Source organism: Podarcis vaucheri (assembly GCF_965113315.1).
Source record: "Podarcis vaucheri genome assembly, chromosome: 13".
NCBI lineage: Eukaryota > Metazoa > Chordata > Lepidosauria > Squamata > Lacertidae > Podarcis > Podarcis vaucheri.
Window position 1 is genome coordinate 9,174,937 of NC_138751.1, and position 576,716 is coordinate 9,751,652.

The window sequence follows — 576,716 nt, forward strand, 5'->3', positions numbered from 1 at the left end:
GAAGTTGTTCATTGTTGACTTAGTCTGAAGATCAACAAACTGAAAAGGGGTCTTGGCTGATCTCTCCCATCTTAATATCTGTTTATGGATAGGTATGTCCCTTGTCGTTGTGTAATGAACCCTGCCAGCCTGGCAATCAAAAGAAAAGGAAGGAAGAAGAGAAATTTTGTTGCTATGATTGTGCTTCGTGCTCAGAAGGGAAGTTTGCCAACCAGACAGGTAGGTAATGTACTACTCCAACCCTTTCATCAAAGAGGCTACATCAAATTACTGTAAGAAGAGCAAAAGTTGGATAACACTAGAGGCTTCTTTGGTCCAGCATTCTCTTCACACAGGGGCAAAAAAGATATCCATGGAAAGTTCAAAAGGCATTGGAGTGTCTTCATATGCATGGAAACTCCCTATCTCACTGAGGATTTGAGACCAATTGGTTACCCTCACCTGGTTTAGAGGGACAGTAGAAGCAGTTTTCTGCAGTGTGACTGCTTCTGAGAGCCACAGGTAACAGCTGTGCATGGGATGGGAAACAAAGGTGGACCAACTGCCCCAGTAGGAGCACCAAGTGTCCCACATCAGAGGTACTAACCCTCCCCTAACACCCGTTACACTTCAGGATGCGTATGAAGATATCTATAATTTCTATACAGCAGACAGTGAGAAATGTTTATACAGCAATGTGAATACGCATGGAAATCAGACTTATTTTTGTTTTTCAGATATGGTTGCTTGTTTCAAATGCCCAGAAGATCAGTATCCAGGAGAGGACAAAACTCGATGCATTCCCAAAACTATCATATTCCTGTCTTTCCAAGAACCTTTAGGGATTAGTTTGACTTTAGTTGCTGTTTCTTTTTCCCTGATCACAGCTTTGGTGCTAGGAACTTTTATTAAGTACAGAGATACCCCCATTGTCAAAGCCAACAACCGCGACCTCACCTACGCTCTCCTCATCTCTCTTTTTCTCTGCTTCCTCTCATCTTTGCTGTTCTTGGGCAAACCTGAGAAAGTGACCTGTCTTCTTCGCCAAACATCTTTTGGCATCGTCTTCTCAGTGGCTGTTTCTTGCGTGCTGGCAAAGACCGTCATTGTTTCTCTTGCATTCATGGCCACAAAACCTGGATCTAGAATGAAGAAATGGGTGGGGAGGAACCTATCCAACTCTATTGTCCTTTCCTCTTCCCTAATTCAAGTCATTATTTGCACTACATGGTTGGCAACCTCTCCGCCATATCCTGATTTAGACATGCAGTCGGTAACAGAAGAAATCATTCTACAGTGTAATGAAGGGTCCACTGCCATGTTTTACTGTGTCCTTGTCTACATGGGACTCTTGGCAATCATCAGCTTTTTTGTTGCATTTCTTGCCCGGAAATTACCAGATAGTTTTAATGAAGCCAAGTTCATCACATTTAGCATGTTGCTCTTTTGCAGTGTGTGGGTCACCTTTGTGCCAACCTACCTGAGCACTAAAGGAAAATACATGGTGACTGTGGAGATCTTTTCCATCCAGGCTTCCAGTGCTGGGTTATTGGGTTGCATCTTCTCTCCTAAATGCTACATCATTATTTTGAAGCCTGAGTTGAACAGCAGGGAGCAAATGCTAAGGAAGAATATTTAAATATTATTATTATTTGCATTCAGAGATTTTAAAATGACCCCCTCTGGATAGCCGAAATGTTGGGAAGCACCAGAAAACTGAATGCTAAGTGTGATTCCTTCAGAGCCATGCTGCCTGGTCATGATTGTTTCCAGATTACCTTTCTTTTGCCCATGCTTTTCTTTGTTCTTTCTGGTTGAAATGCAGATGAAGAGTATGGAGTGGCTTTGGCCAGAAAAAGAAGCTCCCCTTTGCTTGCTCCCCATTGTGTGCCTCTTATTCTTCCTGCTTGCTAAATGAATCCTTATGTGTATTGGTCTTCACTTGTATTTTGATCACTGAATTGCAATGGTTTTTGACAATTAAATATATTAAAATATCGCTGTTTATTTAATATGAAAGTCATTGTTTTTAACTAGTAATTGTGGAATATAGAAGATAGTTTTCAATTATAGGGACACTGTTATGAAGGATACAGTCATAGCAGTAAGGCAATGGAATTCCAGCATAAAGGGGAACCAGGTATGCTTTGGGACTGACATCTTATGCAGGTCTTCAGTGATGTGTCATAAAAATCTAAAATTTATGGGGGCTTTTTGTTGTTTACTCTCTTTTAACTGCTGGATTGTGTATTGTCTTTGAAAGCATATATATTTAATACATCATATAAATACATCAATACTTGTCTTTTCTTTTACAAACACATCTATACACCCAGCACTTGATCACAACTTCTATTATGCAAACATTTATTTCACCATTGGTAATCGTCATTAATATATTGAGGCTCTCAGTCTGCGGAAAGGGGAAAACTTTCCCATTTATTCCCATCCCAGTTGTCATTCTCATAAAATGATAGTAAGCTGGACAGTAGCAATTATAAATAATTTACACTGGTCATCAGTATCTGGATGAATACTCCAATGTCATTTCCAGGAGTGAGATGAAAACAAAGCTCACTTTCTGCCTTTTCTAGCACAAAATGGTGGTAACTCTACACTGGCCATGAGCATGCAGTAATGTTTTGTCCCTTTAATAGCACTAGAAATATATGTCCTGAATTAGTATTTCGCTCTCTATCTTTTTGTGCACAGTTCCAGTCCTTGTCTCCGTTGTTTCTCATCCCTTGTGTCAGATGTGCCAACTTGAATAAAATATATGGGGGAGGGGAGCTAAGCCCTGCCCCACATAAATGATCAGAAGACATGAAGCATGTTCACCATGTAAATGACAATGCCCATCAACTGGGGGGGGGGCTGGCCACTTCAAATGTTTTTTTGGGGGGGACTGAAGGGAACTTGGCCCCTATGAGTTGGCACCTATGTGCTGTGTTTCACCAAGCACAGTAGAAATCAGCAGAGTGCAAGTGTCAAGGAGAGGAACTGAAGGGAGAATTCACTCTTGGAGGGATATGAGAAACCGGTCAGATGATTCCAAAGGGAATTCATTTGTTCCAATCCTATGGGCTGGATCCCATTCTAGGATTTCCCCAGCTGGCTGTTGGATTTATTGCCAAGTAATTTTCTAAGTAGAGATGGAGTACCCTGGCACTTTAGAAGCCAGGTGCAGATTATCTCCAGGTGTCTGCAGCTAACTGGCTTCCTCCTGGCCTCCTTCTTGCATCTGTCTGCCACCTGGAGAATATCATGGAATTATAGAATTGCAGAGTTGGAAAGGACCATGAGGGTCATCTATTCCAACCCCCTGCAATTTTATTTTATTTTTTCCCTGCATATCTGTCCCAAAATGTCAGCAAAAGACATGTGTAAGTGAGACTGGTGTCTTCATCTTAGGCCCCAACTTTCCTCTTGTGTACAGCATGTGTAATATTCACCTGCTACATCACATTCCATTACAGAGGAGAGACTATTGGTCAAATCTAGGAGGAAAATTATCAGCATGTTTCTTACAAAAAGTGCCACCTGGGGCCCAGGCTTTGAAGGAGTAATTTTCTCATTTTGTAATTATTCAAATCATTTTAATTTGTCGAGCTGCCCAAAGCTCCAAAGGTTTTTCAGAAGAATGAGGAAGTCAAAAAGTATAACTAGTAGTAATCCCAGTAGTAGTAAGAGCTGGGAGTAGGGGCAAGGGGCAGGCTGGGCTCTGTTCATTTCACCTCTGATAGTTTTCTCTTTATTCATCGTAGCCATACTTGAAACAGTAACATTGCCAATCTCATCTATTGAAGGTATGGCTTTGTATCCCTGTAACATAACAGAAGGTTGAGGTGCTTTCCCGTGGAGTCATTTAGCAGGGTTTCAAACCATCCCTTCCTACCTAAGTGATGAGGATGAGGAAATAATTGAGAGATGCATGTACATGAAGAATTGGATGAATAAATGAGAGATGCATCTAGAATTAACATTTGCTGTAAGGATGCTGGGATTTGTAGTTATATATCTCTTGCCTTCAATGGCATCTGAAATAGATTCTAGCCTGTGCTGGATTACTGATTCCCTCCCTGTTCCCAATGAGTGGTACCAACAAGTTGATCTCTGCATTGGTGGGATGACATCTCAGATAGCTTATGTTTCTGGAGAAATTTACTTTGAGGAACACCCTTCTCAGAAGCTGTTTGAGGTCCCATGGTAAATATATCTCTTCTTTCCCCCATGCTTCATTGTTTGAGTGCATTTAAATGAATCATGGATTTATGAATCCATTAGAGCCACGAGGGAAGGAGTGCCGGGTGGGTTGGGGTGGAATAAGGTAAAGGAAAAGGAAACTTTGAAATGCAAAACTATCAGACTTTAAAACAGATAAAATATCAAACTACTATGCAGAGCACTAATATTAGAATTCAGATACAACTGCTGTTATTGCAACCTAAATGGTTTACCTACAGAACTATAAGATTTTTCCAATTGTTTGATTCGCTTTTGATACAGTAGAATATATTCTTTTGCAGTATTGTGACAAAATTCTACCAGCATGCTCTTGCCTTGGCATTTGCTATAAATGAAGTCAACCAAAATGCCATGATCTTGCCTAATGCTACACTTGGATTCCACATCTACGACAGCTACTATGATGCCATGATGACCTATCGAACCACTCTAGATCTGCTCTTCAAATCGCATAAATTTGTCCTCAACTACAGATGTGACAGTAAGAAAAAACTCATAGCTGTCATTGGGGGACTTGGCTCTGAGACCTCTTCCCTTATGGCAGACATCTTAGGTCTCTTCAAGACTCCACAGGTAAGATTTGTTAATAGGGTGTTGGGATTTTCAGAAACAACTCCCTTACCATTTTTCATTCTCATTGTGATTTTATGCTTCATTACATGACCAAGTAGAAAACTTTCCCCTAATTATTATTATGAGGTCTCAGGGCAGTTCACAGAATAAAATCAAAATATAAAACCACAAAATACATAATCAAAATAAAAACCACAACCCAATAACCAGCCACCCCCCCCAAAAAAAAATACACCACATTTTAAAAGGGCATAGAATCCTCACAACGTTTAAAGGAAGACAATTAAGAAACCTAGACAGAAACCACTGCAACAATATTTATTGGCAACGAAATTGGCTGCATGCCTTTCTGATGCAAAGACAAAAAGCTTTGAAATAAGAGCAGGAGGGGGGAAATTAGCTTTGGTTGTTGAGCAGATGTAACATTTGTACGTCTTCTTCCACAACGGAGAGGCCTGCATCTAATATTGTAACAAGTCCTCTTTGCTAAGTTTCATCTTCTTTCTTATTGGCACTGTTTCTACCACTAATGCGCTTCCACTAAACATTGCTTGCACAACCCAGAACCACCATGGTTTTCTGGATCAGCCTCAGAGTCTATATATCTGTCCAGGTCTGGAAGAATGCTTGGATCAAATTCATCATCACTTTCACTGTGATCTAGAAAGGAGACACATTCCTCTTCCCCTTTTCTTTCTGACTTCTCTTCTTCCTGCCTTTCTTTCAGTTGTTTTTCTCTGTGTTTTTCTTTAATCTCCTTCAAATCTTCTTCTTTGTCAAATTTGTCCTCTTCCTGCAGCCTCTCTTTTGCTATGCTGAGACTGATTCCACCACTGTTGTCATCATCGTCTGCTTTGTCATGAACAGATTTTTGTGCGGGTGCCCACTGCTAAATTGTCTCCCTATCTTCAGTAAACACATTTTGTGTGTGTTTACTTTACATTTTCCCTTCAATACTTTTTTTTACCTTTTTGTTTTAGTTATTCTCTTTTTCAGCTTTAAATTTGGTGTACTTGGTGCTACTTTGTCTCCTGTTTCTAAGCCAAATACATTCCACCATTTCACTGTCAACACGTTAAGATCCTGAGTGTCGTCATCATAACTATCACCCTCTTCAAAGAACTGCAGGCGTTTAGCTTCAGAACCCTTGACCGCTATGGGCTCCTCTTCAGTCTCAGTCTGAGCCTGTGATGCATCAACCTCAGTTTCACTGTCTATGCTGGAGAGTTCTATTTTCTCATCTCCGTGCAACACTGCTGTTTTGCTGAAGTGTGCTCTGCATTTCTCTGCACCATGGTTGCTTACAGGAAAGGGGGGCATCTTTGGGCTCATCAGTTTGCTGCAATCGTCTTTCTTTTTCATGCTCATTCTCATGCGTTTTCTTCTGGAACTTCTGAAGAAATCATTCATGAGGGGCCACTGCAAGCCCGGGGGAGAGGGCATATTCAGCAATAGGCAATTTGAATACATCAAACACTTCCTTGTTCTTCATTAGGTAGACCGATCACAGATAGGAAACACTCTCTCTTTCAACTCTTGATCTTGAGCCAAGAAAGACTGCATCTTTTTCTGGATGTCAACAAGCTTTTCAGGATTGATTTTGATGTTGTTGGTGGGAAATTTCTTCTATGACAGCTGCTGCATCATTCTCTTTTCCTCTGAAGAAAGTAGCACAAGAAGAGTTTCCCCACCTTCTTTGTACTTGGCTGTTCTGCCTACTCTGTGAATGTAAGTATTTGTGTCCCCTGGACAGTTAAGCTGATTGATCCAATTCACAGCAGAGAAATCAAGCCCCTGAGCCACAAGAAGCATATCATAGAGAACTGCTGATTTCTTGCGCACAAAATAAGGATAGACTTCCATTCTCTTCATCCGCTGCTGCTTGCCATGAGGAGCCAGTACAGGGAACCCGGGTCAAAGATGGCAGAAGACTCTAAACAAATACTGAACCTCTTTATAGCTTGCAAAAAATACAATACTTTTCTTATTCAGTTACTGAAATAGTGAACTTTGCCTTCTCGTGTACCCAGTTACATTCTGGATCTTTCAAGCTCAGCTGGGCCTTCACCGATTTGGTTTGCAAGGCTGAGAAAAGCAGAGTTTGGCTCATCTTTTCTATGATTGCATTCATCGTATCAACAAAACCCATGTCCACAATTCTGCCACCTTCATTATATTACCAAACCCTGCTGAAAGTCTGTTGAAGGAATTGTGATAGATTAAGCCCTATCTGTGAATTATGGTGAGAGTCCTATGGACTGCAAGAAGATCAAACCTATCTTCTTAAGAAAATCAGCCCTGAGTGCTCATTGGAAGGACAGATCCTGAAGCTGAGGCTGCAGTACTTTAGCCACCTTATGAGAACAGAAGACTCCCTGGAAAAGACCCTGATGTTGGGAAAGATGGAGAGCACAAGGAGAAGGGGACGACAGAGGACAAGTTGGTTGGACATTATATATTTTATCTATTACAAAAAGTTTCTCTATTACAATTATTTTATCATTTTTCTTCTGCTGCTTTTATCTGGAACCCTACCCATAATTTCATTAGACTGTGGTATTTTTTTAAAATAGTCTGTGAAGGGCCTCCATTCTTCTATCAAAAATCAGTATTTTGATCTCTTGATTTTGCTGACAGCTTTGCCACTTCTGCATAGTTCATTACTTTCAAAAGCCGCTCTTCTGTTGTTGGAACCTGCTCTCCTTTCCATTTCTGTGCATATAATCTTCCAGCTGCTGCATTCACATGCATAAATAGTTTAGTCATCTTCATTGGGACCTCAGTCCCTATTAAGCCTATAAAGAAAACTTCTGGCCTTTGGGGAATGGCCGATTTAAACATTTTCTTCATTTCATTATATATCATTTCTCCAAAAGACTTTAGCTTTTTTACATGTCCACCACATATGGAAGAATGACCCATCTATCTGCTTACATTTCCAGCATTTACTTGACACATTTTTGTGCATCTTAGCCTGTTTGTTTAATGTTAAATACCAAATAAAGTGTATAACAAGCAATGAATTCACATCATTTTTCCATAAGTTCTCCCAAGAAACAATATTAACATTATGAACTAAGTCTTTAGCCCATTGTATAATTGTTGACTTAACCATTTCATCTTTAGTATCCCATTCTAGTAACATTTTGCACATTTAAGAAATCAATTTTTCATTACTCTCAAGTATCCCCATTTCAAAATAAGATCCTTATTCCATAAAACCATTTAACACATCCTTCTTAAATAACTCATTTACCTAATGATACTGAAACCAATATGATACAAGGTCTTGAATTTCTTCTATTTTAAAAAAGAGTTTACGCCTGCTTTCAGTGTAACTTAACATAGCTCTATAAATTCCCCAGTTCTCATTCATATTCCTTTCTTTTGGAGCACAGGCCTTTATGGAAGTTAACCACAGTGGTGTTTTCCATTCAAGTAGATTTTTATAACTTGTCCGTACTCCAAATAAACTTCTTACAGCATGATTTAGAAAGTCTTTATGGAGGTTTGCTTTTTCACACCACAAATATGCATGCCACCCATATCTTCCACCACATCCCTCTAGATCCAGCAATTTAGTCATTTTAAAAATATCATCAATTCCTTTATTCATGTCAAACATGCTGCAGAACTGTTTGAAACAAAAATGATATCTTAGACAACACATTCATTTTCACAGCAGATTGTCTCAAATAATGATAGATTCGATTCATCCTCTCCCAACTCAATAAATCTTATTTCACATCATTTCACACTTTAACATAATTATTTTGGTACAACATTGCATTCTTACTTGGTACCCAGATACCCAAATATTTCACCTTTTCCAACCTTAATTACAGTCTTCTTTTGTAAAGCCTCTTTTGATTGCTGATCCATATTTTTACTGATATTTTAATCTTAGTTTTATTTATATAAAAACCTGCTAAAAAACAAATTGCTTTATGTTTTCAAATACGTTTACCATATTTTAAAAGGGGTCTCCTACAAATAAATCCACATCTGCAAATACTTTTTAATTTGTAAGTTTGTTGTCCCACTTTGATACTTTGTATCTCATCACTTTCTCTTATATCTCTACATACAGCATCTAACACCAAAATAAACAATAATCGTGACAGTGGGAAACCTTGTTTTGTTTCTTTTGATACAAAGCATTTTTCTGAGAAATTCCCATTTACTATAATATTAGCATATTGCTCTGTATATATTGCTCCCATCCGTCTTGTAAATATATTCGCAAATTCCATTGTATCCATAAGTTGCCCAATAAAACCACAATAAACATTATGTAGGGATCATGACCTAACTAAACTATTTTGGATGAATGTGGAGCAGGGTTGAGCCACACAGTGAAGAATGCTGCATACCACAGAGCTATTATTTTGCAGAAATAAATCTGTTCAGTATTCATACAAAGTGTTCCACAAGTAGTCCATATGGATAACTTGCATGAAATTATTGTTAGTCACAAATATTTAGGTACAATCCACATATTTAGTCATTTATTCGCTCACTCACAAAAAAACACAATGATATAGCACATAATGAAATTAGTATCTTTGACCATAAATACATTTTCTTTTAGCTCACCTATGGCGCCTTTCCCCCAGAAAAGACTGACATAGATCAGGACCACATTTTATATCACATGGTGCCAAATGAAGTCCATCTGTACAAGGGGATTATCAGCTTGCTTAATCACTTTGGATGGACATGGGTCGGGCTTTTTGTTTTGGATGACGGGAGTGGAGAAAATTTCTTGCAGACCATGGAGCCGTTGTTTTCCCAAAATGGAATTTGTGCAGCCTTCACACAAAGAATCCAACAATCACCCCGTTTTGATGACTTGGATAAACTCTTTGACATGGTATCAAGTAATTATTTAGACTTCACAGATAGCAAAGTCAATACGTTGATCATCTATGGAGAAACGTTGACTATTGTGTGGCTAAGATTTATTACTGAAAGTAAGGGGAATGAATCATTTAGAAAGGTATGGATCATGACAACTCAGATTGATTTTGCATTATCTAGCATTCAAAGGAACTGGGGTCTTCAGATGCTCCAAGGTGCAATTGCCTTTACCCTTCATTCACAAGATGTTCCGGAATTCAGGGAATTTCTTCAGAAAGTAAAACCTTACTGGACTGAAGGAGATGGATTTGTTAATGATTTCTGGGAGCAAGCATTTGATTGTTCATTTACAAATCTTGAAGAGCCAGAATATGACTTTAAAATATGTACTGGGGAGGAGAAGTTGGAGAGTCTTCCTGGGCATCAGTTTGAGCTACTCATGACTGGTCACAGCTACAATATTTACAATGCAGTCTATGCCGTGGCTAATGCTTTGCATGCCATTTACTCAACTAGACCCAAGCACAGAGCCATTCTGGGAAGGGAAAGATTTGAACTTCAAGATTTGCAGCCTTGGCAAGTAATGTCACTACAGCAAATAGTTTAATTTAAGCATTATATTACTTTGGGGGGGAGCCTACATCCAACTTTTCCATTTCTGGAGTTGCACACTGGGGATGGACATTGTTCCTCTTAGGACTGGAGCATTAAAATACTTATCTACAATGCAGTATAAAATCCCCGTTCTGCATACTTTACATGTAGCTTAAATGCCAATATTTTATCATTCTTGGTGAAACTCTGTAAGCAGTATTAATAAGGATAACTGTTGGTAAAATTGTCATGAGTGTTGGGATATGACTACTACGCAGCTGCAAACAAGTAGCTCGGTACTTATATCACATGATGTGGCTAGTCCTGGGAAAGGATATTCCAGGCAGTTCACAGGATTTACAGAGCTTTGTTCTGTGTGTAATATGAGATCTTCCTGTTGTGCATGTGAAGGAAGTCTTACTCACTTGCTTGGAGAAGACTGAACTGAACGGTCATGTTTTTGTACAGCTGTAAAGTCAGAAATAAACTGTAGAGATGTAAACTTTCTGACTATCTTCTTTTCTCCTGCTGGTATGCAAGGGGAGAAGGGGGTGTGCATTTTCCATGCTGGGAGATGTCGCCTATAAAGTTCTCCCTGGACTTGCGGGGATGCCAGCCAGGGCAGAACACCGGTAAACAAGCCCCGGGAGAGTTGCCAACCTCTCCCGAGGGGGCGAGTTTTCCAACAATGAGATGATGATATTTCCCTCCTTTTCTTCTTTTCTTTTCATTATTTTTGTGAATAAATATAAAAAAGTAATTATAAAGCAAAATTAAACAATATGCCCATCCTGTTCTTTCCCTCCCATTAATCTCCTTTTGTTTCTTTCTCTCTTTCCATTAGCTCCACTCATCTCTCCATGGCATTTCATTTAACAACTCAGTTGGAGAAATGTTCACTTTCAATGAAAAAATGGAAATAGGAGGTGGATTTGACATCACTAATATGGTCACATTTCCAAATAATTCCTTCCAGAGAGTGAAAGTTGGAACGGTGGGTCCTGGTGGTCTTGGAGGAAAAGAGTTTGTCATTGATGATGACATGATTGTGTGGCGTGGAGCTTTTAATCAGGTGTGACTTCTGGGTTAGTCTTAGATAGGTCTTTTGGATGTCATAAAGTTTTATTTTCTTGCTGCTCAATGTGGTGTTTTCACAGACTGCAAAAGTATATTCCCCAACCTGGTGGCCAAAAGATGTTATTGGACTTCAAATCCAATCATCCCTGATCCTTCAAAAGGCAGGTTTCTCTGAATTTTGTAAGGAAGTTATTCAGAAAAGTATTGTGTACTAAAATACATTTAGTAGTGGCAATTGCTTAGCAAAACCGTACATATCAACTGAGATGCATATTACAATAAATTTGCACTCAACTCCTGATCAATTTCTATTTCGAGGTTTTTTTCCCCTTGAAAAACTGATTGGAAATTTGGAGGTTGAAGTTAATCTAGAAAAATGGGGAAATGAGAGAAAGTGCCTTGACTAATTTCTCTGATTCTGGTATCTGTTTATGGATAGGGATTTCCCCTGTCTTTGTGTAATGAGCCCTGCCAGGCTGGCAATCAAAAGAAAAGGAAGGAAGAGGAGAAATTTTGTTGCTATGATTGTGCTTCATGCTCAGAAGGGAAGTTTGCCAACCAGACAGGTAGGTAATGTGCTACTCTTTCATCAAAGAAGCTAAATAAAATTATTGGGTTAGCCAAGGGAATTTAAAATGACTGGTTTTCATTGTGAGTTTGTGAGCACTTGGCTAGTCATTGGTCTCTATCACACAGCCCTCCTTGATACAGCATGCAGACATTTCTCTGCTGCCTTCCAGGTTGTTCTCAGTCCTGCACGAAGTAAGTCATGCAGGGTTAAGCCAAGTTTACATCCTAATCTCTGTGGATATAATGAATAAGAACACAAGAAGAACATTTGGCTAACACCAGAGCCGTTTCCAGGGCAGGATACTCTTCACAAGATCCCTACAGAAAGCTCAAAAGGCAAAAATGAGTGCAATGGATATTCCTTATTGTTGTTTTCTAGCAACTAGTATTCACAGGCATATTGCCTCTCATACTAGGAGTAATATAGCCATCATGATTAGGAGCCTCTGAGTATGCTATTCATTATACTTTTATCCAGGAGTAAATTAAAATGTCAACTTTTTGAGAAAATATGATAAGGACAGCTGTTTCAGAGTAAAATCAAAGAGCACTTCTATGATCATCTACTTGGTAATGAACTTCATTGAGCAAAAGAGATTTAGCTGCATAAATGCTTTATTCCAAAAAACAAGGCTTAAATTGGTTTAACCACACCTAATGTAAAAATAGAAGCAAATGGGCGATGCTCACCCCTCACACAGAAGGCAGTCATTTTGCGTTATGAAAGGGAGAACTGGGACCAGAAGGCAGAAGGTAGTGTTACAGGAAGAAAGCTGAAATTGAAGTCCACAATCTCATAAAGAAATCTGAAATCATACACAAATGTCTTTGTTGCATTTATTAAAGGATAAATAAGGGAAGGAACAGCACATCATATGCTTACATGGATTAAACATTTCCAATAGTGTGAAGCAACACTCCGTCCTTTTCACCATTCCATGTCAAACATCACCTGAACATTCCTGGACCCCAGAGTCACACTATACTGTCCCTGTCACTCTTCTCTGATGTCTCTATGTGCCTAGAACCTCCTAGAACCTGATCAAAGTCTTCCTTCAACAGATTGAACTCAAAATCTAGCAACACTTTATTCTTTTTCACTATCCCATCAGTCATACTCTTTCCTCTTCCCATGGCCTAACTGTCCCAATTGCCACGTCCCATGTTTCTAATTCCCAGTTGTTAAGGCTTCATCATTTTATTTACCTCTAGTTTTCCCAGCCAACTAGGCTTTTTGAAACATATAGAATCCAAATCAGGAACACAAAATAACCATCCCAACACAAATATAAATACGTCATTATAATATCTGCAACTGCCATATAGGAATTAGCATGAGGAATGGTTATACACCAAGGAGAACTGACACTGAAATCAAATTTAATTTTGTTTTCCAGATATGGTTGCTTGTTTCAAATGCCCAGAAGATCAGTATCCAAGAGAGGACAAAACTCAATGCATCCCCAAAGCAATAAGGTTCCTGGCTTACAAAGAAACATTAGGATTCAGTTTGACTTTAGTTGCTGTGGTTTTTTCCCTGATCACAGCTTTGGTGCTAGGAACTTTTATTAAGTACAGAGATACCCCCATTGTGAAGGCCAACAACCGCGACCTCACCTACGCTCTCCTCGTCTCTCTTTTTCTCTGCTTCCTCTCATCTTTGCTGTTCCTGGGCAAACCTGAGAAAGTGACCTGCCTTCTTCGCCAACCATCCTTTGGGATTGTCTTCTCAGTGGCTGTTTCTTGTGTGCTGGCAAAGACCACCATTGTTTCTCTAGCATTCATGGCCACAAAACCTGGATCCAGAATGAAGAAATGGGTGGGGAAAAGCCTATCCAACTCTATTGTCCTTTCCTGTTCCCTTATTCAAGTCATTATTTGCGCTACGTGGTTGGCAACCTTTCCCCCATATCCTGATTTAGACATGCAGTCGGTAACAGAAGAAATCATTCTACAGTGTAACGAAGGGTCCACTGCCATGTTTTACTGTGTCCTTGTCTACATGGGACTCTTGGCAATCATCAGCTTTTTTGTTGCATTTCTTGCCCGGAAATTACCAGAGAGTTTTAATGAAGCCAAGTTCATCACATTTAGCATGTTGCTCTTTTGCAGTGTGTGGGTCACCTTTGTGCCAACCTACCTGAGCACCAAAGGAAAAGACATGGTGACTGTGGAGATCTTTTCCATTCTGGCTTCCAGTGCTGGGTTATTGGGTTGCATCTTCTCTCCTAAATGCTATATCATTGTTTTGAAGCCTGAGTTGAACAGCAGGGAGCAAATGCTAAGGAAGAATATTTAAATATTACTACTACTACTACTACTTACATTTAGAGATTTAAAAGTGACCTACTAAGGTCAGCAGAAAGGTTGGAAAACACCAGAAAGCCAGAAAACTGGATGCTAAGCAGAAATCTGTGCACAAATAGAACAATTGCCATTTGCTGATCGCTTTTTGCCCACAGCCTCTTATTTTCTGGACTGTATAACTTGGTATTTGGAAATAAGAGGCATGGGAAGAAAGCCATTCCAACCCTGTGTATCTCTCTCAGTGCTTTCCAAGTTAGGTGGACTGTCTTTTCCCCAAATTAAATGTGCGTGGACCACTGGATAGCTCAGTTGGTTAGAGCGTGCTGCTGATAACACCAAGATCATTAGAGTGGGCCAATGTTAGGCCCAGTGCTTTTTTTCTTTTTTTAAAAAAAATGTTTAGGGGTACTCTTTGAATTATGGTGCTGGAGGAGACTCTTGAGAGTCCCATGGACTGCAAGAAGATCAAACCTATCCATTCTTAAGGAAATCAGCCCTGAGTGCTCACTGGAAGGACAGATCGTGAAGCTGAGGCTCCAATACTTTGGCCACCTCATGAGAAGAGAAGACTCCCTGGAAAAGACCCTGATGTTGGGAAAGATGGAGGGCACAAGGAGAAGGGGACGACAGAGGACGAGATGGTTGGACAGTGTTCTTGAAGCTACAAACATGAGTCTGACCAAACTGCGGGAGGCAGTGGAAGACAGGAGTGCCTGGCGTGCTCTGGTCCATGGGGTCACGAAGAGTTGGACACGACTAAACAACTAAACAACAACAAACATATTGAAATACTGCCCCTAAATGAGGCCAAACTTACATTCACAAAATGTATAGGGGTATGTGTATCTCTGCGTCGTCGTCCCCCCACAGAAAAAAGTACTTTTTATGCCCAGTGGGAATATGGGAAACCTGCAAGCAGAACATGGGTACAACAGCACTCATAAGAAAGAGAAGCCTGCTGGATCAGGCATCCTCTTCACACAGTGACCAATCAATTGCCTGCATGCAGTGGCGAAGCTGCATGCTCCATGCAATGGGGGCAGAGAACAGGTGTGTGTGTGGCTGGCATGGTGGGGGGGGGGGTTTCACGGCATGTGTTGGGGGGGCAGACACGATCGTACCCCCCTTCCCGATGGTGCTGGGGGTGGTGCGCTCCCCTGCCCCCCTTCCTCTGCCAGTGCCTGCAGGGAACTTTCAAGCAGGATTCGAGCACAAGATGTTTCTTCCCTTAGAAACATAACATGATCTATGAAGTGTAGGTAGCTGCTTCCACCTGGTGTTGAGAATGAATAATGATTAGTAGGTGTGTTCCTTAGTCTTTTGTAGGATAATCCGAGGGGCCTTTCCACCATGGTTTTTTTTGCATGGATTTGTTGAGTGTAAAGATATGGAGGCAGTTTGAAAACAGAATAACTGTGTTTGGTGTATATACAGGCATTCAAAATCAAGTGATGATGACTATGTGTGGATGGAGAGCAGGGCTCCTGCTCACTATAACCCTGCTGTTGCATTGTTTCTGAACACCAAAACAGGGCTTGTGGTTGTGCTTAACCTATCAAGGTTTGGAAGATAGCAAACAGTGTCATCTCTGCTGCATATCACAGAGATGTCTTTGGCATTTCTGCCTAAGTGTAGTTCATGGCTAGAATGTAGCCTCCAACAGGAATGCAAAAATTCTATCCATTGCTCCATTCACTTTGCCCTCTGCTCCCCACCCACTGGTATATGGCCCTCAAAAGATTGCTAATGAATCAATGTGGCCCTGCATATTAACACCCACAAACAACCAGCTGCTGTGATATGAACAGAAATTTACCTTTGAAGACTATGGAAGAGAGAACCAGTTCAAGCAAAAGTACCATTTCCCCCAATTAAATAATGAGAGAGTTGAAAGAGAAAACTAGTCCCAGGTCCATATGATGGAATAATTGAAGAAATGAGTATGTATCACTGATTTAAAGAGGAATCTCTCTCTGAAAATTTGCACAGTCAGCAGGATAAAAGCACCAGCACAGACGTTCGGCAATCTGTGACAGGAGGCTAGAAGTATTATACTGCAATAATCCTATTAATATTGTCCAATCTGAGTTCTTACATGATGTGTTGCATCAGAGCATAGCCATCATGCCTAATGCCATCCATGTTCAAGTCTAATGAAAGTTTGTCTTCTGCACTGTGTGAAGACGCAAGGTGTGTTCCATTTTGTTGCTTCATATGTGTTGTGCTTTGTCTTGTAAATTTTAAGATTGCTTTATTGTATTGTTATGAGTTTGTCGGTGACAGACTCCTCTAAGTTCCTTGATATTGTAGGTGTTAGAATTTAATCAATGATTGTGGTGTTAAACTGAATGCCAGGCCCATCACTCAGCAAGTCTTGAAATATAAGTCAGCATAGCTTTCTGTGTTCATGGAATCACCTGGGTGTTGGGCTATTAAGGGAGAGCAAAGGAAAGGTGATGAGCCATTGAGAAAGCAAAGGAAATGGGAATCTGTGCCAGACGTCAAATGGGTAGAGCCCCTCCTCTAGTTCTTAAATAGTCAGGACAATGCCAGAGTTGAGGGCAATATTGGCTGTGATGTGATCTAGAAGAAAAGCAGACTGGAAAGCCAGAGCAGCAGAGCACAATATTTGATTTCTGCGTGAATCTAAGGATTTGGCTATGAGATAAACAAGGGCCTCTTGTGAAACCATCCACTGTAGGCTCAGGTTGTGTATATGTGTAAATAAACCATATATCATAAAGATACCAGAGTCTCCACTGTGCCTAATTTCCAAAAAGAAACACAGATCCAGGGTAAGTGCCAGGAACCCCTGGAATCTCAGACTGCTTAGAGATTAATGTGGTGTGGAACAGCATTTTTTTATTTTTACATTTTTTAAAATTGCTCCTTTGATGATAATACACCAAGGTATTACATTATTCAAAGGGGGACATTGATTGGTTATCCACTGGAAGTTATGGTCAGGGTAATGATAGATAGATGATAGTTTAGATAGATGATAGATAGATAGATGATAGATAGATAGATAGATGATACATAGATAGATAGATGATAGACAGACATGGTGATGATGACAATAACAAACTGCCTGGTAACCCTTAGCTCCTCAAGCTCATGAAGATCCCCCATTCCCTGCTCAAACTTTGTTTTGAGAATTTCGCTTTCATCCTGTCCTTAACATTTCAAGCTGAAAATTCTTGCCACTAAGCTCTAGTTAATTCTACACAGCAAATGCATTGTTGAAAAAAATGTTTATTCTAATGTCCTTGAGCAAGGTGGAGTTGGACAAGCCTTCAATGTACAATTTAGCTCTCTTTGTGTCCCTAATCAAGGTTGGGACTTAATTTTCCCCCTTTGGTGTTTGCTCATCGAAAAGCTTGGAACTGACTTCCCACTCCTCTTTGAGGTCAACATGGTGTGTGTATTTGGGGGAATGGGACCTAAAAATGCTATTCAGGAAGAAACAATTATCTCCCCCTGCAATTATCTACTCCACCATGACTTGATCACCAGAGCGTCCATAGGAAACACTAAAAAACATGCAATGAGCAAGTCTGAAAGTACTGATGCACCAGCTACTGTGCCATTGAGAGATGGGAGTAGGAGCAAGATGCAGGCAGGACTCTGTCAATGCAATTTCTCCCTTTTCCCCTCTTCTTTCATGTTAGGTTTTGAATTTTAAGTCAGAGTGTTGGCAACCTCCATTTGTTTCCAAGGCATGTGTTTATAACCATGTTGATGGTGTCAGGCCTTTAACTCAAGAAGCTGCTTTTGATGAACATCTTTGATGAACATCTGATGGATTTTTAGGAAAACTTTGGCACCAGAATGCTTTGGCTTCTAGAACTGATGCTTCTGCTGCCTAACATAATTTGCAATGTACTCTGCCCTGTCAGTGATCCCTTTCCTGTTGTAAATGAGTGGCATCAGCCAGGTGGATTCATCATTGGTGGGATTACTTCTCAGATTGTTAGTATGTTGAACAAAATCTCATTCAAGCACCCACCTTCTCAGGACCTGTTTGAAATACCGGCGTAAGAAATTATTATTTTTTTCTCTTTGTGTTGCCTGTCCCCAGTGCAGTCACAAAGATTTGTTTATGCCTGTGAGAAGTTACTCAATTAAAGTGCATGTACGCTTAATTCAGTGCAAAAATATTCTTTCTTGATCTCTTGTCCTTTGTACCACACACACAGGGTTGGTTCTCCTGTAAAAAATGACCCTTTTAATTGTAGTGGTATGCAATTTCTCAGCAGTATGCTATGCATGTCTAATGAGCCAAAAACCTCGTTGAGTCCAATGGAGCTTACTCCCACGTAAGTGTGTAGAGGATTTTAGGTTGCATCAGATTTGCATGAAACAGAATTCCTGACACAGATCTTGGCCCTGAATAATTTGGGGAACTAGCACAGTGTTTAATTAAGTTTTAAATGCCTAATTGGGGTGGGGGAGTAAGCACATGGACATCTTATCTAATTCAGCATTCCTACAATAGGAAACCAGGTTCCTACAGAAAGCCCCAAACACTATATGAGCACAATATCATTAATTGATTTTTATTCAGTTTTTCATTTGCTTATATTGGTTACAACTTAATTACATATTTACATTTTTTGAGCTTCCACCAGCACCTCCCACAATCATCCATTGTTCTTATTTCCTCGCATTTCCCTATATAGTATTGCTAGTTTACCATTAGTTTACACCTCTCTATTCCTATCTTGCAATATTCCTTACCGTATTACAAAGTCTCTTTAAACCCCACTAGCGTTGTTTGTTGATCACATATAGTTCCCAGATATGCCGCAAACTTCCCCCAGTCCTCGGTGAATTTTTGATCTTTTTGATATCTTATTCTTCCAGTCAATTTATCTAATTCCGCGTAATCTATAAGTTTCATCCTCCAGTCGCTCAGGGTCGGCATTTCCTCCTGTCTCCACCTCTGGGCCATCAGTATTCTTGCCGCTGTCACAGCATATTGGAACAATTTATAGTCCCGTCTTTTTATCTCTCTTCCTGTTATACCTAGTAGGAAGGACTCTGGCTTCTTAACAAACGAATAACTAAAGATCTTTTTCAATTCACAATAAATCGAATCCCAGAAGCCCCTCACCTTCCTACACTCCCACCACATATGAAAGAGAGATCCCTCTTTTTCTTTGCATTTCCAGCACTTATTACATGTCTTATACATTTTAGACAACTTTGCCGGTGTGATGTACCACCTGTACACCATCTTCATTATATTTTCTTTCAGTGCTGTACATGCAGTGAATTTCATATTTTCGTTCCATACCTTTTCCCAATCCTCTAATTGTATGCTGTGACCAAGATCTCTGGCCCACTTAATCATAACCGACTTGATTTCCTCGTCCTTTGTTTGCCATTCTAAAAGTATTTTGTACATTTTCGAAATTATCTTCACATCATTGTCAATTATTTCTAATTGAAATTTAGACACTTTTTCTATATATCCCCTTTCTTTTAGATCCTTGTTAAACATTGCATTTGCCTGGAAATAATGTAACCAATCATAGACCTGCTCCTTCACTTGTTCATATGGCTTAAATTTCCATTTTTCCCCCTCTTTCACTACCAAATCACCATAAGTTATCCAATTTGATCTCATATTCGTTTTTTTTACCGACATTACCTCTAGTGGAGACAGCCAATGCGGAGTTTTGAATTCCAGAATATTTTTGTATCTGTCCCAAACCTCTATTATGGAGCCCCTAATAACATGATTAGTGAAACTTTGGTGGATTTTCTTCTTCTCCCGCCATAAATAGGCATGCCATCCCAATCTATTATCATGGCCCTCTAGATCTAACAGTTTATTATTATTTAGTTTTATCCACTCCTTTAGCCAGCAAAGACAAGACGCCTCGTAATAGAGTTTTAGATCTGGCAGGGCAAAACCGCCTCTTTCTTTTGCGTCTGTCAACAGCTTAAATTGTATCCTTGGCTTCTTGCCCTGCCAGATATATCTCGAAAGCGTTCTTTGCCAGTCTTTAAATACACTTATTCCCCTGATTATAGGGATCATCTGGAACAGAAATATCATCTTTGGTAGCACACACATTTTGACCGCTGATATTCTGCCCCAAAAGGACAGTTTCATTCTACCCCAGGTTTCTAAATCTTTCTTTATTCCGTTCCACACCTGAGTATAATTATTCTGATATAGATCAATATTTTTGGGGGTCAACCATATTCCCAAATACTTTACTTTTTTGGCCACATCAATTCCTGATTCTCGTTGCAACTCATCCACCAGAGTCAGATCAATATTCTTAGCCATTAATTTTGTTTTTTTCTTATTTAAAGTAAATCCAGCCATTTTGCCAAACTCTTCTATTTCCTTCAATGCCTCATTCAAGCTGTTTTTTGGTTCTTCAATCGTTATTACTATGTCATCCGCAAAAGCTTTGATCTTGTATTCATTTTTACCGACTGTAACCCCCTTTATATTGTCATTGTTCCTTATTGAACCCAGAAGGACTTCCAGGACTGTTATAAATAGTAACGGCGAGAGAGGGCACCCCTGTCTGGTACCTTTCGATATTTTAAACTCTTCTGTATATACATTATTCACAATCAATTTAGCTCTTTGTTCCGAATAAATTGCCCTTATTCCGTTGTAAAATTCATTCCCCACTTCCATCATTTCTAAATTTTTTAACATAAATTCCCACGATACATTATCGAAAGCCTTCTCTGCGTCCACAAACATTAATAAGGCTTGCTTCTCAGTCCTTACAGACAGATATTCCAAAATATTAATTATGTTCCTAACATTGTCTCTCATCTGCCTGCCCGGAAGGAAGCCTGCCTGATCTACATGGATTATTTCTTGCAATATCTTCTTTAATCTCTTTGCTAATATTCCAGCAAAGATCTTGTAATCTGTGTTTAACAGAGATATTGGCCTATAATTCTTTACTTGTGTCAAATCAGTGTCTTGCTTTGGAATAAGTGTAATAAAGGCCTCTCTCCACGTTCCGGGGATATCCTGTTGTTGTAGTATGTTATTCATGACTTCCTTTATTGGTACTATTAGGGCGTGCCTCAGTTCTTTGTAGTAACTAGATGTTAAACCATCTGGTCCTGGTGCCTTCCCTTTCTTCAGTTCTTTTATTATTTCTATTATTTCCTCATTTACTATTGGGGCGTTCAGTCGGTCTTTCTTATCTGTTGGGATCTTTTTCACATCTTTTTCCTTTAAAAATCTTTCTATTTTCCTCATGTTATTCTTTTCTCTATTGTTATATAAATGTTTATAGAAATCCAAAAATCCTTTCCTAATGGCTTTGGGATTCTCAACTTCTTCTCCCTCTAAGATGATTTTATTAACTGTGTTTTGTTCTTTCCTTTTCTTAATTTGCCACGCAAGCCATTTGCCGGATTTGTTAGCGAATTCAAAGTTTTTCTGTCGAAGCCTTTTGATATTCCATTCCACCTCTTTGTTAATAATCATTGCAAATTGTGCCTGCAGGACTTTAATATTCTCTTTTATTTTTGAGCTGTTTGGGTTCTTAGTTAATTTTACTTCATTATCCATTATTTGTTTTAAGATCTCCTTCTTCCCTTTCTCCCTATTCTTATTCTTAATCGCATTCTGTTGAATAAAGAATCCTCTTATTACTGCCTTGCTTGCATCCCAAACTATGCTCATTTTTGTGCCTTTGTTCATATTATCTGTAAAGTAGTCTATCAATTTTTTCTTAGCCTCCTGAACAAGCTTCTGGTCAGCTAAGAGATAATCATTAAGTCGCCATCTGAATAATCTTTCTTCATATCCTTTAACCTCCATTTTTATTGGGCTGTGGTCTGATATTGTTTTTGGTTGTATCTCAATCTGTCGAATTCTTGGAGTTAGCTCACTGGAAACCCAGATTTGATCAATTCTTGATAAAGACTTGTTTGGTTCCGAATAAAACGTAAATTGCTTCTCCAACGGATGTCGAAGTCTCCATATATCAATTAAATTAAAGTTTTTTATCATAGTAAAGAAAGTCTTGGGCAATTTTCCTTCTCTACTTACGTCTTTTTCTCTAAATCTATCGATTTCCAACGAGACCACCCCATTCATATCCCCCATAAGTATCATTTTTTGGTCCATGTATTCAAACAATTTCTCTTCCAAGTTTTTATAAAAATCAGTTTTATTTCCATTAGGTGCATATATCCCAACAATTATTATTTTTTCTCCTTGCCATTTGATCTGTATTGCAATTATTCTACCTTCTTCATCTTTGAAGATTTGTTGCGCCTCAATGTTCTTTTTTACATATAATACAACCCCTCTCTTTTTCCCTTTATCAGAGGACACAAATTCGTTTCCTAATCTATTGTTAATCAATATTTTCCTGTGCTTCTTTGCCACGTGTGTTTCTTGGAGGCAGATAATATCAAGATTTTTCTTTTTTAGGCATTGTTCGATTTTGTTTCGTTTTTTTTGTCATTCATACCGTTAATATTCCAATTCCATAATTTTAGCGCCATCTTTTTCCAAATTAAGTTATTTATCTAATTGATTTATCTAATTGATTTATCTAATTGATTATAGTCCGACTTCTTCCTGTTCCTCTCCCTCCTCCTCCTCCTCCTCCTCCTCCTCCTCCTCCGGTTCTCTGTCTTCCCTTTCCTTTTCCACCCAATACCTCCTCTCCAGTGGATCGACTCCTCCAACTGCTCCTCTTTCTTCTTCCTCCTCCACCATCAACTCCTTATATCGCCTCTGAAATTTACTTGTTTCCTCCGGGTTGATAATCCTATGTTTCTTGCTTTTGTAGGTAAATGAGATCCCTTGAGGGAACTCCCATTTGAATTCAATCTTGTTTTTCTTGAGAATTTGGACCAATTGCTTGTATGGGTCTCTTCGTTTCAAAAGTCTTACTGGAATATCTTTGAAAATGATTATGTAATTCCCATCAATATTTAGCCTTTTTTCTCTATTTTTTTGTAGGATTAGGCTTCTCATGTCTTTATCTTTAAAAGTAATCAAACAGTCTCCCGGCGTTTTCTTTATTCTAGATGTTCTTGTTCTTATTCTGAATGCATTTTGAACCGATCTTTCTACTTCTTCTTTTTGTATTGCCAACCATCGTGCTATTTCTATTATCAGTTTCTCTCTGATGTTTTCGCCTTGTATTTCAGGGACTGCTCTCAACCTAAGATTTACCTCCCGTTGCCTCAATTCATTCATCGCGATTGCGTCCCATAATTCTTCTTGTGTTTTATTAACTTCCGATAATCCTACTTTTAGTTTTTCTTCCTCCCGTTTCACTTCCTTCATTTCTACTCTTGTTTTTTTCATTCCTTCTTCCAGAGATTGTGTTCTTTTGGAAATATCTTTAATTTGACCTCTTAGCTCTTTTACAGTTTCCTCTATCTTTTGGTCCATTTTCCCAATTCTCGTATCCACCTGTTCTATTCTTGTATTCACATGCTCCAATTTGTCCTCCATATTCTTTTCACTCTGTCTAATTTCAGCAAACATTTTCAAAATTTCTGTCTTAAAATCTGCATCTGGTTTAGATCCCCTCCTATCTCCTGGTGTCCCGCCCTCTGCACCCTTCTTAGGCACGTGAGACATCCTTCCAGTATAGCCTTTAACGGCAATTAGCACCCCCTAGTATTGTTCAATTTTATGTCAGTTCCCTCCTTACTCGCTCACAACCTTCGTAATATAGTTCCCAGTCCCAGATTCCTCTGGATTTAAGTTAGAAGAATCGATATTAACCTTTTTACCAAAGGTTGCCAAGTTCCTCCCCCAAATCGTGGAAGAGTGATTTGTTTCGTCTGGGAAGCTTCAAGGAAGAGAGGGGGGGAGGAAGGGGGGGAAAGGGAAAGAGTTTATACTCCGGTTATACCACGGGGGACTAGAGTCCCATATAGAGGGGAGTACAGAAGATCAAAGTTCAAAGTTCCAATCGCAGAAAGAGGCAGGAGAGAATCAATCCTCTGCCCCCAATTGGGGAATCCGTATAAGTTCTTTTAGAGTAGTTGTAAAACCTGGTTTAGTTCGGATTCCCAGCCGGGGAGTCAAGTGGTGCACAGATGGGAAGTGAGGTATTAGTTGCGTCCAAAAAGTTCCATAGAGAGAAGGCAAGGGGAAGAAAAAAGCAGAGAAAGAGAACGGAACAGAAACCAAAAAATCTTCTTGCCACCAATTAGGCTAGTCCCTTTAGATATCGTAGTTTTCCCAATTATAGTCCGGTTTTGCCATAAAAAATTCCAGATGAGTGCATATAAATAATAAGAAGGAAAAAAAAAAGTGAAGAAAAAAAGAGTTCCAAATTTAAAATTCAAGTCCTCTTCCCCCAGTCCAAAATTGAAATAGCAAAAACCAAAAGGGAGAATAAGAAAAAAAAAAAAGAAAAAAGAAAAAAAAAAAGGAGAAAAAAAAATATATAAAGATATGTATATATATAATAACCTTCTACCCCAGTTGGGCTATTCCTTGTAAGGTTTATAAAGTAATTGTAAAATTATTCAGTCCAGTTCAGTCTTTAAACAAAGAAGTCAGATAAAACACATATGATAATTTAGACTGATTGAAAAGAAAGATATAACTTAGCTGTAGTTACTCTTCTAGCCACTGGGTGTCCTAGATTCCTAAAGTTAGCTGGGTAAGCTACCAAAAAGAAAGGGGGGGGGGGAAGGAAAAAAAAAAGAAAAAAAACCCCTAGTATCGTGAAAAAGAGGGTTTCAACTACCTGTCCAGTTCCTCAATTCTCTGATGCCATTTAGAAACCAATACTTTGAATTAAGTCCAAGTGGGTTGCATAAGAGGCACCCACACAAAGAATTTTGCAGAGCAAGACAGGGACAGGAACGGAAATAGCCCGAAAAACTGACCGTATAATGGAGTCAAAAGCACTTCCTCTATTACGCAGCCTTTTTTTTAAAAATAAAAAAAAGAAAAAAAGGAGTTAAGGTTGTTCTTTTCAGCTTCTTCTTTCAAAGTTCCAAAAAGGACCTTAGAGTTCCCACTCTTAACCATCCGTTCCCCCCTTTTAGCTTAAGTTCTTCTTCCTCAATCGAAGAATTAGTTTGTATTAGACGGTTTGTAGCAGCTTTGAGGGGGGAAAGAAACTGTAGCCGCTAGCGGCAACACATTTTCACTTTCGGCAACTTTGCTTCTCCAACGCGTACAAATTGATTGGAGATAGCGCTGGTCTCGTAGGTAAATATGATCCACCGGTGCTTTCCTTAATACCCCTGGTTTGTCTTGGAATTGTTTTGAGCCCGGGTTCCTTAATTTCGAGAATTGTGAGCTCCCCCGGCAAGCTCGGGGCTTCGTTTTCCGGAGTTAGCTATGGCTTCCCCTTAGCCCGCTTCTCCTCCCCGCCGCTCTCTTCGCTCCGTGGAGTTACACTATATGAGCACAATAATTGCTCTCCCATATTGTTCTCAAACAAGTAGAATTCAGAACTATGTTGTCACTGATCCTGTAGATTCCATGTGGCCATCATGATTAGGAAAGATGAATAAACTTTATGGATTTCTGTAATCACTTCTCTCTTAAAAGCTTTAAAGATAAATAAATAAATAAATAAATAAATAATACCTCTGTTATGACAGCATCTCTTTCTATACAATTCTGAAAGAAATTACTCTACCATAAGCTTTCTATTGCATCTCCCCATCTAAATAACCTTCTCCTTGGGAGGACTGCTTGGCCCCTACTTTATCTTCATTTCTGCTTCGAGCAATGACATTTTCATTTTCCCAGACATTCTGGCAGCACTAATGATTGAATGCTTTTACTCTGACTATGTTTTTCATATGCTTATGTATTTTTATTACTGTATTTATTCTTCTTGTAAATCATTTCATGGCCTTCTAGAACACAAAGATAAATTAAGTAAACCTAATCTTGCCTAAACTGAAGAATAAAGTAAACTATCAGCTGCAAAACATATGTAACAACTCAAAGAATGTCCTTAAACTCCACATAAATTGGAGATTAAGTAAAAGGTTAATTGAGCTCTATTTGCAGGGTTCTGCCAAAATTCTATCAGCATGCCCTGGCCTTGGCATTTGCTGTAAATGAGATCAATGAGGACCTCAAGATCTTGCCCAATGTCACTCTTGGGTTCCACATATATGACAACTACTTTGATGCAATGATGACCTACCGTACCACTCTGGATGTGTTCTGCAAACCACACAGCTTTTCCCCTAATTACAAATGTGATGCCCATAAAAACCCCATTGTTGCTATTGGGGGACTTGGCTCTGATACTACCTTCCGCATGGACAACATCTTAAGTCTCTACAAGATACCACAGGCAAGATATTTGAATGGGTCAGTAACTGATGTTCTGTGAGTGTTCTGGTGATCCTGAATGTCTGGTGAATGGTGGAGGGACTAAAATTAAGAGAAAATCCTTGTGGAAGAGTGTTTTACCCTTACCCTATTTAAGTATTTGTATGCCAATGTGATGTTAATAAGGTGGTGGAGGAAGCAGGGATGTGTGTGTTAAACATGTCCTCTTAGTCACACTTCTCATTATGTGTTGCATAGCAACTGCCTGTTTCAGAGAGCCTACCATGTATTCTAGAACTGAGGAGACAATTCTTGCAAAATTGAGAAGGAATCCTCCCCATGTAGAGGTTGTTCCATGTGACACATGTTCTCCTTCCAAGTCATGGAGTGGGGAAGCAGACTAGATCGCTATCTCCCCTGCTCTACATGGGCCCTGTTTGTCAGGTGACATCAGGTGGCTTTTTTGCCCTATGTATGCCTTGCACAACACTTGGTGGAGGCCATTGTGAAAAGCAGGTCAGCTTGGCTTGGACAAAAGGGTCACATCGTCCAAATGTGGAGGTCCAGGAGTATAAAGTTTGCCACCTATCGTAGAGAATGACCAAGAGCACAATGCAAGTACTAATGTAAGTGAACTCCTTCCTTGATCAGATTTAATATTATTTAGTGGAGGATATGTCTGCTAACTCCCTGGAAAAGACCCTGATGTTGGGAAAAATTGAGGGCAGAAGGAGAAGGGGACAGCAGAGGACGAGATGGTTGGACAGTGTTCTCGAAGCTACCAGCATGAGTTTGACCAAACTGTGGGAGGCAGTGGAAGATAGGAGTGCATGGCGTGCTCTGGTCCATGGGATCACGAAGAGTCGGAGAAGACTAAACGACTAAACAAAACAACAACATGTCTGCTAAGCCTGCAAATTCGTTCAACAATTATTTGTTCCATAAAAACTGCTAGCATTTAAATACTGGTCCTAAACTCTCTCTGTTTGTAAATTCTCTTTCAGTTCATGTATGGCACATTTCACCCAGAAGAGAGTAATCCAGGTCAGGTCCCCTTCTTTTACCGCATGGTCCCCACTGAAGCCCCACAATATATGGGGATTGTCTGGCTACTTCAGCATTTTGGATGGACATGGGTTGGACTCTTTGTTGTAGATGGTGCCACTGGAGAAAATTTTCTGCAGACCCTGGAACACTACTTTTCCCTGCATAATGTATGTTCAGCTTTCACACAGAGACTCCCAGAACAAGCAAGTCTGAAGGACTTAGATGCCTTCCCTTTCATTATCTCAAATATATATGTACATTACATTAAAACTACAGTTAGTGTTTTCATTTTGTATGGAGAAAATTTAACATTTACATGGCTGATGACTGTTTTCTTTTTTTGGGGAGACCCTCACAAGGGAAAAACCACGTTGTTGGGAAAGGTGTGGATTATGACAACCCAGATTGATTTTATGTTATCAGGCCTTCAAAGAACCATGGATATACAGCTGTTCAGTGGTGCCATTTCTTTCACCATTCATTCAAAAGACCCCCCAGGCTTCAAAGAATTTCTCCATAACATTAAACCGTACAAGAACAAAGGAGATGGTTTTCTCAAAGATTTTTGGGAGCAAGCATTTGACTGTTCCCTTTCCAATCCTGGCATACCAACAGAAAAAAGTTGTACGGGAGAGGAAAGTCTTGAGAGTCTTCCTGATGCTCTCTTTGAAATGCACATGATGGGCCACAGCTACAGCATCTACAATGCTGTGTATAGTGTAGCACATGCACTGCATGTTATTGACACATCCAGAACCAATCACAAAGGAATATTGGCTAGCAAAAAATCTGAACTTCAGCATCTCAAGCCTTGGCAGGTAGTGTCTCAAAGTTCGTTTGTTTTCATTATTATCATTTCACTGAATGTACTATTGCAAAATGTCAATACATATTAAATAAGGAACTTATTGCAAAGGCATACACAAACAACTTGAATGGGCAAAGGGTGTTCCTCAAGGACCTGGGTCCAAAGATCTTTATAGCTTTCCATCTTATTTATGAAAAACTCAGGTTCAAGATGGAAACAAATTGGCAGCTTGTGCAGGGCTCTAAGAGTGAATGTATGAGGGTCCCATCCTACTTAGAAAGGTGGAAATACCTTATCAGGATTCAGATTCCATTTATTCACCCTTGTCAAGTAGATCGCAGAGGCCTGTTGCATGTTCCAAATTCTCCTGCGTCTCAACTGAGAAATTGAGCTAGGTGTCATCTACAGCTCATGTGCAAAATACCTGGCATAAAATATTTGTTTGAAGTCTCCAAAATATTGTTCTCTCTTTGGAATTTATTGTTTTTCTTCTTTCTGTCAGCTCTACCCATTTCTTCAAGGCATTTCATTTAACAACTCAGTTGGAGAAGCAATGTTCTTCAATGACGAAAGGGAAGTAGAAGGAGGATTTGACATTGTGAACATAGTCACATATAAAAACAGGTCATTCCAGAGAGTGAAAGCTGGAAGTGTGCATCCCAAAGACCTCGGAGGAAAAGAATTCATCATTAATGAAGATATAATAATGTGGCACAGAACATTTAACCAGGTGGGAAGTTAGGGTACACTTTGAAGAAATATATAGTAGGGTTCAGTGGGATCTGGATGCAAATCTTTTATGCCCTGCCAGTCACTTTTCTCAATTGGGAGACAACCTCAGACTACATACATTTTGATGTTTGTTTGTTTGTTTGTGTTTTTTAAAAAAGTTCAATTCTAAACACATTTCTGTTTATGGATAGATGCTTCCTGTTTCTGTGTGTAATGACTACTGCCCCCCTGGTTATCAGAAGAAAAGGAAGGAAGGGGATAAATTTTGCTGCTATGACTGTGAGCAATGCCCTGATGGGAAGATTTCAAACCACATTGGTAGGTGACTTTTTCCATTGTACAGGGTTGAATAATTCAGAATAATTCTGGAACACTATTTTCAATAGTTAAATTATCTTTGTTACAATATAGTGCCCTGGCTAGCCAGTCAGTCCTGGAATCAGACTGGTTCCAGAAATCTTTCAGAAATTAAGAGTGCAAGAAGCATTCAAACCTAGGCAAAGTTTCTTGACACAAGGAAAACCCACTTAACTTAGTGGGATGTCTGAGTAAAGATACAATTTTGATTGCTGTGAATATCCATGACTTATTAATGAATTCGAATCAAAAGAAGATCTGTTTCTATATTTCAGACATGAGCTACTGTTTGAACTGCCCAAAACATCAATATTCCAACATGAAGAGAGACGGATGCAACCCCAAAATAAAAAGCTTTCTGTCTTATGAAGAACCCTTAGGGATCAGTTTAGCCTCCGTTGCTATTTCTTTTTCCTTGATTACAGTGTGGGTGTTCGGAATCTTTATTAAGCACAGAGATACCCCCATTGTCAAAGCCAACAACAGGGACCTCACCTACACTCTCCTGGTCTCCCTTTTGCTCTGTTTCCTCTCATCTTTGATGTTCCCGGGCAAACCTGGTAAAGTGACCTGTCTTCTTCGTCAACCATCTTTTGGCATCGTCTTCTCAGCGGCTGTTTCTTGCTTACTGGCAAAGACTACCGTTGTTTCTTTAGCATTCATGGCCACAAAGCCCGGATCCAGAATGAAGAAATGGGTGGGGGGGAACCTGTCCAACTCTATTGTCCTTTCCTGCTCTCTTATTCAAGCCTGTATTTGTACTATGTGGTTAGCAACGTCTCCCCCTTTCCCTGATTTAGACATGCTCTCGGTAACAGAAGAAATCATTCTGCAATGCAATGAAGGGTCAGTCACCATGTTTTACTGTGTCCTCGGCTACATGGGCCTCCTAGCCATTGCTAGTTTCGTTGTGGCATTCCTAGCCCGCAAGTTACCTGATAGTTTTAATGAAGCCAAGTTCATTACCTTCAGCATGTTGGCATTTTGCAGTGTGTGGGTTTCATTCCTTCCAACTTACCTGAGTACCAGAGGGAAATACATGGTGGCTGTGGAGATTTTCTCCATTTTGGCCTCCAGTGCTGGTTTACTGGGTTGCATATTTTCGCCGAAATGCTACATAATTTTGTTCAGGCCAGAGCTTAACAGCAGGGAGCAACTAAGGAAAAGATAATAATATAGTTCTCTTTCCCCACCTGGATATTTATTGTAGGAACAAATACATTACTTTTCCATTCAGGGCCTTCTTGGTGGCTGCTCACAGTCTTTGGAAATTCTGGCATTGAGAAGTTAGATTGGTTCCCTTCTTGTTTTCCTTCTGCTAGGAGGGGATTGGTTGTTGCCTCCCTCATTGTTTTTGCTGTCTTTGCAGCACAAAAGTGACCTCTCTGGGGCAGAAACCTGGGCAGTGTATATAGAGCTTCTGGGCTACCCAGATGAGAAGACCCTCCTCTACAAGATCCTTACCTCTACACCATAGTTACTAACATCCCCCCCCCCAATGCCTCCCTTCTTACTGCTGCATTTAATGGCTACTCAGTGCCCTTTTTTCTTTTTTTCTGGCATAGTCACAATAGCTTGTGCTGGTTTTTCTAATATTGCAATTTTCAGGAGTGGGAAAATATTTGCATTGCAAGGACCACATCCCCAAACATCTCATAGCCACTTGCATTAATTATTTCTGCTGAATTCCTTGATTTGGACCCTCTGCAGACTAGACATGAGTAGGCCCCACCACAAGAATGAGTTCAAATAAGTTTTACTGCAAAACTGTCTTAAATTAGAAATACATTCCAGTTTTTGCAAAATGCTACAAACATTACATTTTATGCACATTAAACACCTATTTTATCATTTTGATATTTGTATAGCAGGCTATTTTCTACACACACTTTTAGGCTGCTGTCTATCCTCCATCCATATAAGCAAGAGGACTTATTAGACTTCAAGGGTAAAATGCAGAAAGGCAAAAGTGTTTGGGGTTCTGAGTTGGGTCAGTGAGGAGTGTGACCTAGGAACATAGAGAGGCCTGGAAAGCCTAATTCCATCCCAAACTCCTTCCTCTGCTGTGATGAGCTCTTTGTTTGTAACATTGTTTATGACTTATATGTTTGTGAGTGTTTTGTCTAAATTGTGAGAGGTATTATTTGAAAAAAGCTATCTATATTTGTAATAAGTAAATAAAATATTGGAAGACATTTTCAAGTGCTTATGAATTATTATTATTATTATTATTATTATTATTATTATTATTATTATTAAAATTCCTAGTTTTTCCTTACTACGCTATTGATGTAGCAGGTCATGCACTTCCCTCTCTCTCTCATTCTAGGCTAAAGCCTTCAAAAGGTATGAATAACACCATCATGGCACTAAGCAAAGTCCGGCAATGTCAAGCAATGTCTGGCAGTCTTTCCCCCTCCCATGTGAATTAGCAGCAAGAGATAATGGTAAATAGGATTGATGATAAGCCGTTCAATACATCCTGGACAACACACCTCCAACACACACATGCAAGACAACACACCTCCAAAAATCATGTTATTATGGCACAAATTTCTATTTTTATTTTTTACTTTGGTCTGAAAATAGTAGGGTTGGCTTTCTCAGTGGGAAGTCACCAAGTTACACTACATATCTCTTCCTCATTGGGACAGTAGCAGAACTCCTTCCGTCCACAGAGGGAAATGCTCCCCGGTGGGGCACATGCTTGACATACAAAAAATGGAGACGTGTTCAATTCTTGGTGCCTCCAATTAGAGTTCATCAAAATAATTATCTATAGGGTGTTGTGTTTGCTTCATAGCTTCAAAAATGAAGACAGAGCATTCCTGGATGTTCCTTTCTGGAGTGATCTTCAATGGGTCCACCTCATGTATCTGGTTTTATTCCACTTCCTTAGAAACCTCCCTTTAGTTTGTCCTATTGAAAAGTTCAGCCCATAAATTTGTCACCTTACTTAATAAACAAAAGGCTGAATAAGGAAGTCTCTTCAACCAGGACCATGAATCACAGCCAGAAATGTGTTCATGTGTGTGGGATATGATTTTGTTTGCATTTTAATGAGAAGTAATCTATTTTTTCACTTTCCAAACCAAAATATGAAGCAAAATATAATCCAGGAGAAACCTGAATTGCTGTTTGCTCCAATTGAATGCTAAAGAGCAGTTTTTCCCTAGGGGAGAGCAGCGGGAGAAGACAAAGCATGGATGAACCCTCAGTTCTGACTAAAGAATCATCTCCCCTTTCAATTATCTAATCCGCTATACGGTGGTTCTTTAGGTTAAGTATTAAATTCGTTCCAGAGGTCCATTCTTAACCTGAAACTGTTCTTAACCTGAAGTACCACTTTAGCTACTGGGGCCTCCTGCTGCGGGAGCATGATTTCTGTTCTCATTCTGAAGCAAAATTCTTAACCTGAAGCAGTATTTCTGGGTTAGCAGAGTATGTAACCTGAAGCGGAGTCTGTAACCTGAAGCGTATGTAACCTGGAGCATATGTAACCCGAGGTATCTCTATAATTTCATAACCAGGCTACAGCCCCAGAGCCTTCCCAGAAATGTATTTTAATATTTTGTTGGAAGCTGCCCAGCAGTAAAATGTTTTACTTCCTGATAGTCCAGTTGCTCCATCAAACTCAGTGAGAATAGTAAATAGTCAGTCATGGATGATGAGATGTAGTCCAGCAACATTTGGAGGGTTACAGGTTAACCACCCCTGTATGAAGGCCTCCTTTTCCTGTTGATTTTTTCACAGCCTGGTAGCCACTCCTTGTCTCACTAAGGGACAGAGCAGGCTTGTGCTGCAATCAGCAGGTGGGGAGGATCCAGCATGTTTTCTGTTCAGAGTGCTACTCAGAGATTCAGTCCTGCAGGTATCATTATCACCCCCTGCAATTATCCATCTGGCCAAACCTCCAGGGCTTTCCAGAAAGCACCGAAATAAGCATTATTGGAAGCTGGGAGTAGGAACAAGAGGCTGACAGGGCTCTGCAATTTTCTTACTGGCAGTCCATGTGACTAGTTAAGGCTTCAAATCAGAGTGCTGGCCATCCCTGTATGCATCTGAAACTCTTTGGATGCTGAAAGTAAGACCGCAGAGTTTCCTTTTTGGAAGTAAATATGCAAAGTCTGTTTATCTTGTTCCAGCCAGGATGCTGCTTTAGATAAGACACAGGAGAGCCAGCAGTGAAAGAGGAGCTTTGCTGCCAGGATGCTGTGGTTCATTGTGTTCCTGCTTCTGTTGCCTAAAAGAGAATGCAAAACATGTCCTGCAAATGATCCTTTCCCTATTCCACATGAGTGGTATCAGCCAGGTGGCATCCTCATAGGTGGAATTGCTTCCCATATCATTTACATGTCTGAGGAACTTTTCTTCCAGGAGCACCCTTCTCAGAAGCTAATTGATGTTTCAGAGTATGAATTTTGTTCTTTTCATTCCATGTCTGCTTGAAGAGATAACTAATATGTCGTTCTCCCTGATGACTGGTGCTTCTAATTTAGAAGTTGGATTATTATTATTATTATTATTATTATTATTATTATTAACGAGAGATTTAGGATGATATCCCGTGTTGGACATACTCTTAGAATACCCACTGAAAGAAATATATTTCAGTAAGTAAAGTCAATAAATTTCAATGGCTACAACTTTGGGATGTGTCAGAGTAGATTAATGAACCTACGTTAACCATGTCAATTAAAAATATAAGAAGAAACTGCTGGATCAGAACAATGACATCTTCTCGCTGTGACCAACCCAACATCTAAGGGAAGCCCAGAAGTAAGAGCTCCCCACTCCTGTGGTTTCCAGCCACTGCTATTCAAGAAGAAGAAGAAGAAGAAGAAGAAGAAGAAGAAGAAGAAGAAGAAGAAGAAGAAGAAGAAGAAGAAGTAGTTGCCCATCTGGCAGGGTTGCCCCAGCCACTCTGGAGAACTCATAACAGATTATTAAAAACACAATAGGACGTGATGTAAAACATGGGTAGGCAAACTAAGGCTCGGGGGCTGGATCCGGCCCAATCACCTTCTAAATCCAGCCCACGGACGGTCTGGGAATAAGCATGTTATCACATGAGTAGAATGTGTCCTTTTATTTAAAATGCATCTCTGTGTTATTTGTGGGGCCTGGCTGGTGTTTTTACATGAGTAGAATGTGTGCTTTTATTTAAGATGCATCTCTGGGTTATTTGTGGGGCACAGGAATTCGTTCATTCCCCCCTCCCCCAAATATAGTCCAGCCCCCCACAAGGTCTGAGGGACAGTGGACCAGCCCCCTGCTGAAAAGGTTTGCTGACCCCTGATGTAAAAATTGGGCTTTGGCTTTTGCTGCCCAACTCTCCATGGGACTCTGAGTCCCCTAAGTCCATGATCAGTCAGAGAAGAAAGGTTGGAGGCTGGATCCAGCGGAAAGCAAGGCAGATATTTATTCTTTTCTGTTGCATTAGAGTTCCCTCCCCTCCTTCCAAGCAGGGAGAGACCCTTAACAAAAGTGTGCAAGAGCCTTTAAAGACTTTTGACATTGCCCAAGGCTCTTAGTCAAATACCATCTCAAAAACATCATACATACATCATAGGAGGCAGTCTACAATGAAAATCCTGTCTGACAGGATAACTGATAATGGTTACTGATTGCATTACCTGGGCAGTCAGGCAATTTTTTGTGATGGTTAATACTTTAGCTCCTGAATCCAGGTCACAGACTCACCCTATCCATACACAAGGTAAAGGTACCCCTGCCCGTATGGGACAGTCGTGTCCGACTCTAGGGTTGTGCGCCCATCTCACTTAAGAGGCCGGGGGCCAGCGCTGTCTGAAGATTTGACGAAGCTGCTCTGGTGAGCCGGCACCAGCGCAGCACACAGAAACGCCATTTACCTTCCCGCTAGAAAGCGGTCCCTATTTATCTACTTGCACTTAAGAGTGCTTTCGAACTGCCAGGTGGGCAGGAGCTGGGACCAAACGATGGGAGCTCACCCCGCCGCAGGGGATTCGAACAGCCGACCATGCGATCAGCAAGCCCTAGGCACTGAGGTTTTACCCATCAAAGGGAAGCATCTTTGCCAAACTACAATTTTTCTGCAAAGAGGATACAAAGTGCATTGTTCTGAGGAGGACATCTGAAGGCAACCCGGCATAGAGACATTTTTAATGCTTAATGTATGTCTTACTGTGTTTTTATATTTTGTTGGAAGCAGCACAGAGTGGCTGGGGCAACCCAGTCAGATGGGCAGGATACAAATAAAAAATTATGGTGGTGGTGGTGGTAGTGGTGGTGAGACAACCTAGACCCACCTCAGCTGAAAGCTTTCTCAGCTGGAGTAGTGTCTACAAATATGGACAAGGCACAGAGACAGGTAGTCACCAAAGATGGTAGACTACCAAAAACCTTTTTTTGACATGATTGAAAATATGGATTTAGTTGACATTTGGAGACTGAAGAACCCTCTGGGAAGAGAGGGAACTTTCTTCTCTGAGGCTAAAATGACATGGACTGAAGAACTGTCCTCTGAAATAGTCTTTTAACTTTATTGGCAGCTTGGTGATCAAGTTTTACCAGCATGTCCTGGCCTTGGCGTACACCATCAGTGAGATCAACAAGAACCCCAACATCTTGACCAATGTCACACTTGGATTCCACATCCTCGACAGCTACTCCAATCCAAGGATGACCTATCGTGCCACTCTGGACCTGCTCTTCAAATCGCACACATTTGTCGCCAACTACAAATGGGACACCCAGAAAAACCTCATAGCTGTCATCGGAGGATATGATGCAGAAACCTCTTCTCTGATAGCAGAAATTCTAGGTCTCTATAAGATTCCACAGGTAGGATGTATAGATGACAGTGTGGAGACATTTCCAAGCTACATGTTCTCTTGAAATTCTGAGCGTAAACAGTTATTGCTCTTGTGTTGTGGTTTAGCTGTTTTATTACTTTAATTTTGACATAAGTAATACAGGTAAAGGTAAAGGTACCGCTGCCCGTACGGGCCAGTCTTGCCAGACTCTAGGGTTGTGCGCTCATCTCACTCTATAGGCCGGGAGCCAGCGCTGTCCGCAGACATTTCCGGGTCACGTGGCCAGTGTGACAAGCTGCATCTGGCGAGCCAGCGCAGCACACTGAACGCCGTTTACCTTCCCGCTGGTAAGCGGTCCATATTTATCTACTTGCACCCGGGGGTGATTTCGAACTGCTAGGTTCGAAAGTATTACACAGAAAAACAAAAACAAAATAAATAGTAGTAGAAAACAAAATAAATAGTAGTAGAGCCAACAATATTAATAGAAAATAAAACTTAATTACATCTGTCTGGAACTCCTGCAGATGCAGCTGACCTGCAAAAGCCTAGTTTCATCTATTACTTCTTGAGTAGGTTTAATTTCTGCATTTTGGGTTATGTCAAATACTGGCTTTCTCAATGTAGAGTCATGGAAACAAATGGTCATTATGACACGGATATGTCTGTTGATTTTAATGGCTCCATATTAAGTAAACTTATTTGAATGCAACCCTTAATTTTAATTATGATTCTGGAATATTGTTAAGTTTCTGAAGGGAATATGAGAAAGCAGCAAAATACTAAAGTTCCACTGCAGGTGAATAACTTTGGAAAAATTCATCCAAAAGAGTTGTTAACTTTAAATCATTCTAAAGTTATAAAGTCTTTTATCAGATTTGATTTAATGGACTCTAATTTAATTTAATGGTGGACTCTATACTTACCTCTATGAAATATGTGTATTACCTTGTAGCTCACTTACGGTTCATTTGCCCTAGAGGACAGACAGACGACACAGTTTCAATCATTTTACCACATGGTCCCAAATGAATCCCACCAGTACAATGGGATTGTCCACTTGCTTCGACATTTCGGATGGACATGGGTAGGCCTATTTGCTGCAGATGATGATAGTGGAGAACAATTCTTACAGACCCTGGAAGCATTGTTTTCCCAGCATGAAATCTGTTCAGCATTCACACTAAGACTCCCAGCACATAACAACTGGAATGACTTGGATGAAGTTGTTGCTATATTCTCAAGCATCCATGCATCTTTCTTAGGTTATGGATCCAATACATGCATCATCAATGGACAGTATTTGACAATGGCATGGCTGAGAGCTTTTATTGCCGTTCAAGATACTGGAAATACAGAGATGTCAACATTTAGAAAAGTGTGGATAATGACAACCCAGACTGATTTCATAACAACGAGCTTTCAGCGAGCCTTGGGTTTTCAGCTCTTCCAAGGTGCCATTTCCTTCACCATTCACACGAAAGAGCTTTCAGAGTTTGGGGAATTTCTTCAGAACATAAAACCTGGCTGGAACAAAAGAGATGGTTTTCTCAATGACTTCTGGGAGCAAGCATTTGACTGTTCATTTCCAGATCTGAATGTGGCAGTGAAGGCTGATGGGGCATGTAGCAGAGAGGAAATGCTAAATAGTCTTCCTAGGCATCTGTTTGAAATGGAAATGACTGGCAACAGCTATAATATCTATAATGCTGTCTATGCTGTTGCTCATGCTTTGCATGCCATTTACTCAACAAGACCTGAGCACAGAGCAATGGTGGGTAGCAGAAGATCTGACCTTCAAGATATCCAGCCTTGGCAGGTAATATCCCCACATCTAAACTTGTGTATAGGATTGCACAGATACAATGTTGTAAAAGTTGAGACTACAATCCTTTATGAATGGTGATGAAATTGTGGAATCTTATTTCATCCAGTATTTTTTTTTTTTTGGGGGGGGAGGAAATCATTCTTCTCTCACTGCATTGATTCTTTTTTTTATATGGTCACATAAACACCTTACATTTAACGAAATATGGCTTCTTTCGCAACACTCCCCCCTCCACAACACGCTAATGCCTATCAGTGGGAGGCAGGGCACTAGTGGGAGAGGATTTTTCAACAGCCTTCACTGACCCCACAAATGCAAAGTCTCTGAATGATTAATTACTCTAGAGCGAGAGGCATATGCGTATGAAGAAACAATTTTATTGAAAGCCAAAGTAATTATTCAGTGCACAAAATTATATGGCTTCCATTTTGTACTTTTTGATGCTACTTTTGTTCATAGAAACATCCCTACCTACTCTACTCTTCTGAATATATCTAAACAAAAGCTTCCCTCAACATTTATCCTAAACCATTTACCATTAATAATGCTTCATGTCTCACCAACTCTGCCACAACCTTTCCAACACACTTCTACTCCAAATGCAACTTCACCAGCATTCAAAATCCCCATTTAAAACTCCAATCCAATCAGTATTCACTTCCAAAATTCAAAGCACACTCTCTATCCCTTATTTATTTATAAACCATGTTTATGTGACAATTTGATGGCCTGCAGAAATAAGTAACTTAGCTAAGTATTTTATCCTCTCTAATGTTTGAAAGCTGAGTGTGCTGACCTGGAGGAAACTGAATTTCTAGATCCATTTCAATCAAGATTTGAATCCAATTTTGTCACACAAATTGCTCTGTTCACCCTGTATGATTCCCTCTTTCGGGAAAGAGGCAGGGGAAATGTGTGCCTGCTAATTATCCTTGATCTCTCAGTGGTTTGGTACCATTGACTATGGTATCCTGTGGTGGTTGTTTGAGTTAGAGGTGGGGGATTGCTTCTGGTCCTACTTGGATGGTTGCTTCCAGAGGGTGATACTTGGGGAGTTCTGTTTGGCCCCATGGAGCCTTCAATGTCGGGTTCTTCAGGGATCAGTTTTATCCACCATGCTGTTTAACATATACATGAAACTACTGGGTGGGAACATCCAGAGTTTTGGAGTACATTGTCAGCAATATGCTACTGACCCAAATCTCTACTCCTGTATTTTCCTCTTTCAATTAGCTCCATCTATTTCTTCAAAGTACACCATTCAACAATTCAGCTGGAGAAACTGTTTCCTTTAATGGGAACAAAGGAGTGAGAGGTGGATTCGACATAATGAATATGATCACATTCCCAAACACATCCTTCCAGAGAGTTAAAGTTGGAAGAGTGGAGGATTCCAATGCTCTTGGAGAAAATGGTTTCTTTCTTAATGAAGATATAATTGTGTGGCACACAGGCTTTAACCAGGTGGGGGTATGTGCATGTTCTTGGGAGCTGCTCTCTTATCTAGATCTTTGGACTTTTACTGGTGGGTCAGGTCCACCATTGAGTCACTGTTTATTCTAAAGTGGGTCACAACAGCAGCACTACCACCATACAAAAATTTGGTAATATTAAGAATATTAAGAAATGGGTACCAAGATCCATAATTGGTTAAAGGTGCATCTCTGATCTGAAAAAAAAAAAAACTTATCTACATGGATCATTCAGGTGAATGCCTTATCTGAGGTTGTAGTGGCTTATCCAGATCTATAATATTAGTTCAAATGCTAAATATTTCCACTCCTACTTTGAAAGCAAAGTTTTTTGTACCCTTTTAAGAATACTTAAATATAGTAATGCTCAGGAAGAATCCATGTAAGATTTCCCCAAGGAACATATTTTGGTACTTTCTGCTTCTATAGAATATGGTAATTACTTGAGATATCAGTTTCTTGAGCCATGCGTTAGCAGCTGTACGGTTTCTGTAGGGATCTACATATTTATCTCTATCTATTACAGTGACTGACAGAAACATAGATTAATTTTTAAAAGCAAAAAATAGGAAAACATTTCAGTATCCATCTTTCTCAGCTACTCTGGTGTGAATCAAAGGATAGATAAATGACAGAGTGAGTGAGAGCTTGTACTTCTGCCCCAAATTCCCTTCCTGTTTATGGATAGGTGCGGCCTGTTTCTTTGTGTAATGAGCACTGCCATCCCGGCCATCAGAGGAAAAGGAAGGAAGGTGGAAAATTTTGTTGCTATGAATGTGTTCCATGCCCCAAAGGGAAGATTTCGGAACAGAATGGTAGGTGATGTAGAAACCATTTCCCCAACCCACAACCTTACTGCAGATTTCATATCCAATGACCATTGGGACTTGGCCCAGTATACCTGAAGGAGCATCTCCACCCTATCACTCAGCCCTATCACTACAGCTCGGTAGTGGTGCCCTCCCTGTGGAACACACTCCTTTCAGATGTCAAGGAGATAAAGAACTATACAACTTTTAGAAGACATCTAAAGGCTTAGTCATGCTGACCACATGACCCGGAAGCTCCCTCGGCCAGTAAAGCGAGATGAGCGCCACAACCCCAGAGTCATCCGCAACTGGACCTAACGGTCAGGGGTCCCTTTACCTTACAAGCAACCCTGTATTAGGAAGTTTTATTATGTTTTAATATATGCTATAAGCCAACCAGAATGGCTGGGAAAACCCAGCCAGATGGGCAGGGTATAAATAAGATTATCCTTATCCTTATCCTTATTATAAGTGATAATTTGTCCCAGTGTGCATGTAAGCACTTGTCCAAACAGTAATACTGTCATGAAATTGTACTCATGGCAGGACACCCAACCTATAGAATACCATGGAGTGGTGACTGGAGAATGGGCATTTTCTGCCATTGCCCCAAAGCTATGAAATGCCCTTTTCTCTCCTGCGTATGAAGCACCAGTTGCTTGAGACATCTTGTAAATCCATACCAACAGACTATATCATTACATTCTCCTTTAATTCACCTTTAAATTTCTCCTCTTCTCATAGACTAAGCCTTCAGATGTTGTCATTAGGAAGTCATGAAAGGTTATTATAGTGCACAGTCTAATTTAAAAACAACAACAATCTACACAGAACCCAATGATTATGACAATAAGTTTGATTGAGAGACTATTGAAATTCATTTTCATATGAATAGTTGCAGAAACTTAAGTTTTCAAGAAAAGGTAACACTTTCCCTTAAATGACACATGAATTGAAACTGAAATTGAACCTTTTTCTAATTTTCAGATATGGATGACTGCTTCAAATGCCCAGAAGATCAGTATCCAAATAATGACAGAGATGGCTGCATCGCCAAATCTAGAAACTTCCTATCTTATGAAGAACCCTTGGGGATCAGTTTTGTCTCAGTTGCCATAGCTTTTTCCCTAACCACCACTTGGGTGCTAGGAACTTTTATTAAGCACAAAGATACCCCCATAGTCAAAGCCAACAACCGAGACCTCACCTACACTCTCCTCATCTCCCTCCTGCTCTGCTTCCTCTCTTCTTTGCTGTTCCTTGGACAACCTGGGAAGGTAACCTGCCTTCTCCGTCAACCTACATTTGGCATTAATTTCTCCATGGCAATTTCTTGTGTTTTGGCCAAAACCATCACCGTAGTTCTTGCTTTTGTAGCCACAAAGCCTGGATCTAGATTGATGAAGTGCTTGGGCAAACCACTGGCCCAATGGGTTGTCCTTTCATGCTTGCTTATTCAAGCAAGTATTTGTCTTGTGTGGTTGGAAACCTCTCCCCCATTCCCTGATTTAGACATGCAGTCGGTACCTGGTGAAATCATTGTGCAATGTAATGAAGGGTCAGTTGCCATGTTTTATTGTGTCCTGGGCTATATGGGCTTCTTGGCCATTGTCAGCTTCATTATGGCATTCACAGCCCGCAAGTTACCAGATAGTTTTAATGAAGCCAAATTCATCACCTTCAGCATGTTGGCATTTTGCAGTGTGTGGGTGTCCTTCATGCCAACCTACCTGAGCACAAAAGGAAAAAATATGGTTGCTGTGGAGATCTTCTCCATCTTGGCCTCCAGTGCTGGGTTACTTGGTTGCATCTTTTCTCCTAAATGCTACATCATTGTACTCAGGCCTGAACTGAACAACAGAGAACAACTAATACGGAGAAATAATTAAAGAATCCATTTGTTTTCAATTTATTTAATCTATAGGTAAATGCTTTAGCAGCAAAGACAACCACAAAGTTTAGAGATATTTCTACCTGTCTCTCCTCAGGTTTCTTCTGTTGCTTTTCAATTCCCAGCAGCCCACATTACCAACAGGCATTCTTACCTAACTGGCAACATATAGGAGTCCTGTGATGTGCTATTTGAATTTAAATGATATGACTACTACTACTACTACTACTACTACTATTATTACTACTACTACTATTTATTTATATGCCGCCCATCTGACTGTTTTGCCCCAGTCACTCTGGGCAGCTTCCAGCAAATTATAAAAGCACACTAAAACATCAAACATTAAAATCCTTACTATAAAGGGCTGTCTTCAGATGTCTTCTAAAATTCAGATAGTTGTTTGTTTCCTTGGCATGTGAGAGGAGAGCATTCCACAAGCATTCCTGGAGTACTGTGTCCAGTTCTGGGCACCACAGTTCAAGAAGGACACTGACAAACTGGAACAGGTCCAGAGGAGGGCAACCAAAATGGTCAAAGGCCTGGAAACGATGCCTTATGAGGAACGGCTAAGGGAGCTGGGCATGTTTAGCCTGGAGAAGAGGAGGTTAAGGGGCGATATGATAGCCATGTTCAAATATATAAAAGGATGTCACATAGAGGAGGGAGAAAGGTTGTTTTCTGCTGCTCCAGAGAAGCGGACACGGAGCAATGGATCCAAACTACAAGAAAGAAGATTCCACCTAAACATTAGGAAGAACTTCCTGACAGTGAGAGCTGTTCGACAGTGGAATTTGCTGCCAAGGAGTGTGGTGGAGTCTCCTACTTTGGAGGTCTTTAAGCAGAGGCTTGACAACCATATGTCAGGAGTGCTCTGATGGTGTTTCCTGCTTGGCAGGGGGTTGGACTCGATGGCCCTTGTGGTCTCTTCCAACTCTATGATTCTATGATTCTATGATTCTATGAAGGTGGGTGCAACTACCAGGAAGGCCCTCTGCCTGATTCCCTGTAACCTTACAATGAGCGAATTGCCAGAAGGCCCTCAGAGCTGGATTTTAGTGTTAAGAAAGGTTACTAAGGGCACTGGATTTCCTAGACTTTTTGCTTCCTCCACCTTTTTCCCTGCTCCACTCTTCAATGAAAAGCAAGGAGCCCAACCTGAAACTGGGACTTCTGTATGCTGTTCTTAGGAAGTGGAGTGGTTATTAATATTATTAATGTTATGAGTTTCTAGGTGTTAGAATTTTCATTAAGACTTAGAGTGTTAAAACTGGAAATTGCCGGACACATGTGTATTAAGCCAGACCATGTGGCTTGACAGTGCTCGATCTCTAGAATCAGAAAGTGTCAAAAGTTAATTAAACTAGCCTAGTGATATCTAGATCCTGTATATTAGGCTGTATGCTAGACACTTCTAAATCCTCTGCAAGCAAACCATTCTGCCCCTCCCTTTCAGGGGCATAGGAAGGGGGGGGCGGTCTGCCATCATGGAGGGGGGTGACAAATTATTACTGCCCTACTAGGGCGGTTCATAAAAAACCATTTTTTTTTGAAAATGCCTGCTCCAAAGGTCTTATTTTACTACACTCGGGATTATATAGCTGTATATGAAATTTCATGCATATCAGTTTATATCTTGAGCTGCCTCCACGAAAATAGCTGTTTGATTGGCCGTTTTCCTATGCCATGAAGGCTGAAATTTCAGTTCAGTGGAGCAGGCATTTTCAAAAAAAGGTTCACTTTGCAGGTTTTTAAAAATAAATTTTATTAAATAAATAAACAAAAAATATAAATAAAATAACACAAGCCAAAACACAGTCCATCCTGTAGATTTAAGTATCTGTCCACAGTCGCCTCCTTGTTATCAGAGGCCCAGAATCCACATTCCTTTGTAAGAAAATATGAAATAACATAAAACCATTTTTGCAGGGGGGGAGGGAATCAATGGGGGGGTAAGAAGACATTTTCCACACCTGGTACCACCTGAGCTTCCTAGGCCTCTGCTCCCTTTAAATCTGACTGCTATAGAAGGTTGCTGCTGGGTGATTCTCTTTGGGCAGCAGCCATAGCAGAACAGGGCCTATTTTCCCTTTGTCCCTCTCTTCCAGCTAGCAGTGGCAGCAACAAGGGGACAGTTCTCTGCCTTGCTAATCACCTGCCTGCCTGCCTTCACTTCTGGTTTGCTTTTTCTCACTTACCCAGCCCATGGCCAAAATGTGACCCAGGCAAATCACAGAAGAATGGGCAGGGCAGGTCACACAGCTCTCCAGTAATCATCCTGAATAACTGCAAGATGGCTGACTGCCACTTCTGGCCACATTCCTAATCACTGAGCTGCTTCTGCTGCGTCATAATTGGCAGCAGTAGGTCTCCAGGCCCTCTGGTGAAGAGGAGAGCTCTGTCAGAAAGGTGTTCCTCTCTGGCCTAGCCTGAGTCTCTGTTTCCACCATAAAGAGCCAACCACATCCCACCCTGCCTGGACCTTATGGAGAAGGCCACGGGTGGGGAAGTTACAATGCTTCATCTCTCCTGCACGTTCCTGCAGGAACCATCACCACCACCAGTACCACCCCTTGCTGCTTAGTTTGCCACCATGAAAAGTTCTACTCTTCTGTTCTTCTCTGGGATCATATTGTCACACAATCCGCTTGAGCAGTTCACTATGCAGGCACTGTGGTGAGGAAAAATATGGCGTCACTTGCTAGCTTCACTTTCTTGTCAAAATTAACACTCTTTTGCACAGCATATGAAGCTGATGGCTTCATCTTGTAACAGGTGAGATGAGCCTGCAGCCCTCTAAATGCCACCCATCAGCCTCAGCCAGCATGGCCCAATGGTCAGTAAAGGATGATAGGCGTTGTAGTCTAGTGATACCTAGATGGCTTAAGGTTAGCCACCCTTCCCTTGGGGCTTCACTTTGTTGTTGATATTTGCTCAGCCTGAAAGCTTCTAATGAGAAGAACGGGCTTGTGAGACAGTGTGGGTGGGAGCAACATATTATGGTGCAAAGAGTTATACAGAGAGCTTCAGTCCTACAGACAATCATTATCCCCCCCAGCAATTATCCCATTATTCATCTGGACAAACCTCCAGGGCTTTCTGGAAGGCACAGAAATGAGCAACAAGTTAAATAAAACTCTGCACCATTGGAAGCTGGGAGTAAGATCAAGAGGCTAGCAGGGCTCTGTCAGTTTCATCACTGACATTTCATCACTGACAAGGCATTAATTTGCAACTTTCTGGATTCTGAAAGTAAGGCTGCAGAGTATTCTTTTAGGAGCTGAGTATGCAGAGTCTGCTTAGCCTTTATACGTCAAGATTTTGCTTTTGAGAAGGCACAGCCTGCAGTTGAAGAGAAGCCTTGCTGCTAGGATGTTGTGGCTAATGGTGGTTCTCCTTCTTTTGCCAAGAAGGGCACAGAAAATAACAGCTCTGAAGTGCCCTGAAAACGATCCCTTCCCTATTCCACATGAGTGGTACCAGCCAGGTGGCCTCATCATCGGTGGAATGACTTCCCAGATCATTTACACTTCTGACGTACTATTATTCCGGGAACACCCATCTCAGAAGCTGTTTGATTTTTGGTGTGGATTTTCTTTGACCAGATATCTAATATCCATTTCCCCCATAATGACAGCTGCTTCTACTTTGCAAAGCTTGGATTGGGTTGGGGGGTTGGGGAGGGCAATAAGAGATTTAGGACAATGTCCAATGTTGGTCATACTAGGAATTGAAAGGAATTGACTAAAGTAAGTTAAAGCAATTTATTTCAATGGGTAAAATAGTGGGTTACTAATGAACTTAAGGTATTCAGCCCCATTGAGAGCATAAGAGTCTACTTGATCAGGCCAATGGCCCATATTGTCCAGTGTTCAGTTCTCACAGTGACCAACCAAATGCCTATTGCAATCTTGCAAGCAGGACCTGAGTGCAACATCATTCCCCCATCCTGCAGTTTCCAGGTATTCAGAAACAATACTAACAATGGAACTAGAACACGCCCATCATGTCTAGAACCCACTGATATCCTTATCCTCTAGGAATTTGCCTAATCCTCATTTAAAGCAAACTGCATTGCTTGTGATACCTCTCTTTTGGGTATTGAATGCCATAGTGCTATGTCCAGAAGTACTTTATTCCAAGATTTATGGATGCCCCTGAGTTTTAGTGTTTAGTGAGTTTTCTTCCACTTTCTGAGCACCATGAATAATTTTATGTACTTTTTACTCTCCTTTTCTGCAAATTAAAAACGTCAAATGGTGCAACCTTTCCTCATAGGGGAATTGCTTCATCCCCTTTGATCATTCTGGCTGCCTGATTCTGATTTTCTCACAACTCTAACGTGTTCTTTTTCTGGTGAGGTAACCAGAACTGCACTTAGTGCTTTAATTATGGTGGCACTGTAAATTTGTATAATGGCATTGTGACAGCAGTAGCTGTATTTTCAATCCCTCAAGATCTCGTTCTTGCTCAGACACCATGAGTGTATATGTGACATTAAAATTCCACAATCCCTTTTTGTTTTGGCCACCCTGAGCAATTTTTTTTTTTGGGGGGGGATAATTTTTATTTGATTTTACAAGTATAGAATTATAACAATACCAAATACATATCCATATATAGAGATTTCTCTGAATCTCCAGACATCCCACCCACCCACTCCATGGCTCCTTCTTTCAACCTTTTCAACTGCATACTATTCCATAATCCAAGTTTTATATCTCTCCATATTGTCCATGATAATTGCCACATTACAAGTGTTATTAAAATCCTGCTAATGTTTCCATCTGCTTACAGTGGTCTCTTAAATAAATTACATTTCCCCCCCATTCTTTATTGAAGCTTTTGTCTTCTTGGTTCCTGAGCTTTCCAGTCCGTTTTGCCATTACTGCGTACTCCAACAGCTTGATTTGCCATTACTCTCTGGTAGGGACTTTATCTACTTTCCATCCACCCTGAGCAATCTAATACCCTTTGCAAACTTAACTGCTTCACTGCTCACCCCTAACTCCAGGTCATTTGTGAACTGGTTAGAAAGCACAGGTTCCAATACTGATCCTTAGAGGACTCCACTTTCTACATCCTCCCCACACCCATCAGAATTGTTGGCTCAATCTTACGCTCTACTTCCTGTATCTTAATCAATTCCTGGTCCACAAAAGAACCTATTTTGTTACCCCATGACTGCTAAGCTTTCTCAGGCATCTTTGGTGTAGTTGTTTCAATGGGTCTAGTCTGAGTAGGACAAACACTGGATAAATCACTCTGAGTACAACTTGGTTGGAACTCACCCTTCCATCATCATCATCATCATTACGGTTGTTGTATTTTAAAAGGAAATCCTCCTTTAAAACCAGCAGTACTTTTTTGTACTGATAATTTAGAAACCTTTACCTTTTATAACTAAGCAATGTTTTTAACTGCTTCTGCTTCTTTTATGACTGCTGTATAAAAATTGCATGAATCTGAACTTTGAAGAGTTTTGTAAGAAAAACTGTTTTATAACTGACCAAACAAGTGGTCTATCTCCACGCCCTTTAACTTGGAAAAGGTGTCTAAAAGGGGACCTTTCAGGAAGGGCACATTTTAAAGGTTTTGAAGCCCATATTCCAATGCTTTCTTTACTTTTCTTTTTCGTTGCATGTTTTGTGATCTAAAATATCTGCATGAGTTCTCTCACCAAAGAGTATTTGCTCCAAACTTCAGTCTTGGTTTCCAGGTTCCAATATTATTTGAGAGAGGAGAGCAAAGTCACTCTTGGTGGTGGCTTGGACACATGGCTCATAGCTACCTGGAGCCCTGTTGTGGGCCCAATTCTGGGGAACCCCTCCAGCTAATATTAGATTGGCAACTTCCCTTTTGAACTTCTAGTGTTCTTGTTCTTTCAACAACAGGTGTTTTGGGTTACTTTCTTTCCTTTTTTTTTGTAGTGTTAACTGATTTGATCCCTTTCATATAACTTTTATAATTTCATTGTTCACGGCTTAGAAAATACACATTTATGTTGTATATAAACTGTTGGAATTAATCAATGAATAAGAAATCCACTGATTTATCTTTATTGGCAGTTTGTTGACCAAGTTCTACCAGCACATCCTAGCCTTGGCATACAGCGTCTATGAGATCAACAGGAATCCCAGCATCTTGACAAATGTCACTCTAGGATTCCACATCCATGACAGCTATTCCAATCGAAGGATGACCTACCGTACCACTCTGGACCTGCTCTTCAAATCACACAAATTTGTCCCCAACTATAAATGTGACACCCAGAAAAACCTCATAGCTGTCATTGGGGGATATGATTCGGATACCTCTTCTCTTATGACAGGAATTATAGGTCTCTACAAGATTCCTCAGGTAGGATAATCACATGAGGGTGTGATGACATTCACCAAATGCACCCTTCTCTTAGAAGAAGTGGTTATTGCTGTTTTTAATTTGTATGTTACTTTATGATATAAGTAATGCAAAGAAAAGCAAAAGCAAAAGAGAGCCTACAATATTCATAAATATTCATAGATTAGGCATTCATGAACTGCCTTAAATATATGCAAATAATTCATAATACCCCTAATAATATATACAAATGGGTATTTCTTGTACAAATTATTGCTATTATTATTACTATCACTATTATATCAAGCTATCAGTCACTCAATGCATCTGGCATCTCAAAGTTTTCCAGCTGCTGAAAGAAGTGTAATGAAATTCTTTGGAGGATCTCATAAATGCAAAACAAATACAATGCATTATTCAATAAATAAATAAATAAGTTATCTACCTTCCTTTATCCTTGCTGTGTTGTTCATTTTAACTGTATTCGTTAGCTTCCAGACCCTAAAAACTAAATGTTGTAGCCTGCGAGTATTTCATTCTTCCCCCTTCCCAAATTATGTTATGCAAGCAGCATTTAATAAATAATCAGTTTATATCTTTCATTAAAATGAAGTGTTTTGCATAAAAGAATGTTATAATTTAGTCTAGTCAAAAGTCATAACTTACCATGATGTTAATTTAATCCATTGTTCCAGGAGTAGGTATAAGTTTCTAAATTTTGTGATGCTTCTAATAATAGTCCTACTCAGAGTAGACCCACTAAAGTTAATATTCATGACTGAATCAGTTCCATTAATTTTAATGGGTCTACTCTGAATAAACTTAGTTTTATACAACCCTTAACATTATTCATTATTCTGGGAGTAAGTTAAACGGGATATTACTGAAAAGGAAACAACCAAAATTTGCACTGTATGCCAGTGACTTGAGAAAATTCACCCCAAAGAGTTCTTGACAAAGCTACAAAGTCTTTCATTTTATATTTGTTTCACCACACATGGGTGGCTCCTAGCTTTTATCTAAGAAATGTGTACATTTCCTTATAGATCACTTATGGCTCGTTAGCCCTAGAGGGCAGACAGATGACACAGTTGCAATCATTGTATCACATGGTTCCAAATGAAGCTCACCAGTATATGGGAATTATCAACTTACTTAAGCACTTTGGATGGTCATGGGTTGGACTCTTTGCTGCAGATGATGACAGTGGAGAACATTTCTTGCAGACGTTAGAACTATTGTTTTCCCAGCATGGAATCTGTTCAGCCTTCACTCAAAGACTCCCAGCCCAAAACAAGTGGAATGAAGTGGATGAAATTGTTGATCTATACTCAAGTATGCGTGCATTTTTCACAGATGATGGAACCAATACATGCATCATCAATGGACAGTCTTTGACAATGATATGGCTTAGAGCTTTTATAGCACTACAGTACCCTGGAAATATAGAGAAGTCATCAGTTAGAAAGGTGTGGATTTTGACATCTCAGATTGATTTCATAACAACAACCTTTCAGCGACCCTTGGATTTTCAGCTGTTCCAAGGTGCCATTTCCTTCACCATTCACTCAAAAGAGCTTCCACAATTTGAGAAATTTATTCAGAACATAAAACCTGGCTGGAACAAAGGAGATGGTTTTTTCAAGGATTTCTGGGAGCAAGCATTTGACTGTTCATTTCCAAATCCGAAGGTGACAGTGCAGGCTGATGGGACATGTAGTGGAGATGAGAGGCTAGATAGTCTTCCTAGGCCTCTGTTTGAAATGGACGTGACTGGCCACAGCTATAATATCTACAATGCTGTCTATGCCATTGCTCATGCTTTGCATGCCATTTACTCAAGTACATCTAAGCACAGAGGAATGGTAGGTAGCAGAAAATTTGATCTTCAGGATCTTCATCCCTGGCAGGTAATGTCTCTACAAATTAACAGCTTATTTAGTGTTAAGATGGTGACGATGATATTAACAATAAAGGCAACAACAATAATACTGGATTACAACACAATTATTTGGATAAATCTTTGATGTTTTTGTTCTCTTTTGAAGACAATTCTGCAAGTACAGTGGTACCTCTGGTTACATACGCTTCAGGTTACATATGCTTCAGGTTACAGACTCTGTTAACCCAGAAATATTGCTTCAGGTTAAGCACTTTGCTTCAGGATGAGAACAGAAATCATGCTCTGGCGGCGCGGCAGCAGGGGAGGCCCCATTAGCTAAAGGGGTGCTTCAGGTTAAGAACAGTTTCAGGTTAAGTACAGATCTCTGGAACGAATTAAGTACTTAACCCGAGGTACCACTGTAAATCTTTATAGGTCTGGACAATATTTCATTCCAAAAGGAGTCAGTTTTCATGCTTCCTATTGCTTCATACTGCACAATATTTATTACTGCAATACGACTACATTTCTAAGAGCCTTCCTTCTTTCCATTAGCTCCACCTGTTACTTCAGAGCACTTCATTCAACAACTCAGCTGGAGAAACTATTTCCTTTAATGGAAACAATGAAGTGAGAGGTGGGTTTGACATAATGAATATGATCACATTCCCAAACACATCTTTTCAGAGGGTCAAAGTTGGAAGAGTGGAGGATCTCAATGCTCTTGGAGAAAATGGATTCTTTCTTAACGAAGATATAATTGCGTGGCACAGAGGTTTTAACCAGGTGGGGGTTTGGGTGTGTTCTTGGGCAGTGTTCTCTTATCTATTGGTTTTCTACCAGTGGGTCAGTTCCACTATTGAGTCATTGTCTAATCTTATGTAGGTCACAATGGCAGCACTACTACCATACAAAAATTTGATCAATATTAGGAAATGAATCTTCAGGAGCATGTTGGGGTTAAAGGTGGGCATTGGATCTGAAAAAGTTGAAGACTACTCTAATAATAATAATAATAATAATAATAATAATAATAATAATAATTTATTATTTATACCCCACCCATCTGGCTGAGTTTCCCCAGCCACTCTGGGCAGCTCCCAATCAAGTGTTAAAAACAGTACAAGATTAAATATTAAAAACTTCCCTGAAAACTTCTAAGTTGCTAATCTGTGGCTCTGAAGGCTGTGCAGGTGCTCTAAAATTGGCTCCAAGTGCTGAATACTTTTCACCCCATTCTGAAAGCTATATATGCAAGTCTAAGCATGTCTTGCATAAGTAACATAGAAATCTGCTAGAAACCATGTACTATATTCTGAATGTGTACAAGTAGGCACTTTCTGTTTCTTTGGAATATGGTAATTATTGAAACACCATCTTCTTGATCTGCAGATCAAGTAGTTGCAGATCAGTAGTTGAAAAAGAAAAGTATATACCGTGCAGACGCAATTTGGCATGGCGACGCGAGAGATCGTCAGTGTTTGTCCTTTGGGTTAGTGGTTTTTGTCATTTCCCCCTGAAAATAGCACAACAACTCTGGGCCATCTCCCCCCCATTTTCTTAAATTTTTGTCCCCTCCAAATAGGGGGTGTTTTATACACGAGGGCGTGTTATACATGGGAAAATATGGTACATGTATCTACATCTGTATATGTATATATTTATTACAGCGAATAACAATACAAATATTTATTCTTAAATATTAAATGTTTCAGTTTCTGCCTTCCTCAGCTACTATGGTGTGAATCATAGCACAGATGGATAGATAAATAGAAAATGTGAAAGAACATTTCTATCACCGCAAATCTCCTTCCTGTCTGTCAATAGGTGCAGCCTCTTTCTTTGTGTAGTGAACATTGCCATCCTGGCCACCAGAAAAAAGAAAAGGAAGGGAATCTTTTTTGCTGTTATGACTGTGTTCCATGTCCCGAAGGGAGGATTTCGGAAGAGAATGGTAGGTGAAGTAGAAAACTCTCCCCACCCCAACCCCGCCAATCCCCCAAACCTAATTTGGATTTTGTGCCTTTATGCACATCATAATGTGCATGTAAACACTTGGTCAACAAGTCATGCTGACATGAAATTTTACTCATGTGGTCAACTGGGTCTAAAGAATATCACAGGGTGGTGCCTGGAAAATGGGTGTTTTCTGACATCAGCCCAGAACTGTGGAATGTAAAGATATGCTCCCCGAGATTAATCAGAGAGAGAATTCAAAAGTGATTGTGACATTCACCTTTAAATATGAACTGAAATGAATTTTTTCCCCATCCCTATACTAAGCCTCCAAATTCTGCCAAATAAAGGGGAGGGTGGGTTATAATTTTTCCTGATTTTCACATAGAGGAAAATATAAAATTTTCATGGGAGTTATTTAAACACAACCAGAATATACACAGTAGCTAAATGATGATAGCCATAAGATTAAAAAAGAGGCTATTAAAACTCATTTTCATATGGCCACCCACTGAAACATATGTGTTTCAGGCAAAGGAATCCTTCTCCAAACTAAACATGGATTGACACTGAAATTGAACCTTTTTCTATTTTTTCAGATATGGTTGACTGCTTCAAATGCCCAGAAGATCAATATCCAAACAATTACAGAGATGGCTGTATCCCCAAATCTAGAAACTTCCTTTCTTATGAGGAACCTTTAGGGATCAGTTTAGCCTCAGTTGCCCTAGCCTTTTCCCTAATCACAGCTTTGGTACTAGGAACTTTTATTAAGCACAAAGATACTCCCATTGTCAAAGCCAACAACCAAGACCTCACCTACACTCTCCTCATCTCCCTCCTGCTCTGCTTCCTCTCTTCTTTGCTATTCCTTGGACAACCTGGAAAAGTCACCTGCCTTCTCCGTCAACCCACTTTTGGCATCATCTTCTCAGTGGCTGTTTCTTGTGTGTTGGCCAAAACCATCACCGTGGTTCTTGTTTTCTTAGCCACAAAGCCAGGCTCCAGGTTGATGAAGTGGGTGGGCAAAGGATTGGGTCAATCCATTGTCCTTTCATGCTCCCTTATTCAAGCAAGTATTTGTATTGGGTGGCTTGGAATGTCTCCCCCGTTCCCTGATTTAGACATGCACTCGGTAGCTGGAGAAATCATTGTACAATGTAATGAAGGGTCAGTTGCCATGTTTTATAGTGTCCTGAGCTATTTGGGGCTCTTGGCCATTGTCAGCTTCATTGTGGCATTTTTAGTCCGGAAATTACCTGATAGTTTTAATGAGGCCAAATTCATTACCTTCAGCATGCTGGCATTTTGTTGCGTGTGGGTGTCCTTCGTTCCAACCTACCTAAGCACAAGAGGAAAATACATGGTGGCTGTGGAGATCTTCTCCATCTTGGCCTCCAGTGCTGGGTTACTGGGTTGCATCTTTTCCCCTAAATGCTACATCATTCTGCTCAGGCCTGAGCTGAACAAAAGAGAGCAACTAATAAGGGCAAAGAATTAAATAATCTGTTTTTGTCAATTTATGTAGTATGTATAGGGTAGGAAGTTAAGTAATGATTATAGATATGTGTTTAAAATTATCTCCAGGCCTCCGCATCAAGGTTCATTTGCTGTTCCATTTCCCCATCAGCCCACATTACCAATTGCCATGTTTACTCAACTTCCTGTGATGGAGCATTGTAGTTTACATAAGCCAATCAGTACAGTGCTTTGTGCTACAGAGCTGCATTATTTCTCCCTTTATTACTGTATAGTACAATGTTTGTAAATTTTGGGCTATGTGTGTTATTGGAAACTGCATCTACTACCCCCCACACTTTTAAATAACTGTTTGTGTGTTATGCATGCCTCAAAGGGCAAGGGGCTGTACACTTCCTGCTGATCTTTGCTCCAGCTACATTATGGTTACCAGAAGTCCCCGTTTCCCGGGGACAGTACCCGGATTTACAAATCTGTCCCCAGACAAAATCTGTCCCTGGATTTCATTTAATGTCCCCAGATTTATATTTTAAGTGTTGCAGAATTATTAGTAGGGAATGAATGTTACGTGATTGGTTCTACGGCACAAGACACATCATATGGGGACTTCCGGTGAGGCAAAATGGCGGGCACCATGGCAGCAAGCAGTTCCTGAAGCCAGCCAAAGCCAACTGTGCTACCAGGCTAGCTCCAGGCTGCTGAGACTGCTGCTGCGACTGCCGAGGGGAAACCGGGGATGCCCGGCGTGTCAACTGAGGGAACCGCTGATTCCCTGCGTGACCCAAAATGAGCCAGGAGTGAGAGTGCCCGGCTACCTGGCCGACTGCCCCAGAGCCGACACAGGACGAAGGAGGAGAAGAGGAGAAGGAAGAGAGAGAGAGAGGAAGGAGAAAAAAGAGTGGAGCCCCAACCTTGCCACACCACTGCTGCCACTGCCACTAAGGAGGAGAGGTAGGAGAGTGCTGGGAGGGCAAGGACACGTGGCCGAGCCCAGGTTCGACCCAATACTACTCTCCGGCAACTAGCACTCCAAGAGAGCAGGCCAGGGCCCAGAGGAAGGCTGTACGACAGAGGAGACCACAGAAGAGAAGATATTACTTCTTAATTATTATTATTTTAAATAACTTTTTCTTTAATAACATTTTTTTTCCTCTTTTCAAAAAAAAAAAGTGTCCCTGGATTCTTTGGGGGGGGGAAATCTGGTAATCTTAAACTACATGGACTTTGCTTCTGCTCACTTGATAGTGGGGAATAAAGGGTATACTTTACTACATTATGTGCCACCTGCTTGTGACAATAAGAACTCTGGGGGAGCAGAAAATCTAAGCTTGCCCATCTAGACCAGTTCTTTTCCTCCCTGGCCACCTCCCTGCTAGCTGTGGTTTCATTTTGCTCACGCAACCACCTCCTTGGCCAAACCATAGATCTTGCAAACTACAGGAAAATGGGCAGGATAAGTCAGGGCAGCTCTCTAGCAGTTGTCCTGTGGATCAGCAGGCTTGCTTAACACCACTTCTGGCCATCTTCTTCATCTCTGCACTGCTACTCCTGCATCCTCATTGGCTGCCTGGACAGTGGTGACTGCAGTGTGTCTCCAGGCTTGTTGGGGAAGAGGAGGGTGGCCAGTAGTGGCAGCAGCTGATCTCAGGATCTAGCCTCCCCACTCCAACCAGGTCTTCCCTTAAACCTGTGGCTCATTTTGTTTGACCATAATGACAGAGGCTCAGGGATGATAGCTCAGGATGCATCAGAGGAGATGTGCATTTGGGAGAGACTCAGTCCCACCTCTCACCCTATGAAGCCTCATGCATGCAGCAGTAGCATGCATCCTCCTCTTCCATGGGTCATCAAAGGAGCTGAAGGTAGATCTGCAAAGAGCTATGTCAAAGAGGAGCCACCTTTCTTTCTCTCTCCAGTCAATATTTGGAGAAGGTGGCTCAGAAAGCAAAGGCAACTCCTATCTGACACTACTTGACTCTTAGTTTCTATCATAAAGTGTTGAACCAATGAGGAAGTGCACATATCTACATATCTATAGATATGTAGATAATGAAAACAAGAGCACCATTTGCTGTTTGTTTTGCCGCCATGGAAAATATCTATTACTCTTCTCTGAGGTCCCGTTATCCAACAATTCATGTGTGGAAACAGGTATGCAGGTACTCTGTTTGGGGAAAATATGACTTCCATTGCTAGCTCAACATTTATGTAGGCCTCACCTTCTTGTCAAAATTAACTCATGTTTCCACAACAAGATCATGGCTTCTGCAGGGGTTGTGGACTTGCTGAAGTTATTGGACTCCCATCTCCCATCAGCCTTAGCCAACATAGCTAATGGTCAGTGAAGGAGGATGGGAGTTGTAGTCCAGCAACAACTGGTGGGGCACAGGTCCCCACGCCGCATTTCAGACATCACTTTCCTTTGGATTCTTCTTAACCTGGAAACCAATCATTGACCCACTAAGAGACAGAGCAGGCATGTGATAGAATTCGGGGGGAGGAAAGCAACATGCTTGTTGCAAAGAGTGCTACAGAGACCTTCAGTCTTGCAGACATTATTATCACACCCTGCAATTATCCAATTATTCATCTGGCCAAATCTCCAGGGCTTTCCAGAAGGCACGAAAATCAGCAACAAGTTGTTCATAAATAATTCCTTCCACTACTGGAAGCTGGGAGTAGGGAAAAGAGGTTGGCATTGTTGTGTCATTTTTAACAACGGCAGCCTGTGTCGTTAAGACTTCAGATCAGAGTGTTGGCCATCCCAGCTAGTATTCAAGGCATGCCTTTGTAACTCTCTGGATGTTGAAAGTAAGACTGCAGAGTTTCCTTTTAGGAAGTGAATATGCAGACTCTGAATACCTTGCTAAAAGCCAGGAAGTTGCTTTAGACATGACACAGGAGAGCCTGCAGTTAAAGAGAAGCTTTGCTGCTAGGATGTTGTGGCTAATGGTGTTCCTGCTCCTATTACCCCAAAGCGCGTGCAAAACAGAAACAGTGAAGTGCCCTGCAATTGATCCCTTCCCTATTCCACATGAGTGGTACCAGCCAGGTGGCCTCCTCATCGGTGGAATGACTTCCCAGATCATTTACACTTCTGATGAACTATTATTCCTGGAACACCCATCTCAGAAGCTGTTTGAGATTTCAGAGTATGGATTTTGTTCCTTCTGCTTCATCTGAGCTTAGACGGATAACTAATATGGGGTTCAGGTGAAACTCCCCCCCTCCCTCACAATGAAATAATAAATCAGGGATTTTCTGGGGCTCCCCCCTCCCGTTATCATGACATAATTGAAATGCACAATGAAATATGTTGGAAGGTGGTGTACACACCTATTGATGCATCCTTTCAATATTTAGGGCTGGTCTTCTGAACCAATTAAGGTGTTTGAATGAGTGAGAAGACATAGTGTTGGTGCGCTTTCAATTGCTTTCTCTGTCTTGTGCATGTTACTAAGATTACAATCATTTCAGATTTTGTACTTCCACAACAGTAACTGTTACCTCTTTGCATAGTTGTATTTCTTTTTAAATAGGAGGGACATGAGATTTGGGGTGACATTCAGTGTTGATTGTGCTTGAAGCTGGCTCATTGACAGAAATGGGCTTATGGGCATTGAATCAATTTACTTCAGTGGGTATAACATGGAGTTGGTCAGAGTACACCCACTGAGATTAATGAGTCTGAGTTAATGTGTTCATTATGAATTTAAGAATAGGCCTGCTGGATCAGCTTCCTGTTCTCACCGTAGCCAACAAAATGCCTATGGGAAGCCTGGAAGCAGGACGTGAGTGCAAAAACACTCTCCCCTCCTGTAGTTTCCAGCAGCTGGTATTCAGAAGCATATTGCCTCCAAGAGTGGCGGCAGAATTCAGCCATCATGTCTAGTATAGCTTTATGCTTCATGAGTTTTAACCCTTTTTAAAGCCATCTAAGATGGTAGCTACTGCTGCTTCTGGTGGGAGTTAATTCCATTGTTTAACTATGCACTATAGTATATAAAGAAGAACTTCCTTTTGTCTGTCCTGAATGTTCCAGTATTCAGCTTTGGTGCATTTCCATTAGCTTTAGTGTTATGAGAGATGGAGAAAAACTTTTTCTGTATCCATTTTCTCTGTGTTGTGCATTATGAATACAATTCTGTTATGCTCTGTTAACTCTCTGGATGGAATTTGTGATTGAAGAAAAAAAGGAGAAAGTATGGAAAGGCTATTGTATCATGAATTTTCTTTTTCTAAACACATTTCTGAAAAAAAATGGGACCACTAGTGTCATGGGAACCCTTTCACCTGCCATTAGCTGCTATATATTCCTTTAGCCTACTACCCTTTTTGTATGGACTTCAAGCTATAAGCACAAGATGCTTTGTAGAACATTCTCCTTTAAGAGCAGCAGAAATGATTCTATATGTTGTGGCTAGATGCGCCAAGCTGTATATTGCTGTCTGTCTGTGGTGCAGCAGTACACATTGTGATTCAATGCCCAAAACTGATAATTTGGGAGAAACGGTTAAAAAACCCAAAAGCCAGAAAGTGCACTCCCCATGTTTCCTGTATCTGATGATTTCCCAACTAAGCAAAAATAATAAAGTGTACTATAAGCTTCCATGAACTTCCAAAGTGCACTTCTGTTTTCTGTAGTGGCTAAAAGATGCTGCAAAGCCTATGAAAAAATATGTTCCAGTAGGTAGGTAGGTATTCAACAGAGGTATTTTAACATGACCCTTCAATCGTGTTCCCAGGGTGGCTTAGAAGAAGAAATAAAACAACTAATATGTAACTAAAAATAACAGTAATAATAAATAATAATAACAATAAACAGTAATAATAAAGTAAAAGACTTTAAGATCAAAAAAGAATTAAAAAATGAATAAATTCCCTCTAAAGGGCTTGGGTAAATAAAAAAAAGGACTTTGTCTTGCACTGAAAATATAACACCATATGAATCTTTCTGAGGAGTACTGCATAATTGGATTGTTCCATATGAAGAGTGTTCCAAATCTCTTTAAGATGAGGCAGCTTTTGTCTACTTTCCCCTCTCCTTTGCAAAGGCTCATGGGACAACTTTTTCCCATGAATCCATCGCACAGGCAAGATATTGGGCAAAACCTTGCCGAGTATTTTGCTGTAATCTATGGGCAACAACGATGCCAGGCAAAGGTGTCCCGTGCTTACTGGGCACAGAACAAGGCTTTTACAGAGCTTAGAAACTATGGCAATAAATGTTGTATAAATTGTTGTGATAAACAAATGATAAGAAATTAATTCCTTTGAAGAGCTGTCCTCTGAAATATTCATTTCACTTTATTGGCAGTTGGGTGATCAAGTTCTACCAGCATGCCCTGGCCTTGGCATACACCATCAATGAGATCAACAAGAACCCCAACATCCTGACGAATGTCACACTTGGATTCCACATCCTTGACAGCTACTCCAATCTAAGGATGACCTATCGTGGCACTCTGGACCTGCTCTTCAAGTCACACAGATTTGTCGCCAACTACAAATGTGACACCCAGAACAACCTCATGGCTGTCATTGGGGGACTTGGTTTCGATACCTCTTTTCTCATGACAGAAAGTCTAGGTCTCTACAAGATTCCTCAGGTAGGATATGCAGCTAAGAGTGTGGAGACATCCACCAGCTACACTATTCTCTTGTAATTATGAAATTATGAAAGTAAGTTCTTGCTCTTTAGTGTGTGTGCCTGTGTGTACGTAATTAGGAGGCATATGAGATTACCCGTGTTTTAAATATCCAAACAGGAGAGCTACATCAATTGCACTGGGAAGTTTCCAAATTTAGGGGGGAGAATGTGTGGGCCAGCAGTAGTTGGAAGAAAATACTGCATGGGTGACAGGAAATTAAATAAGGCACATAGAGTTCACAATCCACACTGAGGTGAGGCATGGACAAGTCCTAATACAGTCCCTAATAATGTGTAAAGCTGAGTCTTTATTGTGCATTAGTAATAGTCTCAGTAACATTTCAACTTGCTAGTTGCTTGCTAGATAAGGAGTCTAACTTTACCTGGTGTTGAAATGAAGTTAATAATGACTACACCAATTCATATAAAATTAAGTCAATTTTTCAATAAATAAATTACTGGTTTTTGGTCTGTTGTTGCTTAGTTAAACTGTATTTGTCTAGAGACATTAATAATTCAGTCTTGCAGCGTGTGACTTTGTCACACTCTGCATTGTAGCATATAATTATGCAAACATTTGTTAACACATGGATTACCATTTTCAAATCTTTCATTAAAAGAATAGCGTAAGCAAAGAGCGTAAACAATAAGTCTGTTCATAATTCATAACTTTTTGGCTGGAGGTATAATTAATAAAATTCTTCTTCTTCTTCTTCTTCTTCTTCTTCTTCTTCTTCTTCTTCTTCTTCCTCCTCCTCTTCCTCTTCCTCTTCCTCTTCCTCTTCCTCTTCCTCTTCCTCTTCTTCTTCTTCCTCTGTTGTTTATTTTTCCAGGAATAGGTTTATGTTTCTAAATACTGTTTTGTAACAAATAACAGTCCTGCTCAGAGTAGAACCAATGAAATTAATGTTCATGGATGCTTTAGTTGAGATTCCTGCATTACAGGAGGTTGAACTAGACGATCCTTGGGGAACCTTCCAAATTTATATGATTCTATGAATAACCTTAGTTGAATGCAAAGTTCCTGAAGGGATACGGCCAAGAAGGAAAATCCCTCCAAAATTGTACTGCATGCCAATAAATTGAGAAAAACCATCCAGAAGAGTTCTTGACTTTCAGCCTTTCCAAAGCTACAAAGTCTTTCATCATATATTTGTTTTATAGTCATGCTCATGGATGGCACCTAAGTTTTCTCTATTAAATGTGGATATTACTTTATAGCTCACTTATGGCTCATTTGCCCTAGAGGACAGACAGACGACACAGTTTCAATCATTTTACCGCATGGTCCCAAATGAAGCCCATCAGTACAGTGGGATTGTCCACTTGCTTCGACATTTCGGATGGACATGGGTAGGCCTATTTGCTGCAGATGATGACAGTGGAGAAAAATTCTTACAGACCCTGGAAGCACTGTTTTCCCAGTATGGAATCTGTTCAGCTTTCACACTAAGGCTTCCAGTGCAAGCCCACTGGGATGACCTTGATGGAATTATGGATATATTCTCAATTATTCATATATTTTTCAAAGATTATGGAACCAATGTCTGCATCATCAATGGAGAGTCCTTGACATTAGCATGGCTGAGGGCATGTATAACTTTGCAAAACCCAGGAAATGTAGAGATGCCATCATTTGTAAAAGTTTGGATTATGACTACTCAGATTGATTTCTTAGCAACAGGAATTCAAAGAAACTGGGGGTTTCAGCTCTTCCAAGGTGCCATTTCCTTCACCATTCACACAAAAGAGCTTCCAGAATTTGAGAAATTTATTCAGAGCATAAAACCTGGCTGGAACAAAGGAGATGGTTTCCTCAAGGATTTCTGGGCACAAGCATTTGACTGTTCATTTCCAGATGACAACATGGCAGTGCACGACAGTGGGATGTGTAGTGGAGATGAGAGGATAGATAGTCTTCCTAGGCAATTGTTTGAAATGGGCATGACTGGCCACAGCTACAGTATCTATAATGCTGTCTATGCTGTTGCTCATGCTTTGCATGCCATTTACTCAACTAGATCTAAGCACAGAGCAATGGTGGGTAGCAGAAGATTAGACCTTGAAGATATCCAGCCTTGGCAGGTAATGGTTCTACAACTAAGCATGCTTATTACATAGCAAAAATGCTAAAAATGAATCAATAATCAATGACAGCAGTACCTCAAGGACTGCCTGTTCCTATATAAACTAACCTCAGAGTCCAAGTTGGTTTATATGGGAACAGGCAGTCCTTGAGGTACTCCTGTCATTGATCTTCTGAGGCCCTTCTTCATGTGCCTCCTCTATGTGAAGTTTGGAGGGTGGCAACACAAGAACAGGACTTTTCTGCAGGCTCTGCATTTGTGGAATGCTCTCTCCAGGGAAATTCGTTTAGTACCTTTTTTATATATCATAAGGTGCTGGGTGAAAACATCCCACTTGTTGTTATTGTTGTTGTAATATTCTACAGTAATATTCTACTGTCTTCTAAATGTGCTATTGTGTTTGAGGGTACTGTTTCGTTATTTTTGTTTTAACTATTCATTTGCATTTTTATCTTGTATTTTTATCATGTGATCTGCCCTGAAATCTTTTGATGAAGGGTGGTATAAAAATCTAACAAACAACAAGAAATTATTTATAACTGTTGGGATGAAATTGTGAGGTTATCCGTTGTCAAAGTTTTATATTTCTGATAATTAGATTCTACCAGTGCATATCCTGTGAACTGCCCTAAGACCCCCGGGTATAAGACGGTATATAAATTCAATAAATTATTATTATTATTATTATTATTATTATTATTATTATTATTATTATGCCACACCCACATATTTAAGGAGTATTTAAAGAGCAGCTCCTTCACCTGAAGCTGAGATATCAGCCGGATAGGGGGCTCACCATAAATTTCCAAATCTTTCCTGTGTGCTCATAGCATTCAAGGCTGGCACTCAGATGGACAGTTAGGCTGGAATGGAATTTCTATAGACCACATTGATCTCTGTTCACTGAACTTTATAGAGGGCTGGTGTAGGAGAGATGAGTGCTCTCCACTCAGCTTTCTGTAATACAGGACAGTTGAACTTCTTCCGTCACAATGAAACATAGCTGTCAACGTTTTCCCCTTTTTAAGGGAAATTCCCTTATTCCCAATAGGATTCATCACAAGAAAAGGGAAAAGTTGACAGTTATGCAATGAAATCATTTTATTTGGACTGATCAAGTTGACCCAATCACAAATTGTGGGAAAGACAACCAGAAACTATATTCTTGAGGAGCAGATAAGAACAGAAAATGCATATAACTGCTCTTTGCCTGACTTGGCTTCTAAAATTTCCAATGCCATATATTCCACTACCCATAAGCACACTTTTAAGTTCAAAACAATGTATCTGCCCCTTTCTCATTTGTTTCAAAACCCTTTATTTATTTTGCTCTTTCAATTAGCTCCATTTGATTCTGAAAAGCATTTTGTTCAACAACTCGGCTGCAGAAACTATGTCCTTTAACGGGAAGAAGGAAATGGGTGGTGGATTTGAAATAATGAACATGATCATATTCCCAAACACATCCTTCCAGAGAGTGAAAGTTGGAAGAATGGAGGATCTCAATGCTCTTCAAGGAAATGGATTCACCCTTAATGAAGATATAATTGTGTGGCACAGAGGTTTCAAGCAGGTGGAGATTTTAGAGTATTATTGGGAGCTGCTCTGTGATCTAGATCATTAGTCTTCTACTGATGGGTCAGCTCATTAGTCATTGTCTAAACAAAGGTGGGTCACAACAGCAGCACTATCATGCTATAAAAGTATGGTAGGTATTAAGAAATGGGTGCCAGATTACATGTGTGGGATAAAGGTGAGTTATGAATCTGAAAAAGCTGAAAACTACTGCTCTAGATGAATCATTCAGGTGATGTCCAAGTGATGAATATTTTTCTTCCTATTTTAAAAGCCATCATTTTGGCATATATTATAAATATTAAACATGTATTTATTAAATATGGTAGAGCTCTGGATAAAATCCACATAATCTTTCCTCAGTGAGCACAATTTGACATTCTCTGTTTCTAGGCATATGGTAATTGCTTCAGCTTCTTGATCTGTAGATCCATAGTCGAACAATGTATGTCTATGTATTACTTAACAGGAAAACATAGCAGATGTGCTACGCTTCTGTGAACCAACGATGGATGTATGGATGGCTTTACAGACAAAGTGTGCACGTATTTCTGATATCCAACCCCCTTTTCCTGGATAGGTGCGGCCTGTCTCTGTGTGTAATGAACATTGCCACCCTGGTCAACAGAAGAAAAAGAAGGAAGGGGGAAAATTTTGCTGTTATGATTGTGTTCAATGCCCAGAAGGGAAGATTTCAAAACAGAATGGTAGGTGATGTAGAAATCTATTTTTCCCATCCCCCAAGGTTAATTCAGATTTTGTGTCCTATGACCAGTGATAAATTGCCCACATCATGTATGTAACCACTTGGCCACTTGGCCAAGCGGTCATACTGTTATGAAATGTAACTCACGACAGCACACAAGCCTATAGAATATTACATGGCTGGGACAGGAAAATGAGTATTTTCTATCATCGACCAAGCACTGTGGGATGCCCTTATGTCATATACCGGTATATCCCAAACCCACCACTTAGGAATAAGAGGGTACTTTTTAAAAATCTCTTTTGCTTGGTAAATGTTCTCTCTGTCTGCTTTGGTCCCCATTTGCCTTATAGGATTCCCTGGTCTGGGAAGCCAATGTCTCAGGCTTCTAACTTGTTATTTGCCTTCCACCATATAGATACTAATATTTCTTGTTTTCCTTTTTTATTGATTTTACAAACTAAATTTCACATTTTCCGCATTTAAGTTTTAACATCAAACAATATTTCCCCCCGAATCTTAGGACTCCCCTTCTCCCCTCCCTGAGTCCTTTATATATCTAAATCAATGGCATATTTTAGTTCTTCCACATTATGGTCCTCCAAGATATCCAAAGTCTTTGTAACATTTCAAGAGTTACTGACAGCCTGACAAAGAACTCAAATGATGACAGTGTTCTTTTAAATACAATCTATATTTGTCTCATTCCCTATTGAAGCTTTGATCTTCCTGATTTCTGATTTTCCAGCTCTGGGCCAGCAGCAATCTTGCAGCTGTAGTTGCATACATGAAAAGTCTTCTCAAATCTTTCGGTATATCTGCACCTATAATTCCTAGGAGAAAGGCTTCTGGTCTTTTAACAAATGTTATTTTAAACATTTTTAAAAGATCATTATATATCATTTCCCAGAATTTCTTTTTCTTTTACCATTCCACCACATATGATCAAAGGTGCCCTCTTTTTCCATACATTTACAACATACATTTGAGTTAGTCCTATACATTTTTGCTTACTTACTAGGTGTTAAGTACCAATGGTACATCATCTTCAGGTAATTTTATTTCAGCGTATAACATGCTGTAAAATTTAAGTCATCTTTCCATAGTTTCCCCCATGCTGCCAACTAGACAAAATATTTCTAGTTGACTTTCTCACAGCCTGGATAACTTGGCCAACTATGAGATGTGGTTTGATTAAACAAATATCTGTTAATAACTATACGTTTGAAATATTTCTTTCAGTAATTATGCTTGCATAGTTTACACGTCTTACCATGTGTTCATACCTTTGGTCCTATTCCTAATCACATCCTGCCTAACAACTCCTCAGCTCTCACACAAGTTAAGCTTTAACTCTCCATTGAGAACTCATTTCTCTAAAACTGTCACACACATCTGACACACTTCACACTCAACTAATCAGTTGGAAAAAGAGACTATTAAATTCATTTTTATATGACCACCTACAGAAACAAATGTGTTTCAGGCAACGTAATACTTTCCCAAATTAAACATGGATTGGCACTGAAATTGACTTTTTCTATTTTTTTCAGATATGGTTGACTGCTTCAAATGCCCAGAAGATCAATATCCAAACAATTACAGAGATGGCTGTATCCCCAAATCTAGAAACTTCCTTTCTTATGAGGAACCTTTAGGGATCAGTTTAGCCTCAGTTGCCCTAGCCTTTTCCCTAATCACAACTTTGGTACTAGGAACTTTTATTAAGCACAAAGATACTCCCATTGTCAAAGCCAACAACCGAGGCCTCACCTACACTCTCCTCGTCTCCCTCCTGCTCTGCTTCCTCTCTTCTTTGCTATTCCTTGGACAACCTGGAAAAGTGACCTGCCTTCTCCGTCAACCCACTTTTGGCATCATCTTCTCAGTGGCTGTTTCTTGTGTGTTGGCCAAAACCATCACCGTGGTTCTTGTTTTCTTAGCCACAAAGCCAGGCTCCAGGTTGATGAAGTGGGTGGGCAAAGGATTGGGTCAAGCCATTGTCCTTTCATGTTCCCTTATTCAAGCAAGTATTTGTATTGGGTGGCTTGGAACCTCTCCCCCATTCCCTGATTTAGACATGCACTCGGTAGCTAGAGAAATAATTGTACAATGTAATGAAGGGTCAGTTGCCATGTTTTATAGTGTCCTGGGCTATATGGGCTTCTTAGCCATCATCAGCTTCATTGTGGCCTTTCTAGCCCGCAAGTTACCAGATAGTTTTAATGAGGCCAAATTCATTACCTTCAGCATACTTGCATTTTGCAGTGTTTGGTTGTCCTTTGTTCCAACATACCTGAGCTCAAGAGGTAAACAGATGGTGGCTGTGGAGGTCTTCTCCATCTTGGCCTCCAGTGCTGGGTTACTAGGTTGCATATTTTCCCCTAAATACTACATCATTGTGTTCAGGCCAGAGTTGAACAGCAGAGACCAACTAATTAGGACAAAGAGTTAAATAATCTGTCTCCAATTAATTTAGCTAGTAGGTGTAAGGTTGTTATACATCAAAGCTAATTATAGATCATTGTTTATATACATGTCGCCCCATCAAGTTTCTTTTGCTGCTCCATTTACCTATCAACCCATATTACCTACTGCCCTCTTTAGCTAATTGTTAACACAGCAGGGTCCTATGATTGAAATTTAAATGTATAAATTAATGATGCACTGTAGTGTTTTGTGTTACAGGAACCCTCTTTACAATATATTATATATTATAAGATGATTAATATAATATGCTATCAAATCAAGGGGTGGGATGCTCTTTACGCGTGAAGGAGTATCTCTACCTCTGTCATATAGTGCTGATGGTGAGGTCCAGCTCTGAAAGCCTTTTGGCACTTCCTTCATTGCAAAAAGTGAAGTTACAGGAAATGAAGCAGAGCACCTTTTGAGTAGTGGTGCACACCCTATGGAACACCCTCCCACCAGATGTCAAAGAGATAAGCAATTATGTGATTGGCTACAGACATCTGAAGGCAGCCCTGTATTGGGAAGCTTTTAATGTATGATGAATCATGTGGGGTTTTTTCTATATTCTGTTGGAAGCTGCCCAGAGTGGCTGGGGCAACCCAGTGAGATGGATGGAGTACAAGTAATTAGATGATGATGATGATGATGATGATGATGGTGGAATGGTGCTGTAGAGAATGGATGAATGATGGTAGGGAATGTCTGTGCAGCTGGGTCATGGAGACCAGGTCCTCTATCATAATTTTGAAAGCAGCATTTCCTTCTAATGACTCACTCAAGTGAGCAAAGCCAAACAGTAAAGGGGAACTTTATCCCCTGCTCTTTCTGTCCCATCCGCAAATATGGTAGTCATGACCCAACCGGGCACTGTGCTGATACGGAGCTGCCACACATTCTTATCCTCCTAATTTTTCTCAATAAATTCTGCTGGCATTATTTGCTTCAGTGAGTTCCTCCTCCACTTTACCGTTTGCCAGTGGCAGTCTTGTCTGAACTCTGTCACATTATGCTTCCTCTATCACTAGCTAATACCAGAGAGGTTTGGAGCACTATGATGTGGAGCACTATGACCACATCACGTCATTAAATTATTGGTTGGGCTCAGACTCAGAACACCCTTAAAGAAAGGATAAGAACATAAGAATATTTTTTTGGATCAGCCAGCAGCCCATCTGTTCCTCCATGCTTTTCTTACGGTGGCTAATTAGGTGCCTATGGTGCAGCGTGCAAACATCACTCCTGCCGTTCCCAACAACTAGTACAGTCATATCTTAGATCGCAAACACTAATTTGAGATGGAACGGCAAACTTCTTAAATTTCCCAGGGGTAAGATTATTATTTTTTAAGTCATCAGCAAGGGTTTTTCAAATTTAATCATGTTACCCTCCCCAACAAAAAAAGACTACCACCCTTACTTCACCACCTGTGACCCTTGGGGTGTTGCACACTCATTTCCAATGTAGCCCAGCCAGCATAACCAATGGCCCATCAATGAGAAGGGAGTATATAGTTCAATAACACCTGAGAGTCCACCCCTGCCTCAGGCCCCCACTTTCCTGTTGGTATTTGCTCAGCTTAGAAGTCATTCCTTGACCCACCATGGAGTAGAACTGGTAGGACTGGGGGTTGGAGAAGGACCAACATGTTTGCTATTAAAAGCTCAGTGCTACAGATATAATTATCTTACCCTGCAATTATCCATTTATTCATCTGGCAAAACCTCCAGGGTTTTCTTTCAAGCATGAACATGTCGCCAATAAGCAAAAAGTTGTCATAAATTATAAATATTTGTGCCATTGGACACCTGAACCTGGCAGGGCTCTGTCAGTTTCATTGCTGACTGTCTGTGTGATTAGTTAAGGCTTCAAAGCAGAGCGTTGGCCTTCTCTGTGAGTATTTGTAACTCTCTGGACGCTGAAACTGGACTCCCCCATAGGCCTGGGGAGTTTCCTTTCATGAAGTGAATATGCAGTTTGTTCAGCATCTTTAAGCCACAATGTTGTTGTGGACAAGGTACAGGAGAGTGTGAAATAAAAGCAAAACTTTGTTGCCATGATGTTGTGGCTAATGGTGCTCCTGTTTCTGTTGCCTGAAAACGCATGCAAAATAGATATTGTGAAGTGCCCTGCAATTGATCCCTTCCCTATTCCACATGAGTGGTACCAGCCAGGTGGCCTCCTCATCGGTGGAATGACTTCCCAGATCATTTACACTTCTGATGAACTATTATTCCTGCAGCACCCATCCCAGAAGCTCTTTGAGATTTCAGAGTATGCATTCTGTTCATTTTGTTTCATCTGAGTTTGGTCAAACAACTAACAAGGGGTTTAGGTCCACAAGTTGAAAGAATGTATCAGAGGCTAGCTTTCTCCTCATCATAAATGTACCATTGTCATGCATAACAAAGCAAGTTGAAAGACGATGCACACATCTAAAGATACACCCTCTCAATGTTTAGGGTTGGTATTCTGACCCACCCTCTGAATTGCGGGGTTCAAATGGTGCATTCAAAATCACTCTTCTATTTCAATTGCATTTGCAAACACACACACACACACACACACACACACACACACACACACACACACACTGTTCTCCCATGATCAGTTATTTCTGCTTGGAAGGGTTAGAGGGTTTTTTGTTTTTTGTTTACTGAAGGAGCGTGTGTGGAATGAGCTATTTATGGTGATATGATTTGTTAGTCATATTCAGAATAGACCTGTTGAAATTGGCAGAGATGTTAAGTAAATTGATTTGAATGAGTCTAATTCTAAGTAAGACTTAGCTGGATATCACTTAGATTAATTTTGCATCCAATTTTCATGTAATTAAATATATATTTATGCAATTCAGCCATTGGTCTAATAATATTGAAGTGTTGGGGGTAGTGTCACAATTGAATTCAAAACTATGCAAATTCTCAATAGCTGAAAATGACCACAGTGCAAAAAATATATGTGAAGACTCTTGAGCTGGCTGTTAGGTTTTCAAAAATAGGACAACCATGAAAGCTTGCATTAGGGTTGAACAAGTGTGTTTAAAAAATGTAAACGTGTGAAAAAATTGGAAAAGTTTGTACTTGTACTTATACTTGTAATCCATTCCGGAGATCCGTTTGTAAACCAAAACAGGTTGTAACCCAAGGCGTGCTTTTGCCAATGAGGCCTCCAATTTTTTTTTGTTCATAATCCCCCCAAAAAAGGGGGGGGGGTTGTAATCCAAAAAAAGGTTGCAAACCAGGACACACACTTCCGGGTTTGATGTGTTTGTAATCCAAAACGTATGCAAACCAAGGTACCACTATACTGTTGATGGTCTGGTTCATATATGTTGTGCTGAGGATTCAACATCACAACTTCAAATGATGAGAAAAGTTTGAACTTTTAAAAGCATTGTGTTATTTTCTGGCAACTTCAGTCTTCCCAGCTAGTGCATGTCTAAGAATTCATGTTGATGGATATCCTGATGTAACATCCTCCCATTGGCTCTTCAGAAAATGCTGCAGCAAGTTGAGATACTGTGTTATTCTTCACACTAGTGTGAGCAGCCTGATACCTGTCCCATTTTCTTGTTAAATTAAAATGGTAAAAGAAGAAAAACCCTCGGCTACCTCATAGTGGTATTATGTAAGAAGAAGAAGAAGAGTTTGGATTTGATATCCCGCCTTTCACTCCCCTTCAGGAGTCTCAAAGCGGCTAACATTCTCCTTTCCCTTCCTCCCCCACAACAAACACTCTGTGAGGTGAGTGGGGCTGAGAGACTTCAGAGAAGTGTGACTGGCCCAAGGTCACCCAGCAGCTGCATGTGGAGGAGCGGAGACGCGAACCTGGTTCCCTAGATTACGAGACTACCGCTCTTAACCACTACACCACACTGGTGCCAACCCATCAACCTCACTCCTGAAAATTATCCGAAATTATCCTCCACTGTCCCAGAATGGGCATAATATGGGTACATATAATCATGGTGGGGAGAGGGTGAATAGACCCCCAAGTTTGTGGAACCATTTGGGGCACTCCTCTAATTATATGTGGCATACATTGGTGTGGGTTGGCAATATCGGACATAATCTTACTTTTCCGCGCTCGGATCAAACATTCAGCATTGCACTTTCTATGCTTTTCCTATGAAACTTATGCCCAGCTTTCCCCAGCTTTTTTCCATCTGTCTACATATACTACCAACACCCCACCACTTCCTTTGAAACCCATATCCCACCCCAGCACCTGTTATTGACATTTGATTGTTTGTTTCCAATTTTAAACTCTAAATGGGAATGGTGAATGAGAAAACAACAACTCACAGAAAGTATAGCCACACTACAGCTGCAGCTGCTGCTGCTTCTTCCTCTTCTTCTGAACACAATTCTGAAATAAATTTGGGACCACTAGTATTGTGAATTGTTTTACTAAAGGCAAAGTGGGAACTATTGTAAACCTACCCACAACATGGAATTTTTATTGTGTGTATGTGCATGTGTGTCTAATTTCAACTGATTTTATTCCTATCATGTCCCCTTTGTAACCCTTTTGTACATAGCTTAGAAAATGTGGTGTTAATCGATATATGAATGGTTGAAATAAATAAAGGAAGAAGAAATTCATTCATTTGAAGAATTATCCTCTGAAATAGTCATTTATCTTTACTGGCAGTGTGGTGACCAAGTTCTACCAACATGGCCTGGCCTTGGTGTACACCATCTATGAGATCAACAAGAACCCCAATGTCTTGACCAATGTCACATTGGGATTCCACATCCATGACAGCTACTCCAATCCAAGGATGACCTATCGTGGCACTCTGGACGTGCTCTTCAAATCACATAGATTTGCCCCCAACTACAAATGTGACACCCAGAGAAACCTCATAGCTGTCATTGGTGGACTTGGCTTTGATACCTCTTCTCTTATGGCAGAAATTCTAGATCTCTACAAGATTCCACAGGTAAGATATGTGCATGAGGATGGGGAGACATTCACAGGCTGCACTCTACTTTTGTAATTCTGAGAGTAGGTTTTCAGTTACTACTACGACTAACAAGTGAAATGTGTGCATTACTTTATAGCTCACTTATGGCTCATTTGCTGTAGAGGACAGGGGAAAAACACAATATCGATCGTTTTACCACATGGTTCCAAATTTAGCTCATCAGTACAATGGGATTGTTCACTTGCTTCTACATTTCAGATGGACATGGGTAGGGCTCATTGTTTTGGATGATGGCAGTGGAGAACATTTCTTGCAGACTCTGGAAGCATTGTTTCCCCAGTACGGAATCTGTTCAGCTTTCACACTAAGGCTTCCACCACAAGGCCACTGGGATGAACTTGATGAAATTTTTCATGTGTTCTCAAATATCAATGCATCTTTCACAGATGATGGAACCAATGTATATATAATCAATGGGCAGTCCATGGCAATAGCATGGCTGACAGCATGTATAACTCTACATTCAGGTACAACTCCTGGAAATGTAGAGATGTCTTCATTTACAAAAGTATGGATTATGACTACTCAGACTGATTTCTTAGCAACGGGCATGCAAAGAAACTGGGGGTTTCAGCTCTTCCAAGGCGCCATTTCCTTCACCATTCACACAAAAGAGCTTCCAGAATTTGGGGGATTTATTCAGAAAATAAAACCTGGCTGGAACAAAGGAGATGGTTTCCTCAAGGATTTCTGGGAGCAAGCATTTGACTGTTCATTTCCAGATATAAACATGACGTTGCAGGTCAATGGGACATGTGGTGGAGATGAGAGGCTGGATAGTCTTCCTAGGCAGCTTTTTGAAATGGACATGACTGGCCACAGCTACAGTATCTATAATGCTGTCCATGCTGTTGCTCATTCTTTGCATGCAATTTACTCAACTAGATCCAAGCACAGAGCAATGGCGGGTAGTAGAAGATTTGACCTTCAAGATATCCAGCCTTGGCAGGTAATGGCTCTGCAATAAGCATGCTCATTACATAGTGCATGTTGCTGCAAGAAACCACAACCAATTTTGAGTAAGTACTTGGTTCTATAAAATGGGCATGGGGGATGTAGAAGTTAGGAAAAGGGATCTCATCAACATGTAGCTGTGTTAGCTATTCTGTAGCCCACTCTTGAAGGCAGAGCAATTCTCAGTATTGCCAAGTTCCCAACATTCTCCGTCTCATGTCATCTGAAGACAACAAATGCTATGCAAAGGTGGAAAAGAGTTCTTAGCTCTGTCCTAGATCAAATTACACAATGAACTTCAGGAAGGGAGAAACTTTACAATTCTTACTGCAAAACCCCCAAGGTCTAGTATCATCCGTCCATCCAGCCATCCATTTACTTACTTACAGTATCATATGTATCCTCTTGTTTCAAAACCCTTTCTTCTTTTCTTCTTTCTGTTAGCTCCATCTGTTTCTTCAAAACATTTCTTTCAACAACTCAGCTGGTGAAATGGTGTCCTTCAATGGTGACAGGGAAGTGGGAGGTGGATTTGACATAATGAACATAATCATATTCCCTAACAAGTCATTTCATAGAGTGAAAATTGGAAGAGTGGAGGATCTCAAAGCACTTGAAGGAAACAGACTCACCCTTAATGAAGACATAATTGTGTGGCAAAAAGGTTTTAACCAGGTGGGGAATTGCACATATTTTGGGGAGGTGAACTGCTCTTTGAATCATTGGTCTTTTGTTGTTGGTAGCCCAATTTCACCACTGAGTCATAGTCTAATTTATGGTGGGTCACAATACTACCCCCCCAAATGTTAAAATTGTGCCGCCAGATGTGTGCTTCAGTTAAAAAAAGTGGATCCTGGGTCTGAGAAAGTTGTAGACTATTGCACTGGATGGATCATTCAGGTGCAAGGACTTCCTTTGTCTACCTAATCTGAGGATATGATGGGTGACCAGGTTCTATAAAAGGTGGAATACCTAGCATATTCAGAAAGTAGATATGAGTGCTGAAAGATTCCTTTTCCTATTTTGAAAATGGTGCTACATTTTTACCATGGGTAGAGATCAGGAGTAAATCCATGTAAGATTCCTTGAAGGAACACTATTTCGCACAGACTGTTTCTATGGAATATGGTACATGGTTGAAACATCAGCTTCTTGATCTCTAGATGGGCAGTAGGACATTTATGTAGCTATATCTGCATCTATTTGTTACAGTGACTAACAAAATAGAAGTTAATTTTTAAAGCAAAATGTTTCGGGTGCCACCTTCCTCAGTCGCTCTGCTGTGGATCAAAGGCTGAGTGGATGGGCAAGTTTGTGTTTGTGTCCTTATGTATTCCATCCCAAACTTGCTTCTTGTCTATGAATAGGAGCACCCTATTTCAGTCTGCAATGAACACTGTCATCCTGGGTACCAGAAGAAAATGAAGGAAGGGGGAAAATTTTGCTGTTATGACTGTGTTCCATGCTCAGAAGGGAAGATTTCAGAACATGATGGTAGGTTAATTAATTAATTAAGATTTTTTTCCCCTAATGGCCATTTTCAGGTAATAGGTTGCCCTAGTGTGCATGCAACCAGTCATAGTATCAATGCCCGACCTGAAGAATTTGGAGCAAATGATTCAGCAAAGGAAACACAGCCCAGAATAACTAAGGAGATAGTACAAGAATATTTGGCTAGTTTAGATGTATTCAAGTCTCCAGGGCCAGATGAACTGCATCCAAGAGTATTAAAAGAACTGGCAGATGTGATCTCAGAACCACTGGCAGTCATCTTTGAGAATTCCTGGAGAACAGGCGAAGTCCCGGCAGACTGGAGGAGGGCAAATGTTGTCCCTATTTTCAAAAAGGGGGAAAGAGAGGACCCAAATAATTACCGCCCAGTCAGTCTGACATCAATACCAGGGAAGATTCTGGAACAGATCATTAAGCAAACAGTCTGTGAGCACCTAGAAAGGAATGCTGTGATCACCAATAGTCAGCATGGATTTCTGAAAAATAAGTCATGTCAGACTAACCTGATCTCGTTTTTTGACAGAATTACAAGCCTGGTAGATGAAGGGAACGCAGTGGATGTAGCCTACCTTGATTTCAGCAAGGCATTTGACAAGGTGCCCCATGATATTCTTGTAAAGAAGCTGGTAAAATGCGGTCTTGACTATGCTACCACTCAGTGGATTTGTAACTGGCTGACTGACCGAACCCAAAGGGTGCTCATCAATGGTTCCTCTTCATCCTGGAGAAGAGTGACTAGTGGGGTGCCACAGGGTTCTGTCTTGGGCCCGGTCTTATTCAACATCTTTATCAACGACTTGGATGATGGACTCAAGGGCATCCTGATCAAATTTGCAGATGACACCAAACTGGGAGGGGTGGCTAACACCCCAGAGGACAGGATCACACTTCAAAACGACCTTGACAGATTAGAGAACTGGGCAAAAATAAACAAGATGAATTTTAACAGGGAGAAATGTAAAGTATTGCACTTGGGCAAAACAAATGAGAGGCACAAATACAAGATGGGTGACACCTGGCTTGAGAGCAGTACATGTGAAAAGGATCTAGGAGTCTTGGTTGACCACAAACTTGACATGAGCCAACAGTGTGACGCGGCAGCTAAAAAAGCCAATGCAATTCTGGGCTGCATCAATAGGAGTATAGCATCTAGATCAAGGGAAGTAATAGTGCCACTGTATTCTGCTCTGGTCAGACCACACCTGGAGTACTGTGTCCAGTTCTGGGCACCACAATTCAAGAAGGACACTGACAAACTGGAACGTGTCCAGAGGAGGGCAACCAAAATGGTCAAAGGCCTGGAAACGATGCCTTATGAGGAACGGCTAAGGGAGCTGGGCATGTTTAGCCTGGAGAAGAGGAGGTTAAGGGGTGATATGATAGCCATGTTCAAATATATAAAAGGATGTCACATAGAGGAGGGAGAAAGGTTGTTTTCTGCTGCTCCGGAGAAGCGGACACGGAGCAATGGATCCAAACTACAAGAAAGAAGATTCCACCTAAACATTAGGAAGAACTTCCTGACAGTAAGAGCTGTTCGACAGTGGAATTTGCTGCCAAGGAGTGTGGTGGAGTCTCCTACTTTGGAGGTCTTTAAGCAGAGGCTTGACAACCATATGTCAGGAGTGCTCTGATGGTGTTTCCTGCTTGGCAGGGGGTTGGACTCGATGGCCCTTGTGGTCTCTTCCAACTCTATGATTCTATGATTCTATGATTCTATGACATTTTACTCATGGCAGCACACCTCACATATATAACATCACATGGGGGTGGTCAGAAAATGGACATTTTTTGCTATTTCCCCAGTGCTCTGCAATGCCCTTACCTTTGCCTTATGTTTGATTAGTTGCTTCAAACATCTTCTTTAAACATACGTCTTTGTCCCTTCTTCTCCCAACCTAACCCATATGAGACTCTGTTATTACAAATTTTCTGTTTTTATTTGTTTTATAATACTGCTCTACTGACTTTTATATTTGTCTCTGTTACACCATCTTATTGCTTTTATTCTACTTTTTTAAAACTGCTTAGAGATTTTTGAAATATTAAGCTGAATAGATATGCTTAAAAAACCAAAGCAAAAATGAGTACTTGAAGTGGTATGCAGAAACATAGATAGATAGATGATAGACATATAGATGACAGAGAGGATAGATAGATAGATGATAGATAGATAGATGATAGATGATAGATAGATAGATAGATAGATAGATAGATAGATAGATAGATAGATGATAGAAGGTAGGTGGATTGATCTCCTGCATTTTCCACATTTTCAGAAATAAGTGTATAAATAAGGCCACAAAATTATACATTTATATATCAGAGTCAGATCCAACAAAACCAGTTTTGCTTTTTCTCTTCTTTTGCTCCTCAGTTGACATGTATAAGATTGTGGTACACATAAACTTGAACATATCTGAAAAATGAGTTGCTTGATCCCAGTTTGGAGGTATTCAGTAGGGCTCTGCATTGTTTTCCTAGTCTATATTGGGGCTCAATCCAGCACTTAAGGGTTGGCCCAAATCCAGGCTTCAAATCAGTTTGTGGTGAGCCCTATTATTTAATTAGGTCTTTAAATCCCAATTATGCATACATGCAGGAGGGACGGGCCAGGGGAAGAAAGAACAAAAGCTGCTGGTGGGGAAGTGTGATGCTGGTGGTAACTGAGAGGGGAAGGATGGCTGTAGAGAGCTCCATGTTTGCAAATATTTCATTAAAATGCCAATTATTGACCCCATCAAGGAGAGAACAGGAATGTGGCAATGCTCAAATTTTCTACTCATTTACTGAAACTTTATATATCTTGCCTTTCCGGGTGCAGTCTTCCCAAGGCAGCACACATACAAAATATTAAAATATATTAAAAATAATTAAACATTATTAAATCACAACTTTAGGATCCTTCATATAGCACAGTTGATGATAGAAGATAAGCATAAGTGTGATCAAGAGATTATTAAAAATAATTTTCATATGACCATGTGCAGAAATGTAGGTGTTCCAGGTCAGGGAAATCTTCCCCAAAATTAAATAAGAATTGGCACTGAAACTGGACCTCTTTCGATTTTTAGATATGGATGACTGCTTCAAATGTCAAGAAAATCAATATCCAAACAATTACAGAGATGGCTGTATCCTCAAATCTAGAAACTTCCTTTCTTATGAGGAACCTTTAGGAATCATGCTATCTTCAGTTTCTATTTCTTTTTCCCTAATCACAGTTTTGGTGCTAGGAACTTTTATTAAGCACAAAGATACTCCCATTGTCAAAGCCAACAACCGAGACCTCACCTACACTCTCCTCGTCTCCCTCCTGCTCTGCTTCCTCTCTTCTTTGCTGTTCATCGGACAACCTGGAAAAGTGACCAGTCTTCTCCGTCAACCTACTTTTGGCATCATCTTCTCAGTAGTTGTTTCTTGCCTGTTGGCCAAAACGATCACCGTGGTTCTTGTTTTCTTAGCCACAAAGCCAGGATCCAGGCTGATGAAATGGGTGGGCAAAAGACTGGGTCAAGCCATTGTCCTTTCATGCTCCCTTATTCAAGCAAGTATCTGTATAGGGTGGCTGAGAACCTCTCCCCCGTTCCCTGATTTAGACATGTACTCGGTAGCTGGAGAAATCATTGTGCAATGTAACGAAGGGTCAGTTGCCATGTTTTACTGTGTCCTGAGCTATTTGGGGCTCTTGGCCATCGTCAGTTTCATTGTGGCTTTTTTTGCACGGAAGTTACCAGATAGTTTTAATGAGGCCAAATTCATTACCTTCAGTATGTTGGTGTTTTGCAGTGTTTGGTTGTCCTTTGTTCTGGCCTACCTGAGCTCAACAGGAAAAGACATGGTGGTTGTGGAGGTCTTCTCCATTTTGGCCTCCAGTGCTGGGTTACTGGGTTGCATATTTTTCCCTAAATGCTACGTCATTATCCTGAGGCCCAAGCTGAATAACAGGGAGCAACTATTAAGGACAAAGAAAATAAAGAATCTGCTTGTCATCAGCTAAATTGGTATATAAGTAGTAGAATAAATGTTTTAGCAGCAAAGACAACTTTAATTCGATATATCACATTTTTGCTGCTGCAGCAATTCAACACCATTCCACATTGCCAAATGCCATTTTTCTCTCACTGGCAACAGGACTAGTCCTGTTGTTTGCTATTATAGTTTGAATGAGCTGATCTGGGAAGCTTTGCAGTGTTCTATGCTATACTATACTATACTATACTATACTATACTATACTATACTATACTATACTATACTATACTATACTATACTTACTATACTATACTAATATACTATATGATAGAACGAGATGAGTCATAAAGAAATTAAATAAAATGATGTCAAGGAATGGGGATGAAATAGAGCTGAACAGAATGAAAAATTGTTTGGAGGGAAGCTCTATACAGTAAGATAATGGACTGCAGTTCTTTAGAAGAAATTCACGAACAGGAGTTGCTTCTGGTGGCTCATGCAATTGAGCCAAGCCACACAGTACAGTGGAGGTTTATCCTAGTCCCACATGATGCCACCCCCAAATTTGGCAGAGAGAGAGAGAGAGATAGACAGAAGTCGGGTTGTGTTCTGACCTAGTGAGTTGGAACAGGATGATCCAGGAGCAACTCAAAAGAAGACTGGACCTGAACCAAAGAATAAAATGGTGTTCAGTATTATTAATAATTCTTGTATAATAACTTCCCTTGCAATTGTTTGCTTTGATGTGTAAGTGTCTAGTTTGTGGTTCTCTGCTGTCCCCTTAGGGAACTCTTCCCTAAACTGAATGCAGTGAAGGGTTTTTGTGTGAGGTCTAGAGGGATCTCTCTCACTGTGTATCTTGCACAGTAATAAACAGCTGTGTCATCTCCTTTCAGACTATTCATTTGCAGGTCAAAGGTGGAGCCACTCTTCGATGCTGTGAATCTCCCTTGAATTTCAGATGAGTAATAGTTGTTTCCAGAGCTATAGTACCAAACTAGCCATTCCAATCCTTTGCCAGGTTTCTGCCTAATCCAGCCCATCCAGTAGCTGTTAATATCAAATCCAGCAGTGGCACAGCTCAGTTTATGGGATTCTTCAGGTTTTTTCAAGACTGGATCCGATGACTGGGTCAGAACCACCTGTGAGAGCACACCTGGTCGTGGAGGAAGAAAATGATAACTCATAAGCCTGTGACTACCTTATGAAACTCAAATTCATTGTCATATAATATAATGTAAAACCCAACACACTTGAAGAGGAGGCAGCCAGTGCAAGCAACATCAGCAATAAGGAAGGCATAGTGGTGAGGTGAGGTGAGATGGCTCTGAGAGGGACTCTGAATGCCATTACAGGAAGGCTGAATTGAGGTGAGGGAGTTTGAGGGTTTAAGTAGGAAGTGAAAATGCCTCCTGGCTTTGCATAAATCTGCCAGGGTAAAATTGGAGGGTATTAATATGAGATATAAATCACTGAGACATATAGAATCCATAACAGCATTGCAGGAAAGGGGAGGAACTGCAAATTGCCTTTGAGGTGTGGCTTGAATCATGGCTTTGAGTCATCCAAGCACGTTTCTGAGCACAGTTCAAAGTGTTGGTGCTGACATTTAAAGCCCTAAATGGCCTGGCCCAGTATACCTGAAGGAGCGTCTCCACCCTCATCGTTCTGCCTGGACACTCAGGTCCAGCACTGAGGGCCTTATGGCGGTTCCGTCGCTGTGAGAAGCCAATCTACAGGGAACCAGGCAGAGGGCCTTCTTGGTAGTGGTGCCCGCCCTGTGGAATGCCCTCCCATCAGCTGTCAAGGAGATAAACAACTACCTGACATTTAGAAGACATCTTAAGGCAGCCCTGTTTGGGGAAGTTTTTAATGTGTGACCTTTTAATGTATTTTTAATCTTTGTTGGAAGCCTCCCAGAGTGGCTGGGGAGACCCAGCCACATGGGCGGGGTACAAATAAAGTATTATCATTATCATTATTATTATTATTAATTATTATTATTATTATATATTATCAAAGGCAATTTCTTCTATAGCCTATTTTCTTTGCCTGCTTGTGTGATTGGCAGGCAGGGAGGGAGGGAGGAGGTGGGTGGGTGGGTGGGTGGACCCCTCTCCTTTAAGTTCATATGCCATAAAGTGAAGTAACAGACCTTTTCACACATTGCAGAGTCAGCTTGGGCCAAGGATGTTGGCGCAGCTCCATGCACTCATTTAAGAAGGTGTTTCAATGAGCCATCTCAATGTGACCACTTCTGCCTCTCCCATTTTCGCTGTCACAAGCGTCCAGTTTAATAAAATGTGCTCCTATAGGCAGGAAGGTAGAGAAATGGGAATGATGGCCCCTGGAGTAGAACATGCTGCACCAGCTTAATTCTGATAATTTTGGCCCTCCAACAGGCAAGCTTGGAGGTAGGCCCTCCCTGGCGGTGGGTCTGACAGAGCAGGTAGGCTTCCCTCAGGTACACTCCCAGGATATTTAAGGAGGCCTACCCTAGTCCTGGTTTCCTTCATGCCTACAATGCAAAAAAAAAAAAAAGTATGTGAACTGGGCCATATAACATGATGGTCATTTTTGGTCCAGTCCTGATCACAGAAAGGCCAGTTATATAATCTAACACTCTGAGAAATTATCTGCCAGAAAAAAGAGGTGTTTGAGAGTAAACGTGCCTATGAAGTGTTTCCTTCAATTCACATCATCTCACACTGTGCCCTGCATAGTAATTCAAAGCACTGTTCACTTGCAAATGAATAAAGTATTTGAATTATCCCTGGAGATGGTGAAGTGTCCCGTTATATGAGTACTAAATGAAAGATGAACTAATCTATCATCTATCTATCATCTATCTATCATCTATCTATCATCTATCTATCTATCATCTATCTACACACACACACACACACACACACACACACACACACACACACACACACTTTTCACCCGTTCTTTTTTATGGAGTGTATCTCACCCTTGAAGCTTATTTTGTACCTGAACTCAGAGTGTGTTACTTGTAATGTGAATGAAGAGTCTCCACGTGCCTGAATGGGTGGCTCTCTCTTTGTCAGCAGAAGCCCTGGTAAAGAAGAAGAAGAAGAAGAAGAGTTTGGATTTGATATCCCGCCTTTCACTCTCTTTAAGGAGTCTCAAAGCGGCTAACATTCTCCTTTCCCTTCCTCCCCCACAACAAACACTCTGTGAGGTGAGTGGGGCTGAGAGACTTCAAAGAAGTGTGACTGGCCCAAGGTCACCCAGCAGCTGCATGTGGAGGAGCGGAGACGCGAACCCGGTTCCCCAGATTATGAGACTACCGCTCTTAACCACAACACCACACTGGCTCTAAAGGAGGGATTAGATTATTGTCTCACATATCTGTATACTTTTACTGTGCACTGTACAGTGAAATCAACCCAGAGAGCAGCTGTGAGCAACAGGAGGTTTTTGTCTGGCTTCAGATTCACTTCCTCTCACTGTGACTCTTGCACAGTAATACACAGCCGTGTCTTCAGCTTCCAGGTTGTTCATTTGCAGATAGAGGAGGCTGTTTGAATTGTCCCTGGAGATAGTGAATCGTCCCTTCACTTTGTTCAAGTAGTTAATGGTAGATGAAGCTGGATTTATTTCTCCCAGCCATTCCAGGCCTTTCCCGGGAGCCTGTCTCACCCAGTTCATCCAGTAGCTGCTAAAGGTGAATCCGGAGGCTTGACAGGAGAGGCGAAGGGACTCTCCAGGCCTTTTGGCATCTCCTCCAGACTCCACCAGCTGGACCACTGATTGGACACCTAGAAAAAAGAGGCATTTTAAGAGACCTGTGGCATGTTATTAACACCCAGAATATACCAGCTGCCTTTAATTAAAAGGATGGATTTACCTCCCAAAACAGCTGAAAACAAAAGAAATTGAAGCATTTCCCCTGTCTAATGCTTTGAGAGGGATGAGCAAAAAGTGGTCCCAAGTATGCAGGGGACAGGAGGATGTTTGACTGCTTTAAGTAGGAAGTCCTCTCTGAAGATTTACATACCCATCTGGATAAAAGAACCAACTGAGATTTCAAGCAATCTCTAACTAGAGGCAAGACTGGCATTTGTAATATTTTGCTTCTTTGCTATGATATAAAATCAGCATGTCTTAACAGGTGTGCAGTTTTATATGCCTCTCAGGATAAAAGAGCAGCACAGACCATTGCAATTTATCTCACTTTTAGCATTCCCAGTACAGATGGTGTTGAATGTCATGAACAATTTCTGAACAGGGTTGTGGGGTCCACACAAAAGTATGAATTTCACATGAAAAGAAATATGTGTGCTCTCTTTCTCTCTCATCAAAATAAACATGGACTTTCTCACCAAAATAAACATGTCCCAATGGAAGGGAACAGACCTATGACTGAAAGAAAGAGGGACAAGCAATGTAGTATATAGCATCTTCACACATCAACTTCTACATGAATGATCACAGAATCATAGAAATGTGGAGTCGGAATATGTAGGGATCGAGCCTGCAACCTTGGCATTATCAGCACCACACTCTAATCAACTGAGCTATCCACTGCTAGATGTAAGAGAATGTCATCTGATCATACCCCTGGTCCAATTCCCATATTCCAGATTTATGCTGCTTTTAATTTCCATTTTCATTCTATAGTCCATATAGATTCTGACAGGAATCAACTCATTTTTGTACAGTTAATTGAGCCATGGAAACAAAGAGAATTGTAATGAAATCCCCCAGGAAGCCAAAGTCTCCATACGTTCTAGGTTCAGGTGGAAACATCTGAGAAAATAACTAGCCTCACAGATGAAACCACCAACAGTACTTTGAGCAACATTTTATTTCAAAATAAAAAAAATCCTTCCAGTAGCACCTTAAAGACCAACTAAGTTAGTTCTTGGTATGAGCTTTCGTGTGCATGCACACTTCTTCAGATACACACGATGCATGCACACGAAAGCTCATACCAAGAACTAACTTAGTTGGTCTTTAAGGTGCTACTGGAAGGAATTTTTTTATTTTGACTATGGCAGACCAACACGGCTACCTATCTACTACTGGAACCATTTTATTTCAGTTATGGATGATTTTGTGTTTTTCAGACCACACCTGCCCCCTAGTGAGAAAGAGGAGGAGAGAGTTCTGAGGCATGACTTTATGGCAAGATATTTAATGTGCAAAATGACATTAATTAAAGATTTACATTCAAGTTGGTCAGGGGAAAACGTCAACAAAGCGTGTTCTCCTTCATGGAGAGCACGTGTTGCGGTGGGGGCCGACAAGACACTCCAAAATTGTGGGGCGGGCTAATTGATTGTTGGCCACTGTTGTGATTGGGCTTCCCTTGTTGTTGGGGAGAAGTTAATGTTGCCATTTTGTGATAGACAGCCAGAAACGTTAAAACTCCCTGCACATTAAAACTCCCTCTTTTCGCTGCATGCATCAGATTCCCCCCCCCCCCCGCATATCTAGGGTTGTTCACATTGACCTGTCATGGGGTCATCTGCTCTTGGGGCAGAGGCCCGGTAGGAATTTTGTCCATTTGGCTGATTGGCTGGTGCCATTTGGTTTTTGCCTACTGCGTAGCAAATCGTCACAACTTGTAAGGTTGCGGTTAGGCATTGGTTTTTTGGTTTGTTTGGTAGAGGGGCATGGATTGGCTGTGCCTGCCCCTCTAATGCTGCTGCTGCAAGGGTATTCCGTTAAAGGAATACAGGGGCTCATCATTTCTCTTGTCCGAACCCTGTCAAGGCGCTAGGGCCACGCAAGAACCCCTGGTTGCATTTGGGGAGGGTTGAGGGCAGGTTCCCTGCTCCGTCACTATCCCCAAAATGTATTCCCCTTTTCTGACTTTTGTGGGTGTGTGAAATGTCAGTCTGTCCCCACAACCAATGTGGTCACAACCAATGCCTAAGCAACCACTCACATTCATGTATTTTAATAAAGTTGTGGCCAAAATTATGCCAAAAACCTTAAACAAAATTTCTGTGTGAAGTGTGTGTTATTTGGGGTGGCTTGGGGACCTCGACACACAAGAACAAAATAAAGGGTCTGCCTATCTTCTTAGAGCTTCCAATATTCCTAGCAGAAATTTGTTATGTGGAAGGTATCAATGGTAAGTCACAAAGATGTATTTTCAAATTAACAGAGCAGAAGACTGCCCATTTATGTTCACAATATCAGGGGAAAATTCAGAGGCAGAACCTTTTCTTCAGGGGAGGGCAATATAATAGTTCCATGCACTTTCCCTTGCTATATCAGGAGAGAGAGAGAGTTAAGGGATGCTTAATAGGGCTAAGTCAGTGTAGACATTATTGAGCAAAGTGGACCCATATTTTAACTCCGTTTAAGGCAGCTTCCTTTTCATTCTTTAATCTGTTAGGTGCTTTCTTCCCATATCAATTTCACTGGAGGCCATTTGAGAGCTGCCAGGATAAAAAGATGCCCTTTCTCTTTAGATTCCCTTACTTTCAGCTTATGACTTGCACAGTAATGCAGAGAGCAGCATTCTCCAGTTTCAGACTGTTCACTTTCAAATACAGCAAGCTGACTCAATTATCCCCAGAGACAATGAAGCGTCTTTTCACTTTACCTGAGCAGTAAATGTAAGATGAGCAGTAAATATATCCTACTCATCCTAGGCCTTTTCCTGGAGCTTCTCTCACTCTGATAGCAGGTTTGTATCCAGCCTAGCTGTGGGTTCGTTTCTGCAGATTGCTGTGAACCATTCACAGTGGAATCAAGTGTTAAACAGGGTGAATTATTTATTTAATGTCTTCATCGACATCCAGTGTAGTGCATAAGTGCTTAGAATAGTAGCCTGTTGGTTTTTGGTGAGCTTTATTCAAAGGGTTGAAAGTCGCTCATTAATGTGAATTACAGCGGTACCTCAGGTTACATACGCTTCAGGTTACAGACTCCGCTAACCCAGAAATAGTACCTCAGGTTAAGGACTTTGCTTCAGGATGAGAACAGAAATCGTGCTCCCAGCGGTTCGGCAGCAGCAGGAGGCTCCATTAGCTAAAGGGGTGCTTCAGGTTAAGAAAAGTTTCAGGTTAAGAACGCACCTCCAGAATGAATTAAGTACTTAACCCGAGGTACCATTGTATTGTTTTTGATAGCAAAGCAATGTATTTGATGTTTTCGTTCAGGTAGACCTCCTTTTTCTTCCTTCAGTTGTCCCTCTCCTGCTCTTTGAATTTCTTGAGCTCTGCTCAGAGTTTCTTGTTTGTGGTGCTTTGATGTCTCATCTTCAGACTTCACTAGAGGAATGCAATGAAGGGTTTTTGTCTAAGGTCTAATGGGAAGTCTCTCACTGTGTCTCTTGCACAGTAATACACGGCTGTGTCCTCAGGTTTAAGGTTGTTCATTTGCAAATACAGCTGGCTGTTTGAATCATCCCTGGAAATGGTGAATCTTCCTTTGATGGAATCCAAGTAGTAAATGGGAGATGAATATGTACCTATATAGGCCACCCATTCCAGGCCCTTTCCTGGAGCTTGTCTGACCCACGCCATGTAGTAGCTGCTAAAGGTGAACCCGGAAGCTCGACAGGTAAGGCGGAGGGACTCTCCAGGCTTTTTTACATCCCCTCCAGACTCTACCAGCTGGATCTCCGATTGGATGCCTAGAAAGAAAAAGATATAAATGAGCTCTTGCATATTATTAGGCATCAGGCTGCCCAATTCTCCCCCCTTTTTTAAAAAAAAGATGGATTTACCTCTAAAAACAGCTGAAAAGAAAACAAGATGAAGCAAAATGATCATTTTTGCTATCTAATGCTTGGAGAAGGTTGAGCAAATTGTGGCCTCACGTGTTCAGGGTTCTTTGGCTGAGGAAGGGAGGGTGTCTGATGGATTTAAAGAGGAAGCAATCTCCGATAATTTGCATACATAGGAAGGTAAAAGTACCACTACAGCTGCTGGGCAAACTATGGCTCTGAAGGGAAGCATAACGTATATAATGAGCTATTATTTTCCAATGTATAGTTTAGCAGTTGTTCCCAGAGTAGGTTTGTATATTCCTGTCAGGATCAAAGAGCAACATGGGCCTGGGCAAATTAGTTAGCCATCTTCCTTTCTTCTTTTTTTTCTTTCTAAAAGATGGGAAGAAAAATTCGTCTGTAATGTGTGCAATGGCAAATATCAATGCCATTTTTACACAAACCAGGTTCTCTGTTAACTTACGCGTATGCAGAAGAACCCTATTCTTTGCAGAGATGCAGGAGAAATTTATTTTGTCCACTTTTTAGAATAATTCAACCAAGCAGAATCTCTGGGACTTGCTTGTGGATCAGAATGCAACTCCCTATTGCTTGTCCACACTTCCACTTGTCCTATGCCTTGAATTCATGGGTAAGAATGGCTTGCCTGGCTTTCTAGGCAGGAGTCTCAGCGGTTTTGCCATTGTCCCACTACTTTCCCATGGGAAACCTGCTCTTTAGAACTAAATTAGAACAAGCAGCAATCTGCTGGGGGGGGGGAAATGTCGTTTTTTTCACTTCAGCACTAATCCATGGATTTTCTTGGGGGAAAACAATGGGGGATATAGATGTTTGGATGAGCTCCCAGTCAGATAACAAACTTCTCCAGATCTTGATCTGCAGTCTACCATTCAAATCAGTATAAAAAATACACTAAAAGAAATGCATATGAAACAGGTATGTTGTGAAGAAATCTATTGAAAAACATTGAAATGCACTGGAGAAGATGGTGATACGTTGAATACAACATCCATACTCTGTTCATCCCTGGGCAGAGATAACAACAAGAAATACTGCATGTGGCTTCTTCACACATGGAAGATAAATAAATAAATAAATAATCATGTGCTCCAGATCCAATTTTTATATCCTGAATTTATGCCATTTTTATTTATTGCCATCAAACTATTAGCCACATCAGGTTTGTACTAGTTACATTTCCCCCAGCAATGAATTGTGATTTTTGGGTTGACGATATAAAGAGAACTGTGAGAAAGTGCCTTCGGGAGTCAAAGGGCTTTAAAGTTACATGTCTTCCTCCTCCTCCTCCTCCTCCTCCTCCTCCTCCTCCTCCTCCTCCTCTTCTTCTCCTTCTTCTTTGTCCTGGCGTTTCCGCCCAAAGCACAATAAGCAGCAGTTCAGACATGGACCTTTAAAGCACAGACCTGTGTCTGGAAAGTACAGAGAAAGCTTAAGTGTGGAGAAGTGCAAAGTCTCAAGGGGCCCATGTGATGATGGTCTGCAAGGAAACATATGAGGAAATTGTCAGTTTTACAGATGAAGCCACTAACGGTACTTGCAACACCAATTCAGACATGGGCTGATGACATTGGGTGTTTTTTACACCCCGCTTGCCCTCTTGTGGGAAACAGGAGGGAGAAGAAGAGAGTTCTGCAGCCTGGTTTTATGAGAATATGCTTATCACATGAAATTAAATTTAGTAGAGGTTTATGAATTTCCCTTCCATTGAGTTTGGGGAGAGTGGGCAGCACCAGGCATGAAGCTATGCACCTGAAACAATTGTTGAGCACTAATCCTTGATTTGTTTATGACTTGATTCAACTTTGACTCTGTCCCCTCTTTCAAATGCTTGTTGTCGAAGCACAGTGATACAGTTGAATGAAGCTGCTGACCTGTGGTGGAGAAGAGACAATGTCTTTTCAGGACATTGCTTTGCTTGGGGGTAAGAACAAAGAACCAGGGGCCCTGCAGATGTTGTTGGACCCCTGTCCAACCTGGGCCATGGTCTTGTTTTTTCTGCTCTGAGAGTTTCTTGTTTGTGGTGCTTTAGTGCCCCCTCTGGAAACTCTACAGAAGGAATGCAATGAAGGGTTTTTGTCTAAGGTCTAATGGGAAGCCTCTCACTGTGTTTCTTGCACAGTAATACACAGCTGTATCCTCAGGTTTAAGGTTGTTCATTTGCAGATAGAAGTTTGATCCACTCTTTGAGGCTGTAAATCGCCCTTGGATTGCAGAGGAATAATGACTGTTCCCACTATTGTAATAGTGAACAAGCCATTCCAGCCCTTTGCCAGGTTTCTGTCTGATCCAGTCCATCCAGTAGCTGTTAATATCAAATCCAGCAGTGGCGCAGCTCAATTTATGGGATTCCCCAGGTTTTTTCAAGACTGGATCTGATGTCTGGGTCAGAACCACCTGTGAGACCACACCTGGTAGGGAAGGAAAAAAGGAGAAACCATCAGCCAAATATTATCTTGGAAATCCAAAATTAAGTGATGAACTACAATGCAAGACTTAACACACTTGAAGAGGAGGCAGCCAGTGCCAGGAACATCATTAAGAAAGAAGGCATAGTGGTGGGATGGGTCTGAATGGAACTCTGAGTAGCGTGCCAGGAAGTCTGTGTGAAGTGAGAGACTTGCGGCTTTAAGTAGGAAGAGAAAACAAACTCGGCTTTGCATAAATATGCCAGTGTAAGAGGGGACAGTATTAATACGGGATGAAAAACCTTCAGACAAGTGGAATATTGGGTATAAGGTTGGTTGGAAAGGGAATGAACTGCCAATTGCTCACTGATCCAAGTTTTCTGGGCCAATTTCTTCTGTAGGTTTTCTTTTTCTCTCAGGGAAAGTGAGAGATGTGGGTAACATGTCTCATTTGAGTTTGTGTGTTATGAGGTGAACTAAAGGACTTTTCTACACAATACCATGTCAAAGTGTCCCAAGGGAGCTTAAACTGAGTTGCCCATTCCTGCATCACACTGTGCCAAGTCTGCGTTAGTCACTGAAACAGTTTTGGCATGTGAGGTTGTGTCATGACTTAGGCAGGGCTGCTGTTCATGGGGATAGAACAGCTGGGCAGCAGCAAGGGCATGAAAAGCCCTGGTTGCAAAGAGGCTTCTAGGCTGACCCACCCATGAGGCAAGGTGAAGAAACTGCCTCAGGTGGCAGGATCCACAGAGCCAGAATTGTTCACAGTGACATAGCCACAGGAGTGGTTGACTGTGATCTCCTGGGTGACACAGACACCGTTAGGCAATTAATGTATAAATGTACTCCATTTCCCTCCCTCTAACCCACTCCTCCATGTAGCCCCTGGAGCATAGCTGTCAACATTTCCCTTTTTAAAAGGGAAATTCCCTTATTCCGAATAGGATTCCTTGCAAGAAAAGGAAAAAGTTGACAGCTATGCCCTGGAGCTGGGAACCCATGCTACACCACTGATTTTTTGCAAACCATCCTTATCCTGCAGAATTTAAGCCAAGTGACAGAAGCTTCCAGTGCGTGTGTGGGCCCCACTACCTTCCCCATGCGTTACCCCTGCATTGTGAGGATTGTGAAGATTGCTAAACAGGTCTTGGTTGGTTACTGAGTAAAGCTTAGTTTAAAATTACCCCACGGGACTGCGTCATACTCAGAGTAGACCCATTGAAAGTGTATACTCCATTCTGACCAAACTAATCCCCCTATGTACATTTTTCTGTAGAAGGCTTAGTTTGGTCACTATACACTTCCAGAGATAATGCTAAATACGTTATTTCTGGTAAATGAGCCACCATAGGCGCTGCAGGGCCACAAAAATTTATGTCCCGAGCTTTTTAGACTTGTCTGCCCATGTACTATATGAAACCAAAGGGACACCTTGGTTTCCAGCTGTGAAATATATTGGCATTATTTTCAGCTCTCGTACTCCACCAGAATACAAACAGAAGAGAAAATGACACCCTACTCCTAGAGAATGCCTCATAACTTTTAAAGTATTTAATTGAATTGTCCTTTCTCTTTGTGTTTGTAAGCTTAGTGATTGATTTATTGTAATTGAATGCAGCTAGATTTCTGCAGGGAGAATTGTTTCCCGCCCTTTTTTTAACAGCTTGTCTCATTGTGAAATACTCAGAGGCATCTGCTGCTGTCAGGGAGTTCAGCTGGAGGGAGAACTCATTCCCAGAGGCATCTGAAGAAATGATTGCACATCTCTTGAAAGAAGATGCATACCAAGTCCCCCCGTTATAAGGGTGCATCTTTGCGATCCATTCCAGGCCTTTCCGAGGTACCAGGTGGATCCAGTGCCAGGCTTAAGTATTAGTATATATGGAGAAACCTGTCACTTTACAGAGCAGGCTGAGGTTCTCCCCTTGTTTTGCCATCTCTGGCCCAGATGATACAAGCTGAATGTCTGAGAAGACCCCTTGGAAACACAGAAGATTTATGTGAATGTTTGAAAATCATCAAATGACCACATGAAACAACTCATCACAAAAATTTACTTACATTTTGTAACGGCCACCAAAGAAAGAAAGAGCAGCAAGAATTTCATAATGTTAGTGAATAAATGTCCTAGACTCTAGAGAGATAGAGAAGAGGAGCCTTTCTAATAGAAAACATGTTAAAATTTTATATTGAGGAGATTTACATTCCAAACCACCCACAGCCTCCTGAAGGTATTTGCATGAGACCCTCTCCAGTGATGTATAGCAGGTGAAGAGGCTGTTGCAAGCAGTTTTAGCGCTTAGGTTTGTTGCTGGCACTGTCAGTCTCCAACCACCAACATCCTCACTCACATAGAGAAAAGTTGTAATGGGTAGAATGTAACACTGACTCCAATTTGGCCATGTACTTCAGCCAGATTGGGTACACACCATCCATTCAAAGTGCATTGAAAGCAGATGGCATCCCTGATGGCATGCTGATTTATAAGAATGCTGGGAACTATAATTCTATGAGGGGTACATCACTGTTCGTGGATTCTTTGTGAAAAGCCATGTGCTTTAAAGGGCAGCTCTGGTGACCTTGGGCTAGTCACTATCTCTCAGGTACCCTACCTCGCAGGTTTGTTGTGAGGATGAAAGCATCCCACTTTCCTCCCAATCTGAGCATTCTTTCCAGTCCAGTAATGCTGCAAGATCATGTTGGAAAGAGCTGCTGTTGAAGAAATTCTGCCTTCTTATAAACTCTGGAAAAAACAAAAGATATTGAAGGAATCTTGACAGAAACAGATAGGAGCTCCAGGAATGGTCATATGAACTGGGCCAAATAATTGCACATGTTATTAATATCTCTTGTATATTTATTTTCCTTGTTGTATCTGCTTGACTCATTGGTGATTCTCTTTTGACCCCTTTGATTATTCAAGCCCCACCCATTATCACCAGCTTTTATTGCATGTGAGGCAGGCAGGGAGGCTGTTAATTTGAGTGCTGGGTGGAGAGGCATGTGCAGCACCACACTTCAAAAGAAAGAACTTTGCACAGGGAAAGGATCTGGGATGAGAGGAGGTCTGCTGTTCTAATTTATGTGAGTCAAGCTGGAAGTAACAATGTAGCAGTACATGGCAGTACATATGATGGGGAAAGATCTATAAATTACTGTTGTTTTATTTATCCAGCCCAGAACATCAGTTTCTCTGAGTCTCAAGAAATGAGCGTAGTATTTCCAGATTACTTTATTCTCAGTCAAGGAGGACCACAACATGGTGGTGGCAGAAACTGCTCCTGAATATCTTCCAGTGTAATCAGAATTTTTGAAAGAACAGAAATCTTGAGGGAAGTTGCTTTATGTGAGAAAGAAAGGACTGGGCAAGATGAATTTGTTTTGAACGGGCCCACTGTGTTGGAACAAGATGATCATGGGACAACTCCCAATAGGTTAGAGATAGGACAAAGAAGAACTGATGTTCCCTATAATAACAGCTATTGTTGTTCCCTTGTTTTGTTTTGTCTTTTTTGCTCTGTGAGTTTCTGGTTTGTGGTGCTTTAGTGCCCCCTCTGGAAACATCACTAAAGGAATGCAGTGAAGGGTTTTTGTCTAAGGTCTAATGGGAAGTCTCTCATTGTGTCTCTTGCACAGTAATACAAAGCTGTGTCCTCAGGTTTAAGGATGTTCATTTGCAAGTACAGCTGGCTGTTTGAATCATCCCTGGAAATGGTGAATCTTCCTTTTTTTTAAATGCATTTTTATTAAAGTTACACACAAAAAACAGACATATATGAAAATACAGAGAAAAAATTACAAAGAAAAAAGAAAAGAAAAGAAAAACCACACATCCGAAAAAAGAAAAAACACACAATCTGAACTTCCCTCCGTCCTTTTGATAAGTATCAAATATCTCCTTCCATTACGTATTTGATTTTCAATCTGTAGTCTTAAATTCACTCGCTGGTCGTATTGTTCTAACCCCGTCAATTCACTTTAAGCATTTATTCCAATATATTTCCAAAATTTACTCCAATTTTTCAGAAATTTCTGTTCATCCTGGTCTCTTATTTTACCTGTTAGTTTGTCAAGCTCAGCATAGTTTACCATTCTAATCTGCCAGTCCTTTATGTTGGGGATGGTTTCCACTTTCCAATATTGTGCCAACATAATTCTCGCTGCTGTGGTGGCGTAGAGGAATAGCGTCCTATCTTCCTTTTTAATTTCTTTATCCATCATTCCCAACAGGAAGGCTTCAGGCCTCTTGGGAAAGGTATACTTAAATATTTTTTTTAAGTTCATTATAAATCAATTCCCAAAAGCCTTTCACCTTTTTACATGTCCACCATAAATGATATAGGTCGGAAATGGTGAGTCTTCCTTTGATGTAGTTAATGGGAGATGAAGCTGTACCTATTCTGGCCACCCATTCGAGGCCCTTTCCAGGAGCTTGTCTCACCCATGACATGTAATAGCTGCTGAAGGTGAACCCGGAGGCTCTGCAGGAGAGGCGGAGAGACTCTCCCGGCCTTTTAATGTCTCCTCCTGATTCTGTGAGCTGGATTTCTGACTGGACACCTGAAAAGATAGATTTATGGTTATACTTCAGGCTCATTTACAACTACAATACAACAGAGGTCTTTATCTGAAAGAAGGATTACCTTCAAATATTACAAAAAGGAAAACACACTGAAGCAAAGTTGTCATTTCCCCTTATTTTTATTTGGAAAGTGAGTAAGTAAAAAATAGCAACCAAGCAGTGTCACACTGAGGTTGTGTACATGGGTTTGAGTTAGGGCAGGGATAATATATGGATGCTGTTTAAGTATTTGCATATCTGTGGGGATAAAAGAGCACTATGGCCCTTTGACTACCCAATCTCATTAGGCATACATGTTACTATGGACAGTCAAAATTGGTGTAAGGGATGCGGGTGGCACTGTGGGTTAAACCACAGAGACTAGGACTTGCAGATCAGAAGGTTGGCGGTTTGAATCCTTGCGACGGGGTGAGCTCCCGTTGTTCGGTCCCAGCTCCTGCCAACCTAGCAGTTCGAAAGTACGTCAAAGTGCAAGTAGATAAATAGGTATTGCTCCAGTGGGAAGGTAAACGGCATTTCTGTGTGCTGCTCTTGTTCGCCAGAAGCGGCTTAGTCATGCTGACCCGGAAGCTGTATGCTGGCTCCCTCGGCCAATAAAGCAAGATGAGCGCCGCAACCCCAGAGTCGGCCACGACTGGACCTAATGGTCAGGGGTCCCTTTACCTTTTTTATGGTGAGGAACAGGCCAGTAGCCTCAAGATATTGAAGTTAAAACTGGACTGAAGCAAGCTAGGGATTAAATTGGTAGCAGAATATCCTCATGGTGCTTTTAACCAAAGAATGGATGGAGATTGGATGCCTGTTATGGATAATTTAAATATCAATCCTTGGGTATAATGTTGCAAAATGTAGACCTAGATCAAAATTCAACATTCATCAACCTTGTCCCCACTGGTCTTTGGGAACGATAATGCTCACCATCCCCAGCCATCTAAGCTTCTGTTTCATCCTCCCTCAAAACTGAAGGAAGTTTTTCTCTTGTAAAATGTAAGTCAGCAAGTAGGAAAATCTTGTCTAGTTGAGCAATGGACATATCAATATGAAGAAGTCATTGGCTCTGGCCAGGCCAGTATAAATGACCCCCAAGCTAAGAAGTTCCTGTTTCCACATGGGTTTCTCTTTTCATAACAAATAGACAACTTACATGCACAGACATTCCATTTAACTCCCTTTTGCAGAATTCTAGGCTTTCTCCATGTTCATTTCAATTTTTAAAGAGCTACAGCAACACCATATGCTCCCAATTTATTACCTTCCACTGAAAGATGCACTGTGCTTTAGGTTGGTTGTGTTAGTTCCTTTCTATGACAAGCAATCCATAGATCAGAGAAAGAAAGAAAGAGAAATCAATTGAGGCAGCTCAATAAAACAAATCAAAGCACCTCTAACAATTTTCCACACTACATGTAATAAATGGAGAGAGAGAGAGAATTGGGGTAGGGGAGTCAAAAGCATCCTCAACTTTTAATAAAGAACTGTTGGAGTCTCCAGAGGAGTGAAATTCTCAAAAGACATGTTAGCTGTACCAAATTATTCCAACCATACTTAGCTGCCCATTTGTGTGTCGTTTCCCCCCCCCCCGCGCGCGCGCCCTTATACCTTTCAATGGTTCCAGCTTCTTGGAACCTGAAAGAGGAAAGTTTTATGAAGAGGCAAGTTGGTGGTAGCATTTTGGAGGTGTTGATGGTTCTTCACTTGTTGACTGGCCTTGCTATGCAAGCCCACAGTCTTCATCCCATGGCCCCTGCCCTTGGGACTATGCCTTTGTAGAAGCCCCACTCACTAAAACCAGCTTTTATTGCAGTAGAGACAGGCTGCTGATTTCAGTGCTCAGTTCTGTGGCACCACACTTGATAAGGAAGAACCTTGGCTGCATGGGGAAAGTAGCTGGGATGTGAGGAGGATTACCTGCCTAACCTATGTGGGTCAAGCTGGAAGGAACAATGTAGCAGTCCAGGGCATTGTGCTGTGATGGGGAAAGAATTGTAAATTACTTTTGTTTTGCCTATCTAGGTCAGAACATCAGTTTCTCTGAGTCTCAAGAAATGAGCATAGTACTTCCTGATTACTTTATTCCTGGTCCAGGAGGATCACAGCATGCTGGTGGCAGAAGTTGCTCCTGAATATCTTCCACTGTAATCAGAATTCGTGGAAAAAACCAGAAATCTTGAGGGAATAATGAAGCCCTGTGAGAGAAAGAAAGGAATTTGCTTTGAATGGGGCTACTGAGTTGGAACAAGATGATCATGGGACAACTCCCAACAGGCTAGAGATGGGCCAAAGAAGAACAGATGTTCCCTGTAGTAGCAGCTATTGTTGTTCCCTTGTTTTGTCTGCTCTGTTCTGCTCTGAGAGTTTCTACTTTCTGGTGCTTTAGTGCCCCCTCTGGAAACGTCACAAAAGGAATGCAATGACGGGTTTTTGTTTAAGGTCTAATGGGAAGTCTCTCACTGTGTATCTTGCACAGTAATACAAAGCTGTGTCCTCAGGTTTAAGGCTGTTCATTTGCAGATAGAGCAGGCTGTTTGAATTGTCCCTGGAGATGGTGAATCTTCCTTTCACAGAATCCAAGTAGTAAAAGTAATCTGAACCATCAGATATATGTGCCACCCATTCCAGGCCATTTCCTGGGGCTTGTCTCACCCATGCCATGTAATAGTTGCTAAAGGTGAACCCGGAGGCTCAACAGGTAAGGCGGAGGGACTCTCCAGGCTTTTTTGTGTCCCCTCCAGACTCTACCAGCTGGACCTCTGATTGGATGACTAGAAAGAAAGAGATATTAATGAGCTCTTCTGCATATTATTAGCAGTCAGGCTGCCCAATTCTTGTTTGTTTGAAAGGATGGATTTACCTCTAAAAACAGCTGAATAGAAAACAAGATGAAGCAAAGCTATCATTTTTGCCATCTAATGCCTGGAGAGGGTTGAACAAATTGTGGTATTCAGGGTCCTGTGGCTGAGGAAGGGAGGGTGTCTGACGGATTTAAAGAGGAAGCAATCTCTAATAATTTGCATATGTAGTAAGGTAAAAGCACCACTACAGCTGTTGATGAACTATGGCTCTGAAGGCAAGCCTCATCTATACTACGAAATATTATTTTCCAATGTACAGTTTAGTAGTTGTTACCACAGTATGTTTGTATATCGCTCTCAGGAAAAAAAGAGCAAAATGGGGCTTGGCAAAGTAGGTAGCCATCTTCCTTTCTTTTTTCTGTCTTTCTAAAAGATGGGAAGATAAATTTGACTGTAATGTGTGAAATGGCAAATATCAATGCCATTTTTACACAAACCAGTCTCTCTGTTAATTTATGTGTATGCAGAAGAATCCTATTCTGTGCTGTCCACTTTTCAGAATAATTCAACAAACTTAGACATAGAATTTTAGAGTTGGAAGGGATTCCAATTGTCATCTCATCCAACCCCTTGCAAATTTAACCTGCTTTGCAGTTGATCTGGCTTGTGCTCCTCTCCTGCTGGCTGTTTTGTAACTGTTCACTTTTACTGTATTGTGTAAAAATGAAAACAGATGACTTCCCTCACATTATAAAAGGTTTTTGTTTAACATAAATCATTTATCACCTACTATACGAATGGTAGTCTGAGATAAGAAATTATGTTATTTGGATATTATGTTCATGTATTGCCTAAACAGCAACCTCTGGGTTAGGGTAGGATATTTCATGTATATGATGTTGCTATATCTTACATGCACAGAACAGAAAACAGAGATTCTGTTTCTGAAAGACTTTCCCCTTTTGTATATAGCCCCAAGATACCTTGTCTCACCTTGTGTTAATTTTCATTTCACATGGTTTTGACATACTTATTTATTGATCGTCATTTATTAGAACCACATTTCTGCATTCAAAATCAGTTTCCTCTTTTTGTACACAGCACCAATTGCTGTGTCTCACTGTGTATTGCCTGGCACAAAAATACACTGCAGAGTCGGCAGCTGCCAGAGTGTTCAGCTGGAGAGAAAACTCGTTCTTGGAAGAATCTGAAGAAATGGTTATTCGGCTCTTCAGAGAAGGGGCATACCACTTAGTCCCATCATAGGGGTGTACTGCTGTAATCCATTCTAGACCTTTTCCAGCAGCTTGACGGAACCAGTGCCAGACAGAAGACTGAGTGGAGATGGAGAAACCTGTGACTTTACAGTGCAGGCTGAGGTCCTCTCCTGGTCTCACCATTCCTGGCCCAGATGATACAAGTTGAACATCTGAGAAGACCCCTTGGAAACAGAGAAGATTTCAATGAGTGTTTGAATGTCACATAATCACCACTTGAAATACACTAATATTTTGAACTTCCCACAGAATTTGCACTTACCTTTTGTAATGGCCACCAAAGACAACAAGAACCACAAGAACTTCATGGTATTAAGAAAGTAATGTGCTAGAGAGGTAGGAAAGAGGAGGCTTTGGGTCAGGGAGAAAAGGAACAATTTATATTGAAGGAGATAACATCTGTCCCAAGAATCCCACAGTCTCCCTGAGGAATTTGCATGAGCCCTTCCTTCAACAAGGAGCCATATATAAAAGAGCTGGTAAAATCTGGGTTAGTGTCAGGGTAAGTTCCTGCCTGCCTTCCATTGGAATCATCTCCTAGTAGCCAAGCTCCCTTCAGGCCCCCATACAATATCTGAGGGGGCTGCGCCCCAAGTGGATGAATACCCTGCAAGTCAAGTGCCTCTCTGTCAAGTGCACTGCCTTGCTACCAGGATTGAGGGTGCCAGCATGCGAGATGTGTGCAAGTGATGTCATCATACTGCACAGTGTGCTGATGTCATGCACACACATTGTATGCTATGCCCATGCTGTGCTCAAACATGGTTCCAGTTACAGATAGGTAGCCGTGTTGGTCTGCCATAGTCAAAAATAAAAAAATTCCTTCCAGTAGCACCTTAAAGACCAACTAAGTTAGTTCTTGGTATGAGCTTTCGTGTGCATGCACACTTCTCAGTCGCACATGCCGAATGCTGTGCACCATGCCAATGTGTTGTGCACACTGTGCATGCTGTACAGCATGCATGCATGGCTGATGCATATTGGGGGGGGACTGGTCCCCTACTTGAAAACTCGGGAGCCCTCAGCCCCTTGCTCTCCCCCTCTTAGATGGCATGTATGCTTTTCATGCTCTCTGCTTGGAGCAGCCAAGAGTTTCCTGCTGTTTGGCTCCAAAAGGGTTATTAGCAGCAGCAGACTGGAAGGGGAGACGGAAGAGAGATGAACTTCTGTTTTCTCTGCTTCCTAGCTCTGCCTCTCTTGCTGGCAAACCTGTGCCACCCAAGAGCCACATTCCATTATTCTGCCACTTTTGGTGTGTCATATGCCCCTGGTATATTGAGACACAGGCAGAAGTAGTAGAGCATCAAATGTAAAATTTCCCTTTATTTGGTAGACCAATTTCTACCCACACCTCTCTCTCTGTGGTCTTTCCCCAATTGCATTTCACAATACAATTTTCATAATTTGGGTTATAGAAGGAACCACTCTGTTATGTTCATAGAATCCATATAAGATGAAGGGCTGTGAGGGAAGGACATTTTGCTTCACTTCCACTCACAGTGTATCTTCTTGCACAGTAATACACAGCTGTGTCATCTGTGGTCAGGCTGTTCATTTGCAGATAGAGAAGGCTGTTGAAATTGTCCCTGGAGGTGGTGAAGCGCCCCTTCACTTTATCCAAGTAGTAAATGTAAACTGAATCAGCAGATATATGTGCCACCCTTTCCAAGCCTTTTCCTGGAGCTTGTCTCACCCATAGCATAGCATAGCTGATGAAGCTGAACCCAGAGGCTCGACAGGAGAGGCCGAGGGACTCTCCTGGACTTTTTATGTCCCCTCCAGATTCTTCTAGTCGGACCTCTGATTGGACACCTAGAAAGGAAGAGATCCTAATGAGACATTTTGCACACCGTCAATTGCCAGAATATCTAATTCTTCTTCATTTGAAATAATGGATTTACCTCCAACAATTGCTGAAAAGAAAACAAGAAGAAGTAAAAGTATCATTTTCCCTGTCTAGTGCTTGAAGAGGGTTGAGCAAAACCTGGCCCCAGCAATTCAGGGACTTGTAGTTGAGGAATATCGGATGTCTGCCTGATTTAAAGAGGAAATGGTCAGTGGAAATTTGCATACCTATCAATATATAAAAGCATTACTACAACCCTTTGGCTCTGAAGGTAAGCTTGGGATTTGAAACGAGCATGTTATTTCCTCATGTACAAGTTTAGCAGGTGGGAGCACAACAGATTTACATATCCTCCTCAGAATAAAAGAGCAAAAAGGATCTCTGGAGCATGAATTTGTTTGGTCTACTACTCAGAGTCAACCATCCCAACAGCCCCGCTTGGACTTGCTTGCAGATGGAAAGGCAACTCCCAGTCAGATCGCACACTATTCCAGATTTTGTTCTGCAAAATCTACAGGTCCTGGATGACTGGTAGCTCTATGAATGCTTCCACCTGCTTCTGGAGGCATCATGAGGCAAATGAAATGGACAGTAGTGGACCCAAATATACCATGAAATATATTATGAAATGAAAACATTTTCATGATACAATAAGATAAAAGGAACAAACGGGGAGAAAAAAAATACAAAGAAAGAAGGAGAAAGAATGTTCCTATTTCAACCTGCCAGTGCTGCTGCTGCCAAGTTCAGGGAGGACCGTGAGCCAGCGCTTCTCTTGAGTGACGGTGGCTGTGGCTGTGGCAGCTGCGATGGAGCATCCTGTTGCCTTTCCATGGCATCTCCATGGCTGCTGCCTCTAGCCTCCTCTCTTGGGGATCTCATAGCAGCTGCTGGAGAGAAGGAGGAGATATAGTGACCACTGAGGCTCAGCTCTGTGTGACACAGTGACTCTGAGGGACAGGCAGAGAGCAGGGCTGCCCTGGAAAGGAAGAAAAAGGGAGTGAAGAGGGAGTCTTTATTTTCTTTTTAAAAACATGCCTTTTGTTTTTGCCTCTAATCTTGACCCTTTCTTAAATTTATTTATTGGTGTGTGCTTTTCTTTTTGTAAATCTACCAAGGAATTAAATCAGGATTAAGGGGGTTTCCCGGAGTGGTGGAGGGTGTGTGTGCTGTTTACTGTTGGGGTATAGAAAATGCTCAGGGTGGGGGGACCCAAAAAATAGTGAGTCAAGTTGATGGGGAATGAGAAATGTCCCTATTTTCATTTGAGGAATGTTGGAGGGTATGGCTCTAGCAATCGGGTTGCTCCTTTGGGACATGACATATTCCTGGGGATGCACTGATACAAGGTCCTTGTTGCTGGCCTCTCTTCCAGCTCCACATGTGCAAGGAATTCAGCCCCACTCAAGCATTCAAAGCAATTGGGGGTGGGGGTTAAAGTATGTAGAGGGAGTACGGATGTCTGTGCAGCCCACCCCCACACCCTTGGTCTCCACCACCCTTGTGCTTCGGAAAGAGGAATTTAAGCAGGTTTGGCTGAACATGTTTATAGCCCTTCCCGTGTTCAGGAATGCTACAATATCAGCCAAATGCAGTTACACGCCTACTTCAGACCTTCCTACTCAATTTGGAAAGATAGCAGAACAGGGGGAAGGGATGGAGCATCTTCCATCCTCATTCCATGGATAGTGTTTCAGAACACTTGAAGAGGGTCACTGTGTCTCTCACAACTGGTCCACGATACTCCAAGAGCGCAGTTCAAATCCAAAGATAAGGTTTTTGCTTGAACTAACCACTTCATTTGCTGCAACCAGGAATATTTTTTTTCTAATAAGTTTGCAAAGGAAAGTTTTTGTCTGAGGTTAGATTTACTTCCTCTCATTGTGCGCCTTGCACAGTAATAAACAGCAGTGTCCTCTGCTTTCAAGTTGTTCATTTGCAAAGACAGCTGGCTGCTTGAATCATCCCGGGAAATGATGAATCTTCCTTTGACAGAATCCGAGTAGTAAATGGGAGTTGAAGATGTATGTATAAAGGCCACCCATTCCAGGCCCTTTCCAGGAGCTTGTCTCACCCAGCTCATTGCATAGCCTCCGAAGTTGAACCCAGAGGCTTGGCAGGAGAGGCGGAGGGAATCTCCAGGCCTTTTGACACCCCCTCCTGATTCTTTGAGCTGGATTTGTGACTGGACACCTGAAAGAAAGACCTACAATTAAACTCTGGGTTCATTATCCGCTATAATATAACAGTTTGCCTATATGAAAGAAGAACAAATACCTTTGAGTATTACTAAAAGGAAAACACCTGGAAGCCAAGGTGTCATTTTTCCTTCTTTTACTAGGAGAGGTGTTAAGAAGAAAGTGGCAACCCAGGCAGGGACACACAGTGGTTGTTTTAGAGGGTATCACAGGGGCAGGGAATGTATATGGCAGGTTCAAACAGGAAGCTGCCTATGAATTTGCATACCTGTCAGGATAAAAGAGCAGCACAGGCCTTCAGCAACCCAATCTCAATAGTCATATGTGTGACTCCGGGCTATCAAAGAATTGCTTCTGATTTGCTTGGTGAGGAACAGAGTGGGGAAGTTGGCTCAAGGTATTTAAGTAAAACTGAATGGAATCTACGAATGAAATTGCTTGCGGAATCTCTACTCCTGGTGCTTTCAACCAGCACACTCAATAAAGATAGTTTAATATCCAGCCTTGGGACATAATATTCCAAGAGACTAATATCAACATCCGCCAACCTGGTCCCCACTGATCATTGTGGACTATAATTCCCATCAGCTCCGGCCAACTCAACCTCCTTCCCCAGCCCCCTCAAAACAGAGAGAAGTTTGGCTCATGTTACATTGAATACGCTTCTGCTGGAGAACAGAACGTCTGGGAGATGACAAGGAAGTGCCTTGGCTGAATTTTTATCTGTTGTTTTTCATTTTGGTGATTGAATTATCATTTCAAATTGTTTTTACAAACTAAGTCATTTATTGCCTTTAAAACCACCTTAGATTAGAACTATTGTTCAGTATTGTGAGTGCTTTTCTTCTTCTTCTAAAAAGAATGTTTAGAGGTACTCGCATTTTCCTACTGATATTGAAATACTGCACCTCAATGAGGCCAAACTTAGATTCACAAAATGTTTAGGGGTATGCGTCCCACCCAGAAAAAAACACTGTGTATTGTTAATATAATAATAATAACTTTATTGTCAATGTACAACCCGGGTACAATGAAATTAACCAAGCCTAACTGAGCCTCCCTCTCCCCCCCACCCAAACACTCAATCTTATTGCACTCTGTGTGCTTATCGCACAACACACCACCTCACAAGTCAGTTGTGCTATGTTATTTTCTGTTCAACACCCTGACAGCCCACGGATAGAAACTATTTTTTAGCCTGTTGCTATGACTGATTATACTTCTATATCTCCTGCCCGAGGGTAGAAGATTAAAGAGGTGCTGGCAGGGGTGTGAGTCATCCCTGAGAATTTTTTTTATTCTCCTAAGGCAACGATCCCTTGCAAAGTCATCTAGGGGACTCAAGGGACAGCCCATGATATCATGGTCTGTATTCACCACCCTCTGTAGAGACTTTCTGTCCATGGCTGTCAAGCCAGCATACCACACTTTCATACAATATGAAAGTTAATATAATAGTTATATAATAGGTATTGCATAATGTCTTCCTTGGTTATTTCTGCTTTGTGGGTTCCTTATTCATGGTTCTCTGCTGCCCCCTCTGGGATCTTTTTACTAATGTGAATGTGGGGAACAGGTTTTTTCCCCCTTGGGTCTGCTGGGATCTCTCATACTGTTGTCTCTTCCACACTTCCACTTGTTTTGCCACTTTCCCCCAGGAAAACCTGCTGTTTACTGTTGAATAGGAGCAAATGTCAATTGTGTTTTCTTCTGTGGAATGACATTTGCGTGGACAGGCGGAGTCCCCAGATCCCGCGCGGTCCCCCCGTCATGTGGAATAACGACTCATGACAACGTGCTATGGGATTAAATTGGCCACAACTTAATTAAATTTCAAATGTGGGTAGACCTTGGCTCAGGCATTGGGCGTTCTCCCTCCCCAGTCCCCAGCCAGGGACCTAGGGAGCATCAGGGTTATCCAGTGTGTGTGTGGGGGGATGGGCTGGCTCTGGAAAACATATGTTCAAGCAGAGATAGCCGCCCCCGTAACGCTGCCGCCGCAGGGGAGAGCAATGACGACCTTTCGGCATATGGTCAAAGCCTCCCTTCAGAAACCCCTTTAATGGGGAACCCTGGTATCGCAGCCGCAAAGAGGAAGATGGACTAAAGGATTCCGCCCAAGGCCTGATACCGCCAAAGTTGTGACATTTTGCTACGGGAAAGGCGAAACCTGCCAATGCAGGGAAATTCCTTTCCGGCCCTTTAACAGCGACCTTAACGTAGCAGCGCCCGCATACCTGTGAAGAAAGGTTAACCTGCAAAACCTGTGAAGAAAAGTTAACCTGCAAATAAGACATTAACTGAGGGTGGGTAGGGTGGGAGAAGCTCTGGAGCGAAGTGAGGATTCCCAGGTAAGATCCTCCCTCTATTGTGTGGGCAGGTAATCCCTCCCCTACCTGGCCTGGTCTCCTTGGCAACGCTTCCCCCAGGTGGGATAGGACAACTGACAGAGGTAGGCGGAGACCTCCAGGTATCCCACCTGAGGGAAGGCAAACCAAGCCTATGCTGTTGGAGCCGCTCCAGATCTATGGCTGCGCGCGTCCACGCAAAGGGCGCCCCCCGTTTTAAGCGTGGAGCGGTCATTGTGGTAAAGAATGGACTTTATTTGGGAAAGTGGTGCGGCAAACCAGACACCCCTTAATTCTATGCCTAGAAAGCATGGGGCATGCAGAAAACCTCTTAGACCCATCCTTTCTAAGTGCTGGACAAACAGAAGTGTGGGCAAGCCCCACGTCTCTCACACGGTAGTACAAGGCCATGTCTTCTGCTCTCAGACTGTTCATCTGCAGATGGAAGTTGGAGTCACCTTTAGAGGCCCATAATTGCCCTTGCATTGCAGAAGATTAAAAACTGTACCCAGGAGTGGGATCATAATACCAAATGAGCCATTCCAATCCTTTGCCAGGTTATTTCCAGCATCTGCTTGGATGGAGCTTCTGGGGTTTTTGTACAAGGAGGAAAGCAAAGGTTGTCACTGTGTCTCTTGCACAGTAATACAAGGCAGAGTCCTCAGGCTTCAAGCTGCTCATTTGCAAATAGGCTGAGGTTTGAGAATTGTCTCTGGAGATGGTGAAGCGTCCCTGAACTTTGGAATTATACCATTGGCTACCTCCAGAAGGGCTGCTAACTTGAGCCACCCACTTTAATAAATATTATCAAAAAAGAAGAAGAAGAAGCCACCCACTCAAGTCCTTTCCCGGGAGCCTGACGAATCCAGTGGATTGCATAACTAGTAAAGGTGAATCCTGAAGCCTTGCAGGAGAGGCGAAGGGAGCCTCCAGGAGCTACAGCACCTCCTCCAGTCTCCACCAACTGAACCTCTGAATGACAGCCTAAAAAAATAGAAGAAAGAGCATCAGGGTATACCTGTGAAGAAAAGTGTGCAAGTTCCCAGAGTTTCCAGTGAGAGAAATATTACCTGGGAGAACTGTGAAGAAAAGAATGTTTAACCAAAGAATCATATTAGTTTGGATCACCTGCATGACTGGCTCAGTCTTAGCTGGCTGGAGGCTGCAGGACTGAATTGGAAAGGGCAGCTTTTAAGGCAGTGAAGTGGTTCAACTGATTTGCATGTGCTTCATATAATTAACTCCTTTTCTCTGAACTCTTAATTCATGTTTCTTCCCCAGCTAAATGGCCACAGAGAAGAAGAGGAGCAATTTGCCTTTGTTGGCAATGATTTCGGGGGTGAGCCTGCCTTATTGGGTGAATCTCACCTGGCAGCAAGTGGAGGTGTGTAGTTTTCAGATGAGGAAGAGTAACCTTTCATCGATGTTCATAATGGACAGTTTGTTCCAGAGCAGCTCCCTCAGGATTGAGTCAAAGGCTCCTTTTAGGTCCAGGAACGCTGTACAAAGTTTTTGATTAAGAACACTAGAGTTTATTTAAACATATATACAACCTGAGCCCGTGATGGAGGGGCTCACAACATTGACACCTGAAGAGGATATTACTTCTCCCATAACTGTACAGAATCTAATTCATCATCCCAGTTGATGTTTAGCTTCATACATACATAGGTAACATGAGAACCTTTCCCCAGGGAATGCTTTTGCTCAATTTTTGAAGTACCTCTTTATTATTCTCATTGAATTCTTAATTACCATTGGGTTTGCAAGTTTATTTATTTATTTATTTATTTATTTATTTATTTATTTATTGTGATTCAATAGAACGAACTATCTTTTCATAGAAATGATAGGTTCCAGCATGGAAGCATCTCATACATTTTCATCTTTGCTAAGGAAGCAAAACCATGATATTTGGCTGGATGTACAGAAACATATAGCTGGAATAGGCTGACATGTGAATCGAGTCCACCATCATGATTAGCTGCATACATACAGAAAAGAACATGAGAACCTTTACCTAATACATGAGAACCTTTACCTAAAAAAGCCTCAGTATTTCTTTAATTTTCTCATTGAATTCTTTTGCATTGCGTTTGCAAAGTAATTTATGCATTGTGATTGAATAGAACCAACTTTCTGCATTCAGAATCAGCTTCTTCTTTTTGTTCAGAGTCCCAATTGCCGTGTGTCACTGTGCTATCTCGAGCACAGAAATACACGGCTGAGTCGGCAGCTGTCAGGGAGTTCAGTTGGAGGGAGAACTCGTTCTTGGAGTTGTCTGAAGAAATGGTTACACGGCTCTGAAGAGAAGAAGCAAACCATTTCCCCCCATTATAGGGGTATATTCTTGCAATCCACTCTAGACCTTTGCCAGCAGGCTGACGGACCCAGTTCCAAACATAGCTTGAATCAGTGATGGAGACACCAGTAACTTTACAGAGCAGACTGAGGTTCTCTCCAGGTCTCACTGTTCTTGGCCCAGAAGATACAAGCTGAACATCGGAAAGGACCCCTTGAAAAGAGAGAACAATAATGAATTGAATTGAGCATCATCTAATGAGCATCTTCTAATCACTGCATGAAATAAACCTATATTTTTGATCTTCCCATAGAATACACTTACATTTTTGAAAGGCCACCAAAGAAAACAAGAACAGCAGGAACCTCATGGTTTTAACAAAGAAGTGTCCTAGTGAGGCAGGGAAAAGGAGGATTTGGACATGGGAGAAAGTTAGTAATTTATACTGAGGGGACCTCTTTTGCTGACAGTTCCGCAAGACCACCTCCAGCCTTCTTAAGTGATTTGCATGTGTACTTCCTTAGCAAGATATGCTATATAAAGGGACTGTGAGAAACTGGGCTGAGGTCAGGGCTGGCCTGCTTGCCCCTCAGGTGTGTTTCCAATATGTTAACAAACATGTTTACTGTAAAATCAGTATTATAGATTTTGAAGTACATATTTTTCAAGAAATCATGCTTTGGATATCTGCCTTGCTTTTCTTAGCTACAGTTCTTTTAATGTCAACTGTCCAGCTAATTCAGTATCAAGGTTTGACCAAAGAAGGGGCTTTATGAGATCACTTAGAAGGATTTCAGTCAAAGGTCCACTCTGAATGAATTGAAGGATAAGGCTCTTCTATCCAGCCTGTGTTTCAGCTGGTAAAGTTGAACACACTCATAACTTTCACAGGAACATGAGATCCCTCTCAGACTGCCTAAACCCTTCTCTGCATACGTTTTTTTGGTCCACAGAGCCAGCCCACCAATGACTTGGGGTGAGTCATCTGCCTTATGTGGCACCTAATGGAAGTGGTAGGAAAGCTGCCTCACTGCTGCTTAAACCCCAATGACCTTCATGGCTGATTGGAACTCTGGTTTCCAGGACCCTAATCCATCATTCTAACCACTACACCACACTTTCCCTGTAGTGTCATGTTATCCCTGATCATTGGCCATTCAGAGAAAAGAAACCAATTATTCACCAGGAATTTAGGAGAGGGATGGGGACAAAAGAGCCTTCTTCTCCATCTCCTCTTGGAATCCGCATGCCGGCTTGGGGGTGGGGGTGGAGGCTTCATCGATTCTTGCTTAGCTCAGCTCAGCCCTTCTTTCAATGCAAGACATGAAGTTGGAGCCACCCCAAGAAGTTCAGACAGGGATCTCAATCCTGTTGCTTGTGCTTGAGCCATCACGGTCTGATCTGTATGTATGACCTTCAAATGTCTCAGCAGGGCTTCTGCCCATATGCCAAGGGCAGTAGATGTAATTAGGCTTTCAACTGATGCCGCAAAGCATCTGACACTTCTCTGCTCAATTTGCATGTTCAAAAGTGGTTTCCAGAATTGTGGGGATATCTCTTGAGGAGTCAGACTCTCATCATTCTAACCACTACACCACATCTGCCTCATGTTGCACCTAATGGAAGTGGCAGGAACCCCAATGACCTTCATGGCTGATTGGAACTCTGGTCTCCTGGACCCTAGTCCATCATTCTAACCCCTACACCACACATTTTCTGCAGTGTCATGTCATCCCTGATCATTGGCCATGCAGAGAAAAGAAACCAATTATCCACCATGGGAAGCAGGAGAGGGATGGGGGCAGAGGAGCCTTCTTCTCCATCTCCATCTCCTCTTGGAATCTGCATGCCAAGGGGTGGGGGCTTCATCCATGCTTGCATAGCTCAGCTCAGCCCTTCCTTCAATGCAAGACATGGAGTTGGAGCCACCATAGGAAGTTCAGACAGGGATCTCAATCCTGTTGCTTGTGCTTGAGCCATCATGGTCTGATCTGCATGTATGACCTTCAAACGTCTCAGCAGTGCTTCTGCCCATATGCCAAGGACAGTGGATTTATCAAGTTGGATTTATTGCCTGTCTACAAAGATGGTTTGAAGAGCATGTCAACCATGAGGCATTGGCCATATGAACCTTTCTCACCATACATGTTTTTCATTGTTGTTCATTTCTCTACCATTATTATTATATACATAGCTCCAGGGCATAGCTGTCAACTTTTCCATTTCCTTGCAAGGAAACCTATTCACAATAAGGGAATTTCCCTTTAAAAAGGGGGAAAGTTTACAGCTATGATTATATATGGAACATACTTAACATACATACATACATTGTTATGTATGGGAGCCTCACAGAACCAAGAAAAATGCTTCCCCGTCCCCTAAGTAGTTTCTCTTAGGGATAGACAGACCCCAAATGGAAAGGGAATTTCCCTGTGAGGTGCACAAGAAGGGAATGGTCAGTGATGAAGGCTTGTATTTAGTTCTGTGGAACAAATAACAAATATTCAAGATTGCACAAAATACATATTTGCAACCAAGCACACTGCTTTGCCCCCACGACTGAGAGGGCCGAGGCCACCCAGTTTAAGTACACCATGCACACATGCTCTGCGGCATGCTGCCATCACTCATTGACACAGGGGCAAAGTGGAGGAAAATAGACAGCAGCTTTGCAACCCCTCTCCTTGGCTGTGCTGCAACGCAAGAGGGAGCTGCCGAGGCAGTTTCCTCACGCCTGGCTGCAGCCTCCACTCCAGGATCAGTCCTCACCTGGGGGCAGAGACAAGGAGTGTCAGCTGCAGTGATAGGCAATTGTTTCCCCTTATATAAAGATGTAAGTATGCAATAGATTTATGGTCATTGTGTATGATGTTAGATATACTCAGAGTAGACCCACTGGATTGTGACAGGCAATGGTTCTCCTGAGTCTCAGCTGGAGCTTTTTTACATCTCTTCTTAAATGAATCTTTCACTGGACATGGATAATGAGGATGGAAAGCTCCGCTAGATCAGTAGTGAGGCATCACCTTGGTACCATATATCAAATTGAAACAAACATTAAAATGGGGCATTCACTAGATAGAGGGACAAACAAAAAGAAAATGGGGGTGTCAGGATAGTAGTCTGTCAAGCACGTTCATGGAAAGAAAGCTACAGTAACAGGAGATTGGTTCCCCCTTTCATTGGAGATCCTGCTGAATGTGGAGGGTACATTCTGCATGCAAAACATGTGTTCTATGGTTAATCCTCATCATCAACGTCGTAAGACCAATAGAATGTTCAAACATATATAATGTTTGAGAATTCCTGTGATATGTCTATCTTCATATATATCACCCAGGTTGCCATGAAGACTGATTAATCAGGAGGTTAGGCTGAATGGAACTCAACGTTCAAGAGATCAGCTTCCTCTCTTTGCAATATAACATACTTATGTTTACGGAGTAGAGACAGAAACGTGTGTTCAAAATCAGTTTCCTCTTTTTGTACACATCCCCCATTGGCCTTGTCTCACTGTGTTTCTCGGGCACAGAAATACACAGCGGAGTCGGCAGCTGTCAGGGAGTTCAGCTGGAGAGAGAACTCGTTCTTGGAGGCATCTGAAGAAATGGTTGCTCGGCTTTGCAGAGAAGGGGCATACCATTTTCTCCCCCAGTTGTGGTTTATTGCTGCAATCCATTCTAGACCTTTCCCATGAGGCTGACGGATCCAGTGCCAAGCGTAAGAAGAGGAAGTGGAAATAGAGAAACCTGTCACTTTACAGACTAAGCTCAGATTCTCTCCAGGTCTCACTGTTCCTGGTCCAGAAGGTGCAAGCTGAATGTCTGAAAAGGCCCCTTGGGAAAGAGAGAAGATTGCAATGAGCATCAGACACCATCTACTACATACATTAAGTAAATAGAGATATCTTAATCCTCCCCAGAAGGCATGCTTACATCTTGGAACAGCCACAAAAGAAAACAAGAACAGAATGAACTTCATAATTTGTATAGGTAGCCTATTGAGGAAAGATGATCTTTTGAAGGGGAGAAAAGGTCAGGGTCTTTAATGTGGTGAGTTGCCTTTTGAAGAGGAATTCTGCCCGCCCCCATATTTGCATGAGCCCCTCCTCCAATGACAGATGGAATATAAAGTGGCTCTTACAAGCAGAATGGTGCGGGCTTTTCCAGGTCTTCCTTATTAGTCATTGAGAATGCCTGAACAGAGAGATGGTTTCCCCTCCCCAGCACTTGCTCTTTGGTACATCACTGCTCTGGGCATTTGTTCAGGCATGTCTGCAAAGGTTCTGTACTACAAACTTGACTCAGCAGAAATAGGGGTGGTCCAAATCCTTCCTCTTTATCCTCCCAGCTGGGACTGCATAAATAGAGAGAGAGGGTGAAGCTCCTGAAAGCCCAGAGTATGTGATTGCATAACCTCCAAGATTACTCAGATGAAAATAAGGACATTCATCACTCCCCACCCCCCACAACTGACCCTCCTTGACCGACTTTTTCTTCTCCCCTATGCAGTGCATTTCCTGACAGAAAAACAGCCAGGGCCACCACACAGAAGACCTACCCTCCACTGTCCTGAGAATGCCCCTTAATCATTTTTATTGATTTTATTGATATTTGTGCCACCCACTCCAAGCCTTTTCCTGGTGCTTGTCTCACCCAGTTCATGTAATAGCTGCTGAAGGTGAACCCAGAGGCTCTGCAGGAGAGGCGGAGAGACTCTCCAGGCTTTTTAATGTCTCCTCCTGATTCCGTGAGCTGGATTTCTGACTGGACACCTGAAAAGATAGACTTAGGGTTAGACTGCAGGCTAAATTACTATTACAATGTAACAGCCGCCTTTATCTGAAAGAAGGATTACCTTCAAATACCACTAAAAGTAAAACAAAGTGAAGGCAAGATGTCATTTCCACTTATTTTTAATGGGACAGTGATCAAGTAAAAAATAGCAACCCAGGCAGAGACACACAAAGGTTGTGTACTTGGGTTTTTGTTTGCTCAGGAATAATATATGCCAGATTTTAACAGGAAGCTGTTTAAGTATTTGCATATCTGTGAGGATAACAGAGCAGCCCGACAACCCCATCTCATAGGCATACATGTGATTATGGACAGTCAAAACTTTCTGGCAACACCCATGGTGAGGAACAGGGCAGTTGTCTCAAGATACTGAAGTTAAAATTGAACTGAATCAAGCTCGGAAGGAAATTGGTGGCAGAAAATCCACTCTTGGTGCTTTGAACCAAAGAATGGATTGAAAGTCAATGCCCATGATTGATAATTAAAATACCAGCCTTGGGCATAAGGTAGCAAAACGTAGACTTAGATCAACATCCATCAACCTGGTCCCCATTATCATTGGGAATGATAATGCCCATCAACCCCAGCCTTTCAATAGGGCCAGCTAAGAAGCAGAAAGAAGAAAGTTTTATGAAGAGACAAGTTGGTGCTAGCATTTTGGAGGTGTTGATGGTGCTTCACTTGTTGACTGGCTTTGCCAGTCAAGCCCACAGTCTTCATCCCTAGGCCCCTGCCCCTGGGACTCTGCCTTTGTAGAAGCTCCACTCACTAAAACCAGCTTTTATTGCAGGTGAGGCAGGCAGGGAGGCTGCTGATTTGGGTACTCAGTTGTGCGGCACCACACTTGAAAAGGAAGAACCTTAGCTGCACAGGGAATGTAGCTGGAATGTGAGAAGGTTTACCTGCCTAACCTAGTGGAACAAGCTGGAAGGAACAATGTAGCAGTCCTGGGCATTGTGTTGTGATTGGGAAAGAACTATAAATTGCTGTTGTTTTACTTAGTATTTACCAATACTTTTTTTACATAGTATTCACCAATTACTTTATTCCCAGTCCAGGAGGATCACAGCATGCTGGTGGCAGAAGCTGCTCCTGAATATCTTCCACTGTAATCAGAATTTGTGAAAGAACAGAAATCTTGAGGGAATAATGAAGCCCTGTGAGAGAAAGAAAGGAATGGGCAGGGTAAATTTGCTTTGAATGGGTTTAATGGGTTGGAACAAGATGATCATGGGACAACTCCCAACAGGCTAGAGATGGACCAAAGAAGAACAGAGGTTCCCTGTAGTAAAAGCTATTGTTATTCCCTTGTTTTTTCTGCTCTGCTCTGAGAGTTTCTGGTTTGTGGTGCTTTGCTGCCCCCTCTGGAAACTTCACTAATGGAATGCAATGAAGGGTTTTTGTCTAAGGTCTAATGGGAAGCCTCTCACTGTGTCTCTTGCACAGTAATACACGCCTGAGTCCTCAGGTTTAAGGTTGTTTCTTTTGCAAATACGGCTGGCTGTTTGAATCATCTCTGGAAATGCTGAATCGTCCTTTGATGGAATCCAAGTAGTAAATGGGAGTTGAAGCTGTACCTATTATGGCCACCCATTCCAGGCCCTTTCCTGGAGATTGTCTCACCCAGTTCATCCAATAGCTGCTGAAGGTGAACCCGGAGGCTCGACAGGTAAGGCGGAGGGACTCTCCAGGCTTTTTTGCATCCCCTCCAGACTCTACCAGATGGATCTCCGATTGGATGCCTAGAAAAAAAGAGAGATATCAATCAGCTCTTCTGCATATTATTAGCAGTCTGGCTGTCCAACTCTCGTTTATTTGAAAGGCTGGATTTACCTCTAAAAAATGCTGAAAAGAAAAGAAGCTGAAGCAAAACTATCATTTTTTCCATCTAATGACTGGAGAGGGTTGAGCAAATTGCAGCCCCACGTATTCAGGGTCCTGTGGCTGAGGAAGGGAGGGTGTCTGGTGGATTTAAAGAGGAAGCAATCTCCAATAATTTGCATATGTAGTAAGGTAAAAGCACCACTATAGTTGTTGGGCAAACTATGGTTCTGAAGGCAAGCCTAGTCTATATAACAAGCTATTATTTTCCAGTGTCCAGTTTAGCAGTTCTTACCACAGTAGGTTTGTATATTCCCTTCAGGATAAAAGAGCAAAATGGGGCTTGGGTAATTAGGTTGCCATCTTCCTTTTTTTTAGTCTTTTTTTCTTTTCTTTTCTTTTCATCTTACTTAAAGATGGGGAAATAATGTTATTGGCATCTGGAAATAATAGAATGAATAGAAACTGACACCACTTGAAATAAAAATCATCTTGACCAAAAATATGGTTTCAAAGCTTTACTTACAGAACTTTCATAGAATCATAGAATTATAGCTTGTTCCAAAATAGAAAGAAAACAATTTTACATCAAATAGTTGCATAAAACCATGTGTTTGTCCAACCATAAGTTCAGCGTCTTAGTACTATAAAATCACTCCAAACAGACTCCATTAGCCTTAATTCCAGCCTGAGGCTTTTCTCTCCTGGCAATACATCATTAGGAAACCTTACTTCTATGGTTGCTTTAGCAAGGACAGAGGAAGGGTGGTGTGGTGGGGGCAGGCTGCCCTGGGTGTCACCACTGAGGAGGGTGACAAAATGCTGGACAGCACTCACCGTGGGGCCTGCAGTGCACAAGCCACACATCTGTCCTGGGAGTGACGCAGTGGCTTGGGTGCCCGCAGGCTCCGTATTGCCACAATTACATTATCATGGAAATGAGCGCTAAGGTTCGACAGGATTACACTAGATTTACAAAAGTAGCTTTTGTGTCATGTGAAATAGAGATCTCATCAGAGACAGAAACCATGTGGTAAGGAAACATTGGGAGAATGGAATGAAAGACTGTTTGAATGCAGCCTTGGAGTGGCACTGTGATGTATTGTGCACTTCACATGGGAGTTGCCCCACTGGGTCCCTGTATGCTTTCCTTCCCCCCTTGTTGACAATGCATCCTCGTCTAGCACCTGCATTCCAGCTGCAAATGCTGCAAAGCAGGGCTTTTTGTACAAGCAGGAAGGCAGAAGTTGTCACTGTGTCTCTTGCACAATAATACAAGGCAGAGTCCTCAAGCTTCAAGCTGCTCATTTGCAAATAGGCTGAGGCTTGAGAATTGTCTCTGGAGATGGTGAAGCGTCCCTGAACCTTGGAATTATACCATTGGCTACTTCCTGAAGGAGAACTTATGCTAGCCACCCACTCCAGTCCTTTCCCAGGAGCCTGATGAATCCAGTGGATATCATAACTAGTAAAGGTGAATCCTGAAGCCTTGCAGGAGAGGCGGAGGGAGCCTCCAGGAGCTACAGCACCTCCTCCAGTCTCCACCAACTGAACCTCTGAGTGACAGCCTAAAAAATAGAAGAAAGATAATCAGGGGATACCTGTGTAGAAAAGTGTGCAAGTCTCCAGGATTTCCAGTGAGAGAAATATTACCTGGGAGAGCTGTCAAGAAGAGAAGGAGGTTTAACCAAAGAATCATGTCTCTTCTGTGTTGCGGATTGTTTGGATCACCTTCTTGACTGGCTCAGTCTTAGCTGGCTGGAGGTGGCAAGACTGAATTGGAAAGGGTAGCTTTTAAGGCAGTGATGTGGTTCAACTGATTTGCATGTGCTTTATATAATAACCTCTTCCCTCTTAATTCACAATTCTTTCCCAGCTAAAGCCACAGAGGAGAAGAGGAGCAATTTGCATGTAGAGGTGCTGTGTTCCCATAGCCCTGCACGTCACAGCTGACCAAAAGAACACTCAATACTACAGTGTATGGTTCAAATTAGGTGACAACTTTATTGAATGCAACTGTAAGGGGCCTGACTGCTGGTTGATCGACACAGGGGTCAAACCAATGTTGAGGAGGCCATATTACATACATCAGGTGCCTCTTCACAAGAACCACCAACTCAAGAAGTGCTATGGTCCTACCCCCCCTAGCTTGGCGAGAGAAGCTCCTCATATGTATACCTGGATCTGCGGGTGATTTGCGCTCTTTCCCTCCTTCCTCCACCAACTCTTTGGGAACACTGAAAACGAAGACCATTATTATCCAATGCTGAAAAACATTATCTTACAGCAGGCTCAACCCAGAAGGATTTGAGCAATAGAGGGCCTTGCCGCTCTTTAGATTCACTTCCTCTCACTGTGGCTCTCTTGGACAGTAACACACAGCTGTGTCCTCAGGTTTCAAGTTGTTCATTTGTGAAGAGAGCTGACTGTTTGAACCATCCCTGGAGATGGTGAATCTTCCTTTAATAGAAGTAAACAGGAGGTGAAGATGTGCTTATTTTGGCCACCCATTTGTGGCCTTGTCCAGGAGACTTTCACACCCAGTCCAGTGGAGGAGAGACTCCATGGGGCTTTTAATGTCCCCTCCAGATTCCTTGTGCTGGATTTCTGAACTGGCATCGGGGAGGGAACCTGGGTGGTGTCAGAAGGGGGCATACTAGATGTGGGTTGGGAAATGTTGGATGGTATGGTATTGATGAAGGTGGGGTGAACTTTGCTGTGTTCTGGCTTAGTGGGTAGGAACAGGATGATCCAATGGCAACTCACAACAAGGCTGGATCTGGACCAAAGAATAAAAGTTTTTTTCAGTATTATTAATTGCTATTGTGAAACTATTAACAGTAATAATATGAATAGTATTAATAATATTGCATGACCAGGCGGCAACTTTCCCAGCCCCCAGGGAGCACCAAAAAGGAAGAATGACTTGTGGCAACGTGTTATGGAATTAAAATTTCGACACAACTTAGGCTTCCGGATGTGTGCTTTGAGATCTCTGCATTCCTTATCAAACCAGCAACAAAGGGCTCCCTGAATTGTTTTCGCACTTTGAATTGTTATTTTGCAAAGTCATTCAGAGATGTTATTAGGCTTTCAACTGATGCCGCAAAGCATCTGACACTTCTCTGCTCAATTTGCATGTTCAAAAGTGGTTTCCAGAATTGTGGGGAAATCTCTTGAGGAGTCAAACTCTCAGAGGACCAGTACAAATGAAGCAGAGGAGAAAATAATTGTCTTTGTGGAAGAAAACACAAACAACATACAGTTACACAGCACCCCAATCTCTGAGCGGTGCAAGATTCCGAGGGTTCCAGGCAGTCACGAAGGGTCTGTATTTCTTTTTTGAAAATGAGGCACTATAGAGACTATGTTGTCTTTATGATATATGGTTTATTTAAACATATATACAACTTGAGCCTGTGATGGAGGGGCTCACAACATTGACACCTGAAGAGGATATTACTTCTCTCATAACTGTACAGAATCTAATCCATCATCCCAGTTGATGTTTAGCTTCATACATGCATAGGGGAACATGAGAACCTTTCCCCAGGGAATGCTTTTGCTCAGTTTTTGCAGTACCTCTTTATTATTCTCATTGAATTCTTAATTTCCATTGGGTTTGCAAACTTTTTATTTATTGTGATTGAATAGAACCAACTATCTTTTCACAGAAATGATAGGTTCCAGAATACATTTTCATTTTCCCTTAACCATGATATTTGGCTGGATGCACAGAAACATACAGCTGGAATAGACTGACACGGGAATTGAGTCCACCATCATGATTACCTGCCTACATACAGAAAAGAACATGATAACCTTTACCTAAAAAACGCCTCAGTACTTCTTTAATTTTCTACTTGAATTCTTTTCAATTGTGTTTGCAATGTAATTTATGCATTATGATTGAATAGAACCAAATCAGTTTCTTCTTTTTGTTCAGAGTCCCAATTGCTGTGTGTCACTGTGCTATCTCGAGCACAGAAATACACGGCTGAGTCTGCAGCTGTCAGGGAGTTCAGTTGGAGGGAGAACTCGTTCTTGGAGTTGTCTGAAGAAATTGTTACACGGCTCTGAAGAGAAGCAGCAAACCATTTTCTCCCATCATAGGGGTATATTCTTGCAACCCACTCTAGACCTTTGCCAGCAGGCTGACGGACCCAGTTCCAAATATAGCTTGAATCAGTGATGGAGACACCAGTAACTTTACAGAGCAGACTGAGGTTCTCTCCAGGTCTCACTGTTCTTGGCCCAGAAGATACAAGCTGAACATCAGAAAGGACCCCTTGAAAAGAGAAAACTCTAATGAATTGAATTGAGCATCATCTAATGAACATCATCTAATCACTGCATGAAATAAACCTATATTTTTGATCTTCCCATAGAATACACTTACATTTTTGAAAGGCCACCAAAGAAAACAAGAACAGCAGGAACTTCATGGTTTTAACAAAGAAGTGTCCTAGTGAGGCGGGGAAAAGGAGGATTTGGACATGGGAGAAAGTCAGTAATTTATACTGAGGGGACCTCTTTTGCTGACAGTTCCGCAAGACCACCTCCAGCCTTCTTAAGTGATTTGCGTGTGTACTTCCTTAGCAAGATATGCTATATAAAGGGACTGTGAGAAACTGGGCTGAGGTCAGGGCTGGCCTGCTTTCCCCTCAGGTGCCGCTCTGCCGGTGAGTCTTGGGGAGGACCGCTCCCCCTGCAAGCCCATTCTCCACCTTGGGCCTGGGGGCGGGCCCCAGACTCCACCTCAGCATATAAGGCCCCAAGGAGGCCTCGGGACATCGCTGTTGCCGCTCTGCCGGTGAGTCTTGGGGAGGACCGCTCCCCCTGCAAGCCCATTCTCCACCTTGGGCCTGGGAGTGGGCCCCAGACTCCACCTCAGCATATAAGGCCCCAAGGAGGCCTCGGGACATCGCTGTTGCCGCTCTGCCGGTGAGTCTTGGGGAGGACCGCTCCCCCTGCAAGCCCATTCTCCACCTTGGGCCTGGGAGTGGGCCCCAGACTCCACCTCAGCATATAAGGCCCCAAGGAGGCCTCGGGACATCGCTGCTGCCGCTCTGCCGGTGAGTCTTGGGGAGGACCGCTCCCCCTGCAAGCCCATTCTCCACCTTGGGCCTGGGGGCGGGCCCCAGACTCACCACCATCACAACTCGAAGGACACTGCTGCTGTGGCAGCAAATGTTTAATCGTGTTATATATTTTAAAGTGTTTTAAAAGTGTTTTTATTTTTTACTTTGTTGTACCACCAGAAACGGCGGTTTTTTATCCATATATTCTTATTTGTTTTGTTTTATTTTGGGTTGGGGTGGGACGGTTTGTTGAGTGGGGTGGGGATTGGTTTTGCTTTGGTGTAATTGTGTTTTTTTTTCTTCTGTTTGTTTGTTTGTTTGTTTGCTTTTATACTTTGTAAATGGAGGCGAGTATGAGGCCTGGGATTCCTACTGTGGAGGGGCGAGGGAGGTATGGCGGTGGGGGCAGATGGCATAGGCGAAGGGGATCGAGATACGGATATGCTCGTACCCCTTCCAATCTGCGCCCCATCCCGAGAGACGAGGGTAGGGTGAGAAAGGATTACTCACCTCCGTCACTGGTGTTGTGCAATGCCAGGTCTATAGGCAACAAAACCGCCACCCTGCGAGATTTCATCATCTCGCAGGGGGTCGACCTGGCTTGTGTGACGGAGACCTGGGTGCGCGAAGGGGTAACTGTTACCTTACGAGAGATGGCGCCCCCGGGTTTCTCCGTCCTCCACCAGTCACGGACTGTGGGCCGGGGGGGAGGGGTGGCATTATTAATCCGGGAAGACTGTTCTTTCAGGGCTCTACCACCGCCATCGATCCCCGGCATTGAATGTGTTGGCCTAGTGTGGGGCTCCGAGGTGAGCTTGGCTGTCTGGCTGGTGTACCGGCCACCTAGCGCACCAGCAGCCACCCTGTCAGGCCTGCTGGAGGCGGTGGCCGGCTGGGCCTTGGAGTTCCCTAACCTATTGGTATTGGGGGACTTCAACATCCATGCCGATGCCACTCCCTCCTCACAGGCTCTGGACCTGGTGTCTTCCATGGCGACACTAGGGCTCTCCCAGTTTGTTTCGGGCCCCACACATCAAGCAGGCCACACGCTGGATCTGATCTTTGGCGTCGGTATAGATGTGATCCTGTCTCCTTCGATGAAGGTGCCATGGTCGGATCACTATGCTCTGAAAGCCAGGATTGATGTTCCACCCCCACTCTGCTTGGGTGGTGAGCCGATTTGGGCTCGCCCGCGGAGGCTGATGGACCCTGATAGATTCCGTCAAGCCTTGCGGGACCTTTCTCCCCCTGGCGACTCATTGACTGAGCTTGTTGAGGGCTGGAATACCCAGCTCCTGGCAGCCATCAATGAGATCGCACCTAAGCGCCCTCTGCGACCCCACAGAAACCGGGCTCCCTGGTTTACTGAGGAGCTCCGGAAAATGAAGCGGGACCTCAGACGGCTAGAGCGAGTATGGCGGGGTGCCCGTGACGGAGCCTCAAGAACATCTTATAGGGTTTTTATGAAAACCTACGAGATGGCAGTGAAGGCCGCCAAGAAGTCCTACTTCTCGGCCTCCATTGCATCCGCTAGCTCTCGCCCGGCACAATTATTTAGTATAATTCGGTCTTTAACGTCCCTCGAAGGACAGCCAAATTTAAATAACAATTCGACACATAGCTGTGAGGCATTTGCGAGCTTTTCTGCGGAGAAGGTCCTGTCGCTCCGCCATGACCTCCCTGCCAATTTGGATACAATAAAAGAACTGGAGGCCCCTCGACTGTCCTCGGGTCCAGTATTGGACCACTTTGACCGGATATCCCCAGCCGATGTGGACAGACTCCTCCGAGCTGGAAAGCCCACCACTTGTCCTCTCGACCCGTGCCCGTCTTGGCTGATTAGAGCATGTCCAGACGAGGTGCGGGCCCCCCTGGGGGATATCATCAATTTGTCCCTTGGCACCGGGACATTCCCAGGGGAACTGAAGGAGGCAGTGGTGCGTCCGCTCTTAAAGAAAACATCATTAGATCCCTTAGATCTATCCAATTACCGCCCAGTTTCGAATCTTCCATTCCTGGGCAAGGTGATTGAGAGAGCGGTTGCTGAACAGCTTGGTAGGTTTCTGGATGAAACATCGGCTCTGGATCCATTCCAGTCCGGCTTCCGCGCTGGTCATGGGACCGAGACGGCTCTGGTCGCCCTAACAGATGATCTCCGTAGACAGCTGGATCGAGGTGGGTCGGGGCTGCTGATTCTTCTAGATCTGTCAGCAGCTTTCAACATGGTCGATCACGAACTTTTGGACCACCGCCTCGCCGACGTGGGGATCCAGGGCGCAGTCCTTCAATGGCTGCGCTCGTTTCTCTCTGGTCGGGGACAGAGGGTGGCGCTTGGGGGGGAACTGTCATCCCGCCACTCCTTGGTGTGTGGAGTGCCTCAGGGTGCGATTCTCTCCCCGATGCTTTTTAACATCTTATTCGCCCCCTCGCCCAGCTTGTCCGGAGTTTTGGGCTGGGCTGCCATCAGTATGCCGATGACACCCAACTCTATCTGTTGATGGATGGCCATCCTGACTCGGCCCCAGACACACTGATCAGATGCTTGGAAGCTGTGGCTGGATGGTTACGTGGGAGCCGGTTGAAGTTAAATCCTTCGAAGACAGAGGTCCTCTGGCTGGGACGGGACGATATGGGATTGAGGGGGCAACTCCCATCTCTTGCGGGGGTGCAATTAGTGCCAGCACCGTCCGTTAAGAGTTTGGGTGTAATCTTCGATACCTCCCTCTCTATGGAGGCGCAGATTGCAGCTATAACAAAGGCGGCATTTTTTCATCTCCGCCAAGCTAAGCAGTTGGCCCCTTACCTCTCTCGCCCTGACCTAGCCACTGTGATCCACGCGACGGTCACCTCCAGACTGGATTATTGTAACTCGCTCTACGTGGGGCTGCCCTTGAGACTGACCCAGAAACTCCAGCGGGTGCAGAATGCCGCAGCGAGACTCCTTACGGGGTCTTCGCTACGGGATCACATTCATCCGGTGCTATACCAGCTGCACTGGCTCCCAGTGGAGTACAGTATCAGGTTTAAGGTGCTGGTTTTAACCTTTAAAGCCCTATACGGCCTAGGACCCTCGTATCTACGGGACCGCCTCTCCTGGTATGCCCCACAGAGGAACTTACGGTCCTCTAATAAAAACATCTTGAAGGTCCCAGGCCACAGAGAGGTTAGGCTGGCCTCAACTAGAGCCAGGGCTTTTTCGGCTGCGGCTCCAACCTGGTGGAACGCTCTGTCACAAGAGACAAGGGCCCTGCAGGACTTGACATCTTTCCGCAGGGCCTGCAAGACAGAGCTGTTCCACCAGGCCTTTGGTTAGGGCACAGCCTGACTCCCTCCTTCAGCAATCTTTACAATACTTTAGTTTATGGTTGCCATTAATTTTGATTTTAATTAATTCTTATGATGTTTTTATATTGTTGCACTTTTTTAGTGTTGTTAGCCGCCCTGAGCCCAGCTTCGGCTGGGGAGGGCGGGATATAAATAAAAATTTATTATTATTATTATTATTATTATTATTATTATTATTATTATTATTATGTTAACAAACATGTTTACTGTAAAATCAGTATTATAGATTTTGAAGTACATATTTTTCAAGAAATCATGCTTTGGATATCTGCCTTGTTTTTCTTAGCTACAGTTCTTTTAATGTCAACTGTCCAGCTAATTCAGTATCAAGGTTTGACCAAAGAAGGGGCGTTATGAGATCACTTAGAAGGATTTCAGTCAAAGGTCCACTCTGAATGAATTGAAGGATAAGGCTCTTCTATCCAGCCTGTGTTTCAGCTAGTAAAGTTGAACACACTCATAACTTTCACAGGAACATGAGATCCCTCTCAGACCGCCTAAACCCTTCTCTGCATACGTTTTTTTGGTCCACAGAGCCAGCCCACCAATGACTTGGGGTGAGTCATCTGCCTTATGTGGCACCTAATGGAAGTGGTAGGAAAGCTGCCTCACTGCTGCTTAAACCCCAATGACCTTCATGGCTGATTGGAACTCTGGTCTCCAGGACCCTAATCCATCATTCTAACCCCTACACCACACATTCTCTGTAGTGTCATGTTATCCCTGATCAATGGCCATTCAGAGAAAAGAAACCAATTATTCACCAGGAATTTAGGAGAGGGATGGGGACAAAAGAGCCTTCTTCTCCATCCCCTCTTGGAATCTGCATGCCGGCTTGGGGGTGGTGGTGGAGGCTTCATTGATTCTTGCATAGCTCAGCTCAGCCCTTCTTTCAATGCAAGTCATGAAGTTGGAGCCACCCCAAGAAGTTCAGACAGGGATCTCAATCCTGTTGCTTGTGCTTGAGCCATCATGGTCTGATCTGTATGTATGACCTTCAAACATCTCAGCAGGGCTTCTGCCCATATGTCAAGGGCAGTGGATTTATCAAGTTGGATTTATTCCCTGTCTACAAAGATAGTTTGAAGAGCATGTCAACCATGAGGCATTGGCCATATGAACCTTTCTCACCATACATATTTTTCGTTGTTGTTCATTTCTCTACCATTATTATTATATACATAGCTGTCAACTTTTCCCTTTCCTTGCAAGGAATCCTATTCGCAATAAGGGAATTTCCCTTTAAAAAGGGGGAAAGTGATGTTATTTAGTTCTGTGGAACAAATATCAAATGTTCAATATTTCACAAAATACATATTTGCGACCAAGCACACTGCTTTGCCCCCACAACTGAGAGGGTCAGGACCACCCAGTTTAAGCACAGTATGCACGCATGCTCTGGGGCATGCTGCCATCACTCACTGACCCAGGGGCAAAGTGGAGGGAAATAGGCAGCAGCTTCCCCACCGCTCTCCTTTCCTGTGCTGCAACACGAGAGGGAGCTGCCGAGCCAGTTTCTTCATGCCTGGCTGCAGCCTCCACTCCAGGATCAGTCGTCACCTGGGGGCAGAGACAAGGAGTGTCGGCTGCAGTGATAGGCAATTGTTTCCCCTTATATAAAGATGTAAGTATGCAATAAACATATGCCATTACATAAAATGTTAGAAAGTAAACCCACTGGATTGTGACAGACAGTGGTTCTCCTGAGTCTCAGCAGGAGTTTCCTTTACATCTCCTCTTTAACGAAACTTTCACTGGACATGGAGAATGAGGATGGAAAGCTCTGCTGGATCAGTTGTGAGGCATCACCTTGGTACCATATATCAAATCGAAACAAACATTAAAATGGGGGCATTCACTAGGTAAAGGGACAAGCAAAAAAAAAGGGGGGGAACAAAATTTAATCAGGACAGTAGACTGTCAAACATGTTTTTGGAAAAAAAAGCTGCAGTTACAGGAAAATTCTTCCCCCTTTCATTGGAGATCCTGAGAGTTTGGATTTGATATCCTGCCTTTCACTCCCCTTCAGGAGTCTCAACGCGGCCAACATTCTCCTTTCCCTTCCTTCCCCACAACAAACACTCTGTGAGGTGAGTGGGGCTGAGAGACTTCACAGAAGTGTGACTGGCCCAAGGTCACCCAGCAGCTGCATGTGGAGGAGCGGAGACACGAACCCGGTTCCCCAGATTACGAGACTACCGCTCTTAACCACTACACCACACTGGCTCTTGCAGGGTACATTCTGCAAGCAAAACATATGTTCTATGATTAATCCTCATCATCAACATCATAAGCCCAAATGAATGTCCAAACACATATAATGGTTGAGAATTCCGGTGATATGTCTATCTTCATATGTATCACCCAGGTTGTCATTAATACTGATTAATCAGGAGGTTAGACTGAATGGAACTCAATGTTCAAGAGATCAGCTCCCTCCCTTTGCAATATAACATCTTTATGTTTATGGAGTAGAGACAGAAATGTATGTTCAAAATCAGTTTCATCTTTTTGTACACATCCACCATTGGCCTTGTCTCACTGTGTTTCTCGGGCACAGAAATACACAGCGCAGTCGGCAGCTGTCAGGGAGTTCAGCTGGAGAGAGAACTCGTTCTTGGAGGCATCTGAAGAAATGGTTGTTCGGCTTTGCAGAGAAGGGGCATAGAATTTGCCCCCTGAGTTGTGATTTATTGCTGCAATCCATTCTAGACCTTTCCCACAAGGCTGACGGATCCAGTGCCAAACGTAAGAAGAAGAAGTGGAAATAGAGAAACCTGTCACTTTACAGACTAAACTCAGATTCTCTCCAGGTCTCACTGTTCCTGGTCCAGAAGGTGCAAGCTGAATGTCTGAGAAGGCCCCTTGGGAAAGAGAGAAGATTGCAATGAGCATCAGACACCATCTACTACATACATTAAGTAAACAGAGATATCTTAATCCTCCCCAGAAGGCATGCTTACATCTTGGAACAGCCACAAAAGAAAACAAGAACAGAATGAACTTCATAATTTATATAGGTAGCCTATTGAGGAAAGATGTTCTTTTGAACGGGAGAAAAGGTTAGGGTCTTTAACGTGGTGAGTTTCCTTTTGAAGAGGAACTCTGCCCGCCCCCATATTTACATGAGCCCCTCCTCCAATGACAGGTGTAATATAAAGTGGCTCTTAACAATACCGACAATTGTAAGAACCACTTTATATTACACCTGGTATTGTCGGCCAGAAAGTGTTAAAGAAGGATAGAACTTTTTTTATGTATGCAACAACAGCAGCAAGAATACTCATCGGAAGATATTGGAAAACACAAGATTTGCCCACACTGGAAGAATGGCAGACGCAACTGATAGACTATATGGAGTTGGCCGAAATGACTGGCAGAATCTGAGACTTGGGAGAAGAGACAGTGGAAGAGGACTGGAAAAAATTTAAGGACTATTTACAAAAACAGTACAAACTGTATGAATGTTAAGAAATTGCACGATTGAAAAGAGCATGGTACCAGCAACTTAGTTGAAAGATATATGAGACTAAGTGATGTTTAAGAAAATGAAATCTGAAGTAATATTATATTTGAACTAAACTAATAAGTATTGGACAAAAATTATTTGAACTTTGAGACATAATATTTGAGAAGTACAAATTAAGAACTGAAACAAGGTAATAAATTGCTGTTTATAATTTTATTATTGAGAATGCAGGGAAGGGAGATGTGAGGAAGTCCAGTTAGATATGGAAAAATATGTTATGAACAGTTATGATGTTTTTTATTTTAGATTTATGTTTTTGTTTATGTATATTTTTCTTTGTTTGTTATTTCTTGGTGAAGGGATTGTAAATGTTTGGTGATCTTTCTTTGTTTGAAATTTACAATAAAAAATATTTATAAAAAAGTGGCTCTTACAAGCAGAATGATGTAGGCTTTTCCAGGTCTTCCTTATTTGTCAAGGAGAATGCCTTGACAGAGAGATGATTTCCCCTCCCCAGCACTTGCTCTTTGGTACATCACTGCTATGGGCATTTGTTCAGGCATGCCCAGAGCAGTGGGCAAAGGTTCTTTCCCACAAACTTGACTCAGCAGAAATAGGGGTGGCTCCAAATCCTTCCTCTTTATCCTGCCTGCTGGGACTGCATAAATAGAGAGAGAGGGTGAAGCTCCTGAAAGCCCAGAGTATGTGATTGCATAACCTCCAAGGTTACTCAGATGAAAATAAGGACATTCATCACTCCCCAACCCTACAATTGACCCTCCTTGATCCCCTTTTTATTCTTCCCTATGTAGCTCATTTCCTGACAGAAGAACAGCCAGGGCCACAACACAGAAGACCTACTGTCCACTGCCATGATAATTCCCCTTAATGCCATTTTATTTTATTCTTTGATAGACTTACAAAAAGAAAAACACAGGCAATAAATAATTTTTTTAAAGTGGCAAGATTAGATGTGGGCACACAATTTTTTTAATTAAAAAAAATCAAGACTTTTTATGTTTTTTATTTAAAAAATTCAACTCTTCCCCTCCCCAGTGCAGTTCAAATTGAAAGCTAGGAAATGGTGTCAATTGTGTGGGATGTAAACACAGGAGCAGTCAATGACAACATTCCTAGAGTGTACATGAGGAGGGATGTCTGTCCAGCAAGCAGGTAAACTTCCTGGGGATGGACTTCCTCCGCATGTGACCAGAGGTGGGTGTGGCCTCACCTGTGCAGGCAATGACAAAAGCACAGGGCAGGCAGCCATCTCTCTCTCTCTCTGCCATCACCTTTCGAAGAAGCAGGATGCCCTCTTGGCTCTCAGCCAAGAGAGGAGAGGGCTATCTTCCTATAAGATAGATTCTAAATGTATTTTACCTTTTTAAGCCTGTCTGCCGTGTGGGATCATATTGTGAACAGATCGTGAGTAAACTCTTTTATACTTTTATAAAGACTGTGTTGTGTCTTGTATTTTAAGAGGGAACAAAGGGGAAATTACCAGAGTAATTATTATAGAGGTTCTAGCGAACCTGTGCACACGTTACCGTTGCGAACTTAAAGGGGAATGTCTATAAACTCTGCTGATATTTTGGGAACTTGTTAGCACAAGTTGGATAAGGATATAATTAGTCAATATATCCTCTCCTGCACCCCAGAACATTCCCACAAATTGACTATTCAGATTTTTGATTGAACTATCCAGTTCATTCCCCACAAACAGGAAGAAATGCTAATGAAAGTTTTTTCTGAGCCTACATTCAATTCCTTTCACTATGTCTCTCTTGCACAGTACAGTGGTACCTCTGGATGCAAACGGGATCTGTTCTGGTGCCCCGTTCACATCCAGAAGTGAATGCAACCTGCGTCCATGCGTCTGCGCGTGTGCGGGTTGCGATTCGCTGCTTCTGCGCATGCGCGTGACATCATTTGGACAGTCTGCGCATGCATGAGCGGCGAAACCCGGAAGTAACACGCTCCATTACTTCCGGGTCGTCGCACCACACAACCCAAAAATACTTATCCCAAAGCTACTTCAACCTGAAGTATAACTGTAATACACAGCTGTGTCCTCAGGTTTAAGGCTGAGCGTAGCATTTCCAGATTACTTTATTCCCAGTCCAGGAGGACCACAACATGCTGGTGGCAGAAGCTGCTCCTGAATATCTTCCACTGTAAATAGAATTTTTGAAAGAACAGAAATCTTGAAGGAAGTATGAAGCCCTGTGAGAAAAAGAAAGGAATAGGCAGGATGAATTTGCTTTGAATGGGTTTACTGGGTTGGAACAAGATGATCATGGGACAACTCCCAACAGGCTAGAGATGGGCCAAAGAAGAACAGAGGTTCCCTGTAGTAACAGCTAATGTTGTTCCCTTGTTTTGTCTGCTCTGTCCTGATAGATTCTGGTTTGTGGTGCTTTGGTGCCCCCTCTGGAAACTTCACTAATGGAATGCAATGAAGAGCTTTTGTCTAAGGTCTAATGGGAAATCTCTCACTGTGTCTCTTGCACAGTAATACATGGCTGTGTCTTCTGCCGCCAGGCTGTTCATTTGCAGATATAGCAGGCTGTTTGAATTGTCCCTGGAGATGGTGAAGCGCCCCTTCACTTTATCCAAGTAGTAAACAGATGAAGCACGAGATATATATGCCACCCATTCCAAGCCTTTTCCTGGGGCTTGTCTCACCCATGACATGTAAGAGCTGCTGAAGGTGAACCCGGAGGCTCGACAGGTAAGGCGGAGGGACTCTCCAGGCTTTTTTGTATCCCCTCCAGACTCTACCAGATGGATCTCCGATTGGATGCCTAGAAAAAAAAGAGATATCAATTAGCTCTTCTGCATATTATTAGCAGTCTGGCTGTCCAACTCTTGTTTATTTGAAAGGATGGATTTACCTCTAAAAAATGCTGAAAAGAAGCTGAAGCAAAACTATCATTTTTTCCATCTAATGACTGGAGAGGGTTGAGCAAATTGTAGCCCCACGTATTCAGGGTCCTGTGGCTGAGGAAGGGAGGGTGTCTGGTGGATTTAAAGAGGAAGCAATCTCCAATAATTTGCATATGTAGTAAGGTAAAAGCACCACTATAGTTGTTGGGCAAACTATGGTTCTGAAGGCAAGCCTAGTCTATATAACAAGCTATTATTTTCCAGTGTCCAGTTTAGCAGTTCTTACCACAGTAGGTTTGAATATTCCTCTTAGGATCAAAGAGCAAAATGGGGCTTGGGTAATTAGGTTGCCATCTTTTCTTTTCTTTTCTTTTCGTCTTTCTTAAAGATGGGGAAATAATGTTATTGGCATCTGGAAATAATAGAATGAATAAAAGCTGACACGACTTGAAATAAAAATCATCTCGATCAAAAATATGGTTTCAAAGCTTTACTTACAGAACTTTCATAGAATCATAGAATTGTAGCTTGCTCCAAAATAGACAGAAAACAATGTTACATCAAATAGTTGCATAAAACCATGTATTTCTTCAACCACAAGTTCAGCGTCTTAGTAATATAAAATCACTCCAAACAGAGCTGGGGGAAAAAGCTCTTTCCACACCCTGACTCCATTAGCCTGGATTCCAGCCTGAGACTTTTCTCTCCTGGAGATACATCATTAGGAAACCTTACTTCTATGGTGGCTTGAGCAAGGGCAGAGGAAAGGCGGTGTGGTGGGGGCAGGCAGCCCCGGGTGTCACCACTGAGGGGGGTGACAAAATGCGGGGCGGCACTCACCATGTGGCCTGCAGTGCACAAGCACCTGCTGCCTCCCCCTCAGCTGCAGGGCAGCTGAGTGGGAGGAGGCCGGCAGTGTCCTCAGAGGCCCTTTGGAATATCCTGCCCTGGCTCGCACCACCGCTGGGCACAGGACACGTGCACCACTGCAGGCGCCCAATGGTCTTGCTCTGCCGCTGAGCTTCAGAACAAAGGACAACTCCCTAAAAATGGAGGTTTGCAACTGAAATCAAGATACAGGACCTTATCCCATAAGAACTATATGCCTGAATAGCACCTCAAATGCAGTGGCAGAGCTTCATACTCCAGCACAGGGGGGCGGATACCAGGTGGGGGCAGGGCTGGTGCGCATACAAAGGGCATGGCGTGCCACCCGCAGGGGTGAGACGTGCGTCCTGGGGCCGTGGTGCAACACCTGTGGGAACTTGGCAGCCATGATGGCACCCCACCAGAATTGCGCTGCCAGGGGTGGTGTGTCCCCCCCCCCCGCACTCCTCTTCCTCCACCAGTGCTCAAATGTTGTCACACCGTGTGATTCCTGAAAGCAGTGGCAAAATTACAGCAAGCACAAAAATCTGGGATGATGGAATTCCAAACAGATGTTTTTCTGGAATACATTATCATGGGAATGAGCGCTAAGGTTCCACAGGATTACACTAGATTTACAGAAGTAGCTTTTGTGTCATGTGAAAGAGAGATCTCATCAGAGACAGAAACCATGTGGTAAGGAAACATTGGGAGAATGGAATGAAAGACTGTTTGAATGCAGCCTTGGAGTGGCACTGTGATGTATTGTGCACTTCACATGGGAGTTGCCCCACTGGGTCCCTGTATGCTTTCCTTCCCCCCTTGTTGACAATGCATCCTCCTCTAGCACCTGCATTCCAGCTGCAAATGCTGCAAAGCAGGGCTTTTTGTACAAGCAGGAAGGCAGAAGTTGTCGCTGTGTCTCTTGCACAGTAATACAAGGCAGAGTCCTCAAGCTTCAAGCTGCTCATTTGCAAATAGGCTGAGGCTTGAGAATTGTCTCTGGAGATGGTGAAGCGTCCCTGAACCTTGGAATTATACCATTGGCTACTTCCTGAAGGAGAACTTATGCTAGCCACCCACTCCAGTCCTTTCCCAGGAGCCTGACGAATCCAGTTGATAGCATAATCAGTAAAGGTGAATCTTGAAGCCTTGCAGGAGAGGCGGAGGGAGCCTCCAGGAGCTACAGTACCTCCTCCAGTCTCCACCAACTGAACCTCTGAGTGACAGCCTAAAAAATAGAAGAAAGAGCATCAGGGGATACCTGTGTAGAAAAGTGTGCAAGTTCCCAGAGTTTCCAGTAAGAGAAATATTACCTGGGAGAGCTGTCAAGAAGAGAAGGAGGTTTAACCAAAGAATCATGTTTGTTTGGATCACCTTCTCAACTGGCTCAGTCTTATCTGGCTGGAGGTGGCAAGACTGAATTGGAAAGGGCAGCTTTTAAGGCAGTGAAGCCTTTCAGCTGATTTGCATGTGCTTTATATAATAACTTCCTTTCCTCTGAACTCTTAATTCATGATTCTTTCCCAGCTAAATGGCCATAGAGAAGAAGAGGAGCAATTTACTTTTGTTGGCAATGATTTTGGGGGTGAGCCTGCCTTATGGGGTGCATCTCACCTGGCTGCAAGTGGAGGTGTGTAGTTTTCAGATGAGAAATAGTAACCTTTCATCAATGCTCAATATAGACAGTTTGTTCCAGAGCAGCTCCCTCAGGATTGAGTCAAAGGTTTCTTTTAGGTCCAAAAACGCTGTACAAAGTTTTTGCTTAAGAACACTAGAGTATGACACGATGATTAGAGGTGGTTTTGCCCTGGCATTAGCCCACCTGCTCAGGGCCTGGTAACGCAAATTGGGACATCCACTGGGTAAGCTTTCCCAGAGGTTGTTTTTGTTTAGCATATAGCTCCCCCACTATGGAGAGGAGGCTTATTGGTCTGTAGTTGGATGGTAATGTGCACTCTCCCTTTTTGTATATGGGAATGGTGATTGTGCTTGTCCATGCCTCTGGCATAATTCCAGACATATCTACCTTTGTGAATAGATTGGCCAGCAAGAGAGCTCACCAATCAGGGTCTAGTTTAAGAACATTGGGATCTATGCCATCTGGGCCAGCAGCTTTCACTTACTTTAACTGGCCTATTAATCTTTTTATTTCATCTGATGAAACTGGAGGCCACTCGGGGGCATCGATTTACATAGAATGATGACAAGCTGTCCCACTGGAGAGATCTTCCTGTAAGGCACTTGAAAAACAAAGGCACCAACCACTAGGTGAAATAGGTGGAGAGCAGAGGTCATTGGTGTTAAATGCCCCAGAAACCAAGGACCAGAATTCTTTTCTTCGAGGTTATGGCATAGTGGATTCGTTCCCATTGTTTGTTGGTAGGTTCGGATCTCTCTCTTTGTTATAAGATGCTGCATTAAGTTTTTAGACCTCTAATATTCTAGGGGTAGAGCGGTAGCCTCTTCCTTACAGTGTTGTCAGGCGATATTCTGGATGTGTGCTTTGTGATATCTGCATTCCTTATCAAACCAGCAGCAAAGGGCTCCCTGGATTGTTTTCACACTTTGAATTGTTGTTTTGTAAAGTCATTCAGAGATGACCAAAATACTGTTACACAGCACCCCAATCTCTGAGTGGTGCAAGATTTCAAGGGTTCCAGGCACTCACGCAGGGTCCATATTTCCTTTGGGAATTGAGGCACTACAGAGGCTATGTTGTCTTTATGATATATAGTTTATTTAAACATATATACAACCTGAGCCTGTGATGGAGGGGCTCACAACATTGACACCTGAAGAGAATATTACTTTGCCCATAACTGTATGGAAACTAATCCATCATACCAGTTGATGTTTAGCTTCATACATGCATAGGGGAACACGAGAACCTTTCCCCAGTGAATGTTTTTGCTCATTTTTTGCATTGAATTCTTAATTTCCATTGGGCTTACAAACTTATTTATTTATTGTGATGGAATAGAATGAACTATCTTTCACAGAAATGATAGGTTCCAGCATGGAAGATTCTCATACATTTTCATATTTGCTAAGGAAGCAAAACCAAGATATTTGGCTGGATGCACAGAAACATACAGCTGGAATAGACTGACACGGGAATCGAGTCCACCATCATGATTACCTGCCTACATACAGAAAAGAACATGAGAACCTTTACCTAAAAAATGCCTCAGTACTTCTTTAATTTTCTCATTGAATTCTTTTGCATTGCGTTTGCAAAGTAATTTATGCATTGTGATGGAATAGAACCAACTTTCTGCATTCAGAATCAGTTTCTTCTTTTTGTTCAGAGTCCCAATTGCCATTTGTCACTGTGCTATCTCGAGCACAAAAATACACGGCTGAGTCGGCAGCTGTCAGGGAGTTCAGTTGGAGGGAGAACTCGTTCTTGGAGTTGTCTGAAGAAATTGTTACACGGCTCTGAAGAGAAGCAGCAAACCATTTTGTCCCATCATAGGGGAATATTCTTGCAACCCACTCTAGACCTTTGCCAGCAGGCTGACGGATCCAGTTCCAAGCATAACGTCTATCAATGATGGAGACAGCAGTAACTTTACAGAGCAGACTGAGGTTCTCTCCAGGTCTCACTGTTCCTGGCCCAGAAGAAACAAGCTGAACATCGGAAAGGACCCCTTGAAAAAAGAGAAATATAATGAATGTAATTGAGCATCATCTAATGAACATAATCTAATCACTGCATGAAATCAACCTATATTTTTGAACTTACCATAGAATATACACTTACATTTTTGAAAGGCCACCAAAGAAAACAAGAACAGGAAGAACTTCATGGCATTAACAAACAAGTGTCCCAGTGAGGCAGGGAAAAGGAGGATTTGGACCTGGGAAAAATTCAGGAGTTTATATTGAGGGGGCAGAAGGTTCCTCAAGACCACCTCCAGCCTTCCTGAGTGATTTGCATGTGTCCTTCCAATGGTGAGCTATGATATATAAAGAGACTGTGAGATACATATTTTTCAAGAAATCATGCTTTAGATATCTGCTTTGCTTTCTGAACCATTTTCTAAGCTATATATTTTCTAATGTTAACTGTGCCTTTACTTCAAAAGAGTAGTCCAGCCAATTTGATATCAAGGTTTCACCAAAAAGGGGGCTTTATGAGATCATTTAGAAGGATCTCAGTCCAAGGTCCACTCTGAATGAACTGAAAGATAAGGCTCTTCTATCCAGCCTATGTTTCAGCTGGTAAAGTTGAACACAGTCATAACTTTCACAGGAACATGAGATCCCTCTCAGGCAGTCTAAACCCTTCTCAGCATAAGTTTTCTGGTCCACAGAGCCAGCCCACCAATGACTTGGGGTGAGTCATCTGCCTCATGTGGCACCTAATGGAAGTGTCAGGAAAGCTGCCTCACTGCTGCTTAAACCCCAATGACCTTCATGGCTGATTGGAACTCTGGTCCCCTGGACCCTAGTCCATCATTCTAACCCCTACACCACACATTTTCTGCAGTGTCATGTCATCCCTGATCATTGGCCATGCAGAGAAAAGAAACCAATTATCCACCATGGGAAGCAGGAGAGGGATGGTGACAGAGGAATTTCTTCTCCATCTCCTCTTGGAATCTGCATGCCAGGGGGTGGGGGCGTCATCCATGCTTGCATAGCTCAGCTCAGCCCTTCCTTCAATGCAAGACATGGAGTTGGAGCCACCCCCAGGAAGTTCAGACAGGGATCTCAATCCTGTTGCTTGTGCTTGAGCCATCATGGTCTGATCTGCATGTATGACCTTCAAACCTCTCAGCAGTGCTTCTGCCAGTATGCCAAGGACAGTAGAATCATATAATCATAGAGTTGGAAGAGACCACAAGGGCCATCGAGTCCAACCCCCTGCCAAGCAGGAAACACCATCAGAGCACTCCTGACATATGGTTGTCAAGCCTCTGCTTAAAGACCTCCAAAGTAGGAGACTCCACCACACTCCTTGGCAGCAAATTCCACTGTCGAACAGCTCTTACTGTCAGGAAGTTCTTCCTAATGTTTAGGTGGAATCTTCTTTCTTGTAGTTTGGATCCATTGCTCCGTGTCCGCTTCTCTGGAGCAGCAGAAAACAACCTTTCTCCCTCCTCTATGTGACATCCTTTTATATATTTGAACATGGCTATCATATCACACCTTAACCTCCTCTTCTCCAGGCTAAACATTTATCAAGAAGATTTGTTGCCTGTCTACAAAGATGGTTTGAAGAGCATGTCAAACATGGAAGCATTGATCGTATGAACCTTTCTAACCAGAAATGCTTTTTGTTGTTGTTCATTTATTCACCATCATTGTTATGTATGGAAGCCTCACAGAGTGAATAAAAAATGCTTCTCCCTCCCCTAAGTAGTTTCTGTTAGGAATAAAGAGATTCCAAGTGGAAAGGGAATTTCCCTGTGAGCTGCTCAAGGAGGGAATGGTCAGTGATGAAGGCTTGTATTTAGTTCTGTGGAACAAATAACAAATATTCAATATTGCACAAAATATGTATTTGTGTCCAAGCACACTGCTTTGCCTCCACAATTGAGAGGGCCACCCAGTTTAAGCATGCTATGCACGCATGATGTGGGGCATGCAGACATCACTAACACACCTGGGGCAAAGAAGTGGAGGAAAATAGGCAGCAGCTTCCCCACCCCTCTTCTTGGCTGTGCTGCAACATGAGAGGGAGCTGCTGAGGCAGTTCCCTCGCGCCTGGCTGCAGCCTCCATTCCTAATCAGTCCTGGCCTGGGAGCAGAGGCAAGGAGTGTCGGCTGCAGTGATACATCATTGTTTCCCCTTATATAAAGATGTAAGTATGCAATAAACATGGCATTGCATATAATGTTAGAAATACTAAGAGTAGACCCACTGGATTGTGACAGACAATGGTTCTCCTGAGTCTCAGCTGGAGCTTTTTTACATCTCCTATTAAATGAATCTTTCACTGGACATGGAGAATGAGGACGGAAAGCTCTGCTTGATCAGTAGTGAGGCATCATCTTGGTACCATATATCAAATTGAAACAAACATTAAAATGGGAGCATTCACTAGATAGAGGAGCAAATAAATAGAAAACGGGGGGGGGGGTTCAGGACAGTAGACTGTCAAGCATGTTCATGGAAAGAAATCTACAGTAACAAGAAATTGCTTCCCCTTTCATTGGATATTCTGCAGAATGAGGAGGGTACATTCTGCATGCAAAACATGTGTTCTCACATCATTAACATCATAAGCCCAAATGAATGTCCAAACATATACAGTGTCCAAACATATACAGTGGTACCTCAGGTTACATACATTTCAGGTTACATACGCTTCAGGTTACAGACTCTGCTACCCCAGAAATAGTGCTTCAGGTTAAGAAATTTGCTTCAGGATGAGAACAGAAATCGTGCTCCGGCGGAATGGCGGCAGCAGAAGGCCCCATTAGCTAAAGTGGTGCTTCAGGTTAAGAACAGTTTCAGGTTAAGAACGGACCTCCGGAACGAATTAAGTACTTAACCCGAGGTACCACTGTATAATATTTGAGAATTCCTGTGATATGTTTATCTTCATATATATCACCCAGGTTGCCATTAAGACTGATTAATCAGGAGGTTAGGCTGAATGGAACTCAACGTTCAAGAGATCAGCTTCCTCTCTTTGCAATATAACATCTTTATGTTTATGGAGTAGAATCATAAATGTGTGCTCAAAATCAGTTTCCTCTTTTTGTACACATCCCTCATTGCCCTTCTCTCACTGTGTGTTGATCGGGCACAGAAATACACAGCGGAATCGCCAACTGTCAGGGAGGTCAGCTGGAGAGAGAACTCGTTCTTGGAGGCATCTGAAGAAATGGTTGCTCGGCTTTGCAGTGAAGGGGCATACCATTTGCCCCCTGAGTTGTGATTTATTGCTGCAATCCATTCTAAAACTTTCCCAGGAGGCTGACGGATCCAGTCCCAAGCGTAACCAGAAATAGAAATAGAGAAACTTGTCACTTTACAGACTAAGCTCAGATTCTCTTCCGGTCTCACTGTTCCTGGTCCAGAAGGTGCAAGCTGAATGTCCGAAAAGGCCCCTTGGGCAAGAGAGAAGATTGCAATGAGCATCAGACACCATCTAATTCATACATTAAGTAAACAGAGCTGTCTTAATTTTCCCCAAAAGGTATGCTTACATCCTGGAACAGCAGCAAAAGAAAACAAGAACAGAATAAACTTCATAATTTGTATAGGTAGCCTATTGAGGAAAGATGATCTTTTGAAGGGGAGAAAAGGTCAGGGTCTTTAATGTGGTGAGTTTCCTTTTGAAGAGGAATTCTGCCCACCCCCATATTTGCATGAGCCCCTCCTCCAATGACAGATGGCATATAAAGTGGCTCTTACAAGCAGAATGGTGCGGGCTTTTCCAGGTCTTCCTTATTTGTCATTGAGAATGCCTGGACAGACAGATGGTTTCCCCTCCCCAGCACTTGCTCTTTGGTACATCACTGCTCTGGGCATTTGTTCAGGCATGTCTGCAAAGGTTCTGTACTACAAACTTGACTCAGCAGAAATAGGGGTGGCTCCAAATCCCTCCTCTTTATCCTGCCTGTTGCGACTGCATAAATAGAGAGAGAGGGTGAAGCTCCTGAAAGCCCAGAGTATATGATTGCATAACCTCCAAGATTCCTCAGATGAAAATAAGGACATTCATCACTCCCCACCCCCCACAACTGACCCTCCTTGACCCCCTTTTTATTCTCTCCTATGCCATGCATTTCCTATCAGAAGAACAGCCAGGGACACCACACAGAATACCCTCACTCTACTGTCATGAGAAGGCCCCTTAATCCCATTTTTATTTTATTCTTTGATAGATTTACAAAAACAAACAAACACATCCAATAAATAAATAAATTTTAGAAAGTGGCAAGATTAATGTTATCATTTTGTTCAGCTTCCTGTGCACACATTCTATCTTACCAACATCCCTCTTAAACTGTTTTGCCTAGAACTGGTGGAGGAGATAAAGATCTGCACTGGGAACAAGTGAGGAATAAAGATATGCATCAGGAATAAGTGGGGAGGGAGTCTAGTTAACCTTATCTTATGGTTGACAAATATATTGTGTTTGTGTGTGCTGAGTTTCTTCTTTTTGTTCACAGTCCCAATTGCCGTCTCTCACCGTGCTATCCCGAGCACAGAAATACACAGCACTGTCAGCAGCTTTCAGGGAGTTCAGCTGGAGGGAGAACTCATTCTTGGAGTTGGTTACACGGATCTGAAGAAATGGTCACATGGATCTGAAGAGAAGTAGCAAACCATTTTCTCCCATCATGGGGGTATATTCCTTGTTCAATTCTTAATTTCTGAGTTCTTTCTGCTAATTTGCAGGCTCTCTCAATGCACATTCCTTCCATTATGGTAACTTGACTGTATAGAATGACAAGACTTTTACTTGGGTTCCATGTGCAGAATCTGCTTGGATCCCACCAGGTTTTCTCCACTGAACACAGTTTGGCTGTGTAATTAATAAAGAAGCATGTACACCTAAGTCAAGGCAAGCTGAGCATTTTTTTGTTCACTCCTTAGGCCAGAAAGTGAGGAGTCTGGCTGTGTCAGGTTTCAAGAATAAAGCATAGGGAAATCTCTTGGGGAGTCAAACTCCTGAGAGATTACACAACACTGGTTTGGGGGTAAACGGTTGTATAATTAGTCAGCTTTACATTTGAAACCACAAACTAATACTTTCAGATGTCGGTTTCATTTCCCTCCTGGCTAATGGTCAAATGTGTTCTCTTTATACTCTGCTGCCGTCCTTTGAGGAGAAGCAGTAACAGCAGGAGTTTCTGAGGCCTGGCTTTACCAAGAGATGTTTCTGCGGTAACAAGGGATGAACTGAGTTCTGGAAAAGAGTGATGAGATTGATGTTACTTGGAATCCATAGATCTTGCTAAGTGCTAAAGTCATCTACCCCTCTTCAAATCTAAGAAGAGGCATGGTATTGAGAGTGGTAGTTTTCCCATCAGAACTTCTTGCACACTTAAGAAACTGCAGATACATCTACACAACCATCACAACTGAGAGGGGCTGGATATGTGTGTCCTGGTCCTTGCCTGGTCTGCAAATGCCACTGTAAAGAATTTTCACAGAAAATATTGGTTCCAGTATGGAAGCATCTCATGCAGTTTCCTCTTTGCTGAGGAAGCAAAACCAAGATATTTGCTTGGTTTCACAAAAACATACAGCTGGATTAGACTGACATGGGAATCGGGTCTACCATCATGATTAGCTGCACACATACAGAAAAGAACATGAGAATCTTTACCTAAAAATGACTTAGTACTTCTTTATTTTTCTCATTGAATTCTTTTGCATTGTGTTTGCAAAGTAATTTATGCCTTGTGATTGAATAGAACCAACTTTCTGCATTCAGAGTCAGTTTCTTCTTTTTGTTCAGAGTCCCAATTACCATGTGTCACTGTGTCTTCTCGGGCACAGAAATACACGGCTGAGTCAGCAGCTGTCAGGGAGTTCAGCTGGAGAGAGAACTCATTCTTGGAGTTGTCTGAAGAAATGGTCACACGGCTCTGAAGAGAAGCAGCAAACCATTTTCTCCCATCATGGGGGTATATTCTTGCAACCCACTCTAGACCTTTGCCGGCAGGCTGACGGACCCAGTTCCAAAGATAGCTTGAATCAGTGATGGAGACACCAGTAACTTTACAGAGCAGACTGAGGTTCTCTCCAGGTCTCACTGTTCTTGGTCCAGAAGATACAAGCTGAACATCAGAAAGGACCCCTTGAAAAAAGAGAAATATAATGAATTGAATTGAGCATCAGCTAATGGACATAATCTAATCACTGCATGGAATCAACCTATATATTTGAACTTCCCACAGAATATACACTTACATTTTTGAAAGCCCACCAAAGAAAACAAGAACAGCAGGAACTTCATGGTTTTAACAAAGAAGTGTCTTAGTGAGGCAGAAAAAAGGAGGATTTGGACCTGGAAGAAAGTTAGGAATTTATATTGAGGGGGCAGAGGGTTCCTTAAGACTACCTCCAGCCTTCCTGAGTGATTTGCATGTCTCCTTGCAATGTTGAGCTATGATATATAAAGAGACTGTGGGAAACTGGGCTGAAGTCAGGGTTGACCTGCTTTGCCTTCAAAGTATGTTTTCAATATATAAGCTAAGATGTTTACTGTTAAGTCAGTATTATAGATTATGAGAAGCATAACCAGTGATTTTTTCTAAAAAAAAAGTTTAGGGAAACTCTCATTTTGACTCAAGAAAATCACCATTTTATAGTTCAAATCTGGAAAAATAAATACAATAAATGGACAAAAGTATAAAGATTCAAAAAAATGTTTAAAGGTATGTGTCTTCCTTGCCCCCAGAAAAAAAACACTGAGCATAACTTTCAAGAAATCATGATTTGGATAGCTGCCTTACATTCTGAACCATTTTCTAATCTACATTTTAATGTGAACTCTGTGTTTACTCCAAAAAGAAAAGTGCAACCAAATAAGTTTCAGTGTTTCACATAAAACAGGCTTTATAATATCACTTTCCAGGATTTCAGTCTACTCTGAATGAATTGAAGGATAAGGCTCTTCTCTCCTGCCTGTGTTTCAGTCAGTACAGTTGAGCACAGCCAGAACTTTCACAGAAACATGAAATCCCTTCTGAAATTTCCCGATGCTTTTTTCAAATTCCATCACCTAAGCCTGCGACCATGTTCCTGGAATTCAGGATAGACAAATCACAATATTTCCAGTATGTCTCACTGTCAGTAGAACATTCAGTGCTCTTTCTAATGATAATAATAATAACCAACTGCACAAGATTTCACATTTGAACAATTGGCATTTCTAAATTCATTTCCCCTAAAATGAGAATTCATAGTGATCAGAATGACCCTGGAGCCACACGTCATGTTGGAATGGGCCAAATAATAGAAACTGTTTTTAATAGCTCCTCTATAATATCCTTCCTTGTTATATCTGCTTGTCTCATTTGTGGTTATCTTCTGCCCCCTCTGGTAGGTCTTTGCTAAAGTTCATTTAGTGATGAGCTTTCCCCCACTGAGGTCTAATCGGATCTTTCTCACTGTATCTCTTGCACAGTAATACATGGTTGTATTTCCTTCTTCCAGGTTGTTCATCTGCAGATAGAAGTTTGGGCTGTTTTTGAGGCCGTGAATCGCCCTCAGACTACAGAGGTGTCATATTTGCTCTGAACATTATTATGCTGAATAATGAATTCCAGACCTTCACCGGGTTCCTGTCTGACCTGCCACATAGTGTTGCTGTAAATATCAAACCCAGAAGTGCTACAAGTGCATTTATGGGATTCTCCATGTATTTTCAATTCTGGTTCCAAAGACTGGGTCAGAACTATCTGGGAAAGTGCATCTGGAACTGGAAGGAGGGGGAGAAGAAATAATTTAAATAGAAACAGAAGCCAATGGTTATCATCTGGGATACTATGCTAGTGGTGCAATAGAATATAAATCCCAACATACCAGAGGAGGAAGCAGCCAGTGCAATGAGTACTGGCATACCTGGAAGGCTGTGTGAGGTGAAGGTTTTGAGAGTTTTGAGAGTTGAGATAGGAAGGGAAAAAAGTATTAGCTTTGGATAAATCTGCTGATGTAGAGGAGGACAGTATTAATATACCAAACTGATTGCAGCCAGGATAAGGTTTCATTCATTCATCCTGAATAGGCCTGAATGTTAAAGACACCTGCTTTCTCTCTTTGCAAGATGGGTATAAATTTCTCTGTGTTGGAGGTGGCACGGAGTAGAGACAGAAACTTGTGTTCAGACTGAATTTCCTCTTTTTTGTACAAATGCCCAATCAGCCTTGTCTCACTGTGTGGTTCTCGGGCACAGAAATACACAGCAGTGTCAGCAGCTGTCAGGGAGTTCAGTTGGAGGGAAAACTCATTCTTGGAGTTGTCTGAAGAAATGGTCACACGACTCTGAAGAGAAGCAGCAAACCATTTCCCCCCATCATGGGAGTATATTCTTGCAATCCACTCCAGAACTTTGCCAGAAGGCTGACGGATCCAGTTCCAAACAGAATTTGAATCAGTGATGGAGACACCAGTAACTTTACAGAGCAGATGAAGGTTCTCTCCAGGCCTCACTGTTCCTGGACCAGAAGATATGAGCTGAACATCGGAAAGGACCCCTTGAAAAGAGAGAACTATAATGAATTAAACTGAGCATCATCTACTGAACATCATCTAACCACTGCATGAAATAAACCTATATTTTTGAACTTCCCATAGAATATACACTTACATTTTTGAAAGGCCACCAAAGAAAACAACAGCAGAAACCTCATGGTGTTAACAAAGAACTGTCCCAGTGAGGCAGGAAAAAGGAGGGTTTGGGCCTGGAAAAAAGTCAGGAGTTTATATTGAGGGGACAGAGGGTTCCTCAAGACCGCCTCCAGCCTTCTTGAGTGATTTGCATGTGTTCTTCCAATAGTAAGTTATGTTATATAAAGAGACTGTGGTAAACTGGGCACAGGTCAGGGTTGGCCTGCTTTACCTTCCAAGCGTGTTTTCAATATGTAAACACACATTTTTACTGTAAAGTCAGTATTATAGATTATGAAGAATATAACTTACAAGAAATCATGATCTGGATATCTGCCTTACATTCTGAACCATTTTCTAAGCTACATTTTAATGTGAACTCTGTTTTTACTTCAAAAAGAAAAGTCCATTCAATTACCTTTCAGGGTTTCACATAAAACTGGCTTTATAATATCACTTTCTAGGATTGCAGTTCAAGTTCTATTCTAGGCTAAGGCTCTTCTATCCAGCTTGTGTTTCAGCCAGTAAAGTTGAACACAGCCAGAACTTTCACAGGAACATGAAATTCCTTCTGAAATTTCCTGATACTTTCTTCAAATTCCATCACCTAAGTGCCTCCGAGTTTCTGGAATTCAGGATAGACAAATCATAATATTTCCAGTATGTCTCACTGTCAGAAGAACATTCTATGCTCTTTCCAATGATAATAATAATAATCAACTGCACAAGATTTCACATTTGAACAATTGGCATTTTGTATTCATTTCCCCTAAAATGAGTTTGTCAGAGAATTTAAAGTGATCAGAATGAACCTGGAGCTACACATCATGTTGGAATGGGCCAAAGAATAACAGCTGTTCTTAATAGCTCTTCTATAATATCCTTCCTTGTTATATCTGCTTGTCTCATTTGTGGTTCTCTTCTGCCCCCTCTGGTAGGTCTTTGCTAAATCTAATTTAGTGATAAGGTTTTTTTCCTGAGGTCTATTCGGATCTCTCTCACTGTGTCTCTTGCATAGTAATACATGGCTGTATTTCCTTCTTCCATTTTGTTCATCTGCAGATAGAAGTTGGGGCTGCTTTTTGAGGCTGTGAATCGCCCTCAGACTACAGAGGTGTCATATTTGCTCTGAACATTATTATGTTGAATAATGAATTCCAGACCTTCACCAGGTTCCTGTCTGACCTGCCACATAGTGTTGCTGTAAATGTCAAACCCAGAGGTGCTACAGGTTCATTTATGGAATTCTCCAGGTTTTTTCATTACTGGTTCCGATGACTGAGTCAGAACTATCTGGGAAAGTACATCTGGAACTGGAAGGGGGGGGAAGAAGAAATAATATAAATAGAAACAGAAGCCGCTGGTTATCATCTGGGATACAGTTCTAGTGGTGCAAAAATCTATAAATCCCAACACATCAAAGGAGGAAGCAGCCAGTGCAATGAATACTGGCATAGTGGGAAGGCTATGTGAGGTGAAAGGTTTTGAGAGTTTTGAGAGAACGTGAAAAAAGTATTGGCTTTGCATTAATCTGCTGATGTATACAGTGGTGAAGCTGCATGCTCTGACACTGGGGGCAGAAGGCAGGTGGGAGAGTGGCTGACGTGCGTCCTGGGGGTGTGGTGTATTGCTGCGGGGGCATGGCAGGCGTCCCGGGGAGTGGTACGCTGCCCACGGGGGCATGGCGCCTGGAGCGGTGGGGGTGTGACTGGCGCGTGTCTGGGGGGCGGCTGTGATGATACCCCCCTCCCCGATGGTGCCAGGGTTGGTGAGCTCTCCCGCCCCCACTTTCCTCCACCAGTGGATGTAGAGAAGGACAGTACAGTGGTGCCCCGCAAGACGAATGCCTCGCAAGACGGAAAACTCACTAGACGAAAGAGTTTTCCGTTTTGGAGGTGCTTCACAAAATGAATCTCCTATGGGCTTGCTTCGCAAGACGACAATGTCTTGCGAGTTCCTGCTGGTTTTTTTTCCTCCCCCCCCCCTTTTTCTAAGCCGCTAAGCCGCTTATCAGCTGATCCGATCAGCAGATAAGCCGCTAAAAGCCGCTAATAGCACTAATCCGTCAATGGGCTTGCTTCGCAAGACGAAAAAACCGCTAGACGAAGAGAATCACAGAACGGATTCTTTTCGTCTTGCGAGGCACCACTGTATTAAAGTACCAAACTGATTGCAGGCCATATAAGGTTTCATTCATTCATGCTGAATAGGCCTGAACGTTAAAGATATCTGCTTTCTCTCTTTGCATGATGGGTATAAATTCCTCTGTGTTGGAGGTGGCACAGAGTAGAGCCAGAGATTTGTGTTCGGATTGAATTTCCTCTTTTTGTACATATCCCCAATTGACGTTGTCTCACAGTGTGGTTCTCAGGCACAGATATACACAGCAGTGTCGGCAGCTGTCAGGGAGTTCAGCTGGAGGGAGAATTTGTTCTTGGAAGTGTCTGAAGAAATGATTGCTTGGCTTTTCAGAGGAGGTGCATACCACAGCACACCAATTAGTGGCACAGAATTGGAAAGCGTAGGAAAATATCTGTATCTCTGATTGGAAACAGCATGTATGGTCTATCAGAAAAAAATAACGGGGAGATTACATGCATTCCATAATACAAATATTATAGACAATTTTGTTGAAATATGGCATCGTTTTATAAAATACTTTACTGATAATTCTAAAGAATGTCAACCTCTGAAATCACAGAATGGACTTTGGCAAACTCAACTTCTCGTTTACATCTGCAGGTGTAGCAGTGGATGCGCTGGACCTCTGTCTTGCCTTGGTAATGGACTGGATGAGAACCAACAACCTGAAGCTCAATCCTTATAAGAAGGAGGTAGTGCTAGTGGACACTTCCCAAGACTGGATGGATGGGAGGTTGCCTGCTCTTGACAGAGTTACATTCCCTCTGAAGGAGCAGGAACACAGCTTGAGGATAGTTCTGGATCCTTTCCTGTTGCTTTAGTTCTAGGTGGCATGGAGTGCCTTCCATCAACTGGTGGCTGAGCTGTACCCATATCTGGACAGGGGTAGCCTAACCTGTTGTCTGTGCTCTGGTATCTACTAGGTTAGATTAGTGCAAGATGTTATATGTAGGGCTGCAACTGGTACAGAATTTGGCTCAGGACTCCAATACTTCAAGGATCACCTCTCCACATATGAACCTTCCTGGACCTTGTATTCATCATCTGAGGCCCTTCTTCATATGCCTCCTCCACATGAAGACCAGAGAGTGGCAACACAAGAATGGCGCTTTTCTGCAGTGGCTCTTCACTTGCTGAATACTCTCCCCAGGAACATTTTGCTGGCACTTTCATTATGCACCTTACGTGACGGGCACAAATGTTTCTCTTCAACTAGGCCTTTGGCTGATTAACATCCAATACGCTTTTAATGTCTTTTAATGTGTTTTGGGGTGGGATGGTGGGTTATTGGTTTGTTATTGTTATATATTTTGTCTGTGTGTTTATTATCTTGCATTGTTATGTTGTGAATCACTCTGCGATCTATGGATGAAGGGCAGTATACAAATTTCACAAATAATAATAAAAAAATTCAGGTAGTTTTATTTTATTTTATTGTACTTTATGCTTCATTTTAATTCTTCTTAGCCAAGCTGAGAGCTTCATAGGCACTGGAAGGATGTGATATAGATAAATATTTAAACTGTGAAACAGATACAATGCTGAAGATCTAATTAACAAGGGGGTACCAACTTGAATAAAATATTCGGGGAGAGATTAGCACCGTCCCACATAATTGATCACAAGAACTGACATGCACACAACATTAGAATGGCAATGCCTATTTCCTTTGGGGGCTCCTGCCCCCCTCAAATATTTAATGGGGGTACTGAAGGGACCTCAGTCCCTAGGACTTGTCTCCTATGTAATTTATGTTGCAGTAGCCCATTTGCTGATGAAACCTTTTTACTACAGAGGCAGCAATGTATCAGTAGAAATTCCAGACAGATTCTTCACATCTTTCTCCTTACTATTTGCTCCCTGTTGTTCAATTCAGGCTTCAGCACAATAATGTAACATTTAGGGGAGAAGATGCAATCCAATAACCCAGCGCTAGAGGCCAAGATAGAGAAGATCTCCACAGCCACCATGTTTTTTCCTTTTGTGCTCATATAAGTTGGAACAAAGGACACCCACACACTGCAGAAGGCCAACATGCTGAATGTAATGAACTTTGCTTCATTAAAACTATCCGGTAACTTGCGGGCTAGGAATGCCACAGTGAAGCTTGCAATGGCCAAGAGGCCCATGTAACCAAGGACACAGTAAAACATGACAACTGACCCTTCATTACATTGCAGAATGATTTCTTCAGTTGCTGAGTGAAGGTCGAAATCAGGGAATGGGGGAGAGGTTGCTAACCACACAATACAAATACATGCTTGAATAAGAGCAAAACAAAGGACAATAGAATTAGATAGTCCTTTCCCCACCCATTTCCTCATGCTGGACCCAGGTTTGGTGGCCATGAAAGCTAGAACTACCGTGATGGTTTTTGCCAGCACACATGAAACAGCCACTGAGAAGATGGTGCCAAAAGTGGGTTGTCGGAGGAGGCAGGAGACCTTCCCTGGTTGTCCGAGGAACAGTAAAGAAGAGTGGAAGCAGAGCAGGAGGGAGACCAGGAGTGCGTAAGTGAGGTCCCTGTTATTGGCCTTGACAATGGGTGTGTCTTTGTGCCTAATAAAAATTCCTAGCACTGTGGCTGTGATCAGGCAAAAAAAGAGAGCAACTGAGGTCAAAGTGATCCCTAAGGGTTCATCAAAAGACAGAAAACTTATAACTTTAGTGATGCATTCAGTTCTGTCCTTGTTTGGAAATTCATCTTCTGGGCACTGGAAGCAGTCAGCCACATCTGAAGAATAGAAAGAAACCACCTTTTAGTGCCAAGTCACATGTTAAACTACACACTGTTCTCTTCTCCACCTCCCATATTGAGATTATCTTGTTTCATTGGATCACAAAATTGGAAGGGACCCTGAGTGAAATCTTGCCCAACCCCCCTGCAATGCAGGAATAATGTAATATGCATATGTAATATTTACACTCTTCATTTCCCCAGTATGTTATAGAGGCTTGACTGGCCTCAACCAGATGTTGGGCATTCAGTGAGGTCCCATTAAGCAGGACAGGTTGAGAATTCCCTTTATTCCAATGGGCCTATGCAGTTGTTTAGAATGTCCATGAATAGGCAATCACCTGCAAGTAGATAAATAGGTACCGCTCCAGCGGGAAGGTAAATGGCATTTTCGTGTGCTGCTGTGGTTCGCCAGAAGCGCCTTAGTCATGCTGTCCACATGACCTGGAAACTGTCTGTGGATAAATGCTGGCCCTCCCACCTACAGAGAGAGATGAACGCCGCAACCCCAGAGTCGTCCACGACTGGACCTAATGGTCAGGGTTACCTTTACCTTTACCTTTACCTTTAATAATTGTTTTGTATTGTTTTTAAATGTTTTAATGTTGCTGTATACCATGCTGCGGGAATGCAAGAGGGTTTTACATACATATTTTTGCAATTAATTATGAAATAATTGTTATTTCTTTAAAAAAACACCATTCAGTTAAGATTACTATCATCACGATCTATATTTTTATCACCTGTTTCAGTTCTGCTGTATTTTTTTCAGTAGATTTCACCTTCTCATGCTCTATAGTCATGAAGGAATATTTTTATGCCACTGCAAGCAGGGATGCAAGATAGCATGATTATGTATTAAATGATTTGCTTATAACATTCATGCTTTCACATGGAATGTACAGGTTATCTGTAACCATAAAGGGAATTGACCATCAGAAGTTTATCCCTCATATGGCTAACTTTCCCATTCGTTTCAAATAGAGATCCAGATGCAAATATCCTGTTTTTAACTTTTGTCTTATTAAATTAGCTACTACAGTAACACTTGAAGTCTTCCTGCAATCCTGACACTGGGCATTAGACTGGACACATATTAGGCATATTGGATGTCTACTTTGGAGGCAATATTATAATGTGTGCTTTATATAAGTGTTTCTGTTACTTTAAGTGGGATAGCAAGGCAATGGTCTGCTGCATGTGTTTGCATTTATTGGAAAGTAGAAATGACAAAGTGGATTTGTATACAATATTTGATATCCATTCACTCTCCTATTCATTGATTCTTATAGCAATGCATGAATGAGTCTCATTCATTCATTTTACCTATTGCCTCAAAAGTAATTATCCATGTCTACCCTTAATAACTTACTACCCAGATGATAATATTCAAATCAAAGGAATATATATTTGCACAGTTGGAAAAAGAGAGAAAGTGTATTACCCTTCTTGTTCGAAATCTTCCCTTCTTCACAAGGAATGCAATCGTAGCAGCAAAACTTTTCTGCTTCCTTCCTTTTCTTCTGACTACCAGGCTGGCAGTGGTCATTGCACACAGAAAGGGGGAGAGTCTATCCATAGACATGAAAGGAATTACAATTGGAAAAGTACAGTAGATACATGGATAGATTCATTTCAGTTTTCTGTGGAGAAGCGATATGGACTACCAATGTTTTAAGACCTTTTGCACTGTCTCCTGGGTGGCACAACGGCTAGAGAAATCTTAGCATCAGGGGCAACAATGGTGCAGATGGGCACCAGCTACAATACCTAGAATACACGAAAATCCCTGCTAAACAAGGAATGTGGCAACCCTCGCTTTAGAATGCTGCTGTGGCAATTGAGATAGTTTGTCCTTAATCTGGCCATAGCAGAATCCATACCTTGTTTAAATCTTCGTACCACACAATTATATATTCATTAATGATTAATTCTCTTCCTTCAGGTGCACTGGAATCCATCCTACCAACTTTCACTTTCTGGTAGGACTTATTTGGAAATGTTATAATATTCATGATGTCAAATCCACCCTCTGTTTCCCGCTTATCATTAAAGGACACAGTTTCTCCAGCTGAATTGTTAAAGGAATTGCCTTGAAGAAAAGGATGGAGCTAATTGAAAGAGAGAAAGAAATGAAGGCACTTGAAAGGAGGGAAACAAATGGGGAGGGTTTGAAACAAATGAAAGAATTCATTTTTTACCGACTATTATGGTTTAAGGCAGGCATAGCAAATTTGTTGTCCTCCAGATTGTTGCCTACCTTTGTCACCAGCCCCACTCTGAATGACCAAGAGTTAGGTAATAGGGGGATATATAATGCATTGTATTATCAGGCTACAGTTATTGTGGGGAAATGTAAGCCAGTAAATCAGTTCCATGCATAATATATACAATCCCATCTCATCAATTTTTAATGGAGTAGAAATGGAGTGGATTTTTCTTAATTCATACTGATCTGCTCACTGATAAAAAAAAAATCTAATGTGGAGACATTACCTGCCAAGGCTGCAGATCTTGAAGAACCAGTTGGTTAACCCTTGAAATGAACCCTCTTTGGCAGGATTGAGAAGAGACTATTGCATGCAATGCATGAGCCACAGCATAAACCCCATTGTAGATACTATAGCTTTGGCCAGTCATGGGCACTTCATAAGAGGGTGCAGGAAGATTCTCCATCTTTTCCTCCCCAGTACATGCCCCATCAACCTCCATTGCCTCACTGGGATCTTGAAGTTTACAGTTAAATGCTTGCTCCCAAAAGTCATTGAGAAAAGCATCTTTCTGCATCCCATAGGGTCTTATGTGCTGAAGAAATTCTTGGAATCCCAAAAGCTCTTTTGAGTGAATTGCAAAGGAAATGGCACCATGAAACTGCTGGAGTCCCCACCCTCTTTGAAAGCCTGTTAATATGAAATCAATCTGGGTTGTCGTAATCCACACCTTGCTAAATGATGCATTTTCTGTTTTTCGAAAAACATGAAAAAGAACAATAGTTCTGAGCCATGAAATAGTTAATGATTCTCCATAAACAAGAAGTGCAGTCACGTTATTATCTGTGAAATGTAGATGAAGATTTGCGACTATATCAGTTAGTTTATCCAAGTTATCAAAATGAGAAATTTGTGGGATTCTTTGTGTGAAGGCTGAACAGATTTCGTGCTGGGAAAGCAAAGGCTCCAGGGTCTGTAAGAAAAGTTCCCCACTGTTGTTATCCACAGGAATAAGTCCTACCCATGTCCATCCAAAATACTGAAGTAACTGGACAATCCCCATATATTGAAGTCTTTCACTTGGAACCATGCAATAAAGGGAGGGAAACTCACTGATAAGCATATCCTTGTGGGGAAATGAGCCATACGTAAGCTAAAAGAAAATTATTATCAAATATCATCATCATCATCATCAATGACATTTTTTCATCAGTTTTTACAGTGAAGTGTTTCGAAGTGATTTACAGGCTAAAAAAGAGCAACAGCAGCAGCAGCAGCAAAAAAAAAAAGTTAAAACCAAATATAAAAGCAGCAATAAAACTAGAACTAATTTACATGTGCACACCTGTAGTTGTTTCTGGAGAAAAATTAGAAAGAATGAATGGTTTTTTGTACATTTTTTTGCTCATTCACCAAAGATTTATTGAAGCAATTTGTGGTTCTGCTGGAAGTTAAAGGGAACGGTGCTTCTGCTGGAATTTTTCTTTTCCTAGTTATCAGGATATGATCCAATTTCTGGGATTTATTAATTGTCATTCCTATTATTCCCTCTTTCTGAACCATGCAATTTCTCACAGCATGACAAAATAATAATAATAATAATAATAATAATAATAATAATAATAATAATAAAATTTATTTATATCCCGCCCTCCCCAGCCGAAGCCGGGCTCAGAAGAGTGTAATTTACTACAACTGTGTGTGTGTGTGCTCCAAAATCTCCTAATATCTGTAACTGTGCTTAAAACAAACAAATAAATAAATATTAACAATGTTTCTGAGTTTTCCGTTGCTCTCTCCATTTTGATCTGTTCCAAGCCACTGTGTTTGATGTGAAGGTCTGTGTTCGCCCTTCCACTATAATGTAGAATTGAAAAAAAGGTTATAATTCTCTCCCCCTATTTTTAGCCAAATGGCATGGAAATTCCATATACAGGAGACCCTGCACATTGGATTAGCATGCCACATTAAACAAAAATAGATCCAGGTGCTATTGGAAGAAATGAGATTCACTTTATAAACTCTTATGGAACAGTGGAAGCAGGGTGCTGTCTCCTCCTTACCTTAAACAAGTTAAGAGGTAAGCTGGTTGATATGTTTTCTGGCTTGTATATTTTGTGACACTGGTTGGATATTTGTGGTCTAGCTTTTACAGGCCTACAGAGTTCTGAAGTGCTCTTGAAGTTTTTATTGAAGCAGAGCAGATTTTTAAAAAAATACTGCATCTTGAACGGTTACAGATTATTTCCTTTAAGTGGTGGGCAACATATCATGGAAGCTTGGGGATGTTCAGAGTCAAAATTCAACTCTGTTTTAGAGAAGATGCCTCACGAGTCCTTTAGAAAGCCCAAGACACTTCTGATTACTTGCCTCAAATAGTATTACCAAATTTTTCGCTCTGTAAGACGCACCAGACCACAAGACACACCTAGTTTTTGGAGGAAGAAAAACAAAAAAAATAATTCTAAATCTCAGAAGCCAGAACAGCAAGAGGGATCGATCCGCTGCACAGTGAAAGCAGCAATCCCTCTTGCTGTTCTGGCTTCTGGAATAGCTGTGCAGCCTGCATTCGCTCCATAAGATGCACACACATTTCCCCTTCCTTTTTAGGAGGGAAAATGTGAGTCTTATAGAGCAAAAAATACGGTATTTTGCTTTCAAGTCTAATTGCAACTTTGACATTCTCTACATTCCCTCTCTCTGTTCTTGAACTTGCATCACTTATACTTATATTTCTTCCATCCCACTTTAATGAGTGCATATCTGCTTCTTCTTCTTGTTTTTTCTTCTTCTTGTTGTGTGTCCTCATCCTAAATGTGTTGCTCAGTATGCTGTAGAAACTCGCAACAAAAATATTACTGCTGCTGCTAGCACTGTTCACTTGGCAGCTAATTTACAGGAAAACATGGGGCCTATGTTTCCAGCTCTTTTTTTTTTTTTTTTTTTTTGCAACTTAAACAGGAAATCTCTGTTCTTGGCTATCTTTAGGGCTTAAATCTAGAGAAACCTAGAATTAAATAAGGAATATAGTGCAGAGAAATAGAATATAGTGCAGAATGACAGCCCTGAAAAATCTTGGTTTGTTGTGCTTTGAGTAAAGGGGTGATGGCCCATAAATCACTTCAATTCATCTTGTTATACAGTCCCCAAACAGAGCTTTAGAACACACATGCATAGATACAGAGAGAGAGAGAGAGAATTCCTACCTGTGGAATCTTATAGAAACCTAAAATGACTGCCATTAAGGAAGAAGTATCAGAGCCAAGACCACCAATGACAGCTATAACCTTTTTCCGTGTGTCACATATGTAATTGGGAACAAATTTATGTGACTTGAAAAGGAGGTCTAAGGTGGTACGATAAGTTGCCATTGCATCATAGTAGCTGTCATAGATGTGGAAGCCAAGTGTAACATTGGGCAAGAGTGTGGGGTTCTTGTTGATCTCATCCACAGCAAATGCCAAGGAAAGGATGTGCTGGTAAAATTTCGTTATCATTCTGCAAAGAGAAGGCATTTATTACAATGCCTGAAGTTGTTATATCACCATACCAGAAATTTCTGTGTGTTTCTTACTTCAATTATAATAAGCATATCCTTTTATTTCTGCTCTGCAAAGAATCATAGAATCATAGAATTGGAAGAGACCACAAGGGCCATCGAGTCCAACCCCCTGCCAAGCAGGAAACACCATCAGAGCACTCCTGACATATGGTTGTCAAGCCTCTGCTTAAAGACCTCCAAAGAAGGAGACTCCACCACACTCCTTGGCAGCTAATTCCACTGTCGAACAGCTCTTACTGTCAGGAAGTAAGGACTTTGTTCTGCCAACTGTCAGAATAAATAAAGAAAAACGTGGAAACCTAGATGTAGATTTGAGTTTCACAGGATTTACAATCTAATTGCCCAATTTCTTTTGGGAATTATAGGGTCAGAACTGCCTAAATTGTATAGAAAATTATTTATGTAAGCTACTGCAGCAGCAAGAATGTTACTTGCACAAAAGTGGAAAGAAGCAGAAGTCCCAGCAAAGCAAGAATGGATACAAAGACTTATGGAATATGCAGAAATGGCGAAACTTACCTGAAGAATAAGAAATCAAGATACCAATTTTTTAAAAAAATAAGAGAATGGAAATGGTTTATTGAATATTTACAGATAAATTGTAAACAGATATAAACATTAGCAGGATTATTGTAATAACCTGCAGTTTTATAAGAGTATATATTTACAGTAGATAATTAAATGAGCAAGTTAAATGAACCTGGATATGCAAAAGATATTTAACAAATAAATTTAAGGAACCGCAGAAAGAGGGGGGTGGAAGTCAAATCTTGAAATGTTAAATTGATTGTAAAACTAATGACATTGTATACATTTGAAAAGTAGAAAGAAAAAACGAAAGAAAAAATAATTAAAAAAAGGAATTACAACCTAAATGAAGTGTCTTACGAGAAGAGGAATCACCTCCAGCCTCAAGAACATTGTGTGCTGATTGATAAAATGGGACTGGGCTTGATTTTCTTGCTATTATCAGGTATTTAAAATGAATTTGACATCCTCAAAATATACCTGACCACACTCATCACTGGTTTTTTTAAAAAATTTATTTATAAAAAATAAGAAACAAACAAAAACAAAACTATTCAGAGATATATTTTTGTAGTTGCTTATACAGATTCCTTCAAGTCTTCAATTAAATTATTTTGCTTTCCCCAAAAACTTATCAGCATGAGAAAATTTGTTGTAATTGTGTGTCGTGTGTGGGTGTGTCCTACTTAAACATTTCTTTGTGATCTTGCCAATGACAAAACGTGTAGAGGGGTGGGAGAAAATTGCAATTCCCTACTCTGGATCTTGAAACAGTTTCTGAGAAGGCGGTTCTTTGAAGTCAATTTCCAGAGAATGGTAAATGATCTGAGAAGCAATTCCACCAATGATGAGGCCTCCTGGCTGGTGCCACTCATGGGGAACAGGGACGGGTTCATTTGTGGGGCACCCCATGCTAGCCACTTTGTACATTGTGTGAGGCAGCAGAAGCAGGAACATAAACAGAAGCATCCAGTCAGCAAAGCCTTGCCCTTGACACAGACTCCCCTCTGCTCATTTTCAGTAACTGCTTGACTTAAGCAAACCACATTGGTTGGTACCTCACTCAGCCTTCAGTATCCCTGGGAAACAAATGCTTTGAGCTATAGCAGACATTGTCAACATCATAATTTCAAGTTGAGGCAGACCCTATCTGCCTCTTGCCCTTTCTTCCAGTGGTCTATGGCACAGGGAGTTATTTATTACCACTTCTAAACTTGCTTGGTTAGAAATTTTTTATTGTCTTTTGGAAAAACTGTTCGAGCTTTGGGCAGATGAACAAATTATAGTGATTTCAATATTTCCCGAGAGATAATTATTCTTCATCACATGCCGTTGAAGTGACTCCCCACAATAGCAAATCTTAGTTCTTTGCACACCTTATTTTTTATTATAATATTTTATTAACATTTTCCACAAGATAATGATATTTAAAACTACAGCAAAATACACAGTAGGAAGTTTTCTCCTAAAGGCAATTATCAGCCCCCACATCCCACAGAAGGCAGCAGCCCCTCCTAGCTTTCACCTGGAATTCTGCCTTTCTCCTCCAAACCTCTCAACCTGGGAGACTGACATTTCCCTGTCTCCCACCCAGGGCGCTCCTTCAGCCATCTACCACCCCCATGAGTACACAATCCCTGGACCTACCAATTTACTTCACTTGACTCTAACCATAATAATAATAATAATAATAATAATAATAATAATAATAATAATTTATTATTTGTACCCCGCCCATCTGGCTGGGTTTCCCCAGCCACTCTGGGCGGCTTCCACAGAAACCAAAAAACACTAAAATATCATACATTAAAAGCTTCCCTGAATAGGGCCGCCTTAAGATGTCTTCTGAATGTCAGGTAGTTGTCCATCACCTTGACATCCGATGGGAGGGCATTCCACAGGGCGGGCGCCACCACCGAAAAGGCCCTCTGCCTGGTTCCCTGTAGCTTCGCTTCTCGCAATGAGGGAACCGCCAGAAGGCCATCGGCGCTGGATCTCAGTGTCTGCGCTGAACGATGGGGGTGGAGACGCTCCTTCAGGTATACAGGACCGAGGCCATTTAGGGCTTTAAAGGTCAGCACCAACACTTTGAATCGTGCTCGGAAACGTACTGGGAGCCAATGCAGATCTCTCAGAACCGGTGTTATGTGGTCCTGGCGGCCACTCCCAGTCACCCATCTAGCTGCCGCATTCTGGATTAATTGCAGTTTCCGGGTCACCTTCAAAGGTAGCCCCACGTAGAGTGCATTGCAGTAGTCCAAGCGTGAGATAACTAGAGCATGCACCACTCTGGTGAGACAGTTCGCGGGCAGGTATGGTCTCAGCCTACATACCAGGTGGAGCTGGTAGACAGCTGCCCTGGACACAGAGTTAACCTGCGCCTCCATGGACAGCTGTGAGTCCAAATTGACTCCCAGGCTGCGCACCTGGTCCTTCAGGGGCACAGTTACCCCATTCAAGACCAGGGAATCCCCCACACCAACCCGCTCCCTGTCCCCCAAAAACAGTACTTCTGTCTTGTCAGGATTCAACCTCAATCTGTGCACAACCTTCTTGTGCATAGGACTGCCCTCCCTGTGTATTAACCTCACCTCACAAATACTAAGTGGAAGGGAGCAATTCTGTACACAAGAAACTGGCATAAATCAGACCAGTGCAAATTAAGATGGCATAAATTACACCAGATCCAATAATTAAAAACCTCCAAGGAAGGAGAGTCCACCACCTTTCGAGGCAGTCCATTCTACTATTGAATAACTCCTACTGATGTTTAGCCAGTATCTCATTTCTTCTAACTTGGTTTCTTCTATTGGTTGATGTCTTAACCTCTGGAGCAGGAGAAAACAGGCTTGCTCCATCCATGTGTCACTGACAACCCTTTAGATATTTGAAGATAAAATCTGGATGCTGGAAGAGATCAGATGGGTGGGAAGCATTCTGGTGGAGGCTCCTTTGGAGAACTTGGGTGTTTATCACAACACGGACTTCTCACCCTCCCTCAAGTTCTTGAGCCCTCCCAGTGGTGATGGGCACTCCTCCATAACCTGCTGGTTTTTCCCAGGGTGAAGGTGACATGAAGGTTGCAAGGATTCCTCCACAGATGTTCAGGGTGATTCAACACTCCAGCCAGTTGTCTGGTCACATGGTCTTGAATTGACCAGCTCCCAGCTGGTCATGAGGTGCAGCAGTTTGCTCTGATGGGGCATCTTTCTGCTTCTGTGCAGTGACCCAATTTCAGCTTCCTGGCTCCCATCAAGGCTCCCATCAAGCCCAGCACCGCTAAAAAGCCACACACACACAGCCATAAAAGAGAGCAGGCTCTTCAGCCTAGGGTGGGGGAAAGGCTTCCTGTTGGTTGCCTTTCCATTTCCTGCTTCCTAGATAGTCTCTCCTGGGTCCTCTAACTGGAGTCTGAATATTCAATGCAGGGCGAATTCCCATAATCTCTATTAGCCATGTTGAATGCTTGGTAACTGTCGTCCAACAACTGTGGAAATCACTACCGGACATAAATGGTAGTAAGGATCATTATTGGAGAGTGAGAGTCTCCCCCCTGCACAGGGGCGTCTTACCCACAGAGGCTAGTGGCATACGGTGCCAGGGCACCAAGTTCTGGAGGGCGACAGGGAAGAGGTAGAGGACTCTTTGCCGCCCTCGCCCGCTTCCGCCATGCCGTGCCGAAGCAGCGCTGTGCCGGAGCCTTCACCTGCTGTGGCCACCATGGTACGAAGTGGTCAGCTGAGCCGGGAGCCACTGTGGCCAGCCTCCACCTCTTCCCCACCGGAGGAACTGCCCTCCAGCCGCTGCCCATCTCCTCCAGCCCCGCAAAGTGGCAGCACCATTGTCCCTAAAAAAGGTTGGCAACTCTGGGAAATGGGGGGGGGGGAGGCGCCAGAGGGATCTTTGCACCATGGTGTCGGATATGCTTAAGATGGCCCTGTCCCTACACACTAATTTCTGGATACATAACATTTTCTCAGTGGTCGAGAGAGATCTCTACATTCTTTTGGATAGGTGTGGGGGTTGAAAAAGTGGCCACAGGTCTCCAGGAAGGACTTGGGTAGAGAAAATGTCACAGCTCAAATGAGGATCCTGTTACTTCAAGCTTTCATATGCAGCATTGCTTACAAAAAAAGAGAGTCCACATAATCACTTAGGACTTTGAAGAGTCCATGATCTGTTACACGATGTTATAGCGTAACAGAATTGATGAATGTGAAAACCTCACCTGAATAATACCATTGGCCTTTTGCTTCAGTAAATATTTAAAATTAACACATACCAAGTGGTACCTTGGTTGTCGAACGGCTTGGCTCCCAAAGAAATCAGCTCCCGAAAGCCACAAACCCAGAAGTGAGTGTTCCAGTTTGCAAACGTTTTGTGGAAGCCAAAAATCTGATGCAGCTTCCACAGTTACCAATTGAGTGCAGGAAGCTACTACAGCCAATGGGAAGCCACACCTTGGTTTTCGAGCGGTTCTGGGAATCGAACGGACTCCTGGAATGGATTAAGTTTGACAACCAAGGTACCACTGTATTCCAGATTAACATAATTGAAAAATATTTTTCAAAATAGTACCACCACACTTGGAACCATCAAGCAAAAGTTATATCAGTTATATGAGTTAAAACTGATGTATGATAGGTAGAGTGGAGAATAGTCCATGTGTAATAAATAATTACAGTGGTACCTCGGGTTACATACGCTTCAGATTACACACACTTCAGGTTACAGACTCCACTAACCCAGAAATAGTACCTCGGGTTAAGAATTTTGCTTCAGGATGAGAATAGAAATTGTGCTCCGGTGGTGCGGCGGCAGCAGGAGGCCCCATTAGCTAAAGTGGTGCTTCAGGTTAAGAACAGTTTCAGGTTAAGAGCGGAACTCCAGAATGAATTAAGTACTTAACCTGAGGTACCACTGTAATACTGAATGATAAATTCAGATATGACTGAATGTTTCACATGCCCAGAAGAGCAAATTCCAAGTAAGGACAAAGATGAATGTGTGCCTAAAGTTATAACCTCTTCACTCCTAAATACTACATCATTGTGTTCAAGCCCCAGATGAACAACAGAGAACAACTAATTAAGAGAAAGTTTTAAAGAATCTACCTTGTTGTTTTCTGCTACTCTATGACTGTGTTAGCAAGGTACAGAGATTCCTAAAGTATTGATTTTGTTTTGATGAGTAGATGAGGGCCCTGCCTCAAAAAAAGAAAGAAAGAAAGAAAGAAAGAAAGAAAGATCCCAGAAAAGGTACATTATGTATTGTCAGCAGCTGACTTTTGCACAATGAATGGGATCTTTGGATAATGGGTGGTACATGAATGGAATAACTAAAATAGTAGTAGTGGTAGTAGTAATTGCAGTTGCTTAACAATGGTAAAAATGTGACATATGAGTCTATGGGTGGATCTAAATACGGGGGGGGGGGGGAGAGCCACTGTAAATAAGTCACAATTTATAACCAAAGAAAAAATTCTCTATGGAAAATAGTGTTTTATAATTTCCTGCTCTCTGGTGCTATCTGGTGTTGCATGTTTGTAGTGCATTCAAATTGCTGTTTCTTTACTAATGTAGCTGAGTCCTATGTATAACAGTTGCACTAAGTGTTTAGTAAAGATTGTGGAGGCTTTAAAGCTACTTGGATTTAAATAATAAAGTCAGCTATGAATCAATAAAAGTGTACAGATCGCTGTCTATTATTACAACATGCATTCTGGGAATAAGTGAGGATTCTTTTATATCTCTGAGAATCACAATAATAATCAATGTTGAATGTGTAGTGTTGCTCTGCTGTGAGATTACCTTATGGGGATTTAGAATGAATTAAAATACAGTGGTACCTCAGATTAAGAACTTAATTCGTTCTGGAGGTCTGTAACCTGAAGCGTCTGTAACCCGAGGTACCACTGTAGTGGCTCCCATTTGGTCTTCCTTTCTTTGCCAGGTGTCAAAGGGGAATAACATAGGGACTTGCTGAGCCCAATACACAAGCAGGCAGGCAGCAGGAGTCTGACACCATTACATTTCTAGGCATCTGATTTCAAGAGAAATGCCTGGGTTCCTGGTTAACAAGGGTTCTCTGAGAGACATAAAGTTTAGCTTCTTGTTCTTAGGAATTTGAATGGGCACATTTCCTGGAGACTAAACTTTCTTAGCAGCATAGCTCAAACTTTTTACAATCTGCTCCTGAAGGTTCTCTGGAAATGAGCCAGAGGCGTCACATGGGGAGAGGTGATGGAAATGTGATCTGGTGCACTGCAGCTGGGGGAAAAAAACCCTGTACATGATACCCCAAAACTGAAACACAAAATTGCACACACTGCCAGAGACAATTAGACAAAAATATAGAAGGGACCAGGGCTTTTTTTCAGCTGGATTGTGCAGAGGGCAGCTGCACTTTTCAGGTGGACAGCACAGGAAGTCCCTGGGCTGAGCTTCCTGCCTCAACTGCTGTAGAGCAGAGAAGCACGGCAACAGAGAAAGGCTCTGCGCCCCATTCTGAGCAAGCATCGGGATGCGTAAGCATTTTAAAGGCTTTTATTCCTTTCTGCCTTAACTGTTGAGTATCTATGAGAGAGGCATAAGGAGCTTCCCAGAAGTATAGCTTCTCTGGGAGCCTAACTCAGCACCAAAAAGGGCTTTCTCAGGCCTCGCTGGAGCCAGCTCCACAGTCCTACACTTGAAGAATAGCAGCTTAAACATTTTTGAGTATCACTGTCGAACACTGTTCCTTCCTGGTGTTCAATTCCTATGGGGATATCCATGCCACCTGCTGCTCTTTGTGCCACAAGGAACAGTGGAGACTTATTAGCAGATCTGGAAAAAGAACTAACATATTGACTATGAGGTGGGCGGGGGGGGGATGTCACTCAGGAGCCAAATGCCAAAGTACCAATTATGGACCACTGGGATCATGGGAACCCTTATTATTTGTTCACCTGCCCCAACTCCCAAAGGCTTTTGAAAATATCTACTAGTATATTCAAGGCATGTATTTGTATCTCAAAGGCATGACCAATCTATTTCTCTTAAGAGAGGTATTGCGAGAATTAGCTACCAACCAATGTAGTCTGTTAAATCTGGCAGTGTCTGCTGATGAACAGAGCAGAGTCTCAATCTAGAGAGAAGCTTTGCTGACAGGATGCTTTGCATTCTGATACTCCTACCTTTGCTGACTGCTATAGTGTCCAAAGTAGACACTCTGGAGTGTCCTGTATATGACCCCCACACTGTTCCACATGAGTGGTTGCAGCCAGGAGCTCCTATCATTGGGGCAATTGTTTCTCAGATAGTTTACCATCCTCATGAATTTGTCTTCAAGGACCATCCTTCTCAGAACCTGTTTGATGTTCCAGAGTAAGGAATTGCTTCTTTTGTTCTGCATGTTCTTCTTTTTTTATTTTTATTTTTTAATTCATCATTAATACACATATACAAGCATACAAACATACATTTCATACAATCTTTAAACATGTTCAAACATACTTACACTCAATCCCACAAATAGTTCCTTTCCCCATCACCATCCACCAACCCTTCACCCCACCTTTGTGTTTGACTTCCAATCTACTCAATTACAATTGCTTTCCACTTGTTCTGCATGTTCTGAAGCTGGTCACACACATACAAATCTCTCTAAGTGACAGAATGCCCCCCCCCACAAAAAAGGGTAGGTGTTGCCAACCCCAATCACATCCAAATTCTTTTCCATTGTGTTATTCTTTTATTCTTTTTTTTTTGCAGTGATACCTCTTTCCATTGTGTAATGTGGCATGAGGTTTGGGTTAAGAGATTGCATTATTCTTTAATTTGACCAAATTCCCATGTAGGCAGATGCACACCTTGTCTGCAGAAAAAACAACTTACTCCTTAACTTAAAGTTGCACTTGTATTGCTGCATTCATAAGAGAGCTCCAATAGTGCGTTTAGTTTGCCTTACCTAAAAAATTCTCATTCATGGTCAGATTCTGCATTTCCCTCTATTTTACTGTAGTTCTTCCACTGCATCATTTTACAAGGAGAGGTATGCTAGATTATTTGTGCTATCTCATATGCATGATGTTCTTGTCATTTTTCAACTTTTCAGTACCTTGGCATTTTACTTGATTTTGTTCATGAAATTGTCAACTTCAGATCTTGCTCCTTCATAACTCATAATGTATTCTGGATATTGAAATAGAGACCAAAAATAGTATCATTGTGGTGCATCATAAATCACCATAAATCACTTTCTCCTCCTCCTCCTCCTCCTCCTCCTCCTCCTCCTCCTTCTTCTTCATTGAATTGGTATATGTCACTTTATTTTATACAGGGCAACCCAACAAAATTTACAAGCACACAGACAGCGCCCACCCCCATATAGATACATTGAAACTAAGAGGAGAAAGATATACAGTAAATTTCAAACTCCCAACCCATTTCTAAAAGTTTTTGCTTTGCACTGAAAGAAACCCAAGCTCATTTGCATGAGCTGAATAATATTTTTATTACGATATAAGTTGCTCTAATACAAAATATAACCAAATGTATTTATTCAAAGAGAAAATTACTGAAAGTTGGACAAAGGATTCCTCCCCCACCCCCCAGTTTTTGAAGCTGCCTTCCTGGTGGAACCAAAATGTTTTTGTTAGAATCCATGTCACTCTAACACAAAATTCAGTATGACATGACAGCAGTAATCATCCTTAATATAGAAAGGGATGACTGAATTCTACCTCTATATGCAGAATGGTGACAAAATTCTACCAGCACATCCTTGCCTTGGCATTTGCTGTGAACGAAATCAACGAGAATCCTAAGATCCTACCTAATGTCACACTTGGATTCCACATCTATGACAGCTACTATGATGCAAGGATGACTTATCGTACCACTTTGGAGGTGCTCTTCAAATCACATAGATTTGTCCCCAACTACCAGTGTGACAGACAGAAAAACCTCATGGCTATCATTGGCGGACTTGGATCTGATACCTCTAACCTCATGGCAGATATTATAGGGTCCTATAAGGTTCCGCAGGTAGGAATTCTCTCTGTATATTTAAATTTGTGTGAGAGTGATTTAGGCTCTTCTTTCTTATGCTAAGCTTTATTTTCTAGTTCAAAAGGAGGGAGTTGACAAAAGCAGGGATTGACCAAAAGAAAAAGAAAAATCCTTCTAAATTTACCCATTGTATTGTATTTATTCTTCAATTGTTATTTAACATTTATTTATGCAAAGCCTTTGGCTCTTAATTATCTGTGGCTTCCATTAGTGGGTGGGATGTTTTAATCCTGCTATCTTCTTTTTAAAACCCCACCACCAATGTTGCCTTTTATCCTTGTTTTTCTTTTATGGTGGTTTTAATGACCACCATAATGTTTGTTTATTTAATGGAACGCATTTTGAGTTACCTTCATAACAAAGCAACCAATAAATCAAATAATTAATTTATTATAATAACAATACATTCTATATCCTTGTGAAATTCAGCTTCAAGTGTTATCTGTAACTCTAGGTTTCCAGACTGTTTCAAGATATATTAGTTGTATAATCAGAACATAGTCAATCCTAACTTTTCCTTGCAATATCTGTCCATTTTCTTTCAGCTCACATATGGCTCATTTGCCTCACAAGAGAATCATATCACTCAAGGGCCATCCTTTTTTCGCCTCGTCCCAAATGAAACTCAGCAGTATATGGGTATAATCCGGTTACTCCAATATTTCAAATGGACATGGGTTGGGCTTCTTCCAGTTGATAATAGCAGTGGCGAACATTTCTTACAGACGCTGGAGCCATTATTTTCCCAGTATGCAATCTGTTCAGCATTCACAGAAAGAATACCACAAATAGCCCACTGGGATAGCTTGGAGGAACTTGGTAATATAGCCACAAAGGTTTATGTACAATACACAAATAATAAAGTGACTACCTTTATTATATATGGAGAATCGTTGACTATATCATGGCTGAGAACTATTATATTTATACGAGACACTGGAAACAAGGAGAACACATCACTCAGAAAGGTGTGGATTACGACAACCCAGATAGATTTCATATTGACTGGCATTCAAAAGGGCTGGGGTCTTCAGATGTTCCAAGGTGCAATTTCCTTTACAATCCACTCCAAAGAGATTGCAGGGTTTACTGAATTTATTCAGACCATAAAACCTTATGGGCCCCAGATAGATGGTTTTCTGAAGGACTTTTGGGAGCAAGCCTTTGATTGTGTGGCTCCTAACCCCAATGCCACAATGGATGTTGGTGAAATATGTACTGGGGAGGAGAGGCTGGAGAGTCTTTCTGGACCACACTTTGAACTGCTCATGACAGGACACAGCTATAGTATCTATAATGGTGTTTATGCTGTAGCATATGCTTTGTATGTTATGGGCTCTTCCCGATCCAAACAGAGAGCCAATGGGAAAGGTTTCAGTATTGAACTTGAAGATGTTCAGCCTTGGCAGGTAATGTCCTTACAAATAAGTATTTTTATTTCAGTAGCCAAATAAGTACAATGTGAGGCTATATTTAGCTTTCTCCTGCATTAATCACTGAGGATATGGAGTTGGATATTGTATTGGCTGAATGTATTTTATAGGTTGTTGTTGTTGAAGTCACTGGAGTCTGAATATGCAATGCAGGATAAATTCCCATAATCCTTGACATTCAGTCAAGCTGAATGCTTGATGAGAATTGTAGTCCAACAACTTTAGAAGTCACTACCTGACATAAGATGAACTCTACAATTTGTTTACATGCCACATTCTTTTTTGGATTCCTTCTATCTTAGCTCTATCACGTTCTTCACAAGATTTCATTTAACAACTCAGCTGGGGAAACCATTTCCTTTAATGACAAATGGGAAATGGGAGGCGGCTTTGACATCATAAATATGGTCATATTTCCAAACAACTCTTTCCAGAGAGTGAAAATTGGTTGGATTGACCCAGAGGCTCCTGAAGGAGAAGAACTCATCATTCATGAAGATCTAATTGTTTGGCACAGTGGTTTCAACCAGGTATGAATTGTGGTACGGATGAGCTGGAAGGTGCTGCATTCAATGGCCTTATAGCCTAGGATTGCCTTGCTGCTTTTCCAGGCGGTATTCTGGCCAATCATGTCATGAGAAAAATAAAGCAGATAGAACACTTTATATTTTTCAACAAAGATTGATGTGACAACTATGTCTGAAATTTTTGAAATAGCTCTGGTCACAGAGATAACTTTACACCAGCACAAACATTACTTGGAGAAGGGATTTCTTGGTTCATTTTCATTTTTTCTTTTTATATAAAGTGGTACCTTGGTTTAAGAACAGTCTGGTTTAAGAACAATTTGGTTTACAAACTCCGAAAAACTGGAAATAGTGTCTTGGTTTGAGAAATTTACCTTGGTCTAAGAATGGACTCCGAACAGTGGAAGGGCACCAGCAGCGGAAGGCCTCATTAGGGAAAGCACACCTTGGTTTAAGAACAGTTTTGGTTTAAGAACATACTTCTGGAATGGATTAAGTTCATAAACCAAGGTACCACTCTCTCTCTCTCTCTCTCTCTCTCTCTGTGTGTGTGTGTGTGTGTGTGAGAGAGAGAGAGAGAGAGAGAGAACTAGATATATATGAATGACATACACACATATATAATAGTAAGGGTTTCATATTAGCTCATCGTCTTTGCCATCTCTTCTGTATGCACATGAGGAAATTGAAACCATAGTGACTAACTCACTATATTCAAATGCCTTTGTGGTTCATCTTTGTGAATTCTCTGCTGGTTCAACTACTGGTATTCCCAGAGGTGTTTCCTTGTCTGCCCAGTTAAGTACAGCTAGGTGCTTAAAAGATCTAAGGTATCAGCCAAGATAAACAACAGATGTATATTTCTGTCTATCTAACCGAATTTCCCTCTGTAACGCCTTTCATGGTTATGGATAGGTGATGCCCATTTCTTTGTGTAACGACTACTGCTATCCTGGTAACCAGAAGAAAAGGAAGGAAGGGGATAAATTTTGCTGCTATGATTGTACTCCATGTCCAGAAGGGAAGATTTCCAATAAGATGGGTAGGTTATGTAGTACCCCAATGTTTCCCCCACACAAGGCAAATTGAAAAAGTTATATAAGATTTCTAGTCACAAGTGGAAATTTATTATCAATCGATTAGCTAAATCAACAACAGTATATGCAGAAGGCAGAAGGGAATGTATCTCCCAATTTTTTCCATGGGCAACAAAACCTTGGTTCCATGTTGCATAATAGAACATGAATCCATCCATGTTCAACTTAAGAGGCTCATCCATGTGAAGAGATTCAGAACTTACAGGGTTAACAGTTCTGAGTGACGTCTCACATCATGAGGCATGGTTATGTTTCACATACGGGAATCTTACTGTGTGTGTTAGTTCTCTTTCGCTCTGTCCGAGAGGAGAGATGTGCGCGTTGTCGCCGGGTGTTTGAAGCTGAATTTACGATGTTGTGCTACATGATTAAAGGCTGTTGGAGATAAGAAAGAAGCCTGCGTGCAAGTCTGATTTATTACCCACAAAGCGCAGCAGATTCTACCGCTGTGTACACTCTGCTAAAGGGCCAGAGAGGCTGGAGGATTTTTCCACCGGCACGGACAGCACAGTGGCACAGCTGAGAAGAGTGCCGGACGCCATTTTGGCCCGCATAATCCAGAGGTGTGCTTATTTGTTTACTGCACCCCTCCTCTGCTGTCCAGCTGTATTGTTGGATGACCCTAAAATGATAATATTGCTTGACTTTAACATCCATGTGGAGGCTGCTGTCAAGCCACCTTGAGACTTCATGACCTCTATGACAACCATGGGTCTGTCAAAGATGGTCTATGGTCTAACAGACCAGGAGGGAAACACACAATGGCCAAACAGTGAAGTTATATTGGATGATCTAGAGGTTACTGACTTCCAGTAAATGGGAGGTACCTCTGGGGCATTTGAAGACCCATTGTGACCAACTAGCTATGCATTTTGAGGATAAAGTCACTTGACTTCAAAGCGATGTTGATTCTGCACTTGTTGCAGCCCTGGTTGAGGCACCCAGTGACACTACTGGGGATGTTTTGTGGAACCAGTTCAATGTTATGCAATCAGCTGATGTGGACAAGGTGTTGGTGGCAATGCATCCATCTTTATGAGTCCTCTTGACCCAGGTCCCTCCTGCCTTATTAAATCAAACTGATGGGATGCATCCAGAGTGTGATTAATGCTTCACAGCATGAGGGGGTCTCCCTGCGGCAATCAAATCACTCCTAAAGAAGCCAGCTTTGGACATTTTGGATCAGAACAACTATGGACCATTTTCAAATACCCCCCTTTTAGGGAATGTAGTAGCTTATCTATAGACATTCTATTCTGGGTTCAGGCTTGGCAATGGAACTGAGTCAGCCTTGTTTGCCCTGATGGATCACTTCTGCTGAGAGTAGGAAAGGGGAATGTGACCTTGTTCCTGTTTCTTTATCTTTCATCTGCATTTGATACCATTAAACTCCTGGATCAGCCCTCCGGGGAGTGGGAATTACGGCCACTTTATTACAGTTGTGCCATTTCTATCTTCAGGATTGAGTCCAGAGAGTAGCATTGGAATTATTATTATTACTACTACTACTACTACTACTACTACTACTACTATTATTTTGCTCCACATAGGTAATAGATACTGAAATTAGAAATTTTCAATTTTTAGATATGGCTGGAAACTTCAAACAAAAGTTATATGAGTTATAACTGATGTATGAAAGGTAGAGTGGAGAACAGTCCATATGTAACAGATAATTAATACTGAATGATAAATTTACTTTTTTTTTTAGATATGACTGACTGTTTCACATGCCCAGAAGAGCAATTACCAAGTAGGGACAAAGATGAATGTATGCCAAAAGTTTTAACCTTTCTTTCTTATGAAGAACCTTTAGGAATCACTTTAGCCTTCGCTGCTGTTTTTCTTTCCATTATTGCAGTCTTGGTGCTAGCAATTTTCATTAAGCACAGGGATACCCCCATTGTCAAAGCCAACAACCGAGGCCTCACCTATACCCTCCTCATATCACTCCTGTTCTGCTTCATCTCATCATTGTTTTTCCTCGGCAAACCTGGAAAAGTGATCTGCCTTTTCCGACAAACAGTGTTTGGCATCATCTTCTCAGTGGCTGTTTCTTGTGTATTGGCCAAAACCATCACTGTAGTGATAGCTTTCATGGCCACAAAGCCAGGATCCAGCATGAGGAAGTGGATGGGGAAAAAACAGGGACAGTCTGTAGTTCTTTCCTGTTCCCTCATTCAAGCAAGTATTTGCACCTTGTGGTTGGCAACCTCTCCTCCTTTCCCTGATTTAGACATGCACTCAGTAACTGGAGAAATCCTTGTGCAATGTAATGAAGGGTCAGTCACCATGTTTTACTGTGTCTTGGGTTTCATGGGCTTCTTGGCCATTTCCAGCTTCACTGTGGCATTCCTAGCCCGCAAGTTACCCGATAGTTTTAATGAAGCCAAGTACATTACCTTCAGCATGTTGGTCTTTTGCAGTGTATGGTTGTCTTTTGTTCCAACCTACCTGAGCACAAAAGGGAAACACATGGTGGCTGTGGAGGTCTTCTCCATCTTGTCCTCCAGTGCTGGGTTACTGGGCTGCATCTTCACCCCTAAATGCTACATCATTGTGCTCAAGCCCCAGCTGAACAACAGAGAACAACTAATTCGGAGAAAGTTTTGAAGATTCTGCCTTGTTGTTTTCTTCTACTCTATGACTGTGTTGGTAAGGTACAAGGATTCCTAAAGTATTAATTTTGGTTTGCTGAGTAGGTGAGGGGCAGGCACCAGTTATACCTATGTCTCATCCAGAAGGTATAGCAAAATACATTTTGACAAATATAAAAAATCCACCCCGAAAGAAATTTTACCTCAGAAAAAGAGGACCTGTTCTGGAAAAAGATTACAAATGTCAAGATGAGAAAATGGCTCCTTGCTTGTTGAACTCAGTGACAGATTTGAATATGAACTGAGCCAGCTACAGCTCAGGGGCAAATAATCTCGTGGATCTTCTTGTCAAAACAAAACAAAACACCCAGGCATCTGAAGGCAGCCTTGTTTAGGGAATTTTTAATACTTGATATTTTGTTGCTTTTGTATTATTAATAATAATATTCCAGGTGGTCGGGGAATACATAAATGAATAATAATAATAATAATAATAATAATAATATACTATCTAAGTTAAGTTGCTTAATGATGTTAAAAATGTGACATGTGAGTCTATGGGTGGATCTAAACACAAGAAAAGAAACACCATAAATAAATTGGATCATTAAACTAAAACTAAAGAAAAAAATCTCTATGGAAATTGCGTTTAAAAATTTCCTGCTCTCTGGAGCCATCTGGTATTGCATGTTTATAGTGCATTCAAATTGCTGTTTCTTCACTAATGTAGCTGAGTCCTATGATTGTAAAGCGGTTGTGCATGTGTCTACTTATTGTTTAGTAAAGGTCTTGGAGGCTATAAAGCTACGTGGATTCAAATAATAAAGTCAGCTATGAATCAATAAAAGTGTACAGATCACTGTCTATTATTACAACATGCATTCTGGGAATAATTGAGGATACTTTTATATTACTGAGAATCACAATAATAATCAATGTCGAGTGTGTAATGTTGCTCTGCTTCATTACCTTATGTGGTCACCTTATGTGGATTTAGAATGAATTAAAATAGAAGGCTGATCGCCTAAGAACTGATGCTTTTGAATTGTGGTGCTGGAGGAGACTCTTGAGAGTCCCATGGACTGCAAGAAGACTGCAAACCTATCCATTCTCAAGGAAATCAGCCCTGAGTGCTCACTGGAAGGACCGATCGTGAAGCTGAGGCTCCAATACTTTGGCCACCTCATGAGAAGAGAAGACTCCCTTGAAAAGGCCCTGATGTTGGGAAAGATTGAGGGCACAAGAAGAAGGGGATGACAGAGGACGAGATGGCTGGGCAGCGTTGTCGATGCTACAAACATGAGTCTGACCAAACTGCGGGAGGCAGTGGAAGACAGGAGTACCTGGTGTGCTCTGGTCCATGGGGTCATGAAGAGTCGGACACAACTAAACGACTAAACGACTAAACAACAACAACAACAAAATAGTGGCTTCCATTTGGTCTTCCTTTCGGTGCCAGGTGTCAAAGGGGAATAATATAGGGACTTGCTGAGCTCAGTACACAGGCAGGCAGGCAGTAGGAGTCTGACACCATTACATTTCTAGGTATCTGATTTCTAGCGGCATAGCTCAAACTTTTTACTATCTGCTCCTGAAAGTTCTCCCAACTGATGGTCCTGCTCTTGGTCTGCTCTTCAGGGCTGTGCCTCACAGACTGATAATATGCCATTCCAGGAATTGGAGAATGCAGGTCTGAATTGCCCTTAACATAAAGCCTCATGCTTGGGAGTTTTTGCCTGTGCTGGCCTCCATGGTTTGTTTGTCAGGCTGTCTTTGCATGTGTTAAGAACCTACTGGCATACCATGGGCTAGAAAATGATTCCTACATTACATTGGCAAATGCTTTGGCCTTCACAGCTGATTCTGGGTTGGATTTCATACAATTCTCTTACAAAGAATGTAGAAACAGCACCAATGTCAAGCTTGTGTTCCAAGCAGTATCTCTCTGCTTTTCTGAGGAGGCCTTTTAGCGGTTTTTTTGTCTTGCGAAGCAACCCTATTAGCGGCTTAGTGGCTTAGCGCTATTAGCGGTTTAGTGGCTATTAAAGGCTTAGCGGACTAGCGGCTAAAAGGCTATTAGCGGCTTAGCGGCTTAGAAAAAGGGGGGAAGCGGGGAAAAAACCTCAAGACTCGCAAGACATTTTCGTCTTGCGAAGCAAGCCCATAGGGAAATTCGTCCTGCGAAGCGCATTGAAAAATGGAAAACCCTTTCGTCTAGCGGGTTTTCCGTCTTGCGAGGCATTCGTCTTGCGGGGCACCACTGTATATTGAGGGAATATGGGCAGCTGTGCTAGAGAGATAGGATTGGAGAAAGGGGGTATCATGGCCTGGCCTTGTGAGTTTCAACAGGATGATCTTCAAGTAACTAACTGGGGTTGGGTCAACAAACAATAGATGGATTATTGCTAGCTTTGTGCAGACTGTCTGCCCTTGGTATCTAGTACCTCTGCTCCACTCAGTGAGTTTCTGGTTTGTGGTTCCCTTCTGCCTCCTCAAGGAAATCTGTGCTAAAGTTAATGCAGTGAAGGGTTTTTGTCTGAGGTCTACTGGGATGTCTCTCACTGTGTCTCTTGCACAGTAATAAATGGCTGTGTCTTCTGCTTTCAGGCTGTTCATTTGCAGATAGAAATTGGAGCCACCCTTAGAGGCTGTAAATCGCCCTTGGATTACAGGGGAATAAGCACTGTAACCAGAACGACTATCATAATAGCTAACAAGCCATTCCAATCCTTTGCCAGGTTTCTGTCTGATCCAGGCCATATAGTAGCTGTTAATATCAAAACCAGTGGTGGCACAGCTCAGCCTATGGGATTCTCCAGGTTTTTTCAAAACAGGATCCAACAACTGGGTCAGAACCACCTGTGAGAGCACACCTGGTTGAGGGGAGAAAAAGCAGAAATTGGTAAGGCCAATTATAAAATTGAACCTGAAGGTAAACGTTCAGGAATCAGAATATAAAACTCCACACACATGGGGAGGAGAGAACCAACACTATGATCGTTTGCCAGAAGGATGACATAGTGGCAATATGGGATGGATCTCTGAAGGACTTTTTGTGTCATGCCACAAAGTCTGTGTGAGGTGAAATGTTTTAAGAATATAAGTAGGAAGTGGGAGTGCTCAGGAATTTGCATGAATAAATCAGCTTATGAGGGGGAAGGTATTAATAACACATGGCAACTCTGAAAGGGTATGACATATGAGAGGAAGTTTATACATCAAGTTATACCTCTCACTATTAACTGATTATTATCCCACACTTTTGAGTGCATTTCCACAGCAACATCTGAACCACAAAAATGTGTTCAGAATCAGTTTCCTCTTTTTCTACAACACCCTGTTAGTTCTTGTCTCGTCTCACTATGACTGTCTGACAGGACAGCAGAACAGGCTGGAGAGAGAGAATATATATATCACTAAATATGCAGGCAACTACAATTCCATATAAGCTTGTCTCATATATACTGTAGGTATATGTGTTACTATTATCCAAATACATATATGGTGATTTATAACCTCCTATATTTTTTAGAAACAGATTCCAAATATCATTGTTGTTGTTTAGTCATTTAGTCGTGTCTGACTCTTCTTGTCCCCATGGGCCAGAGCACGCCAGGCACTCCTGTTTTCCACTGTCTCCTGCAGCTTGGTCAAACTCATGTTTGTAGCTTTGAGAACACTGTCCAACCATCTCATCCTCTGTTGTCCCCTTTTCCTTGTGCCCTCAATCTTTCCCAACATCAGGGTCTTTTGGGGGGAGTCTTCTCTTCTCATGAGGTGGCCAAAGTATTGCAGCCTCAGCTTCAGGATCTGTCCTTCCAGTGAGCACTCAGGGCTGATTTCCTTCAGAATGGATAGGTTTGATCTTCTTGCAGTCCATGGGACTCTCAAGAGTCTCCTCCAGCACCATAATTCTTAAGCATCAATTATTTGGCGATCAGCCTTCTTTATGGTCCAGCTCTCACTTCCATACATCACTACTGGGGAAAATATCATTAAAATATCATTATTATTATCATTAGCCATCCGGAATGGCCAGGGAAACCAAGCCAGATGGGCAAGGTATAAATAAATCATCATCATCATACTTCTCCATAGAAAGCCCACATCTGTAAGCAATCCGTTCATAAGTTGACACTTTTCTCTTATCTTCAATCCATTGACAAAAGGGTGTGTGTGTGACAGATTTATTTTCCCAGTGCATCAATATAAGTATTTTGGCCATAAGGGCACAAAGAATCCACTTATGCTGCCCAGTTATCCAATTTAAAATTGTAGGTACATATTTTTTAAAAAATAAAATAAATTTCCTCCTTTGACCGATTGTTCTAATATATTTTTATTTCAGAAGCTGTATAAGCCGCTGGTCCTGTTTTTAGCAGGTGGAGAAAAGAGTACAGGAGCCTGCTGCAGCTCAACAAGGCAGGGAGTTCCTCATGTATTGCATAATCACTATCTATGACGGTTTTATTTTAATGACTCCACTCTATAGAACACCTAGATTAGGAGAGAAGTCAATTGTGTCATGGATTCCTCCTCCATGAATTATTACTCATGGGCTGAAGAACTAGGGAGATGTCTCTCAAGGCATCAGGGTCTCAAGGGGCTCATACAAAGTTGGTTCAGATGGAAATGTCTGAGGAAAATATGGGGAAATGATTACAGATGAAATCACCAATGGGACTTCAAGCACCATTTTATGTTAGTCATGGTTGATGGCATTTTCAGTTCTTTGCACCATGACTCTCCCTTTGTGTGTTCCTTGTGATGTGCACAGAAATGTATCAGTCTGAATTATCTGAATACTTTTATTCAAATTCTTGATTCTGAATCAATTCAGAGGGCAGCTGCTGGCAAGGGAAGGTTTTTGCCTGGGTTCAGATTCACTTCCTCTCACTGTGTATCTCTGCTCCACAGTAATACACAGCCGTGTCCTCAGGTTTAAGGCTGCTCATTTGTAGATAGAGGAGGCTGTTGGAATTATCCCTGGAGATGGTGAATCGTCCCTTCACTTTATCCAAGTAGCGAATGTCAGATGAACCTGCATTTATACTTGCAACCCATTCCAGGCCCTTTCCCTGAGCCTGTCTTCCCCAGTGCATCCATTTGCTGCTGAAGGTGAACCCAGAGGCTCGACAGGAGAGGTGGAGGGACTCCCCAGGCCTTTTCACATCCCCTCCAGACTCAACCAGCTGGACCTCTGACTGGACACCTAGAAAGAAAGGCATTTTAAGAGACCTGGTGTATGTCTTTAACACCCTTATTTTACTAGCTTTCTTCAACAGATAGGATGGATTTACCTCCAAAAGCTGCTGAAAAGAAAACAAGTTGAAGCAAAGCTATCATTTTCCCTGTGTGAAATGTTGTCCCAAGCATGCAGGCAAAGGGAGGGTGTCTGACTGCCTTTGAGAGGAAGCTTCCTCTGAAGATTTACATACCCATTAAGATAAAAGGACTAGCAGAAACATTTGGCAATGTAGAACTGGAGGTGTGTCTGCTCTTTGCAAAAATATCCTTCTTTGCTACAATACAATGCACACAGCTCTTTACAGTGGTGGATTTATCTATCCGTATGAGGTTAGAAGAGCAACACAGGCTTCTGCTTTGAACATGTCCAGTGCCCTTATTAAGGATGGCTGTGAATGGCTCATTAACATTAATGGAAATATCAAATGAGTTTTCAGAAAGTTTAAATTCGAAATTAAATAAAGATGTAGAAAAAAGCTCAGCATGTAGAGAAATATGTCCAGTGCCATCTCGTAAAGGTTTTAAATGAAAAGGTAGAAAATACAGTTTATCCTGCCTTAAGACCAAGTAACAGAGCACTCTAAGCAATGAGAGTCCTTTATAATGTGTTCTTTGCAATGTGTGAATGAGGAAATATGAAATAGGTGTTACATCCAGGGTTGCTAACATGCTGCCCATAGGTGCCCATGCATCTGCAAAAAGCTTCCCTAATTCTCCTTCCCCAAGAAATTAGCCTTTATATAAGCTCAGTCTATATAACAGGTTGTGGTGTGTGATGAGTTGGCTGTGGTGTTTGTCCATAGTGCCCACAGATTTTCCTGATACCCAAAAGGGCCCATGAGTTGTTGGTGGCCCCTGGCCTACATGAGGCAGACACTTGAGTCACAAAGAAAACCCCAAAATGGGAGTATCTTTCTCAGTGCAAAAAGTCTCTATTGGTGTATCCAAAAGTAGAACTAGCAACAAATTGTTTGGATTAAATCCTGTTTACACATGTACGCGATTTACGTAAGAAAATATCACATGCTCATGCCCTCGGAATTGTTCCCCATGAGCTGATGACACACAGAGAATTGTGAGAAGAAGAGCAGCCTCACAGGAACAGAATTTGCACCTGACTGAGGTGTGTATTCCTGTTAACTTGCATAGATAGAGTCCTCAGCTCCTTTGATGAATGACACTCCCTGTGTGCATGGAAATGTTTGTAACACATGCATTTCTGAATCCTGATAAATGTCCATCCCACAAGAGAACCCCCACATACTCTTTTATGAGAAGCAGAACTCTGTGTTTGGAGACAAATGTGTGTTGCTCTAAAGGTTTCCATATTCCAACCTGTGTACGTAATGAAGTACTTCTGTTCCTACAGTTAATGAAAGAGTAGCTTATGGGGGGGGGAATAGATGCACTACATACAAATCATGCGATCTCAACAGAGGCATGTGCACACATGTGGACAGTGATTCACACCCAATATGTGCAATTAAACATAAAAAGGCCCTAGTATTTTAGAGAAATGTAGAGCGTGAGCATGATTGTAACATAACCCATGGAAAACAGTGATAGAAACCAGAATTAAACCCTATCTAGGAAGGTGTTGAAGTCAGGCTCAAGATTTCTATATTCCCAAGAGCTATGCTCCCCCCTCTAAAACAGTGTCAAGCAATAGATATCACACCCTTTCCCTGGTCCGATGTCTACCCGAGTCCTGCAACGGAAAGCAATATGAAGTGTCGTGAAAATAGCCCGAGCCTCTGAGTGCTACTAAAATCTCTGCAAACCCATGACCTGGAATGTGTTTTGGGGTCTCATTGTAAAATGGGGTGGTAAATGCTGATGTGCAAAATGGCACATGAAAATATTCCTTTAGACTATAAGCTGCAGTGTTTGTTCCTCAAGATTGTAACTGAAGGCAGTCATGAGAAAAGAAGGGTTTTTGCCTGGCTTCAGATTCACTTCCTCTCACTGTGTCTCTTGCACAGTAATACACAGCCGTGTCTTCCGATTTAAGGCTGTTCATTTGTAGATAGAGGAGGCTGTTGGAATTGTCCCTGGAGATGGTGAATCTTCCCTTCACTTTATCCAAGTAGTAAATTGTACCCGAAGTGGAGCTTATGTAGGCCACCCATTCCAGGCCCTTCCCTGGAACTTGTCTCACCCAGTGCATGCCATAGCCCCCAAAGTTGAATCCAGAGGCTCGACAGGAGAGGCGGAGGGACTCCCCAGGCTTTTTCACATCTCCCCCAGACTCCACCAGCTGGACCTCCGATTGGACACCTACAAAGAAAGGCATTTTAAGAATTCTGATGCATGTTATTAACTCCCAGAGTTCCCCAACCATCTTTAACGGAAAGGATGGATTTACCTCCCAAAGCTACTGAAAGGAAAACTAGTTGAAGCAAAACTATCATTTTACTTGTCTAATCCTGCGACAGCGTTGAGCAAAATTTGGTCCCAGATATGCAGAGGAAGGGAGGCTGTCTGACTGCTTTAAAGGGGAAGCTCTCTCTGAAAATTTGCATACCCATCAAGATAAAAACACCAACAGGGACTTTCTGCAATGTACGACTGCAGGCATACCTGAACTTTGCAAAAATCTGTCCCTTTGGCACTGTTTGACGTTTGCAGAGCTCTTTACATCTGTAGACTTGGGTGTCCCTCTCAGAATGCACAAGCAACATGGCCTTTTGAAAACTCTGGGCTTATCCACATTTTCATTTGTCCTGTGTTCTCTTAGCATGGGTCGAAGATGTTCTTCTTTTGTCCACAGTTTATGGCTGAACCACAACAAATGTCAACCCAATAGAAAACCTGATTGACTTTTTTCCTGTTCAGTCCTAAACCATGGCTTTTCCTGGGGAAAGTGAAGGGAGAAAAGAAAACACGAGAATAAGAGTAATGCGTGCAAGCCCTTTTTCACTCTGAGCATGCCAAGCACTTTGTGGAAGATAGCGAGCAATTCCTGAACATGCTTATGGGAAGAATCAGGCTGCAATAATGTGAACTAATGAAGTTGGAGAGATGATGATGATGATGATGATGATTTTATAGTTATATATCACTCTTCATAATAAAATCTCAGGACGGTTCACAAGATTAAAAAAACAATGTAAAATCCCGAATAAATACAGTACATATCCTCAGTCTACAGACCATCCATATTTGTAGCAAAGAAGATTGTGCCATGGATTTCTTCCCCACAAACTGTTGCCCATGGGCTGAAGCACAGATATCATTGCAGGAAAGTTTCGCAGGGACTCAAGGTCTCAGGGGGCTCATAGAGAGTTGGTTGTCCAGGAAACATCTGAGAAAGTATTTGCCTTCACAGATGAAATCACCAACCGTACTTCGAGCAACATTTTAATTCAGTTATGTCAGATGGGGCATTTCCTCATCTTTGCACCATGACTGCCCCCTTGTGAGGAACAGGAGGAACAGGAGGAGGAGAGGCCAGGTTTTGTGACAAGATAATGTTCATCTCTACATTTTGTAGAGATTAATGGGTTTTCCTTCCAGTGAAATGGCGCAGAGAGCAGTAGTGTCAAGCCTGTAGCTGTTCCGAAAACAAGATTGGACCTTCAATTGTGATTCATTCAATTAATTTTGTGCCACCCATTAGCTTTTTCTTTGGACCCATGCAGAGTGATGCAGCAGTTTAACCCTTATGACTCCCTAGTGATGAAGTAGACTCCACACAAAAAACTTTTAAAATGGCTCTTTAATTGCAGGATCATAACTAAAAAAAATTCTTCCAGTAGCACCTTAAAGACCAACTAAGTTAGTTCTTGGTATGAGCTTTCGTGTGCATGCACACTTCTTCAGATACACTGAAACAGAAGTTGCCAGATCCTTCTATATAGTGAGAAGGTGGGGAGGGGTATTACTCAGAAGGGTGGTGGGAATGGGAGATTGGCAGATAGCTATATAGAAGGATCTGGCAACTTCTGTTTCAGTGTATCTGAAGAAGTGTGCATGCACACAAAAGCTCATACCAAGAACTAACTTAGTTGGTCTTTAAGGTGCTACTTGAAGAATTTTTTTATTTTGACTATGGCAGACCAACACGGCTACCTATCTGTAACCAGGATCACAACTATTATACATATATCAAGCCCAATGAAGTGTGCTTCTCTCCCTTGTGGCTTCTTGCTCCCAAACCTCTGTTGAAGCAGTCCATAAATTGTAACTTCTCTGTCCTTACAAACTTGTGTGTGTGTGTGTGTTTCTTTGTGGCTGATTAGCTGATTAGTTTAATCCATCTTTTCGATTTAGGGGAGCTAGTCTCAAACGTTTGTTGGGGGAGACCTAGTTTTTTTGTGGGGGAAATTATTTGTCCTGTCTTCATGCTTTTTATGATGGAGGACTGCTGTAGCCACCCCCAACGACACGTTCTCAAGATGGAGGGGGAGGGAACAGCTGCAGTCACCTGCGGTTCCTGCACAATGTTTGCCATCTAGCCAAAGGTTGCAGGCAGCTTTACCTGCAGCAATTGCATGTTGATTGCCCTCTTAAAAGACAAAGTCCAGCAACTGGAGGAATGTGTAGCTACGCTCCAAAGAATTAGAGAGCTGGAGCTCTTCTTGGAAGCAACAGAGCACACCGTCTCCACCAAGGAGGTGACAGGGGACTCCCCTGAGAAGGAGGCTAGTTCACCAACACAGGAGCCAGATATATGGAGAAACGTGACTCAAAGAAGTAGGAGGCCCAGGGTTTGCTCTGATTGTTTAGAAATACACAATCACTTTGAGGTCCTCTCCCCTAGCATGGAAGACGAAGAGCAGACTCCATTTGAGGATCTCTCCCTCATTACAGTCAATTAGGTATATGAAGACGAGCAGCAAAGTCAGTCCTCGGGGAATGTGCAGGCGACCTTGGAACGGACAGCTCATGGAAGAACCCCGACCAAACCTAAGAGGAGGCGTGTAGTGGTGATAGGGGATTCCCTACTGAGGGGAACAGAAGCAGTGATCTGTGGGCCTGACAAGATGTCTCGGGAAGTGTGCTGTCTCCCCGGAGCTAAGATCCAAGATGTAACTGAACGACTGCAAGGAATCATAAAACCCACTGACAAATACCCCTTCCTCTTGGTTCATGTGGGAACCAATGACACTGCAAGCAATAGCCTCCAGAAGATCAAAAGGGACTACGAGGCTCTCAGCAGGAAATTGAAGCAATTAAATGCACAAATTGTCATCTGATCTGTCCTCCCAGTTGAACGACGTGGCCCTGGGAGAGAGGGAAAAATCGTGGAAGTGAGCAGCTGGCTTCGCAAATGGTGTAAACAGGAACGGTTTGGATTCTTAGATCACGGACTGCAGTTTCTTGAAGATGGACTTCTGGCAAGTGATGGGCTGCACCTCACAACGGTTGGGAGAAATGTTTTTGCCAAAAATCTCAGAAACCTCATCAGGAGGGCTTTAAACTGACTAATGTGGGGGAGGGAGACAGTGCTCCTGAAGGTAGGAGTTGATGAAGATGATCATCCAAATGTCATAGACCAAATGGAGCAAACAGCATGCAGACCTAGTGGTGGGAGGTGTGGTGTAGTGGTTAAGAGCGGTAGTCACGTAATCTGGGTAACCGGGTTCGCGTCTCCGCTCCTCCACATGCAGCTGCTGGGTGACCTTGGGCCAGTCACACTTCTGAGAAGTCTCTCAGCCCCACTCACCTCACAGAGTGTTTGTTGTGGGGGAGGAAGGGAAAGGAGATTGTTAGCCGCTTTGAGACTCCTGAAGGGGAGTGAAAGGCGGGATATCAAATCCAAACTCTTCTTCTTCTTAAGAGACATGGGGGAATGATTAATAGACTTCAATGTCTGTACACTAATGCGCAAAGCATGGGAAACAAACAAGATGAGCTTGAGCTCTTGGTACAGCAAGCTAAATATGACATAATAGGCATCACTGAAACCTGGTGGGATAAGTCCCACGATTGGAATGTAATAATGGGGGGATACAATCTATTTCAGAGAAACAGACCAAACAAGAAAGGAGGAGGAGTGGCGTTATATGTCAGGGATGTGTATACCTGTGAAGAGATCCAAGATTTAGAACCTCAAAGCCAAAGTGAGAGCATTTGGGTCAAAATTAAGGGACAGAAGAATAACCGTGACCTCATTGTGGGAGTTTACTACAGATCCCCAAGCCAAACGGAGGACATAGATCATGCCTTCCTGGAACAGATGGCCAAGCATGCAAAAAGAAGGGAGATAGTAGCAATGGGAGACTTCAATTACCCAGATATTTGTTGGATGTCAAACTCAGCCAAGAGCATAAGGTCAAACAGATTCCTCACTGGTCTTCCAGACAACTTCATTGTCCAGAAAGTGGGAGAAGCAACAAGAGGAACAGCCATTTTAGATCTGGTCCTAACCAATGTTGATGACCTGGTTAGTGGGGTAGAAGTGGAAGGATCATTAGTCGCGAGTGATCATGCTCTTCCGAAGTTTACTATACAGCGGAAAGGAGCAGCCAAGCATACTAAGGACTCAATTTCTTGACTTTAAGAAAGCCGACTTCATAAAACTTAGGGAAGTGCTGGGTGAGATCCCATGGACAGTAATACTAAAAGGAAAGGGAGTTCATGATGGCTGGGAGTTTGTTAAGAGGGAGATAGTAAAAGCACAACTTCAGGCAATACCAATGAGACGGAAACATGGAAGGTGCCTAAAGAAGCCAGGGTGGCTATCTAAAGAACTTTTAACTGAGTTAGGATTAAAAAAAAACAAAAAATGTGTACAAAAAATGGAAAAGGGGGAAACCACCAAAGAGGAATTCAAACAAATAGCCAGCCCGTGTAGACACAAAGTCAGAAAAGCTAAAGCACAGAATGAACTCAGGCTTGCTAGAGAGGCTAAAAGCAACAAAAAAGGCTTTTATGGGTATGTTCGTAGCAAAAGGAAGAACAAAGAAACAGTGGGGTCACTCAGAGGAGAAGATGGTGAAATGCAAACAGGGGACACAGAAAGGGCTGAACTCCTCAATGCCTTCTTTGCCTCAGTCTTCTCCGATAAAGAAAACAATGCCCGACCTGAAGAATTTGGAGCAAATGATTCAGCAGAGGAAACACAGCCCAGAATAACTAAGGAGATAGTACAAGAATACTTGGCTAGTTTAGATGTATTCAAGTCTCCAGGGCCAGATGAACTGCCCTGTCCATACTTCTGCTAGTGTTGTGCCTAGAAAACACAGGTCTGAGCGGTTTCCCCTCTTCAGTGATAGATAAGAAGAAATTGCAATTTGGAGGAACCACAAATGGCTGTTTGCTCCAATGGAGCACTAAAGAACAGTTTGCCGTGGGAAGGGGGCTGTTTTCTTTAATTGAAAAGATGTATTTACCTCCAAATGCTGTTGAAAAGAAGACAAGTTGAAGCAAAAGTATGATTTCCCCTCTTGAATCATTTGAGATGGTTTAGTGAAAAGTGGTCCCAGGAATTCAGGGTTTTGTAACTGGGGCAGGGTTAGCGCCTAACTGACATGGAGGAAGCAGCTCTTTGGTGGCTTATTGCGGCATATATATTTTTAATAAATAGTATGCTTATTTACTAAAGTATACTATAAAAGAGAAATACAGGGACCTTCAAATTAAATATCCTTTTACGGGGGAGTATAGTGAGGAGGTGAACATATCTGCTTTTCTCAGGGCAGGGCAACTCTGGTGAGACTTGGCAAATTAATATGAATATAATGTGTGACTTGGCAAATACAAATACCTACATGAATCAGGAAATTTACTTGCATCAAGAAGAGAAGAGTTTGGACTGGATATCCCGCTTTATCACTACCCAAAGGAGTCTCAAAGCGGCTAACATTCTCCTTTCCCTTCCTCCCCCACAACAAACACTCTGTGAGGTGAGTGGGGCTGAGAGACTTCAAAGAAGTGTGACTGGCCCAAGGTCACCCAGCAGCTGCATGTGGAGGAGTGGGGACGTGAATCCGGTTCACCAGATTACGAGTCTACCGCTCTTAACCACTACACCATGTTTGCTCTCCATCATTATCAAGTGTTGGCAAGCAGTCCTTTTTTAGTCTTGACAAAAACAAGCAAAATAAAGACATCAGTAGAGGAGATCTGAATATTTTCTGACTGGACCACACCTCCTTCCATTGGCATTTTCTGTTCTTGACACCATCATTTCCCTCTTGTGGGGAACAGGAAGAAGTGGAAGAGGTGGAATAATTGCAGGAGTCTTGGTTTCTGACAAGATGCTTAATTTGCAAAATGACATTTGGCATAGATTTGTGGGTATACCGTCTAGTGACATGGGGAAGAGCAAAGCAGCACCGAACATGTAGTTGCACCTAATACACATTTCAAGTATTAGAGATTGATTTTTAAAATTGTTATTCTTTCAGTTAATTCTTCTCTTAACATACCACAGAATACACCATTGCTGAACAGAGCTGCCAAACCATATGTTTTCCATATCTGATTATTTTCCTCACCACAATGGAGAGGTAGGTGTTGGGGAATAAGTGTTATGTATGCAGATAAACACAATTCCCATGGAATTTATAATATTTATTTCCAGCATTTTATTCTAGCTTTTCTCTCGAATTCAAGGTGCTATACATTATATCGCCCTCCTCATATATTTCCCATTATACCCCAGTAAGGTAGGTCAGACTGAGAGGCTGAGACTGACCCAAGGTCATCTAGTGAGCTTCATGCACAAGTAGGTATTTGAACCCGGGTTTCCCATGTCCTATGTGCTGCAGAGGTTTTAGCCCATGCCAAGAGGTGATGGGATGATGAAGAAATACACAATGGCCAATTCACAATATTGTAAAAAGTCTACATTTCTTCTTGAGGTCTATCGCAAGCAGCCTTAAGCATAACTCAGAGGTAAGAGCAGACAAAACACAAATAATCATCTATTTTCAAAACTGGATATTGAATTTAGGTGGTAGGAAAAAAATGCTGCAGCAAAGTCATTTGGTACAGTGTTGTACTGATCCATACTGGTCGACCTCCACTGTGTGTCACTTTTGCAGGTTTCCATCAGTATAATTGTTTCTGCATTATATTACAGATTGAAAAGACAGGCAGTTTGGATGTTGTTCCGCATCATCTGTGGAATGTAGAATTGCTCTGTCACAGTTTCCACAGTGTATTTTTTATAGAAGGTCAGGCTGAGAGGCTGTGACTGACCCAAGATGATCCACTGAGCTTCATGGACAAGTAGGGATTTGAACCCAGGTTTCCCAGGTTCTTTGTGCTGCAGAGGAGGTTTCAAGCCATGCCAAGGGATGATGGGATGATGAAGAAAGACACAATGGCCAAATCAGAATTTTGTAAAAATTCCACATTTCTACTTAAGGTCTATCGCCACCAGCCTTAAGCATAACTCAGAGGTATGAGCAGACAAAACACAAATAATCATGCATTTGCAAAACTGGATGTTGAATTTAAGTGGTGGTGGGGGGGGAGAGATGCTGCAGCAAAGTATTTTTGCACAGCGCTGTACTGATCCACATTGGTCAACCTCCTTTGTGTGTCACTTTTGCAGGTTTCCATCAGTATAATCGTTTCTGCATTATATTACAGATTGAAGAGGCAGGCAGTTTGGATGTTGTTCCGCATCATCTGTGGAATGTCTGTCACAGTTTTCACAGTGTATTTGTTTACAGAAGCAGGACTTCTACTTTTTGAACAGGGCCCAATAGGCTTTGTCTCACTGTGTCTTTTCGGGCACAGAAATATACAGCGGTGTCTGCAGCTGTCAGGGAGTTCAGCTGGAGGGAGAACTCGTTCTTTGAGGCATCTGAAGAAATGCTTGCTCGGCTCTTCAGGGAAGGGGCATATGCTGTGTTTCCATTATAGGGGTATATCTCTGCAATCCATTCCAGACTTTTCCCAGGTGATTGACGGATCCAATCCCATGCATAATATTGAGTAGAGATGGAGAAACCTGTGACTTTACAAAGCAGGTTGAGATTCTCTCCTGGTCTTGCTATTCCTGGCCCAGATGATACAAGCTGAATGTCTGAGGAGACCCCTTGGAAAGAGAAAAGAGGGTAATTATTAATTGGACATCATCCAATTACCACATAAATTAAATTAATATTGCAGAACTTCCTTTACCTTTAGAAATAGCCAACAAAGAAAACAAGAGCAACAAAAACTCCATAATGTTGATGATCTAATGTGTGCTAGAGATACAGGAAAGAGGTGACTAAGGGCTGGGAAGCAAGTGAAGATTTTATATTCAGGGCTTTTCATCCGAAACTACTTCCAACTTGCTGGTGGTATTTACATGAGACCTCCCCTGTGAGGCACATGAGGCAGATAAAAGCCATTTTGGTGATCAGGGTTTGCTGCTGGTTCCTCTTTGTCCCCTGCACAAACACAAACACACAAAGACAAATGCACACAGAGTGGAATTCTAATGGAGGGGGGGCATAGATGGAATGCAAAATTCAATCAAAGACATTGGTGTTGGAGCAAGGTTTGGGAGAGATAAATGTATTATCGATGGATTCTTCCTTTATCCTTTAAAACTGCTGGTTGTGGTGGAAAGTTCAAGGGACGGTCATTTATTATTATGATTATCATCATCATCATTATTTCAGCCTCCCTTTGTCATGCACTATAGAGATGCTGTTAGTGTGATGCAATTATAATTTCAAATGTAGCTTGTGAAAAAAAATTGCTGGGAGGGAGTTCTGCTGTGGCAACCTGGAGAAGAGGAATTTTTGGGTAAATAAAAGAAAATGTAAGCTATAGCTACCATCTTTATAGCCAAACCCCAGTGCACCCTTCTTCCACCCCTGGAATGCCCACCACCCTCCCAAATGCAACATCATTATTTATTATCTCTGCTCCGGAAAAAACATCAAGAGACTTAAAAAAAAAAGGCTTCCTCTGCAAGGAGGGAGATATTAAAAAGTTTCCTTTGCATAAATATTTACAAAAGTGCTCTAAATATTTGAAAGGAGGCCATTTGCCTTCATAGGCAAAGGAAAGAGATAAAGTTGAGCCAATTCCACCCACCCATCTCTCTTTTGCTTGGGGAGGGGTTTATTGACAAGACATCTTAAGTACACAAGGGATGTGGCTAAGGATAGAGGGGAATCATGGAGGTTGTCTGGGTGAATTAAGAAAGAGTGCTCCTCACCAGCATCAAACTTTGGGCAGGGGTGGGGAAACTCATTGCCATTCCATTCATTGCTGATGGCATTTTCTGTTCTTCACACCATGGCTGCCCCCTTGTGGGGAGAAGGAAGAGGTGGAATATTATTGCAGGAGTTTTGGTTTCTAACAGGATGCTTCATTTGCAAAATGACGTTTGACATAGATTTGTGGGCGTATTGCACCCAAAACACATTTTAAGTATTAGATCTTGATATTTTAAAGTTTTTATTCTTTCAGTTAATTCACATGTTAACATGGCACAGAACGCACCATTGCTGAACAGATCTGCCGAAACATATGTTTTCCAAATTTAATTCTTCTCACCACAATGTGTAAGTGTGTGGACATTAGTAATCTGATCAGCTCCATCCGCTTGGCTGTGGCAAGCAGGCATTAACATAAAGACCATTCCCATGCAATTTGTTCTCTTTATTCATAGCATTTTATCCCAGCTTTCCCCTCGAAGAATTTGAGGTGCTATACATTATATCCTCCTCCTCATATCCTCACTCCGATATCCCCCTCCTCATATATTCCTCATATAGGGCAGGTCAGGCTGAGACGCTGTGACTGACCCAAGATGATCCAATGAGCTTCATGGACAAGTAGGGATTTGAACCCAGGTTTCCAAGTTCTTTGTGCTGCAGAGGAGTTTTCAAGCCATGCCAAGGGATGATGGGATGATGAAGAAAGACACAATGGCCAAATCAGAATTATGTAAAAATTCCACATTTCTACTTAAGGTCTATCACCACCAGCCTTAATCATAACTCAGAGGTATGAGCAGACAAAACACAAATAATCATGCCTTTGCAAAACTGGATGTTGAATTTAAGTGGTGGGGGTGGGGGGGGAGAGATGCTGCAGCAAAGTATTTTTGTACAGCGCTGTACTGATCCACATTGGTCAACCTCCTTCGTGTGTCACTTCTGCAGGTTTCCATCAGTATAATCATTTCTGCATGAAGTTGCAGATTGAAGAGGCAGGCAGTTTGGATGTTGTTCCGCATCATCTGTGGAAAGTAGGACTGCTCTGTCACAGTTTTCACAGTGTATTTGTTTACAGAAGCAGGACTTCTACTTTTTGAACAGGGCCCAATAGGCTTTGTCTCACTGTGTCTTCTCGGGCACAGAAATACACAGCAGAGTCTGCAGCTGTCAGGGAGTTCAGCTGGAGGGAGAACTCATTCTTTGAGGCATCTGAAGAAATGCTTGCTCGGCTCTTCAGAGAAGGGGCATATGCTGTGTCTCCATCATAGGGGTATATCCCTGCAATCCATTCCAGACCTTTCCCAGGAGCTTGACGGATCCAACTCCACTCATAGTGCTGAGTAGAGATGGAGAAACCTGTGACTTTACAAAGCAGGTTGAGATTCTCTCCTGGTCTCACTATTCCTGGTCCAGATGATACAAGCTGAATGTCTGAGGAGACCCCTTGGAACGAGAAAAGATGGCAATGAATGGTTGTTCGTCATCTAATGGTCACATGAACTAAATAAACATTGCAGAACTTCCCTTACCTTTAGAAAACACCACCAAGGAAAACAAGAGCAACAAGAGCTCCATAATATTGATGAATAAATGTGTGCTAGAGATACAGGAAAGAGGGGACTCTGGGCTGGGAAGCAAGTGAAGATTTTATATTCAGGGCATTCATCCGAAACCACTCCCAACTTGCTGGTGGTATTTACATGAGACCTCCCCAGTGAGCACATGAGGCAGATAAAAGCCATTTTGGCATCAGGGTTTGCTGCTGGCTTCCTCTTTGTCCCCTGCACACACACAAACACACACACACACACACACACACACACACACACACACAGGCAAATGCACACAGAGTGGAGTTCTAATGGAGGGGGCATAGATGGAATGCAAAATTCAATCAAAGATGTTGGTGTTGGAGCAAGGTTTGGAAGAGATTAATGTACTGGGAATGGATTTTTCTTTTATACTTTAAAACTGCTTGTTGTGGTGGAAAGTGCAAAGGACCAAAGGACTGGCATTTATTTATTTATTTTTTATTATTATTATTATTATTATTATTATTATTATTATTATTATTATTTCTGCCTCCCTTTCCCATGCAACTTTAGAGATAATGCTGGTGTGATGCAAGTATAATTTCAAATGTAGCTTGTGAAAATAATGTGCTGGGAGGGAGCTCTGCTATGGCAACCCGGAGAAGTGGAATTTTAAGTAAATAAAAGAAAATGTAAGATATAGGTTCCATCTTTATATTCACACCCCAGTGCACCCTTCATTCACCACTGGAATGCCCACCACACTCCCAAATGCAAAACCATTATCTATTATCTCCCCTCATGAAATTACATCAAGAGTCTTAAAAAATATTTTTTTAAAATGCTTCCTCTGCAAGAAGGGAGATATTGGAACGTTTCATTTGCATAAATATTTAGAATAGTACTATATACATGAAAGGAGGCATTTTGCCTTCATAGGCAAAGGAAAGAGACAAAGTTGAGCCAATTCCACCCACCCCCCTCCTTTTGTTTGGTGAGGGGTTGACTGACAAAAAAGTCATAGGCACACAAGGGTTGTGGTTCAGGATGTAGCAGGAGTGTGCAGGTTGTCTGGGTGAATTAAGATGGAGTCGTCCTCACCAGCATTTGCCTTTGGACAGGGGTGGGGAAACTCATCCAAATGGTTTGGGAGTCCAACGCCATTCATCCTAGGGGTAGCCATTTTGAAGTTTGAGAGGTTCATCAGTCACATAGAGGATGGAGAAAGGTTGTTTTCTGCTGTTCCAGAGAAGCGGACACGGAGCAATGGATCCAAATTACTAGAAAGAAGATTCAACCTAAACATTAGGAAGAACTTCTGACAGTAAGAGCTGTTCGGCAGTGGAATTTGCTGCCAAGGAGTGTGGTGGAGTCTCCTTCTTTGGAGGTCTTTAAGCAGAGGCTTGACAACCATATGTCAGGAGTGCTCTTATGGTGTTTCCTGCTTGGCAGGGGGTTGGACTCGATGGCCCTTGTGGTCTCTTCCAACTCTATGATTCTATGATTCTATGATTCTATGATGATGGTGATGATGGTGATGACTGGAGAGAGATAATGATGATGATGATTAATATTACTATTAATTTATTATAGTTATATATCACTCTTCATCATAAATTCTTGAAACATTTCTCAAAATTAAAATACAATGTAAAATCACAAATAAGTAGTTAAAACGTTAAGAACGTCAGCAGTCATGACTTCTCACAGCGGCTGTGGGGACACTTTGGCCTGACTGTGGTGGTGGCTGAGGAAGTGGGACATTTAAAGAGAAGCCAGGGTGGTTTCTGTAGATCTGGGATGTTCTGCTCAAAGTAGGACAGTTGGAAGGTCTGCTGTACTACAAATATTTTGTTTACACATGCCCTCAATTTACAGGGCATCCATATTTGTTGAAAATAAGATTGTGCCATGGATTCCTTCCCCACAAACTGTTACCCATGGGCTGAAGCACAGAGATAATTGCTTGAAAGTTTCTCTGGGACTCAAAGTCTCAGGGGGCTCATAGAAAGTTGGTTGAGCAGGAAACATTTGAGAAAGTAATTGATTCACGGATGAAATCACCAACCGTACTTCGAGCAGCATTCTATTTCAGTCATGGCAGATGGGGCATTTCCTCATCTTTGCACCATGACTGCCCCCTTGTGAGAAACAAGAGACGGAAGAGTTCTGCTTTTGTTTGTTTTACCAAACTTCTCACCTGTGATGGAGCTTCATGCTCTGGAACCAGGGGGCAGAGAGCAGGTAGGAGAGGGCCTGGGGGCATCCCAGTGGAAGAGCGTGCTGCCTACAGGGGCATGGCACGTGTCCTGTGAGCCAGGCGTGCCACCTGCAGGGGCATGGGGGGCAGCCATGTTGGTACCCCACTTTTATCGCGCTGCCAGGGGCAGTGTGCTCCCCCCGCACACCTCTTCCTCCTCCAGTGCTTCTCACTGTAACCTCTGTCTACTAAACATCTCTATAACTTTCAATCTCACCAGATGCATTTCTTTTGATTGTATAAATCCACTTGCAGAACGAGAGAGAGACTCTATCATCTATCATCATCTATCATCTATCATATCTATCTATCTATCTATCTATCTATCTATCTATCTATCTATCTATCATCTATCTATCTATCATCTATCTATCTATCATCTATCTATCTATCTATCTATCTATCTATCTATCTATCTATCTATTAGCTATCATCTAATCTATCTAATAGAGTGGTACCTTGGGTTAAAGACACTTCAGGTTACAGACACTTCAGGTTACAGACTCTGCTAACCCAGAAATAGTACCTCGGATTAAGAGATTTGCTTCAGGATGAGAATAGAAATTGTGCAGTGGCGGTGTGGCGGCAGCGGGAGGCCCCATTGGCTAAAGTGGTACCTCAGGTTAAGAACTGTTTCAGGTTAAGAATGGACCGCCAGATCGATTTAAGTTCTTAACTCGAGGTACCAATGTATATTTACAATGTTTGTGTATTTTGATAGGCGGCTCTCTGCATAAATAAAAGCCCTTGTTACACATGCATATCTGAATTGTCATATATGATTGCTTTGCAGGAAGACACTAAGATGTTTTAGGAGAAGCAGAGTCTTGTGTGGAGAGATGGTGTGACTACTCCAACATTTCTCCCAATGAATAAATATGCACACCCAGAGGCCATGATAAATGCTTTACGACAACTAAATAAAGTATATGCACTACATAAAGAAAACATCATATGACCTCACCATAGGCAAATGCACACACGTGAGCCTTAAAAAGACCCAAACTTCCGAAAAGAAAAAAATGAACATTGGGCATCATGTGTGTCATATGTAATTCATGTAAAAGAGGGAGAGAAGCAAGAATTGAACCACAGCTTGCTGCTTGAACCCATGTAAAATCCTGACCTAAAATATGTTTTGGGGCCACATTGACCTAAATAAGAAAAAGTTGGGGGAGTGCTGACACACCAAAAAGGACAAAAAAGAATCATTTGTTTCTTACAAGTTTCTTCAGTCTCTTGCACCTGAATCAATTCAGAGGGCAGCTGTGGGCAAAGGAGGGTTTTTGCTTGGCTCCAGATTCACTTCCTCTCACTGTGTCTCCTGCACAGTAATACACAGCCGAGTCTTCCAGTTTAAGGCTGTTCATTTGCAGATAGAGGAGGCTATTAGAATTGTCCCTGGAGACGGTGAATCTTCCCTTCACTTTATCCAAGTAGGAAATGTAATTAGATTGGGGATATATGTAGGCCACCCATTCCAGGCCTTTCCCAGGAGCCTGTCTCACCCAGTTCATGTAAGCATTCCCAAAGTTGAACCCAGAGGCTCGGCAGGAGAGGCGGAGGGACTCCCCAGGCCTTTTCACATCTCCCCCAGATTCAACCAGCTGGACCTCCGATTGGACACCTAGAAAGAAGGGCATATTGAGAGATCAGATCCATGTTATAAACACCCAGAATGTACCAGCTTTCTTCAACTGGAAGAATGAATTTACCTCCCCAAGCTGCTGAAAAGAAAATAAGTTGAAAGAAAACTATCATTTTCCTTGTCTGATTCTTTGAGAGAGATAAGCAAGAAGCGGTCCCACGTATGCATGGGAAGGGATGTTCTCTGACTGCTTTAAAAAGGAAGCTCTCTCTGAAGATTTAAATACTCATTAGTATAAAAGCATCAACAGAGACTCTGGGCAGTGAGGGACTAGAGTCATATCTGCACTTTGTCAGAAATCTCCTTCTTTGCTGCTGCACAGTTTGTACAGGTCTTTACAGTGATGATTTTATGTATAACTCTCAGGTAAAAAGAGCAACGCAGGTTTTCAGAAACTCCATCACTTTCAGCATGCCCAGTGCTTGTACCATCAAAGGTGGGGAACAATTTCTTAGCATAACTGTGGAGAGGAATTGGGCTGCAATGATATGGTCAAATGAAGTGGAAGAAAAATCTAGATTAACACTGTAGATCACAGCCCAGCAAAGAAATGAAATATCCGTGGATGCTCTCTCTTAAAGGTTTTAAATAAAAAGATACATGAATAGCATACGTATAAGAATCCTGTCTTAACGTAGAATAGAAGAGCACATGACATAGCTCCTTGTTCTTGCTCTTCTCAAAGCATGGGGAATCCTGTCTCTGTAAGATGTGAATGAAAAATACAAAAGCTTTGTTTACATTGGGGGGGTATATGGGTGCATTTGAACATTCAGAAACATTCCCTCTTTGCATGTCAAGGCATCCTCCCTTTGGTCCTCCCCAATACCAAGAATAACACAACAACCAATACTTGGGTGAAATCAGGCCACAACTTTATTGACAACAAAAGTTTGGCATAGGTATTTTGTATACACCCCCCTTCCTGCAAAAAGAACTTGTATTTTGGGGACAAGAAGAAATGAGGGAGTCTCTGACCTACATCAAGGGGTATCTCCCCCACTGGATTGCACCTGGGGAGTGTTGTCTGGGCATCACCCCTGTCTAGGCATCCGGACAGAAGCATCTTCCAATGATCCCTTTAACAGGATACTTCGTTTCGAAAGCAGGGGCTACAGCCGCCCCTCAGAGCAAGACTATACCTACCCAATGCCTAAACTGTCAAAGTTGTGACAATTACAATGAGGATGGCGAAAAGCAGAGGGCTGAGTTGGAAAATTTCAACCTGGCCCCCAACACAGTGAACGACTATGCCATAGCAAAGTGGAGCAGAACAACATGCAATAGCAATATGTAAAGTGGGTGGGTGGGGATCCAATGAAAAGTGGCTGCAGAACAAGCCATGGGTCTGTATTATATACTGGAGGAACGTCCTTTAACTTGGTTGCCCATGCTTGCTCCCGATTCACTTGATAAGGCAAGTGGACAGGGCAAATTACCCATATATACTCGAGAATAAGCCGACCGAATATAAGCTGAGGAACCTAATTTTACCACAAAAAACTGGGAAAACTTATTGACTCGAGTATAAGCTGTTTCACCACACCACAAACCTCTTCCTCCCAGCCCCTCCCGTTCCCCTGCCTACCTAGGGTGCTGCCGAGAGGTCAGAGGCTGGTGGCGGCAGAGGCGGAGGAAGAACAAACAGCCCGAAATGGCTGCTATCAGGCTGCTCGTTCCTCCTCCACCACCGCTGACAGTTGCCGACAGGGACCCTCAATCGAGTATAAGCCGAGGGGGCTTTTTCAGCTGAAAAAGCCGACTTATACTCGAGTATATGCAGTAGTTAAGCAACAAGTTTGGTAGAGCCTTCCTGTGATGTCTGGGAATCCCAAGTCAGATCCTGGCATGCAGGGGAGTGCCTGCCCACAATGAGGTACACTGCAGAGAGCGAGCACACTTCTCACAGTATCCTCTCCCCCCAATAGAAATTTCAAAGAAGCTCTTTAGTGTGACCAATAGAACAAGCTGTGGTGTGTGGCTGGTTGTGGTGCTTGTGTGTAGTGCCCATTGCAGAATGCTTGATGGTCCTTGGTGTAAATTGAAGATTCATAGAACTGATCCAGACACTGAAATCATCATTTGAGGCCCTTTTTTCATGTTCCTCCTCCACATGATGTCTGGAGGGTGAGAAAATGAGAAGGAGCCTTTTCTGCAATGGCTCCCTGTTTGTGGAATGCTCTCCCCAGTGAGAATCGCCTGGAACCATAACTCAGAGGTGTGACCAGACGAAACACAGATAATCATGTATTTATAAAACTGGATATTGATTTTGCAGCAAAGTCATTTTGTACAGCATTGTATATATATATATTTGCTTTCGTAGATTTTCACGGGTATAGGAATGCAGGTTTTGGTGTCTTCGGGTGTCTTCCCGTGTAAGAGTCGGGGTGTCTGTGCGACGTTTCGACGAGGTCTCACTCGTCATCTTCAGGCTGGTGCTTTCGGCTTCTTGTTACTGGAACAGAGCAGAGTCTGGTGTTTGAGTTCCTATAAATACTGTTGAGGGGTGTGGTGTATAGCCTCCAACGTTCTGGGTAGAGAGGAAGTTCCTAGATTAGTGTGCCTTTTCTTCTTTTGTTCCTTAATTACTTGAGGGATATCTTGGGTGATTTCATGAGTGATATTCTGAATATCACTGGGTGGGTCATTAATTACTTGAGGGATATCTTGGGTGATTTCATGAGTGATATTCTGAATATCACTGGGTGGGTCATTAAGTGTAGATTAGTTGCTAAAGCTCTCGTGTCTTGACCTCTTGAGCTTGTGAAGAGTTTTTCTGAGAAGATGGCTGTGCTGCATTTAGTTGTGCTCTGGCTTGGCTTCGTGTATAGGGGCGAGCTATGGTTTTGTGCCTTGTGTCAGCCAGATCTGTGTAGGGGTTGCAGGGGGGTGCAGCATCCGGAGGTGTCACTATAGTTTGGTTGCTGGATGGAGTCTGTAATATGTCTGTGGAGAGGGTCTGGGTTTGGGTCTGGTGTGGTTGATTGGTGACGGCGTTCTGTGTGCCTCTGGTTCTGGTGTCGGTTTTTGTGGGGAGGGCTAATTTCCAGATGTCTGGCAGGCGGGACGTGTCGTCACACTTGTTCATGTTGTGAGGGTGTTTCTCTATCTCGATGGCTTCCATGATTATTCTCTTGTGGTGATGTTCCATGTTAAAGAGCAATTTGGAATCTGCAAAATTAATTTCGTGTCCTGTTTCTTTCATGTGTTGGAAAAGAGAGGAAGTTTTTTCTTCTTTTTTGACGGCATTCTTGTGTTCTGCGATACGTGCATTTATTCGTCTGTTTGTTTGTCCAATGTACGTGGCTGGGCAGACTTTGCAGGGTATTTCATAGACCCCTTGGTTTTCCAGCTGGATTTTGTCTTTTGGGTTTCTGAGGATATTGGCTATTTTTTGGTTGGTGCAGAAGGCTGTTTTGATATTGTGTTTATGGAGGATTTTGCTGATTTTGTCTGTAGTGCCCTTGATATAAGGAAGGAGGGCCATGCCATTGTTTTCTTCTGTGTCTTGGTTTTTGGGGGGTGTTTCTTTTTGGATTAGCTTCGTAACCCTGTTTTTCTGGTATCCATTGGCGATTAACACATTTGAGAGATTCTGTAACTCAGTTGTCAAGTGGTCTTTGTCAGCCAGGCGTTTGGTTCTGGAGATGAGAGTCTTGGCTACGGAGTTTATTTGTGCAGGGTGGTGGTGTGATTGTGCATGTAAGTAGCGGTTGGTGTGTGTTTTTTTCCGGTAGATAGTGTGTCCTAGGGAGCCATCAGGTTTTTTGTAGATTAGGACGTCAAGAAAGGGGAGTTGGTTGTTGTCTTCTATTTCCATAGTGAATTGTATTTTGGGGTGTAGGCTGTTGAGATGTGTGAGGAAGCTATCTAGTTTTTCTTTCCCGTGTGGCCAAATTACAAAGGTGTCGTCAACATATCTGAGCCAAAGTTTGGGTTTGTGTTCTGACTTGTCTAAAGCATTGGTTTCAAAGTGTTCCATGTACAGATTTGCGATGACCGGTGAGAGGGGTGATCCCATGGGTGCTCCTTCTATCTGTTTGTATCTTTGTCCATTGTGGATGAAGTACGTGTTGGTTAGGCAGTGGTTGGTCAGGTCCAGGATGTATTTGGGGGGGTTGTATTTGTTTTGAATGGCTGTCAAGGCTTCATTAATGGGCACTTGAGTGAAGAGAGATACAACATCGAAGCTCACAAGTAGGTCATCGGGATGTAGGTATTGTTTCTTTATTGTTTCTATGAACTGGAAGGAGTTAGTAACGTGTGAAGCGATGGATTCTGCATAGGGCTGAAGTTGCTTAGCGAGAAATTTAGCGAGATTTTGTAGAGGTGAGCCTATGGAGCTGACTATTGGTCTGAGTGGTGTTCCTTCTTTGTGTATCTTGGGGAGACCGTAGAGTTTGGGGCATCTGGATGATTTTTCTCTGGGGATGATTCTTAGCTGGATTTCTTCACTGATAGGAGAGGCTTTTATTTTGGATTTGGTGGTTTTTTCCAGATAGGTGGTGGGATCTGTTTTTATAGGTTGGTAGGTAGGGTCTTGGAGTAGATTTGATAGTTTTGCTTGGTAGTCCGATGTGTTCATCACAACAGTGGCGTTGCCTTTGTCTGCTGGGAGAATGATTATGTTGTTGTCTTTCCTCAGGTTGGTGAGTGCTTTCTGTTCTTCTTTGTGTAAATTGCTTCTGGGTGGTTTGCTGGAGCAGAGGATGTTGGTGACTTCAAGTCTGATTTTATTGGCTTCATCTGGGTCGATTTTGGTCAGGCTAGCTTCGACTCCGCATATGATGTTTTCCGTGGGAATGCGTCTCGGGGCGACTGCAAAGTTGAAACCTTTGGAGAGTACTTTGGTTTCAGTTGGGGTGAGGATCCTGTTTGATATGTTATGTACTGTTTGTTTCATGGGTTGTTGTGGAGGGTGGCTGGGCTTCTGGCGTTTTTCTAGTTTGTAGAGTTTGTTGGTGTGTCTGTCTGTCTTATGTGAGGTCTCAGTTTCAGCTCTCCAGACGGCTAGTTGTTTGCATTTGTCCCAGAGTGCAGGGTGGATTTTGTTGCATAGTTTGAGATGAAGATTGAGCAGATCTTTGTTGGTTTGGTTTAGTAGGTATCTTTTCTTATGTATTTCGTTTCTGATTAGGGATAGTTCAGTTCGTTTCAGGATCCTTTCGGTAGCTGGGGTTTTAGAGTGGAATTTAAGTTGGAAGCATGTGGGAGTTAAGTTGTTGTCTCGGCAGTTGCGTAGGAACAGGAGATCACATAAGATGGTGGCTCTTCGGATTTCTAGTTTCTCGTAGGTTCTTGTCAGCTGGAAGGTTTCCTCCCCGTAGAGGTGAGATATTTGCTTTCGTAGATTTTCACGGGTATAGGAATGCAGGTTTTGGTGTCTTCGGGTGTCTTCCCGTGTAAGAGTCGGGGTGTCTGTGCGACGTTTCGACGAGGTCTCACTCGTCATCTTCAGGCTGGTGCTTTCGGCTTCTTGTTACTCAGAAACCCAAAAGACAAAATCCAGCTGGAAAACCAAGGGGTCTATGAAATACCCTGCAAAGTCTGCCCAGCCACGTACATTGGACAAACAAACAGACGAATAAATGCACGTATCGCAGAACACAAGAATGCCGTCAAAAAAGAAGAAAAAACTTCCTCTCTTTTCCAACACATGAAAGAAACAGGACACGAAATTAATTTTGCAGATTCCAAATTGCTCTTTAACATGGAACATCACCACAAGAGAATAATCATGGAAGCCATCGAGATAGAGAAACACCCTCACAACATGAACAAGCGTGACGACACGTCCCGCCTGCCAGACATCTGGAAATTAGCCCTCCCCACAAAAACCGACACCAGAACCAGAGGCACACAGAACGCCGTCACCAATCAACCACACCAGACCCAAACCCAGACCCTCTCCACAGACATATTACAGACTCCATCCAGCAACCAAACTATAGTGACACCTCTGGATGCTGCACCCCCCTGCAACCCCTACACAGATCTGGCTGACACAAGGCACAAAACCATAGCTCGCCCCTATACACGAAGCCAAGCCAGAGCACAACTAAATGCAGCACAGCCATCTTCTCAGAAAAACTCTTCACAAGCTCAAGAGGTCAAGACACGAGAGCTTTAGCAACTAATCTACACTTAATGACCCACCCAGTGATATTCAGAATATCACTCATGAAATCACCCAAGATATCCCTCAAGTAATTAATGACCCACCCAGTGATATTCAGAATATCACTCATGAAATCACCCAAGATATCCCTCAAGTAATTAAGGAACAAAAGAAGAAAAGGCACACTAATCTAGGAACTTCCTCTCTACCCAGAACGTTGGAGGCTATACACCACACCCCTCAACAGTATTTATAGGAACTCAAACACCAGACTCTGCTCTGTTCCAGTAACAAGAAGCCGAAAGCACCAGCCTGAAGATGACGAGTGAGACCTCGTCGAAACGTCGCACAGACACCCCGACTCTTACACGGGAAGACACCCGAAGACACCAAAACCTGCATATATATATATATATATATATATATATATATATATATATATATATACTTTAAAAATGCTGGTTGTGGTGGAAAGTTAACGGGGCTGACATTTATTTATTTATTTATTTATTTACTTACTTACTTACTTACTTATTATTTCATAGTCAATGGAAAGAGACAAAGTTGTGCCAATTCCACCCACCCCTCTCCTTTTTGCTTGGTGAGGGGTTCACTGACAAGAAGTCATAAGCCCACAAGGGTTGTGGCTCAGGATGTAGCAGGAGTGTGGAGGTTGTCTGGGTGAATTAAGAAGGAGTCCTCCTCACCAGCATTTGCCTTTGGACAGGGGTGGGGAACCCAATGCCATTCCAGTTATTGCAGATGGAATTTTCTGTTCTTCACACCATGGCTGCCCCTTTGTGGGCAGCAGGAAAAGGTGGAATATGGATCTTGGTTTCTGACTGGAAGATTAATTTGCTAAATGGCATTTGGCATAGATTTGTGGTTGTAGCTTTTAGTGACATTGGGAAGAGCAAAGCGGCACCGAACATGTAGTTGCATCAAAAACACATATCAAGTATTAGATCTTGATTTTTAAGTTATTATTCTTTCAGTTAATTCACCTGTTAACATACCACAGAACACACCAGTGCCGAACATACCTGTCTAACCATGTTTTCCAAATGTGATTCTTCTCTTCACCACAATGGAGTGGTAAGTGTGTGGACATGAGTAATCTGATCAGCTCCACCAACTTGACTGGTATGCATGCATGCATGCATGCACATAAACACCATTCCCATGGAATTTATTCTATTTATTCATTGTATTTTATCCCAGATTTTCCTTCAAAGAATTCAAGGTGCTATACATTATATCCCTCTCCTCATATCCTCACAACACTCCGATATCCCCCTCCTCATATATTCTTCACAACACTCCAATAAGGTAGCTTAGGCTGAGAGGCTGTGACTGACCCATGGTCATCTAGTGAGCTTCATGGACAAGTAGGGATTTGAACCCGGGTTTCCCAGGTTGTATGTGCTGCAGAGGAGGTTTCATGCTATTCCAAGGGATGATGGGATGATGAAGAAAGGCAGAATGGCAAATTCACAATCTTGTTAAAAGTCCACATTTCTACTTGAGGTCTATTGCAAGCAGCCTTAAACATAACTCATAGGTATGAGCAGACAAAACACAAATAACAAAAAAGCATATTGATTTTAGGTGGTAGGAGAAAATGTTGCAGCAAAGTCATTTTGTACAGCATTGTACTGATCCACATAAGTCTACTTCCATCGTGTATTCCTTCTGTAGGTTTTTTCATCGGTATAATCATTTCTGGATTAAGTTTCAGATTGAGAAGACAGGCAGTTTGGATGTTGTTCCGCATCATCTGTGGAAAGTAGAATTGCTCTGTCAAAACTTTCACAGTGTATTTGTTTATAGAAGCAGAACTTCTACTTTTTGAACAGGGCCCAATAGGCTTTGTCTCACTGTGCTATCTCGGACACAGAAATACACAGCGGAGTCTGCAGCTGTCAAGGAGTTCAGCTGGAGAGAGAATTCGTTCTTTGAGGCATCTGAAGAAATGGTTGCTCGGCTCTTCAGAGAAGGGGCATATGCCTTTCCTCCATCATAGGGGTATATCCGTGTAATCCATTCTAGACCTTTCCCAGGAGCTTGACGGATCCAACTCCACCAAGAGTACTGAGTAGAGATGGAGAAACCTGTGACTTTACAAAGCAGATTTAGATTCTCTCCTGGTCTCACTATTCCTGGCCCAGTTGATACAAGCTGAATGTCTGAGGAGACCCCTTGGAAAGAGAGAAAAGATGGCAATGAATGGTTGTTCGTCATCTAATGGCCCCATGAAGTAAATTAATACTGTAAAACTTCCCGTACCTTTAGAAAAAGCCACCAAAGAAAACAAGAGTAACAAGAGCTCCATGTTGATGAATGGATGTCCTAGAGATATAGGAAAGAGGGGACTCTGGGCTGGGAAGCAAGTGAAGAGTTTATATTCCGGGCTTTTCATCCGAAACTATTCTCAACTTCATGGTGGAATTTACATGAGACCTCCCCATTGAGGCAGATAAAAGCAGTTTGGGGGAATCAGGGTTTCAGCTGGCTTCCTCTTTGTCCCCTGCACACACACAACCACATAGAGACAAAAGCACACAGAGTGGAGTTTTAATGGAGGGGGCATAGATGGAATGCAAAATTCAATCAAAGACGGTGTTGGAGGAAGGTTTGGAAGAGATTAATATATTGGGGATGGATTTTTCTCTCTTTTATACTTTGAAACTGATGATTATGAATTCAGCCTCTCTTCCCCATGCTCCTATGGAGATGTTGTTGGTGTGTTGCAATTATAATTTCAGATGCAGCTTGTGAAAAAATTAGGCTGGGAGGGAGCTCTGCTGTGGCAACAGAAGAGGTAAGGTAAAGGTAAAGGTACCCCTGCCCGAACGGGCCAGTCTTGACAGACTCTGGGGTTTGTGCGCCCATCTCACTCAAGAGGCCGGGGGCCAGCGCTGTCCGGAGACACTTCCGGGTCACGTGGCCAGCGTGACAAAGCTGCATCTGGCGAGCCAGCGCAGCACACGGAACGCCGTTTACCTTCCCGCTGGTAAGCGGTACCTATTTATCTACTTGCACCCGGGGGTGCTTTCGAACTGCTAGGTTGGCAGGCGCTGGGACCGAGCAGCGGGAGCGCACCCCGCCGCGGGGATTCGAACCGCCGACCTTTCGATCGGCAAGCCCTAGGCGCTGAGGCTTTTACCCACAGCGCCACCCGCGTCCCTAACAGAAGAGGTATTTTTATGTAAATAAAAGAAAATGTAAGATATAGGTACTGCCTTTATATTCACAGCCCAGTGCACCCTTCCCCACCCCTGGAATGCCTACCACCCTCCCAAATGCAACACTGTTATTTATTATCTCCCCTCATGAAATCCCATCAAGAGTCTTTTTTTGGGGGGGAATGCTTGCACTGCAAGGAGGGAGATATTTTAAAGTTTCCTTTGGATAAATATTTAGAATAATCCTCTACATTTGAAAGGAGGACGTTCGCCTTCATAGGCAAAGGAAAGAGACAAAGTTGAGCCAATTCCACCTCCCCCCCTTTTGCTTGGGGAAGGGTTGACTGACAGCAAGTCATAAGCACACAAGGGTTGTGGCTAAGGATGTCGCAGGAGTGCAGAGGTTGTCTGGGTGAATTAAGATGAAGTCATCCTCACCAGCATTTGCCTTTGTACAGGGGTAGGGAAACTCATCCAAAGTTTTGGGAGTCCAACGCCTTTCATCCTAGGGGTAGCCATTGTGATGCCATCCAGTAGTTATTGGTCTCCAAGTCACATCAGTCTTGCCATCAAAGCAAATTATCAGGGGCAATGGGAGCAGGAGCCCAGGAACATTTGCAGGGCCACAAGTTCCACTTCCCTGCCATTGGATAAAAGAGAAAGACTGCTTAATTTTTTGCCATCTATGACTGGAGGCAGGAGTGGAAAAGGTCTGGAAATAGTTTGAGGATAGGCTCATTGTGTATGCCAGGCACACTGCTCCTACTTTTCCTTCTTGGAAACAGATTTCTCAGGTTCTCCACAAATCTTCCACCCTGCAGTCTAGGCTGAAGATAAAAAGACCATAAGAACCCAAGAATCATGATGAGTGTATATAGATTATGAAAAAGAGGGTCCGAAGCAAGAATTATACTAGGCGATTCTGAGAGTCAGGGTCTGTCATGCAATAGAGATGTCACCCTTCCCTTGATCTAATGTCTAGCTGAATGCTGCAACTGAGGGCTCATCCACACTAAGCTTTCCTTCGCATTTTCCAGGCACAGTCCGTGATTTAAAGTTCTGTGTCCAAACACTTCTTTTCTGGCTCCAAATCTTTCCCCATGAACTTCCGGGTTGGCGCCATCGCCGAATGGCGGACTCCCTCCGAGCTCCGGAGGGAGTCGGCTCAGCAGGGGCTGGGTCCTACCGCGCCAGCGACGCGGGGCCCCTTAAAAACCACGGGCACGGAGCCCGTGGACATGGTGACTCGGCTGGCACCGCTAGCGCCCTCCCGACTTGTGAAGGAGCCTTTTTAAAGGCTACGGATCGGGTGCCGGGGAGCGGCGTGGTGTCAGTCCCCCCCCCCCGATTGTAAACATGCTAAAACAAGGACTGGGAAACCAAGATCGATTCAGAAGCTTATTGTTGACAAAAATTATTAATTCCACGATGGGAAACCACAAGAATTGTGCTGGAGGAGAAGAGTGGAGGGTGAGAGGGAAAAGGCAACCCCCCCCTGGGAACCGGGGCGATTCGGAGAGCCTGGTGAAGAGAGACGGAGAATTTGACAGCTGTCAAAGTAGCTGTCAAAGCTAGAGAATACAAAGAGGATTTTGTTACAAGTATTTTGCTGGTTAATTTTGTTACAATTTGATATAATATGGACATAAACTGTCGGGGGAAAAAGAAATAACAATTTGACTTTTGGATTAGAGGATACAAAGTTATTGCAACCCCCTAGAGGGGTTTCGGGACATTACAAGTGTCGTACGTGGAAAATTACTCTGGGATGTGTACAGGTCTTATCTCCTGGGAAAGCTGCAAAACTGAAATATTATTTTGTCTACAGAGGTGTTTATAATACAATAGAATTTTCTATTGAAGCAAGGAAGGAACTGGACGTAAGTTTTTGTTCCTGAATAACAAACCTCTGTAGAGATACTAGATCTCGGAACAAGAATGTTTTAGCAGCTGAACAAGACAAGAAACCTGAGAAAGTAAGAAACAAAAGAGCAAAGGACTAACTACGACACAGAAAGAACAACGGGAGGAGCAACAAATGACTAAGGAAAATTAAAGGCCTCTATTAGACTGGATTTTTGAAGTTAAATATTATCAAAACAACCAAATCTAAAGAAAACCGGCAAGATGGATTGAGAAAAATTTGGCTGTGGACTTAAGACCTCCAGGCCGACAACATACAGACAGATGGACATGGGGAATCCAAACCGGGGAAGGGAGGGGGAATCTTAGAATCCAAAGGCTATGTAACCAACTTTCTGAACTTTCCTATATCTTCTATCTTTTATTCTTTATATAACTTTGGAACTTTGATCTTACATGTTTTTGTTTTCTTCTTTTTTAGAAAGTGGGAACTCGTGGAAAGAAATGGGGGCAGATCTTGGGGGAAAAATCTTGTTCTATTTTAAGATGAGGAGTGATGCTAAGATTGTATAAATTTAAATTGGTTTATGGGTATAACATATTAGGTTTAAATTGGGAATGAGAGCTTGTGGAACCAACTTAGGGAAAGGGGAATACAGTCGGGAGGGGAAGGAGGGAGTCCCAGAAAAAAGGTTATGAAAAGAAGGGTTTAAATTTGTCTTTCTTTTTCTTTCTTTTCTTTATCTTTTCTATTTTTCTTATTCTGTTATTATTGGAAATTTTAATAAATATGATTATAAAAAAAAAACAAATCTTTCCCCATGAAAACCTGCTCTTTGAAGCTGAATTGGAGCAAATGTCGATCCTCGGAAAACCTGAATCGACAATTGCTCCTATTCAACTTTAAAGAACAGGTTTTTGCAGGGAAGTTTCCAGAGCAAAAAAAGAGTGCTCAGACAGAGAGGTTTAACTGCAAGTGTAGATAAGCCCCGAGAGTGACATGAAGTGTAGGGGAAATACATTTCCTCCAACATTTCTTTGATGGAAATAGGGACATCCTATTCCATAATAATAATGTTACTATTTATACTCCCCCCCATCTTACTGGGTTGCTTCAGCCACTCTGGTCAGCTTCCAACATATATAAAAACATAGGTAAAGGTAAAGGGACCCCTGACCATTAGGTCCAGTCGTGGCCGACTCTGGGGTTGCGGCACTCATCTGGCTTTATTGGCCAAGGGAACCGGCGTACAGCTTCTGGGTCATGTGGCCAGCATGACTAAGCCGCTTCTGGCAAACCAGAGCAGCACACGGAAATGCCGTTTACCTTTCCACCGGAGCGGTACCTATTTATCTACTTGCACTTGATGTGCTTTCGAACTGCAAGGTTGGCAGGAGCAGGGACTGAACAACGGGAGCTCACCCCGTTGCGGGGATTCAAACCGCCAACCTTCTGATTGGCAAGTCCTAGGCTCTGTGGTTTAACCCACAGCGCCACCCACATCCCTTATAAAAAACAACATATAAAAACATAATAAAACCCTAAACAATAAAAAACTTCCCCATACAGGGCTGCCTTCAGATGACGGGGAGGGGGGGGTCAGATAATTCCATACCTTCCAATATTTCTCTGGGGAAAATAGTGACTTCCTATGGGAAAGGAGGACATTCTGGTATCAAATCACAACCTGGGATGGCTTCTGTAAATCCAGGACTGTACCTGTAAAATAGGGACACTTGGAGGGTCTGTAAATAGTAGAAGCCTCAGGGTACTGCTGGAACCTGTGCAAAAACATGACCTTCAATGTGTTTGGGGGTCTCATAGACTTACATGTAAAATGTGATGGTGAATTCCGGGGTGCAAAAGGGGACATTAAAATATTTATTTTCACTGTAAGTTGCAATGTTTGTTCCTCAAGATTGTAATTGAGAGCAGCCATGAGAAAAGGAGGGTTTTTGCTTGGCTACAGATTCACTTCCTCTCACTGTGTCTCTTGCACAGTAATACACAGCCGTGTCCTCGGGTTTAAGGCTGTTCATTTGCAGATAGAGGAGGCTGTTGGAATTGTCCCTGGAGATGGTGAATCTTCCTTTCACTTTATCCAGGTAGTACATTGCACCTGAATTGTACCTTATGTAGGCCACCCATTCCAGGCCCTTCCCTGGAACCTGTCTCACCCAGTCCATGCCATAGTCCCCAAAGTTGAACCCAGAGGCTCGACAGGAGAGGCGGAGGGACTCTCCAGGTTTTTTCACATCTCCTCCAGACTCCACCAGCCGGACCTCCGATTGGACACCTAAAAAGAAAGGCATTTAAGAGACCTGCTGCATGTTGTTAACACCCAGAATGTACTAGCTTTCTTCAATGGAAAGGATGATATTACCTCCCAAAACTGCTGCAAAGCAAACTAGCTGAAGCAAAGCTATCATTTTCTTCATTCTAATCCTTTGAAAGGTCGTGTGAAGTGTTGACCCAAGTATGCAAAGGAAAGGGAGGCTGTCTGACTGCTTTAAAGAGGAAGCTCTCTCTGGATATTTACATAGCCACCAGGATAAATGCACCAACGGAAATATTTGGCAGTACAGGGCTGGAGGCGTGTCTGGATTTGCAAAAATCTCATTCTCTGTGCTGTTTGCAAAGCTTCTTGGAGTGGTGCATGTGTGTATTCCTCTCGTGTGAAATGAGCAACACAGTCTTTTGTGCGTCACTTTGAACATTCACAGAGCTTGCACTGTGGAAGATAGTGTGTGTGTGTGTGTGTGTGTGTGTGTTTGTGAGAGAGAGAGAGAGGTACTTTCCCTGGAAGGAATACCAATTTCCTCCTAGAGAGAGGGAAACAGACTCTCAAAACAAGGCTCACTCAACAGAATTTATTTAGCTAAAGAAAATCCAACCCTTGGCTTGCACCAGGAAGTAGGGTGGATTGCTGGCGTCAGCAAAGCAAATCCCATGTACAATTCCAAATGCAACACCTGTAGCTACTTCCATGCACCCAAACCACAAAACTGATCTTAGCTGGATTTCTTCTGCAGGCTACTTGTCCCCCCCCCTGCCGATTCATTAAAAAACCAGGGGTCTACTGCCTATTATTCCTCAGCGGCCGAACATGCAGTTCATGAGATAACAAGGCCCTGAAAGACCTTGAGACTTTCAGGGAATTGTAGCATTGGGAGGCAGCCCAAGGGTCAATCCAGCCCACCCCCTGCAGCGAAACGTGCTGCAGTTTTAATGGCAAACAATTCCTTGCCATAGTTGTAGGTAGGAATTGGGCTGCAGCGATGTGAACACACGAAATGGCAGGTTTATTTTAAAAGCTGTAGCCTGGCAGAGAAAGTAAATGCTTGTGGAATGTCCTCCCTTAGAGGTTTCAAACAAAATGATAGCTGGAGAGTTTGTGCATAAGTATATTGTGTTAATGTAGGAATATTAGAGCATATGACAAGTCATTCGGATTATTCATTGTTCCTGTGCTTTCAAAGTATGGGGAATCCTGTCTTATAAATGAATGAGCAAATATAAAAGCTGACTTTGCATCAAAGACTGCCACCTGGGTGCTTGTGGGTGCAATTACATCTAAGGGAACCTTCCCTGGTTTCCATATGGTCCCCTCCCCTTGACTAAAATTAGAATTTAAATAATCATTTTGTTGTATCTAATATATAGATTGTTGCATGTGTTTGGTTGCAGTGCTTGTGGGCGGTGCTGACGGCATATTTTTTTCTGATTTTCAGACATGCCCGGGTGTCTAGATTAACAGCCCCTGGTCTATATAGCATTGACACTTTGTCATCTAAAACATATTACTATAGGTATCTCTAAAGTAGAACTAGGCACAAATTGCATATATCTTGTTTACACATAATCTTCTCCATGGATGGATTACAAAACATCACATGCTCATGCCCTTGGACGAATCACCGTGTTCTGGACTTCTCTTGCTTTTATTTTGATGCTCTCAATCCAGAAATCACCCAAATCATGCCACAAACCCCCCCCCCCCTTAATGAATTGTTACCACTGAACTGACAACATTGAGAGAATAGTGAGAAAGTTTCTCAGGGACACAAAGTCTCAAGGGGCTTGTACAATGTTAGTTCTGAAGGAAATCTCTGAGGAAATAAGTAGCCTCACACGTGAAACCACCAACAGCACCACGAGCACCATCTTACTTCAGTCATGCTGCATGGTTTTTCTGTTCTTCAAGCCATGCCTGCCCCCTTGTGGGAAACAGGAGGGGAGAGTTCTGAGACTTGGTTTTATGACAAATTGCTTATTGTGTGAAATGTTATTTATTAGAGATTTTGAATTCTCCTTCCACCGAAGGGGAATGCTCTCTCAAGGGAGGCTTGTCTGGCACCTTCATTATACACCAGGGGAAAAGGGTTCCTCTTCAGCCAGGCCTTTGGTTGACTAACATGCTGTATCCTTTGTGGACGAGGGGGTTATTGTTTTGTTTTCGTTCTTGTTTTGTTCTTTATTTTGTGGGTTTCTTTTTGTTATGCATTTTGCGCATGGGTCCATAATGAAGTTCCTGCTGGAATAGGCAAATGTCCATGTAGTCCAGCATTGTGTTCTCAACTGTGGCCAAACAGATGCAGAACTTGAATGCAAGAGCCCTTTCCTCACTCGTGCTGCCCACTGACCGGTGGACAGATTATATGGCTAATTGTGTCTTCACTTCTTTCCTGGAAAACTGACGTTGTAGTGAACTTCCGAGGTCTTGACTGAGGACCGTCCAATATTCATTATTAAAAGAAAATGACAGCCTTAATTCGCATACATTTCCAAACACGTCTGCCTTCAGCTTAACAAAGAGATGGAGAGAGTGTCTGTGGAAGGCCAGTGTGACACTTTTATCTGTATGTAAATGTAGGGTTAAAAGGTAAAGGGACCCCTGACCATTAGGTCCAGTCGTGGCCGACTCTGGGGTTGCGGCACTCATCTTGCTTTATTGGCCGAGGGAGCCGGCGTAAGCATAAGCCGCTTCTGGCAAACCAGAGCAGCGCACGGAAACGCCGTTTACCTTCCCACTGGAGCAGTACCTATTTATCTACTTGCACTTTGATGTGCTTTCGAAGTGCTAGGTGGGCAGGAGCTGGAACCCAGCAATGGGAGCTCACCCCGTCGCGGGATTTGAACCGCTGACCTTCTGATCGGCAAGTCCTGGGCTCTGTGGTTTAACCCACAGCGCCACCCACGTCCCCCAAAAATGTATGGTTAGCTTCCTGTTAAAACAGCCAGACACCCTCTCAGCCATAGCTACACCAAAAGGCAAAATCCTCTGTAGATACAGGATCACTTTCAGTGAACCCCTCTCAAATCCCAAGTGGGGAAAATGCTACATATATTTCCAATTGTTTTTATTTTAGTCATCTTGGTAGGTGATTTTTTCTCAGTTCCAGTGCAGATTATTTGTCTAAATTATCTGAATATTTTTTTTCAGGCTCTTACAGCTGGATCAACTCAGCGAGCAGCTGTGAGCAAAGGAAGGTTTTTGCCAGGCTTCAGATTCACTTTCTCTCAATGTGTCTTTCTCTCTCTTACACAGTAATACACAGCCGTGTCCTCAGGTTTAAGGCTGTTCATCTGCAGATAGAGCAAGCTTCTGGAATTGTCCCTGGTGATGTTGAAGTGCCCCTTCACTTTATCCAAGTAGTAAATGTAATTTGAAGTGGGGTGTATGAAAGCCACCCATTCCAGGCCTTTCCTAGGAGCCTGTCTCACCCAGTGCATGTAAGTGTCCCCAAAGTTGAATCCAGAGGCTCGGCAGGAGAGGTGGAGGGACTCTCCAGGCCTTTTCACATCCCCTCCAGACTCAACCAGCTGGACCTCCGAATGGACACCTAGAAATAAAGGCATATTGAGAGACCAGATCCATGTTATTAACACCCAGAATGTACCAGCTTTCTTCAACTGGAAGGGTGAATTTACCTCTAAAAGCTGCTGAAAAGAAGACAAGTTGAAGGAAAACTATCATTTTCCTTGTCTGATTCTTTGAGAGAGTTGAGAGAAAAGCAGTCCCAAGTATGCAGTAGAAGAAAGGGTGTTTGCTTGCTTTAAAGAAGAAGATCTCTCTGAAGATTTGCATACCTATGAGTATAGAAGCACCAACGGAGAATTTTGGCAATGGAGGACTGGAAACACAGCTGGATGGACTTTGTAAAAATAATAATAATCATTTTTTGCTGCTGTACAGTTTGCACAGTGCTTTACAGTAGTGTGTTTATGTATCCCTTTCACTATAAAAGAGCAACACAGGGTTTTGGAAACTTTGTCACTTTATGTATGCCCTGTGCCTGTACTCTGGAGGGTAAGGAGTAATTTCTTATCGCACCTGGGCAGGAGGAATATGATGAAATCAAGTGGGCGAAAGTATAGATTAAAAATTAAGTAATAACATAGATCAGCAAAGAAAGAAAATTATTGTGGAATGGATAGTGTGTGTATGTATAAATATCTTGCTTTGAGCAAGAATATTAGAACACATGGCAAGGCATTTTGACAGTTCCTTGTTTCAGCCCACCTGAAAACAAGGAGAACCCTGGGTCCTAAAATCCTTCAACTGCCGAAACTTTGTATTAGGGGTTGCCCATATAGCTGCAGAAACCCATTCCCTGCAGGCTTAAAAAGAGCACTCCTTTGTAGGCAACAGAATTGGTCATGTAGTTGGCTGTTTTGCCAGCAATGGGTGAGGCAGGAGAAGTGCTATAATGGTTTCCAGCTGACGTCACAATTTATGGTGGTAGCTCTCCACAGCGGGGAGGTTTTGGCAGGAGAAAGCCATGATTTATGAGGTAAAATTCCTGGCAATGCTCCCCAGTGGGTTCTGGGGAGTTCACTGCATCCCGCTGTGCCACTTAAACCCGTGTCTGCCAACTCAAAAGGCAGAGCAGGTGTGACCTGGGAGTGTGTCCCTGCAATGGACGAACCGCCAAGACATGAAGTGGCTACAGGAGGAAGTGATGGACATATGTTTGCAACAGGAGCGGGAAACCTGATATCTTTCCTAAGAAATTGCATTAAATGAAAGTAATTTGGTCCGATCTGTAATAATTTGGAAAACCAATAAAAAATAATATAAAAAAGAGAAGTGCTATAATGGTCCTTTCATAGATGAAGAGGGAAATTCACTGCCAGCTGGGAACTGAGAAGAACTGAGAATGGATGTGTGAAGAACTTGCCTAGAGAGAGCTCTGGTGCGCAAATCTATATGCAAGAATGGCCACCCTTTTTGGGGGTGGGGGTGGTATGGAAATGGAGGAATCAAACCCTTCCTCTCATTTGTTGTCAATAGTTTTATTCATTTCCTTGCAGCTGTGAGCAAATGGAGCTTTTTGCCTGGCTTCAAATTTACTTCCACTCTGTACGTCTTACACAGTAATACATGGATGTGTCCTCAGGTTCAAGGTTGTCCACCCGCAGATAGAGGTGGCTGTTTGAGTTGTCTCTGGAGGTGCTGCATCATACCTTCTCTTTATCCATGTATCCATGTGTCCCATGTATTCTGGTCCCCTCCCTGGACAATGTCACACCCAGACCATCCAGGGAACCAAGACATGTAGGGAGAGTAGACCACAGATTGAACACCTATCTGGAAAGTGGTACATTATAAGGCCTTGCTCAGGAATTGAACAGCCCCCCGTTCTGAAAATGAGAAGGAGGGGAGGAAACTGCAAAGATGGCTGGGAGAAAAATTGAGGGAAAGGTAGCATTTCCCCCACTTGTGCTTCTAGAGGCATTGACTGAACATTGTCCCAGGTCTACAGAGAGTTCTTCCTTTCATTGTAGCTGTGGCTGAGAGGGAGTCTGGCTGATTTAAGCAGGAACATGACCCTGTATTTACATACATCTCTAGAAAATAATAATAAAGAAAATCACGTGTCCAACTTTCACCACATACCATAATTGTATCAAAAGCAAAAATGTTGATGGCAATAATACACATACACACACACACACACACACACACACACACACACACACACCTCTACCTATTTGGAGATACCTTCATTAGGCCAACCAAAATGCTGCAACCTGGCTTTCCCTTCCCCGGCATCAGTTGAGTTTAGGATTACTCTGTTAATTGTCTTTATGCAGTAAACTTTATTAGTCTCTGAACAGAAGCAGGGATTCTACATTCTGAAAGCTTCCTGTTTTTGCACACAACTCAATAGATCTTGATTCACTGTGGTTTTCTCGGACACAGAAATACATGGCTGAGTCTGCAGCTGTCAGGGAGTTCAGCTGGAGAGAGAGCTCATTCTTGGACTTGTCTGAAGAAACAGCTGTACGGCTCTTCAGGGAAGGAGTATACCACTTTCTCCCATCATTGGGGTCTGCTCCTGCAATAAAATCAAAACCTTTCCCAGGTGCTTGGCGGACCCAGTGCCACACATAATGCTGAGTGGAGATGGAGAAACCTGTGACTTTACAGAGCAGGCTGAGGTTCTCTCCCGGTCTCTTCATTCCTGGCCCAGACAATTCAAGCTGAATGTCTGATAAGACCCCTTGAAAACAGAGAATTTGTCAATTAATGTTTGAACAGCATTCAATCCACACATGAAATGAATCAATACTGTACTTGAAATAAATTAACACCCCTTGAGAACAGAGTTTTCAGTGAGCACTTGAAAAATCATCTAATCACCACATGAAATAGATGCATATTTCTGAACTTCCCACAGTTAAAAACACTTACATTTTTGAGAGGCCACCAAAGAAAACAAAAACAACAAGAACTTTATCATGTTAGCAAAGTAATGTCCTAACAAGAGAGGAAAGAAGGGATCTTGAAGTGGGAAGCAAGGGAAGATTTTATATTGAAGTGGATTCTTTTTTAAAACTCTTGGAGATATTTGCATGAGGCCTTCCCCCTGTGACTCCTAACATAAAAGGAGGTACTAGAAGCAATTCTGGTTATCGGGTTTGCGTGCTGAGGTCCCCCAAAACCCCTACCCCAATAACTCAGACATCACACGTAATTTTTGTTTAAGGTTTTTGGCATAATTTTGGCCACAACTTTATTTTTATACAAATTGAGAGTGGTTGCTTAGGCATTGGTTATGACTACCTGTCCCCCCCCCGCCTTGGGGGGACAGCACTGACTCCGTAGCCAGTCCCGGAGGAAACATGGTCAGAGTCAGATGGAGCTGCGTCACAGACTCTCGCTGCTCCGCGCATGTTCCTTGAAGCTTACACGGCCCGCACCCTGCCGTCAGGGTTTGGACGAGGGGGATGGTAAGCTTCAGAATTCCTTTAACGGAATACCCGTCTGCAGCAGCATTGGAGGGGCAGGCACAGCCAATCCATACCCCTCCACCAACCAATTTTAACCAATGCCTAACCGCCAACCTTACAAGTTGTGACGATTTGCTAAGCAGTAGGCAAAACCCAAAAGGCACGCACTAATCAGCCAATTGGACAAATTCCTACTGGGCCCCCGCACCAAGGCGAACGACCCCATGACAGGCAGAGCAAGGTCAAAGCGCAAGCCCAAATCAAGGGAGGGCGGGCGGGAGATCCGATGTCCACAGCGAAAGAGAAAGAGAAAGCTGTGGACCCTGCTTATATAAGGGGTCTGACCCCACCCCTAAATTGGCAACATCAATTTTGCCCCAGTAACAACTTCTTCCAATCTGCTCCAGCCCATTGCCATCAATGGCCTGGTCACTAACTGGGGGTTTTGTTCGGCCCCATCCGCAACACGTGCTCTCTCTTTTATGAGAACACGCTTTGCGTGCTGAGGTCCCCCAAAACCCCTACCCCAATAACTCAGACATCACACGTAATTTTTGTTTAAGGTTTTTGGCATAATTTTGGCCACAACTTTATTTTTATACAAATTGAGAGTGGTTGCTTAGGCATTGGTTATGACTACCTGTCCCCCCCCCCCCGCCTTGGGGGGACAGCACTGACTCCGTAGCCAGTCCCGGAGGAAACATGGTCAGAGTCAGATGGAGCTGCGTCACAGACTCTCACTGCTCCGCGCATGTTCCTTGAAGCTTACACGGCCCGCACCCTGCCGTCAGGGTTTGGACGAGGGGGATGGTAAGCTTCAGAATTCCTTTAACGGAATACCCGTCTGCAGCAGCATTGGAGGGGCAGGCACAGCCAATCCATACCCCTCCACCAACCAATTTTAACCAATGCCTAACCGCCAACCTTACAAGTTGTGACGATTTGCTAAGCAGTAGGCAAAACCCAAAAGGCACGCACTAATCAGCCAATTGGACAAATTCCTACTGGGCCCCCGCACCAAGGCGAACGACCCCATGACAGGCAGAGCAAGGTCAAAGCGCAAGCCCAAATCAAGGGAGGGCGGGCGGGAGATCCGATGTCCACAGCGAAAGAGAAAGAGAAAGCTGTGGACCCTGCTTATATAAGGGGTCTGACCCCACCCCTAAATTGGCAACATCAATTTTGCCCCAGTAACAACTTCTTCCAATCTGCTCCAGCCCATTGCCATCAATGGCCTGGTCACTAACTGGGGGTTTTGTTCGGCCCCATCCGCAACACGTGCTCTCTCTTTTATGAGAACACGCTTTGCGTGCTGAGGTCCCCCAAAACCCCTACCCCAATAACTCAGACATCACACGTAATTTTTGTTTAAGGTTTTTGGCATAATTTTGGCCACAACTTTATTTTTATACAAATTGAGAGTGGTTGCTTAGGCATTGGTTATGACTACCTGTCCCCCCCCCCCGCCTTGGGGGGACAGCACTGACTCCGTAGCCAGTCCCGGAGGAAACATGGTCAGAGTCAGATGGAGCTGCGTCACAGACTCTCACTGCTCCGCGCATGTTCCTTGAAGCTTACACGGCCCGCACCCTGCCGTCAGGGTTTGGACGAGGGGGATGGTAAGCTTCAGAATTCCTTTAACGGAATACCCGTCTGCAGCAGCATTGGAGGGGCAGGCACAGCCAATCCATACCCCTCCACCAACCAATTTTAACCAATGCCTAACCGCCAACCTTACAAGTTGTGACGATTTGCTAAGCAGTAGGCAAAACCCAAAAGGCACGCACTAATCAGCCAATTGGACAAATTCCTACTGGGCCCCCGCACCAAGGCGAACGACCCCATGACAGGCAGAGCAAGGTCAAAGCGCAAGCCCAAATCAAGGGAGGGCGGGCGGGAGATCCGATGTCCACAGCGAAAGAGAAAGAGAAAGCTGTGGACCCTGCTTATATAAGGGGTCTGACCCCACCCCTAAATTGGCAACATCAATTTTGCCCCAGTAACAACTTCTTCCAATCTGCTCCAGCCCATTGCCATCAATGGCCTGGTCACTAACTGGGGGTTTTGTTCGGCCCCATCCGCAACACGTGCTCTCTCTTTTATGAGAACACGCTTTGCGTGCTGAGGTCCCCCAAAACCCCTACCCCAATAACTCAGACATCACACGTAATTTTTGTTTAAGGTTTTTGGCATAATTTTGGCCACAACTTTATTTTTATACAAATTGAGAGTGGTTGCTTAGGCATTGGTTATGACTACCTGTCCCCCCCCGCCTTGGGGGGACAGCACTGACTCCGTAGCCAGTCCCGGAGGAAACATGGTCAGAGTCAGATGGAGCTGCGTCACAGACTCTCACTGCTCCGCGCATGTTCCTTGAAGCTTACACGGCCCGCACCCTGCCGTCAGGGTTTGGACGAGGGGGATGGTAAGCTTCAGAATTCCTTTAACGGAATACCCGTCTGCAGCAGCATTGGAGGGGCAGGCACAGCCAATCCATACCCCTCCACCAACCAATTTTAACCAATGCCTAACCGCCATTCGAGCCCTTACGCTCGCCGCCAACCACTCACAAATTAAGCCACACCCTCAGCCTGGACACCATAGCATCCAACCACACATCATTCCCAACTGGCGAGAGATGAACCCCGTCATCCCTATAAAATTCAGTCGCCTTGAATGAAATCAGAGGGTGAGGGATCACAGACCCGCCCAGATTCACCACCAGCTTGCTTGCTGCAGAATTAATCCGCTTCCTTACACGTTCGGTGGCGGCTGGGCAAGGACTACCTCGCCAAATGTGGCGTTGCAATAGCTGTGACCAAATTAGCTTAGTTGACGGCACCAGTGCCGCCAGCTCTCCAAGGTCCTGTAATATGGCAGCACGCAGCCCATAGCAGGAAGAGGAAACCATATCGTTCTCCCCGAGCTGCACCATGATCGCCGAAGGAGGGCCAAACCGTAGGACACGCCGTTGCATGAGAGGTAAGAATTCCCTCCACAGCATCCCCCTTCTGGAGATCCAGGACACCTGTACGTGCTGCGGAAAGCCCAGGCCATCGCCCAGTCCAGACTGACGAGCTCTGTCCGCAGCCCAATGCACAATACTGTGCCCTACTATCCAGATACGGATAGCAGCCCGACCTGAAGAATTTTATTATTCTTTATTTTATTTTACTTTATTTTATTTATTTTATTTTATTATTTTACACTTCCTTATTAACATGCTTACCGGCCTCTTTGGTGGTAGTTTGTCTAGGCACTGGTTCCTGACTAGCTGCACCTGACCTCAGCAGGGCAGCACTGACGACTGGGCCCCACCATATCGTCAGTACCAGCAACATTGTGGGGGAGCAATGAATCCCAAGGCAATCGCATCCCGCCAGGTGTCGTTCCCCATAGGGGAAAGATGCACCCCCCATCTGCCCCAAAGAGGGGAACAGTCTTGAAGAAAATAGCAGGGTGCAATATCACAGAACCACCTAAAGCAAGGACCTATTTTATTTTATTTGTTATTTTATTTTATATGTTATTTAATTTAATTTAATTTACTTTATTTATTTTATTTTATTTTCCACCGCCATATTAACATGCTTTCTGGCCTGCTCGGTGGTAGTTTGTCTAGGCATTGGTTCCCGACTAGCTGCATCTGACCTCAGCAGAGCAGCACTGACGACTGGGCCCCACCATATCGTCAGAACAAGTAAACAGCGTGGGGGAGCAATGAACCAGGATCAGACTCAAGCTCACCCCAAATGCTCCCAGGGACTCTTGCGTGGCCCTACCCCTCGAAAGGGGGTTGCCAAAGCATGGCAAATCCTTGGTTTCCTTTAATGGAATATCTTTGCGCATTGGAGGGGACAGGTGCTCCAACCCCCCTTCCAGACCACCTTGAACCAAATGCCTTAAATTATTTTGAGTCCAGGGAGAGCTGCCATCAACTCAAACCAAGCACTCTTGCATGCAGGAATGCAAACTTATGCTGGAGGAAGACGGCAAATCATTCCCGCCTAGCTGTACCACCAGCACTGCGGGAGGACCTGCACAGGTCATACTCGACCGCACCAAAGGAAGGACGTCCTCCCAAAGCATTCCCCATCTGGACATCCAGCCTATGTTCACATGGGCAGGAAGACTGAGATGGCGCCCCAGTCCAGACTTGTCAGCGCGCTTGCCAGCTCAGTGTACAATGCTGTGGCCCAAATGTGCACCACTGCTCCTATGAGAAAAGGAAATAACAGACAAGCATCAGCACAGACATCATTGTGACACTTCCTGATATAACCCTTGTCAGCGTCAGACTTCCAATGACCCGTATTCAAAATCCTGTCTACAGACAGGCCCCCAGTGTGCAGCCGTTGCAGCAGCCCTATTCGGAAGGAATGAGGCGTGTCCAGTGGTAGGCAAGCCGCAGGCTGTAATAACTGGTGCACGACGTAAGCACATTAATGCCTGGCTAACGGGAACCCATTTTCATGCACTAGGAGTGGGCCAGCCCCCAGGGGAATGAAAAGCCAAATTTTTCTGGTATCCATAACCGTGCAAGGGCCCTCCTCATCTGTAATGGGAAGCCTGATTGTGGCACTCCTGCCCACTAAGTCTGTTTTAGAGTTCCCAACTCTAATGACAAGCTCCAAAGCAGATAAGGAAAAGTCCTGAAGCAATAAGCCTCCAGACTCTCAGCCCTGTGCTGGCTCCAACAATCATTTCCCCAACCCTCAGTGCGAAAATGCAGTGGACTACTGAAAGGAGTCTCACCTTGATCTTTAACCCGCAGACAAGTTTTAACTTGTTGCAGATCCTGCATAGGTAAAATTGACCGACTTCCTGCCCACTGTCCTATGAGGTTGGAGCCTATTCCAACCTTCCAAGGCCCTGCGCATTACAAACTTTATGCAAGGGTCTCTGAAAATAAAGCTTCTGTATAACAGACATTGCAGCGGACTGAATTCTTATAGTTATAACAGCACGCCCAATCTGCGGCAGGTGGACCAAATACTGCAGGATCTGCTCAGAGGATGGGGGCCAGTTCATCTGAATGGCCGAGGACTGCCAGCTTAAGGCTAAGAAATCCATCCAGGCCTTCCCATAAGAGCTAAAAGCAGAAGGGGAAATGGAAGCTGCTGCTCTCTGTAATTACTAATTGTTGTCAAAATGCCACAGGTGGTCTGGAAAAGTCTGGCAATAGCTGAGTGTCTGGAGCCCAGGATCTGAAGCGCTCAATCTGAAAATGGGATAGAGTGTCAGAGACATCATTAGAGGATCCCGTAATCAGGAGAGCAGAAAGCACAATATTAAACCTTAAGCGGTGCAGCTCAAAAGCGTGAGCGGAGGGGCGGAGACTCTGCTGGAGCGTGAGGACTGTTTAGCCAAGACGCTCACCACTACCTGGTTATCAGACCAAAAGCAGATCCGATGGTCACTGAAACTCCTCGGGCCACATGTGAACTGCTACTACAATGGGGAAAACTCAAAAGTTAGGTCACATGATTGCCTCACCATACCGGGCTTGAGGCCATAGCTTTGCACACCAGCAGCCCCTGAAATAAAAAACCAAAGGGCAAAGATCCAGCAGCATCAGCATGAACCTGAAAATCCCTGTGCAAGTATCCTGCCATGGCCAACTACTATTGCATACATATAGGAATTGCAACCATTGCATGAGATCCCATTGCATGAGAAAGGTAAGGGGACCTCAACATTTAGGAATTGCAACCATTGCATGAGAAAGGTAAGGGGACCTCAGGCCGCAGGCAGCCTGGCCTAGTGGGAAGGGAAGGGGCGGCCTGGGGCAACCACTCTGCATGCAAGATTAATTAAGTGACCCAGCAAGATCGGATCTGATGAAGCATCACTTGCTACAGAGGAAGTATTACAAAATAACTTCCTTCAAGGCAGACAGCTTCTCCATAGGCAAGTGGTATGTTGTAGCAACGATATCCAACTGGATCCCTAAATAAAATGGGAATATGGGCAAAAGGTATTGAGCTATTGCTTGCCAGCTTCCAGCCCCGCTTGGGCAGGGGGCATCTTGTGCTGCCATCATAATACGTAAATTTACAGGGCCGACGCTGGCCAGAACCCCTAAAAAAGTCCCGACAAAACTGCCGCCGAGCCAGCTTCCTTTTCAGACACACACTGTGCAATGCAAAAAACACACTCCGTGCAGTGCACACACAAACCAAGCAATGCAACTATACTCCGTGCGATGCAGCTACACGCTCCGTTCAATGCAACTACACACTCAGTGCAATGCAAAAACACACTTCGTGCAATGCAAAAAACGCATTGCAACTCCATGCAATGCAACTACACACTCCGTGCAATGCAAAAACGCACTCCATGCAATGCAACTACACTCCATGCAATGCAACTACACACTCCGTTCAATGCAACTACACACTCCGTTCAATGCAAAAACGCACTCTGTGCGATGCAACTACCCTCCATGCAATGCAACTACACACTCTGTGCAATGCACTCTCTGTGCAATGCAAAAAAAAAAACAAAACAAAAAACAACACAAAAACACACACACACTCTGTGCAATGCCACTACACCCTCCGTGCAATGCACACACACTCTGTGCAATACACACATATTCTGTGCAATGCACACACACCCTCTGTGCAATGCACACACACCCTCTGTGCAATGCACACAACCTCCGTGCAATGCAAATGCAAATCTCTCACGCAATGCAATGCAAATGCAGCCCGTGCAGCGCTGAGCCCTGCAACACACAGAGCAAACTGCAGTGCGGGCACACAAAGGTGCTTTCTCCCGCTTGCATATTGCAAACGTGGCGCCTGTTACATCCCTCGCAGTGAGGGAACCACCAAAAGGCCCTCGAGACTGGACCTAAGTGTCCAGGTAGAGCAATGGGGGAGCATGCAGCTGTCCCATATAGGGACCAATCCTGCAACCTAGGCATTACCGGCACTATGCGCTGACCAGCTGAGCTATCCAGGATGATCCCTAAAGACCCAGGACAGCCTCACCCTGACCCCTGTAGAGGTCCAAGGTGATGTCTGAATCATGATCCCTGCTCCTCTTTGCCCTCCTCCTGGATTGCAGCCTTCGAAGATGCTTCCTTCTGGAAGAAGACACCTGGGGCGTCCACAAGTCATCCCCTGCAGGAGAGGCAAGCTCTTGAGGCATTTGCAGAAGCCCAGTCATAGTCCGTAAAAACTAAACAATGTAAGGAACCGGTGAAACCAATGCTTCATGGACCACATGGGGACACTATTGAGGCCGGAAATGCTTCCAGGCCATCGAATTCTAGGGCAAAGCCCTAGGATCACCTGCTAGGCCAGGCATAAATGTTTCCAGTGAAATACCAGAGTTGAGGCAGCCCACAGCTTGTCCAGGTACCCCTGCTTGCCCTTTTAGAGGGAAGCACCCCTTCAAGAAACCCAAAGTTCTTTTATCACAAATGGGCCGAACTACCCAGCAACAGAATAGCCCAAAAGGAGCAGTTTGTTTTGTTTTGTTATAACAATGGCTAAGAGGGGGATATGAACCCTGTCTCCCAGGTCCTAGTCCTACACTTTAGCCACTAAACCACAATGGCTCGCCTCTAAAATGGCAGTCGCCACTATCAGGGCAAAACAAACTTAAAGAAAATAAACTTGTTCAGAAACAGCATAGTTCAAGAGCATATACGGAGTGCTCATAGTCATTGGAGGCACAGAGAGCCTCTGCCGCCCTCTGTCTGCCTCAGATATACATTAGCGGCAACTGAGCCTGCAAGCAGGTACATTCTTATAGAGAGGTCAGAGACTTAACAATTAACTGCTACCTGTAGCATACTTAGGCTCGGAAGTTATGCCCAGGCCGAATAGGGCTCCATGCCTCTGCTCTTGAGAATCTTAGTCTCATAGCAATATTAAAGGAACTCAAAATAGTGCTCCCGCCCAAGGCTAGATTAAAATTTGGCCAACAGCGCTGCACACACTCAAATAAAGCCAACCTTCGGGGTGCTATAAACGAAAGTGATTCCAGCTAAGCTGGGAACAGCCCTGACTAGCCCCACAATTTACAACAGGAGAAATGGGGGAAACCTTTTTGCGAAAGAAAGGCAAGCCACAGATACAGGGAGAATCTTCTCACAGGGCAGGGTAAGGGGTGGAGTGGGAAATTGAACAGGAAAAAGGGGAAATAAATTATTTAAGGGACTAAAGAGGATTAAAAGAAGGGGGAAATAAAGAAATGTAACCAGACAATGAGAAGTTTGCATCACTGTCCTCCAGACAGTCCAAGTGCTCCATGTGATCCGATGTCCACAGCGAAAGAGAAAGAGAAAGCTGTGGACCCTGCTTATATAAGGGGTCTGACCCCACCCCTAAATTGGCAACATCAATTTTGCCCCAGTAACAACTTCTTCCAATCTGCTCCAGCCCATTGCCATCAATGGCCTGGTCACTAACTGGGGGTTTTGTTCGGCCCCATCCGCAACACGTGCTCTCTCTTTTATGAGAACACGCTTTGCTGCTGGCTTCCTCACTGATTCTCCTCCCTTCCCAAAGTTGTAATAGAGGAACTATTTGCAGAAAGCAAAACCCAATATTTACAATTGGAAATGGCTGGTTGTGGCAGGCTTTTCGCAGTTCATGCTTTCAGGTCACTGTCCAAATGACCCTGAAGCTACATCCACACCATGCAGTTAAAAGCACTGTGACACCGCTTTAAACAGTTGAACCTTCTCACAAAGCATTATGGGAGCTGTACATTGTGAAGGGTGCTGAGAGCCTTTAAGAGATCCCAATTCTATTCCCAGAGTTACAGTTCCCAGAATGGTTTAACAGTTGGTCCCTCTTCCTAGGAAAGCCAGGGAATAATAGCTGGGGGGGGGAGTAGGGGTCTGTTACCAACTCAGGCACATTTAACAACCATATGGGACGTGGGTGGCGCTGTGGGTAAAAGCCTCAGCGCCTAGGGCTTGCCGATCGAAAGGTCGGCGGTTCGAATCCCCGCGGCGGGGTGCGCTCCCGCTGCTCGGTCCCAGCGCCTGCCAACCTAGCAGTTCGAAAGCACCCCCGGGTGCAAGTAGATAAATAGGTACCGCTTACCAGCGGGAAGGTAAACGGCGTTCCGTGTGCTGCGCTGGCTCACCAGATGCAGCTTTGTCACGCTGGCCACGTGACCCGGAAGTGTCTCCGGACAGCGCTGGCCCCCGGCCTCTTGAGTGAGATGGGCGCACAAACCCCAGAGTCTGTCAAGACTGGCCCGTTCGGGCAGGGGTACCTTTACCTAACAACCATGTACAGTGGTACCTCCATTTATGAACTTAATGCATTCCGGAAGCCCGTTCTTAAGCTGAAAACGTTCTTAAACCAAGGTGTGCTTTCCCCAATGAGGCTTCCCGTCACCAGTGCCCTTCCATCGGTCGGCTTCCATTCATCTCTTGGACTTTCTTCGCCAACCGAGTTTGCGCAGCGACTGGGGATACAGAATAAAAATGTGCCCGCAATATCTTTGCTTACTTTATTTTTAAATAATAATCAAACAGCTGCAACTCACCACTCTACACCAGCCAGTACTATACAAAGCATTTGGTCAACTTAAATATAATTTTCAAAATAATCAATTACCCTATCACATTACTGCATTCAGTGCAGCAGGTAAACTCCCCCTGCTAATTAGTTAAATTGTTAAGATACTACAGGTGTGTTGAATTGTTAAGAGCTCACAGATGTGCCACCATGCAGGTTATAATTACAAACACACACCTCTGAGTAGCATCATTGACCACATCAATATTAAGAAAACTCAACATCGTCTTCTGGGGCAAAGTTCGCTAGCCGGAACACCTACTCCTGGTTTTGCAGAGTGTGTTGCCCAAATCATTCATTAACAGGACTGTTTTTAGACCAAGGTATCACTAAGCACAGGCTGAAGAAACAGAGACAAGTTTGAGAAAGTCTCTCAGGGAGTCAACCTCTCCCGGGATTTGCACATAAATAGTTATCAAGGAAACGTCTAAAAAATAACTAGATTCACAGCTGAAAAGAGCAACAGTACTTGGATTGTGGTTTTATTTCAGTTACAGCTGAAGGCATCTTGATTTCTCCACACCATGTCTGCCCCCTTTTGAGAAACAGGGAGAAGAAGCGAAGACTTCTGAGGCCCAGTTTTGGGAGAAGATGCTTAATGTGTGAAATTATGGGTTAGTAGAGATGGATGAATTTTCTGTCTAGTGAAGTTGGGCAGGGTGGAGGAGCACCAAGCATACAGCTGTACTGAAAACAAATTTAGATAATTTAACTTTGAGCTGTTGATATTTTGAATGAGGGATTGGCAGGTGGGAAGAGAGGTCTAATTAAGTTCCTTTAATGACTTTGAATGTTTTCTGAACAGGGAATTCACTTGTAGTGTGGGGAACTGACAGGACTTTCATTATGCTCTTATGCTCATGTTAAATAGTCTTGGCGTTCCTTATTACAAAAACCTAGATATGTCAATTTTTGTTGCAGAATGTCCCACTTCAATAAATCACCAGCTTCCCCAATATGGGAGCCATGGGCACACACATAGCGAATGTCATAGCTTAACATAGCTTAACAGACACTGTTGTTTTCCACCTTGGTTCTTATCTTTGACTTGGGTAAAGTGGTGAGTGGGTGGGAAATGTCACACACGGCTGTGTTACTTAGACACATAGACACACTAACAACATCTGAATAGACCTGTGGAATCCCCCAACAGGTGTGTGTTAAGCTGCAACCCCAATTTACTCCAGAACAAGGGTCCACAGTTCACCAACCATAACACTGGTTCTGAAAGACCTACATTGGCTCCCATGATGTTTCCGAGCATAATTCAGAGTGTTGCTCCTGACCTTTAAAGCCCTAAACGGCCTTGGCCCAGTGTACCTGAAGGACCGTCTCCCCCCCCATCATTCTGCCTGGACACTGAGGTCCAACACCCTCCCTGGGAGAAGTGAGGTTACAGGGAACCAGGCAAAGGGCCTTGTTGGTGGTGGCGCCCACCCTGTGGAACGCCCTCCCATCAGATGTCAAGGAAATAAACAACTATCCGGCTTTTAGAAGACATCTGAAGGCAGCCCTGTTTATGGAGGTTTTTAATGTGTGATGCTTTATTATGCTTTTAATTTGTGGGAGCCACCAAGAGTGGGCGGAGTATGTATGTATGTATGTATGTATGTATGTATGTATGTATGTATAAAATAATTTTACCAGAGTTCAACCTCAGCTTCTGAAAGATGGCATCATTTGCATCTCCAGCTAGATATGGAGAACAGACATACTGGTTTCTTCCTCACCCATCATGCATAGCATAACATTTTTAAAGTCCTGTCATTTGATGAAGGAGAAAGGCCAGGACCGCTTTTGGTTTTGTATATTTGGATTGAGAGATTGGGGAATGATGGGAGAAGTACCATAAGGTTTCTTTCATCGCTTTGTTTTCTGAAAAGCGTTGTGAGGGTCTTCTGCACCTTTGTGTTTGAGAAAAGCAGGTTGTGAAAAGAGAAACACAGAAAGAGGAGATGTGAGAATTGTCATTCTTGATGCCATTCAGATGCCCAGTCTGTAGGAAGAGCATCATCGTGATGGCAGGATTTGCCCCGACAAAGTATTTCCATTGTAACTTGACTAATGACAGTCCACACATTTGCAGCTGTATCAGCTGTATCAGTGGGTGGATATCTCTTTCTGAATGGGAACCCATTCATAACTGTCTCAGTTATCTGAACACAGTTGTGCCTTGGATCCCGAACACCTTGTGAGTCGAAAGTTTTTGCTTCCGAAGTGAGTGTTCCAGTTTGTGAACGTTCTTTGGAAGCCAAACATCCAACGGGGCTTCCACGAGTTCCAATTGCCTGTGGGAGCTTCCTGTAGCCAGTTGGAAGCCGCGTGTTGGTTTTCAAACGTTTTGAAAGTCGAACAGACTTCTGGAACGAATTCCATTTAACTTCCGAGGTACCACTGTAGTTTTCTCCGGTCTCTTGCAGCTGAATGAACTTAGCTGCCATAAGCAGAGGGCGGTTTTTGCCTGCCTTCAGATTCACTTCCTCTCACTGTGCGTCTTGCACAGTAATACACAGCCGTGTCCTCAGGTTTCAAGTTGTACATTTGCAGATACAACAAGCTGTTTGAATTGTCCCTGGAGATGGTGAATCGTCCTTTGAATTTATCCAAGTAGGTAATGCTAGCTGAATCTGGCTGTATTTCTCCCACCCATTCGACGCCCTTCCCAGGAGCCTTTTTCACCCAGCTCATCCAGTAGCTGCCGAAGGTGAACTCGAAGGCTCGACAGGAGATGCGGGTAGACTCCCCAGGCCTTCTGACATCTCCTCCAGACTCCTCCAGCCGAACCTCTGATTGGGCACCTAGGGAGAAAGAGATATACTATTAAGACCCCCTTCATGTTAACCTCAAGATCTGAACACACCCCTAATAGGAAATGGAGAAAAATTACCCCCAAAGATGGAAAGGAAAACAATTGGAAATAAAAGCAGCATTTTCACAACTTGAGCTTTGAGATGCATTGACTGAAAGTGATCCTGTATCTACAGAGCGTTCTGCCTTTTGGTGTAGCTGTAGCTGAGAGGGAGTCTGGCTGATTTAAACAGGAAGCTGACCGTGCATTTACATATACCTCCAGATAAAAGAGTCAATCAGGCCTTCCACAAATGCTCTCTGTTTTTATACAGTACGTATAAAATGATTTCAAGTATAAAATGAAGGCATGATTTCAAGAATGGCAAACAATTTCTCATGAAATCTACAGAGAATAGCTATCAATGCTTCCCTTTTTTAAAGGGAAATTCCCTTATTCCGAATAGGATTCCTCACAACAAAAGGGAAAAGTTGTCAGCTATGCTACAGAGAGCTGTAGTGTAGGAGGTATGAGTTCAGCGCCAAAAATGGCACTTTTAGGTTCCCAGTTTATTAAAAACTATGAGGAATAGTTCAGCAATGAAAGAGAAATATTATTGTGGAATTGTCTGCCAGTGGTTGTTAACAAAAGGAAAGATGGACATTCACCACAGATTCCTGACACTGATGCCAAAGATTTGGTTGTAAAATGCTGGAAATGTAAGAAGACTGCTATATGATGATGCAAGACAGCAACTGGAATAAAGCCTTACACCAGGGGTGCCCAAACTTTTTTCCAAAGAGGGCCAGATTTCATGCAGTGAATGCGCATGAGGGCTGACTAAAGTTATTGAGCTCCTTTTAGGATTTTATCCCAAAGTTCTTGAGTGTTTTTTAGGATTGAACTTGTTGAGCTTTTCTAAGGATTTGACCCCCAATAAATAAACTGTCTCAGGGGTCAGATAAAACCAGCCAGGGAGCCGGATTAGGCCCCCCAAATGGACTTTGGACATGCCTGCCTTACACAGAACAAAGTTTGACTCCTGGGTGCTTCATGGGGCTTCTGTCGGTGCAAGTATCTCAGCAAATGTGTCAGTTGAGAAATGGGTTGTAGGACAAGAACATCATTGGGGCAACTTGCACAATAGCAAGCAGTCTTTAGTTCTTCTTCATCAGGCTGCATGACGTAGAATACGGATGGAAACATTTAAAAAACTGGCTTGGTGTTAAAACAGTTCCAAAAGAATGATATGTTTAGACTGAAATCCACAAAGTTATGATAAAAGAGGTACAAGATGTTATGGTTAATATTTTAAGCATATTGTTTAAACACAAATTAAAGGATACAGCAACAAACTTAATGATGCCAAACACAGGTGGAGGGAAGTCACAGGGATATAAAAGGGTGAAATTAATCAAGGATAATTGGAGAGAGAGAGAGAGAGAGAGAGAGAGAATGTAATGCAAAAATGTTAAAAGATGGGTTTTTATTGTAACATTGTAGTAATGTAAGAATAAAATAAAATAAATGGAAAATAATAATCTGGGAATCAAGTGTTCGGTAAGGAAGCTGGCTTACTTGATGGAGCTCTGCTAGCTCCTACAAATGCAGGTTTGAGGTTATGCCTAATAATGCTAAGGCAAAGAAACGCACAGTCCCAAACACAGGCAGAAGGAGTGGTGTCGGAGGATTGAGGGTGACCACTGTATGTGAAGTCTCTGAGAGCAGGGCTTGTGTGCATGTCCTTGCCACTTCCCTGCTAGGCTTTGGGTCCAACATTCATCACCATTCATGATTTCATTGAAAGCAAAGATGTTGAGTCACATAGTAAATGCCCATACCATGCCTTCATTAGGCTAATAATCAAAATGCTGCACCATAATTGTTCCCTCCCCAGCATCAGCAGAGCACAGGATTGCTTGGTTAAGTATCTTTGCACAGTATATTTATTACTCAGCAATTACAAGTGGGGATTCCGCATTCGGAAGCAGTTCCTCCCTTTTTATACACAGCCCCAGTAGACCTTATCTCACTGTGGTATTCTCGGGCACAGAAATACATGGCCGAATCTGCAGCTGTGAGGGTGTTCAGCTGGAGGGAGACCTCGTTCCTGGAGTTGTCTGATGAAATGGTTGCATGATTCGTCAGAGAAGGGGCATACCACTTTCTCCCGTCATAGGGGTATGCGCTTCCAATCCATTCTAGCCCTTTCCCAGGTGCTTGGCGGACCCAGTGCCACACAGAATTCTGAGTGGAGATGGAGAAACCTGTGACCTTACAGAGCAGGTTGAGGTTCTCTCCTGGCCTCACCATTCCTGACCCAGACAATACAAGCTGAACGTCTGAGAAGACACCTAAAAACAGAGAATATTTCAATTAATGTCTGAGTGCCATCCAGTCACCTCCAATACTTCTCAACTTTCCACCGAAAATACACTTACATTTTGGAAAGGCTGCCAAAGTAAACAAGAATAAGAAAAACCTCATAATGTTAATGAAGTAATGTCTTAGTAATTTGGGGAGTGGAAGCATGTGAAACTTTTATATTGAAGGAGATTCTTTTGAAACCTCCTGGAGATATTTGCATGAGGCCTTCCCCCCAGTGGCTCGTGACACATAAAGAGGGTATCTGGAAACAGGTTTGGCATCAAGGTTTATTGATGGCTTTGCCACTGCTTCAATGCAAACACGTGCATAGAGATAATTTGTAATGGATGGTGTATGGGGGGAATGTAAAATCCAGCATTTTGGATGTGCAGGGTGCTTTGAAAGGTTTTTGGTACTAGTGACAGATTTTTATTTCATTTTTTTATTTTATACCTCAGACCTGCTGATGGTGGCTGGCCTTGGTTTTCAGCCCATTGCCCCATACCATGAGGCCACACTCACACCATGCAGTTAAAGCACTGTATCACCATTTTAAAAATGCATAGGTTCCCTCAAAGCAGCATGGGAGCTGTGGTTTGTGAAGAGTGCTAGGTGTTGTTAGGAGATCCCTATTTGCCTCCCAGAGCTACAGTTCCCAGAGTCAGTTCCTCTTCCCAGGGAGCTCTGGGAATTGTATCTCTGGGAGTGGGAATATTGTTCTCCTAACAACTCAGGTACATTTCCCCACCATAAATCACTATCCAAGGACTGAAGAGATGAGTGTGGGTAAGTCTCTCAGGGAGTCAATCTTTCCTGGGATTTGTACATAAACAGTTATCAAGGAAATGTCTAAAATATAATTAGACTCACAGCTGAAAACAGCAACAGTACTTGGATTGTGGTTTTATTTCAGTTACAGCTGAAGGCATTCTGTATTCTCCACACCATGCCTGCCCCCTTGTGACAAGCAGTAGGAAAAATTGAAGAGTTCAGGGGTTCAGATGAATGAATTTTCCTTCTAGTGAAGTTGGGCATTGTAGAGGACCACCAAGCATACAGCTGTACTGAAAACAAATGTGGATATTTTAATTTTGAGTTGTTGTTATTTTGAGTGAGGAATTGGAGTATGGGGAGAGAAGTACTATAAACTTCCTTTCATGGCTTTGAATGTTTCTGTTTTCTGAACAGGGGATTCAGTTGTAGTGTGGGGAACTGACAGCGTTAAAAATAGGGTGTGTGGGCATGTGTAAAACAAAGATTTGGTAGCTTGTGAGTAGAAAGATACTCAAAGGGGAGAATTTCCGTCTGGATCCCATTCAGATGACCACAATAAAGGAAGAACAGCAGCGGCATGATGGCAGGTTTTGCACCTATCCTAGGTGCTCATTATATCATGGCTGGAGAGACTCGTGCCATGTACAGCTGAATGGAGGGGTAGCTGTCTTTCTTGAGTACTGAACTTTGAGTTGCTGATCATTTTTGTAAATTTCACATTCTTCCCCTTTAAAGTTCTATAAAGAACTCATTATTAATTTGCTGGTGCCTGGATGTTACTGCTTTCTCCTATTAGAGAAGAAATGAAGTTGTTTTGGGAGACTCCTTTGCTGAGGATAGATGTTGCTGGATCAGACCTCTCATCAGACCCAGGCAGCATGGCCAACTCTATTGTGTGGCAAGTTCCCTCCCCCAAGGAAATGAAGACACAGGACACGTTAGTTAAGGTTAATGGGCGTAAATGGCCACAACTTTATTGATTACAGAATTGAAGGTATTGGCCTTAGGCATTGGTTCCTATGACTACCCGGCATGGTAACCGGGAAGGGTTGAACACAAACCGTGGGGGTGTCCTGCTGGAGTACGCCAGCTAGGACCCCCACGGGTGTCACCGCTCGTGGGCGTGCCGGCGGCCCTCACCTTACTAGGTCTCGGACAAGGCAAACGCCCCCGGAGTCCTCTACCGGACTACCCTTTTCTCGGGGGAAGGTGATGGCGTGTCCTTCCCCCCCATCCATTTGCATCACAATAGACCCCTGCCAATGCCTAACCGCCAAAACCGTGAAAGTTGTGACGATTTGCTACGAGGTAGGCGAAAAAACCAAAAGGCTGCAAAGTCGCCAACTTGGAAAAATTCCTACCAGGCCCCTTGCGGCGACCAACCGAAGTCCATAGCAAGGTCAAGACTGCCTAACCTAAGGGTGGGTGGGCTGGGAAAAGCTTCTCTGCTGCCGAGGGGAAAGAGGGGGATCCCGGGGCGTGCCTGGCCTTAAATAGCCCAGGCCACGCCTCCCCAGCCCGCCTATTGGCGGGCAGGGGGAAGGCGGAGAGGCACGCCCCCGGGGATTCCCTGGCTCTCGCGGGGCTAAACTCCAGCCCCGCGCTTGTGGGAGGGGCCAGCCCACAACACCCTCTCCTCCCGAGGCTCGGAAGATGGTTGAAAGGAAAACAATTGGAAATAAAAGTAGCATTTTCCCAACTTGAGCTTTGAGACACTTTCTGCCTTTTGCTGTAGATGTGGCTGGGAGGGAGTCTGGCTGATTTAAATAGGAAGATGACCCTACATTTACATACACCTCCAGATAAAAGAGTCACACGAGCCTTCCACAAAGTCTTCCTCTCTGTTCTTATACAGTAAGCAGGCATGATTTTGTGAATGGCAAAGTATTTCCCACCAATGGGGAATAGAGTAGGGCAGCATACCATCCAACATTTCTCCAATGGAAAAAAGGGACATCTATTATTATTATTATTATTATTATTATTATTATTATTATTATTATTCACCACCAATCTGACTGGGTTGCCCTAGCCACTCTCAGCGGCTTCCAACATATATAAAATCATTTGTTGTTGTTTCGTCATTTAGTCATGTCCGACTCTTCGTGACCCCATGGATCAGAGCACACCAGGCACTCCTGTCTTCCACTGCCTCCCGTATAAAATCATAATAAAACAATAAACAATAAACATTACACAATATCCCTATACTGGGCTCTCTTCAGATGTCTTCTAAAGGTTGTATAGATATTTCTCTCCCTGGCTAGAGGGGTTGCATAACTTCATACCCTCCAACTGGGGGTGTTCACCAGCACCCAGGGCAGGTCTGAGTGCATGCATACCAGGCGGGGGAAGAGTGTGCTTCCCCAGCCCTCGCCACCACTAGGCAAATTTCCTTGTATATCTGTCACTCCTAGATTCATTGTGCCTGCCAACCGCAGAGGCTGATGATAGTTCTCTTTTGTGGCTGAAGAGGAACGGGATGCCTGCATGCTTACTGTTCCTGGCCAGTCACTAGGCTGAAGCCATAACCTCAGTTCATGACAGCTCCAAATTGTTCTTGGCTACCCAACCTGACCCATGGTGACCTGTAGCTGTCCAAATGTGACTCAGAGGAGGCTCAAATCCCTCTGGATATGTCCAATTTGACTTGGGATGCAGCTGTATCCAGTGCACAGCATTATTGGTTATTCATAATCTTTTCCTCCCACAAATGTTCTGCTTTATTTTTCATCCCACTTATGGTGCAAGGGCGCCCCTACAGATGGTAATAATGCAGTAACACTGGGGGAGCATCTCAGTAGTACTAATAATGTAGAAGTGTCTTGTGAATGGATCCAGTATAAATCTACCACTATTGCAGTAGATATACCCTTCCCCCCCTTAAAAAAGTCCTGTCTGTTGGGGTCCACAGCTTCAGAATCCATCTTTCATAGTGAAGGTGAGCAGAGAACAGCATGAAAGAATTAACCCCCCTCCCCTCCAAAAAAAAGTTTAGACTGGGTGTGTGTGTGGGGGGGGAGAGAATAAGAATTCACCAAGCAAAGTTAAGGCCACCTGGAAACAGCTTCATAATTCACCAGGGAAAATTAAAGTGCTGACAAAACAGCAGCAGAATTCATCAACAAAGTGAAAGAGATAAGAAAACAGAATCAGAATTTAGAATTCTGAACTCTACTCACCACACCTATGAGTGACATGTATGCTCAGAGCTGAGGAAATGTGACACAAGCCATGATTCATTGGCTGCTGGCAGGATTCCGATTCCATTTCTCATCCTCCTGTAACTGCCGCTTTGAGGAGACATAAACCAACATGGGGAAATGAAAGAGCCTGAAATACAGAGCTGTGTTTTACACGCTTTTCCTGAAACGTAGAGCTAGTGATCCCAGGCTGTCGGGACAGGGCTGAGCTGGGAACATGGAGCAAGAAAAGAACTGAAGCAAACACACAGAACATGTGTCTCTAGGTGTGGAAATTGAGAATAAATGAAGATCTGAGCCTATCATTCTTGCCTGGTTTTAAAAAAAAAATACAGAAGGTAATCTAAAAGAACTTGTGTAGACACGTAAATGATGATGGATCTCTGAATTTAAAAGGCCCTCTGCTATTGAGCTGACAGTACCCCCTGCTGTCCTCTGTACAGACCAAGTGGGGGTGGGGTGGGGAAAAACCCCTTCCTTGATTGTGGATACAGAATAGCAGCCATCTTGATTCTCTCATTTCTTTCTGTGGAAGAAGACAGGATGATGGTCACTAGAGACACTGCTGATAAAAACTTTGGGGTCACTCTCTCAGAGCTGCGACACCTGATGGAATACCGCAAGTACGAGGCAGTGGAGAAAATAAAGGAACTTTATGGCGATATCTTTGAAATCTGCAAAAGACTGAAGACTTCACCCACACTTGGAATCGTTGGTACCCAATCAGAAGTAGAGCTACGGAAAGCTGTATTCGGAAGTAACTTTATACCACCTAAGAAGCCCCTAACTTTCCTAGAATTAATGTGGGAAGCACTCCAGGATATGACACTATGTATCTTAGAAGTTGCAGCCATCATCTCCCTGGGACTCTCCTTTTACAAGCCACCTGGAGGGAATCTTGCAGCATGCCATGCGGAAGGGCCTGGAGGGGAAGAGGAAGATGAGGAGGCTGACTGGATCGAAGGGTTTGCAATACTTTTATCTGTCATGTGTGTGGTGTTGGTAACTGCCTTCAATGACTGGAGTAAGGAAAAACAATTTAGGGGGTTGCAGTGTCGCATTGAAAGTGAGCAGAAGTTTACTGTTATCAGGCACGGGGAGTGCAAGCAGGTGCTAATAGCCGAATTAGTGGTTGGGGACATTGCACAGATCAAATATGGTGACCTTTTGCCAGCTGATGGTTTGCTTATCCAGGGGCATGATCTGAAAGTTGACGAGAGCTCCCTTACAGGGGAATCAGATCATGTCAAGAAGTCATTGACAGAGGACCCAATGTTACTTTCAGGTACCCATGTGATGGAAGGCTCTGGGAGAATGGTTATTACAGCTGTGGGCATAAACTCACAAACAGGGATCATCCTCACTTTACTCGGAGTCGGAGACGACCAGCCAGAGAAGAAGCAGAAAAATTCAGGAGACATGACTCCCGGACACAGCAAGGAATCTGCCCCAAAGCCCCGCAAAGTGTCTGGAAACCAGGTTGAGGACGAGGAAAGTGGCCAGAAGCATACATCACACCCAAAAGAAAAATCAGTTCTGCAAGCAAAACTCACACGGTTAGCCCTTCAGATTGGCAAAGCAGGCCTGGCAATGTCAGTGATCACAGTCCTCGTCCTTATTGTTTTTTTCCTTGTTCAAACCTTTGCAATTGAGAAGCGTGCTTGGACTGTTGAATGCACACCAATTTATATACAGCACATGGTGAAGTTCTTTATTATTGGAGTGACCATTTTGGTCGTAGCTGTTCCAGAGGGTCTGCCACTGGCTGTCACCATCTCCCTTGCCTATTCTGTGAAGCAAATGATGAAGGATAATAACCTCGTGAGGCACCTGGATGCCTGTGAAACCATGGGAAATGCAACTGCAATCTGTTCTGATAAAACAGGGACTTTGACCATGAACAGAATGACAGTAGTTCAGATTTTTATTGGTAGCGCACATTATAAAGTTATCCCCACCCCTGAAATGATTCGGCCCACCATACTGAGTTACTTGCTTGAAGGCATTGCTGTAAATTGTGCTTATACATCTACAATCCTACCTCCTGAAAAGGAAGGAGGACTCCCTCGCCAAATTGGCAATAAAACGGAATGCGCCTTACTTGGTTTGCTATTGGAACTGAACCAGAATTTCGAAGCTGTAAGGGCTAGGATAACGGAAGAGACGCTGCACAAAGTGTACACCTTCAACTCCGACCGGAAATCGATGAGCACAGTGGTGAAGAAACCCAACGGCAGCTTTCGGCTGTACAGCAAAGGAGCTTCTGAAATACTGCTTAAGAAATGCACCCGCATATTGGATGCCAGTGGGCATTCAGGCCCTTTTTCCAAAAAAGACAGAGAAAAGGTGATCAATAATGTGATTGAACCAATGGCCTCTGAGGGACTCCGCACCATAGGCCTGACATTCAAGGAATTCCCAGCTGCCTACTCAGAACCCAACTGGGACAACGAGGATGAGATTTTCAAGGACTTGACCTGTATTGCAATTGTAGGCATCGAAGATCCGGTGAGACCTGAAGTTCCTGATGCAATAAGAAAATGCCAGAAAGCTGGCATTGTTGTACGTATGATTACTGGGGATAACATCAACACAGCTCGGGCAATTGCTACAAAATGTGGTATTCTGAAACAAGGGGAAGCCTCTGTGTGCATGGAGGGTCAAGATTTTAATCGGCTGATACGTGGCCCAGATGGAGAGATTAAACAAGAGCTAATGGACAGAATTTGGCCTACTCTTTGTGTCCTTGCAAGGTCCTCACCTGCGGACAAGTACAACTTGGTCACAGGGATCATTAACAGCAACATCACCGAACAGAGGCAGGTGGTAGCAGTGACTGGAGATGGTACCAATGACGGGCCTGCATTGAAGAAAGCTGACGTTGGCTTTGCAATGGGCATCGCTGGAACTGATGTTGCCAAAGAAGCTTCTGATATCATTATCACCGACGACAACTTCTCAAGCATTGTCAAAGCTGTCATGTGGGGTCGGAATGTGTATGACAGCATCTCCAAATTCCTTCAGTTTCAGCTCACTGTTAACGTGGTAGCCGTTGTAGTCGCTTTTACTGGTGCGTGTGTCACCCAGAATTCCCCTCTGAAAGCTGTTCAGATGTTGTGGGTCAACCTCATAATGGATACCTTTGCTTCTCTTGCTTTAGCAACAGAAAAGCCAACTGAAGCTCTGCTGTTACGCAAGCCTTATGGGAGAAATAAGCCTCTTATCTCCCGCACGATGCTGAAAAACATTTTGTTCCACGCCATTTACCAGATGGCCGTTGTGTTTTCCCTTGTTTTTGCAGGTGAAAAATTCTTCGATATAGAAAACGCAAGAAATGTGCCCATGAATTACCCTCCCACCGAGCATTACACCATTGTATTTAACACATTTGTAATGATGCAGATTTTTAACGAAGTCAACGCCCGGAAGATTCATGGGGAAAGGAATGTTTTCTCGGGGATATTCAGTAATACCATTTTTTGCTTTATCAGCGTGGGAACGTTGGTCGTACAGGTCATCATTGTTCAGCTTGGAGGGAAGCCCTTTAGCTGCACAAAGCTTTCACTGGAGCAGTGGTTGTGGTCCATCTTTTTTGGCCTAGGGACATTGATATGGGGACAAGTGATCGTATTTTTCCCAAATCGTTATCTGTGGTTCCTGCCAACGTTTGGTGACAGACCACCGAAAGAGGACATTACTCAAGAAGAAGAAATGTATGAAGAGATTGACTATGGTGAGCTGGAAATGCGTCGAATCAGCCAGGCTTCATGGTGCAGGGGTGTGAACAGAGTACAAACTCAGTACAAAGTAGTAAATACGTTCCGTACTCCCCCTTATGAGGTACACCGCTCAGCTAGTAATAAAACCATCTAACAGAACGCAAGTAGTGATTCTGAAACCTCCTTCACATGTTGCTGCAGTTGATTTTTTTTAAAAGAGAGTTATGTGCACAGTAGCTCTAGTAAGAAACAGATGGGAATTTCTCCAGCATGGTGAGCATGGCATATTTTTTTTTAAAAAAAGCTCTCTTACAAAATAGAAATGAATTTACTAGAAGATACTGGTGGTGCGGGTGGACGTAAGGAACCAAAATAGCAACTCAGCTCAACCTTACGTCCTAGATGGGTCCGAATATTATGTTAGCAGACCTTTGCTGGATCTTGAGACTTTAAATGTATTGTTATTTTTTGCACGGGGTGTCTTCAAAACAATACTGAAGTGCCTCTCTCTGTCCCCTCTCTCTGTATATATATAGATGAATATTGCATAACCTTTTAGTTTGGTGCCTGTTCATGCTTTCAACTGATAACAAATGGCTGAGTTGCTCAAGGCCCTCAACTGCCTGCTTGGAAATGTGCTGTTTCCCTCAGTATTTCAGACCATTATTTTATTTTATTTTAGCTGCTGGGCTCCGATTCATATGAGAGTTGAGATGGGATAGATCTGTCTACAAGTAGGCTAAGTGTATTTGCTTGTTGTTCTTAATAGTTGCTTATGGGAGAAGATGATTAAATAATAAAGATTGCTAAAAAAAAAAAACTTTTTATAAGAAAAAGAATCCAGTCAAATATGTTATAAAGTCTTAGGATCATAGGATTGGGAAGCAACTCAGATGTCATCTAGTCTAACCCCTTGATATTGCAGGAATCCTGCTGCTGCAGCATCCCAGAGATATGGCCCTAAAGACTCTGCTTAAAAATGGTCCTCTGTACAGTAGTACCTTGGGTTAAGTACTTAATTCGTTCCAGAGGTCCGTTCTTAACCTGAAACTGTTCTTAACCTGAAGCACCACTTTAGCTAATGGGGCCTCCTGCTGCTGCCGCGCTGCCGGAGCACGATTTCTGTTCTCATCCTGAAGCAAAGTTCTTAACCTGAAGCACTATTTCTGGGTTAGCAGAGTCTGTAACCTGAAGCATATGTAACCTGAAGCGTATGTAACCTGAGGTACCACTATAAATCCCCCAAGTGCACACCCAAGTGAAGCCTGCCAGCTCTATTGCGCCTGTCCCCTGAAGAGTGCCCACATCCATGGCTGCTTGCAATTGGTCTAACTGAGCAGGTGCTGGGATTCAATTCTCCTGGCCAGTAAGGAGGCCTTTTCTGGCTCCCGTTGGCTAGGCAAAAACCTCCACACAGCCATCACCTGCTGAGACAGCATTCAGGGAAGGTGGCAGCTGACCTGGAATGCAGAACCTCCAAGTGTCCTATTTCCCAGGGACATCCCTAATTTAGAGAAACCGTCCCAGTTTCTGATTTCATCCTGGAATGTCCCACTTTTCCTTGGGATGTCCCTATTTTCATTGGAGAAATGTTGGACGGTATAGAGTTATCCAATCTCCAAGCGGTCTGAAGGCAATCCTGTATAGGGAATGGTTGTTTTTTTTTTAATGTTTATTGTTTTATTATGTTTTTATATATGTTGGAAGCTGCCCAGAGTGGCTGGGGCAACCCAGTAAGATGTGTTGAGTAGAAATAGTAAAATTATCATTATGGAATGGGACGTCCCTGTGTCCATCGAAGAAATGTTGGAGGGTATGGGAATGCCATTTTGTTCAGTTCATAATGCAGGACATCAGAATTCAAAGAGCTGAGTCAAGTGACGCAGTGGAGGGGAGGGACATATAGCGTAGGCTACCAGCAGAACTCTCTCAACTCTCAACACATGAGAGAGCCTGCTGGACCAGGACAAAGACCCATCTACACCAGCATCCTGTTTTTGCAGAGGCGAGATACCTATGTTGTTTATTAAATTTGTTTATCTCCCTATATCTGTAGATCTCATGGCGGTCACAACATAAAATTACAAATAGAAAATACATCATAAAAATAAGAACAAAAGCAAGCCAATAATCTCCCCCTCCCATAACACATTTAAAAATGCATCAGATGTACCCTGCCTATTTGTCTGTCTATATCCACCTGCCATTTAACTCATCCAGCTATCTTATGAATGGCAGTGGTGTGCCCTCTAGAGTCCATGCGGGTCTACTGAAGAATTTCCTTTGCTGTTTTCTGTCACCAGATCTTCTCATCCTACCCCAAACCCTTCTGCCTTCTCTTTCTATCAGTTCCTCTTCCTGTCGCCATACTCCACCACCCTCTGTTTTTATGTTCTCTGTGGCCGGTTCCAGAGATGGGGAGCCTCCTATTGCTGTTGGACTACAACTTCCACCACCCCCAACCATTGTTTGTGCTAGAGTAACTAGTGTTGTACTAGTGTACAACAAACCTAGGGAGATTTGGAAAGTCAGAGGTTGCCAAACCATTATCAGGGTCTGGAGAACCAATTTCACCCAAGAGTCACATACTCCTTTTGGCAAGCTCCTGAGAGCCACATGTCAAGGTCCAGAGACAAAAGTAGCTGTGATAGCAAATGTGATTACAGTGGTACCTCAGGTTACATACACTTCAGGTTACAGACTCCGCTAACCCATAAATAGTGCTTCAGGTTAAGAACTTTGCTTCAGGATGAGAATAGAAATCGTGCTTTGGTGGTGCAATGGCAGCAGGAGGCCCCATTAGCTAAAGTGGTGCTTCAGGTTAAGAACAGTTTCAGGTTAAGAATGGACCTCCGGAACGAATTAAGTACTTAACCCGAGGTACCACTGTATTAGTTTGGTACAGTACGCTAGTGTCTGCCCGTCTTTGCAGATCCCTTTCGGTCCTCCAGATAAGCAAGAGACTGTACAATATTAGAATTCACAGGGACATTCTTCACAGGGAGAATCATATACCGTATTTTTTGCAACATAACACTCACTTTTTTCCTCCTAGAAAGTAAGGGGAAATGTCTGTGCGTGTTATGGAGGGATTGCCTACGGGTGGCGGGGGGGATCTACTGCAGTCGTGAGCAGAGGATCCATGGTTCCCCTACCTTCCCTCCTCCATGGCTCACTTTGAAACAGCAAAGCGGAAGAGGAGCCGCTGAGTGGGGATAAGAGAAGGAAAGAGAGCCTGCTTCTTTAAAGGAGCAAAGCTCGCTACATAGCAGCAAAGTTTTTCAGCTCGCTAAGCCGGGGATGAGCGGGGAGGAGGAAGAAAAGCAGAGCCTGCTTGCTTTAAAGGAGCAAAGTGGGAGAGGAGAGGAGCTTTCTCCCCTTATACCCCTCTTCTTCATTATTAGCAGCATCCTTCTCCACCCACCCCACGCGTGCTCCCTGTCCCTTGAGTGCTTTTCCTTCCCTCCCCACTTAAAACGTGGTTACAAAGCACAGATCCACATGGATCCTCAGAATTTTTGCACTGGGTCACCCCAAATTCACCATCAGATCACATAGCATGTCCATGGCTACATCTTGCACCAAAAAAATCACGCACCCACTGTTGCCTGGGGCCACAGTGGTGCAAAAACGTGGTTACAAAGCACGGATCCACATGGATCCTCAGGATTTTTGCATTGGGCTACTCCAAACTCACTGTCAGATCTGTGGCCACAGCATGAACCACAAAAATCATACATCCACTGTTTCGTTTAGAATATTTTTTTCTTGTTTTCCTCCTCTAAAAACTACGTGCGTGTTATGGTCGGGTGCGTGTTATAGAGCGAAAAATACGGGTAACTGTAGATTCCAATCCCCTGCAATACAAGAATCCTGATCACAGCCATCCCTGGGTGGGCTCAAATCACCAACCTTCTGGTTACCAGACAGACAGACACACTGACCCATCCTCCACAGGAAGGCAAATTTGTATGCAAAGCAGGATCAGTGTGGGATGTAGCCTGCGATGAGTTCCAAGGACCAGATTAAAAGGCCTGGGAGCCTAAGATGCCCCACATCTGGGTTATACAGTAAAGAAAAAGAGCACCATGAAGAAGCTCAGCTTCTACTGTGAGCAAGCAAGAAGATAGCAGCAGTGATGGGAAGAAAGCTAGGCGATTATCATCTGAGGCTGAGCAGGGATTAAATCCCTCTGCCTTTGTTGTATGTGCCTGTGCCCTGCCATAAACTGGGCAGAGAGTCAATTCAGGATTAAACCCTGTCTCCTCGTCCATCAGAGGACCTCAGCAGTGACATCAGCTGATGGTCAAGATACCACAGTATGGCAGAAATGGCCTCATGGGACACGTTGTAATACCTCGTTGATCAAAATTAGACTAGTGGTTTCCCAGCTCTGATATAAAACATAGGCAGCCCAGGTAATGCACTGCCACAAGATATGGTGATGGCCAACCAACCTATGCATTTTAAGACTAATTCACCACTGCCAGAAATAAGCAGCAGGGAATTGCTATTGTCCTATACAGTACATGGAATCCCTGTAGGTATCTGTGGTTGACCACTGTTGCAAACATGACGCTGGATTACATAGATATTTCATCTACCACAACAGGCCCCTTACTGTGTTGCTATCATGGGCAACGGGTTCCGATTGTGTCATTGCCACATCTAGTCTGAATATTTCATCACTTTATCAGATGCAACCCAAGAGCCAAAACTTGAAGCTGGTGTTTGCTCACTTGATTCTGTTGACTCTTCCTCCCAGTTACTTTGCCATCAGAGAGCAGAGGAGGGGGGAATTTTTACAAGTGGTGTCCGCCAGAGGCCAATATTTCATCGAATGTAATTATCTCCACCGCAATTATCTCAATCACTGTATTTCATTGTCTTGGCCGACAGTTTCCAGTGTATGGTTGAAAAACACAGAACAAAAATGTATATGCAACTCTGATGTGGCTATAAATCCTTCCACATGTGTGGTCCAGGGCAGGGTTGGGGTGGGGGGCACAATTCAAGTTTCTGCTGCACAAGGCATTTACTTTCCAACTTTGTTGTTGAAGATAAGATTAGTGCAGTTCTGACTACTGCCGTTCATTATAATTGAAGCAGCAGCAGAAGAAGAAGACTGATCCTAATCATTAGCGTGTAGATGAATGCAGAAGAACCTGCTCCAGGGAGAAGCTTTGGTAGTGTAATTGCAAAGCTCCGTGTGTTCCAGTTTCTCCTACTGTTCATAAAGTGCACAAGATAAATCATGCAATGTGCCGAAAACAATCCCTTCCATGGTCCGCAAAGCTGGTACCAATCAGGGGACCTCATCATTGGTGGAGTTGCCTCTCAGACCACATCTCCATTTCCCCAACTTACCTTTAAGATACACCCTTCTGAAGATCAGCCGTTTGATATTCCAATGTAAGTAACCCCCCCCCTTTCCATGTCATGTGAGCTTGGAATCTTTAATACAGACACAGGAGATGTCAAATGCATCCAGAACATTGCTTTATATATCCCAGGGCCCCTGCAGAACATTTGTTCAGTGAGGTTTCACCCTGAAAAGCTTCACAAAACTTACACATAAGCTTTACATGATATGTTATTTATTGAGCTTTCGTCCTCGTTAGTTTTCACGATGGTTTCGCACCTTTCCATCAATTGATCAGTATCACACACTTGTTCATGCATTTCCATATCACTTCCCTTTACCAGGAGAAAAAAAGCTGCTTCAAAAAAATAAACAGAGAAAGAAGTAATTTCTCCCCGATAAATATTTTAATCATTTTTATTAATGCACAGAAAAAAATCAGGTATATGATTTAGAGCAGTGTTCCCCAACCTTGGGCCTCCAGCTGTTTTTGGACTACAACTCCCATCATCCCTCGCTAGCAAGACCAGTGGTCAAGGATGATGGGAATTGTAGTCCAAAAACAGCTGGAGGCCCAAGGTTGGGGAACACTGATTTAGAGACTGACTAGTGGTGACCATAGGCATGTAAACATGCACATGTTGTGCCCAGACTTTCCCATTGCATTGAAATGGGGGACTAAGTGTTGTCTCAAATCATTCTGATTTTACATATAGAGAAATGTATTTTTTTCTGAGCAATACCAATTATTGAAAAAAAGTTGGGAAAGGACAAGTATCTGTAAATGACACTCAGACTGGGGAATGGGGAATTGCAGTGAAGTGCAGGAGATTCCAGCGTACACTGACATAGGGGGATTATGGCAAAATGCACCCACCTTGAAAATGAGCTTTTGGAGGAGTATCTGGTATGTAGGAGAAAAAACCAAGACTCCAGAAATTGATGGACAATGAAAGGAAGGAACGAAATAAGGGTTTCCCAGCCTTTTTTGACTGCTGAATTTTAGGAGGCTTCCTGCCACAATGCACTTGTATAGTACCCCATCCCCTATATTTTCCTATTATCCTGCAAACTGTATGGATTCTGAGCTAGGAAAATCCAACAAAGCACTTTGATTTCACTAAATATGACTCATTTCCAAACGGAACTTCTTTCCAGGTGGGTCTATACACATTAACAAATTCTCTTTTTTAAATACATTGTTCAGATTCTTTGTCTCTGGTTACAATTGCCATTTCTGACTATTGTTCACTTTCAAAACCATTGGAATTTTCTTTTTAAGACACACAATGGAAATATATATATATAGTAATAAGCACAATATGAGTTCAAAATTAAAATTGATTTGATGATGATAATAATATTAATAATAATCATACAGTTGGAATAGAGCACAAGGGCCATCGAGTCCAACCCCCTGAATAATAATTTACTATTTACATCCCCACCCATCTGGCTGGGTTTAATGTAAGAGTGTCCCGGCATTCTAAAAAAATATTTACATGCACTGTAGTATTAATTTAAAAAGGATCTTTGGATCTATTCACAGTATGGTGACAAAGTTCTACCAGCACATCCTGGCCTTAGCATTCGCCATAAATGTCATCAACGAGAATCCCAAGATCTTACCAAATGTGACACTCGGTTTCCACATCTGTGACAGCTACTATGATGCAAAACTGACCTATCACACCACTTTGGAGATAGTCTGCAAACTGCACAGATTTGTCCCCAACTATAGATGTGATACTCAGAAAAAACTAATAGCCATTATTGGGGCACTTGTCTTTGATGTCTCCTTCCACATGGCAGACATCCTACATCTCTACAAAATCCCACAGGTAAGATCTGTGCATTTTCTTCACCTGATGTCCGATTCCTGTCTCATTGTGGGGTTGATTTTGTGGTTCCAAAAAAGAGAGAGCAAATATGGACTGATTTTTTTTTTGTATATATGAATAACCAGGCAAAATCATGTTTCAAGACCTAGAGGAACAGAAAGAATGGCTTAGAAGCAGGTATGTATATAAGACTTATTCACTGTGGTTGCTGTCTGGGATCAACATCAACAATATTTGTCAAGTTCTTGACTATAATGCTGTGAATGTTAACCAAATCTAGAAATGCATAAATGCTTGAAAATGGATTTACATGCATTCAGGTACACATCTCCTATATCCCTAAAGCACATGTACATTTCCTTTCAGCTCACTTATGGATCTTTTGCCAAAGAACTGATAGATACAACACAAGTTCCTTTTGTTTATAACATGGTCCTCAGTGAAGCCCACCAGCACCTAGGCATTGTAAGGTTACTCCAGCATTTCAGGTGGACATGGGTTGGACTCTTTGCTGTGGACAGTGATAGTGGAGACCATTTCTTACATGCCATTGAGCTATTGTTTTCCAACAATGGAATTTGCTCAGCTTTCACACAAAGGATCACAAGTCAAGGCCATTTCTTTACTAATAAGGATATTGGAAGATTTGAGCTACATAAATATGCCAACGATCCAAAAGCCAGAGCAGTTGTGCTCTACGGTGAAACTATGACATACCTGTTACTGAACACAATAATATCTTTGTCATTTCCTGATCTAAAGTTAGACCCATCTTTTACCAAGGTGTGGATTTTCACAGCCCAGATAGATGTTGCAGTAACGCCTCTTTTAAGGAGATGGGATTTTGAACTTTTCCAAGGCACCATTTCCTTTGCAATTCACTCAAATGAACCTCGAGGGTTCCAAACCTTTCTTCAAAACAGAAATCCTTACTCGCCACAAGGAGATGGTTTTCTCAGAGATTTTTGGGAGCAGGTTTTTGAATGTTCACTTCCAAATTCTCTGGGATTAATGGAAGATGATGATGATGAACGCTGTTCTGGGGAAGAGAAGCTGGAAAGCGTTCCTAGCTCTGTTTTTGAAATGGCAATGAGTGGCCACAGCTACAGTATCTACACTGCAGTCCACGCCATAGCTCACGCATTGCATGCAATGTGTACATTCAGGACCAAGCACCAAGGAACATTGCGTAGCACAGGACTTGAATTACAGAATCTTCAGCCATGGCAGGTAACATTTTGACAGGTAATCACTAATAGGAACATATGACTCTACTTTATTATAAAATGTATCAATTTATATTTTTTCCTATAACTGAAATCTGAAAAAAATAAAAAAAAACCCTCTACATTTTGGTATTAGCTTTCTATAAATAAAAAAGAAGGAACATTCATGAATATATAATAGCAACAAAGGTGTTCATAAAGATTCAGAAGAAAAATTGCAGGAAGTTGTTCTTATTTTCTTTTTTCTCTCCCCACCAGCTGCACCTGTTTCTTCAAGGCCTTTTGTTTAACAGCTCAGCAGGTGAAAAGGTGTCTTTTGATGATCATGGGGAATTTGTGCCCAGCTTTGACATAATGAATATGTACATATTCCCAAACAATTCCTTTCTAAAAACAGAAGTTGGAAGAGTGGTTCCACATGCTCTTGAAGGGGAACAATTCACCATTAATGAGGATCTCATAATGTGGCACAGAAAATTCAACCAGGTATGGATTCTTTGGTATTTTAGAAAGCTGCTCTGTTATCCAGATAGATGATTCAGGGTAGATAATGTTGCGAAGTTTCCTTCAGTCTGTAATGGATCTGTATCATAACTGGGCCTGATTCTATAATAACCCCTTTGGTTGTTTGTCAGGGAATAATATGCCACACCCCATTGCTAGGGGAAGCAGTAGAAGACTTGAATCTTCTTGAATGAAGCTATTATACCACTTTAAAAAGGAACTATTGCCTGCAGCATGGCATCTTTGTATTTAAGCAAGCTTAGAAAGCAATGTGTGAGTAGACTGTCACCATTGGGGGCCAAGCATTTTTTTTTTTTAGTCTGAACCCCCCCCCCTTTTCTCCTATTTTTCTTTGAGAAGGAGATAAGGCACCTTTTCCTAGTGAGCATTCACAAGTATTGTTTGAGTGACAGCAGCATAACCAACTCAGCTCCCTGTGCTGCTGAATCTGGTTTATGGGATGCTCTTGGACCTTGGAGGCTTTAGCCGGCTGAATGGTAAGCAGTAAGAGTGAGATGGAGGAATCAGGATATATGCTGCATTGGTCAAAACACTGAGAGCCTGGGCCATTAGCTAAGGTGGTGTAATCTTCCACATTCTGCATCACTTTATCAGAGGGACGTCTGTCTATTCCCTTCAGTAGCACCTTAAAGACCAACTAAGTTAGTTCTTGGTATGAGATTGAAGTGTTCTCCTACTGGTTTCTCTGTTTCTCTACTGAAACCAGTAGGAGAACACTTCAATCTCCCAGGACATTCTATACAAGATCTCAAAGTAGCTGTTTTACTACAAAGGAATTTCAGAAATAGACTGGAAAGAGAAGCTGCTGAATTGCAACTCATTACCAAACTTAAAACCATGGAGAGACCTGGTCTGAACAAAGACATTGGATTCTTATCTCATTATACATAACTAAGCAATTTTTCACCTTCTCACCCCTTGCCTTTTCCTGTAAGACCTATTGCAGTTGTTAAGAGTCGTCAACAGGCTCATCTCAGCTATCTGACAATCTCCCATTCCCACCACCCTTCTGAGTAATACCCCTCCCCACCTTCTCACTATATAGAAGGATCTGGCAACTTCTGTTTCAGTGTATCTGAAGAAGTGTGCATGCACACGAAAGCTCATACCAAGAACTAACTTAGTTGGTCTTTAAGGTGCTACTGGAAGGAATTTTTTTATTTTGACTATGGCAGACCAACACGGCTACCTATCTGTAACTGTCTATTCCCTGAGACTCTCAAAGAACCCTAATACGTTAGTGAGACAGGACTTGGTGTTACAAAAACCAAGGTGGTTCTAGTTCAGCAAAGCTTGTTATTCTATATGCTGAGTTGTTTTATCTTTAAAAATAGTTTCCACCAGTTTTCCCATATTGAATAACTACATTTATTGTCAATGTGCCAAATTTACTGAGGTTTAACTATTCACTTCCTTATCTGACTTTCAGATTTTCCTCAACCATTTTCCTCAACCATATTCTCTCTCATCCTGAGCTCGCTCACCTTTTATTTTTTTGGATAGGTGGTCCCCATTTCTGTATGTAGTGATTCCTGCCCCCCTGGTCAGCAGAAGAAAAAAGAGGAAGGGAAGAAATTTTGCTGCTTTAGTTGTGATCTGTGCCCAGAAGGGAAGTTTTCAAACCAAACAAGTATGTAATGGAGAGCATCAAATATCGATACATACAGGATTAACATGCATGAAATTTAGTACCAGTCAGGATACATGAACATGTGGCTGAGTGGCTCAAAAATAGTTGGGGTTTGTCATCATATGTTCAAGGGGTTTTATGGGTATTTGGAGACAATGCACACTTGGGTGGACAGCTGGGCCAAGTATGCATCTTAAGTTTACATACCCCAGGCTCACGTTGCTAGTTGGGAGAAATTTGTTCCCAATCCATGGCTAAGGAGTCACAGATTGCAGCACTTAACGTGCCCTGACAGACCAGTGGGTGCCATGCCTTCTACCTGCCAGTACTTTCTGAATTTGGCTAATCAGGTTGTAGATCTGCTAAGTGTTATATGTAATATATAGGATCCATCCACCACTCCATTGTTTCTCAAGTACAGTCATACCTCGGGTTACAGTCGCTTCAGCTTGCGTTTTTTCAGGTTACGGATGCACCAAAACCCGGAAGTACTGGAATGGGTTACTTCCAGGTTTCGGCAGCCACGCATGCGCAGAAGCACTAAATTGTGCTATGCGCATGTGCAGAAGCATCAAATAGCAACCCACGCATGCGCAGATGTGCCGCTGCGGGTTGCGAACGCACAGGTTTCGAACATGCATTCTGCACGGATCACGTTCACAACCCAAGCATTCACTGTATTCATTATTAGTGTGGAGGGAGGGAATGTAGTTAATACTAAAATGATTAACTCCATGTGTGGAAACTGGAAGTAGCAGGGACAATGGCCTTCAACATCCACACTGAACATTTCTGAGGCCTGGCTTTGTATGTAATTTGACCCTGTGATGGCATTTTTTGCTTTTTCAGACCTGAAAGAATGCTTCAAATGCCCAGAAGATCAATATCCAAACAAGAACAGAGATAGATGCATCCCCAAAGTAATAACCTATCTTTCTTATGAAGACTCTTTGGGAATCAGTTTGACTTCAGCTGCTCTTTCTTTTTCCCTCATCACAGCTTTGGTGCTCAAAACTTTTATAAGGCACAAAGATACCCCCATAGTCATAGCCAACAACAGAGACCTCACCTATGCTCTCCTCATTTCCCTCCTACTCTGCTTCCTCTGTTCCTTACTCTTTCTTGGGCAACCCAGGAAGTTGACCTGCCTTCTACGACAATCTGCTTTTGGCATCATCTTCTCTGTGGCTGTATCATGTGTGTTGGCCAAAACCATCACGGTGGTTGTTGCTTTCATGGCCACCAAACCAGGATCCAGCATGAGAAAGTGGGTGGGGAAAAGATTGGCCAACTCCATTGTGTTTTCCTGCTCAATGATTCAAGCAGGCATTTGTATGGTGTGGCTGGCAACCTCTCCCCCATTCCCAGATATGGACATACACTCACAGACTACAGAGATTGTCGTGGAATGCAAGGAAGGGTCTGTCCTCATGTTTTATCTTGTTTTGGGTTACTTGGGCCTTCTGGCTATCATCAGCTTCACTGTGGCTTTCTTGGCTAGGAAGTTGCCAGACACATTCAATGAAGCCAAGTTCATCACCTTCAGCATGTTGCTGTTTTGCAGTGTTTGGATATCTTTTGTCCCAACCTACCTGAGCACCAAGGGGAAATACATGGTAGCGGTGGAGATTTTCTCCATCTTAGGCTCTAGTGCTGGTTTACTGTGTTGTATCTTTTCCCCCAAATGCTACATTATTATTATGCGGCCCGAACTGAACAGCAAGGAACAACTAATAAAAAGAAAGTTTTAGATCAGTGTATTTGCCTATTATATGTTTTCGTACTATTTAGTGGGTGCTTAGGGCTTATTCTAGAAGAAAGCATCAAGCAATGCATATGTTTCACATAGAAGCGGTTCACTGGATTGTCCTGAGTTATGTTAGATGGGTGGTTGCTTACTATGAGGGTCAGGAATGAGGCACTGGGGGGGCATGTTGTAGAAACACACCCCAAACTTACAAGTATGCACTACATGAGTGGAACCAATATATATTGGAAAACAATATCTTTGGATGATGACTGTTTATTGATTAGCAAATGTTTTGTTATGGTGACTGTAGAGATCTCCATATGCCAAGTTATTGTGAAAAGAGGGAGCTGCTAATAAGAAGAAAAGATTAGAGTACAATTCACTGTGTTATATATTTGCTGCCCTATGGATTCCAAACTGTGAGCTTAATCTAGCAGTAAGCACCTGTTCCTATATATGGTAAAAGAAATATATATATATATATTAATGTGCACTCCTGTCCTAAGCCGATGGAACATATATATCTTAAATTCACAAAATGTGGAAGTTTAGCATACAATTTGTATATATCATCCCTCTTGTGTCCATGTACTGGTCAGGGTGACTTGCAACCATTTTAATTATAACACAATAAAATTTATTAAAATACCTGCAAGAAATAAAATACACGTTAAATCAATTTAGTAACGGCTGGTTGTTGTACAGTGATTTTTTCTCCTTTTAGTTTCACTCTTGAACATAATGTATAATTTTGAGAGCAATACCATCCATGTCTTCTTGAATGTCATCCTCATTCAGTTCAGTGCAGTTTACTCCCAGGCAATTGGATATAGGTTTGCAGCCCTAGTCAGTGAAATATATGTTCTATTGGTCATACTTGGAGTAGGTTCAAAATCAAGGGGCGGGGGCTTATGACATTTAGATCTACAATTTCATACGAGCAAGATTATAAAACAGGATCAGCGTGGTCAGATAATTATGCATACTATGTTACCTGCAACACAAATGCTTCTTGCTGGCCACTGGAAGCAGCTAAAGCTTCTATCAACTGAGGAATAATCAGGAATTATCTCACAATGAGAGGGATTTTGAACCTGCCTTATACTAAGTCAGAGCATTAGTATATTCTACAATGATTAAGAGTAAATCTCCAGGAATTGAGACAGGAGAAATTCCCAGCCATGGAAGATTGAATCTTAAACAGTCTTGAACAGATGCTCTGCCATTGAACTATGGCCCTTTCTTATCATGATTTAACATATCAGTGATGTTGTTTCCCACCCAAATGTGAATATTTGCACTTCACCTTTTCTTTCACCCACCTGTGGATATTTACATTTCATCTGTTTTTGTTTGCCAACTGTATGTGCTTCTACCACTGATCTATACAGTCTTTTCTTTTCAATGCTCTCCTATGATTCCTCAAGAAAGCGCGTGCCAGACATCATGGTGTCACTGTGTGCCCTCATGCAGAAGTGCCTAATAACACACACAAACATAGCACGAAATGGCAGACCTGCCTGGAGAACAAGAAATAAACATAGCACCAGACTTCATCTCTAAAATGGAGGTATATTAATGAAACAGACCATTCAAACGTGTTGGGGACTTTTGCAAGGTGTGGACTGTGGCTGGAGTTAGTGCATCAAGAGCCACCACACACAGACAGATCCTGGAGATGGGATTCAAATGTCATATTCCTCTTGTCAAGCCGCTCCTGAACAAGAAACAACGTCAAAAGTTTCTTACCTGGGCTAAACAAAAAAAGAACTGGTCTGTTGCTCAGTGGTCCCAAGTACGCTTTCCTGATGAGAGCAACTTTTGCATCTCATTTGGAAACCAAGGACCCAAAGTCTGGAGGAAGAATGGGGAGGCACACAATGCCAGATGCTTGAAGTCCAGTGTGAAGTTTCCACAGTCTGTGTTGATTTGGGGAGCCATGTCATCAGCTGGTGTTGGTCCACTATGCTTCATTAAGTCCAGGGTCAACGCAGCCATCTACCATGAGATTTTGGAGGACTTGACCTGGCATGTGTAACAGATGAAGCAGATGGTTGGATGAAGCAGATGGGCCTGTCCTTGCCACTGCTTGTCCACCAGGTTTCTCTTATGCACAGCAACCCAGGCCTTGTGGGCAGGGAGGGGGGTTGCAGTGATTTTTAGGAAGTCATTAGTTTGCACCAGGCGTCCTACTGGGAAGACCCAGTTCTCTGAGTGCATGTTCTGGAAGTTGGGCAATAGGGGCAGTACAGGATTCCTTTTGGTGTACCGACTTCCCCACTGCACCATGCAGTGCCCGAGCTGCTTCAGATGTGGAGAATGTTCTCCTGGAGACACCTAGTTTGGTTGTCCTAGGGGATTTTAACATCCATGCCGACACGACCTTACAAGGGGCCACTCGGGACTTCATGGAAAGCATGGCCTCCACGGGGCTGTCCCTGAATAAGTCTGGCCCAACTCATAGCCCCGGACATGCCTTGGACCTGGTGTTCACCTCTATGGATGTTGGTGATCTGACACTAAGTAAAAGCGAAACGAAAGAAGTGCCATGGTCAGATCACTTCCTGGTGCAACTGGACTTCTCCACGACCCTTCCCCTCTGCAGGGAGGTGAGACTGATTTGGATAGTCCTCCCCCACCACTTAATGGATCCAAATGGTTTCCAGAGAGTGGTAGGGGATGCTCTATCCCATGTTGATGGCCTTTCAACTGATTCCCTGGTGGCCCACTGGAATGTGGCTATTGACTGTTTGGCTCCGAAGCGCCCTCTCCGATTTCATGGAGCCCAGACAGCCCCGTGGTTTTCCATGGATCTGAGGACAATGAAACAATCGCTGAGACGGCCAGAGCGCTGGTGGCAGATAACTCATTCTGAAGTTGACCGGACACAGGTTAGAGCTCAATGTTGAGCCTACCAAGTGGTGGTAGCGACGGCGAATAAGACTTTCTTCATCGCCTCTATTGCATCTGCAGAAAACAGCAGCAGGAGACTCTTTCAGGTGGTTCACAATTTAGAACCACCTGCTACATTGGGGCCCAGTACGGGCCACATGATCTCTTGCAATGATTTTGAAAAGTTTTCTGCAGATAAAATTGCTCAGATTCGGGAAGAGGGAGCAGGGCGGGAGAGTACTAGAGTCCTGTCTAGTCAAGTTGTGTGGGATCAATTCCAATCTCTTACCTCCGAGGATGTGGACAGGCTGCTTGGACAAGTGAAACCAACCACCTGTCTCATTGATCCTTGCCCATCCTGGCTTATAAAAGCTAGCCGGGAAGGGCTGGACAATGGGCTCCTTGGGGTGGTGAATGCTTCTCTCTGTGTGGGAGCCTTCCCAGACCCACTAAAAGAGGAGGTTATTAAACCGCTTCTTAAAAAAACATCTTTAGATGCTGCCAATATGGCCAACTCTCACCCAGTCTCAAATCTTCCATTCCTGGGCAAGGTGATTGAGCGAGTGGTTGCTGAACAACTCCAGACATGCCTGGAAGAAGTGGACCATTTGGATCCTTTCCAGTCGGGGTTCAGGCCTCATCATGGGACTGAAACTGCCTTGGTCGCACTGGTTGATGATTTCCGTCTCGAGGGGTTGGGAGTTTGGGGCACTGTTATACAGTGGTACTGCTCCTTCCTCCTGGGCCGTGTTCAGAAAGTGGTGGTGGGGGCTGAGTGTTTAGACTCCTGGGCTCACTTGTGGGGTGCCTCAGGGTTCTGTCCTCTCCCCCATGCTTTTCAACAGCTACATGCAGCCGCTGGGAGACATCATCAGGGGGTTTGGGTTGGGTGTTCATCAGTATGCGGATGATACCCAGCTCTACCTCTCTTTCAAATCAGAACCAGTGAAGGCGGTGGAGGTCCTGTGTGAGTGTCTGGAGGCGGTTAGAGGATGGATGGCAGCTAACAGATTGAGGTTGAATCCTGACAATACAGAAGCACTGTTTTGGGGGAACAGGAGGCAGGCGGGTGTGAATGGGGTAACTGTGCCCTGAAGGACCAGGTGCACAGCCTGGGAGTCATTTTGGACTCACAGCTGTCCATGGAGGCACAGGTCAATTCTGTGTCCAGGGCAGCTGTTTATCAGCTCCATCTGGTACACAGGCTGAGACCCTACCTGCCTGCAGAATGTCTCACCAGCATGGTGCTTGCTCTAGGTATCTCTCACTTGGACTACTGCAATGTGCTCTATGTGGGGCTACCTTTGAAGGTGATCCGGAAACTACAACTAATCCAGAATGCTGCAGCTAGACTGGTGACTGGGAGTGGCTGCTGAGATCATATAACACTGGTCTTGAAAGACCTACACTGGCTCCCAGTACGTTTCTGAGCACAATTCAAAGTGTTGGTGCTGACCTTTATAGCCCTAAACTGCCTCAGTCCAGCATACCTGAAGGAGCGTCTCCACCTCCATCGTTCTGCCCAGACACTGAGGTCTAGTGCTGAGGGCCTTCTGGCAGTTCCCTCACTGCGAGAAGCCAAGTTGCAGGGAACCAGGCAGAGGGCCTTCTCGGTAGTGGCAACCGCCCTTTGGAATGCCCTCCCACCAGATGTCAAAGAGAAAAACAACTACCAGACTTTTAGAAGACATCTGAAGGCAGCCTTGTTTAAGGAAGCTTTTAATGTTTAATAGGTTACTGTATTTTAATATTTTGTTGGAAGCTGCCCAGAGTGGCGGGGAAAACCCAGCCAGATGGGCAGAGTATAAATAAATTATTATTATTATTATTATTATTATTATTATTATTATTATTATTATTATTACTACTACTACTACTTCATGCTTCCTTCCGCAGACAAGCTTTATGGGGATGCTGACTTCATTTTCCAGCAGGACTTGGCACCTGCCCATACTTCCAAAAGTACCCAAACCTGGTTCAGTGCCCATGGGATTACTGTGCTTGATTGGCCCGCAAACTCTCCTGACCTGAACCCCATAGAGGATCCATGGGGCATTGCCAAGAGAAAGATGAGAGACATGAGACTGAGCAATGCAGAAGAGCTGAAGGCTGCTATTGAAGCATCCTGGTCTTCCATCACACCAAAGTATTGCCACAGGCTGATAGCATCCATGCCACGCTGCACTGAGGCAGTAATTGATGCAAAAGGGGCCCAAACCAAGTACGTACTGAGTACATATGAATGCTTCTACTTCTCAGAGGTCCAATATTGCTCTATTTGCAATCCTTGTTTTGCTGGTTTGATTTAATATTAATATTCTAATTTTCTGAGCTTGTTAATTTGGGGTCTTCATCAGCTGTACGCCATAATCATCACAATTATAACAAATAAAGACTTGACATATCTTGCTTTGCAGGTCATGAGTCTACCTCATATATTAGTTTCACCTTTTAAGTTGAATAACTGAAATAAATACTCTAATTTTTCGAGTTTCACCTGTATACGGAATTGGGCTCGTATCCAAGAAGGGAAAAACATGTTGACTACCCAAAGTGACCCACTGGCCCAAACTCTATACAAGTAATTATTCCCCCCTGCTGTTATGTAGTTTACACTAATTGGCGCACCTGACTGAAGCTGTACCCAATGGCACTAAAAATGAAGGTATCTGAAAGGAGATGTAGAAGACAAATAAAATAGAGATGAATGGCAATAGGCACACAGGTAGCATTCTGTCAGTTAGATCTATGATACAAGATCCTTCCCATTTAATGGGGTAGGCTTCAGAGTCTGCTTCGGCAGTCTCTGCTGGCCTTCCAAAGGTCTTCCCTTGATGATGCTAAATATAAGGTGATGAGTTTCTCTTTATTGACAGGTCTCATCCTATGTAGCCTCTTCATGCCAGGCTGAATGCTAGAGCAAGGCAATGTAGAGAGCAACTTTACTGCAATGTTGGTGAGTCTGGAGGTGTTGTTATTGCTGCTGCTTGTAGCATGCAAAGTATATACTAATCAGTGCTTGATGAAAGAACCTTGCCCTGTTCCACATGAGTGGTATCAGCCAGCTGACCTCCTCATTGGTGAGATGACTTCTCAGATCTCCTACAATTTCCATGAACTATTCTTCAGGGAGCCTCCTTCTCGGGATATATTTGATGTACCAAAGTAAGGATTTGCTTCTTGTGAGCTTGGCCAGGGGTGCTAAAAGAATAGCTGGAATATAGGGGGAAACAAAATCGTAAATTGCTAGTGAGAAATAGAAAACTGCAGTTAAAAAGGGGAATATGAGAGGTAATTGGCCAACCTACAAAGAACTGATGGAAGAAAAAGATGATAGGCTGACAGACTGGATGCAATATTTCCACTTGAATGAGACCTTCCAAAAAATAAATAAATCAGTTTTTCCACAGAACCTTCGAGACTTGAAAAAAGATTTGATTTAAATTAAATATAAACCACTCTCTAAAATGTATAGGCTACTCCTTGACTGGGAGGTCAAGGAGGAAGAAGTCAAATCCGTAATGGTGCAGTGGGCCTGGGACTTTGGCTACAATATCCAAATGGAATCATGGGAGAAGTTTTGGAGGGAAGATATTAATTCATGGCATGCTATGATTTAAGAGAGAATTGCATATTAATGCTCTACAGGTGGTATTTAACACCTGTAAAGCTATCCAAAATGTTCAGATCTAGGCCAAACACCTGTTGGAAATGCAGGGATAACCAAGAGGAGGCAAAGTTTAGTGTGCAGATAAAGAATGTAATCTGTTAAGTACAATGACCAGAGGTCATGTGAATCCAGCTACAAATTGTTACATACAGCAAACACCAACTATGGAATGAATGTTTGTTTATTTTTGTTTTTGTTTTTATTTTCTGTTGATTACTTATGTTACATAGTTTTTAAAACCAATAAAGTGTGTGTGTGTAAAAAAAATAGAAAACTGCATATTGGAATAATATATTTTTTAAAAAAACCTGAGAGAATATAAAGCAACAGATTCTACCAGCACTAGTTTTTAGACAGATAGATGGTATACAGAGATAGATGATAGATAGATAGATGATAGATAGATGATAGATAGATAGATGATAGATAGATAGATAGATAGATAGATGATAGATAGATAGATGATAGATAGATATCCTTCTGTATTGTAAGGTTTGGACATCATGGTGCGTGCAGCTCTGGAATAGTGGAATGATACTTATCCTGCTATAAAACTAAAGCGTGTTCTCCCTAACAGAGAGCACGTGTTGCGGTTGGGGTAACAAGCCACCTTGCCATGACTAGGCAGATTTGTGAGAGACCCAAGCCTCCTAAGGGGTTAAGATTGGGTTGCTGGGGCAGTTTTGTTGTTGCCAAAATTGGAGGAGGGGTTAGAGTCTTTAAATACAGGGGCCAGACATTGGACTTCCTCTTGGCCGTTTTGCATCGGATCACCCGCCCTCCCTCCCTTTAATAGGGTTCTTTTCTTGTTCGCTTGACCTTGCTATGTCATCCGCCTTGGTGCGGGGGCCTGGTAGGAATTTTGCCATCTGGCTGATTGGCTGGTGCCATTTGGTTTTCGCCTACTGCGTAGCAAATCGTCACAACTTGTAAGGTTGGCGGTTAGGCATTGGTTAAATTGGTGCTTGGAGGGGTAAGTGCCTACCCCTCCAAATGATGCGAAGGGAATTCCATTAAAGGAATCCAGGGGCTTGCCATACAATTTGTCCTTGTCCCCGGAGTCGGACCTGCGGCCGTGCAAGCCCCACCAGAACATGAGGGTGAGTAGTGCGAGACTGATGCCCAGCTTCACTTTCTCACCCAATACTTGTTTCCCACACTGGCTTCCATTGGTGTCCGGAATGCCAGCTCTGTCCCTGAGGGCATGGACAGATAGTCATAACCAATGCCTAAGGAACCACTCACATTTTTTGTATTTGAATAAAGTTGTGGCCAAAATTATGCCAAAAACCTAAACAAAAATTGATGTGTGAAGTGTGAATTTTTTGGGGTGGCAATTGTGGGACTCAACACGCAACACTAATACTAATGGTAAATGGAAAAGAAAATATTGGTATCATAATTATTGTTACATTTTAGGCAAAGGAAGCCAGGGTAGAGGATTACTGCTCTATATCTGCTCGTTGCACTGAGGAATTCCCTTCCAAAAGAGTACTTAACCTTCTTTACAGTGTTGTGACAAAGTACTACCAGCATATCTTGTCCTTGGTGTTTGCCATCAACGAGATCAATAAGAATCCAATGATCTTGCCCAATTTCACACTTGGGTTCCACATCTTTGACAGCTACTACGATGCAAGGCTAACGTATCATACCACTCTTGAGCTGCTCTTCAAATCACAGACGTTTGTCTCCAACTACAGATGTGACACCCGGAAAAAGATCATATCCATCATTGGCGGACTTGGCTCTGATGTCTCTTTCCGTATGGCAGACATATTGAGTCTCTACAAAATTCCACAGGTAGGCTTTATACATGGATGGATGGGAGATATTCACAAATTATATTATTCTTTTGGAATGCTGAGAATGATTTTGAAAGATAGAAGGAGAGGAATGGCAGAGAGAAGATTAGTCTTACCTGTTGTTGTTGTTGTTGTTTTTAAAAAGAACCAGAACCAGAATAGCATAAAGTAATGTAGCTGAAAGAGAAAGTACAGGATCATGCATTATGCTTTGATGAGATATATGACAGTTCTCCTGAAATTGCATCATACTTTGTCAATTTTAGCAAACTGAGCCAGGAGGGTCCCTAAGTGTAATTCTTGAAAAATCTGTATGCTTGATCTGCAAATGTTCCTTATTTTCCTAGGCATGTGCATTGAGATACACCAACTAAAATATGTGTACCTTCTCTTTTAGCTCACTTATGGCTCAGTTATCCCAGAGGAAAGAGAGAAAACGAGGATAGCTTCCTTTTACAGCATGGTCCCAAATGAAGCCCATCAGTACATGGGAATTATTAGCTTGCTTAAACGTTTTGGATGGACATGGGTTGGGCTGTTTGCTGTGGATGATGATAATGGAGAACATTTTATGCAGGCCCTGGAATGGTTGCTTTCTCAGAATGGGATGTGCTCAGCCTTCACTCAAAAAATCCCCAACCAAAACAATATGAATACTATTAATGAGATCAATGATATAGTCTCAGATATTTATCTAGCTTTCACAGAGAGCAAAGCCAATACATTTGTTATTTATGGTGGATCCATGACTATTCTGTGGCTAAATACGTATGTATTCCTAGGATTTCCTGGATATAAGGAAGATAGATCGTTTGGAAAGGTGTGGATTGTGACCGCCCAGTTTGAATTTACACTGACAGGTTTTGAGAGAGGCACTGATTTTCAGTTATTTGAAGGTGCTCTTTCTTTCAAAATCCACTCCAATGAGATTCAAGGATCCCAGCAATTCCTTCATACCATAAGACCAGGCTGGGCACAAGGAGATGGTTTTTTCAAAGTATTCTGGGAGCAAGCCTTTGACTGTTTATTTCCAGATCCTGAAGAACCACTGGAGACTGATGGAAAATGTACTGGGAAGGAGAAGCTGGAGCGCCTTCCTAGGTTTGCTTTTGAAATGAGCATGAGTGGCCACAGCTACAGTATCTATAATGCTGTCTATGTCATAGCACATGCTCTGGAAGACATGTACTTATCTACATCCAAGGACATAGCAATGGCCAGAGGCAAGAGCCTTGAACATCAAGTTCTCCAGCCATGGAAGGTAATGAAATAATCTTATATATGTAAACAGATTTGTACTAGGCTAGAGTGGTTCCAATGTTACTCTGCATGGATAATTGATATAATGGTGTTGTACATCTTACCCATTGGGAGGGATCAAATGTCATAATATCATGGAGCTGGGAGAGACATTGGAGCTCATCTAATCCATCACTCAGTGATGAGTGTCAAACCAGACATGCAATATGGGAAGACCATAAGCAAGATGGTTATTAGTCTGACAAGGGAAGCTGCTCTGTGCCACACAGCAAATGGGTGCCACCCTCCCCTGGCTGGTAGTGAGTAAGACAAAAGCCAGAGAAGTGTGTGACAGAGCAGGACTAGAAGCAGGCAGAAGCCAGTGAGTGAGAGCCATGTTTGATTTTTGCTAGAAGCCAAGGCTGTGACTATGGAAGTAGCAAGACCTTCTGGGGAGCTAATGATGTGAGCCCATCCATTTTAGGCTCAGATTGTCTGTTGCTGTTTAGTCGTGTCTGACTCTTCGTGACCCCATGGACCAGAGCACACCAGGCACTTCTGTCCTCCACTGCCTCCTGCAGTTTGGTCAGACTCATGTTCGTAGTCTCGAGAACATCGAAGCTTGTGCCCTCAATCTTTCCCAACATCAGGGTCTTTTCCAGGGAGTCTTCTCTTCTCATGAGGTGGCCAAAGTATTGGAGCCTCAGCTTCACAATCTGTCCTTCCAGTGAGCACACAGGGCTGATTTCCTTAAGAATGGAGAGGTTTGATCTTCTTGCAGTCCATGGGACTATCAAGAGTCTCCTCCAGCACCACAATTCAAAAGCATCAATTCTTCGGCGATCAGCCTTCTTTATGGTCCAGCTCTCGCTTCCATACATCACTACTGGAAAAACCATGGCTTTTACAATACGGACCTTTGTTGGCAAGGTGATGTCTCTGCTTTTTAAGATGTTGTCTAGGTTTGCCATTGCTTTTCTCCCAAGGAGCAGGCATCTTTTAATTTCGTGACTACTGTCACCATCTGCAGTGAACATGGAGCCCAAGAAAGTAAAATCTCTCACTGCCTCCATTTCTTCCCCTTCTATTTGCCAGGAGGTGATGGGCCCAGTGGCCATGATCTTCATTTTTTTTGATGTTGAGCTTCAGATTGTCTATATGTGCGAATAAACGATACATCATAATAGCACCAGGGTGTCAAACGTGCCTCTATCCCATATGAATCCTCACACTGCTCAGAGATTGGTGTAGCATGAAGCAATACAACCATCTGTCTTGGGAGATAATGGAGGAGTGTGTCCTTGGGGGTGAAGTCAAACTGTTGGCAGGTTGCAGTGTCTGCTGTGGTTGTAGAGACTGATAAGGGAGAGACATGGTTTGTTGCAGCTGGGGCAAGTGAAGGTGTTGGGTTGTGCACATATATCAGCATGTTGACTCCAACTTAGCAAATATTTATCCTTGCTTTTAGCCAAAAGTCTGCAAAGTGTTTATTCTTTGTTTGTCTTTTCCCTCTTGTCCAACCAGCTCAACACATTTTTGCAAGCTACTTCGTTCAACAACTCAGCTGGAGAAACATTGTCCTTCCACAATAGCAGGGAAATGGAGGGTGGATTTGATATAATGAATGTGATCACATTTCCGAACAGGTCCTTCCAGAGAGTGAAAGTTGGAACTGTTCTTGAGGGGAAAGAATTACTCATTAACGAGGAGATAATAACATGGCCCAGGAGCTTCAATCAGGTCTGGATTCTAGGGTATTTTAATGGGTGGGTGTTCTCCATAAGGGCATTGCAGGGTACCTGACATTCGACTTCAGGGATGGAGGCGAAGGATGGAGAACCTGAGACAGCCTCCCCACTACCAGACCAGTGTTGCTAGACTGCAGCTCCCCGGACCATTGGACTGTGGTACCTGGAGCTGAAGAGAGTTGGATCCCCCATGCCTGTTTTAGGTTTCAGCAGAGAAGATATTGATCATCAGGATATTCCTGTTGAAGGCTCTTCAGATTTTGAATTTGCCAGATTAACACCCTCCTACATTTTTTTTTTTTTGCTTTTGAAACATTCTAACACACACAAGAGTAAGGAACAGCAGCCGTGCCGGATTTACATATAAGCTAAACAAGCTATAGCTTAGGGCCCCACTCTCTTGGGAGCCCCCAAAAAATTAAAGGAAAAAAACCTGGATGTACGTTTCTAAAATATAAGATAAAAAACAAATAAAATAAAACCTACATACAGCAACAGTGTTTTGTGTTGTGTAGGTTTCTATGATGTAAGTAAGCCTGCTCACCTGCTCCCTAAAATGTCACTGGTTTGCTCATTTCTATATATAGGGTGCCTACATTCTGCTATTTATAATTATTAGCAGCTTGCATCATATATTTACACGTATTATTATTTCAAGTCATAGCAATTTTCTAGAGAATAGATTATGAGTCTTTGTAAATTGTGTTTCTAAAGGAACTTTTGTTATTGCCAAAGGCCAATGTGTTTGCATTATTAAGTTTGTTATGAATAAAATATCATTTTAAGTTAGAGGTTAATAATTATTTCCCCATTAATTTACTTCTTCTTAATTGTATTTCGGTTCAACAATTACTTTGATAAAATACGTATTTTATCTAATGCAAATGGCTTTAGATACCTATTAGGTCCATAAATTACCATATAGCATATATATATGGTATATTACCATATACCATATAGCATATGTTCAACACAAAAAAACAGCGACCATTTGTTGTTGACAAAGGACAGCTGGACATATAAAGGTCCCCATTACGTCCACTAGCTAAAGCCTCATCAAACCTAAATCCGGCACTGAACAGGAGAGAGGAACAGGAGTGAGAGAAGTCATTGGGTTGAGTGTTGCTCCAGTTTCTGCCTTCAACCAAACAGTAAACTGCAAAAAATAAGCTCTGATGTGCTGAGGATTTTTTTTTTTTTTTGTAAATTGTGGCATTCACATGTAACATGCACAACGTTCCAAATTCTTCCATGCCAGTTAATCATGCGTTTATTGTTAGGGTAAATGTGACTATATATTTAAAGGCATCTCTTGTATCTAGTTTAGGAGGGAAGGTCAAGAAGGAGGCAGGGCTGGAGGCAGAAAGAGAAAGAAGCAAAAGGGGTGGGGGAGACCTGTTGTACGTAGTCCTTTAATGAAACTGTTTTTTATTCAGCTCCTCTGAAAGCTCACCATTAGAGAAAATGACATTTACTGGGTAAATGAGCAGATGGGCATCCTACTAAGTTGTTCTTCAATCTTCATCTTTATGGGCAGGTGAAGCCTGTTTCTGTGTGTAGCGATTCTTGTCATCCCGGTTATCAGAAAAAAAGGAAAGAAGGAGAGAAATTTTGCTGTCATGATTGTGCATCATGTCCGGAAGGGAAGATTTCAACACAGAGAGGTAAGTAATGGGACCCTTCTGCCCCTCAAAGATTTCCAGTATTGTCAGTTCACAGCCAGTTGTTTCTGCTGCTGTAATTTTATTTATGGATTGCATCCCATATGTGATTTTATGTTTTAACCACCATGAGACCTACAAATATAGGGCAGTATACATATTAAATAAATAAATAATCCTATAAAGCATATTGATATGATTTACAATATAATAAAACATATCTAAAACAGTTACATATAGAAAAACAGTAAAAACAGCCAGATATATATATATATAAGCATTTTTAAAAGAGAAGGTATATATACACATATGTATTTTTGCACTGAGATGGCAATTCTTCTCATTTTTCAGATATGGATGACTGTTTCAAATGCCCCCAAAAGGAATACCCAAGCAGAGACCAAGATAAATGTATTCCCAAAACTGTAACCTTTCTGTCTCTTGAAGAACCTCTGGGGATCAGTTTAGCCTCTATTGCTTTTGCTTTTTCCCTGATCACAGTTTCAGTGCTAGGGATTTTTATTAAGCTGCAAGATACTCCCATAGTCAAAGCCAACAACCGGGACCTCACCTACATTCTCCTGTTCTCTCTCCTGCTCTGCTTCCTCTGTTCTTTACTCTTTCTTGGAAGACCTAACCAAGTGACCTGCTTTCTCCGTCAGCCTGCTTTTGGCATCGTCTTCTCGGTGGCTGTTTCTTGCGTATTAGCCAAAACCATCACAGTGGTTGTTGCTTTTATGGCCACCAAACCAGGGTCTGGCATGAGGAAGTGGGTGGGGAAAAGACTGGCCAACTCCATTGTCCTTTCCTGCTCACTTTTTCAAGCAGGCATTTGTGTGGTGTGCTTTGCAATCTCTCCTCCATTCCCAGATCTGGATATGGATTCCTTAACTAAACAGATCATAGTGGAATGCAATGAAGGTTCTGCCATCATGTTTTATCTCGTCCTGGGATACCTGGGACTTCTAGCCATCATGAGCTTCACTGTGGCTTTCATTGCCAGGACCTTGCCGGATGCTTTCAATGAAGCCAAGTTCATCACCTTCAGCATGTTGATTTTTTGCAGTGTTTGGTTTTCCTTTGTTCCAACCTACCTGAGCACCAAGGGGAAATACATGGTAGCTGTAGAGATTTTCTCCATCATAGCTTCCAGTCTTGGGTTGCTGGTCTGTATCTTTTCTCCAAAATGCTACATTATTGTGTTGAGGCCTGATCTAAACACCAAGGAGCAGCTAACAAGGAGAAAGAATTAGTGAATTTGAAGTCATATACATCTTCAATTGAACATGCCTCTTGAAGGAGTGAGTTTGGACTACAATAGGTGCAGAGTGTAATTTTCTGTTGTGAATGCTGTGTAGGAAAGAGCAGAAACACACTGTGCTTAAAAAGGTAAAAGTAAAAGACCCCTGACAGTTAAGTCCAGTCACAAATAACTCTGGGGTTGCGGCGCTCATCTCGCTTTACAGGCCGAGGGAGCCGATGTTTGTCCACAGACAGTTTTTCCGGGCCATTTGGCCAGCATGACTGAGCTTCTGGTGAAACCAGAGCAGTGCACAGAAATGCTGTTTACCTTCCCGCCGAAGCGGTACCTAATTATCTAATTTCACTTTGACGTGCTTTCAAACTGCTAGGTTGGCAGGAGCTTGGACGGAGCAATGGGAGCTCACCCCATCATGGGGATTCGGACCGCCAACCTTCTGATTGGCAAGCCATAGGCTCAGTGGTTTAGACCACAGAGTCAAATGACACTTTGATACACAGTACTTTCCAACTTTTCAATTGTTTTATTCTATCTTACATAGCTCTGATACCACTAGAACCAACTAGGGACATTAATTGTATTTGTACTAGAAATCTAAACCAGCATTTTGAATTGGACCTGGAAACGCATTGGCAGCCAGTGCAGTCAGCTCAGGACTGGAGATTATTGAAAGAGGCCTGAAAGATTCACAGTCAAGATGTTCTCCAGAAAGTGCAAAGTTACTGGTCTCTGCAGCCACCACAGTTGCTGTGACTCTCCCGCGGTTTGACTTCACTCCTGGAGTTGCACCTCATTGTCTCTCAAGACAGTTGGATGCCAGCAACAACAATGGACTAGATGACCCTTTGGGTCCCTTCCAGCTCTACAATGTTGTGATTATATTCATTGATTTCCAGCCTGGTTAGGGGATTAATAAGTGAATATCATCCATTTCTAATTCCATTTTCTTGTGCTGCAAATTCTCCATCATGCCTATGACCCAGTAGTGGGCCCTGACCCAGTACCTTACAAAATTGCGTTTCCATTTATCATCACTGAATTTCTGTCCTGGGACCATTTTGTGAAGGACAGATTAAAACTATGCTAATATGAGAAAATAAATAAATAAATAAAATAATAGTGTTGGTTTTGGTATTCTCAAAATGAGTTCTTTAGAAATAGCTTCTTCAGCAATTAAGAGACAAGCATAGGAAACTCTCTTGGGGAGTCCATGTCTCAAGGGGACCACACAGTGTTTGTGATCAAGGGTACATCTATTGTCTTACTGTTGATGCCACAAGCCAGCTTGCTCATCTGTCTCTTTTGTTTCTCTCATGGTAAATGGAGTTTTGCTCCCCCCCTCCTTTTGATGGATGAGGAAAGTTTTAAGACCTGGTTTGGGGGAGATATATTTCTGCTTGGGAAGATCGGGTGAAAGGATGCAGAGCTCAATGGCAGAGCAGAGTGCATGCTGTTCAGCAAAGGCTGCCAGGACCAATTGCTGGCATCACCAAGGAGAGTTTGGAAATGCTCCTGCCTGAACTCCTGGAGAGCCAATGCCTATCTGGATGGACAATGTTGAGCTAAATGGACAGATGGTCTGACTTGGTATGTGGCATCTTCCCAAGTAACCTAGGTCTTAAATGGGCACCGACTCCCAAAGTCATTTAGGGTTACAGGGCGTACTACTAGTGTATTATGATATTTCAGCTGACTCTTGTTAGGCAGAAATTATTAAAGAAGTTTTAATTACCTGAAGCTGTGACTTGATTAGGAAGCAGCTAAAACTTCTATCAAGAGAGGAATAATCTGGAATTATCTCACAGTGAAAGGAACTTTGAACCTGGCTTATACCTTATGCACTGGTATATTCTACAATGACTAAGAGTAAATCTCCAGGAATTGAGACAGGAGAAAATCCCTATCTGGAGCCATGGAAGATTGAATCTTGAACAGTGTTTTTGCCAAGCGATGTTCTGCCATTGAACTGTGGCCCTTTCTGATCCTGATTTAGCATATCAGTGATGTAGACAATAGAGAAATAGGAAACTGCATTATGCTGAATCAGACCAGTGTCAGTAACTCTCTAGGTTTTCAGGATGGAGTTCAGGGAATTAAGAACTATCCCTCTTTCGGTTGGAACACCTTTTTCAACACCCATTTCAACGTTGTAGGCAAGATCGGCAAATAGTAGACCACATTCACGTTATGTATATGAATCCAAGAGTGACTGTCACTATCCTCTAGCAAGAAACAGGAAAAACAGATTTCAGCAAATCGAAATTTGGAAGAGTGACTTTCATTGACGACATGTTCTGTGATAGGGTTTATTGCCACTAAACATTTAAAGCACTGCTATGCCACTTTAAACTTCCATGGTTTCCCCCAAAGAATCTTGGGAACTGTAGTATTTAGGGAGTACTGAGAACTGTTAAGAGACCCCTATTTCCCACTCAGAACTACATTTCCTAGAGTCCCTGTGAAAGAGGGATTATAGCTTTGCGAAGGGAATAGGGGGTCTTGAAACAGCACCCTTCACAAACTGCAGTTACCAGGATTCTTTGGGGGGAATCCATGGCTGCATAAAGTGGTATATTACTGCTTGAAATGTATGGTGCAGATGGATTCTGAAAGTGGGAATGGGGGATAAGAAAGTTCAACTGTTCAAAGTTCAAAGACCCTTCTGTCTGTACTCATCTCCAACTCATCTCCCACGTGGTCTCCAATTAGGGTGACAATAGACACACCTGATACCAACTGCCTTTCAGCACTAGAGCTCAGAGGAGGTAATTATATTTCTCTACAATTATCCACATCATCATAATTAGTTCAGTGCAACTTCGGTTTTCCAGAAGACACTAGAAACAACATCAATAAGTAATTCAGAAAGTGTCTATAAAACCTTCCTTTTGTGACATTTAGAGCTGGGATGAAGGCAAGAGCCCAGTAGGGCTCTGTCAGATTGAACTGAGACAGCTCCCCACACTCAGCACCTTTCATTATATGCTTCTGGCTTCAAATCCATGTGTGCTTCCTGTCATTCAAACCTTGCTTTTCCATGTTTCTTTTTGCATTGTATATTGGAAGTGTGTGTTGGTATAAATTGTCAGCTTATTTTAAAACTGATACTGGTGCTAGTGGTGATACCATAGGTGGACACAGGAGGATCGGCTCAAAAGAAATGTTTTTCTCAAAAATGGTCACACTTCTTCTGGTGCTGCTGCTTCTGCCTCTGAAGGAGTGCAAAATAGATGCCATGAAGTGTCCTGGAATGGACTCCTTCCCTGTTCCCCATGAGTGGCATCGTCTTGGAACCCTCCTCATTGGTGGGATTGCCTCTCAGATACTTTATATTTCTCCCAAAGTTTCCTTCCAGGTATATCCTTCTCAGGAGCTGGGCTTTGAGTTTCCGATGTAAGGACCCCCTCTTTACATCTCATATCATTTGAGCTGGGAAATGTAGGGTTTGTAAAATACAAGAAATAGCCTTAAACATCAACATCTACCTCAGCATATTTCTTAATTGCACAGTCATTAACACTTTCCATTTTTTACATTTGCAGTTTGTCTAACTATTTATCTGCCTATCTACATATATGCTTAGAGTTCTTTGTCTAGTGTCTCTAGAGGGGAAAGAGGTTGTGGTGAACGATACTGAGAGGCATCAGGGAAAAAATGGGGAGGAATAATAATGATGATGAAGATGATGATGATGATGATGGCTTCCTGGAAACTATGAAGAGAAAGTCAGCACAGTGGATAAAACTGATTTATAACTGTTCCACATTGGGGTCTGGGAAAACTAAGAATAACCCATTCACCCAGTGGCAACTCCATATGATTTTTTTTTTAAGAAAAACACTCCTTCCCTGATGAAAAATGCTAAAATTGTTTTCCAAATTCAACCACATTTAAGAGGTCAGTTTTCAACCTGTCAGGGAAGAATTGGTCATTAATTCATCATAAAGCATTCACTTTACATCAATAAGTTATTAGCTTCAGTTCCTGGAAACTGCTAGCATGGTTAACAGAAAAATGTTGGATAGCTACACAAATAGATCATATATTATGCCATCTATCTGTGGCTATACCTGCACTACATACTTAAAGTTTGTTCATACCGCTTTGAACAGTCTTAGCTTCTTCCAAACCATCCTGGGAACTGTAGCTGCTCACGTGAGGTTTAATAAACAATCCCTCTTTCCAGGGAACTGCGGGAATTGTATCTCTGTGACAGGATTAGGGTCTCCCAACAATTCTTAGCACCCTTAACAAATTCCAGTTCCCTTATGTCTCTGTGGGAAACCATTAGAGGTAAAATGTGGATGTAGTCTGTCTGTCTTATCTGTCTGTCATTATATTTCCAGATGGTGCCTCTTTTCAGTTGCCATTCGCTTTCCCCCCACTGCCATCTCTCTTTGCTTTATCCTCCCTTCTGTTTCCAGTAACTTTTGAAGCTCCTGACTATAGTTCTTTTTGCAGCCATAATGATAGGTTTTGACAACAGTGGAGAAGCATTATTATACTATATTTACATAGGAGTATTTCAAAATGTTGGTTGTGTTGTGCAAACCAGCATGATGCTTGAGCACCGACAAAACCATTGTGCACAGTGCAGAACTCCTTTTTGAAAGGACATATAACTCTATTTGCAGCATGGTGACCAAGTTCTACCAGCACATCCTGGCTTTGGCATTTGCCATCAATGAAATCAATGAGAACCCTAAGATTTTGCCCAATATCACACTTGGGTTCCACATCTACGACAGCTACTATCAGGAGAAGATATTCCACCGCACTATTCTAGACTTGCTCTTCAAATCAGACCGGTTTGTCCCCAACTATGCATGTGGCACCCAGAAGAACTTAGTAGCCATTATTGGGGCACTTGGCTCTGATATCTCCTTCCACATGGCAGATATCTTAGTCCTCTACAAGATCCCACAGGTAATGAGGGGCTGGAGTTTGCACTAATATTATAATTGATGCATGTTTTCTAATACTGAGGGTGATTATGTGGTTATGAAAATGGGAGAGGAAAACAAACTAGAAAGCATTTTCTGTATAATATCTGAAGTTCCAAGTCAGAATGAGAATGACTTCTGAAAGTTTGGTGAACATTTCAAAGGGCAGAGTCAGGTGATTCTAGCAGATTCTTTTTAAACAAATCATGTCTATTGCTCAGACATTACATGGGGTGTTAGGGGAGGGGTAGTGCCTCTGATGAGGGACATGTCATGCTTCTCTTGGGGTAGTTAGAGTCCCCACCCTGCACTCAGCTCTCACCAGTGGCTCCTAGAAGGTGTCAGTATGCAACAGTGGCCACAACCAAGAATGTCTTCAACTGACTGGATAAGTCAAGTGAGGGTAGCTGATAGGTCTCAAACCACCAGTGACTGGAGGACTTCAACCTGCAAGAGAAAACAGGCTCTGGCAGATTGAGAGGACAAGAGCAATAATGGATCCAACAGCCAAGAAGGCAGCTTCTGCACATGCTGTAGGAGGAAGTGAGGAGCAGATGGGGCTTGTCAACCTGGGAAGGTAGCCCATCTAGGACAAGGAAAAACTCTGGTCCTAAAACTCCACTGCCTTGTTTGATATCTTTCTGAGAAGAAAAGGCTACACAAATCAAGAGTGGAATCGCTAAGACAGTTGGATGGCGTTTTGCATGCCTTCTGCAGTCAAGCTGGTGCCAAACATATTGCTCTGCTTTCTTTTGGACCACATTGGTGAGGCCAATGGGGGGGGGTCTTGTCATCTGGGCAGCCCAGGACCCATGAACACACTGCCCAGGCTTGTGCCCCAGGAAGGTCATTTTGCTGCTGCTAATGGAGTGTTTCAACATCTCCCCAGGAGAAGAGCCACCAACTCCAGGGGCCCCTGGGGGTCTCAGCACCCACAAAATAATTTCTGTGGCTGCGCAGCCTCTGCCCCCCCTTTGGGAGTCAGTACTCCCAAAGTGCTGACTCCCCCCTCCTGCTAGCTGTACCCACAGCCAAACAGAAGGAGGTTGCAGTCGGACAGAATTCTGAGGCACTAAATCACCAAACTTTGGTCTGACTGAGCTTTCTGCCACAGAGTTGTTGAAGTTAACACTGCAAAAGTAGAAACTCTCTGTAAAAAGGAACTCAAACAAAAATGCACTCAGCTGTAATACTATAAGGGAATATGAAAAATGGATTATTAATAGGCAAAAAATTTAACGTTACAATATTTTAAGATCAATGATTAGGATAAACAAAGAGGGTAAGGATTTGCTGAACCAACAAACTGAACTGGAATACAAAAAAGGGAGGCGTGCGGAGGTCCAGGAAATAAGCTAATGAAAAATAGGTAATGGAAAGAATGAGTTGTTTTTAACCATTTTTATTTTGTATTTTTTTTACTTTTTTTTTACTTTGTAATACTTTGAAAATTTTAATAAATATCTTATAAAAAAACAAAAACAAAAATGCACTCAAGTATGCCTAGTAACAAAGCTCTAAAATATTTGCATTTTTTTAAAAAAATTGTTTAGCTTACATACGGAGCATTTGCCCCAGAAGAGGGTCATATAAAACAGGTCCGTTCCTTTTACCACATGGCACCCAGTGAAAACCAGCAGTACACAGGAATTATTCTTCTGCTTCAGCATTTTGGGTGGACCTGGGTTGGGCTCTTTGCTGTGGATGATGACAGTGGAGACCATTTCTTGCAGATCATAGAGCCCCTGTTTTCTCAGAATAAAATTTGTTCAGCTTTCATTCAAAGAATCCCAAACCAGGGGGATTTCCTTTCCTTTGATGAATTTGTTGATATGGGATGGAGTATTAACGTGCCTTTCATGGAGAGCAAAGCCAAAGCATTTGTCACTTATGGTGAAACTATGACCTTCATGTGGTTGACCACCATTGTAGCTTTTTTAATCCCCGACTTGGGGAAAAACACATCTGCTGGAAGAGTGTGGATTATGACAGCTCAGATAGATTTTTCTGTAACATTCATTTTAAGGAGATGGAACTTTCAAATATTCGATGGAACTTTCAAATATTCGATGGCACAATATCATTTGCAATTCACTCGAATGAGCCTCGTGGCTTCCGCACATATATCCAGAACAAAAAAAATTATCCTCCCAAAGAAGATGGATTTTTCAAGGTTTTCTGGGAGCAGGCATTTGAATGTTCTTTTCCAAATCCCAGGTTGCCAGCAAAGTTGAGCATAACATGTACTGGAGAAGAGAGACTGGAGAGCCTTCCCAGGTCTGTGTTTGAAATGAGCATGACTGGCCACAGTTACAATGTCTATAATGCTGTCTATGCCATAGCTTATGCGCTACATGCCATGGAATCGTCTTGGATCAAATACAGAGCAGTGATGGGGTTTGCAAGGCTTGACCTCCGCAGTGTTCAACCTTGGCAGGTAATATTTCCTCAGTGAAATGGCTTCATTATAATGAAGTAATCAGCATGAAATGAAAGAGCATGTCTCATCAATGTAGTGATGCATTTCTTCTTGTCATTCTTATTGGCTTGTGCCCAAAGGACCTTATAACAATGTTCTTCACTTTTGGGTCCTCCGTGTGTGTGTGTGTGTGTGTGTGTGTGTGTGTGTACTCATGCACATATGAAAAATATGTGAAAAATTTGAATAGCAAGGAACATAGTCATAAAACTGCACCCAAAAAAGGAGACTCCACTATATTTCCGTTTTGTTCTCACCAGCTCCACCCATTTCTTCAAGGCATTTCATTTAACAACCCAGCTGGAGAAAATGTGTCTTTAAATGATTGTGGAGAATTAATAGCCAGCTTTGATATCATGAGCATGGACCTATTCCCAAACAATTCCTTCCTTAAAATGAAAGTTGGAATGGTGAATCTGAATGCTGGTGAAGGGAAACAGTTCATCATTAATGACAAATTCATTGTGTGGCACAGGAGCTTTAATCAGGTGTGGATTCTTCGATACTCTGGGCAAGAACTCCAGGATCAGTGTAGACTATTCAGGATAGGTGATAGGGGTGGAGGTGAGGCTAAAAGTTTCCTTTACTAACTAACTTTACCATGTACTGATCCCATGATAGAGTTACTGGCACCTATTGCATTCTAGAACTAAAGGGAGGTGGTATATTAATGCAGCAAATAAATGAAAGCAAATTGATATGTACAAGTAACAACATGCTAAATGGGAATGTTTACCAGGCCCTTTTCAACTTGGGTAGGAATGAGCAGGAGAAAGATAAACCCTGAGTGAGGTGGCGGGTGGGCTCGGGGGGGGCATTCATAGTGGTAACTGAAATGAGTTTTTGGTACTGTAGTTCTATTTTTGTTGATGGCTTTTCACTTTCATTTCTAACCACCTTGAAGGCACTGTTGATTGGGTATGATATAAAGATGTCATTATAGTAACAGGAATAGAAGGAGTTCTGAAATCACAAATAACATGTTATCAAAAGCCATGGAAAAAAGATGTTCCTTCAGCCTGCAATGAAACCCCTATAATGAATGTTCCAGGGGCGGAATTTCCACAGTTGAGTGGCTTCCACAGAGAATGCTGTTTCCCAAGCCAACATCCTCCCCACTTCTGAGTACAGTGGTACCTCGGGTTACATACGCTTCAGGTTACAGGCTCCACTAACCCAGAAATATTAGCTCGGGTTAAGAACTTTGCTTCAGGATGAGAACAGAAATCGTGCTCTGACGGCGCAGCAGCAGCAGGAGGCCCCATTAGCTAAAGTGGTCTTCAGGTTAAGAACAGTTTCAGGTTCAGAACGGACCTCCAGAATGAATTAAGTACTTAACTCGAGGTACCACTGTACAGTGACAATGCAAAAGAGGCCCCTTCTTCTGATCTTAATACCTGAGAGTTCTGTAAAGAAGCAGATAGTGTTGCCTATGTTGTTTGCAGCTTTTGACACACCTTAAATGCAGCCCAGAGATCAAGTGGCAATCCATGCAGCTGTTTTAGAAATAGGGATTCTACGTGCTCTAAAGGAAACCCTCGCTAGCCAGTAACCTGGCTGTTGCTTTTTGGATCAGGTGGCATATCATGTCAGTAGTTCAGCCTACACTCGAGTAGGACCCTGGCAGAGACACGTGCTTGACTGGCATGTTCCCTCTCTCCTGGTTGATCATTCGGGAGCTTCATAAGCTTTCTTTAGCCCAAACATCACAGCGACAGATGCCAACCAACACTGGCACACTTAGGGATCCACAGAGTCTGCGCAGTCGCATAACAGACCTCAGCAACTCAGCATTTTGGCTAATCTACTTTATTTACATGTAAACACACACAGAAATCTTCAAGGGCAGCCCCATACAGAATGCATTGTAGCTCATCCAATATGGAAGTACCATAGTCAATTAATTTCTCTGTAAAATGGGGCAGTAGTTGGCCAACCAGCCATAACTGAAAATAAGCACTCACTGCTAGCCACCATGGCCACCTAGACCTCAAATGTCAAAGTGGGATCCAGGAGTACGCCCAAGTAAAGAACCTGCTCCTTCTAGGGGAGTGCAGCTCCATTCACAACAGGCCATCTTCTCTCCTCCATAACCAGAGAACTTGGAACACATAACACCTCCACCTCTCCATCTCTCTCTCTCTCTCTCTCTCTCTCTCTCTCTCTCTCTCTCTGAATTCAGTTATATGAATGGCCAAAATCAATAAAAATGCCCCATTAATTTTGTGGGAGGGAGAGATATGGCTGCAGCTGTGCTATTTTGTAGGCGAACACCTGAGTGGGGGGGGGAATCCTATAGCACTGTGGAGCAAAATGGCTCTGGATCAGTAAATGGTTATTCTAGCATCACTGCTGCTTCTTTCCTGAGATAGCAAAATCCAACATCCCAAAATATGAAGAACATTTAAGGCCTCACCCAATAAATCCCCTCTCTACCTTTGTAGCTTGAGAGTGGATCTGTGAAGGTCACACCCTCCAACATGCCCAGAAGGAAAACCAGGATGTGCGTCTTTGGGGCCACGCTCCTTGGTGAGCCAGGTGAGATGCGCAAGAGCATGGTGCCCCAAAATGTATGTCTTTCAGGGCCATGGTCTCATGGGAGACATCCCAGGAGCCAGTCAGAAGCTGGGATAGCTTCTGTAATTTTCAAGATGTCCCACTTTAAATGGGATAGTTGAGGGGTATGTAAAGTGAGATTCCCAGCTTCCTTCTAGTATACGTCTACTATTTTCTTGTTTCTTTGCCTGCCAGTAAATGAAGATTCTTCCCTGCCCCTGGTGCCCTACACACAATTTTTCCAACTCCAGTCTCTCTTCATTGCCCCTAATAGGTGGTGCCTATTTCTGTATGCAGTGATTCCTGCCCTCCTGGTTATCAGAAGAAAAAGAGAGAAGGGGAGAAGTTTTGCTGCTATGATTGTGCTCCCTGCCCAGAAGGGAAAATATCAGACCAAAAAGGTAGGTGATGCACTTCACCAATTATTCTAGCCAACAATTTGCCATTTGTGGGTGTGTTTTGAGCACTTTTGCAAATACTCAGGAAGAAAAGGTGACATAAAGATTGGCCACACTGGCCATTTTCCAAATTGCAGGATCTGATTCTGCCTATTCAAGCCAATGGAGGCTTTGTATTTCGGTTAAGCTGAGTTGGAACCTCCAGCCCCCAAAATTACAGAAATCATTCTTCCATTGAAGTCTGTTGGGTTAAGAGCATGTTCAACAGTGGGTTCACTTTTGCCCTGTTCTTATCATTTTTTGGCAGTGTCAGGCAGAAATGTGAATAGGATGTTCTGGGTCCAGTGCACTGTGGCTGGATTGGTCTCTTGGCCAACTCCCTGCAGCAAAAGTAGGATACAAATATAATAATAAGATGTCAGAATGACCAACAAATCCCACATTGAACAGCGTTCTAAGAATGAGACTCAATTTACCTAGAAATTGGCACAATGACGGATCCTTTCTTTTTTTTCAGACATGGATGAATGCTTTAAATGCCCAGATGAGCAGTATCCAAGCCAGAGTAGAGACAGATGCATCTCCAAAGTTATGACATATCTATCTTATGAAGAATATTTGGGGATCAGTTTTAGTTTGGTTTCTGTTTCTCTTTCATTCACCACAGCTTTCGTGCTACGAATTTTCATCAAGAACAGAGATACCCCTATAGTCAAAGCCAACAATCGGGACATCAGCTACATTCTCCTTGTCTCCCTCCTCCTCTGCTTCCTCTGTTCTTTGCTGTTTCTTGGAAGACCTACGAAGGTGACCTGCATTCTCCGCCAAACTACTTTTGGCATTGTCTTCTCTGTAGCTGTTTCTTGTTTGCTGGCCAAAACCGTCACGGTAGTTGTCGCCTTCATGGCCACAAAGCCAGGGTCAAGCATGAGGAAATTAGTGGGCAAAAAACTGACCAACTCCATTGTCTTTTCCTGTTCTCTTATTCAAGTAGGAATCTGTGTAGTGTGGCTGGCAACCTCTCCTCCATTCCCAGATTTGGACCTGCAATCCCAGGCTACAGAGATCATAGTTGAATGCAATGAAGGTTCTGTCCTCATGTTTTATCTTGTCCTGGGCTACATGGGCCTTCTAGCCATCATCAGCTACAATGTGGCTTTCCTGGCCAGGAAGTTGCCGGACACTTTCAACGAGGCCAAATTTATCACCTTCAGCATGTTGCTGTTTTGCAGTGTTTGGTTGTCCTTTGTCCCTACCTACCTGAGCACCAAGGGGAAATATATGGTAGCAGTAGAGTTCTTCTCTATCTTAGCCTCTAGTGCTGGGTTATTGGGTTGTATCTTTGGACCTAAATGTTACATTATTCTGCTGAAGCCTAAGTTGAACACTAAGGAACAACAGATAAAGAAAACTTATTAAATTATGTCATAATATGATTTCATTATCATTATATTTTATTATATTATAATTACCATTACATTTCATTATAATTACCATTGCCATTATATTTCATTATATTATAATGCTAATCTGATATTACTTTTGCATTTCTTGTGAGGTGTTTGTGGCAATGGAAGCTGTGGACCTCCCATATCAGTTAGTTCAAGATATAATACCAGCTGATTCATTTCATTTTTGTCACATATCTGAACAGATTCAAGAAATAAAAGTATTATTTAACAATGAAGGCTAAGACTGTTCATTTTTAACTTTTGCAACCAAACTGAAAAACAAAAGAAGCAGGGAGACAAATTTATCAGGTTACATTTTAAAATACAATAAGTGCAGTTTCAAAATTTACAATTAAAAAGTGCACATATTAGCCACATTGTTTTGGGTGGGATGCCTGAGAGAAAGGGAGGTGGGGGAAGGACAGTGTCTCTGAACAGATGTTTAGCATTGGAAGAGGAAGATCTTGGAACAGTTCACTGCAGGCTGGAGCTTGGCCAAAGAATGACAGCTGTGGATCATTGATATTTCCCTCCCTTTATGCATGCCTTTCTGGTTTGTGACTCTTTGATGCCATCTCTTGTGATGATTTGCCACCAAATGGAAGGGTGTTTGTCTGCGGTCTACTGGGATCTCTCTCACTGCGAATCTTGCACTGTAATAGACAGCTGTGTCTTTTGATTTCAGGCGGTTCATTTGCAGATAGAAGGTGTAGGTGTCCTTAGAGGCTGTGAATCGCCCTTGGATTGTAGGGGAATAATAATCAGTGTAACCATAGCATACATAATGAACAAGCCATTCCAATCTTTCTCCAGGTTTTTGTCAGAACCAGCCCATCCAGTACTTGTCAGTATCAAATCCAGTGACTGCACAGGTCAACTTATGGGATTCTCCAGGTTTCTTCAATGCTGAAGATTCTGTCTGGGTCAGAATTCTCTGTGTGAGGCCACCTGGAATGAAGGAAAAAAGGAAGAAGAAATAGCTGTCATACAAAAACCCATTATAAAACCCAGACTGAGTGAAGGAAGGAATAAAATGAAAGCCCAACACACATGAGGAAGAGGCAGTGAGTGCAATAAGCATGGAAAAGAAAAACCACATACTGGAACGATGGACTGGATTTCAAAAGGACCTTGTGTGCCTTGCCAGGAAGTGTATGTGAAGTGAGAGGCTTTGAGGGCTTAAGTAGGAACTCATCATTCTCATGGCTTTGCATAAATCAGTGAGCATTGGAAGAGGGTGTCTTAATAAGATCCAAATTTTCCACATACTTTTCTAATGCATGCCTAAAACAATTGTGACATAGATTTGATTACATGCACCTCAACAAATGTATGAAACCCATGCAATTACTTGAATTAGACAGGTGTGTTTATATATACACCTATGGAAAGTATAGCAGAAGGTAGAGTTCTTTAAAAGAAAACAACATGACAATAATATATTTATCACTCTGTGTTACCCTGCACTCCTAAGGGAATATGTGAGGAAGAAAAACAGTTCATCTGTCTTATCCAGGTCTTGCTGACTGTATTCATCTATTTTTTTATTAATTATTATTATTATTATTATCATCATCATCATCATCATCATCATTCCACCCTTCACCAAGAGATCACAGACCGGCTTACAGAATAAAACACAAGCATGTGATATAATAATATCTCACTGGAAATAATATGAGGGAAATAAATGGCTTTGATTTATACAAGGTGCATAGAACATGGCACAGAAGCTGGGAACTCTGAAAGTGTTGAATCCATTTGTTCCAATCCCCACAGTGGATGACAGAGTAATCTGATTTGGCATATTCTTCTCTAAGGATATTTCTCTAATGTATATTTCTCACACCCAGAAACATTCCTAAGACCCCACATTGAAGAAATTTGCAAAAATTAAGTTTCACCCCCTAAAATGGCACACCCTACCCCAACATCCAATTTCAACAAAGGTTTTAGAGAATAAGAATATAGAGAATCATTAGCTTGCCAACATGGCCAAATGGGACTGGGAAAACTCTCCATTCACTTCACTTCAAATTTGAAGTACAGTGGTACTTCGCAAGATGAATGCCTTGCAAGACGAAAAACGCGCAAGCCGAAAGAGTTTTCCGTTTTTTGAGTCGTTCTGCAAGACGAATTTCCCTATGGACTTGCTTCGCAAGACGAAACGTCTTGTGAGTTCTTGCGAGTTTGTTTCCTTTTTCTTAAAGCCGCTAAGCCGTTAATAGCCGCTAAGCCGTTAATAGCCGCTAAGCCATTAATAGCCGCTAAGCCGCTAAGCCGCTAATAGCCATGCTTCGCAAGACGAAAAAACCACAAGACGAAGAGACTCGCGGAACGGATTAATTTCGTCTTGCGAGGCACCACTGTATGCTAAAACCTCCCATTCTCCGCTCTCAGTCAGCCATTTATTCAGTGATGTTTTGCTGTGTTTGGCTTTGTTTTAACCTACCTAAGTTGTTGTTGTTGTTTAGTTGTTTAGTCGTGTCCAACTCTTCATGACCCCATGGACCAGAGCATGCCAGGCACTCCTGTCTTCTACTGCCTCCCGCGGTTTGGTCAAACTCATGTATACAGGACCAAGGCCGTTTAGGGCTTTAAAGGTCAGCACCAACAATTTGAATTGTGCTCGGAAATGTACTGGGAGCCAATGCAGATCTCTCAGAACCGGTGTTATGTGGTCCCGGCGGCCACTCCCAGTCACCAGTCCAGCTGCCGCATTCTGGATTAATTGCAGTTTCCGGGTCATCTTCAAAGGTAGCCCCACGTAGAGCGTGTTGCAGTAGTCCAAGCGGGAGATAACTACAGCATGCACCACTCTGGCAAGACAGTCTGCCGGCAGGTAGGGTCTTACAGGGTTTTACAGAAGTATGTGTAATGTCTCTCGTATTTTTTCCATGTAACATTTTTACAAATCAGTTTCATTTGTTGAGACATTGGGGGGGAGGGGGGAAGCTGGGGGGGGGGGTCGGGTGGCGATGTTTCTATTTTGCTTAATCTATGTAGGGTTTGGTGTCAGCGTTGCTCATGCTGTTCATTTATGTTTCTTTGGTGGTGAGAAAGGTTGGGGTTGGCCTAGGGTGTGGCTGTTCAGGAAAACTTGAGCAATTCACTGTAGGCAGAATATAGGGCAAAGAATGAAGGCTGTGTTCTGTAACTTGCTTTTCTAGTTTGTGGCCCTTTGCTGCCCCCTCTGGCAATTTGTCACCAAATCAAAGGCAGTGAAGGGTTTTTGTCTGAGGTCTACTGGGATCTCACTCACTGTGCTTCTCGCACAGTAATAAACAGCCGTGTCTTCTGCTTTCAGGTTGTTCATTTGCAGATAGAGGTTGGAGCTGTCTGTTGAGGCTGTAAATCGCCCTTGGATTGTAGGGGAATAATAATTGGTCCCAGCCTTATAGTACTCAACAAGCCATTCCAATCCTTTTCCAGGTTTTTGCCGGACCCACTCCATAACATTACTATTAACTCCAGATCCAGTGACAGCACAGGTGAGTTTATGGGATTCTCCAGGTTTCTTCAATACTGGGTCCGACTGAGTCAGAACTATCTGTGTGAGGGCACCTGGAATTGGAAGCAGGAAATAGATGAGATAGAAAAAGCAACAGCCCACATGAAACCCACATTAAATGAAGGAAGGCATAAGGTGAAGATGTAAAGTTCAACACACATGAGGAAGAGGCAGCCAGTGCAATGAGCATTGGCAATAAAGACGGCATAGTGATGCAATGCTCTGGCTCTGAAAGGGACTTAATGTGCTGTTCCAGGAAGTCTGTGTGAGAAGTGAGGCCTTGAAGGCTTAAGTAGGACACGCAATGTCTTGTAGCTTTGCATAAATCAGTGAGCATAAGAAGGGAGACTATTAATATGGAATCCAAACTCCACACATCCTGCCTTCTCATCAAGCGTGCACTTAAAACATCTATGCCATAGATTCTATGCATGCAAATTACCAAATTATCAAACCCAAATTGCTACCTATAATAGATAATCCATTAAATCTTTGTATATGTTTTTAATAATAAAACAGATTGGGATTTTAAAAGGAAAAAAGAAAACAATATATGTTTCAGACCAATCTGAATGGACTAAGGATTGATCCTGGCCCAACTGCACTGGCTGCCAATTAGTTTCTGGGCCCAATTCAAAGTGCTGATGCTGATTTATAAAGCCTCATGGCTCACGACCTCAATGAGTTACCGACCGTCTCTCCCATATGAACCGACCTTGCTCCTGTGCCTGTCACCCAAGGCCATTCTCTTTGTCTCCTCTCCCTGAAAGGTTTTGGAGGGTGACAACATGAAATGGGCTTTTTCTGTGGTGGCTCCCCATCTGTGGAATAGCTCCATCATTGCAGGTCTTTAGGTGACTGGTGAATGCATTCCTCTTTACCCAGGCCTTCAGCTATTAAATAATCTATGGCGTGTTAAAAGTCTGTGTGGTGGAGACTGTTATTTTGATCATTTTCTTATTATGCTTTGTAATATTATGCACTGCATCATGTTTTTTATTATGTATTATAAATTATGTTCTTAATGTTGCATAAAGGCCTGTGATCTTTGGATAAAATGCTGTATATAAATTGAATAAATTATGATTATTATTACTATTGCTATTATTATTATCATTATCTCTAGGATTTATGTTACTGCAAAGCTCCCCACATTTAATCTACTTAGTATCCAATCTTAATGGACACAAATTTATAAGAAGGCCCAAACAGAATGCACACAAATACAGTCTGATGACAAAAACGCTTCACTGCCTTCGATTTGCTGACTAATTGCCAGAGGGGGTACCAAAGATGCACAAACCAGTAAACCTTGTTGCAGAATGGATGTATAAAGCTGAGAAATTATAAATGCCCAACAGCTGCAATTCTTTTGCCTAGGTTCTGCCTGCAGTAAGTTGTTCCACATCTTTCTTGTTCCAATACAAAAGGTAAGTTCTGAGACAATCCTCTCCCCCCATCTCCCCCATCTTTGATTTTTTTAAAAAATCTTCCTTCCAGAAATGGCCCCTGTTCATTTACAAATATTGAGGAAGGCAGAAGTTCCCCAGGTGCAATTTTACATATGAAACTTTGTGTTGTTGGAGACTGAATGCTTTCATCAGACTGTCTAGTGGGATCTCACTCACTGTGACTCTAGCACAGTCATAGACAGCCGTGTCTTCTGGACTCTATGGTCTTTTCAGCAATTTAGCAATTGCTGAAAAGACAATAGAGAAGTTGCCTGTCTGATATTTAAAGGTGAGGAGTTGCAAACGTCAGGATCCACCACACTAAAGAACCAATTTAACATTGTGTAGAATGGACATCTTCATTGGTTGGTATCTGCAGGTGTTAGTTACAGGTAGGTAGGTAGGTAGGTAGGTAGGTATCTGAAGAAGTGTGCATGCACATGAAAGCTCACACCAATAACTAACTTAGTTAGTGTCTAAGGTGCTACTGAAAGGATTTTTTTAAAAAAATCTATTTTGTTTTATTTTGTTTATTTTGTTTTGTTTCGATTGCAGGGGTTAGGTTATGTCCTGCCTCCCCTGAATCAATCAACATAGGCCTACAGATCTGCATAAGAGGGCCTTAACTAAACATCCACTATTGCAGCCTAATGTGTGCCTTCAGTCTACAACAGCACAAAATATCATGAGAAAAACTGCGCTAGAAAAACTGTCTTCCTAAACATTGGTAAAGGAAAATATATTTTGTCTTGGAAGGAAGCTGACAAGCTCTCTCGGAGAAAGGCACAGGTGGGGGAAATGAGGGAAGGGACTGTCTCAGAGCTATTCTTTTGCATCAGACAATAATAAAGCACCTCATTGCAGACTGGAGTGTGGCCAATAAATGAAATTGGTGGACCATTCATCATTTCTGGCTTGTTGCCCTTTGCTGCCCCCTCTGGTTATTTCTCACAAAATGAAATGCAGTGAAGGGTTTTTTTTCTGAGGTCTAGTGGGATCTCAGTCACTGTGTCTCTCGCACAGTAATAGACTGCTGTGTCTTCTGCTTTCAGTTTGTTCATTTGCAGATAGAAGTTTGAGCTGTCCGTTGAGGCTGTGAATCGCCCTTGGATTGTAGGGGAATACTCTTGACTGCTCCAACCTTTATAGTAGCGAACAAGCCATTCCAATCCTTTTCCAGGTTTTTGTCAGACCCATCCCATAGCATAGCTGTTAACATTAAACCCAGTGACAGCACAGGTGAGTTTTTGAGATTCTCCAGGTTTCTTCAGTACTGGATCTGACTGAATCAGAACAATTTGTGTGCGGGTGCCTGGAATAGGAAGGGAGGAAAAATAGCTGAAATAGGAAAAGCAGCAGCCCTCTGTTATCACATGAAACTCACAATGAATAAATTAAGGAAACAAAAAGACCTCAACATACATGGGGAAAAAGCAGCCAATGCAGTGAGCACTGGCAGTAAAGACAGCATAGTGGTGGGATAGTCTGGATCAGAAAGAGACTTAATGTGCTGTTGCAGTAAGTCTGGGTGGGGTGTGAGGCTTTGAAGGCTTAAGGGGGACACTCCTTTTTGCAGCTTTGCATAAATCAATGATTATAAGAAATGAGTATATTAATATGGAACCATATCTCTTGCCTTTTCATTTCAGTGTGTTTTTAAAACATCTATGCCAGGGATTATATAGAATGCTTATCAACAAAGGTATCAAACTCAATAGGTAACACGGAGAATCTACAAAATGATTTTTAAAAATTGAACAGTAGATATAGCAAAATAAATAAATACATATATGTATCAGTCTGGTTCAAATGGAATAAAAATTGAGACTAGGTCCCTCCTTCCAGTAATGTTCTGACCTTGCAGTTTTCCCTAGAACAGCCGTTTGGGGATCCTGATGCCAGCCTTAGGTGCCCCAGACTCAGTTCAGCCACCTGGATTCCTGCTGCACCCGGGCAGCTCAGGTAGGATGACATTTCTCCAGCTGAGTGGATTTGGGAGATGCACTCCATTGTGACCCCATTCATCCAAGTGTCTTCTGCTCGAGGACAGCCAGCTAAAAAGCACTTCTATACACCTCCAATCAATTCATGTCCAATGTTCTTACCAATTGGGATAAATGCCTCAATTTAGAATGTTTGATGAAGGAGGAATGTCTTTTGAAATTGCTGAAAAGACAATAAAGGTGTTTGTCTGACACACAATGGTGAGGAGTTGCAAAGGGCAGGAGCTGCCCCACCATGGGACCAATTTTGCATTGTGCAGAATGGACATCCTCATTGGTTGGTATCTGTAGGGTTAAGGTTATGTCCTACCTCCCTTCAATCAATCTATCTATCTAGGCCTACAAATCTGCATCAGAAGGTCTTCACAGAAAATCCATAACTGCAGCCTTAAGAGTGGGTTCAGTTTCCAACAGCGCAAAAGATCATGAAAAAAACTACACTAGAAAAACGGCCTTCCTGGACATTGTTGAAGGAAAATATACTTTGTCCTAGTAGGAAGCTGACAAGGTCTCTCAGAAAAAGGCACAGGTGGGGGAAATGAGGGGAGGGCACGGTCTCAGAGCTGTTCTTTTGCAGCAGACAAAATTAGAGCAACTCATTGCACACTGGAGCCTGGTCAAAAAATGAAATTGGTGGACCATCAGTCATTTCTGGTTTGTGGCTTTCTGGTTTGTTGCCCTTTGCTGCCCCCTCTGGTTATTTGTCATAAAATGAAATGCAGTGAAGGGTTTTTGTCTGAGGTCTAGAGGGATCTTACTCACTGTGTCTCTCGCACAGTAATAGACAGCCATGTCTTCTGCTTTCAGGTTGTTCATTTGCAGATAGAAGTTGGAGCGGTCCTTAGAGGCTATGAATCGCCCTTGGATTGTAGGGGAATAATAATCAGTGCTCCCAGGTTTGTAGTAGTGAACAAGCCATTCCAATCCTTTTCCAGGTTTTTGTCGAACCCATTCCATATAGTAGCTGTTAACATCAAACCCAGTGACAGCACAGGTGAGTTTATGGGATTCTCCAGGTTTCTTCAGTATTGGATCCGACTGGGTCACAACAATTTGAGTGAGGGTACCTGGAATAGGAAGGCAGGGGGGAAAGCTGAAATAGGAAAAGCAACAGCCCAAAGTTGTCACATGAAACTCTCAATGAATGAAATAAAGAAGGGAAAAGACCTCAACATACATGGGAAAGAGGCAGCCAAGGCAATGAGCACTGGCAGTAAAGACAGCATAATGGTGGGATAGTCTGGATCAGAAAGAGACTTAATGTGCCATTGCAGGAAGTCTGGGTGCGTGTGAGACTTTTAAGCCTGAAGAGGGAGACTACTTTTTGCAGCTTTGCATAAATCAAAGAATAGAAGAGGGGAGGAACCAATATAATATGCAACCATATCTCTTGTCTTTTCATCAAGTGTGCATTTAAAACATCTATGCCACAGATTACATAGACTGCTTGGAAACAGAGGTATAAAACTCAATGGGTAACATAGGTAATCTACAAAATGATTTTTTTTAAAAAAAAGAACAGTAGATTTTGCTAATTTATGAAAAAAGAATATAGTTATGAGTCTGGTACAAATGGAATAAAAATTTAGACTAGTTTTCCCCTTACTGCATTGTCCTGGCCTTGCCATGTCCCCTATAACTAATTTTGGGGTCGTAATACCAACTGTAGATCCTCCAGCCTCTGCTCAGCCACCTGGATTCATGTTGCATCCAGACAGCTCAGGTAGGATGACATTTCTCCAACTGAGTGGATTTGGGTGAGGCACTGCATTCTGATCCCATTCATCAAACTGTATTCTGCTCCAGGACTGCTAGCTGAGAAGGCACTTATATACACCTCCAATCAATTTGTGTCCTATAATGTTTCCAGTTGGGATAAATATCTCATTTTAAAATGTTTGATGAAGGAGGAATGTCTTTAGAAGTTGCTGCCAAGACAACAGAGGAAGTTCCTGTATGATATATAATGGTGAGGGGCAAAGGGCAGGAGCTGCCTCACTATGGGACCAATTTTGCATTGTGCAGAATGGACATCTTCACTGGTTGGTATCTGTAGGGGTTAGGTTATGTCCTATCCCCCTTCAATCAACCTACCTAGGCCTACAAATCTGCACGTGAAGGCCTAATAATAATAATAATAATAATAATAATAATAATTTCTATTTATATCCCACCCTCCCCAGCCGAAGCTGGGCTCAGGTGGCTAACAACAATCAAAATAATCCAACATTCTAAAAACATTCATTATAAAATTAATTAAAATCAAATTGATGGCAACCATTAAGCAAAATTCTGTGCTGATTGCCAGAGGAGGGGGTCAGGCTGCACCCTGACTAAAGGCCTGGTGAAACAGCTCTGTCTTGCAGGCCCTGCGGAAAATCCACAGCTGCACCACAGGTATGAAGTTTACAGCATGTAATGCCTTAAGAGAGAATATTATGAAAATGGTATACAGGTGGTACATGACTCCAGTCAAGCTTGCAAAAATCTATCATTTGCCTGATAATAAATGTTGGAAATGTAAAGAAACCGAAGGTACATTCTTTCACCTTTGGTGGACATGCCCAAGGATTAAGGCTTTCTGGGAGATGATCTATAATGAATTGAAAAAAGTATTTAAATATACCTTCTTGAAGAAACCAGAGGCCTTTCTCCTGGGCATAGTCGGCCAATTGGTGCCAAAGAAGGATAGAACTTTTTTTATGTATGCCACAACAGCAGCAAGAATACTCATTGCAAAGTATTGGAAGACACAAGATCCACCCACTCTGGAAGAATGGCAGATGAAGGTGATTGACTATATGGAACTGGCGGAAATGACTGGCAGAATCCGGGACCAGGGAGAAGAGTCGGTGGAAGAAGATTGGAAGAAATTTAAAGACTATTTAAAGAAATATTGTAAAATTAATGAATGTTAGAATGATGTTGGATAGAAATTAAGTGGTTTCTAGCTGCAATACTATAACGGAATATGAAAAATGGATTACTAACAGGTAAAAATTTAATGTTACAATATTTTAAGATTAAAGATTAGGATAACAAAAAGGGGAAGGATTTGCTGAACCAACAAACCGAACTGGAATACAAAAAAGGGAGGCGTGAGGAGGTCCGGGAAACAAGCTAATGAAAAATAAGTAATGGAAAGATTTTTAACTATTTTTTGTATTTTTCTTTTTTCTATTTCTATTTTCTAATATATTGAAAATCTTAATAAATATCTTATTAAAAAAAATCCACAACTGCAGCCTAATCAGTGGGTTCAGTTTCCAACAGCACAAAATAAAAAAATTCCTTCCTGTAGCACCTTAAAGACCAACTAAGTTAGTTCTTGGTATGAGCTTTCGTGTGCATGCACACTTCTTCAGATACCAAAAGATACAGCACTGTATTCTTCAGATACAGCACAAAAGATCATGAAAAAAACTACACTAGAAAAACTGCCTTTCTGGACATTGTTAAAGGAAAATATCTTTTGTCTTGGAAGGAAGCTGACAAGCTCTCTCAGAAAAAGGCACAGGTGGGGAAAATGAGGGGAGGGCACTGTCTCAGAGCTGTTCTTTTGTAGCAGACAAAATTAGAGCAACTCGTTACAGACTGGGGCATGGTCAAAAAATGAAATCAGTGGACCATCAGTCATTTCTGGTTTGTGGCTTTCTGGTTTGTTACCCTATGCTGCCCCCTCTGGTTATTTGTCATAAAATGAAATGCAGTGAAGGGTTTTTGTCTGAGGTCTAGTGGGATCTCACTCAGTGTGTCTCTTGCACAGTAATAGACGGCCGTGTCTTCTGCTTTCAGGTTGTTCATTTGCAGATAGAAGTTTGAGCTGTCTGTTGAGGCTGTGAATCGCCCTTGAATTGCAGGGGAATAATATTGACTGCTCCAACCTCTATAGTAGCGAACAAGCCATTCCAATCCTTTTCCAGGTTTTTGTCGGACCCAGCCCATAGCGTAGCTGTTAACATTAAACCCAGTGACAGCACAGGTGAGTTTGTGAAATTCTCCAGGTTTCTTCAGTACTGGATCCGACTGGGTCAGAACAATTTGTGTACGGATGCCTGGAATAGGGACACAGGAAAAAGAGCTGAAAGAGGAAAAGCAACAGCCCACAGTTGTCACATGAAACTCTCAATGAATGAAATAAGGAAGGAAAAAGACATCAACATACATGGGAAAGAAGCAGCCAGGGAAATGAGCACTGGCAGTAAAGACAGCATAATGGTGGGATAGTCTGGATCAGAAAGAGACTTAATGTTCCATTGCAGGAAGTCGGTGTGAGGCATGAGCCTTTGAAGGCTTAAGAAGGACACTCCTTTTTGCATCTTTGCATAAATCAGTGAATTTAAGTGGGGAGGAGCCAATATAATATGGAACCATATCTCTCATCTTTTCATTAAGTGTGCATTTAAAGCATCTATGCCGCAGATTACATACAATGCTTATCCACAAAGATATCAGACTCGATGGGTAACATAGGTAATTTACAAAAATGATTTTTTAAAAAAAAGAACAGTAGATTTTGTTAAATAATGAAAAAAAGAATATATGTATCAGACTGGTTCAAAAGGAATAAAGATTGAGACTAGTTCCCGCCTTCCCATCTTGTCCTGGTCTTGCCATGTCCCCTAGAACAGACATTTTTTTTTGGGGGGGGGGTCCTTATACCAGCTATCAATCCTCCAGTCTCAGTTTAGCCCCTTGGATTGTAGAGTAGTAGTATTTGCTCCCAACACTATAGTAGTGAAGAGGCCATTCCAAACTTTTTCCAGGTTTTTGCTGGACGCAGTCCATATAGTAGTGTTTAATATCAAATCCTGTGACAGCACAGGTCAGTTTATGGGATCCTTCAGGTTTCTTCAATACTAGATCCGACTCTATCAGTACAACCTGTGTGAGGGCACCTGGAATGGGAACAGGAAAGATGAGATAGAAAAGGCAAGAGCCCCTAATTATGACATGAAAAGCATATTGGGTGAGGGAAAGAATAAGATGTAAAGCCATACATACACGAGAATGAAGCCACTAGTGCAGTGAACATTGGCAATAAAGACCGTGGTGTGATGGTCTGGCTCTTAAAGGGACTTAATGTGCCGTTCCAGGCATTATGTGTGAAGTGAGAGGTGTGATGCTAAGAGCTGAAGCAAGAAGTCCAAGTTCTTGTGACTTTGCATATATCAGTGAGAATAAGAAGGGAGGTTATTACTATTGGATCATTATCAACGATAAGTAATTTATAAAAAAAAATGGACAGTAGGCAGTGGCTTTTAAAAGATAAAAAGAACAACAATATATGTATCTATCTATTCTAAGCTGCACTCATAAGACTGGGGTATGGAGAGTCCACCTGTCCCTTCAAAAGACCCGTATGCTGTTGGGGTTGAACTTTTTTAAACACACACACACACACACACACACACACACACACACACACACCTGTCTTATGGAAACTACAGGACAGGAAATGAGTTGAGCTTCACCAGTTCACAATCACTAGCTGTTGTTGTTTGCAAGGTGTTAGGGGACTGGAAAGGTTTAGGATCCCTCATCTCCATACCCCACAATGGAGGAGAAGGGGACTCTGACTTGGCATCAGCTTCTCTGAGGATGGAGAATCAATTTTCCCTTGGAAAGGAAGGTCTGATTATTCCTAGGGCCCTTGGGACGCCTTCTAAAGGACATTGCCTGAACACAAAAATACAAAGGGGAGGACCCACAACCTTGCAGAGAGTTATTCTTGTGTTGAAGTGAGTACAAATTCTATTAATCTTTGTCTTCAGTTAAAATAGCTACTTAGGGGACAATCCTGTGACAAAGGCTACTAGGGTTAGCAAGGTAGGATGTGATGAATCTTCAGAGATGTTAATTCCTCAACTCCAGTTCAGCTGAAGATATTCTGATTTAATTTGATCATCTCGTCTCAGAAGATGCTGGCTAAGCTGCGACCAGTGTAAGTCCCCCAAAAGTGACATGGCATGGATGTGACTGGACACAGGGGACTTAAATAACTCTGCTCAGCCCAGTCACGTGAACTGGCAAAAGGGGTACAACTGTCTCCAAGTACCACAAATATTTCATGAGAGGAGCACTCCCACTGTGACATATCTGATAGTTCAGGCACAGGCAGGCTGCCATCCTGCCTGCCAGGTAAAAAATTGGGGCAAGCAAACAGGCACTGGTGAAGGAGCGTGGGGACAAGCCAGGATGGAGATGTTGAGTAAAACGAGAGTACTGTAATATAAAAAATGAATTTTCAGAACAAAAAGTGACAAATGAAGATGGTAGGCATAAATAACACAATTATTTAACAAATGATAAACCACATGCCACCACTCAAAAAAAATATATTGGGGGGGAGATTAAGAAAGGAACAAAGAATCCCCCCACCCCCACACAAAGAGGACCAAAAAAATCTAATCTATCGAAAGACCACCAGGATGAGTGGTCCTTTCAAGGTGAGTGAGTCAATCATTCTTTCACGGAGGAGAAAAATGCAGGAAAGTGGGATTGTCTGGCACCCTTGGAAATTAAATTTCCCAGATAATGTAGACAACTTGATGGAACACTCAGTATAAGAACTAGATGGAACACTCAGAATAAGACAGCTTTCTACGTTCCCTCAATTCTGTCCTGTAGGAAAATCTCTGGGTCCATCTTCTGTTGTATATTTTGTGTGTCTGTGTAAAATGCAGTTCTGAAAATGCTTCACAGAGGTATATAATTGAAATATTTCTAAGTGGAAAGACCATGTCAGTATTGTAAGTAGCAGATATATGAAGAAAAAAAGAGTGACTCTCATATGTACAATATCCACAAGCAAATAACACCCAAATCAGTCAAGATATTGAGAGGAACCATGGGAAAAGACACTTGACATTTCCTGTCATAGAAAGGAGTTCAAAACTGTATCAGTTCTAGGCCAAATATTCCATCCTTCTTTCTGTCTTCTCCTTTGGGTTGGGCTCAGCTGTCCTACTGGTGTTTTTTGGGTTGTTGTTTTTTTGCTGTGATCACCTGAACGTCCATCCCAGTTACTGTTGCACTAAAAAAAAAAGTTGCGGGGTGGGGGTGGGGGGAGAGCAAGACACATGTCATCCCTTAGAAACCAAACTCCTCGCCAGGGGTAATTACCTCCTCTGTAATTATCTGGCTCACTGCCATTCATTTTCCTTGGCAAATCTCCACGAACTTTCTGGAAGGGAGTAGGAAAAACAACCTAGCTCAATAAATCCCACCAGTTTTGTCATTGAGAGGTAGGATTGAGGGAAAGAGGAAACCAGGATCCCATCAGTTTCATTCCACAGCCCTGTTATCACATGTACCATCTGATTTGTTTTGTTTTGCAGGCGTATAGATATTAAGTTTAAAGGTGATATTCTTCTCTTCACCAGGCATATTGGCAGAGTCAGCTATATCCTGATGTGCATTGTTTGATTAGGGTAGTGTCAGGAATAAGGCTGCAGATAGACACAGCAGCATCTTCATCTAGAGAAAATTGCTGTCAGATGGTGGTGTTAGTCGTGTTTCTGCTTCTGCTGCCCCACATGGTGTGCAAAGTAGATACCCTGAAATGTCCAACAAATGACCCCCTTCCTGTTCCCCATGAATGGTATGAGCCTGGGGACCTCCTCATTGGTGCCATCTCTTCTCAGATCATCTTCTTTTTCCCTGAAGTGTCCTTCGAACAACATCCTTCTAATGATTTGGGCTTCGATCTTCCAAGGTAAGATACCTTCCATCCCATATCAGGTAAGACGGCTTAGAAATTGTAAGAAATAGAATCCGCAGAAGACGCCTATAAGCAATATGTCAACATCAGACATCTCTATTCAGTTATTTACATTTCTTAAATTTCGTCCTTCAGTCCCAAATGGGGCATTGTGGTGTTGGAGGACAAATTGTCATTCATTATCCATGTCAATGTGATCCATCATTTTAATTTATTTTATCCCCTCTCCCCCACCCACATTTCTTCCATCTTCCCCATAACAAACCCTCTTTTTCTATAGTTCTCAAGCATTGTTGAGTTTGTTCTGCAAATCCCCCCCCCCATGGTGGCAGGAACTTGATGGTCTTGCATGGCTGAATTAGATTGCTTTACAGAAAGCCTGAACAGAAATGTATTGTGACAAAACAATTTCTTTTGCTTTAGAATTCTCCACTGAAAGAAAATGTAACTCTCATTGCAGTGTAGTGACAAAGTCTTACCAGCATGCCTTGGCCTTGGCATTTGCTGTAAACGAGGTCAACAAGAACCCAAAAATCTTGCCCAATGTCACACTTGGGTTCCACATCTGTGACAGCTACTATGATGCAAGGATGACCTACCGCACCACTCTGGACCAGCTCTTCAATTCACATAGATTTATCCCCAACTACAAATGTGGCACTCAGAAAAAACTCATAGCTGTCATTGGGGGAATGAGCTCTGATATTTCTTTCCACATGGCAGACATCTTAACTCTCTACAAGATTCCACAGGTAACATCTGTTCATGGAGAAGACATGCTCTCCTCTTGTCATCCTGTTACTGCCTTTGTGGTTCAGGAAGAGGCTGAAAACGACTTGCAGAAAAACAAAGCCTTATTGGATATTGAAAAAGCAAGACCCAACTTTTCCAAGAGTAGGACCCCTTCTTTTGCATGTAATTAAATCCCTGAGTTATAAAAGCTTCTATAAAGCACCCAGGACAGCTCTGGCACCACTTTCATTTCTATGCAAAGATTCTGGAAAGGTAAGTGAGGGGTTTTTGCCCACCACAAATTGCAACCCATCTCTAAACTATCTGTACATTTTCTTTCAGCTCACATTCGGCTCATTTGCCCCAGAGGAAAGTAGCACAAAGAATTTCCCTTCCTTTTACCGCATGGTCCCAAGCGAAACCCATCAGTACAGTGGGATTATCCAGTTGCTTCAACATTTTGGATGGACCTGGGTTGGGCTCCTAGTTGCTGCTGATGACAGTGGAGACCATTTCTTGCAGAACCTGGAGCCACTGCTTTCTCAGCACGGGATATGTTCAGCTTTCACAGAAAGGCTCCAGAAACAAGGACGATTCATTTCCCTTGATATTCTGAGCGATATGGCATCAAACATTTATCATTCTTTCATGGATAGAAAAGCTAGAGCAATTATTATCTATGGTGAAAGCATGACCCTTCTGTGGCTGAGCACTTTAGTGCCAATTGCAGATCTGGAATACAGAGGAAATATATCTGTTGGGAAGGTCTGGATTACAACAGCCCAGATTGATTTTTCAGTAACAGGCTTTATAACACGTCGTAATTTTCAAATATTCCAGGGGGCTATTTCTTTTGCTATACATGCAAGTGGGCGTCTAGGATTTCAGGCTTATCTTCACAACATAAAACCTTATTGGAGACGAGGAGATGGTTTTCTCCAAGGATTTTGGGAACAAGCATTCGGATGTACATTTTCCAACCCCAGCATAACACTGGAGGTAGATAGACCATGTATTGGACAGGAGAGGCTGGAGAGTCTTCCTGGACCTGTTTTTGAAATGGACATGACAGGTCATAGTTACAGTGTCTACAATGCTGTCTATGCTGTGGCACATGCTTTGCATTCCATGAACTCATCTACACTGAAAGATAGAGTGGTGGGGGGGAGGAAAAGGTCTGAATTTCAAGATCTCCAGCCCTGGCAGGTAATGTTGTCACCACAGAATGGCTTCATTGCCAGGAATGCATTCATACATAGAGAAAAAGCATCAAAATGTGTTCTCCTTGAATACCTGTAGAAGTTATGCACATATTAATGATTGAGAAAGTCATGGGAGGGTTCACATTTCTACCTATACGTGGAGCATGGGAAAAGTGAGCTGCAAATTTCTAGTCTTTCGCCACTGAAATAGTGTTAATTGCCTCACCCGCTCTGTCAGTGAGTAATTTGGGGGCTGCTTTGCACATCTCCCCAACCATCAAGCCACCCAATAGTGTGGGAAGACCTAATCACCTGTTATGTCAGCCATCTGGGAATGCTTTGCTTCATTGGGTGTGAATGGATATATAGCCGTTTTTCACCTATGATGTACTAACTTGGAGAAAACTCTTATTTGAAGACCATTATCTTTATGTAGCTTCATGCCATGCAGATAGAATGTGAGTAGAGGGGGAAGAAAAGTGAAAACAACTTTTGGTGAACCTGCTAAGGCATCTTGGACATCAGGGGATGGCTTCATCAAAGCTTCTCCTGAAAGGACAGGAGACTAGAAGAGATGGGGACAAGATCTATGCAGGGTCTTGGTGGTGCACCCATACTAAGCTTCAAGGTCTCGTTATTTATTTGATGTGGGCAGACCTTTCTCAGCACATCAGTTATATAAAACTAATGTCTCCTTTCCCCCTGTCAATTAGCTCCACCAATTTCTTCAAGGCACTTCATTTAACAACGCTGCTGGGGAAACAGTGACTTTTAATAATAAAGGGGAATTGCTTGCAGGATTTGATTTAACCAATATGGTCATATATCCAAATACCTCCTTTCTTCGAGTAAAGGTGGGACACGTGAATCCCAGTGCCTTTGAGGGGAAAGATTTCACCATCAATGAATCATCAATTGTGTGGAGCAGAAATTTTAACCAGGTTGTGTATTCTTGGGCATATTGGTGTGTGTTTGTGTGTGTTCCATGCAGCAGAATGGATGATATTGGGGCTGTATGCTTCCTTTGGTGAAGCCTACAACGACTCTTACATTCCCATTATCACCTATCCCAATATCACATTTGTATACTAAACAGCTCCAGTGCTGGTTCACAGAAATTGTTAACATACAGAATGCAAGCAATAATTCCACACATTAAATCACAACAGCAAAACTCCATCTAAAATCTGTATGAACACATGAACAATTTAAGGACAACATGAAACTGTCCAAAGGAAACTTGGTGGGAAATGCTGAAGCACCAGAAGGAAGAGAACAATAAGATATTCAAGAAGATGCTTACCTGTTAATGTTGTTTGGGCAAAGCAAAAAACTTTGGAGAGGAGAATCAAGAAGTGGGGTGCCACCACCAAGTAGGCCCTCTCCTCTGCTTCATTTCATTAGCTGGGACAGGGTCATGGGAAAGGGCCTGCAAAGAAAGCAACCGGGGGGGGGAGTAATTTAGGGTTTTAACAGTTAAACACTGAAAATGGATTGTGAACAGCTCTACCAAGATCAGTCTGTACAGTGGTACCTCGGGTTAAGTACTTAATTCATTCCGTAAGTCCGTTCTTAACCTGAAACTGTTCTTAACCTGAAGCACCACTTTAGCTAATGGGGCCTCCTGCTGCCACCGTGCCACCAAAGCCTGATTTCTGTACTTATGCTGAAGCAAAGTTCTTATCCTGAAGCACTATTTCTGGGTTAGTGGAGTGTGTAAACTGAAGCGTATGTAACCTGAAGCATATGTAAGTGTACACATATGTGTTGTGTGCATTTATAATGCACGTAGTGATGGCTACCCATTTAAATAGTTTGAAGTGGGAATAGACAAATCCATGGAGAATGTAACTTGAAAGCTGCTAAACACGTTGGCTATGTTCTACTAACAGTGTTAGAAGCAGTGTGTCTCTGGATCTATGCTGCTGTTAATCATAAGTGAGAAGAGTGCTGCTGCACTCAGGTCTTGCTTGTGGACTTCCTATGGGCATCCAGGTGGCTACCATGCAAAGATGATGCTGGTCTAGATGGGACTTTGACCTGACATTGAAGGACTCTTATTAAGTGAAAAATGTATCTGTTGCTCACAACTATTTTGTACAGAAGTGAAGCACTTATGAATAATGAAATTTTGTTGGGCTGTGGGAGAGTATGAAGAAAGTTGTTTATGGTCACCACCAAGCTGGTCAAAACAGTTCCTATTGGATTAAGTACCTGTGGAGAAGTTAATGTCATTTCATTAATTGTTAGGTTGCCTTCAACCAATATAATTCTGCAAAAATGGCATTTGCCATGATTAGGAAAAAACTAGCTTAACTCATGCCATCTGCCATGTTTTGCATTCTTCTATGCTGACTGATCAGTTGTTTCTTTGTATAGCAGTTATTGATCAAAAGCGTTCTGAATTTATCTGATTGTCTTGTTTATTGATAGGTACCTCCCCTTTCTGTATGCAGTGACTCCTGCCCCCCTGGCTATCAGAAGAAAAAGAATGAGGGAGAGAAATTTTGTTGCTATGACTGTGCTCAGTGTGCAGAAGGGAAGATTTCACACCAAAAGGGTGGGTGATTTATTGCTGCAAATATGACCAGTGTAAACGGAGATTAAATTTCATGCAATATATCTTACAGATAAAAGATTAATGGAATGTGAATACATATGCATCTTGGGATTTTCATAGGTCAAGGTTAGTTTACACAGTCCAAAGTCATCACATGATGGAAAAAAATACAAAAACTATGGTAAATGCATGTGTTGAAGAATTGGGAACTTGGCTGCACCAAGGATAATAAATGACTCAAAATTGTATTTTCCTGTGTGTGTGTTTAGTCGTTTAGACGTGTCTCACTCTTCGTGACCCCATGAGGTGGCCAAAGTATTGGAGCCTCAGCTTCATGATCTGTCCTTCCAGTGAGCACTCAGGGCTGATTTCCTTAAGAATGGATACGTTTGATCTTCTTGCAGTCCATGGGACTCTAAAGAGTCTCCTCCAGCACCATAATTCAAAAGCATCAATTCTTCGGCGATCAGCCTTCTTTATGGTCCAGCTCTCACTTCCATACATCACTACTGGGAAAACCATAGCTTTTACTATACGGACCTTTGTTGGCAAGGTGATGTCTCTACTTTTTAAGATGCTGTCTAGGTTTGTCATTGCTTTTCTCCCAAGAAGCAGGCATCCTTTAATTTCGTGACAGCTGTCACCATCTGCAGTGATCATGGAGCCCAAGAAAGTAAAATATCTTACTGCCTCGATTTCTTCCCCTTCTATTTGCCAGGAGATGATAGGACCAGTGGCCATGATCTTCGTTTTTTTGCTGTTGAGCTTCAGACCATATTTTGCGCTCTCCTCTCTCACCCTCAATAAAAGGTTCTTTAATTCCTCCTCACTTTCTGCCATCAAGGTTGTGTCATCTGCATATCTGAGGTTGATATTTCTTCCGGCAATCTTAATTCCGGCTTCGGATTCATCCAGCCCAGCCTTTCACATGACGAATTCTGCATATAAGTTAAATAAGCAGGGAGACAATATACAGCCTTGTCGTACTCCTTTCCCAATTTTGAACCAATCAGTTGTTCCATATCCAGTTCTAACTGTAGCTTCTTGTCCCACATAGAGATTTCTCAGGAGACAGATGAGGTGATCAGGCACTCCCATTTCTTTAAGAACTTGCCATAGTTTGCTGTGGTTGACACAGTCAAAGGCTTTTGCATAGTCAATGAAGCAGAAGTAGATGTCTTTCTGGAACTCTCTAGCTTTCTCCATAATCCAGCACATGTTTGCAATTTGGTCTCTGGTTCCTCTGCCTCTTCTAAATCCAGCTTGCACTTCTGGGAGTTCTCGGTCCACATACTGCTTGAGCCTTCCTTGTAGAATTTTAAGCATAACCTTGCTAGCGTGTGAAATGTGTGCAATTGTGTGGTAGTTGGAGCATTCTTTGGCACTGCCCTTCTTTGGGATTGGGATGTAGACTGATCTCCAATCCTCTGGCCACTGCTGAGTTTTCCAAACTTGCTGGCATATTGAGTGTAGCACCTTAACAGTATCATCTTTTAAAATTTTAAATAGTTCAGCTGGAATACCATCACTTCCACTGGCCTTGTTATTAGCAGTGCTTTCTAGGGCCCATTTGACTTCACTCTCCAGGATGTCTGGCTCAAGGTCAGCAGCCACACTACCTGGGGTGTACGAGACATCCATATCTTTGTGGTATAATTCCTCTGTGCATTATTGCCACCTCTTCTTGATTTCTTCTGCTTCTGATAGGTCCTTACCACTTTTGTCCTTTATTATGGTAATCTTTGTACGAAATGTTCCTTTCATATTTCCGATTTTCTTGAACAGATCTCTGGTTTTTCCCATTCTGTTGTTTTCCTCTATTTCTTTGCATTGCTCGTTTAAGAAGGCCTTCTTGTCTCTCCTTGCTATTCTTTGGAAATCTGCATTCAATTTCCTGTATCTTTCACTATCTCCCTCGCATTTTGCTTGCCTTCTCTCCCCCGCTATTTGTAAGGCCTCGGTGGACAGCCACTTTGCTTTCTTGCATTTCTTTTTCATTGGGATGGTTTTAGTTGCTGCCTCCTGTATAATGTTGCAAGCCTCCACCCATAGTTCATCAGGCACTCTGTCCATCAAATCTAAATCCTTAAACCTGTTCCTCACTTCTACTGTGTATTCATAAGGGATTTGGTTTAAATTGTATCTTACTGGCCCAGTGGTTTTCCCTACTTTCTTCAGTTTAAGCTTGAATTTTGCTATAAGAAGCTGATGATCTGAGCCACAATCAGCTCCAGGTCTTGTTTTTGCTGACTGTATAGAGCTTCTCCATCTTTGGCTGCAGAGAATTTAATCAATCTGATTTCGATGTTGCCCATCTGGTGATGTCCATGTGTAGAGTCGTCTCTTGTGTCGTTGGAGAAGCGTGTTTGTGATGACCAGCTTGTTCTCTTGACAGAACTCTATTAGCCTTTGCCCTGCTTCGTTTTGATCTCCAAGGCCAAACTTGCCAGTTGTTCCTTTTATCTCTTGATTCCCTACTTTAGCATTCCAATCCCCTATAATAAGAAGAACATCCTTCTTTGGTGTCACTTCTATAAGGTCTTGTAAGTCTTCATAGAATTGGTCAATTTCAGTTTCTTCAGCATCAGTAGTTGGTGCATATACTTGGATTACTGTGATGTTAAAAGGTCTGCCTTGGATTCGTATCGAGATCATTCTATCATTTTTGAGATTGCATCCCAGTACAGCTTTCGCCACTCTTTTGTTGACTATGAGGGCCACTCCATTTCTTTTACGGGTTTCTTGCCCACAGTAGTAGATATGATGGTCATCCGAACTGAATTCGCCCATTCCCGTCCATTTTAGTTCACTGATGCCCAGGATGTCAACATTTATTCTTGCCATCTCATTTTTGACCACATCCAGCTTACCCAGGTTCATGGTTCTTACATTCCAGGTTCCTATACAATATTTTTCTTTACAGCATTGGACTTTCCTTTCGCTTCCATGCATATCCACAACTGAGCGTCCTTTCGGCTTTGGCCCAGCCGCTTCATCAGCTCTGGATCTACTTGTACTTGTCCTCCGCTCTTCCCCAGTAGCATGTTGGACACCTTCCGATCTGAGGGGCTCATCTTCCAGCGTCATAACTTTTATATGCCTGTTGTCTTTGTCCATGGAGTTTTCTTGGCAGGGATACTGGAGTGGCTTGCCGGTTCCTCCTCCAGGTGGATCACGTTTGGTCAAAACTCTCCACTATGACCTGTTCCTCTTGGGTGCCCTGCTCAGCATAGTTCATAGCTTCTCTAAGTTATTCAAGCCCCTTCACCACGGCAAGGCAGTGATCCATGAAGGGGGTATTTTCCTGTATTTTCCTTTAAACAGTACAAAGATGTGTTGTCTAAAAAAAGAAAAGCTCTCCAATCCCTTTAAAAGAGATGGATGAATCTTAAATTCAGTTTGCCACATCACATCAGTCTCAAATTACTATTTTTCCTAACATTTGATAAGAAAAAATTGTGTGTGTGTGTGCGTAATATTTATGTTTGATATTTTAGTGGTATTTTCCTCTGTTACTTGGAAATGTTAATTAACATAGATGCAGATGGTGAACAAGGATAAGAAGAAGAATAGTTAGATAATACTAAAATGCCTTTCTTCAAGACCAGCTCTCACACTGGGAACTAATGGTCAGAGACTGGCAGGTCAAAGATCCCTGGGACAAAAGAAAAACCTCAGTCAACAATAGAATAAGCATAGTTATGTGAGCAACATTTTTTTCTCCCATCAGACATGGATGACTGTTTCAGATGCCCAGAAAACGAGTATCCAAACAAAGATCAAGAAAGATGCCTCCCCAAGATTATAAATTTTCTCTCTTTTGAAGAACCTTTGGGGATCAGCCTTGCTATGCTTGCTGCTTTTTTAGCAGCGATGCTTTTTTTTATATATATTCCCAATGTGGTATTAATGGAATGGATACCAGGGGCTTATTCAAGACTTCCGCTTGGGTTGTTACTATATATGCTAATAGATTTTGTTTTGTTCATACATCCTAAGCAACCTAAACCAATATGTGAAAAGTTTATATAACTGAGAAGGGAAGAATAAAACCTCTGGTCTATTCTTGTTCAGAAACCCATTTATTTTATTTTTGTTCTGATGTTCTACTACAGTTCAAATTAGATAGCTGGTGCTTTTTTCCTGGTTTCTAATATTCCTTTTGCACCTGTTGCATTATGGAACTGCAGCCTTTTATGTAATCCATTAAAACAGTGGGAAAATTAAAGCTCAAATCTGCCACAATCTTCTGAGCTAACAGAGTTGCAAACATGCAAATAGACATTTCATGGAAGCAATCAATATAGGAATGAGTACTAAACAACAACAAGATTCTCCTTGATTACCAGAACTGAATTTTGCACTGTATAAATGATCACACAAGAAGTGGAACTTAGCAGGAAATGAATTGCTGGAGAAATAGAATAAAGTGGTGTCTGAAGGTAGCCTAGGCTTACTCTGAGCATTCCATTTTGAACAATAGACATGCCTCATTTGTGCCAACAAAATCAATACAATTTATCTTCCATCTCCACACTTTTGTGGTTGCAGCTGAACCAGTCCAGACAACTGGCAAAGGAAGGTTTTTGTCTGGCTTCAGATTCGCTTCCTTTCACTGTGTCTCTTGCACAGTAATAAACAGCAGTGTCCTCTGATTTCAAGCTATTCATTTGCAGTTACAGCATGTTTGAAGGGTTGTCTCTGGAGACGGTGAAGCACCCTTAAACTGAGTCTGCATAATATTGTTGGCTACTATCAGGCCATATTAATGCAATCCATTCCAGTCCTTTTCCAGGAGCCTGCCGCACCCAGTGCATGGTATAGCAGCTGATAGGATGTGATGCCCTCTGCCATACTTGAGGGCAGATACCAAAAGATTCCACCTGAGAAACGACTCTGCCCCTGTGGAGATGGCAATCTGGAAACAGTGGCTCATGTTCTCCTGTCCTGTCCCCTTTACAAAGATCTGAGGAATGAGATCATCACCCCACTCTTACTTACCATCCCAGGCCGCCCATCTGCAGCCACATGGTTCCTTCTTTTATCAGATCAAAATGATCAGACAACAGCAAAGGTTGCTAGGTTTATCAAGGGTGCAATGATATTAAGGGCCACTATCTGAACGATAGGGACACAGGTGGCGCTGTAGGTTAAACCACAGAGCCTAGGACTTGCCGATCAGAAGGTTGGCGGTTCAAATCCCCATGACGGGTTGAGCTCCTGTTGCTCGGTCCCAGCTCCTGCAACCTAGCAGTTCGAAAGCACATCAAAGTGCAAGTAGATAAATAGAGACCGCTCTGGCGGGAAGGTAAACGGCATTTCTGTGCGCTGCTCTGGTTTACCAGAAGTGGCTTAGTTATGCTGGCCACATGACTCAGAAGCTGTCTGCGGACAAACGCTGGCTCCCTCAGCCAATAAATTGAGATGAGCGCCGCAACCCCAGAGTCGGTCACGACTGGACCTAATGGTCAGGGGTCCCTTTACCTTTTATCTGAACGATAATCTTGGTCATTTGATTGTCCTTTTTACCCATTGTTGTCTTTTTTAATTGTATATATTGCTTGTTTTATGTTGCTATGGCCGTTGCCTAATACAAATAAAGTTTATCTGTCTATCTATCTATCATCTATCTATCTATAGTGAATTGAGCATAAGGGAAGGTAAGAGGTTGAGGCCACCAAGTTTTGGCCTTACCCAGCGCAGCCCCGAAAATTTGAAAGAATGCAGTCTGCCTCTGATTTTTGCACTTATTTTATCATCTGGGTATGGCAATTTCATAAATTGTGCATGCATTCTTTATCCATATTCTGAAATAGGTTTCAGTGTACTTGGGTCAGTCTGCTATAAAGTAATGTTTAAATTGGAAGAGAAGCTGTGGTGTGACTCTTTATACATAACTTCTATGCAGATGACTACTAAAAAAAATGTGTGTGTATATGTGCTTGGACCAATTTCTGTCATATGAACTCTCTATGGCTTGATGCGGTGGTTCACAATTAGAGTTCTGCGGACACCTGTGGGTGTCCTAGAAGGTCCGCAGGCCCATCCCTTGCCTACCCCTCAGCTTTTTTGGGGGGAGGGGAAATTTTTGTATGGTAATATCACAAGTTTAATAGTCTGTTTTAGTACTGTGCGATTCGGTTTTGGAATCAAACTCTCATGCAGCCAGTGAAGTTGAGGCAGCTGAGAAAACAGTAGTCAGGCATGCAGCTGTAACCACAAAACATCTCACAAGGCTGTATTTCAGTTGTGGTCAATAGCTTCTTAGTCCTTAAATCACTGCTGCCCCCTTGTGAGAAACAGAAAGAATCTTAGAAGATGCTCCTACACTTCACCCCAGTAACAGATGCTTCTGCCCTTTTATACAGTTTCTCCTTTGGTTTATGTCATTGTGTGTCTTGCGGGCACAATAATATATAGCCGTGTCTGCAGCTGTCACAGATCTCAGCTCCAGGTCATATGTATTTCTGGAGGAATCGGCACTCAGGGTGATTCGGTCTTGGAGTGGTGGGTTGTAGTATATGCTCCATTTGAGGATAGCCCAGTATATCTGGCCCATCCATTCCAGTCCTCTTCCAGGAGCCTGTCGGACCCAGTCCCAGTTATAGTTCTTGACAGAATCCCCAGTGACAGTGCAGGTTAGTCTCAGGGACCCTCCGGGATTCACAGTCCTTGGTCCAGATTCCACAAGTTGGACACTGCAGTGGACATCTAAAGCCAACAACAAGACTTTGGTTACCATGCAATTTGTCCATCTGTAACATTTGATTTTTTAAATGTTTCTCTGGAAGATACTCACACAGCGGCACTGCTAACAAAGAAAGAAAAAGAAAGGGGGCCTTCATTGTTTGCAGAGAGAAACTCCTCCCTCTGGATTGACAGCTGAATTTGGTCCAGCTGGGCATCTGAACACTTGGTGTGGGTGGAGCTATTTAAATAGAAAGCTTTATGGACAGGAATTTGCATCAACTTTGCATCTAGTGATGGGAATCAGATAAAGAGAGGTGATCTAAACTGAGAATATGCTCAAAGCAATGCCTTCACCAGTGGGTCTGTCATTTAAAGAAGCCCTCCCAGCGACACACACCCTTTTATGGGTCCCTTGCTTTCCCACAACTGGAAAGCAGCAGGAAAAGGAATTTCTACAAGCCTTCATTTTGGCTGGGGCCACACGCTGCCAATGTGAGCCATCCTGTGATTTTCAGATGACGGGTGGTACAGAAATTTGATATTACTATAAAAGGAATAATGAAAGTGGCCCTGATATATTCCAGCTATGCTCAAGTCTGTGTGCTCAGTCATCATGTCATAAAACCGCTTGCTTTTAATTCCAACCAAATTAACTTGGCTCTCCCTTGGTGTCCATTACACCGATGGTCTGCCAGGAACATTAAGTCCTACACTGATTCATATACACACATAGCAGCAAGGCCGGAGTGCAGAGTCGGAAACAGAGACACTCTGGGGCAAACTGAATTTAAACACTCCACCTCTATCCCCACCAAAACTGGCTAACATGGTATTTCAAAATTCTTCCCCAAATTTCATCACATTATGTAAGCCATTAAAGCAATGGGGAAATTATAGCTTAAATCTGCCACAATATTCTGAACTAACAGAGTTGCAATCATGCAAACGGACATTTCATGGAAGCAATTAATATAGGAATGAGTACTAAACATCAACAAGATTCTTCTAGATTACCAGAATTGAATTTTGCACTGCATAAACGATCACATAAGAAGTGGAATTTAGTAGGAAATGAATTGCTGGGGAAATAGAACTAAGTTAGTTCTTGGTATGAGCTTTCGTGTGCATGCACACTTCTTCAGATACATATCTGAAGAAGTGTGCATGCACACAAAAGCTCATACCAACACAGCTACCTATCTGTAACTATCTTCAGTTTATCTTCCTTCTCCAAACGTCTTCATTTAGTTCTTTGTGGTTGCAGCTGAACCGATCCAGACAGCTTGGAGAGAAAGGTTTTTGGCTGGCTTCAGATTCGCTTCCTTTCACTGTGCCTCTTGCACAGTAATATAGAGCCGTGTCCTCGAGTTTCAGGTTGTTCATTTGCAGATACAGCATGTTTGAAGGGTTGTTTCTGGAGATGGTAAAGCGCCCTTTCACTGAATCTGCATAATATTGTTGGCTACCATCATACCAGATTATTGCAATCCATTCCAGTCCCTTTCCAGGAGCCTGTCGCACCCAGTTCATGTCAAAGCTGCTGAAGGTGAATCCAGAAGCTTGACAGGAGAGGCGGAGGGACTCTCCAGGTCTTTTGACATCCCCTCCAGACTCTACTAGCTGGACTGCTGATTGGACACCTAGAAAGGGGGGAAAGCCATATTTGAAAGATCTTCTACATATGAAGCCCTACAATATACTAGTCATCTTGGTTCAAATCAGGAATAAAATTACGGGTACCTCCCAAAACTGCTGAAACAAAAACAAACTGAAGCCAAAGTGTCATGTTTGTTTCCCTCTTTTGCTCTGAGAGGAACTGACTGGAAAGTGGTTCGGCAGTTCTACCTCTGGCTGTAGGCTGGGCAGAGAGTGTGCTGCTGCTTTAAACAGGAAGCTGCCTCTGCATTTACATGCCACTCAGAATAAAAGAGCAACACAGGTCTTTGAGTGAACAGATCTGTATAGCCTTATACCAAACACATGAATTGCAGACCCTACTTTCCAGGGACCGTCCCAGTTTTACAAAATCCATCCCAGTTCCTGATTTGATCCCAGAATATCCCACTTTTCCTTTGGATATCCCTATTTTCATCAGAGAAATGTTAGAAGGTGTGGACTTGGGACCAGGTCCATGCAGAGTTTATCTGAGGCCCGGGGTGGAAGTCTTGTTATAATAAAATTATCAGCTCAAACAAAAAGGGAATTGGTTGCTGGCACCCACCATACCTGTTGTTTTTTTAAGGGAATCCCGATACAGCATCTCAACATCTCCCATCAGATCAACATTTATTTATTTATTTATTTATAAAATTTATATACTGCCCTTCATCAAAATACCTCAGGATGGTTCATACGATGGAGGCACAAATAAATAGTCAAAACAGAAGCAAAAAAAAAGTAACCGCCCCTCTCACAAAAACAGCTAGAATATCCATTAGTCAAGGACCTAGTCAAGCCAATGTGAACCATCCTGTGGTTTTCAGATGAGGGGCAGTGTAGAAATTTGATATCACTATTAAAAAAATATAAATGAGAGTGATCTTGATTTATCCCAGCTATGCTCAATTCTGAGGGTTCATGCATCATGTTAGAAAATGGTCTGTTTTCTTTCTAATCAAATTAACATGGCTATCCCCTTCTGTCCATTACACTGATGGTCTGCCAGGAACAATAAAGTCCTACATTGCTTCATATACACACAAAGCAGGAAAGTGGGACTGCAAAGTTGGAGACAGGGACACTCTGGAGCAACGTGGATTGAAACAGTCCACCTCTCTCTCCCTGAAACTGGCTAACATGCTGCTGCAACATCTGCCTACCTGCCATGGCAATTGGCCTCACCTCACCTCACCTAGGAACAGATGCACTCTGTATGCCCATCTGCACTTCATGCTCAAGGGAAATAGAGGTGGCATTGCCTGCAACGCCTGATGTGCTTTCTGGAAGATTCTGACTATTCAATGTGGGGGAAAGAAGCCTGAATAAAGTGGAGGTTTGGTCTCAAAAGTCCAAATATCTTCTAATGTCCTGACTCATGTCCCTGCTCATCGTTTCCACCATCAGTTGTGTCCTACAGGAACAAATTGGAGCACTGTCATGAGCAAGAAGAGGCTGTTTTTGCCAGACTTCCTTTCACTGTGTAAGCTTGCACAGTAATACATAGCCGTGTCCTCTGGTTTCAGATTGTTCATTTGCAGATACAGCATGGCTGATGGGTTGTCCCTGGAGATGGTGAAGCGTCCTGTCACAGAGCTGTCATAGTATATTTCTCCACTATCATGGCGTATCCATGCCACCCATTCCAGTCCCTTCCCAGCAGCTTATCGCACCCAGCTCATCCAGTAGCTGCTGAAGTCAAAGCCAGAAGCTCGACAAGAGAGGCGGAGAGACTCTCCAGGTCTTTTGGTGTCGCCTCCTGACACCTCCAGTTGGTACTGTGATTGAATACCTGTAAAGCAAGAGATATTATAAAGCGCTAATCTTATGGATTCATGCCTAATCAATAAACTGCAAGTGTGTCCTTGCATGCCGGAGAATAATTAAATAGTAATATTGACCTCTGAAGACTGCCAGGAAACAAACTAATTGAAGTAAAGGAATCATTCCTTTTGCTTGCTTTGGGAAAAGTGGCTTAGAATGGGATGTCAATCACACAGTGCTTGTGGTTCTGGATGGAGATGGGGCTCAAAGAGTGTTATGACCCAGTGGAACAGGAAGCTGTCCATGCATTTACATATAGCTCAGGATAAAAAGAGAAACATGTTAGCAACTTTTGTTTTTTGCACATACACAGTAGACACAGCTTGAGAGATAGTGGACCTGTATTTATGAGGAGGAAAAATGCATTCAAAGTATGAGGCAGGAAGGCAGATTCAGCTTAAAAGCTCAGTGATATATATATATATATATATATAGAGAGAGAGAGAGAGAGAGAGAATGGTAAGATGCACTATAGTGCTATTAATTCTATTTCTATGATTTCTGAATGTGCATCTATAGATATGTATTAGCATAGGTTTAACACAAAATTTCACAGAGATTTGTACGCCCCTTTCTGTGTGTTGCAGAGCTGGAAAGTATGGAATAGAATAGCAATTCCGTCTAGTCACCTCCAGGCTTGACTACTGTAATTCGCTCTACGTGGGGCTGCCCTTGAAACTGTCCCACAAACCCTAGCGGGTGCAGAATACTGCAGCAAGGCTCCTCATGGGGTCCCTGCCATGGGAGCATATTCACCCAGTGCTTTACCAGTTGCACTGGTTCCCAGTGAAGTATAGGGTCAGGTTCAAGGTGCTGGTTCCAACCTTTAAAGCCCTTTGTGGCTCAGGGCTCTCGTATTTACGGGACCGCCTCTCCTGGTATGCTCTGCAGAATATCCATAGTTTGGACGTCCCAGACCCTAAGGAAGTCAGACTATTCTCCACCAGGGCCAGGGCCTTTTCAGTGATGGCTTCGAACTGGTGGAATGTTCTGTCCCATGAGACTAGAGCCCTTCAGGATTTAACCTCTTTCCGTCAGGCTGTAAGACAGAACTATTCCACCTAGCCTTTAATTTGAATTCAGCCTGATCTTCCTTCCCCCTCTGCTTTTATGAAGATTACTCACTCTGAGACCCCGCAGCTATTTCTCCCCTGGCCTCCTCGCTGGCCCAAGTAGGACTAATTCAGCCAGCTAGCCCTGAAGGCTATCTAATGCTTATTAGATGTATTTTCCCAAATTGATTTTTGAATTTTATTCTTATTCATGTTTTATACTGTATTTTATGCTGTTTTTATAATTAAGTGTTTTAAATTTGTTGTTAGATGCCCTGAGCCCGGTTTTCTGAACCGGGAAGGGTGGGGTATAAATAAAAAATATTTGTTATTATTATTTATTATTATTATAGTCTATAGATTGGGAAATGATGGTGAGCTGGGGTTTTTTGGTTCTGGATAGAAAGTTATGAAAATGTCTCTTGGGGAATCAAACTCGAATGTTGCCAGTGAAGTTGAGGCAGCTGAGGAAAAAATTACTCAGCATCACAGCTGTAACCACAAAACACCACACAAGGCTTTATTTCAGACTTTATTTCAGTTGTGGTCAATGGCTTCTTAGTCTTTAAATCACTGCTGCCCCCTTGTGAGAAATGGAAAGAATTTTAGGAGCTGCTCCCACACTTCACCCAGTAAAAGTTGCCTCTACCCTTTTGTACAGTTTCTTCTTTGGTTTATCTCACTGTGTGTCCTGCGGGCACAATAATATATAGCCGTGTCTGCAGCTGTCACAGATCTCAGCTCCAGGTCATATGTATTTCTGGAGGCATCAGCAGTCAGGGTGATTCGGCCATGGGAAAATGGGCTGTAGTATAATTTCCATTCGCCGCCACTCCAGTTTATCTGGCCCATCCATTCCAGCCCTTTTCTGGGAGCCTGTCGGACCCATTCCCAGAAATTATTTTTGACAGAATCCCCAGAAATGACCCATTCCCAGAAATTATTTTTGACAGTGCAGGTTAGTCTCAGGGACCCTCCAGGATTCACAATATTTGGTCCAGATTCCACAAGTTGAACACTGCAGTGGACATCTAGGGACAACAACAAGATTTTGGTTACCATGCAATTTGTCCATCTGTAACATTTGATTTTTTAAAATGTTTATCTGGAAGATACTCACACAGCGGCACTGCTAACAAAGACAGGAAAAGAAAGGGGGCCTTCATTGCTTGCAGAGAGAAACTCCTCCCTCTGGACTGACTAGTTGTCAGTCTAGGTCCAGGTGGGCATCTGAAGACTTGGTGTGGGTGGAGCTATTTAAATAGAAAGCTTTTTGGAAAGGAATTTGAATCAACTTTGCATCCAGTGGTGGGAATTCGATAAAGAGAGGTGATCTAAACTGAGAATATGCTCAGAGCACTGCCTCCACCAGCGGGAAGTGGGTCCATCATTTAAAGAAGTCCTCTGGGCCACACACACTTTTATAGGTCCCTTGTTTCCCACTACCAGAAAGTAGCAGGAAGAGAAATTTTTACAAGTTCTCATCTTGGCTGGGGCCACACTCTGCCAATGTGAGCCATCCTGTGCTTTCCGGATGAGCAGTGGTGTAGAAATTTGATAATATTAGTTATCTAGGAGAGCTCTGGAAACAGATGGAAAGATTAGCAGGATTTTAATCCCGCTTGTAATTTAACAAATACCATTAATAATTTGAATTGAATTAAAACATAGCGTATGGAATAGTATGAGTATTTAAATGCAGAAATAGGACCCATTGAGAGTGTGGGGGGAAGTTGTGAGATTCAGAGTAATCTCTACGTATGGATACATATTTGGATTGTTCTAATTTTATATTGGTAAAATCATATAAAAATGAGTTTTAAAAAGAAAAGAAAAGAGAGATTATCTAAACTGAGAATATGCTCAAAGCACCGCCCAAGCCTGTTCCTTCATTTAAAGAAGCACTCCCAGCGACACACACCCTTTTATGGGTTCCTTGCTTTCTCACCACCAGAAATAAGCAGGAAGAGGAATTTTTACAAGCCCTTATCTTGACTGGGGCCATCCTATGCCATTGTGAGCCATTTTGTGATTTTTGGATGAGAGGCAGTGTAGAAATTTGATATTAGTATTATAAATAAATAAATGAAAGTCAGAGGCATAGGAAGGTCAGGTGGTACCCGGTGCGGAAACTTTCTTGTCACCCCCCCATTGATCTCCCCCTCCCTGCAAAAATGGTTTTATGTTATTTCATATTTTCTTACAAAGGAATAATAAGAAGTAATAATAATGATAAACTTTTATTTATATCCCGCCCTCCACAGCTGAAGTCGGGCTCAGGGCGGCTAACATAAGTTACAGAACATTGATATAAAATCAAACAATAATTAAATTACCTCCTGAAAACATGTCAAAATTAAATTAAAGTCTACTTACCTGGCTTTCCAAAGGGTTAGGGTTGGGAACAGTAAGTGCTCCACTGAATTGAAATTTCAGCCTTCATGACATAGGAAAATGGCCAGGTAAACAGCTATTTTCATGGAGGAGAGTCAAGATATTAACTTGACCCTCATTTATAGCTATGCAATCCCTAGTGTAGTAAGTTAAGACCTTTGGAGCAGGCTTTTTTTTAAAAAAAAAAAAGTTTTTTTATGAACCGCCCTAGTAGGGCAGTAATTGTTCCTTGACCATTGGTCACCCCCCTCCATGATGCAACCTGGGGCGCCCCCCCTTCCTACGCCCCTGGTGAAAGTGACCCTGAGCATTCCATTTTGAACAGTAAGCATGATGCCTCATTTGTGTCAACAAAATCAGTACAATTTATCTTGAATTTATCTTCCTTCTCCAAACTTCTTCATTTAGTTATTTGTGGCTGCAGCTGAACCAGTCCAGACAACTGGCAAAGGAAGGTTTTTGGCCGGCTTCAGATTCACTTCCTTTCACTGTGTCTCTCTTGCACAGTAATATAGAGCCGTGTCCTCGGGTTTCAGGTTGTTCATTTGCAGATACAGCATGTTTGAAGGGTTGTTTCTGGAGATGGTGAAGCGCCCTTTCACTGAGTCTACATAATGTTGTTGACTACCATCAGACCAGATTCTTGCAACCCATTCCAGTCCCGTCCCAGTAGCCTGTCGCACCCAGTTCATGGGATCGCTGCTGAAGGTGAATCCAGAAGCTCGACAGGAGAGGCGGAGGGACTCTCCAGGTCTTTTGACATCCCCTCCAGACTCTACCAGCTGGACTGCTGATTGTACACCTATAAAAGGAGGACAGCCATATTTAAAGGATCTGCTACATATGAATCCCTACATTATACTAGTCATCTTTGTTCAAAACTGGAATAAAATTACCTCCCAAAGCTGCTGAAACAAAAACAAATTGAAGCCAAAGTGTCATGTTTGTCTCCTGATTTTGCTCTGAGAGGAACTGACTGGAAAGTGGTTCGGCAGTTCTACCTCTGGCTGTAGGCTGGGCAGAGAGTGTGCTGCTGCTTTAAACAGGAATCTGCCTCTCTATTTACATGCAGCTCAGAATAAAAGAGCAACACAGGGCTTTGACGGAGCAGATCTGTTTAGCCATAGACCAAACACATGACTTGCTGATCCTACAAGTGTTTTGTTTTCCAGTCAAGAATTTACAAAAGCCCTCCTGTTTCCTGATTTGATCCCAGAATGTCCCGCTTTTCCTTAGGATTCAAACAAAAAAGGAATTGGTCCCTGGCACCCGCCACACCTGCTGTCTTTAATGGAATCCTGATACAGCTTCTCAACGTCCCCCATCAGATCAACATTTATTTATTTAACCCGTAGTTAATTTTAAATTTGTTTTAAAAATAAATGCTGTAAATAAAGCTTTTGGACCACATTTTTGTTTTGGGGTTTTTGTTTTTATTTCAATACAAAAGTGAGCTTTTATTCATCCAAAGGCTTCCATGTGCCCAATATTAATAATAATCTCAATAAGACACAAATGATGAATGAAGGAAAGAGCAAAACTTAACACACCAGAAATTAGCAGTGTGGGCTTTACTATGTTTGTGGGAACAGACTTAGGCCGAGACAGCTTGGTTCCACCTCTCGCTGTGTGCTACAGACAAGACTAGCCTTGCTGTGTCATCACAGCGTGTGGCTGTCAGATTAGTCAGTAAATGGGAGGGTTTGTATAACCCCATTGATTGAACTCACCTGCCTGTGCATTGTGCCTTGGTTAATTGGTTCAGGTTGTTTGAATTGCAGATACTATTCTTTGATATATTTTAGTGAATCTCATCCATTTACTCTTAAAACAGTTTGACTCAAGACTTCTTTCCAGCCTTCAGATTCACTTCCTCTCACTGTGTCTCCTGCACAGTAATAAAGAGCCGTGTCCTCGGCTTTCAGGTTGTTCATTTGCAGATACAACACGTTTGATGGGTTGTTCCTGGAGATGGTGAAGCGCCCTTTCATAGAGCTGGCATAGTATACTTCTCCACTATGTTGCTGTATCCATGCGACCCATTCCAGTCCCTTCCCAGGAGCCTGTCTCATCCAGTGCATGAAGTAGTGGCTGAAGGTAAAGCCAGAGCCTTGGCATAAAAGACGGAGGGACTCCACCAGGCCTTTTGATGTCCCCTCCAGACTCTTCCATTTGAACTGATGATTGAAATCCTGTAAAGAAAGCAATATTATAAAGCTTCCTGAACATCAATCAGCAAACTGCACATGTCTCCTTACATGCCAAAGAAATAACAACACAACAACAACGTCTGAATATTGCCAAAAAGCAAATTAATTGAAGTAAATGCATCGTTCCCCTGGTTGTTTTGGGAAAGGTTGCCTTGAAAGTGATCCCAATCACACAGGGGTTCCTGGTGTGGATGGAGCTGGGGCAAAAGAGGGCTTGACTCCTTTAAACAGGTAGCTGTCCCTCCATTTACATACAGCTCAGGATAAAAAGAGCAACATGTTGACAACTTTGGTTCTGGTTTGGGTAATAGTGATTTTTGCAGAGGTGAATTCAGGCAACTGGGTTTGCTGCACTGGGTGCCGACCCTAGGGGGTGCCGCAGGATGTGACACTTATGTTATAGTGAATTGAGCAGAACGGAAGGTGAGAGGTGAGGGCTGCCAAATTTTGGGCTTACCTAGGGCACCACAGAAATTTGAAAGACAACACTCTGCCCCTGATTTTTGCACTTATTTTATCATCTGGTATGGTGATTTCACCAATTGTGCATGTACTCTTTATCCATATTCTGAAATAAATTTCATTGTACCTGGGTCAGTCTGCTATAAAGTATTGCTTAACTTAGAAGAAGATCTATGGCGTGACTCTTTATACGTAACTTCTTTGCATGTGATTCATAAAAAAGATGTGTGTGTATGTGCCTGTATCAATCTCTGTCTTATGAACTCTCAATGCCTTAATGCCCTGTTTCACAATTAGGGGTCTGGGGACCCCTGGGGGTCCATGGAATGCACCTAGAACAGTGATGGCCAAACTTGGCCCTCCAGCTGTTTTGGGACTACATCTCCCATCATCCCTAGCTAACAGGACCAGAGGTCAGAGATGATGGGAATTGTAGTCCCAAAACAGCTGGAGGACCATGTTTGGCCATCACTGACTTAGAAGGTCTGCAGCCCTATCCCTTGCCTCTCCCCAACTCTTTTGTTTTTTCAAAAAAATATGTTTAGGGGTACTCTCCTTTTCCTACTCATATTGAAATACTGCCCCTCAATGAGGCCAAACTGAGATTCACAAAATGTTTAGGGCTATGCGTATCCCTGCATCCCCCCTGAAAAAAAAGCACTGCATGATAATATTACAATTTTTATAGTCTGTTTTAGCACTGTACAATTTTTCAATATATCGGCCAAAATCGGTTTTGAAATCACACTGTGATGATGATTTTGACCCAGCAATACGCAGCAATATATCACTCCTTGCACAAGGGAGATCAGGCTAGCCAATTTCAAGACACTGCCAATATCACAGGATGATCTCATGCATCTGACGTCAACATGCCCATGGTGTATGCTAACATCACATGCCTGGGCACATTTTTGCAAGGGGGGGTTGAGTCTGACCCAGGGGTGAATTGGAGGAGGCGGAGGCAATGGCAGCAAAGTTGCTGCCCCTCTTCTACAGTGGGTTGTGCGAGAGAGAGGGGGCAGCCTGCTCCCTCACACCCAGCTGCTGCTGTGGCTGAGAGCGGTGGCGGTAGCGTTGCTCTGGTGGTGCTCCTTTCCTGAACTGGCAGAGGGGTCTGACCCAGGAGGAGGAGAGAAGAAGCAGGCAGTGTTGCTGCCCTTTCCGCGTCTTGGTAGGGGAACCCAAGGATGTTGCACAGGCAGCGTTCTCACGCTGGGCTGCATCCAGTGGGCTCCTTCTGCGCCCCATCCCCCTTGGGGTGTGGAGCCCTGGTGCAAAAATTGTGGGTGCCCAACCACTTCAGGGGGAATATGGTGGGGGCTGCAGCACTCAGCAGCTCCTCCCCATGACACCTAGGTCTCACACTAAGGAAAACAGGACAGCTGGTTGTGGGGTGTTGCCTTTCCCTCACTCTGATAGAGAACAGGGCAGCTGATCGCTCTCACTTCAAGGCACCCTGGCACTACTTTCTCCTGGCACTGAGGCAGAGCCATTTTCTCTGTCAGCAGGAAAGCAGCAGCAGCCATAGCGGGCAGGCATCTTCACTGGCTGCTGCAGCTGTATGCCCAGCTGATGGTGGCTTGATGCATCCCCCATCCCCATCCCCTTCCACTTGAACATGCCATGAGTTGCCACTCCAATGTATCAGGCCTATCCATTCCCGTCCTTTTCCAGGAGCCTGTCAGCTCCATTCCCAGTCAACATTATTGACAAAATCTCAAGTGATAATACAGATTAGTCTTAGAGCCACTCCAGGATTCACAGTCTCTGGTTCAGATTCCACAAGCTGGACATTGCAGTGGACATCTAAGGTCAACAAGAAGACATATATTACAGTATAATGTTTACAGAGATTTGTATCCCCCTTTCTTCTCCTTTTGGAGTATGTGCCACAGAGCTGGGAAGTATGTAATAAAATAGAAATTCTGCCTGGTGTATACATTGGGAAAAGATGGTTGGGGTGGTAATGACAATGTTTTCTTGGTTCTAATTAGAAAGTTGTGAGAATGTCTCTCGGGAAATCAAACTCCCATGCAGCCAGTGAAGTTGAGACAGCTGAGGAAACAATAGTGAGCCTCACAGCTGTAACCACAAAACCTCACACTAGGATTTATTTTAGACTTTGTTTCAGTTGTGGTCAATGGTAAATAAGTCTTTAAATCACTGCTGCCCCCTTGTGAGAAACAGAAAGAATTGTAGGAGATGCTCCTACACTTCACCAAGTAAGAAATGCCTCTACCCTTTTATACACTTTCTCCTTTGGATTTTCTCACTGTGTCTTCTGCGGGCACAATAATATATAGCCGTGTCTGCAGCTGTGACAGATCTCAGCTCCATATCGTATGTATTTCTGGAGGCATCAGCAATCAGGGTGATTTGGCCTTGGAGAGATGGGCTGTAGTATAATCTCCAGTTGCTGCCATCCCAGTCTATCTGGCCAATCCATTCCAGTCCTTTTCCGGGAGCCTGTCGGACCCATTCCCAGAAATTACTCTTGACAGAATCCCCAGTGACAGTGCAGGTTAGTCTCAGGGACCCTCCAGGATTCACAGCCTTTGGTCCAGATTCCACAAGTTGGACACTGCAGTGGACATCTAAAGAAAACAACAAGACTTTGGTTACCATGCAATTTGTCCATCTATAATAGTTGATTTTTAAAAATGTTTATCTGGAAGATACTCACACAGCGGCACTGCTAATACCGAAAGGAAAAGAAAAGGGGCCTTCATTGTTTGCAGAGAGAAACTCCTCCCTCTGGACTGCAACTAATTTGGTCCAGCTGGGCATCTGAAGACTTGGTGTGGGTGGAGCTATTTAAATGGAAAGCTTTTTGGACGGGGAATTTGCATCAACTTTGCATCTAGTGATGGGAATCAGATAAAGAGAGGTGATCTAAACTGAGAATATGCTCAGAGCAATGCTACCACCAGTGGGATATGGATCTGTCATTTAAAGAAGCCCTCTGGGCCACACACACCCTTTCTTTGGTCCTTGCTTTCCCAGCACCAGAAAGCAGCAGAAAGAATTTTTTTTACAAGCCCTCAACGTGGCTGGGGCTATATCTCCAGCCAAGTTGAGGGCTTAAAAAAAAAAAAAAAAAACATATGAAAGTGACCCTGATTAATTCCAGCTATGCTCAAGTCTGTGTGTTCAGGCATCATATCAGGAATTGGTCTGCTTTAATTTCCAACCAAATTAACATGGCTCTCCCTTTGTGTCCATTACACTGATTGTCTGCCAGGAACAGTAAGTTCTACACTGTTTCATATACACACAGAGCAGAATGGTGGTATTACAAAGTTGGAGACAAGGAAACTCTGGGGCCAAGTGGACTTAAACAGTCCATCTCTATCCCCACCAAAACTGGATAACATGGTACTTCAGAATTCTTCCACAAATTACATCACATTATGTAAGCCATTCAAACAGCAGAGAAATTATAACTCAAATCTAACAAAATCTTCTGAGATAAAGTTTCAAACATGCAAACACAGATTTCATGGAAGCAATTCATATAGCAATGAGTACTAAACTTGAACAAAATTCTGCTAGATAACCAGAAATGAATTTTACATTGTATAAAAGACCACATAAGAAATGGAACTAAGTTGGAAATGAATTGCTGGGGAAATAGAATAAAGTGGTATCTGAACACTACACATGATGCCTCATTTGTGTCAGCAAAATCAAGACAATTTATCTTGAATTTATCTTCCTTCTCCAAACTTCTTTATTTAGATTTTTTGTGGTTGCAGCTGAACCAGTCCAGACAGCTGGCATAGGAAGGTTTTTGGCTGGCTTCAGATTCACTTCTTTTCGCTGTGTCTCTTGCACAGTAATAAACAGCAGTGTCCTCTGATTTCAAGGTGTTCATTTGTAGATACAGCATGTTTGAAGGGTTGTCTCTGGAGACGGTGAAGCGCCCTTTCACAGAGTTGTCATAGTATATTTCTCCACTATCATAGCGTATCCATGCCACCCATTCCAGTCCTTTTCCAGGAGCCTGTCGCACCCAGGCCATCCAGTAGTTGCTGAAGGTGAATCCAGAAGCTTGACAGGAGAGGCGGAGGGACTCTCCAGGCCTTTTGACATCCCCTCCAGACTCTACCAGCTGGACTGCTGATTGGACACCTGGAAAAGGAGGAAAGCCATATTTAAAGGATCTGCTAAATATGAAGTCCTGGATTATACTAGTCAACTTTGTTTAAAGCGGGAATAAAATTACCTCCCAAAACTGCTGAAACAAAAACAAACTGAAGCCAAAGAATCATTTTTGTCTCCCTCTTTTGCTTCAAGAGGAACTGACTGGAAAGTGGTTTGGCAGTTCTGCCTCTGGCTGTGGGCTGGGCAGAGAGTGTGCTGCTGCTTTAAACAGGAAGCTGCCTCTGCATTTACATGCAGCTCAGGATAAAAGAGCCACACTGGTCTTTGAGTGAACAGATCTTGTATAGCCTTATACCAAACACATGAATTGCAGACCCTGTTTTCCAGGGACAATCCCAGATTTAAAAAAAGCCATCCCAGTTCCTTATTTGATCATAGAATGTCCCACTTTACCTGAGAACATCCCTATTTTCATCAGAGAAATGTTGGAAGGTATGGTAGGGATGTCCCTATTTTTATTGGAGAAATGTTGGAAGGTATTATTATTATTATTATTATTATTATTATTATTATTATTATTATTATTATTATTATTTTATTTCTACCCTGCCCATCTGGCTGGGTTTCCGCAGCCACTCTGGGTGGCTTTCAACAGAACATTAAAAACAGAATAAAACTTCAAACATTAAAAACTTCCCTAGTTGTTTATTTCCTTGACATCTGATGCGAAAGCATTCCACAGGGCAGGCACCACTACCAAGAAGGCCCTCAACTCAAACAAAAAAGGAGTTGGTTCCTGGAACCTGCCACACCTGCTGTTTTCAAGGGAATCCTGATATAGCTTCTCAGTGTCCCCCATCAGATCAACACCTATCATCTATCTATCTTTCTATCTATCTATCATCTATCTATAAAATTTATTTATATACTGCCCTTCATCAAAATATCTCAGAGTTGTTCAGAAGATAAAAACACAAGATAAAAGCACAAAAAAATACTCAAAACAGAAGCAACAAAACAGTAAACACATTTAAAAGGCTGTAGAATATTAATGATTCAAGGACCTGGAATCAGATAAAGAGAGGTGATCTAAACTGAGAATATGCTCAGAGCACTGCTTCCACCAGCGGGAAGTGGGTCTTTCAATTAAAGAAGCCCTCTGGTCCACACACACACTTTCATTGGTCCTTGTTTTCCCAGCACCAGAAAGCAGCAGGAAGAGGGATTTTTACAAGCCCTCATCTTGGCTGGGGCCACACTCTGCTTCTAACTCATTAATATTGTCCATGTGAGCCATCCTGTTATTTTCAGTTGAGGAGCAGTGTAGAAATTGATAACAGTATTAAAAATAAATAAATGAGAGTGACGCTGATTATCCCAGCTATGCTCAAATCTGAGTGCTCAGGCATCATGTCAGAAAGTGGTCTGCTTTTATTTCCAACCAATATAACTCAACTCTCCCACTGTGTCAATTGCACTGATAGTCTGCCAGGAACAGTTAGGCCTACACTGCTTCATATACACACAAAGCAGTAAGATGGGACTTCAAAGTTGGAAAGCAGGACACTCTGGGGCAAAGTGGACTTAAAGAGTCAATCTCTCTTTCCCCAAAACTGGCTAACATGATGCTGCCATATGGCTCTAACTTCCATGGCAATTTGCCTCACTTCACCCAGGAGCAGATCCACTTTTTACCCACATTTCCCTTGCTGAAGACAGATAGAGGTGACATTGCCTACATCTCCTGGTGGAGCTTTCTGGAAGATTCTGACTAATCAATGTCAGGAAAAGAAGCTTAGATTAGATGGACTTTTGGTAGGAAAGTATGGAATGGAATAGAAATCAGCTCTAGTATTGACACCTTACTGGGCAGCCTCAAGCCCCCAGGGCAGTCACCAGTCTTTGGTGTCTTTGGCTTGGCTGGCCAGCAGCTGAAGTAGAAATGCCCCTTTGGACCTTTAATTAGCCTGCTAATCCCCAGAAAAGCTAGCAGCTCTTGGATCACAGATAAGGAAACAACAGCCCCCTTCCCTGTAAACTCTGTGTGGCTAAGAATCCCCTTTCTCAGAGTGAAACACCCTAGGGTGAGGCAGCAAGGAACAGCAGCATCCCTAGAGCTGCCTGACTAGCCACAGGCTGGAAGGGGAAGACCTCAAAGAGGCCCCTGTTTAAATATCCTAGTTCTGAAGCATGAAGTGCAGCTGTTAGTCAGGGTGGGTATCAGCAAGTTGGATGAGACCAGTGATCTGACTCTGTGTAGTAGCCTAACTTCCTGTGTTCTCGGTTTGCAGCCCAGACACCACCAGTTCAGCTATCAGCAAGTTTAAAAGTTCATGTTAAAAGCAACTGCTGCAAGAAGAGAACAACCACCAAGTCAGATAAAGCTTCTAGCAAGCATTTTAGCTTATTAGCAATGGCGGTTTTCTTGGCTCTGAATAGAAAGTTGTAAGAATGTCTCTCGGGGAATCAAACTCTCATGCAGTCAGTGAAATGAGGCAGCTGAGGAAACAATATTTAGCCTCACAGCTGTAACCGCAAAACATGACACAAGGCTTTATTTCAGTTGTGGTCAATGGCTTCTTAGGCTTTAAATCACTGCTGCCCCCTTGTGAGAAACAGAAATACTTTTAGGAGATGCTCCAACACTTCATCCCAGTAACAGATGCCTCCACCTTTTTGTACAGTTTCTCCTTTGGTTTATCTCACTGTGTGTCCTGCGGGAACAATAATATATAGCCGTATCTGCAGCTGTCACAGGTCGCAGCTCCATATCATATGTATTTCTGGAGGCATCGGCAGTCACAGTGATTCGGTCTTGGAGTGATGGGTTGTTGTATAAGACCCATTTGCTGTTATACCAGTCTATATGGCCAATCCATTCCAGTCCTTTCCCGGGAGCCTGTCGGACCCATTCCCATAAATTACTCTTGACAGAATCCCCAGTGACAGTGCAGGTTAGTCTCAGGGACCCTCCAGGATTCACAATCCTTGGTCCAGATTCCACAAGTTGGACACTGCTGTGGACATCTAAGGACAACAACAAGACTTTGGTTACCATGCAATTTGTCCATCTATAACATTTGATTTTTAAAATGTTTATCTGGAAGATACTCACACAATGGCACTGTTAACAAGGAAAGGAAAAGAAAGGGGGCCTTCATTGTTTGCAGAGAGAAACTCCTCCCTCTGGATTGACAGCTAATTTGGTCCAGCTGAGCATCTGAAGACTTGGTGTGGGTGGAGCTATTTAAATAGAAAACTTTTTGGACAGGAATTTGCATCAACTTTGCATCTAGTGATGGGAATCAGATAAAGAGAGATGATCCAAACTGAGGATATGCTCAAAGCTCTGCGTCCACCCATGGGAAGTGGGTCCCTTGCTTTCCCACAACCAGAAAGTAGCAGGAAGATGAATTTTTGCAAGTCCTCATTTTGGCTGAATACTGACGTTTTGAGAGGTTTTTTCACTGAGACACCCCTCACAAATCTTAGATTGCCTTTGCCTTGGGCACTATTTCTGTTTTTCAAAATTGGAAAGTGACATAAGCATAAAAACACACCTCATTTAAAAAGCAAATAAGTACCAGGCAAAAGCACTCTTCTTTTCCCAAGCCTTTGGTTGATTAAACAATCTATGGCCTTTTAAACTGTGGACAGAATTGTTTTTGTTTGTTATTATGCTATATATTTTTGGTTTTGTGTTGCGAGCTGTGCTCTGAGCCTTGAATGAGCAGTGGTGCAGAAATTTAATATTATCTTTATTATTTAGAAAATGAGAGCGACCCTGATTTGTTCTAACTATGCTCAGTCAGAGCGCTCTGAGTATATAATCAATATACCACCATGTCCTGCTAAATGTCATTCATATAAATGATACAATAGTGGATAACATTGAACATGGTACCATGCTTTATGCACGTATGTGCTTCTATTCTCTCATCATTCATCTGTGAAAATGCTCTGTTCCAGATTGGTGGTAGTGGGGGATTATAGAGCTAACCTCCCACAACTTTCTCTGTTCACATATTGTAGATTTTTAGAATTCTCAGGGCCAATGGGGCTGCAAGTGAGTTTTCCTCTGGAAACAATTAATATGCAAATGAGCACAAATGATTCTACTAGATTTCTAGACGTGGATTTAGCATTCTGTGTATGGTTACTTAAACCCAGAAATTACCAGCACCTAGTTCATTGCTGAGAACCAGTGTGGTGTAGTGGTTAAGAGTGGTAGATTTGTAATCTGGGGAACCGGGTTCGCGTCTCCGCTCCTCCACATGCAGCTGCTGGGTGACCTTGGGCCAGTCACGCTTCTCTGAAGTTTCTCAGCCCCACTCATCTCAGTGTTTGTTGTGGGGAAGGAAGTGAAAGGAGAATGTTAGCTGCTTTGAGACTCCTTCGGGTAGTGATAAAGCGGGATATCAACTCCAAACTACTCTTCTTCTTCTTCTTCTCCTCCTTCTTCTTCTTCCTCTGAGCACTCTATTATAAAATCCAAGAATAATTCTTTGATTTAAGGCCATACACTCCCATTGGAGCCAACGCAATAAAATCAACCTAACTGAAACTTTGACTCTGCAAATCAATTTATCTCCTTTCTCCTAAATTCTTCATTTTATGTCTCTTGTGGTCACAGCTGAATCAGTCCAGACAGCTGCAAAAGAGGTCTTTGCCTGCTTTCAGCAACGCTTCCTGTCACTGTGCCTCTTGGACAGTAATACACAGCTGTGTCCTCAGGTTTCAGATTGTTTATTTGCAAATAAACTGTAGCTGAAGGGTTGTTTTTTGGAGATGACGAAGCGGCCTTTCACTGACTAAGCATAGTATTGTTTGCTACCACCACACCGCATTATTGCAATCCATTCCAGTCCCTTCCCAGGAGCCTGTTGCACCCAATGGAAGTAATGGATGCCAAAGGTGAACCCAGAGGTTCGACAGGAGAGGTGGAGGGGGTCTCCAGGCTTTTTTACACCCCATCTAGACTCTACCAGCTGGACTTCTGGTTGGACACCTGGAAGGAAATACATATAATTTATTTTATTTCTTATTACTTAATTTATGTCCCACCTTTTTCTTCAAGGAGCTTCAAGGCCTATGTAGTACAGCCCCTCATAATTTAATCCTCATATTAACCCTGTAAGAAAGGTTAGAATGAAAGGCAGGGACTGGCCCAAATCGCCCTGTACCAATTTGAACTCTGGTGTCCAACCCTCTAACCCAGGCATCCCCAAACTCGGCCCTCCAGATGTTTTGGGACTACAGCTCCCATCATCCCTGACCACTGGTCCTGTTAGCTAGGGATGGTGGGAGTTGTAGTCCCACAACATCTGGAGGGCCGAGTTTGGGGATGCCTGCTCTCACAGCTATGCCACGCTACTAAACAAACTGCTTCAAATTAATGATGGAATGTACTAGTCCTCTTTATCTGAACATATCTGAACCTCCCAAAACTGCTGAAAGCAAAACAAATTGAAGGCACTGTGTCATTTTCCGCCCTTCTCCCCTGTGCTCTGAAGTAACTGGAAAGTTGTCCAGCTGTTCTATCTCTGGATGTATCCAGGACAGCGATAGTGTCTGGCTAATTTAAACAGCAAGAGAAACATAGGCCTTTAGTTAACAATCTTTGTGCTTATACAGTACTAATGACTTATGAGTAGGGATAGAGGGGGCATTATATTGAGTTTGACCTTAAAGAAGAAGCAAACTAATTTGCACTTTCTGAAACAGTAAGAACTTAAGAAGAGATGGTTGGTTCAGGCAAATGACCCATGTAGACCTGCATCCTGTTCTCTCAGTGACCAACCAGAAACCAGATGCCTGAGGAAAAGCTGCAAGCTGGACTTGAGCAACAAAGCACGCTCCCTCCAGCTGTTTCCAGCATGAACAGCCATCCTCCAAAGGCATACGGCGAGTGAAAGTAACAGTAGGGTTGCCATACATCTGGATTTTCCCCAGACACAGCTGGAATACTGCAGCAGGAAGCAGTGACAAGGCAGAAATCACACCAAAAAATGTGTTAAATTTCATTCACAACAGTGTGACACAACAGTGGATAGGTCACCATGGGCATGCATGCTTCTGTTCTGTTATGATTCACTCATGAAAATAGTGAGGAAATAATGGTATGCCGGAATTCCATTTCTTCCCCAAATTTTACCACGTGAGGTGATCTATGAACATGGTGGGAAAACAGCAGTATAAATCTGCCACGATTTCTCGAGTTAAAAGGGTTGCACACAGATATCTTATGGAAGCAATTAGTACAGAAATGATTCTGCTTGATTTCCAGAAGTGGATTTTACATTGTGCAAAAGGTCACATTGAAAATTTGAACTTATTAGGAAAGGAATTGCTGGGGGAACTGATTTCTGAATTACAGGCTTTCTCAACCTCAGCCCTCCAGATGTTTTTGGCCTACAACTCCCATGATCCCTAGCTAACAGGACCAGTGGTCAGGGATGCTGGGAATTGTCTCAACATCTGGAGGGCCGAGGTTGAGGAAGCCTGGTCTAGACTTCTCCTGAGCGTTCCCATATTGTGGGAAGTGACACATGGTCTTGGACCTAAGGCCACATGCTCCCATTTGTCTCAACACAATTCATTGGAACTAGCAGGAAACATGCTGGTACACAACAAGCTATTTATATCCCTTCTTCAAACTTTTTGTTTCATCTGTTTTTGTTGTTGCAGATGAATCAGTCGAGGTAGCTGGCATATGAGGTTTTTGTCTGGCTTACGATTCACTTGTTCTCACTGTGTCTGCTGCACAGTAGTACACAGCTGTGTCCTCTGGTTTCAGGTTGTCCATTTGCAGATACAGCATTGCTGCAGGGTTGTCTCTGGAGATGGTGAAGCGGCCTTTCACAGAGTTGGCATAATATTGTTTGCTACTATCATACCAGATCACTGCAACCCATTCCAGTCCTTTCCCGGGGGCCTGTCTCACCCAGTGCATGCCATAGCTGCTGAAGGTGAACCCAGAGCCTCGACAAGAGAGGTGGAGGGACTCTCCAGGTCTTTTGACATCCCCACCAGATTCCACCAGTTGGACTTCGGATTGGACACCTGGAACAAAATACATTTGTTTTTGAGAAAAAGAAAGAAAGAAAGAAATTCTATATATTTACTGTAGAATGTACCAGTCCTCTTTTTTTGAAAATAAGAATTACCTCCAAAAACTGCTGAAAGGAAAACAAATGGAAACCAAAGTCTCATTTTTCCTCCCTTCTCTGTTGTGCTATGTGTAGAAATGACTGGAAGTGATGAAAAAATTATATCTCTGAATGTAGTGGAGGCAAGCAGGTGTTTGACTGATTTAAACAGAAATCTGCCCCTTCATTTACATGCAGCTCAGGATAAAAGAGCAACTCATTGCTTTGGCTAAACTATCTTAGTACTTATCTAGTACACATGAAGTGTGAGATGACCAGTAATTATTCATCAGATGTACCAAACTAGCATTTTTGCCACCATTTGGAGAGTGGGGCAAATATTCCTTCTATATTATTGCACATTTTTAAAAGAATGTGCCCCCACATTCTCATCAAAACCAGATCTGATGGGACCAATAATTTCTCATATTCATTAAAATGTATTCTATAATTTGCAGGTGAACTTTCCCCCTGTTTTTTTTTAATGCAAAGGGGCTCAACCAGGAATGATGTATTTCAGCCAGGCCACTATAAAACATAGTTTGAACTGGGGGAATAAAAGTGATAGGTGTCTCTTCATACATGATTTCCCTGTAGATTACACAGAAACAAGTCATGTATACTTATGCTTGCCCCAGTTCCTACTTGCCAAGCTCTCAATAGCTTAATTGCTTCCACCTTAGTCCCATCCTTATACCCCTTGCAGTGTGGCATAGGGGTCAGAGTACTGCTGAAGTAAGACCTGTGATACAAGGGTAGTAGTCCTACTAAGCCATGAAGTCAACTGAGTGAAGTCACTGTATTTCAGCCTATCCTGCCTGGCAGGGATGCTGTAAGGATGAAAAGGGGAGAGGAACAACCATGTACACCACCTTGAGCTACTTGAAGGAATTGTGGGATATAAATGTAACATATAAAAGAGATAAATAACATATTAGCAAGTTTTGCAGAGTCTCTTCCTTCCACCCTCCATGACAGCTGCAGAGAGGATCAGAAAATTCACCAGGAAGGATTAATGATAATTTCAATGCCTTGTAAGCAATTCCATCAGTTTGAAGCAGTTTCTTGGGGTGGGGGAAGAAGGATCCTTTGACTTTTAATAGAGAACTGCAAGAAACGTTTATGGAGAATCAGCCCTCCAATGCAACCAGTACATTAGTTTCGAAGCAAACAGGAAATAATCATTCCTGCAGCTGAAACCACAGAACATCATTCTGTGTTAACTCTGCCGACCCCATGGCAAAATGGTGCTTTGTAATCTTCAAAGCTCGGCTGCCCCCTTGTGAGAAAAATATGGTGAGCTGTCATAGTTGTTTCTATGTTATATATACCACAGTTTCCCATTGCTTTTTTGTATTTGTATATTCCCCACCTGCACTAATGACCAGCATGTGCCTATATATAAATCACTGTCTGCCTCGTCTCCAAAATCTTGGTATGGACATATCTATAGGAACAGAAGCAGCTGCCATAATATGGTATGGTAGCCATAGATTTTACTGACTTTTGGGATCCCATACAGTCATACCTTGGGTTACAGATGCTTCAGGTTGTGCGTTTTTGAGTTGCGCATTGCGCCGAACCCAGAAGTATCAGAACTGGTTACTTCTGAGTTTCGGCACTCGCGCATGTGCAGAAGCGCCAAATTGTGACCCGCGCATGCGCAGACGCAACACTGTGGGTTGCGAATGTGCCTCCCACATGGATCACGTTTGCAACCCGAGCGTCCACTGTACTTTGTTCAGAGGAGGGTTACCTGAAGGGTCTGACTGGCCATTGTGGGGAAAATAAGCCTCATTTAGATGGAATTTTAGGTCTGAGAAGACAGTAACTCTTCTGATGTCCTCAACAGTCTCCTTTCTACTAGCTCCCGTGTCCTATTACATAATCAAATTGGAGAGCTGGCATGACCAAGGAGGGTTTTTGCCAGCCTTCAGATTCACTTCCTCTCACTGTGCCTTCTCTCAAACAGTAATACATAGCTGTGTCTTCTGGTTTCAGATTGCTCATTTGCAGAAACAGCCTGTTGGAAGGGTTATCCCTGGAGATGGTGAAGCGCCCTTTCACTGAGTCAGGGTAATATTGTGAGCTTCCTGCACCACTGCTTATCCTTGCAACCCATTCCAGTCCCCTCCCAGGACCCTGCCGCACCCAGTTCATCCAGTAGCTGCTGAAGGTAAAACCAGAGGCTTGACAGGAGAGGTGGAGGGACTCTCCAGGTCTTTTTATGTCCCCTCCAGATTCCTCTAGTCGAACCTCTGATTGGATACCTGTAAAGAAAGAGATATCATAAAGCTCTCTAGACATTAATGAGTAGACTTCAAATGTTTTCTTGCATGGGGAAGGGGGGGGGGATAACAATGACCTCTGAAAACTGCCAAAACACAAACTAATTGAAGTAAAAGGATCATTCTTTTAAAGAAAAGAAAAGAAAAGGTTGTCTGGAAAGTGATCCCAATCACACAGGGGTTGCAACTGTGGATAGAGTTGGGGCTGGAGAGTGTTTTGACTGCTTTAAACAGGAAGCTGTCCCTGTATTTGCATATCGCTCAGGGTAAAAAGGGTAACCCAGTCCTTTGGCAACTGTTATTCTTTGTGCATACATAGGAGACACGGCTTAAGAAATAGTGACCCATATTTATGGGGGGGGGGGAAATGTGGCTGAAAGAATAGTGTCATAGTATGAGGCATGAAAGCAGATTCAGATTGAAAGTTCAGTAAAATATAGATGCTCAGCAAGGGAAAGGACTTCTCGTAGAATCTCTTGTCTTTGAAATTTTTAATAAAGGGGTAGACGGATAAGCGTTAAGTATAGTTAAAGTTTAAAAGTCCCACTTTAGGACATAAAATTGGAACAGGGTTGGATGGGATAGCTCAGTCAGTAGAGCATGGGGCTCTTAATCTCAGGGTCCTAGGTTGAAGCCCCAAGTTGGATGAAATATTTCTGCATTTCAGGTTGGTTGGACTATAGATACGGTAATCCTCACGGTCCCTTCCAAGGCTATAATTCTATGATTCTATGACATTGGGCTCCCGCTCCCCCAATCCTTATTTCCTTCTTGTCAAAGCAAGAGGAAGATTCTTTCTGTAATATGTGAAACATCAAGTATGAAATATATGTCCAAGAAGAAGATCTAATAAATACTAATTGATATACAGAAATTCAAAAGTTTAATTTAGAAGGTCTCCAGCAATGGAACTTATAAGAGGTTGGGAGGTGCCTATTCACACATTATTTTCACTGTTTTATGTTAGTAACAAAAGCATGTCTGTGCCCTTTGTAGAATGATCAGGTGTCTTGCTTTATAGTTCTTTATGCTAGCTCAAAGATAAGAATTGCAAGGAAGCCAAGCAGAAAGGACCTTGAGGATTTCTATAAAGTGTTGACTGGACAGCATAGCTGAGTTGGCACAGAGGCCACATGGTCACCGCCTTCCTCACTATTGTGAGAGGTATTGCAGTTCTATTAAACCTATAGAAATGCTTTCAGATTGAGCATTTAAACACACAGCATAGGCAATTTTTATGAAAAAAAATGTTGTTGTTTTCTTTCTTTGGGTAAAGTGCTTCCTCTATAAAATACGAAATTTTGTTGGAAGTAGGGAAATGAAAGTGATGGGTGTCTCTTCAAATTATGTAAGTGATACATAAACAAGCCATGGGTACAGGGGCGCCGACTTATAAAAAATATTGGGGGAGCCCATGAATAATGAATAATGAATAATAAATGAAAGCTCATGAATAATAAATAAGCTCATGAATATGCAAATAAAGTGGCGCCGCCTCCTCGTGAGCGAATAGGGGAGAGCGTGCTGCGCCTATTAATCAGCTCCGAAGGAAATTGGGTGGAGCTTTTGCTCGGGAGGGAGGGCAGGAGGCATGCAGGCAGCCCGACCCTGTGCATTTTGGGCTGGGGGAGGGGCGGCGGCGATGGCGCTCTGCTGGAGGGGCGCCCGAGATTATTGGGGGGGCAGAGCCCCCCAAATGAATTTTTGAGGGGGCTCGGGCCCCCTCAGGCACCATGGAGTCGGCGCCTATGCATGGGTACCTGTGCTTGGTTCAGGTGCCATTTCCTAAATGCATATAACTTTCACATGATAGTAGCATTGGGTATGTTGAATTGTAGCCAGGTGGGTGATGTGTTGATGATGCACTTGATGAATCCAATCCACTGTTCTCATGGAAATGCTAATAGAGAATCAGTCCCCATTACAATTGAAAACATTAGTTTTCAAGCAAACTGGGGGGGGAATGATTCCCGCAGTTAAAATGACAAAACATTGTTACACACTACCCCAATCTGTTCCAAGTGGTAGTAAGATTTCAGAGGTTCCAGGCGCTTACCAAAGCTTCTGTTTCCACTGTGAATTCCACTGTGAAATCAGGATACATAGCATTTTAAGCACAGAACAATGCACACAGCTTCTTTTCAAAATAGACTTTTTCTGAGATAGCTAAAGGAGCCATCTGATGGGGGTGGCGAAGGAAAAATCATATCAATGCTTTCTAGAGAGATTTAAAGATATTGAGAGGTGAAAATCAAAGTCGGCTTTTGTGGGTAGGAGAGATGTGAGCCTAGTAGGATTGAATTCCCTTGCAGCAGTTGATGTCTGAGGAGTTCAATCCTGCTATCTGCTAGGTTTTTAAATAAAAGCCAGCAACTCACAGAATTTGGCTGCTGCATCCAAAGAAAGAAGGACTGAACACCTTATACAGCAGCTGATAACTGGGGGTTCACTTATGTTTCTCCCTGGTGGAGCTCTCCAGCATAGTTGAGGAAAGTAGGACTGAGCTTCCCACACATCAGCTGCTGTGCAAGGAGTTCAATCCTGCTTTCTGTAGGCATGTCTCAACCTGCTCCTACCTTGACTTCATATACATATGAAGTCAGGTGAACATCTGGTGAGAGTAGTTTTGGGGAAGCGGCCTCACAAGTCACACAGGCAGACTGAAGGTTTCTGGCCCCTGTTCTTCTAACTGATTTGTATCTGAAAAACATGTTCATCAAGCAAAGCAGTATAATTGGAGAACAGAGGAAAAATTCCTCAATGTTGTCTCCTCATTATCTGCTCCCTGCTGTTCAGTTCAGGCCTCAGCACAATGATATAGCACTTAGGGAAAAAGATGCATCCCAGAAGCACAGCACTGGAGGCCAAGATGGAGAAGATCTCCACAGCCACCATGCCTTTCCCTCTGGTGCTCAGGTAAGTTGGAACAAACAACAGCCAAACACTGCAAAATGCCAACATGCTGAAGGTGATGAACTTTGCTTCATTAAAACTGTCAGGTAACTTGCGGGCCAGGAAGGCCACAATGAAGCTGCTGATGGCCAGGAGACCCATGTAGCCCAGGACACAATAGAACATGGTGACAGACCCTTCATTACACTGTACAATGATTTCTTCATTCACTGAATGCATGTCTAAATCAGGGAATGGGGGAAAGGTTGAGAGCCACACCGTGCAAAGGAGCGATTGAACAAATGAACAGCAAACAGCAATTGAATATGACACTTTCCCCTCCACCCATTTCTTCATTCTTGATCCTGGTTTTGTGGCCATGAATGCTAGAGAAACAATGATGGTTTTGGCTAACACACAAGAAACAGCAACTGAGAAGATGATGCTGAACACTGGTTGTCGAAGAAGGCAGGTAACTTTCCCAGGTTGGCCGAGGAATAGCAAAGAGGAAAGGAAGCAGAGCAGGAGGGAGACCAGGAGGATGTAGCTGAGGTCCCGGTTGTTGGCTTTAACTATGGGGGTATCTTTATGTTTAAGGAATGTAGCAAACACCAAGGTTGTGATAAAAGAAAAGGAGGCAGCAGCTGAAGCTAAGCCTTTGCCTAAAGGTTCTTCATAAGACAGAAAATGTATAATTTTGGGAATGCACTGATTTCTATTCTTGCTTGGATACTGGTCTTCTGGGCATTGGAAACAGTCTTCCATATCTGAAAAATGTGTTGGGGTGGGGGAGTTCCATCTTAGTGACAGTTAATTTTATACAGCAAATTATTTTTACCCCTTTTTATGGCAAGATGACATGACCTACCAGTTTGGTTTGAAATCTTCCCCTCCGGACATGGAGCACAATCATAGCAGCAAAACTTCTCACCCTCTTTCCTTTTCTTCTGATGACCAGGGTGGCAATATTCATTACACACAGAAAGGGGAACAACCTGTCCATATACATATTTGATTGTTTTTAGAATTAGGCATATGGGTGTGGGGGGAATATTGGTTGCTTGCTGATGTAACCCACCCCCAAACCATATATTATAGCATTGAAGACAGCCTTGCAGTATGTTCAGACCATTAGTGTCACCAAGTCCAACCCCCTGCAATCTGAACTAAAGAATCCATGACAAATGGCCATCCAATTTCTGCTGAAATAACATGATCGTGTAAATTTCATTGCTGAAATACTGCACTGCAAGATGAACAAAAAAGGACAAAGGAGACAGACAGGCAAGACAGCTCACTAAGGTTATGTTGTCAGGTAGACACAACCATTGTGTAACGGTGTGAGCCAATCCGAACATTTGGTATGATTTACAGTGGTACCTCAGGTTAAGTACTTAATTCGTTCTGGAGGTCTGTTCTTAACCTGAAACTGTTCTTAACCTGAAGCACCACTTTAGCTAATAGGGCCTCCTGCTGCCGCCGCACTGCCGGAACACGATTTCTGTTCTCATCCTGAAGCAAAGTTCTTAACCTAAAGCACTATTTCTGGGTTAGCAGAGTCTGTTACCTGAAGCGTATGTAACCTGAAGCGTATGTAACCCGAGGTTCTACTTTACTTTGGTAGATCATAACATCAACGAAGTTGGCATAAGGTTTTGAAATGTATTGATACTGGCATTAGTCTTAATGTTAAATGGAGCCCAGATGTCATGACAGCATAAAACCCACCCACCACCCGCCACTAGCTCTTTCACCATGCTGGTCTTTGAGAAGAAGGTGAAATAGGACCGGCAGGGTGCCTAGAGCCCTTCCACCTCCTTTCCAAACTGGGCATGTTCTTAATGGGAGGCACCATTTGCACTACTCTGAAGAGACCTGTGGTTTCTGAATGTGAAAGGAATCAATGAATTCATTGTAAGGTTTCAGGTGCTATTGCAAGACAGGTTTATGGAGAAATAAATTACTCATTCCTTTATAGTTCAACACAATTGGTTTTCTAAGACAGACCCAGAATAAATACCTCATTAAAATATATGTGCCAGACAGGTGAAGGATGTGAAAGAGCATCAGCCCTCCCAGCTCCTTCCCATAGCTTGGCAAGTGGGAGCCCTCTCTGCTTTTTTGCCCAGTGAGTGAGTAGCCATTTGTGCTGTCCTAAAACCACCTCTGGTTTCTGAATGTGAAAGGAATCAATGAATTCATTCCAGAATTTGAGGTGCTTTGCAAAACAAGTTTATGGAGAGAACAATACGCATTCCTTCATAGTTCAACACAATGGGTTCTCCAAGATAGACCCAGAATAAATACCTCATTAAAATATTTGTGCCAGGCAATTTTGTCCTCTCTAATGGTGAATGCTTTCCCTTCTGGAGCATATGGAGCAACACTTCCAACTTTTACTCTCTGAAAGGAATTGTTGGGGAAGGTGACCAGGTTCATGATGTCAAATCCACCACTTATTGCCCATTGATCATTAAAGGACATGATTTCTCCAGCTGAATTGTTAAATGAGATGCCTTGAAGAAACTGGTGGAGCTAGTTCAGCAATAAAAGGGGGGGGATCAAAATAGAATAACAACAAGCTAAAGTTTACAGAATGACAATCCTTTAAAGTTTCAGTCTTAGGAAGGAAATGGAAGCTCAATTTTTGAAATGAGAAAGATGTTAAATATCTTTATTATTTATCCAAGCAGAACAAAAATTAATGTATTCTCAACCTGTACCAAACTATACAATGAAATACAAAGCATTTGTTGGGGGGGACATTACCTGCCAAGGCTGCAGAGACTGAAGTTTGACACTGTTACCAACTACCTTTGGTTTATATTTGGATCTAGCCAAGACCATGGCATGCAAAGCATGGGCCAAAGCATAAGCAGCATTATAGATACTGTAGCTGTGTCCAGTCATGTGCATTTCAAAGAGACCTGCCGGGAGACTCTCCATCCTCTCCTCTCCAGTACAAGTGTCATCCTCCATCACAAGCATACCTGGATCTGAAAATATACAATCGAATGCTTGCTCCCAGAAATTTTGGAGGAAACCATCTCTTTCCGTCCTGTAAGGTTTTATATTTTGAAGAAATTCCCTGAAACCTGGAACCTCTTTTGTGTGAATAGCAAATAAAATGGCACCCTGGAATATCTCAAAATCCCATCCTCTTGAGGCACCATTTAATATAAAATCTGTCTGGGTTGTCACAATCCACACCTTTCCAAATAATGTGTTTTCCGTATTTCCTGAATCTTGTAAATGTATAAAAGTTCTCAGTCGTAAAATTGTGAAAGATTCTCCATACGTGATAATTGTACCAGCGTTATGATCTTGGAAGGATAAATTAATAGTACTTTTTTGAAAAAATTGATTTATGAAATCCTCCATGTGAGCTTCTTTTGGGATTCTTTGGGTGAAGGCTGAACAGATTCCATTTCTGGAAAACAATGACTCCAGTATTCTGAGGAATTGCTCTCCACTGTTTCCATCTGAAACAAAGAGCCCAACCCAGGTCCAACTAAAATGCTGAAGTAACCATATAATCCCGATATACTGAAGGTTTTCGTTTGGGACCATTTGGTAAAAGGGAGGAACTTCCATTATTTTGGCCTCATCTTTGGTAAATGAGCCATATGTAAGCTGTAAGAAAACACAGATACTGCAGAGATAAGATAGGAGAATCCTACATTTTTCAGGAAGCTCTTATTAGGAACTCCTACATGACAAAATATATTTTTCATAAGAATTTTTGAAGTTGCTGAGATATAGTTAGAAACTCTTTCTGGTCAAACTTTCTCAAGTTATGGAAATTTCCATTACATCTGCAAGTGCAAATAAAATCTATATCACTAATTCTTTCTTCAGAACCATAACATTATTCCAAAAATATATTCAGAAAATTATCATATTGCAACCAACACTCATGCATATATCCTACCTGTGGTATCTTATATAGACCTAAGATGTCCATCAAATGAAACGAAGTGTCAGAGCCAAGTCCTCCAATGATGGCTAGTAGGTTTTTTTCTGTGGAACATTTGTAGTTGGGCAGAAACCTATGTGACTTGAAGATCTGATCCAGTGTGGTGCGAAAGGTCATCTTTGCATCATAATAGGTGTCAGAGATGTGGAAACCAAGTGTCACATTAGGTAGTATTTTGGGATTCTTGTTGATTTCATTTATAGCAAACACCAAGGCTAGAACATGCTGGTAGAACTTCGTAACAACACTGTCAGTAGTATTACTCTCATTAATTCAGAAGAAAAGTCTGAAATGCGTGAATTCTTTATGCTACAAACCTAGTCATACCAGTGCGTAACTGAGTTGAGTTTATTTACAGCAAAAGCCAAGGGATATACATATTGCCAATACTTGGTCACAAACCTGACAATAGACATTTTTTTCTAATTCCAATGATGTATCTACAATTCATGAAACTGTTATGCTTTAATCCCACTAATCTACATGAGCACTTGAATTTCACAGGACTGGGAATATATTTTACATTTGCTCCTGATTCCCCAACTATCACCCTTCTTGCCAGCCAAACCTTTATCTATTCCTTGTTATATATAACAGATGGGTTTTTTTAAAAAAAATCTGTACTACATAGTGGCTTGTAATCTCCTGGAAAAATGTATCACTATATTTAATCTCTCTTTTTCCAGCACACAAGGAATACACATAGAGGTTACTTCTTTGAATGTTATATAACTTGTCATACATTATCATACGTGTGTTGGAAAACCTTAAACAAGTTGCAGAGTTCAGGAGAGTTCCCAAAAATAGATCAGAAGCAATAGTACTTCATTCAGCAGAACTTTATTTGTGCTGAAGGCAAATGTAGCAGAATAGTTATCAAATCCAATACAAACAGGATTGGTTCAATCCATACAAAAATTCAGTTGTGGCACTTATAAACTTAACTCATCATAAATCTAAACCTTAGCACTAAGCATCCCATGTACAGAAACACCACACCAGAAGAAAGAGAGAGAGAAGAAAGGGGAAGAGTAAGACTCAGGATCCTTCTGGCCTATATGTATAGTCAGCATGACTCTGCAGAATAGAGATAAGAGAACTAGCTCAAAGCAGCTTCCCAGAAGATATAACCCAATCAATGAACCCTTCTGCCTCTGCTTCTCTCACACAGAGAAGCTTCTAGTAGCTTCCATAATTAATCAGAATAGGAAAGAATAGGAAAGATATTTACACATGAGATCAATACTTTCTGCACCAAGAAATGCAGACTGACATAACTCCCAATAAACAAATATTTACAGGCCTCATATTTACTCTAAATTTACAATATTCATGCAATTTAAATGATTCAGATAAGAGGATCCTTACTGTGGGATTTCAAAGAGGCTCTGAGTAGGATGTTCCTTGAACAAAACTTCATGGAAAAAGTAAATGATCTGAGAAGTAATCTGACCAATGAGGAGACCACCTGGCTGGTACCATTCATGTGGTATAGGTAGGGGATCACCTGTGAGACATTTCATGGGACCTGCTTCGGACACAATGGAAGGCAAAAGAAGCAGCAGCAATGTTTTCCCTAACATGTTTCCCTCAAAGCATCTTTCTACATATAAACTGCCCTGCACCTATTTCCTTACATCAAGCTTATAAAAGGCAATTGGAAAAAAGTGTCAGAGACCGCCCCACCTGCTTCTTGCATTTAATCCCAACTTTCCGTGGCACAGGTGTTATTTTATAATCACTTTCAGACTTGATTACTGATAGTTTTCTCCTATCCTTTAGAAAGTCTCTGGAGCGTTGACCAAATGAGCAAATGATAGTGTTGTGGATAATTGCATGTATATGAAGGGAAATTAACATTTTATATCCCTTTTTTGCAACAAGCAGAACTAAGAAATCAAAGAATGCAGAGAAAGGCACAGGAAAAGTGTCTACTGAGAATGTCTCTAGTGTTTGAAGCAAAACACCATAACCTATTATGCATCTTTTTGTCTTGGGTCTTCTTGGGTGTATTGACAATGTATATTGATTCTAAATTAGACCATGTCCTTTCACCCTTTCCAGTGTGGTGTAGCTTAAAATGGGTTCGGCGATGCCCTGGGAGGCCTGGGCTCTGGCCCCTGCTTAGCCATGGACCCTGTCAGTGACCTTGATCCAGTCATCATCATCATCATCATCATCATCATCATCATCATCATTTTATTTAAAATAAAAAAAATCCTTCCAGTAGCACCTTAAAGACCAACTAAGTTAGTTCTTGGTATGAGCTTTCGTGTGCATGCACAGTTCTTCAGATACACTGAAACAGAAGTTGCCAGATCCTTCTATATAGTGAGAAGGTGGGGAGGGGTATTACTCAGAAGGGTGGTGCGAATAGGAGATTGGCAGATAGCTGAGATGAGCCTGTTGACGACTCTTAACGACTGTAATAGGTCTTACAGGAAAAGGCAAGGGGTGAAAAGGTGAGAAATGGCTTAGTTATGTATAATGGGATAAGAATCCAATGTCTTTGTTCAAACCAGGTCTCTCCATGGTTTTAAGTTTGGTAATGAGTTGTAATTCAGCAGCTTCTCTTTCCAGTCTATTTCTGAAATTCCTTTGTAGTAAAACAGCTACTTTGAGATCTTGTATAGAATGTCCTGGGAGATTGAAGTGTTCTCCTACTGGTTTCTCTGTTTTGTGATTCTTGATGTCAGATTTATGTCCGTTTATTCTTTGGCGTAAGGTTTGGCCTGTTTGTCCAATATAGAGAGCTGAAGGACACTGTTGGCATTTGATGGCATACACAATGTTAGACGATGAGCAATTGAATAGTCCCAAGATGGTATATGTGATGTTGTTGGGGCTAGTAATGGTGTTGTCCGGGTGTATGTGGCAGCAAAGTTGGCATCTGGGTTTATTGCAGGCTCTGGTGCCAGCTTTTGTATGCCACCTTTCCACAGTTGGCAAAGTTGGCATCTGGGTTTATTGCAGGCTCTGGTGCCAGCTTTTGTATGCCACCTTTCCACAGTTAAAACAATGCTCAAGGTGCTCAAGGTGACTTACAATATGAAAAGATTTACATAACTACAAACATAGCAAAGTAGTAATAAAAATAAAAAACCACATTAAAAGCTACATAACCAAACTGAACAATTTCCACATAAGAATACAGATACAAAAAATTGTATCAATAACAGCAAAAACTACCGATAAAAGTTTCCCTAAACCACCCCAGTCCTTGTTGGGCAGCTTTAACAGCAGCTGTTCTTAGGAAGCCTGTCAGATCCTGCCCCAGGCCAGGTGGAGAGAGGCAGGAACAGGGCTCACATCCATGTCTATCCCTAATTTCATGCTTCATTAATATGTTAGTCATTATATTTCATGTGAAAACAGAAATGTAAGTATCACCTTTTTCTAGAGAATATTGCCTTTACTGTTCTATAGCCTAAATCATCTAACATATTCACCATGATTTTTGCATGGATTTCAGCTAAGAAGCTCATATTGTATACAATATCAACTATTGTTCACAGTTTTGCAAGAAGAAGAAGAAGAAGAAGAGTTTGGATTTGATATCCCGCCTTTCACTCCCCTTCAGGAGTCTCAAAGCCGCTAACATTCTCCTTTCCCTTCCTCCCCCACAACAAACACTCTGTGAGGTGAGTGGGGCCGAGAGACTTCACAGAAGTGTGACTGGCCCAAGGTCACCCAGCAGCTGCATGTGGAGGAGTGGAGACACGAACCCGGTTTCCCAGATTACGTGACATTACGCAAGACATTTTTCCTTTCTTAATTTAAAAGGATTCTGTTTGTAGAATGGCAACATTGAAAATTTCTGATAATGGCTATATTTTATTTCTCGGTGTTTAGTAAAGTTTGAATTAGATGGGCTCACCTAAATGCAACAACAAAAACCATTTTTCTCCATCCCTTGCTCCTATAGACGATTTGAGATAATTTCAGCCATTTCTCTTACATCTTGACCTATTTCTCTTACTATTGTCTGGTTGTTACCCTAGTTCTTTTTGATTAATCTCATTTTATCCCCTGCTCACATTGGTTTATTTACAAATAATCGTTTTCTGAGATAAGTGAAGGAACAATTAAACTATGGGGAAATCATAGGTTTGGTGTGTTTTTTTCCTTTACCTTTTTTTTTTAAAAAAAAAAAACATTCTTGATAGACTTAAAGATAATCAGAAGTGAAAACCAACATTGGCATTTGTGGGTGGGAGAGATATGGTCCAGCAGGATTGAAGTCTCATGCAGCAGGTGATGTGTGGGGAATTCAATCCTGCTATCTGGAGTAGCAGTTTCTGGCTACTGCAACCAAATAAAGCAGGATTGGACAGTCAGTGCAGCAGCTGATATCTAGGGATTCAATTATGATTCTTGCATGGTTTTGGCCCTACTGGAGATCCATAGCATAGTTGAGGTAAGTAGGAGTGAACTCCCCACAAATCAGCTGCTGTGCAAGGACTTCAATCCTGCTGTCTGCAGCCATTGTCTCAACCTGCTCCTACATTGACTTCATATATAAAGTCAGGTGAACAGCTGGCGAGAGTGGTTCCAGGGGAAAGGCCTCACAAGTCACACGGGGAGACTGAGGTTTCTGGCCCCCGTTGTTCTAACTGATTTGTACCTGAAATACATGTTCATCAAGCAAAGCAGTATAATTGGAGAACAGAGGACAGTTTTCTTAATTCTTTCTCCTCATAATCTGCTCCTTGCTGTTCAGTTCAGGCCTCAGCACAATGATGTAGCACTTAGGGAAAAAGATGCATCCCAGACGCACAGCACTTGAGGCCAAGATGGAGAAGATCTCCACAGCCACCATGCCTTTCCCTCTGGTGCTCAGGTAAGTTGGGACAAAGGACAACCAAACACTGCAAAATGCCAACATACTGAAGGTGATGAATTTTGCTTCATTAAAACTATCTGGTAGCTTGCGAGCAAGGAATGCCACAATGAAGCTGCTGATGGCCAGGAGACCCATGTAGCCCAGGACACAATAAAACATGGTGATGGACCCTTCATTACACAAAACAATGATTTCTTCATTTACTGAATGCATGTCTAAATCAGGGAATGGGGGGAAGGTTGAGAGCCACACCGTGCAAAAGCACAATTGAACCAGTGAACAACAAACAGCAATTGAATAAGATACTTTCTTCCCCATCCATTTCTTCACTCTTGATCCTGGTTTTGTGGCCATGAATGCTAGAGAAACAATGCTGGTCTTGGCCAACATGCAAGAAACAGCCACTGAGAAAATGATTCCAAATGTTGGTTGTCGGAGAAGGCAGGTCACTTTCCCAGGTTGGCCGATGAATAACAAAGAGGAAAGAAAGCAGAGCAGGAGGGAAACCAGGAGGATGTAGGTGAGGTCCCGGTTGTTGGCTTTGACAATAGGGGTATCTTTATGCTTAATGAAGGTAGCAAACACCAAGGTTGTGATGAAAGAGAATGAAGCCGTAGCTGAGGATAAGCCTTTGCCTAAAGGGTCTTCATAAGACAGAAAATGTAAGATTTTGGGGTTGCATTGATTTCTATTCTTGCTTGGATACTGATCTTCTGGGCATTTGAAACAGTCTTCCATATCTGAAGAGTAGGGTAGTGTGGGGGAGTTCAAACTTAGTGGCAATTCATAGAATACAGCAAATTATTTTTAATCCTTGTTATGTTAAGGTGACATGACCTACCAGTTTGGTTTGAAATTTTCCCATCTGGACACGGAGCACAATCATAGCAGCAAAACATTTCACCCTCCTTCCTTTTCTTCTGATGACCAGGGTGGCAATATTCATTACAGACAGAAAGGGGAACCACCTGTCCATATACATGTTTTTTGTTAAAGAGTTAGTTATATTGAAAAAATATAATTCTCATTTACTGATAAAGTATCCTAACAATGGAGACAGCCTTTCAGCACATTCAAATGAAGTGAAATTATCGATAATGTTTGTTCCAGTGTAACTTGTTTGATTTTTAGTAATAAGTATCTGTTTCCCCTCTCCCATTGGTTTATGTGAAATTGAAATTGTCGTGGCAGATCTCATAGACGTGCCTGTAGGTAAGTTGCCTGAAAATGTTCAGAAATATACATGCAGGAATGAGAAAATCATGATGGTCATAATAAATATTGAAGCTTTTGTTCTTATCGTGATTGTACTCAAGGTGACCTTAAATGTCAGAGGATGTTACTATGATCTGAAAGGCCTTGGATAGCCAATATTTTCCTAGAAACCACCCCTCATTCATTCCCGATTCTACTTTATTCATCCTGGCATGACTGAGTGTGTGGTGCCAGTAGTAGAATTGCCATCATGTCCCTAATGAACTTCCAGAACATAGAGTTGTTCTTGTTTGATTCCATTGGGCTTGTTAATGTGGTTTGATTTCATAGTACAGTGGTGCCCCGCAAGAAGAATGCCTCGCAAGACGGAAAACTCGCTAGACGAAAGAGTTTTCCGTTATGGAGGTGCTTCGCAAAACGAATCTCCTATGGGCTTGCTTCGCAAGACGAAAATGTCTTGTGAGTTCCTGCGGGATTTTTCCCCTCCCCCCTTTTTCTAAGCCGCTAAGCCGCTTATCAGCTGATCCGATAAGCTGATAAGCCGCTAAAAGCCGCTAATAGCGCTAATCCGCTAATCTGTCAATGGGCTTGCTTCGCAAGACGAAAAAACCGCTAGACGAAGAGAATCACAGAACGGATTCTTTTCGTCTTGCGAGGCACCACTATATAAACTTATTATTTTTGTATGATATCTTTGTAAACCACTTAGCTGCTCTCTGGAATTTCAGGCAGTGTTTCCCCCCAGTCATTCCTGGAGATGCTGAAAACTGAAAACTGGACCCTTTTCAAGGAAAACATATGCTCTACAATTGAGCTCCAGCGCTTTCACATGTAACATGCAAAGACACCAATATGAGCCATAGGCTATAGAACTGTTGAACTGTAAGGAAACTTAAGGGACCCTAAGGGTCATCTACTCCAACCCCCTGCAATCTAAACTAAAGCATCCATGACATATGGCCATCCAATTTCTGCTGAAGTGATATGATGGTGTAAATTTCATTGTTGAGATACTGCACTGCAAGAGGAATGAAAAAGGACAAAGGAGTCAGACAGGCCAGACAGCTCACTAAGGTAATGTTGGCAGGAATAAACAATTTTTGTGTAATGGTTTGTGCCAATCCAAACATTTTCTATGGTTTATTCTAGTAGATCATGACATCAATATAATAATAATAATAACAACAACAACAACAACAACAACAACAACAACAACAACAACAACAACAACAACTTATTATTTGTACCTCACCCATCTGGTCGGGTTTCCCCAGCCCCTCTGGGCGTCTTCCAACAAAGATTAAAAATACATCAAAATGTCACACATTAAAAACTTCCCTGAACAATGCTGCCTTCAGATGTTTTCTAAATGTCAGGTAGTTGTTTATCTCTTTGACATCTGAAGAGATGCCTGGTTCCCTGTAGCTTTGCTTCTTGTAGTGAGGGAAGTGCCAGAAGTCCCTCGGCACTGCACCAATCAAATGTATTGATACTGGCATTATTTTAATGTTAAACGGAGCCCAGAAGTCATGACAACATGAACCAGGCAGAGGGCCTTCTTGGTAGTGGTTCCCGCCCTGTGGAACACCCTCCCACCAAATGTCAAAGGGGAAAAAAACAAATACCAAACTTTTAGGAGATATCTGAAGGCAGCCCTGTTTAGGAAGCTTTTAATATCTGAAGGACTATTGCATTTTAATATTTTGTTGGAAGCCGCCCAGAGTGACTGGGGAAACCCAGCTGGATGGTTGGGGTATAAGTAATAAATTATTATTATAAATTATTATTACCCACCCACCCAGGGTCCTAGAGCCCTCCCAGCTCCTTCCCATAGCTTGGCAAGTGGGAGCCGTCTCTGCTTTTTGCCCAGTGAGTGAGTAACTATTTGTGCTGTCCTAAAACCACCTCTGGTTTCTGAATGTGAAAGGAATCAATGAATTCATTCTAGAATTATGGGTGCTTTGCAAGACAAGAGAAAAATAGGCATTCCTTCATAGTTCAACACAATGGGTTCTGCAAGAAAGACCCAGAATAAATACCTCATTAAAATATCTGTGCCAGACAATTTTGTCCTCTCTAATGGTGAATGCTTTCCCTTCAGGAGCATATGGAGCAACACTTCCAACTTCTATTCTCTGAAAGGAATTGTTGGGGAAGGTGATCAAGTTCATGATGTCAAATCCACCACTTATTTTCCATTGATCATTAAAGGACATGGTTTCTCCAGCTGAATTGTTAAATGAGATGCCTTGAAGAAACTGGTGGAGCTATTTCAGCAATAAAGGGAGAGGGATAAAAATAGAATAACAACAAGCTAAAGTTTACAGAATGACAATCTTTTAAAGTTTCAGTCTTAGGAAGGAAATGGAAGCGCAATTTGAGAAAGATGTTAATTATCTTTATTATTTATCCAAGCAGAACAAAAATTAATGTATTCTCAACCTGTACCAAACTGTTCACTGAACTACAAAGCATTTGTTGGGGAAACATTACCTGCCAAGGCTGCAGAGACTGAAGTTTGACACTGTTACCAACCAACTTTGGCTTATATTTGGATCTAGCCAAGTCCATGGTATGCAAAGCATGGGCCAAAGCATAAACAGCATTATAGATACTGTAGCTATGTCCAGTCATGTGCATTTCAAAAACACCTGCAGGGAGACTCTCCAGCTTCTCCACTCCAATACAAGTGTCATCATCCATCACAGGCATATCTGGATCTGGAAATAAACAATCATATGCTTGCTCCCAGAAATTTTTGAGAAAACCATCTCTTTCCGTCCTGTAAGGTTTTATATTTTGAAGAAATTCCCTGAAACCTGGAACCTCTTTTGTGTGAATAGCAAATAAAATGGCACCCTGGAACATCTGGAAATCCCATCCTCTTGCAGCACCTGTTAATATAAAATCTGTCTGGGTTGTCACAATCCACACCTTTCCAAATAATGTGTTTTCTGTATTTCCTGAATCTTCTGAACATATAAAAATTCTAAGCCGCAAAATTATTGAAGATTCTCCGTACAAGATGATTGTACCAGCTTTACGATCTTGGAAAGATATATCAATTGCACTAGAATGGTAAAACTGATTTATGAATTCCTCCATATGAGCTCCTTTTGAGATTCTTTTGATGAAGGCTGAACAGATTCCATGTCTCGAAAACAATGACTCCAGAATTTTTTAGGAATTGTTCTCCACTGTTATCATCCACAACAAAGAGCCCAACCCAGCTCCACATAAAATGCTGAAGTAATGATATAATCCCCATATACTGAAGGTCTTCGTTTGGGACCATTTGGTAAAAAGAGGGAACTTCTATTATTTTGGTCTCATCTATGGTAAATGAGCCATATGAAAGCTGTAAGAAAACATACAGATACTGCAAAAATAAGTTAGTAGTATAATGTTTTCATTAGGGTCTTTTCTGGTGTTTTATTATATTTGAAATACAAGCGTCACTAGTTCTTTCTTCTGAACCATCACATTATTCCAGGTTATAAATACAGAATAATATGATATTACCACCAGCACGCATGTACATATCCTACCTGTGGTATCTTATACAGAGCTAAGACATCCATCAGATGGAAAGAAGAGTCAGAGCCGAGTCCTCCAATGACAGGTAGGAGCTTTTTCTCTGTGGCACATTTGTAGTTTGGGAGAAACCTGTGCGACTTGAAGATCAGATCCAGTGTGGAGCGATAGGTCATCCTTGCATCATAATAGGTGTCACAGATGTGGAAACCAAGTGTCACGTTAGGTAGTATTTTGGGATTCTTGTTGAGCTCATTTATGGCAAACACCAGGGCCAGAACATGCTGGTAAAACTTGGTAATGACTCTGCCAGTAATATTACTTTCATTAATTCAGAAGATGAGTCTACAATGCAGGAATAGTTTATGCTACAAACCTCGTAGTTCCTGTATCTAACTGAATTGAGTTGATTTACAGTTAAGGGATATCTATCCTGCTAGAACTTGCTCACCACACTGAGAATAGAATTATTTTTCTAATTCAGAAGTTTTTCCTACAATGTATGAAACTGTTACTCTATAATCGCTTTAATCTACATGAGCAACTGAATCTTACAGGAATGGGAGTATCGTTTCCAATTGCTCTCAATTCCCTACAGCCAACTGTTACGATTATCACCTACCAGCCTTTATTTATATTTTGTTACATATAACATGTGAATTTGTCATCTATAATGCCTAGTGCATTAAGAAACCTTGTGATCTCTCATATTATTATATAAGAAAATACTTCACCTCTATCTCAGTGCACAAGGAATATACATAAAGATGATTTCTTTGACTGTTTTTATATTTCCCCATTCACAAATCTTTACAGCTTTGGATACTACCACATATTTCTTCTACATTTACAAAATGCATGCAATTTAACCGTTTTGACTAAGACGATCCTTACTGTGGAATATCAAAGAGATTCTGGGAAGGATGTTCCTTGAACAGAATTTCATGGAAGAAGTAAATGATCTGAGAAGTAATCTCACCAATGACGAGACCCCCTGGCTGGTACCATTCATGTGGTATAGGCAGGGGATCACCTGTGTGACATTTCATGGAACCTACTTTGGACACAGTAGAAGGCAGAAGAAGAAGAAGCAATGTTTTTCCTAACATGCTTTCCTCAAAGCTTCTTTCTAAATATAAACTGCCCTGCACCTATTTTCTTACATCAAGCTTATAAAAGGCAATGGGAGGAAAGTGTCAGAGATGTCCTTGCTTGCCTCTTGCATTTAATCCCAACTTCCCATGGCACAGGTGTTCATTTATCATCACTTTCAGACTTGCTTACTGACTGTTTTCTCCTACCCTTTTGAAAGTCTCTGGAGCTTTGACTACCTGAGGAAATTATGGTGCTGTGGATAACTTTGTGTGTGAGGGGGGGGAATTACTCTCTCAGTGTTTTGATACTATTTGACCCTTCTGGTAGGCAACATGTTGGTTCTTGTCTTCCATTTGTGAGCACAAGTCCTCTCTGGTCTCCAAACAGATGAGATATGGGACCTTGACTCCAGATTTGCGTGATCAAAAATATCATGCCTGACTGAACAAGTAGTTTTACATATTAATTCAAAAGTGTAATTTATACCTCATCTATGGCTAATTATTGCATTTAAAACTTTCTGTATGTATACTTTTTCTTGATACTGTACTGAAAACAGCATATATTTGTGTTTTAACTGTAAGTGGATTGATGTTCTTTATTCAATATACAATGAAGTAGTATTTTTAAAAATAAAAAAATGTTATGGGATGCCACATGATTCATTTATCTCTGCAGCACTGATGGAGGGGAAATGGAGTTTTTCTATATATGCATTCCCACCTCTGCCCCAACTGAGGTAGATATGTAGCTACGTGAATGCACTCCAATCTTAAGTTTTAATGTTGTAAATTTCTTTTTATGTTGTGATCCGATCCCCGCTTGGGGAATAAAGACACGTGGACACAGTATGTAAGGTTAATGGGTAAGGAAAAGGCCACAACTTTATTGATTACAGCATGTGAGAAGTAATGGCTTAGGCATTGGACCACGGAACATTAGACTCCACCCACTCGGAGAGGGGTGAGCCCAAAGGGGGTTTATTCACCAGAAGGTGGAGCCTGTTGATGCTAATACAACTATAGGCTCTCTCTTGATGTCACTGAGGGTCGTGCCATGGCCCCCCACTACACAGGCATCAGACAGGAGCCACGACCGCCGGATTCCTTTAGCGGAATACCCAAAATTGTCAGGGAAGGCGATGGCCACAGCTTGCCTCCCGAAACACCAACAACACATTCCAATGCCTAACCGCCAAATATCACGAAGGTTCTGACGGTTGCTATGAGGTAGGCGGAAAAAACCAAGAGGCCGTGCCAATTTAGCCAATTGGAAAAAACTCCTACCAGGCCCCCTGGTTAAACAGGGTGACCAACCAGAGGTCCATAGCAAAGTCTCAGGAAAAGCTAACCTAAAGGGAGTGGAGGGTGGGTGACTCAAAGAAAATGTGTGTGCAATGGCGGGGATGGCTGGCGCAGCCGCATTTGAATGGCAAGCCACGTCCCGGCCAGCTTCCCTATTGGGTGCCCAACCAGGGAGGGGCGTGGTGTGCCAGCCCTGGAGTTGAAGCAGGGGGCGGAGCGCCCCCTGCATGACGCGGGAATCGTCTCCCACTCACAACCCCTTCCCTCCAGAAGGAGGAGAGGCTTTGTAAACTGCTACAGGTTACATTGTATGGTTTTAGATGGTTAGTATGGTTTCCTTTTATGCCCTGTTGTCTGTTGCAAAGGCCTTTGGTCTATATACAATAAAATTGATTGATTCATTAAAATGATGAATGTTGGGGTGGGAGTTAATATCCAAAGGGATAAAACTTTGGTTGTAGACATATATGCACCAAATGAAGAGAAATCTATATTTTATGAAGGACTTATGGACAGGTTGCTGGACTTTTCATATGAAAATTGCTGCCTTATGGGAGACTGGAATGGAGTGGTTTCTCCAATACAGAACAGAGCTTTAGGGTAAAATATTAAAGTTTCTCCGGGTAAACTATCTAAGATTTTCTTTGAAATGCTGGATAATATGGACATTGTTGACATACAGAGATATAAAAATGGAGATGCAAAGCAATTTACATATCTCATTGAGAACCCAGCTCTTTTTCTCTCTCCCTTTTTCTGTGAAATCATTTTTATTTGGTTTTACAAATACAGTTATAAAAATCCAAATATATATCCATATACAAAGATTGCTCTGAATCTCGTGACTTCCCCCACCTCCTCCATGGGGTCCCATTTTCAACATTTACAACTGCATATTCTTTCATACACTAACTTTTATATCAATCCATATTGTCCATGGTATTTGTTACACTACAAGTGAAATCGAAATCCTGCCATTCTTTCAATCTGATTACAATGGTGTCCTAAATAAATTATAATTTTTTCCCATTCTTTAATACAGTTTTTGTTCTCTTGGTTTTTGAGTTTTCCAGTCAGTTTTGCCATTTCAGCATAGTCCATCAGCTTGGTTTGCCATTCCTCTCTGGTAGGGAACTTCTCTTCTATCCATCCCAGGGCTAGTTACATACTGAGATGCATAAAGCAGACATCTTACCAAAGCTTTTCTCAGATCACAGTTCTGTCATTATAACACTCATAAGTTTTATTAGCTGGAGGTTTAATGAATTGTTACAACAAGAGAAGGTTGAACAAGATTGCAAACAAACGTTAAAATAATTCTTTGAGAATAAGTATGCTAAAGACATAGGGATACAGACAGTTTAGGATGCAAGTCAAGCTTACATAAGAAGTTATTCCATAAAAAGAAAAGAAAGAGACCAGATAAACTACAAAAAGTTTCTGTGCGGTTAGATGAAAAGAAAAAGAACGGGAACAATTTCCAATTAAAAGAAATATAACTTAGCAAATTAAAATGTTGCAGAGACAGTTATCTATGCTAACAATGCAGGAGAGAGGAAAAAAACTGAATATGCCCCTGTTCTTCTAACTGATATGTACGTGAAATAGTTGTCCATCATGCAAATTAGCATGACTGTGGAAATGAAGACAAATTCCTCAATGCTGTCTCTTCATTATCTGCTCCCTGCTGTTCAATTCAGGCCTCAGCAAAATGATGTAGCACTTAGGGAAAAAGATGCATCCCAGTAGCACAGCACTGGATGTTAAGATGGAGAAGATCTCCACAGCCACCATTCCTTTCCCTCTGGTGCTCAGGTAAGTTGGAACAAAGGACAACCAAACACTGCAAAATGCTAACATGCTGAATGTAATGAACTTTGCTTCATTAAAACTGTCAGGTAACCTGCGGGCAAGGAATGCCACAATGAAGCTGCTGATGGCCAGGAGACCCATGTAGCCCAGGACACAATAGAACATGGTGACAGACCCTTCATTACACTGTACAATGATTTCTTCATTCACTGAATGCATGTCTAAATCAGGGAATGGGGGAAAGGTTGAGAGCCACACTGTGCAAAAGCCCAATTGAACAAGTGAACAGTAAACAGCAATTGAATAGGATACTTTCTTTCCCACCCATTTCTTCACTCTTGATCCTGGCTTTGTGGCCATGAATGCTAGAGAAACAATGCTGGTCTTGGCCAACATGCAAGAAACAGCTACTGAGAAAATGATTCCAAATGTTGGTTGTCGGAGAAGGCAAGACATATTCCCAGGTTGGCCGATGAATAACAAAGAGGAGAGGAAGCAGAGCAGGAGGGAGACCAGGAGAATGTAGGTGAGGTCCCGGTTGTTGGCTTTGACAATGGGGGTATCTTTATGCTTAATGAAGGTAGCAAACACTAAGATTGTGATGAAAGAAAAAGAAGCTGTAACTGAAGCTAAGCCTTTGCCTAAAGGGTCTTCATAAGACAGAAAATGCATGATTTTGGGGTTGCATTGATTTCTATTCTTGCTTGGATACTGATCATCTTGGCATTTGAAACAGTCTTCCATATCTGAAAAATGGGTTAGGGTGTGGGAGTTACAACTTACTGACCATTCATTGAATACAGAAAATTATTTTTACCTTTTGTTTTGGCAAGATGACATGACCTACCAGTTTGGTTTGAAATCTTCCCATCTGGACATGGAGCACAATCATAGCAGCAAAATTTTTCACCCTCCTTCCTTTTCTTCTGATGACCAGGATGGCAACATTCATTACACACAGAAAGGGGAACCACCTGTCCATATAAATTTTTGTTTTTTTGTTTTTTAAAAGAATTAGTTATATTGAAAACATATATTTCTCAGTTACTGATGAAGTATCATAACAATAGAGACAGCCGTGCAGCACATTCAAATGAAACGCAATAATCTATGATATGATCTATGGCTTTTTATTTTATTTTAAATAATTCCTTATATTGAAAAGATATATTTCTCATTTACTGATGAAGTATCATAGCAATTGAGGTAGTAGCCTTGCAGCACATTCAAATGAAACAAAATAATCTATGTTATATAGGTGCAGGATGTTTGTGCCCGTGTAACTTGTTTGATTTATGGTATACTTATAAAAGGAATAAGAAGATGGAGACTTAATGGATCTCTGTTAAATGATTAGGAAGTAGTTCAAGGAGCCAAGAAGACGTTAGATGAATTTTTTGAATTTAATCACAATCAAGGTACCAACATCAAAATGATTTGGGACACCTGCAAGGCAGTGATTAGGGGTTACTTTATACAGCAAAATTCTTTTCAAAGAAAAGAAAAAAAAGCAGAATTATTAGAGGAAAAGAAAGAAAGAAAAGGAACTTATTAAAAAAAAACCCTGAGCAATGATATAATAAAACAAGAAATAAAATTACTACAATCAGACTACTCATCTATGTTAGAACAAGAAATTGAATGGAACCTGAAAATCTTGAAACACAGCAATTTTGAATTTGCCAATAAACTGGATAAGTTTCTTGCTTGGCAACTTAAAAAAAGGCGGAGTGAAAAATTAATTAACAGATTTAGAATTGGAGAGAGAGTGACAGATGACCCAAAAATGATTATACAAAATTTTGTGAAATACTATAAAGAGCTATATAAAAAGGAATTAGAAAACCCAGAAGAAATAGAACAATATTTAAATCAACATAAAATTCCCAGCACCACACAAGATAAAGACGTTAAACACCCCTGTTTCAATGATGGAAATTCAAAACCGGGGAAAATGACAGGTCCAAATGGAATCCCAGTGGAGTATTACAAAAAATAGAAGAGACATTGGCAACACCCTGAAAAGAAGTAATGGATGATATTTGTAACAGAGGGAAGGTATCAGAATCATGGACTGAAGCCTATGTCACACTGCTGCCAACACAGGGAAGTGATCTAGAATTAGTGTCTAATTATAGACCAATATCTCTGTTGAATTGCAATTACAAACCTTTCACTGGTATGCTAGCAGATAGGTTAAAACACGTTTAAAAAGAAATAATACACCCAAACCAAGCTGGATTCCTACCAGGAAGGCAAATTTAAAACAACACCAGTAATATTGTCAATATATTGGAATATCTAGGATTTAAGAATGAAAAACAGGCAGCTGTGATGCTAATAGATGCAAAGAAGGCAATAGACAATGGTTCCTGGTGTTTTATGAAAAGGCAAATTAAATTAATGGAATTTGGAGAAAGGTTCAAAAGGGGAATAGAGGCAATTTATCATCACCCAAGGGCAAGACTGGTAATAAATGATGATGTCATGGAAAATATCAAGATAATGAAAGGGACTAGGCAAGGATGTCCTCTGTCACCCCTCTTATTCATATTAGTATTGGAAACTCTAATGAAAACTTTGGGGAAAAAAGGAAAGAATAAAAGGAGTTGTGATAGGAGAAAAAGCATATAAAGTAAGAACCTATGCAGACGACTAGATAGTAACAACAGAAGATCCCAAAGAAAGTATCCCATTAGCTATAGAATTGATTAATGAATATGGTAAACTAGCAGGATTTAAAATAAACTGACAAAAAAACCACAACTTGTTGGTTAAAAACATGAGAGCTGAGGAGTAGAAGGATCTACAGGAAATTACAGGTTTGGAGAACAAGAACAAAGCAAAATATTTGGGAATCTGGATATCTACAAAATGTATTAATAATTACACCAAAACCTGGAATGAGATAAACAAAAATTTAGAAATTTGGAATACTTCATCTCTCCATCTGGGGCAGAATCTCAGCAGTTAAAATGAATATTTCACCTAAAATGATCTTCCTATTCCAGACCACTCCAATTTTAGGGGTCATGTAATATTTTCAAAATTGGAGGAAAGACATCACTAGATTCATTTGGAATGGGAAAAAGCCGAGAATTAAACATCAGTTACATATAGACCAGAAGGACAGAGGAGGGTTCACTCTTCCCGATTTGGAATTATATCATGTAGCTGCCGGGTTGGTATGGATTAAAGACTGGATCATATTAAAACATACGGACATGCTGGATCTGGAGGGTTTCGATAACTGCTTTGGTTGGCACATGTATCTGGTGTATGAGAAGGTGAAGGCACACAAGGGGTTTTTGAACCACATAATAAGAAAATCACTTTATAAAATATGGGCCAAATATAAAGCATTATTAGAACCTAAGATTCCCCAGTCAATGCCACCCACAGAAGCCCTGGTGGTAAAAAAGAAGAACACGAAAGGAGACTGGGCGATATACAGGATGTTGTTAGAAAATAATAAATTCAACTTAAAGAAATTCAAAGAAATTAGGATATACCTGATTGACTGGTTGCAATATTATCAAATAAATGAGAGATTAAGTTTGGATAGAAAGAAGGGATTTGAGAATGAAACACCTAAATTTGAAAAAGAATTAATACAAGCAAAAACACTCCTTACGTCATAGTTCAATACAATGGGTTCTCCAAAATAAACGTAGAATCAATACCTCATTAAAATATTTGTGCCACACAATTTTATCCTCACTAATCGTAAACACTTTCCTATCAGCAGCATATGGAGCAACACTTCCAACTTCTATTCTCTGAAAGGAATTGTTGGGGAAGGTGACCAGGTTCATGATATCAAATCCAGCACTCATTTCCCGATGATCATTAAAGGACATAGTTTCTCTAGCAGAGTTGTTAAAAGAGATGTCATGAAGAAACACGTGGAGCTATTTGAAAAGAGGGAAAGAAATCAAACCAGAATAACAGCATGCTGAGGATTTCAGAATGGCTGTCCTTTCAAGTTTCATTTATAGAAAGGAAATGTAAACCACATTTTCAAAACAAGAACATGTATAATATTCTCATTATTTATCCAAGCAGAACAAAAACTAATGTATTCTCAACCTGTACCAAACTGTTCACTGAACTACAAAGCATTTGTTGGGGAAACATTACCTGCCAAGGCTGCAGAGACTGAAGTTCGACACTTTTACCAACTACCTTTGGTTTATATTTGGATCTAGCCAAGTCCATGGCATGCAAAGCATGGGCCAAAGCATAAGCAGCATTATAGATACTGTAGCTGTGTCCAGTCATGTGCATTTCAAAAAGACCTGCAGGGAGACTCTCCAGCCTCTCCTCTCCAGTACAAGTGTCATCATCCATCACAGGCATACCTGGATCTGGAAAGGAACAATCAAATGCTTGCTCCCAGAAATTTTGGAGGAAATCATCTCTTTCCATCCTGGTAGGGTTTATATTCTGAAGAAATTCCCTGAAACCTGGAACCTCTTTTGTGTGAATAGCAAATAAAATGGCACCCTGGAACATCTGGAAATCCCATCCTCTTAAAGAACCTGCTAATATAAAATCTGTCTGGGTTGTCACAATCCACACCTTTCCAAATAATGGGTTTTCTGTATTTCCTGAATATTCTGAATGTATAAAAACTCTCAGCCGCAAAATGATTAAAGATTCTCCATACATGATAATTGTACCAGCTTTTTGATCTTGGAAGGATACATCAACTGGACTTTTATTAAAAAATTGATTTATGAAATCCTCCATACGAGCTTCTTGTGGGATTCTTTTGGTGAAGGCTGAACAGATTCCATGTCTGGAAAACAATGGCTCCAGGATCTTTAGGAATTGCTCTCCGCTGTTATCATCCACAACAAAGAGCCCCACCCATGTCCACCTAAAATGCTGAAGTAACCATATAATCCCCATATACTGAAGGTTTTCGTTTGGGACCATCTGGTAAAAGGGAGCAACTTTCATTATTTTGGTCTCATCTATGGTAAATGAGCCATATGTAAGCTGTAAGAAATCATAAAGATACAGTGGCACCTCAGGTTAGGTACTTAATTCGTTCTGGAGGTCCGTTCTTAACCTGAAACTGTTCTTAACCTAAAGCACCACTTTAGCTAATGGGGCCTCCTGCTGCCGCCACGGTGCCGGAACACGATTTCTGTTCTCATCCTGAAGTTCTTTCTCATCACTAGTTCTTTTGAACCATCACATTATTCCAAGTTGTAAATACAGGAAATTATGACATTACCACCAGCCCCCATGTACATATCCTACCTGTGGTATCTTATACAGAGCTAAGATATCCATCAGATGGAAAGAAGTGTCAGAGCCCAGTCCTCCAATGACAGCTAGGAGGTTTTTCTCTGTGGCACATTTGTAGTTTGGAAAAAACCTATGCGACTTGAAGATCAGATCCAGTGTGGAGCGATAGGTCATCCTTGCATCATAATAGGTGTCACAGATGTGGAAACCAAGTGTCACGTTAGGCAGTATTTTGGGATTCTTGTTGAGCTCATTTATGGCAAACACCAGGGCCAGAGCATGCTGGTAGAACTTGGTAATGACTCTGCCAATAATATTACTTTCATTAATTCAGAAGATGAGTCTACAGTGCAGGAACAGTTTATGCTACAAACCTCATAGTTCCTGTATCTAACTGAACTGAGTTTATTTACAGCAAAAGCTAAGGGAAATCCATCCTGCTAGAATTTGCTCACTACACTGAGAATAGAATTATTTTTCTAATTCAGAATATGTACCTACAATGTGTGAAGCTGTTGCTCTATAATCCCACTAATCTAAATGAGCAATTGAATTTTACAGGAGTGGAAATATCTTTTCCAATTGCTCCTGATTCCCTACAGCCAATTGTTACGATTTCCCCAGCCAAAGTTTATTCATATTGTGTTACATATAACATAATTTAACAGATTTGGCTAACATGATCCTTACTGTGGAATATCAAAGAGATTCTGGGAAGGATGTTCCTTGAACAGAATTTCATGGAAGAAGTAAATGATCTGAGAAGTAATCCCACCAATGACGAGACCCCTTGGCTCGTACCATTCATGTGGTATAGGTAGGGGATCACCTGTGTGATATTTCATGAGACCTACTTTGGACACAGTAGAAGACAGAAGAAGAAGCAAGATTGTTTTTCCTAACATGCTTTCCTCAAAGTTTCTCTCTAACTATAAGCTGTCTAGCACCTGTTCCTTAGAACTAGCTTTAACAAAGCAGTAGTATAAAAGTGTCAGAGATCTCCTTGCTTGCCTCTTGCATTTAATCCCAACTTCCCATGTCACAGGTGTTCATTTATAATAACTTTCAGACTTGCTTGCTGACAGTTTTCTCCTACCCTTTTGGAAATCTCTGGAGCTTTGACCACATGAGCAAATGATAGTGCTGTGGAGAACTGTGTGTGGGGAAATTACTCTCTCAGTGTTTTGATATTAATTGACCCTTCTGGTAGGCAGCATGTTGGATCTTGTCTTCCATTTGTGAGCAGAAGTCTTCTCTGGTCCCTAAGCACATAAGATATGGGACCTTGCCTGACTGAACAAGAAGTTTTTCATATAAATCAGAAGTGCAATTTACACCTCATCTATGGCTAAATATTACATTTAATCATTTCTGTACGTATGATTTCCCTGATACTGTACTGAAATAAGCATATATTTGTGTTTTAACTGTATGTGAATTGATGTTCTTTAGTCTCTATATAATAAAATAGGTAAAGGTAAAGGTAAAGGGACCCCTGGCCATATAATAAAGTAGTATTCTTTAAAATCCAAAATGTTAATGGCCATGTGAGGAATTGATCTCTGTCTATTTATGCATTCCCACTTTTGCCCCAAACTGATTTTTTCTACAGGGCTGAGGTAGATATGTAGCCGTGTGAATGCACTCCAATCTTAAGTTTTAATGCTGTAAATTTCTTTTTATGTTGTAACTTGCTACATATTATGTTGTATGATTTTAGATGAAAGTTTCCTTTTCTTACCTGTTGTCTGTTGTAAAGACCTTTGGCATATATATCTCCTTCTTTGGAGGTCTTTAAGCAGAGGCTTGACAACCATATGTCAGGAGTGCTCTGATGGTGTTTCCTGCTTGGCAGGGGGTTGGACTCGATGGCCCTTGTGGTCTTTTCCAACTCTATGATTCTATGATATACAATTAAACTGATTGACTGATTAAAATGGTGAATGTTGGGGTGGGAGTTAATATCCAAGGTGATAAAACTTTGGTTGTAGACATATATGCACCAAATGAAGAGAAATATATATTTTATGAAGGACTTATGGATAGGTTGATGGACTTTTCATATGAAAATTGATGCCTTATGGGAAACTGGAATGGAGTCTCCCCGATACAGGACAGATTTTCAGAGATAGTCTCCTCCTCTTCTGGATCTGATCATTCAGATTCAAACCAGCCCCTAACACATGACATGTTCAACTTCTGAGGCATGTTTGAAAACTAAACTAAACATTTAGTTCTGGGTTGACGGCATTTGAAAACTGAAATGTTCATCAAGGGATACGTTCGAAAACCAAGGTAGTACTGTATTTTGCAAGCAATTTTTCGTAACATAATGAATCTTGTTTTAGTACCAAGTTTGAAACACAACAGGTCTTTTCATGAGACATGTTGCAGGTGTTTGGTGAGGTGTTTGGTTTGTTTCTGTGCCTCCTAGGCAATTACCTATATTCTGCATTTTAAATAGTCCCCCTCCTTTTTTAAGGGAGCAAGGGTTGTCTGACCTTAAATAGAGAACTGCAAGAGATGTTAATGGAGAATCAGTACCATATTTGGCGTAACAGGTATATGACCTTAGACAGTTAAGTTCAATTGAATTTGACTATTGGGTATGGTCTTCATCTCCACTTTCAGGCCAAGGGAGCCGGGGTTGTTCACAGACAGCTTTCTAGAACATGTGACCTGCCTGAGTAAACCATTTTTGGTGCAACGGAATACTGTGAGGGAAACAAGAGTGCACAGAACCACTGCTTACCTTTCTGTCATAGCGGTACTTACTTATCTACTGATGCAGGTATGTTGGGGCAAAGCCGTGGGAGCTCACCGCATCGCACACATACCCTATTTTTCCCCCTGAAATCATTTTTATTTGATATTACAAATGTAAATTAACCACAACAGAAAAAACATATCCATAAAATGAGATTTCTCTGAATCTCAGGAATTCCCCCCATCCCCTCATGGGTCGTATTGTCAACATTTCCAACTGCATATTATTTCATATTCTATTTTTTGTATCTATACATATTGTCCATAGTATTTGTTACATTACAAGTGAGATTAAAATCCTGCTAATGATTTCATCTTCTTACAGTTGTCTCCTAAATAAGTTATGAACTTTCCCCATTATTTCTTGATTTTCTTATCTTCTTTGTCTATGAATTTTCCAGTCAGTTTTGCCATTTCCGTGTAGTCTTACAGCTTAGCTTGCCATTCCTCTCTAGTAGGTAAACCACATACCCTCTGGAGCTTATGATCGCAAAGTCAACATATTAGTTGTGCAACATTAAAAAACCCAGAAAATAATTGTTCTTGCATTTGAAACCAAAAAAGTCATCCCATATGGTGCCAAAATACTTGACCATCAAGCAAAGCAGTATGACTGGAGAAAAGAAGACAAATTCCTCAATGTTGTCTCCTCATTATCTGCTCCCTGCTGTTCAGTTCAGGCCTCAGCAAAATGATGTAGCACTTAGGGAAAAAGATGCATCCCAGTAACACAGCACTGGACGTCAGGATGGAGAAGATCTCCACAGCCACCATGCCTTTCCCTCTGGTGCTCAGGTAAGTTGGAACAAAGGACAACCAAACACTGCAAAATGCTAACATGCTGAATGTTATGAACTTTGCTTCATTAAAACTGTCAGGTAACTTGCGGGCCAGGAAGGCCACAATGAAGCTGCTGATGGCCAGGAGACCCATGTAGCCCAGGACACAATAGAACATGGTGACAGACCCTTCATTACACTGTACAATGATTTCTTCATTCACTGAATGCATGTCTAAATCAGGGAATGGGGGAAAGGTTGAAAGCCACACCGTGCAAAAGCCCAATTGAACAAGTGAACAACAAACAGCAATTGAATAAGATACTTTCTTCCCCATCCATTTCTTCACTCTTGATCCTGGTTTCGTGGCCATGAATGCTAGAGAAACAATGGTGGTCTTGGCCAACATGCAAGAAACAGCCACTGAGAAAATGATTCCAAATGTTGGTTGTCGGAGAAGGCAGGTCACTTTCCCAGGTTGCCCGATGAATAGCAAAGAGGAGAGGAAGCAGAGCAGGAGGGAGACCAGGAGAATGTAGGTGAGGTCCCGGTTGTTGGCTTTGACAATTGGGGTATCTTTATGCTTAATGAAGGTAGCAAATACTAAGGTTGTGATGAAAGAAAAAGAAGCCGTAACTGAAGCTAAGCCTTTTCCTACAGGTTCTTCATAAGACAAAAAATTTATGATTTTGGGGTTGCATTGACTTCTGTTCTTGCTTGGATACTGATCTTCTGGACATTTGAAACAGTCTTCCATATCTGTAAAACAGGTTAAGGTGGCAGAATTCCAAATTAGTGGCAATTCATTGGATATAGCAAAATATTTTCACCCTTTGTTATGGCAAGAGGACATGACCTACCAGTTTGGTTTGAAATCTTCCCATCTGGACATGGAGCACAATCATAGCAGCAAAAATTTTCACCCTCCTTCCTTTTCTTCTCATGACCAGGGTGGCAATATTCATTGCACACAGAAAGGGGAACAACCTGTCCATATACATTTTTGTTTTTGTTTTTTTAAAAGAAATAGTTATATTGAAAAAAAATATTTCTCAGTTACTGATGAAGCATCATAACAATAGAGAAAGCACATTCAAATGAAATGAAATAATCAATGATATCTAGATGCAGGATGTTTGTACCAGAGTAACATGTTTTATTTACAGTAATAAGTATTCTGTTTCCCCTCTCCCGTTTGTTTATGTGAAGTTGTAATTATCATGGCTGATCTCATAGACGTGCCTTTAGGTAAGTTGCCTGAAAATGATCAGAAGAATATATGCAGGAATGACAAAATCATGATGAATGTAATACAGATTGAAGCTTTTGTTCTTATTATGATTGTCATCAAGGTGACCTTAAAGGTCAGAGGATGTTACTATGATCTAGCAGAGCATGAATAGCCAATATTTCCGTAAAAATTCCCCCCGTTCATTCCTAATTCTACTTTATTATAGCCTGCCATGACTGAGTGCGTCTTTACTAGTAGAACTTGCAACACAAAGAGTTGTTCTTGTTTGATTCCAGTGGCCTTGCTAATGTGGTTGGATTTTATAGTATGCACTGATTATTGTTCTATGATATCTTGTAAACCACTTAGAGACTATAGTAGTTAAGTGGAATATGAATTGTTTTTTAAAGAGCAGAAACAAAGAAGACCTCACACTGGTGTCAGTAACTCAGACCATTGAGACAGTAATGTTGAAACTTAGCACCAGTAATTCCCTAGAATTTCAGGCAGGGTTTTTCCTCAGTCATTCCTGGAAATGCTAAAGACTGAACATGGGACCCTTTGCATGGAAAACATACGCTGTACAATTGTACATACGCTGTACATGCAAAGACACTGTGACGAATCATATATTGTTGAATTGGAAAGGACCCTAAGAGACCAAATGGGTCATCTAGTACAATCCAATTTCTGCTGAAGTGATATGGTGGTGTATATTTCATTGTTGAGATACTGCATTACAAGAGCAAAGAAATGGGACAAAGGAGGCAGACGGGCAAGACAGCTCACAAAGATAATGTTGTCAGCAAGACACAATCTTTGTGTAATGGTGTGTGCCAATCCGAACATTTTATATGGTTTATTATGGTAGATCATGACATCCATGTAGTTGGCATAATGTGATGTACAGAAAGACACCCTTTGTGAAATGTATTGATAATGCCATTAGTCTTAATGGCAAATGGAGCCCAGAAGACTTGGCAGCATAATACCCACCCAAGAGTGAAGGAGGGAAAAGAATATCAACAGGGTCATAGATCCCTCCCAGCTCCTTCCCAAGCTGGGCAAGTGCTAACTAGGGTTTGGGGTGGACGTTGAAGATTCTTTGACCCTTCCAGATCTCTCACACCTCCTTCCCATAGCTGGGCAAGTGCTTACTGGGAGCCTCCTCTGCTTTGACCCAGTGTGAGAGGTACTGTTTGTGCTGCCCTGAAACCTCCTCTGGTTTCTGAATGTGAAAGGGAAAAAAAAGAATTCACTCTAGAGTTTCAGGTGCCATTGCAACATCAAGTAATGAAGAAAATATACTCCTTATATCTTAGTTCAATACAATGGGCTCTCCAAGATAGACCCAGAATCAATACCTCATTAAAATATCTGTGCCATACAATTTTATTCTCACTAATGGTAATTCCTTTCCTATCAGCAACATGTGGAGCAACACTTCCAACTTTTATTCTCTGAAAGGAATTGTTGGGGGAGGTGATCAAGTTCATGATGTCAAATCCACCGCTTATTTCCCACTGATCATTAAAGGAAATGGTTTCTCCAGCTGAATTGTTAAATGAGATGCCTTGAAGAAAGTGGTGGAGCTATTTCAAAAGTAAAAGGAAAGAAATCAAGGCAAAATAGCAGTATGCTGAAGATTTCAGAATGCCATTCATTGCAAGTTTCAGTTTTGGATGGAAATGTAAGCCCAATTTTTGAAATGAGAAAGATGTTGAATATCTTCCTTATTTATTCCAGGAGGACAAAAAATAATGTATACTGACCATGTAGCCATCAGTCATTGAAATAAGAAGAGTTTGTTGAGAAGAAATTACCTGCCAAGGCTGCAGAGACTGAAGTTTGACACTATTACCAACTGCCTTTAATTTAGGTTTGGATCCAGCCAAGACCATGGCATGCAAAGCATGAGCCAAAGCATAAACAGCATTATAGATACTGTAGCTGTGTCCAGTCATGTGCATTTCAAAAAGACCTGCAGGGAGACTCTCCAGCCTCTCCTCTCCTGTACATGTGTCATCATCCATCACAGGCATACCTGGATCTGGAAAGGAACAATCAAATGCTTGCTCCCAGAAATTTTGGAGGAAACCATCTCTTTCCGTCCTGGCAGGTTTTATATTCTGAAGAAATTCCCTGAAACCTGGAACCTCTTTTGTGTGAATAGCAAATGAAATGGTACCCTGGAACATCTGGAAATCCCATCCCCTTGTACCACCTGTTAATATAAAATCTGTTTGGGTTGTCACAATCCACACCTTTCCAAATAATGGGTTTTTTGTATTTCCTGAATCTTGTGAATGCATAAAAGTTCTCAGCCGTAAAATTCTTAAAGATTCTCCATACATGATAACTGTACTAGCTTTACAATCTGGGAAAGATATATGAATTTCACTGGAATCATAAAACTGATTTATTAAATCCTCCATAAGATTTCCTTTGGGGATTCTTTTGGTGAAAGCTGAACAGATTCCATGCCTGAAAATCAATGGCTCCAGTATTTTTAGGAATTGCTCTCCACTGTTATCATCCACAACAAAGAGCCCAACCCAGGTCCACCTAAAATGCTGAAGTAACCATATAATTCCCATATACTGAAAGTTTTCGTTTGGGACCATGCGGTAAACGGAGGGAACTTCCACTATTTTGGTCTCATCTATGGTAAATGAGCCATATGTAAGCTGTAAGAAAACACAGATAAGAGGTAAATATTTAGAGGTACTCTAAATATTTCAGAGGTAAGTTAGGAGTACTCTAAATATTTCAGAAGGCACTTATTAGGAACTTCTGCATGACAAAATATATTTTTCAAAAGAATTTTTGACTTTTTCTGGCTGAAATTTCTCAAGTTATGGAAACGTTCATTATATATGAAAATACAAATATACGCTATATCCCCAAGTCTTTCTTCTTAACCATCACATTATTACAAGTTGTAAAATCAGAAAGATATAATATTACCACCAGCAGCCCTGCACATATCCTACCTGTGGTGTCTTATATAGACCTAAGATATCCATCAAATGGAATGAAGTGTCAGAGCTAAGTCCTCCAATGACAGCTAATAGGTTTTTCTCTGTGGCACATTTGTAGTTGGGGAGAAACCTATGTGACTTGAAGATCTGATCCAGTGCAGTGCGAAAGGTCATCCTTGCATCATAATAGTTGTCAGAGATGTGGAAACCAAGTGTCACATTAGGTAGTATTTTGGGATTCTTGTTGATTTCATTTACGGCAAACGCCAAGGCTAGGACATGCTGGTAGAACTTGGTAACAACACTGTCAGTAGTATTACTTTCATTAATTCAGAAGAAGAGTCGGAAATGCATGAATTCGTTATGCTACAAACCTAGTCATACCTGTGTGTAACTGAGTTGAGTTTATTTACAGCAAAAGCCAAAGGATATACATATTGCCAGAACTTGTTCACTATCCTGACAATAGACTTTTTTTTTCTAATTCCAATGATGTATCTACAATTCATGAAACTGTTATGCTGTAATCCCACTAATCTACATGAGCACTCAAATCTCACAGGAATGGGAATATATTTTACATTTGCTCCTGATTCCCCACAGCCAACTATCACTCTTCTTGCCAGCCAAACCTTTGCCTGTGCTTTCTCATATATAACATATGCATTTTAAAAAAAATCTGTAATGCATAGTGCCTTGTCATGTCCTGAGAAAAATATATCAAGATATTTAATCTCTCTTTCCAGTGCACAAGGAATAAACATAGAGGTTACTTCTTAATGTTTTATAACTCCCCATTAAAAAATATTTACAGCAACCATATTTTCTCTAAATACATACAATTTAAACGGTTCAGATAAGAGGATGCTTACTGTGGGATGTCAAAGAGGTTCTGAGTAGGATGTTCCTTGAACCAAACTTCATGGAAAAAGTAAAAGAACAGAGAAGTAATCTCACCAATGAGGAGACCACCTGGCTGGTACCATTCATGTGGTATAGGTAGGGGATCACCTGTGAGACATTTCAGGGGACCTACTTTGGGCACAATGGAAGACAAAAGAAGCAGCAGCAATGTTTTTCCTAACATGATTTCCTCAAAGCTTCTTTCTACATATAAGTTGCCCTGCACCTATTTCCTTACATAGAGCTTATAAAAGGCAACAGAGAAAAAATGTCAGAGACAGCGTTGCTTGCCTCTTGCATTTAATCTGAATTTCCCATAGCACACGTGTTCATTTATAATCTCTTTCAGACTTGCTTACTGACTGTTTTCTCCTACCCTTTTGAAAGTCTCTGGAGCTTTGACCACCTGAGCAAATGATAGTGCTGTAGGTAATTGTGTGTTTATGAGGGGAAATTAACATTTTATACCCCTTTTTTGGCATCAAGCAGAACTAAGAAATCAAAGGGAAAGGCTGTGTTGAGAATGTCTGTAGTATTTTATGCAAAACACCAGAACACACAACTTTGATATAATTTATTATAAATATACAGTGGTGCCTCGGGTTAAGAACTTAATTCGTTTTGGAGGTTCTTTCTTAACCTGAAGCACCACTTTAGCTAATGGTGTCTCCCGCTGCTGCCACCGCACGGTTTCTGTTCTCATCCTGAAGCAAAGTTCTTAACCCAAGGTACTATTTCTGGGTTAGCGGAGTCTGTAACATGAAGTGTTTGTAACCTGAAGCATCTGTAACCTAAAGTACCACTGTATCCTTTATTTTAGGCTTCCTTAATATGTTGCCATTACATCATGGGATGTGACATTGGTAAAATCTCATTGCCACTTTTTTATAGAGCATGGGTAGGCAAACGAAGGTCTGGATCCGGTCCAATCACCTTCTAAATCCGGCCCACGTGTTTTTACATGAGTAGAATGTTTTCTTTTATTTAAAATGCATCTCTGGGTTATTTGTGGGGCATAGGAATTTGTTCATTATTTCTTTTTCAAAATATAGTCTGGCCCCCCACATGGTCTGAGGGACAGTGGACTAGCCCCTTGCTGAAAATGACAATCTTTTTTCCTCCCAGTTCTCATTTCCCCGTCAGAGTGGTGTTTTGACCTATCAGGTACATCAGGGTGAATGATGTCCAATGGGGCCATTGTGTGCATATCATGTTCATATACAGTGGTACCTTTGGTTACATACGCTTCAGGTTACATATGCTTCAGGTTACAGACTCCACTAACCCAGAAATAATACCTCGAGTTATGAACTTTGCTTCAGGATGAGAACAGAAATCGTGTTTTGGCGGCGCGGCAGCAGCAGGAGGCCCCATTAGCTAAAGTGGTGCTTCAGGTTAAGAACAGTTTCAAGTTAAGAACGGACCTCCGGAATGAATTAAGTACTTAACCCGAGGTACCACTGTACCCAAGCAGCATGCAGTGAAGGTGGAGGAGATTTCTTGGTGCATGATGACAGCATGTGGTTGGCAGCAGGCTTAGGTAATGGGAGAGTTGAAACGCTCCCATTAAGCCACCTCACCATCCCAGCCTCATTGGTTTAGGTTTCTATAGTTATTATATTTTAATAAATACAACCTGTTGCACATCCTTCTTGGGTTTTCTTGGGTGTTGACAGATGTGTATTGCTTCCACATTAGACCATATCCTTACACTCTTTCAAGTGTGGTGCGCTTAAAGGGGATATGGTAATGCCTTGGGAGACCAGGGCTTTGACCCCTGCTCAGCCTGAACTCCATCAGTGACCTTGAGCCAGTCATCATCATCATTCCAACATCATCCTTTTATTTGTATGCCACCTTTCCACAGTTAAAACAATGTTCAAGGCAGCTTACAATATGAAAAGATTTACATAATTAGAAACATAGCAAAGTAGTCATAAAAAGAAATAAAAGACATCAAAAAATTCATAACCAAACTGAACAATTTCCACATAAAAATAAAGATACAAAAAATTAATAGGAATAATAGCAAAACCTCCCGACGAAACTTTTCCCCAAGTACCCCAGTCCTTGCTGGGCAGCAGCAGCAGTACTTATGAAGACTGGCAGGCTGCTCCGTGGGCCAGATGGAAAGAGGCAGGAAGGTTGCCCTTAGGCTCCCAGTCAGTGTCAGTCTTACCTTGCTCACAGCTGGGGGAGAGTGGAACAATGTACTCCACTTTAAACAAGAAATGTGGGTTATAAATGTAATTACAAAATAGAAGCCACTTCCTCTGATTTACTTAACCTTTTCCTTCCAGTCTGCAAGAGCAGTAAAGAGAGTCACCAAAGGAAAAAGGACGCCTTAATGATCATTTCTGTGCCTCCTAGGCAATTACCTATATTCTGCAATTTAAAAACCTTTTCTCTTTTTTAAGGGAGGAAGGGTGGTCTAACCTTAAATAGAGAATTGTAAGACATGTTAATGGAGAATCAGTACCCTATTTGGTGTAAAAGGTAAAAAGTAAAGGAACCTGGATGTTTAAGTCCAGTTGAATTTGATTGTGGGGTGCGGTGCTCACCTCCACTTTCAGGCCCAGGGTGGTGGCATTTGTCCACTGAGAGCTTTCTCAGTCATGTGTCCAGATGACTATGCGCTTCTGGCACAATGGAGCATTGTAACGGAAGCCAGAGTGCACAGAAACACTGTTTACCTTCCTACCATAGAGGTACCTATTTATCTGCTATTGCTGGTAATGCTGGGACTAAGAAGTAGAAGTTCACTCCATCACACACATACCCTCTTTTCCCCCCTGAAATCATTTTTATTTCATATTACAAATGTAAATTAATTACAATACCAAATACATATCCATAAAATGAGATTTCTCTGAATCTCAGGACTTCCCCCCATCCTCTCATGGGTCATATTGTCAACATTTCCAACTGCATATTATTTCATAGTCTATTTTTTGTACCTATACATATTGTCCATAGTATTTCTTACATTACGAGTGAGATTAAAATCCTGCTAATGTTTTCATCTTCTTACAGTTGTCTCCTAAATAAGTTATGAACTTTTCCCAGTATTTCTTGATTTTCTTGTCTTCTTTGTCTATGAGTTTTCCAGTCAGTTTTGCCATTTCAGTGTAGTCTTGCAGCTTAGCTTGCCATTCCTCTCTAATAGGAAAACCACAAACACTCTGGAGCTTTATGATTGCAGAGTCAACATATTAGTTGTACAACATAAAAAAACCAGAAAATAATTGTTCTTGCATTTGAAACCAAAAAACATCATCCCATGTGGTGCCAAAATACTTGACCATCAAGCAAAGAGGACGAATTCCTCAATGTTGTCTCCTCATTATCTGCTCCCTGCTGTTCAGTTCAGGCCTCAGCACAATGATGTAGCACTTAGGGAAAAAGATGCATCCCAGTAACACAGCACTGGACGTCAGGATGGAGAAGATCTCCACAGCCACCATGCCTTTCCCTCTGGTGCTCAGGTAAGTTGGAACAAAGGACAACCAAACACTGCAAAATGCCAACATGCTGAAAGTGATGAACTTTGCTTCATTAAAACTGTCAGGTAACTTGCGGGCCAGGAAGGCCACAATGAAGCTGCTGATAGCCAGGAGACCCATGTAGCCCAGGACACAATAGAACATGGTGACAGACCCTTCATTACACTGTACAATGATTTCTTCATTCACTGAATGCATGTCTAAATCAGGGAATGGGGGAAAGGTTGAGAGCCACACCGTGCAAAAGCCCAATTGAACAAGTGAACAACAAACAGCAATTGAATAAGATACTTTCTTCCCCATCCATTTCTTCACTCTTGATCCTGGTTTCGTGGCCATGAATGCTAGAGAAACAATGGTGGTCTTGGCCAACATGCAAGAAACAGCCACTGAGAAAATGATTCCAAATGTTGGTTGTCGGAGAAGGCAGGTCACTTTCCCAGGTTGCCCGATGAATAGCAAAGAGGAGAGGAAGCAGAGCAGGAGGGAGACCAGGAGAATGTAGGTGAGGTCCCGGTTGTTGGCTTTGACAATGGGGGTATCTTTATGCTTAATGAAGGTAGCAAACACTAAGGTTGTGATGAAAGAAAAAGAAGCCGTAACTGAAGCTAAGCCTTTTCCTGCAGGTTCTTCATAAGACAAAAAATTTATGATTTTGGGGTTGCAATGACTTCTGTTCTTGCTTGGATACTGATCTTCTGGGCATTTGAAACAGTCTTCCATATCTGTAAAACGGGTTGAGGTGGCAGAAATCCAAATTAGTAGCAATTCATTGGATATAGCAAAATATTTTCACCCTTTGTTATGGCAAGATGACACGACCTACCAGTTTGGTTTGAAATCTTCCCATCTGGACATGGAGCACAATCATAGCAGCAAAATTTTTCACCCTCCTTCCGTTTCTTCTCATGACCAGGGTGGCAATATTCATTACACACAGAAAGGGGAACAACCTGTCCATATACATTTTTGTTTTTGTTTTTTTAAAAGAAATAGTTATATTGAAAAAAAATATTTCTCAGTTACTGATGAAGCATCATAACAATAGAGAAAGCACATTCAAATGAAATGAAATAATCAATGATATCTAGATGCAGGATGTTTGTACCAGAGTAACATGTTTTATTTACAGTAATAAGTATTCTGTTTCCCCTCTCCCGTTTGTTTATGTGAAGTTGTAATTATCATGGCAGATCTCATAGATGTGCCTGTAAGTGAGTTGCCTGAAAATGTTCAGAACAATACATGCAGGAATGACAAAATCATGATGAACGTAATACAGATTGAAGCTTTTGTTCATATCATGATTGTCACCAAGGTGAACTTAAAGGTCAGAGGAAGTTACTATGATCTGGCAGAACTTGGATAGCCAATATTTTCATAAACATTACCCCCACATTCATTCCTAATTCTGCTTTATTCCATCTTGGCATGACTGAGTGAGTCTTTACAACTTGTAGAATTTTTATGATGCCCCTTTTGAACTTCCAGTGTTGTTCTTGTTTGATTCCAGTGGTCTTGCTAATGTGGTTTGATTTTATAGCACGCACTGATGATTTTTTAATGATATCTTTATAAACCACTTAGAGACTATTGTAATTAAGTGGAATATGAATTGTTTTTTAAAGAGCAGAAACACAGAAGACCTCACACTAGTGTCAAATAGTAACTCAGACCATTGAGACAGTGATGTTGAAATGTAGCACCAGCAATTCCCTAGAATTTCACGCAGTCATTCCTGGAGATCCTAAAGACTGAACATGGGACCCTTTGCATGGAATACATATGCTCCACAATTGAGCACCAACTCTTTCACATGTAACATGAAAAGACACTATAATGAGTTGTTGAATTGAAATGGACCTTAAGAGCCCACATGGTTCATCTAGTACAATCCAATTTCTGCTAAAGTGATATGGTGGTGTACATTTCATTGTTGAGATACTGCACTACAAGAGCAAAGAAATGGGTCAAAAGAGGCAAACAGGCAAGACAGCTCACTAAGATAATATTGTCAGGAAGACACAATCTTTGTGTAGTGGTGTGTGCCAATCCAAACATTTTCTGTGGTTTATTTTGGTAGATCATGACATCCATGTAGCTGGCATAATGTGATGTACAGAAAGACACCCTTTGTGAAATGTATTGATAATGCCATTAGTCTTAATGTCAAATGGAGCCCAGAAGACATGGCAGCATAATACCCACCCACCCAAGAGTGAAGGAGGAGAAACATCAACAGCGTCATAGGTCCCTCCAAGCTCCTTCCCAAGCTGGGCAAGTGCTAACTGGGTGCCTCCTCTGCTTTGTGCCCAGTGTGGGAGGAGCTATTTGTGCTGCCCTGAAACCACCTCTGGTTTCTGAATGTGAACGGAAAAATTGAATTCACGCTATAGTTTCAAGTGCCATTGCCATGTCGGGTTATGGAGAAAAGATTACTCCTGACTTCATAGTTCAACAGAATGGGTTCTCCAGTATAGACGTAGAATCAATACCTCATTAAAATATCCATGCCACACAATTTTATGCTCACTAATGGTAATTTCTTTCCTTTCAGCAACATGTGGAGCAACACTTCCAACTTTTACTCTCTGAAAGGAATTGTTGGGAAAGGTGACCAGGTTCATGATGTCAAATCCACCACGCATTTCCCATTGATCATTAAAGGACATGGTTTCTCCAGCTGAATTGTTAAATGAGATGCCTTGAAGAAAATGGTGGAGCTATTTGCAAAAAGAGAAGGAAATCAAAAAAGAAAAACAGCATGCTTAAGATTTCAGAATGGCCTTCGTTTCAAATTTCATTCATAGAAAGAAACTGTAAACCCTGTTTTCAAAACAAGAATATGTGTACCATTTTCATTATTTATCCAAGCAGGACAAAAACTAATATATTATCACCCTGTATGAGTATGTACATTGAAATATGAAGCATTTGTCGGGGAAACATTACCTGCCAAGGCTGCAGAGACTGAAGTTTGACACTGTTACCAACTGCCTTTGATTTATGTTTGGATCCAGCCAAGACCATGGCATGCAAAGCATGAGCCAAAGCATAAACAGCATTATAGATACTGTAGCTGTGTCCAGTCATGTGAATTTCAAAAAGACCTGCAGGGAGATTCTCCAGCCTCTCCTCTCCAGTACAAGTGTCATCATCCATCACAGGCATACCTGGATCTGGAAAGGAACAATCAAATGCTTGCTCCCAGAAATTTTGGAGGAAACCATCTCTTTCCGTCCTAGTAGGGATTATATTCTGAAGAAATTCCCTGAAACCTGGAACAACGTTTGTGTGAATGGCAAATGAAATGGCACCCTGGAATATCTGAAAATCCCATCCTCTTGCTGCACCTGTTAATATAAAATCTGTTTGGGTTGTCACAATCCACACCTTTCCAAATAATGGGTTTTTTGTATTTCCTGAATCTTGTGAATATATAAAAACTCTCAGATGCAAAATTATTAAAGATTCTCCATACATGATAATTGTATGAGCTTTACAATCTTGGGAAGACAAATTAATTGAACTAGAATCAAAAAACTGATTTATGAAATCCTCCATATGAGCTTCTTGTGGGATTCTTTTGGTGAAGGCTGAACAGATTCCATTTCCGGAAAACAATGACTCCAGTATTTTTAGGAATTGCTCTCCACTGTTATCATCCACAACAAAGAGCCCAACCCAGGTCCACCTAAAATGCTGAAGTAACAATATAATTCCCACATACTCAATGTTTTCGTTTGGGATCATGCGGTAAAAGGGAAGAACTTCCATTATTTTGGTCTCTTCTATGGTAAATGAGCCATATGTAAGCTGTAAGAAAATATATAGATACTGTGTAGATAAGTTAGGAGTGGGGTCTTTGTCATTAGGGTCTTTTTCTGGTCTTTGAAATTCAAGCAAATTCAATATCACTAGTTATTTCTTCTGAACCATCACATTATTCCAAGTTGTAAATACAGAATAATATGATATTACCACCAGCACGCATGTACATATCCTACCTGTGGTATCTTATATAGAGCTAAGACATCCATCAAATGGAAAGAAGTGTCAGAGCCCAGTCCTCCAATGACGGCTAGGAGGTTTTTCTCTGTGGTACATTTGTAGTTTGGAAAAAACCTATGGGACTTGAAGATCAGATCCAGTGTGGTGCGATAGGTCATCCTTGCATCATAATAGGTGTCACATATGTGGAAACCAAGTGTCACATTAGGCAGTATTTTGGGATTCTTGTTGATGTCATTTATGGCAAACACCAGAGCCAGAACATGCTGGTAAAACTTGGTAATGATTCTGCCAATAACATGACTTTCATTAATTCACAAACTGAATCTACAATGCAGGAATAAATAATGCTATAAACCTTGTAGTTTCTGTGTCAACAGAATTAAGTTTATTTACAGCAAAAGCCAAGAGAAATCCATCTTGTTAGAACTTGTTCACCACACTGAGAATAGAATCATTTTTCTAATTCAGAAGATATACCTATTACTCTGTAATACCATTACCTGAGCAATTGAATCTTACAGGAGTGGAAATATCTTTTCCAATTTCTCCTGATTCCCTACAGACATCTGTTACGATTCTCACCAAACTTTATTTATATTTTGTTACATATAACATATGTGTTTTTCATCTATAATGCCTAGTGTCTTTAGCAACACTGTGATATCTTTAAAATAATATAACAATATGCTCCACCTCTATCCCAGTGCACATGGTATATACATAATGATGATTTCTTTTACTGTTTTTATATTTCCCCATTCACAAATCTTTACAGGATTGGATACTACCCCATATATCCTATACATTTATAAAATATATACAACTTAACAGATTTGGCTAAGACAATCCTTACTGTGGAATGTCAAAGTGATTCTGGGAAGGGTGTTCTTTGAACAGAATTTCATGGAAGAAGTAGATTATCTGAGAAGTAATCCCACCAATGAGGAAACCACCTGGCTGGTACCATTCATGTGGTATAGGTAGAGGATCACCTGTGTGACATTTCATGAGACCTACTTTGGACACAGTAGAAGGCAGAAGAAGAAGAAACATTGTTTTTCCTAACATGTTTTCCTCAAAGTTTCTCTCTAAATATGACGTAAGCTATCCTGCACCTATTTCCTTCTAACTAGCTTTGACAAGACAATGGGAGAAAATTGTCGGAGATGTCCTTGCTTGCCTCTTGCGTTTAATCCCAACTTCCCATGGCACAGGCGTTCATTTATCATCACTTTCAGACTTGCTTACTGACTGTTTTTTACTTTGAAAGTCTCTGGAGCTTTGACCACATGAGCAAATGATAGTGCTGTGGATAACTGTGTGTGTGAGAGAGAGGGGCGAAATTACTCTCTCAGTGTTTTGATACTAATTGACCCTTCTGGTAGGCAACATGTTGGATCGTGTCTTCCATTTGTGAGCAGAAGTCTTCTCTGGTCCCTAAGAAAATAAGATAGGGGAACTTGACTCCAGATTTGCATGATCAAAAATATCATGCCTGACTGAACAATTAGCTTTTCATATAAATCAAAAAGTCTTATTTATACCTCATCTATGGCTAATTATTACATTTAATAATTTCTGTATGTATGCTATTTCTGGATACTCTACTGAAATAAGCATATATTTGTGCTTTAACTGTAAGTGGATTGATGTTCTTTAGTCAATATACAACAACAGAGTATTTTTTAGGATTAGAATTTTTATGGGATGCCACATGAGGAATTTATCTCTGCAAGACTGATGGGGTGTGTGTGGAGTTTTTCTATATATGCTTTCCAACTTTTGCTCCAAACTGAGGTAGATATGCAGCTACGTGAATGCACTCCAATCTTAAGTTTTAATGTTGTAAATTTCTTTTTATGCTGTAAACTGCTACAGATTACATTGTATGGTTTTAGATGAAAGTTTCCTTTTATTCTCTGTTGTCTGTTGTAAAGGTCTTTTGCCTATATACAATAAAATGGATTGATTGATTAAAATGGTGGATGTTGGTGTGGGAGTTAATATCCAAGGTGATAAAACTCTGGCTGTAGACATATCTGCACCAAATGAAGAGTAATCTATATTTTATGAAGGACTTATGGATAGGTTGATGGACTTTTCATATGAAAATTGATGCCTTATGGAAAACTGGAATAGAGACAGACCTTCAGAGAAAAATATTAAAAATTTCCAGGGTAAACCACCTAAATTTTTCTTTGAAATGATGGATAATATGAAAATTGCTGACATCCAGAGATATAAAAATGGAGATGCAAAGCAATTTACATATTTCAGTGAGAGACCCAGCTCTTTCTCAATACAGTGGTACCTCTGGTTATGAACTTAATTTGTTCTGGAGGTCCGTTCTTAACCTGAAACCGTTCTTAACCTGAGGTGCTACTTTAGCTAATGGGACCTCCCACTGCCGCTGGGCCGCCGGGCCATGATTTCTGTTCTTATCCTCAGGCAAAGTTCTTAACCTGAGGTACTGTGTCTGGGTTAGCGGAGTCTGTAACCTGAGGTGTTTGTAACCCAAGGTACCATTGTAAGAGATATGATATGGTTCACTAAGACGCTAGCAATTTAAGTGAATAAAGTAGACATATTACCAAAGCTTTTCTCAGATCGCAATCCAATCATTATGACTCTCAAAAGTTTTATTAGATGGAGGTTTAATGCATTTTTGTTAAAACAAGAGAAGGTTGTACAAGATTGCAAACACAGTTTAAAAGGGTTATTTGAGAATAATTTTGATAAAGACGTAGGAGAAGAAGAGGAGGAGGAGGAGGAGGCGTTTGGATTTGACATCCCACTTTATCACTACCCTAAGGAGTCTCAAAGCGGCTAACAGTCTCCTTTCCCTTCCTCCCCCACAACAAACACTCTGTGAGGTGAGTGAGCCTGAGAGACTTCAAACAAGTGTGAGTAGCTCAAGGTCACCCAGCAGCTGCATGTGGAGGAGCGGGGAAGCGAACCCGGTTCACTAGATTACGAGTCCACTGCTCTTGAGCACTATACCACACTTGCTCTCGAAGGGATACAGATGGTTTGGGATGCAAGTAAAGCTTACATAAAAGGTGTGGGCCTTAGTGGCAAATTTGGTTGGAAGCACAATGATCCTTTTTTTATGTATATAGATGTGATCACAGATGGTCTTTGTCTCAGCAGGAATTTATTAAATTTATTATTTGCGGAGCCCCCGCGGCCGAGGCAGCCGAAGCCCCCTCCCCTCGGGCGCCTCCCTGCCCCCTCCTCTCCTTGGGCTGTAGGTGGAGCTCCAGATCCGGGCTTGGACAGTGCCTCTCCTCCTCCCGGCCGGGTCCGGGGGCTTCCAGCCGTGCTCCATCCTCGCCCCCCCCCCCGCAGCTGAGAGCCGGAGCCAGCGGTGCCCCCTTCTGTCGGGAGACCCTCGCCCGCCCGCCCGCCGGCTTCCTCTCGGAGGGTTTTGGGGAGCGCAGGGTGCGGCAAGGCCCCTCGGAGCTCTCCTCCCTCCCAGTCGGCAGAGGCAGCCGCCGCCTGTGGCTGGGCCGAGGGGATGGCGGCGGCGGCAGGGTGCAGAGGCTGCCCGTGCCAGGCCAGGCGTCGGTGGCGGCGTCGGCGCTGCTGCAGCGGCTGCTCCTCCTGCGAGCAGTGAGCGGAGCCCCCTTCTGTCGGGAGGCCCCTCCCCCCCAGATGTTGCGCCCGGTGCGGCCGGCACCCCTGGCACCCCCCACGCTACACCACTGTTGTCTCTAAAAGAGAATCAGCACCGAAGGCATAGGAGCAAACTCCTAGAGGCCGAAGGGTTTTCGGCCCACCTGATAAAATATTTGAGGTTGATGGGGGAACCATTTGCTATTCAAAGTTGATGGGGGAACAATTTGCCATTTAAATGCTGCCCGTGCACCATGTCATGTGACTTATTATGCAGGGCAGGGTTTACGTGCCCTCCCCCAATATTTTATTCAAGTTCGTACCTCTGCCCCAAGGTGAAGCCATCGTCTTGACTGGGGACACAATGAAGTGCTAAATCTGCTGGAGCCTGTTGTTGGCTCTGACCTTACTTATTGTTGGCCTCCATACTTTCTTTTCTACCAGTCCCAATGAGAAACACATATCAATGGCAAAATACTCTGCCTGAACTAAACTCTATCTCAGTTGTCTTGAAGCTAGGCCAAGGCTTTACAGAGAGATGTTAGCAGCACAGGAATGGGTTTAAATTACCAAATTCACCTCCAAATTCCAATTTGGAATTAATTGGAATTAATTTGGAATTAATTGGCATTTGTATAAATTGTATAATTAGAGTAATATTGGGTTAATATTGGAAAACTTATTTGGCATAATTTACTGAATTCATCTAACCAGAACTACAGACTAGGAAAGAGGCATGGCTCAGTGGTGGAACACATACTTTCTAAGCAAAAAGTCTCAGGTTCATTCCTAACCATCTTCAGGTAAGGCTGGGGAAGTCTCCGTCTGGTGCAAATGACATATGCTTGATCAGCTCCTGCTGCAAACTCTAGGACTTGTAGTAAATTCCCAAGTCACCAAGGGGAGTACCCCGTTCTGCCTCATTCACCCAGACTCACGTATTTGGATCAGTTTTGAGTGCTACCATCTGCTAAGGAGGGTTTTTGACTAGCTTCAGACTCACTTCCTCTCAATGTGTCTCTTCTCACACAGTAATATAGAGCAGTGTCTTCAGGTTTCAGATTGTTCATCTGCAGGTACACCATACTTGATGGATTGTCTCTAGAGATTGTGAAGCGCCCTTTTACTGAATCAGCATAAAACTGTGTGCTCCCACTCTCGTATATCCTTGCAATCCATTCCAGTCCCTTTCCAGGAACCTGTCGCACCCAATGCATCTCATAGCTACTAACACCCCAGAGGACAGGATCACACTTCAAAACGACCTTGACAGATTAGAGAACTGGGCAAAAACAAACAAGATGAATTTTAACAGGGAGAAATGTAAAGTATTGCACTTGGGCAAAAAAAAAAATGAGAGGCACAAATACAAGATGGGGGACACCTGGCTTGAGAGCAGTACATGTGAAAAGGATCTAGGAGTCTTGGTTGACCATAAACTTGACATGAGCCAACAGTGTGACGTGGCAGCTAAAAAAGCCAATGCAATTCTGGGCTGCATCAATAGGAGTATAGCATCTAGATCAAGGGAAGTAATAGTGCCACTGTATTCTGCTCTGGTCAGACCTCACCTAGAGTACTGTGTCCAGTTCTGGGCACCACAATTCAAGAAGGACACTGACAAACTGGAACGTGTCCAGAGGAGGGCAACCAAAATGGTCAAAGGCCTGGAAATGATGCCTTATGAGGAACGGCTAAGGGAGCTGGGCATGTTTAGCCTGGAGAAGAGGAGGTTAAGGGGTGATATGATAGCCATGTTCAAATATATAAAAGGATGTCACATAGAGGAGGGAGAAAGGTTATTTTCTGCTGCTCCAGAGAAGCAGACACGGAGCCATGGATCCAAACTACAAGAAAGAAGATTCCACCTAAACATTAGGAAGAACTTCCTGACAGTAAGAGCTGTTCAACAGTGGAATTTGCTGCCAAGGAGTGTGGTGGAGTCTCCTACTTTGGAGGTCTTTAAGCAGAGGCTTGACAACCATATGTCAGGAGTGCTCTGATGGTGTTTCCTGCTTGGCAGGGGGTTGGACTCGATGGCCCTTGTGGTCTCTTCCAACTCTATGATTCTATGATTCTATGATTCTATGATTCTACTGAACGTGAATCCTGAACCTTTACAGAAGAGGCGGAGGGACTCTCCGGGCCTTCTAATGCCCCCTTCAGATGGCTCAAGCTGAATCGCTGAGTGGACATCTGTAAAGAAATGTATATTATAAAACAAACCACTGCATACTTCAGCATCTTCTTGCCAAGGGAATCTGAAAGGGCAGGGAAATACCTCTGAGCACTGCTGCAAAGAAGACAAATTGGAGCCAAAAGAACATTTTTCCTACTGCCATTTGGAGAGCTATGAATTTGGAAGTGATCACAGAGACATGGGATTGTGGTCCTGGGTAGGGAAACAATGTTGACTGATTTAAAGAGGAAGCTACCTCTTTATTTGCATACCACAGTGAGGATAAGAGAGAAATGCAGCCAGTTTGCAACCTCTGTCTTTCTGCAAACATGACTTAGGGACTTGGTAGGGATGAGTAAATCTACTGAATTCAGTGCCTCCCAGTTCCTCTCAGTTTGCCCCCGTTTTCCAAACTTAATTTCAGTTATACATATTTCTCACCTCATATATATTTCCACAAAGTTTCATCAGAAGATTTCTCCTAATATGCACATTATTATATGCAATTTTGCTTCAGGGTATTTTCACAGATATATGCATATATCTGCATAGTTTACAGCACTATATGATTGGGTTGTCGCTGTTGTTTTGTACACATTGCCTGGCTGTAGAACTGCATTGCAAAATGCAGAAAGTATGAATTTTGAAAGATGGTTACCTTGGTTCATGTATTGTTTCAGAAAGTTTGAATTAGGTGTGTTCTTTAAATCCCAATGAAATTTAATTTCAGTCCCATCCCTAGGAGTAGGTGGTTATTATTATTATTATTATTATTATTATTATTATTATTATTATTTCATTTACGTCTTCTTCCATGGCCTCAAAGTGACCTATATGGTTCTCATCCTCCCCATTTTATCCTCACAGAAATTTTATGAGGTAAGTTATGCTGGGTGACAATGACTGGCAGAAGGTCACCAGGTCCTAGCAGGATGTGCTAACCACTTGAACATACACACATGCACAGTAATAGGGCAAAAATCATGGTTCAAATTATAAGTCAAGGAGACTGATTTAAAATCAAGTAAAAATAAAATACAGCAGTTCAGCTGTGTAAAAAAGCTGCTTGTAAAATCAAAACTCTTGAAGGATTTCAAAGATGAATGCAGAGCAGCTGGCTTCTACATGCTGGGTGTGGGAGCGCCATTCTGCTCTTTGCCCGATATGTTGTGAAAGCCCAGCTCACAGAGGAGGCTGGCCCATTAGGACTGTCCCATCAGCCTCAGTCTGCCCTCAGCTAGCCTCCACCTGCCTGCCTTCTTGCTTTCAACCAGTCCAGGGTGTGGTCCTGCCTGTCAGCTTCCTCCTCCTTAGTCTCAGTGTTGCCCAGCAGGGAGGAGGATGGGGACAAAACGAGCAGTTGGGCCTTTCTTGTCACTGGCTCTGCTCCATCTGCTGTTGTAGATTGAAAAAGAAACTTTAAACATTCACACAGAGCAGCTCAGCAATGAAAGAAACTGTTCACTCGTTGGTGGTTTGTTTGTTTCTTAAAGGTTATGTGATTACCCACCTTGACTGTCTGTTGTATGGTTGACTCATTTCTCCCTGCTCACAGAAGAGAGAAGCCTTTCTCTTGCAAAGTGGGTAGGGAGCAATATACTCCCTACTGAGCAACAGGTTTCAGGTGGCAGAAAAGAACACAGGAAGAGCCTGATGGAAGGCCAATGGCCCATCTAGTTGAGTGCAGTGGCCACTCAGATGTCTGCAAGAAATGTACAAGGAAGACCCAAGTACAAGAGCACTTTTCTCTCCTCTAGCTTCCAGCAACTGGTATTCAGAAGCATACTGACTCCAACCCTGGAGAGATTGGGTTAGAGAACGGAATGAGTGCCTACAGCAAAGAGCCATGGTTTCAGGCAGGGGGTCTCTTCCAGCCCTACTTGGAGATGCTGGAAATTGAACTTTGTACTGTCAACATGCAAAGCAGATGATCCACCATGTGGCTATGTCCCTGTCCTGGTTCTGTTTTACCCACCCACCATAAACTATCAATGAGACCTAAAAAGCATGTGTAATGGTTCAAGAAAGCTGACCCAAAGAAGCGTATGCATCTAAAGCCATTCTATTAATTGAGCATGGCATCAAATTGCCTTGGCTTTTGGTTAAGAATTGTAGGGAAGTTCCTTGGGGAATCAGACTCTCGAGGGACCTACATAGTGTTAGTTTTCAGACAGTTGCAGAGGGGACACTGCTTTATGGTTGAAACTGCAACCCTTCATGCTCATCTGCCAGTGGTGTTTTGTATTCTGTATATGCCAATGCTGCCACCTTGTGTGAAGTAGGTGGAGGACAATTGCCAGCCCTGTGCTTAAAAAACGGGTGCTTCTGCTACAATGTGAAACTTTCACAGTTGTGGACTTGGGTACTATGGCACCCTGTGCAAGGCGAACATTTGGCATGCCCTCCCCCCCGGCCTCATGCTGCCTTCCCAAAGGTGGGTAAGGAGATACCCAGCTTTGGGAAAAAGGAGCATGGGCTCTGGCAGGGTACTAGAGCCCTCCCACTTCCTTCTTAGAGCCAAGAAAGCAATAAAACTCTTTCTCCCGGTCCATTTTCCTTTTGTGCCTTTTAGATTGTAAACCTGAAGGCGAGTACATTTTCTTTGTTTATGAAGTAAAAGACTTCTTCACACAGCACAAAGTTGAACTGTGGAATTTGTTCCTGTTAGTGATGCTCAGCAACTTGAATGCCCTTAAAAGGTGGTTAGGCAAATGCATAGGGGTTAAGGTGGAGAACAGTTGGCTACTGTGGGTGAGGATATGGTTGAACATTGTGATGTTTCAGTTCTGGGGTACATAAGCCTGGTGTTCTGATGCTTTAGACCTGGCTCAACAAAACAGCTCACACCAGACTAGAGGAACAGTTTTAGTTTACATCAAGTGTCACTGCTCCTCTTGTTGATCCCATGTCAATACGTTCAAGGTTACAATTTTATTGCAAAATTGGAGTTGGACAGTGGATTTCGTTTTATGATTTAGCACTTATTGGTTTCCCTAGGTAAGATTATGGCTCTGTGTCAGGTCCTGATTTTCTTGTAGGGCTTTGACCTTTGGGGAAATCTGAAGTTTTCTCATCTACAAAAACAAGGCAACTCATTTGCAGTTACTTCAGGATCTAAAGTCTGAGGAGTAATTATCTCCCTCTGCAATTAGCCAATTCAAAATAATTGGTTCAGTCAGCCAAATACCAAAAGGCTTTCACAAAGACACTAGAAAACAGTCAAAAAAACAGCTTGGAAAAGTATTAAGGAAACAAAGTGCTCACTGACAGTTGGGAATGGGGGACAGAAGGTAGTCTGTGATAATGATTACACATAGTGCCACTTTTTCATATTGAATACCCAGCATAAAAAGAGAGAGGAGGATTGACTATTTAAATTAGTATTTAAACTATTCTTATGCTAAAAGCAAAGGTGATATGTTTTACCTTATGAAGTGAATTGTGAGAGTGAGGCAACATTTAACGTAGTCAAAGTCAGGCAGTTGGTGTGTATGAACACCAAGGAATCTGCCCCCAGGAGGAGATTTATTGCAACTATGCAGAGGCTTTTCCTACTGCTTCTGCTACCCATTGTGTGCAAAGTCAATACAATGCAGTGCCCTGCAGGTGATCCGATCCCAGTTCCACATGAATGGTACCAGCCAGGTGACCTCCTGATTGGTGGGATTGCTTCTCATATATTTTACCATTCCTCAGTAATTGAATTTAAGGAAGATCCTTCTCAGGAGCTACTTGAGGTTCCACAGTAAGTACTTATATTCCTCGCTCCCCCCCCCTCCCCGAAAGAGCAATTGTCTTTTACAAGGCTGCATGTTTGTGTGAAGCAGGAGTAGCTAGCAATACCCATCTAGCAGCAACATCACTGCCACATACCTGTTGCTGTTGTTGTTAATTAATTCTGTATACTACCCTTCATTCAAAGATTACAGGGGCGTTCACAACATAAAAAAAAAATGAGAAGACAAAATATATTGATGATAGAATTGCATTAGAGGAAATTGCTTGCAAAAAAAAATTTATAAAATTTACACTATGATGCTGGATTTCAAAAATGAAAACCAATGAAAACAGCAAGAAATAAAAGACTACTCTAACAAAAATGAATGGGATTGAGGAAAGATGGTATCAAATGCTTAAGTGTGAATTAAAGTATTAATGTGTTGACTCCATTGGCAGTATAGTGACAAAGTTTTATCAGCACATCCTGCCTTTGGTGTTTGCCATAAAGGAGATCAATGATGATCAAAAGATCTTGCCCAATGCTACACTTGGGTTCCACATCTATGACAGTTACTACGATGCAAGGATGACCTATCGTGCCACGTTGGACCTGCTCTTCAAATCACACAGATTTGTCCCCAACTACATATGTGATATCCAGAAAAACCTCATAGCCGTCATTGGGGGACTTACATTTGACATCTCTATCAATATGGCAGACATCTTAACCCTCTACAAGGTTCCACAGGTAGGGTCTGTGTTTTGGAAAATGTGGGAGAATGCAAATTAAAAAATCCCCCCCCCTTTTAAGGCAGAGTTGGGTGAGCAATCCTGTGGCAAGATCTTCTGGGATGAGCAATTTATGATGCAGAGGAACTCCAGGCTCAGACAGGCTCAGAGAGTGTTAAGGCCCCAATCCTGAATCAGCTGAAGATATGCTACTATAATTTGCTCATCTCATCTCAGCTACAGTTTAGCCACTACTGGTGTAAGTGCTGCACTCAAAAGTCCTTCCAGGGGCAGGGTGGGACTGGGCAGGAGGTTAGGCTGGATCCTAAACCTGTTCAGTTTGCTCACATGAACTGACAGCTCACATGAACTGACAGCTCAACATAGAACATCTTTATTACTGCTGCCAGGCTTAGGTAAAGCAGAAAAAATATACTGGAAAATGCTTAATTTTCTCAAAAATTTGATTAGCTGTCATTCTTTTGAAACCCACAAAGTTCTTAAATAAATATTTTGTTATGAAATCACATACACCAAGCAAAATGGGCACAGAGATAATCTTCTTAACTTATTGCTGCAATAAAGCTGTTTTCTTTTAGCTTACCTATGGTTCATTTGCCGCAGAAGAGATTCAAGCATTGCAGAGCTTTTCCTTTTACAGCATGGTCCCAAATGAAAGCCATCAATATATTGGCATTATCCGTTTACTTCAGTATTTCGGATGGACATGGGTTGGGCTGTTTGTTGTGGATGATAACACGGGAGAACATTTCTTGAAGACCCTGGAGCCACTGTTTTCCAAGCATGGAATCTGTTCAGCCTTCACAAAAAGAATCCCAGAGCAGGTTTCCATGGAAAATGTAGATGAAATACTGAATAAAATGGAAAGAATTTATGTATCTCTCACAGATAACAAGGCCAGAACACTTATCTGCTATGGAGAATCTTTGACAATTGCCTTCCTGAGAGTTGTTAATCTTTTTCATGATCATGGACATAAGGAAAATGCTCCATTTGGAAAGGTATGGGTTATGACATCCCAGATAGATTTCACATCTACTGGCCCTCAGAGAAACTGGGATTTCCAGCTTTTCCAAGGTTCACTTTCCTTCACAATTCAGTCAAGAGAGCTTCTGGATTTTTCAGAATTTCTCCTGAGCATCAAGCCTTCCAGGACCCAAGCAGATGGTTTTCTCAAGGGCTTCTGGGAGCAAGCATTTGACTGTTTATTTCCAGATCCAGAGATGCCGATGATGGATGATGACACATGTACTGGAGAGGAGAGGCTAGAAAGTCTCCCTGCGGGTATTTTTGAAATGCACATGACAGGCCAAAGCTACAGTGTCTATAATGCTGCCTATGCTTTGGCTCATTCTCTGCATACCTTCTACTCATCCCAATCCAAGCACAGACCAAGGGTGGATGGTAGCAGTATTGAACTTCAGTCTCTGCAGCCTTGGCAGGTAATGTCTTCACAACAAAATAATCTTATTGCTATGGATAGTGACCTTATGCATACAAAGTACAGCAATGCTGTTTATCCTTCAGCTTATGCTTTGCATGTCATTAACACATCTAGATACATATGAAGAACAATATTCTTGAGTAATGTTGATGACCTTCAGTCACTGCATCCATGGAAGTTAATGTCTTTACATAAAGAAATCATTTCAATTCACAATTAAAATTATCATATGTGAGAAACAGCTGAAACAGGTGACAATTGTAATGAATCTTATACATTCAAACAGCTTCATGGGGCTTACATCTGTCATTGGACCATATATTTAAGTTCAGTCTGAAAACTTTTCTCTCTCTCAAAACTAGGTTGACTTATTTCTGCAAAATGTTGCATTTAACAACTCTGCTGGAGTGATGGTGTCCTTTAATGATAAAGGGGAATTGAGTGGTGGATATGACATTATGAACCTGGTCACATTCCACAACAACTCTTTCCAGAGAGTGAAAGTTGGGAAAGTGGAGCCCAGTGAAGAAGAAAACTTCATCATTAATGAAGATCTAATTGTCTGGCATAAAACATTTAATCAGGTAGAGATGATGGGGATTTCTTGGGCAAATAGGCAATGAGGATGTCCGAAAGTACTAGTTCTGCCTAATGTAGCCTTGTAAATAACCCCACAAATACTTCTAGGCTGAAGAACGAAAGACTATTGAACTACTTTCATATTCATATTTTATCTCCATAGATGATAAAACTATGAACACAAGCATAGCTAATCATGTGGCTTTAGGATGATTCATATGAAAGTTACCGTATTTTTCGCTCTATAACACGCAGATTTTTTCTCCTAAAAAGGAAGGGGAAATGTCTGTGCGTGTTATGGAGCGAATGTGTGGTCCCTGGAGCCGAAAAATGAGGCAAAAATCAAACCGCGCTTCAGGGAGAAGGGAAGCCTGAAGAGAGGAAGTGGCAGCTTTCCTGCATTCTGCCTCCGGGTCTTACTGCCCACCCTCTCTGTTTCGTTACTGTGTTTGCTCAAACGGAACAAAGGGCAGGGAAAGCCCCTCCCCTCCAGGCAAGTAGAGAGGAAAAGCAGAGCGTCGCTCTATCCTGTCCCTGCTCCGGAGGGAACAATGTATGTGAAGGGAAGAGAGATTACAGGTTCGGCTTAAAATTCTGATTTGACTTCCTGCTTTTTGTTTTTGGAGACACACAGCATTCAAATATGCTTTCTTCCATTTAAAGAGGGAGAGAGAGAGAGAGAGAGCACACGCTGGCTGGCTTGTGTGGGTGGGTGGGTGGGGGGAAACTTTTGCCTTCCTTTCCTCACGTTATAGCCCTCTCCTGCATTCTTAGCCTTCTGTGTTTTTCCTTCCCTCCCCACTTAAAATGTGGTTACAAAGCATGGATCCACATGGATCCTCAGGATCTTTGCATTGGGTCACCCCAAATTCACCATCAGAGCACACAGCATGTCCATGACTACAGCCTGCCCCCCCCCAAAAAAAATCACGCACCCACTGTTGCCTGGGGCTGCAATGGTGCAAAAACGTGGTTACAAAGCATGGATCCACATGGATCCTCAGGATCTTTGCATTGGGTCAGCCAAAATTCACCATCAGAGCACATAGCATGTCCATGGCTACAGCCTGTCCCCCCCCCAAAAAAAAAATCACGCACCCACTGTTGCCTGGGGCTGCAATGGTGCAAAAACGTGGTTACAAAGCATGGATCCACATGGATCCTCAGGATCTTTGCATTGGGTCAGCCAAAATTCACCATCAGAGCACATAGCATGTCCATGGCTACAGCCTGTCCCCCCCCCCCAAAAAAAAATCACGCACCCACTGTTGCCTGGGGCTGCAATGGTGCAAAAACATGGTTACAAAGCATGGATCCACATGGATCCTCAGGATCTTTGCATTGGGTCAGCCAAAATTCCCCATCAGAGCACATAGCATGTCCATGGCTACAGCCTGTCCCCCCCAAAAAAAATCACGCACCCACTGTTGCCTGGGGCTGCAATGGTGCAAAAACGTGGTTAAAAAGTATGGGTCCACATGGATCCTCAGGATCTTTGCATTGGGTCAGCCAAAATTCACCATCAGAGCACATAGCATGTCCATGGCTACAGCCTGCCCCCCAAAAAAAATCACGCACCCACTGTTGCCTGGGGCTGCAATGGTGCAAAAATGTGGTTACAAAGCATGGATCCACAGGGATTCTCAGGATTTTTGCATTGGGTCACCCCAAATTCACCATCAGATCACATGTCTGTGGCCACAGCATGAAGCACAAAAATGATACGTCCACTGTTTCATTCAGAATATTTTTTCCCTTGTTTTCCTCCTCTAAAAACGATGTGCGTGTTATGGTCAGGTGCGTGTTATAGAGCGAAAAATACGGTAACTACAATCTCTCACCCCAAGTCCCACAGCCATCTTATGTTTGTGCGTAGGTGCTTCCACTTTCTGTGTGTAATGAACACTGCCACACTGGTCATCATAAGAAGAAGAAGGAAGAGAAAAAGTTCTGCTGCTATGATTGTGCTCCATGTCCAGAAGGGAAGATTTCAGACCAGAAAGGTAGGTTCCTAAAATTTTGTCAACATACATTCTTAACTCCAAATGATGTGGCGAATGAATTGCCCCTAAAAGGTCTCTTCTATTTGTATTTCAGATACAGAAGACTGTTTCCAGTGTCCAGCAGGCCAATATTCAAACAGAAACAGAGATGCTTGCATCCCCAAAATTAGAAACTTTCTTTCTTATAAAGAACCTCTGGGAATCAGTTTAGCTTCAGTTGCTGTTTTTTTGTCCTTCATCACAGCTGTGGTGCTAGGAATTTTTATTAAGCACAAAGACACACCCATAGTCAAAGCAAACAATCGGGACCTCACCTACACTCTCCTCCTCTGCCTCTTGTTCTGCTTCCTCTCTTCTTTGTTATTCCTTGGCCAACCTTGTATAGTGACCTGCTTTCTCCGACAACCCATTTTTGTCATAATTTTCTCATTGGCTGTTTCTTGCATCCTGGCCAAAACCATCACTGTGGTTACAGCTTTCATGGCCACCAGACCAGGGTCCAGCGTGAGGAGGTGGGTGGGGAAAAGACTAGCCATCTTCATTGTTTTAACTTGCTCCCTTGTTCAAGCAAGCATTTGTACTATGTGGCTGGCAACCTCAGCTCCCTTCCCCGATTTGGACTTTCATTCAGTAAGTGGAGAAATTATTGTGCAATGTAATGAAGGGTCAGTCACCATGTTCTACTGTGTCTTGGGCTACATGGGCCTCTTGGCCATCACCAGCTTTGTTGTAGCATTCTTAGCCCGCAAGTTACCGGACAGCTTCAATGAAGCTAAGTTCATTACATTCAGCATGTTAGCATTTTGTAGTGTTTGGGCCTCTTTTGTTCCTACTTACCTGAGCACAAGAGGAAAGGACATGGTGGCCGTGGAAGTCTTCTCTATCTTGGCCTCCAGTGCTGGACTACTGGGCTGCATCTTTTGCCCCAAATGCTACATCATTGTGTTGAGACCTGAGCTGAATAGCAGGGAGCAGCTAATAAAAAGAAAACATTAAAGGATTTGTCCCTTTGGTTACACTGACGCATGTGTTAGGCAAGCATTTTAGGTATAGATCAGTCCAGTCCCGTCCCCCCCATTATTTCATTAATTTATTTCATAAAAATGTAAGAAATCTCAAACTGGTCTTCACAATGTTGGATAAAGAAACCTCTTATTACCAACATTCTAGTCATCATCCTACTCACAAAGTGGCCAACCAGATGTCTATGGGAAGTCCAGATATTTGGGGGAGAGATACATTCATATAACATTAGTTATAGATATTTAGTTATATATGCCTTCTATAGGAAGGACAGTAAAGGATGCCACTCTGTATGTCAAAGTGAACATTGACTCCAGCAAGCTAGAAATCCAAAAAGGGGAAACATTATGTGTGGTGATTCAGGACCTCTAATGTAATTTAGTTTTGGGGATGTGCTATTGTGCACCTTATAACAATGCTCAGGAAAATCTTGTGAGGCAGAAATCAAAGAAGCATTCAAAAGTGAAAATCTTGTTGTTATACTGACATGTTTGTTAGGCAAGTATTTTAGGTGCAGGTGAATTTGGTTTTTAATTATTTTAGTAATTTATTTCATAAAATATATACAACACTTGATTGTGGAAAGTTTCAAATTGCTGTACACAATGTGGGACAAATCAGCCTCTGTGACAAACAGCGTAGCCAGATCAGAGTCTGGTGATGCAGTTCCTCAGAATCCCACCAGAGTTCTGGGGCCTCTCTCTGGTTGACTGCTAGAAGATATTGAGCTGCACTTTAACCCACAGCGCCACCCACGTACAAGCTTGAGGGACTGCTATTAGTGACTTCCCTGGAGACCTCAAGGTATAAGGGCAGGGATATCAGGAATTTAGACTGGGCAATATCTGGTTTTCAACATTATAATATATCACCAGTTAAACAGTGTGAAATACCAATATACCATAATGTCTAAAATAAGGATGGAGCTCTGTAGAGGCAAACAGGTTAATGTCCTGGCAACAGAGGGTCAAGAGCAATTCTCTGCATGATTAAACCCCACTCTACTAAATTAATTTCTCCTTTCCTCAGGGGAAAGCCATATTGAATTTAGTAGGGCTTTCTTGTGAGCAGACTCACATTTGCGTGCACTGCTTACTGAAAAATGCCCTCCACATCATTCTCACCTCACAACTAACCAAAAACCCATTTCAGCATAAGGCAGCTCCTTAAACCCCCCCCCATTTCCCCCTATTGTGACACAAACAGCCCCCTCCGCCATTCCACCATTCTCTCCCTTTTTATCAGTCTATAGTTCTGCTGGATCTCTCAGCGGCCTTTGATACAATCGACCATAGCATCCTTCTGGACCGTCTTGAGGGGTTGGGAGTTGGGGGCACTGTTATACAGTGGTTTCGCTCCTTCCTTCTGGGCCGTGTTCAGAAAGTGGTGGTGGGGGATGAGTGTTCAGACCCCTGGGCTCTCACTTGTGGGGTGCCTCAGGGTTCCGTCCTCTCCCCCATGCTTTTTAACATCTATATGAAGCCGCTGGGAGAGATCATCAGGGGGTTTGGACTGGGTGTCCATCAATATGCAGATGATACCCAGCTCTACCTTTCTTTCAAATCAGAACCAGTGAAGGCGGTGAAGGTCCTGTGTGAGTGCCTTGAGGCGGTTGGAGGATGGATGGCGGCTAATGGATTGAAGTTGAATCCTGACAAGACAGAAGTACTGTTTTTGGGGGACAGGGGGCGGGCTGGTGTGGAGGACTCCCTGGTCCTGAAAAGGGTAACTGTGCCCCTGAAGGACCAGGTGCGTAGCCTAGGAGTCATTTTGGACTCACAGCTCTCCATGGAGGCGCAGGTCAATTCTGTATCCAGGGCAGCTGTCTACCAACTCCACCTGGTACGCAGGCTGAGACCCTACCTGCCCGCGGACTGTCTGGCCAGAGTGGTGCATGATCTAGTTATCTCCCGCTTGGACTACTGCAATGCGCTCTACGTGGGGCTACCTTTGAAGGTGACTCGGAAACTACAGCTAATCCAGAATGCGGCAGCTAGACTGGTGACTGGGGGCGGCCGTCGAGACCACATAACACCGGTCTTGAAAGACCTACATTGGCTCCCAGTACGTTTCCGAGCACAATTCAAAGTGCTGGTGTTGACCTTTAAAGCCCTAAACGGCTTCGGCCCAGTATACCTGAAGGAGCGTCTCCACCCCCATCGTTCTGCCCGGACACTGAGGTCCAGCGCCGAGGGCCTCCTGGCAGTTCCCTCATTACGAGAAGCGAAGCTACAGGGAACCAGGCAGAGGGCCTTTTCGGTGGTGGCGCCCGCCCTGTGGAATGCCCTCCCATTGGATGTCAAGGTGATGGACAACTACCTGACATTCAGAAGACATCTTAAGGCGGCCCTATTCAGGGAAGCTTTTAATGTATGATATTTTAGTGTTTTTTGGTTTCTGTGGAAGCCGCCCAGAGTGGCTGGGCAAACCCAGCCAGATGGGCGGGGTACAAATAATAAATTATTATTATTATTATTATTATTATTATTATTATTATTATTAATCAAAGTGATAATCTCCTTTAAATAACAACAACAGCAGCAACAACAACAACAATCTTCCTTTTTAATATAGAGGGAAGCTATTTGGGGGAAACCAACTTAACCATCACCCGAAAATAATCAAAAATATCCCCCCTTTTTCTTTTTTGCTGGTGTTGGTGGATGAGAGGGAAGAAAAATGAAAAATGAAGAAGTATAGGGTGTACTCCTGGTGGAGTATAGGGTCAGGTTTAAGGTGCTGGTTATGACCTTTAAAGTCCTATGTGGCCTAGGACCCTCATACTTATGGGACCGCCTCTCCTGGTATGTCCCACAGAGGGCCCTAAGTTCCATGAATAATAATAGCTTAAAGGTCCGGGGCCCTAAGGAAGCCATACTATCCTCCACCAGGGCCAGGGCTTTTTCAGTGACGGCTCCGACCTGGTGGAACACTCTGTCCCACGAGACTAGGGCCCTGCAGGATTTGATCGCCTTCTGCAGGGCCTGTAAGACAGAGCTATTCCTCCTGGCCTTCAATTTGAATTAGCCTGATCCTCTATTCCCTTTCCCCTTTCCTCTTCTATGAAGAAACCCTTTCTGGGACCCCACATTTAAATTCTTCCCTGGTCTCCTTGCTGGCGCTAATAGGACCAACTTGACCAGTTAGCCCTGGTAATCATTTGATGTCTATTGACTGGTTGTTGTTTTTTCCCTCCCCACCCCCCCAATGACCCCTGAATTTTTGAATTTTATTGATACTACATTTTATGTTGTATTTTATGCTGTTTTTAAATCGCATTTTAATCATTGTTTTATATTTGCTGTTAGCTGCCCTGAGCCCGGTTGTGGGTGATAGTTTTTGGACAGTTCTTGACTCAGAAAAGATTCAGCATATTCAATCTTATCCTTTCCTAAACTAACACCAATTTCTAACACCTTGTAATCAGATGATAGGTGCTGAAATTGGTTTTTAATCACAATACTGATGACTTTTCCCAGAATTGTCAGGTAGATGACACTTTATGGTTCCTCACATGTCCATTTCAGTATGCCTCTGAATGCCAGGCACTGGGAATCATTAATGGGGAGAACGCCTTTGCATTCAGGACTTGATTGTGAACTTCTCAAAGGTACTGTGTTGGCCAATGTGATACTGGGATATAGGCCATTATTATGTTTTCATAACATTAATTGTGTGGAACAGCAGTCTCTCAGCATCACCTTCTGAGATCAACCCTCCTGAAGCAACTAAAGCTACTGAAAAATAATGTTGATCTTCCCTATCCTGACTAAATGCTATGCAGAAAGAGAATCTCGTGTCTTCTAATTTTGGGAGGTGTTGGGGGAGGGAGCATTCCAATTTCATAAAAGCCTTAACAATTTTTAAAAATTGCATTTATATTCCACATTTTTTATCCAAGAAGCTCAAGGTAGCATACATAGTTCTCCTCAGTTCGGACCCACAATGACCCTATAAGGCAAGTGAAGCTGAGAGGCTGTGACTGGCCCAAGGTCACTAAGTAAGCTTCATAGCCAAGTTGTGATTTTAACCTTCATCTCCCAGGTCCAAGTTCAACCACTACACAATAATAAAACTACGGTGGTACATTGGGTTATATACGCTTCAGGTTACAGACGCTTTGGGTTACAGACTCTGCTAACCCAGAAATAGTACCTTGGGTTAAGAACTTTGCTTCAGGACGAGAACAGAAATCATGCTACAGCGGTGCAGCGGCAGCGAGAGGCCCAATTAGCTAAAGTGGTGCTTTAGGTTAAGAACAGTTTCAGGTTAAGAACGGACCTCCGGAACAAATTAAGTACGTAGCCAGAGGTACCACTGTATTTGGAAGTGTTATAGTGAATAATCTAGATATCTGTATTTGATTGTATTTGAGTCATTTGCTATGGCTTGTGGCTGACACCAATAAAGATTTTATCTTATCCAGGTCTTATCCACGTTCATAAAACTTCACAAAAAGATTTCATTATGCTTCTCCTTTATTTTTTTGTTTCCCCCCAGCTTCACTCCTTTCTTCAAAGAATTTCTTTTAACAACTCAGCTGGAGAAAAAATGTTTTTTGATGACCATGGAGAATTGATAGCCAGATTTGATATCATGAACATGGACCTATTCCCAAACAATTCCTTTATTAAAATGAAAGTTGGAATGATGGATCCGAGTGCTGGGGAAGGGAAACAATTCACCATTGATGACAATATCATTGTGTGGCACAGGAGCTTTAAGCAGGTGTGGATTCTTACATACTCTGGGCAACAGCTCCATTATCAGGATAGGTGGTTTAGGGTATGTGATTGGAAGTCTAAATGATCCAGGAGTACACCCCACAAGCTATTAACAGCTCTGCCCAGGGGAGAGCAACTCAGTCCAGAACTGGCTATTTTCATATCCACTGGACTTGAGAAGCTGTACACATAACACCTCTCTCTTTTCAGGATTCCGTTATATAGATGGCTGAGATAAACAGAATGTTCAGATGAATTGTGGGAGAGAGTGATGTGGCTGTAGTCATGACATTTTTCAAGAAGACAGCTGGACGAAAAACCTTATAGAATTGTGAAGCAAAATGTCTTTGATTGAGTAAAGGAACAGTTTAGGATCACTGCTGCTGTTTTGCAGAGATAGCAAAAGTCCCGCACCCTAAATTTTGTAAGACACCAGTCCACCCCAGAATTTCTCTCAACAATTTTGTAGCTTGAGAGTGGACGTGTGAAGGTGGGCTCTCAATGCCACATCATTATGTGTCATGTTCTGTATTTAGGCATGCCTGTTGTTATGTTTTTTCCTTTGTGTGACAGTAAATCAATACTCCACCCCACAATTTATCCACCCCTAAACTCCCTTCATTGCTCTGCATAGGTAACACCTATTTCTGTATGTGGAGATTCTTGCCCGCCTGGTTATCAGAAGAAAAAGAAAGAAGGTGAGAAATTTTGCTGCTATGATTGTGCTCCATGCCCAGAAGGGAAGATCTCTGACCAAATGGGTAAGTGATACACTTCACCAATTGTTATACTCTGGTGGATTAAACAGAACATGGGATTGTGAGGTTCAAATTTTGCCCAAATTTTGTAAGCAATTTTGCAAATACTCGGGAAGAAAGGGTCACTTAAACTTTGGGCACACAAGCAATTTTACAACAGAATTGGCCTCTGCCTGTTCAAACAAAATGAGGCCTTGTGTCTCTGTTAAGCTGAATTAGAAATGACAGCCCCTTAAAGTAGCTGATGGGAGACAGAAAGCAACCCACCGTGGAACACTTTTGGATCCAGAATATGTTCAGTGGTGGGTTGGGTTTTGCCCTCTCCCAGCCATTGTTTTGGCAGGGGCAGACTGGGACGCCAACAGGATGTTATGGGCTCAGGAGACCGTAGGTATATTTGGCCTTGGCTCATACGTAAAACAGATCACAGATCTGCAAATTGCATAAGATTTGTGTAAGTACAATGAATTCTTAAGTAGGGCCTAGACTTTAGCTCCTGCATAGTAGGAGACAGGCTAAGCCTCTTTGCGGGTTTTTTCTTCTTCTAATTTTGCTTTTGCTGTGTGAGGCCAGAGGATTTCTTAATATCCAGTATAGCTATTGTATAGCTGTATTTGAAAAAAAGAAAAGAAAAGAAAGATTTATAGTGAGTAACCTGATTTCAGACAAATTCACCAAAGGAAATATGCATCCTTGTTGCTAGGAAAAAGAGAAGGGCAAAAATGAGACAGAAGCTGAAAAAGTGCAGTAAAGGGCATGGAATAAAGTAGTATTGTTTCTGGAGAGGCCAACATGGATTTCTGTTGCTTAGGTGTTTTTCTTTTTGAAGTCAATTGTCAATCACAGATCTGACTCTTTGGCTAAACCGACCACTAAAACAATGGAGTATACAGTCCTGGAATCAGATACAATTTGCGTATAAATTGGCACAGGGGTGATGAATCCTCTTTCCTTTTTCAGACATGGATGAATGCTTTAAATGCCCAGATGATCACTATCCTAAACAGAGTAGAGATAGATGCATCTCCAAGCTTATGACATTTCTTTCTTTTGAAGAATCTCTGGGGATCAGCCTTAGTTCGATTTCTGTTTCTCTTTCACTCATCACCACTTTTGTGCTAAGACTTTTCATCAAGCACAGAGATACCCCCATAGTCAAAGCCAACAATCGGGATATCAGCTACATTCTCCTTGTCTCCCTCCTCCTCTGCTTCCTCTGTTCTTTGCTGTTTCTTGGAAGACCTACGAAGGTGACCTGCATTCTCCGTCAAACTACTTTTGGTATTGTCTTCTCTGTGGCTGTTTCTTGTGTGTTGGCTAAAACCATCACTGTGGTTGTTGCTTTTATGGCCACCAAACCAGGGTCTAGCATGAGGAAGTGGGTGGGCAAAAGACTGGCCAACTCCATTGTGCTTTCAAGCTCTCTTATTCAAGCAGGCATTTGTGTGGTGTGGCTGGCAATCTCTCCCCCATTCCCAGATTTCGACATGCACTCACAGGCTGTGGAGATCATAGTTGAATGCAACAAAGGTTCTGTCCTCATGTTTTATCTTGTCCTGGGCTACATGGGCCTTCTAGCCATCATCAGCTTCAATGTGGCTTTCCTGGCCAGGAAGTTGCCGGACACTTTCAATGAGGCCAAATTTATCACCTTCAGCATGTTGATGTTTTCTAGTGTTTGGATGTCCTTTGTCCCTACCTACCTGAGCACCAAGGGGAAATATATGGTAGCTGTAGAGATCTTCTCCATCTTAGCCTCTGGTGCTGGGCTATTGGGTTGTATCTTCGTCCCTAAATGCTACATTATTCTGCTGAAGCCCAAGCTGAACATCAAAGAGCAACTAGCAAAGAGATATAATTAAGGAATGTAATTCTTTTTACCCAGTGTTCGAAACTGAGATATGAACGCTAGGAGCTAAATGGCACCTTAAACCTAGGTTATGGGTTCAGAAACACAGTGTCTAGGCACACTTTTTATAAGAATACAAAGCTGAAAATGAATGAACTAAAACATTATGTTCATTTTTCACATAGTCTAGTTTTTCCCCTGCCCAACCCCCTAATATTCTTAAGATGGTCTCTTCTCCAGTCTTCAGAGAGTAGCTGGAAGTGGGGAGGCAGTAAAAAGCCCTCCTTTCCTCCCAATCTGCAATTTTTTATCTAAAATCTTTGGTGCAGTACTGTGCCCAGAGCTCACAAACTGCTTGTGCTAGTGAAATTCCCTGTCACAAAATGCAATTAGAACAATGGGAGTTTCGAACACTGATACTACTGTAATGCTAATCTGATATTAAATTTGCATTTCTTCTGAGGTGTTGTGGCAACAAAAGCTGTGGACATACCCTATCAGTTAGTTCAGCTGATTCATTTCATTTGTCACATATCTGAACAAATTTAAGAAATAAAATATCATTTATCAATGAAGGCTAAGATCTGTTTCTGTTCATTCTTTTGGTATTGCAATCAGATTTAAAAAAACAAAGGACACAGGGATATAAATTATCATGTTACAACAATGTAAAATACAATATTAACGACAGTTTGAACACTTGTAAATTAAAAAGTGCACATATTAGCCACAATGGCTGTATTTTACCACTGTCACGTGCTTCTCAGTATCAAGTGCTGGGAATCATAAGAGACTGCTGCATTAGGTCAATGACCCATCTTCACCAGCATCCCGTTCTTACTGTGGCCAACCAGATGCCTTTGGGAATCCAGCAAGCAAGATTTGTCCACAAGTGATCTCCCCACTCCTGAAATTTCCAGCAGCTGGTACTCAGATTCATTGCTGCCCATAGTCATCATGGCTAGTAGTCATCAATAGCCTTTTCCTAATCACAAGTGAAGAGAATGCAGGCTTCCACTGAAAAAATCAAAATGCTAAACCAGATGAGACTTGGGCCTGATTCATCAAGGGTCTTCAATGCCTTCATTGAAATGAAATGCTTTCATTGCAGAGTGTCATGTGAACTTGAGAATTTGGAGTGGGATGGTGGTGGTTAAGTATGACACCAATTGTGCCATTCTTTGTATGAGTCTAAATATGCCTCCCATTAGTTTTGTATCTCCCAGGGTGGGGGTGAGGGGTAGGGGGAGGAATGTCACCCCTCCTGACAATGGTCTCATTAAGAGCCAAATCTCTTCAAGGGTATTTTTCTCTCTTCTATATTTAAAAAAATTGTAATTAAGGCAGCAGACTACAGCTCCAACAGGATTCCAGGAGCCATGAGGCAAACAAGGTTTTAAATTCAGGTAGGTAGGTGTGTTGGTCTGACACAGTTGAATTAAATTAAAAAATTGTCCAGTGGCACCTTAGAGACCAACTAAGTTTGTTCTGGTTTTTAAAATCTCCCTCTTCTGCTTTTTGGAGCTGGGATTCAGGGAAACAGGCAGTTTGCTCCCTGTCATTCTTCATTGTGTGTTTCTGGCTTCAAAAACAGTGTGTGTTTGTTGTCATTCAAGTTTGGGGTGTGCACATCAATACGTGTCAAACTTGCATTTCTTTAGCACATTTTTCTGTTAATCTGTGGGGGAAAATCCTAAACCTTTAACAGTCTCAATATGAACATTTCTAAGTACACTTTATAAAATTTAATCATGTTGGTGCTGTTTTTCGAGCTGAAAGCTTTTACTACAAAAATCAGAAATGTGCAAAATCCAAAGTATAATTCTATGTTCCTATCTTATTTGCGTATCAGTTAAGGAGGTATGAAATACATTCGTTCACTTGAAAAAGCAAATTCACTGAAACTCTCCTTCATTCCTGGATTCAAGGCACGGTTCATTTCTGACAGAAATTGCTGCCATTGCCCTCTTCCCCAAAAGATATGTCTCCTGCTTGGAAGCAGCTAAAGACCAGGCACCTACTAATAATTTACTATATCGTTAACTTACAACACATCTATTCAGAAGTCTCAGTTTTAAACCGGGTTTAGTCTCAAGTAAGTGAGTAGAGAATGACAGCCTTGGCTTTGCTGTAGAATGGAGTTTCCCAAACTTGGGTCTCCAGCTCCACCAGTGATTAAGGATGATGGAATTGTAGACTAAGAACAGCTGGAGGATACTGTACCTAGAACAGCCATTTTACAAATGTGCCCACAGCACTAGCTAAAAATGTGAAATATGTCTAGCAATCCAAAAATGTTGTTGACCAGCATCTGGGCAGATTTCTGAATTGGCTGCCTTTGAAGCCTGCTCAAAAACTTCATCTGTGAAACAATAAATCTACCTGCTTTGCAGCTGAGATTGGGAGATTGGCACTCATTTCATTGATATTACACAAGTTGCACTGGTTGCCAGTGCTTTTTGGGATGCTGCTGTTGACTTTACATTTTGTTGCACATTGTGGAGAAACTCTCTCAAGAAATAAGGTATAAATTTGTTAAATAAAAATAGTTTGATAAGTGTGCTTCAATTTTCTGAACATTAGACATCATTTCAGAATTTACTGATTACATCTCCAGGCAATAAGATAGCTCCACTGTAGATGCATTTTCCAGATGGGATCTGCTCACCATGGAAATCTGGAACAAATCTTCCATTTCTAATTTCTTTAGGGAGCAGAAGAGATGTGTGGTCAAATCTCAAAAGAAAGGTCTTCATATCTTTTACCAAAAGTGTCACATGTATGAAGAAGTAATTATCTTCCCCTACAATTATCTAAATCACAATAACGTGTTCACTTGGCCAAATTTCTAAAAGCTTTCCAGAAGGCACTGGAAAACAAGAAGGAAGCTTGGAAATAGTTACAAATAACCCCCTCTGTCAGGTATAGTTGGGAGTGCAGGCATAAAGTGGTTGGCAGGTCTTAGTAACAACAAGCCTCCCGTTTTTCATCATATTAGCCACTACTCACATTGAAGTGCTGTCAACCTAAGTAAGCATTCAATAAAAGTACCGTATTTTTCGCTCTATAGGACGCACTTTTTCCCCTCCAAAAATGAAGGGGAAATGTGGGTGCGTCCTATGGGGCGAATGCAGGCTTTCGCTGAAGCCTGGAGAGCGAGAGGGGTCGGTGCGCACGGACCCCTCTCGCTCTCCAGGCTTCAGGAAGCTATCCCAAGTCTTGCAAGCCCGGCAGGATGTCCCGCAGGCTCACAAGGCTTGCGGGCAGCAGCCTGCACCCAAAAGCTGGGGACAGCGGGGAGGCGCAGCGCTGCCATCCCGCTATTCCCCGACCTGAACTGGAGGCTGGCGGGGGGAGAAGCAAGCCTGCTTCTCCCCCCCGCCAGCCCCACAAGCTCGGGGGATAGGGGGATGGCGAAGCGCTGCCATCCCGCTATTCCCCGACCTGAACTGGAGGCTGGCGGGGGGAGAAGCAAGCCTGCTTCTCCCCCCCCCGCCAGCCCCACAAGCTCGGGGGATAGGGGGATGGCGAAGCGCTGCCATCCCACTACTCCCCGACCTGATCGGGAGGCTGGGGGGGGGGAGAAGCAAGCCTGCTTCTCCCCCCCCGCCAGCACCACAAGCTCGGGGGATAGGGGGATGGCGAAGCGCTGCCATCCCACTACTCCCCGACCTGATCGGGAGGCTGGGGGGGGGGGAGAAGCAAGCCTGCTTCTCCCCCCCCCGCCAGCCCCACAAGCTCGGGGGATAGGGGGATGGCGAAGCGCTGCCATCCCGCTATTCCACGACCTGATCGGGAGGCTGGCGGGGGGAGAAGCAAGCCTGCTTCTCCCCCCCCCCCTAGCCCCACAAGCTCGGGGGATAGGGGGATGGCGAAGCGCTGCCATCCCGCTATTCCACGACCTGATCTGGAGGCTGGCGGGGGGAGAAGCAAGCCTGCTTCTCCCCCCCCCCTAGCCCCACAAGCTCGGGGGATAGGGGGATGGCGAAGCGCTGCCATCCCGCTATTCCACGACCTGATCGGGAGGCTGGGGGGGGGGGAGAAGCAAGCCTGCTTCTCCCCCCCCCCGCCAGCCCCACAAGCTCGGGGGATAGGGGGATGGCGAAGCGCTGCCATCCCGCTATTCCCCGACCTGATCTGGAGGCTGGCGGGGGGAGAAGCAAGCCTGCTTCTCCCCCCCCCGCCAGCCCCACAAGCTCGGGGGATAGGGGGATGGCGAAGCGCTGCCATCCCACTACTCCCCGACCTGATCGGGAGGCTGGGGGGGGGGAGAAGCAAGCCTGCTTCTCCCCCCCCGCCAGCACCACAAGCTCGGGGGATAGGGGGATGGCGAAGCGCTGCCATCCCACTACTCCCCGACCTGATCGGGAGGCTGGGGGGGGGGAGAAGCAAGCCTGCTTCTCCCCCCCCCGCCAGCCCCACAAGCTCGGGGGATAGGGGGATGGCGAAGCGCTGCCATCCCGCTATTCCACGACCTGATCGGGAGGCTGGCGGGGGGAGAAGCAAGCCTGCTTCTCCCCCCCCCCCTAGCCCCACAAGCTCGGGGGATAGGGGGATGGCGAAGCGCTGCCATCCCGCTATTCCACGACCTGATCTGGAGGCTGGCGGGGGGAGAAGCAAGCCTGCTTCTCCCCCCCCCCTAGCCCCACAAGCTCGGGGGATAGGGGGATGGCGAAGCGCTGCCATCCCGCTATTCCACGACCTGATCGGGAGGCTGGGGGGGGGGGAGAAGCAAGCCTGCTTCTCCCCCCCCCCGCCAGCCCCACAAGCTCGGGGGATAGGGGGATGGCGAAGCGCTGCCATCCCGCTATTCCCCGACCTGATCTGGAGGCTGGCGGGGGGAGAAGCAAGCCTGCTTCTCCCCCCCCCCGCCAGCCCCACAAGCTCGGGGGATAGGGGGATGGCGAAGCGCTGCCATCCCACTACTCCCCGACCTGATCGGGAGGCTGGGGGGGGAGAAGCAAGCCTGCTTCTCCCCCCCCGCCAGCCCCACAAGCTCAGGGGATAGGGGGATGGCGAAGCGCTGCCATCCCGCTATTCCACGACCTGATCGGGAGGCTGGGGGGGGAGAAGCAAGCCTGCTCCCCCCCGCGCCAGCCCCACAAGCTCGGGGAATAGCGGGATGGCGAAGCGCTGCCATCCCACTACTCCCCGACCTGATCGGGAGGCTGGGGGGGGGGAGAAGCAAGCCTGCTTCTCCCCCCCCCGCCAGCCCCACAAGCTCGGGGGATAGGGGGATGGCGAAGCGCTGCCATCCCACTACTCCCCGACCTGATCGGGAGGCTGGGGGGGGAGAAGCAAGCCTGCTTCTCCCCCCCGCCAGCCCCACAAGCTCGGGGGATAGGGGGATGGCGAAGCGCTGCCATCCCGCTATTCCACGACCTGATCGGGAGGCTGGGGGGGGGAGAAGCAAGCCTGCTTCTCCCCCCCTAGCCCCACAAGCTCGGGGGATAGGGGGATGGCGAAGCGCTGCTTCTCCCCCCCCCAGCCCCACAAGCTCGGGGGATAGGGGGATGGCGAAGCGCCGCCATCCCGCTATTCCCCGACCTGATCTGGAGGCTGGCGGGGGGAGAAACAAGCCTGCTTCTCCCCCCGCCAGCCCCACAAGCTCGGGGGATAGGGGGATGGCGAAGCGCTGCCATCCCGCTATTCCACGACCTGATCGGGAGGCTGGGGGGGGGAGAAGCAAGCCTGCTTCTCCCCCCCTAGCCCCACAAGCTCGGGGGATAGGGGGATGGCGAAGCGCTGCTTCTCCCCCCCCAGCCCCACAAGCTCGGGGGATAGGGGGATGGCGAAGCGCCGCCATCCCGCTATTCCCCGACCTGATCTGGAGGCTGGCGGGGGGAGAAGCAAGCCTGCTTCTCCCCCCGCCAGCCCCACAAGCTCGGGGGATAGGGGGATGGCGAAGCGCTGCCATCCCGCTATTCCACGACCTGATCGGGAGGCTGGGGGGGGGAGAAGCAAGCCTGCTTCTCCCCCCCTAGCCCCACAAGCTCGGGGGATAGGGGGATGGCGAAGCGCTGCTTCTCCCCCCCCCAGCCCCACAAGCTCGGGGGATAGGGGGATGGCGAAGCGCCGCCATCCCGCTATTCCCCGACCTGATCTGGAGGCTGGCGGGGGGAGAAGCAAGCCTGCTTCTCCCCCCGCCAGCCCCACAAGCTTGCGGGATAGCGGGCCAAGCTGTCCCTGAAGGCAGAAGAGGGAGACGGAGCACTCCGTCTCCCTCTTCTAGCTTGGGATGGTTGCGCAAAGCCTCTGCAAGCCTGCTTCTCCCCCCGCCAGCCCCACAAGCTCGGGGGATAGGGGGATGGCGCAGCGCTGCCATCCCGCTATTCCCCGACCTGAACTGGAGGCTGGCGGGGGGAGAAGCAAGCCTGCTTCTCCCCCCCGCCAGCCCCACAAGCTCGGGGGATAGGGGGATGGCGAAGCGCTGCCATCCCGCTATTCCCCGACCTGAACTGGAGGCTGGCGGGGGGAGAAGCAAGCCTGCTTCTCCCCCCCCGCCAGCCCCACAAGCTCGGGGGATAGGGGGATGGCGAAGCGCTGCCATCCCACTACTCCCCGACCTGATCGGGAGGCTGGGGGGGGGAGAAGCAAGCCTGCTTCTCCCCCCCCGCCAGCACCACAAGCTCGGGGGATAGGGGGATGGCGAAGCGCTGCCATCCCACTACTCCCCGACCTGATCGGGAGGCTGGGGGGGGGGAGAAGCAAGCCTGCTTCTCCCCCCCCCGCCAGCCCCACAAGCTCGGGGGATAGGGGGATGGCGAAGCGCTGCCATCCCGCTATTCCACGACCTGATCGGGAGGCTGGCGGGGGGAGAAGCAAGCCTGCTTCTCCCCCCCCCCTAGCCCCACAAGCTCGGGGGATAGGGGGATGGCGAAGCGCTGCCATCCCGCTATTCCCCGACCTGATCTGGAGGCTGGCGGGGGGAGAAGCAAGCCTGCTTCTCCCCCCCCCCTAGCCCCACAAGCTCGGGGGATAGGGGGATGGCGAAGCGCTGCCATCCCGCTATTCCACGACCTGATCGGGAGGCTGGGGGGGGGAGAAGCAAGCCTGCTTCTCCCCCCCTAGCCCCACAAGCTCGGGGGATAGGGGGATGGCGAAGCGCTGCCATCCCGCTATTCCCCGACCTGATCTGGAGGCTGGCGGGGGGAGAAGCAAGCCTGCTTCTCCCCCCCCCGCCAGCCCCACAAGCTCGGGGGATAGGGGGATGGCGAAGCGCTGCCATCCCACTACTCCCCGACCTGATCGGGAGGCTGGGGGGGGGGAGAAGCAAGCCTGCTTCTCCCCCCCCCCCGCCAGCCCCACAAGCTCAGGGGATAGGGGGATGGCGAAGCGCTGCCATCCCGCTATTCCACGACCTGATCGGGAGGCTGGGGGGGGGGGAGAAGCAAGCCTGCTTCTCCCCCCCGCCAGCCCCACAAGCTCGGGGGATAGGGGGATGGCGAAGCGCTGCCATCCCGCTATTCCACGACCTGATCGGGAGGCTGGGGGGGGGAGAAGCAAGCCTGCTCCCCCCCGCGCCAGCCCCACAAGCTCGGGGAATAGCGGGATGGCGAAGCGCTGCCATCCCACTACTCCCCGACCTGATCGGGAGGCTGGGGGGGGGGAGAAGCAAGCCTGCTTCTCCCCCCCCCGCCAGCCCCACAAGCTCGGGGGATAGGGGGATGGCGAAGCGCTGCCATCCCGCTATTCCACGACCTGATCGTGAGGCTGGGGGGGGGGGGAGAAGCAAGCCTGCTTCTCCCCCCCGCCAGCCCCACAAGCTCGGGGGATAGGGGGATGGCGAAGCGCTGCCATCCCGCTATTCCCCGACCTGATCGGGAGGCTGGGGGGGGAGAAGCAAGCCTGCTCCCCCCCGCGCCAGCCCCACAAGCTCGGGGAATAGCGGGATGGCGAAGCGCTGCCATCCCACTACTCCCCGACCTGATCGGGAGGCTGGGGGGGGGGGAGAAGCAAGCCTGCTTCTCCCCCCCCGCCAGCCCCACAAGCTCGGGGGATAGGGGGATGGCGAAGCGCTGCCATCCCGCTATTCCACGACCTGATCGGGAGGCTGGGGGGGGGGGAGAAGCAAGCCTGCTTCTCCCCCCCTAGCCCCACAAGCTCGGGGGATAGGGGGATGGCGAAGCGCTGCTTCTCCCCCCCCCCAGCCCCACAAGCTCGGGGGATAGGGGGATGGCGAAGCGCCGCCATCCCGCTATTCCCCGACCTGATCTGGAGGCTGGCGGGGGGAGAAGCAAGCCTGCTTCTCCCCCCGCCAGCCCCACAAGCTCGGGGGATAGGGGGATGGCGAAGCGCTGCCATCCCGCTATTCCACGACCTGATCGGGAGGCTGGGGGGGGGAGAAGCAAGCCTGCTTCTCCCCCCCTAGCCCCACAAGCTCGGGGGATAGGGGGATGGCGAAGCGCTGCTTCTCCCCCCCCCCAGCCCCACAAGCTCGGGGGATAGGGGGATGGCGAAGCGCCGCCATCCCGCTATTCCCCGACCTGATCTGGAGGCTGGCGGGGGGAGAAGCAAGCCTGCTTCTCCCCCCGCCAGCCCCACAAGCTTGCGGGATAGCGGGCCAAGCTGTCCCTGAAGGCAGAAGAGGGAGACGGAGCACTCCGTCTCCCTCTTCTAGCTTGGGATGGTTGCGCAAAGCCTCTGCAAGCCTGCTTCTCCCCCCGCCAGCCCCACAAGCTCGGGGGATAGGGGGATGGCGAAGCGCTGCCATCCCGCTATTCCACGACCTGATCGGGAGGCTGGGGGGGGGAGAAGCAAGCCTGCTTCTCCCCCCCTAGCCCCACAAGCTCGGGGGATAGGGGGATGGCGAAGCGCTGCTTCTCCCCCCCCAGCCCCACAAGCTCGGGGGATAGGGGGATGGCGAAGCGCCGCCATCCCGCTATTCCCCGACCTGATCTGGAGGCTGGCGGGGGGAGAAGCAAGCCTGCTTCTCCCCCCCTAGCCCCACAAGCTCGGGGGATAGGGGGATGGCGAAGCGCTGCTTCTCCCCCCCCCCCAGCCCCACAAGCTCGGGGGATAGGGGGATGGCGAAGCGCCGCCATCCCGCTATTCCCCGACCTGATCTGGAGGCTGGCGGGGGGAGAAGCAAGCCTGCTTCTCCCCCCGCCAGCCCCACAAGCTTGCGGGATAGCGGGCCAAGCTGTCCCTGAAGGCAGAAGAGGGAGACGGAGCACTCCGTCTCCCTCTTCTAGCTTGGGATGGTTGCGCAAAGCCTCTGCAAGCCTGCTTCTCCCCCCGCCAGCCCCACAAGCTCGGGGGATAGGGGGATGGCGAAGCGCTGCCATCCCGCTATTCCACGACCTGATCGGGAGGCTGGGGGGGGGGGAGAAGCAAGCCTGCTTCTCCCCCCCTAGCCCCACAAGCTCGGGGGATAGGGGGATGGCGAAGCGCTGCCATCCCGCTATTCCACGACCTGATCGGGAGGCTGGGGGGGGGAGAAGCAAGCCTGCTTCTCCCCCCCCCGCCAGCCCCACAAGCTCGGGGGATAGGGGGATGGCGAAGCGCTGCCATCCCGCTATTCCCCGACCTGATCTGGAGGCTGGCGGGGGGAGAAGCAAGCCTGCTTCTCCCCCCCCCCCGCCAGCCCCACAAGCTCGGGGGATAGGGGGATGGCGAAGCGCTGCCATCCCACTACTCCCCGACCTGATCGGGAGGCTGGGGGGGGGAGAAGCAAGCCTGCTTCTCCCCCCCCCGCCAGCCCCACAAGCTCAGGGGATAGGGGGATGGCGAAGCGCTGCCATCCCGCTATTCCACGACCTGATCGGGAGGCTGGGGGGGGAGAAGCAAGCCTGCTCCCCCCCGCGCCAGCCCCACAAGCTCGGGGAATAGCGGGATGGCGAAGCGCTGCCATCCCACTACTCCCCGACCTGATCGGGAGGCTGGGGGGGGGGAGAAGCAAGCCTGCTTCTCCCCCCCCCCGCCAGCCCCACAAGCTCGGGGGATAGGGGGATGGCGAAGCGCTGCCATCCCACTACTCCCCGACCTGATCGGGAGGCTGGGGGGGGAGAAGCAAGCCTGCTTCTCCCCCCCTAGCCCCACAAGCTCGGGGGATAGGGGGATGGCGAAGCGCCGCCATCCCGCTATTCCCCGACCTGATCTGGAGGCTGGCGGGGGGAGAAGCAAGCCTGCTTCTCCCCCCGCCAGCCCCACAAGCTTGCGGGATAGCGGGCCAAGCTGTCCCTGAAGGCAGAAGAGGGAGACGGAGCACTCCGTCTCCCTCTTCTAGCTTGGGATGGTTGCGCAAAGCCTCTGCAAGCCTGCTTCTCCCCCCGCCAGCCCCACAAGCTCGGGGGATAGGGGGATGGCGAAGCGCTGCCATCCCGCTATTCCACGACCTGATCGGGAGGCTGGGGGGGGGGAGAAGCAAGCCTGCTTCTCCCCCCCTAGCCCCACAAGCTCGGGGGATAGGGGGATGGCGAAGCGCTGCTTCTCCCCCCCCAGCCCCACAAGCTCGGGGGATAGGGGGATGGCGAAGCGCCGCCATCCCGCTATTCCCCGACCTGATCTGGAGGCTGGCGGGGGGAGAAGCAAGCCTGCTTCTCCCCCCGCCAGCCCCACAAGCTCGGGGGATAGGGGGATGGCGAAGCGCTGCCATCCCGCTATTCCACGACCTGATCGGGAGGCTGGGGGGGGGGAGAAGCAAGCCTGCTTCTCCCCCCCTAGCCCCACAAGCTCGGGGGATAGGGGGATGGCGAAGCGCTGCTTCTCCCCCCCCAGCCCCACAAGCTCGGGGGATAGGGGGATGGCGAAGCGCCGCCATCCCGCTATTCCCCGACCTGATCTGGAGGCTGGCGGGGGGAGAAGCAAGCCTGCTTCTCCCCCCGCCAGCCCCACAAGCTCGGGGGATAGGGGGATGGCGAAGCGCTGCCATCCCGCTATTCCACGACCTGATCGGGAGGCTGGGGGGGGGAGAAGCAAGCCTGCTTCTCCCCCCCTAGCCCCACAAGCTCGGGGGATAGGGGGATGGCGAAGCGCTGCTTCTCCCCCCCCCAGCCCCACAAGCTCGGGGGATAGGGGGATGGCGAAGCGCCGCCATCCCGCTATTCCCCGACCTGATCTGGAGGCTGGCGGGGGGAGAAGCAAGCCTGCTTCTCCCCCCGCCAGCCCCACAAGCTTGCGGGATAGCGGGCCAAGCTGTCCCTGAAGGCAGAAGAGGGAGACGGAGCACTCCGTCTCCCTCTTCTAGCTTGGGATGGTTGCGCAAAGCCTCTGCAAGCCTGCTTCTCCCCCCGCCAGCCCCACAAGCTCGGGGGATAGGGGGATGGCGCAGCGCTGCCATCCCGCTATTCCCCGACCTGAACTGGAGGCTGGCGGGGGGAGAAGCAAGCCTGCTTCTCCCCCCCGCCAGCCCCACAAGCTCGGGGGATAGGGGGATGGCGAAGCGCTGCCATCCCGCTATTCCCCGACCTGAACTGGAGGCTGGCGGGGGGAGAAGCAAGCCTGCTTCTCCCCCCCCGCCAGCCCCACAAGCTCGGGGGATAGGGGGATGGCGAAGCGCTGCCATCCCACTACTCCCCGACCTGATCGGGAGGCTGGGGGGGGGGAGAAGCAAGCCTGCTTCTCCCCCCCGCCAGCACCACAAGCTCGGGGGATAGGGGGATGGCGAAGCGCTGCCATCCCACTACTCCCCGACCTGATCGGGAGGCTGGGGGGGGGGGAGAAGCAAGCCTGCTTCTCCCCCCCCCGCCAGCCCCACAAGCTCGGGGGATAGGGGGATGGCGAAGCGCTGCCATCCCGCTATTCCACGACCTGATCGGGAGGCTGGCGGGGGGAGAAGCAAGCCTGCTTCTCCCCCCCCCCCTAGCCCCACAAGCTCGGGGGATAGGGGGATGGCGAAGCGCTGCCATCCCGCTATTCCACGACCTGATCTGGAGGCTGGCGGGGGGAGAAGCAAGCCTGCTTCTCCCCCCCCCTAGCCCCACAAGCTCGGGGGATAGGGGGATGGCGAAGCGCTGCCATCCCGCTATTCCACGACCTGATCGGGAGGCTGGGGGGGGGGAGAAGCAAGCCTGCTTCTCCCCCCCTAGCCCCACAAGCTCGGGGGATAGGGGGATGGCGAAGCGCTGCCATCCCGCTATTCCACGACCTGATCGGGAGGCTGGGGGGGGGGAGAAGCAAGCCTGCTTCTCCCCCCCGCCAGCCCCACAAGCTCGGGGGATAGGGGGATGGCGAAGCGCTGCCATCCCGCTATTCCACGACCTGATCGGGAGGCTGGGGGGGGGAGAAGCAAGCCTGCTCCCCCCCGCGCCAGCCCCACAAGCTCGGGGAATAGCGGGATGGCGAAGCGCTGCCATCCCACTACTCCCCGACCTGATCGGGAGGCTGGGGGGGGGGGGAGAAGCAAGCCTGCTTCTCCCCCCCGCCAGCCCCACAAGCTCGGGGGATAGGGGGATGGCGAAGCGCTGCCATCCCGCTATTCCACGACCTGATCGGGAGGCTGGGGGGGGAGAAGCAAGCCTGCTCCCCCCCGCGCCAGCCCCACAAGCTCGGGGAATAGCGGGATGGCGAAGCGCTGCCATCCCACTACTCCCCGACCTGATCGGGAGGCTGGGGGGGGGGGAGAAGCAAGCCTGCTTCTCCCCCCCCGCCAGCCCCACAAGCTCGGGGGATAGGGGGATGGCGAAGCGCTGCCATCCCGCTATTCCACGACCTGATCGGGAGGCTGGGGGGGGGGGAGAAGCAAGCCTGCTTCTCCCCCCCTAGCCCCACAAGCTCGGGGGATAGGGGGATGGCGAAGCGCTGCTTCTCCCCCCCCCAGCCCCACAAGCTCGGGGGATAGGGGGATGGCGAAGCGCCGCCATCCCGCTATTCCCCGACCTGATCTGGAGGCTGGCGGGGGGAGAAGCAAGCCTGCTTCTCCCCCCGCCAGCCCCACAAGCTCGGGGGATAGGGGGATGGCGAAGCGCTGCCATCCCGCTATTCCACGACCTGATCGGGAGGCTGGGGGGGGGGAGAAGCAAGCCTGCTTCTCCCCCCCTAGCCCCACAAGCTCGGGGGATAGGGGGATGGCGAAGCGCTGCTTCTCCCCCCCCCAGCCCCACAAGCTCGGGGGATAGGGGGATGGCGAAGCGCCGCCATCCCGCTATTCCCCGACCTGATCTGGAGGCTGGCGGGGGGAGAAGCAAGCCTGCTTCTCCCCCCGCCAGCCCCACAAGCTTGCGGGATAGCGGGCCAAGCTGTCCCTGAAGGCAGAAGAGGGAGACGGAGCACTCCGTCTCCCTCTTCTAGCTTGGGATGGTTGCGCAAAGCCTCTGCAAGCCTGCTTCTCCCCCCGCCAGCCCCACAAGCTCGGGGGATAGGGGGATGGCGAAGCGCTGCCATCCCGCTATTCCACGACCTGATCGGGAGGCTGGGGGGGGGAGAAGCAAGCCTGCTTCTCCCCCCCTAGCCCCACAAGCTCGGGGGATAGGGGGATGGCGAAGCGCTGCTTCTCCCCCCCCCAGCCCCACAAGCTCGGGGGATAGGGGGATGGCGAAGCGCCGCCATCCCGCTATTCCCCGACCTGATCTGGAGGCTGGCGGGGGGAGAAGCAAGCCTGCTTCTCCCCCCGCCAGCCCCACAAGCTTGCGGGATAGCGGGCCAAGCTGTCCCTGAAGGCAGAAGAGGGAGACGGAGCACTCCGTCTCCCTCTTCTAGCTTGGGATGGTTGCGCAAAGCCTCTGCAAGCCTGCTTCTCCCCCCGCCAGCCCCACAAGCTCGGGGGATAGGGGGATGGCGAAGCGCTGCCATCCCGCTATTCCACGACCTGATCGGGAGGCTGGGGGGGGGAGAAGCAAGCCTGCTTCTCCCCCCCTAGCCCCACAAGCTCGGGGGATAGGGGGATGGCGAAGCGCTGCTTCTCCCCCCCCAGCCCCACAAGCTCGGGGGATAGGGGGATGGCGAAGCGCCGCCATCCCGCTATTCCCCGACCTGATCTGGAGGCTGGCGGGGGGAGAAGCAAGCCTGCTTCTCCCCCCCTAGCCCCACAAGCTCGGGGGATAGGGGGATGGCGAAGCGCTGCTTCTCCCCCCCCCCAGCCCCACAAGCTCGGGGGATAGGGGGATGGCGAAGCGCCGCCATCCCGCTATTCCCCGACCTGATCTGGAGGCTGGCGGGGGGAGAAGCAAGCCTGCTTCTCCCCCCGCCAGCCCCACAAGCTTGCGGGATAGCGGGCCAAGCTGTCCCTGAAGGCAGAAGAGGGAGACGGAGCACTCCGTCTCCCTCTTCTAGCTTGGGATGGTTGCGCAAAGCCTCTGCAAGCCTGCTTCTCCCCCCGCCAGCCCCACAAGCTCGGGGGATAGGGGGATGGCGAAGCGCTGCCATCCCGCTATTCCACGACCTGATCGGGAGGCTGGGGGGGGGGGGAGAAGCAAGCCTGCTTCTCCCCCCCTAGCCCCACAAGCTCGGGGGATAGGGGGATGGCGAAGCGCTGCTTCTCCCCCCCCAGCCCCACAAGCTCGGGGGATAGGGGGATGGCGAAGCGCCGCCATCCCGCTATTCCCCGACCTGATCTGGAGGCTGGCGGGGGGAGAAGCAAGCCTGCTTCTCCCCCCGCCAGCCCCACAAGCTCGGGGGATAGGGGGATGGCGAAGCGCTGCCATCCCGCTATTCCACGACCTGATCGGGAGGCTGGGGGGGGGAGAAGCAAGCCTGCTTCTCCCCCCCTAGCCCCACAAGCTCGGGGGATAGGGGGATGGCGAAGCGCTGCTTCTCCCCCCCCAGCCCCACAAGCTCGGGGGATAGGGGGATGGCGAAGCGCCGCCATCCCGCTATTCCCCGACCTGATCTGGAGGCTGGCGGGGGGAGAAGCAAGCCTGCTTCTCCCCCCGCCAGCCCCACAAGCTTGCGGGATAGCGGGCCAAGCTGTCCCTGAAGGCAGAAGAGGGAGACGGAGCACTCCGTCTCCCTCTTCTAGCTTGGGATGGTTGCGCAAAGCCTCTGCAAGCCTGCTTCTCCCCCCGCCAGCCCCACAAGCTCGGGGGATAGGGGGATGGCGAAGCGCTGCCATCCCGCTATTCCACGACCTGATCGGGAGGCTGGGGGGGGGGGAGAAGCAAGCCTGCTTCTCCCCCCCTAGCCCCACAAGCTCGGGGGATAGGGGGATGGCGAAGCGCTGCTTCTCCCCCCCCCAGCCCCACAAGCTCGGGGGATAGGGGGATGGCGAAGCGCCGCCATCCCGCTATTCCCCGACCTGATCTGGAGGCTGGCGGGGGGAGAAGCAAGCCTGCTTCTCCCCCCGCCAGCCCCACAAGCTTGCGGGATAGCGGGCCAAGCTGTCCCTGAAGGCAGAAGAGGGAGACGGAGCACTCCGTCTCCCTCTTCTAGCTTGGGATGGTTGCGCAAAGCCTCTGCAGGGCAGCGCAGTGCGCTGCCCCACAGAGGCTTGGGAGGCTGTCCCTGAAGGCAGAAGAGGGAGACGAAGTGCTCCGTCTCCCTCTTCTAGTTTGGGGATGGCTGCGCAAACCTGGGGGGAAATCAAATTTTTTCCCTTGATTTCCCCCCCCCAAAAAAATAGGTGCGTCCTATGGGCCGGTGCGTCCTATAGGGCGAAAAATACATGTGATGCGCGTCTCTGTAAGAGGTGTAATGTCAGGTAATATTCAGTGCAGTCAAAGTCATAGACTTGATGTGTATGAGCACCTTGAGAGACACTTTCCTTCCATCACGGTGAGGCTCATGCACATTGCAAGTGAAACTCAAACATATGTACTTTTTTGAACACTTTGCTTCAATATGGTATGTCTCAGGAAGTGAGCCACATAAAAATTATTCCAAAATCTCATTCCCCAAACTCCTATCATATTTCTGGGTAGGCGCTTCCCCTTTCTATGTGTAATGAATATTGCCATCCTGGTCATCAGGAAAAAAAGAAAAGAAAGAGAAAAGTTTTGCTGCTATGATTGCGCCCCATTCCCTGAAAGGAGATTTCAAACTAGACTGGTAGGTATTGTCCTCATTATAAAATGTTGGCATCATATGTGGATTCAATATGATTTTTGAGATGAACAAGAACTGAACTGGTGTTTTTTTTTTTTAAAAAAAAAAAAATATTTCTCAGACATGAATGACTGTTTCAAATGCCCAGAAGATCAATATCCAAGCATAAACAGAGATGATTGTATCCCAAAACATATGAACTTTCTGTCATATGAAGAACCTTTGGGGATCACTTTAGCATCAGTTGCTGGGGGGTTTTCCCTCATCACAGTCTGGGTGTTAGGGATTTTTATTAAATACAAAGACTCCCCCATTGCGAAGGCCAACAACCGAGCTCTCACCTACACTCTCCTAATCTCCCTCCTTCTCTGCTTCCTCTCTTCTTTCTTATTCCTTGGTAAACCTTGTGTAGTGTAGTGATGCCAACAACCAATTTTTTAATAAATAAGGTATACTATTCATTGTAACAAATGGTAGATATCAACGGAAGTCTCATAAAGTTCAACAAAAAAGTAGATGACCCAGTGGATCAGTTCATTCTCTAATCAGCCCATGCATAAGGTCCATACATGTGTAAGTTTCAGTGTCTATTCCAAATGTCTGTTCATAGAGTCCAATAACCCACATGAAAGGTTGTTACAGTTCCACAGAATCCTTTCACAGAGTCTAAGACAAGGATTTCCAGAATATTAGCCTTGTTTTGGCATCCTAGGCTTCATCAGTAGTACAGGCTCTAGGTAATACAAATAAATACAATATCGTCATCTCACACATTTTCATAGCAAAAATGATATAAAAAACCATAAACAACTATACATACCATATGTAATACTACAGGACAGTGGATCTTATAGCATAGTAGTAGCTGCAGTAAGCAGCAAATGTTACAAAGCAGGATTATATGGACAAGCACAATATTGGTTTGAATAGCAGGTGTTGGCAATCCACAGATGCACAATTTCTCTCTTAAATTGACCCATATGGCACAACAAAGGTAAAACAAACTTAATCCATGTTCAGATGTTATATATTTAAACAAACTCATACATAAAATAATAGCAATCCATAGAAACAAAATGTGTTTTTCAAAGTAATCTACGCGGCCCACAGAAGTAAAACAAACTTAGCCCATGCTCAGGTGTTCTACATATAAACATTAGTACACATTCACAAAAAGCAACTATAATCAATTTCAGTATTCAGACCTGAGGGATGTAAAGAATTCAATAAGAAAATGAACCTAGTTTCTTTCTGCATGAGGATTTTTTTAGCTCATTCTACAGGACCTAGATATGTCCAAATTACAAAAAAATGTCAAGTCCTCATCAGAATGAGATGCTTCAATAAAATGTTGTACTAAAGGAGCATTTGTTACATTGTTCCTGATCCTAGATCGATGCTCCAATATTCTTAGTTTGATAGGTCTGAGAGTATGACCCACATACAACAATCCACAGGGACATCTAACATAACTAACATAACATAACACAGGGACATCACATAAATTACACGTGGAGAAGCACGTGTGGCAAATGCCTGTAAAACGAACTTAAAACCTTCTTTGTTGTTAAACACTTTTACCTGCAGAGCATATTTGCAGGAGGTACAATGCCCACACTTAAAGAAACCATGTGGAGGACTAGACAACATGCGTTGTATGGGTGTCAATTTTAAATCCGTATGCATCAATATATCTTTTAATGACTTGGTGCATCGTTTGGCAAAAGGGGGGATATTATCACAACCAGGGATGTCCTTAAGAATATGCCAATGACGTCTAATATTTTTCTCAATTCTGAAAGTCATATGGTTGTATTCTAGGGAAGCATAAATACGCAAAGATCTTGTATTAACATGTGAGCCAGATGTAAGAAGGGTCGACCTCTCTCTTAATTGTGTTTTTTGAAAGGCAGTTGTTATTACAGATTTTGGATAACCTCTTTGCAATAAGGATGCAGAAACCAAATTAGAATGGACATTAAAGTCTTGTGGGTCTGATGAATTGTGTTTTAATCTTAGAAACTGACCTAAGGGAAGGTTATCATGGAGATGTTTGGGATGATTAGATCTATAATGTAACAAGGAATTTCTATCTGTGCTTTTCTTATACGGACACACTTTAAATCTTGACTCATCCAGAAAAAAATCTAGATCAAGAAAAGGTAAATGATGTGGACTTGAAGTCCCTTCAAAGGTCAAGTTGGACTTACACTATTGATCCAATGGTTAAACGGTTCAAAAATATCCCCAGAAAATATAAATATCAAATCACCTATATATCGTCCATAAAACAAAATGCATTCACTAAATGGGTTATTATGAACAATGTGTTCTAAATCAAATTTCTCATAAAGATATTGGCCACACTGGGAGCACATTTCAAACCCATAGCAACACCTTGTTTTTGTTTATACATGTATAGACCTTATGCATGGACTGATTAGAGAATGAACTGATCTACTACGTCTTCTACTTTTTTTAGTGAACTTTATGACACTTCCATTGATATTTACATTTGTTACAATGAATAGTATACCTTATTTATTCAAAAGTGCAGCTGGTTACGTCTTGTGCGTTTATTAAGTATGTTTCACATAACCATAGGTTTGTTGTTGTTTAACAACCCACTTTTGGCATCATTTTCTAAGTGGCAGTTTCTTGTGTCTTAGCCAAAACCATCACTGTAGTTGTAGCTTTCATAGCCACCAAGCCAGGCTCCAGCATGAGGAAGTGGGTGGGCAGAAGACTGGCTACCTCTATCGTCCTTTAATGCTCCCTCATTCAAGTAAGCATCTGTGCTTTTTGGATAGCAATGTTTCCACCCTTCCCTGATTTAGATATGCACTCAGTAACGGGTGAAGTCATTGTCCTATGTAATGAAGGCTCTGTTGCCATCTTTTACTCTGTTCTGGGCTACATGGGTCTTTTGGTCACCTCCCAGTTCAACTGGCATATGCAGGCTATTGATCATGGTACTGTTTACTTGCAAAGCAGATGATCCACCATGCAGCTATGTCCCAGCTATGTTGCAGAGGTTACACTGCTTCACAATTAAATATGCAGCCATATTATCTGCCCATTTGATTTTCCCTGTGGCCAGTGGTGCTTTGTATTCTATTCCTTTGTGAAGTAGGTGGAGAATAGTTGGCTACTAAGTATAATGACAATGTTCCACCTCCACAGTGGTATTGCTTCTCAATGCCAGTTGAAAGGTGCTGGGAATCATATGTGGGGAGAATGCTTTTGCTCTCAGAACCTGTGGGTGAGCATTTGGTTAATCATTGTGATGTTTCAGTTCTGGGCTGCATGAGCCTGATGTTCTTGAGCTGGCTCAACAAAACAGCTCACACCAGACTAGAGGAACAATTTTAGATTAAATCAAGTGTCACTGCTCCTCTTGTTGATCCCATGTCAATAGGTTCAAGGTTACAATGTTATTGCAAAATTGGAGTTGGACAGTGGATTTCGTTTTAGGATTTAGCACTTATTGATTTCCGTAGGTAAGATTATGGCTCTGTGTCAGGTCCTGATTTTCTTGCAGGGCTTTGATCTTCAGGGAAATCTGAAGTTTTCTCATCTACAAAAACAAGGAAACTTATTTGCACTTACTTCCAACTCTAAAGTCTGAAGGTGTAATTATCTCCCCCTGCAATTAGCCAATTCAAAATAATTGCTTCAAATATCGAAAGGCTTTCACAAAGACACTGGAAAACAGTCAATAAACAGCTTGGAAAAGTATTAAGGAAGCAAAGTGCTCACTGACAGTTGGGAGTGGGGGGACAGAAGGTAGCCTGTGATAATGATTACACATAGCGCCACTTTTTCATATTGAACACCCAGCATAAAAAGAGAGAGAAAGATTAACTATTTAAACTATGCTTATGCTAAAAGCAAAGGTGATATGTTTCACCTTATGAAGTGAATTGTGAGAGTGAGGCAACATTTAACGTAGTCAAAGTCAGGCAGTTGGTGTGTATGAACACCAAGGAATCTGCCCCCAGGAGGAGATTTATTGCAACTATGCAGAGGCTTTTGCTACTGCTTCTGCTACCCATTGTGTGCAAAGTCAATACAATGCAGTGCCCTGCAGGTGATCCGATCCCAGTTCCACATGAATGGTACCAGCCAGGTGACCTCCTGATTGGTGGGATTGCTTCTCATATATTTTACCATTCCTCAGTAATTGAATTTAAGGAAGATCCTTCTCAGGAGCTACTTGAGGTTCCACAGTAAGTACTTATATTCCTCGCCCCCCCCCCCGAAAGAGCAATTGTCTTTTACAAGGCTGCATGTTTGTGTGAAGCAGGAGTGGCTAGCAATACCCATCTAGCAGCAACATCACTGCCACATACCTGTTGCTGTTGTTGTTAATTAAATCTGTATACTACCCTTCATTCAAAGATTACAGGGGCGTTCACAACATAAAAAAAAATGAGAAGACAAAATATATTGATGATAGAATTGCATTAGAGGAAATTGCTTGCAAAAAATTTATAAAATTTACACTATGATGCTGGATTTCAAAAATGAAAACCAATGAAAACAGCAAGAAATAAAAGACTACTCTAACAAAAATGAATGGGATTGAGGAAAGATGGTATCAAATGCTTAAGTGTGAATTAAAGTATTAATGTGTCGACTCCATTGGCAGTATAGTGACAAAGTTCTATCAGCACATCCTGGCCTTGGTGTTTGCCATAAAGGAGATCAATGATGATCAAAAAATCTTGCCAAATGCTACACTTGGGTTCCACATCCATGACAGCTACTATGATGCAAGGATGACCTATCGTACCACTTTGGACCTGCTCTTCAAATCACACAGATTTGTCCCTAACTACAAATGTGACAGCCAGAAAAACCTCATAGCTATAATTGGAGGACTTACATCTGGCATATCTATCAATATGGCAGAAATCTTAACCCTCTACAGGGTTCCACAGGTAGGATCTGTGCATTGGAAAACGAGGGAGAATGCAAATTAAAAGAGAATGCTTATTTTTTTAAGGCAGAGTTGGGTGAGGAATCCTGTGGCAAGATCTTCTGGGATGAGCGATTTAGAATGCAGAGGAATTCCAGCCTCAGACAGGTTCAGAGAGTGTTAAGTCTCCAATCCTGGATCAGCTGAGGATATGCTGCTATAATTTGCTCATCCCATCTCAGCTATGATTTAGCCACTACTGGTGTAAGTCCTGCACTCAAAAGGCCTTCCAGAGGCAGGGTGGGACAGAAGCAGGGCGTAAGCTGGATCCTAAACCTGTTCAGTTTGCTCACATGAACTGGCAACTCAACAGGTAACACAAATTAGTGTCTATATTCCTTCTGCCAGGCTTAGGTAAATAAAGCAGAAGAAATATACAGCGGTACCTTGGTTTAAAACCATAATCCGTTGCAGAGGTCTAAAATAGGTTGTAACCCAAGGTGCGCTTTCGCCAAGGGGCCTTCCAAAAAAATTTGTTCATAATCCCCCCCCCAAAGGGTTGTAATCTAAAAAAATGTTACAAACCAGGACACGCACTTCCAGGTTTGACTTGTTTATAATCCAAAACAAATGCAAACCAAGACGTATGCAAACCAAGGTACCATTTTACTGGAAAATGCATATTTTTCTCAATTTTAAAAAAAAATAATTGTCATTCTTTTGGAACCCACAAAGTTCATAAATAAATATTTTGTTATAAAGACACATTCTCATAGCAAAATGGGCACACATATTATATATTATAATATTATTATATTATATTATATTATATTATATTATATTATATTATATTATATTATATTATATTATTGCTGCAATACAGATATGTTTTCTTTTAGCTCACCTACGGTTCATTTGCCGCAGAAGAGATTCAAGCATTGCAGAGCTTTTCCTTTTACAGCATGGTCCCAAATGAAAGCCATCAATATATTGGCATTATCCGTTTACTTCAGTATTTCGGATGGACATGGGTTGGGCTGTTTGTTGTGGATGATAACACGGGAGAACATTTCTTGAAGACCCTGGAGTCACTGTTTTCCAAGCATGGAATCTGTTCAGCTTTCACAAAAAGAATCCCAGAGCAAGTTTCCATGGAAAATCTAGATGAAATAACTAGTTTAATGGAAAGAATTTTTGTAGCTCTCACAGATAACAAGGCCAGAACACTTATCAGCTATGGAGAATCTTTGACAATTGCCTGGCTGAGAATGGTTAATATTTTTAATGATCTTGGACATAACAAAAGTGCTCCATTTGGAAAGGTATGGGTTATGACATCCCAGATAGATTTCACATCTACTGGCCCTCAGAGAAACTGGGATTTCCAGCTTTTCCAAGGTTCACTTTCCTTCACAATTCAGTCAAGAGAGCTTATGGATTTTTCAGAATTTCTCCTGAGCATCAAGCCTTCCAGGACCCAAGCAGATGGTTTTCTCAAGGGCTTCTGGGAGCAAGCATTTGACTGTATATTTCCAGATCCAGAGATGCCTATGATGGATGATGGCAGCTGTACTGGAGAGGAGAGGCTAGAAAGTCTCCTTGCTGGTCTTTTTGAAATGCACATGACAGGCCATAGCTACAGTGTCTATAATGCTGTCTATGCTTTGGCTCATGCTCTGCATACCTTCTACTCGTCTCAATCCAAGCAAAGAGCAAAGGTGTATGGTAGCAATTTTGAACATCAGTCTCTGCAGCCTTGGCAGGTAATGTGTTCATAAAGAAATCATTCTTTTCTTTGCATAAGTAGACCTTATGGATGCAGAATACAACATTTTTAAAATCTCTTGGCATATGCTTTACATGGCATGTACACATCTAGATACAACAAAGAACTATATCTTTGGAGAAACTTGATGACCTTCAGTCACTGCATCCATAGCAGAATTTCTCTACATAAATGGCAGCATTTCAATTCACAGATTAATTATTATTTTAAAAATGAGATTACACTCAGCATCTGTGAATAACAGGTGAAAAAGTGTTAGAAATTGTAATCACTGAAGCATATGCATGGGTTTACATCTCATTCTATACTGGGACCATATAATGAAGTTCATTCTTAAAACTTTTCTCTCTCTTCAAACTAGGTTGACTTATTTCTGCAAGATGTTGCATTTAACAACTCTGCTGGAGTGATGGTGTCCTTTAATGACAAAGGAGAATTGAGCGGTGGATATGACATTATGAACCTGGTCACATTCCGCAACAACTCTTTCCAGAGAGTGAAAGTTGGGAGAGTGGACCCCAGTGAAGAAGAAGACTTCACCATTAATGAAGATCTAATTGTCTGGCATAAAACATTTAATCAGGTAGAGATGATAGGGATTTCTTAGCAGACTTTCTGTTGGGCAAACAGGCACTGAGGATGTCTGAAATTACTATACCTACCTAATGTAGCATTGCAAATATCCCCACATATGTAGGGTTTGTAGGCTGCAAAACAGAGGAATAAATAGCTATATTTGTGAATGTCTAATACTTGTGGAACCTTGCTAAAATATCCTGTAGCTCTGGAGATGACGTGCATAAATTTCTCCACCGATCTCTCACCCCAAATCTCAAACCCTCCCATGTTTGTGCGTAGGTGCTTCCACTTTCTGTGTGTAATGAACACTGCCACACTGGTCATCATAAGAAGAAGAAGGAAGAGAAAAAGTTCTGCTGCTATGATTGTGCTCCATGTCCAGAAGGGAAGATTTCAGACCAGAAAGGTAGGTTCCTAAAATTTTGTCAACATACATGATTAATTCAATATGATGTGGTGAATGAATTGCCACTAAAATGTCTCTTCTATTTATATTTCAGATACAGAAGACTGTTTCCAGTGCTCAGCAGACCAATATTCAAACAGAAACAGAGATGCTTGCATCCCCAAAATTAGAAACTTTCTTTCTTATAAAGAACCTCTGGGGATCAGTTTAGCTTCAGTTGCTGTTTTTTTTGTCCTTCATCACAGCTTTGGTGCTAGGGATTTTTATTAAGCACAAAGACACCCCCATAGTCAAAGCAAACAATCGGGACCTCACCTACACTCTCCTCCTCTGCCTCTTGTTCTGCTTCCTCTCTTCTTTGTTATTCCTTGGCCAACCTTGTATAGTGACCTGCTTTCTCCGACAACCAATGTTTGTCATAATTTTCTCATTGGCTGTTTCTTGCATCCTGGCCAAAACCATCACTGTGGTTACAGCTTTCATGGCCACCAGACCAGGGTCCAGCGTGAGGAAGTGGGTGGGGAAAAGACTAGCCATCTTCATTGTTTTAACTTGCTCCCTTGTTCAAGCAAGCATTTGTACTATGTGGCTGGCAACCTCAGCTCCCTTCCCCGATTTGGACTTTCATTCAGTAAGTGGAGAAATTATTGTGCAATGTAATGAAGGGTCAGTCACCATGTTCTACTGTGTCTTGGGCTACATGGGCCTCTTGGCCATCACCAGCTTTATTGTAGCATTCTTAGCTCGCAAGTTACCGGACAGCTTCAATGAAGCCAAGTTCATTACATTCAGCATGTTAGCATTTTGTAGTGTTTGGGCCTCTTTTGTTCCTACTTACTTGAGCACAAGAGGAAAAGACATGGTGGCCATGGAAGTCTTCTCTATCTTGGCCTCCAGTGCTGGGCTACTGGGCTGCATCTTTTGCCCCAAATGCTACATCATTGTGTTGAGACCTGAGCTGAATAGCAGGGACCTGCTAATAAAAAGAAAACATTAAAGGATTTGTCCCTTTGGTTACACTGACGCATGTGTTAGGCAAGCATTTTAGGTACAGATCATTCCTGTCGTCGTCCCCATTATTTCATTAATTTATTTCATAAAAATGTAGTAAATCTCAAACTGGTCTACACAATGTTGGATAAATAAACCTCTTATTACCAACATTCTTGTCATCATCCTACTCACAAAGTGGCCAACCAGATGTCTATGGGAAGTCCAGATATTTGGGGGAGAGATACATTCATATAACATTAGTTATAGATATTTACTTATATATGCCTTTTATAGGAAGGACAGTAAAGAATGCCACTCTGTATGTCAAAGTGAACATTGAGTCCAGCAAGCTAGAAATCCAAAAAGGGGAAACATTATGTGTGGTGATTCAGGACCCCAGATGTAATTTATTTTTGGGGATGTGCTATTGTGCACCTTATAACAATGCTCAGGAAAATCTTGTGAGGCAGAAATCAAAGAAGCATTCAAAAGTGAAAATATTGTTGTTATACTGACATGTGTGTTAGGCAAGCATTTTAGATGCAGGTCAATTTGGTTTTCATTATTTTAGTAATTTATTTCATAAAATATATACAATACTTGATTGTGGAAAATTTCAAAGTGCTGCACACAATGTGGGACAAATCAGCCTCTGTGACAAACAGCATAGCCAGATCAGAGTCTGGTGATGCAGTTCCTCAGAATCCCACCAGAGTTCTGGGACCTCTCTCTGGTTGACTGCTAGAAGATATTGAGCTGCACTTTGAGAGGGAGAGTTTTGGAGGTGAGAGGTTAGATAGAGATAGTGTTTGGAGAGGCTTGGTTTCAGATGGGAGATGGGGATTAGAATAGAATTTACCTAATGGAAAATTGATTCTGATATGAGCTGAGCAGTTCCTCTGAAGTGACTATCTATAGCAACAGGAAGTAGACTTGCAGCTTGACTTGAGCAAGCAATATTTGTGTTTCTGTACAAATAAATTAATAAACATTTTTGTGATTATAGACCACTCTACCTCCTTTCTTTTAGCTAATGTTTTGTGCCACTGGGGAAGTGGTAATTCGGTATTGATTTGTTTTGGATGTTTGGATGTTTGAATGTGATGCCATTAAAAGGTTTGATGATGATGTTGAATAAACATTTTGGAACCTAAATAACACAGCTTATTTTATAACATATGCATCCAATCTTTGAAGAATTTCTAAGTAAAGGATTTTTAACTTACCAAATGTGTGGTCTTTTTCTATGCTTAGGCACGTGGGGAATTTTGAAAGCAACTTAGAATGGGGTATTTTAACAGACTACATTTCCACACTTCACTTTGCTGCATTTTAAAAAATCTCTGCTGGGGCTCTCTCATCTAAGATTACTTACACTAAACCTGGATCTAGGCATCAAATACAAATTTTTAACCAAATACAAATAAAACCCTTCAGAAAGCATAGCTGAGCACAGGAGAACAGCTAGGCCAAGGTTTGACATAGCAGGTCTGTGAATCCAATTTGTTAGTGACCCCCATTGACACTTGCTATATATACATTGTAAGAGTTGTCTAAATAAGGATCTTTACACAATGGCAATAGTGTAACCTGGCACAGGAGGAAGTAATCAACTGGGAAACTATGATAATCCACACACTGGTTTCCCCCAGGCTCTGAATTTTAAGAAAGAAAGAAAGAAAGAAAGAAAGAAAGAAAGAAAGAAAGAAAGAAAGAGAATATTAAGGAAACTATGCAGGTAATATTCTAAGTAATTTCTGTGAAATGTGAAATGAGTCAGCTTGGTTTTTCCTTCCTGCCTATATTCTTAGGTAGTAATGAGTGAAGTTACAGCGACATGGCTTTTAGCTGAGGCTGAGAGATGGGAAATTATTTCACATATAGCACACAAGTTGCACTGGTTGCCGGTTCATGTTGTGCTGCAGCTGTGATTTTAAATATTGTTGCACAGTGCAGAGATGGTCTCTCGGAAAATGAGATATAACTTTATTAAATAAAGTTAATAAAATGAAATAAAAAATACAAAGAAAGAAAGAAAGAAAGAAAGAAAGAAAGAAAGAAAGAAAGAACAAACGAACTATGCAGGTAATATTCTAAGTAATTTCTGTGAAATGTGAAATGAGTCAGCTTGGCTTTTCCTTCCTGCCTATATTCTTAGGTAATGAGTGAAGTTACAGCGATCATTTTGCTTTCAGATTTTCTTAATGTTACACACTATTTCAGAATTTACCACTTATGTCCCTAGGCAATAAGTTCCAATTTCGATGCATTTTCCAGATGGGATCTGCTCACTATGGAAACAGAGAAGATGTGAGGTCAAATCTCAAAAGAAGGGTCTTCATTTTTCCTAGCTGAAGTGTCTCAGAAAGTATGAAGAAGTAATTATCTCCCCCTGCAATTATCTAAATCACACTAATTTGCTCACTTGACCAGATGTCTAAAGGCTTTCCGAAAGGCACTGGAAAACAATAAGGTAGCTTGAAAGTGGTTATAAATAACCTCCCGTGCCAGTGAGAGTTGGCAGTGGGGGGCACAAAGAGGCTGGCAGGACTTTGTTAATATTACTTATCACAACTCTCTCTTTTCCTTGTATTAGCCAGGGTGATGCATTTCAATGTAAGAGGTGCATTGTTAGATTCAGGCAGCATTCAGTGCAGCCAAAGTCATGCAGTTGGTGAATCTGCGCTTTAAGAGAGGCTTTGCTTCCAGGCTCCTAACACTGTTTCGGCTTCTTGCCATTGCATGCAAAGCCTATAGTGTGAAGTGTCCTGCAGGTGACCCTATCCCTGTTCCTCATGAATGGTACCAGCATGGTGACCTCCTCATTGGCGAGATTGCTTCTCAGATTATTTACTTTCCCCCTGAAGTTGATTTCAAGCAGCATAATTCTCAGGAGCTGTTTGCGATTCCACAGTAAGTTGTTATAGATATGTATATGTTTGTCTGTGTGTCGTGTGTGAGTGTGAGTGAGCTGATATATATAAATTATTATACTTTCCCTCTTCACTTAATGTGGCAATAAAGACACTTTTTTAAGTTCCACAACTATGAATTGAAAATACAAATAATGCCATTCATTCAAACAATTCCAATGCAGATGAAATAAAAAGCCCTGCTTTAATGGCTTGCCTAACATTTAAGGGGAAGGCATTTTAAAGTGTAGTTGTCACCACACACTAAAGGATGAAGTCCCATATTGTATGTACAGATGAGCCTCTGGATGAGGTGATATCTGCACAAGTAACGTTAAATGATTTTAAAGCCTGCTGCAAAACAGTATCCCACCATATAATGTTAGCAGATTGTTTTCCCTCTGCAAGGCTTATGCAGAACAGCAGCAGCAATCTCGCTGTTGAACTAGGCTTGGATCAGATTAAGATTTTCCCTGGTTTAGTTTACACCAGCTTGCTTTACACCGGTTTCTTGTGCTTGGGATTGCTCCCTCACACATTGATGCCCTATAGGGAGGGATATTCAGTTTCCCCAACCATCCGGCCCTGCTCCTGTCATTTATTAGACCTTGCGATAGACATATAGATGGTGAAGCTTAGCCCACCTATTACATCCATGCCAGAAAAAGCTCCCCTGATATGTTATTGTTGCAGGCAGTTGTTAAAAGAGAAGTGCAATTTTTAAAAAATGCAAGGTCTCCAACAGCTCCTATAAGCAATCAGTTTCATGGAACAGGATGGTTGAGGTTAATTCAGGAAACTGATGTTGCTTTCTAGTATAGCACCTGCAGGAAACTTGGCTCGCTATATTGGTGAAGATGTGTGTGACTTTAAAATGTGGAGCCAGAATTCTGATATATCAGAAATGATGATTAAAATGAAAGTGGTTATTACTTATGAACATCAGGAATAAATATAAGGATAGCCGTACAGAAATGAATGTGGATAACATAATAATGTGTTTAGGCATCAACTTTCCTAAAATAATATGTCAACTCCATTGGTAGTGTAGTGACAAAGTTCCATCAGCATGTCCTGGCCTTGGTGTTTGCCATTGAAGAGATCAACAAGAACCTGAAGATCTTGCCAAATATCACCCTTGGTTTCCACATCTATGACAGTTACTATTCAGCGATGATGACCTATCGGACCACTCTGGACCTGCTCTTCAAATCTCATAGATTTGTCCCCAACTACAAATGTGGCAACCAGAAGAACCTCATAGCTGCTATTGGAGGACTGACCTCTGACATCTCTTTTCACATAGCAGACATCTTGAATCTTTACAAGATACCACAGGTAGGATCTATGAACTGGGGAATGAAGGGGAATTGAAATTACACTTTTCTCTTTTCATTATCAGAGTAAATGCCTGGCTAGTAAGTAAAAGAATTGTTTGTAGAAAGACAAAATCCTGTTAATTCTTGAATCCAGTTCTTGAAAACAAATGGATTGCAAAAAATCTCTCAAGAAAATAAGATAATGTTGAACCATAAAATTACGGAACAGGACGTAGAAGGTGCCATTCAGAATATGCAGTTGGGAAAATCTCCAGGGCCGGATGGCTTAACCTCAAAATACTATAGAACTTTGAAGGACTGGATAATTCAACCACTAAAGGAGGTTTGCAATGAAATTTTGGAGGGGGAAAAGCGCCAGAGTCGTGGAAAGAAGCATATTTACACTTATATCGAAAATTGAGTCTGAAAAGACACAATTTAAGAACTACCAACCCATATCCCTGCTGAATGTGGATTACAAAATATTTGCTGACATTTTGGCTAAAAGGTTAAAAAAAGTACTAGGGGAAGAGATACACAAGGACCAAGGTGGCTTTCTCCCAGGCAGACACTTGTCTGACAACACGAGGAATATAATTAACATCTTGGAGAAGTTGCAAGAGGACATTAACACTAAAGCAGTTTTAATTTTTGTGGACGCCGAGAAAGCCTTTGATAATATTTCTTGGAGCTTTATGAAGAAAAATCTTCAGGGGATGGGGGTCGGTCAAGAGTTTGAAAATGGTATAAGTGCAATTTATTCAGAACAAAAGGCTAAACTAATAGTTAACAATGTGGTGACAGAGGAATTTAAGATAGAGAAAGGGACACAACAAGGCTGCCCAATTTCCCCATTACTTTTTATTTTGGTCCTGGAGGTTCTGCTAAATATGATTAGAAGGGACCATTTGATTAAAGGTATAATGGTCGGAGCTAAACAATACAAACTGAAAGCCTTTGCAGATGACTTAGTATTGACATTACAGGAGCCAGAATCTAGTACTAAAAGAGTATTAGAACTGATTCAAGAGCTTGGTCATGTGGCAGGATTTAAGTTGAATAAGTTAAAAACTAAAGTCCTTGAGAAAAATTTAACAACCACTGAGAAAGAGAGATTTCAGAATGAGACAGGTTTAACAGTGGTTAAGAAGGTGAAATACTTGGGGATTAATATGACAGCTAAAAATGGGAACTTATTTAAAGACAACTATGAAAAATGTTGGTCAGAGGTTAAAAAGGATCTAGAAATATGGTCAAATCTGAAGCTTTCCTTATTGGGTCGAATTGCTGTTATAAAGATGAATGTATTGCCAAGAATGTTGTTTTTGTTCCAATCATTACAAATTTTAGACAAGATGGACTGTTTCAAGAAGTGGCAGAGAGACATTTCTAGATTCGTCTGGCAGGGCAAGAAGCCCAGAATAAAATTTAAAATACTAACTGATGCAAAAGAAGGAGGGGGATTTGCCCTGCCAGGCCTTAAACTCTATTCTGAATCAGCAGCTTTCTGCTGGTTGAAAGACTGGCTGCTTCTTGAGAACACAGACATTTTGGACTTAGAAGGTTTTAACAATGTTTTTGGGTGGCATGCGTACTTGTGGTACGACAAGGTTAAAGCACATAAAGCATTTAAAAACTATATTGTCAGGAAAGCATTGTTTAATGTCTGGACAAGATATAAAGACTTACTTGAAAACAAAACCCCAAGGTGGTTGTCACCGATGGAGGCGAAGGCTCAGAAAAAGCTCAGTATGGAGGCCAAGTGGCCGAAATATTGGGAAATTTTGGAGCAGGAAGGAGATAATCTGAAATTGCAGAGTTTTGAGAAACTAAAAGATAAAGTGCGAGACTGGCTTCACTATTACCAAATAAGAGAGACCTTTAATCTAGATAAAAAAATTGGCTTCCAGGTGGAAAAATCAAAGTTGGAAACAGAACTGTTAGATTCTAAAACAAAGATACTTTCAAGAATGTATAACTTGCTGTTAAAATGGAACACTCAGGACGAGACGGTTAAATCTGCTATGATTAAATAGGCACAGGACATTGGACATAACATCATGTTTGCTGACTGTGAACAGTTGTGGACCACAGGTATAAAATTTACGGCATGTAATGCCCTAAGAGAGAATATTATGAAAATGATTTATAGGTGGTACATGACCCCAGTCAAGCTTGCAAAAATCTATCATCTGCCCGAAAATAAATGTTGGAAATGTAAAGAGACTGAAGGTACATTCTTTCACCTTTGGTGGACGTGCCCAAAGATTAAGGCTTTCTGGGAGATGATCTATAATGAAATGAAAAAGGTATTTAAATATACCTTCCTGAAGAAACCAGTGGCCTTCATCTTGGGCATAGTCGGCCAATTGGTGCCAAAGAAGGACAGAACTTTTTTTATGTATGCAACAACAGCAGCAAGAATATTGATTGCAAAGTATTGGAAGACACAAGATTTACCCACACTGGAAGAATGGCAGATGAAGGTGATGGACTACATGGAACTGGCAGAAATGACTGGCAGAATCTGAGATCAGGGAGAAGAGGTGTTGGAAGAAGACTATAAGAAATTTAAAGACTACTTGCAGAAATACTGTAAAATTAATGAATGTTGAAGGGATGTTGGATTGAAAACAAGTGGTATTGGTACAAAGATTAATAAGAATATGTAAATATGGATTGACAACGGCTGGAAATATATAGTTATAATAGGTTAAGATAATAAGTAAAGATAAATGATAGAGGGTAAGGATTTGCTGAACTAACTATGTGAACTGGAATACAAAAAAGGGGTGTGTGAGGAGGTCAGGAAATAAGTAAATGAAATATAAGACATGAAAATATTGATTTCTTGTTAATTTTGTTTTCTTTTTTACTCTTTATGTATTTTGTCTTTGTATTTTTGTATTTCTTTGTTTTTTATTAGTGTTACGCTTTTTTATTTCCTATTTTTAATTGTATAACTTTTTATTGTCTGAATTTTTTAAATAAATATCATTTTTTTAAAAAAACCAAAATCCTGTTAATTGTGTGATTTTATTTATTGGTGTGTGTTTTTTTCTTTTTGTAACTCTTCTCATCAGGGGTGTAGGAAGGGGCGCAGTGGGGCCGTCAGCCCCAGGTGTCATCCCATGGAGGGGGTGACAAAATCTCCCCCCCCCCCGGTGGATCACTCCACCACACCACGATCGGACCCCCACCAGGAGAATCGCCCTGCCCCCTGGGTGCACATTATGTGCGCCACTCCGGGTACCCGAGCAGCTATCTCTGCCACTGCTTCTTGTAATAACAACATCTATTCTAATGCCCTACCATTCAGGAATCTTTTGCCCAATGTGCCCAATGCTTTTTATAACAACAAATCTATTTCAATTCCCTAATTCACAACTTTTCATTTTATATACTGCATCACCAGCCTCCAACTATCTAAGATTCCTGATAATTTCACTGCTGCTTTTAACATAAGCATCAGCTTAGCAGCTACTGTTCGATACCATAAATACATTTTTCTTTTCACCCCCATCCTTCTATTAATCTTCCATCTATTTCATTGATAGAACTCCATCCCAAATACCAGCACTTTCACCAAGGTGGTATAGAATCTATCTTCTTACCTCCCCCCCCCAAAAAAAAATCTCTTGTAATAACCATTTAATAGATATCTCCTCGATCCATTTTTCAAACTTTCTACTCTCAAATCATGTTTCCATTTCAACTTACACAGGAAATTTCTTATTTTTATGCACCAATAAAGGAGTGAATTTGTTCACTTTTTTGGTTTTATTTGTTCACATTTACTTATACCCTTCAAGTCCTAACAATTTCTCATCCCATAAATCTTACAGATTCTAATATCCCCTAAATATGTATCAAAATTAAATCATTCATCTCCCAGTAAGGGTGCTATACATAATGTACCATGCTAATAATTCATGCTAAGAATCTCCTGTGTTTATCCCATACCATAACCTTATGTTAATTATGTTACCTCTCCATTACAATTTTACCGTAACATGGTTAGCAATATATGTTTGCACTCCATTGGTCTAACATACTGATTTTCTACAATAACTTTATATTTTCCATTAGCTCACATATAGTTCATTTTCCTCGGAAGAAAACCAAGTAATGCAGGGCTTCTCGTTCTATCGCATGGTCCCAAATGAAGCTCATCAATATTTAGGGATTATCCGGCTACTTAAGTATTTCAGATGGATATGGGTTGGACTCTTTGTTGCCAATAATAAAACTGGAGAACATTTCTTGAAGATCCTGGAGCCATTGTTTTCAAAAAATGGAATCTGTTCATCCATCACTAAAAGAATCCCACGAAAAATTGGTATAGATAATCTAGTAGAAAGCCTCTATGACATCGTAGAAATTTATATAACTCTCAGGGACAGCAAGGCCAATACATTTATCTGCTATGGAGAATCAGTGATGATTTCCTGGCTAAGAAATGTAAATTTGATGCAACACCGTGAATATAAAGAAGATATATTTATTGGAAAGGTGTGGATTATGACCACCCAGATAGATTTCACATCAACTGGCCTGCAGAAAAACTGGGATTTCCAGCTGTTTGAAGGTGCAATTTCATTCACAATTCATTCAGAAGAGCTTCTTGCCTTCGAAGAGTTTCTGAAGAACATAAAACCCCAGAGGAATGAAGCAGATGGTTTCCTCAAAGTTGTCTGGGAGCAAGCATTTGACTGCTTTTCTCCAGATTCAGAGTTCCCTGTGAATGTCAATGAAGCATGTTCTGGAGACGAAAAGTTGGAGAGTCTTACCTCAGGTCTTTTTGAAATGCGCATGACTGGTCAGAGCTACATTATCTACAATGCTGTTTATGCTTTGGCTTATGCATTACATACCATGTACTCATCGAGAGCCAAAGAAAGAGCAAGTGTGAGGCGGTGGGGAGTTGATGAACTTCAGTCATTATACCCTTGGCAGGTAATGTCTCCCCATCAAAGTCTTCTTTTCATGTACAAATTAGTACAAGAAAAGATCACACCCAGCTTTTTTGTGCATCAAAACCTGTTATTTAACCTAATACTACTACAGTTTTTTTAGGTTTGCATTTCATCCTGTAATTTCAGCATAAAATCTAGTTGAGTCTAAAACTTGAAGTATTTTAGCCCCCTGTTTCTCTTTAAACTAGATTGACAAATTCCTCCAAGCTGTTTCATTTAACAACTCAGCTGGAGAAATGATTTCCTTTAATGATGAAGGAGAATTCAGAGGTGGATTTGATATCATGAACCTGGTCACCTTCCCCAATAACTCTTTCCAGAGAGTAAAAGTTGGAAGAGTAGATGCCAATGAAGAAAAAGAATTCATCATCAATGAAGATATAATTGTGTGGCATAAAAGGTTTAATCAGGTAGGGAAAGTGAGGTCTCCTGATGGACTCTCTCTTCCTGCTGTGGGTAATCTAGGTGCCAGGAAAAAAATCCTATTTTGTCAAATGCAGCCCTGAAAGCCATCAAATAAATCCTGCTAATCTGAATAATATTTACTAGCCTTCTTGGTGCTGGAAGGAAGCCTGAGGAACTAAAACTGATGTTGGCGATAGAATGCCATGTTCTAGGCCTTACTGGATAAATGAGAAAGTTAGAAATCATCAGGTAGAGCTAGAATCCACTCGACAACTCTCAAAGGATTCAAATATGAATTATCTTCTAACAAAAAAATGTAATCATCCCTAAGGATTGAGAAAGGGCCAATGTAACACCAATTTTTTAAATGGAAGGCTGATCCTGGAAATTATAGGTCAGTTAGCTCAATGTTCAATGTAAAACTAGTGGAAAGTATTGTTAAAGATAAGCAACCAAGCAGATAGAAAAACAAGACTTCCTGAAGCAAAACCAGCATGACTTTTGCAAGGGCAGCTCCCATATCACTAAATTATTAGATATCTTTTATTGAGTAAACAAGCATATTGACAACGTAATGCACCCAAGACTCCTGAGTAAGCTTAGCAATCATGGTTCTTTATCTCTGAATACTTTGCTTCAATATGGTATGTTTCTGGAGGTAAGCAACTTAAAAATCATTTCAAAATCTCACACCTAAAACTCTTATCATATTTGTGGCTAGGTGCTTCCACTTTCTGTGTGTAATGAATATTGCCACCCCGGTCATCAGAAAAAAAGGAAGGAAGGGGAAAAGTTTTGCTGCTATAATTGTGCCCCATGCCCAGAAGGGAAGATTTCAAACCAGACTGGTAGGTATTGTCCTCATTATAAAATGTTGTCATCATACATGCTTAATTCAATGTGGTTTTAAAGATGAATTGGGACTGAACTGCTGCTTCTTTATATTTTTCAGACATGGATGACTGTTTCAAATGCCCAGAAGATCAATATCCAAGCATAAACAGAGATGATTGTATCCCAAAACATATGAACTTTCTGTCATATGAAGAACCTTTGGGGATCACTTTAGTATCAGTTGCTGGGGGGTTTTCCCTCATCACAGTCTGGGTGTTAGGGATTTTTATTAAATACAAAGACACCCCCATTGTGAAGGCCAACAACCGAGCTCTCACCTACACTCTCCTAATATCCCTCCTTCTCTGCTTCCTCTCTTCTTTCTTATTCCTTGGTAAACCTTGTGTAGTGACCTGCCTTCTTCAACAACCCACTTTTGGCATCATTTTCTCAGTGGCCGTTTCTTGTGTCTTAGCCAAAACCATCACTGTAGTTGTAGCTTTCATAGCCACCAAGCCAGGCTCCAGCATGAGAAAGTGGGTGGGCGGAAAACTGTCCACCTCCATTGTCCTTTCGTGCTCCCTCATTCAAGTAACCACCTGTGCTTTTTGGATAGCAATGTTTCCACCCTTCCCTGATTTAGATATGCACTCAGTAATGAGTGAAATTATTGTGCAATGTAATGAAGGTTCTGTTGCCATCTTTTACTCTGTTCTGGGCTACATTGGTCTTTTGGGCATCACCTGCTTCATTGTGGCCTTCCTAGCCCGCAAGTTACCCGACAGCTTTAATGAAGCAAAGTTCATTACCTTTAGCATGTTGGCATTTTCTAGTGTTTGGGTCTCTTTTGTTCCAACCTACCTGAGCACACGTGGCAAACACATGGTGGCTGTGGAGATCTTTTCCATGCTGTCCTCTAGTACTGGGTTGTTGGTTTGCATCTTTTCCCCTAAATGCTACATCATTGTTTTCAAACCTGAACTAAACAGCAGGGAGCATCTAATTAGGAGAAAACATTAAGCATTCTATCTTTCAGCCACTACATCACAACATCTAGTTACAGTCCTTCTCACACAGTGGCCAAACAGAAGACTATCAGAAGTCCAAGTATTTGTGGGGAGATACCTTCACATGATGGGACGCGGGTGGCGCTGTGGGTTAAAGCCTCAGCGCCTAGGGCTTGCCGATCGAAAGGTCGGTGGTTCGAATCCCCGCGGTGGGGTGCGCTCCCGCTGCTCGGTCCCAGCGCCTGCCAACCTAGCAGTTCGAAAGCACCCCCGGGTGCAAGTAGATAAATAGGTACCGCTTACCAGCGGGAAGGTAAACGGCGTTCCGTGTGCTGCGCTGGCTCGCCAGATGCAGCTTGTCACGCTGGCCACGTGACCCGGAAGTGTCTCCGGACAGCGCTGGCCCCCGGCCAATAGATGTGAGATGGGCGCACAAACCCCAGAGTCTGTCAAGACTGGCCCGTTCGGGCAGGGGTACCTTTACCTTTACCTTTTACCTTCACATAACATTAGGTATGATTAATTATACAGTGGTACCTTGGGTTAAGAACTTAGTTCGTTCTGGAGGTCCGTTCTTAACCTGAAACTGTTCTTAACCTGAGGTACCACTTTAGCTAATGGGGCCTCCCACTGCCGCCACACAATTTCTGTTCTTATCCTGAAGCAAAGTTCTTAACCCGAGGTTCTATTTCTGGGTTAGCAGAGTATGTAACCTGAAGCGTCTGTAACCCGAGGTACCACTGTATAGAAATTATTTAGGAAGGGCAGGTAAGAATGTACTGAAGCAGAATGTCACTTTGTATGTCAAAATGGTCATTGAGTCCAGCAAGCTAGAACTCCAAAAGGGGGCAGACTCCTACTCGGAAGTCCATTCTGAGTGGTGATACAAAACCCCAAGAGTAATTTAGTACTTGGGATGTACTCTTTCCCCCTAAAAACAATGCTTAGCAAGAACTTGAGATGCAGAAATAATAATAATAAATCATTCCAAACAGGAACTGTTGTAGTAATGGGTAACTTCAACCATCCTTACAGAGACTATACCCTAGAACAGTGGTCACAGAGCGGATTAGACAGAAAATGACCTTGGACTTTATCTTAAGTGGCAATCAGAACTTGTTGAAAGATGTCATGTTGTTTAACCAGTTGGAAGCAGTGACCATAGTGCTACTGAAATAAATATAAATGGCCAATGGCCAAGAAAAGCCATTACCATCAAATTCTACTTCCAAAATGAACCTTCCCTCCAAAAGAGGGGATTGGTTAAAAAAAAAAAATTGGGAAGCAATGTCAATGAAATTACTCCAAATGCTTGGGAGTTGTCAAAAAAACAGCATTGGAGAATCAGCTGGTTTATACAGTATACTGCCGATCTGTGGAGGTGTTATCAGGACCAAGGGAGTGCTGATGTGGTTACCAAGTATAGTTGGAAGATGTTAGAGACAATAAAGCTTTCTTCATAAATCCATTTGTCTTCACAGAGGAAGATATTGGGCAGATGTCTGCACTTGAACTAAGAAACAAACAACAAATAAACCCCCTAAGATACAAAATAAAATCTGATGGCCATGGGCTTTGTACCTGAGGCTTGAGGGACCACTAATAGTGACTCCCTCAAAGACCTCAGAGGCATAAGAGAAGAGGCTTAAAGGTACGGGATATCCTATTCATCATTGTGCTAAGTCCCAAACTGAATAGCAGGGAACAACTAATAAGGAGAACACATTAAGCATTCTATCTTTCAGCCACCATTGGCAAGGGGAATCCTGCATCCAAATTGTAAATTAATGAAAGAATCTTGAACCTAGCCTAATAAAACATTAACAGCTAGTGCTGTTAGTCCAGTATACCTGAAGGAGCGTCTCCACCTCCATCGTTCTACCCGGACACTGAGGTCCAGCACCGAGGGCCTTCTGGCAGTTCCCTCACTGCGAGAAGTAGCGCCCTCCCTGTGGAACGCCCTCCCACCAGATGTCAAAGAGAACAACAACTACCAGACTTTTAGAAGACATCTGAAGGCAGCCCTGTTTAGGGAAGCTTTTAATGTTTGATGTATCACAGTATTTTAATATTCTTTTGGAAGCCGCCCAGAGTGGCTGAGGAAACCCAGCCAGATGGGCGGGGTATAAATAATAAATTATTATTATTATTATTATTATTATTATTATTATTATTATTATTATTATTATTATTATTGCAAACTTTTTAGCATTGAACATATGTGTTGGTGATAGTCTTTCCCTCATCAACAGTCTAACCGCAGCTTTTGGCACATGTTGAAGCCTCCAGACAGGGTCCAAAGGTAGCCTCACATAGAGTGCATTGTGATAATTGAATCTTGGTATTACTCATGCATGGGTCACTGTGGCCAGACTATCACTGTGCAAGAACAGCTCTCATTGGTGTTCCAGCCATAGCTTGCAAAATGCATGTTGAGTTTATAGAAGAAAAATCCCTGCTTAAGCAGAGTCAGTGTTGATTGCAGTGCTTTTTTCCTTAAAAAAAAAAAGTACTCTCATTTTGACTTAAGAAAATCACCATTTTATAGTTCAAATCAGGGGAAAAAATACAAATACAATGAAATTGACCAATCAGTTGCTAGATTCCAACTCCTACTTCACACATTAAATGCATTAAACGCTCACTTCTGTCTGAGACTCAGGAAACGCCACGATGGGAAATGAGGCCACCATCGGGGGTAGCAATGGAACTGATGATTCACTGTCCTAGAGAAGAAACTAAATTTTTAAACAAATTTAGTTTCTTCTCCCATTAGATACACTAAATATTTAGGGGTATGCGTACCCCTGCATCCCCCCAGAAAAAAGCATTGATTGGTTGATTGACGGACTGCATTTAACCCCACCTTTTCTCCAAGGAATTCAAGGTAGCTTACGTATTCTCCTCTTCATTTTATCCTCCCAAACATCCATGGTTAGGCTAAAAGAAGTGTGCATGCACACGAAAGCTCATACCAAGAACTAACTTAGTTGGTCTTTAAGGTGCTACTGGAAGGAATTTTTTTATTTTGACTATGGCAGACCAACACGGCTACCTATCTGTAACTAGGCTAAAAGAGAATGACTGGCTCAAGGTCACCCAGTGAACTTTATGGATGAGTTGGGATTTGAACCCTTGAGCAAACAATCACTTTTAAGATAAGATGATGTGAGATAAACAGAAACAGGCTAGCAGGGAAAATAAGAATTAGAAACTGGGGGGGGGGGGGATAGGAAATCATGTCATAAGCAGCAACGGGGGGGGGGGGAATGGTGTATTCAATTGTCCTTCCTACTTGCCTACAGAGAAGAACAAGGGAACTTTCCCAACATAACCCTTGTTTCGTTTCCCAGTTTCTTTCCCATTTGTTGTGCTTCTATCTTGCAACAGTATGTTGGGGCATCTCCAGCATTCACCAGAAGCTGTTCGGTGAAGATGCCAGGCATACTAGAGTGCAGAGGGAATGCCACAGTTCAAAATGCCACAGAGAATGCTCGTATGGCCTCACTGTCCTGTTGGAGACTGCTCCTCATGGAAATCTAGAACTAAGGTCCCATTTACCATCTGTTCAGCAAGCAGAGAAGACTTCTGGTCACAAATGGAAGACAAGAAACAACATCATTTCCTACCAATAGGCTCACTCAGTATCAAAAAGCGTGTTCTCCTTCAGGGAGAGCACGTGTTGCGGTGGGGTCTACTGAGCCACCCCCTTTGTTGCTGGGTAAGTTTTCCAAAATGGCCAGGGGGCAGTGATTGGATTGCTGAGTTGCTGGGGCAAAAGTTATGTTGCAATTTTGGTGGGAGGGGTAAAAGGTTTAAATACTCTGCACACAGCCTTGTGCTTTCTCTTTTGCTGCGTGCAACGGATCACCCGCCCACCCGCCCTAGAGTAAGGGGTTGTTGCATTGACCTTGCTATGCCTGTCATGGGGTCGTCTGCCTTTGAGCAGGGGCCTGGTAGGAATTTTTCCATCTGGCAAATTGGCCGGCTGGGTGGTTTTTGCCTACTGCATAGCAAATCGTCACAACTTGTAAGGTTGTGGTTAGGCATTGGTTATAAATCTGGTGGAGGAGGGGTTAGGATAGGCTGGGTCTGCCCCTCCATGGAGGGGTTAGGATAGGCTGGGCCTGCCCCTCCATGGTTGCTGCGGAAAGGGAATTCCGTTAAAGGAATCCTGGGGCTTGCCATCTTTTCGTCCAATCCCTGGAATGGGACTAGGGCCGGCAAGCCTTCGGGGAGCAGGCGGGTGAGAATTGCGGGTCTGTGACTCAGTTCCATTTCTCCCCGACTTGCTTCCCCCCGCACTGTCTTTCGGTGGTGCCCGGAGGTCAGTTCTGTCCCCAGGCGGGGGGACAGATAGTCTTAACCAATGCCTAAACAACCACTCACGGTTTGTATTTTAATAAAGTTGTGGCCAAAATCATGCCAAAAATCTTAAACAAAAATTACGTGTCCGTTGTGAGTTATTTTGGGGGTGGATTGGGGACCTCGACACGCAACACTGAAAAAGCAATTATTGTCCCCCTGCAATTATCCAAAGCATAATCATTTGCTCATGCAGTCAAAGCTTCAGAGACTTTCAAAAAGGCATGAGGAAACAATTTGTAAGCAAGCCTCAAAGTGGTTATAAACGAACACCTGTGCCATGGGAAGCTGGGATTAAGTGCAAGAGGCAGGCAGGGCCATCTCTGACACTTTTCTCCCTTTGCCTTTTATAAACTCGATATAAGGAAATAGGTGCGCTGCAGCTCATATTTAGAAATAAGATTTGAGGGAAGCATGTTAGGAAAAACATTGCTACTGCTTCTTCTGCCTTCCATTGTGTCCAAAGTAGGTCCCATGAAATGTCTCACAGGTGATCCCCTGCCTATACCACATGAATGGTACCAGCCAGGTAGTTTCGTCATCGGTGAGATTACTTCTCAGATCATTTACTTTTTCCATGAAGTTTTGTTCAAGGAAAATCCTACTCAGAACCTCTTTGACATTCCACAGTAAGGATCCTTTTTCCCCTGATTCTCTAATACTGTAGGAATTTTGTAAATATAAAATAAATATGGGGTAGTATCAGATGCACTAAGGATTTGTGCATGGGGAGTTATAAAACATTCATAGAAGTAATCTCTATGAGTATTTCTTGTGCATTGGAAAGACAGATTAAATATACTGATATATTTTTATCAAGAGATCACAAAGTGGACTGTGCATTACAGATGGCAAATCAAATTGTTTTCTGTAACAAAGTATAAATAGAGGTTTGGCTGGTGAGAATGGTGATACTAAGCTGTAGGGAATCATAAACAAATGGAAAAGATATTAAATTGAAAAGAGTTTCAATTGCTCATATAGATTAGTGGGATTATAGAGTAACAGCTTCATGCATTGTAAATACATAATCAGAATTGGGGGGGATGTCTATTGTCAGGGTGGTGACCATGTTTTGGCAACATGTATTTATTTTGGCTTTTGCTGTAAGTAAACTCAGCTCAGTTACGAACAGGAACTACAAGGGTTGTAGCATAAAGGATTCATGCATGATAGACTCATCTTCTGAATTAATGAAAGAAACACTATTGGCAGTGTCATTATCAAGTTTTACCAGCATGTTCTGGCCCTGGTGTTTGCCATAAATGACATCAACAAGAATCTTGAGATGTTACCTAATATCACACTTGGTTTCCACATCTCTGACACCTATTACGATGCAAAGATGACCTATCGCACCACCCTGGATCTGATTTTCAAATCACATACATTTCTCCCCAACTACAAGTGTGGAACACAGAAAAACCTCCTAGCTGTCATTGGAGGACTGGGCTCGGACACTTCTTTCCATGTGATGAACATCTTAGGTCTGCACAAGATACCACAGGTAGGATATGTGCATGGGTGCTGATGGTAATATTATATTTTTCTGTTATCTTTCAGAAGAAAAAATTAGTATCTTAGAATTTGGCTTTATTTGCAAATAAGATAAGATCTCAATAACTTAAGAAAATTCAGTCAGAAAAAGACCCTATCTCTGACCGACTTCAAAAATTCTTTTGGAGAATATATTTTGTCATGCCGAAGTTCCTAATAACAGCCGCCTGAAAAGTAAACTACTCCTAACCTATCTCTGCAGTATCTGTATGTTTTCTTACAGCTTACATATGGCTCATTTGCCATAGATGAGACCAAAACAATGGAAGTTCCTCCCTTTTACCGCATGGTCCCAAACGAAAACCTTCAGTATATGGGAATTATATGGTTACTTCAGCATTTTAGGTGGACATGGGTGGGGCTTGTTGTTGTGGATGATAACAGTGGAGAGCAATTCCTAAGAATACTGGAGCCATTGTTTTCTAAACATGGAATATGTTCAGCATTCACAAAAAGAATCCCACAAGAAGTTCGTATGGAGGAATTCATAAATCATTTTTCTAGGTCAAGTCCAATTGATTTATCTCGGGAAGATTATAGAGCCAGTACAATGATCCTGTATGGAGAATCTTTAACAATCTTGCGGCTGAAAACTTTTATTCATTCACCAGAATCAGAAAATACAGAAAACCCATTATTTGGAAAGGTGTGGATTGTGACAACCCAGACAGATTTTATATTAACAGGTGCTGCAAGAGGATGGGATTTCCAGATGTTCCAGGGTGCCATTTTATTTGCTATTCACACAAAAGAGGTTCCAGGTTTCAGGGAATTCCTTCAGAATATAAACCCTACCAGGACTGAAAGAGATGGTTTTCTCAAAAATTTCTGGGAGCAAGCATTTGATTGTTTATTTCCAGATCCAGGTATGCCTGTGATGGATGATGACACTTGTACTGGAGAAGAGAGGCCAGAAAGTCTCATTGCAGGTCTTTTTGAAATGCACATGACTGGTCACAGCTACAGTATCTATAATGCAGTTTATGCTTTGGCTCATGCTTTGCATGCCATGGACTTCTCTAAATCCAAACGCAGATCAAAGATAGTTGGTAGCAATATCCAGCTTCAATCTTTGCAGCCTTGGCAGGTAATTTCTTCTCAACAAACTCTGCTGATTTCAATCACCCAGATTGCTACATTACTTTTTGTTCTCCTTGAATAAATAATAAAAACATTCTACACCGTTTTTCTTTTAAAACATGGGTTTACATTTCCTTTCTATTTTTGAAACTTGCAATGAATGGCATTCTGAAATCTTCAGCATGCTGTTATTTTTTGTTGATTTCTTTCCTTTTATATTTGAAATAGCTCCACCAGTTTCTTCAAGGCATCTCATTTAACAACTCAGCTGGAGAAACTATGTCCTTTAATGATCAGTGGGAAATGAGTGGTGGATTTGACATCATGAACCTGGTCACCTTCCCCAACAATTCCTTTCAGAGAATAAAAATTGGAAGTGTTGATCACTATGCTGCTGATAGGAAAATATTCACCATTAGTGAGGATAACATTGTGTGGCACAGATATTTTAATGAGGTATTGATTTCAGTTCTATCTTGGTAAAGCCATTGTGTTAAACGATGAAGTAAGATTGTTTTTTTCCAATATATTCTGATCCTGCAATGGCACATAAAGCTGTTGAATGATTTCAATTATTCCTTTCACATTCAGAAACAAGTACATGCATCCATATAATACTATTCCTGTTTTGAATATTATTTTACCTTTTCCATACATATTTAATGAACATTGAAATTTACCGTAATTAACTTTTTGCTCTAGGCAAAATAAGGTAAAGGATCCCTGGACAGTTAAGTCCAGTCAAAGAAACTATGGGATGCAGTGCTCTATCGATTCAGAACAGGTCCTCTGCAGAACTGTCCCCAAATTCATACCTTGTACCCACATGTGTTCTATGTAGATGCCCTGAGTGCCATGCCAGGATGGAATAACATAGAATCAGAAATGATTGTGAGAGTGGTTTTTTGTGTGTGAAATAATTGCCTACTTTGTATGCTCTGCAATATCCTTATTAAATAAATAAAAAACTACAATGACAAAAACATCATGCACCTATGTTTATTAAATATGATAGATATCATTTGGTCTGAACATGCTGCAGAGATGTCTCCATCGTTGTGATATGGGGTTTGGGGCTACATCAACAAGTAAGAAGTGTATTTTTTAAAATATCACTAATTGTAAAAACAATCAATATGTATATGGACAGGTGGTTCCTCTTTCTGTGTGTAATGAATACTGCCACCCTGGTCATCAGAAGAAAAGGAAGGAGGGTGAACAATTTTGCTGCTATGATTGTGCTCCATGTCCAGAGGGGAAGATTTCAAACCAAACGGGTAGGTCATGTCATTTTGCTGTAATACAGGCTGAAAAGAATTTGCTGTATTCAATGAATTGTCACTGAGTTCAAATTCCCCCAACCTAAATTTCAGATATGGAAGACTGTTTCAAATGCCCAGAAGATCAGTATCCAAGCAACAATAAAAATCAATGCAACCCCAAAGTTATACATTTTCTGTCTTATGAAGAACCTTTAGGCAAAGGCTTAGCTTCAACTGCAGCTTCTTTTTCTTTCATCACAACCTTGGTGTTTGCTTCTTTTGTTAAGCATAAAGATACCCCCATAGTCAAAGCCAACAACCGGGACCTCACCTACATTCTCCTAGTCTCCCTCCTGCTCTGCTTTCTCACCTCTTTGCTATTCCTTGGCCAACCTGGGAAAGTGACCTGTCTTCTCCGACAACCAGCTTTCAGCATCATCTTCTCAGTGGCTGTTTCTTGTGTGTTGGCCAAAACCATCATTGTTTCTCTAGCATTCATGGCCACAAAACCAGGATCAAGTGTGAAGAAATGGATGGGGAAAAAAGTGTCCTATTCAATTGCTGTTTCTGGTTCACTCCTTCAAATGTGTTTTTGCACGGTTTGGCTCTCAACCTTCCCCCCATTCCCTGATTTAGACATGCATTCAGTGAATGAAGAAATCATTGTTCAGTGTAATGAAGGGTCTGTCACCATGTTCTATTGTGTCCTGGGCTACATGGGTATTCTGGCCATCAGCAGCTTCATTGTGGCCTTCCTGGCCCGCAAGCTACCTGACAGTTTTAATGAAGCAAAATTCATTACATTCAGCATGTTGGCATTTTGCAGTGTTTGGCTGTCCTTTGTTCCAACTTACCTGAGCACCAGAGGGAAAGGCATGGTGGCTGTGGAGATCTTCTCCATCTTGGCCTCCAGTGCTGTGTTACTGGGATGCATCTTTTTCCCTAAGTGCTACATCATTGTCCTGAGGCCTGAACTGAACAGCAGGGAGCAGATAATGAGGAAAAAGAATTAAGAAAATTGTCCTCTTTTCTCCAAAATACTGCTTTGGATGATGGGCAAGTATTTCGGGTACAGATCAGCTACAAGGACAGTGGTAATACATAAACTGTGAGCAGACTAACTGCGGGCAGACATATGAAGCTACGTATGTATAAATTGTCAGCAACTAAGAGTTTAAGAACCGCAAGGCTTTTCAAAATGCCAAGAAGGGTTCCTACTGCATTAGAGGAAGAATTTTGTGTAATACTAATGCTCTATTTATTCTTAATTTTAAGAACAGTTCCTTAAGGGAGCCAGAGCGGCCAAAAGGCAATCATTTATGATGGGGGCTAGAGCTTAGCCAACTGATCAGAGGACAAAACTTCAACTGAACTCTTCCAGAATGGAAGTGTGATCTTGAAAAAAGTCACTGCATTTTGTTAAGAGATTCAACGGTTTCTGAAGGTGCATTGGACCTCCTTTTCACCCTTGATTAATTTAACCCCTTCTCTCTCTCTCTCTCTCTCTCTCTCTCTCTCTCTCTCTCTCTCTAGATATTGTTCCCTTTGATCTTAAATATGATGTGATCACGTAATTTGAATGGAAAAGTATACTCTTTTATATGCTGAATTGGATAAGTGTATAACTATTTTATACAAGTGGTTCCACAGCACAAGTGCTTTTGCTTTTAGGAGGGGTGGAGGTGACAGTAATCTCTATGAGGTTGTTGCTGTAAATGCCACACTTTTAACATTTGGGGAGGAAAGAAGAAGCTGGTACTGAGTACCCCTGAGTACCCCCCAAAACCCACTGCACAACTCACATAATTCCTAAACACTATTCATTATTAAATCAAGCATTACCCCTTCTCTTCTCACTTCAAAGTGTTGTGTTGTTGAGACCAGCAGTGTCCTCACTCCATTTATGACACATCTGGTGGAGGATTTTACATCTTATGGGGAAGTGGTGAATAGATATTGAGCCATGGCAATGGCTATTATTGATTTCTTTTCTTCATCTTAATGGTGCTCTGCATTAAAACACAATGAATGCCCCTTGTCTATCTGTCTGTTGATTGATAATTTGATATGGACATGATCTTTATATTTTAATTACATCAATGTCAGAGAAAGGGCTTCCCAGAAAGACGATGGGGATAGTGAAGGGGACAGAGAGCCAGAGAATGCCAGAGCCAAGGCTCCCCAGAGAGGGAGAGAGAGTTAGAAGAGGAGGAAGGAGCAGTTCTCCTTCCTTCCCAGCTGTTTGAAGACAGCTCCCCACAACCCCCTCTTCTCATCTGCTGGAGAAGAGGAGATAAATTCTCAGGGAAGCGAGAGAGGTCTGGAGAGCCTCCAAGACACTGACAAGTAGTCTCTAGCAACAACAGAAGGGGGGGTTGTAAGAGGAAGGGGTAGGACGCCAACCAGAATCCCCCCGTGCTCATAGGTTAACAAGGGTCAAGGAAAGACATCAATCAAAGAATCGAAAGAGGAGTTCCTCGAGGGTATCCTGTTGGTGGCCAAATCGGAGCCGAGATGTGTCAATGTCTTGAAAGGAGCCGGTAGCTGTGTGAATGGCTCTGAGTGTAATTACTGTATATAATAAAACTGCTTGAAAGTTGATGGAGTCTGCTTGCTGCCTAATTAAGCCAAGGACTAGATGGTGACAACCAGCTAGCAATTAGAGTGGAAAGTGACACAATAACTGCACAAATCTAAACTTATCAATACTATCCAAAGTTTCTATAACCCACCCAAACTCTGCGTTAATCTGCAGTCCTTACTCACACAAGCAAAGAAAGGAAGGATGGCTGGCACCACCCAACAGCCAAACATTGGCCTTTTCAAAGCCATATTCCTTTACCCCTATGGTTTGCTAGTAAGACATGCTAGCAAAATAGCCTATTGGCAAGTGTGTAAGATGAAGCTCTAACTCTAAGACACAGACACTTTCATTCCAGGACTATCACTGCTTGGGTTATTCAGTCTAGATGATGGCTTTACCAGAGAGTGTCATTTTCTCGATTTAATTTGTTTTTCAGAGAGATCAGGAACCAACTTTTCTTTCTCAATGCTTCATGGCAGAGAAGGGATATTTGTGGACATTTACATGTCATTGAATCTTTGATCTTGCAGGCAGCAATTGATGGAAGTTTTTCTCCAACAACCAAGCACCAAATTATTAATGCACCTGCTTTAGGGAATAGAGAAGACTTGTGGACTGTTCGATAAAGATGAACCAATTTTTTTCATACCCAAATTGTCACTCAATATCAAAGCTTTGAAGAGGCAATTATTTCCCTCTGCAATTATCCAAATAACTATAATTTGCTCACCATTCTGAAGCTTCTGGTGCTTTCTAGAAGTCAGGAGAAAACAGTCAGTAAAGGAGGCTGAAAGTAGTTATAAATTAACCTTGGTGGCATTGGGCTATAATTAAGTGCAATAGGCAGGCAGGTCTGTCTATGACATGCTCTCCTTTCTGAATCTTGGACTTCTAGTATTGGCAATCTCACAAAGGATGCAAGTTACAAATTAGGGAACTTACAGAGTCAGAAACTCTTTTCTGCCAACATGTTAGAAATAGCAGTGTTGATGCTCCTGTTGACTCCCCTTGTGTCTCAAGAAGAAACTATGAAATGTTACACTGGTGATCCCCTCCCTGTTCCACATGAATGGTACCAGCTAGGTTGCCTCCTCATTGGTGGAATGGCTTCTCATATCTCTTATATAGTCAACAAGGTTACTTTTGTGGAACACCCTTCTCAGAACCTGTTTGACTTTCCAGAGTAAGGATCCCTCACTCCATCTGCCTTTTCTAAGCTTCATACCTTATAATTATCAAGAGTATATGTAGATATTCTCCTTCCAAAAATGAAAGCTGTTTTAGACAGCAGTGTGTTGATACAGGAAAGCCATCAGGCAGGACAATCAGTGAGTATTGAAAAATTAAGGAAAAGTTTGGATCATGAATACTGCAAGGTTTCATAATACATATGGAAAATCTACACATGAAAACCAGCATGACCTTTTGTGTGCACTCATACAATGAGCATACACAAAAAATAAAATCTCAAAAAGGGTAGATATAAAAGCCCTGACTAATGTAACTTGGGATGGGATATTGGTCAGCTAAAGGGAAATATAGTCTTTTCCAGCTCCAGTACAATTGCCTCTTTGGGTAAACAAAAATTATATTTCTTCTTCTTGGTGAACTTTTCAGTACCTCAGATCAAACTCTTTCTCAAGCCACCACATACATTTTATTAAAGGATATTTAAACTGGAGGTCATGGATGAGGGTATTTGACAGTGCATTTGACAGAAAGAATAAAAATGCATTGCTTTGTTCTGCTGATGAGCTCTCAAAACGTGTCACAACATGCCCTTTACATATGACAGATATGATCTGATGCACCATAGATTGCAAAGATTATTTTAACTGAAGAAGATTTGTTGCTGTGGGAATGTAAGAAATGAACAGGAAGAATGTAAAAAATAATTATCTGATTTTAGAGGTGAAAAGCAGCACTATTTTGCATGTGTCCATGCACAGACACGGACACATGATCACTTAATGAGAAAGTGATGCAAATGTTTGATTCAACAGGTGCTTAGATGGTATAATGGACAATAAATAGACAATCTAAGTGCAATCTATGATGCAACAGAATACTAAACTTTGCACTCCTCATGGCTAGGTATGCTTAAAATTTGTTGAAGAAGATGCTGTTCATAAATTGTGGCACATCAGAATCAAATAAAAAGGATATTGCAAATTCTGACTCAGTTGCACTTAGAAATTTCTGGGTTTGTACCATAACGAATTTGTGCATTATGGATGCATCTTCTGAGATATTAAAATAAACTCTCTTGGCAGTGTCATAACCAAGTTCTACCAGCACAACCTGGCTTTGGCATTTGCAGTAAACGAGATCAACAAGAATGACAATATCCTGCCCAATGTCACCCTTGGGTTCCACATCTCCGACAGCTATGATAGTGCAAGGATGACCTATCGGACGACACTGGACCTGATTTTCAAGGCACATACATTTCTTCCCAACTACAAATGTGGCAAACAGAAACCCCTTCTTGCCATTATTGGAGGACTTGGCTCTGACACCTCTTTCCTTATGATGGACATCATTGGCCTCTACAAAATTCCACAGGTAATATCTATGCATGTGGATGCTGAAACATTATTTATTACTCAGCTTTGAAGTTTCAAAGAAAAGAGTAATATTGATGACAAGTAGTAAGATCTTGGAAATATTATAATATTCCTATAACTCAATATATCTGTGTATGTGGATAAGCTGAACTCCTCAAGCATAGACAAAAGATTGCTGTACTTGATTAAATGCTTATATAAAGATACAGTGTTGAAAGTGTGTTGCTCCACAAATGGACAACTTACAGGATCTGTACCAGCCACAAAGGGAGTCAAGGAAGGGTGTATTCTAACCCCGACACTATTCAATTACATATAAATGATATTGTCCAGTGTCTAACATCTCCAGAGTATCATGCCCCTAAACTGACCACAACCAATCTCAATGCTATTGTGCTGATGATATGGTTCTTCTATCCCAAACAAAAGTACCCCTAAAAAGACTGATGAGGGAATTTTCAGGATATTGCTAGATATCCTGACGATGAATTATAAGAAAACAAAAGCCATGGTTTTCTCAAGAAACTGTAGGGCCCATAGATGGCACAACCAGCTAATATAAGAGGATAGAGTCTTCAAATATATTGGCTTTATTTTTCAGTCTACATGGTCATGGGGAGCACACGAGAAATGTGCAAAAGAAAAAGTGTCCCAAAACACCAAAATCCTGGCACGCCTTTTCTACACGAAAGGTGGTAAACATATAACATCAGTCCTGGAAGTGTTCCAAGCTAAACCCCAACACAGTTATTGTATGGGACTCAGATTTGAGCAGCCAAACAACTTGGATCTATGGAAGTTGTCCAATCAAAGTTCTTAAGGCAATTTTTTTCTTTACCAGCCTGTGTCCCAAAAGTATCATTGCGCCTAGAAGCTAATCCTCCCTCAGTAGAATTATATATTTGGCATAGGACACTTAACTATGGGCTTTGCTTAAACTTAAAGACTCCCCGGTCTAATATCCTTAGTGCTCCAAGATCGTCACCAGAGCGCTTTGAATAAAAGGGTCTATCAGAAGCTTCACTCTTGTGGTTTATGACCACAACAGCTAGTTGCTTTGGGTTTTAGTAAAGCAAACAGTCTAATTTGTCAGTGCCTAAATAATATTGAGCATCAGAACAACTTGGCCACAATCAGGAAATTTTGCCCATGGTATGACTATTTTCCACCTACCCATTTCAACTCTCTTGCACCCTATATGCATAACCTAGCAATTCTAAAATATTGGTGTACTGTTACTCTTGCAAGATCGAATGTATTGGCCTCAGCTGTACTTGAGGAACAATTCCAACAGATTCAACATGAAAAATGCTTATGTCCCTGAGGAGATGGCAGTACCGAATCTATGGCGTATGTCCTTCTGGCCTGCACTCTTTATAAAGACAAGAGGAATGAGGTTATCACCCCTCTTTTATTTTCCATTCTGAGTCGCCCAGCCACTGTGACAGTGTCCTTTCTCTTGGCAGATCAAAATGAGCAGGTGACAGCAAAGATTGCAAGGTTATTAGCTGTTGCAGTTAGAATAAGATCCAGTATTTGACTATTGATTAAAAACCCTAATATGTATTTTGTATAACTGACTTTTTATTTTTATTCCTTGTGTATAGTATTGTTGTTTTATTGCTGTGGCCGATGGCTGACGCAAATAAGATTCATTTGTTCGTTCTGTGGATGTGGATGTTGGAAAATTATTTATTACTCAGTTTTGAAGTTCCAAAGAAAAGAGTAACATTGATGACAATAAGGAAAATAGTGGGAACATTATAATATTCCTTAAACAGATAGATTTAGAAATACATCAAAAATATTCATTGCACAAAATGAATCTCTCTGGTCTCTGTACATTTTCTTACAGCTTATATATGGTTCATTTGCACCAGATGAGGTCCAAACAATGGGTGCTCCTCCCTTTTACCGCATGGTTCCAAATGAAAACCTTCAGTATATGGGGATTATATGGCTACTTCAGCATTTTAGGTGGACCTGGGTCGGGCTCTTTGTTATAGACGATAACAGTGGAGAGCAATTCCTCAGAATACTGGAGCCATTGTTTTCCAGGCATGGAATCTGTTCAGCCTTCATAAGGAGAATCCCAAAAGATGCTTGTATGGAGGATTTCATCAATAATTTTAATGATGCAAGTCCAATTGATGTATCTTTCCAAGAACGTAAAGTTGGAACAATGATCACATATGGAGAATCTTTAACACTTTTTTGGCTGAGAACATATATATTTTCACAAGATTCAGGAAATAAGGAAAACCCATTATTTCAAAAGGTGTGGATTATGACAATGCAGATGGATTTTATATTAACGGGTGCTGCAAGAGGATGGGGTTTTCAGATGTTCCAGGGTGCCATTTCCTTCACAATTCACACACAAGAAGTACCAGGTTTCAGAGAATTTCTTCAAATCATTAAGCCAAATTGGACTCAAGGAGATGGGTTTCTCAAAGATTTCTGGGAGCAAGCCTTTGACTGTCTCTTTCCAGATCCAGGGGTGCCTATAATGGATGATGACAGCTGTACTGGAGAGGAGAGTCTGGAAAGTCTCCCTGCTGGACTTTTTGAAATGCGCATGAGTGGCCACAGCTACAGCATTTATATTGCTGTCTATGCTTTGGCTCATGCTTTGCATGCCATCTACTCACCTAGGTCCAAGCACAGGCCAATGTTGGTTGGTAACAATATTGAACTTCAGAACCTTCAGCCTTGGCAGGTAATTTCTTACCAGAAAGTATTAGAATATACAGTGAAGTACAATGTGAAGCTACATTCAGGTTACTCCTTAAGTCATTAATGCAAATATTGTGTTCATATTTCTTTCTATAACTGAATCTTGAGATTTGCAGAGCGTTGTTATCCATGAATCCCCCTCCCCATCTTTTTCAATTAGCTGCACCTGTTTCTTCAAGACATTTCATTTAACAACTCAGCTGGAGAAACTGTGTCCTTTAATGATAAACGGGAAATGACAGGTGGATTTGATATCATGAACCTGGTGATTTTGCCAAATAACTCATTCCAGAAAGTGAAAGTTGGGAGGATTGATCCCAGTGACCATGAAGGAAAACAATTCACCGTCGATGAGGATAGAATTGTGTGGCCTAGAGGATTTAGTGAGGCATGAATTCTGTTTATTCTTAACTTGAAAACTGTGTCAAATTTTCTATACATATTTTATTAACTCTAAAGTTTACATGACTCTGGTTCTTCATGTCTGTGATCCTGAAGTAATAGGTTAACTCTGCCACTCTGATGGCAAAGAGTCTGTTGTCGGTAGTGGTTCAAAGACCTTTTAGTAGTAACTCACTGGAGATAAATAAGGTGGTGACTTCTGGGAAACTGCTGGTTGCAGAATTCCTTGCTTCTCGGACATATCCAGCAATACCCACTTTTTGAGAGCTTGACATTGGATGCTTAGCAGAATGAAAGCTTCAAGTTTTATCTCATTCATTCTGATTTACTTACTCTTGCCTCCATTTTTTAGAATATCTTACAATCAACACCCTTTAAGCATGACATAGGAGATTTTATTTAACTCAGATATTATAACCAGCGCTTTTTTTCCTGGGGGAAATAGGGGTATGCATACCCCTAAACATTTTGTGAATCTAAGTTTGGCCTCATTGAGGGGCAGTATTTCAGTGTGAGTAGGGAAATGAGAATACCCCTAAACATTTTTTAAGGAAACCCCCCCCCCCCACAAATTATAGCCATTTGATGATTTCCTATGAAATATAATGTGGAGAAGCTATATTCTGCTTTAAGACACAAGAGGAAGCAAATTTAATCCTTATCAGTCTGAGATGAACATGTCCACTGTTATGATTTTTTGAGAAGGTTTCACATCAAATCATTTATTCTGCAAACACATAAACTTATCTATTTTAACTTTTTATATTAGGCTATATCAGCAATTGAAGAATAATGCTCTTTGAATATTCCTTATTTATTTATTTCAACAGTTATTTGCCACATAAATAAATGAGATCAGTGAAAGTTAACCAAAAGTATATTCATACTAATTTCCCCCTGTTTATGGATAGGTGCTTCCTCTTTCGGTGTGTAATGAACAATGCCATCCTGGTCATCAGAAGAAAATGAAGGAAGGGGAAAAATTTTGTTGCTATGATTGTGTCCAATGCTTAGATGGGAAGATATCAAACCAGACTGGTGGGTTATGTAATTTTGCATCACATAGGTTTGTTTTTTTTTACTTTGTTGTGCCACACTAATTGACACTGAATTTAGACCCTTTTTTTCTATTTTTCAGATATGGACGACTGTTTCAAATGCCCAGAAGACCAGTATGCAAACAAAAATAAAAATGGTTGCATCCCTAAAGTTATAACCTTTTTATCATACAAAGAACCGCTAGGGCTCACTTTGACCTCAGCTGCAGTTTCTTTTTCACTGACCACAGCCCTGGTGCTAGGAATGTTTATTAAGCACAGAGATACCCCAATAGTCAAAGCCAACAACAGGGACCTGTCCTACACTCTCCTCGTCTCCCTCCTGCTCTGTTTTCTCTCTTCTTTGTTATTCCTTGGCCAACCTGGGAAAGTGATCTGCCTCCTTCAACAAGCAGCTTTTGGCATCATCTTCTCAGTGGCTGTTTCTTGTGTGCTGGCCAAAACCACCATAGTTTATCTTGCATTCATGGCCACAAAACCAGGATCAAGAATGAAGAAATGGGTGGGGAGGAAAGTGTCCTATTCAATTGTAATTGGCTGTTCACTTGTTCAAATAGGTATTTGTACTGTGTGGCTGGCAACCTTTCCCCCATTTCCTGACTTAGACATGCATTCGGTAAATGAAGAAATCATTATACAGTGTAATGAAGGGTCAGTCATCATGTTCTACTGTGTCTTGGGCTACATGGGTATTCTGGCCATAATCAGCTTCATGGTGGCATTCCTTGCCCGCAAGTTACCCAACAGTTTTAATGAAGCCAAATTCATCACTTTCAGCATGCTGGCCTTTTGCAGTGTTTGGTTGTCCTTTATTCCCACTTACCTGAGTACAAGAGGGAAAGACATGGTGGCTGTGGAGATCTTCTCCATCTTGGCCTCTACTGCTGGTTTACAGGGTTGTATCTTTTGCCCGAAATGCTACATCATTGTGTTGCGACCAGAACTGAATAGCAGGGAGAAACTAATAAGGAGAAAGTATTAAGGAATCTTATATTTTCATTCTATCACACAGTGATACATGTTGGAAAAGAGCCTTAGGAGCAGGTCATAATATTAGTATGTATTCACTTCTAATTATATCAATGTCTCTTTGCAAAGTTACTGTTCATGCTCAGATTTTGCCTAAGTTCATCTCGCAAAATGTCTTTTTTCTACTATCTCATTCAAGGAACATTTTCCTAGGGAGTAGTTTGAGCAAAGATCTGGGACTCATTGCCATGACCATCAGGTTCACTAAAATGGAAAACAGTTGAGAATGGGACAGAACTATGAAGTAAGGAAGCAAAACAAAACAAGCTTAAAAGAAATGGGTCAATATCAAATATCAACAATTGGAAGAGCTGGATATGTTTAGCATGGAAATTAATGGGAGGCATGATATCTGCCATTATTATTATTAGAGGGGGCAGGGGGGTCACAATATGTTTGTGGGTCACAGGGGGGTCACAGCACAATATGTTTTTCAACTCCAGCTCCCCTTACCTCAAGTCAAGGACGAGGGATGTTGGGAGTTGTCATCCAACAGTTTCTCTAGGAAACCACATTGCTGTTTAGCTCTATACATATCTTGGCTTTAAAAAAAAAAAAAATCTCATATTGCCTCCACCCATGATGTAAGTGCACCATGCCTTCCGGATGCTGCAATAAACACTTGGTAGGACTAGATGACAAGTTGCTTTGCATGCAACTGACTTCTCTAAATACAAAGGCAGATCAAAGATAGTTGGTAGCAATATCCAACTTCAATTTCTGCAGCCTTGGGAGGTAATTTCTTCTCAACAAACTCTGCTTATTTCAATCACCCAGCAGCTTAGTCATGCTGGCCAAATGAACTGGAAGCTGTACGCCAGCTCCCTTGGCCAATAAAGTGAGATGAGTGCTGCAACCCCAGAGTCGTCCACGACTGGACCTAATGGTCAGGGGTCCCGTTACCTTTTTTATATGCTGAACTGGATAAGTGCACAAGTATTTTATACAAGTAGTTCCACAAAACCATTGCTTTTATATTTAGGGGGGAAAGGTGCCAGTAATCTCTATGAAGTTGTTACTGTAAATGCCACACTTTTAACGTTTCGGGAGAAAAGAAGCTGGTACTGAGTACCCTTGAGTACCCACAGGGGAAAAGAACTGCACGGCATTCAGAACTCATAAACACTATTCATTATTAATTCAAGCACTACCCCATCTCTTCTCACTTCCAAGTGTTGTGCTGTTAATGCTGGCAGTGTCCTCACCCCATTTATGGCACATCTGGCAGGGGATTTCAGAGCTTATGGGGAAGCGGTGAATAGATATTGAGCCATGGCAATGGCTATTATTGATTTCTTGTATCTTCTTAATGGTGCTCTGCATTAACACAATAAATGCCTTTCTTTCTGTCTATCTTTCTGTTGATTGATCATTTGATATGATCATAATATTTACATTTTTATTGCCCCAATGTCAGAGAAAGGGCTCCCCATAGTGACAATGGGGATGATGAAGGGGACAGAGCCTCAGAGAATGCCAGAGACAGGGCTCCCCAGAGAGAGAGAGTTAGAAGAGGAGGAAGGAGTAGTTATCCTTCCTTTCCAAAGGTTTGAAGACAGCTCATCACAACCCCCCTTCTCATTGGCTGGAGAAGAGGAGATAAATTTTCATGGAAGTGAGAGAGGTCTGGAGAGCCTCCAAGACACTGATAAGTGGTCTCTAGTAACAACAGGGGGGAGGGTATTCATCAGAGGAAGGGGTACAATGCCATCCAGAATCCCTCCACACTCATATTTTAACAAGGGTCAAGGAAAGATGTCAATTAAGATTCTAAAAGGCAATTCCTGGAGGGTATCCTGTTGGCTACAAAATCGGACCCCAGATGCGTCAATGTCTTGAAAGGAGCCGGTAGCTGTGTGAATGGCTCTGAGTGTAATTACTGCATATAATAAAATCCCTTGAAAGTTGACGGATTCTGCTTGCTGCCTAATTAAGCTGAGGAGCCAACTAGAATAGATCATGAGAAGCAAGTAGCTATTAGTGTGGAAAGTGAAGCAATAACTGCAGAAATCTAAACATATCAGTACTATCCAAAGTGTCTACAAGCCACCCGAAGTCTGCGTTAATCTGAAGTCATTGCTCACACAAGCAAAGAAAGCAGGGATGGCAGGCACTACCCAACAGCCAATCATTGGCCTTTAAAAAGCCCTATTCCTTTACCCCTATGGTTTGCTAGTAAGACATGCTAGCAAAATAGCCTGATGGCAAGTGATTGGCAGGTGCGTAAAATGAAACTCTAATTCTAAGACACAGCCACCTTCTTTCCAGGACTATCACTGCTTGGGTTATTCAGTCAAGTTACTAGCTTTACCAGAGAATGTCACTCTCCTGATTTAATTTGTTTTTCAGAGAGATCAGGAACCAAACTTTTCTTTCTCATTGCTTCATGGCAGAGAAGGGATATCTGTGGACATTTACATTTCATTGAATTTTTGCTTATGCTGGGAGGGTTTGATGGAAGTTGTCCAACAACAAAGCACCAAATTATTAATGCACCTGCTTTAGGGAATAGAGAAGACTTGTGGACTGTTCCATAAAATGAACCAATTTTTTCCTACCCAAAGTGTCACTCAGTATCAAAGCTTTGAAGAGGCAATTATTTCCCTCTGCAATTATTCTAATAATTATAATTTGCTCACCATTCTGAAGCTTCTGGTGCTTTCTAGAGGGCAGGCAAAAACAGTTGGTAAGCGAGCCTGAAAGTAGTTATAAATTAACTCCTTATGCCATTAGGCTATAATTAAGTGCAAGAGGTAGGCAGGTCTGTCTATGACATGTTCTCCTTTTTGAATCTTATAAGCCACACTAGGACTTCTAGGATTGGCAATCTCACAAAGGATGCAAATTACAAATTAGGGAATTTACAGAGTCAAATTACTGTTCTGCCAGCATGTAAGAAATAGCACTGTTGATGCTCCTGCTGACTCCCCTTGTGTCCCAAGAAGAAACTATGAAACGTCACACTGGTGATCCCCTCCCTGTTCCACATGAATGGTACCAACTAGGTTGCCTCCTCATTGGTGGGATTGCTTCTCATATCTCTTATATAGACAACCAAGTTACTTTTGAGGAACACCCTTCTCAGAACCTGTTTGACTTTCCACAGTAAGGATTCCCCACTCTATCTGCATTTTCTAAGTTGTATACCTTATAATTATTAAAAGTATATGTGGATACTCTCCTAAATATGAGAGCTTTTTCTGTTTGGGAATGCAGGGTGTTGGATCATGAATACTGCAAGCCTTCTGAATAAACATGGAACTTCTGCATATGAAAACCAGCACAACCTTTTGTGTGCACTCTATGGGTGCACACAAAAATAAAATCTCAAAAAGGGGGGATATAAAAGTACAGACTTATGTCGCTTGGGATGGGATGGTGGTCAGCTAATGGAAACTATGGTCTTTTTCAGCTCTAGTATAATTGCCTTTTGGGGAAAACAAATTATATTTATTCTTCTTGGTGAACTCTTAAGTACCTCAGATCATACTCTTTCTCAAGCCACCACATATCTTAATAAGTAATGTTTAAACTAGAGGTCATTGATGTGGGTATTCGACAATGCATTTGACAGAGAAAATAAAAATGTATTGCTTTGTCCTGCTGACGAGCTCTCAAAGTATGTCACAACATGTGCATTGCATATGTTAAATATGATCTGATGCAGCATAGATTGTTTATATTTTTTCAACTGAAAAAGATTTTACCAGCTGTGGGGATCTCAGAAACAAATAGGAAGAATGTAAAAAGTAACAATCTGATTTTAGAGGTGAAATGCAGCACTATTTTGTATGTGTCCATGCACACACATGGACACACAATCACTTAATGATAAAGGGCTGCAAATAATTGAATCAACATGTGCTTAGATAGTATAATGAACAATAAATTGACAATCTAGACGCAATCTATGATGCAATAGAATACTACACTTTTCACTCTTCATAGATTGGTATGCTTAAAATTTGTTGAAGAAGACGCTATGCATAAATTGTGGCACATGGGAAACAAATAGAAGGCTATTGCAAAATTGTGACTCAGTTACACGTATAAATTTCTGGGTTTGTAGAATAATGAGTTTGTGTATTATGGACGCATCTTCTGAGATATTAAAATAAACTCTCTTGCCAGTGTCATAACCAAGTACTACCAGCACAGCCTGGCTTTGGCATTTGCTGTAAATGAGATCAACAAGAATGCCAATATCCTGCCCAATGTCACCCTCGGTTTCCACATCTCTGACAGCTATGACAGTGCAAGGATGACCTATCGGACGACACTGGACCTGATTTTCAAGTCACATACATTTTCACCCAACTACAAATGTGGCAAACAGAAACCCCTTCTTGCCATTATTGGAGGACTTGGCTCTGACACCTCTGTCCTTATGATGGACATCATTGGTCTCTACAAAATTCCACAGGTAATATCTGTGCATGTGGATGTTGAAAAATTATTTATTACTCAGCTTTGAAGTCCCAAAGAAATGAGTAATATTGATGACAAGAAGAAAAATATTGAGAACCTTATAATATCCCTATAACTCAACATAACTTCTCAAGTATGGAAAAAAGAGTACCGTACTTGATTAAATGCTTATATAAAGATACTGTGTTGAAAGTGCGCTGTTCCACAAATGGACAGCTTACAGGATCTGTACCACCCACAAAGGGAGTCAAGCAGGGTGTATTATAGCCCCAGCACTATTCAACTTAAAAATAAATGATATTGTCCAGTGTCTAACATCTCCAGAGTATCATGCCCCCAAATTGACCATAAAACCTATATCAATGCTATTATATGCCTCTATCCCAAACAAAAGTAGCATTAAAAAGACTGATGAGGGTATTTTCAGGATATTGCCAGAGAGAATAGCTGGCCATGAATTACAAGAAAGTCCATGGTTTTTTCAAGAAGCTATAGGGCCTATAGATGGCTTATGGACAACCAGCCAATTGAACAGGTCAAAGTTTTCAAATATCTTGGCCTTATTTTCCAGTCTGCAGGGTCATGGGGAGCACACCAGAAATGTGCAAAAGAAAAAGTGTCCCAAAGAGCCAAAATATTGCCATGCCTTTTCTACACAAAAGGTTCAAAACATATACGATCAATCATGGAAGTGTTCCATGCTAAACCCCTAGCACAGTTATTATATGGGACTCAGATTTGGACAGCCATTCAACTTGGATCTATGGAAGCTGTCCAATCAAAGTTCTTAAGGTAAATTTTCTCTATACCACCCTCTGTCCCAAACACATCATTGTGTCTAGAGGCTAATCTTCTGTCCATAGAATTATGGATTTGGCATAGGACATTTAACTATGGACTTCTCCTAAATTTAAATTCCCCAAGTCTAATATCCCTAGGGCTGCAAGATCGTCACAAGAGCGCCTGGACTAAAATTGTCTATCAGAAGCTTCACTCTTGTGGTTTATCACCACAACAGCCACTTGCTTTGGGTTTTAGTAAAGCAAACATTCTAATTTGTCAGTGCCTAAATGATATCAAGCATCAGAACAACTTGGCCACAATAAGGAAATTTTCCCATAGTATGACTATTTCCCACCTACCCATTTCAACTCTCTTGCACCCTATATGCATAACCTAGCAATTCTAAAATATTGGTGTACTGTTACTCTTGCAAGATCGAATGTATTGGCCTCAGCTGTACTTGAGGAATGATTCCAACAGATTCAACATGAAAAATGCTTATGTCCCTGTGGAGATCGCAGTACCGAATCTGTGGCGTATATCCTTCTGGCCTGCACTCTTTATAAAGACTTGAGGAATGAGGTTATTACCCCTCTTTTATTTTACATTCTGGGTCTCCCAGCCACTGTCACAGTGTCCTTTCTCTTTGGCAGATCAAAATGAGCAGGTGACAGCAAAGATTGCAAGGTTTTTAACTGCTGCAAATAGAATAAGATCCATTATTTGACTATTGATTAAAAACCCTAATATGTATTTTGTATAACTGACTTTTCATTTTTATTCTTTGTGTATAGTATTGTTGCTTTATTGCTATGGTGAATGGCTGATGCAAATATTCATTCATTCATTCTGTGGATGTTGGAAACTTATTTATTACTCAGCTTTGAAGTTCCAAAGAAAGGAGTAATATTGATGACAAGAAGCAAAATCTTGGGAACATTATAATAGCCTTTTAACTCAAGATAGATTTAAAAATACTGCAAAAATACTAGTTCCCCAATCCACTCCCAGGCACGAACTTTTGAAATACATAGATGGGCATTAATGAATCTCCGTTGTCTCTGTACATTGTCTTACAGCTGATATATGGCTCATTTGCACCAGATGAGATCCAGACAATGGGTGCTCCTCCCTTTTACCGCATGGTTCCAAATGAAAACCTTCAGTATATGGGGATTATATGGCTACTTCAGCATTTTAGCTGGACCTGGGTTGGGCTCTTTGTTGTGGATGATAACAGTGGAGAACAATTCCTCAGAATACTGGAGCCAATGTTTTCCAGGCATGGAATCTGTTCAGCCTTCACCAAAAGAATCCCACAAGAAGTTCGTATGGAGGAATTCATAAATCAGTTTAATGATGCAAGTCCTGTTGATATATCTTTCCAAGATAATAAAGCTGGTACAATTATCATGTATGGAGAGTCTTTTACAATTTTGTGGCTGAGAACCTTTATATATTCACAGGATTCAGGAAATAAGGAAAATCCATTATCTGGAAAGGTGTGGATTATGACAATGCAGATGGATTTTATATTAACGGGTGCTGCAAGAGGATGGGGTTTTCAGATGTTCCAGGGTGCTATTTCCTTCACAATTCACACAAAAGAAGTACCAGGTTTCAGAGAATTTCTTCAAATCATTAAGCCAAATTGGACTCAAGGAGATGGGTTTCTCAAAGATTTCTGGGAGCAAGCCTTTGACTGTTTCTTTCCGGATCCAGGGGTGCCTATAATAGATGATGACAGCTGTACTGGAGAGGAGAGTCTGGAAAGTCTCCCTGCTGGACTTTTTGAAATGCACATGAGTGGCCACAGCTACAGCATTTATATTGCTGTCTATGCTTTGGCTCATGCTTTGCATGCCATGTACTCCTCTATATCCAAGCACAGGCCAATGCTGGTTGATAGCAATATTGAACTTCAGAACCTTCAGCCTTGGCAGGTAACGTCTACCAGAAAGTATTTGAATATACAGTGTAGTACAGTATTTCCCAACCGGTGTTCCGCGGCACACTAGTGTGCCGCGAGACGTTGCCTGGTGTGCCGTGGGAGGGAGGCGGGCGAGTCAGGCGGCGAGAGGCGGGGCGGCAGCGGCGAGGAGAGGCCGCCCAGCGCGGGGCTCTCGCCGTCTGCCTGCCTGGCTGCCTGCGTGGCGCTGACGTCACGGGGCTGTAACGTGCCCCACATAGGCACACGCGGGGCGGCGAGCGAGCTCCCTCCCACATCCCATCGCCGCTCGCTTCGGCCGGCCTACTGGGCTGTTGCAGGCGGAAGGCCTGCACATGCACGAGGTTTTCGCGCCTTCGGGATTCCCTTCACGCCTTCCTCCTCCCGGGTCCTTGAGAGCACGGGAAGCGGCAGCGCGAGACCGGCGTTGAGCCTGGTAGGTATTGCGCTTGCCAAGGCAGTCATTTGGGAAATGAAAACTTGCAAAGCAAGCAACCAGTTCAATCTGAAGTACGTGTATGCTTAATATCCTGTATCTGAAACCTGTTCTGCCCCCTCCCCCACACTTGGTGCCATTTTCATCTACACATGCAGCAGAGTAAGTTGACGCAGAATAGTACCAATTCAGATGGCAGATGGGAGAATGACAGTGCTGAATGCTTTCCCATGTAGAACAGTCCCTGCAAATAAAAACCTAGCATATTTGGAAGAGGGATGCTAGCCTAACCATTACCTTCTATGCTGTTACTATTTTTTATTTTTTTTTTACATAAGTAAAAAGTGACCTTTCCCCATCTGGCATGGTGGTGTGCCTCGAGATTTTTTTCATGGAACAAGTGTGCCTTTGCCCAAAAGAGGTTGGGAAACACTGGTGTAGTACAATGTGAAGCTACATTCAGGTTACTCCTTAAGTCATTAATGCAAATATTGTGTTCATATTTCTTTCTATAACTGAAGCTTGAGATTTGCAGAGCATTGTTATCCATGAATCCCCCTCCCCATCTTTTTCAATTAGCTCCACCTGTTTCTTCAAGACATTTCATTTAACAACTCAGCTGGAGAAACTGTGTCCTTTAATGATAAACGGGAAATGAGAGGTGGATTTGACATCATGAACCTGGTAATCTTGCCAAATAACTCATTCCAGAAAGTGAAAGTTGGGAGGGTTGATCCCAGTGCCCATGAAGGAAAACGATTCACCATCGATGAGGATAGAATTGAATGGCCCAGAGGTTTCAATAAGGTGTGTATTCTGTTTATCTTTAATTGGAAAACTGTGACAAATTTTCTATGCATTGTTTATCAAGTCTGAGGTTTACATCACTTTGCTTCTTCACGTTTGCTTCCCTGAAGTAATAGGTTAACACTGCCACTCTGCTTTCTGCTGTTGGCACTGGTTCACAGAACCTTTTACAATTATCAGTGCAGGAGATATTTAGGAAACTGCTGGTTGCTGAATTCCTTTTGCCTCTGACATATCCCTTCAGCAATACCCGCTTTCTGAGAGTTTGACATGGCTACTGAGCAGAATGAAAGCTTCAAATTTTATTTCAATTATTCTGATGTACTTACTCTCTCCTCCATTTTTGGAATATCCTACAACCAGCACGCTGTAAACACATCATAGGAAATTTTATCTAATTCAGATATCATAGCCAGTGCTATTTTCCTGGGGGACGTGGGGGTATGCATGCCACTGAATATATTTTGAATCTGAAGGGGCCATATTTCAATATGAGCAGTTAAATGAGAGCCCCCTTAAAAAAATTTAAAAGAAAAAAAAAAGCACTGATTATAGCCATTTGAAGATTTCCTATGAAATATAACGTGGAGAAGCTATGTTCTGATTTAAGACAAAAGGAGAAGCAAATTTCATCCCCATCAGTCTGTGACGGACACATTCACTGTTATAATTGTCCAAGAAGGTTTCACATCAAATCATTTATTCTGCAAACACATAAACTCATCTATTGTAATTTTTATATTAGGCCATATCAGCAATTGAAGAATAACGCTCTATGAATATTCCTTAATTATTTATTTCAAGAGTTTATTTATTGCTTAAGTAAATAAGATCAGTTAAAGTTAACCAAAAGTATATTCATACTAATTTCCCCCTGTTTATGGATAGGTGCTTCCTCTTTCGATGTGTAATGAACAATGCCATCCTGGTCAACAGAAGAAAATGAAGGAAGGGGAAAAGTTTTGTTGCTATGATTGTGTCCCATGCTTAGATGGGAAGATATCAAACCAGATTGGTACGTGGTGTAATTTTGCCATCACATAAGGTTTTTTTACTTTGTTGTGTCACACTAATTGACACTGAATTCAGAACTTTTTTTTTCTATTTTTCAGATATGGATGACTGTTTCAAATGCTCAGAAGACCATTATGCAAACAAAGATAAAAATGGTTGCATCCCTAAAGTTATAACCTTTTTATCATATGAAGAACCTCTAGGGCTGACTTTGGCCTCAGCTGCAGTTTCTTTTTCACTGACCACAGCCCTGGTGCTAGGAATGTTTATTAAGCACAGAGATACCCCAATAGTCAAAGCCAACAACAGGGACCTCTCCTACACTCTCCTCGTCTCCCTCCTACTCTGTTTTCTCTCCTCTTTGTTATTCCTTGGCCAACCTGGGAAAGTGATCTGCCTCCTCCAACAAGCAGCTTTTGGCATCATCTTCTCAGTGGCTGTTTCTTGTGTGCTGGCCAAAACCACCATAGTTTATCTTGCATTCATGGCTACAAAACCAGGATCAAGAATGAAGAAATGGGTGGGGAGGAAAGTGTCCTGTTCAATTGTAATTTGCTGTTCACTTGTTCAAATAGATATTTGTACTGTGTGGCTGGCAACCTTTCCCCCATTCCCTGATTTAGACATGCATTTGGTAAATGAAGAAATCATTGTACAGTGTAATGAAGGGTCAGTCGTCATGTTCTACTGTGTCTTGGGCTACATGGGTCTTCTTGCAATCACCAGCTTCATTGTGGCATTCCTTGCCCGCAAGTTACCCGACACTTTTAATGAAGCAAAATTCATCACTTTCAGCATGCTGGCATTTTGCAGTGTTTGGTTGTCCTTTATACCTACTTACCTGAGCACAAGAGGGAAAGACATGGTGGCTGTAGAGATCTTCTCCATCTTGGCCTCTACTGCTGGGTTACTGGGTTGTATATTTTGCCCGAAATGTTACATCATTGTGTTGCGACCAGAACTGAATAGCCGGGAGAAACTAATAAGAAGACAGTATTAAGGAATCTTATATTTTCATTCTATCATAGTTATACATGCCTTAGGAGCGGGCAGAATATTGGTAGATATTCATTTCCAATTACAGTGTATATCAATGTCTCTTGGCAAAGTTTCTGCTGATGCTCAGATTTTGCCTTAGTTGAAAAAAGACATTTTGCGAGATGAACTATCTCTTTAAAGAAACATTTTCCTAGGGAATAGTTTGGGCAGAGTTCTGGTGCTCATTGCCATGTACATCAGGTTCACTAAAATGGAAAATAGTGGACAATGGGGCAGAATTATAAAGTAAGGAAGCAAAACAAAACAAGCTAAAAGGAAATGGGTCAATATCAAATATTAACAGGTGGAAGAGCTAGATGTGCTTAGTATGGAGATTAAGGGGAGACATTATATCTGCCATTAATATTATTACAGGCTGCACGGGTGGGGAATCACAGCAACAGCACAATATGTTTTTCAACTTCAGCTCCCATTACCTCAAATCAAAGACTACGGATAATGGGAGTTGTAGTCCAGCAGCATCTCTAGATAACCACATGGCTGCTTTTTTCTTGCCAGAGGAATGCTATTTTCACAAAGACTGTCATCCTCATCATGTCTACTCAGGTCATTGAATTCATTAAGGCGTATAACCAGCTAAATGGAGTTAGTATTCCATCTGCTTCCTAATGTGATTCAACAAACACACAACCAAACAATGGAATGCATCACTCAATAGTGCTCATTTCACATGGAAAGAGGTTATCTCTTTGGTACCTGTGGCTTTTGTGAGGACACACACTGAACCCTGTCTGTGGAGCCTACTCCCTCCCCTCCAAATTAGACAAGAGACCAAAGTATGAGTTCAAACTGGCCACAACTTTATTGAACTTCGGAATGTGGGAAACTTGGCATAGGCCTTGGCATTTAACCCTCTCAGCCTGCCTGGGACTGAGGATGTGCAGGGCAATGTGGTGCAGTGGGAAGGGACTGTAAAGCACAAACTTACACAGCATGCCCTCCCACCTTACCTTGGCTGGGAGTTTGACCTACATGCCACCGCAATCAACCCTTTAACAGGCCCTGCAAACACCTCCACGTGGGGGTGCATGAAATGCCCCTCCAACTCGAAGATAGACTAAAGGATACCTTGTCAGGGCCTAAAAAACACCACCCAAGGCCCTAAGGGGTCTCGCTGCCAAGAAACCCATAGCTGAAGAACAAACACCTGTCCGCCCAATATTTGAGGCCTTGGAGCAAGTCATGCAGCCAAAGCTCATTTCCCAGGGGGGTCAAATGTACGCCATCAGCCCTGAATAGCCCACTCTTATTCCCTCTGATGGTGGGATGTTGAATAGAGAGTCTGCCAAGTTGCCACATGGTATTGTGCATGGCCCTGTTGATTTCCTGCACTGCATAATTGATGCGAGAGTGCCTTTTAACCCCTCTCCAGCACAGGCGGGGGAGGAGATTGGACCAGCAGGTGGTCATTGTTGGGTACATGGCCTGCAAGCTTTTGACGTCTGCCCTTGCAGCCAGGGTCAGGGCAATGCCTTTTTTCACCACTAAGTCATTCTCTCATAGGTGCAGAACCAATACCTTCGGTGGGCCATGCACAGATGCTGCCCTCAGCCGCATGGGCATCAAGGTGGGCCAACACATGCCCCACTGGTCCACTTAGTACGTGGGTGTGAACCATCACAGCACTCACAAATGTGATCGAAATGGCACCTATCCTGGCTGCACTACCAATTGTTAAACTCCCAGCAGGCTGAGGAAACCACCCACGGCACCTTTGCCGCTGGCTTGGCTGACTTTCCCCCCAGTGCCCTTTTTGGGAAGTGAGGGGCCACCACCTCACCTCAAACCAAATCTTTTATGTCCCAGCATGCTTTGGGATCTTCAGCAGCCCTTTCACGGAATTCTTCATCATAAGCTAATGCCGCCGCATCTCCCGCCATTTGTCTAGCTTTCAAAATATTGGCTTGGTAAGCAGCGGCCACCAACCCCATATAAGACATGTACGTAGTTAACCAGTTATCAAATGTACACTCTATGTCTACTGCCTTATCTTTCTTATGACACGGTACCGGCTTAAACTTGGAACTGCAGCAAACCCCGCCCACCTGTTGGGGAGGGAGGGCAGAAATTATCTGTGCTCCTCTGTTAAAGTTGGAGCCTCTTGGCCAAAGTGGGCAGAACCATCTGGATTTGAGTGCTCATTATTGACCACTCATCCATTCCCTCAAATCTTTGTTAGAGAAGTAAAATTAAATTTAAAATTTCTTTTCTCTATCTGACGTCTGAGTGAGGGACATGATATAAGATGGCAAGAAATCAATGCTGTGGTATAGGTTGCAATTCCAATCACACTTATGTGATAATGAGCCCCAATGAATTCATGAGTTTTATATCTGAGTAGATATGCATATCTTTGTAGTCCTAGATGCCTTTGTAATGCATCCAGTGAACTTCATGGGTGAGTTCGGATTTGAAACCTTGAGCACAGTTACAAGTCAAAAATAAACAATGGCTTTTAGGATAAGATAATGTGAGATAAACAGAAAGAAGCTAGCAGGAAAAATGAGAGTTAGAAACTGTGTGTGTGTGTGGGGGGGAATCATGTCATCTGCAGCAACAGAAAGAAATGGTGTGTTGAGTTGCTCCTCCTAGTTGCCTACAGAGGAGAACAAGGGACCTTTCCCAATATAACCCTTGTTTGTTTCCCAGTTTATTTCCCATTTGCTTTCCTTCTATCTTGCAACAGTGTTTTGGAGCATCTCCAGCATTCACCAGAAACTGTTTAGTGAAGATGCCAGGCATACAGTGGTGCCCCGCAAGACGAATGCCTCGCAAGACGGAAAACTCGCTAGACGAAAGAGTTTTCCGTTTTGGAGGTGCTTCGCAAAACGAATCTCCTATGGGCTTGCTTCGCAAGACGACAATGTCTTGTGAGTTCCTGCTGGGGTTTTTCCCCTCCCCCCCTTTTCTAAGCCGCTAAGCCGCTTATCAGCTGATCCAATAAGCTGATAAGCCGCTAAAAGCCGCTAAAAGCCGCTAACAGCGCTAATAGCGCTAATCTGCTAATCCGTCAATGGGCTTGCTTCGCAAGACGAAAAAACTGCTAGATGAAGAGAACCACAGAACGGATTCTTTTTGTCTTGCGAGGCACCACTGTACTACTGTGGAGTGGGATGCCACAGTTTATGTGCCACAGAGAATGCTCATAAGGCCTCACAGTCCTGTTGGAGACTGCTTCTCGTGGAAATCTGGAACCAAGGTCCCATTTCTTATATGTTCAGGGAGCAGAGAAGACTTCTGGTCACAAATGGAAGACAAGAAACAATGTGTTTCCTACAAAATGTGTCACTCAGTATCAAAGAACCTAGAAAGCAATTTACCCTCACATACACACACAATTATCCATAACACTATCATTTGCTCATAACACTATCATTTGCTCATCCATAACACTATCATTTGCTCATACGGTCAAATCTCCAGAGACTTTGAAATGGGCAGGAGGAAACAGTCAGTAAACAAGTCTGAAAGTGGTTATGAATGAATACCTGTGCCATTGGAAGCTTGGATTAAGTGCAAGAGGCTGGCAGGGTCATATCAGACACACTTCTTATTTTACCTGTTATAAGCTCGATGTAAGGAAATAGGTGCAAGGCAGCTCATATTTAGAAGTAAGATTTGAGGGAAGCATGTTAGGAAAAGCATGGCTACTGCTTCTTCTGCCTTCCATTGTGTCCATGAAAGTAGGTCCCATGAAATGTCTCACAGGTGATCCCCTGCCTATACCACATGAATGGTACCAGCCAGGTGGTCTCCTCATTGGTGAGATTACTTCTCAGATCATTTACTTTTTCCATGAAGTTTCGTTCAAGGAACATCCTACTCACAACCTCTTTGATATTCCACAGTAAGGATCTTCCTTTCTTGATCTTTTAAATTGCATGAATTGTGTGAGTTTAGAGAAAATAAGGGGTAGTATCCAGTGTTGTAATGCTTTGTGTGTGGGGAAAATCCACAGAAGTCAAAGTATGTTATATAGCATTCATGGAAGTCTTTGTGTATATTATGCACTGGAAAGAGAGAGTAAATATATTGATATATTTTTCTCAAGAGATCACAAAGAGACTATGCATTACAGATGACAAATCAAATTGTTTTCTGTAAGAAAGTATAACTAAAGGTTTGGCTGGCGAGAATGGTGATGCTTGACTGTAGGGAATCAGAAACAAATGGAAAAGAAATTCTTAATCCTGTGAAATTCAGTTTCTCATATAGATTAATGGGGTTACACCATAACAGCTTCATGCATTGGAGATACATCTTTTGAATTAGGAAAAAAAGTCTATTGTCATGGTGGTGACCAAGTCCTAATAGAATGAATTTCCCTTGGCTTTTGCTGCAAATGAATTCAACTCAGTAACACACAGGAATTACTAGGTTTATAGAATAAGGAATTTGTGTATTTTATATTCACCTTCTGAATTAATGAGAGTAACATTATTGACAGTGTTGTTACCAAGTTCTACCAGCATATTCTGGCCTTGGTGTTTGCCATAAATGACATCAACAAGAATCCCAAGATGCTACCTAATGTCACACTTGGTTTCCACATCTCTGACAGTTTTTATGATGCAAAGATGACCTATCGCACCACACTGGATCTGATCTTCAAGTCAGATAGTTTTCTTCCCAACTTCGAATGTGGGGCACAAAAAAACCTCCTAGCAATTATTGGAGGACTTGGCTCTGACACCTCTTTCCGTATGAGGGACATCACTGGTCTCTACAAGATCCCACAGGTATTATGTACTCAGGGGTATGTGGGGATAGCAATACTCAATTTGGAAGTTTACAAGAAAGAAGCAATATTATTAAAATCATTTTCATTGAACTATTTTCATGGATAACAAAGATGCATATAACATTTTTATTTTTTTTCATTTCATAGAGTCCTATCTACAGGTCAGTTACATTTTGTGTGATTCATTGCTATCATAGCCATTGTGATGTGTGGAGGGGAGAAAATGTAGGGAAGGAGGGGTGGGAGAAAGAGGGGGTGATGATTTTTCCTTCTTTTGCATAGTGCTTGTGGTGTTTTTTTGTTTCATCATCATGTGGCTAGGTTCTTCATCTATTTGTTTATCAGTTTTCATCAGTGGTAAGAGAGATTGAGGAGCCAGAAAGAAGCAATATTAATGACACAAATTAAAATTTTGGGAATAGTATTAGCTTTCGATAATTTGATAAAATTAGCATAGAAGTGTCCTTTACTAGTTCTCAGCAATTGCATACAACTTCAAAAGTGGATATTGCATCAACCCAATCCTAAACACAGCCTCTTGAAACAGACTAAACCAACTAGCCATTATTGGAGGACTGGGCTCTGACATTTCTTTCAATTTGATGAACATTTTAGTTCTATACAAGATAACACAAGTAGGATATATGCATGGGTGCTGATGGTGATAGTATATTTTTTTTCTATATTTACTACTTGCATGATGTGCAGAAGAAAGAATTAATGACTTAGAATTTGGCTGTATCTGCAAATAAAATGACATTTCAAAATTCAGCCAGAAAAAGACCCTACTCTCACCAGCTTCAAAAATTCTTTTGGGAAATATATTTTCTCATGCAGAAGTTCCTAACAACAGCCTCCTGAAAAAGTAAACTACTCCTGACTTATCTCTGCAGTATCTGTATGTTTTCTTACAGCTTACATATGGCTCATTTGCCATAGATGAGACCAAAATAATGGAAGTTCCTCCCTTTTACCGCATGGTCCCAAACGAAAACCGTCAGTATATGGGAATTATATGGTTACTTCAGCATTTTAGGTGGACATGGGTGGGGCTTGTTGTTGTGGATGATAACAGTGGAGAGCAATTCCTAAAAATACTGGAGCCATTGTTTTCTAAACATGGAATCTGTTCAGCCTTTACCAAAAGAATCCCACAAGAAGCTCGTATGGAGGAGTTCATAAATCAATTTAATGATGCAAATCCAATTGATGTATCTTTCCAAGATCATAAAGCTGGTACAATTATCATGTATGGAGAATCTTTGACAATTTTACGGCTCAGAACTTTTATGCATTCACAAGATTCAGGAAATACAAAAAACCCATTATTTGGAAAGGTGTGGATTGTGACAACCCAAACAGATTTTATATTAACCGGTTCTATAAGAGGATGGGATTTCCAGATGTTCCAGGGTGCCATTTTATTTGCTATTCACACAAAAGAGATTCCAGGTTTCAGGAAATTTCTTCAGAATATAAAACCTTACAGGACTGAAAGAGATGGTTTCCTCCAGAATTTCTGGGAGCAAGCATTTGATTGTTTATTTTCAGATCCAGGTATGCCTGTGATGGATGATGACACATGTACTGGAGAGGAGAGGCTGGAGAGTCTCCCTGCAGGTCTTTTTGAAATGCACATGACTGGACACAGCTACAGTATCTATAATGCTGTTTATGCTTTGGCTCATGCTTTGAATGCCATGGACTTTGCTAGATCCAAACATAAATCAAAGATAGTTGGCAGCAATGTCAAACTTGAATCTCTGCAGCCTTGGCAGGTAATGTCTCTTCAGCAAATGCTTCATAGTTCAGTGAACAGTTTGGTACAGATTGAGAATGCATTGCTTTTTCTCCTTCTTGGATTAATAGTGACAATATTCCACATCTTTCTCATTTTAAAAAGTGGGTTTACATTTCATTTCTATGAATGAAACTGGAAAGGAAACCCATTCTGAAATCTTCAGCATTCTTTTATTCTGTCTATATTTCTTTCCTTTTTTTCAAACAGCTCCACCAGTTTGTTCAAGGCATCTCATTTAATAACTCAGCTGGAGAAACTGTGTCCTTTAATGATCAATGGGAAATGAGTGGTGGATTTGACATCATGAACTTAGTCACCTTCCCCAACAATTCCTTTCAGAGAATAAAAGTTGGAAGTGTTGTTCCTTTTGCTCCTGAAGGGAAAGTATTCACCATTAGTGAGGACAGAATTATCTGGCACAGATATTTTAATGAGGTATTGTTTCTAGGGCTATCTTGGTGAACCCATTGCACTGAAGTATGAAGGAATGAGTACTTCCCTCTCCCCCAGCCCCCATGATCTGATCTTGCAATGGTACATAAACTCTAAAATGAATTCAATGATTCCTTTCACATTCAGAAACTAGTAGCTACATTTAAATTCCAGATAATGCTGCTCCTATTTGGAATATCATTTTACCTTTTCCATACATAGCTAATGAACTCTGAACTTTAATTCACTTTGTAGAAACCTAAAGCAGGATTGTGTCTTCCTGAAATCATTGTCTTGTCCTTGCTTGTCCACTTCCTTTACTCCATTACTTTGCTCTTGCATAATGATAATAATAATAATTTATTTCTACCCTGCCCATTTGGCTGGGTTTCCCCAGCCACTCTGGGTGGCTTCCAACAGAAGGTTAAAACTACATTAAAACCAATCATTAAAAACTTCCCTAAACAGGGCTGCCTTCAGATGTCTTCTAAATGTCATATAGTTGTTTTTCTTTGCCATCTGATGGGAGGGCATTCCACAGGGCAGGCACCACTACTGAGAAGGCCCTCTGCCTGGTTCCCTGTAACTTCGCTTCTCTCAGTGAGGGAACCACCAGAAGGCCCTCGGCGCTGGGCCTCAGTGTCTGGGCAGAACGATGGGGGTGGAGAATCTCCTTCAGGTATACTGGGCCGAGGCTGTTTAGTGCTTTAAAGGTCAGCAACCAACACTCTGAATTGAGCTCAGAAGCATACAGTACATCAGCCCTGAAATTTTTACAACCATGCTACTTCAGCAGAGATTTTATTGTCATCTGTCATGGATGCTTTATTTGAGATTCTTGCATTGCAGGGAGTTGGACTAGATGGTCCTCATATTCACCTCCAACTCAACAGTTCTATGAGCCTATCATTCATAATGGTGTCCTTGCATGTTACATTTGAAAGTGTTGGAGCTCAATGGTAGAGCATATGTTTTCTATGCAAAAGACCCCATGTTCAGTCTTTAGCATTTCCAGATTTAGACAATACTGAGTGTGATGTGTCAAAGATCTGAGTTACAACATGATAGCACTGTAAGGTCTTCTGCGTATCTCCTTTACAGTGGTACCTTGGCTTACAGATGCTTCAGGTTACAGAATCTGCTAACCCAGAAATAGTACCTTGGGTTAAGAACTTTGCTTCAGGATGAGAACAGAAATCGCACAGCAGCGGCACGGCGGCAGTGGGAGGCCCCATTAGCTAAAGTGATACCTCAGGTTAAGAACAGTTTCAGGTTAAGAACGGACCTCCAGAACGAATTAAGTTCTTAACCCAAGGTACCACTGTATTTTTAAAAAACCCAACCCGATTTATATTCCACTTAAATACAATAATCTCTAAGTTGTTTACAAAGATATCAAACAAAGATTATCAGTTAATACTATAAAATCAAACGACAATTAATAAACCCACTGGAATGAAACCAGAACAACTCTATATTCTAGAAGTTCATTAGGGGCATCTTGAAAATTCTACTGCTGGTAAAAAACCTCAGCCATGCCAGTATGGAATAAAGTAGAATAAGTAATGAATGTGGGTGTAATTATTAGGGAAATATGACTATTCAAGTCCCTCCTATTCTGGCACAACACAGTAATACCTCCTGACACTTTTGGTCACATTGATGACCAAAAAGCTTCAGGTTTCATTTTGTTCATCATAATGTTGACATTCCTGTACGTATTCTTCTGAACATTTTCAGGCAACTTACGTACAGGCCATAGCTGTCAACTTTTCCCTTTTCTTGCGAGGAATCCTATTCAGACTAAGGGAATTTCCCTTTAAAAAGGGGAAAAGTTGACAGCTATGGTACAGGCAGCTCTATGCGCTCTACCATGATAGTTTGAATTTTACAAAAAGTAATGGAAGAGGAGGAACAGAATGCTAATTAAATCAAAAAATCTACACATGCACAGGCATCCTGAATCTATATATCATAGATAATTTCATTTGGTTTTAAAATGTGGCAAGGTTGTTTCCATTGCTATGATATGTCATCAGTAAGTAAGAACTATATTTCTTCAATATCACTTCTTCTTTAAAAAAGCAAACAAACACATTTATATGGACAGGTGGTTCCTCTTTCTGTGTGTAATGAATATTGCCACCCTGGTCATCATAAGAAAAGGAAGGAGGGTGAACAATTTTGCTGCTATGATTGTGCTCCATGTCCAGAGGGGAAGATTTCAAACCAAACTGGTAGGTCATGTCACATTGCCATAACAAAGGGTAAAAATAATTTGCCGTATTCAATGAATTGACACTCAGTTGGAACTCCCCTACCCTATGCTTTCAGATATGGAAGACTGTTTCAAATGCCCAGAAGATCAATATCCAAGCAAGAATAGAAATCAATGCAACCCCAAAGTTATACACTTTCTGTCTTATGAAGAACCTTTAGGGAAAGGCTTAGCTTCAGCTACAGCTTCTTTTTCTTTCATAACAACCTTGGTGTTTGCTACCTTCATTAAACATAAAGAGACCCCCATAGTCAAAGCCAACAACCGGGACCTCACCTACATCCTCCTGGTCTCCCTCCTGCTTTGCTTCCTGTCTACTTTTCTATTCCTTGGCCAACCTGGGAAAGTGACCTGCCTTCTCCGACAACCAGCTTTCAGCATCATCTTCTCAGTGGCTGTTTCTTGTGTGTTGGCCAAAACCATCATTGTTTCTCTAGCATTCATGGCCACAAAACCCGGATCCTCAGTGAAGAAATGGGTGGGGGGCAAAGTGTCCTATTCAATTGTAATTGGCTGTTCACTTGTTCAAATAGGTATTTGTACTGTGTGGCTGGCAACCTTTCCCCCATTTCCTGATTTAGACATGCATTCGGTAAATGAAGAAATCATTATACAGTGTAATGAAGGGTCAGTCATCATGTTCTACTGTGTCTTGGGCTACATGGGTATTCTGGCCATCAGCAGCTTCATTGTGGCATTCCTGGCCCGCAAGCTACCTGACAGTTTTAATGAAGCAAAATTCATTACATTCAGCATGTTGGCATTTTGCAGTGTTTGGCTGTCCTTTGTTCCAACTTACCTGAGCACCAGAGGGAAAGGCATGGTGGCTGTGGAGATCTTCTCCATCTTGGCCTCCAGTGCTGTGTTACTGGGATGCATCTTTTTCCCTAAGTGCTACATCATTGTGCTGAGGCCTGAGCTGAACAACCGGGAGCAGATAATGAGGAGACAACATTGAGGAATTCGTCCTCTTTTCTCCAGTCATATTGCTTTTCAAGGACTGTGGTGTAAAATAATACATAAACTGTGGGCAGACAAACCACAGGCAGACAAATTGTAGAATACCAACCCACTATTTATTCTATTTACTTAAATTTAAGAACAGTTCCTTAAGAATGTCAGAATGCAATCAGTTACGATGGGGGCTAGAGCTTAGCCAAGTGATCAGAGGACATAGCTTCAACTGAACTCTTCCAGTATGGAAGTGTGATCTCAAAAAAAGGCACTGTGTTTTGTTAAGCAGAAATTCAACAGTTGCTGAAGGTGCACTGGACCTCATTTTCACCCTCCATTCCCTTAACCCCTTCTCTCTCTCTCTCTCTCTCTCTGTGTGTGTGTGTGTGTGTGTGTGTGTGTGTGTGTCTCTCTGTCTCTCTCTCTCTTTTGAAATTGTTCCCTTTGATCTTAAATATGATATGATCACATCTTTTGATGGAAAATTATACTCTTTTACATACTGAACTGGATAAGTGTACAACTATTTCATTTAAGTAGTTCCACAAAATTTGTGCTTTTGTTTTTAAGATAGAGAAATGTTCCGGTAATCTCTATGATGTTGTTACTGCAAATGCCACACTTTTAACATTTGGTGAGAAAAAAAGAAGCTGGCACTGAGTATCCTTGATTATCCCCAGAGAAAAAGCACTGCACAGCTCTCATAACTCTTAAACAAAATTGAAGATTAAATAAAGCACTACCCGCCCTCTTCTTAATTCCAAGTGTTGCGCTGTTGAGATTGGCAGTGTCCTCACCCCATTTATGACACATCTGGCGGGGGATTTCAGAGTTTTAGGGAAAGGGGCAAAAAGATATTGCGCCATGGCAATGGCTATTATTGACTTCTTTTTTTCCTAATAGTGATCTGCATTAACACAATAAATGTATTTCTTTCTGTCTATCTGTCTGTTGATTGACCATTTGATATAGACATGATCTTTATATTTTTATTGCATCAACTAGCTATTGGAGCAAAAAGCAAATCAATCATTACTATCCAAAGTGTATATAACCCACCCACGGTCTGTGTGAACCTGCAGTCTGCGTTAATCTGTAGTCCTTACTCACACAAGCAAAGAAAGCAGGGGTGGCAGGCACCATCCAACAGCTAATCATTGGCATTTCCAAAACCCTATTCCTTTACTCCTATAGTTTGTTAGTAATACATGGTAGCAAAATCACATGATGCCAAGTGATTGGCAGGTGGGTAAGATGAAACTCTAATTCTAAGATAGAAACACTTCATTGCAGGACTATCATTGCTTGGGTTATTTAGTCAAGTTAATGGCTTTACCAAAGTGTGTCACTCTCCTGATTTAATTGGTTTTTCAGAGACACAGTGGAATCTTGGGTTATGGACGCAATTTGTGACGGAGGCACGTCCACAGCCCACAGCATTCACATCCTAAACCGTTGCGTCTGCTCAGGGGCTGGCGCGACCATTTCCCATGGTCCGCAACCCAAAAACACATAACCTGAAGCGTCCGTAACATGAGGTATGACTGTATCAGGAAACAATTTTTTTTTCTCATTGCTTCATGGCATAGAAGGGATATTTGTGGACATTTAGATGTCATTGAATCTTTGATCTTGCAGGCAGGAATCCACAGAAGTTGTTGTCCATCAACAAAGTGCCAAATTAATAATGCACCTGCTTTAGGGAACAGAGAAGAGTTGTGGACTGTTCCATAAAGATGAAGAAACTTTTCCCCTACCCAAAGTGTCACTCAGTATCAAATCTCTGAAGAAGCAATTATTTCTCTCTGCAATTATCCAAAATATTATAATTTGCTCACCTTTCTGAAGTTTCTAGTGCTTTCTAGAAGGCAAGAGAAAACAGTCAGTAAGCAAGCCTGAAAGTACCGTAGTTATAAAATAACCCCCTTATGCCATTAGGCGATAATTAAGCGCAAGAGGCAGGCAGGTCCGTCTATGACATGCTTTCCTTTTTGAATCTTGGACTTCTAGTATTGGCAATCTCACATAGGATGCAAGTTACGAATTAGGGAACTTATAGAGTCAGAAACACTTTTCTGCCAACATGTTAGAAATAGGAGTGCTGATGCTCCTGCTGACTCCCCTTGTGTCTCAAGAAGAAACTATGAAATGTCACACTGGTGATCCCCTCCCTGTTCCACATGAATGGTACCAGCTAGGTTGCCTCCTCATTGGTGGAATGGCTTCTCATATCTCTTATATAGTCTACCAGGTTACTTTTAAGGAACACCCTTCTCAGAACCTGTTTGACTTTCCACGGTAAGGATTCCTCACTCCATCTGCATTTTCTAAACTGTATACGTTATAATTATTAAGAGATATGTGAACACTCTCCTTCCAGATATGAAAGTCTTTTCTGTTTGAAAATGAGCGTACACACAAAAAATAAAATCTCAAAAAGGGAAGATATAAAAGCACTGGCTAATGTCACTGGGGATGGGATGGTGCTAATGGAAACTATAGTCTTTTTCAGCTCCACTACAATTGCCTATTTGGGGAACCAAAAGTTATATTTTTTATTCTTGGTGAACTCTTAAGTACCTATCTTGTACGTCTCCATGCACACACAGGGACACACATTCACTTAATGATAAAGGAATGCAAATATTTGATTTAGCCTGGGCTTAGATGGTATAATGGACATTATATGGACTATCTAAATGCAACAGAATAGTAAACTTTGCACTGTTCATAGCTTGGTATGCTTAAAACTTTGTTTAAGAAGATACTATGCATAAATTGTGGTGCATCAGAAAAAAAATGGTATTGCAAAATTCTGACTCAGTTGCATTTAGAAATTTCTGGGTTTGTAGCATAATGAATTTGTGCATTATGGACACATCTTCTGAGATATTAAAATAACCTCTCTTTGCAGTGTCATAACCAAGTTCTACCAGCACAGCCTGGCTTTGGCATTTGCGGTAAACGAGATCAACAAGAATGCCAATATCCTGCCCAATGTCACCCTCGGGTTCCACATCTCCGACAGCTATGACAGTGCAAGGATGACCTATCGGACAACACTGGACCTGATTTTCAAGTCACATACATTTCTTCCCAACTACAAATGTGGCAAAGAGAAACCCCTTCTTGCCATTATTGGAGGACTTGGCTCTGACACCTCTTTCCTTATGATGGACATCATTGGCCTCTACAAAATTCCACAGGTAATATCTGTGCGTGTGGATGTTGGAAAATTATTTATTACTCAGCTTTGAAGTTCCAAAGAAGGGAGTAATATTGATGACAAGTAGTAAAATCTTAGGAAGATTATAATGTCCCTATCACTCAGGAAATACTTCAGAAATATTTGTTGCATGAATCCACTCCCAGCCACAGACTTCTGGAATAAATAGATGGGTATTAATGAATCTCACTAGTCTCTGCACATTTTCTTACAGCTTATATATGGCTCCTTTGCACCAGATGAGATCCAAACAATGGGTGCTCCTCCCTTTTACCGCATGGTTCCAAATGAAAGCCTTCAGTATATGGGGATTATATGGTTACTTCAGCATTTTAGGTGGACCTGGGTTGGGCTCTTTGTTGTGGATGATAACAGTGGAGAGCAATTCCTCAGAATACTGGAGCCATTGTTTTCCAGGCATGGAATCTGTTCAGCCTTTATAAAAAGAATCCCACAAGATGCTCGTATGGAGGAATTCATAAATAATTTTAATGATGCAAGTCCAATTGATGTATCTTTCCAAGAACGTAAAGCTGGTACAATTATCACGTATGGAGAATCTTTAACAATTTTGTGGCTGAGAACTTTTATATGTTCACAGGATTCAGGAAATATGCAAAGCACATTCTTTGGGAAAGTGTGGATCATGACAATACAGATGGATTTTATATTAACGGGTGCTGCAAGAGGATGGGGTTTTCAGATGTTCCAGGGTGCCATTTCCTTCACAATTCACACAAAAGAAGTACCAGGTTTCAGAGAATTTCTTCAAATCATTAAGCCAAATGGGACTCAAGGAGATGGGTTTCTCAAAGATTTCTGGGAGCAAGCCTTTGACTGTTTCTTTCCAGATCCAGGGGTGCCTATAATGGATGATGACAGCTGTACGGGAGAGGAGAGTCTGGAAAGTCTCCCTGCTGGACTTTTTGAAATGCACATGAGTGGCCACAGCTACAGCATTTATATTGCTGTCTATGCTTTGGCTCATGCTTTGCATGCCATGTACTCATCTAGGTCCAAGCACAGACCAATGCTGGTTGGTGACAATGTTGAATTTCAGAAACTTCAGCCTTGGCAGGTAATGTCTTACCAGAAAGTATTTCAATATACAGTGTAGTATAATATGAAGCTACATTCAGGTTTCTACTTAAATCTTTAATGGAAATATCCATGAATCCCCCCCCATCTTTTTCAATTAGCTCCACCCCTTTCTTCGAGGCATTTCATTTAACAACTCAGCTGGAGAAACTGTGTCCTTTAACGATAAACGGGAAATGAGAGGTGGATTTGACATCATGAACCTGGTAATTTTGCCAAATAACTCATTCCAGAAAGTGAAAGTTGGGAGGGTTGATCCCAGTGCCCATGAAGGAAAACGATTCACCGTCAATGAAGATACAATTGTATGGCCTAGAGCATTTAATGAGGCATGGATTCTGTTCATTTTTAATTTGAAAACTGTGTCAAATTTTCTATGCATTGTTTATTAGCTCTGAGGTTTACATCACTTTGCTTCTTCATGTCTGTGATCCTGAAGTTAACTCTGCCACTCTGATTGCAAAGAGTCTGCTGCTAGGAGTGGTTCACAGAACCTTTTACAATTAACTGTGTTGGAGATAGATAAGGTAGTGATTAAGCTGATTGCTGAATTCCTTGTGCCTCTGATATATCCTTCCAGCAATACAGTGGTACCTCGGGTCAAGTACTTAATTCGTTCCAGAGGTCCGTTCTTAACATAAAACTGTTCTTAACCTGAAGCACCACTTTAGCTAATGCAAAGTTCTTAACCAGAGGTACTATTCCTGGGTTAGCGGAGTCTGTAACCTGGAGGGTACATAACCTGAAGTGCTGCCGCTCTGCCGTGAGTTTGTGGGGAGGACATCTCCCCCTGCAAGCCCATTCTCCACCTTGGGCCTGGGGGCGGGCCCCATACTCACCTCCGCAGCTTATGGGGCTCCAGGGAGGCCTCGGGTGTGTGGGGTGGGGTGGGTGTTTAGTTGGGTGGGGGAATTTGTTTAATTTAATTATGTTGTGTTTGTAACTTTGTTTTTTTGTTTTTATAGTTTTATTGTTCTGTTAGTTTGTTTTTTGTATAGGTTTTAATTTGATTTTAAGGGGAGGGGTCAGGGCTGCCTGGGAGTGGGTCCCAGCAAACAAAATGGCTGGGGCAGGTTCCACAGGGGGGGATGCACTCAGACAACCGATCTCAGTGATCATGGGTAGGAGGAGGAGTTACGCTAAGACCAGACCATGTCATTACCGAGGAAGCAGGCTTAGTCGTTGTCTGAGGACTATCCCTGCCTCCAGGTCTGGTCCTGACCGGAAGGATACTGGAATCAACAAGGGAAACCCACATGACCTGAAAGTGTTGCTGTGCAATGCCAGGTCAATGATGAATAAAACTACTGCCATCCACGACCTGATTGTGGATGGAGGATTTGACCTGGCATGTGTGACAGAGACCTGGTTGGGTGAAGCAGATGGGCCTGTTCTTGCCGCTGCTTGTCCACCAGGTTTCTCTTACGCACAGCAACCCAGGTCATGTGGGCAGGGAGGGGGGTTGCAGTGATTTTTAGGAAGTCATTAGTTTGCACCGGGCGTCCTATTGGAAAGACCCAGTTCTCTGAGTGCATGTTCTGGAAGTTGGGCAATAGGGGCAGTACAGGATTCCTATTGGTGTACCAACCTCCCCGCTGCACCAAGGATTCCCTGCCCGAGCTGCTTCAGGTCGTGGCGGATGTCCTCCTGGAGACACCTAGTTTGGTTGTCCTAGGGGATTTTAACATCCATGCCGACACAACCTTACAAGGGGCCGCTCGGGACTTCGTGGAAAGCATGGCCTCCATGGGGCTGTCCCTGAATAAGTCTGGCCCAACTCATAGCTTGGGGCATGCCTTAGACCTGGTGTTCACCTCTATGGATGTTGGTGATCTGACACTAAGTAAAAGCGAAACCAAAGAAGTGCCATGGTCAGATCACTTCCTGGTGCAATTGGACTTCTCCGCGACCCTTTCCCTCTGCAGGGAGGCGGGACCGATTCAGATGGTCCGCCCCGCCACTTAATGGATCCAAATGGTTTCCAGAGAATGGTAGGGGATGTTTTATCCCATGTTGATGGCCTTTCAGCTGATTCCCTGGTGGCCCGCTGGAATGTGGAGTTAACCAGGGCAATTGACTGTTTGGCTCCAAAGCGCCCTCTCTGATTGCATGGAGCCCGGACAGCCCCATGGTTTTCCACGGATCTGAGGGCAATGAAACAATCGTTGAGACGGCTAGAGTGCCGGTGGCGGATAACCCATTCTGAATCTGACCGGACACGGGTTAGAGCTCAATGTCGAGCCTACCAAGTGGCAATAGCGACGGCGAAGAAGACTTTCTTCACCGCCTCTATTGCATCTGCGGAAAACAGCAGCAGGAGACCCTTTCAGGTGGTTCGCAATTTAGCGGAACCACCTGCTCCATCAGGGCCCAGTAGGGGCAACATGATCTCCTGCAATGACTTTGCAAAGTTTTTTGCAGATAAAGTCGCTCAGATTCGAGAAGAGGTAGACTCCACCGTGGGAGCAGGGCCAGGGCGGGAGAGTGCTAGAGTCCTGTCTAGTCAAGTTGTGTGGGATCAATTCCAATCTGTTACCCCCGAGGATGTGGACAGGCTGCTTGGACGAGTGAAACCAACCACTTGTCTCCTTGATCCTTGCCCATCCTGGCTTATAAAAGCTAGCCGGGAAGGACTGGGCAATGGGCTTCGTGGGGTGGTGAATGCTTCCCTCCGTGAGGGAGCCTTCCCAGACCCGCTGAAAGAGGCGGTTATTAAACCGCTTCTTAAAAAAAACCATCTTTAGATGCGGCCACGATAGCCAACTATCGCCCAGTCTCAAATCTTCCATTCTTGGGCAAGGTGATTGAGCGAGTGGTTGCTGAACAACTCCAGGCACGCCTGGAAGAAGCGGACCATTTGGATCCCTTCCAGTCGGGATTCAGGCCTCATCATGGGACTGAAACTGCTTTGGTCGCACTGGTTGATGATCTCCGGCGGGCTAGGGACAAAGGTGAGAGCTGTTTCCTAGTTCTGCTGGATCTCTCAGCGGCGTTTGATACCATCAACCATAACATCCTTCTGTACCGTCTTGAGGGGCTGGGAGCTGGGAGTACTGTCATACAGTGGTTCCGCTCCTTCCTCCTGGGCTGTGTTCAGAAGGTGGTGGTGGGGGATGAGTGTTCAGACCCCTGGGCCCTCACTTGTGGGGTGCCTCAGGGTTCTTTCCTCTCCCCCATGCTTTTCAACATCTACATGAAGCCACTGGGAGAGATCATCAGGGGATTTGGGCTGGGTGTTCATCAGTATGCGGATGATACCCAGCTCTACCTCTCTTTTAAATCAGAACCAGTGAAGGCAGTGAAGGTCCTGTGTGAGTGCCTGGAGGCGGTTGGAGGTTGGATGGCGGCTAACAGATTGAGGTTGAATCCTGACAAGACAGAAGTACTGTTTGTGGGGGACAGGAGGCGGGCAGGTGTGGAGGATTCCCTGGTCCTGAATGGGGTAACTGTGCCCCTGAAGGACCAGGTGCGCAGCCTGGGAGTCATTTTGGACTCACAGCTGTCCATGGAGGCACAGGTCAAATCTGTATCCAGGGTTTACCAGCTCCATCTGGTACGCAGGCTGAGACCCTATCTGCCTGCAGACTGCCTCGCCAGAGTGGTGCATGCTCTGGTTATCTCCCGCTTGGATTACTGCAATGCGCTCTACGTGGGGCTACCTTTGAAGGTGACCCGGAAACTACAACTAATCCAGAACGCGGCAGCTAGACTGGTGACTGGGAGCGGCCGCAGAGACCACATAACACCGGTCTTGAAAGACCTACATTGGCTCCCAGTACGTTTCCGAGCACAATTCAAAGTGTTGGTGCTGACCTTTAAAGCTCTAAACGGCCTTGGTCCAGTATATCTGAAGGAGCGTCTCCACCTCCATCGTTCTACCCGGACACTGAGGTCCAGCACCGAGGGCCTTCTGGCAGTTCCCTCACTGCGAGAAGCCAAGTTACAGGGAACCAGGCAGAGGGCCTTCTCGGTAGTGGCGCCTTCCCTGTGGAACGCCCTCCCACCAGATGTCAAAGAGAACATCAACTACCAGGCTTTTAGAAGACATCTGAAGGCAGCCCTGTTTCGGGAAGCTTTTAATGTTTGATGTATTATAGTATTTTAATATTCTTTTGGAAGCCGCCCAGAGTGGCTGGGGAAGCCCAGCCAGATGGGCGGGGTATAAATAATAAATTATTATTATTATTATTATTATTATTATTATTATTATTATTATACCCGAGGTGCCACTGTACCCACTTTCTCAGATTTTGACATGGATGCTGGAAAGAATGAAAGCTTCAAACTTTATTTCATTCATTCTGATTTACTTAATCTCCCATCCATTTTTGGAATATCCAACACCCTTTAAGCACAACATAGGAGATTTTATCTAATTCAGATATTATAGCCAGTGCTTTTTTTCTGGGGGGGGACACAGGGGTATGGCTACCCCTAAACATTTTGTGAATCTAAGTTTGGCCTCATTGAGGGACAGTATTTCAAAATGAGTAGGAAAATGAGAGTACCCCTAAACATTTTTTTAAAAAGAAAAAAGGCACTGATGATAGACATTTGATGATTTCCTACAAAATGTAATTTGGAGAAGCTATAGTCTGCTTTAAGACAAAAGGGGAAGCAAATTTCATCGCTATCAGTCTGAGATGAGCACATACACTGTTATAATTGTCTAAGAAGGTTTAAAATCAAATAATTTATTCTGCAAATAGATAAACTTACCTATTATAACTTTTGATATTAGGCTATATCAGCAATTAAAGAATAACTTGTTTTGAATATTATTTATTTATTTATATCAACAGTTTATATACCATTTAAATAAACAAGGTCCGTTAAAGTTAACCAAAAGCTTTTTCATACGGATTTCCCTCCCTGTTTATGGATAGGTGCTTCCTCTTTCGGCGTGTAATGAACAATGCCATCCTGGTCAACAGAAGAAAATGAAGGAAGGGGAAAAGTTTTGTTGCTATGATTGTGTCCCATGCTTAGATGGGAAGATATCAAACCAGATTGGTGCGTGGTGTAATTTTGCCATCACATAGAGGGTTTTTTTGTGTCCCATTAATTCACACCGAGTTTAGAGCTTTTTCTATTTTTCAGATATGGACGACTGTTTCAAATGCCCAGAAGACCAGTATGCAAACAAAAATAAAAATGGTTGCATCCCTAAAGTTATAACTTTTTTATCATATGAAGAACCTCTAGGGCTCACTTTGGCCTCAACTGCAGTTTCTTTTTCACTGACCACAGCCCTGGTGCTAGGAATGTTTATTAAGCACAGAGATACCCCAATAGTCAAAGCCAACAACAGGGACCTCTCCTACACTCTCCTCGTCTCCCTCCTGCTTTGTTTTCTCTCTTCTTTGTTATTCCTTGGCCATCCTGGGAAAGTGATCTGCCTCCTCCAACAAGCAGCTTTTGGCATCATCTTCTCAGTGGCTGTTTCTTGTGTGCTGGCCAAAACCACCATAGTTTCTCTCGCATTCATGGCTACAAAACCAGGATCAGGAATGAAGAAATGGGTGGGGAGGAAAGTGTCCTGTTCAATTGTAATTTGTTGCTCACTTGTTCAAATAGGTATTTGTACTGTGTGGCTGGCAACCTTTCCCCCATTCCCTGATTTAGACATGCATTTGGTAAATGAAGAAATCATTGTGCAGTGTAATGAAGGGTCAGTCGTCATGTTCTACTCTGTCTTGGGCTACATGGGTATTCTTGCCATCATCAGCTTCATGGTGGCATTCCTTGCCCGCAAGTTACCTGACACTTTTAATGAAGCCAAATTCATCACTTTCAGCATGCTGGCATTTTGCAGTGTTTGGTTGTCTTTTATTCCGACTTACCTGAGCACCAGAGGGAAAGGCATGGTGGCTGTGGAGATCTTCTCCATCTTGGCCTCCACTGCTGGGTTACTGGGCTGTATCTTTTACCCGAAATGCTACATCATCGTGTTGCGACCAGAACTGAATAGCAGGGAAAAACTAATAAGAAGACAGTATTAAGGAATCTTATATTTTCATTCTATCCTATAGTTATGCATATTGGAAAAGAGCCTTAGGAGCAGTTCAGAATATTGGTAGATATTCAATTATATTGATGTATCTTGGAAAAGTTTCTGTTCATGGTCAGATTTTGCCTTAGTATATTTTGCAAAATGCTTCATTCAAGGAACATTTTAATAAGGAGTAGTTTGGGCAGAGTTCTTGTGCTTTTTGTGATTCTGTCAATTTTGAACAATATTGCTTGTCAGTCGTGATGAAGCTTGAGTACTCCAAATGTTATTCAACTCCAGCCCCATTACCTCTAGTCAAGGATGAGGGATGATGGGAGTTGCATTCAATTAGCATTTCTAGGAAACCACATGGCTGAAGGTTGTTTAGCTCTATACATAGCTTGGCTTTGAGGAGGGGAGTATCCTCATATTGCCCCTACCCATATTGTAATAAACACTTGGTAGGACTAGATGACATCCTACATATTTTCCAAATGTATAGGGAAAGGGGGCAAAGTGATGTTTCGTTCAGGTCCTGTGCGTCTGGTACACGTGGATCTGGTAGGCTAATGTGGGAAATGGACTCTGAACAAGATGAGCCAGTGGTCTGATTCAGTGAGGCTCTTCTCATGTTTGCATGACATGCTTCTAATAAATGAAATTGAATGGAATTTAGCATATGACTACTACAGGAATGAGGAGACAGCTACACAGTAGGGTTCTGCAAGAATCCCCAAGTCAGATTTGTGGGTCTGATTTGTAGATCCACATTGGAAGAGTGATGCAAGCACTCGTGCTGTGAATGCTTTTTCCCTTAGTTGTCAAAATGACTTTTGTTTGGTTGTTTAACATTTACACATTTATTGAAATTAGATACATGAATTGCTTTGCAATATGCATCATTTACATATTCATTTATGTATAATTCCCACTGAGAACAAACAAACAATGGAATTCATCACTCACTATTGTTCTTTTCACATTAAAAGAGGTTATCTCTTTGGCTACCTATGGCCTTTATCTGTGTCCTCTGTTAAAGTTGGAGCCTCTTGGCCAAAGTGGGCGGAACCATCTGGATTTGAGTGCTCATTATTGACCACTCATCCATTCCCTTAAATCTTTGTTTGAAAAGTAAAATTAAATTTTAAATTTTTTTTGCTCCACCCTATCAACTTTCTTTCTCTGATGTCTGAGTGAGGGAAATGATATAAGATGACAAGAAATCAATACTGTGATATAGGTTGTAATTCCAATCTCACTTATGTGGTAATGAGCCCCAATGAATTAATGAGATTTATATCTGAGTAGATATGCTTATGTTTGTAGTCCCAGATGCCTTGTTATTTAACCTTAAATACAAGGTGCCTCAATATACTCTGCTGTTTTTGCTGCTGAAGCGTAACAGAGCTACCCCCTTGGAAATTCAATAATTTTGAAAAGGAAAATACAAAGGAGGTAATTGATTTGTAAATAAGGCATATGTTGAGGGATAAGATTTCATAGAATCATAGAATCATAGAATCATAGAGTTGGAAGAGACCACAAGGGCCATCGAGTCCAACCCTCTGCCAAGCAGGAAACACCATCAGAGCACTCCTGACATATGGTTGTCAAGCCTCTGCTTAAAGACCTCCAAAGTAGGAGACTCCACCACACTCCTTGGCAGCAAATTCCACTGTCGAACAGCTCTTACTGTCAGGAAGTTCTTCCTAATGTTTAGGTGGAATCTTCTTTCTTGTAGTTTGGATCCATTGCTCCGTGTCCACTTCTCTGGAGCAGCAGAAAACAACCTTTCTCCCTCCTCTATGTGACATCCTTTTATATATTTGAACATGGCTATCATATCACCCCTTAACCTCCTCTTCACCAGGCTAAACATGCCCAGCTCCCTTAGCCGTTCCTCATAAGGCATCGTTTCCAGGCCTTTGACCATTTTGGTTGCCCTCCTCTGGACACGTTCCAGTTTGTCAGTGTCCTTCTTGAATTGTGGTGCCCAGAACTGGACACAGTACTCCAGGTGTGGTCTGACCAGAGCAGAATACAGTGGCACTATTACTTCCCTTGATCTAGATGCTATACTCCTATTGATGCAGCCCAGAATTGCATTGGCTTTTTTAGCTGCCGCGTCACACTATTGGCTCATGTCAAGTTTGTGATCAACCAAGACTCCTAGATCCTTTTCACATGTACTGCTCTCAAGCCAGGTGTCACCCATCTTTTATTTGTGCCTCTCATTTTTTTTTGCCCAAATGCAATAGTTTACATTTCTCCCTGTTAAAATTCATCTTGTTTGTTTTTGCCCAGTTCTCTAATCTGTCAAGGTCGTTTTGAAGTGTGATCCTGTCCTCTGGGGTGTTAGCCATCCCTCCCAGTTTGGTGTCATCTGCAAATTTGATCAGGATGCCCTTGAGTCCAGGATGCCCTTGTCTCTTGTGATATACATCAGTAGAATATAAAATACACCAACTGTGTAGAAACACAAAATAACAAATACAAGTGTGAATGAATGTCAGAGCAGATTGACATGCATCCCATAGGTTTAGGATATGTGAGTGTAATTTCACCATTGCTGGGAGCAATGCCATTGCAATACATAATCCTGCTTTCCTTTCCTTTTTTATGGTGCTTGTCATTACTGTAAGAAATGGTTATAATATAGCTCGCAGTAGTCACAGTGGCAGCCAATATTCCCAGGCTCCTTTTGGAGTTTGAAATTTTGAACTAAGGTCCCAAGTTCCATCTCTTTAGGAAGAAGAGAAGACTTCTGGCCAACTGTGGAAAAGAGCCAACATGTTTCCTATCAAAAGGGCCATTCAGCATCCGCACTCTGAAGAAGTAATTATCTCTTCCTACAATTAACCAAAGCACTATAATGTGTTCACCTGTCTAAAGCTATCAAGGCTCTGCAGAATGCAGAAGAAAACAGTCACTATGGGGGCCTGAAAGTGATTACCCAGAACTGCCTGTAGCATGGGCAGCTGGGAATAAGTACATGAGGTAAACATGGCCATCTCTGACACTTCCCCCTTTTCTTTTTATAAGCCACATTGAAACTGGAAAATTGCTGATATCCGATAGTATTTAAGTCATTTGTCACACTCTTAATGAAAATTCTAGGGCTAATTTGGCAGAATGAGGGACCATTCAATCTAACCCGTTCAAACAAGGTGATGGATGCAAGAGAATTTGTGTTTACAAAGAAATTTTGCTGCCAACATGTTGAGAATGACAATGCTGCTACTTCTTCTGCCTCCCATTGTCTGCCAAGTAGATATTATGGGATGTCTTGGAGATGATCCCCTCCCTGTTCCACATGATTTGTACCAGTCGGGTGATCTCCTCATTGGTGGGATTTCTTCTCAGATCTCTTACTTTTTTAACAAAGTCTCTTTCAAGGAACATCCTTCTCAGAAAATGTTTGATGTTCCAAGGTAAGAATCCCCATATGCAATTCCTGAATGCATTATATTTTAGTTGTTAAAAGTAAATACTGTTTCTACCATTCCAAGAACAAGAACTTACTTTTATAATGGAAACCTGGAATGGGGGGCAACTTCAATGGTTGCATTAAATATGCTAAAATGGCATGGACATAGGTTTGTTAAGATTTCCACTACCAGCTGTTGCAGTACTTTCCCTGAATTTTGCCTTATCCAACTCATCCTGTAGTCAATCACAAGAAATCCATTCATAGAACATTGCCTTTGAACATATTTTTCCAGGTTTTTTCAATTCTGAATCCACTTGAGTCAGAACTATCTGGGAGGGTCTTTCTAGTTTAAAAAAAGGCAAGTACCAGGAGACATGATACGCACGCATGTTATGGAGAATGTACATAGATAAAAGCTTTTCTCCCTGTTTTATAACAATAGAAGTTGGGGGTATCAAGTGAGAGTGATTATTGAAAGGTTTAGGAGACACAGAAGAAACTACTCCTGTAGACAACACATAATTAAACTATGGATTTCACTCCTACTAGAAGTAGTGAATTTGACAACCACCTTATGTGGCATACAATGTTGATCTACCTGAGGTATTCCAACCTGTGGCTGATGAAAAGTGCTAGAGGGCTATTGATTTAGAAACTCAATACAGTCATTGAGATCTGATGTTATATTGGCCAAAAGACTGTACATTGTGATTGGGGCTAGAACTAAACCAATAACGCAGGTTACACTACTTCTCAATATATCATAGAATCATAGAATTGTAGAGTTGGAAAGGAAGCCAAGATTCATCTAGTCATCCCGCCTGCTATGCAGGAATCTCAGCTAAAGCATCCATGACATATGTTCACATTCCAAGGGCTGAATAGTCGGGAAGATATTCCTGATATTTGGTCAAAATCTCCTTTTATTGTAACTTGAAGCTATTGGACTGGGTCCTACCAGTCCTGTTAAGAGAGGGGGCAGCTGGGTACCTCTGCATTTCACTGTTGACTCATGCTAAGGTTGTGGTGAACTAAGACCCCTAGAACCTTTCCACATGTACTACTGGCAATGCAGGTGTCCCTCATCTCATGTTTGTGCAGCTGGTTCTTCCTGCTTAAGTGCAGGACCTTCCATATGCCCATATTTCAACTGAACTCCTTTGTTCAGTGGTTGTTGTTGTCGTTGCTGCTGCTGCAGCAAATAAATTTGCTTATTCTGGGAAGTGCATTCATTCTCTCATTCCTCCTTTGAAACTTAAGTATGATAAGACCATGCCATTCTTTCTGGGAGATTTCACACTCATATAAGTTGAACTGGATAAGCGAATTGCTATTGTTTACAAGTTGTTCCACAACAGATCTTGGCACTCTTCTTGCTACTTCTAATTGTTCAAGAGTACAGTCCTGCCATTTTCTTGTTTTGTACATAGCAGTTACAGAGCAGCATTTCTGGGTCAGGGACCTCTAGATAGTGACCTATTCCAGTGCCTAATACTGATATATTTTACTTTCTAATAGTGTTTGTAATTACTGTAAGAAATGGTTATAGCATTGTTCTAAGTGGTCCTTTTGGAGTTTGAAATTTGGAACTCAGGTCCCAAGTCCCATCTCTTTAGGAAGAGAAGCCTTCTGGCCAGCTGTGGAAAAGAGCCAACATGTTTCCTATCAAAATTGCCATTCAGCATCCACATTCTGAAGAAGTAATTATTTTTCCCTACAATTAACCAAAACACTATAATGTGTTCATCTGTTTGAAGCTCCCATGGCTCTGCAGAATGCAGAAGAAATCAGTCACTATGCAAGGCTGAAAGTGATTATACAAAACTCCCTGTAGCCTGGGCCACTGGGGTTAAGTAAATGAAGTAAATATGGCCATCTCTGACACTTCCTCCTTTTCTTTTTATAAGCCACATTGAAACTGGAAAGCTGGTGATATCAAATCATTTGTAACACTCTTAATGAAAATTCTAGGGCTAATTTAGCAGAGTCAGGGACCATTCCATCTAAACCACTTAAACAAGGTGATGGGTGCAAGAGAATTTGCATTTACAAAGAAATTTTGCTGCCAATGTGTTAAGAATGACAATGCTGCTACTACTTCTACCTCCCATTGTCTGCCAAGTAGATATTATGGGATGTCTTGGAGATGATCCCCTCCCTGTTCCACATGATTTCTACCAGGCAGGTGGTCTCCTCATTGGTGGGATTATTTCTCAGATCTCTTACTTTTTCAACAAAGTCTCTTTCAAGGAACATCCTTCTCAGAATATGTTTGATATTCCACAGTAAGGATCTTCCCTTATTGATCTTTTAAATTGCATGAATTGTGTCAATTTAGAATAAATAAGTAATTCAAATGGTTAAAAACTTACAATGGACATGCAGTACATTGATATACAATGGAACCAAGGAAGAGAATGCTAGGAAAAGAGATGCTGTTGACAATACTAGTTTTCAAAACATGTATAAGAAATCTAAATGTGAAAACCTGCACAAAAAGATGGACAGACAAGCAGAGAAGAGGGTTCATAAATGGAGAGGTAGAGAGACATGGGAAAGTATGTTATGGAAATATAATTGTTGATGCATCACATCATTTGCCTTTCGCCTCTGACTCCTCTGACACACTTGTTTATCTCTGTGGGAAAAAAGAAAATGTTTATTTCTTCTCTCTGCCTTCTTGGTACCAAATGAATACTCTTATAATGTCTTGAATCAGTGACCATGTTCTTTAAAAAAATAAACAGAAAGTGATTGTTGTCGGTAAACCCAGTGGAATGGGCTAAGAGAGAGATCACAAAACACTTCAAGGCCATAAAAATGACATGCGGCAAATATGTTCCTATGCATCATATATAAGAAACATTATTTAGCTAAAAAGGATTTATTAGCTGTGGAATATTGGAAACATATAGGAAAGATGTATCAAAATTCTAGTACTACATATGACAACCACTACAATAGTACATACATGCATATACACACATGGCATCAGAATACTGACTTTTCCACTCTATGTCATTTTGCACAATCAACTTTTCTTCTGAAGAGGATGGTGTGGCACTGAGGGGAGGGAATCACAAATATAAAATATAGTCCAATTTTCTGATTCAGTTACACATAGGAATATCTAGTATTATAGCATCATGAATTTGTTCATTATAGACTCATCTTTTAAATTAATGAAATCAACTCTCTTGGCAGTGTGGTGACCAAGTTCTACTCACACATCCTGGCTCTGGTGTTTGCCATAAATGACATTAACAAGAATCCCAAGATACTACCTAATGTCACACTTGGTTTCCACATCTCTGACAGCTATCATGATGCAAGGATGACCTATCGCACCACACTGGATCTGATCTTCAAGTCAGAGAGTTTTCTTCCCAACTACAAATGTGGGGCACAAAAAAACCTCTTGGCAATTATTGGAGGACTTGGTTCTGACACCTCTTTCCGTATGAGGGACATCACTGGTCTCTACAAGATCCCACAGGTAATATTGGGTGTGGGGATTATTATTACCCAACTTGGATGCTTACAAGAAAGAACCAATATTATTAAAATCAATTTCATTGAACAATTTTCATGGATAACTAAGGTGCATATAATGTTTCTGTTTTCAGTTCATAGACTCCTATCTACAGGTCAGTTACATTTGGCGTGACACATTGCTATCATAGGCATTGTGATGCGTGGAGGGGAGAAAATGTGGGGAAGGAGAGGTGAGAGAAAGGGGTGGTGATGATTTTTCCTTCTTTTGCATAGCGTACGTGTGCGGTTTTTGTTTCAGTGTCATACGTCTAGGTTCTTCATCTATTTGTTTATCTGTTTTCGTTGACAGTAAGAGAAATTGGGGAGCCAGAAAGGAGCAATATTAATGACAAAAGTTAAAAATTTGGGAATAGTATTAGCTTTCGATAATTTGATAAAATTCACATAGAAGGGTTCTTTACTAGTTTTCACCAGATTCATCCAACTTCAAAAGTGTATATTGCATCAACCCAATTCTAAATACTACCTCTCTTTTTTTAGTTTTTTATTTATGCTTTAAAAATCATACATTACATTAATTTTACAATCCATTTAACATTTCAAAATTTGACTTCCTTCCACCTCTTTCTGGGGTTCCTTCATTTTTTTCATACCTTCTGCAGATCGAAATTCATTTAATTTACTCATTTATTTGTCTACTGTAAATATATACTCTTATAAAACAGTATCTGATGCATCTGTTTACAATTTTACAAACCATTCCACCTTTTCTGGGACCAGGGATAGGATAGGATAGGGATATTTATAACTCATCTTGATTGTATATGTTCATTTTCTTACAGCTGACATATGGCTCCTTTGCACCAGATGAGATCCAAAGTATGGAAGTCCCTCCTTTTTACCACATGGTTCCGAATGAAAACCTTCAGTATATGGGCATTATCTGGTTACTTCAGCACTTTAGGTGGACCTGGGTTGGGCTCTTTGTTGTGGATGATAACAGTGGAGAACAATTCCTTAAAATACTGGAGACATTGTTTTCCAGACATGGAATCTGTTCAGCCTTCACAAAAAGAATCTCGCAAGTAGCACATATGGAGGAATTCATAAATCACTTTTATGACGAAAATTTAATTAGTGTATCTTTTGCAGATTATAAAGCCAATACAAATATTGTATATGGAGAACCTGTAACAGTTTTATGGCTGAGAACTTTTATAGGTTCACAAGATTTTGGAAATAAGGAAAGCATATTATCTGGAAAGGTGTGGATTATGACAACCCAGATAGAATTTGTATTATCTGGAGTTTCAAGAGGATGGGATTTCCAGATGTTCCAGGGTGCCATTTCCTTCGCAATTCATACAAAAGAGGTACCAGGGTTCAGGGGATTTCTTCAGAACATAAAACCAAAGAGGATTCAAGGAGATGGTTTTCTCAAAGATTTCTGGGAGCAAGCCTTTGACTGTTTACTTCCAGATCCAGGGATGCCTGCAATGAATGATGACACCTGTACTGGAGAGGAGAGTCTGGAAAGTCTCCCTGCGGGTCTTTTTGAAATGCACATGAGTGGCCAGGGCTACAGCATCTACAATGCTGCATATGTTATTGCTCATGCTTTGCATGCCATGTACTCATCTAGAGCCAAGCACAGATCAACAGTGGTTAGTAACGGTGTTAAACATCAGCCACTGCAGGCATGGCAGGTAATAGTTCCACAAGAAAATCTTATTTGTTCAGTGAACAAACTGAACACACAAGGTGTGGCTACCTCCAACTTTCTCCTCCTTGAATAACTGATAATATTTGGGTGGGCAGTGGGTTTACTTTTCTCCACGACAAAACCTTCTTAATACAACCAACAGATTAATTAATATAAGTTGGGCCTACATCCAGCTTTCTCCACCTTGTACAGTGGTACCTTGGTTCTCAAACTTAATCTGTTCCGGCAGTCCATTCGGCTCCCAAAACCATTTTAAAACCAAGGCACAGATTCCAAATGGTTGCAGGAGCTTCCTGCAGTCAAGTGGAAGCTGTGTCGGATGTTCGGCTTCCAAAACTTCCAGGTTTGCAGCATTTGGGAGCCAATTAATTCTGAAGACAATCCATTCATCAACCGAAGTACCACTGTATAACTAATTAAAATGTTTTCTACAGCATTTGGGGGTGTATATATGGAGCAGTGGGGTTACATTTCTTCGTATAACTAAAGCTTGCACTTTTTTTAGCTTGTGGTTATCCAGTTGTGATTTTTATTTTCCTTCTTTCAATCAGCTGCACCCGTTTCTTCAAGGCATTTCATTCAACAACTCAGTTGGAGAAACTATTGCCTTTGATGATACATGGGAAATGGGTTGTGGCTTTGACATAACAAACATGATTACGTTCCCAAACAAGTCATTCCAGAGAGTGAAAGTTGGAAGGGTTGATACCAATGCCATTGATGGAAAAGTATTCATGATCAATGATGATATAATTGTGTGGCCAAGACATTTTAATGAGGTATGGATGCTGTAGTTTCTTTATGAACCCTTTGTTATTAATGATGATGTAAGGTCTTCTCTTTTCCCTATAACCTGAGTTTGCAATGGGTCACCAAGCTTCAGAATTAACTGAGTGATAACTTTGATTTTCAACAGTAGGATAAAACATTGAAATTCCATATATTGCTATTCTTATTTTGAAAAGCATGCAGGATTTTCTGTAACTATTTCATGAGTTGTGAGCCTTACAGTACTTAGCTACTTCAGGTCACTGTTTCTGCATCAGTATGTTGACTCCACCTCTCAGATCATCTATAGTCTGCTGTTTGTAAGGTTCCTGGAAACTTTGGGGGGGGGGTAATGGAATGGGATATAAATGAGGTGGTCTTTTGAGGATAATGTTAGAAGCAGAATTCCTTCTACCTCTTACGCATCCTTCCAGCAGTACCTTTCTGTGATTTTCACATCAACATCAAGCAGAAGAACATCTTCAAACTGTATTTTTTCATCATCACATATTTAACACCCAGGAGAACATAAGAATACCCTACTGCATCACATCAGTTGAAAGGTTCATCTAATTGAATTAGATGTTCTCACTTGGGCCAACCATACCTCTATGGGAAGAAAACAAGCAGGAATTGTGCACAACAGCACTCTGCCCACTTGTGCTTACCAGCATATACATATTTCTTCTGACAGTTGAATTGGAGTATACCCATTGTGGCTAGTAATGACTGATAATGCTTTCCACCAAGATTTTGTGTAATCCTCTCTTAAAGCTACCCAAGTTGACAAGCATCACTACTCCATAGCTTCTTTGAAAAATTGAAAACCAACCCCTTTCAATCCTTGCCACCTGAATTTGCATAAAAATCTCACAGTTAAATATATAAAATGTGGCAGATAGCATGTGTTCAAGACATGCTGAATGGGTTGTAAATTTCATTTATTCTGAAAGCATGCCTTGTAAACAAATCTCAAAAAAATTAAGTGGTCCTTACACTAAAAACCTTGTAGCCGTTAATGGGGGGGGGGTTGAAATCTGGAAGATCTCCATTTACAGAAATGTGGCTCATAAGTCTTCAAACTTATCTAATTCAGATACTGTAGATTTTTTTTTTTTAATTTCCCATCCTATGAGAAGATTTAAAGCATTTTATCTTCTGAAACTACATTCTGCTTCAGGGAGAAGAAAGTTTTCTTTCATAGCTGTCAAAGATAAACTAGTCTACTTTATTCAATTTCAGTTCAAGTCATTGGCAAACACTATTTTGGTAGTATATGATGATGTTGTTGTTGTTGTTGCTGCTGCTGCTGTTGCTGTTGCTGCTGTTGTTGTTAATTGAATTAATATAGTGCCCTATACCTGCATGTTTCAAGCCAGTTCAGAAGATAAAATGGTTTGTTGTTATGGTCTAAGGTATTAGGCTACATCAGCAATTGGACGTTGACTCATTTTTTCATATTTAATTAGCTTTTTCAACAATTTTCTAACACTTAACTTCACAGTTACTAATCAGTGCACAGGAGAATTGAAAACAGAAAGCAAAGGAAGGAAATCAACTAAAATTATACTCCCTCCCCACTAATCTTCTTTTTCCTTTTTATGAATAGGTGCTTCCCCTTTCTTCATGTAATGAACACTGCCAGCCTGGTCATCAGAAGAAAAGGAAGGAAGGGGAGAAATCTTGTTGCTATGATTGTGCTCTATGCCCAGAAGGGAAGATTTCTAACCAAACCGGTAGTTGATGAAATTCTAACACTAGAAGCGCTAATTTACTTTCTTGTGTCTGATAAACTAACACTCAAATTGGACCTTTTTCTATTTTTGCAGATATGGACGACTGTTTCAAATGCCCAGGAACCCAGTATCCAAGCAAGAATAAAAATGATTGCACCCCCAAAGTGAAAACGTTTCTATCATACGAAGAACCTTTAGGAATCACTTTATCCTCAGCTGTGGTTTCTTTTTCTCTGATCACAGTCCTCGTAATAGGAATATTTATTAAGCACAAAGATACACCAATGGTGAAAGCCAACAACCAGGACCTTTCATATACTCTCCTCGTCTCTCTCCTGTTTTGTTTCCTATCTTCCTTGTTATTCCTTGGCCAACCTGGGAAAGTGACCTGCCTTCTCCGACAACCAACTTTCGGCATCGTCTTCTCAGTGGCTGTTTCTTGTGTGTTGGCAAAGACCACCATAGTTTCTCTCGCATTCATGGCTACAAAACCAGGATCTAGAATGAGGAAATGGGTGGGGAGGAAAGTGTCCTATTCAATTGTAATTTGCTGTTCACTTGTTCAAATATGGCTTTGTACTGTGTGGATGGCAACCTCTCCTCCATTTCCAGATTTAGACATGTACTCAGCAAAAAAAGAAATCATTCTCCAATGTAATGAAGGATCAGTCGTCATGTTCTACTGTGTCTTGGGCTACATGGGTATTCTGGCCATCACCAGCTTCATTGTGGCATTTCTTGCCCGCAAGTTGCCTGATAGTTTTAATGAAGCCAAATTCATCACTTTCAGCATGTTGGCCTTTTGCAGTGTATGGTTGTCCTTTATTCCCACTTACCTGAGCACCAGAGGGAAAGGCATGGTGGCTGTGGAGATCTTCTCCATCTTGGCCTCCACTGCTGGGTTACTGGGTTGCATCTTTTGCCCAAAATGCTACATCATTGTGCTGAGGCCAGAGCTCAATAGCAGGGAGCAACTGATAAGGAGAAAGCATTGAGGAAACTTATTCAAATTCAAAATGAGACAGAAAGAAAAAAAAAGCAAAACCAAAAGGAAAAGGAAAAGGAAGGCTTAAATTCTTCAGAAGATCTGAATATGCATAGCATGAATATGGGAAGATTAAGGGAAGCCTTAATTTCTGCCACTACATAACTGAAAGGTCATCACCCCACCCCTTATTCCTTGTCGCTCCAGTGAGCAAGACTACAAACAGTGGATGCAAACACTTGGGGGTATAGACAGTGACTGAATATTAGGATAGGCTTCCCAATTGTGACTGCTTTATGCACACTGCCTTTGTAATGGTTTTATGAGAGGCTACTCTGTCATATCTTAACAATGGTGGTCAGTGGTGATGAATTTGTTGCATTGCAGATGTTTTTGGACTCCAGATCCCATTATCCCCAGTCAAGCATGAGGGATGGAAAAATAAACATTATATAAAATTGGATGTACAGTCGTACCTTGGAAGTCAAACAGAATCCATTTCGAAAGTCCGTTCGACTTCCAAAAATGTTTAAAAACCAAATCATGGCTCTTGATTGGCAGCAGGAACTTCCTGCACTCAATTGGAAACCGCAGAAGCACCGTCGGACATTTGGCTTCCAAAAATAGTTTGCAAATCAGAGTAGTCACTTTTGGGTTTGTGATGTTTGAGAGCCAAAACATTCCAGAACTAAGCTGTTAGACCACCAAGGTACCACTGTACCTATTAATTGTTTTGTAGTATACACTGTATGAATATTTATGCATAATTGTCACTGTTCCAACAGGCACTTTTTTGCCTGGCATTGTAGGGGCGGATATTAATAGATAGGATAATAAACTGTTTTTATATGCAAGAGTACTATTGGCACAGAAATGCAAACAAGAAGAATTACAATAATAATGGTATTTTTTATTGCCAGTTAAAAGTATATTACGTCCACAAAATCCCTGACAAGCCCTTTTTGGGGGGCCTACATCACCATGGGGGGGTTCCATTTTACAGGAAAGATCTAGGGTTTTAGGGGGGAGGGTATTTTTTATTTTATTTTTAACTGTGCCCCAGAATGTAATCTTAAACATGTCTACTCAAAACTAAATCCCATTGAAATCAGTGAGGTTTAGGAGAAGGAAGTAGCATGAGAATTTCATCTGCTTCCTATCTTGTTTTTTTTTAACATAATGGAAAATATCACTCATTATTGTTCATTTCACTTGAAAGCAGCTTTTTTTATATATACTTGTGGATTTTATCCATACTCCTCAGTTAAACTCTCAGCCTCTTTGCCAATGTGGGGACAACCATCTGGTAGTTTCTGACTACCCATACATTCTCCCAAATCTTTGTTTTCAAAGTTAAATTACATTTGAAATTTCTTTCCTCCCCCCACCTTTCCCCCACCTTTTTTTCTGTTTTAGCTAAACTCTCCTTCCCTGATGCCTGGGAAATGAGATTTTACACACACACTGAATTGAGAAAACACGGTTGTGTGATAGGCTGCAATAAACCTCAATGAATTCATGAGATTTACTTCAGATAAAATAGGAATAGGTTTGTACCATGGATGCCTTTGCCACGGGCTATTAGCCACTTTGCATTTTAGGTGCCATAAGATACTTTGTTGCTTTTTCTGCAAAAGAGTTGCAGGGCTTTCCCCTTTCAAAGTCACTGTATTTTGAAAGGGAAATACAAGAAAGGTGATTGATTTGTAAATGAGGCAGATGTTGATAGATGAGATATGTGTGTGCATTGTTTACTACATGGCTTGAAATACACCAATCACAGAGGAATAGTAAATACCAAATAAATAGGTGTATGATTGTCAGAACAGATTGAGATTAGTTCCAATGTTTTCCACTGTTCTTTCTTCACTATAATAAATCTGCCTTCTAAAAAGAATTCTTATCTTGTTCTATTTTCTTAATTTGGAAACATGCTTATTACTTAATCGCTTTTAAATAGTTTAAAGTTATAATGTTTTAAGGGGGAAGGAAGGAATTAGAACAAGGATATTAGCTCCTCCTCCAGGAACATTAGTCATTGCATTCCACCTAATGACAGCCTAATGACTTCAGTTTCTCCTGTGGAGGCTCCTCATGAATGGGTATGTGTATCTTTATGTGTGTGTACAGTGGTACCTCGGTTTTCAAACAGCTTTTGCTCTCAAACTACTTGGAACCCAAACACTTCAAACCCGGAAATGAGTGTTCCGGTTTTCAAACTTTTTTCAGAAGCAGAATGTGCTCCAATTTGAGTGCTCACTTCCGTTTTGAGCGAGCGGCTTGGCCCCCAGCAGTGACTGCTGCTGCTTCCTTCCCTTCCCTTCCCTCTGCTGGGAAGTGCGGGGTTTGGCGGCTACTTGGAATGTAAATATGGAGACTTGGAAGTTGGCAACTCTCCCCCAGAGCACAGAGAGGCGGTGTTGGGGGGGAATGTGTGGTGGGGGAACTATGCTGGGCAGGTTGACCTTCTCGCCCCCTCGCCTTCCCTCCCTCCCTTGTCCCAAGCGAGGTCCAGGTGAGGCAGTGCAGGCTCTGCGTTCCTGAGCAAGGGATGGGGTGGTCGCACTGCACACAGGCAGTGGAGACAGAAGCCCTGGGACTCGCCTGGGTGAATGGGAGCATGGACAGGGAGCTTGGGCAGATGCCGGAAAACATAGAATCATAGAATCATAGAGTTGGAAGAGACCACAAGGGCCATCGAGTCCAACCCCCTGCCAAGCAGGAAACACCATCAGAGCACTCCTGACATATGGTTGTCAAGCCTCTGCTTAAAGACCTCCAAAGTAGGAGACTCCACCACACTCCTTGGCAGCAAATTTCACTGTCGAACAGCTCTTACTGTCAGGAAGTTCTTCCTAATGTTTAGGTGGAATCTTCTTTCTTGTAGTTTGGATACATTGCTCCGTGTCCGCTTCTCTGGAGCAGCAGAAAACAACCTTTCTCCCTCCTCTATGTGACATCCTTTTATATATTTGAACATGGCTATCATATCACCCCTTAACCTCCTCTTCTCCAGGCTAAACATGCCCAGCTCCCTTAGCCGTTCCTCATAAGGCATCGTTTCCAGGCCTTTGACCATTTTGGTTGCCCTCCTCTGGACACGTTCCAGTTTGTCAGTGTCCTTCTTGAATTGTGGTGCCCAGAACTGGACACAGTACTCCAGGTGTGGTCTGACCAGAGCAGAATACAGTGGCACTATTACTTCCCTTGATCTAGATGCTATACTCCTATTGATGCATCCCAGAATTGCATTGGCTTTTTTAGCTGCCGCGTCACACTGTTGGCTCATGTCAAGTTTGTGGTCAACCAAGACTCCTAGATCCTTTTCACATGTACTGCTCTCAAGCCAGGTGTCCCCCATCTTGTATTTGTGCCTCTCATTTTTTTTGCCCAAGTGCAATACTTTAGTGCAATACATGCAGGAGAGAGGGAGGGAGGGAGGGAGGGAGGGAGGCTTGGGTGGGGGAAGAGAACTTTTGCCTCCCTTTCCTCCTCCCAAACTTAAACTCCCCTCTCCCGCATCCAGTTAGCCATCTTCCTCCCCACACGCACCCCATGCACTCTCTTCGTCCCTGCAGTTTGAGTGTTTCCACACTCCCCACTTAAACTCTCCCCTCCTGTCTCGTCCCTCCAATGGCAATTGGTAGATCACTGCCAGTTTTTGATACTGGGTAGTAGATTGCAGCCTGGTTTATTGATTTCATTTTATGGATCAATGGTCTCATTAGATACTAAATTTCATGTTAAACTGCTGTTTTAGGGGTTGTTTTTAATTGCCTGGAGCAGATTAATCCATATTGTATTACTTTCTATGGGAAAGCACACCTTGGTTTTGGAACGCTTTGGTTTTGGAACAGACTTCAAGAAGAGATTAAGTTTGAGAACCAAGGTACCACTGTAATAGCAATTCTGTAGTTACTGGAAGGGGTAGGTAATAAGAGCGTTATGGTGTCAGCAAAGCCATTTCCTTAAAGTACAGTTTTCCTAAATGCTATCGCATAAACTTGCCCAAAGATACCTAAGAATCATTTCAGAGATTTGCAGAGAAATGCCAGCTCTCCTTTTGAACTCTACCCTCTAACACTTCTGATCTAAAAACATAAGACTCAGCTCAACTTTTAAGGAAATGCTGTCTGCATTTCTTGATTACTACAGCTTTGGTTTCCCCAGTCATGGAAATGACTTCACCATTGGACACATGTGGCCAGTGGACCAGTTCATTATATCACCAACCCCTCACAGGCCAAGTTTGGCAGGTGTGGGTGGCTGTACATGTTTCATTCATTTGCAGGTCTGGGCATCATGCTCCCCAGCCTCCAACCAAAATAAACAAAAGACCAATAAGACTGGTTTGGATCAAAACAGACCACAACTTTATTGAATACAAATGAAAGAGATTTGGCTTGGGCATGGCAGCAATCGAAATACTTCCAGCCCGCCAGGCAGAAGTGACATGAAGGACAACCCAGGTGGGGGTTCCTAAGACTTACATCAAATAGGCTGACCCCCACAGGGACCGCCGTCTGGTGGATTGCCTTTGGCCCTGGCCCCGCCTGAGCACGCAGACATGACCACTCCTCCCAGATCCTTTTAATGGGATACCCCAGTGTTTGAAGGGACAAGCAAAGACTGCAACCTCCCCTTCATCCAAAACAAAGGATTGCCCCAATGCCCAACCCAGTTGTGACGATTGCTATGAGGTAGGAAAAAACCACCAGGTAAGAGCCAATTGGTCCGGTGGACAAATTCCTACCCAGCCCCATAAAACGGCAACCACCACAGCCACAGCAAGGTCCTTAACTATCAGCTAAAACCGAGGATGGGTGGGCAGGGAAACCGGACGAAGGAACAAACAGATAGTGCCCCAGGCTCGGGATGCTTAAATGCCTATGGGGTGGACCCAATGGAAGGCTTTCCACTCCATCGGCTCTACCTCCTGGCACAGCCCAAGTCCCAGCCTCCATTCCCATTTGCCAAAGTGGGATGCAGGCCAAGATCTGGCTACTGATGCCCCCGCAGCCTATCAGGAAGAGCACCGAAGCCATGGTTCCCTTGTCGAGGCCCCATTGGAGCCTCACCATCCTGCAATGTTGCTGCACCAAAAGGGGAGAGCAGGCTTATCATCATAATGACACCGTTTGACCTTACAGTGAACTTCACAAAACCAGATAATTGTCTGAGTGCAAATCGTTTTACAAAATGCCATCTTCTGGAGCATTTTGCACAGGGTTGGGCAGAACTTGATATGATTGTCAGGTCTTGGTAAAAAGAAACCTTGAAAAGCATGGCTCGGTGTAGCACCTTGGAAAGAGCTTTCTAGGGCCATCTTGTGGAGCTCCTTGTAAATAGTTATAATGTTCTGTGTTTTTCAAGAGACTCAACAATCTTGCCTCACATCTCACATACTATATGATGTCAGGTGTAGGGCACATTGGATTCTGGTCTGCTACCATGACCTCATGGATGAAATGAGGAGATCAGTTTCTTGTTGGTGTTTGCTCACCCTCAAAATATGGAACCTGTACTTCTCATCTTGTTATGAAGCAAAAAAGACTTGTTTCCACACCTTCCAGGTCTACCAGTATATTGTGTTCTCTGCTCAAACCAATGACTTCACCATAAAGCCCCATTTCCCTTTAGAGAGCAGAGAAGACTTGTGGTCTGACTTCAAAAAAACATGCCTCCTACAAAAAGTTTCACTAAATATCCTCTCCACAAACAGAAAATTGCACCCCCACCCCCAAATGATCTCAAGCACTATAATTTGTTCACATGTCTGAAGCTCCAGAGGCTTTACAGAAGACATGAGAAAACAAAGGATATGCAAGCCTGAAAGTGGTTATAAATAAACCCTTGTACCATGGAGAGTTGGAAGGAAGGGCAAAGAGGGAGGCATGGCTCTGCAAGATTGTTTTATGCTATTTCTGCCTTGTGTTTGTGTGTCTTACAACCCAGACTTCAAATTGGATAATTTGTGATGTCTGCTTTTATTCAAGGCTTGCAGTTATATCTCTGCTGATTCTAAGAGGTGCATTGACACCATGCAGCTGCTACAGGGGGACATGGTAGACTCAGGGCTGGGTGCTGGGATGTTGTGGCGTCTAATGTTCCTGCTTCTATTGTCTCCCATTGTGTGCAAAGAAGAGACTATGAAATGCCCCACATCTGACCCTGTCCCTGTTCCACATGAATGGTACCAGCCAGGTGGCATCCTCATTGGTGGTGTTGGATCTCAAATCATGTATGTTTTCCATGGAATTTCATTCAATGAGCATCCTTCTCAGAAATTGTTTGATGTTACCCAGTAAGTCACCCATCTTACAAGTTTTTCCAGATCTCAAAGATGGTGTATATGAGTGGCAGGATGTTCAACAAATGCACATGTAGGAAGGGCCATAGACCATCCATAGAGGATATGTATGCAGAAAGTTCAAGGTTCAATGCTTGGCATCTCCAGATAGGACTGGGACTCCATTTCTGAAACCCTGGAAGGCTGTTGTCAGAGTTGATGACACATGCTTAGGTATGATTGGTCCAAACTAGGGCTCCTCCTCCATCTCAGTTCATTTATTTCATTTGCACTTTACTAATGTATTTGCCTTATGTATGTATGACAGATATCACCCCCCCCCCGCTTCAACACACACAGACATCTACCAATGAATCCATTTCCCAAAGGAATTTGGGGTGATTAGTCTTGTGAAATAATCTGCGAAATGAATAAATAAATATGAAAAATATGCTGCCAGTCATTTCCACATTTTTATTTATTGATTTACACCAAAGTGCCATACACTCAACACTATATACACACAATAAAGACAGGAGAAGAAGTCACAGCCACAGCCACAGCCACACAACATAATATGCAGTTCTCTTTTATGGCATTGTGCTCTGGTAAAGCATGGGTTCCTATGCACCTCATACTACTACAATGGTTTGCGCCGTGATTTGTGGTATTAGACCTGAATGAGTGCTAGAATTCTCTCCTGAAATTGTTGCTTAACTCTATTGCCAGCACGGTGACCAAGTTCTACCAGCACTCTCTGGCCTTGGCATTTGCCATAAAGGAGATCAACGAGAACCCCAAGCTCTTGCCCAATGTCACACTTGGTTTCCACATCTATGACAGCTACCATGATGTGAGGATGACCTATCAAAACACTCTAGCCCTGCTCTTCAAATTGCATAGATTTGTCCCCAACTTTGAATGTGGTTGTCAGAAAAACATCAAAGCCATCATTGGTGGACTGGGCTTTTCTACCTCCTTCCATGTGGCAGAAATCTTGGGACTCTACAAGATTCCACAGGTAAGCATTGGGAGAGTGACATAGTGAGTAGGTAAGAGGAAGATGGCTTTGATATGATGTTGCAGACTCTCCTGATTATTCTAAGCATCCACACAGAAGCCACTGAGTATGAATGGTCCAGGATTTCATGGCTGCCATGACACCAATGTGCCTGTCCTAACATACATGCCATTCCAGCAGAACAAGAACTGGGAAGCAATAGTCACTCCACTGGCTCTACTGTGACCAGCTAGGTCTGTCAGTCCTCCTGTCCCTTAACTCTCACTGGCACCCAGCCCTTCCATCAGTGGGAGAGTCATTCCATCTGCTTTTCTGGAGGCCCAGCACCCGAACTGTGCCATTTGGTCATTATAGGAACAGCTGTTTAGAAACTGGTGTCTGAATTTTGATTTTCCTTTTCCTTTTCCTTTTCCTTCCCTGTCCTTCCAGTGTCTATTTGGGTGTGTGTGCTGGGAGTAGGGTTAAGATTGTAAGCCTACAGGTCTGGATTTCTTGTTATGGTTGACATTTGGATCCCTTCCACCTCATCAAATCTACGATTCCAATATTAAGCTTAATTGCATGTCCATGAGAGCTCAAGTAAAACTTTTATGTATTCACCTAGTTCTCATTTGTGTATCAGCTGCTACAATGCAAAGATGACCATCTCACCAATATGGACCTCCTCTCCAGTTGTCCCTATTAGTTCATATGACATCCACAAAAACCTGTTTCTTGATACCTCTGCCTTTATGGGAAACATCTTAAATCTTATCAAGATAAACATAGTGGGTGCTGTGAAAGAGAGGTAGTAAATTAAACTTTTGGCAGGCACAGATTAGGAAGCAAATAATGGTATTACTGAAAAATCCTGCAACTGATATTTGTGGTATAATCATTCATTTGCACACTGAGACTATTTCTTACTTGTCTCTACAAGGACTGTGTATTTTGTTTTAGCTTGCATATGGCTCCTTTGCCTCAGAGGAGATTAGAAAAATGCACATATCTTCCTTTTATGGTTTGGTCCCAAATGAAGCCCATCAGTATATGGGGATTATCAGGTTATTTCAATATTTTAGATGGACATGGGTCGGACTCTTTGTTGTGGATGATAACATTGGAGAATTTTTCTTGAAGACCCTAGAGCCATTGTTTTCCCAGAATGGAATCTGTTCAGCCTTCACAGAAAGACTCCCACAACAAACCCAGCTTCCTTCTCTGAATGATCCTGTGGTCAAAGCTTCAAATGTGTTTGAACTTTTAAGAAAAATAGATGTCAGTGTAATTATCATTTACGGAGAAACCTTGACCTTTCTATTGCTGAGAGCATATATAATTATGTTAGATCCCTTCAGAAAAGAAAGCACATCATTTGGAAAGGTGTGGATCTTGACAACACAGATAGATTTCATAATGACAGGCATGGAAAGATCCTGGGATTTTCAGATCTTTGAAGGTGCCATTTCCTTCACAACTCACTCAAAAGATATTCTAGGTTTCAAGGAATTTCTTCAGACTGTGAAACCAAATTGGACACAAAGAGATGGTTTTCTCCAAAATTTCTGGGAGCAAGCGTTTGATTGCTTATTTCCAGATCTAGAGATGCCTCTGATGGATGATGACACATGTACTGGAGAAGAGAAGCTGGACAGCCTCCCTGCAGGTGTTTTTGAAATGCACATGACTGGACACAGCTATAGTATCTATAATGCTGTCTATGCTATTGCTCATGCTCTGAACACCATGGACCTCTTCAGATCCAAGCACAGATCAATGGTAATTGATAAGAGTGCTGGACCAAGCCGTCTGCAGCCTTGGCAGGTAATGATTTCACAACACACTCTTCTGATTTCAATGGGCAGTTCAGTACGAAGTGACAACAACTCTGACAACATGTTCTTAGTATACATGTATTTCCTTCTACGGTTGTGCCTGTTAATCATTTCAATCTGAATTCATTTTGCACCACATTTCTAATTTTCTTTATTTTTCAACTAGCTCCATCCATTTCTTCAAGGCGTTTCATTTAACAACCCAGCAAACGAAGTTGTGTCCTTTAATGCAGAAAGGGAGATGGAAGGTGGGTTTGACATTCTAAATATGGTCACATTCCCAAACAAGTCATTCCTTAAAGTAAAAATTGGAAGGGTGGATCTCAATGCTCCTGAAGGACAACCATTCATCATTAATGAGGATGGAATTGTGTGGCACAGATTGTTTAACCAGGTATGAGTTCTTGGGTTCTCTGGACAAATCCTGTGTTTTCAAATAAGGTAGCAATTGAACTACAAACTACCTTTTCTGGCTAGCCCAACCATTGTGAATGATGAAAAGAGTCAGGGAAATCACTTTCTAAATACAGAAATGTCAATCTTCTGCTCTAAATTGAGGTATTAATTTCCTAACTGATGGGCCATCAAACTCCATTAAAAAGTATTGATGTGACTTTGCCACCAACATGCCAGAAATCTCTGTTCCTATTGTGGAAAAAAAGTTGCCTTTTTACACATAATTAAGGACACCATGCACAGAAACACATCTAATGTTTGCTGGACATTGCTTAAAAATGGTAGGTAATTAAGTGTAAATTTCTAGGGGATGTGGGAGTGTAGAGGTGAGGAACCCCAAGCCCTGCGATTATGTCTGTAGTTGTATGATGGGACTGTGCCCAGGCAACACTAGCCTTCCTTGAGTCATTCAGTCTGGATGGTATATGTATGTGTCCTACTGTACAAAGGTAAGAAATGAGCATTTTGCTTCACCCACTTTGGTCTTTATCACCACCCAGCACAAGAAATGGTCCCTCGAAGGTTATCATGAGGCAATATGGCCCTCAGATACCAGCCTCGTGTACTGAAGTAGATCTGCATATCTATATGTACAGCTCTCCTAACGTAAACAACTTCATGTATTTCTCATTCTAATCTTTCTTATGGGTAGGTGCGTCCCCTTGGTATGTGCAATGTGCATTGCCACCCTGGGTGTCAAAAGAAAATGAAGGAAGGGGAGAAGTTTTGCTGCTATGACTGTGCTCCATGCCCAGAGGGGAAGATTTCAAACCAGACTGGTATATCTTGTCATTTTGCCATCATTAATTGACTGTAGTCAATGAATATACGCTGAATTTAGATCGCTCTCTCCCACACCCCTTGTTCTATTTTTCAGATATGGATGACTGCTTCAAATGCCCAGAAGATCAGTATCCAAACAAGAATAAAAATGAGTGCTTCCACAAAACTATTCATTTTCTATCTTATAAAGAAAATTTAGGGGTTACATTAGCCGCTGTTGCTATTTCATTTTCCCTCATTACAGCCTTGATGCTAGGAATATTTATTAAGCACAGAGACACCCCCATAGTGAAAGCCAACAACCGGGGACTCACCTACACTCTCCTCATCTCCCTCCTGCTCTGCTTCCTCTCATCTTTGCTTTTCCTTGGCCAACCTGGGAAAGTGACCTGCCTTCTCCGACAATCTGCTTTTGGCATCATCTTCTCCATGGCAGTTTCTTGTGTGTTGGCCAAAACCACCATAGTTTCTCTGGCATTTATGGCCACAAAGCCTAGATCAAGGATGCAGAAATGGGTGGGGAAAAGACTAGTCTATTCCATTCTCCTTTCCTGCACTTCCATTCAAGTGAGCATTTGCACCTTCTGGTTGGCAACCTCTCCCCCATTCCCTGATTTAGACATGCAGTCAGTAACGGAAGAAATCATTGTGCAATGTAATGAAGGGTCTGTTGCCATGTTTTATTGTGTCCTCAGTTACTTAGGCCTTTTGGTCATTGCCAGTTTCCTTGTGGCATTCCTTGCCCGCAACTTACCGGACAGTTTTAATGAAGCTAAGTTCATCACCTTCAGCATGCTAGCATTTTGCAGCATATGGCTCTCCTTCGTTCCAACCTACCTGAGCACCCGAGGAAAATACATGGTGGCTGTAGAGATCTTCTCAATATTGGCTTCCTGTTGTGGGCTGCTGGGTTGCATCTTTTCCCCTAAATGCTACATCATTGTGATGAGGCCTGAACTAAACAGCAAGGAACAACTAATAAGAAAAAAGTGTTAAATTATCAACATGTTTTGTATCTATCATATTAGTAGGTGGGTTGGATATAGGTTTGAGGAGCATATGGCTTACTAGAACATTACTAAAGCTTCTTTGAATTCACAATGTCTTCGGATAAGAAAGACAGCATGACAGGCAAATTGATGATATAATACTTTTCTTTTCTTTTTTTAAATATTTTTATTCGTTTTACAAAATTTTTTATAGACAATACAAATAAAGAAACAAACAAACATGTATAATTTCATATCCTTTTTTCATAAACCTCACTTCTCCGACTCCCCCGAACCTCCCCTTTCTACATCCCAATTTCCAAAATTATTTCAGCAAATCCTAAACTTATTTTTATCAGATTTGTCCCTTATTTATTCTTTTCTTTTACTTAATCTTTTGCTGCTGTAATCTCCTTTTTTTCTAAAACCTCAACATTTTAGCATTCATCAATTTTGTAATATTTCTTGAGATAAATTTTAAATTTTTTCCAATCTTCATCCGCCGTCTCTTTCCCCTGGTCATGGATTCTGCTGGTCATTTCAGCCAATGCCATATAGTCTATCACCTTCATCTGCCATTCTTCCAGAGTGGGTAGATCTTGAGTCTTCCAATGCTTTGCATATAATACTTTTCTCCCAGACGTTGTATATTTGTGAAATGTTTATGTAGCAGAGGAACTGTGCCTTTCCATTTGTCTCCCACTCAACCTCTCCTTCTCTGTATCAGGCATGACAAACCTGTGGCCCTCAAGATGACTTTGTTTAATCATTTGTTCAGATTTACATGCTGCTTAATCACCCATATACAGTGGTGCCTCACAAGACGAAATTAATCCGTTCCACGAGTCTCTTCGTCTTGCGGTTTTTTCGTCTTGCGAAGCACGGCTATTAGCGGCTTAGCGGCTATTAACAGCTTAGCGGCTTTAAGAAAAAGGAAACAAACTCGCAAGAACTCGCAAGACGTTTCGTCTTGCGAAGCAAGCCCATAGGGAAATTCGTCTTGCAGAACGACTCAAAAAACGGAAAACTCTTTCGTCTTGCACGTTTTTCGTCTTGCGAGGCATTCGTCTTGCGAGGTACCACTGTAATCTAAGCAGTTTACATAAAATAGATAGTCTTTTAAAATAATAATAAAGTGTAACGTTAAAATGCACAAATGAAAAATGATCAGAACAGAAGTGAAATCACCATTGGCTAAAAGTGAACATACTAATACAAAATTGCATTGCTATATAGTGCAGTTGTACCCTGGTTCTCGAACATTTTGGCTCCCTAGTGCCACAAACAATTGCGAACTATTTTTGGAAGCTGAATGTCTGACGCGGCTTCTATTTGAGTGCAGGCAGTTCCTGCAGTCAATCAGAAGCCGTGCCTTGGCTTTCAAACATTTTTGGAAGTAGAACGGACTTCCAGAGCAGATTCCGTTCGAGAACGAAGGTACAATTGAGGAAAGTGAGGAGGAATTAAAGAACCTTTTAATGAGGGTGAAAGAGGAGAGCGCAAAATATGGTCTGAAGCTCAACATCAAAAAAACGAAGATCATGGCCACTGGGCCCATCACCTCCTGGCAAATAGAAGGGGAAGAAATGGAGGCAGTGAGAGATTTTACTTTCTTGGGCTCCATGATCACTGCAGATGGTGACAGCAGTCACGAAATTAAAAGACGCCTGCTCCTTGGGACAAAGGCGATGGCAAACCTAGACAGCATATTAAAAAGCAGAGACATCACCTTACCACCAAAGGTCCGTCTGGTTAAAGCCATGGTTTTTCCAGTAGTGATGTATGGAAGTGAGAGCTGGACCACAAAGAAGGCTGATCGCTGAAGAATTGATGCTTTTGAATTATGGTGCTGGAGGAGACTCTTGAGAGTCCCACGGACTGCAAGAAGATCAAACGTATCCATTCTTAAGGAAATCAGCCCTGAGTGCTCACTGGAAGGACGGATCGTGAAGCTGAGGCTCCAATACTTTGGCCACCTCATGAGAAGAGAAGACTCCTTGGAAAAGACCCTGATGTTGGGAAAGATTGAGGGCACAAGAAGAAGGGGACGACAGAGGACAAGATGGTTGGACAGTGTTCTTGAAGCTACAAACATGAGCCTGACCAAACTGCGGGAGGCAGTGGAAGACAGGAGTGCCTGGCGTGCTCTGGTCCATGGGGTCACGAAGAGTCGGACACGACTAAACGACTAAACAACAACAACAACAATCTGGAGAGCCACAGGTTCCCGCCACAGGAAGCTCACTGGTTCCCGTCAAACCCATCCTTCAAACGAGCTAATCCACAGAGGCCTGGGGAGGGGGGGCATGGCCATCTACTTAGCTTGGCCGACCACTTTTTGCATACTATCCAGTTGACTGGGAGCATCACCCACCCTTCATTAATTGTTGATTACTGCTCTGACCATTTCTTTTCAGCTAGCCGGGCTTTGGTGTGGTCTTTTGGCAGTTGCCATATTCAGAGACGGGAAGGAATTTCCCCTGCTCTGGAGGTTTCACCTTCCTCATGGCACTAGTCACAACTTTGGCGGTTTAGGCCTTGGGCGGAATCCTATAGTCTTTCATCCAATGGGGTGTGGTGAAGTGGTGACTCACCCAACCACTGTTCCCTGTGTCGGCATTAACAGGGTACCTCGTTAGAGGGGACTGGAGGGAAGTCTCTGTCCAAAGAGTCAAGAGTGTAGGGCTAGCGGGCCATAGAGCTTCCCTCAGCATTAGGGGGCCATCCTTGTAAACCTACATTTTGCAAGGATTCCATCCCTGAAGAGACCCTGTCATACCTCAGTCCTCCAGCAGGGTGGCTTAGAGGGATACATACTCATTGCCTATGCCAAAGCTTCCTACTTCAGAAATCAATAAAGTTGTTGCTGTTTAAATCCCAGACACTTGTTGTGTTCATTCATTTTCCACTCAGCAGTTATGCATATCGGCAGGGGGGACTCTGCGACTGGGAACACAATAGATAACACATCGGCCAATAACCTACCTTCCCTATCTGCTTATTCCATGTATGTTTATATTCATATGCACCAGTCAGCAACTCTATTTTGTCCCATGCCCCATTGTTAAATTCCAGTGAAGAGCCAGAATATCCTCTACCATCCCCATTTTAAAAAGTGTTAGCCTTTGCTACTGCATTCAAAATGAATAATATGGGGCTCCTGAAGAAGAATCTGGGAGTGAGCGTCTCTTTTACTGGGGTATAGAACAATCTGTGTGAACCTTGATTTCCCTCTAATACACTTCAGACATGGGGGGGGGGCAAATAGACTGACATCCTCCTGGTTACTTTTTCCATGGACCTCCTAGGCTTATCATTATAGATGTGGTGAACATCTGCACTATATTAATATTTTGCCACTGCCAATCATAATTAAAAAGAAATTTGTTATCTATGTTCTGTTCTGTGTGGATGTTAAAAACCAGTACTGCAACTTCTTTCTTCAAATAAGCTTTATTTTATCTTGGGTTAGAGCAGGGTCAGCAACCTTTTTCAGCCATGGGCCAGTCCACCATCCCTCAAACCATGTGGTGGGCCAAGCTATATATATATATTTTTTGGGGGGAATGAATGAATTCCTATGCCCCACAAACAACCCAGAGATGCATTTTAAATAAAAGCACACATTCTAGTCATATAAAAACACCAGGCCATCCCCACAAATAACCCAGAGATGCATTGTAAAGAAAAGGACACATTCCACTCATGTAAAAACACGCTGATTCCCGGACCGTCCACGGGCCAGATTGAGAAGGCAATTGGGCCGCAACTGGTCTCTGGGCCTTAGGTTGCCTACCCCTGGGTTAGAGGATGGTGGTTTTCTTGTGGAAAAACAGAACTATCTATTCATTAGCAGCCTGCTATACCCAGATAAAGTTCATACACCATTTTCTTCCAATAATAGAAGAAGAATCTTTGCATTCCCACTGGGTGAACAAACAAGAGGTTCCTCATCAGTTCTGACCTGCCAACAGTGTCTCTTGATCTCTCCTCCTAGACAATTCCTTCCAAACTTGCTTTATCACAAGGGTTTATGAATGATAGTTGTGTCCCGTGCACAGTGTGATAGCCTGGGACTCGGGCTTGGACTCAGAGCCAGAGGAGTCTCAGGCCACACCAGATCCTTTGCCTCAGGCGGCTAGTCTGGGGCCTGATTCTGAAGAGCCCCAGTCTCCACAGGTTCCCCTGCAACAAGCACCAGCTGGGCCGAGTCAAGGACCTGAGGCTGCCCTGGCTCCAGATGTGGGGATTACCTTGTTGCCTCCAGCTGGGCAATCACTTACAGTTGCTCCACTACCAGTTGGGTCAGGAGAGGCTTAGGTGGCCTCTGGGTCTAGAAACCCACCGACATCTCCTGAGCTGCAGAGACTGAGGTCTGAGAGAAGGAGAGACCTGAGTACTCGCAGGAGCAATGCTCGCCTTCGGGCAAGACAGGGAGGTGAGTCACTGGGGGATCAGGACCGACCATTACCCCAACAGAGATAAAAGGCTGCTGAACCCCATCCCAGGTTGCAGGAGCAACGTTGCTGTTTGCCAGAACCTGCCTGTGATCCTGTGCCTGACCTTGCCTGGTTTCCTGCCTGGTGTCCTGCCTCGGCCCTGTTGGACTGACTCCTCGTGGAACCCTTGGATTTGGGACTGGATCTGGACCGTGTTGCTTGGGTTACCCCAGGTCCCAGCACAGGCAGTCAGATTGTTCATTTGTAGACAAAAGCTGAAAAGCTGGAGCTGTCCTTGGAGGCTGCAAGTGTCCTTGGATGGCATGGACATAGGTTTGTTAAGATTTCCAGTACCACACCAGCTGTTGCAGTCCTTTCCCTGATTTCTGCCTTATCCAACTCATCCTGTAGACAATCACAAGAAATCCATTCATAGAATACTGCCTTTGAACAGATTATCCAGGTTTTTTCAATTCTGAATCCACTTGAGACAGTTTTTAAAAAAGGCAGGTACCAGTAAACATGATACTGTAGAGGGTGTGTGGGTGTGGGTGTGGGTGTGGACTTGTTATAGAGAATGTACACAGATAAAAGTTTTTCTCCCTGTTTCCCTGTTTCATAACAATAGAAGTTGTGAGTATCAAGTGAGAGTGATTACTGAAAGGTTAGGAGACACAGAAGAAACTACTCCTGTAGACAACACATAGTTAAACTATGGATTTCACTCCTACTAGAAATAGTGAATTGGACAACCACCATAAGTGGCATAGATTGTTAATCTACCTGATGTATTCCAACCTGTGGCTGATGAAAAGTGTTAGAGGACTATTGATTTAAAAACTCAATACAGTCAGGGAGATCTGATGTTATATTGGCCAATACATTGTGATTGGGGCTAGAACTAAACCAATAACACGGGTTACAATACTTCTCAATATATCAAAGAAACATAGAATTGTAGAGTTGGAAAGGAACCCAAGATTCATCTAGTCATCCCGCCTGCTATGCAGGAATCTCAGCTAAAGCATCCATGGCATATGTTCACATTCCAAGGGCTGAATAGTCAGGAAGTTATTAGTTATGTTTGCTCAGAATCTCCTTTCTTGTAACTTGAAGCTATTGGACTGGGTCCTACCAATCCTGTTCAGAGAGGGGGCAGCTGGGTACCTCTGCATTTCACTGTTGACTCATGCTATGGTTGTGGTCAACTAAGACCCCTAGAACCTTTCCACATGTACTACTGGCAATGCAGGTGTCCCTCATCTCATGTTTGTGCAGCTGGTTCTTCCTGCTTAAGTAAAGGACCTTACATATGTCCATATTTCAACTGAACTTCTTCAGAATTGATGTAAAAAAAAAGGAAGAGAGACTTTGTTGTTGCTACTGCTGTGAATGAATTCACCTATTCTGGGAGGTGCATTCACTCTCTCATTCACCCTCCTATCAATTACTCACATCATTGCTACTTCTAATTATTCAAGAGTAGAGTCCTGCCATTTTCTTGTTGCGTTCATAGCAATTACAGAGCAGCATTTCAGGGTCAGTTTCTGGGTCAGGGACCTCTCGATAGTGACCCATTCCAGTGCCTCTTTCTGATTTCTTTTACTTTCTAATAGTGCTTTTCATTACTGTCAGAAATGGTTATAACATAGCTCTCAGTAGTCACAGTGGCAGCCAATAATCCCAGACTCCTTTTGGAGTTTGAAATTTGGAACTGAGGTCCCAAGTCCCATCTCTTTAGGAAGAAGAGAAGACTTCTGCCCAACTGTGGAAAAGAGCCAACATGTTTCCTATCAAAAGTGGCATTCAAGATCCACACTCTGAAGAAGTAATTATCTCTCCCTACAATTAACCAAAACACTATAATGTGTTCACTATAATGTGTTAAAGCTCTCAAGGCTCTGCACAATGCAGAAGAAAATAGGCAATATGCAGGAATGAAAGTGATTATACAGAACTCCCTGTAGCCTGGGCAGCTGGGATTAGTGTAAGTACATGAGGTAAACATGGCTATTTCTGACACTTCCCCCTTTTCTTTTTATAAGCCACATTAAAACTGGAAAGTAGGTGATATCAGATAGTATTCAAGTCATTTGTCACACTCTTAATGAAAATTCTAGGGCTAATTTGGCAGAGTGAGGGACCATTCAATCTAACCCACTCAAAGAAGGTGATGGATGCAAGAGAATTTGTGTTTACAAAGACGTTTTGCTGCCAACATGTTGAGAATGACAATGCTGCTACTTCTTCTGCCTCCCATTGTCTGCCAAGTAGATATTATGGGATGTCTCAGAGATGATCCCCTCCCTGTTCCACATGATTTGTACCAGGCAGGTGGTCTCCTCATTGGTGGGATTGTGTCTCAGATCTCTTATTTTTTCAATGAAGTCTCTTTCAAGGAACATCCGTCTCAGAAAATGTTTGATGTTCCACAGTAAGAACCCCCACCTGCATCTTCTAAAGATATGCATTTCCATTGTTAAGACTAAATACCAATTTTGCCATTCCAAGAATGAAAACTTCTTTTTATTTTGGAAAGCAGGAACGGGGGAATATTAAATTGTTGTATTTAATTTCATTCTTGTTGTATGCAGCTAGATGCCTTAATTTTTTATGCATGCCTTGGAAGCACTCAGGAGGGGAATTAAAAATGCTAGGGGAAAAGTTGCTCTTGGCACTACTAGTTTTCAAAAAGTGTGTGAGAAATCTAAAAGTGAAAATGACCACAACCACAAATCTGGAGAGATAAGCATAGAAGAGGATTCATAAATGAAGAGATGTAAAATCACAGAAAATATGTTAGTGTAATACAATTTTTGATGCATCAGAGTATTTGCTTTTTCCCTCTGACTCCTTTGACACATATGTTTATCTTTTTTTGGAGGAAGTTATTTCTTCTCTCTGCCCTCTTGGTTCCAAATGAGTGCTCTTATAATGTATTGAATCTAGTTTGCTTTAGTGACCATATATGTAAAAATAAACAAGAAGTGATTGATGAAGGTATACCTAGTGGAATGGGCAGAGAAAAGGAGAAATGGGTCAAGGTCGTAAAAATGATGTATGGCAAAAAAGTTATAATAATAATAATTTATTATTTGTACCCCAGCCACTCTGGGCGGCTTCCAACAGAGATTAAGAGTACATTAACACATGCTCTTGTGCATCATATATTAGAAGCATTATTTTAGCTGAAAATGATTTGGCATCTGTGGTATTTTGAAAAGAAATAGGAAAGATTTCCCAAAAATTAGATTCCATATGTGGAAACCACTACAATATTGTATGCATCCATATACACACATGTACACATGATCACTGAGAAGACTCACCAATGCTGAGATTATAAAATCATTGGGATGGATAGTCTACAGGTACTATGGTCTTTGTTGACTCAATACAGTTACTGAGGAATCAGAATACTGACTTTTGCACTCTATGTCATTTTGCAAAATTAACTTTTCTACTGAAGAGGATGGTGTGACATTGAGGGGAGGGAATCACAAAAATAAAATACAATCCAATATTCTTATTCAGTTATGCATAGGAATTTATAGTATAATAGCATCATGAATTTGTTGATCATAGACTCATCTTTTAAATTAATAAAATCAACTCTCTTGGCAGTGTGGTGACCAAATTCTACTCACACATCCTGGCCTTGGTGTTTGCCATAAATGACATAAACAAGAATCCCAAGATGCTACCTAATGTCACACTTGGTTTCCACATCTCTGATAGCTTTTATGATGCAAGGATGACCTATCGCACCACACTGGATCTGATCTTCAAGTCCGAGAATTTCCTTCCCAACTATGAATGTGGGTCACACAAAAACGTCCTAGCAATTATTGGAGGACTTGGCTCTGACACCTCTTTTCATATGAGGGACATCACAAGTCTCTACAAGATCCCACAGGTAATATGTATTCATGGGGGTGTGGGGATTATAATTACTCACCTTGGAAGTTTAAAAGAAAGGCGTAATACCAATCACAAAGATTAAAATCTTCAGAATAGTATCAGATTGACATAAATGAAGATAATATACATAGAAGGGTCCTTTGATGCCTCTCTGCAAATGTACAAATATTTTTTTAAAAAATCAAAATATTTTATGAAGCTAAAATGTAAATACACCCTCTTGAAAAATGCTATTCCTAACTCACTTGATGTTATACATTTTCTTACAGCTTACATATGGTTCATTTGCCCCAGATGAGATCCAAAGTATCGAAGGCCCTCCTTTTTACCGCATGGTTCTGAATGAAAATCTTCAGTATAAGGGCATTATCTGCCTACTTCAGCATTTTAGGTGGACATGGGTGGGGCTCTTTGTGGTGGAGGACAAGAGTGGAGAACAATTCCTTAAAATACTGGAGACATTGTTTTCCAGACATGGAATCTGTTCAGCCTTCACAAAAAGAATTCCACAAGCAGCTCGTTTGGAGGAGCTTTTAAATCACTTTCATGACACGAATTTAATTAGTGCATCTTACACAGATGATAAAGCCAATGCAAATATTGTATATGGAGATCCTGTAACAGTTCTGTGGCTGAGAACTTTTCTAGGTTCACAAGATTCTGGAAATAATGAAAATGGATTATTTGGAAAGGTGTGGATTATGACAACCCAGATAGAATTTGTATTATCTGGGATTTCAAGAGGGCTGGATTTCCAGATGTTCCAGGGTGCCATTTCCTTCAAAATTCATACAAAAGAGGTACCAGGGTTCAGGAGATTTCTTCAGAACATAAAACCAAAGAGGACTCAAGGAGATGGCTTTCTGAAAGATTTCTGGGAGCAAGCCTTTGACTGTTTACTTCCAGATCCAGGGATGCCTGCAATGGACGATGACACATGTACTGGAGAGGAGAGGCTGGAAAGTCTCCCTGCGGGTCTTTTTGAAATGCACATGAGTGGCCAGGGCTACAGCATCTACAATGCTGTATATGTTATTGCTCATGCTTTGCATGCCATGTACTCATCTAGATCCAGTCACAGACCAACTGTGGTTGGTAGCAGTGTTGGCGTTCAGCCCCTGCAGGCATGGCAGGTAATGGCTCCACAACAAAATCTTCTTGATGCAATGAACAGATTAATTAATACAAGTGGTGCCTATATCCAGTTTCCTCCACCTTGTATAATGGATCAGAAAGGTTTTTGTTTTTTTCAGAGGTAGGATCTGTGGGTGTACATTTCTTCCTAAAAATAAAGCTTGCAATCTTTAGCATGTTATTATGCGATTGTGTTCCATTTTTCTTTCTTTCCTTCTTTCAATCAGCTCCACCTGTTTCTTCAAGGCATTTCATTCAACAACTCAGTTGGAGAAAATATGGCATTTGATGATAAATGGGAAATGGGTTGTGGCTTTGACATAACAAACATGATTACATTCCCAAACAAGTCATTCCAGAGAGTGAAAGTTGGAAGGGTTGATACCAATGCCCTTGATGGAAATGTTTTCCTGATCAACGATGATATAATTGTGTGGCCAAGACATTTTAATGAGGTATGGATTCTGCAGTTTCTTTGGAGAACTCTTGGTGGGTAATAATGATGTAAGAACTTCTCTTTTCTCTATAACTTGAATTTGCAATGGGCCACCAAGCGGAATGGATTGCAAATTGTAGTCATTGTTGCTGAGAATTATTTTTAAAACAACTGAAAACACATTTTCCAAACAAATTATGAAAATTGAGTGCTATTTACACTAAAAACTTTGTAGTTATTTTTTTTATCTCCGTAATCTAGGTCTTCATTCACAGAAAAATTACTCATATGTCTCTAAATGTCTCAAAGTCAGATACTGTAAACTTTATGAGACGATATCAAGCACTTTATCTTATGAAACGAGAGTCTCCCTCACAGGGACAAAGGAAACAGTTATCTTTCCTACTTGTCTAAAGTGATCTATTTCACTTTACTCATTTTTAGTTCATGTCATCTGCAAACACAAATTTGGTAATATCTGTTACTGTTGTCTAAGTATTAGGCTACAGCAGCAATTGGAGATTGACCCCCTTTGCCTATTTAATTAGCTCTTTCAACAATTTTCTACTACTTAGCTTCACATTTACTGATCAGTGCACAGCAAAGTTTAAAATGGGAAGTAATAGGGATGAAATCAAATAAAATTAGACATACTTTTCTCCTATACTAATCCTTCTGTTTTCTGGATAGGTGCTTCCCATTTCTTCATGCAATGAACATTGCCAGCCTGGTAATCAGAAGAAGAAAAAGGAAGGGAAGAAATCTTGCTGCTATGATTGTGCTCTGTGCCCAGAAGGGAAGATTTCTAACCAGACTGGTAGACCTTGTTACCTTGTAACACCATAAGAGCTAATTTACTTTCTTGTGTCTGATAAATTGACACTGAAATGTGTCCTTTTTCTGTTTTTCAGATGTGGATGACTGTTTCATATGTCCAGGAGCTCAGTATCCAAGCAAGAATAAAAATGGTTGCACCCCCAAAGATGTAGCCTTTCTGTCATATGATGAACCTTTAGGGATCACTTTAGTCTCAGCTGCGGTTTCCTTTTCTCTGATCACAGCCCTTGTGTTAGGAATATTTATTAAACACAGAGATACGCCAATGGTGAAAGCCAACAACCGGGACCTCTCATATACTCTCCTTGTCTCCCTCCTGTTCTGTTTGCTATCTTCTTTGTTATTCCTTGGCCAACCTGGGAAAGTGACCTGCCTTCTCCGACAACCAACTTTTGGCATCGTCTTCTCAGTGGCTGTTTCTTGTGTGCTGGCAAAGACCACCATAGTTTTTCTTGCATTCATGGCTACAAAACCAGGATCTAGAATGAAGAAATGGGTGGGGAGGAAAGTATCCTATTCAATTGTAATTTGCTGTTCATTTGTTCAAATATGGCTTTGTACTGTGTGGATGGCAACCTCTCCTCCATTTCCAGATTTAGACATGTACTCAGCAAAGGAAGAAATCATTCTGCAATGTAATGAAGGGTCAGTCGTCATGTTCTACTGTGTCTTGGGCTACATGGGTCTTCTGGCCATCACCAGCTTCATTGTGGCATTCCTAGCCCGCAAGTTGCCTGATAGTTTTAATGAAGCCAAATTCATCACTTTCAGCATGTTGGCCTTTTGCAGTGTATGGTTGTCCTTTATTCCAACTTACCTGAGCACAAGAGGGAAAGGCATGGTGGCTGTGGAGATCTTCTCCATCTTGGCCTCCACTGCTGGGTTACTGGCTTGTATCTTTTGTCCAAAATGCTACATCATTGTGCTGAGGCCAGAGCTGAATAGCAGGGAGCAACTGATGGGGAGAAAGCATTGAGGAAAGTCCCTCCCCCTCTTTTTATCATATTGTTACATGTCCAATGCATATAATTCAAAATGAGACAGAAAGAAAAAGAAACAAAAGGAAAATGAAACAACAAAATGTTGAAGATCTGAATATGATTAGCATGAAAATGGGAAGATTAAGGGGAGCCATAATTTCAAGAAGACTGGAAGAAATTTAAAGACTATTTACAGAAATACTGCAAAATTAATGAATGTTAGAATGATGTCAGAATGAAGTTAAGTGGTTTTAGCAGCAATGTTATAAAGAAGTATGTAAAAATGGTTTATTAACAGGTGAGAATTCAAAGTTACAATATATTAAGTTAAAGGATTAGGATAAAAGCAAAGAGGGAAAGGATTTGCTGAATTAACTATCTGTACTGGAATACAAAAAAGGGAGGTGTGAGGAGGTCAGGGAAACAAGCAAATGAAAGACAAGACATGGAAAGATTGATTTGTTTTTAAGTGTTTTTATTTTTCTGTATTTTGTATTTTTTATTTTTTTATTTTCTTTTTTTCTCTTTTTCTTATTTCTGTAACCTTTTTTGAAACTTTAATAAATATTATTTAAAAAATAATAATAAGGGGAGCCATAATTTCTGCCACTATATAATTGAAACGGCATCACACCCTTCATGTCTCTCCAGTGAGCAAGACTACAAACAGTGGATGCAAACACTTGGGGGTACAGACAGTGACTGAATATTGGGACATATTGTGAATGCTTAATTTAACAGACTGCCTTTGTAATGGTTTTATTGGAGGCCACTCAGTAATATCTTAGCAATGCTGCTGGTCAGTGGTGATGAATTTGTTGCATTCAAAATGGTTTAGGACTCCAGCTCCCATTATCCCTAGTCAAGCATGAGGGATGATAAAAATTGAAGTAAAGCAGCATCTTCAAGATATTGCATTTGTATAAAAAGGAAGAGAGAGGTAAATTGCTTTGCAATTATATTCAAATTCACCAATAAATATTTTTCACTGTCCCAACAGCTGCTTATTTGCTTTTTTAGATTCTAGCATGGTATTTCTTATACAGTGGTACCTCAAGTTAAGTACTTAATTCGTTCCGGAGGTCCGTACTTAACCTAAAACTGTTCTTAACCTGAAGCACCACTTTAGCTAATGGGACCTCCTGCTGCCGCCACGCTGCTGGAGCACGATTTCTGTTCTCATCCTGAAGCAAAGTTCTTAACCTGGAGCACTATTTCTGGGTTAGCGGAGTCTGTAACCTGAAGCATATGTAACCTGAGGTACCACTGTACTACATTTTTAACAAAAGGGGAAAAATATCTCTCATTTTTGTTCATTTCACAACTTTTTTTAAAAAAATTGTGGATTTTATCTGTACTTCTCAGCTAAACTATGAGCCTCTTTGTCAATATGGCGACAGCAAACTGGGAATTTCTGACTACCCTTCCATTCTCCCAAATCTTTGTTCGTAAAGTAGAATTCATTTTAAAATTCCTTTCCTCCCTCTGACCCAATTTCATTTTTAGCTAAATTCTCCTCTCTTAATGTCTGAGTGAGAGAAAAGAGATTCTCCCCCTCCCTCCATCTCTCTCTGAAATTATACTGAACTGAGAAAACATGGTTGTGAGATAGGCTGCAATAAACTTCAATGAATTCATGAGATTTACTTCAGATCAAATATGGTTATGTTTGTATTCATGGATGCCTTTGCCATGAGCTATTAGCCATTTCATTAACTTTGTATTTAAAATGCCACAAGATACTTTGTTGCTTTTCCTGCAAAAGAGTAACAGGGCTTCCCACTTTAGAAGTCTCTCTCTCTCTCATTTTAAAAAAAGGAAAATACAGGGAAGATTATTGATTTGTAAATGACGCAGATGTTGATAGATGAAATATGTATGTCTATTGTGTGATACATTTAACACTCATCCGTGGAAGACAAAAAGAGAGAATTGTTTGAAATACACCAATCACAGTGGAACAGTAAATATCCCCCCCAAGGGTGTGTGAATGGACTGTATGAATGTCGAAACAGATTGAGAGACATTCATACATCTCTAGGTGTAGGGCAGGTGAATGTGGTTCAGCCAAAATGGTCACCCTGAGGTTTGCTCATCGAAGAAATATGCAAGAAACTTTTTCTCACTCCTTTAGGGAGAGGAGAAGGCTTCTGTCACTGTCAGAAATCAACATGTTTATGAGCAAAAGTGTCACTCAGAATCTAAACCGTGAAGAAGAAATTATCTCCCCCTGCAATTATCCAAATACTATAATCTGTTTCCCTTGCTAAGGTTTTCCAGAAGGTAGGAGAAAACAGTCAGTAAGCACATGTGAAAGTTGTTATAAATAAACCACTGGGCATATGGGAGATGGGATTAGGTGCAAGAGGCAGATAGGGTCCAACTTTGACACATATTTGGAATTAATTAGCTGTCCATTCCAGACAGTGCTAAATGTAAGGCTAATGATTTTCTCATAGATTGGGATGAAACCATCAAATTAATGGTAGGCAGTGGCTAGTTATGGAACAAGAATTTTTGCATGTAGAGAGATACTGTGCTTTCAGAATGCTGTGCGTAATAGTGTGGCTCATTCTGTTGCTTCTTATGGTGTGCGAAGTGAATGCTGTAAGGTGCCCCCCAAGTGACCCGCTCCCTGTTCCACATGAGTGGTACCAGCCAGGGGGCCTCATCATTGGTGGGATGACTTCTCATACGTATTATGTTGACACTAAAGTTGATTTCAAGAAGCATCCTTCTCTGAACCTTTTTGACGTGCCACAGTAAGTATTGTTTTCCCCATGTGTATTTTCTGAGCTTAATGCATTTTACCAAGTTTAGAGTGGAACACATGAAGTGGGTTGGGAGTGAGTTTTTGGTTCTCTGTGGGGGATTTTTATTTATTTTATGAAATGTTCACATTTCCTGAGGTTGTTCATTTTCAGTGCAACGGGGAATTCAATCAGCAATCCAAACAGAGACCCAAATGATTGTCTTCTATTGATTCAGTTGGAAGGTTGAGTGGGTTGAATCCAGGATCCTGAATAGTTCAGATGGGAAAATTTAGACAGGTAAAAATAGATGGAAAATTGAATGCTTGAAATTGAAATAAGAAACTCTGAGCAAGGGGATAAACAAGCCAAAATAAAAGGGAAAAGGAAACTGAAGCATAAAAAAAGAATCTTTCCAAAATGTCTATGAGCCCAGCCTTAAAAGGCTGCTCTGAGAAGCTTCAAAATCTGAAGGCAAACTGGTTTCCCAAGAAGCAAAATACTGATAGCAAAACCTAAATGCAAAAAATAAAATGAAATAAAGCCAAGACAGCACTGAAGTGCAGCCTCTCTTTGACCAGGCAATTTATTTTTATTTTACTTCACTAATTATTTGAGGGAGGGCCATATTCACAAGCTTTATCAGAGTAATACAGCCACTCCTGTCACTGGGCATGATCTCATATTGACTAAAGTCTTGCAAGGCTTTCTGATAACATGTTCCAGATTTAACAAATCAATTATATTGGCAGTGTGGTGACAAAGTTCTATCAGCACCTGCTTGCTTTGGCATTTGCTGTGAAGGAGATCAATGAGAATCCCAAGATCTTGCCCAATGTCACACTTGGGTTCCACATTTACGACAGCTACTGTGATGCAAAGATGACCTACCGTACCACGCTGGACCTTCTCTTCAAGTCAGATAGATTTGTCCCCAACTACAAATGCGACAGCCCAAAAAACCTCATAGCTGTCACAGGAGGACTTGGCTCTCGTACCTCCCACTGTATGGCAGACATCATTGGTCTCTACAAGATTCCTCAGGTAGGATTTTTATTTTCCGTGGGGAATCTGGGGAAATCCGTATTCCACACATCTCATTACTATCTAACAAAATATTTGGTCCAGATGGAAGGAGGTAAGCTACCTTCAGAAAAATAAAACTGGGAATTGCACCCTATTCCTCAAATGTGAAAGAATTCCCCTAAAACATTCTTGAACTTATATCATGTGAAATCCATATTGTACCCTCCTCAGCGCTATCTAACCAAATCTATCTCTTGCTGTCTGTCATATAAAGGCATTTACACAAGACTAATCTTCAGTTTTCTTTATGATATATCTATGCATTTTCCTTTCAGCTCACATACGGCTCCTTTCCCCCAAAGATGGACAGTGATGACACACAGCTCCCTTACTTTTACCACATGGCTCCAAATGAAGTCCATCAGTATATGGGGATTATCCGGCTTCTTCAGAGGTTTAGATGGACATGGGTTGGGCTCTTTGTTGTGGATGGGAACAGCGGAGAACAATTCTTGCAGACCATAGAATCATTATTTTTCCAGAATGGAATTTGTTCAGCATTCACCAAAAGAATGCCAGAACAAGCCCAATTGGATAACCTTCTGGACATATTTGCCATAGCTTTACCTGTATATTTACCATTAACAAATAAAAACCCCAGTACATTTATCATGTATGGAGGATCAATGACAATTGCAACATTCAGAACTTTTGTATTTATTCAACATAACACCGGTTATAACAGGACAGTATTTGGAAAAGTGTGGATTATGACAATCCAGATTGACTTCATTTTAACTGGCCTTCAAAGGAGTTGGGATCTCCAGTTGTTCCAAGGTGCCTTTTCCTTTACAATTCACTCAGAAGAGCTTCTAGAGTTCAACCAATTCCTTCAGAACATCCAAACACAAAGGACCAAAGGAGATGGCTTTTTGAAAGACTTCTGGGGGCAGGCATTTGATTGTTTCTATCCTGATCCAGGTATGCCTGTCAAGGATGATGGAACATGTACTGGAGAAGAGAGGCTGGAAAATCTCCCTGCAGGTGTTTTTGAAATACACATGACTGGCCACAGCTACAGTATCTACAATGCTGTCTATGCTTTTGCTCATGCATTGCATGCTATGTTCACATCTAGACCCAAGCACAAAGAAAGTAATAGTATGAAGCATCAATCTATGCAGCCTTGGCAGGTAATGTCTCAATAACTAAACTGTTTATTTCAAGGGATTAATTAGTACATGGTGAGATTGCAGTCTTATCTGGGTATTCCTGGAAGGTGGGGATGTTTCAGCAAGCCCTGCTATCGGTCTCTATCTTAACAACCCATAACCATGAAATGAAGTGCATTCTTCTGATGCAGGGAATTCCCTCTCCATCGAGGCTCCCTGCACATCAAAGAATGGTAGAGCCTACATATGAACATAAGAGGACTTGTAGATCAGACCAAGGGATGCGGGTGGCTCTGTGGGTTAAACCACAGAGCCTAGGACTTGCCGATCAGAAGGTAGGTGATTTGAATCCCTGCGATGGGGTGTGCTCCTGTTGCCCGGTCCCTGCTCCTGCCAGACTAGCAGTTCGAAAGCATGTCAAAGTGCAAGTAGACAAATCGGTACCGCTTCAGTGGGAAGGTAAACGGCATTTCCATGCGCTGCTCTGGTTCGCCAGAAGTGGCTTATTCATGCTGGCCACATGACCCGGAAGCTGTATGCCGGCTCCCTCAGCCAATAAAGCGAGATGAGCGCCGCAACCCCAGAGTCGGTCATGACTGGACCTAATGGTCAGGGATCCCTTTACCTTTACCTTAGATCGGACCAAAATCCCATCTCACCCAGAATCCTATGCTCACTGTAATGTACACAATCCCTTTGTGAATCTTATTTCAAACATGGATCTTTGTATATACATACAAAACATAATAGAAACAACTAATGTTAAGTGTGCTAAATCTCCCTTTGCCTCAATCCACTGCCTAGGGAATGTGACTCAAGTCAACTAACGGAAGGTCCAGCTGTGGTGAAAAGTGGTGGTATTCCATGTTTGTCCCAATTAGAGAATTTGAGTCTGAAATGCCTCTGGCATTTTCTAACTAGTTCTACAGAGCAACTGGTTGGAAAGGCAGTCCTATCACAATAGTTAAGAAACAAGGTCCCTAAATCAGTGGCGTAGCGTGGGTTGCCAGCACCCGGGGCAAGGCAAGTAATTTGCGCCCCCTAACCCGTGGATTTTAGTAGGGGCAGAGAGCTGCGAGTGCGAGCGCCCCCCCCAGATGTTGCACCCGGTGCGGCCGGCCCCCCTGCACCCCCCACGCTACGCCACTGCGCTAAATGGATCTGCCAAATCTTCCTGTAATTCTCTTTGCTCTGTGTTTAATTTAAAAGGTGTACTCTCAGCTGGGTAATGAACAGGTGGTTAGTCTAAAATATGAGTCTAAAATTCCCACAACCATGTGCACCTACTGTTACTTGCTCTGTTTTCCCTCCCAACTAGCTCCACCAGTTTCTCAGAGACATTTCATTTAACAACTCAGCAAATGAAGCTGTGTCCTTTAATAATAAAAGGGAAATGAGAGGTGGGTTTGATATAACGAACCTGGTCCTATTCCCCAACAACTCCTTCCAGAAAGTGAGAGTTGGAAAGGTGGATCCCAATGATCTAGAAGAAAGCATATTCACCATTAATGAGCATATGATTGTGTGGCACAGTCATTTTAATCAGGTATGGATTCTGCTGTTTTCTTGAGGGATGTCCTTTGGGATGTTAATGCATCAGGACTCAGGTCTTAGCCCCACTCTTTCAAGGCAGAAATCTGCACTTCAGTGCTCTGTGTCCAAGCTGTCGTCTCCCCACCCCCACAACCTTCCCTGTGAAAATCCACTCTTTAAAGCTGAATCATTTGCTTCCATTCAGCCTTAAAGAACTGGTTTTCATGAGGGAGCACTATGATGCAGAGCCCTAAAGCACAGGACATTTCTTGAAAGCGTGGAGGAAATGCAAATGTGGATAAGCTGTTTTATTGTGTTTTTATAAATAGTAAAATTATTTTTAAATTATTATTACTAGCACCTAAGATGGTTTTCTGGTGAATCATCAAGTTCTGGAAAGCATTCAGTGGTGCTGATGATAAAGGAATACTATTTCTTTATGAGTTACCAGGAATGCTACTGGGCTAGACAAGCTTTTTCTTTCTTTCTTCCAATGCCACCCAGCATAAATATTTTCATATGTCTATGGATAGGTGCTTCCTCTTTCCATGTGTAATGATTACTGCCAGCCTGGTCACCAGAAGAAAAAAAAGGAAGGAGAGAAGTTTTGCTGCTATGATTGCGCCCCATGCCCAGATGGGAAGATTTCAAACCAGACTGGTATATCATGTTATTTTGCAATCATAATTGGTTGTAGTCAATGAATATGCATTGAAGTCAGATCTCTCTCTCTCTCTCTCTCTCTCTCTCTCTCTCTCTCTCCCACACCCCTTGTTCTATTTTTCAGATATGGATGACTGCTTCAGATGCCCAGAAGATCAATATCCAAACATGAATAAAAATGGCTGCATCCCCAAAGTCAAAACCTTTCTCTCATATGAAGAACCCATAGGGATTGCTTTAGCCTCACTTGCAATTTCTTTTTCTCTGACCACGGCCTTGATTCTAGGAACTTTCATTAAGCACAGAGACACGCCCATAGTCAAAGCCAACAACCGGGAACTTACCTACACTCTCCTCATCTCCCTCCTGCTCTGCTTCCTCTCTTCTTTGTTATTCATTGGCCAGCCTAGGGAAACGATCTGCCTTCTCCGACAACCAACATTTGGCATTATCTTCTCAGTGGTTGTTTCATGCATTCTGGCAAAAACTACCATTGTTTCTCTAGCATTTATGGCTTCAAAGCCTGGCTCTAGAATGAAGAAATGGCTGGGGAGAAGACTGGCTTTTTCCATTGTCCTTTCCTGCTCCCTTATTCCAGTAGGCATTTGTGCTGTGTGGTTATCAACCTCTCCCCCATTCCCCCATTTAGACATGTATTCAGTAACTGAAGAAATTATAGTGCAATGTAATGAAGGGCTTGTTGCAATGTTTTACTGTGTCCTGGGCTACTTAGGTCTTCTGGCCATTGCCAGCTTCATTGAGGCATTCCTTGCCCGCAAGTTACCCGATATTTTTAATGAAGCTAAATTCATAACATTCAGCATGTTGGCATTTTGCAGTGTGTGGGTCTCCTTTGTTCCAACCTACCTAAGCACAAGAGGGAAACACATGGTGGCTGTGGAGGTCTTCTCCATCTTGGCTTCCAGTGCTGGCGTACTGGCTTGTATCTTCCTTCCTAAATGCTACATCATCCTCTTGAAACCTGAACTGAACTGCAGGGAGCAGATAAGCAGGAAATAATAATGAATATCTGTACTTTATGTGGGTTATATTGTTATGTAGATAGTGTTCAGGAATGCATTCTTTACTGTGACACTAATTGTAGGCATTCTGTTAAAACTTATATTAAATTCTCTTGCAATGCCCTCATTCACAGTATGACTTGTTGCAAACACAAACTAAACATGAGACAACAGTGAGATGCAGCATCAAAAAAACCCTGAATGCTTTTCTAAGCTGCATCAACAAATGTCTAGTGTCCAGTTCAAGGGAAGTAATAGTACCACTCTATTCTTCGTTGGTCAGACCACACCTGGAAAACTGTGTCCAGTTCTGGGTGTCACAATTTAAGAAGGATATTGGCAAACTGGAGCATGTGAAGAGGAGGCAACTAGGACGACCAAGGGTCTAGAAGCCAAGTCTTCTGAGGAATGGTTGAAGGAGCTGGGTATGTTTAGCCCAGAAAAGAGGAGACTGAGAGGAGATATGATAGTCATCTTCAAATTTATATAGGGCTATCACATGGAAGATGGAGCAAGCTTGTTTTCTCCTGCTCAGGAAAGTAGGAATCGAACCAATGGTTTCAGGTTACAAGAAAGGCGTTTCTGACTAAACATGTGGAAAAACTTTCTGACAGTGGAACATTCTCCCTTGGGAGGTTGTGGACTCTCCTTCCTTTGAGGACTTTAAGCAGAGTTTGGATGGCCGTCTGTGATGGATGCTTTAGCTGAGATTCCTGCATTGCAGGGAGTTGGACAGGGTTACTTGGGCACCTTCCAACTCTAAGATTCTATGATAAAAAAATAATAATGAAGATAACACCACTGTCTGTAGGGAACCTCTATTTATTAAACTAACAGCAAATAAGAAAAAGTGTTCAGTTACAAAAAGACATTGCAAAAATGAGGGGTGACATTTATGTTGTTACATCATGTGAGGTAATGGCCAATATTTTCCTCAGTTTTGAAATATGTGCCTGATTAAGACAGCCACGTTTGTACTGTATGTTCTATGTGAAATGTGCACCTTTTTTGGCATTCTGAACATATGGTTTTGTTGTTATTTCAAATAAAACTAAAGGCGATATCTCAATAAACTCTGTCACTCAAAGTGTGTCTACCCCCATTGTTCAGCCCAGACACTGAGAATCAGCGCCAAGGGCCTTTTGGTGGTTCCTTCACCATGAGGTTACAGGGAACCAGGCAGAGGGCCTTTTTGGTAGTGGCGCCTTCCCTGTGGAACGCCCTCCCATCAGATGTCAAGGAAATAAACAACTATCGTACTTTTAAAAGACATCTGAAGGCAGCCCTGTTTAGGGAAGTTTTTAATGTTTAATGCTGTATTTTGTTTTTAATATTCGATTGGGAGTCACCCAGAGTGGCTGGGCAAACCCAGCCAGATGGACAGGGTATAAATAAATTATGATGATGATGATGATTTACTAGCCTACTTATGCTCAATAAATAAGCATTTGTTCTGCTTTCTTCCTCTGTTCTTTCTTAACTTTGATAAATCTCTGTTTTGAAAACATGCCTCCCTTCTTTGATTATTTAAAAACTTTTAAACATGTTTATTACTTAATTTATTTTAAATCATTTATAGTTATAAGGGGGAATGGGGGGGATGGGAACTGGCATATTAGGTCTTCCACCAGAAACATTAGCCATCGCCTTTCACCTTATGAAAGCCTAAAGTCTGCAGCAGGAAACTCTCCCCTCCCCCGGAGGTTCATCTTAAATGGGTATGTGTATCTTTTTGTGCGCTTAATAGCATTAACTGGAGTTGCTGGAAGGGGCAAGTGATGAGAGCTTTATGGTGGCAGAAAGACAATTCCCTTAAAAGTACAGTTTTCCTAAATACTATCTCATAAACTTATCCAAAGTAACCTAAGAATTATTCCAGAGGTTTGCTGAGAAATGCCAGCTCTCCTTTAGAACTCTATCTTCTAATACTTCTGACGTAAAAATGTAAGACTTAGTTCTACTTTTAAGGAAATGTGGTCTGCATTTCTTGATTACCACAGATTTGGTTTCCCTAGTCAAGGCAATGGTTTCACCATGAGATAGATCAGGACACTGGACCAGATTGTTATATTCCCAGCCGTTTGTTGGCCAAGTTTGGCAGGAGTGGGTGACTGTCTACATGTCTTTCACTTATCATGGTAATGACATAATTGGACCTTACAAGGCACTTCACAAAACCAGACAATCAGCTGAGTGCAAATCTGTCAAGATGCCTTCTTGGAGTACTTTGTAGAGGGCTGGGCAGGACTTGATAACTAGATGACTGTCAGGTCTTGGAAAAATCCTTGAAATGCATGGGTCAATGTAGCACTCGGCAAAGAGCTTTACATGGCCCTCTTGGAAAGTGTTATACTAAGCTGTGTTTTGCAAGAGACTCAACAAGACCCAACAATCTTGCCTCACATCTGACACGATCTAAAATATTATGTGTAGAACACATTGGGCACAGGTCAGCCATAATGGCCTCATGGACGAAATGAGGAGATATGGCATACGACCCCAGTTTCTTCTTGGTGTTTGCTCACCACCCAAATCTGGTTTCAGGAGTCCCGGTTCCCGTCTTGATAACACAGCAAGCATAGTTAATTAAAAAGGAAGATTTATTGCAAAAACAGAGTTTGCTAGATAGCTCTAACAAGCCACCAGCCTCATCAATCAAGATGACCCTTCTGAAGAATGCTTCCTGTGAGACCAGAAGCAACTGAACTTTTGCTTCTGATGTTTCTAGTTTTGCTTCCTGTCTTGGAGCCCTCCCATTCGCCAAGACTTGAGAGGGTCAACTCCCACCTCTTCCCCATTCTCTGAGAGGCTGTCTCTTAGCTCTTTCCCCCCCTGATAAACTGCTTCCTTCTTCGTTTGCAGCATTTTGCACTTCTCAAGAGTGTTGGTAGGGTTCTGGCTCACTCTCAGTCATTCCCTTATCAACCCACATTCCAAGGGGTGGGGGAGTTGGCACTAGCAGATGCTCATCCTGCCTGGCAGTTACCCCTCTCTGTTCCTGGTTGCTTCCTTCAGCTGGTTGCAAACCTTCCTTGGGATCTGGCTCATTCATGACATCTCGAACCAATACCCCATTTCTCTTTTCACAAGACCTTCTGGGTTTACCTGTATACTGTGTTCTCTAGTCAAACCGATTACTTCACTATAAGTCCCCATTTCTTGTTAGAGTTTGAAATCTGGAATCAAGCTGCCATATCTCAACCCTTTAGGGTGCAGAAAATCTTAGACATTCAGTCAGTAACTGAAGAAATCATTGTACAATGTAATGAAGGGTCCATTGCCATGTTTTATTGTGTCCTCAGGTACTTAGGCCTTTTGACCACTGCCAGCATCATTATGGCATTCTTGACCCACAAGTTACCAGACAGTTTTAATGAAGCCAAGTTCATCACCTTCAGCATGTGTAATTTTGCACCCTGTGTATCTCCTTTGTTCCAACCTACCTGAGCACCCGAGGAAAATAGAAGAGAAGAAGCGTTTGGATTTGATATCCTTCTTTATCACTACCCTAAGGAGTCTCAAAGTGGCTAACAATCTCCTTTCCCCTCCTCCTCCACAACAAACACTCTGTGAGGTGAGTGAGGCTGAGAGACTTCAGAGAAGTGTGACTAGCCCAGGGTCACCCAGCAGCTGCATGTGGAGGAGCAGGGAATCAAACCCGGTCCACCAGATTACGAGTCCACTGCTCTTAACCACTACACCACACTGGCTCTCTCACAATGGTGGCTGTACAGATCTTTTCCATCTTGGCTTCCAGTTCTGGTTTGCTGGGTTGCATCTTTTCCCCTAAATGCTACTTCATGGTTGTAAGGCCTGAACTGAACAGCAGGGAACAACTAATAAGAAGAAAGTATTAAATGATATAATACATTCTATAATAATATTAGATGTGTTAGGCATAGACTTTAGGAGCTTTTGACTTACTAGAAACATGGTGGTCCAATGTGTGGTGGTCCGCAAGTCTTTTCTTGGTGGCCCCAGGCAGGGTAGGGAACTTGACGTAGCTCCTGGGGTAGCGGCAGAAGCATTGTGGATGAGGCCTGAGGGCTCTGACAGCCCCCCCCCACTTCCTTCTCAAAGCCTATCTCTAGGATTCTATCAGAGGCCTCACACATCCCCAAGATGGGCTAAATTCCAATTAAAAGTCAGGAGATCCACCCCACCCTCTTTTTTAAAAAAAGTAAGTTTTGTTGCTGCATTCAAAAAGAAATAATATGGGACAGCTGAGGAGCAATCTGGCCAAGAGAAGCCTTCTTATTGAGTTATAGAATAATCTGTGTGGAGCTTGATTTCCCTCTAGTACACTTCAGACAACTTGAATAACTTCACCCCAATTACTTGATTCACTGACCTTCTAGACTTATTGTTAGAGATATGGTGGATTTGTGCAATAGATTAATTGTCACCTTTCAGTTATCCTTAAAGTGCATTTTGTGATGTTTGGTCTGCTCTGTGAGGCTGTTAAAAACCACCACTGCACCTTTTTTTCTTTTCTTTAAATAAGCTTCATTATATCTTGGGATAAATAGAGGATGGTGGTTTTCCTATGACAAAACAGAACCTCATTACTACCATGTTCTGCTCTGATGAAGTTCATAGGCCATCTGTTTCCTGTCCATGCGGGAAATGGAAGAAGAATAATCTCTGTATTATTTCTGGGTGAAAAGCTAAAAAGGCCCCTCTGTTCTGACAACAGTGTCTCTTGAGCTCCCTCACCAGACAATGCTTTCCAGAGTAGTTTCATCACAAGGGTTTTTGAATGATAGCTGGTACCCTTTCTTCCACTGTGTCTCTTGCACAGTAATACACAGCTGTGTCTTCAGGAGTCAGATTGTTCATCTGCAGATAAAAATTGGAGCTGTCCTTGGAGGCGGTGAAGCGTCCTTGGATTGCAGGCAAATAGTAATTGGTTTCTGAAGGTTTCCAGTACCACACCAGCCACTGCAGTCCCTTCCCTGGTTTCTGCCTTATCCAATTCATCCCATAGTCAGTCAAAACAAATCCACTTGTAGCACATTGCAGTCTGACTGATTCTCCAGGCCTTTTCAATTCTGAACCCACTTGAGTCAGAACAACCTGGGAAGAGACCCCTGAAAAGGAGATTGAGAGGAGGGAATCCTTAATCTACTTTTACAATCAATGGGTATACAAATGCTATGAAATAAATAAATAAAATCACCATAATGATAATAAGAAAACTTACTGGGCAAAATAGCTTTCCACACAGCAACAATAGACATCAAAAGGAGCCAAAATTGCATTTTCTTTTAGTATTTGAAAGATAACTCTAAAGGCAATTGCTTGTGATCTTCCTCTTGAAACAGGAGCCTTGTGGGTTGACCTACCAAATGCAGAGCAGAAAGAACAATGTCGTTTATAGAGGTGAACGGCAGTTCTATTTGCATATCCCCCAACATAAATACACAAACTAAGGGTTGCCTCAGAGTCATAATCTGGGTACTCAAAGTGTAGGCTAGTAGATATTCTGATTTCTGTTTGTGTGATGTCCATAGTAACCAAGCAATTGACTTTGTGTTACTTTGACAGGACGAGGTATTTGATTGGTACATGTTATGATTTGGATGTGAAGTTGGAGACAGAATAAGGAGAAAGAATTACACACAATCTTTGTTGCTGCTGAATGAATGAATGTATCTGCTTGTATAGTGAAAGCACTGAAAGATAATAGGCTAAGTTTGATGGGGGATATGTAAGGATGATACATTCTTATGTACTTGTGTACTTAAAATCACAAAGTCAATTGCCCTCATTAGGTGATTAGTTTTGGTTGTGGAGTAATTAATATGCCTCTGCCTTCTGCCTTAGAGATCCATTCACACTTCATACCTTCTTTGACTCTGACCAGGTTGTTCCAGTGACCTTCTAGGCTTATGATGATACATATTATGTACACCTGACATATAATAATATTTTGCCAATGGCAATCATTATTAAGATGCACTTTGTGACTTATACTCTGCTCTGTGCGGGTGTTAAAAACCAGCAGCACAATCCCTTTTTTCAACCACCACCACCATCTTAACTTTCTTTAATCTTCAGATAGAGGACAATGCCAAAAAAACAAAAGCATCTCTTCATTCATATTATATCATGCTCTGGTGAAATTCGTAGGCCATCTGCTTCCTGTGTTACCCCATGTGGGAAATGGGAGAAAAAGAATCTCAGTGTTATTTATTGGTGAAAAGACAAAAAATCCCCTCAATTCTGATGACAGTGCCTCTTGAGCTCCCCCACTAGACAAGGCCTCCTAGAGCTGCTTCACTACAAGAGTTTTTGAATGATCACATATATATTTTCTCCCACTGTGTCTCTCACACAGTAATACATAGCAGTGTCTTCAGGAGTCAGGTTGTTCATTTGCAGATAAAAATTGGAGCTGTCCTTGGAGGCGGTGAAGCGTCCTTGGATGGCAGGCAAATAGTAATTGGTTTCTGAAGGTTTCCAGTAGCTCACCAGCCATTCCAGTCCCTTCCCTGGTTTCTGCCTTATCCAGTTCATATACCAGTCATTCAGGGCAAACCCACTGGTGGCGCATTTCAGTCTGACAGACTCTCCAGGTCTCTTCAGTTCTGAACCCAGTTGTGTCAGAACAACACTTTGCGAATATAAACCTGCAGAGGAAATGTGAAAAATGAAAGCAGCGGCAGTTAGGATCAGATAAATTAAATTGCTTCATTCATCATAAAGATCAATATGTAAGATATTGTTTATAATTACAGCCAAGGAAAACAATTTTTTTCCAGATTTAAAAAGGAGGAAAATACCTTCCCACGTTGTAATGAGAATCATCAAATGAAGCCAAAGTGTCATTATTTTTAAGCGTTTGGGAGATATTATAAAAGTGATTTCTTGATATTTTCCTGAAATGGGGAGATGAAGGTTGATCCACCTAGTGTTGTCTGACTGGAACAAGGCTGATTTATATAAGTGTCTGCTACCACTATTTGCATATTTCTCCACAGGGCAGACACATTCAGCTTTATAAGAATCTGCCTTACTATGAATCAGACCATTCGTCCATCTACCTGAGTATTGCATACAGTAAATGTCAGCAGCTATCTGGATTTTAGGCAGGGGTCCCAGCCCTACATAAAGATGCTGAGCTTGGAACTGGGCACCATCTGAATACAAGGGCTGTACTCTATCACTGAGTTATGGCCTTTCACATTCAAGAGTCTCCTCTGAATTATAATTTTAGGTGCTCAAGATGAATATCAAGATATCCTGTTAAATCATGTCTGCACTCTTTTAACCTTTTGACCTTTTCATGTTTGACCTTTTGGCAGCCGAGGTGACATGTTTCTTGAAAGATGTTTAAACCAATAAAAGATGCACGGCTTGCTCTTTATAACATTGCAATTTCCTTGCAAGTATGGTGTGTCCTGGGCCCATTATTTTTCAACATCTTCAAAAAAGACTTGGAAAGAGGAACTGAGGGGATACTAATGAAATTTTCAGATGACACTGAACTGGGAGGGGTAGCTAATGGTACCTAATGCCTCTTAGGGATTAACAAATCTATCTATTTCTCTCAGGTTCTCATTTTTCCAAACATTAATTGGTATTATTATTACCTTTGTTGTTTCTTCTTCTTCTTCTTCTTCTTCTTCTTCTTCTTCTTCTTCTTCTTCTTCAACAGGTTCTCATTAAATATTGTTGCCATTTTGGTGTGAATTTCTCACAATTACCCTTCATATACATGATATTAGGTCCAATCGAAATGTTTCATCCACCTTAATTTACCCCCATGCTGGGAGTCCATAGGTGTTTGAAAACCCTTCTGAATATTGTGGGGGTGGGGAGTGGACATTTAGTTGTCGAAGGTGAAAGTATAGGGTCTAACACATACTTTCAATTAGGGGAAGCCAGTGTGGTGCCCCCCCCCATGTTTTTAGACTACAATTATCATCACTCCCAGCCAGCATAGTCAATTGCCAGGGATAATGGGAGCTGTAGTCCAGAATTGTTTTACCATCAATCCTTCTTCCTAGGGAACTATGGAAATTGCAGTTCTGAAATAAGTTAGGCTCTCCAAACAACTCTCAGCATCTTCAGCAAACTACAGTTCCCAGACTTATTTGTGGGAAGCTATGAATGTTAAAGGTGGGATCGTATTGCTTTAAATGTATAGTTCAGAAGGCACAATGGAGCTACTTTTAGGTGGGTAGGGATGGAATTCAATAAGTTGCCTCAATTCGTTATTTTTTTACAAAATATTGAGTACATTCAATGACTACAAATTACATTTCGACTCAAGTCTGGTAGCGTTATGGCTGAGAAGGTCTACTTAAAATCAGGTTTCACAAGAGGTGCCATGTCCATCAGTCATGGGCAGATGAGAAATGGGATCCTCCTTAATGAGGGTCCTGGTTGCACATACGCCCCTAAGGCACCCCTGCTGGGAGAGTTGTTGCTGGGCATGGCCCAAGCCTTAACCATTAGGCCTCGGGATCGTGCCAGGCTGTTTGGGCCAATTGGGGCAGTTGGTGCGATTCCTGGGGCCTATAAAAGTGGCAGCATGATGTAACTGGGGGCACTTGCTTCGTGCTGCCGAACACCTGCCTTCCCTTCCTAATTTTAGGCAGTGCTGCTTTGGCCTTGCTTTGGATCGGGTCACCTGTTTTGGAACAGGGGCTGGGTAGGAATTTTCTCCATTTGGCAGATTGGCTGTAGCCACTTGGTTTGCTTACCCCATTAGCAATTGTCACAACTTTGTAAGATTTGGCGGTTAGGCATTGGCTTATTGAAATGTGGTTTTCCCCTTCCCAGTAACCCTCCAGCACAATCAGTGTGATATTTACAGTCTTTATTACATATATACAAGAACAGCTACAGTCCAGAATTACACGTCCAAACCCGTTGAGTCAGCGACTTCCTACAATTCTCGTGCCAACAAAGTAGGCATGGGAATCGTGTGAAATGTCTTTGATCCTTACATTTCACTTCCCTCCTTTTCTGTGCTAATTTGAAAGCCCCTTCCATTCCTGAGTCTGAGCTTCCTTCCCAAGCCTCTGGATGGTTGCAAGGCTCTCCAGCAACCCTGAACCCCTGCTCTCCCTGGCTACTCTCCGTCCTCTCTTCCTCTTCCTCTGTCTCTGGGTTGTTGTGGGGCTCTCCAGCATCTCTGAGCCCCTGTTCTCCCTGACTGCTCTACGCCCCCTGTTCTACCTCCCGCGTCATCTCCCTGTTTTCCTCTTCTGTCCATTGCTCCTCAGAATCATCCCTGGCAGTGAGGGAGGGGAGGTGTGGCCATCACCTGCCCCTCCAGGAATGGGGTATTCCGGTAAAGGAATCTGGGGGTCCTGGATCTCGTCTGAAGTCCGCTTGAGGGGCTAGGGCCATGCCAGGACCACAGGGTGAGCTTCGATCGGTCATCATCGATGTTGCTTCCTCCTTTGGTGTTTACCCTTTCAGACTACCAGCCAGAAAGGCAGGAGTCAGTTATAGTCTGTTGCCAATGCCTAAGCCAACACCACTAATTTGCTGTAATCAATAAAGTTGTGGCCTAAATTTTGCCCAATAACTTAAACTAAAATTACATGCCAGTGTGAAGTTATTTTCAGGGGAAGGCCTTAGGGGCCTAGAAGTGCAATGTGAGCACATTAAGATTAACCTTTTTCTTTTAGGTGTCAGAGCTGTAATGGCTCATTCACTCAGGAGTGCCAAATATTAATGGTGATTTTCATTTATTACCTGCTATACACCACAAGGTCCCAGGGCATGTCTTAACAATATAAAATAGCAGCATTAAAATCTAGTTTGAAACAATAACTATTTAACTATTTTTTAAAAAAATTACCCTGTATCGAATGGGGTAGGACTAGATGACCCTTGTTGTCCCTTCCAACTCTACAAGTCTGTAATTCTGTAAGAAGAATAGAGTAGGTCTTAAATGCATGTGTCTCAGGTTTTAGAGGACAGGTAAAAAGGTGCATCTTTGGCACATGATGAAAAGTGTATAATGAAGGTGCCAGACACATGTCTGTGTAAAGACATTTTCACAGTTTAGGGGATGCCACAAAGAATACCATCTCCCAGGCCACCCGTCACTGCAAAAAATTAAAACAAAAATTGGGGAGCTACCAAAATGGCCACCTCTGCCAATGTTAACAAATGAGAGGGTATCTTGTGGTGTGCTCTCAATATTATGTGCGAAATTGTGGTGATAAAGTCCCTTTAAGATTAGTTTGTGGGTTGTATGAGAATTTGTTAGGATTCCTGGAATAATGAGCCTAAACACAAATGCCTCACATTAAGGCCTCAAGGCCAGTGTCAGATAGTAATCAAAGACACATAATTGGAGAAGGTGCTGATTTCATTGGGTGGAAGGGTTGAACAGCCATAGTCAGTGTTTTCTTAAAACCTTGGTTGGGGTGAGCATACAGAAATCTTAACATGGACGGTCAGCACCTGTTCGGACTTTAGAGGGTATTTTGCTTTGTTGCTCAGCCTGCTAAGATTTATGTGTAAGTGTTCTTGTAGGCTAGGTAGATAAGATAGCTTCGTTATTTTTTAGCCTCTTAATTTGTGTAATTGTTCAAAGCTTTTCCTTTTACAGAGCTTTGTTTTTAATAAAGTTTATTGTGTATTTTTATGGAAATTGGTCTCGCTTGAGTTTCTGAACCTTCCAATCTAGACTGCACTTTTTGAAGAGGGTCATTCATCACAGATACAGATAGGTAGCCGTGTTGGTCTGCCATAGTCAAAATAAAAAAAATTCCTTCCAGTAGCACCTTAAAGACCAACTAAGTTAGTTCTTGGTATGAGCTTTCGTGTGCATGCACGAAATCTGGGTATCTGAAGAAGTGTGCATGCACATGAAAGCTCATACCAAGAACTAACTTAGTTGGTCTTTAAGGTGCTACTGGAAGGAATTTTTTTATTCATCACAGAAATAGCCTAAAGATGGATTGCTTTTAAAAAATGAAAAGCAAAAAGTCTGCAGCAAATGCCTTCCTCTTTTTGTACAGTTCTCCTTTGCTTTGTCTCACTGTGGTCTTCGGGCACAGTGGAGATTGTAGATTGTTAGTCTACAGCCAACTCTAAAAAAATATGGAGTGTTCAGGTACTTAAAAGGATATTTATTAATGCAGTGGATTTGCATGTGATTTTCATCATGCCGAAGGTGCCAGTTTAAAAGAGATACCCCTCCCATGGGTTTGAGAGATACTAGTGGTTTTCTCAAAAGAATCAGGCTGCATCAGCAAGCCAATGCTTTTGGGTTCTCCCCCATCCCCAATTTTATGCAATGTTTTGTGCTTTTAATTTTTGTAAGTCAAGTTGAAGACATCTTCTATGTCATGATTAAAAGTAATAGTCCTGCTTAGAGTAGACTCAGGGAAATGAATAAGCCCAAGTTGGGGATGTCCATTAACTTCATTTGATCTACATTGAATAAGATTATTGTTAGGTCATACAACCAATTATTTACAGTGACAGCTTTTGTATTATTTTTTCGCCATTGTATCTTCAGCAGTGAAAGCATTGGAACACCTTTTATGGACTGCAAATCTCTTCCTGCCACCTTCATCCCTGAATGTCCCAGACATGCCATCATTCTGAAGAATTCTGAGGGAAGGGGAAATGACAGCTGTCACAAAAACCATGACTACCATTCATTTCCCCACAATGGTGTGTGTGCGCGTGTGTGTGTGCATGCGTGTGTGCATGTGTACAGTGGTACATTGGTTCTCAAACTCAATCCGTTCTGGAAATCTGTTCAGCTTCCAAAACATTTGCAAACCAAGGCATGGCTTCTGAGTGGCTGATTGGCCCTGGAAACAATGCCAACAGCCAAAATGGATGTTTGGCTTCCAAAAACATTCGCAAACCGGAAGACTTACTTCCGGGTTTGTGGCGTTTGGGAGCCAAGCCATTCAGGAACCAAGGTACCAGTGTGTGTGTGTGTGTGTGTGTGTGTGTGTGTGTGTGTAAAACAAAAAACAAACTAATCTATATTAGAAAAAAATAAAGAGAAAGAAAGAGTGAAGAAAGTGCAAAGTCCTCTCTCAAAGGTAAATCTTAATCCTTGTTTCACACAGTGGATCCTGCCAGCTCTCAGCCTCCCACCCTTCTCTCAGCCTCCCACCCTTGGAGATCTTCCCTTCCCTGCCTCTCACACAGGGTCCTTCACCAGCAGGGCATTATACCTTCATGTGCATACAATTTCCCCAGTAACCCAGAGTAAAAAAGGTAAAGGGACCCCTGACAATTAAGTCCAGTCATGAACGACTCTGGGCTTGTGGCGGGCGCTCATCTCACTTTACAGGTTGAGGGAGCCGGCTTTTGTCCTCTTCCACAGACAGTTTTTCCAGGTCATGTGGCCAGCATGATTAAGCTGCTTCTGGTGAAACCAGAGCAGCGCACAGAAATGCCGTTTACTTTCCTGCCGGAGCAGTACCTATTTATCTACTTGCACTGTGTGCTTTAGAACTGCTAGGTTGGCAGGAGCTGGAACCGAAGAACGGGAGCTCACCCCATTGTGGGGATTCAAACCGCCGACCTTCTGATCAGCAAGCCCAAGTGGCACAGTGGTTTAACCCAGAGCACCACCTGCATCCCAGAGTAGTGGACACCAAAAGAAACAAAACAGAAGGATTTATTTACAATTAAGCAGTGCATAAACTTATTACTTTACATTCATTCATTTATTTATTTTTTAAAAAACTTGTTTTTCTAGATTTATTGGTATCAGTAGTGCAAAGTCAAACAAAGCCTGAGACATCTGTCACAAACTGACCTGAATCACCTTATAAATACATGGTGCCAACAGTTGTGCAAATAATTTCAAAATCTCAAACGGTCACATTTCTTTTGAGTGCTGTGAAAGGAGGATTCTGGACTTGTTTGAACCTTGGCCTGATCCATCAGCTGGGCTCTTCTTATATATATATTTGTCTCTTCATGGGAAATGCAGGACAACATGGACCACACTGACATCTATCCCGCAGTTGAAAATGTTATTCTGTTGACATTTTCCACATCTGTCTTCTAATGAGGTTCAAACCGTCATCCCTCTTTTTAGAAATCAGATGGTGTTTTCCAGCTGAACTCTGCTGGGCTACGTGCATCTGTGCTATATGCATTTGTTTGTGGTTTGCCTCCTGTTTTTGCTGTGTGTCTACTTCCCCCTTACCATGAAAAGAAAAAGTGTAGTCAAGAAGACTGAAGATTTTGCCCACTGACTGCTAGTTTTTCAATCACTGTGTCTCTAGCACAGTAGTACAAGCCTGAATCTTCCACCTTCAAACCACTCATCTGCAAGTAGAGTGTGCTGATGGAATTGTCCCTGGAGATAGTAAATCGACCCTTCACTGAGTCAGCATAGTATGTAGAAGTGGTAACAATATAGGCAATCCATTCCAATCCCTTTCCAGGAGCCTGTCGCACCCAGCTCATGTAGTAGCTGCTGAAGGTGAACCCAGAGGTTCGGCAGGTGAGGCGGAGGGACTCTCCTGGTCTTTTTACGTCCCCTCCGGATTCTTCCAGTTGAATCTCTGATTGGGCATCTATAAAGAAAGAGATGCTATAAATTTCACTTCAGATTAATTATACCTGAACCTGTAGCCCTATAGTCGTTGTTGGACTCCCATCACCCCCTGCCAGGAATGCCAGCAGTCCAGAATTATGGGAGTTACAGCAGACTAATGACATCTGAATGGTCACAGGTTCCCTGTCCCTGCATTAGCCCCTAAAGCATACTGATCTTTTGCATGCTAATTGCATCTAATGGATAATTACCTCTGATGGCTGCTGAAAATAAAACAAAATAAATCCACAGAAGCATTTCTAGGTGATGTTTTGAAGCAAATTAAGAAGAAACTTGACACTGGCTAACAGGGTTGTGAATCTCTAGACATGTATCTCTTATAGGTAGGGAAGGTGTGTGACTGATTTATAGAGGAAGCTAGGCCACATTTACATAAAGTTCAGGATAAAAGAGCAACACAGCCTCTCCAGCTTTCCTGATTGAGGAGAGATGATTGGCCATCGCTTGCTGTTTCCATGAGATGGCATTGGGCAGTAATGATTATTTCCATGTATATCATTGAAAATCAGGTTTAGGTTAAAATTTACTTGGACTAAAAGTACATTAGGTCTGCAATGGAAGAATACCGTGTGGTGTAGTGGTTAAGAGCGATAGTCTCATAATCTGGGGAACTAGGTTCACATCTCTGCTCCTCCACATGCAGCTGCTGGGTGACCTTGGGCTTGTCACACTTCTCTGAAGTCTCTCAGCGCCACTCACCTCACGGAGTGGGGGAGGAGGGGAAAGGAGAATGTTAGCCGCTTTGAGACTCCTTTGGGTAGTGATAAAGTGGGATATCAAATCCAAACTCTTCTTCTTCTTCTTATATCTGGCTTGAATAGCTTTCAGGTAAATTTAACCTGGTCAGTCCAACACAGACCAAGATCCCTGAAATGGAAGAAACAGGAAAAAGCTATGGGATGCATCTTTACAAATGACCGCTGGAAAGATGACATACAAGCAAGTCAATAGGCACAAGACCTTGTTCCGGTTCCCATTTCTTGATGAAGAGGTTTTCTCAATGTATACACTAATTTCACTTTAGTCTATTGCTCCTGGCACAGGTGAGAAGGGGAGCAGTGGAGAGGTTTGGACCTTGGGAAGCCAAGCTCTTGGATAGAGATGGGGAACCTCAGGTCCAGGGGTCAAATACGGCATACCAAGCTTCTTTGTCCCATGCACTCTTCCCATGCTACCACACCCTCTCCTTGGGCCATGCCCCTCCTTGGGCCTTGCTTCACATCTCCAATGAGTGTCTTTCTCTGGATGGACTCTGTTTTGCTATGTGGCCTGCAGGGTCCTTCTCACCTCTAGGTCTGGCCCATCAGCCAGATCCACTTCTCTCCCCACAGGATGCTCTACCACTTGGGATAACATGGGGATATTCTGTGTGATATATTTGGAGAATCTTTATTCAAAAGAATAGCAAAAGAACAGCAGGAATGTTGCATTGTGTATTCCATGAGTGGTTTGAAAAATGGAGAAGCTGAAAGAGGATCCTGTTTAGGGCTGGTGCACACAAAAAACCCATGCAAGGCTGGCCCCTCATTTTCTGGAGGGTAGATTTTGTACTGCCTCTTAGAGGAATTTGCTCAGTGTGGGTGCATCTCTCGAACAACAATACATGGCAGCCTTCAGGGAGTTGAGTTGCAAGAACACTTGATTTCTGGCAATGTGATGCTGATCCGATTTTGGAAAGTGTTGTTATAATATGTCTTCCCGTTACCCTGGATAAATCCAACCCACTTCCATCCCTTCCCTGGTGACTGACTGATCCAATGTACACCAAAGCTGTCTACAGAAAATCCAGACACTGTACAGGTCAGCTGTAGAGTCTCTCCAGTTTGTTTCATTCCACCACCTGCTACTGCATAGGACTGTGGTGAGATACCTGCATGACAGGAAAGAATATATAGACAGTAAAAAATGCATATGAGTAATAGGTAGCACATCATCAAGATTGTCATCTGCACAGAAGAAATCAACCCTTTCTTACATGCAGGGATGCTCATTAAGATACTTATCAAGAGCTTCAGTTTCATGATTCTGATAGATGGTATTAACTCCTATCACTGGAAGAACCTTGAGTTGCATCAAACAGGCCACACCATACAATCATTTGCATTATGCCATGAGTACTACTCTTATAAGAGACTTGAAAAATGCAAACCTCCTCCCCACACCACTGAATCATCCAAAGAATTGCTCTGTAAAAAAAGATGTAGGAGGAAATGTTACTGGACATAGTTTCCGTGGCTCCCTGAATCCTGAACCAACAGCTTAAAAATTAGGCACAATTGCAACATATACTTTAAATAGCATTATTGTTATTGAAACACTGGCTCTATGTTTTTATGCAAATTCATTGGAATGGGTAAGTTTAATGTAATGTGATCTTGCCAGTCTTGCTATTAATAGTGTCTGCTGCCTCTAGGTCAGGAGTGAGGAACTGCAGGCCCAGGGGGCAAATGTGGCCCTCCAAACATCTCCATCTAGCCTTTGGGACTCTCCCCAGGACACCTTCCTCAGCATGCCTTTTCCTAACATGGACATTTGACAATAAAGAGTTAATTCCTTACTCTGGACATTCCTTGCCTGACAATGCCAGGATGGGGAAATCAAATGAACCTTATCTAATAGCTGAAGTGGGATTCAAAGGTCAATGTGGAGGGGAAAGAGTGGGTGCAGACCCCTGGAGACTCCAGAGAGCAGCAGCTGCCATTTCCTCCCAAGGGGTGGGAGACCAGCAGTGCCTCCTATTCACCAAGAGGCCACTGTAGAGGCGATAGTCATGTTGGAGGGGCGGTGGCGGCAGGCTGCCAAGGAAGAGACAGATTCAGTCGCCAAGGAGTATGTCATAGCCACAGATGCCACTGTGGTGACAACAGCAGGTGATGCCTTCCTTGAAGGCAGGATCTGTAGCCCCTGTTGATCCAACATACAGAGCCAGTGACCTCACCTTTGCCTCCTAGATGGGCCAACCCTGGCAGGTTGTATCCCTATGGGAATAAATTCTGTGAAGATACAGAAATGAAACCATTATTTATGCCGTGGAATGAGAATGCACTTTGCATGTCCACAAGGGCTTGCTAGGAGGCAACTAAAACTGGGAGAACCCTACTGATTTCTTTGCTCCCAGGGCATGGAGGTTAGGATAATGCATTTGGGGGCTAGGTTAAGGGGTTTCTGCCGCCTTTGAGGTTGGATTGGGAACTAATGTAGAGAGACTGCAAAAGTATGTATTAATTTGTGGTTTACTCAGTACAGTCATTTGAACTAAAAGCTCTTCAGTGCCACCTGCAGTCTTTTAATTTAACACACAAAGGTTTTTGTCTGAGCTCAAGTTCAGTTTCCACCACTGTGTCTCTGGCACAGTAATAGACGGCAGTGTCTTCTGGCTTCAGGCTGTTCATTTGAAGATAAAGGTTGGTGCTGTCCTTGGAGGCAGTGAAACGCCCTTGGATGGTTGGGGAGTACTTATTGTTGGATGATGAATAATAGTAAAGCAGCCATTCCAACCCTTTCCCCGGAGACTGCCGGACCCAGCTCATGGTATAGCTGCTAAGATCGAAACCTCTCGTGGCACAGGTTAACCTCACAGATTCTCCAGGCTTTTTCATTTCTGGACCTGACTGAGTGAGGACAATCTGTGAATTGGCCCCTGCAGAGAGAAGAGACACGCTGCTTAACTGTGTGCAATTAAAAGCTAACACACAAAAACAAGGATGTCAAGAGTGACCAAATGTGGAAATAACTCCCCACACCACTAGTACATATGATAAAGATACAAAACAATTGACTTACATGGTAATGTGCTTATAATCATGATGAAATGTAAGTTCCACAACATTTTAAAATTTATAATTGGAGAATTGAGGAACCAAAGAAATTACTGAAGCAGATCTCCTGAGCTTTGAATCCATCTGAGGGATCTGGTGTTTACCTTTAAAGAGGAAAGGAAAGTTTTCAGTTTTGCATATTTTGGGTGGGACTGGAAACATCTGATATAAAAGAGATGAGCCATACTGGTCCTCAACTTCAGTATTTTCTGGTTCAGTTGAAATTTCCCCTGCTGGACCTAGGAAAGAGCCTTGGGCCAGGAGAAATGGTCTCCAAATCCTGGCTTATTCATGTTGTGACTTTGCTGCAGATGGTTTATTTTCCTCTCCATTTACATCATCACCTCAATGCATGAGTCCTCTGACTTGGCTTACAAAGCACACCACAAATAAACACAAAGAAAGCAAATCATTATTATACGTAAAAAAATGATAGCAATTTAATTTAAAATGAAAACACCCATTGAAATGCAAATCTGAGAAGTTAACGTTATAAAATGTAAGTTATTTATAATATCTGGTTGCATATGGTGCCGATTATTGGGATGGCAACTCCACAACTGGGGCATCAATACCAGAAAATGGCCATCTTTCTTTTGGTAATCCATTTCACTTCGTTTGTTGGAGAATAAACTAGTGGTTTGAGCAGCTGATTCCTTCTCACTTCAATCTCACTGACACTGCATCTTAAGTCTATTGTGTTCTATTGTATTCCAATTCACCCCATCCATTCTGTTCCACTGTACATATTAAGGACACAATTTGGGCACGCACACCTCCACAATAAAACACACACTTCTCAGATCTGAAAATTCGATTCTAATCCATAAGCAAAAACCAAGTACCAGTGTTCTAGCAAAAAAGTAGACTGAAATAAGTCCTCCCCAGTTCGTGGTTTAAGAGCAAAATGTGAATTAGCCAGAGACCCAGAAAGTATCACATCCATATATTGTTTAGGAGGAAGGTAATGTCACAGAAACGTAAAACTTAAAGAGTAGGTTCAGCACATTAAAGTTATCACAATTCAAGGGTTATCACAATACCCCTGGGTATATGAAAATCATATTTATTTAGGGAGCAAGATTGTCTCCTTGGGTCTCATGGAAAATTTCAAATGGGCACTTATAATCTCTTTTGACTAAAGAACGGCTCAGGAAATGAAGGAATGTGAGAAGAAAGAAAGAAAGAAAGAAAGAAAGAAAGAAAGAAAGAAAGAAAACAATCCTTAGATGAAGAGATAACATGGTTCAGGAGAGGGCCAGATGAAAGATTCATAATCTACATTCATTTACTTCAAAAGAGCAGTTCCTAGACACCTGCTTCCTCTGCTGTCCCTCTTTAGTATCTCTCCTACTTGCGGCTTTGTGGTTTTTCTGATTTTCAAGACACCTCTGGTTCTGCGGTTTTCCTCAGTTCCCACCACCATGGAACAAGAGCACCATCAGCAGCAAGTCATTGGCATAACTTACAAAGCAGAAGTTTTTTTTCTTCTTTTGCTGGTTCTTTAGGAGTCCTGGCTGCATTGCCATCACAGTGCATCACTGGTACAGCAATTAATGGTTGCAACATTAAACTCCACTTTGTTCTCCACTTTGGGGCTAATTATTTGCTGATTGAAGTTGAAGCCGTCTTTTGAAGTGTTGAGTTGCCCTTGGTTTGTGGGTGAAGAAGAGCCACTGCTTTCTTCCATTGTGGATACTAGGCATGGAGGTTCCTTACTGGAGCAAAGGATTAAAGCTGCCCTCCTCCCACACCATAGTCCAGATCTTACTCCTCTCAGGCTGGCCATTTATTTATTTAAACATCAACTATTCAAGGCAAACCATGGGGAATCCGTTATGAATGTCTGGAATAGCCCCAAGGTACAATTTAATCATGGAGTGGATCCTGGGATGTTCTCACTGGTAGTAATTTGCCAGCAGTCTTTTCTGTCACTTGCTATCTGTCCCTTTTAATGAGTTGAACCTGGAAATTCCTGCATGCAAAACACATTCTCTGTCTCTGGAACACCCTCTGTTATCACTCATGGAAGCTACAGGTTCCATCAGGATCTCAGCTCAAGATGAGTGGCTTCAAAGTACACAGTGTTAACCACAGGGCTCACTACCGCAGTAAGTATTTCAGGGATGAACTCGGGAATAGAGGAATTTGCCTTCTACCAGATCAGACTTTTTGTTTATTTAAGTCAGAATTGAATTCCTCTGGCTGTCAGCCACTTTCTGGGATGGCAGACAGAAGGTCTTCCCCATCTCCTGCTTCCTAATCCTTTTAATTTTGGGACAGTAGAAACTGGGGACTCTGGTAACTCTCCTATTTTTTTGATTCAACTCATTTTCAGAGGCATGCCACTTCTGATATTAGAGTGCAAATAAACTGTATATCAAATGAGCCTCAGACAGCACCTCCTTCTGCATAAATGGACAGGGAGAATCTCATTTTCATGAGCTGTTCTTTGCAGTTTATTGGAAGAACTGCAATCCTGCTATTAAACTTTGTTCTCTCTCTCTCTTGGCTAGAAGGATGAATAAACTCAACAACGTATAGAAATATGGCAACATTATGTGAAGCATAGGTAAAGGTAAAGGGACCCCTGACCATTAGGTCCAGTCACGGACAACTCTGGAGTTGCGGCGCTCATCTCGCTTTACTGGCCATGGGACCCAGCGTACAGCTTCTGGGTCATGTAGCCAGCATGACTAAGCCACTTCTGGTGAACCAGAGCAATGCACAAAAATGCCGTTTACCTTCCCACCATAGTGGTACCTATTTATCTACTTGCACTTTGACGTGCTTTCGAACTGCTAGGTTGGCAGGAGCAGGAACCGAGCAATGGGAGCTCACCCCATTGCAGGGATTTGAACCTCTGACCTTCTGATCGGCAAGCCCTAGGCTCTGTGGTTTAGACCACAGTGCCACCCACATCCCAAGTATGTGAAGCATAAAGGTAAAGGTACCCCTGACCATCAGGTCCAGCCACAGACGACTCTGGGGTTGCGGCGTTCATCTTGCTCTATAGGCCGAGGGAGCCGGCGTTTGTCCACAGACAGCTTCCAGGTCATTGTGAAGCATACTTGCTATTTATTCTGCTGTTAGCTCCTCCGACCCTTCTCCTGTGTTTAACAGCTAAGAAGACACTCAAATAAAAACTCAATAGCATTTTTTTCTCTGAAGCCCCACCCAGAGTGCCTCTCACTGAAGGAAAAAGTTGCAGCAGTGCCACTTGACTGCATTCAGAGAGTAATGAGATCAGGTGGGAGTTATAGTTCAGGAACAGGGCAGCAAATTTCCTAATGCTAAATGGACTTCGTATACAGCATCTTTCTTTGCACCTGTGATATGAGACATTCTAAGGCTTTTTTTGAGGTTATTTTCCCATTGTTTGCTTTTCAGAACAGAGCACTCTTCTGTCATTAATGAATCTGAAGGGAGAGGAAATGAATAGGCAGGAAAAAAACAGGGCTATTTCAAGCATATGCAACACTGAAGCCTGGTTCTCAGTTGGGGTGGTTTTTGTGCAGCCCCGGAGTTGGGTTGTCTCACTGTGTCTCTTGCACAATAGTACATGGCAGAGTCTTCAGGCTTTAGGGCCCTCAGTTCCAGGGACACCTGGCTTTTTGAGATGTCCCTTGTGATGGTGATCCGGTTTTGGAGAGCAGAGTTGTAGTTATTGCTTCCATCATACCTCATTCGTCCAGTCCACTCCAGCCCTTTTCCAGGAGGCTGACGGACCCAGTGCACACTATTGCTTGTTAGAGAAAATCCAGACACTGTGCAGGTCAGCTGCAGAGTCTCTCCAGGTCTTTTCAGCCCATTGCCGGACTGTGTGAGGGTAATCTGTGAGGAACTGTCTGCATTTATCAGAAAAGAATTGAAGAAGACAAAAATAAATAAGAAACACGATGATATTACACACGAATAACCCCTTCTTAAGAGGAAATGGGAAACTATCTTACATGCAGGGAATATCATTAGGAAACCAATCAAAAGATTCCTCTCCATGACTTGGATGGTTGCAGGACCAGACGAAGATCTGGATGCTGCCGAAGACCTTGAATTTGGTATCTTTGACCTGCACGCCCTCTTTAAAGAAGGCCGTACCAGAAACCCATTTGCATGTTGTCCTGGGTGCCTCTCATAAAAGAGAACTCAAGGCTGAAAGAAGATGCAATAATGGAGTGGCTAAGAATGAATGTCAGAATCCCACCTTTCCTACCCGTGTTTGCCCATCATGTTTTCTGGAAACAGGCATGTGACTTGATGCCTTCTTGTCCAGAGTTTCTCTGGCTTTGGGAGTGAACAAAAATTCCAATGCAAAACTTAAGGCACTAAAACTTTAATTGGGAAATACAGTTATTCAGAATAGCATTGGTCCAGTCTAGTGTGAGGAACATTTTTTAAAGTCAAGGGCAGCATTCCCTTCGGACACCCTACTGTGAGCCAAGTGGCAGTGTTGTTGGGCAGGTTCAGCAGCAAACATTTGTGAAACAATCATTGCAAATCCCCCAAATATTCCTGTTGTTGTGGATGTGAAAGTGATTACTACCTTCTGTCCTGAAGCCATTTCAGTTCACTCTAAATAATGTCCTTTTGCAGATGGTTCTCTAGCTGCACTGGTGGGTCAAAGGGGCAAACAACCTCCATAGCAGATAAGTAGACAATCTACTTTGAGATGGATTCATCTGTCAATTTCAGTTTACCCCAGTTGCTCCTTTTACCAATCAGTTCACCATATTTCTATGTCAGTTAAAACTTCACATTAAAATTCACCTGCACTTTCATGACCATAAAAATGTTGAAATTATTTAATATTACATAAAATGGTTTATAACTGTGTGTGAACTGTATTTTTAGGTTACTGTGAAAAATGTACGAACACGTGATGAAGGCTTGTATTTTCCCTTTTCGAATGTTCGGGAAAGGTGCTAGCTTTTGTGACTGAGCAACGGGTCTTTAGATAAAATATTGGAATGTTTACTTATATTTAGGAAGTAGCCCACACCATGGATTCCTAATCCCAGAAAATGGATCTTACCTTTATTTTGCACTCTGCTAATTGGGAAAGGAGTACGGAAAGGCTGTATATTGTCTCCCTGCTTATTTAACTAATATGCAGAATTCATCATGCAAAAGGCTGGGCTGGATGAATCCCAGCTGGAATTAAGATTGCCAGAAGAAATATCAACAACCTCAGATATGCAGATGACACAACCTTGATGGTAGAATGCGAGGAGGAATTAAAGAACCTTTTAATGAGGGTGAAAGAGGAGAGCGCAAAATATGGTCTGAAGCTCAACATCAAAAAGACAAAGATCATGGCCACTGGTCCCATCACATCCTGGCAAATAGAAGGGGAAGAAATGGAGGCAGTGAAAGATTTTACTTTCTTGGGCTCCATGATCACTGCAGATGGTGACAGCAGTCCAGCAGTCACGAAATTAAAAGACACCTGCTTCTTGGGAGAAAAGCAATGACAAACCTAGACAGCATCTTAAAAAGCAGAGACATCACCTTGCCAACAAAGGCCCATATAGTCAAAGCTATGGTTTTCCCTGTAGTGATGTATGGAAGTGAGAGCTGGACCATAAAGAAGGCTGATCGCCGAAGAATTGATGCTTTTGAATTATGGTGCTGGAGGAGACTCTTGAGAGTCCCATGGACTGCAAGAAGATCAAACCTATCCATTCTGAAGGAAATCAGCCCGGAGTGCTCACTGGAAGGACAGATTGTGAAGCTGAGGCTCCAATACTTTGGCCACCTCATGAGAAGAGAAGACTTTCTGGAAAAGACCCTGATGTTGGGAAAGATGGATAAGGATAAGGGGGCGACAGAGATGGTTGGACAGTGTTCTCGAAGCTTCCAGCATGAGTTTGACCAAACTGCGGGAGGCAGTGGAAGACAGGACTAAACGACTAAACAACAAAATCCAAGCATTTATTAAATTTAAGAACTGTGGGGGATATGCCCCCCAAAAAACTTATAACAATATAAATATTTTCACAGAGAGACAGTGATTTATTGATGATCATTCCTATGCTTCTTCTCCCTAGATCTGCTTCACTTTATTGGAAACCTCATATGATCTAAGAACTTCATATATTTCCACATTTAGAGGAGAAATCCTAGACACCTGCTTCCTTTGGGAAATGAAACTTCCTTCTTCACAAACTCTTCACATTGTGTTTTCATCTCATTGCTGCGATTTTCTTAATACTTGTGTTGTTGAACGTGTATGCCCCCTACAGGATTTCTCTTTCCTGAGTAACATAATGGAATAGTTTTTGCCAGACCCAAGACTAGCTTTTCATCACTGTGAGCCTCTGGCGCAGTAATACGTGGCTGTGTCTTCTTGCTTCAGATTGTTCATGTGCAGATATAAGTTGGAGCTATCCTTGGAGGCAGTGAACCACCCTTGAATGGTTGGGGAGTAATAATTGGTACCAGTTGAAGAGTAATAGTATATCAGCCATTCCAGCCCTTTCCCTGGAGACTGACGGAGCCAGTGCGTGTCAGCGCTGCTAAGAACAAATCCAGCTGTGGAACAGGTGAGTCTCACAGATTCTCCAGGCTTTTTCAATTCTGGGCTTGACTGAGTGAGAACAATCTCTGAACTGGCCCCTGAAAAGAGAGGAGGCACACCAAGTAGATTTATAAATAAATAAATATAGAGCAGGTGTTTCCATGCAGGGCACTTAGCTAGACTGGTTTCTTCAAAAACAGCTTTTGAAGAATTACTTACAAGCAATCCCAGTTATGAAGAGGAGGGAATTCAATAGCCAGAACATTGTGAACAGAGAGATGAGGAACCCCACTGATGGTTGAAGCAGGCTGAAGGAGATCTTTCCTTTCCCTGACGAGGAGTAAAGTTAGCCATTTAAAAGCAAATGAGAGTGTTTGATTTTTGCATATGCTGGGCAGGGCTGGGCAGAACTTAGACAAAAAGGGAGACTCTCATCAGTTCAGGGAGTGGAGTGAAGCAATAAAAGCTAAGGAGCCCAAAGAGGGAATTCCAAATGGTCTTCAACCATCAGTTTGGTTTAAACATGACATTTAAGTTACTGGAAAATTTCCTGGGGAAGTTTATGTGAAATGAATGGTGCCCTTGTTTATTTTAATCAACTCCTTGTGTCTCTGTCTCTGTGTGGGAATTGTGTCTCTTGCATCCTGATTCACCCCATCCATTCTGTTATACTGTGTGTATTTAGGACACATTTTGTGCACACTCCATCGCCAATAAAACATACACTTCTCAGTGCTCTTAAATGCATTAAAGTGTAAAATGTGTGGCTTCTCCCCTACCAGAGATCCTGACGCTCCCCATAGATCACCTACACCTGACGACGCAGGAGCGCTCTTCCACTTCTGCATCCCAGCAACGAGTATTTAGACCCATACTTTTTCTAATACTGGAGGGACACCATAGGCAGCATAGACTGTTGAAATGAATTCATCTAATGCTCCTTGAAAACCACCAAAATTGTGCTCACCCTGATGTCATAACTCTGCCAAAGTGCATTGGACTGTAGCTGAAGAAAACCACTGAATTCTCAGACATAAATGTTGGCAGAGTAACCGGCTATGTGTTTACAACAAGGGACACATATGAAGCATACAGGAGCAAGGGTGTGCTTGGCTGGATGGCTGATAGCAAGATTCCCAATTGTTTGTTCACATAGAGATTTTCATGACTGATGACTAGTGATTTGGAAGGGAATTTTCTGCCTCCCAGCCCATAAGTACTTGCTGCTCCTCTTTCAGAGAAGTGTAGGAGGTTCCACATGTTCTCTATCCTCCCAATGTTTTGCCAGGCCACTCAGTCATGTTGTAAAGTGGCTGTGTCTCCATCACCAAGGAGACTAGATAACCACCAACCACCCCTATGAACCAACATTATGATTTTCCCCATTGCATAATGCCAAGTGTTGACTTCTGTCTAGATTACCACAGCATCCTATAGGACCACCCACTTCTAACATATAGCTATTGAATATTTTATTTTATTTTATGAAGAAATCAGTAGTCAAATTTATTATATATCTGGCTTCTGCAGTAAAATGTTGTTGATGATGATAATGATGATGATGGCACAAATTTCTTCCAAGGTTGAATGCAGGGTTATTTCTTACACTTTTATATCCTCAAAACAACCCTGTGTGGCAGTTTAGGCTGAGACTGACTCAAGGTCACCCAGTGAAAAATCTTAACACCCACAATACACTGAATGTGTTGTTTGAGTCAACAACATCTGCTCTGAAACATCCTCAGAAATTTACAAGATCTGTGGCAAATATATGATTTGCTTGATCACCCAAAAGGAATTCCAAACAGCTTTTACAACCCTTAGAAGCCACCACATTCTTTCTCTTTATACTCCAAATGGGTTTTTGTGTTAACTCAGATTCACTTTCCACCACTGTGTTCTCTAGCACAATAATACATGCCAGTATCTTCAGCTTTCAGACCAGTCATATGTAGATAGATCAGCTTCTTGGAACTGTCCGTGGAGATTGTGAACCGTCCTTTAGCAGAATCTGCATAATTTGTGCTGCCCTGATTAATTCGTGAGAGCCATTTGAGTCCCTTTCCAGGAGCTTGATGGACCCAGTTCATCCAGTAGCTGTCTATGTTGAATCCTGATGTTGTACATGTGAGTCGAAGGGACTCTCCAGGTCTTTTCACATCCCCACCAGATTCCACCAGAGAAATATCAGCATGGACACCTGGAAAGAGAGATAGAGATTGAGTTGCAAATTTTACATATGTGGATTATAAAGACTTCCTGATAAATCACACCAACTGCATTCCAACCAAAGGGATTAAATACCTTTGAAAATGAAGAAGCTAAATATGAAATGTATCCACAAAATCATTTCTACTGGATTGTTTGGATGGAAGGCTGGTGTCTGTCTAACAGTATGAAGATATTTCCACAAGCTCAGCAGTAACCCACAGCAAGAGGACGGCTCAGGTTTAAAGTGTGGACTGTTCCATTATTTGCATAGCCTCCTCTATATATAATATTTCCCAGAGGAGCTTTTTCAGTTGAAATGCTTCTCAGTCCTTAATGCTTTTGTTTCCATTTGCCTCTATACACATTGCCTTTGTGATTTTGTAAGCAGAACTTTTGGTCTGGCATATTTTGCCCCAACATTAAGGACACATTATTTATATATTTTATTTTATACTATCAATATTATAGGATCTCTCCTCTGATTTTTTTTTTTATACTCGCCAATGCAAACAACAGAACTCCTGAATTATAATAGAATATCCTTTTTAAAATGCCAATGAATCAGGCAATAAAATTGTAAGAAAACGAAAGACAGGAGATAGAAATAGATGATGAAAACAGTGATAATAGTATTAATATTTCTAAATGGAAATATAACAGACTACCAAAATATGGAGTCACATGTACATAAGTAGTTTATAATGTGATCTTTTGCAATGAAAAGTTATTTTGGTTTATACTTGTATATTATTAAAGGTTGGCAAGCCAGTGCCGGATCTTGGCCTCTCATATTTCAGTGGTACCCTGTGTTACTCCAAAATCCTGCAACTCCCACCTCTCACCTTCCATTTGACATCATTTCTGTGGCACCTGCTGTGGAGTCCCAGAAGCTCTGCAGCCTTTGTGGTCAAGCCTGTCGTGCTCCCCTAGATCTCTCTTTGTGTTTGTTCCTTGGCTAAAACTGGTGATGTTCCATCTTTAAAAGTTCAGAGAAGCTAATGCCTTACAGACTTATTATGTTGTTCCCATCAACACTGTACAGTTTTATCATATCTTATAATTAACAATAGGTTTTAATGTATATTTTATTGTTGCGAGGAGAACTGATCAGTATTAGACATAGGCAGGAATTTCTTGTTTTGGTGTTGTTTTCTTCCCAGCTATTGCACAAATGTGAGCTTTGACGTCTCATCTACATGCTAGCATCAGGAACAGTTGCTGTGGATTGTAGCATTATGATATCTATTTTGTGTGTCCTATCACTGTGGGAATTTATTCTGAAAATAAATAGCAAATAAAATTATTATTTATTCTTTAGGACAAAATGTACTTAACCGCCCTGAGACCTCTGGGTATCGGCAGTCTATAAATTCAGTTAATAATAATAATTTGCATTCCCACAAAAACTTGTCTAGCAGGGAAATAAAACCAGGGTAGCTTATTTGCTCCCAAGAGCTTTGGAAGCTAGGATAAGTAGCTTCTGCCACCTTTGTGGATAGATCGGGAACTAATGTAGAAAGACTTGATATGTATTTATTTGCTTGTGGTTTATTCAGCATAATCATTTGAACTAAAAGCTCTTCAGTGCCACCTGCAGTCTTTTAATTTAACACACAAAGGTTTTTGTCTGAGCTCGAATTCAACTTCCACCACTGTGTCTCTGGCACAGTAATAGACGGCAGTATCTTCTGGCTTCAGGCTGTTCATTTGCAGATAAAGGTTGGTGCTGTCCTTGGAGGCAGTGAAACGCCCTTGGATGGTTCGGGAGTAGTAGTTGCTGGATGGGGTGTAATAGTAAACCAGCCATTCCAGCCCTTTTCCTGGAGACTGCCGAACCCAGTTCATGCCATAGCTGCTGAGAGCAAAACCTTTTGTGGCACAGGTTAACCTCACAGATTCTCCAGGCTTTTTCATTTCTGGGCCTGACTGAGTGAGGACAATCTGTGAACTGGCCCCTGCAGAGAGAAGAGACACGCTGCTTAACTGTGTGCAGTTTAAAGCAAACACACAAAAACAGGTATCACTTCAGCATTGAAACAGTGACCGAAAGTGGAAATAACTCCCCACACCACTAGTACATATAATAAAGATACAAAAGATCTGACTTACATGGCAACGTGCTTATAATCATGATGAAATGTAACAGCCACCACATTTTAAAAATTATAATGGGAGAGTTGAGGACCTAAATAAATTACTGAAGCAGATCCACGGAGCCTTGATTTAGTCTGAGGGATCTGGTGTTTACCTTTAAAGAGGAAAGGAAAGCTTTCGGTTTTGCATATTTTGGGCGGGCCTGGAAACATCTGATATAAAAGAGATGAGCCGTACTGGTCCTCAACTTCAGTATTTTATGGTTCAGTTGAAATTCCCCCTGCTGGACCTAGGATAGAACCTGTCTCCAAATCCTGGCTTGTTCATTTTGTGACCTTGCTGCAGATGGCTTATTTTCCCCTCCATTTTCATCACCACCTCAATGCATGAGTCCTCTGAGTTGGTTCACAAAGCACACCATAAATAAGCACAAAGGAAGCAAATCATTATTATATGTAAAAAATAATGACAATTTACTTTAAAATGAAAACACCCTTTGAAATGCAAATCTGAGAAGCTAAGGTTATAAAATGTAAGTTATTTATAATATCTGGTTGCATATGGTGCCTATTATTGGGATGGCAACTCCTTAACTGGAGCATCAATACTAGAAAATGGCCATCTTTCTTTTGGTAATCCATTTCACTTCATTTGTTGGAGAACAAACTAGTGATTGGACAGTTCATTCCATCTCACTTCAGTCTCACTGACACTGCATCATAATTCTATTGTGATCTATTGCATCCATTCTGTTCCGCTGTATGTATTTAGGACACATTTTGAGGACACTTCTCTCCCCCCCCCAATAAAACACACACCTCTCAGTGCTCTTAAATGCATTCAATAGCAATATGTGTGGTTTGTCTTCTACCAGAGATCCTGCCCCTCCCCACAGATCACCTACACCTGATGACACAGGAGCACTATTCCACTTGTGTATCCCAGCAACTAGTATTTAGAGCAATACAGTATCTGATACTGGAGGGACACCATAGGCAGCATAGATTGTTCACATGAATTCATCTAATGCTCTTCAAAGCCACCCGAATCGTGCTCATTATAATGTCATAATTCTGCCAAAGTGCCTTGGACTGTAGCTGAAGAAAACCACTGAAGTCTCAGACATCAGTGCTGGCAGAGTAACTGACTATGCGTTTACTACAAGGGACACATATGCAGTGCACAGGAGCCAGGGATCTGCTTGGCTGGATGACCGATAGCATGATTACCAACTGCTTGTGCACATAGAGGTTCTCATGAGTGATGATTCATGATTTGGAAGGGGATTTATGCCTCCCAGCCCTACAGACTTCATAAGTACAGTATTTGGCTCTTCCTCTTTCAGAGAAGTGTAGGAGGCTCCACATGTTCTCTGTCCTCTCAATGTTTTACAAGGCCACTCAGTCATGTGGTGAAGTGGCAGTGTCTCCATCATCATGGTGACTAGATTACCCCCAACCACCCCTATGAGACAAAAGTATCCCCCCTCCTTGCAAACTGGCCAACTATCACCCAGTTTCAAATCTTCTATTTTTGGGCAAGGTGACTGAGTGGGTGGTTGCTGAACAACTCCAGGCACGCCTGGAGGATGCGAACCATTTGGATCCCTTCCAATTGGGATTCAGGCCTCATCATGGGACTGAAACTGCCTTGGTCACCTTGGTTGATGATCACCGGTGGGCTAGGGACAAAAGTGGAAGCTGTTTCCTAGTTCTGCTGGATCTCTCAGCGGCCTTTGATACAATCAACCATAAAATCCTTCTGGACCGTCTAGAGGGGCTGGGAGCTGGGGGTACTGTTATACAGTGGTTCCGCTCCTTCCTCCTGGGCCGTGTTCAGAAAGTGGTGGTGGGGGATGAGTGTTCAGACTCCTGGGTCCTCACTTGTGGGGTGCCTCAGGGTTCCGTCCTCTCCCCCATGCTTTTTAACATCTATATGATGGGAGAGATCATCAGGGGGTTTGGACTGGGTGTCCATCAATATACTGATGATACCTAGCTCTACCTCTCTTTCAAATCAGAACCAGTGAAGGCGGTGAAGATCCTGTGTAAGTGCTTGGAGGCGGTTGAAGGATGGATGGCGGCTAATGGATTGAGGTTGAATCTTGACAAGACAGAAGTACTGTTCTTGGGCGACAGGGGGCGGGCTGGTGTGGAGGACTCCCTAATCCTGAATGGGGTAACTGTGCCCCTGAAGGATCAGGTGTGCAGCCTGGAAGTAATTTTGGACTCACAGCTGTCCATGGAGGCACAGGTCAATTCTGTATCGAGGGCAGCCATCTACCAGCTCCACCTGGTACGCAGGCTGAGACCCTACCTTCCCGCAAACTTGTCTCGCCAGAGTGGTTCATGCTCTAGTTATCTCCCGCTTGGACTGCAATGCGCTCTACGTGGGACTACCATTGAAGGTGACCTGGAAACTGCAACTAATCCAGAATGTGGCAGCTAGACTGGTGACTGGGGGCAGCCCCCGAGCCCACATAATACCAGTCTTGAAAGACCTACATTGGCTCCCTGTACATTTCCGAGCACAATTCAAAGGGTTTAAAGCCCTAAATGGTCTTGGCCCAGTATACCCGAAGGCGCGTCTCCACCCCTATCGTTCTGCCCGGACACTGAGGTCCAGCACCGAGTGGTTCCCTCATTGTGAGAAGCAAAGCTACAAGGAACCAGGCAGAGGGCCTTCTCGGTAGTGGTGCCCGCCCTGTGGAACGCCCTCCCATCAGATGTCAAAGAGATAAACAACTACCTGACATTCAGAAGACATCTGAAGGCAGCCCTGTTCAGGGAAGTTGTTAATGTGTGACATTTTAGTGTATTTTTTTGTCTTTGATGGAAGCTGCCCAGAATGTTTGGGGAAACCCAGCCAGATGGGCGGGGTATGAATAATAAATTATTAGTAGTAGTATTATAATGCCTAGTGTTCACTTCTGCTTGATTACCACCACATCCCACAGGACCACCCACTTCTACCAAACAGCTGTTGAATATTCATGTATTTTATTTAAATGAAGAAATCAGTAGTCAAATTGATTATATATTTGGCTTCTATGGTGTTATGTTGTTGTTGTTGTTGTTGATGATGATGATGATTATGCTAAAGGACGTCAGGTTTCCTCCAAGCAGCTCAAGGTTGCATGCAGGGTACTTCTTTCCCCTGTTACATCCTCAGAACAACCCTATGTTGTAGTTTAGGCTCAGAGATGGACTCAAGGTCACCCAGTGCAAAATCTTAACACCCAATAATTTTCACTGGAAAATATCTGGACTAGGGTTTGAGCCAACAACATCTGCTCTGAAACACCATCAGAAGTTCCTCTGAGTTTTACAAGATCTGTGGCAAATATATGATTTGCTTGATCACCCAACGGAAATCCCAACAGCTTTTTCAACCCTTATAAGCCTCCTGATTCTTTCTCTTTATACTATTCTCCAAATGGGTTTTTGTGCAAACTCAGATTCACTTTCCACCACTGTGATCTCTGGTACAATAATACATGCCGGTATCTTCAGCTTTCAGACCAGTCATATGTAGATAGATCAGCTTCTTGGAACTGTCTGTGGAGGTTGTGAACCGTCCTTTAGCAGAATCTGCATAATTTGTTCTGCCCTGATTAATTCGTGAAAGCCATTTGAGTCCCTTTCCAGGAGCTTGATGGACCCAGTGCATCCAGTAGCTGTCTATGTTGAATCCTGATGTTGTACATGTGAGTCGAAGGGACTCTCCAGGTCTTTTCACATCCCCACCAGATTTCACCAGAGAATCTGCATAGACACCTAGAAAGAGAGACAGATTTGAGTTGCAAACCTTACATATGTGGATTATAAAGGCTTCCTGATAAATCACACCAACTGCATTCCAACCAAAGGGATTAAATACCTTTGAAAATGAAGACGCTAAATATGAAATGTATCCACAGAAACATTTCTACTGGATTGTTTGGATGGAAAGCTGGTGCCTGTCTAACAGGATGAGGATATTTCCACAAGCTCAGCTGGAACCCACAGCAAGAGGACGGCTCAGGTTTAAAGCATGAACTGTTCCATTATTTGCATATCCTCCTCTATATATAATATTTCCCAGAGGAGCTTTTTCATTTGAAATGCTTCTCAGTCCTTAATGCTTTTGTTTACATTTGCTTCTATACACATTTCCCTTGTGATTTTGTAAGCAGAACTTTTGGTCTGACATATTTAGCCCCAACATTAAGGACACATTATTTCTATATTTTATTTTATATTATCAATATTATAGGATCTCTCCTCTGATTTTTTAATGCCAGTCAATGCTTGTTGAAAAGGGAGCAAAAGAAGTCCTGAATTATAATAGAATATCCTTTTTAAAATGCCAAAGAATCAGGCAATAAAATTGTAGGGAAACAAAAGACAGGAGGTAGAAACAGATGATGAAAACAGTGATGATAGTTTTCATATTTCTAAATGGGAAAATAAGGGACTTCTAAAATATGGAGTAACATGTACCAAAGTACAGTGCTACCTCTGGTTACAAACACCTCGGGTTACAAACACTTTGGGTTACAGACTCCGCTAACCCGGAAGTAGTACCTCGGGTTAAGAACTTTGCCCCAGGATGAGAACAGAAATTGCGCGCTGGCAGCACCACGGCAGTGGGAGGCTCCATTAGCTTAAGTGGTACCTCAGGCTAAGAATGGTTTCAGGTTAAGAACGGACCTCCAGAATGAATTAAGTTCATAACCAGAGATACCACTGTAATTTATAATGTGCTCTTTTGCAATGAAAAGTTGTTGTGGATTGTAGCATTATGATATCTATTGACAGATGCGTGTTGTATCACTATGGGAATTTATTATGAGAATAGACACTAAATAAATTTATTATTTATTGTTTGGGACAAAATGTACTTAACTGCCCTGGGACCTTGGTGTAGCAGGCAGTATATAAATTCTAAAAACAATGACAACAAGAACAACGAGAACAACAACAACAACAACAACAACAACAACAACAACAACAACAACAACAGCGTTTTGCACTCCCATAAGTACTTGTCTAGCAGGAAAATAAAACCAGGGTAACTCAATAGAATTATTTGATCCTAAGAGCTTTGGAGGCTAGGATAAGGCGTTTCTGCCACTTTTGTGGATAGATGGGGAACCAATGTAGAGAGACTTGATATGTATTTATTTGCTTGTGGTTTATTCAGCACAATCATTTGAACTGAAAGCTCTCCAGTGCCACCTGCAGTCTTTTAATTTAACACACAAAGGTTTTTGTCTGAGCTTGAGTTCATTTTCCACCACTGTGTCTCTGGCACAGTAATAGACGGCAGTGTCTTCTGGCTTCAGGCTGTTCATTTGAAGATAAAGGTTGGTGCTGTCCTTGGAGGCAGTGAAACGCCCTTGGATGGTTGGGGAGTAGTGGTTGCTGGATGGGCTGTGATAGTAAACCAGCCATTCCAACCCTTTCCCCGGAGACTGCCGGACCCAGTTCATCCAATAGCCGCTAAGAGCAAAACCTTTTGTGGCACAGGTTAACCTCACAGATTCTCCAGGCTTTTTCATTTCTGGGCCTGACTGTGTGAGGACAATCTGTGAACTGGCCCCTGCAGAGAGAAGAGACACACTGCTTAACCCTGTGCAATTCAAAGCAAACACACAAAAACAGGTTTCTTGTCTGGATTAACAGAGTGACCCATTGTAGAAATAGCTCCCCACCACCCCTATATATATACAATAAAGATTTAAAAATGTATAACTTACATGGCAATCTGCTTATAAAGAAGAGAAAATTTAACAGCCACAGCATTTTAAAAAAAGTATAATGGAAGTGTTGAGGACTCAAAGAAATTACTGAAGCAGATATTTGATTCAGTCTGAGGGGGCTGGTGTCAACCTTTAAAGGTGAAATTGATGCTTTCGTTTTTGCATATTTTGGGTGGGCCTGGAAACCTCTGATATGAAAGAGATGTGGTTCACTGGATCTCAGCTTAAGCATTTCATTGCTCAACTGATAGTTCCCTCCTGGTTTAACAATCAAGTCCTCCCCACTGGGAACTCTGGGTATTGTTGGTCTGTGAGAGGAATAGGGGTTGCCTCACCACTCTCAACACCCTTGACAAACTACAGTTTGTTTCTCTGGTGTTGCCACAACAGTTTAAAGTGGTTTGATCCTGTGTAAAATATAAAACGCAAATGGAGTGTAGGATAGCATCTTGTGTCTGAGGCAAGTTATCTTCAGATCCTGTTTGCGTTTTTCTTGCATATACACCACCACCACATCACAAGAATCCTCTGAGTTAGCTCACAAAGCATCGTGCAGATAAACACAAACAAACCCAAATGTTATTATATTTTTAAAAACTTGAAATATTCCCAATTAAATTTTAAAAATCATAACACAAATGGGAAGATGGAGTTATAAAATATGTTTTTTAAAATGTCTCCATGTATACAATAAGCTTCACTTGGTCCCAAAAAAGACCATAAAGATAATGCAAATCATTGGGAAGGTGACACCATAACTGGGGTACCAAAAGGGGGAGTACTCTCACTTTAGGTTTTCCATTTCACTCATTTGGTGGAGGTGCTCAGAAGAAACTAGTGGTTCAGCAGCTCATTCTATACCTCAACAATCTCTCCCTGGTTCATAGGTCCAATCAGTGCTTTTTTTCTAAAAAAAATATGTTTAGGGATACTCTATTTTGACTCAAGAAAATCACCATTTTATAGTTCAAATTGGGGAAAAGAAACACAGTAAATGGACAAATGGACAAAGATTCACAAAATGTTTAGGGGTATGTGTACCCTTCCATCCCTCCAGAAAAAGCACTGGGTCAAATCCACTCTATTCCATTCCATTTCACCCCATCCATTCTGTTCTACTGTGTTTTGGATATATTTTGGGCACACTTTTCCCCCACAACATACACATTTCTTCAGTTTTCTTCAACACATTCACTAGTAGAATATGCGTTTTGTACTCATCTTTTCTGTAATGCACTATTTTTCATGTGCACATGAAGAATGCAAAATCTGGAGACATGTATAATCTAACTGACGGTTGTCTCCCTATCCACAAGGAACTTCAAGAGTGATGGATTGGGTTAGTCCATCTAACAGAACAGGCCAAGCAGATTCCTCTCTGTACTTTGCTGTGAAAAGCGTGAAGTGGCCAGACACTCAGAAAACGGGACAGTCTAATCTTATTTCAGAGAAAGGCAGTGTCCCTGGATCATGTGACTCAAAGAGTAGGTATGTTGGACTTGAAGAAGAAGACAAGTTTCCACTTCAATGAACTGGGTATATGGGTATATACCCTTGGGTATATGGAAAGAATATTTAGTTAGAGAGCTAGATTGTGAGACTAAGAAGAGAAACTCTCAATTTTAAGTGAAAATTGAAATTGGCTATCTCTTTTGGCTGACTAGCTTAGAAATTGAAAGAACTTCAAAAGAAAGTGCGAAAGTGTGAAAGAAAGAAAGAAAGAAAGAAAGAAAGAAAGAAAGAAAGAAAGAAAGAGGACAAACCACAGATGAAAAGATTGGGTGGTGCAGGAGAGGGGCAGATGAAAGTGAAACATTAAATTTGTGCATCCTGTATTCATCTGTTTCAAAAGAGCAGTTCCTAGACACCTGCTTCCTCTGGTTAAAGGAGATTTCTCTCTCTAGTATCTCCTCTACTTGTGGTTTTCTGTTTCTATCATTTTCTAAGTACCTGCTGTTCTGTGGTTTTCCTCAGTCTCCACTACCATGGATCACGAGTGCCGCCATCAGAAAGTCATTGGTATAGCTTATGTAACAAAAGGTTGTTTTTCCTCCCCATCCACTGATTCCATATAAATCCCGACTGGATTCTTATCACTTTGCAGTTCTTGTATACCAATCTCTGGCAACACTTTAGCTAATGGGCCCTCCTGCTGCTGCTGGAGCATGATTTCTGTTCTCAACCTGAAGCAAAGTTCTTAACCTGAAGCACTATTTCTGGGTTAGCGGAGTATGTAACCTGAAGCGTATGTAACCTGAAGCATATGTAACCTGAGGTACCACTGTACTCAAGAACCAACACTGGCAGAGTCTGGCAGAGGGAAAACAAGCCTTTAAAACAGAGTTTGAGTTACACAACCTTTTCCCCAGGTTCATTTATGCTGGCTTGTCAGGTCATGTGACTGAGATGAATGGGCTTAGTATCCCTCTAAATTCCCTAACCTCTTGTGCCACCCCACCGTGCCCATGCAATGCCCCTTTTTCCAGGCGTAAGGGCCACTGGAATAGTGGAGGGAAGTGCAGGCTGTTGTGCAGCCAATGATTTGCATGGAGCAGGTCTCTGGATCAATTCCTGCCTCTTCCAATTAAAAATGGGGGAAAGCCCTCCTTGGAGATTTGGTGCCAACCAGCGTTGATCAAGAGTGGTGATTCTGTGGCCCTGCAGTTGACCTGGGACTTCAACTTCCACAAGCCCCAGCAGGCTGAAGCAATAGACATGGGTGATGGAGGTCACAGTGCAACATCATCTGGAGGTCCACAAGTTCATCAATCTTACTGTAGACAATCCCAAGTTACATGGTGCACTTCCTGGTGCAACTGGACTTCTCTGCGACCCATCCCCTCTGCAGGGAGGTGGGACCAATTCGGATGGTCCGCCCCCGCCACTTAATGGATCCAAATGGTTTCCAGAGAGTGGTAGGGGATGCTTTATCCCATGTTGATGGCCTTTCAGCTGATTCCCTGGTGGCCCGCTGCAATGTGGAGTTAACCAGGGCTATTGACTGTTTGGCTCCGAAGCGCCCGCTCCAATTGCATGGAGCCCGGACAGCCCTGTGGTTTTCCACGGATCTGAGGGCAATGAAACAATCGTTGAGACGGCTAGAGCGCCGGTGGCGGATAACTCATTCCGAATCTGACCGGACACAGGTTAGAGCTCAACGTCGAGCCTACCAAGTGGCGATAGCGACGGCGAAGAAGAATTTCTTCACCGCCTCTATTGCATCTGCAGAAAACAGCAGCAGGAGACTTTTTCAGGTGGTTCACAATTTAGCGGAACCACCTGTAACATCGGGGCCCAGTACGGGCCACATGTTCTCCTGCAATGATTTTGCAAAGTTTTTTGCAGATAAAATCACTCAGATTTGGGAAGAAGTAGACTCCACCGTGGGAGCAGGGCCGGGGCGGGAGAGTGCTAGAGTTCTGTCTAGTCAAGTTGAGTGGGATCAATTCCAATCTGTTACCTCCGAGGATGTGGACAGGCTGCTTGGACGAGTGAAACCAACCACCTGTCTCCTGGATCCTTGCCCATCCTGGCTTATAAAAGCTAGCCGGGAAGGACTGGGCGATGGGCTTCGTGGGGTGGTGAATGCTTCCCTCCGTGAGGGAGCCTTCCCAGACCCGCTGAAAGAGGCGGTTATTAAACCGCTTCTTAAAAAACCATCTTTAGATGCGGCCACGAGGGCCAACTATCGCCCAGTCTCAAATCTTCCATTCCTGGGCAAGGTGATTGAGCGAGCGGTTGCCGAACAACTCCAGGCACGCCTGGAAGAAGCGGACCATTTGGATCCCTTCCAGTCGGGATTCAGGCCTCATCATGGGACTGAAACTGCCTTGGTCGCACTGGTTGATGATCTCCGGCGGGCTAGGGACAAAGGTGAGAGCTGTTTCCTAGTTCTGCTGGATCTCTCAGCGGCGTTCGATACCATCGACTATAGCATCCTTCTGGACCGTCTTGAGGGGCTGGGAGCTGGGGGTACTGTCATACAGTGGTTCCGCTCCTTTCTCCTGGGCCGTGTTCAGAAAGTGGTGGTGGGGGGTGAGTGTTCAGACCCCTGGGCTCTCACTTGTGGGGTGCCTCAGGGTTCTGTCCTCTCCCCATGCTTTTCAACATCTACATGCGGCCGCTGGGAGAGATCATCAGGAGGTTTGGGCTGGGTGTTCATCAGTATGCGGATGATACCCAGCTCTACCTCTCTTTTAAATCAGAACCAGTGAAGGCGGTGAAGGTCCTGTGTGAGTGTCTGGAGGCGGTTGGAGGATGGATGGCGGTTAACAGATTGAGGTTGAATCCTGACAAGACAGAAGTACTGTTTTGGGGGGACAGGAGGCGGGCAGGTGTGGAGGACTCCCTAATCCTGAATGGGGTAACTGTGCCCCTGAAGGACCAGGTGCGCAGCCTGGGAGTCATTTTGGACTCACAGCTGTCCATGGAGGCACAGGTCAAATCTGTGTCCAGGGCAGCTGTTTACCAGCTCCATCTGGTACGTAGGCTGAGACCCTATCTGCCTGCGGACTGTCTCGCCAGAGTGGTGCATGCTCTGGTTATCTCCCGCTTGGACTACTGCAATGCACTCTACGTGGGGCTACCTTTGAAGGTGACTCGGAAACTACAACTAATCCAGAATGCGGCAGCTAGACTGGTGACTGGGGGCGGCCGCCGAGACCATATAACACCGGTCTTGAAAGACCTGCATTGGCTCCCAGTACGTTTCCGAGCACAATTCAAAGTGTTGGTGCTGACCTTTAAAGCCCTAAACGGCCTCAGTCCAGTATACCTGAAGGAGCGTCTCCACCCCCATCATTCTGCCCGGACGCTGAGGTCCAGCGCCGAGGGCCTTCTGGCGGTTCCCTCCCTGCAAGAAGCCAAGTTACAGGGAACCAGGCAGAGGGCCTTCTCGGTAGTGGCGCCCGCCCTGTGGAACGCCCTTCCAGCAGATGTCAAAGCGATAAACAACTACCTGACATTCAGGAGACATCTTAAGGCAGCCCTGTTCAGGGAAGTTTTTAACGTGTGATATTTTATTGTATTTCTGGTTTTTATGGAAGCCGCCCAGAGTTGCTGGGGAGGCCCAGCCAGATGGGCGGGGTATAAATAATAAATTATTATTATTATTATTATTATTATTATTATTATTATTATTATGATGGATCTGTGGGTCTGACTATAAGACCGCATTGTGTGTTCCTATGTTATGATCCATGCTATGTCATTTCTGAGGATCCCTGTATTGCAGAATTAATTTCCTACTTGTAGCTATTTAACACAGGATTCTGTTATGTTATGTCATTCATGCATTTGAAAGTAGAGGAAATGAACAGGCAGAAAAGCAGTGTTGTTTCCAGTGGTTACACACAAACAGATGCAGGACTGAAACCTGGTTTTCTGTTAAACTGGATGTTGTTCAGCCCTTGCATTGTGTGTCTTGCACAGTAATATATGGCAGTGACTACTTCATATGGCTTCAGACTACTTAGTTCCAGAAACACCTGGCCTTTGGAAGAGACCCTTGTGATGGTGACTCTATTTTGGAGCCTGTTGTTATAGTTACAGTCTGCATTATGCCTCATTTCTTCAATCCACTCCAGCCTTTTTCCAGGGGGTTGACGGATTCAGTTTATGCTGGTGTCATAACAATAGTTATGCAGCAGTGGTGCTGCCAAGGTCCTGAAATCCAGCAAAAACGAATCCCTTGATGGATCATTGATAAGAAATACTGGGGCCTTAGGTAGATTGTGGAGGGATTCAAAGAATGTGCTTTCCTGGTGTTGATTAGGGTGATGTGTGTCACTGTGTGTTCCCTGCTTTGGAAAAGCATTTTCCTTTTGCTATGATTTGTTTTGTTGCACCAGCAACCCCTATTCTTCCCTCGAGGGACTAATATAGAGACTTTATGAGAATCGTATTGTGTTCAGTTTGGTGCAATCATTCTAGCTGAAAGCTCTCTAGTGCCACCTGTGGTCTTTGTGTTTAATAGGGAAAGGTTTTTGTGTGAGCTCAAGTTCAGTTTCCAACACTGTGTCTTTCTCTGGCACAGTAATATATGGCTGTGTCTTCTTGCTTCAGGCGGTTCATCTGAAGATAAAATCTGGAGCTGTCCTTCGAGACAGTGGAACGCCCTTTGATGGTTGCAGAGTAGGTATAGCTAGATGATGATTGATAATGAACCAACCATTCCAGCCCTTTCCCTGGAGACTGACGGAGCCAGTGCATGTGAGCACTGCTAAGAGCAAATCCTGTTGTAGAACAAGTGAGCCTCACAGACTCTCCAGGCTTTTTTACTTCTGGCCCCGACTGGGTGAGAACAATCTGCGAACTGGCCCCTGAAGAGAGTAGAGGCGAACATAGGTTAACCAGCTGAATTTGTAAATAAATATTGTGGCTGGATCAGATTATTATTTTTCTTGATTGGCATTTTGCTAAAATAAACACTACCAAAATGCAATTGCTTGCTCAAAAATATCTGCTGAAAATTTTACTTACAAGAAAGCCCAGTTATGAAGATGAAGGAACTCAATAGCCAGAACATTGTGTACACTGAAACAAGGAACCCTACTGGTGGCTGAAGCAGGTTCCGGGAAATCTTTGTGTGTTGTTACTTTTTTCCTGAGGAGGAGAAAAGTTGGCCCTTTAAAAGGAAGTAAGAGTGTATGAGTTTTACATATTCTGGGCGGGGTGAGGCATAGCTAAGATGAAAAGGGTGGCAGGCAGTGGAGAGAAGGCCAAAATGCTAAGGTTTTCCAAGTGGGATAGTGAAATGAACTTCAACCATCAGAAATGCACACAAGGGACAATTAATTGATCTCTTTCCGCTTCTGCCTTCTGGAAGAAGGTATAGGGTTATAAAGACCAGGACTAGCCGTCTGAGAAACAGTTTCTACCCAAATGCAATTCTGGTTCTAAACGCAGTATAAGGAGTCTCTATAGCATATTGTATTTTAAATTGGGGTTTCAGAGTTTTTAGGTGTTTTTAAATGTCTTATGTAGATTTTTCAATTTCAGTGTTCTGTATTGGACAATGACAATAAAGATATCGTATCGTATTGTAATTGGGAATGAAGCTGTTCTTCATTGCAATGGAGCAGTGATGGTTGAGGGAAACTACCAGATTTTGACCCATGAGACAGATCTATCCAGCTCCACAAGAACTGTTGAGTAGAAGAGGCTTGTCATGCTTCAGAGGTTTATCAAAATACTGTGGCTTCCAGTGACCAACCACTGAGATCTATGGGATTCTCACAAGCAGGACATGGGTGAAATAGCCCTTTCTCTACATGTGATTCCCAGCAAATGGTATGCAGGTGCCTATTGCCTCTTAGAGGGAGAGGGAGAGCATAACCACTGTAAGGTGTAGACATTGATAGCCTTACCCTCCACAAATTTTAAAGCCTCCCAGGTTGTCATAACCCTACCAAAGTGCATTTGTCTATAGCTATCAGCTGCAGCTTTCCATGGTTCTTTGACCTCCTGGGTTTTTGTGTGGAGGAAAACCACTGTGCTGCCCCATGCTCACAATGCTGAATTCTCGTACATAAAGGCTAACAGGGGACTAGAGAAACCAGCTGTGTGCTTCTCACAGGGGAGGTAAATTCAACATGCTTGTGCACACACAGATGTTAATGGCTGATCACTTGCGGGGGAGGGAGAGGGTGTGTTTTTTTTGCAGACTTGGAGCAACACCACCCCACTTAAGAGCATGTCTCTTGCACAATAGCACAGGACAATGTTTTCATGCTTGAGGGAACGCACCAACAGGATCCTTTGGTATTCTGTGCCTTGTCATGTGCCTTGTCATGTTGATCCATCTCTAGAAAGTGTGGTTCTAGCTAGTTAGATAGCAGGGGTGTCAACTTGGCTGAAATATTGGAGGTATGCCCCAGCCCACATGATCAATCATATCATGTGGTGCACACGCAACATTTGAATGGCAATGCCCATCAACTTCAGGGAGTCTGGCCTCCTAAAACGTTTTATGGAAGTGGGGTGAAGGGACATCAGCCCCTAGGAATTGGCTCCTATGGTGCAATGGGAATCAGCAAAATCAACACTGATAACATGGGCTGCCAGACGTAGGGATTTTCCCAGACATTTCACCCAGACACTGCTTGAAGCTTCAGTTTTCCATCTATGTCTGGGAAATTCCAGACGTATGGCAACCCTATGCATACTGTATCTGTATATATCTGTATCTGAAAAGCCTAGAAGCTGGAATATATTTTCAAGCTGTTTGCTGAGCCCGAGACTACTACTTCTACAGCAGTAAAAGATCTGGAACGTCCTCTACTTCCATGTGGTGACTGGTACTGTTAGCAAGATCCACATTTCTACTGTGTGTCTATCTTATATCAGATTCCCAGCGATTTTCCATGTAACTATGACTGAAATTGTCTTGGTAATTCCAAAATATCTGGTATTGACTTGTACTCCTAGGTCTTTGGTGTGGACACATATAAGCAGCTTTCTCTAACCAGGTGTCATCCAGATGTTTTCATAGAATTGCAGAATTGTAGAGTTGGAAAGGACCCTGAGAATCATCCAGTCCAATCCTCTGCAATGCAGGAATATGCAGCTGTCCCATAAGGGGATTGAACGTGCGACCTTGGCATTATCAGCACCATCTTTTAACCAACTATCCAGACTGTATTACAACTTTCATCAGCTCTCGTCAGCATGGGGACTGTGGGGGCTGGAGTCTGTCTGTATATCTGTCTGCCTGCCTGCTGCTTGCCTGCCTGTCTGTCCATCTCTCTCTCTCTCTCTCTCTCTCTCTCTCTCTCTCTCTCTCTCACACACACACACACACACACACACACATGCCAACACAATTTAGATCCATGCAACTTCATGGCTATTGTCAGGGACTGGACTGAAGAGGAATGGTGGAGGCCACCTCACCCCTCCTGAACCTTCCAGAGAAGAGAAGGACAGTATAGATTTACAATGGTGATTTGCATAAGGTCATGATTCTGAGACAGAAGGACAGAGCTGGGAAATAATGGAAGGGGGGAGGAGGGGGAAGCAGCAGAGCCAGAACAGCTAGCTGACACATTAGAAAGGGATGACGTAGAATAGGAGGATGTAGGGGGTGCGGCTTTACTTGGAACAACGTCATTAGTGAGAGAGAAACTGCATTCTTTTGTCCCCCGCTGTGATTAGTGAATAAACTAAGTGGTAAGAACTCTTTTTTTGTTTTTCTCTGCTTCTTGCTGCCACCGTGGGAGGGATAGAATTCCCCGAAAACTGTTAGCTATGCAGAATGTCATTATGTAAGTACATAAATTATCATTGATGATTACAAATTTTGATAGGAATATACTTCTGAAATTCAAGGTTGCTGCATTTAAAGCAAGGCTATTGCATTAAGGATACTGTGGAATTGAATGCACCAGTGGTTCAGGAAATGAAATGTCTAAAGAGGGTTCCCTTTCCAGCTGCAGTGCACAAAAATACACGTATCACTGGTTTTCCAGAAAAGTAGTTTTTGCACGGCCTGTGAGAGACATTTTCTCCCAGTGTGTTATTTGAACAGTAATACGTGGTAGAATCTTCCAGTTTCAGGCCACGCAGCTGCAGGAACACCTGGTTTTTTGAGGTGTCTCTTGTGATGGTGATACGGTCCTGGAGACCACTGTTATAGTTCACATTTCCATTGGACCAGATTCGTCCACTCCACACCAGCCCTTTCCCAGGGGCCCAGTGGGCCCAATCCATGATGCTGCTTGCTACAGAAAATCCAGACACTGTACAGGTCAGTTGCACGGTCTCTCCTGGCCTCTTGACACCACCACCAGACTCTGTAATGGTAACCTGGGATAAAACACCTGTATCAGGAGGGGGGGAAATAAGGAAGAATTAAGAAGAAGATGAATATACAGGGAATCAATTGCTTGCAGAATTTCCTTACATGCTGGGAAGATCATTAGGGATATGGTCAAGAGTGTTAATCCCATGACTTGAACGGTTGGCGATAACTCACAGGACCTGAAGGGGAGCTGTATTCTACTGAGAAGCTTTGCATGCTCTGTTTCCTTTAATGAAGTCCAAAACTAAGAATCATTTGCATGACAGCACAAATGCCACTAATAAAGGAGAAACCTCCAGGATCTGACTAGAAAGGTAAAGGTAAAGGACCCCTGGACGGTTAAGTCCAGTCAAAGGCGGCTATGGGATTGTGGTGCTCATCTCATTTCAGGCTGAGGGAGCTGGGTCATGTGCCCAGCATGAGTAAACCGCTTCTGGGGCAACGGAACACTGTGATAGAAACCAGAGCACACGGAAACACTGTTCACTTTCCAGCTGCAGCAGTACCTATTTATCTACTTGCAGTGGTGTGCTTTCGAACTGCTAGGTTGGCAGGAGCTGGGGCAGAGCAATGGGAGCTCACCCCCATTGTGGGGATTCAAACTGCTGGCCTTCCAATCGGCAAGCCCAAGAGGCTCAGTGGTTTAGATCACAACGTCACCCACATTTATGAGGCACCAAAAGCATCAATTCCACATCTCCTCCTGCATCTGCCCTGCAATGTACAGATGTATTAGCAGAGATAGGACATCATACCATCCTGGCTGGAATCCAGGACTCTGAACTACTCTGTCTTTGGAAACAAGCACACAGAATTGAATGTGGGTTCACAATAGAATAGGGTTACTGGTAAAACCAGAGGTCAGCAACCTTTTACAGCTGTGGGATGGTCCACCATCCCTCAAGTCCATGTGGTGGGCTGGACTATATTTTGAAAAAAATAATAATAATGAATGAATTCCTATGCCCCACAAATAACCCAGAGATGCATTTTAAATAAATGGATACATTCTACTCATGTAAAAACACGCTGATTCCTGGACTGTCCATGGGCCGGATTGATAAGGCGATTGGGCCACATCTGGCCCCCGGGCCTTAGGTTTCCTACCCCTGGGTAAAACCATGCAAAAAGTCCTCTGAACTAGTAAGAGATTTCTTCATCTAGTTATTTCTTGTGGTTTTCTTCTTCCTGCATCAGTAGCAGCTTTTCTGTCAAAATAGGAGATCCTAGACATCTGCTTCTTGTGGCAAAATTATATTTTTATTCTCTCATTCTGCTGTGCTTTTTACTGTGTGTGGTTTTTATTCCTAGGTCATTGTCCTTAGTTGCCCGAATACACAGAACACTCTGCTTTCTACCGCAGAAGGTTTTTTGACAAGAAGCAGGATTTTTTAAAAATTGGTCAAACAAAACTGAAGCAGATCAGAAGTCCCAAAGGGGTGTTACAAACAATATGACAGGATGTTTTGGTGAGTTTCCAACCAAGATCTCAATGACTGATCCATAAATAACCCTCCAGGGAACCTTGTCCCTCTGCCAGCTTCACCATGGGTATTTTTCAGAGCTCAGATTCACTCAGCACCACTGTGTTCTCTCGCACAGTAATACATTCCAGTGTCTTCAGCTTTCAGGCCTGTCATACGCAGATCAATCCACTGATTGGACATATCCATGGAAGTTGTGAATCGGCCTTTAACAGAATCTGCATAATATGTGGTACTTCCTGAAACCCTGGACACCCACTCGAGCCCCTTTCCTGGAGCCTGACGGACCCAGCTCATCCAGTAGCTGGCTATACTGAAGCCTGATGTTGTACACATAAGCCGAAGAGAATCTCCAGGCCTTTTCAGGTCTCCTCCATTTTCTACCAGAGAAATGTCTGACAAAACACCTAGGAAAAGGGGAAAAGTTACAAATCTCCCTGAATACATTCTCAGCAAGTCCAAGTCATATCATTGCAACAAAAGGGAGGAATTACCTTTGAAAGCTGAAAGAGTTAAGATGAGATGGATCCAAGTAATCATTTTTATTAGATGGTTTCCAGAGAAATTCTCCTTAGAAGGACTGGAGCTACAAGGGAACTATGGTTATTTCTGCAAGATCAAAGTCTAGGGCAGGAGGGAGGGAGTTTTAAAGAATGGACTGAATCAATATTTGCATATCCTCTGCTATATAAGACACCGCCAGTCCATGAAAAACTTCAACTTTTTCCCCCAAGAAGGGCTTAGCAATCAAAGAATTGTGTCCCCAGAGACAGGGGTCATAACTCATAACAGGGAGGACAAAGAAAGCTGTTGAATGGAGATGACTATATAATTCCTAACAGTTCTCAGTCCACATCATAGCTCCCACAACACAATTTCACATTAACAACTTCTTTTTTTTCTTCTTCTTCTTCTTCCTCCTCCTTCTCCTTAAACTTCATATTGCTTTAGATAAGCCTCAATCCAGGAATTTCTTGTGACCAGGTTACTTTGTCTGGTGGCTCGGGGCCCAGATAATTGAATCAAAATCGGAGAACCCAGAGATCTGCAAAATTCAATTTACCTCCTGTTGTGGTATCTCCTACTAGGCCGTTGTGAGCAATTGCTCAGCATCATGGAGTATGAGCACCACCATCTGCTATGAACACAGGTGGGTGTCCTAGCATTGTGTGTCTCTAGCACAAAAATACATTGCAGTTTATTTGCGTGACCAGGCGGCGCAGGGGACCACCAGCCCCCAGGGACCACCAGAAATGAATAATGACTCTGACAACATGTTATGGAATTAAAATTTGGCCACAACTTTATTAAATTCTCAAATGTAGGAAGACCTTGGCGTAGGCATTGGGCGTGTAGCCTTCCCCAGCTGGGGGAACTGGGGCTTCTCAGGGTAATTGGGATATGGGAGTGCTCTGCAAGATGCATGTGCATGCAGGCAGCCCACCCCATATCCTCACACAGGGTAATTCATTGACAACGTTTCAGTGTATGGCCAGTGACATCCATATTACAACCCCTTTAAGAGTGGACCCTGGAATCGCCGCCATGGGAGGGGGGGAGGTGAGTCACCACTTACCCCCCCCCAACTTCAGGGAAGAAAAGACAAAAGGATTCTGCCCAAACTGTCAAAGTTGTGACAAATTGCTATGGGGAATTCAAAACCTGCCAATGCAGGAAAATTTCTTCCTGGTTCTTCAACAACAACCAGTCAAAAGACCGTAGCAGCGCCCACTAAACAGGAAGAAAACGGTTAACCTGCAAACAAGAAACATTAAACAAAGGGAGGGTTGGGTGGGTGAAGCTCCTGAGCCGACTGCCTGACCACTGCTGGCTCCACCCCCTATTTATGCAACTGGACCCACCTCCTAGCAGTGTAAATTGAGGCTGGGCGTGATCCTCCAAATAATAACATTCAGAAGGAGGCTAGCCCATACAACCAGTAAGTTCCCTGGGGTCCGAAGCACCATACGCAATCCTGCAAAGGGCACCCAGAGTGTAAAGTGTGAGTGCTCATTGCAGGTAGAATTTGGAGCTGTCTTTGGGGGAGATTATCACCTTTCAATTGTGGGAGAATAGGAATCATAATTGCTTCTTATTTCAAAACCATTCACAGTCAATTTGAGCAGGACTGATTCTTCAGGTCTTTTGATATTCAGACTTTACTGGGTAAGAATAACCTGACTGTAGGCCTCTGAAGGAGCAAGAGAAAATCCTTAAATTATGGCACTGAGAAGCCATCTAATCACCAAACATAATGTTTCATAACTTATTGATAGTTTCCATGGATAATCTATCATGGGAAATGGCATACCTTCCAAGTGTACTTTCCATGGGGGGAAATTCTTTTGAATGCTGATGTTTGATGTGTTGCTATCACAAGCAGATGTTTCTGTGGCTCTTGTGAACAACAGCCACTGAAATGTAGTAGCACTTAAAAAAAAAATAATCCCGCACTCCTCTCAGGGCTGGAAAGGGATTAGTTTAACCTCTTGTTTGCTAGGAAAACTGAATTACTGTGTCGTGAAATGATGCATGCCTAAAAAGTATGTCAGCAACATGAAAAGTTTGGAAAGCTCTGATCTAAAGGTTGTCACATGGAAGATGGAGCAAGCATGTTCCCTCCTGTTCTGGAGCGTAGCCCAAACCAATGGATTCAAGTTACAAGGAGCTTCTGAGTAAGCATTAGGAAGAACTTTCTGGTTGTAAGAGTTGATTGACAGTGGAATGGACTCCCTTGGAAGGTGCTGGACTTTTTTATTGGAAATTTTCAAGCAGAGGTTGGATGGCTACATGTCATGGATGCTTTAGTCGAAATTCCTGCATTGCAGAGGGTTGGATTAAATCACCCTTGGGGTAACATCCAACTCTCCAATTCTACGATTCTATGAAAAGAACTATTTTAAGGAGGAAGAGGGGAGATTTGCCTTTGCAACAACCAGTTTCATTCTTTGCTTTGGGCTGACACAAACAGAACGGAAATAAGGTTGGATGGCACCCAGGGAAACTTCACCACATATGTAAGAAACACACACACACACACACACACACACACACACACACACAAATGTGCATCCTCAGACAAGTAATATACAAGTTTATTTATTTATCTTCCCTTATCTGGTTATTTGCAGATCAGGGAAATCCTAATTTGGGTGTGTGTATACAGGATTCCACTTGTGTGAGGAGGAAATCATATGGATGCTACACATACAGGAGAGACACAATCAGCTTCAAATCCCCATTCACTGGACCAAACCCATGGCAAATTCCCAAAATGAATATCATGATCTGCATGTCTAGCCTTAATTTGCAGATTAGAACTGAACTATCCAATAGCTTTCACAATAATGTGTGTCTCGGAGCTTTAAATATAATGAAATAAATATTTAGAGGGCGTGGGAAATAAGAATGTATATAAATATTAAAATAAAAGTATAAATATGCATTTGAATAATTTTCTATTTTAAAGGATTCTCTTCTTCATGCCTTAAAACAGTTCCTCCATTGGTAAGGGAGAATTCAGACACCTGCTTCCTGTGAAAAAGGAGATTTCTCTCTCTACCATCTCTTCCGGTTATGGTTTCTACTGCTTAACCCTTGTGTTCAATTGCACATGAAAATGGAACACGAGCGCCGCCACCAGCCAATATTTTTCTGTGGTTACACTACAGAAGGTTTTTGACATGAGCCCAGAAGGGTTTTCTCTCACTGTGCGCCGTCTTTAGTACAGTAATACATGGCAGTGTCATCTTCTCTCAGGTTGTTCATCTCCAGGTAGAAGCTGTTTATGTCTTTGTAGGCTGTGAACCGACCTCGGAATGCAGAAGGCTGAGCTTCTTTTCCTGGTATCCTGAACCGAGACAACCCTTCGAACGTCTTTCCAGGTGCCTGCCTGAGCCAATCCATGTAAAAAGTTTCCATAGCAGCATTCAAGCCATTCACAGTGCACTTGATCGTTACCGAGTCTCCAGGCCTTTTGATTTCTAGACCTGACTGAGTGAGAGTCATCTGAGAATAGGCTCCTGAAAGGGGGGCATTAAAGCAGGAGAGTAACAGATTTAAAATAAATAAATGCTTAAATTGTGACAAGGAGCATCTGTTCAATTCCCCATCTTCAAACACATTCCGGAACTATTTGCCAATCTCCAGAATATATTTTGCTTGTAAAATGTACAAAGAAGCATACCTCCCAAAGCTGATAGAATAAAAAGTAGGTGTAGTAAAGTCATCTTTTTCTCTGTCTCTTCCTCCAGTCCTGTCTTTTCAAATGACTTCTCTGGGAAAAGAATGACTCAAAAAGCCAAGGGTGAAAAACAAGATGAACCCACAGCAGAAAGAGGCTTTATCAAGTACTCCATGAGACTCTTTGCATATGGCCCCCATTTAAGAGGCATAATGAAGGCCACACCATTTGCATGATGCCCGCTGTGCTACTCAGGGGCGTAGTGCCATTCACCAGCAGCTTGGGCCTGGGCAGAGTGCGCTCTTCCAACTTTTGCCACTGACACCGCTGGGTAGACGCTCACAGGCAGGGCATAGGGGGTGAAGAGCAGGGGTGGGACACAGAGGGTGATCTTCACCCTTCGCACTCACCCAGCCCTCACTGCCGGAGCCAGGCAGGGCACGAAAGGGAATTCTGAGGGGAGGGCCTGCTGCATGGAGCCTTCATGGAGTGCGCCCTCTGCCTCCCCCTCAGCCGCCATACAACTGAGGGGGAGGCAGTGGGCAGATGCGAGCCCCACACTGATGCTTCGGGCAACATGGACCCTGCAGGTGCCCAAGCCACTGCGTCACTCCCAGGAGAGACGCATGGCTCAGGCAGGCTACAGGCCAGGCCCCGTGGTAAGTGGTGTGGCACCCAGTGTGCCCCGCTGCCCCGCTCTCTAACTATGCCTTTGTGTCATTAGGAATTTCTATGGAGCTGCAAAAAGCCCATAGAATTTCATACCCACAAACAGAAATCGGTTCTTTTTAAAGCTGAACATTTTATTTATCAAAATGTAGCTTTTTTTGTTTTTTGGAGGGAAAAAATCCCTAATACTGAATCTGGTAATAGGTTGCTTTGCATGCAGAAGGTTCCATGTTCCACCCTTAGCACTTTCAGCGAGGGCTGGGGGAGACCCCAGTCTAAAAACCTGGGGAGGCATTGCCAGCCAGTATAGTGCAGTCTTTCCCAACCTTGCACCCCAGATATTATCTCTCATAATTCCTGGTCAGCTTGGCCAGTGGTCACAAACAATGGTGTTCTAGTCCAACAACATGTCGGAAAACAAGATTGGTAAAGGGTGCTGTATAGAAAACTGAGACAGGTGGACCAAAACAGTCCAATTCAGTACAACAACAACAACAACAACAACAACAACAACAACAACAACTTAGTATTTGTACCCATCCCATCTGACTGGGTTGCCCTTGCCACCCTGGGAAGCTCCCTATGTTCCTAAAGGAAGACTTACCCCTTCACTTCCCCACTGAGTTTGGAACTGAGATCTCTCTCAAACAAAGAGGGCATGAAGTGGGGTGGTGAGGTACATTGTTTAGAGAAAGGATGGGGGGAGGGGAGTGGTCTGGGTAGAACCCCAAGGGATGAATAGAGAACTCTGGAGGGACACACTTGTCCCTTGATCATGTGATGGGAGATGCATGATGGAATATAATGCTTGTGATTCTCTGTGAGCAATGGATTTGTTACTGAGGAAACAGATGGGATGATAAATGAGCTTCTTTCCAGATGTTGTTCACAAACCCATGAAGAACAAGGTCATGTTTTTTGTACTGCGTCTTAGAAAATTTCCCTCACTGTGCATCCTACACAGCAATATTGGGCAGAATCTTCAGGCTGCAAGCTATTCAGTTGCAGGGACACCTGGCCTTTTGAGGTGTCTCTTGTGATGGTGATGCGGTTTTTGAGTGCACTATTATAGTGAGTGCTCCCACTGCTCCAGATACCTCCAGTCCACTCCAGGCCCTTTCCCAGGGGCTGACGGATCCAATGCATGTTGTAGCTTGTTAGAGAGAATCCAGACACTGTACACATCAATTGCAGAGTGTCTCCTGGCCTCTTAAAGCCATCACCAGTCTCTGTGATTGCATTCTGGGGTGAAACATCTGTAACAGAAGGAAAGATGAGAAGAATAAAAATAGGAAATGTGTTACAGAGGGAAATGTCAGATGGCCCACTTGAAGAGGAAAAGGAAGGTGTTCTCACATGCAGGGTAGATCAATAGGAAGCTTATCAGAAGGTTTGAGTGCATCACTTTAACAGATGGCAAACACTCTCATAAACTCGAAGTGGATTTAAATTATGTCACAGACATCAAATACTGCACCCTCTACATGTGGCTTCCTTTTAATGAGGAAGAAACCAGGAAATCATTTGCATAATGTCACCTGTGCTGCAAATATGAGCAAAGGTACAAATGAGGACTTAAGCAGTAGATGTGATTGCAACCTCAGATCATCACCATAGGATAAGAACAAGAGAGGAATTGTACCTTTAGAAATAACAAAGAAAGACCATTAAATCACTTAAATCACTGGAGATGTGCCTTATTCTTACGTGGTATAAAGTGTTGGTGCAAGGATATCAGATTTACCACCTGCTATAAGCCCTGGGGAGCATGTGGGTGAGTGATGAGGGCCTGTGACTCAGCTCTGTTGCTCCCCAATATTGTTTTCCCTTACTGGCTTCCGAGGGAGATCGGAAGTCAGTTCTTTCCCCAGGCTGGGGACAGATAGTCTTAACCAATGCCTAAACAACCACTCACAGTTATGTATTTTAATAAAGTTGTGGCCAAAATTATGCCAAAAACCTTAAACAAAAATTATGTGTGAGTTGTGAGTTATTTGGGGGGTGGCTTGGGGATCTCAACACGCAATTCCATCTGCTTCAGCTGTTTAAATGTTTAAAAACATACATTTACATATATATTTTCAGACAAGATTGAATATACACAGAGACACAGAAAAGGAAATATAATTTATTTTAAACATTTTAATTAAAAAATCATATAAATGTGGGAATGAAATAAAAGCATTCAGGAAAATATATAAAGAAATAAGGTTATTTTAAAGGTTGTCTTCTTCATCCATTAAATATGTCACCTCCATCTAAAAGGGATATCCTAGGCAGTTTCTTTCTGTGACAAAATTATGGCACATTTCTCTCTCTCTCTTCTCTTGCAGGTGGTCTTAGGCCTTTGGACTCCATTGCCCAACATCATGGAGCGTGAGCACCACCAACAGCATTTCCCCCCTCTGCTTACATTGCAGGAAGCTGTTCAGATGACTTTATAGCACTGTAATACCCAGCTGAGAATGTAATGTGTCTGTGCAACTGTCACATGTTTGGAGAGAAATGAATCCCAAAGGTGTATTGAGCAGATGGCCAAGATTAGCTCAGCTGTGTTTCCTTTTCACTCTTGGCATAGTTTGAACACACTTTGAAGAGTTGTGGTGACCAATATGTTTGAACTTTGACATTTGTAGAGAATTAATTTGTTAAAGAACCATTTGTGTGGCATCATATTGTGCTTTTGCGGTTGAGGGGCAACACAGGATGGAACATGGCCTTGCTCACAGCTGCTGCCCACAAACCCATGACTGAATGATATCTTGCTTTCAGGAAGCTGAGTTTTTGTACTGCCTCTGAGAACGTTTTGCTCACTGTGTCCCTGGAACAGTAATACATGGCAGAGTCTTCAGGCTTCAGGCCATTCAGTTGCAGGAACACCTGGTTTTTTGAGGTGTCTCTTGAGATGGTGATCCGGTTTTGGAGGCCACTGTTATAGTTAGTGCTTCCACCACGCCAAATAACTCCAGCCCACTCCAGTCCCTTTCCGAGTGGCTGACGGATCCAGTGTACTCCATAGCTTGTTACAGAAAATCCAGACACCGCACAGGTCAGTCGCAATGTGTCTCCTGGTCTTTTCACGCCACCTCCAGACTCAGTAAGGGTAATCTGTGAGGAAATGTCTGTAGATGGAGAGACAAAATGAAACATGAAATGGAATGGAATGACACAGCAAAGCAATGGATTGTCTACAAGAGTGGGGAGAGGATTTTTCACTTACATGCTGGGAAGAACATCAGGAAAATCATCAAGGGTTGCAATTCCATGTTCAATGGCATCATCTTCTAGGACCTGAAGAAGACCTGACTTATATGAAGGACCTTGAATTCTGCATTGTCTGCAGAGGAACTCTTTTTAATGAAGGCCCCCCAGGATGAAATTTGCATGGGGCCATCTGTGCTGTTATTATAAGTGGCAAGCAGAGGCACACATGCTGTAGGTGGGGTTACCATGTGAAGAACAGCAGCCCCATATCTCCCTGCAATTACTACTACTACTGCTGCTACTACTACTACTCCTACTAATCATTTATTCATACCCCACCCATCTGGCTGAGTTTCCCCAGCTACTCAGAGGGGCTCCCAATGTTGTTGTTGTTTAGTCGTTTAGTCGTGTCCGACTCTTCGTGACCCCATGGACCAGAGGACATCAGGCACTTCTGTCTTCCACTGCCTCCCGCAGTTTGGTCAAACTCATGCTGGTAGCTTCGAGAACACCATCCAACCATCTCATCCTCTGATGTCCCCTTCTCCTTGTGCCCTCCATCTTTCCCAACATCAGGGTCTTTTCCAGGGAGTCTTCTCTTCTCATGAGGTGGCCAAAGTATTTGAGCCTCAGCCACACGATCTGTCCTTCCAGTGAGCACTCAGGGCTGATTTCCTTAAGAATGGATAGGTTTGATCTTCTTGCAGTCCATGGGACTCTCAAGAGTCTCCTCCAGTACCATAATTCAAAAGCATCAATTCTTCGGCGATCAGCCTTCTTTATGGTCCAAGTTTCACTTCCATACATCACTACTGGATGAGGGGCTCCCAATAGAGTGATTAAAAATAATACAGCATTAAATATTAAAAACTTCCCTAAACAGGGCTGCCTTCAGATGTCTTTTAAAGATAACTGCTTATTTCCTTCACATCTGAAGGGAGGGCGTTCCACAGGGCGGGCACCCCTACCAAGAAGGCCCTCTGTCTGGTTCCCTGTAACCTCACTACTCGCAATGAGGAAACCGCCAGAAGGCCCTCAGCGCTGGATATCAGTATCTGGGCTGAACGATGGGGGTGGAGACGCTCCTTCAGGTATACAGGACAAAGGCCCATTTAAGAACAGAGAAAACTGGGGGAGGGGAAACAGCACCTTGCAATTGCAGGGAGCGGACAATATAGATGCAGTATGGAATGGCTTCCAGAATGATACTCATTTCCTTTGATTCCATTTACAAAACCACATTGCAAAATTAAAGACTGGTGTAACATACTCACAAAGGAAAATATCTTTTCACATGTGATAAGTGACAGTTAACATTTGCTGGGTTGCACCTTTGTCCTTTTAGTAAATTTACTGTATGCAACACCTTGATTAGCTGCATACATGAATAATAATAATAATAATAATAATAATAATAATAATAATAATAAAGATTTTTTACACAGCAAAGAAACTGAAAGCAGCTATGATGAGGGTTTTCAAAAGAAACACTAGCCCTTTGCAGATCTTGAATACCAGGGGGAAATCAGTAGCAAAATCTTAAGTTGCAGTGCCTGCGGAAATTATTCTTTAATCAGCAACTTCTGGTAAATGTGCATTTCACATATTTGCAGTGCAACAAATTCCATCTGTTTCAGAAGTTTAAAAATGTAAAAGCATACATATTTTAAGACAAAGGTTGAATACACACACACACACACAACACAATAAAAGAAATATGATTTATTTTTAAGTTTTCTTTTAAGAAATGCATATAAATGTGGGAATGCAATGGAAGCATTCAGGGAAATATATAAAGGAACAAGTTTTTTTCAACGGTTGTCTTTTTCATCCACAAGAAATAGCACCTCCATCTAAAACGGATATCCTAGACAGCTTCTTCCTTGGGCAGAATTAGATTTCTCTCTCGGTTTTCTCTACTGCCAACATCATGGAGTGTCAGCACCACCAACAGCAAATTTTTATCTGTGTTTACATATTAGGAGGCTGTTCAGACGAGTTTATAGTACAATAATAGCCAGAAGAGAATGTAATGTCTATGTGCAACAGTCACATGTTTGGAGAGAAATGAATCCCAAAGGTATATTGAGCAGGTGGCTGAACAGTCATGCTGACGATTGTATGTTTGAACTTCAACATTTGTAGAGAGTTGATTCTGTTAAGGAACAATTGGTGTGAGGCATTATATTGTACTTTTGTGGTTGAGGGAAAGCACAGGATGAAATATGACCTTGCTCACAGCTGCTGCTCACAAACCCATGATTGACTTATAACTTGCTTTCAGGAAGCTGAGTTTTTGTACTGCTTCTGAGAACGTTTTGCTCACTGTGTATCTTGAACAGTAATACATGGCAGAGTCTTCAGGCTTCAGGCTAGTCAGTTGCAGGAACACCTGGTTTTTTGAGGTGTCTCTTGAGATGGTGATCCGGTTTTGGAGGGCACTGCTATAGTAAGTGCTTCCACCACTCCAAATAACTCCAGCCCACTCCAGTCCCTTTCCGAGTGGCTGACGGATCCATTGTACTCCATAGCTTGTTAAAGAAAACCCAGACACCGTACAGGTCAGTCGCAATGCCTCTCCTGGTCTTTTCACGCCACCTCCAGACTCAGTAAGGGTAATCTGTGAGGAAATGTCTGTATATGGAGAAGCAAAATAAAACATGAAATGACATGGAATGAAACAGCAAAGCAATGGATTGTCTACAAGAGTGGGGAGAGGATTTTTCTCTTACATGCTGGGAAGAACATTAGGAAAATCATCAAAGGTTGTAGTTCCATGATCAATGGCATCATCTCCCAGGACCTGAAGAAGACCTGAGCTCTGCATCCTCTGCACAGGGCTTCTTTTTAATGAAGCCCCCCAGGATGTAATTTGCATGGTGTCATCAGTGCTGTTATTATAAGCAGCGAGTACAGGCACACATGCTGTTGGTGCATTTATCATGCTAAGAACAGCAGCCCCACATCTACCTGCAATTTCAAAGGCCCATTTAAAGGCAGAGAAGATTGGGAGAGGGGAAACAGCACCTTACAGATTGCAGGGAGGACACAGTATAGACACAGTATGGAATGGTTTCCAGAATGATATTCATTTCCCTTGATTCCATTTACAAAACCACATTGCAAAATTAAAGACTGGTAACATATCAGCAAAGGAAGCTATACTTTCATATGTGATATGTGACTGTAAACATTTATCGGGTTGCACATTTGTCCGATCAGTAGCTTTACTGTATGCAACACTTTGATCAGCTGAATTACGTAGCTGAATACTAAAAAAGCAAAAAAACTGAAAGCACCTATGATGAGGCCTTTCAAAAGAAATACTAGCCCTCACCATTTGCAGATCTAGAAAACCAGGAGAACTTAAGTAGCAGTGCCTGAGGAAATCAATCTTTAATCAGCAACTTTTGGTTAATGTGCATTTCACAAATTTGCTAATCAATAATTCCATCTGAATCAGCGGTTTAAATTTGTAAAAACATACATATAAATACATATTTTGAGACAAAGGTTGAACACACACACACATAATAAAAGAAATATTGTTTCTTTTAAACTTTTTAATTAATGAAATCAAATAAATGAGGGAATGAAATGGAAGCATTCAGGAAAATGTATAAAGAAATAAGGTTATTTTAAAGGTTGTCTTCTTTATCCATTAAAAATGTCACCTCCATCTAAAAGGGATAATCCTAGACAGTTTCTTTCTATGGCAAAATTAGATTTCTCTCTCTCTTTTCTCCTGCAGGTGGTATTAGGCCTTTGGACTGTATTGCCCATCGTCATGGAACGTGAGCACCACCAACAGCATTTTTTCTCTATGCTTCCATTGTAGGAGGCTGTTCAGATGAGTTTATTGCACATTAATATCCAGCTGAGAATGTAATGATTTTGTGCAACTGTCACATGTTTGGAGATAAATGAATTCCAAAGGTATATTGATCAGATGACCAAGATTAGCTCTAGCTGTTATTACTTTTCACTCTTGACGTAGTTTGAAAACACTTTGAAGAGTTATGCCGACCAATATTGTTTGAAGTTCAACATTTGTAGAGAATTAATTCTGTTAAAGAACTATTTGTGTGGTATCATATTATGCTTCTGTGGTTGAGGGAAAACACAGGGTGAAATATGGCCTTGCTTCTAGCTGATGCCCACAGACCCATGATTGACTTATATCTTGCTTTCAGGAAGCAAAGTTTTTGTGCTGCCTCTGAGAACGTTTTGCTCACAATGTATATCGTGAACAGTAATACATGGCAGAGTCTTCAGGCTTCAGGCTAGTCAGTTGCAGGAACACCTGGTTTTTTGAGGTGTCTCTTGTGATGGTGATCCGGTTTTGGAGGGCACTGCTATAGTAAGCGCTTCCATCACTCCAGATACCTCCAGCCCACAACAATCCCTTTCCTGGAGGCTGACGGATCCACTGTACTCCATAGCTTGTTAAAGAAAACCCAGACACCGTACAGGTCAATCACAATGTCTCTCCTGGTCTTTTCATGCCTCCTCCAGACTCAGTAAGGGTAACCTGTGAGGAAATGTCTGTATATGGAGAAGAAAAATGAGACATGAAATGACATGCAATTACACAGCAAAGCAATGGATTGTCTACAAAAGTGGGGGAGAGGATTTTTCTCTTACATGTTGGGAAGAACATAAGGAAAATCATCAAGGGTTGCAGTTCCATGATCAATGGCATCATCTCCCAGGACCTGAAGAAGACCTGAATTATATGAAGGACCTTGAATTCTGCATCCTCTGCACAGGACTTCTTTTTAATGAAGGTCCCCCAGGATGTAATTTGCATGGAGCGATCAGTGTTGTTATTATAAGCGGCAACCAGAGGCACACATGTAGGAGGTGGGGTTATCATGCCAAGAACAGCAGCCCCACATCTCCCTGCAATTTCAAAGGCCCATTTAAAGACAGTGAAGATTGGGAGAGGGGAAACGGCACCTTGCAGATTGCAGGGAGCACACAAGATAGAAGCAGTATGGAATGGCCTGCCGAATGATACTCATTTCCCTTGATTCCATCTACAAAACCACATTCCAAAATTATAGACTGGCATAACATATAAGCAAAGGAAACTGTCTTCCCAGCTTCTTCCTGTGGCACAATTATATTTCTCTCTTTATTTTCTCTTTTGCCCAACATCATGGAGCGTGAGCACCACCAACAGCATTTTTTTTCTCTGCGCTTACATTGTAGGGGGCTGCTCAGATGAGTTTATAGCACAGTAATACCCAGCTCAAAATTCAATGTGTTTGTGCAATTGTCAAATGCTTGGAGAGACATCAGTCCCAAAGGTATATTGAGCGGATGGCCAATATTAGCTGCAGCCAATAATCTCTCTGCTTCTTTGATTGATTGTGACTTGATTATTTATTTCTATGTGATTTAATATATTTAAAATCTCTCTAAGCAGCAACAGACAAGTTTAACAAAATATTTCAAAAGTACAGAATTACATATAAAAATGTTACATTAATGACAAGTTACTAAAATATAAATAAACACCATTTCATTTTCCTTCTGTCGCGTGCTACCTCTCAACCTCTGCGTTCTCACCCATGATCCAAACAAACTCTCAGGTCATCCATAAAGGTCTCACAACAAGATACTTTCTTCTTTCTTCTTCTTCTTCATTCTTCTTCTTTTTAATGTTAAATTCAGTTGCTCACATTTCTGTAGCAATTTCTGGTTTTTGTTTTGTTTAAAAAGTATAATGTAACTTCAGCAGCATTTTAATGCAAATTCAACAGTATTTTACTGTGACTTTCCCTAATAGATCCATGTTTCTATGCAGTTTTGACCAATATATCATTTCCCCCCCAAAAGTGTCCCTTAACAGAATGCCATTTTAAGGCTCCTCCCACCCACTAATTTATGAATTTTTATGCTCACTTCACCCTCACATATGCATTTCAGTTCACACTGATTGCAGAACCACATCGCAAAATTCAGAGACATGCAAATTTTGAAGTATGACTGTTTTGCTTCCTATATTAGTTTGACTAGTGTGTTTGCGCAATAGAGTCCCATTAAAATCAAACCTGGCAGCACCCTTTCTAGTGTGGATTTGGGCGCATAATTTGGGTTTATTGCCACAGAATGTGTGCTGTTGTTCAGAGAGACCACTGCTACCTGTTTACAGTGCAAAAGGCCCAGGCTTTATCAAAGAATACCATCAGTTATTCCACATGAGTTTACATGCCTTATACAAAGAAACTTGTTTTGTTTGTGCTTAGGGCCAAGAGTCTGCAAGCTTCTCTTTCTGACCAAAACCGAGAGACACCTCTCCCCTGTTGGTTTCACTGCAGGTTTTTGTAAATGTTCCAATTCACTTTCTTCTGTGCAGTAATTGATGCCTTTGTCCTCAATTTTCAGGCTTTCCATATGTAGATAAACCTGCTTTTTGGAACTATCCATGGAAACACCTAACGATATGCCATTCTTCTCAGTAGTAGTCTAAAGTCATTAAATAAGTTGTTGAGGACATTTTTTCACGGACCCCATCTTGATTAATTTCATGACAGCAGAGGAGGGTAGGTGGCAACTTCTGAGCATTGCTCTTTTTGCAGCAGTTTTGAAGTCACTGTTTTGGATTGTGAAGATGAAAGCGCTTAAGGGAGGCAAATCAACAATGGTCACAAGGAACACGAATTTGTTGATTTGGGTGTCACTTTGGGTCGAAGGCCTCAGGTACATGAAAAACATTGCTCCATAGAATAGGCAAACAATAGTGAGATGAGAGGAACATGTGGAAAATGCCTTTGAACGTCCAGTAACAGATGGAATCCGCAATATGGTGTTTATAATGCTGGCATAAGAGATAAGTGAAAAGAAAAAGGAACCCCACATAAGAATGGCAGCATAAAAGAGACCTACAAGCTCCATCACAGTTGTGTCAGCACAAGCCAATTTCAAAACAGGTCCAATATCACAGAAGCAATGATCAATGACATTCTGTCCACAGAACGGGTAAGTCCACAAAACTATGGATTGAGACAAATTAGCTATAAACCCTACAACCCAAGCCATTAACGGCAGGTGGAAACACAGTCTATTAGTCATCATTGCATTGTAAAGAAAGGGTTTGCATATGGCTGTGTAGCGATCAAAAGACATGGTGGCAAGGTTGATTAACTGTATAGCTCCAAATGAGAAGCTAAATAAAACTTGTATCAGGCAACACGCGAAGCAGATGGTATTTTGGTTCAAAAGGATATTAGTCAGCATCTTGGGTATTACTGCTGTGGTGCTACAGAGCTCAGTCAAGGAGAAGTTGCTGAGGAAGAAATACATGGGTGTGTGGAGTTTGGGTTCCATGAAGACCACTGAGATGATGAGACAGTTGCCTGAAATGGACAGCAGGTACATCAGAAGGACAATCCCAACAAATGGTGTCCTCATTCCATGAAATTCAGGGAATCCCAATAGAATAAACTCCGTGATCAATGTTGCATTGGCTGCCTCCATTTCCTTGTTTTCCTCCTTAAAAAAATAAAAAGAAAGTTTCAGCACAACTTATCATAAGTACACAAGGAAACATATGTATACTGATATGCATTTTAGCAAACAGCGCATGAATTTATCACTAGGTGTTATGTTTAGTTACATAAAATGAATATTTCTTCACTTTCATGACATGTATAGTTTTCTAGAGGCGGTTCATGAGGAAGTAGAAGGCAGCGGTATCTTAGGAGCATCAGTGGCACATTGCTCATCAGGATGGAGATGGGGTGAGGCTGCTGTGGCAAGGCTGAGGGAGCCCTGAGTAGTTGTTGGTGGTAGCACCACAAATGCAAACACACATATTTAACTTCATCTAACATTTTTTATTTCTTTAAGTTTCTCATTTTCTTAATTTTACATTCACTTCCATGCATTTTCAGTTCAATTTATGCACTGCTTTTTTATATAAAAAATCCCTCATGAAAATTCATTAGCATTTTAGTGTAAATTTCACCCAGTGATAAGTATTTCTGCCAGAAATTTCCCTTGATATAATTAAACCGTGTATATTAGTTTCAGTGACTTTTGCATTAGCCTAGCACAGGGGTAGGCAACCTAAGGGCCGCGGGCCGGATGCGGCCCTATCGCCTTCTAAATCCAGCCCATGGACGGTCTGGGAATCAGTGTGTTTTTACATGAGTAGAATGTATGCTTTTATTTAAAATGCATCTCTGGGTTATTTGTGGGGCATAGGAATTCATTCATTCCCCCCCCAAAAAAATATAGTCTGGCCCACCACATGGTCTGAGGGACGGTGGACTGGCCCACGGCTGAAAAACGTTGCTGACCCCTGGCCTAGCATATGCACCGTTGGAGGAACCCAAGATGGCGATGGCTTAGCAAGCAGGCTTCGGAGCTCCGCAGATAACAGGACTCTAATTAGCATTTATCACCTTTTCACCCCTTGCCTTTTCCTGTAAGACCTATTACAGTCGTTAAGAGTCGTCAACAGGCTCATCTCAGCTATCTGCCAATCTCCCATTCCCACCACCCTTCTGAGTAATACCCCTCCCCACCTTCTCACTATATAGAAGGATCTGGCAACTTCTGTTTCAGTGTATCTGAAGAAGTGTGCATGCACACGAAAGCTCATACCAAGAACTAACTTAGTTGGTCTTTAAGGTGCTACTGGAAGGAATTTTTTTATTGTAATTAGCATTGACTGCCACCCAGGGAAGTAATTTTTCCTTTTTTACTTCTCTACTTCTAAACTTACCAACCTACTGAGATTCTAACAGCACCTTCTTGTCTATGCAATGAGAAACATCTTGGGCAAGTTCTGTGATGCATCCTGGGCAGGCCGCCAGCTGCTAGCTATTAACCAACAAGTCCCTTCTATACTTTGTTCCTGAAACTCCTGGCAGTCTCCACACAGAGAAGCTCTTAAATGGAACAAACTGAGCACTTTCTATTTTCTCTCTCTTTTTTGGTTGGGAAAACCTCTCCTTGTTTACTCCCCACAGTGACGCTATGCCTGCTAGTAAACGCCACAGGGACCCAGAGGATGTAGCTCTCTCACCGGTTCCCAAACAATCTAAAATAGAGGACTTTTTTAACAAATCTGCTTTTATAGTTCCAACAAAAAACTGGTTTTCTCCTCTTGAAGATGATTGTGAGTGTGGGGAGAGTATTCAAGGTGAGAGCGTGGAACTGGAACCAGCAGTGGGGCAAGTTGATCCTGTGTCGATCAGAGAGGAAGGAATAACAAGTAGGGAGAGCACCCAATTAACTCTAATTGCAAGAACGGTTGAGCATATCTTCCAACAAATTAGAGGTATTGCCTCTCAAATAACCCAGTTATCCAAAGAGGTCCACAGTTTATCAGTTAATAACAAGCAGGCATCAACAGAACACCATAGTACCAAAGGGAATTGGCAACAACAAGAGCAGACCCCTAAGCTCAACATAGAACGCACAGAGGCTCTTAAAACAAACTCTTCTTATTTAATCTTCCAACCAAAAAAGATCTGCATGACAATTTGTGGAAGGCCAGATCAAACTCCTAGCTGGAAAGTGCCCAGTGTTCCAAACGACATTTATCAGACTTACTTGGCATTGGACTTACAGAGATCGACCTCGTTAGGACTGAACTCTTGAATACCACAAATCCAATCCAAAAAAAATGTTAACTTTTTCCTCTACTAGACTGCCCTCACTGATTCACAAGCTGAAATTCAGATTGTCAAGCAGAGGAGTTTTTCTAACCTGGGTATTTCACAATTCTATTGTTGCACCCTTATGTAAGATGAGGACTGGTGCTTCAGAGGGGCCCACAAAACCAAAGCCAGGATACCCAATGGAAGTAATGACATCACAAAAAAACTTGACAGGTGGGGAGGAAACAGACATGCCTGAGTTGAATTCGCAGGATCATGCCCAACATCAAAATAACCAGGTGAGCCAAAAGGAACAGCCGATTCCTCTAGACAATCATCTTCAGGAATCTGAGCACTCTGTAAATCCTTTGGAAGAGGATTTTCTCAGCTCCTTTAGGAATCTCCCTCAGGAAGAGGAACAAACAGTTATCAAGAGGCTTGATCTTATGAGCCAGACATTGAAAGAGATTAAAGAACCAGAGGCAGAGACTGATAATAGACCCAATGGCCACAACAGAATGATAACCATAGAACCACCGGAGTATTGGACAAAGATGAGATATTAAGAAGAGGAGGAGACAGGAAATACACCCAAGGAATCCCCATTGGCAAGCAATTTGCAAAGAAAAGGCCCAGTGATTACAAATGTGAGTACTTTATGTACGACGACTGAAATAATCGAACATCTGGATTATTCCACTAGCATTAGCAATACTCTGTTGCCTCAAAAACTGGTAAACTCCGAGAGTATATTGGCCAACAACTGACTAAGAGTAACAGATAGGTAGCCGTGTTGGTCTGCCATAGTCAAAATAAAAAAATTCCTTCCAGTAGCACCTTAAAGACCAACTAAGTTAGTTCTTGGTATGAGCTTTCGTGTGCATGCACACTTCTTCAGATACACCTAAGAGTAAATCACTGTAAAACAATTAAACTTCTCTCATGGAATGTAACAGGGTGGATGAACAAGATCCAAGACAGTGATTTCTGTTCTTATCTACAAACACATGATATCATCTTTCTTCAAGAAACCTGGGCAAAAGAGGGCACCATGGTTGAATTACAGGGTTTTACAAGTTACACTCAACCAGCTCTTAAAACTGTAAAGTATGGGAGGCCTAGTGGGGGGCTGGCAGTGCTGGTGTCAACCTCTCTTAATGTATCAATTCAACAGTGTCCCTCATTGACCACCCCTAATTTTTTAGTGTTGTCCCTTTCTGATAGTCTCCTGAGAAATACTTATTTCATCTGCGTGTACACACCTCCAGTAAAGTCTTGTGGGGAACTGAGATCATATTGGGGAAAACTTGACCAACTACTCGAAAGTATAGACTCTCTGTCACCTAACCCTCGGTTTGTCTTGGGAGGTGACTTCAGTGCCCAGATCGGCCTTGTTTCCCCACAAAATACAATATTATCTGGACTAAACTTGGAGGACGAACCCAAAATCTTTCAGAGGGCAGCAATGGACACCACCTCTAATCATGCTGGGAAATATCTTTGTGAACTTATAATTAAGCATAACCTTCTGTTATGCAATGGGCACAGTCAAGGGGATCAAGAGGGTTATTTTACTTTTATCTTCTCCAGAGGATTTACTAGCACCATAGATTATATCCTAACATCTAATAATGTGCCAGTTAATTGAGATACCTTCAGGATAATTCCCAGAGCTGAAAGTGACCACTTTCCACTTGAGTTATCTCTGACATCGTTCGTTTCTCCTGCCTTTCCTAAATTATTGGATGAAACAGAATATCTGATACTTGGAAATAGAAGGTTAAAATGGAATGCACAGGTCCAAGAAAAAATGATTCAGATCCTGGATTCCCATGAATTTGCTTTATTAAAGGGGGAAATGTTGTTAGAAACAGGAAACATAATCAGACTTTATGAGAACATAATCAACCGAATGCGCCCACTGATGACCACAACTAGTGTGATAAAAAACAAAAAGTTTAAGAGACAGACTTGGTTTGATAAGGAATGTCAGAATATCAAAAAATGCCTAGCTAGGGAACTTAGAAAACTGAAGTTAAAACAGGATAAGCACAATCTTGCTCTACAAGCTGAGGTAGCCCAATCGCGATACAATTATAAATTATTACTTAAAAGCAAGAAACAAATATATTATGAACAACAGTGGAA

The 576,716-nt window shown here is 42.5% G+C and overlaps 4 protein-coding genes, 4 long non-coding RNA genes, 2 pseudogenes and 1 gene segment (V, D, J or C); 4 read left to right on the forward strand and 7 right to left on the reverse strand.

Moving 5' to 3' along the window:
• Nucleotides 1-5,258: 5,258 nt before the first annotated feature.
• On the reverse strand, nucleotides 5,259-7,765 carry LOC309517558 (putative ATP-dependent RNA helicase DDX10 pseudogene; annotated as a pseudogene). The gene is made up of 2 exons: nucleotides 7,747-7,765; nucleotides 5,259-6,963 (listed from the first exon to the last, which is right to left on the reverse strand). The product of its transcript is annotated as a putative ATP-dependent RNA helicase DDX10 pseudogene (transcript).
• A 19,083-nt stretch (nucleotides 7,766-26,848) lies between these two features.
• Nucleotides 26,849-372,090, forward strand: LOC309516863 (vomeronasal type-2 receptor 116-like). The gene is made up of 5 exons (XM_082195813.1): nucleotides 26,849-27,111; nucleotides 27,490-28,350; nucleotides 28,843-29,070; nucleotides 29,264-29,390; nucleotides 371,991-372,090. The coding sequence occupies exons 2-5, from the start codon at nucleotides 27,493-27,495 to the stop codon at nucleotides 371,993-371,995; spliced, it is 1,218 nt and encodes a 405-aa protein (XP_082051939.1). The 5' UTR covers nucleotides 26,849-27,111; nucleotides 27,490-27,492; the 3' UTR covers nucleotides 371,996-372,090.
• On the reverse strand, nucleotides 183,373-183,890 carry LOC309516927. The gene is made up of 2 exons (XR_014213069.1): nucleotides 183,644-183,890; nucleotides 183,373-183,557 (listed from the first exon to the last, which is right to left on the reverse strand). It is a non-coding gene; the product is annotated as an uncharacterized lncRNA (long non-coding RNA).
• LOC309516822 (plasma membrane calcium-transporting ATPase 1 pseudogene) lies at nucleotides 226,702-230,546 on the forward strand (annotated as a pseudogene). The gene has a single exon. The product of its transcript is annotated as a plasma membrane calcium-transporting ATPase 1 pseudogene (transcript).
• LOC309516636 (igW heavy chain V region W26-like) lies at nucleotides 269,178-272,575 on the reverse strand. The segment is given in 3 exons: nucleotides 272,471-272,575; nucleotides 272,063-272,364; nucleotides 269,178-269,748 (listed from the first exon to the last, which is right to left on the reverse strand).
• Nucleotides 279,657-280,093, reverse strand: LOC309516670. The gene is made up of 2 exons (XR_014212966.1): nucleotides 279,931-280,093; nucleotides 279,657-279,820 (listed from the first exon to the last, which is right to left on the reverse strand). It is a non-coding gene; the product is annotated as an uncharacterized lncRNA (long non-coding RNA).
• Nucleotides 349,909-351,600, reverse strand: LOC309516937. The gene is made up of 3 exons (XR_014213080.1): nucleotides 351,513-351,600; nucleotides 350,343-350,569; nucleotides 349,909-350,111 (listed from the first exon to the last, which is right to left on the reverse strand). It is a non-coding gene; the product is annotated as an uncharacterized lncRNA (long non-coding RNA).
• On the reverse strand, nucleotides 352,369-360,008 carry LOC309517404 (vomeronasal type-2 receptor 26-like; the record flags this gene model as incomplete). Its single annotated transcript, XM_082196641.1, has 7 exons — nucleotides 359,914-360,008; nucleotides 358,859-359,085; nucleotides 356,733-356,859; nucleotides 355,977-356,631; nucleotides 355,435-355,562; nucleotides 354,583-354,621; nucleotides 352,369-352,418 (listed from the first exon to the last, which is right to left on the reverse strand). Exons 2-7 carry the CDS (start codon nucleotides 359,075-359,077, stop codon nucleotides 352,369-352,371), a joined length of 1,218 nt encoding a protein of 405 aa, XP_082052767.1. The 5' UTR covers nucleotides 359,078-359,085; nucleotides 359,914-360,008.
• Nucleotides 372,091-374,069: 1,979 nt separating the features above from the next.
• LOC309517559 (vomeronasal type-2 receptor 26-like) lies at nucleotides 374,070-418,633 on the forward strand (the record flags this gene model as incomplete). Its single annotated transcript, XM_082196776.1, has 4 exons — nucleotides 374,070-374,079; nucleotides 374,305-374,548; nucleotides 381,896-382,502; nucleotides 418,559-418,633. The coding sequence occupies 4 exons, from the start codon at nucleotides 374,070-374,072 to the stop codon at nucleotides 418,631-418,633; spliced, it is 936 nt and encodes a 311-aa protein (XP_082052902.1).
• Nucleotides 404,303-406,883, forward strand: LOC309516860 (vomeronasal type-2 receptor 26-like). The gene is made up of 4 exons (XM_082195809.1): nucleotides 404,303-405,166; nucleotides 405,551-405,772; nucleotides 406,048-406,174; nucleotides 406,269-406,883. The coding sequence occupies exons 1-4, from the start codon at nucleotides 404,366-404,368 to the stop codon at nucleotides 406,442-406,444; spliced, it is 1,326 nt and encodes a 441-aa protein (XP_082051935.1). The 5' UTR covers nucleotides 404,303-404,365; the 3' UTR covers nucleotides 406,445-406,883.
• A 145,938-nt stretch (nucleotides 418,634-564,571) lies between the features above and the next one.
• LOC309516666 lies at nucleotides 564,572-565,108 on the reverse strand. The gene is made up of 2 exons (XR_014212961.1): nucleotides 564,968-565,108; nucleotides 564,572-564,869 (listed from the first exon to the last, which is right to left on the reverse strand). It is a non-coding gene; the product is annotated as an uncharacterized lncRNA (long non-coding RNA).
• Nucleotides 565,109-576,716: the final 11,608 nt, after the last annotated feature.

What these genes read in the sequence shown, in the direction of transcription:
- LOC309516863 (XM_082195813.1), top strand. Translation starts at nt 27,493, where the DNA reads ATGTATGGCACATTTCACCCAGAAGAGAGTAATCCAGGTCAGGTCCCC. An exon ending in AGCATCTCAAGCCTTGGCAG is followed by an intron (nt 28,351 to 28,842) that starts GTAGTGTCTCAA and finishes TCTTTCTGTCAG; the next exon opens with CTCTACCCATTTCTTCAAGG. An exon ending in GGCACAGAACATTTAACCAG is followed by an intron (nt 29,071 to 29,263) that starts GTGGGAAGTTAG and finishes GTTTATGGATAG; the next exon opens with ATGCTTCCTGTTTCTGTGTG.
- LOC309516860 (XM_082195809.1), top strand. Translation starts at nt 404,366, where the DNA reads ATGGTCCCAAATGAAAGCCATCAATATATTGGCATTATCCGTTTACTT. An exon ending in AGTCTCTGCAGCCTTGGCAG is followed by an intron (nt 405,167 to 405,550) that starts GTAATGTGTTCA and finishes TCTTCAAACTAG; the next exon opens with GTTGACTTATTTCTGCAAGA. An exon ending in GAAGATTTCAGACCAGAAAG is followed by an intron (nt 406,175 to 406,268) that starts GTAGGTTCCTAA and finishes TTTATATTTCAG; the next exon opens with ATACAGAAGACTGTTTCCAG.